Genomic DNA, 471,834 nt, shown 5'->3' on the forward strand with positions numbered 1-471,834 from the left:
AGGTCACTTCTGAGTACCCTAAGCAGCCTAGCCGCGTCCGGGGTATTCATTACTCCGTCGCAGTAGCCTCTCCAGGCCCTCCTCTGTGATGCCCGTAGTTCTTTTTTGTACTGTCTGCGGGCCTCCCTATAGAGATTCCAGTCCGCACCTTAGCTGCTGCTCCTCGCTGTATTGAACAGCCTCCGCACTTTCCTCCTGAGACGCTCCAGGGAAGAGCTCCACCAAGGAGTCCTCCCCGCCCTATGCTCCTCTGTCTCAGGGCAGCTATTCTCGAACGCCCGTATCATAGCGGAGCTCGGCGCCAAGCGAGCTCCTCTCTATAAAGTTCCCAGTTTGTTGCCCGGGGGTTCCTAAACCTAACGGGTTCCCGAACACCCATCTCCAACCCAAAGGTGTATCTATGGTCCGACATAGAGTCCTCCCCACAGACACACCACCCAGTTATCTCCGGGAGCAGAGCCCTGGTACAAAGTGTTAAGTCTATGACCGAGCTCCGACCCGTCGTGAAAAACGTGGGTTCTACCCCTCTGTTGGCCACCTGCAGCCCTGCCGAGGCCATGAACTCCACGAGGTCTCCCCCCCTTCTATTCGTTGCCGCGCTGCCCCACAAAACGTGGTGAGCATTGCTGTCGCAGGCAATGAAAAGAGAAAGATTCGCCTCCGCCCAATAGGAGACCAAGTCACTGATCTCCTGCGGAGGACAGCTGCGGTCGCCTGGAAAGTACGCAGAGGCGACTACTACCTCCCTTACGCCGTCCCGAGTGGGGGATCTGACCAGAATTGGAATCAGGTCAATGGACGCCTTGTCCTTTAGGAAAAAGGCCTCCAGCCCCATGGTTAGTATACAGGCCCTGGGACCGCCCTCTAAGGAGCCGACACTATGCAGCATCGATCCTCCCAGAGATAAGCCCCTAACCCTTGATTTTACAATCCAGGGCTCTTGGATCAGTACAATGGATGTACCGCCCTCCGAAATTTTCCTGCGTAAGTGGGCCGTTACAGCCCTGCTGTGTTGCAGGTTAATCTGTAAAATCCCCGTGAAGATGTTATTACAGGAATACCACCTGCGGGTCACGATGCTAGCCTCAGCCCGAATCCGAGCCCGAGGTAGCACCTCCCTCCTCTTCCGCTTCCTGACTGGTGGACCCTGATGGGATTCCCCAGTCAACTTCCATCCGAGATACCTCATCGGTTCTCGCTTCCTCGGAGGGCCCTCCGGAGGTCTCCACAGAAACCGTGGGCGCCGCCTCTCCGACAGGCCCTCCAACCTCCATGGACGAGCCCTCTTCGTGTGAGCCCCCCGCGGTCACCTCATCACCCTGCGGCCTCGGCGCCGCCAGGTTCACTTTAACCTGAGTCGCCAGGAAGAAGAGAAGTGAGCCCTTAGCCGTGATGGCGCTTGCCGATTTCTCGTCCACCCCCACCACCAACCTTGTGCCCCTTGCATCCTCCATCCTCTGCCAGACCCTCCAGGCACGGTAATCTAGGCCATTCTGAGCTCCAAGGGGTATAACCATTTTGAAGTGGCGCGACATGCCATTTGGGAACGGAAACTGTGGTTACCAGAAATAGGCAACATATTGAAAAAATAAAACCCAAATGTATCGTCGATTATGACGGCGGCAAGTCCCCAGTCGCTGTTAGTGACCAGTTGGCGTCCTATAATACACCGTACTGGTAAACGCACATTTTTTATACAATCTCTATTCAGTTAACATAACAACCTTTAGGCAAAGTGTGGTTTCATCGCTACTAGAAGTACCAACTTTCCCTGATGACAAAACTGCCCCAACTACTAAGGTAAATGTCACGCATCACTTCATTACTCATGAACAGAAAAAAAAAGCTAGCTGCTACCAGTTGTATGGCAAAAAAGGAAAATAGTCGATGGGATAAAAAAATGGCTTCTCAGGTTATCACTTTTTGTGATCATTGCGAAGGGTGCCCTCATTTTTGTAAGATTTGTTTTAACAAATTTCACTAAGAATGTTAATCAGTTGTTTTATTTTATTTATAATTACTATCTTTTGAGCTTAGGGTATATAATATTTTTTAAGGATTTTTAGATTTTTGAATAATAATAACAATGTTTTTCTGTTTTTATGGTTATGTGTATTTGTGTAATAAGCGACACAAAACTACTTTGCATCTTAGTTTTTTTCATTTTCGCCCAAAATGTGACCCTCAGGCCAAAACTCAATATGACAATGACAATTTGAGGCCAAGACTCTGAAACTACAATAAGATATTGCCAATATTCCATATATCGCAGGTTCTCTCTGGAAAACTTTTCCTGGTTGGATGACAGGTCAATGTATTAAGGATGTGCCGTTTGATGTTAGATATTTGAAAGAGAAAATGCCAGCATTTGTTTAATCTCTATATTGAATATTCAAAACTAAAATGAAATAAAATGATTATGTACAAAAATTAATTTAAATGGGAACAAGGCGACAATAAATATGTGACCATACCTCTGTATACAACAAAAGGTCGTGATTGAATTCACGAAGAAACGTCAATATCTCTACTACATATGATGAAAATTTTGATGTCCCAAAAAAGAAAAACACTTCCCCCGTCAACTCCCAATAACGGCGTTCTTTATTCACAATTTAATTATATTTACAATTATTTACAAGTTAACATTAAACTTCCATCATATGTAGAGAAATGGTGCTAACAAATAAGGCGGATCGTTTTAATTTACAGCTTAAAGTGGGTTCATTCCCACAGGGACCATAGTTCGCCCCTCATTTTCGGCGCATCCCATCGAGCGGCTGACGTCACGCCTTGGAGCACGTCAAGCGCTCGCGTTGACCAAGTTTGGTCCCAACCGATGCATCGTATTGAATTCCATCTGAATAAAAGGAATAATTAACAATCGTTATTAAAATCAAAAATACCTATTGGCCGTCCGTGCTGTGGCACGAGGATAATGGGCTACTTGAGCCTATTTCTTTATATACCAAATATTTTGGTCCATTTTTTCGTATTGCCAATTTATAGAGGGTGTTTCCAAACAAATGCGAAAAACTACGGGGAGTGATTCCTCGTTAGAAAATAAAATATATACAATACATATCAAATAGCAATAAAAAATCAAATAAAAAAATCTACTATGTACTATACTTCTCAAGGCCTTTCTTATTCTTGCTTTATTTGACATTATCATTAATTTTAAATGTAATTGTTTGCAACAATTGGTAAATGTTAGTAAATGATGAAATAAATACAACTGTTTGACAGCACCCAACCAAATTATTTTTTCTAGTTTTTTTTCAACATGCAATGTTTTATATTTTATTTCTTTATTTTAAAAAATGCACGACAAAAAGTTTTCAATGAACCCGCCTGTGGAAATTTATTTAAGTTTAGTTAAGAATGACAGGGGTAGTATAATTCAATCCACTACACTCGTTAAAAAAAAAAAAAAATGTGCGGTAATATTTTATTGTTCAATTATTTTGGGGAAGGAATCGCCCCTTAAGTTATAGGTTAAGTTATGGGATAGCTGAAAATATCAGTGACATTTTTTTTTCTTAATCGCAAACGAATCGGCCTACAAAATTTGACGTTAAAAAATAATAAATAAAAGTGAAGTTCGCGATATTCACCTCTTCGTCGTCTTCGCTGCCGCTGTCTTCCTCATCGGAAGACATGTAGGGGGACGCGAGACCTTTACCGCTCAACAAACGACCTATTTTGCCCGGGATCAATATTTTCATCTGGAGCGCGTTCCTATTGCCGTACGAGACGGTTTCCGGTCTCAAGGTGTTGCATTCGGTCAACAGAAACTGCACCATTTTCTCGTCGCGCCTCTCCACTGCGTAATGGAGGGCGGTGTAACCAGAGAGACCTTCGCGCGCATTTATGTCGGCCCCGTACCACACCAGGTGCCGGAGGACGTCGATGTGGCCGTGTATAGCTGCCACGTGGACACAAGTCTGACCTGAAAAATTGTTTGGGTTCATTCGCAATTCACAAAAAACATTTCACGGTGACGTTTCATTTGCCCCCAGACAATACAATTTCAATGATTTATTGCAAATTACCCGCGCTGTTGATCAAGAAATACAAAATAACAGTAAAGAAAGTTGTAGAAGTTTATTTTTCGATTGGCGGTCATAGATATAAAGCGAGATAGCATTGTTTTCATTATGGCGTGATGCAAATATCTAGGAGAATGTTGTAAAGAAAGTGACTTATTGGAGGCGAAAAGGTGTATTTGAAATTTGCTTTAAGGCCGAGGCTGATAGTAAAAATACCGCAACACCGTGAAGTTTTCGGAAAATTCCGGATTAAATTCCGAAATGTCATTTCATGCGTATGTAAACAATTCGAAGATGTGTTTCGTAGGTGGGTGTGTTATGAATTTCTTGCTATTCTAGATTTTCAAAGAATGCTCAAAGGCATCGGTTGTGGTTTGCAATATCTCTAAAAGCGTCTCAAATATGTTATTATTGTTATCATTTATTGCCCCGCTCGGGAATTATTTTCTTACGTGGTCATCATAGCAACCATTCATCTTTAGGCAACACTCCTCACCCTAATCTTCCCTTGCCCAAATGCATATATTGGCATCACAACTGCACTTTTATGAATGACATGCGGTCTCTTTTATATCTACGTCCATGTTAGTTAGCGCCGGCTTGTGAATCACCGTGTCATTAAAAACGGACTTTGCCAATAAAATAACCTACATATCGTCGTCAAATTAAAAACACTCGAAGGATCCTCCGCGGCACAATGTTGAGAAGAGATTTTTAAGAGGTTAATTTGGACTCGCAACGCCATTCGACCAAAAAAGGACGGGCGTCGCAAAACGGTGACCGAATCGGTTGCGATATCGCGGAAGAATTTCGGAAATCCCTGCATCACCGATATCTAATAATACCGAAACGGAAAAACGCGTGATCCGTGGGCGTTCGCATTCTCCCCAGCCCGAAATATTCACGGAGTCACGAGTTATGTTGCTAGAATGACGTTTTATTCAGGCGAGTTTCCAATTTTTCATTTCGTTCGAAGGAACGCGTTCGAAGTTTGCCAGTGCCGTCGGCGAACAAACCGCGTATTCGCAGACTTTCGATGAGTCGATCATTGCTAGCATCGAAGTGCGCATCATATGCGAACATTTTTTATTAATGAGTATTGGCAATTTTTGATCTTGGCGATAACTTGTTAAATTATTTTACGAAACGTTAAACTTTGCTTTTATGCATCAAAATTTATATTTTCTATAAAAACTATTAGTTAAACTTTGCTTTTATGCATCAAAATTTATATTTTCTATAAAAACTATTTAAAAAATTAGGTTACTTTTGGAAATATCGAAAAATATTATTGAAAAAGTTGTTTCCGTTGAAAAACCGCGCATGATTTTTTTTCACGTTTTTCCAACCTAAATTTTTTTTTTAGTACACCCTAACTTCAAGAAATAGGTACGAACATAGTTATATAATTAAGGGAGATCGTTGATCCTTGGGATTTTTTGACCGATACACTATACACAATATTTTTAATTCAAATGCAATCTCAAATCGTCTTAATTTAATATATGTGTGTAAACAAAATGCTTTACGAATATTTCGTTAAACATTACCCATAAAATAACAAATAGTTCTTTTTTCGACAACAGCAATATGGTTTGTAAGAAATGTATTTATTTAGTATGACAACATTACAACAAATAAAGTCTTACGCCTGTACTTTTGCTTATTTTTGCGAGAAAAGTGAGAAGCCGTTTTTGGATATCGCTGTTACAAAGACTCACAGCAAAAATGCCGCAATACTGCCAAGTTTGTTCAATGACGTGTTTCTTGTTTTATGTATTTTTGCTTGGTGTTATCTGATGTAGAATTATAATTATGAAAAGTTTATTATTATATTCTAATTATAATCTCACACGGCAACGATTCATTATTGCCCCTTCCGAGAATTATTTTCTACCAATTTACGTGGTCGCCATGCCTAAATGCCTATATTGGCATCACAACAACACTAATTTTATGAATGACTTACTCTTTCAATTGGAGGCCTGTGGATTTAAAACTCCAGAATACTTTTTTTTTAATTTCACACATTAAAAATGATTTTAACATTTTAAAACCAAATAAAGTGTAGATGATTTAATTGATTGTTATAAAATCAATTAAACTTTACAAAGACTTTAACATCCTGACTCTTTAACACCAGAGATATACTTAAAATTGCTCCAGTGTTAAGCCCTTAAAAATAAGTAACAATTGGTATATAACATTGTATACTAAATTATTAATATTAGCTTTAAATGCGTGTGGCGGAAATATCTAAATCAATTCAAAAATCGCGATTTCCTCGATACCCACAATTTGGTGGTTTATCAAAACAAAATTAATTGGGTTACTGGCTGCGCCACAACGAACCCGACGCGGAACTGTGAAGATGACTTGCAAGGCACCGAAAGCATTATTATCGACATCTGCTGAGGCATAAGAAAACATCCACAACTTCCTATGTTTTTCGTAAACAGTTCCGGAGCCGGCCATATGGCGTTACAGTGGAAAAAACGAAATAGATTTATGTGTAGGAATTGATTACGTACATCATATCGATACCTCTCTCTCGCAAACTTAAAATATTTATCGTTAACGTGGACCATGCTCGGGATTCCCTGATTGTCGATAACTGCAACGAGCTGACGGTCGGTTAAAACGCGATTACAAATATTCCTCTGTCACTTTGTTTAAATAACATGTAATTTTGGATTGTTTCTGTATGTCAAACTTTTATCTTTGCCTCGATGGTTCTGTTGTTCCGAAAATGGAAAGAAATAAACCTTAAATTTTCGGTGCACAAACTACATCGGTCTATAAACTTTACATCTTGCAGCTTTTTATTTATTTGGATAACACTTAGGACCGACTCCTAGATCAAAGAGTTGATGCAAAGGCTAACCGAAAAATTGCCCTTTTTCCGACAGGTAGATTCACCGACGGAATTTTGAAACCACAAAATTAATTAAGCTCGAACTGATATGACCATAATGCTCTTGTAATGGGATTATGATGGTATGGACGACTTAGAAATATTCTAGATTCCTTTAAATAGCAAATACGTAAAGCGACTTTTAATTATACTTTTTTTTAATGCCTAAATATTATAATTAATATTATATATTACCTAGTATTTACGTGTATCTTTAAAATGACAAAACTTTTCAGACTATTTTTAAAAAGCGTACCATAAGCAAAAGCTGATAATTTCACTCAACGTGTTTAAAACCTTAATTGATTCGCATTTGAACAAAAAAATTGCCGTCAAACGTTGATATAAGCGTATAAAAACTTTTGGACAATATTTGAACAAACTTCGTCATGAAAGTTGAATAATTATTTTAATGTTAACTTCCTTAGCAATAGTCCTTTTAAAACCGTTCCGAGAGAAAATTTGAATCCGAGCGACGACAGTTAAATACGCTTTTCTGACGATAATTATTAATTCTATATAAAAATAAAAAGTTTGGGCCATAGGAAACGACACAAAGTAAGTTTGCTATGCCGTAATGTCCGAGAAAATTAATTTGTTCGTGACAGTTAAAAAATATATTGTACTAGTTGTGAATAATAGAGCAAGACAAATGGTGAGGTGAAGATAAGCGAATGGCTTTGACACTGATCCAGATTTTTCATTGAATTTTTCGATATTCCCTTTCCAATTACGGCACGGTGTCCTCTAAAACAGCCACAGGCTTTTTATGCATTTCATAGTGCAAAAATGCATATCAACAAATTTTCAAATACCCATAACTGAAAAAAAAAGCTGTCGCCGGTCTCTCCTACATCTTGGAAGACTCTTAACATTAAATTTGTTATGTATACAAGGTTAAATATAGTAGATATTCGGACATCTGGCAACGCCAGTCTGAAACTATTTCGATGACGGGAAAACCAGACGAGCCTGGCAAGAAATTCCGCATATTTTACGCTCACTATCCCGATGGGACGCAACGTATTAAAATCAACTAAAGTCCGGTTTACGGTCACCTAAAACGCCAATAAATACAGCCGTTACGTTTCTATACAAATATTTTTTGAAGAAATGAACAATGAAATTTTACAGCTGAAACCGTTTGCGTTATTAAATTCTCAGCATTTGCCGTAGGCAAAGAAAATTTCAAACAGTCGTTATCGTGTCTATACGGGATAACAGCTGAGAATTTCCCAATTTGTTTTGTTCACTCTTAAACCGCAAAAACCCTGACGTACAATAACAATTCCCGAAGCATTTTAAAAACATTTAACGTAATACGCGCAAATGCGTCGCCCGTTTCGAATAAGGATGTCAGTCTGCATCATCGGAAATTCCAACATTGATATAAATAAGTTATCTTTGACTACGATACCACCAAACTGTCCTTTCGCGTGCAATTTATGAGGACGAAAGTGTAGCAACTTAACGGTGTCCCCCCATAATTTCCTTGCAGCTGTCATCTTGTTATCCCCATGCCGTGCTACATAGTAAAATGAATTTTTATTATCCACGTTAAACCATTTTTTTTGTTTTTTATTCATATAAATTCTAAAAAGCTAGTAAAAAGGTCAATTATTCACACTTCAAGGTTAGGTCAATTTGGAAAAAAAGCCGATTTATTGCATTATGGAGAAAAATACGGTTGCGGTCTCTTAAAGAACAAGCTGAGAATCGAAAATCGCCCTTCTAAATCAACTGAATTCGCACGATTTACTTTAAGTATATTTTTTATGGTACTCAAGTAAATATTGATATTATGGGCTTGAGAATTTTATCACGACGGTCTAACTAGAATAGTAAGTTGAAAATATACAATCCTCACCTTGTAGATACCAGTTTTAATTACGAGACTGAACTGAATTCCCACCTTGATTTTTTTTTGCGACCTGATTGAGTGTGAATTGGAAGGTCCGTTCAGGCAAACGGGGTTTCCGGAAATTGCAAATGTCTTACGCTGAACTACAACGTATGTTATGCTCTTTTGATTTAAATAATTGTTGCAAGTCAAACCTTGACTATTTACTTGATCGTTTCAAGAACCTCCACAATTGGATGGAAGATTCAAAATTGATACAAAATAAGGGACTAAAACAAACTTTCAAAAAGTAATTTGTAAAATAATTCTCGACAATTTCTGAAAAGGCTCATGTTTCACTTGCAACTACAGATAAAATTAATTCTCGCATACAGGCTGTTTATTGATGCTGATTAATAAACATGTGTCCGAAAACGTCTTCTTTAGAAGGCTCTGCAACAGGGGCCCCAAAAAATTGTTTTTTTAATTTTTGACACCGTATAACATATCCAAATTAAATTTTGGGCGCACATACCTTTGATTGGGTCATAAAGTTACTGCTGACAAAATTTAAGTTAAAAATTTAAATTATTTTTACTTTATACTCGTTTCTCCCAAAGTTACCTCGTTCTCGCATATAAAAATTACTTAAAATAATTTATTACGTCTACCGGTTTTACATGCTAATTATTCAACTAACTTCATATTTTAAGAAATCAAACGCTAAAATAGAGACATTAAATGGAATGGAAAATTAGCAATTCACATTTTATTTAAGAATTTCAATAGGAGGTTGCATATTTCCTTTGAAATATTCTCATAGGGAGGAAAGTATTTGATATGTGGTTCCCCTAGTTTTTAATATTTTATTTACCCACCTGGCAATGCATTTATCCAATCAGACTATAGGTACGAAAAAACAGACGCACTCACCAGAATAATTCCACTGGTTCAAGCTGCACTTCTCGTAACGGTGTGGGGGGTAGCCTAACGCGAGGGCTTCCCTCTCTTGCGGCTGCACGGGGTTAGTGATGGCCTTGACGCAGTCAAGGTCGCCGAGTCGGGCCGCTATGTGGAGGGGAGAGTCGCCGTTGATGTCGCGGGGCCCGGGCCGCGCCCCCGCCACTATGAGCCACCTCACCACCGGCCATTGGGACGTCACCACCGCGAGGTGTAACGGGGTCTGGGCGTCGTCGTTGGGGGTGTCGAGAAGACGGGAATGGGGCGCTATCCGGATCAGCGCCTGTGCGACCTCCACGAAACCCTGCACGACGGCGGTGTGCAGATGCCTGCAACGGGACATACGGATTTTACCTAATGGCCCGAAACGAAATAAAAGAAGCGATTTTTGAGTGACGCGTAAAAAAATTTTGCAAATTGGGAATGTACAGAGGGGCCAATCCACTGTTTAAAACTCTATTTTTGATAAAAGTGTAGCTTAAATTCCAATTTAAAGATATCACAGTAGGTGTTCGAAATAGTTACCATTAGCATCCACACGCAAACGATGCCGCCGAACCATACCAAAAGTTGATTATAGGTCTTACCGTTTGCCTTTAGTATTTGTGTATTCAGAAGGGTCGAAAATTTTATAAAGAAATTAATTACAATTAAACTCGATATAACCATCACAAGTTTCTGATACAAAAGTTCTTGGGATATACATTGTTAATGAGCTTTGTTGGGTGACACATATTGACATATATTGTGTCGTATACTACCAACTGTATGTTTTGCGTTTAATAGACTGTAGAAAGTTACGAATCATAAAGTTCTTATGTCTTATTATTACTCATATGTTTTCTCTCGATTTAAATATGGCGTCATATTTTGGAGTATTTAAATTGCAAAAACAAACTGTTAGAAATATTGTCGGCGCCTCGAGGTACTCCTGCTGTAATGATTTTCTAAAACTCTATCCCTTTTAACTGTACCCTGCATTTATATCTTTGGAATACTATTGTACATAAAATTTAACTTACAGCGACTTGCAAAAATTGGACGCCAAATATGGCAATAAACTTGTCCTTAACATACACTAGAGAAGTCACCGACTCACACAGTTCAATTAAAGAATGTTTCAAGCCGTAAAACTTTCAAAATTTTGCTACAGAAATATAGATGAATATCTATCTGATTTATGATTTTAAGTTAAATTTATCGATAATCAGATCTGCCCATCAAGTTATATATATTTTGCAAGCTTCTTATTCGGTTTTTGTATAAGAATCTTTCTTCGTATCCAGTAAACAATTTTTTGTTTTTGTAAAGGGTCGAGTTCTATACCCATTATAATTTGGCCTCTAGAATAAAGATATTTGAAATGATTTGCGTCACTCATTTCCGACACCGTCCTTCGCACGGGGTGTTAAATGTCACCTTTCACCAACGCAAAACCATGGGTCTAATAAGGAACAAAGCAATTTAAAAAAGAAAAGAGAGTTTTTCTGTTTCAGAAACTAAATAAATCTCTGGCTTGGCCTCGTGATTGGCCATTAATTTCGTTACCGGTCTGTAAATGGACCATTTCACTAAAAAACGCCAACCAAAGCCTGTTAGAATTTTAATTTAAGTTTGTAAACTAGGATCCCCGCTATCGCTACTACTGTATTCAACACCAGCCTATAGGAGAAAAATTTATTTTCCCAACCATTCTAATTATTTCCGTGTATTTTTTACATTTTGCTGCGGTGACTGGGATATGGGATCCACCCTAACGCGCAGTTGCTCATATACTATTCTCAAACCGAATAAGCTAGCAATGCAAGCATATGCAATTTTACTTAAACTGCCAAATTTGACCGTTTAGCTTAGCAGATATTTAAAGCAGCTAAGTGCCAAATGCCAAAACATTTCAGCACTAAAAATAAACTTAGTCTTCAATTGGTGCGACGACCTCCTAATAACATATTCGTTAAAAGCAAGCTTGCATGGTGTTCTCAATGGGGTTGCTGAAAGAGTTGTTCTTATAATTATGGAAAAATTGATTTGCAAAGATCACCTTTCCCCAATTCTAAACAATAGAAAAATTGGTAAATAAATAAAATCATGTCTATTGTACGTACATACGTAGATTACTAGATTTCAAAACGATAAATATTTATTTACTTGAAAACAAAAAAAAAGTATCCCCAAAACGCAGCAAAAAAAATTCACGAAAGTTTTCAAAAACAATGATAATCCGAAATCGTCAAAAATAAGTAACAACCTCGAGAATTTCGTATATAACAGGCGATTGATTGCTTGACGTTTTTTTCCCCAATTTTTGAAATTAAATACACGAACCGAGAGAGCTTGACAATCAATATCAAGGTTAAATTATACGCAATAACCAGTCTACGCCATAAAAATTCGATAAAATTAATATTTTATCGAATTGGCCAAACTCAATAGTACCTAATGACAATATAATGAAATTGTTAAGGCATAATTTTGCTGCGGAATGAAATCAAGGCTTTTAAAAGCGAATAATAAAGTTGTATGGATTTAAATCCAAAATTTCTGACCAGATTCATACGTTAAGGTTAACTACCAGACCTTATCTGTATAATTACAATTTAAGTATTCGCCGATTCTCTGCTGTCGAACACTTTTCACAAACCGCGAGTTCGGAAATTCCTATAAGTAATCGAACATTTCACTGGAAAAAATTTACGGGGTCGAGCGAAGGCTGAATCGAAATTAAACAACCTTTTTATTCTACAGATCCTCGTCTTTCTACTAGGGACATACCGTATCAAAATGACACGACACAGAAAGGATACTCATCACCGATCAAATTTAACCTAATTTAATGTAATTTGAAATATGTATATTGTAATACCTGCCACATCACATTTAAACTCAATTTTAAAATTTAAAACAATTATTTTGAGTTCAAGTACAACATTCTGCTATTTGTTATGATATACAAGGTACAAGACAAGAATATAATGTCGCTAGCGTCACCTTTACTTAAATAGGAATTAATTTGCACTGAAAGTTTCACTAAAGTTTAGTTTAATCTATAATAATCATCTAATGAATAACAATACTTTTTTGGTACGAACCGAGTGCAGCGAACCCAGTGGTTAATAAACGAGAGACAAGTTTATCAATCAGACTAAACTTTTTCTACTACCATTAAATTTTTATCACCGATAGTGTCTACCAAAAACAACTGATCACTCTCAAACCCTTGACCAAAGTTAAAGAAATGTCCGAAGTATACCAAAAAGTAATGGTAGTAGAAAAGGCACAGTAAGGCAACCTGTTGATAAAATTCTTCAGTTACTCGATTAATGTTATTATTATTAATTATTAAAATGTTTGCCAAATCTGAAAACAAATCTTGATATATAGTTTGCATTTTTTAAAATTTAAAATTCAGTCTTTGTTTGCACACCATTCTTCTATTAATTTGATCCGCTTTTTGGGCCCTATTGCTTTTGGATTTGGAAAAAAGTAAAACACTACGAAATTATTTTTTTTCTTTTTAACTGAGTTACAGAAATGGAGGATATTATTATATAAAATATATAAAAAAAACTCCCCGGATGTTCCGCTACTGTTCGTAAAATTACAATTATACAATTATATTAAATTGACCTCACGAAGTCTTACAAAGTCGCCATGATGATAAAAAAAAGCAGACCACCGGTCTAAATATATAAGTACTTTAAATATTTTGCCCAGCTTAAAATAAACGGACGCCATCAAAATAACCCAAACATTCCGCTCAATGTGCCAGCGAAAATTATGTTTTCTGAAAGTTTATATGCAACAGGTATCCCCCCACGACCGTTAGAATCTTGGAATCAAATGCATATTCAAAACAAGAGACGGATGAAAAAGTGACCGCAAATTGTCGATCGATATTGAGTAAACCCTGGTATTCCGCCTTTCAATGGTATTCTGGAATAACCTGAGGGTCGTATGGTATAAAGATTTTTAAAATCAAGGCCTCGGAAATTATATGGGAAATTAAAATCCCTACTTTTATGGCAATATTCGACCGCAGTTTGGAGTTTAATTGGATTTATTTTTATGTAATTATATTTTGCGGTCTCAATATGGTGGAAATTTAATTTTAATAGCTGGCATCATTAGAAGCCATATAATTGCGGATTTTGATACACGATTTCCTTAGAATAACAGCCAAACTAAAGTGTATCAGTTAATACCGCAAAAAAGCAATTTACAAGATAAATTTTCTCATCTGATTTTGTTTTGAATCGTTGCGAAACGAATCGCACATGCGCGTTAGAAATTTGGTGTTGCCGTTTATTAACAAACTCGAAACTGAAAATCATTTACGACGGTTAATTTTGAAACAAGTTAAAGAATAAAGAGTGATAGTGGCTCGCCACGCGCAGTGTATTTTAATTCAAACTTAAATTATCAAATTTATTTCGAAATAACTTTGAATAATTAACTTGAAAATAACTTGATTTCAGATGTAATTAGTTATTTCGGTACTAATTACGTCATCGTTATTCTTTTTTTCAATTTAATTTATCAAGTTCTCTCCACTCTAAAATTTCCTAATGACGTCAAAAAAGCAACTTTTAGTATATTGTAGAATGGTTTCCTTTTTTTTTCTTAACTAACCAAAACTAACTCGTAACTTCTGCACTTCGAATGAACTTTTGAACCAAAACAAACCAAGAGCGATACAAGGTCAGAAAAAGTACTCACGTATCGCCGTCCTCGTCTTGCTCGTAGTAAATTTTCCAGGGGATATCGTGCAGATATTCCTTACTGACAGCGGTTGTTTCTTTGGGATTGTTGAGGTCGTTCAAGCCGTGGGATTTCAAGCTTAAATTCGAAATATTTTCGCTGAGGGTGAGATACACGCCGCTGTCCACACGCATGTGGGCTGCGTCTTTCGTGTCGTTATCGTCAATTACTCCGGAATCTGCGTACGTCGACGTCGTTTTGCCGTGGCTCGTCTCGGGCTGCAGTTCTCCCGATATTTCTCCAGACACTATAATACTTCCGCTCGATATAAATCCACTGTCACTCTTGGATTCCTCTTCGATCAGTTTTCCTGACGCATCTGGAAAATTTTGCGCGGTTGTCATCGCTTTCCCGGACATTTTCGCAATGGGCGCGCTACGGAACAAAAATGGCAGCTAAAAACTTTCGCTCGGCAGGACGCACACCGATCACTCGCGGAGAGGTTCGGGATCGTTTAAATGGGCTTCGCTTGGAGGCTATCGCATAAATTAAGAACATTCGTTTTTCGAAAATCACTAAATGGTTTCGGCACTGCTCGCCCACGACAACAGCTAACTAAAGAATGAAATTGGAAACTCGCGCCCGAGCATGTGGCCCGACGGCAACTCGGGATTCCCGAGACATGCGCACTCGTCCCCTCATTACTCGAAAATATACCAGACGTTGCGGGGTTGCCAATGTGACGAGCTTTGTGAACGGAATTTTGCTTTCGCAACACATTTTAATACAATACATATATTGACTGCAATGGAAAGTCAATGTCTTTTTCGAATATATTTTTCAATTTGGAATATAATTATTGTTCCTCGCAATCTGTTCTCTCCTTCTTATTCTCTATGTTATGGGATACATCACAGTATTTTTGACAGAGGAATTAGAATAATGATTCAGATTATTTCTTAAATTTTACCTAAGAATTGATACACAAGTGATTAGCACATGCAGACAGTATTTGGTTTAGTATGCTCGGGTTTATACCGAATTATACTGTGTGTGTTTGTGTGACTTAAAAAGTATTAGCGAAATGCGAATCATAATTCTGCAAGTATAATTGAAATTCCAGATTAAGTAAAATAACTCTCATGGATAATTTATTAATTGTGATGCTCTTCAGAGTACCTTAAGTTAATTGTAACGTGTTTTTCATTTCTTCTAAAACAAATTCGCTTGTCTAATTTGTTTCAAACTTGTTGTACATACTTCATGATTTTTCTAAACAACACACACACGGGTGTTAACAGAGAAATCCAGCCTTGTTTGGGTTCGTTATTTAAATTAGGACGCGATAATCCGTACACTGATCGAGGTGGACAGAAAACGATATCTGCTTTGGAACTGCGTTCGCGTGCAAATCGACCGAGCCGGCAATCGGGAAAATCCAAATATCGCGCGGTATTTTTAAATTTAAATTCGTGGGTACACACAATAGGCTATCCGGTTCTGCTCCACTTTCGCTTTCTTTTGTTTTAATCGTACCGTTTGTTTGCTGTCACTTCCAGGAAAATCCGAGTTTAAATCGTTGCGGCGTCGCACAATGGCACAAATCCACGTTGAATATTGGACATGGGGCTAAATTTTTTTTGGGAAAATGGAAAACTGAATATGGTAGGTTCGAAAACAAATATACAGCCTTTATATGAAACCAAACAAAAACGTATTTTGTCGTTTTTACAGAGGTTTAAGATGTTATAGTATCTTATGTAACATGTGTGGCAAACGGCATTTGACCTACGAGTTTATTTGACAAGAGCGAAGCGAGTATTTAATAAACGAGTGACTTAAAAAGTTTAACGAACGTGTTGCATGCTATACTTTTTCTACGACCGAGAGTTTTTGGGTACATTTTCGCAAAACAACACGAATACATTCACTGACATGACCGTCAGAATTAACAAACGTCAAAATTCAAGGCGTGGGAAATATCTCCGAAAACATCCGATGGCTCCTAAACCCGTGCGGTAAAATCCCGGAAATATCCGAAGTGGCTCGGGTCCGTGAGAAACGAAACTGAGGTGGTAAAGTAACGCTTCCCGCACGCTAGATCGGTGTGTAATTAGGTATTTCACAGACGGGAGTAGAAAATTAGTATATTATGCAACAAGTGCGGTAAACGGCATTTGACTCACGAGTTTATTTGACACGAGCGAAGCGCAGCGGAGCGAGTGTTTAATAAACGAGTGACTTAAAAAGTTTACCGAACGTGTTGCATACTATACTTTTCCTACGACCGTTAGTTTTTGGGTACATTTTCGCAAAACAACACGAATACATTCAGTGACATGACCGTCAGAATTGACAAACATCAAAATTCAAGGCGTGAGAAATATCTCCGAAAACACCTGATTGCTCCCGAACCCGTGCGGTAAAATCCCAGAAATGAAAAAGAAACGAAACTGAGATGGTAAAATGACACTTCCCGCATGCTAGATCGGTGTGGAATTAGGTATTTTACAGACGGGAGTAGAAAAAAAATATTACCGAAATTTGAGTTTTTTTATTGCCCAAGCTGGCGTTAGCTTATTAAAGTTATTTTTTTTAATCGAACTCGTTCTTTTCTTACATCTTATCAATTATATATTTTTTATCTAATGATTAAGGAAAATAAAATAAATAACTAAAATAAAATAAATAAAATAAATAAATAATGTAGATAGTAGACAGACCAATTTTTCGTTTTTTTTTTAAACAATTTTGAACTATACGATGGACACAGTATTTCTTGAGGGCTTTTGAGTAATTTACATAGACAATTACATAGACAATTATTATTCGCATATAAATAAATATTATATATATTATGCTCTTTAAGCTCCAAATTATTATAGGCAGACCTAGTATTAAGTGCGCTTTCACATAAGTACTCGACCAAATATTGGTAAATAAAAAAAATTGAACCAGTAATAGCGATGTCGCACCCTCTACGATAGACGAAAACTGTTAACATATTCATTGCAAATAATCTCTGTTTCCATAGACGCTAATGACAGGAGTTATGTTAGAATTATTAATTATTTGCCTTTTAACTGTTTTTTTACTAATTCAATTTTACACTTAAATTTTTGTACGTTCTAATTTAAAAAAAATGATTTTTTTATGTTCCGATGTCCAACTTTTCTATAGTTATGGGAAATAAACTCAAATTTTGTAAATGTGTATGTCCTAAATCATTGAAATTTTCCCAAATGTTATTTTTTGACACGTTGTAATCAATATTCAATAATACTACGAGTCAGTCAGTAATTAACTGGAGCTTATAGTTAAAGGGCAATTTTCCGTACACTGTTCTACTAAATATTTTCTTAATTTAAAATTTGACTATTTATTTGACCGATTTCGCAAAATAATTAATATCAATTGAATAAAAATGAATAATCTGCTTAGTACACAGTATAATTTCTTTATATCTTTAAACATCATGCCTTAATTTTAAATATTCACAAACGCAATAAGTAGGTACGGAATTTTAGATTTTCTCATGATGCCTAGTATATCAATAATAATTGATGGCATGTTTTCACGAAACGGTCGCGCAGCGTCGTTCATCAAGAAAAGTACGTTTTTAATATTTTGCAGAATGTCGGAACGATATGCCATTTCTGCTTACGATCCCCAAAATTCCGTTCCTCCATCATAAACCAATGTTTTTTATTGATCCGTGATGGAAATCGACTTTTATCGGTCGACGTATAGTGATCACGTTTTATTATTTAAACGCTGGATCGAATAATCCCTGACGTCGCAAGATAGCGGCGCCCAATTGGTTATCTGTCAATTTGCGTTATTCATTCCGTTTTCCCGATGCGGATGCTTTTTACGCGGAATTACCTAACCGAAATACCAGACTAGTGATTTTCAGGTTTTTCTGTTGTGCGATGGAGAAATTTTCTGGTAACTAGCTGTAAAAATTTTTTGGTGAATCACCGTGCAATAGCCGAAATAAAATCGGTTTTCTCTGGACGGTATTTATAAAATATTTAATTGCACCGCTTTACATTTTCAACCATAAAATCAGACCAACATCTACAATGTTGTAAATGGGAAAATTAAACAGTGGCTAGTATTTTTTTTGTTTGGTGCTATTAGGGGTGTTGTTAGATTTTCAATGTTCTAAAGTAATGTATTTCTGATAAAAAAAAATTATAATTGCTGTTTTACTTATGAAGAGATTTATTAAAAATTTGATGTATTTTGTTATTTAAAAATTGTATAAAGGCTGTCAAATAAAACTCACTAACCGACACTACCTAGCTGAGAAAATTAAAATTAGAGAAATCTTGTTAACTCTTTTCAAAGTAGTCTCCCCACGATAAATATTTTTATAAAGTAAAAAAAGCACAAATGATAAAAAAAAATTGTTTGCTCAAAATGACGTGGAGCCCCACTATCAAAATTTAATAGCAGGCTCATCCTTAATAGAAAAAGTTCGGAAAAATTTAAATAGAATAGTTGTTTCGATTAATTCAATTAATGTGCTTATACACTTTTCGGTATTTCGCAGTTATTGCTCATTATTTTTCTTATCTCATCCAATCCAGCTCTTTTCTGAGGACTTGTAGCATGATTACCATAAACTTTATTTTTTATTGTTCCCGACAGGATTATTTCATCCGAAACACTATCACTTAACCGATGTCGAATATTATGGATAGGTGCTCTATGATAATACTGAGGGAACTGATCGAATGCGTCAGCAATTTCATTTTGTAAAAATAAAAAAATAAAACACAATAATTACCTGTTTTAAAAATCCACAGAGTAGTATTTTCTTTTGCTCTTTATTAATTAACGTGGATTATCCTAGGTCTACAGTCTAATATTTCATAACGATCCAATGCCGTTCGTCGGAAATGCAGCTTCATCTATAAAATGCTTTTCCTATCTATCTTCGATATCTAAATCTCGAAACGTATGCACTAATATCGGTGTATGTGATTTCTTACCACCTTAGTGTCAATAAAATATTGGAGAATCATTTGGATTTGAAATCTTGTCAACTGTTGGCAAGAAAATCTGTTAATGGAGGTAATGGATGTTGTATATTATTTCTACGTTTTCTTGCATGAACTTAAACATTATTTTGCGATGTTTACTTCCTTTAAACTAAGACTAACAATCAAATTAAATACCTATTCTAAGTTGTAGAAAAAATTAAAAAATCGTGCGACTGTTGTTTTAAATTCTTCAACCTAGATGTATAAAACAGTAATTTTAATAAAGGATGAAAAAAAAATTAATCCTTCATAAATAAAAAATAATACAATTTTCATTTTACAGTTTTTTCATGTACTTTAGAATAATGAAAATCAAATGTTTTCTTTAGGCCCAATAAAAATGGCCATTAAGAAATATTTCCCTTCAAATATGCAATTTGAATACCTAACCATTTACCAAGCCCTTAACCTGGATAAATTATTTTCTCAAATTTTAGAACCAAATTATCGTCTTCATTCCAGTACACGACATTTAGAATCAAAATGACCAAATGTATCGGTAATTTTCAGTTCCAAACATCTTTTGACACATCAAAGGCTTGTAAAAAATGAGATATAAATTAATCGACCGGAAATTAGCGTTCTAAAAAGGTGGTCGTGGCGTTTTGGAAGAAAGTTCATATCTCCCATATTTATAAATATTTTGAAAAGTGACTTTGTGTTGCAAAAAATCGAAAGATTTTAAGAATATTTTTTAACTATATAGGGTTTAATAAACGCGTGGCAATAAGGAAGACACAATAAAAAAAAGAAACTAATGCATGCTTTGGCTGCGGCTTTTAAAATATCTAAATTGCAATGTCAAAACTTACAGTAACCTTTTGGAGTCGATTTCAAATAAATGTTTCGTACTTTCGAGAAAGTACACTGTATAATTGGTTTTACAGATATATTTACGAGAGATGCAGTATCCAGTTGTTGAGAGCTAAAAAACTTCATTATTACCACAAAAAATATATTTTTAAATTTTTTAAGACAATTTTAATGGCCTGTTATTATCAGCTGTAGTCACCTTTTCATGTCACATTTCCAAATGCATAGCTCGTGTTGGCGTTTTTAATGTATATCACATTGACATTTCCCGAAATCTGCTGGCAAGAAAGACCCAATGTATGGAAAAACTCGTAAATTATCACCGTTGTGCGCTGAGACCTTCAGGGAAATGGAATACTCGGGCCAAACATCGTATTTACCCGACGCGACGCATGTTTAGAAAAAGAAGTACAAGGTGAAATGCTTCGAAAATTTTGCGGTGCCGACAGTCGATAGGAATGCGCGTTTTCCTTTTTTCCGTTGTCGCAACGTGCGGATTTTCCTTCCACGTCGACGGCAACGAGAATAACTGAAACTAAACGCGCGTCGAACGCTAAAAGAAAGCGCAAGTCAAGGGTTATCTTGAAACACCGTGCGTGGCGTTCTTTTCGGATCCATTTCAGATATCTGTTTCACCTGAACATAGCTACAAAGTTAAGTTAAACTCGAACTCATCTTCGCGAACAAAACAATCTTATGGGCAGAATAGATTTTGAAAATTGTTTTAATATACTAACCTATACTATACCGACCAGCCTGTGCTCGAAAGACAGAAGATTTAGGTAGTTGTTACTAAAAAGCTTAACAATTAGAAATATAATTAGCTATTTAGAGGTTTTAACTATTATATTGTCTAAAAATTATTCACACCGCTTAAACTTACAGCCAGGATATTTTCTAATAGCATATAGCTGCAAGTATAGATATTGCTATATTACCTATGAATTAGATTGACAAATTTGAATCAACAATTTTACCTTTTTACAAAAAAATAGCATAACTTTGCAATTAAATTAAGTCGTAAGCGATAATTTAGGTTTCTTTTGTTGGCAACGGTCGATAAAAACGAATAGATAGAAATGTTGAACAGTGATGAGGTTAAGTAGGATTATTTAACAATTATTTACTTAGTCGAATCTAAAAATTAAAAATTTTAACACTAGATATTTACAATTTCAATGTCTTTTTTTTTTGCGATTTTGTTAAAGTGGAAAATCAATAACTGATATTTCGGCCATTAAACCGTATACAGATAGGATCAATTTTTAAAGACTAAACAAAATTGTATTTTTAAAATAATGTTACCATTATTTTTTGCTATTACTTAGCCTAATTTTTTCTCGATCGCGATGATGAATTCAAAAGAAAAATCGCGGAGAAAAAGCAGTATATTAATAATACAGGGTGTTTCATAAAGCATATTCCAAATCACAGCTTTTTTGATAAATATGTAAAATATTGCTTGCCCAATTTTGTTGAAATTTGGCAAGGACGTTTTTAATGACAAAGGGTTAATTTTACTTCAATTATATTAGAATCGCAAAGTCCAGTGCAGTCCCGTGAAGCATTTTAATGAACAGTATTGTCAAAGAGATGTAAGACACTAAAAGTACAATTTTTTTTACTCTCGAGTAGTTTTTCTATCCTGCTTCGTTTTCGAAAAAATCATGAAAACAACAAAGAGTATTTTTATAAACATTTATTTTTGAACCTTTGATACACGTTTGTTCGTTCGTTGTTCTTGTTTTTAAAAATTAAGACTAAAGAAAATGATGACATTGACCACGATCAGTTTCATTGGAGACATATTAATCTAGGCCGTAACGGGAGCGTTTTTCAAACACCCTGTATCAATACATATAAAAAGGTATTTTTTTATAAAATGTAAAATAATACCAATTGACTTCCGGCGCGCCCAATCCGCAAAAGAATCAACCGCGTGCCATTTTTAGTTTCGTAAAAAAAAACTAACCTTTGGTACAATGTCCCAGTGCGATGCCGAACAATCCGAGCCGTGACGACATTGGTACTCGAAAAATATTTTTTTAAATGCCAGCGTGACGACACCTTACAGACGAAATTCCGAAAACTCGTCGCGTTTTCCCGTTAAAGATTTAAAAATCGCGGACGCTCGCGGATCACGCACCGTAGATCACTGATTTGCGTATTCGTCTGACAATCAGGACCGTATCGAAAACGAAATTTTATCTCGGGATTTCCAGCGACGATTGCCTGGCGTACGACACGCTCGAAACTATCGCAGCGAAATAACGCTCAAATATTCCTACACGTTCGTATTTATACCGATCGTTGGCATGCGTTTAACGGGGTGAAAATAGTCCTCGGGGGTTTATCGTTTTGGCATGGGGAATTTTGGCGACGGTCATTAAAATCAGATGAGGCTCCGATTACCTGGCTAATTTTCCGGTTTACGAATCCCATCAGGAGAATAATGGACAATGGAGCTCTATTTAGGTCACCCGAAAGGAAAGCTGGCATTTTTATTATGCAGTACATCGTTTTGAGCAAAAAAAGAATCGTTTTTAGCTAAAAATAACATTAATTATATTCGCAAGGAAGTATTCAAATGTATATCCCCAAACCCACAAATTCCAACACAAGCAATAACGAAAATGTCATTAAAAACATATTAATTATACAAAACTAAAATGTGATCTGATTCATGAGATATGACTGGATATGGTCAATGTTTCTTTTACGTCGAAAAAATAACTAGTTTTGCAATTTGCACCTATACAATTTTAATTAAATAATTTAATAATAAAAGAATAATAATAATAATAATAAATAATAAATAATTTAATAATACATTTTAATTAAATAATATTTTTGATTACATGTAAACATCAAGAGGTTGAAGATAAAATGTATCTGTTTGGTAACAACCAGTAACTTTACCAGCGGATCCTTAATTTGCAAGAAGGTAAACTTGCAAATAACCAACACAATAGTTACAGATGACAAAAGAAAATATATTTTTCTATTCTCGTCTGTAAAATACCTACTTACACACCGATCTAGCCTGCGGGAAGCGTCACTTTTCCACGTCAGTTTTGTTTTCCACGGATCCGAGTCACTTCGGACATTTCCGGGATTTTACCGCACGGGTTTAGGAGCCATCGGATGTTTTCGGAGATATTTCCCACGCTTTGAATTTTGACGTTTGTCAATTCTGACAGTCATGTCAGTGAATATATTCGTGTTGTTTTGCGAAAATGAACCCATAAACTAACGATCGTAGAAAAAGTATAGTATGCAACACGTTCGGCAAAATTTTTAATTCACTCGTTTATTAAACACTCATTCTGCTGCGCTCCGCTCCGCAAATAATCTCGTGAGTCAAATGCCGTTTACCGCACTTGTTACATAATATACTATTTTTAAATTGAATATCAGCAAATAGGCTATTTTCTCAAAAAAAGTATATCTATTTGTCCATGCACTATAAAAACGCACTTATTTCCAGGCTCTTATGATTTACCTGGCTAATTTTATAGTTTACCAACCCCAGCAGGACAATAATAAACGATGCAGTGTCAGTTTTGACCAAAAACGACAGATTTTTTTTACTTAAAAATCGATATCGATTTATTTGTATCTATATTTTTTTATTACAGCTCAAAAAACCATAAGATAATTTGTTTTTTGTAACGTCGGATCACGTTCATATCGCAATTTCTTTAGCGCAATAATGACATTTTCAATTAAAGGTATATTAATTAAATTAAAAACGGATTTAAATCGCGAGATATCGCTGGATACGTACAATATAAAAAACCTAAATAAAGCTGCTGAATTATTTATACAAAAGATTATTAACTTTGTAAAAGTTGGTACGAAAATTCCACACATATAGAAAAGAAAAATATTTTTATACAAAAATGGACGACAAAACATTGTTTATCAATAATCAATTAGATCAGAACCCTGCATACTACATACTTAAATAACAATATGATAATTATAAAACTAGGCTAATAATTCTAATTAAATTGCCACAGACCATTACATTTTTAATAAAACTGCTGCTGCTCGACTAAAGCAGTGCGACATTTTTTTTGCCAAGGTTTTGATTTTAGAAGTATGTTAAACGTCAAGTATCTGCTTGGTACCAATCAGTAACTTTGCCAGCCGAAAAATAATTTGGTCTCAACGGAAAAGAACAAAAACGAAAAGTTGCAGCTAGCCAAACCGGTATTGGCAAATCGCAAATGAAACTATATATCAGCAAATAGGCGGTTTTCCTCAAGAATAATAGAGAACCTCCAAGCGTATGTTTTACTCCGTCGACGATAAAGACGCCATTATTTACAGTCTCCTATGAAAATGCCAAGCAATACGGTCGCTGCTATAACAACGCAATAAAGCAAACCAGCAACTTAAAAATATAAGAATTAAGGATCACTTCCAAAAATGACGCAGTCGTTCACATTATAATTTATGTAGACAGAAATTCGCGTATATAAATTGTCTCTGGGACTAATGACCTGATCGGTGGGAAATTCCGAAAATATTTTGTGTGCCGAAGAATAAGAAAGTGTTAAGATTCATCTCTCTATTGCCGTTCCTCGTTGTTTGACCGTAAAAAATATGATATAAAACTAAAGAATATCTCAACCACTACGTGATAACGGCGAGGTAAATATAGTATTACATAGTAGATTAGTATATTCAGATCTATTGGCATATCTATCGTTATAAATTAGAAAAGTTAATAAAAAAAAATAAAAGTTTCGCACTATATTTTCTAAACGAAGCGTTTTTGAACCGATTTTCATAAAAAATTGTTGTCTTCAAGCCCTATTGATTTTTGACATAACTTTTTTAAGCACCGGGTGCAATTAAAGTTGCGTAGCTGTAAGATTCCTGGTTCTCCTCGTCTGTAGTTGTTGTCCTTGTCTTGATTAGTTCCTATTTGCGTAACCTTTATCCCCGAACAAGTATTAATCAATGATATATACTTATAGTATTTAAGTTTAAGCAGCCATAATAGATGCAATCTGAAAAATGATATATTTCATAGAGATATAGATTTTTATTTGACTGAATTACAATACATATTATGTTTACAGCACATCTAAGTACAAAAGAGAAAAAAAAACTACAATTATATATACGATTGGATAAAATCTACAATAATAATAGGTATAACAACGTAATACATAACACATAAAAACAAACAGGAATAAAAATGAAAAAAAAATTAAGATATCGAACATAACCAAACAGTGGCCACCATCAAGAATCGGGTAATCAGGTAATATCTTTTATCTTCTATTTGTTTTCCTCTAGACACTAAAAACAATGCTCCAAAAAAAGATTTAATTTTGGTTTTAAAATTTTTAAATAACAAGTTTGCGACTTGATTTGGAATTAAGTTTTATAAACTTAGAGTCAAGAGAAATTTTCATGCTTTTAGTGTATTTAAACTTCCTAGTTCAAAGCAAATTTGAGGAGGAAGTGAGATTATCTGTGTGATATATGTATACCGATGGCAGTGGCATAACCCCAAGATTCTGAAACAGCGGTTGACAATGGTCTCTATATCCTGCGTTGGATATAATTCTTATCGCTTCTTTTTGCATTGGAAAAGTTTTTGTGGAATCTATTGAGTTACCCCACGTATATATGACAAAATTGAATGAATAAGAGCATAGTAGCTCTAGACTAGATAATCATTTCCGATTAAAGGCGCTTTACTAAATAAACAATAATGGACCTATAATAGAACACTGTGGAACTCCGTGCATTATACGTAAATTTGACATTTTATTAATGCAAAACACTGCTTGCTTTCTATTAGGGAGACAAGAGGATAATTCCTCTATCGCAATGGGATCCAAACCGTAAAATTACAGTTTTTCCATTAAAATTGAACGACTGCCACAGTCAAAGGCCTTGGAGACGTCACACAGCCTTAAAGTTCATAAAGCTCATCCCCCTCAAAGCCTTCAACTATGCCATCGACTATACGTAGTAGTTTAGTTTGAGACTTAAACTACTTACACACAGATGTGGTCATATAGAAATTGTTTTTGTTATGTTGTTCTATTTATAGTCAGAAATTTTGAGTTTTGCAGCACTCTGCAGGAATTAATCTGCAAAATACATTGAAACTAGATAAAATTTGTCATCAATTTATAGCTTACCGACTTCGGGAGCTCTGTCCCGTTTGGTACCGATGATTCAAATTTGACTTTTATCATTGTAATCTCGGAACAATAAGAGATACGTACTGGATAGGTGTTGTTTTTTCGGTATATAAAAAATCCTAAAAAATAATTTACTGCTAATCGGGCGCAAATTGAAGTTTGTTATCGCTTTTTAATCAGGCTCCTTACACCAGCGATATCGGTTATTACGATAAATCATCACGAGAGAGTGGTACTTTTTGTTTGCAAGGGAAAACCGGCGCTTAAATCCCGCACTTACCGTGAATCCGCCAGTGTACTTAACGTCCATATTGCCGAGCGGTGGATAATTTTATGTTTTCTTCATAGTAAAAGCTGCGGTGTCATTTTCTGGTTAAGGAATTACGAAATAAAATAATTTAATGGTATTTTATTTAAGGAAGATTTCCATGCCCCTTTTCGCAAAAGTTGCAAAACGTAATTATATTTTTTCCATATGAATGTTTCTAAGTCTTGAACAACTGAGCAAATGATATAATTAATCCTTTATATAGGTATTCTTGCAATCACCAGTTGTGATTAATGATGAACTAAAGTTCATTATTAGGTTGATTTTGGAAACTCATATCCTGTATCTCAGTTGTATCTTTAGATTTTAAAAATCGAAAATATAAATAAATAAAATTATTAACTAATTAATTAAATAATTATAATTAAATTAAATATCAAATTACAACTTGTTCCGTGGTTCAAATGACTTAAAAACAACGATAATTAATATTAATTTGGAAAAAATCTTAAGTTCTATACAGGATGTTAAAAATTAAATGCTATAAAGTAGGGTTGATTTTAACTGGCATTTCATACATGCAGTACCATGTTTTTAAATAATAACTAGATATAAATTATCGACGCTAACGGCGCATATTAGAAAAAAATAATTTAATACGAGCAAAAATTATCTTAAATATTAACATCTTCTATATCAGTAAAGAGCATTTTGGAACGTTTGTTTATACATGAAATTGGGTTGTTTTTAAACATACAGGTTTGTTCCCGTATATCTCGTATTTTATTTTATCAAAAAATGGCAGGTGCTTTCTAGAAAGTCGTGACCACGTTTCAATAATCTGCAAAAATTTTAAAATAAATTGATACTCGCACCTACTAGGGGGTTAAAACGACTTTAATTTAAAGATCTTACGGATAATCAACAGCAATATTAATAAAGTTTAATCGCCGTCATACGTGCCAACCGGAGCAGTCTGCTCACGTGTTTCTTTTGGCCTCTCTCATTAAATTCTCGAAAGACCGCAAAACTGCGTCGGTAAATATTTTATCCGATTCCGATGTACGTAAAAACCACCGCAAACGACATGTTAAGTAACAAAGAAATTGCGGCATTTTCTCGCTTATTTTTTCCTGCTCGAAATTCTCGGGATGCGACCCGACTCATCGGAAAGTTATTGACACTGTTTGTTTTGAGTCTGGGGGTCTTTATTTGTCCATACGCAAGTCGCAGTACTATCGGATGATAGTTATCGACAGGGCGGCCAAAATGGTCCAACTGGATTGGAAGCACGGATGATTTTAAATATAAGAACCCTGAATCTAATGAAATTTTAGTTTGTTATAGTACTCGCAATCATAGTGCGTCAACGAAAAGTACAATTTTTTACTTAAAAGACGAAATAGGTACCTTGGACAAAATAATTTCTGAAATAAAAAAGAATAATTTCGTTTCAACCTATGGGTAAGAAGATATCGTGGAAAACTTTGAAGGAAATGAATTTTCGTTACGAAAAAACTTAAAACGGAAAATCACTTTTAATAGAAAACAAACAACAAACAAAATTTTCAGTTTTAGTTAAGCTCTGAAGAAGCCCACTGGCGAAACGTCAGTAAGTTGGATTTAACAACAACCGATAGAGACGTCTAGAAGATTTTTAAATAGTACAAAACAATTTTTTTACCGACAATGTAACCAACGAATATTCATAAATAGTATATTATGCAACAAGTTCGGTGAACGGCATTTGACTGACGAGTTTGTCTGGTATGAGCGGAGCGAGTGCTTAATAAACGAGTGAGGTAAAGAGTTCAGCAAACGTGTTGCATACTATACTTTTTCTACGACCGTCACGAAAAAATCACAATTTAATACATTAATACTAAACACTAATACTAATACTAAATAAAAACTAATATAAATTTACCAGATGACATTAAACCTACTCGTTTATCGTTCCGATCGGTTCTGCTATTGTTGTCTCTTAGACCTTAGACAGAGAGCGATGTATTATCGGATATGTCATATAAACAACGGAATAAACACAATTTATGGCAAGTAGTATTTAAATTGTCTGATATATTGCATAACATTTTTCTGTGTATTAGTTTTTGAGTACAATTTGGCAAAACAACACCAATACATTCACTGACATGACTTCAGAATTGAGAAACTTCAGAATTCAAACCGTCCGGTAAAATCTCCGAAAAAATTCGATTGATCCTATGTGCAGCAAAATCCCGAAAATGTCCGAAGTGGCTCGGATCCGTGGGAAACGAAACTGACGTGGTAAAGTGCGCTCCCGCACGCTAGATCGGTGTGTAATTGGGTATTTTACAGACGGGAGTAGAAAATTAGTATATTATGCAACAAGTGCGGTAAACAGCATTTGACTCACGAGATTATTTGACACGAGCGGAGCGCAGCGGAGCGAATCTTTAATAAACGAGTGACTTAACATGTTGCATACTATATTTTTTCTACGGTACATTTTCGCAAAACAATACAAATATATTCAAATTCGGGAAATGTCTGAAGTGGCTCGGATGTGTAGGAAACGAAATTGATGTGGTAAAGTGACGCTTCCCGTACGCTAGATCAAATGTGTAATTAGGTATTTTACAGGCGGGAATAGAAAAGATATTAAAAGACTCTCTATAGAAAAAGTAGACCATTAAATAGTTACTATACTTTTTTTTAACACATATCATCTGTAATTTATGTCATTTTGCTTAACAAATGGTTTTGTTTTCTAACACTGAGGTGTGGTCTGTTCATAGATATAAGAAAGTGACCAATTGCTTTTGAATGGGATTATCCAGTGGTGGGCATTAACATACAATGCAACAAGATTATTACCTAAAGTTTCGGAATTTAAATTCAGGTAAAATTGTGGTCCGTAATAGAAAATAATTTTATACCTACCTGTGTTTAATATTCTTTGGTTTGGTATACTACTTAGTTTAAGTTTATTAGTAATCATTCTTATTTCGTGTGTAATGCAGCGTATGTTGAATCGTGTGCGAATTGTGCAAAATATGTGCGAGTCTAGTGTATCTCAGGAGGTGCTCCCGCCCAAATGTAGAAAACACTATTCTATTGAGACTAAACAATGTTTATTTGACTCTCATTGAACGTGATGCCAGCAAGCAAGCATCTTTAGAAAATACGGTCACATTGAAGAAAATTCCAATATCAACTGTATGGAAAATTGTGAATAATCCCATTTCAGCGAGGAAAAAAAGAAGCGATGCTGACATTTTCTCGAGTGTAGATGAAAGTGATCAAAATGTAATACGGCGTAAAATTTACCAGGAAATTTACGAGGAACAAAGCGTTCCTACATTAGATATCTTAATTAGGAGGCTTGAAAAAGAAAGAACCGGTGTTAAATGTGGCAGAACTACCTTATGGAAGTGTATTCAACACATGGGTTTCAGATTAAAAAAAAATGACAAAAGGCAAGTTTTAATGGAATCTTTTAGAATTCGGACATGGCGACTGGAATGTCTAGAAAAAATTAGGATTTACAGAGAACAAGAAATGCCAATTATTTAATTGAGTGAAACCTGGTTCGACACTTATGATACCCTGGAAAAGGATTGGGTTGACTCAACTGATAATTGTAAAACAAACGCGCCATCAAAAAGAGGTATAAGAATAACTATTTTGCATGCTGGCTCTAAAGATGGTAGGATTCCAAATGGACTTTCTCTGTCTGCGAAAAATGTTAAAGATTCTTCTCTGGATTACCATGAAGCCACCACCGCTGATTTATTTGAAAGTTGGTTTAAAAGCAAGCTAGTTCCAAACGTTCCTCCTAATAGCGTCATTGTACTGGACAATGCAAGTTATCACAGTAGACAGTTGACTAAAACCCCTTCCTCATGTGACACAAAAGCAATAATCCAAAACTACATGTATAATAACGACATCTATTTTCACGAAGATTATACCAAAAAAAAAATTACTTGAGGTTCTACAAAACTTGAATCTACAAAAGGAATACGTGTGTGATAATTATGCAAAAAATCTAGGGCATACAGTTTTAAGGCTTCCACCTTACCACTGTATATTTAATCCCATTGAACATCTTTGGCACCAACTGAAATCTGCCATTCGTCGTAACAATGTTTTTCCCCGTGTTAACGCCAATGTCCTCAAACTTATAGAAACCGAAGTTTTTAACATCCCTCCACAAAGTTGGGCAAATTCTGTTAAACATATAGAAAAAGCAGAACAATCGTACATCCATATTGCAAATAATATAGAACAAATAATAATTAGAACAGGCGATAATAGCGATGGTGATACTGATATATTATGTGAATAATTTTAACTAATTTAAATAGGTAATAAAAATAATTTGCAATTTTATTTTAGATTTAAACCTAAAAACATACATAAATAAATAAATATTGTTTAGTATCTTTCCTAACAAAACCCCAAATAATTAAATTCTAAGCAAAGTACGGACCTGTTCGGCCATATTTCATTCTTACAGCTTGCCTGGGTCTTTCCTTAATTCGTATCAGTTAGTCACTTTCTTATATCTATGAACAAACTTTACCTATGTAGTTGCGTTTTGAACGTTTAACCTCATATTATATTCCATACACCATCACAATGAAAAACAGATTAGTTTCCATGCGGTTCGATTATTAGAGGGAATTCCGCGGTAACGGTAACCATCGACTGACCCAGCATCCGCCATTTGTTGTCCCGATACTCCGCTTCTTTTTAATAGGCGAACCGAGGTCGCTCGTTTAACTTACGTTTCTCAAAACTATACGAAAACATTAAATTTAGGAAATATATTTTAACACATTTTTATGAACCACAGTTTAGCCACGAGCGGAGCAAGTGTTTATTAATAATTAATTCAAGAAGTTTATCAACTTGTTGCATTGCTATATTATTAGGTCCAGTCATTTTTTATAAGTAGGCATTAAATTATAGATGTGAAATTGTTTAAATTAAACTTGAAAAAATAAAAAAAAATCTAGTCGAAAAGAGATTTTTCTCCTACATGGTTCGCCGGCATCTGCCACGGTCTTACAATAACACTGGGAAGTCCAGGTCGAATATTAATGTTCAAACTGCGGAACTTTATTTAACTTTGGGAAGGAGTTTCCCCGATGTTATTGCGGGGTTTCCGACAGATGTCTATTTATTGGCTGTAGCTCTTTATTTGCAGAAACTTTATACTATGGTTATTCTTTTACACGTAGTATACAGGGTGTTAAAAAAGTGCGCTGCCAAACTTTAACGTGCGTGATTTTAAGACAAAAAAGCATATTTTTCAAGATACAGGGTGTAAAAATTTTCTAAAAAATTAGTTTTTCCTTTTATAACTTTTATATCACTTTCGATATTTTTATCAAATTTGGTGTACATCGTTTAATTATTGAGAGGCGGGTTTTGACAAAAAAGCTTTATTTTTATTTTTACCAGTGGCATCCGTACGGGGTTTGGAATGAATATTTTTAATGAAAATGAAATTTGGTGCATGAACTTGCTTTCGTACGATGCACGTTGTTAACTTAAAAAAAATAATAAATACAAAAAGTTAACTGCTAACAGGAAGACGTTTACTATTAAATAATATTAAATAACTGTAAACAAAAGATACAAACAATAATCTCGCAGAAAAAAATAAATTATAGCAACTGCTGGAAATGACCTACCTCGATTTCGATATATGCGTTTGTACGCCTTATTAGGGACTGGCGAACCCTTTCTATAATACCAGGGGTGTTCTTAATAACTGTACAAGAGTCTTCTATCCGATTTCTTAGATCTTCCTCACTTTGGACTGGTGTTATGTACACTACCACATAGAACGTCTTTGCTCTCGCGGGGCATCCTCCTCAAGTTCTGTCTGTACTGCTCACCAGCAAGTCTGCCAGGCAGAAAGTGAGGCCCGATAAGGAAATCCAAACCGAAAATTGCTCTTGAAAATGGTTTTCATTTACTACATGAGAATTACTATCGGCCCACACATGATTGTCATGGAAGTTTATCATTCAGTTACGGGAAAAACATGCCTCGCCGGTAAACAATATTTCTGATAAAAACCTTGGATTTTGCACTAACTTATTTTGTGTAAATCTACACAAAGCCACTGTTAGCGGAAAATCCCTTGGCAAAAGGGCTTGGAGGCATTGCATATGATAAGGGTAAAGTTGTTGATCTTTTAAAATTTGCCATACTAATACATGAGTAACGTTTAATTCGGTTGCAATTTTTCTCGTGTTAGTTTCTGGGTTTTCTTCAATAGCATTTATGACAGCTTCCTCTATCTGAACCGTTCTTACTGTTCTTGGTCTCCCTATAAGAGCAGTAGACCTCTTGTTAAGAACCTATTAGTTTTCGTTGCTATATGTGAAACCCCGCTATGTGTGAACACGCCAGAGTCACGTGACTATCTGGCATCAATCACGGTCCAAGTGCGTGCCAGACCATTTGTGCAGCCGAAGGGATGCCGCCCAGCGCGCCAGTACCGAACTGACCACCACAAGGAAAAGTGCGTTTGACGGTACGAGAGCAAGATACAGTCCACACACGAAGGTGTATAGAGGTTCTATACATTTTTTGGTCCTTCGAGCCGGATTTTTGGACAGAAACAAGAATTTCTTGGCTATTCATTCGGATTCACGGTTCATTGAACGGATTCGGTTAGTCAATTGGTTTTTTCAAGAGTCTTCACATCCAGCAGCGTATCCTGGACAATCATTTGAAGTTGTATTCAGTCGGGTGAGAGATTGTTGTCGCAATGATAAAAACAAACTCGCCGTCGGACAGCAAAATCAAGGTAACCTCGTTGCATGCAGAAAACTGTCGCCGTCGGAACTGTTTCATCGCGTTGTGCGTTCGCGTTACGGACAATCGGAAAAAGTTCCAAAGTTTTCCGTTTTCTAAGACAAACTTACGATCGACTGCGTATAGTTATTTGCGTCCATTCATTCATTGTTCATCAACGTTTTCCAAACAAAATTGTACATTTCATCCAAAGATCGTTGAATTTTTTTGTAAAAAGGAGTTCCAATCGTAAAGAAATTTGCCAATTTACATTTGGAAAAACTGCAATTGCAATTTTGGTGTAAATTTAATTCAAAGAGTCATTTACGTTGCATTAGGATCGAGATTTCAGTGCATCTCAGTGATATCGAGTTCGCAAAATTCTGAAAATAATTCATTGTTGATTTGATTTTAAAAATTTCAAAAAATGCCAGCAAAAAGAAAATCAAAAAACCCAAATATGCAAAGCGACTTCCCAGATACCGAAGATGGTGAAGTAAATGCTCGAATTCAAATTTTGGTAAGAAAACGGGCTAGCATAAAAAGCAGGTTAACGCGTTTTTCAAATTATTTTCATGCCGCGAAAACTGAAAATCCTAATCGAGTGACACTACTCGAAATTGAATTACGCTTGAAAGAAATTGAATCGAATTTACTTTCGGAATTTTCTGAAATTCAGTTTGAACTTGAGGGCTTAAATTGGAATGATTTCACGGAATCTGAGTTGGAAAAATTTGAGTTTTCGTATTTTGCTTTAATTTCGGAAGCAAAACAATTCATTTCATTCGAGCACATCCATCATTGCCAATGTTCCTCAAAATTCAAATTTTCACCGGAAACCACATGCGAAATTTCCTACCATTGAACTGCCAAAGTTTTCGGGTCAATATGAGCGATGGCAAGAATTTCGAGATACTTTCGTCTCACTTGTACACAAAAGTGAATATCTTGATTCTATCGAAAAATTCCATTACCTGAAAGCTTCACTAGAAGGGCCAGCAGTTCAATGTATCCAATCCAATTCCTCCGAAAATTATGATGTAGCATGGGACATTTTATGTCAGCGTTTCGAGAACAAGCCTTTGTTGGTTCACAATCACATTAAGGCGTTCACTTGAAAATTTAGGAATAAAAACTCAGTTTTGGGATCCTTTGATCATATTTTTGATAACAAGCAAATTAGATGTCGATACAATAAGAGAATGGGAACAGCTAGAGTTCAATGAGGAACTGCCCACCTTATGAGAATTAAAATCATTTCTTTCAAATCGCGCTGATTTTCTTGACAAAGTTTCAATGCACAAAGGAAAACCAAAGAAAGCATTTTATTCCTCTCATGAAAAGAAGACATTTGCATGTTATCATTGCAAAGAACAGCATTCCATTTTTCAATGTCCGAAGTTTCTAGCACTGTCCATTGACCAACGGTATAAAACAGTTCAATCTTTAAAATTGTGCCCCAATTGCTTATACAGTGGGCATCCTGTTGAAAAGTGTCGTTCAGGTCACTGCAGGCAGTGTAATCAAAAACACAACTCGCTATTGCATCAAGCTGAATCGGAAAAGGAATCGATTACTTCTTCTGATTCAAAACCCGAATCATCGAAAACTCCTATTCAAGGTAAGGTAACATTACACAATTCCTACCCCGAAAGCCAAGTTTTGCTTGCCACCGCGGTAGTTGAAGTATTTGATTCTGATGGTGAAAAACATTTATGCAGAGCACTTCTTGACAGTGCTTCAATGTCCAACTTTATTACTTCAGAATTTGTTAACAAATTAGGTGTCGAAAAACACAAATTCAATTCCTCAATTTTAGGCATTGGTCAAAGCAATTCCAGCATAAAACACTCATGCATTGTCAAATTCAAATCCTGTTATTCCAAGTTTTCAAGACAACTAACTTGTTTAGTTATCCCACAAATTACAGGTGAATTACTGAATTGCTATTTCGATCCCATCCAGTTAGAAATACCATCCCACTGTCAGTTAGCCGATCCTAAATTTCATGAACCAGGTCAAGTGGATCTTCTAATTGGCGCAGATATATTTTGGGATTTATTTGATAATGAAAAGATATCTCTCGGGTCACACAAGCCTATTCTACATAACAGTAGATTAGGATGGTCCATTTCTGGTCCGTTAGGCATTTCTACCCCAAATCATTCTTTCTGTCATCTCTCCACTTTAGATGTTCAAAAACAGTTAGCCAAGTTTTGGGAAATCGAAGAGTTGTCAAGTGAGCCGATCCTGTCGGATGAGGAATTTCAAGCCGAAAAACACTTCTCTGATAATTTTAAGCGCGGTTCAAATGGTAGATTCACTGTAGCCATTCCACTTAAGAAATCATCAGAAGTTTTAGGGGATTCCAAGTTACAGGCAACAAACCAATTCTTGCAGCTGGAACGCAAACTTTCGAAAAATCCCAAATTAAAGGCCATGTACACAGATTTTATGACCGAATACCACGATCTAGGCCACATGCCAATTTTTGCTTCATCCAATTCCAAACCTAGATACTATTCACCACACCATGGCGTTCTAAAGGAGGATAGCTCTACTACGAAACTTAGAGTAGTCTTTAACAGCTCAGCTCCCTCTTCATCAGGTGTATCCTACAATTCTATCCAGATGGTTGGGCCTGTGGTACAAGATAATCTGGTTTCCATCATGCTAAGATTTCGGCAACACCAGTATGTCATTTCTGCAGACATCTGTAAAATGTACCGACAAATATTAGTCCAAGAGGAGTATCATCCTTTGCAGCTTGTTCTATGGAGAGCAGATCCCATGGATGAACTTCAAACTTTCTCTCTTAATACTGTGACTTATGGCACGGCAAGTGCTCCTTTTCTAGCCACACGCTGCTTAAAACAGTTAGCTATCGAATACGAATCATTGAATCCTCATGCATCTCGAGTCATCAGTAAGGATTTCTACGTCGATGATCTGATATCTGGAGCTGACAGTTTCGAAGAAGCAGTACGTTTGTGTCAGGACATTTCATCAATCTTAAAATCATGCAAAATAAAGTCTCCCAAGGGACATCACAAACTTTTAACAATCTTCGAACTCCGTCATGCAAAGGAAGTTTTAACCAAGTTGTCTCAACGCGAAAGCCTTTCAAGGGAAATACATGAACTTTCAAAGTCAAATCAGGTTTCCTCAAAAAGCAGACTTCTTAGCTTGACCCCTTTTCTTGACGATGGTCTAATTCGTGTAGGAGGTAGACTTAAACATTCATTATACTCATTTCATAAAAGGCACCCAGCACTTTTATGTTCAAAACATCATTTTACCTACTTGTTATTTAGGTACGAACACAAAGTCCTTCTGCATTGCGGCCCACAATTACTTCTCTCCCATATCAGGGAAACTTTCTGGCCAGTCGCAGGTAGAAATCTTGCCAAGCGCATTGTAAGAGAATGCATAGTGTGCTTTCGATTTAATCCCACTATTCCGACTCCAATAATGGGTAATCTTCCAGAGGCGCGAATTTCACCAAGGCCACCTTTTTCAGACACAGGCATTGATTACGCCGGCCATTTCCAAATAAAAGATCGCAAGGGACGCGGATGTAAAATACAAAAATGCTATCTCGCACTTTTTATTTGTTTGACTAGCAAGGCAGTTCATCTCGAACTTGTCACTGAATTGTCAACACAAGCCTTTCTAGAGACATTTCAACGGTTCATAGCTCGCAGGCGTAGACCAACCAACGTATATACTGACAATGGTACCAACTTTAAGGGGGCTAGTAATCAGTTGAAAGAATTGGGCGATTTTTTAAGAAACAACTCAGATTCTGTAAAAAATCAGGGCGGATTGGACTTAAATATACAGTGGCATTTTATAGCAGCCTACTCGCCTCACCACGGCGGTCTCTGGGAGGCAGGAGTGAAATCAGCGAAGCATCACATCAAAAGAATACTATCTAATGTCCTTTTAACATTTGAAAGTTTTTACACAGTTCTTACGCAGATAGAGGCCGTAATGAATTCTCGACCTCTAACGCCACTCTCTTCTGACCCAAACGACCTAGGGGTGTTAACTCCAGCTCATCTATTAATTGGTCGCTCACTTCAATCGATTTTCTATCCAAATGTACAGGATATTCCTTTGAATCGTCTTTCTCACTTTGAACAATTGGAAGTCCTTAAACAACACTTTTGGAAAAGATGGACGAAGGAATATATTGGTCAATTACAAGAAAGAGTTAAATGGAAAAAGAATCAGCATAATCTTGTAGTTGGTACAATGGTTTTAGTTCGCGATGACAATTTACCCCCGTTCAAATGGCGGCTAGGGCGTATAGTTGAACTTCATCCAGGTAGTGACAATGTTGTGCGCGTCGTTTCAGTCAAGACCACATCGGGAGTGATAAAACGCGCTGTCCTAAAGTTGTGTCCGCTTCCATTTACTGACCTTTAAATTACATTTTTCATTTTTCTACCTGTCACTTTGTCATCATGTTTAAGTTTCATTTGGCCATTGTAATAAGTGTTTAGTTTGAACTTTCTCATTTTGAAACAACTTACATTCTTTCAAGGCGGGGGGCATGTTAAGAACCTATTAGTTTTCGTTGCTATATGTGAAACCCCGCTATGTGTGAACACGCCAGAGTCACGTGACTATCATGCATCAATCACGGTCCAAGTGCGTGCCATACCGTTTGTGCGGCCGAAGGGATGCCGCCCAGCGCGCCAGTACCGAACTGACCACCGCAAGGGAAAGTGCGTTTGACGGTACGAGAGCAAGATACAGTCCACACACGAAGGTGTATAGAGGTTCTATACACCTCTTAAAACCACCCGTTTCACCAAGTCTGAAGTGAATATTACCAAAAATTTGTCTGTTAGGTAGCGGACGGTTAGGATATCTTTCTTGATACATCCGTCTTGCCGCACGAGCATTAGCATGAGTCATTCCATACACGAAGTGTATATCTGCCATTTCACGGTTTGTGAATCGAACAATTTTTACCAAAACAAATATTTTTTTAAATAAACTTTCAAAAACCAGTAATAATTTGTTAAATAAACTTTTAAAAACCTCCAGCAAACAAACCAAGTGCAATTTTATGAATGACAAATGAATTACTGTCACTTAGCAAAGCTCACTTTGTCACTTTATTAAATTTTCCTATTAAATTGTTAGTTTAATTAGAAAAAATTATATTTAAAAATAATGATCTAGTAGCAAGTTTTACCAAAAAAAAAAATCTAAAAAGGACCGCGTGAATGCTAATTGTCGTCGGAAAACAAGTACGGGAGATAAAAAAGATATGGCCGTGAAAAAAGAATTACTAGATTATTACAAATTATACTTGTTTCTTTTTATGGGCACTAGTCATAGCATATACGTGCCAACTTCAAATAGGGCAGACTTGACATAAAAATTAATATTGCAAAATTGCATTTGGGTTATAGTAGGTGCATTTAAATGGTTTTTATTTTTTTAAGCGAAAACCGTGCGTCGAACGAAAGCAAGTTCATGCACTGCGTTCAGAAAAAGCAGTGACGTGCCATTTAAAAAATATATTCAGTTCAAACCCCACACGGACGCCACTGGTAAAAACAAAAATAAAGCTTTTGTGTCAAAAACCGCCTCTCAATAATTTAAAGATGTTCACCAAATTTGATAAAAATATCGAAAGTGATGTAAAAGTTATAAAAGGAAAAACAATTTTTTAAGAAAATTTTAACACCCTGTATCTTGAAAAATATGCATTTTTGGACCTATGTTTATATGAATTTTTTTTTCTTAAAATCAAGCAAGGAATCGTTTCTTAAAGTTTGGCAGCGTACTTTTTTAACACTCTGTATATGAGATATTTTCGGTTACAGCTTCCTAACTTTTAAAAAGTAACATCTAAGACAATAATTTTAAATTTTTTTCACAACAATATTCTCAAGGGAGGTAGTATTGTTTTCATTTTAACCCGATGCAAATGTCTTGACGGGCTGAGACAATCTTGCCAGTGCTGGACATCGCTTGGGTTTTGTTGCCGACCCACTCCAAAGAGTAAAATTTTATGCATTCAAAAGTATAGGTACATTAGAAACTTAACGTTAAGAAAATGCTTATGTTTCGTTAAACATTCCAATAAAATAAAAAATATTTCTTTCTTAAAAATAGCGTTATGCTTTGTAAGAATTGTTTCTTTTTGATGAGATAAGGTTACAACAAATAAACTGCTTTTCATTATTTTTTGTGAGAAAAGTGAAAAGGTGTGTTTAAATATTGCTGTTACAAAGACTGATAGCAAAAATTCCACATTACTGTGAAGTTTGCCATGAACAAATCGAAGACTTGTTTCATAGGCAGGTGTACACCTTTTTTCTTATTTTGTGTATTTAGTATACCTATTGTAAATTTGCAAAAAAAACTCAAATGCAGCGACTATGGTTTGCATTACTTCTAGTTTTTAATTTTTTGATGATATAAATTTTATGATAACAAATTTTCATCCATATTTTAGGCTAAAAATAAGATATACAGCTACAATTTTCATTAACTGATTGACCTATCATTTCACTACATTCTTATGAGAAAAAAGTCATATTGTTGAATGAAATTTTTTAGAGAATTTTGATTTTTTTTTGTTATTGTATCACGGCACCAGTAAGAAGTAGACATCGCATATATAACGTGCTTTTTAAAATTTGTTAAAATCCACTCAGTGTTTTAGAAGTTAGAGATGAAAAACACACTTCCGAACAAAGCTTAGCTTTAAAAGCACATACATTTTTTTAAGATTTCGAATTGGAATGCGAGTCGATCACTCTTTTTGGGCCACCCCGTATAATTTGAGTGTAAATATGATGGCCTTACTATCAGCGGAACTGAAATAAAAAAAATTCGTTCCCGACTTTTTTTTCCCCGCACGAGAAACAGTATCAAGCGAATTCTGAATTCTACAAGCATGAGGGCGCATTTTTTTTATAAAGTTGAAGATTTTAAAGATTACCACAGAGATGTAAATGATGCCACCCGACGTCATTTTAAAATAGCTTTTAAATTTGAGTTTAATCTGAAAGGAGTGAGATTTAACAACGAAGTGGAAGAGAGCTAAGATAAATAAAATGAGCGAGCTTTGGCAACGCTTGGCAACCGCAGCTATTTAACAATCGAGCCTTTCCAAAAGGTAAAATTTTGGAACCAACCAATTTGTTTTCTTCGCCGTTCCAAGATTGTTCCGTTGACGTACCAAAATTTGAACTACCTCGGGAGCATTTCTCAGGGTCGTTGACCGGTTTACCAATTTCGGTAAAACAAGAAAAATAGAAATTTACAATGTTATTTGCTTGACAATGATCGCGTTTCTCTCGTGTGGCTGCAGTGTTACTAATTGGGCTTGATCGTTGTTAGTATTATGTTGTATTTGCCTGTATCGAGCTACCTTTACTTCCGTTACAGCGAGACGCTAAAATGATCCTCAGCCATGGACCGGTTATCGAAAAGTTCGAAATACCCGACGAGTGGAGATATCGGGGCGAAGGAAACTGTAACGTGGTGCTCTGTTTGCCGAAAACTCGAAAGATATTGCGGATCCGTAAATCTGACAAGCCCAAATCGATCATTGGCTGGATTTTTGTGTTGATTAGCGATTTTCTGTTTTGGTACTGCGGGATAGGTTTTAAGGACGAGTTAAGGGATGTTAATTTCTATTCTAACATTATGAGACCACTTTTTGGTCAGTTTTATACGTCGCCGGCAAATCAAGTAGTTTTGACACCCAAACAAATAAAAATATTAAATTACGAACTAAGAAAAGTGAGACCAGGTGAGTTTCTCGACCTAAGTTATTTGCGATATGCAATTTCTGCATTCTTATAGAATATCGCCATCACAAAACCCTTCAATATGGCCGGGCGGCAATTTTTGATGATTTTGCAGTTTTGCCTATGGAAAAATTTCACAACTTACATGCAGAATTTGAATCGGAAACCTTTTCTGTCGAAATAAAACCCAAGCAGGGGTGGAGGCCGCGAGAAGAACGGGAGCATCCCAAGTGCCTTTTTTGCATGCAGCAGTACTTAAAGGTGTATTCATACCTTAATTGTTTTTTGTTTGTCTAAATTAATCAGTGTTGTAGCTTGAGAAAAGGCAAATTCAACAGGTAACTGGTTATTGTCCTGAAGATCTATTTTCTGGGTGAGTTTTTTAATTTAAATTATTTTTTAAATTTAAAAAAAAAATTGGTTATGACTGAAGATTTGGAAGGGAAACTGAAATATTGCACATTAGTTTTAACAAAGTACAGCAAGACCCCACTTAAAACCTTTTTACAGGGTAATATGAAGCAGCATTAAAGGTTATCCCATCATGTAAATAATGGGTAGAAAATTGGTCAGATATTTCACCATTTAATTCATTAATTGTGTTTTTTATTAAGAACAAATATACTTATAAAAATAAATATAATTGTAATTGTTGACATTCCAGATCATTCACTCTCTTCTATATTTCCAATTTTCTACCTTTTTATCAAGATGTTCTTCTCAGTTTGTAATTTCTTGAGCTCATCAATGGAAAGATTTGCAGCTATTTCTTACAATATTTGTTCAATATCTTTGCACATTTATCTAATCTAAACCCGTTTGTTTTGTTAACTCTACACCTTTCTTGCTTAGATCCATTCAAATGTTCTTCCATACCTCTGTTACCGCATTTCAAGAAATGTAAGTCTTAAAAATGGGTATACAATGTCTTGACACATTGGTACGATTAAGGCAGTTGTGTTAGGGTCTACGAAAACTACTTCGACTGTAATGCATGTTATTAAGTTAGACAAATTCATTGGATGGCTTGAAGAATAACTATTTAGCACTTGGCCAGTCAAAACAAAAATTAACTTTTCTAAATTTAACTAGATTGCCTAACTAGTTTCATGATCATCTTATAAATACATACTTAGTGTTTAAACAAGGTTATTTTGTTAACATTATAACCATTTCTGAAGGATAGTTTCCACATTCAATTATTGTTTGATTGGTTTGATTATTTCGATATTTATAAATCTGGTAAATCATTCTCGACTTGCAATGAACATTCTATGTGTCTTGCTCCCACCTGCATTTAATTAGAAATTCTTGCTTTTTTCATTATAGTCAAATCCAGCCCTATCATGCCAACGGTCAATAATTATATGAATCAAATTTCACTTTCATTGGAAAATATTAAAAATTTTTAGAAATTGAACACGCTGGTTCACTATCCGTGCGAGAACACCTACGATTTTCCACTTTCTTTTTCATTTTCGAAATAGTTTTTCAAATGTAAAACCATTGTTTTTGCTTGGGGACGCAAAAAAAAACAGAAAATCGATTATCAATCATATTGTCTCTTTAAATTGTCAAAGTCTCACAACTATAAATCAAAAATTTTTAAATTGCCGTAAAATTAAAGGTTAATTGTTTTTTTCCATGTAAACACATTTTACGTCTCCCTCATTTATCTTACGAATTTTCTTTGGAAGGTTCAATTAAATGAGATAGAAGAAAAACAGACCTATAACAGGCTATACGGAATTTCGTAGTCAGTCCATTGACCCTTGTATTGTATTATTTCTAGAACGAGTAATTCTAGTTGCAGTTGCCGATGACAATATTTTTTTTATATCCTTAAGAATAGTCCTTATTGTTGAAGTTGTCATATTCAAAGCATTATTATCACCCATGATATTAACCAATAATAAAAAAAAATTGCCACTATATGAATCAATATTATATAAATTTATACTTACAATAAGGTTAACAAATGTTTAAAACATTTAAAACATGTTCGGATGATTAATAAACATTCCGTATTATAGGAGGAGATGAAGTTTTTAATGCAGGAGATATTAGTTTGCAATATTTTGCGTTTGCCTTCAAATAAATGCTTTACAAGCAGCCGCTCTGAAGTATTTAGTGAGCTTTGAATCTAGAATACAGAGGATCTTATAAAAATATTTCTTCCTTTTTAATAAATCATATATTCTTCTGTTGCAAAAGTATGAATTGGATTTATTATTAAATATTGGGTATGAATGGACAACAATTTCGATGAATTTCCTATTTCATTTCCATATAAACCTTTTTCCGACTTTCTAGGGGAGACAAATGAAAGCTCACTCTTTATATTCACCTATTTAGGTACAAAGTAGTGAGTTGAACTTTCAGCTCTGCATATCAAGCAAACTTTTTTGGACGCAAAAATTATATTGAAATAAAGTAATTTTCTAAATTAACACACTGGAACATTTAATTTAATTTTAGTATAGTAGAAAATGGGTTAAGCTTAAAAAGGTGAAAAAAAATATGTATAAGACGGAATTAATTGTCATTAAATATGGAAATGAATTATTACATATTTTATTACTAAGTAGTATGCAGTTCACTTTAAGTATTCTATAATCCTACTTTTTTAAGCCCGAGCAAAGGTAAGAACAGCGTTGCAAACTTTAGCAGTAAATTTTGAAGCACACTCTCTCAAAATTAAAAACCAGACTGTAGTAGGCAATTTAACTAATGATCCTAGTCGAACTTAATAATCAAATTCTATAAATGTTTATTACAGAGTTTGCTGGTCCAAGCTGGCTTCCAATTCTCTTTGGCCTAATCCGCAGTTCAGGAATTTCTGGTCGTTTAAAAGGAAATGTAAGAACGTGAAAATGAGATGATGAATAACTCTTATTTAAGCATAAACCTTGAAACACTTATGTATGAAACTGCATATTTGGGTTCTTACAAAATATGTTATTGAACCCAATCGCCACGCAGTTTACTACCATTTTTACTGTCTTTGCAGTGTATTAATTTTAAAAATTTATGTTACACAGTATATAATTCGTATAAAATCACAAAACCAAGATACACGCGTTAGGGACACACTTAGAATCACTTCATCTATTCAAACATTACACAGAAATAAATAAAACTACTTTAATAATAAGCACAAAAAATTATAATTTTGTATTTTGAATAAAAATAATAAATAGCCTCTGTAAAGTTTAAAAATTATTTTCACACATTTTTATCATAAACACAATGATACAGACAAACATATTTTTAAATTTATAACTGACTCTTTGTTGAATAAAATGATAAATAAATATGAAGCTCAATTCATCTGCAACATTAATGGAGGAAACAGCATTGAATTTAATTTCTCTGCTATCTCTTTTGTCTGTATCAATGCAATCTTTAGAAAAATGTGCTTGGCAAACTATAAATTTATGGTAGATTTCATCCTTAGACATATTCTGCCAATTTGGTAGATTTGCAAATATAGTCTGTACACCCTGTTTCACAGCAAGGTCTCACCTCTTTCGAGGACTATCTTCGTCTCTATTCGTAACACTACGATTCGCCACAAATTCGAAATTCAAGACAATTCGAAAAACGCGAAAAAAGAGTCAAAGAAACTCGAAAAGAACGTACAAAATCGCTAGCCTAGACATCGAACTAAAAAGTTGTCGGCATGATTTTCACCGAAGGACAAATGGAAATTGACATTGATCATTAGTCGGTCAAAGCACAGGCAAAACGTATGCCCTTATTACTACAATAGCGCCATCTCTTGCTTGTTAGGTCGAACTAATAAAACTGGGCGGGAATAACGACTGGAACCAATTATCTACCATCGGTAGACTGTGGACGCAAAGCCTACTCGCCTGTTGTCTCTCTTGCTCTTGCCCCTGACACATATGCTTGCGTGGTTCTGAATAAGCAGTATCGGGTCCAGCGTGTTTAGTTAAATCCATAACGCTGCGTGCAATTTCTGGCAATCTCACAATTCAAGTAAAACAGCTTTAAAGCATGACATTCAGGGGTCCAGTTTTGATGACCTTTAGTCGACATGTATCCACAGTATTCAGCTGAGAGAAATAATTACGTGTAAGGATTCGCTACCCTTAGAAAACATTCTGAAAAATTTATAAAACTAAAGATAGCATATTGCATTCACAGAAATACAGTGTAGAACTTATAAAATTCTTCCAAAGCATCAGCTAGTTAGCTAAACGATATATCGTCAAGGAGTTAACAAATATCGGTCATTATCGGTTCCTTTACATCTGGTTTCAAAATAATTTCTCATTGCGATCTTAATTTGAAATTCCAATATCAATAGTCACATTATATAAATTTCTGCTTAGAATAACTTCGACAAATGTTTGAAATAATAAAAAACTGAGTCGGATACCGGCAAATCTAATACCGCTTCCAATTTATGGGAATCCCGTAATTCAAATGAAATAGCGTTAAATTAAAATGGCGTTAAGCAGGGTCTGTACTCAAGCAACGATGCTTTTAAATCAGAAATTTCATGTCCTGTCTTCCATTGTAGAGATCAGAGTCGAATGGTAAAGGCCCTAAAACATCTCTTCGAAGCTCCCCAAAACAATTTTCGCATATTCAAAAACGGGTTCTTGGTTTACGGAAATAATATGGATAGTCGCAACGTTCTTCGGGAGATATTTGAAAACAACTTAACAAGTTTCGACACGTAATTCCCTCGATATCCTCTCACTGGTGACTTTTGTAAAAACGGTTGCGTTGCAGGTTGCTCGACGAGTTTTGCGTCTTTTTGTACGCCTGCTTGACGGCCGATTTTTCCGAGAATGTCGAAAACGGTTGCCCCATTTGTGTCGGACGTGTTAACCGCGATGTAACGTCGCCACTACCCAAAGGCTGTGTCTTAGATAAAATTTTATCCGTACAATTGCTAGATGTGGAAGGTAACCGGAGTACGTACGAAACATACTCGAAATTGAGCAATCTGGACGAGTGGAGTTTCGTTGAGAAATTGTCGGAGGAACGGAAACGGAAAGGGGGCTGCGTGAAATGCCTTATCGAACATAACAAACACGGCGACTTTGTTTTCGTTCCCTATTTGCTATCGGCGATTGCGAAAGATTGCTCTTTGATGATCACGTTTAAGAAACTTGCGAGATATTCCAGGTACAAAGAGAGCAAAAGCGCAAGCGTTTATCTGTAATGCGGTTCATTTTTAGTCATGGGAGCGTGAAACACGTGTTTAGGACGAAATACGGCGAGTTTTTGGTCAATATCGGCGTGTTTGATTTGTACCCCAAGCCGTTGTCGACAATTGCGAAGCACTACAGGAGGAATATCGAGATCGTGCAGGCGTTTGGCAGAGCGCAGAAAGTGAACTGATCCGAATTCCTCTCGAAATGGCAACGACGCAGATTACGGTAATCTGTGATAATGTCTTTGTAAATTTCTTTACAAAACATCTCCATTTGTTACTATTTACAAATCTTCTGGATTGCTCCTGCGTCGGATAACTCGAACTTGCTGACGTTTCGCCTGTCATCCTGTTGGCTTCCTCGAAGCTTAACTGAAATTGGCTCACATTCTAGTGTGTACCTGTTTAAGGCGGGTAGAGCTAAAGGAGGGGTATGAAAATTGGCTCAGATGCCTGGTTCTTTACAGATTTTTATGGATCTATGATTTTTCTTTCACAGAGCAATTGAATTCAGAAATTTTAGTGTCAATAAGATTTTATGTGCGGTTTCATGATTGCATTCGGCAACTGCTGATTAGTTTATTTATCGTAGTCTTGAATCTTTTTCAAGTTCTTTTAATCTAGTTGATTTTTTCATCCTGTTTCTCCAAGGTATTCTTTTCTCACACGGAATTTTGTCTTTGATGGATTGAAGATGTTGAGAGATTTTTGGACAAGTGGTAAATCTGGTCTTAACATTATATTATCTTTGGGATGTGGTCAGTGATGTTTTCAATGTAAGGAAGGACCACAGTGGCATCTGTGAGATTACCTTCGGACTCATTTTCTTTGGGAGGTTATGGTGAATGCTTTATTTGTGAATTATTTGAGAGAAGAACAGATGTTGGTTGTTTTCATTCTAGCTTCAGTGATTCGGGTTGAGATAGTTTTACGACACTGTAAACAAACATTGCTCCCTCTAGTAATTGGTATACTAGAGATACTAATACACTTCACCCCAACCTCCCAAAGAAAATTACTCTGAAGACAACTCCACACTTGCCACTGTGGTCTTTCCTTTCATTCAGAACATAACCGACCACATATCAAATATAACGTTAATACCGGATTTGACACTTATGCATCAATTTCGCATGAAACACCAGAAGTGTACAGAATTCCATCTTTATATTGGAGAAACAGGACGAAAAATATCAACTAGGCTAAAGAACATGAAACAGCCGAAAGACTACGACAAATAAACTCTTCAACAGTTGCCGAACATAATCGTGGGGTACATCATATCTATTAGTCCAAACTAAAATTCTTCCATGTAATTAATTCTTAAGTCAAATAAAAAATTCGAGATTTCATAGAAATATTTAATCAACCAACCAATCTTAACCGCGACTGTCGGATATTTACCTTTCACCTATATGGGAATCAGTAATCCGAAACAATGTTCATGTCATATAAGCAGGTACAGAGTAGAATGCAAACTTGATGATTGGCGAAACGTCGGCAAGTTTTATTAATTTACAACCAACTCAGGAAGAATCTAGATGTAGAGTATTAGAATAGCCTGTGCCAGTTTCTTTGAAAAATTCTCTATTTATTCTGCAATTTCCAGTATTCGGATTTTATTACACCAAATTCCGCAATTGAAAACTCATTCAATTTACAGAGCACCCGCCTTAAATTATTTATTGTAGATTAAGCCCTGTATACACTATCCAATTTCCACATGTATTCCTGCATGTATTTTTACCGGATAAAAATTACCGTTAAAAATGCATACACACATTGCAATTTTTGCAATGAAATGGGATTGATTATTCTGGCGGAATTTTGTTTTTTAAATTTTGATACAGTAGGCGATACTTTTTAGTGTTTGTTTGTGTTACATGTTCCAACGAATATAATGACTCGGATAATCCATAATGCCAGTATTACAAAAGAGAGAATTGAGGATGTTTATTTGAAGCCCGGATTAAAATCCAATATTTACGAATTACATATATTAATTTATGTATTCTATAAAACTAAATTTTTGGCAATTCTCTTATATTTTGGCCTAGTTTATTGGCTTGTTTTCTGATATTTTTTAATTTTCTTGATCAAATTTTGCAGAACCCACAGTTTTTTATAATCAGATTATTCGCGACCAAGGAATGAGCCTTCTATTTATAGGAGGGTCTACAGTTACTTCTTGAACATTTTTTCCAGCTAGAATTTTCCTGTGTGATATTTAGTCTCCCATGTAGTTTTATTTACGCTTTTAAGAGTAATATTGCGTGATTTCGACTTTGTTTATATTTTGTGGAGATTAAACCTATAAGTTTATAAAAATAAACGGTTTGCGCCAACATGCAGAAATTGCGTCGTGTCTACTGGGCTCTAATGGTATAAGCAAATAATATGTAAGAACATATTGGTACAAAAAGCATGTTGGTATGTATTTAAAATAATACCAAAAATCAAGTAATAGGAAACCTGGATTTTATTGGCTCAAATTGTGCAATCAATTCAATTCAATCTGCAAATTATTTGACAATTTCAACACCTTTATCGCATTCTATATGCCTATATGTATTATTGCCCATGTTTTTTAATCCTCAAATGCAGTTTAATTTTTTTTTGTTGATTAGGTAATTCTTATGGCGGTTTTACATCAAACTGAAAAAACAACGCCAGTTGAAAAAAAAAAACACAAAACCGCAACTTTTTGAAGGTTTTTATTTATTTTTTCAATAAAATTCACTAAAACACAGTACATGATAAAACAAAATACAAAATTTCCTTCACTCATGTTACTTATCTTGCCTTAGCAATCATTCAGCCATTCTCCCAGTTAATCTGAAAAAACTCTTAAGGAGTATATTGCTTTATTGAATAACATTTTATTAAGTTACATTGGATTTCATTGGTGGTAAGTCTAATAGAGTCGGTCAAATAATTATAAATTTTAGGTATTTAGGTATTATGTAGCGGCTTCTCACGGTATAACTCAACTCATGCTATGGAACTTGCAAGTTATTTGGTGATCTACCAATATAACTGTGAGCTTTAGCAGATGTAAAAAAGTTTTGTCAATTTTTTCTTACATAAGGAGCACAATGCAAAACATATTATGACATTACAGCTCCCTAAAAAGACCTCAATAGGAAAATGTACTCTTTAAATGTTATTGATAATGTAATTATAATAAAAGGATAACATAACTTCACTGCAGAATTTCTTAGTTTCCACAATATGAAAGAGTACCTAATCATTTTGTTAGTAACTGATTTGATATGACTTTTCTAAGATGGTTTAAAGTCTAAGATTATGTCCAAAATTTTACTACCTTATTTTAGTCATATTCAAAACTAGGTCATTCTCATCGCTGAAGGACTGCTTCTTCCTTGCACAATAAGATGTGGAACCACTTAACTGATGAATATCAGAAGTTATCACAACAAGAGTCATATCATCTGCAAATAGCTTGCCAATTGTGAACATTCTTATTCTTGAGTCTTTCAGGGTTTTTTTCCTGTAGCTCTGAGGAAGGTACTGTAAGGCCAATATGTAAAAAGAACGACACAGAAAGGCACACAAGCATTTAAAAAGGTTAATTATGAAATATTAAAGCGGAAAATTATTAAATGTGGAGTAAAGTGTCTGCCTTATAGTTGGCTATCCTCAAATTTTGAGAGATGAATGGAGAAAGGGGGGCGCCTTGAATTCCACTCAGATTGGCATGTAGTTGAAAGGTGGCATATCACATAGCAGCTCCCCGGGTTTTAGCCTTACCCTCAAAATTTTTAGACTTATCCCAGTCTCCACTAGACTCTTGGATATGTGACTCCATTTCATAATTACTTTGTAAGTTATCTAATCTCTAGCGTTGGGATCATTCATTTGAAGGTCAAAATTAAAATTAAAATCCCCACATATTATAGTTTTTTATCTGAAAAAAATTATCTAAAAATAAGTTAAGACCTTGAAAATATTAGTGTTTGCTGAGGGAGTACGATAGAAATAAGAAATCAGTAAGAGTCTACCTTTATTTGTGAAGCACAATTCACAAGAAGCATATTCCAATACTGAATCAATTCTTTCAACAGAACTGCGAATATTTCTTTCCTTCAAGTCGTCTCTTTTCGGTTTGGTGTAAACTCGCCTTTAAAAACTACCAAATCTGCTTTCATAAAAAAATTCAAACCTAAAAGTCATTGATAAAATTGAAACCAGAGATACGGGAGGTGATTGCAATAAACAATTTTATATAAACATATGTCCGATTTTTTACTGCTTTCGCGTTATTTTGAATTTTGTTGAAATTTTTTGAGTTTTTATATTTTTGCCGGGAATCAGTTTTTTTGCGACGGGTTTGTTTATTATTGTTGCGCCTAATATTGTAATAGTTGTTACAAGGAGATCGTGGCTGAAGTGTAATGGTTATAATTTGTTAAGCGAAACATATATGACTGCAGTTTTTTACCATATTTATTTTTTTAACTATGACTTACATGCTTGAGTAAACGTAACTGCAAAATAACTTGACTATTGTAGTTAACAATTATTAAGAGAATTTATACGGTATGAAAGATATTTTTATGGGTTGTAGGATCTTGCAGTCAACAAAAACCCACTTTTCAATTTGCAGAGGTTTCGAAATATATTATTTCGTCTTCAAGGTTCTATAACAATACAATATTTGAATTTGGACTTGATAAAAAAAAGAGAAGAAAATTGAAATTTCGGCATAAATGTTCACACAAGAGGATAATATCACCCTACTTTTTTTCTTTTGAACAAATAACGCCGGCCACAATTAAAAACAACCAGCACCAAAAATAAAAATAAATACAAAGATTCAGAAAACCCGAAAACTATGGAACATGTGTTTGTACTTTTTTGAGAGGTTTTAAGGGAAAAGTTTGTTTGCTTATAATCCATATCGCTAAACAAAAAATATTAAAAAAAAATATCGTAAATATTAATTTAACGATTATTTAATTAAAATGTAAACGGGATTTTTTTGAAATAACTTCAGCCTTGGTTAATAATGTTGAATTAGAAAAAGAAATACAAAATTTCTACCAACCCACTCTAACACACATTCTGCAACGTCGTATAAAATTACGTTCACGTCGTCTAGAACACCTTTTTTCAATTACATATTTCGATTACGCATATCAATTTTTAAACTTTGAAAGTTGATTTCGCTCCGACATTTGATTCTGTATAATTTAGGCCTCCTAAATTTAAATCATTAAGAGAATTAATAAGTGAAAATCTCGCTTGATTTAAATATTATTTTCATTAGTACAAGAACAAAAACCGAATTAAAAAATCTAAATTAAATATCAAAATCCTAAATAATAGTTAAAACCATTTATTTTTGAAAGATCTCTGCCTATTGGCCGAAAAACTTCGTTTAGTATGTATTTAATGACCAGCATTGCAACGTTCCATCGACTTTGATATCTACGTTCCATTTCTTTTATATCTTGGTGGAATATCTCACCTTGCTCGTCACTGACGGCACCAAGATTTTAGTCCAGAAAATAGTCCAAATGTAAGTGTAAAAAGTGTAATTTTATTCTCATATTGCATCTCAAATACCTACAACAATTCCTTCCTTTAATTTTGTATTTGGGTAATTATGCACGTATTTAAATCATGCTCCATCTTTATTTAAAGCTTACATACCTTACAAACAGTATGTGGTTCCTCAGGTTTGTCTTGATCGTCAATTTTTACTTTAAAATTGCGTTTTTTAAAAAGTGGTGTAATTTTACGTATAAAATTCTTGAACACAAAAAAACCACACACATAGCAAAATGTATCTGGAACATTTGTTGCGTGATAGTAGCAAAAAAACATTTTCAATTAGTCCCTATTTATAATTTATGTTTCGTTTAATAAGTGATAAACAACACCATCGCAAAAAATCGTATTACCTGCAAAAATAAAAAGATTGGAAGAATTCAACAAAATTGGCGATAATTCGAAGACATAATAATTTGACAGATATTATTTTTTGTTGCAAATCCCCTCCCCTATCTCGTGTTTCAATTTTCTGTCAAACAGAAACAAGTAAAGCACAACCTATAAAATTAGACTAATATTGTTTTTCGACTTTAATAGGTTTGGGGTTCCCGAAGCACAAATTTTAAGGTGTAATTCTTATCCATTGCATTAGGAAATATCCATGGCATGTGAAAAAACTTACCAAGTTTTGTGTAAGCAGAACAGTGAATTCAAGAAAATAAGTTAAAGGTTGAATTTTGCTCTAAATGAAATGATAAAATTATCTTTATAAAAATATCTCTTATTAAAAGTTTCCATGAATCTCTGGGGACTCACTCCTTAAAATTTGTACTCTCACCGTATACCGTGATGCTAGATCATTAACATTGCACTTTTTATGTGAATATGTTGCACTTGTGTGTTACTGTTTAGCTGATTTTAAAGATATAAGATTAACAAAGATTAAATAATAATCTGTTGTTAGGGAAGTGGCCAAATGGTGCACAGTAGATATGTAGTCACAAAGGCAAAATGTAGAACAGCCAATGGTTTAGGTCATTGGTATTGTAACCACAAGCGCCCAACAATATGTTTTTCTTTAAAAAGCGGCTATAGCTACTGCAATACCCACTTTTCGATCAGCTCGCCACAACAACGTAACAAAAATAAAAAAAAACCATAGAACTTATAACTTTAAAAGTTGAGTTGAAAAATTAAATTTCCAAGACCCCTGATCCATTTGGGAGAAGCTCTTTGCGCTAAATCCACTCAACACAGTTTTTTAAGTCTTTTAATCCGTTTGGATTTATGTAATGTTTCATGTAGCGAATTAACTAGTCAAATTAAATAGATTGTTTAATTAATATTTATTGTTTTCATTTCCTTCTATTTTAATCAAGGTCTGAAAACAAAGGATGATATTTACTTTTCGAAAGCGCCGAGTTCACCAGATTTGGCCAGAACTCAAATGGGGATTTGTGACGTAATGCGTTACTCAATCACAATTCGTTAGTAGTTCCGGTGTAACGTAATAAAAATTTGTCAGCGTTAGAGGAGGACGGGAAAACCAAAAGAGGCAGAGAGCACAAGAGTGAGAGAGAAAAGACTAATATCTTTTCGTTGAGCAAGACTGCTGTGGTCATTCGCTCATTTACCGGCATCCGCCGAGGAGTTTTGTTTTAGTCAGAGAACAACTGTTAAAAAATGCATTAACCAACAATTGTTCTCAGCTTGCCAAGAAGGATTTTGACAAATAACAAAAAATGGCCACCTCCGTTTCCTTCCCGGACCATCAGGCCTTTAACCGGCATGGATGACAAAAGCAGCGGGACTGACAACAATTACACACTTTAAAACTTTCACGAAACACTCAGGAAACGAAAACCACACTATTGAAACCGATATCAAATGCCTACAGAGTACAAATGATATAGCTAAAGATTTTATGACATATCAGAAAGCACTTTCATCTGTGTTCTGCATCATGGGTTGTCTCCTTCCAGTCTCACGCTCTGTTTGTTAGAATCAAACTGCCTCGCAGTGCATATCGCCTTTATGCTCTCTCAATTATTCCGTTTGATGTCGGAACAAGAGAATAATTCTCTGTAAAACCAGTCATAAAATATGTGTTGGTCTGTGACCGATATTTGATTTTCTCAAGGGATGTTGGTAATAAGCTGATTTTCTCAAAGGATGTTGGTAATAAGCGTGTGTTCCTGTCAAGTTGCCCAGCGTTATTGAAAAGCAGAGAAGGTTCTTTACCATTACCCAAGTGTCTGTTACCATAACTTAGGTATTTAATACATATTTTAACCATCGAAATTAATATTGAGTAATTATTGTCTCTGATGAGCGTTTAAAAAAGACGAACAACAATTATGAACCATATTTGCAGTAAAATTTTAAAGACGCTGAGCTCTGGTAAAGTGCGAACATTGAATCCTGCTATTTGTTATTTTGTGTACCATTTATTTTAGTCCCTACAACGGTGCGGTTGAGTAGTTCTGCTGCCTCCATAAAAAATGACGAACCTGACTTTGATATGGAAAATCCTTTTGAGAAAGAGAAGCAAAAATGCATCCTATGCAAGCATAACCTCCAAGTGGACTATAAAAATGTGCGGTTGCTCTCCCAGTTTCAGTCACCTTATACTGGAAGGATTTATGGCAGGCACATAACAGGTCTTTGTAAACAGCAACAAGAACGAGTAGAACAGGAAATAATAAAAGCACAAAGTTCTGGTCTAATGGCGACATATCTCAAGGAACCTTGCTTCTTGAGAGATCCAAAATTGTATGATGTAGAGAGGCCGATACGTCCCCATAGGTTTTAAGAAAATGTACATTTTATTGTAGGTTTATAAATAAAAACATTCATATGTCATGCTTATACTGTTGTTAGGCAATCTTTATCCACACTTGACACAGACACTGTTAAAACTTGATCAGACAAAATATTTTTCACTGTTTTCAAGAAACCCCTTTCTGAGTCACTGTGATTACATAGAATGACACTAATGCCATTCTGAGTGGCATCTAGTACATCATGATGCAGCATTTCACCTGTCAAATACAAATCCGCTTTGACACCATTTAAAACAGATGCTCCTGACCCAGCACAAACAGCTACAGTTTGAATAGTGTCATCTAAAAAAGTGTTAACGTAAAAATTGGTATTCTTATATTTTTTGTGAGATTTTACCAAAGTTTTTGCCTTTGCCCAAACCAATTCTCAAAAATGAGACACCAATCTTGGTTTTAATATCTTTGATCAGTTTTTTTAGTGATGAGCCAGGGTTTAATGTAACATACCGTCCCATTCCAACATTTGAGTTTTCCGTGTTTGGTAAAATAGGTTTGGTTGTTGCTGGTTCAAATACGGAAGCTAACCAGTCATTCACACCATTTTCCATAGCATCCCAAGTTGTGTGGGGACTGAATATGGCTATTCCATTTTTTATGCATTGAATAATGATACGTTCCTTCCAAGCGCTTTGAGTAACACTTTTCAGAGGTTTAAATATATTTGGGTGATAAGAAATTATCAATTGGGCACCTACGTTAATAGCTTCATTCACAACATCTTCCGTTAAATCTATCGTTAACAGAACGGAATCAATGGTCTTATCACTATGTGGTTCCACTAACAAGCCGACGTTGTCCCAAGATTCCGCAAGGTTTAGTGGGGCCAGGCACTGTAGCCTTTTAACTAAATCTTGCAGGCTTATTCCCATTTTTTGCGGTATTTGATAAAGACAGTGATTTGTATGGACGCTCTTCTTTTTAGCAATACTTACATATATATCAACAGGAGAACGTAAAAAGTGTAAAGGATTTCTGCCAATGTTAAGAAAAATATTCATTACTTGTCTCATAACATAACCTCATATAATTCAAATTCAATTCAATTATGCGTCTAACAAAAAAAATGTTGGGCTAGACAGCTAGGATCATTCGCCCATTGCCGACTTCCGTCGAGGATTTTCGCTTCTGGTCAATGACCACCACGTACAAAGAAGAAAAATAACCAATGATTTGCTCAGCTAACAAAAAATGATTCTGACCGATACCAAAAAAAATCGGCTTCCCCCTGCTTCCACCGCCCACCATCCGGGCCCATCCGGCCTCCATACCGGCGTGAACAGGGAAAAACGACGGGGCCGACGACGATTATCACTTTAAAACATGCACTGAACACTAAAAACACTAAGTCCACACAGTGGAAACCGATATCAAACTTTTGAGGACGAATACAAGGGATTCTGTCGGGAGCGAACGGAGGTTAAATCGCCGCGTGCAATGCTCCACCACAGAATCCCCTCATATAATATTCCTAGTATGATAATATTTCTTCATAATTTTTATGGCTGATTGGTTTAATAGAAAAGTGGCAAAATATGGCCAATATATCTAAAGTAACTCTGGGTCTTGTAACCTACAATAGCTTTGGGTAGAGGGAAGCTTAATGCCACAATAATAACAACTAATAGAGTTGGGAGACGCATCATCATCCATTCTTGGGGAAGAAATTGTCCTATGGTTAATTATCCATGGGCAATCAGCTTTATTGGATAGGTCGAAATGCTGTCGTTATATACATATGTTGAAAATTTAAAAGAGGAAGAGTTGCCATTTCTTTTTAATCGGCGGAAACGTCAAAAGCGACCCTGTGACTTGTGGTGGTACAATTTTAAGAAAAATTTGCTGCAATTACGTAACTGGATGCCTCAAATACATACGATACCATTAAATGCACGCCAAATAATATTCTTATTTTATTTTCTCTACTATGACAATTAGTGGAAAACAAAGGAACATCGTCAGATTGAACCCCGTCAAGTGACTAAACATACATTTTTACGGCGTAAATAAACATTTGGGCTGCTTGCTTGCGCCGGGCTAATTCTGAAATGTAAGTGGAAATAATTTTCAATATTATATTCAATTACTGTTAAATCTGCGGCGTGCTAACGAAACGTTTTTGTATTCCAAAGGTTTGAGGTTATGATTGTTGGCTTTTCCATGCCATAACTTACCATGGATTCCAACCAGGTTTATAACTATATTTAATGGCTATTTGCACGTTTTTGTTGATCATTGGCGTTTCTTATTTAATTGTTGTAAACTTATGTACAGTACTACTATATACTACAATAAAAATGCAGTAATGCTGCTTTTATTATTTTTTAGATAATGTGTAGTATATCACTCTAATTTTTAGGCTTATGTACTATAGACTATGAAGTTAAGGGAAGAAGTACTTCAGGATTAGGGTCTTGGAAACATTTTATTAAATAGCAATGTGATTCTGTAAACTGTGAAAATTAAAACTTATTTTAAAATTTCTAAAACCCATTGTTGTGTATCACAACATGCATGGTCTATTTACATTTGATTTTGTGTTATTTTTCAGTTGCCTACTGTTTACGACGCATGTGGTTGGTGCACTAAAGTAGAGAACCTTTTACTGGATTGCACACTTCGCATGAAATGGCTGCTTATCTTAATCGCACTATTTCCATGATGTCTGGCGACGGGCCCCACAATAGACCGCCTGTAACTGCTGTGTTGAGAACAAATGGTATTGATAATTCCCCGTTGCAGATTTTCGTTAAAGCCAAGAAAAAAATTAATGATATATTTGGAGAAATTGAAGACTATGTTAATGATACTGTGGAATATATGAGAGGTGAGTCTTTGATCATTGTTTTCCGTATGTTGGTTTATGGCATGTGCTTCAGAGATTGGAAAGGAGGACCACATAGTATCTCCGATGAAAGTAAAGCAAATTGAAGAGTTTGTTGATAAAGTTCGCAGTATCAGGGAGGTGCTTGCCAGGGATCACATGAAAGTAGCATTTTTTGGACGCACTTCTAATGGGAAGAGCTCTGTAATCAACGCTATGCTACGTGACAAAATATTACCTAGTGGAATTGGTCATACCACCAACTGTTTTTTACAAGTTAGTAACAAGAATAATTTTTTAAAGTTACAGCTTTTTATTGTTGTTAATGTTGCTTATTTTTTTAGGTTGAAGGTTCTTCTTCAGAAGATCCATATTTAACTCTAGAAGGTTCTACTGATCATTGTGCTGTGGAGTCTGTGGGTCAATTAGCGCATGCCTTGTGTAAGGAGAAGTTAAGTGAATCACAATTGGTGCGGGTGTTTTGGCCTAAGAACCGATGCCTCTTATTGAGGGACGATGTAGTCTTTGTTGACTCGCCGGGGGTGGATGTCACGCCTAATTTGGACGAATGGATTGATAAGCATTGTTTGGATGCCGATGTGTTTGTGCTTGTTGCCAATGCAGAATCAACTTTAATGGTTACTGTAAGGTACCAAATCACCTAGCAAGTTCAAGTGTTATGACTTTTAATTTTAGGAAAAAAATTTTTTCCATAAAGTGTCGAAAAAACTGTCCAAGCCAAACATATTTATTTTAAATAACAGGTGGGACGCGTCAGCCACTGAACCTGAATTTTTAGATCAGGTGAGTTCATCATTTTTATTTAAAACGATTTTGAATTGCGAACAATGTTTCAACCAAAAAAAAAAAAACAGTCATCCTTTATTCACTAATTTTAGATTAAATAATCCCAAAATGTATGCAAAATGTCCCCTGGCGAAACCTCATAATGGGGTTTTCTTTACAGTAAAAAAATAAGAAGGAAATACAAACTCTGCAACTGAAATTATGTGATTTGATATGATAAATAAAAAATAGTGCAAAAAAAATTCAAATTTTGTGTGTGGTATAGTTGAACTACAAAAAAAAATGCTATTAATCGTTGCTAAAAATCTGAAAGTGGTGGTACAGGAAGTGCTGTTTTTTAGGTTGAAAGACAATGTTTTACTGTTAAGAATATTTCAATAAAAAATGGTTTTCAAATATAAAAATTATTGCAAAAGCAAATTGCATTGCATGGTTTTTTGAGGTTCTAAAACAGAGCATTCTCTCATACAAAAGTGCTGGAAGGGCAGCCAAAATAAAATGTAGGTTATAAATTCAGAATAAAATTAAAATATTGGCTGAGCTCCTCCACAATTAGCGACTTTTGTATAAGTCATGTTAAGCTCAATTTTGATATCTTTTGTTTATGATTTGCCCTGTATATCTGAAGCTTCAATTTTGCAATATCCATTACCAGATATTAATATCACATATTTTTGTTTTTTAGAAACTCTGGCTTATTTTTCAGAAATTCTGACCTTTCTCAGAAGTTTAGACAAACATTTGCCTAAGTAAACTATAAAACCTATATTTTATCTTTGTCGGCCTTTTAGTGCTTCCATAGTTTCATGAGCTGTTTTTGAAATAAAATTAGAATGTAGGAATTTTTGAGTACATTTAACAATTTGTTGATTAGTAAGTTTATTTTGATGAATTAAAATAAAACTGAAATAGATCAATGGTAGAGATAAAAATGATGTATGCTTTTGGCTTTTTTCTTCAGCCAGCACTCAACCACCTCATGTTTCATTTGCATTGCTTCAGAAAAATACGTTGATGATCTAGGAAGGGAAATAATTTATTTATGAAATATGCACAGTGGGATTTTTCTGAATATAATTAACATTAAAATGCCTAATTTATTTTTTATTATTTGTACAGGGTGTTTTTCTAAGCACATTACTAAAGTTTAGGGCGCGATTCGTTAAGTGAATTTAAGGCTAGAATTGTATAAACAGAGCCTCAGACGCTTTTTTTTTTCATGATGAGTGTCAAATAGACAAAATAATATTTTTAAGTAAAAAAAGGCGTTCTTGAAAGTTGCTGTTTATTCATCAAATTTAGAGAAAATTTTGTATTATATGTACAAAGTATTCAAAACATAGTTGAACTGAGGTGGCTTTTACTTGATGAAAATCCATTTATCAAAATAAATAAGAACTAAAAGTTCAAATTTTCACGAAATTATATATTAGGACATGACAATTGTTTCAAATGTAATAAAGACACGACACGTGTTTCGTGAAAATTTGAACTTTTAGTTCTTATTTATTTTTCAATATTCAGGGTGTTAAATTAAAAAAAAACATTTTTTAAAATTAATATCTAAAGAAATATTCACTCGATTCTGTTATAATTTGACAATGTTATTTGGTGTGTTAAAAAGCAGTGGTGACAGTTCGTGGAGTTCTCGATATGAAAGAAATAATTATTAACTTTAATTTTTTGCCTTTTAAACATTTTGTATTAACATAATTTTATACAAGTTATGAAAAAGTTATATTTTTAGTGGCTTAAATTGTAAAAATAAGAATGCAGAATTTTTGTTATGTTTTTATGTGTCTAAGTCCGTTTTCGACAAACCTTGTATTTTATATTAAAAATAACGTTTGCAGGGCCTAAAATAATTAACAATTTTTTCTTCATGGGAGCCTTAATTATTTAATTTTGGGATGGATTCCTTGTGGAGGGGGAGATATTGTCATGTGTTGAGTTGATCACAAATTAAACTAATTTTTTATGATTGTATTTGGAATTAAAAATTAAGGTGACTTTGTGTAAGAGTTCTCTAATCCGAAAATAATACTAAATAATAATATAAAAGTAGACAATTGGGCAGCACAGAAACGCCACTTTATGTTTTTTTTTTACTAAAAACCAGAATGTATTTAGAAAAAGTATCTACAAATTTTGGAGGAAATGAACATGTGAAGGCGCATGGTGTTTTAAAGTAAAAGTATAAGATTTGAAAGATCCTCGACACAAGCAACACTGTAAATTATTACATAACATGTGGATCTGTTACGTTTACAATTTACAAAATTTGAAAACTTAAAGACCCCAATCTTTAGCAATACAAGTTGTATATATTAGCTCTAATTCTCTAACTGCGCTTTCCACAACAGCACCTTAATTTAGAAATTGAATTTCGTTGCTAAGTCTATTTTTTAGAGCTTTCTTTTCCATTTGGGAATAATATCTTTTTACATTTTTTACAGTTAAATTTTTGAACTTTATTTTTGACAATGAAAATGTTTTCTGTTTTTTGCGAACAAAATTTGGAAATGTTGAGTTGCTTACACATGCTTTGGCATATTTTTTGTATTTCTTCCCGTATTTGCTGCGTTTTTTAATTTTAAATTTCAATTTTGTCTATAATGCATGTTAATATGCAGATTTTTGTTTTCATTGTTTAAATTTGACAAGTAAATAAACTGGACCTTCCCTTCATAGATCACCTGCAATTTGTCAGGTTAATGCTTCTTAAAGCTTTTTTTTTACGAGTTTGGTTGGTCGGTTCGTTTAAACAGTTAATTTTTTTGTGTAAGCATTGCAATGAACAGGAAGAGGTGAGTGTTTATTCCGCTTGAGAAATACTTGTTTTTGACTCGAAAACTTTTGGTAAAGGTGCGCAGGCAACATCAGGAACGGGCTGTCGACTTTCTGGTGAAGGAGCTAGGCGTATGTACGGCGAAGGAAGCCGAGGAGAGAATTTTCTTTATATCGGCAAAAGAGGTGTTGCAGGCGCGCATGGCCGAAAGGGGTCAGACCTCATCGACTCCGCTCACCGATGGATTTCAGACCCGTTACTTTGAATTTCAAAATTTCGAGCGGAAGTTCGAGGAGTGCATTTCCAAGTCAGCGGTCAAAACGAAGTTCGAACAGCATTCGCAAAGGGGAAAGTACATTGCCAAGTGAGTAATTTTACGCGTAAACGTTTCTTTTTTTATTTCATATCGAAGCCTCAATTTGTTTCGCAAAAATATTGCTAATTGTTTTTTTCACCAAGATTTAAAACAAATTGTAAAATGTAAAAAAAAATAAATTTCGCATCAAAATTAAGGACCATTAAAATTTAGGTGAACTCCAAAAGCGATGCTACGAAAAGCAATTCTACTTCTATAATTGTTTCACGCATGTACAGTGTTTAAAAAACTGAATATTTGTCACATTCTGTAGGAATTCCTCTCGTTTTTTTTATTGGCAAACGAATAAGTTGCCAGATTACAAAAGAAGTTTTATAATGGCATGCCACATTCTGCAATTACTTATTATTTAATTATTTAAATGAGGTGAAGATTGAGATTGACCTATATGCAGTGCGAACCTTAACCCGTCTTCTTAGATGATAAAAGATATATTAATATTGATCTAGCATAAATTAAATATCTGATTCAAAGTCCCAGTTCTCGAATGTCCAAGTTAATCGGTTATAAGGAGTAGGAGAGGAAACACTTGATATTGACTTTTTATTTAATTTTTCAAAGAAACTTCCACAATCTACTGTAATGCTTTTTACAAAACTTCTGGATGCATCTTGCGTCGGTTTTTGCTTAGTCGAAATTACTGACGTTTCACCAATCATCCTGTTGGCTTCTTCAGAGCTTGACTGAAACTGGCAACTGGCAGTCAACAGGATGATTGGCAAAACGTCAGTAATTTCGACTAAGCAAAAACCGACCCATGAAGTTTTGTAAAAAGCTTGACTTTTTATTTGTTTAATAATTATGATTCTGGTTAATTTTTTTATAATATATAAAATTAACTTTGAAATTGACCCAAATTTTTGTGGTGTGGTTAATACATGTATGGTGTATCAAAAGTTTTACATTTGTGCATTGTCTCCAAGCAAGATTTTTAATAAAAATTTATATTTATGTTGAGATTCGTGGAATCAAAAAGAGCGACGAGAAAGTATATTGCAAAAGATTTTCGAGTTGCCACACACTAATCAAAATATGATAAACTAACAGATGTACCACAAGCTTCTCAAAAATATCGAATCGAAATGCATTCTATCAATAAACCATTGAAAATAGTCTTAACTTAAAAGTCTTGTCTATGTCCCTCAGTAGTAACTGACTCCCTGTTTGTTTGTTCTCCGTTTGCCTTCTGTCATGCTTGTACAGTTTGCACGTAAGAGTGCCATTTTGTAAGTTCGTGAATGCAATAAAGTTTAAGTGTTTAAGCTTGGAAAGCGCGTATGATTTACATTTCTGTCAGCTGGCGGTTTCTGACATCATCGCAATAATCGCAACAAAAAAAATCCTGGAAAAAGAATAATGGAACGATATTAAACAAAAATCATTTAAATTTGTTTCAGCTTTAAAACTTTAATCATGGTTAATATTAGATTTTTTTGTGGAAACCGAATTTTATAAGTCAAAATAACAATTGCGTCCCCAGGTAGTTATTTCAGATACTCCAAAATATCTACCAGCATTTCGTCTTCTGTTCTCCAATTTTGAAATTTCTATAACCATTTATTTCCCTAATACTGTATCTCATTGACCCTCCTACTGGACACCGGGTATCGTTTTCCTTTGTTAGTGAGCTCCGCGATATACTCGAGGGCATCTACAATGAGGCACTAAAATTAAAAGAGCAGAAGATCAAACAGGAGGGCGAGCTGACAGATAAAATTAACTTCACCGAGCAGCAGTTGATGATGATAACGCACGAGATGAAAAAGAAGATTCGAACGATGGTGGAAGACGTCGAACAGCGCGTGTCGAAAGCTTTGACGGAAGAGATCCGACGCCTCAGTAGCCTGGTGGACGAGTTCAGTTTGCCCTTTCATCCGGAGCCTTTAGTACTTAACGTTTACAAGAAGGAGCTGCATTTGCACGTCGAAACTGGTCTGGGCTCGAATTTAAGGGCGAGGTAAATCGATCTGTGACGGTTAAAAGTTTAACTTATAGTCGAAAATCTCTTTGGTGTAGGTTATCGACGGCCCTGGCCATGAACATGGAACAAAGCCAGGCGGAAATGACCAACAAAATGGAGACCCTGATACCAGAAAGCTATCGAAACGCCAGCACGTTCGTTCTGCCGAGGAGACAGCCTTTCGAAATCTTGTACCGATTGAACTGCGATAACTTGTGTGCTGATTTCCACGAAGATTTAGAGTTCAGGTGAGCGGTTGGCTTAAGTAATATTGTCATTTGTTTATTTTTTACCTTAATTTGATCATTAGGCAGTAATTTAAACAAAATGCTAAAAAACAATCGTTTATTTGTTTCAAATTATAATAAAAAAACAAAAAAAATGGCCGAATGGCATGAGAGGTAGTCTTAAATAGTAAAGCAACAAGAAAAATAAGCCCTAAAAAGACATTCATATATAAAGTTACATCTCTTAGATAAAAGGTTTGATTTATGTTATGTACCAACAGGTCTCTGTGTTTAAACACCAACATAAAAGAATCCAGAACATACACACCAATATTTGTCAGATTTCTATTTTCCACAAAATAGGTCTATAGCAATCGCCCTAGCTCAGTTCAAAGATAATGAACTGAGGCATGGTAAGCCAATGCGCTGCTGCTCACATTTCTAGCCGTTACCCTCAGTGCATATTTAGCAACGTGTACTACCACATTTTGGATATTATCTATTTTAAGTCCAAGAGAAGAAATGTACTCCATTGCCATTATATATAAATTTTAGTTACTGGTCTATAAGATTTTTGTACACAGGGCATTGTGTTTCAGGTATATTTAGAAGAATCCCATGATGGAGAAGTACAGATTGAGAGCAGCTAAATCCTTTAATTTTTATTTTATCAGTATCCTCTCTACTAAAAATCAAAGTTGTATCATCTGCATACAATAGATTATATTCACCAGTTATACTACAGAGCTCATTTGTACATGCAACAGAATGCTCAGAATAGAGCTCCGGGAAACAAGCTTTACCACATTAATACTATATGTCTTCTTTTCTGACCTTAATCAAAGTGTCTTGTGGCTTACACTTTCCAAAGTTTGCGACAAATCCAAACACATGGCAAGAATTAAATCTGCGCCTTGCTCGTAACTAGCTGTCATTGTCGTAATTCTAAATTAAGTAATAATTAATAGACAATTATTATTAAGAAATTAATGTCATTTGGAAGATATTTGTCCTTTAAATTTTCAGTAAAAACGTTTTGAAACACTTAGGGAACGATAATCATTTTAAAAATGTAATTACACAACAATGAAAAGGGAACTCGGTAGATTTATTGAGAGCGAAAAATAATCCTTCAGAGAGCCGCAGATTGACCCTCTTGCTCTAGACTGTTTTTTGTTGGTCATTTTCAGGTTTTCCTACGGTATAACAGCTCTAATTCAACGATTTGCCGGCAAGGGTGGCAGCTTCCTAGCGTTAAAAAATAACCGCGAACGACCTCACAACAGCATAATGCCTTCGACGCCGACAGACGTAGTAGACGGCAGGCTAATGTACCCGAACGCCACCTTCGACGACTGGTCACTACTCTCCAGAGTGGCCCTCATGGGACTTACTTCACAGGGCACCATGGGCTGCCTCTTGGTCTCCGGATTCATGTTCAAGACCATCGGTTGGCGGGTGGTCGTGATCACAGGCGCCCTTTACAGCTGCCTTTATCTGTACGAGCGGTTGACGTGGACCAACAAAGCGAAAGAGAGAGCGTTCAAAAGGCAGTATGTGGACCACGCCACCCGAAAACTGAAAATGATCGTCGACCTGACGTCGGCGAACTGCAGCCATCAGGTACAGCAGGAGCTGAGCGGTACATTTGCGAGACTGTGCAGCTTGGTGGACAGAGCAACGAGAGACATGGACGATCAGCTCAGGGTGTTGGAGAAGGAGGTCGCCACGCTGGACAGTGCGGGCGGCAAAGCTAAGGTCGGTAGTTTACTTTTCGTTCTATTGAATGCGGGAAATGCGACTAATGTGGCAAGCTTGGTGCAATTATGACACATTCAAATAATCAGTCACTGGCCATCCACGTCAATTGGGGAAACGTTGCATTTGAAGTACTAATTCTGTTGTACTTTTTGGTACGTCTCTTTTTTGTAGGGAAAAATGTAATTGAAAAACCTCATTTATTTTTTTATACGTGCAATGCGCAAGATATGGGTTTGCAATGATGGCGATTTTTGTAAAATACGCCCTTTCATATAACAATCTCATTTAGACATTAACATAATGATTAAATAAAAACAATACAAGTGAAAGACTCGTATCAAACAGAATATACAATAAAAATAAACAAACAATTAAGTGACAATATGGAAATATTCAATTCAACTCGGACGTTATATGGGGGCTATACACATGCATGCAAGTCCGCGCGCAAGTGTGTACAGGTAAGTCCGCGAGCAAGTGCGAAACGAATTGCGGCCACACACTATTCAGGTCAACCTGGAGGTTCACCAGTTGGTGGGGCCTGCTGCTGTGTGAAAAATGAAGTTGGCCTTCGCACTTGCTCTAAAAATCAAACACAATCTGATTCGTTTCGAGCCGCGCTTGGAACTGAACGAGCCTCGAGTTTTGACCCATACACATTCGCACTTACTCGCGTGTCTCGACCTGTACAGGCACGTCTTAACACTTGCCTGCATGTGTATAGGCCGCTATACACATACGCAGTTGTTTTAAAATTAAAAGCTTGTTTAACTACTAGGGATTTTGTTAAACAATTTGTATTTTGTGGCATTGTAGCTAAAAGATCTCTTAAAAAGGTAGGTTCAATATTTAGATACTTTATTCAGATTACGGTGTCTGTAGAGCGTGGACGGAGCCAGCCAGTTTATCCCATATAATTTAAAGAAAAGTAATCAATTTTAATGACGGCCCGGATGTTCTAGGTACTTCTTCAAAACCCTCAGATTTTGACACTCAAAATAAAAAAATAAATAAATAAAACATGTATTAAAATGGTGGGTAGAGTGCAACAATAGAATATTTATATAATATTTTCTTTTGCCAAACGAAACAAGATAGACAAAAATTCCAGTGACAAAAAGCTTGCATTTTTAGTTGCTTAATTTGAAAAAAAAGGTAAAGGCATTTTTTGTTGTCAAAAATGTTGGATAATTCGCAGTAATTTGTGTGTGACCTCACTTAAATTCATTTTAAAATTTCGTTTTGTGATGAAGTAAACCTCGTGTTTCCCTTCTATGTTTACATTTATTGTGTTGAAATTTGGTGGTGTTGTTTGTTGAGACAAGGATTAATTAAATTATTTAATCTTAATTTTATTAATCTTTGTCTCAACACCACCAAATATCAACTATATTGGTTAAGGGTTGGTTGGTATTTTATTAATCGTGATGCAAAGCTATAACACCCTGTCCGGAATTTGGGTATTATATCAATCAACGAGAGAACTTGATATTTTACCACAATTTCAAGTGTTTTTAAGGCAGCAGGAAGAATACTTATTGGTCTCAGTTCATTTAAGCTTGAAGACATTTCAACCTTGGGCATGGGGGTAATGAGAGCCATTTTGCAAATTGTTGGAACTGAACCATATTGCAAAGATACATCTATAATATTAACTAGTGGCTTTAAACAATAAGACAAAGTTTTAACATTTTTCTGGAAATCTAGTTCTCTCCAACAGCATTATTTATTTGTGATACTATTTCTACATGCCAAAATGTCTTCTTAAGTTAAAGTGAGCCAAGTAAACAGTCTAACCTCGGGGTCAACTTTCATGTGATTGTTTCTTAAGGTGTTTTTGATTGTTTGGGAATAATGTTTCATTTAGAGATGCGATTATTTCTACCGTTGCGTATTTTTCTCTAATGAGAGATACCAGTATTAAAACTGATGTTTGTGTAACCTAATATTTTAGTATTTAATTTTTTGATAATAATTAGGCATTGAAAAGAAAATTCCCATTTCAGGTCTTGCGTAACAAAGCCAATTACCTCGCCCACGAATTGGATTTGTTCGTGGACGCTTATTTGAAATTGCATAATTAGTCCTGGAGGTTCGTCTCACGTCGATAGTTTGGAGGTAGTTTTTAGTATTATAATTTGCTCGGGAAAAACTTCAAGCCTGTCTCCGACTTGCAGAGGTTAATTAGTTTAATACTTTCGCTTCAAATGGTATGTGTATCCGGGAATGTTTTCATTTTGCTGTTGCCGGTTTGACGCGAATTTTAGTTGTGATAACGAACGAAAAGCTAATGAAAAGCTGACGGTGACTATTGTTTACTTGTAATTTTATTTAATAATGAACGATTGTGTCATGTAGATCAGCGAGCAAACGATATATTATATATATTCTATTAATTTATCAATATACAAATTTACTTACCCGTGATGTTCACGTTTTTCTCTATGATTCGATTTCGTAGCTGTTTCAGGCCCCTTCGACTATCGAACGGTGCAAAAGATTATGTGCAAGTGATACTCGAAGTTACATGTTATAACGTTGTAAATAATAAATTGTTGTTTTTAAATTGTTTTTTTTTCTCTTTACTGGCGGTGTTGTTTTCTAATATCAAATAAGTGAGTAAAATGTTCAAAATACTATCAGTGTTATTTTTATCTAGTGAAAACATCTCATCAATCTGAACCCGTCACTAAAGTATCGGAAATGTTCAAATTGTTCAGGTCGATCATTTATTGTCCAAACAAATTTTGTTCCATCACATAAGAGTGAGGAGTAAAGAGGGTGGAAAATAATAAAGGGGGTTGAAATTTGTCAAGCGAGTAGAACACGTCGAGGTGATCATTCTTGTCCAATAAATACGAAAGGATGATCTATGAAAAAAAAAAAGTGGTACTGGTAAGTGGATAAAAAAGTCTTGTCTCTTGTAAAGTTGCCATATGTGAAATGGCTTTACAAAAGCGACATAGAGTCAAAATCGGCAAGAAATACACAAAAGGTCAGTTTGGGACTTTTTCAGGAAACGAATCGGTGATACATTATCAGTGCATAAATTGAAAATATATTTACAATTTCCACAAATTACAACAACACATACATTTTTGTACTTAAAAACTATAAAAACAATAACAGGCAAGATACAAACAGCCTAGCAGCGTTGCAAGGGCGATCGGTTTCCATATCCGCACGTCCTGCGCCGTTTTTAATTCAATACATACGGTTATAAATTACATAGTTAGTACAGTGCAAATAATTGAATTAGGCAAATTCCGATATTTATTTATGTACAACAGAATACGTCCTACTTTTTTTATCACAAAATAAAATTGCTCGACAACTGGAATTATTTTGCGGGATCACATTCAAACAAGCGAAAAAACTAAAAATTACCTAACAAATAAATGCGAAACTGTCAAGATCGTAATAATAATAATAAAAAATCTACTTAACAAGAGAAATTGCATTTCCGTCCGTTTTGATCTACGCTACAAGTTTATGTATATACACGAGTTAAGTCTAGTTGACGACTACCAATAGTGAATGAATCAAATGAATGGGCGAACTTCTGCCAGCATTGCAATTTTTTCGGTTAATTCGACTGTTTATTGAAAAGCAACCCATGTTTGAAACTAACTGATTGTAGAACGTTCATTGTTTTTATTTTATTTTACATAATAGAAGTTCCACAATCTCTGTTCGCAGGATATAGGCAAAGAGTTGTATATGCCTTCATTCTTAGTTACATCTTAATGCTGCGGTTGGTAGTCAAGAGAATAACGACAAAGTTCTAAAAAGTCGGAGTTTAAATATACTGTGCGCACCAGGTATGACTGCTGGTTGCTGGTGTGTGACAGCCCTCTTTGGTTGTCCTTGTTACCTGTGATTAATAGTATCCACAGCTTGCTTACCTCTAGTGACGGCTTGCCAAAGGCGTCTTTGTTGCCCTGGATAAAGCAGCACTGAATTTTCGGGACGGGAGCAACAATAGTTCGTGGAGGGCAAAACCCCGGTACAAGAGAAAATTAAAAAAAGCAGGGAATCAAAGACGCTTTCAGTAGTCCATCAAGTGCGGTAAACCGACCGTGGATACCAGTAGTTGGCTGGCACCCACATTACACACTACATTTCAGGTCGTAAGTTTATGAATTTTATTTTTATTGGCTTTAGATATAATTTAAAGCAAAGGCAATGGAAGTCCAGACAAATAGTTTTCTAGTATTAAGATGCAGAACTAAAATTGTAACAGCCATGCTTCAGAATATATTTCTAATTCCAGACGTACATATTTTTGAAGTATCATTTTATAGTCGGTAAAAACGAGCAAAATTGGCGAAAGCGTTACTGCCGCGGTAGTCGACAAACTAGACGCTAAATACCGTAAAAACCAGGCGGGGTTGGGGGACGGCGGCCACCCAACTTAAACCTAATATCACATCGTTTTAGAATACCATCCGAGCGTTACCAGCGAAATACCATATTGCACATGCGTCGCGACGTGACTCACACGTGAGACTCGAGCGGTACCTTGAACACCGTCGACTCTGGGAAACTCTGAGGTCGCGAGCCGATCAGATGCTGCCTGAGCGCCACCACCATGTTCTCCGGCCCGATCAGGTTAATCTCGAAGAAGAACCGTTCGCGTCTGGTCGAGCTGAGGTCCGGCGAGCTCGTCCTCAATCCCCTCTCCTTATCTGCGCGCGGATCCTCCCGCTTCTGCGCCGTGTCCATCACCCATGTCACCTTGTCTGGGTCTTTCGTGCCGCCCACTGTGTGACGCCGCTTGATCGAACGATCGGGCGCGCCGTTCTTCCGCTTGTTCTTCGTTGACTCTTTGAGTTTGCGTCCCAACTCGCGTCGCTTGTTGATGTTGCTCTCTGTTTTCTCTGTCTTCGTCAAGCTATCGGACCTCTTCAGTTTGTCTCCTGTTTTGTTCAAGCTCTCCGACCGTTTCACCTTGTTGTTGGTGGTCGGCGGCGGTTTGTTCAGCGACTCGGACCGTTTCAGTTTGCTCGCGATCAACGTTAACGATATGTGACGCTCGTTGTCAGGCACCGTGTCCTCCTGCGTGTCCACCTCCTTCTCCTTATCCCGTTTCGCTTGCTCCTTCGGCGCGTCGCGGTAGCTTCGCGCGTTGCTCTTGTGCAGGCTAGGGTTTTTGTAGAGGTCCTTGACGGGCGACGCGGTTCCCTTGTCTGGGGCAGTGACATCGTCGCTACCCGTTCGCTTGTCCGGAGACTCGTCCGCATACGGGATGTCGTCGTCGGACAGGATGTTCAGCCGCGACGATTTCTCCTTCAGTTTTTGGTCAATCAGTTTAGTCATCGTGCTCAACAGGGACTCTGCAACGAGAGGGTGGTGGATGAGAATAGCTGTCGATCCCCCAGAAATGAAAGGTAGACGATTTTAGTCGGCAAAAAACAGTTGGGTTAATTTAAACGCGTTGCGAGCGGCATTGGGAAAAAGGGGCGTAGAAACGACCTTTTCTTTACTCCGTTTACAGTTTTTTTTGCTGTGTTATACGTTTCCTACATTAAATAACAGCGGCCTGACAAGCCGCGACTTCGTGCGTTGTCGCGGCTTGGCGGGCGCGCGCATGCACAAGTTTAGCTTGTCATACAAGAAGTTAAGTACACAATGAGCTTTATAAACTTTGCTATATGCTCCACCCGTGTCTACAAAAATGGAGATGAAATAGTGTCTGCTTATAACACTTGTTGCATAATCTGCTATGGTTACCACCGTTTTCTATATTTCGGACACTTTTTGTAAATTGGGTTTGTTCGAAACTGGTTCGGCGATGTTTATGAGTATGCGCACTTGCTCTTTATAGTCTAAGCCAGTGGTAGGCAGACGACAAAGTATTTCAACCGTACCAGGTATATCAACCGTTCATGAGATGAAGAGTCACTAAATCCTGCGAAGGGTCAGTGATGATGTCACTTAGGAAGTGTCGCAGACATTTTTGAAAATAAATTTGAAAAAAAAAATTTAGCAAACCTGATTTTTATAAGAGTATTGAAAGCTTATTTTTACAGCAATAGACATTTTCTTCGGTTTTAACTATTCTTCCTTTATTACCTTTGATGTATTGCAACTACTCAAGATCGTCCGATTGCCATTGTAAGCACTAGATTTTCTACCTAAACGTTGCGGTCTGTTGTCAGAAAGTTATTATTATTAATGCTGCAACAGCCAGCACGTTATTGAGTGAGAGTGATGAAATACAAAATATTGTAAAGTTGTGTACCGTGCTGCACAAAAAGAGGATACAGATAGTGTGCGAAGAAACAATTAAAAAATGTAGGTGTTCCAGGAACTGTATAAACTAAGATATTACCATATTGTACATAGTGTTACAAATTACTAATAGCGTTAAAAACAATCCTTCCGATCCTAATATAAAAACATCTTCCACATCTTAATCTTCCACTATTGAACAGTCATTGCCTAACAGCTCAATGATGAAGCGGGAGGGATTCGCCTATGGTAAACATTTCTAATTTTGATAAAAGGTGGAAGAAGAAGAAATTTGATAACCAATTTCCCAACTTTTGAAAATATTGATTTTATAAACTTTGGCGATGTATATTTTTTTGCAACAAAAAAATCCAATCAAACCTCCTGTCCTAACACACACAAAAACTAAACTTTTAAAACGTACTTAAAAGACCTCAAGAAAGATACCAAATATAAAATACAAATAATTGAAAAATTGAAGATTACTGCTGAAAAATAATCTTTTTAATATTTTCAAAAATGTCTATAAGGTAACAAACGGAAAAATTGTTTGCCATTGTATTTTTTCTAATAGCAATACTTATATCTTTTAAAATATTTAAACGACAGCTCTGGTAAAATACTTTCGAACGTTTTATTTTGTCAATATTTGCCACTTGCATAATAGAACTTGTCTGTGGTTTTGGGGTTATATTATAAATAAATGAATTTAGAAGAAAATAAGACCAAAAACTAGTAATTTTTGGAAAAAATGAAAATTCAGAGAAATCTACGAGAACATTATATAGATACTAAATTTAATACATACTAATAAATGTAATCTTCGATGTAACTCAACGCATGTAATCTAAAAAGAGTTGATCGGCTTTTTTTTTCTCTACTTTTTTGGATTTTACTGTCTTTGCACCAATCAATTTTTTTTCTTTGAAAAACACTATCTCATAAATCAAATTTTTACAATACAAAATGTTATGAATGGTATGTTAAATGAAGTGCGCAAATTAATTACACATGAAAAAGAAAAACTGATCTTCAAAATTATTCAAAAAGCAAAATATACATGGGAGTAGAAAGTTTGATAGAATTGAAATTTGAGAATATTCAGTTCACACAAATCTTTTTACCAATAAATGTTTTCGAAATATCGAAGTTTGATTTTATTTTAATTTATCCAGAACATCCAAAAATTTAAAAATTTAATACTATTCTAACTTTCAAAATTTATCGAATAGCTGTGCATAGAATTTTGCAAATTACGCTCAATGTCTTTTGGATCTTAATCAAAAAAGCTCGTGTAAACATTCACCGAAAACGAAATGCGTGAAGCCGTTTCGCATGGCAACGTGTTACTTAAACGACATTTTGTGCTCATCAAGCGGTTGGCAAAAACACAGATTGCGAAAGCTCGATTTTTTTTTTTAATTGCCCAGCGTTCTACCTCGGGTCGATTGTATGAGTGGCGCGTTCTCGGAGGTCTTTGGGGGGTGGCGGCGGAAGGAGGTCGCACCGACCTCCATCCCCTGACCGGCGCCGAAGGATCGTTAATGCCTAAACGTTACGGAAACGTGAGCTCGGGACACGGACTTCGATCGAGATTAATTTACTTACCGTCCTCCGTCTGAAGTTTGTTCAGCGAGTCGAACGAGCCTCTCCTTTGGCCGTCGCTCTGCAAAAAATAATAATAATACTTCTTTATTTCAAATCAGAACCACTCGAAACAGTAAGCAAAACATAAAATGAAATGACACAAAAGTAATTGTTTTATGAATACAAAAACTCTGTCACTGCGTTTGGTTCGATTCCAATAAGCAGTCTCTTGATGGTCCTCCAAACACATTACGTTTGTTGTTTCAGGCAATTTATTCTACAGGGTGTTTCAAAATAATGACAAAAAAATGAAATGTTTAAATATAGGGTAGTTTATTTTATAAATCTTGAGATAATATCCAACAGTTACACTACAACGTGGCGGCAAAATAGAGTTTTTATTTTTTATCTTGAAAACGACAATGGATAGAACAATCCAACATTTCTTTATGCATATTTTTGATGGTGCTCAACTAAATTTAAAAGACTTAGGCAACGACATGGAAAAACATCAATTTCGATAAAAGGGTTTATTGGAAACATTTTTGTCTATTACAATTTACACATCAAGAAATACGTCGAAAAATTTTTTTTTGAAATTATTTAAATTAAATTATTTAATTATTAACCGGGTGCTGTCAAACAGTTGTATTTTTTACCAACATATTTATCAATTATCTTCAAAGGAATTACATTTTAAAAATAATTTATTTATAAAGATTTCTGATTCTATAAAAGACGACAAGCTTCTAAGGAATTCTCGATTGCACACCGATATCGGCTGTCCATTTCTTGATTTACAACATTTGTTAGGATGCGGCATGTTTTTGGAAACTTTGCCATTTTGGGGAACCCTTCGTATAGCGGGCATTGTAAAGCTTATTAGAAAAGTAAAAAACGGCGACATACTAAGATTTTTTCTGTCTTCAATTATTTTTGAGCAATAAACAAAACTTGTTTTTTTAAATGGATCATCCTGTATATATTTGAAGAATACGATTGAATTTGTCGAGAGCCTCAGGAAAATAAAAGCCTACAATTGTTTTTAGTATTAAGCCTAATATTTACGTTTAAAAAATATATAATCCTCTATTTAATTTAAAAGAGAACAATTTTGGAAATTTTTATTTATTCTAAAAGAAATTAAAATTAATTAAAAAATATAAAAAAGAAACTTACGTGTTGCATTTAAAAATAACAAATGCCCTTGCTTGTAGCTCTCTAGGGATTGTGTTAGTGGCATTTTTCAAATCTGCCACTGTTTGGTACTGGGAATTTTATTTTGTACGTACCTCCACAAAAAGATATCCAAAATCGGTAAATCGAGTGACCCAGGTTGGCCGTCTTATAGGTCTATTTGTTCTAAGCCAGTGGCAGGAAACTCTTAACGTTGTTGCAAATATAAATTATTACGATGTGCCAACGCTCCATTGAATACTATTTTGGAGGTGCCCATAATTTGTTAATATTTGCAATAAGACTGCGGTTTAAAAATATTTTTTACAATTTTTCTTCCCAATATAAATTCCCAAAATATTTAATTAAAATTTGTAACACAAATTGCAAGAAATACAAAGGGCAGAATTCTGATTATTATTTTGTTTTTCAAGGGACCTGTCATGACCAACTAATAAAAGCGATTTTTTTTTAAACTTAAATATTAGAATCAATATTAAGAACAAGCATAGAGAGATGCTTTTGAGAAACTCAATCGTATTATCCAATAATATAAGTTTGGTTTATTTAAATGTCGGAAGAAAAAAAATCTGAGTGAGTATGTCACTGAATTCTGCGTAAAATCAGCAACCAAGTACTTTTCTAATAACCTTTAGAGTAACTGAGATAGAAGGTATAAAGCTTCCAAAAATTATTTCTCTAAAAAGGAACACAATGTCGTATCTCTCTATCTTTATAAATAAACGAGATACCCCGTAAAACTATGGAAAAATAGACACCCGGTAATAACTGCGACCCTTTAAGTACCATTCTAGTACTACTACTAAACAATGCGTCGTCAATAAGACAGGAAAGCAAAGAATCGAACTCACCTCGTTCTCGTATTTCACCTTCTTCAGTCCATTGTTCAAGTTCGAATCCGAAATGCCGGAATTGACGTTTTCGACAGAGCTGCCCCGCCTCAAGCAGTACCTGGTTGCCGCGTCCACGCTGTCGACCTCTCGGTAGGTTTTCACGTCGTCCTTCCGGCCCGACGGTCTGCCGACGAGTCCACTAGCGTTGTACGAGTATCGGTTGTTCATCTCGGCCGCGTTGCCGGCGTACTGCACCGGATTGAAACTGTTCCGGTTGTTGTTTGGGTTTCGCGCGAAAACGTTCTGGGCGCTGTGGGTTTTCGTCAGCGGTTGCAGTTCGGACGGTTTCATCGAGAGCCTCGACGTTTGGTTCACGTTACTCGCTGACGAACTCAAGTGACTGGATTTGGATTCTGGAACGCGGAACGAAACAAGTCGATAATAAAAGAGCTACCCAACCTTCGTACTAAATGTAAACCACCCGATATTTAGATCTCCTCATTAAAGGTCAATTTGAAGGTGTAATGTTACCAGTATTAGATAATATAGTGGCCTAACGCGGGTAAAAATTGATGTCCCTCATGATATTTCCTCTAAATTCCACAAGCTAATCTGCACCATTTTCTTTATAAAAGTGATCTCGGTTACATTTACCATCTGAACTAACTAAAAGAATCCATAAGGACCCGTACGAGGATGATCGGCGAAACGTCAGCAAGTTCGATTAATCAACAACCGATGTAGGAGAAATCCAAAAGATTTGTAATGAGTAAAATTTAGCTACCACATAAGGCCTCGCAATAAATACGCTCTTTCGCATTATGTTCGAGGGTGATCGATCATTTATCTTGAAACAAATTCAGGATTTATGTTTGAATAATGTTTTTTAGACGTTTTAATGACGAGAATCCCTCTTTAAATTTTATATGAACTCAATTGATCTTATTTGCGAATTATGTAACTAATTTTCTTAAAGTAGCTGGGATACATTATTGTGAACTGGGATGTTGACAGTGACAGTCTTTAATTTAATATTTTTGATACAAACCTAATTAGCTAAACTAGTACCACTGCATATGTGGTACAGTGATGCATATATCTTTTTTAACACACGGCTTTAATGTATAAACCAAATGTATTGTATATAGATTCTCTTAATTGTTTGTGTGTAGCCATTCACAGATCTTATCATGTGTACGCTCGTTGTAGGTATTTTTTGTAACGTTTTAGGAAAACAATGCATACAATTCGGAACAAAAACTGTATTTTTTAACACTTAAAATGCCAAAAACACATCTGGAAAACATTATAAAAACCAAATTAGCAGCTCAAATGCGAATTTCAACTATATTTTGTTTTTAAATTTAATTGGACATAAACTTTTCAAAATATGCGTCAGATTTTCAAGTGCATCCAAACTGGTTACTGAACATATTTGCATTTTTCAGTGACTACCATAAACTGCCAGTATTTCAGAATACGGTTTAACATTATTTTAGTCATTTTTTGGATGCTGGTAAAAGCACTTTTTTCTCTAGGCGTCTAAATGAAGTAGATACTGTAATATTGTAATATAATAGGAAGATAATTAAAAAATATATAACTTTTTAAATAAGGATATTTTTCATCATGTCCTTTTCAATCAGCATTCTCAGTATTTTCTATTTTTCTCTCAAAAATTACAACAGGTAGTGACTCAAAAGCATTAAAATACACGTAGCAATTCAAATGTTCGTTTGAGTGTTTCCTAGAGTAATTCAAAATACATAAAATGTTAAAAAATCGTTACCGAACCATGCTGACATTTGCTGACAAATAATAAAAACCCAAGGCTTTTAGTTTAGTCAAGAAAAAAAAAACGTAGTATTTCAAATGTACAATATATACAATTGCTGGTTTGAGTAATTCAGAGAGTAATTTAAAATGTATGGTAGATGTATCCAGCGTACCTATTTTCGTGACGCTGATCTCCGTCTTCCTCGGTCGTTGGAGCATCGCTTCCGTTTCCTGCTTGAAACTTTCGATCCGCCTATGAAACTCGTCTTTGTCCGTCGAGTAATTGAACCACGGCATCTTCTCCGCCGACGGTTTGTTTCTGTCGCGCTTCTCCAACTCCACGACCGTCACCGGGATCGAACAGCCGTTTCCTTTCGAGTCCTGATTTTGATCACCATTGTTCTTGGAATCGACTGGCGGAAACTGCGCGAATGGCTTCGGACTGGTGGGCGTGGTCGGCTCTTCTCGGCTCGTATCTTGAGCGGTCGTTCTTGAGGGTTTCCTCATGACCTTACGCTGGGCCGCCGATATTAGGGACGACAGCAACGCTCCGTTCTTCTCTTTTTGGTCCTTCAAAGCTGCGGAGCAAAATATTGTTGTTGCAACAGCGGCGGAAATTACACCTAACCAGTCGTATTCATCATCCACGTAGAACGGAAATAAATGAAGAAATTCAAGGAAATTAAGGTCTAATAAAGTTATAATAAACTCAATTAAATGGTATTGCTCCTTGCTACCACTCCTTAAAAACTTACACCGCTGTTGTGCAGGAATGAACCTCCAGACTGAACTGGCACCAAAATCATTAGCTAACAATTGACTCGAAGAAAACGTCCCATTTACAAACTGTACTCAAACCGCCGATAGTATATGGAGAAAGAGTAGGTTTTTTCAAGGAAGCAAAGTATTTAGAAGTCACATTCTACCAAAAGCAACAATTGTCACAAGACAGTGCAGAAGAATGTGTAGAAAGAAACTGGGATTTTAACCCAAAAATACCTCCATACAAAATTGTAGGGACACTGATATTTCGATAGTCACCTTTCTTTGTCACACAGCTATTATGAAAACGTTTGAAATAGTTTCTATATTTGCCGATGCAGAGATATACTTGACATTTTTCACACTTCATGCGGCTACGACTTCCACGTTATTCATGTCCATCCATATGAACTGGCCAATGCCAATAGCATAGAACTTCATATCAATCACAGGAAGCGATTGCAGATTTAGATTTCCCTTGTATACCCTCTCTGAACTTTATCTGGGTCATAGCCGTCATCGTCTGAGTATCATTTGGGGGGTCCTCAGCGTCCTCTTCAACCCGGATAGAACTAATTGCGGCACGTAACGTAATTGTTTATATTTTTATGGAACACCTGGTGGTGACAATTGAGCACAATATTTTGAAAGTCATGGCAGAGAACATAAGAATATAGAGTAGCATACGAACATCAGATATTACGTGCGCCAGATTATACTTTGCATTTTATTGTGAATTTGTTGAATATCTTTGATATCTTGGAAGTAATTGATAGTAACCTAGCATGTTGCTGAACACATGCGCTCGAAACAACACATATAGGGGACCCACTAACGGATAATATGTGAAAACGGCAGACAACAGAGTGGCTAAATCCACCTCAAGTGGAAAATAGTTCGAATAAAGTCTGATGTTAGTAAAGTACATCAGACAGTAATTGCCATCGCGTCGACCGAAAAAATCGACAGTAGCGAGTAACATGACAGATGCGGCGGCGGCTGGGGCAAGAATCATGCAGGTGGAGGCGACAAGGTCGTACTAATACAGATCTATATTTATATAGATTACTCCAGTGCCATATTTGGTGGACATGGCAACAAATATGACAAGTCCTCCAGGGAGATAAAGGCAGACAGGTCTTAGGGCTGCCTATAGATAGTACTAACAGAGAAGATCGAAAAAATCACGCACCACTAAGAATAGACATAATCTGTCAAACTGAAAAAGGTTGGAATATATGAATGAACGCATGACGAAAACAAAAATTCTATTCCAACGGGCACCGGTGTTACACGCAGAGATTACCCCACTGTAAAGAGAATTAAAAACGACACAGATTGCTACAGCCACATAGGTGCATGATTGAACCAGAACCTTGTTGTGGGATGGCCATTACAGAATGCATAGAATGGTGAAGAGAGATGTCAGGACAAAGAGAGACTAATGAAGTTCTCCTACAAATTTATAGCAGACTTGCTAAACTACAAAAGAAAGGATGTAAGGATAAGAGATTTAAACCCTATGGGAGTGAAAGAAAATATCGAATGTAGATTATGTCAAGAAGACCACCAAACTGTTTTCTAGATGAAAAGTTTCTTCACGGAATTATATAAATATATAAATAACCTATTTAGGGTACAACTACGTTAAAAACATCTTAAAATGAAGTTTTGTTTCTAGAAACCTGTCCTTTTGCAAAAAAAATGCTGTGTGATACTCCTAGAAGACACATACCCTTATGCACATTCCACTAATATATCTATAATGTATTAATACATACATTCTGCATCTATACCAAGTAGATAAATAAAATATGAAGTCGGAAGTCAGTAAAATCGAATTAGCAAATTCTAAAAAACTGTACCATAGGAACGTGTCCTCTTTTTCTTCGGGACGCAGTGACAGATGAGGAAAATTGCCAACTCGCCTAATCCAAATTTTTAATCTTAACTGGTGATTAGTTTACCTTCGTATTTGCTAATGTTGTTGAGCAGCACTTGGTTGTTCGGTTCGAACTCGTCGCAATTGTCCGGTAATGCTAGCGGTACCATGTGGGACATGTTTTCGTCGTCGTGGTCAGGGAAAAACCAATCGGCCTGTAATAAAAAATTAAACTGCTTGCCTCAAAAGTTCCGGGAAACCTTTATCTAATATTAAACGTAAACGCAATATTCTGTAGCAATTTCCGGGTAACTTACGTTGGTGATCAAGCTTTCCACGATCTTACACTGGCTCGTCATGTTGTTCACCATGTTCTCCATGGTCTCGCACTCCGGCCGCACAATGGTTGGACCGAACACGATCGCCAGGTTTTTCGCCTCCATCTTGTTGACATTCGAATTGTCCGCCACCCGTTTTAGGTGGTGTACCACGTGTTTTAGCGTGTGGTAGTTATGTTTGGGTAAGGCGCGGACCAGCCTGCGCAGCTCCTCCATCCTCGTTTTGGGTTCTTCGATCTTGTCGGACTGCGAGAACATTTCGATTACATATAACCCGATTTTTGTCCTGCTTCGTTTCATACCTTGATAAACAGCGGATAGAGTGACGACGTCACCAAACTGTCGGGCATCTTCCTGAAATAGGACTTGAGCAGGCTGCTGACGACGTGCAGGTCGTTCCATCGTTGATCGTCCAACGGCACGTCCTCGTAGTTGCGGTTGATTTCTTCTGTGAGAGCGGTGATCGAAGCGTTGTTTCCGGGCACCCTGTATATGCCTACGGTCTGCAGCCCCTTTTCGTCGATGATTTCTGTACAGACCTCGACAAATCGAGGCACGCACGCGTTCCCGTTAGACGGTATGCAGTCCTCGATGGGTATGCCAAACGTAGACCTACAATTTTTAATAAGCCGAGTGATGGGAGTGATTTGAAGTAAAAACAGTTCTCGATAACGATCAAATTATCACGCATCGCTGCTTACCACTGCTCAATTTTTAAATAATGGGATATAATAAAATTATTCATTCTATTGCCGGTGCAGTTCTGAAAAGCTAACAAAAGGAACTCTTTCGAACATGTATACAATCATACTAATCATAATGAGTCTGTAATCTAGAAATATTTATATCTCTATCTCTCCCGCAAATGGCGAACACGTTTTGGACGATTTTTTCATCGGATCGGTACGAAGATTTTATGGGATACTAGTATCGGACTAACTAGAAAAAAACTGACAGATTTCCTCCTAAAAATTAAGGGTTCCAAAGTTGATGGGAGGTACGGCAAAACGGTAGGACCTACGGGAAACTGATTTCGGCATCGTATTAGGGATGTAGGATGTAGGATTCGATCTCAAAAAATCTTCGTTTTGAGTTTTCGGATTGGGAGCGTCCCGGGCTACGTCTGGGGGTGAAAAGTTTCCTTCTCAGAATTGAAGATGTTTTGAGGTACGAAAGGATCTCGTCTCCTATGGGCGGTAGGAAAAAAAAACGGACCTACATCGAAGCACCTATACTCAGGTATGTCTTGATGTCCTATACCCGTCTGTGGAGTTTCTTTTGAGGGCGCCTCGTCAAAGTTGCAAAAGTTTGCTATCTCGGAGGATTTTGGGCCGAATCGGTTCAAATTCGGTTTGCAGGAGTTTTTCGGGCGCAAAAGTTCCCGGCGCGATCGAAATCGCGATACCTCAAAAACTCAAAAATTGGTAATTTTGAGCGTGGACGCGCGCTCGCATGCTCGCCGACGAGGCGTCGTTGGGTCTAGGAGGTTCAGATCGATATCGAAGGTAGTAGACCCCGTGATCTTTCGGCCCATGCCAAAAAATTCCTCCTCCTCCAAAAACGGAAGGGAACGTTGTGGGATGCGAAAAAAAGAGATGCTTTTTTCACTTTCCCAAAATCGAAAATCACAAATTTCCATTACGTTATCGGAATGGAAAATGAATGGAATGGAAATGGAAAAATGCTTCATTATTGAGCTACTATCGGGTTTTAGAGTTTTTGATGTGCAAGCTGACGTCGGATTTCTCCCATCTACTATCCAAGCTTCCCTAAGGAGGCTTGACTTTGAGATATAAAGATTGCAGAAGAACCGATTCCATGCAAGAATTCTAGTTTGGTCGAATAAGATTTGATGTCCGGTTTCATCATTATGTTTGGCAATTGCTGATGAATTTATTTTCAGTAGGCTTCTCTTTTATGTTTTTTTAGTTTAGCTGATATCGTTCGACCTGTGTCTCCAATGTATATGCATGGAATGCTGTAAACTCCTGCTGTCTCTTAAACTGAATTTTGTCTTTGACGGATAGAACATGTTGAGAGATTTTTGGACAAGTGGTAAATCTGGTGCCTTCAGACTTATTTTAGACTTGAAACGCATATAACAAAAAGAGAAAAATAACAGGGCTTTAGGTGAAATGGCTCAAGCAAATACGGTGGTAAAAACAAGACCACCGACATCAGGCAACAATGTGGAGTGCAGAACGTAAGATGGGGAAGAAGAAAGGAAAGGAAAAAGGAAATGCCACTCAAGTAAACAGAATGCAAGAGAACTGACCACAAGCACATAGGGGTAAGAGTTGACTACCTAAGAGATCTAAGAAGAGCTGCCAGTCCACCGTATTGCTATCGTTTAAGAGGTTTGTTCCAAAACATAAGCCTTAACCGCTTTTGAAATAATTTAGGAAGTAAAATCTGAAAAATTAATTTAATTTAAACTTTAGAAAACGACGTAAACATTTTTTGCAACAAATACTTCAAAGCTTCCAATATTTCAAGCATCCATCAAATTATAAGACATTTAAATTGGTCAAAATTCTGAAACAACCTTAGAATTCTTTTCACACTCCTTAAACTGGTTGAAAACAACATTGGAATATTGTTGGCATGACAAACTTCAAGTTCTGAATTCGACTCGAAATAAATTTCGTTGGAACATTATTTGCTAATGGGCCTTCTCAGTACAATTCAAAATGAGTTTAGACTCTGTTGGAACCAACCTCAGATTTTAACGACGTTGTTAATCAACCACGGTCGTAAGAAAGGGTTTGAAATATAACCTCTTATGGTCGTCTACCAAATACACTATGTACGTCTCATTAAGATTTACTTGAACGCCTACCCTTCGGGGGCTGTGGGCGAGCTCGGCGAATGCGCGCCCTGATTAAACTTCTTAAACTGTTTGACGACGCGACCTCTCCACGTTTTGCTCTTGGGGCTGGTGGTGGCTGCCGCAACGTGCTCGGTGGTGGTTAAAGTAGATGGCTTCCTCGTCTTGCTCACGGGCGACTGCCCCGTAGGCGAACGATTTCTGATGGCGGTCGCTTTACCTCCGCTCTTGGCGTTTAATTGAGGAGACAAGTGGCTGCCCTGCACCTGAATGGAAGTGGAAGCCGGTACCAATTGGGGTACGGCCTGCTGCCTGCTCAGCGATGCGTCCTGGAAGCAAATATCGTAAACACATATGCAGTGCGATTTGCTGAAATATGCCGTTTTCTAGAATAATATAGAGAATGTATAGAAAGATAAAGTATTGGTATATCGCCAGTGAAAGTTGTAATAACGTACAAGAGATAAGGTACCTTTATGAAGCATTGCAGTGTTGAAAATATTTCGATCGTTATGCAAGTGAACAAATTTTCAGAACACCATTACCATTACCACCAGTACCATTTTCAACTACTACGTGTGCTGTTGTCCTAGATGCAAGTAGTACTGTTACTAATTTTATTTAAAACGCTTTTAATTTTTTGTGTAATTTTCCTAATCAACATTTTAAATGCTATGGCTGTGCTGCATGCAACGAAAATAGTTGATATTATACAGAGGTATCTCATAAGTATCTCATAACATCTAACTTTCCTATTTTAAACGAAACACCCCGTATATTATTTCATTTTTGGAGTTCTGAGAACATTTTATGGCGGGTTCATACGGGTTTTCCTATACCCAATTCTAATCGTTCTTTCGAAATTGATTTATCACTTACGAGGTCTTCAAAATTTACAAGATGCAAAAGTGTTTTTTTTTTTTCAAATACTACTACATTACTACATTTTTTTACTATATTAAATCCACACTGAAGGTTCATTACTCGAATAATAGTAGAGTTTGGTGTTTTTATTAGTAGGGTTTTTGTATTTCTTGTTTCTTGGCTTCCCAGTTCCAAGATTACAAGACGCTTTGAATTCATTGCTACTTAATTAAACTGCACTTTTGCCGGTTGTAATATTCATTGAAAATAAGAATAGGGAAAAACGTGGCCAATGAATACAATATAATTCTGGAACGGATTATAAATAGTATAAAAGGTTTTTCTCAATAAAAAAAAGATAAACAAAATAACGTAAAGTCTCACCAAGTTCTAGACATTCTGTTTTGGACAAATCAATTGCCAAATTGTTACTTGTCATTCTTGTGCTGTGCTACGGTGTAAGACATAAGTGTTTAGATTAGAAATAATAAAAGAAAAATTTACGTTCCAAAGCTGAACATCCAAAGAACTCAGTCTAAGTTATGGTCTACTAAATTGACGTAAACAACCTCCAAAAACGGCAAACTTTGCAAAATCTATACATAACTTTGCATTTTGATGAACGGAATAAGGAACTTACAATGAAATTTTTCCAAAAATTCAAAAATGTTATAATTTATCGGATGTTCCATTTAAGGTAAGGAAGTTAGATGCTATGATCTTCTTATGAGATACCCTGGAAAACTGTTTTCATCGAATGCAGCACATTCAAATTTGTTATTTAACAATTTTCGAGAAAATGAAATATTGCATAAATATATCCATATATACAGGGTGTCTCAATAAGAACAACAAGGTACGATATTAGGGAAACGAACAAAGAAGTAAATCGGTCAAAACAAAATGCTGCAATGTTCATATCTTCAGTTGAACACATTTTATAATAAACATGGATCCGTTAGAAAGGGCTTTTCCTGAGCTATAAATCGTGCCATGAGTGACGCGATTATGATTGGCATCCTTCCCAACAAGTAGTGTTTTGGGACATATTCACAAAAAAAATAATGAAAAAAAAAATATGCATTTTTTTAAGGCACTAGATAAGGGCCCAATAACTGAGCGAAAATCGCTTCTCAATATGTTTATTCCAACCTAAAATATGAATAAAAGAAATTAATGTTCAAAAAAAAAGTTTAGATTTTGAGAACATTTTCCGCTTCATGAGTTGTTTTTAATGTCTAATTTGGTGCGAGCGGAGAGAGTGTTTAATAAACGAGTGACTTAAAAAGTTTACCGAACGTGTTGCATACTATACTTTGTCTACGACCGTTGGTTTTTGGGCACATTTTCGCAAACCAACATCAATACATTCACTGACATTATATTTTACAGAAGGCAGTAGAAAAACTTTTTAAGTCACTCGTTTATTAAGCACGCGGCTCGTGGCAAATAAACTTTCCTAAAAAGTCGTTTACCTCCCGTTTTGCATAATTTTGTTTATTTAATTTATTCTGATCTTAGAAATCACGGCATCATAAATGTGAGATAGTAACACATTAATAACAACTTGTAAAGTGATTTTTTCCCAAAATCCCACTTTTTTTTTTGAGGGATAAATTCATTTAATCATATTTTAATCAACTTAATTTTCTGAAAAAAGAATATGAGGTTTTATGTCACTATCTAATCATTAGAAAGAAAAATTCACTAGGTGACAAAATGAGTAACCACAATAGCGTTACCGAGTTTTAAAATTCAGAAATTCGAAAATAGATACCAGCATTTTTTTTTGACCGTTTTACTTAACTTCTTTTCAGAATTTTCAAGACCATCTGTTTTCCTAATATCTCGTCGCCCTTACTGGGACACCCGGTATGTAGCGCAAAGTTTTCAAGTTAAAAATGGTACGCTGCTGCGTTTAATACACGTTAAAACCGATACCGCCCATATATTCTATATACGTTTTTCAAATTTTCTTTGATGTCACCGGTATCTGATTAGATAAGAGAAAATCGAGCACGCGGTTAACATTGCAAACAGATTAAAGAAGAACAAATCAGGCGAGGACGCTTACCAGAATGAAGGCGAAAGCATCTTGCACGAACGTGTCCATCAGTATTTAAGATAAGCAGCATTTCAATTGTCAAAAATTTATTTTTTTTCGTACATGTGCGTCCTTTACAAGTTACCGATATCTGAGAGATAACGCTGTTTGCAACGCGCGAATTGATAATGATTATAAATTAACAATTAAATAATTAGAGTACCTTGCGCTATGTTAGATGTATTTCGTATTCCGATGTTTTTTTCTACTAGAATAAATAATCCACAGCATAATATGACCAAGTGTCCAGATTTTGCTAAATGCTTTCGGTAAAAATAATACTAATTATTTTACAAAGTGACCAAGTTTTCAATTGAAATCACAATCACATTTACTTAGAATTAAAAAAAAAATTATACAATTCAAAACGAATTGATTGAATTTTGAACTACTACCACAAATTGAAATTATCATATTTAGTACTTCATTTCTGTTTTCGAGCAAAAAAAAATTGAAAATCGAAATTTTCTAAATTTTAAGTTAAAATCGCTTGAGATGCACTTTTGTAATCTTACCTTTTTATGTACTATTGCATAAAGAACTACTTCCTGTTTGAGGTACTTTCCTCTAAAATATATGGTGTTATTTAATTTTGTGTGTTTGCTATGTATAGTTTTGGTTAGTCAGTTAGCCATGTTTGCTAAAAATCGCAATGTCGTCAGTGGCGTGCGTTTCTTAGAACTGATGCCGCTTTAATATAAGATTCGGCGATCTTCGAAATAATTCGTTTCGGCACCCAAAGGTATATCTACAAACCTAACCAGAAGGTCTTTCAAGGGAGGACAAAAATTGTTTTCGCTGTTTAACATACAATACATAATTATTACGTAAACTGTTTTTTTTTTGGCGAGTGAAATCTACCCTGAATCCAAACTGAATACATTGAAGAGACTCTGTCTCATTAAGGTACGTTTAGGTAAGCGACAGGTTAAATTTTCGACAAAATTGATTACACTTCCCACCCCTTTGTCCTAGCATAAAACGCAAATGAACACAAATTATCGATATATTTCTTTCTAATAAATTGAGTCCATCCAATTTCTGTCCAAATTTTAGTAATATACTAGTTACAACTAGTATTCTCTTGTATTAACCTATCCTCACAGTTGTTGAAGTTGTGTTTCGATATTTTGGTTGAACTACTTCTTTCTATACCCCCATATAGCTTCCCTATATCTCCATATACCTCTATACCTCCAGAGATGTTAAGTATATGGATATATATAGAACTATATGTCATACGGAGTTAGTTCAAATGTACCGACCAGTCTGGTCCGAGCGATGATGTACCTTCTCAAACATGTGAAGCAAAATTAACTTATGTGCATTTTGTGCGTTGCTAACTTATAAATCAAAAATCAAAAAGCGCATACCAGCTCCGCTTCGGTACTGACGGCCACCTGTTCCTGCAACGTTTTGACCCAGTCGGCGAAATTTTCGGTACTCTCCGCCTGCAGCAGGAATTCCGAGCGGCACGGCTTGACGGCTGATACCCTCAAGACGTTTTTCCTCTTGGTGTAGTCCTCGGCGACTCGCACTACGCTCGTCCGCATGTCCACGCCGCCGGCCAGCGATTGGTCTAACGAAATGTCGGACGTACTGATTGGGCTCTGCAACGACAATGAAAAATTTTCAAAAAAACTCTTGAAACTTCAAATCTGGAAAAAGATAGATAGAAAAAAAATTGCAAAATCTTCTTTTTAAATATTTTTTTGGAAAAGAACACATGAAATTTGAAAAAGACATCGCAAAAATAAAAAAATGCAAGTGAAGCTTAAAAAAACACTTGAAATATGAAGACATTCATACTGCCAAAAAAATTTGGAAAAGAACGCTTGAAACCTGAAAAAAGTATATTATAATTTTTAAGCGATATTATTCTATTTTCGAATAAGAAAAATAAATATTTGAAAACAATTTCTGTTGAAGGACAGTAACTACTTGAAATAAAATTATGGCATCTTTCAAGAGAGAATAAAAATACTTTAGATTACATCTGTTCTAATCATGAAACAAACATTACGTTTTTGTTAAAATCAAGTAAATTGAAGTGGAATTTTGTATCAAAATTTGAGAATAAACTTATACTAGAAAGAAATATAAGTCTCATTTGCGCCATGGCGAGTGTAATATATTCGTAGGGTAATATCTGTGCGCGGACATATGCTGGCACCAAGCATCTTGGCTATTAATTTTCATGCCCAGAAATTTAGCTTTACTAGCTTAGGTTTTAACACTATAACCTCCAAAATCGAAAGACCAATTTAACGGAGTATCCCAATCGTCGAAATTTCGACATCTTACCACAGTTAATAATATTTTTACGATTTCTAAATACAATTCCCCCTTCTGCTTTTTCGATTCTTCTTAATATTATAATAATTTTTCGCCAAACTTAATTAAATTAACCGTTTCTGCACTTCATGCTGCGGCAGCCCGTATCATTTTACCTTTATGAAAACGGTAAATGTTTCGATTTTCGACCTAAATAAGATATTACACAGTTGTTTATTAATGTGTTGCGGCACGGTAAATACCAAACAAGGTATAAATTAACAACCAACTGATTCGACAAGTTAACCAAGTTTGGGAATATTTGTGATTGATCCGATAGTTTTTTTTACCTAAGACTACACCGTCAATATATTACATTACTTTACATTTTTTGACGCCCAAATTATGATTCTTCGTATTCAGAGAATCGAACGGGCTAAGCCAAGCCTACTTTTTTTCGATACCTTTGCGGTTTTTAAAATGGCGAATATTCTCTAGCTGACAAGAGGCACCGCGATCGTGTGGAGATTTTCGCGATTATAAATAAATTAACTGTTAATTATTTAGTTTTGAATTTGATTTTATTACATATAAATAGTTCTCGTTTCCTTCAAATTAAAAATAAATGTACGAGCAAACACATTCGTTTACTGTTGTCTGCCACCGACTATATACTATAATATATAATATACTTTTTTTTTAAGTTAAGCAAGAAAATATTATGTTTTTTTATTTAACCATTAAAGAGATAGATTTTTTTTTAAATTTAAAGACGCGTCAATTCGAAAAAGCCACGAATGAACGCTTTTTGACACAAATAACCTGTCTTTTTAAATCTAATTAATTAGTAGGTAGATACTGAAACACGATATCAACAATATTACATACGTAAAAATAAAGAAGAAACTGAAAATCACCGTTCGGATGTAACGATGTATGTAATTCGTATACCGGAAGTGACGGTTTTTTCTTTCGCGTTGGGTAACTTCCAGGAAAGTCTCGCATACGCGAGGGATTGCGACTGTCGATTAAACCCCGGCAAATTGCGATATTAAGTCGGGCAAGTAATAATTAAAACACATGAGTGGCGGAAACAAATTACTATACGCAATGAACGTCAGAGGATGATTGGTCAAGGGGTCCTTGAGTTTCCGCGCCATATTTTGGCCGAAGCTTAGAGCTAAACTGGTTCCAAGATGACAGAAAACGAAACGGCAAACTTAATTGCCCAAACTCGTTAGTTATGCTCTATTCTAATAGCCAATGAGCATAAACGTTACAAAAATATCGAAATATCTGCATTTATAATTGTTGTTACAACAAAAATTAAGGACCCGATTACACAAATACAGGTATAAATTATTTATTTTATTTTTATTAATTTATTTATTTTATTTATTTATTAAATCTGTCAAGTACTCTTTGGTTATGGAAAATCTAGAACGACTATTTAAACGTTCTAGAACTGGTTCATTAAAGGTGAAAACGCATCACCTAAATTTGAGCTAGACAGTTTCTTGGAAACATGACCACCAGGTAAAGTAAAAACTTTCCACATTGAATAAAATGGTTAACTTAATTTCAGAAAGCTCTGTTTTTCCACCAATAGAAATACTTTATGCAAGCTATTAAAGGTTTTAAATGTTAAAAAAGAACAAATCTATTTTAATAAACAGAGACGACATAATTTGTCGGACTACTTTCAGAGTACAAAAGAAGCAAACAAGCATCCAAACACGTATATTATTTACATGAGACACGGATTAATGAAAAGCATACAGTAATCAAGTTTTCGTAAGGTGACAATGTTACTCTTCTTCTTATATTAGGTCTTCGACCTGATTTTTTACAATCTTTTTATCCTTTTGTGTCTTCGCGATTTGCGCTGAATTTTGGAGGTTCATTCTGCACCCCCTTCCGCACAAAATCCTAAACGTTAGAAAGCTGTCCTATTTGACCATTCGGCAATCCTTCAAGCAACTTTTCCCTTGCTATTTATTGCTTTTCATTCCTCTGGTCCTTACAATCTTCTTTGTGAAAACGTTAACAGTCAAAAACAAGCTTTATGAATCATGAACGTATATTATAGTAATTTTACCAATTTTCTATTCTCATCCGCTGCCTACTAACACGTCTGTGATACTCGGTTTATACGGTGTGGAGCAGTGAGAAACAAAACATGTCATTTAAGTTGTTTAAGGAACACCTATAAGAGTGCTTCCTAAATATTGTTATGAGTTTTCCATAAATAATGAGCTGTTAGTATTCTCTGGTATTCGTATCTTTTGAAGCAATTTCATTTTGGCATTGGACTAAATAAATCATTTCATAACTAACTTAATACAGTGAATGATCTTTTTATCTCAAAATAACCTCAACAATCTCCCTTGTTAAACATTCACATGTATTTTTTAAACACTCTGTATATAAAATTAAATGACGATTTTTTTAAAAACGAATTTCGTCAAATTTCAAAAATCGATCGTTATTGAAAATTGTATAATAACAAGTTTATCGACGTTTTATTTCAATAAAAATATTATTTGACAGTAATCTTCGCTTTGAAGATCACGCTCCCGCTTTACTTCGGATTCTCTACCCTTTGAAAGATGTGTTAAATACAGCAATTAAGTTAAAACTCGACGATTTTTCAATACTGTCCAATATTCCATATTGCAATGCAGTCTACTAAGGTGCTTCAGAGAGACGAAAGCAGCCTTTGAAGACCCTACAAAATGCCTGTATCCTATATTTTTGACAATAGAGACGTAAAGTGCTGTGATTTTATTGTTATTATTCTTTTTACATATTTTTTCTTTATACTGTTTGCAAGCTGTTTTGTCCTGTAAACTAGCGTTTCGCTGTTATTATTCTGCTCCAGTAGTGCTCTTGCCCCATTTTCTTGCCTCGTTTTACATGTTTTTTTTGGTGATACCCACTATATATTTATTGTACCAATAAATATTACTAATAAAATTAATACTATTATTATTATTATTATTTTCATTATTATTATTATTACTATCATTATAATTATTCTTTTTATGATTCTGATTAGTTTGGGACGCTGGTAAATCACTGTGTGTTTACACATGCGCGGAATGTGAAACAAGACGAGAATATAGGCCGATTCGAGGCTTGAACTAAAAATCACTTTTTCTATTATGCACCATTGAAATGCTGATCGACGCCAATTACACTTGACCGTATATACGCCGCAAATGGCGTTGATGGTTTGCTTCGACACATGTTACTTTCCCGCACATTTTATCGTTTATACAAGGTGTTATTGAAATGACATCATACAATTTAATGAGCGCGTCTGAACCCCACCCCGATGCTCGAATTAGATTAAAAAAAAAACATTTTTTTTGTAACCTCGAGCCTCTACATTTTTATGCATTCAAATTTCATCAAAATTTGTTTGACAATGTGGACCATCCCAAAATTTCAATAAAATATATTTATTAATTTGCAATACATAATTTACATACATTTACAGGGTGTTATTTAATTTCGATATTTCCCAATGGGTATTCATATCATTGTCTGTTTCACCAAATCTAGTTAAATGTTCACATTAAATGTACAGTTGACTCAAAAATGGATACATCGAAACTTAAAGTTTTCCCAATTTGAGAAAATACAAAAAATGAGCAACGAGAAGCTTAGCGCCAAAAACTTGTGTTTTCCACGAAACTAGTTGAAAATTATGTATCAATTTATCTTAGCCAGACAGGCATAGATAGACAAGTTAATAAATGCTTGAACAAAATGTGTGTTAGCATTGTTAAGAGTGACATAAAAATAATATCATCTATTTCTGCTGCGATATCAGGGAACTCCACAACTGATTTGTTATTAGACTTGGACCACTTACTAACAAAAACACCCACTCAGCTATAGTGTTAGCTGGAGTCATACCACAAAAATTAATGAAGGGTGGCTTGTGCTTGTTTGCCAATTTTCACGGATGTTGGGGATCCTTCTTCTTTTCTATTTATTTAGGTAAAGCTTGAGTTTTTGTCAAGAAGAACATTCAAACACTTATTGAACTTGGTGTGTGGGATCATGATAATCGCTTCAGGCCTCATTGAGTCTTTCGGGTGCTTCAACACCATCGGTTTGTTTGAAAAAATTAAAGACCTATTTCTAATCCACCATTCCCTTATTCCCAAGATGATTGAATGAGACTGTAACGTTCCTGGATAGTAATTTTTGTGATTATTGTTTTTTCCTTATACCGACACCCCATGACGTAACCCATAAAATTGCTGAAATCGAATTAACAACGGCATGGATTTTAAAACGGAAAATACACGAGTGGCCCAAAAAACATAATTCGCAACAACGCATCAGGTTTTGTAACTCAAACAAAAATGAAAACTGTTCATTTGAGTAAGTCTTCTAAAGCAAGGTCAACGTAACATTGGGTTGGTCAAAATGTTATTCATTTTAGTCTATATGTAATTTTCTTTCTTTAAAACTATTTTTATGATAACATAGTAATTCGTGGCATCAGTAACGGCTGCTATTGTGAATAGCTGAATAAATAAAATCAATAAATAAAAAGCATATTCGGGGTAAATTTAAAGAAAACAAAATTTTAGCCCTGAAATCTTCAGGTAAGAGTGTATTACTGTTATTTTTTTAAAAAGATCTTTAAAATATAGTGAGTGTAGCAGAGGAAAAGTATAGCGCAAGAACCATACATAACCCAGAAAACAGAAACAGACTGACTATGACTTAGAAGTGTGCTTATTATCAGAGTTTTTGATGTTATAAAGTTAACGGGAAAATTCAAAAAGTTGAAAAAAACAATTTTTAAGTTAGTATCCGTCTCAATAGAGAAGCGCCCAGTGACGTTAGATAAGCAGAAAACGAATTTAAAACGGCAATCAGCTGTCGTTCGAAAATGCGGCCGCCATAGGCTTGGATCAAATCATTCCGGTTGTTTACATTTCGTGGCAGTGTTTTGTGGGTACTTATATTACGTTCATTTTTATAGACTATTATTTTCGTTTTGGTTGCAGTATCTTTATTAAGGTAAGGCATTTTAATGAAACAATATTATTTGCGCCAAACCGGTACAACTTCAATATAATAAATTTAATAAGCCAGATAATTTACAATATTTGCAAAATTTTCTATCAACAAGATTTAATTATTGGCAGTAGTATATACGTTTTGCTTAAAATTAGGAAGTAAATATAACATGTTTTTTCTTATAAATCAATTTAAAACATAAGCCGGAACTAGTGCTTGAGTAAATTGTAATTTTTTCAAAGTTTTTTTTATTAAATTTAAGTACCTGTTCTATCTACTGATGTTCAAAAGCAGTGTGTTTTAGATATGAAGTGAGAAAATATATGTTTTCTTTTTAGATTATTTCTTTAAATGTCGGATCATTAACAAATGGAAAAGAACAATATATAAATTATTAGCTAATACACCTTTACCCAAAAATTTCAGTTTAAACGAATTAAAACTTAACACAATATACTAGAATAATAAACATTATGGGTATTAAAAATCCGGTGAAAGCGCCAGGCATTGAACAATAAAATACACGTAATCGAAATAAGTGCCGCCACTGTTTCACCTACACGATAAAGAACGCAATAACGCGAGAGGGAGATAGGACGCTTATTTCGCGCATCGAACAATGACGTCACTGGGCTCTTCTCTATTGAGACAGATTCTACTAGCGAAAATAGAACCATAAGGTGTAGAAGAATACTACTCACAACAATTAAGATTAGCAATGTAAATAAATTTCAATGTAATTATTGCACTTTGAAATAAACATAATTGACTATTATTATTATTAATCCTTACCACCAACATCTATTAAACAATATTCCTCATACTTATAATAGCGTATAGCGTAGTGTATAGTATATAACGTATACAACGTATCACATCTACAATGTTGCCTTTCGACGTTTCCGACAACGAACTCAAAGCGTTCTAACGTTTTTTACTTTCGTTACACTCTGTACACCATCGTGCTGTCAAAAACTCTACTCTAATTGAGCAGGTCGATTAATTAGGCCACCGGAATGGAAAAAATCGAAACAATCCGATAAATTAGGCAAACGCCGCAAGCCAAACGGAAAATTGAAATCTCCACAACGAAAGTAATTGTGGCGCGTTTTATTTGCGAACGATCGAAGAGCGAAAAGTTTTGATAAACTTTTTTGCAAATTGTGACAAGTTTTTTAAAGCATTTTTGGAGGGACTGTTAAAGTTGGTAATTTTATTTTCAAAGTCATTCATGCATGTGACATCTGGGCTGACTCAGGAGTCACATCATGACCGACCCCTTATTAATGTCTTTATGAATGACATTCAAGAATGTTTTACGAAATGGAAACCATTAATTTTTCGCGTTCTAGAGGTCCTATTAAATTTAATTCTAAAGTTGGTCCACACTTGCTTAACCAAGTTTCTTTTATTAAGTGTTGTTGGAAGGAGGTCAGATGCTTGGGTTCGTTAAAAGGAGTACCCAGGTTTCTTCATAATTACAATGATGCGGAACTACTCTATAAGATGATTTAGGTTTTCATTACAGTGCGTCATACGAGAAGAAATTTTATAATCCTCTATAATAACTTCAAAAATCCTTCATAAAACCTGCATTCATGTTCCACTTAGGACTACCAGAGCAACTGTCAGCTTTCACCTCACATTTCATGGTACCAACTATGAATTTAACACTTTTATTTCCATTTCTATCACCAAAACTTGCTAATGACCACTACCAACTTGACTTTTTTGCTCCTTTCAGCATTTTCCTGCGTCAGACTTGTTATTAATCCAAAATGTATTTTGTTTTGTTATTTAATTTGATTTAGTTCATATATGTCCTTGTATCATTATTACCCTACTGTGAATTAAAGCCTAAATTTTGTGATTAAAATAAATAAATATATTCTCAATATATTGCTGAAAATTTCAAGGACATAATGCGACATTGGAAGGGTTACAGAGTGCACAGCTATCAAAGGGGTAATACACATCAGTTTATACCAGCTTATTGCCAATTAAATAGTTGTCAAAAAGAGCCCAGCGTATTAGAGAATACATTTTTTAAACGTTCTTAAAGGAAATATTAAAACCCTAGAAATTAAACAATTTAAATTCTTAAAAATACTCTCAGCTGATAAAATATTTTACAGTACTTATAAATTAATGATGTGTGATTTTTCATATTTTCATATTAGGTAATGTAATAATAATACAGGTAGTGTAATTTATAGTTTTGACGTATAGTTTTTGACGTATGTAAGTACTTCCCTATGAATCATTACACTAACTTCTTTTTTATTACATTTTTGTTAAATATTTATAACTATATTATTTTTAATAATATATTTATTCAATTTTAAATAAAATTTGGCATTTTTTCAAGAACCTTCGTGGAAATTAAATTATGAATGAAATGATGAACAGTGCTGCGTTTTTTCGTGACTCGACGAATCGGGAGCGATTGACGAAAACGAGAAAGGAGGTGGGGGGGCTATTTGGTCAAGGGCGTTCCGTGGCATAACGATACTGGCGATTCCTTATAGGGCCAGACGTGGCAACCTCTAAACGATTCGATCGCTTCAATCTCTCTCGAGAAACGAGTAATTTTATCGACGTTGACTTCTAAGATTATAGTTGTCGCCAGACGGTTTCTTTTTCGCTATTGTAACTACAAACGAAGCAACGCGTTTAGATATATTTTGAGATTTTTTTCTATATCTGATACGTCTGGAAATACAGGGATATATGAAAAGATCGATTCTCGCAACTTCTGAAACATTACACATTGGGTAAATCACACTTCTGCTATGTGTGTTACTAAATTTAGGGTTTCCAGTTTTGGTTAAGATCCACTATTGCATTATATATTGTGATATCCCACGTCGATATACAAAATTTGATATTCATAAAATGTTCACCATTAAAATAAAATACCTATACACTCCACTAAAAGGTAGCATCAATGTTCATATTTTTAAAGGGACACCCTCTACAATATTAGATTTTCCGTTCCGTCAGTAATTTTTGCATATTTTATTAATATAAAATTAATTAAATCTTTATTACAGTTATATTTGAAGTCTTAGGGCGCTCAAATTTTGGCTACAGTTTACAAAGTTTACTCTGTAACACATAGGGGCGCTCAAATTGTACCATTACCTATGTGGAAACAAAAGGAATGAAAAATTTCAATTTATCAAACGACTTATACACGTTATCAGCTATTTTGGAATTCAGTTAAAAATTCTTTCAAATGATATATGTTCCTATAACTAAATATTAAGGACACTGAAATAAAATAAAGCTTCTGTAAAAATAAAAAAAAATATTGATATAGGAAACTATTTAAATATCGTTTTGATGGACGAAATGTCTGGATAATCACAACATAGTTCCTTTAATTACGGATCAAAACTAAGTTTAATAATAACTCTAAATAACAAATACGTATGTCAAAAAAATTAATAAAACAAATTATTTATTTATTTATTTATTGTAACAAGGTACCCTAACACGACGAACTATCGTCACAATTTACATTACAAAGGTACACTAAAACTAAGTACATTCAAGAGTAAGCAAAACTATTTCTAAACTCCCCCCCCCCCCAAAAAAAAAAAAGAAAAACAAGAAAGAATGTAGAAATAAATTTAATTTAAGAGAAACACTCTTATTGCTTGATTCCTAAATAAATATAATAAAATAAAATATTCATAACAAATTTGGTGACCTTTCAACTGCAAATTTTCTAAATGTTCAATGGAGATTGATTTACAATTTAATTGGCAAATATGCTAAACAACTCAATTTTTATGGAAACTTGCTATGATATAGAAATCTTCCAGACTAGTTGATAACACTTGAGTGCAGCGCCTTCCCTTCGAAACAGTGAAATTTTCATTCTTCGTGTTTCCACAGGTGTTGTCTAGATAAAACTATTGGATAAACTATACCTAAATTTCAGCCGAAATATGGCTGTAGTAATAATAATTTAATGAAATTTCTCCAAAACTACTAAAGATTGGTATAGTAATCAGAAATCGATAGAGGAGGGGAACGGAATAATATGTAGAGTGCTCCATTTAAAATAACAAAGTTCACGCTACCTTTTTGTCTCTTTCCGTCGTCTCTGTGAATCACAATGTATTGTATATAGTCTTCCGGTTTAAACAATTAACTTTGCGGAAGATTTTTCGCCACTTCATTTAACAGCCATAATTTTATTAGTATCATATTTTCCGAAGCGCTCCGGTTAATTTTCAACCAGATATTTCAGAAACTTTTTCCCTTGAATCGACACATTTTTACCTCAATCTAAACCTTTTATTTTATGAATCGCGTGTTAATACTGCAAGCGAAAGAAAGATCCTCTTTTTATGTCGTAAAGAGGGTTTAGCGGGTAAATTTGATGATGGAAATTACGAATAACACTTGCAGCGGCAGCGGCGGGTAGCTGAGAATGAGTCATGTGTCGATTTTGGAACGATTTTCCGATCGCGATCGGTCTAATATTAGTTTAACACCCGGCCGGCCGATTTCGACATAAACATAACGCTATGCAATGATAATTACGTACATATATGTTGGCGCGCATACGACAGTAATTTTATTAGAAATCTGGCACGCGGTCTGCCTCGAAATTTGCCACGAGTTTTATCCGATATATAATTTCTTTTGGCTTTTATCTAAGTTACAGCTTTAATGAAGCGGAATCATCGAATCCAGATCATATTGAAAAGATGTCTATTTAGATGGCTGTTAGTTTTTTAAGAAAACGTGACAAATTTTACAACACAGCAACATACAAATCTGCATTTCTTTAGTCTTACCGCTGACCTATTGAACTTGTGCGACGAAATCTTGAGAGCGGGTGACAAGTCTGCGGCTAGAGCCCTGAATTTACTAGAATTCACAAAGCCCGTCGATACTTTAGATTTTCTGCAATCGTCTCTAGATATTTTATCACGAGTGCCGCAGACCCTTATTATTTTTTATTTATATTGCTGATTTGGGTGACGTCGCTGCATAATTGGTAAGTGTGCTAATGATACATAATTATAGCATAGTTTCGAGTTCAGCAGTTGTGAACATGCAGCGAACATCATGAATAGTGATTTAGAAAATATGGTCAGCTATGCGAAAGGGCATAATTTACGCTTCAACCAATCAAAGGGTTATTGATATTATCCTTACATCTAAGAGAAAGAAAGACATCTGGGACTCTATATTCATTGTATTCAAATAAAGATGTATTATCGTATGAGGTGAAAATCCAGTTATGTAAGATTCTTGTTCCTTCTTGCATATCTTTCTGAAATATATTACCCCGACTACAGAAAATTTGGACTTCTTGTTGTTGTTTTATTTCTAACACACAATTTTGACCATATATCCGGTGCATTCATAAAATGAAATTGGTCAAAAATAATATAATTCATTGTTCTAAGTTCATGCTTGTTTTTACTTGTAATTTGCAATGTGTAGATTGTATTTAGATATCGGTTAAGTGTGAGTTTTAAGTCAGACTTCGTCCATGAAATCTTAATAAAGACTAATTATTATTATTATATTATATAATATTGTATTATTATAAAATTATAAGACTTGATTTATGTTCAAAGGCAAGGTAAAAGAGATTGTTTCTCAAAAGATTCTTTAACGATTAATATGACAATCTGATACAAGCACAGAAGTGTATGTTGACATTGGATCCAGAATTGGATGGAAAACTTGATTTTCTGCGATAGTTTTTGCGACTTCACAGTTAACGCAAACAGACTCGTTCCGAATTTACTCGAGAAATGTTGGTTTTAAAATTGCCACGTGCCAAAGGAAAATAATTATATCCGATCGATTAATAACAATTAATCATTAACGGTTTTTTTTAAACGTTTATTTGTTCAAATGCGTTATTTGAGCCGTCGGAATAAATTGATTACTCGATATGAAACACATGATTATTACATTTTGCATGAAGCGAATTTGATGTGCAGACGTTTTTGTTAAAGTCGAGCCTTGGAATAATACGACCTTTGGCCTTCTCGCAATTTAAATTAAACAATTTTTTTAACAATTTTTTACACATAAATAATAACAAGCAAATGATGAGATTGTGTTGCATGAGCGTAGACTATTTTGTAGCCTATTTTGCCTGAAATTTACGAAAATAATAACTATTATTTAAAAAAGGAAATTTCAAAAGAATACTGTTATGTTTTTGCTGAATCTTTTGTAGAAACACCAAATCGTTGCTACAATTTTGAGCTTTCCTTTCGTTTCGAGATAAATAATAAAAAGAATAACAACGAGTATCAAGAAAACCGCTGTGGACAGTAATAACATGCGCATATTTAGAGAATATAGGCGGATTAATGCAGCTTTCATTACCATCACTTACACTGACATTAACACTTTCTTAACAAATAAAAGGTTTTACGCGGGTGTGTCATGAATTAAGCACGCACGTTAACGGACATGGTTTTTATTGCAGACGAAGTCGCATCATGTAACAAAATAAATCAAATGAAGAAAAAAAGGGTTTTTTAATTACTTGTGAATTGTAAATGTTACGAATGTGCATTTACAGGCGGAGATTAAAATACACCTGCGCTGCGTTTGCAAATTCGTTCAAAATTGAGAATAGTTCGCCTCCAATTATACCATTTACATTTTGGTTTCTGTAAGACTCTCTAATTATCCTAATATTAATATTAATATTAATAGAATTAATAAAAAATATTAATTTAAATATTGATTGAGTACAGTATAACTGTATACAAGGTGGTTAAGAAAAGCCGATTTTAACTGGAATCTGATCGAAATGGACAAGGAAACGCAATTATTTGAAACAGAAAGTGTGAAGTGTGAAAGGCAAAATAAGTGTCGGAAAGTCTGATATTGGATGGAAACCGAACGAAATCACGAAGAAAGAGCTACTATTTGACCGAGAAAAAGAGGTTTTAAGTTGACATCTGCAAGTTTGATGTAGATTTTGTTGCAATAAGTGGCGGAAAAGTCAATTTGGACTGGAGTCTGATCAAGATAACTTTAACGAGGAATCATTTGAAGCAATGTGAATAATCAATCTTTGCTGAAAAGAGATTTTAAGGGAAAAAACGTTTGCTTTAACAAGTACTCCATCATCTTCGATAAAGAATGTAAAATATATGTAGTATATATTGGTGTAATATGTTTTATATTCGTCTTCGCGAAAGATCAATTTTTAAGGAAAAGCTTACTGGTTTCAAATTGAAACAACTCAAATTGCTCTGTTGAAGTATGTTACACAAGAAACATCGAATTATAATCATCCTAATAAGAGCCTTAGATATAAAGATATTTTTTTTAAAACTAGCTCAGGGTCACACATTAGTAGAACTGTCGGCAACATATTTTTTAATTTATCGACAAATAAGTTTTACAACTGAAATTTCATAAGAAGTGCTTTAGTTTGTCAGATTGAAAGCATAATTTAAAAGTGTCCTTTGAGTTACCGAGCTCTGCAGTAGAGTCACTTAAAATTACATTTACATTTAAATACCATAAAATATATTGTTTTTGTGCTATTTTCCACAAGCTAAAGACGACAAAAAGTGTTAACGGAGCCACGAATAATGCTTTATTGTCGCTTATTACGGAGGTAAAATGAGCCGACCAAAGGTTCAAAGGTAACAGGTAAACATTAGGAAATACATACTTTTAAACAGCCAAGTTTGTTTATTGTCAGCGGCGCCACCATCGGAGAATCGTTTAATTGCCTGATTTTAAATCGTAAATCGTAATCGTGAATCGTAGATCTCTCGATCGGTAGGTAAAGTCTGTTCATAGATTTAAGAAAGTGACTCACTGATACGAATTAAGGAAAGATCCAGGCAAGCTGTAAGAATGAAGTATGGCCGTACTTTGCTTAGAATTTAATTATTTGGGGTTTTGTTAGGAAAGATACTAAACAATAATTATTTATTTATGTATGAATTTATTTTTAAATCTAAAATAAAATTAAAAGAAATATTTTTATTACCTACTTAAATTACTTAAAATTATTCACATAATATATTATTTGCAATATGGATATACGATTGTTCTGATTTTTCTCTATGTTTAACAGAATTTGCTCAACTTTGTGGAGGGATGTTAAAAACTTTGGTTTCTATAAGTTTGAGGACATTGGGGTTAACACGGAGAAAAACATTGTTACGATGAATGGCAGATTTCAGTTGGTGCCAAACATGTTCAATGGGATTAAATATACAGTGGTAAGGTGGAAACCTTAAAACCGTATGCCCTAGATTTTTTGCATAATTATCACAGACGTATTCCTTTTGTAGGTTCAACCTTTGTAGAACCTCAATTAATTGCTTTTTGGTATACTCTTCCTGAAAATAAATGTCGTTATTATAGGTACATGTAGTTTTGGATTGTTGCTTTTGTGTCACATGACGAAAGGGTTTTAGTCAACTGTCTACTGTGATAACTTGTGTTCTCTGTAAATCCTATTTTTTTCTCGATATTCCAGTCGCCATTTCCGGATTCTAAAAGATTCCATTAAAACTTGCCTTTTGTCAATTTTTTTAAATCTAAAACCCATGTGTTGAATACACTTCCACATTTAACACCGGTTTCAACCTTTCCAAGCCTCCTAATTAAGAAATCTAATGTAGGCACGCTTTGTTCCTCGTATAACTGGTAAATTTTTACGCCGTATTATATCTTGATCATTTTCATCTACACTCGAGAGAATGTCATCATCACTTCTTTTTTTCCTCGTTGAAATGGGATTATTCACAATTTTCCATACAGTTGATGTTGGAATTTTCGTCAATGTGGCCGTTTCTTCTAAAGATGCTTGCTTGCTGGCACCACGTTCAATGAGAGCCCAATAAACATTGTTTATAACTTCCTTGGCCTCAATAGAATAGTGTTTTCTACATTTGGGCGGGAGCATCTCCTGAGATACACTAGACTCGCACATGTTTTGCATAATTCGCACACGATTCAACACACGCTGTATTACACACGACATAAGAATGATTACTAATAAACTTAAACTAAGTAGTATACCAAACCAAAGAATATTAAATACAGGTAGGTATAAAATTATTTTCTATTACGGACCTGAATTTAAATTCCGAAACTTTAGGGAATAATCTTGTTGCATTGTATGTTAATGACCACCCTTGGATAATCCCATTTAAAAGCAATTGGTCACTTTCTTATATCTATGAACAGACCATAGTTATTTAGACTCAAACTTAAACCCAGATTGTTTTGTCGCAACGTATAATCTCTGTAAAAAGTTCCTTTTTTTGTTCTTCTGTTCTTTTAAATTTAAATTGAAAAATCAATACATTTTAGGATACTTAGGCAAAATGTGGTAATATTTTTGAATATACAATTTTTCTGCAATCATATATTTTTGAAATTAGCGATTGTGATCCAAAATTTTGACATCAGATTTCACAAAACCATAATTTCACGGATTTTATAGATTTTTAAATAATTTCAAAGTTGTAATCGATTTTGAAAAATGATATTTAGGTTATGTAGAACATTTTTCTGTTCCGTTGCACACAAAAAAAGTATTAAAGTGAAAAAAATACATTTAAAATTTCAAGTGGTCAGTGCTAAATTAAACTAATAATGATATACATTTTATTCATAAAAATAATGATTAATATAGGTTGATAAAAAAATTACAATTAAAAATGTAATAGGATAAAATGTAATAGGATATGCAACAGTTGTGTAGTGCTTATGAAAAATGTTAACAAGTTCCATTTTTTATTATGATTTAATTCATGTAACACGCAATATGTAATACATTTTAGAAATAATATAACAAGGAATTGATGGGCTGGGTTCATGCAAAATCCATTTCTTTACTGGTTTGTGGACTTATAGGCGATCACATATACTTAAAGCGTGTTTTTAAATGAACGAAGAACCATCAATCCTTTATTATTGTTAATTTTCTTCCTGTAGAAAAACTTTAGGAAGTCATGAAGATCTCGAATTTAACGATTTCACTGATTTTACTAATTTCACAGAGCTGGTACGCCAGATTTCATTTACTGTTTGTTTGTTTCTTAGATATCCTATTCTTTATTTTGTAGTTACTTTTTACAATTTCAATATACAATAGATGTTTCCGGAGAGTATAATTCTAAAACCGACACCCACGCTGCTCAACTCAGGTTTCCGTTTTTTTTTTTTGAATGAATGAAAATGTTTTTTGAATTAATGAAAATGTTATTTGCGAGTGGCAAATTAAAATCAAAATATATAAGAACTAAAAGTTCAGATTTTAGGAAATTATGTATATGAACTTTTTGTTCCTATTTGTTTTGATAAATGCATTTTCATCAAGTAAAAGCCACTTCAGTTCAAGCAAATCAAAATTGCAATACCATAAGATTCCAGGAGTTTCACCAAGATTTCTGTATAAAAATATACTTACAACCTCTTTTCATAAAGTGGGAAAGAGTATTCTCAGTGCCCGTTAAATTATTAAATACAAATTCTATTAAATTCATGGATTTTTATTTATAGGAATTTAGATCAGTTGAAGAAAAAAAAACAATTAAAGTCAAATGGAAAATACTAGTTACTTTTTGTGACCTAATATAACCTTAAAAACGGAAACTAAGATTAGTGAATTTAAGTCAGTCAGTTACTCAGTTGAGTGAATTTCACCAATAAAGTTCGTTTAATTTTATAAGATTTGTGCTTATGTAGAAGTCTTGTAGTTACCATCTGTTATTTGCTAAAATTGGTTAATTAACTAACTAAGCAAACACATATGACGGAATCTACAGTTTACTAGAAAATAGCTACTTAATCGCATAGTGGCACTTTTTTAATTTCATTTATTTATTATTCAAATCTGCTCTACTTAATTGAAGGTGGGAAAAAATCTATTAGATTTTAGAAAAAGCTTTATGATTTGATAAAGATATGACAGATTTTACGGACTTTTCAGAGCTGGTTCACCAAATTTCAAACATGATTTAGCTCTCGATCATTGGTGTCTTACATTAACTTTTTTTTATTTTGTAGGTACATGTTCTAATTTTAATTTAGTTTTTTTTTTTATTTTAATATTACGCGCCCACAAAAAAATGAATATCGCAAATGATGTACCCAGGATCCGGTCGAGCCCCACCGTCTCAGTCGCCTCGGGAAGATGCCCAACGCGGACAGGTGCAAGTTGACGTGAATCGGGATACAGGACACCGTTCCCGACTTACCCCTGTGTCCCTCGTTCAATATCGCGTGTCGGGGGTCGAGCATTTTCGTTTTTTAAATTCCCATTTTTTTTTTAAGTTATTTTAACACGAAATGAAACGTCACACGCACACACACACACACGCAAACGCGCGCGTTGAGGCAGGTCGCGCGCAAAAATGGTCGAGCCCCGCGGGCTCGTCGACAACAGGTTCTCCCGTAACGAGATTTTCGAGTTATTTAAACCGACGCGGTCGGAGGAGGCGACGGACGAACGCGCGTCGCGTTTGTTTTCCGTTTGCGCTCTCGCGCGGCCACGAAAGTGGTGGACACCGACCACGGACACCTCGACGGACGGAGGTAGGGCACCCCCACGATAGTGGCCGCCGGGTGCGCGGAGTCGAACGATTTACGGAACCGGAACCGTTTACTAAATGTCGGAACCAGCCGAAACGCAAGCCCCCCACCTTCCACCGATGGTATAGTGCTTTTGCAGATACATTATCTTTGACTTATTGGATGCGGTAACGCCACCCCTATTTGGCATCAATCTGCACTTATTTATTGTGTTGTGCTAATAAATACATAATTTTATTCGCGAAACGCACTAAGGACCTATACAATGGATGTTTCGTCAGGAAAAATAAAGTTCAATTTATCTTGATGACATTTTAATTGGCTGTAACTTGTGTGTTTTTAGAGATAAGGTACACAAAAAAAAAACAAAATGTAGGGTTCGTAGCCAAGTTTTTTCCAAGTGACGTATAAAACAAAACAATTTTCTGACGAATAAGCCTACATCATTTTTTTTCAATAGAACAATGGTATGTTATATATGTGTTTAATAGAATATCTTAGAATTACAATTATGCTTACGGTTACAATTATGTAATCGTAACTTTTTTTAGTCCACTCACTTGCTTAGATTTTTTAAATAGACATCATGAAAATAACAATTTTTTGAAAAACCTTTTATGGACTGATGAAAGTTTGTTCACTACAAGAAAGGGTTGTAATAGACAAAATACGTGATATTGGTTGCTTTAAAGAACGGTGTGGGGTGGTGTCATAGATGTGCATATTTTGCGTCCGATATTTATAGCTCAAAAGTTAACTCGAGATATAACAATATATAGAAGATTTACACAGTTGCAGTGCCCCTTCTCACAATGTTGGCCAAGTTAAAAATTTTCTTAACATATTCTTAATATGTCAGAGTTTGGATAGGGACCGCCAGAACTATGGATTGGCCAGCCAACAGTCCCGACTTAATGTTAATGGATTTTTTCTTTTGGTTACACATAAAAAATCATGTGCACAGAAGTCCTTGTAATAATGTGGTAGAACTTGGGCAAAGGATTTCAGAGGCAATCAATCACTTAAGAGATAATCCGGAAACGTTACTAAATGCAAGACATCATACAATTAGAGTGTATGAGAAATGTGTTCATTAAAATGGTGTTCACTTACAGCAGTATTTAGAATAGTTAAAGAATTTTTTACTTTAGTGTGTCTTGTCAGTTTTTGAAATTATATAAACATTTTTCTATTTTTGCCGAATTGTCAAAAACGAATGGACTATAATATAAAGTGTATTACATAATTGTAATCGAAATAAGATATTCTATTAAACCCATATATAATATACAGGGAGTTCCATATAAAAAAATATTATGTGGGCTCATATGTCAGAAAATTAATAGTGCTTTGTTTTATACGTCACTTGGAAAAACTTGGCTACTAACCCTACATTTGTTTTGATGTTTACCTTGATATCTCTAAAAATAAAAAAGTTAGGATATAATGAAGATACATAAAATCATGTGTGTAAACAATAAGATTGACACACATATATCATATATAGGATAATTACTAAAAGAATATATTTCTGAGCGACAGTATTGTACGACCAAAAATATAGTGCAGTTATTGGTTTGACGTTAAGTATTTTGCAGTACCTTAACCCATGCTAACAGATGTTTATTCTACATTAACTTGAAATTTTTATTTCAAATATAAATGGACCGTTTTAAATTTGATTAAGCATTGATGTTGCGGGCTATTTTCGAATAAGTAGAAGCGTTTATTTTAACATCAGGTGATATGTAACGTTCTTAAGAGTTTAATCTAAATTGCAATATGTTCGTATATATTACGGAGGTATTTGAATGTGATTCTTCCACTAAATACGTATTTATGTACCTGATTCTCGAACTTTGAACCTACGAGGTTGTTTCCACTGGAAAGTCCAAAGGATAAGTACATAGTTCTTCGGTTTGTAATCAACAACAGTCTTTTTTAAGACTATAGTGGAGAAGAAGAAGTGGAGATGGAAGGCGAACCTAATGACGATTTAGAAGACGAACTACAAAGAAAAAAACGGATCCATTTGTTTTCGGATGCTAAACAAGTTGTTTTCAGTTTTTACAATTTTATAAGAAATTGAGAAGGGGAAGTAGGAGCAGCAGTAAAAACAAGTGACACATAACGTAATAAGTTTTTACTTTGTACTATTTTTTTTGTATATGTTTTAAGAATTGCTCAGCGAAAAAGATTGAAAACATACTTATATCCCGCTTGTTAGTGAAGGTACATAAATTCCCCTAGGATGGTACTGGAATGATCACTAGTAAGGGTCTCTTCGTTAGGGTGTTCTATAAGGTCAGTTGTAAAAACACTATAATTCTGGTCGAAGTATATATTTTCTTTACTTCTTTATTGTTTTCACTGGATAGATAGATAGATTTATCTTACAGGTAAGCTTGATAATAATCATTTTTGTTTTGTGTGCCTGTCGATTAACAACATTCTTCTTCTTGTATCTTTGTGTCTTCTACATAGTTCATCGATTTGTAAACAACAACAGTCTTTTTTAAGACCATAGATTCTATTCACGGTAGAAAAAGGTACGTCATAAGAATACATCAATTATACAATTTAACATTTGTTGAAGGTTTTTGGGATAACAGTAACAAGTGTGTTCTAGACGTGCCGGAAAATGGAAAATGCATAATAATTCATCATGCCTTATTTTTGTCTGTCAAAAACGTCAAAGATACAAGTGTGGATTAGCATGAAAAGAAGAAAAGAAGAACAAGGCGAACTGGTTCAGCAATGAAAAAAACGGATCCATTTATCTTCGGATGCTAAACAAATTGTTTTCATTTTTTACAATTTTATAAGAAATTGTTAAGGAGAAGTAGGAGTAGCAATAAAAACAAGTAACATAGAACGAAATAAATTGTTACTTTGTACTATCTTTTTTTTTGTTTCAAGAATTGTTCGGCGAAAAAGATTTTAAACATACTTAGAACATCCCGCTTCTTAGTGTATGTAGATAAATTCCTAGGGCGGTCCTGAAATGTTTACTGGTAAGGGTCTGTGCGGCAGGGTATTCTATAACGGGCTGTGGCTTTGGAGAAATAAACAGTAGGCAAACTTAATCACGGGGTCGGTTGTAAAAGCACTATATTTTTGGTCGAAGTATACCAATTATATAATTAATTCAAATTATAAAGGAATTCGTAAAGGAAATATTTATCATCCATTTCAAACGTCATATCTGACAAAAAATGTTAAATGGGCAAGGTTTGCCTATATGATATACAAGAAATACATTTAGAATTTTCACTCACAACTCACCTCAAGATAAAACGGGTAGTAAAATCCGTCGTTGTGGGCCCCCATAAACCATTTCACCAATTTCGAATTGTATCGACACAGAGTCATGGTCGCTCTTTGACGGTCGAAACATTATTATCAAATTTGAATACGAGTTTGTTAACGCTTTTATTATCGGTTTCGGATAATGGAGTTCGATCGTCAATAATTATTGGGTGTTTTGCGTACTGGTCGCGCCGCACGTTCTTCGGTAGGTATTCGAATTGGTATTCATTTCTCGTTGCATATGGTGCCGTGGCGATCAAAAATCTCATATGCCTCGCGGCACAAAAAGAATTAACAATAATAAATTTAAATAAAAGCGGTCGAATTGTCTCCGTCCGTCTCCAGTATTCTTGTTAATGACCCAGTGATGGAAGCATATACGTTTGATTTTAGCCCAGGATTAGGCATAAGTACCGCGTTAATTTAAATGAAATATTAACCCACAACGCAGATATACATTTTAAAGGTATGGATATTGTCAATCACCCCTGATTAATCTACACCCTGTCGGAAACGTTTACTAAATACATACGGAAAGTATAATGTAGATGTATATAATTGTTTAGTGGCTCTATGTTATAATATATAGATAATGAACGACTTAATTTAATTTTCTATTCGTTTGAGTAAGTTATTCAAATTTTAAAAAATATAATTTTGAAAATACCGCTCTTTTATGAAACATTCTGTATTATTGCGAATATTTATAAAATGTTTGTCTATTAATTTTTCGAACGTTTTGAAAACACGTTTCCAAAATTGTAATAGATAATGGAGATATAGTGCTTTGCCACAGTATTACAAATTTTATATTTATTTAGCTTAGCCTGTTTATATTCTAGTATACTTTATTTACAACAAAATATCCGTTTTATATTATAGAACTCTAGATTCATAAAGCAGTTTAAAAAAACCGCCTAAATAAATTTTAAATATAGTAAAATGGTATGGCAATCTTCTAACGCTTTGTAAATCTGGATAAGGGGGAAGTTGTTATATTGAAAAATGGCAAAATCCTTTGAAACACAAAAAATTAATTGATTTGTGTATAAACTTTTTTGTATGAAAGATTTGCTAAGCGTGAAATTGTTCTACTGGCATTGAAATTAATTAGTTCAGAAATATTACATTTAAAAATTGAAGCTTCCACTTCTGGAGCTTTTTTTTCATTTAACTACATATTACGAAACAAGAAAGTATAAAACTCGATACAAATAAGTTTGCGGATGGATACTTTTAGCGAAGCTCAATTATTTAGGTTTTTCCCTAAATTCTGTAAATTGATTTTTCAAATAAACTTCCACAGGCTACTGTAATGCTTTTTACAAAACTTCTGGATTCCTCCTGCGTCGGTTTTCGCTTAGTCGAAATTGCTGACGTTTCGCCAATCATCCTGTTGGCTTCTTCAGAGCTTCAGAGATTCTCGGATTTTTCGTTGGTAGAAGAACTGATTACATGCAAGAATTTTAGTTTTATCTAATAAACTTTATTTGATAAAACTAAAATTCTTGCATGTAATCAGTTCTTCTACCAACGAAAAATCCGAGAGTCTATAGAAATCTATAAACAACCTAACAATCTTAACCGCGACTCAGGTCTCCACCTGTCACCAATTTGGGAATCAGTCATCCCAGACGGTGTTTATACCCCTCATTAGCGCCCCACCCCACCGCAAACAATATTTAAGCAGGTACAGAGTAAAATACGAGCCAGTTTCAGTCCAGCTCTGAAGAAGCCAACAGGATGATTGACGAAACGTCAGCAATTTCGACTAAACAAAAACCGACGCAGGAGGAATCCAGAAGTTTTGTAAAAAGCATTACAGTAGCATTCCGTAAATTGAATTAAAAACATCCTTTGTAACAGACATAGCTGCAATATCGTGAGTAAACAAAGGAGGACAGAAAAATCTAACCATAAATTAATTCAAACTTTAAAAGAACAGTTTTAAACTTAACGACGGTTCCTATTTTTCAAAATCTTTGACCAATAGCTGAAGAGGCCGATTTTCTGTGACACGTGTGTAAATAATTGTAAAATTCTTAGTGGCTAATCACGGTTTTGGCTATTTATGCTATTGTTTTTATGAGGTCTAATCAATACGACTAGATATTTTTTACTGCGCGAACATTTCCTAATTACTAAGAATTCCAATGCATTTCAGGGCAAGTCCAAACACTAAAACATATCTAGTCGTACTAATTATGAATATCCTCACAAATCAAATAAACATAATTGAAGAAATAATGAAAATAGTGATAGCTACAAGCAGTTTAAGAGTCTCTAAAGGCCAATGGCATAATGGGCTTTTCCTGTTGGCGTAAAAAAACGCAAATTGCAACAATTACAATTAGGTAAAAATTTGCCACTAAAACCACATGGCAGACCGTTTACTACTACATCTCGAAAGCATATGAAACCGTCAATTTTTTGAAATAGCAAAGAAAATTTTTTAAATTATTTTATTTATAGCTCGTTCGAAAAACCATATCAAACTAACCAAAATAACCAAAAAGTATAATTTTAGTTTTTGTTTTTGTTTTGGTTTTTTTTGTTGGTTTTTATTTAGGTCAGCTTAAAATGACACTATATAGAAATATATGAATTTTACTACTTACGTACTGTTTTAATTAAAAAAAAAAACTTTAAACTAACAATCATTTTGTTAATTTCCGTATTTTCTGTTCCTTGTGCCTAATAATAATTGGTAACATTTAATCCTGAACGTAACGATCTTTCAAAAAACAAAGAACTTTAAATTCCAGTGGAATTTAGAGGAATTCCAAATAATCCCAGTGGAATTTTTACAAATTACAAAGAATTCCAGTGAAATTCTTCTAAGTTTCGAATAATTCCCATGAATTACAATACTCATAAAAGGAATTACGGTGTGTACACTCTTACCTGTGCGGTTTACCCCTCGAGTTCATGTCTCCTTATTCCATATTTATTGTAACCCGCAAGCAAAACTCGGCAAGCAAAGCTAGCGAATCGAATTGCGTCAATGGCGCGGCCATACCGGGTGTCCGAGCGATAAGGTATTCGCGACGCGCAACCCGCGTGGGTCCCCGATACGGCAACTTCCGGCCCATCGTCCGCACGCGGCCAAAACGGTCGGCCAGTAATTTGTTATGAATAATTCGTTCGATTATTTATTATTAAGCGATTGTCGTACGCGCAGCGCGAACAAATTGCGAAAAACCCAGATGTCCGGACGAGACGGAGGCGGTGCCCTTCGTCACGTGATACATCGCGGAAATTTTTACAATTTTCAAATTATCGACGCCAGAAACAGTATTAAAAGAAGATGGACAACTATCTACAAATAAAAATAAGTTTTGGTCTTATAGTTTCGGGACTAACAGCTACTTTACTTACCTGAGAAAATACAGTTTTTGGTACCTAGTTGTCCTTTGGTGATCGAGAACTGAATCTTGCTGATTTACGGCAAATTTGTTTTTTTGTACAAACAAAAATGGTATATTTTCTAACCTCTGTAAAATACCTAATTACCCACCGATCTAGCGTGCGGAAAGCGTCACTTTACCGCGTCAGTTTCGTTTCCCATGAATCCGAGCCACTTCGGACATTTCCGGGATTTGGGAGCAATCGGATGTTTTCGGAGATATTTCCCACGCTTTTGAACTTTGTCAAATCTGACGGTGATGTCAGTGAATGTATTCGTGTTGTTTTGCGAAAATGTACCCAAAAACTAACGGTCGTAGAAAAACTATAGTATGCAACAGGTTCGGTAAACTTTTTAACTCACTCGTTTATTGAAAACTGAGTCAAATGCCGCTTAACACACTTGTTGCATAATATACTATGAATAATATAATATTATGCAACAAGTGTGGCAAACAGCATTTGAGTCACGAGTTTTGTTTTTGGGTTAATTTTACATTAACATTTACTGACATAAAACGTGAAAATTCAAACCTTACGATAAAATCTGCGAAAACATCGGATTACTCCCAAATCCGTGCAGTAAGACCCCTGAAATGTCCGAAGTCGCTCGGATCAGTGAGACAAGGAACTCACGTGGTAAAGTGACGCTTCCCGCATTCTAGATTGGTGTATAATTAGGTATTTGACAGAAGGGAGTAGAAAAATATATTTATACAAATGAGTAATACGTTCAGTTTAAAATAGAAAATAGTGTACATATTCAATATTAAGGTCAAAATTTCAAAATTAAAAACTTAGATTTAAAAAAAAATCGAGTTTAATAGTTTAATATGTTCGTATATATTATGGAGGTATTTGACTGTGATCCTTCCAGTAAGTATGTATTCATGTACCTGATTCTCGAGCTTTGACCCTGCGAGGTTGTTTCCACTGGAAAGCCCAAAGGATAAGTACATAGTTCTTCGGTTTGTAATCAACAACAGTCTTTTTTAAGACTATAGTGGAGAAGAAGAAGTGGAGATGGAAGGCGAACCTAATGACGATTTAGAAGACGAACTACACTAGCAAAGAAAAAAACGGATCCATTTGTTTTCGGATGCTAAACAAGTTGTTTTCAGTTTTTACAATTTTATAAGAAATTGAGAAGGGGAAGTAGGAGCAGCAATAAAAACAAGTGACACATAACGTAATAAGTTGTTACTTTGTACTATTTTTTTTGTATATGTTTTAAGAATTGCTCAGCGAAAAAGATTGAAAACATACTTATATCCCGCTTGTTAGTGTAGGTACATAAATTCCCCAGGATGGTACTGGAATGATCACTAGTAAGGGTCTCTTCGTTAGGGTGTTCTATAAGCGTCCAGGTCAGCTGTAAAAACACTATAATTCTGGTCGAAGTATATATTTTCTTTACGTGTCTTTGGAATTACTAACTATTGTCGTTAAAATGACGTTAATACGGAACTCGATGAAGTGGTGACCGATATTATAAAAGATGAAGATTCCATTTTGATTGCATAAGTACGCGCTGCAAAAACGAATATATAACGAATTTCAAATTGACATTTGACATCAATAATAATCTACAAATCTATGTGTCAATAATAAAATTTAAACAAAATTTCAGACCGTGAAGTTTCAGGATCAATGACAATTGTCTCCATGTCAAAAAATCTTACAATTCCCAAAATAGCAACATCTAGGTGAATATGAATTATCTGGTTTAAACATTGTAAAAAATTGTTAAAAACGTGTTAACTGTTGTTGAAAGGTTAGTTAAAATAAGTATGCCGTAAATTTCAACTAAACTAATTACAATTTTCATTTTCAATTTGTTCCGGCTTACCGGGAAATTAATTGTAAAACTAAGAAAAAACGAAAACGATTTTCAAACATTTTAAATTTATTTATTGCATGCTAGTTACATGGTAAATATTAACTTAAAAGATTGATTGCCCCCACATGTTCCTCAACTTTTAATGTTACGCAAACACAGATTAGCTAATTGTTTTATTCTACTCGTTTTCTAGAATCATTTCCACGAATTCTTTAAAATTGTCGCGTATTAATTTAATCATCGTGAATCGTTCGTTAACATAATATTTAGGTAGATAGAAGAATATTCGATTGAAATCATCAGTAATATAATATAATAATAATAATAATAATTATATATATAATAATATTAATTAAACACCTAAACCTAAACAGTTTTCAATAAAATTGTATTTAGCCAGATAAGAAAATCCTTGCCTGTATTTTTAGGTACAACATGTTAACAAAAAAGATACTTACGAATAACGTTAATATAGTGATGTATAAGGAAATATATGTTATAAGTTATGTGTATTTTAACCTGCAGAATTCAAAAATGTTTTTAAAAAATTGTTAATGCATTCGGATAAGGTACGTGACAACCCCGGGAGTTACAAGAAAGTTTCGCGAAAGTATCTACGCTCCACGCAAAAGTCGAGATATTGTTGACGGTAGGTCCTATGGGGCTGTCGTTGGTACAGTCTTATGAAGGCGGATAATTTTCCAAGGGTTGGAAATGCGGGCTTCAAATTTTCTAATACCAGATGATCGCATCGCAAAGTGTCGGCAATTTCGAGCTATTCACGATAACCGTTAGTCCGAGCAAAAAATTCTTGAACCAGAAGAAGCGTGAGATTGGAAACAATATCCCAAAAAGTCTAGTCGAAAATGTACAAGGTGTACAGGGAGTAAATTATTGGCCGTAATGCACTAAAAACACGAGAGCTACATTTTGTGCATTTACCGTTTTCGTCTACCATTCAGGGTGCGCGATATACGGGGCTTGAATGCGACTGATTCGAAATAAATATTATCATAGCTGAGCTCTCAATATAAGTTGTATTTCACATGGAACACCCTGTATTTACTTCAAATTCGGATCCTATTGAAAACCTTCAAGAACGCTTATTAATATTTACCTTTAACTATGCATGTCAGAATGGAAATATATCATACAGGGTGTGTCGAGGATGTGCATTATGCATAAACTGAAACAAATTTAATGAATTAAAACTATTCGTGGGCGATAGTGAGGCAGAAGAAAAATAGAATGCTGAAAAACATTAGCCAAGGAAAATTTGAAGATATAAGTAACTAATACGTTAACACTCTTAGTTAGATTTGTTTAAATGATATAGAGTAAATCAAAAATTGCCGTTTGGATCCGCTGAATCTTAACAGAAAAATATAAGACAAAATATATATAAGTAGGATAATACGATAGCAAGAACAATAAAACCAGGAAAACTATTCTCTAAGCAGTTAATATTTTCGTCGAATTAACTTGTATAAAAACCGCGTGAACCGGGACTGTAAAAATAAATGCCGAGGAATTCGTTTCCAGTTTTAAATGGACAAATTATTTAGAAATCTTAATTAATATTTTATATCTAGTATATACATCGACAAATATTATCGCTAACATATTCGTTGGGACAGCACGTAGGCGAATTGCATAGGAATGCAATGACAACACACTCACACGTACGAATTGGAGTTGCTGGCGGAAATGTTAATTATTTCATTACTTGAACTGAGGCGGCTTTTACTTGATGAAAATCCATTTAACAAAATAAATAAGAACTAAAAGTTTACATTTTCAAAAAATTATATATTTTCACACAATTGTTTCGACAACCTTATCAAATGTAATATTTACCAACTACATGTTACTATATATACCGAAAAATGACAATAAAACCTTAATTAATGTTGTTGTGACAATTTAAGTTCAATAAAGGAGGGGTATTTAAATCGAATTGATCGTTAAGCAATACCTTTGAATCATTTTGTTAATCTCCATGGCTTCCAATAAATATAATTTCCTACTTTTTGTGGCTGTATGTAAAATATCAAAATTGTCGTCAAAAATGTGTTTTTCTGTGTTTAAGTTTGTAGCATAATTAAAATCTAGACTATTGTTTTTAAACGCTCTTTTATGTTCGTTAATGCGTTGAAGAATCTACCTGTTTGTCCAATATAAATTTTAGGACAAGATCCGCATTTCAACCTGTACACCTGATTTTTGAGATTTTGGACATTTCGTTTTATTGTTTTTTAAAAATTTTCCTATTATATTGTTAGTTCTGATAGCGATTTTTAAACCACATTTTGACAAATGCTTTGAAACTTTTTCACTGGGTTGTCCTAAGCATGTAATTGTTTTAAATTGTTCTTGTTCTGTATTAGGTTTCGGATAAATAGAGTTTACTGCTGTCTGGATTTGTTTTTTATTTATAATTTTATCTTTAATGGCCGGATTGTAGCAGTTGCTCAGTGCATTATTTACAATTATTTCCCTTTATATTAATTGACGTATTGGTGAAGGGTGACATTCAAAAGTTTTAGTTTTTCGCAAACACCATTCTCTTGAAAAACGAATTTTTTGTCCCTAATCCGCCTCAAAATTCGGTAGGCGACCGAATTTTTTTCAGATTTCAAAACTCGACGACACGCGACCGAAACCCGCAAATAAGCAACAATAAAAGCGCGTAATATTGTACGCACAAATATGGATGTTATTATTGCGCGTCGTGCGTAATTAAAAATATTTAAGATAGACGAGTTAAATATTTAATTAAACCATGATTACCCTCGTATGGTGTAGATGTAGAAAACATAGTTTGGACAGAAAACGTTGGGGAATTAACAAAACGAAAATCTTAAGATTAAGATAATCGAATAAATCTCATTTAAAACAGGTATAAGACATATACACATACAAAATAATAATAAATAATGGGTGGTACGTAAATCTAGGCAGCTAAATTAAAACCTATAAGTTTTAATTACTCATTAAAAAATTCCGAATGGTATTGTGTGGGAGTTTTTTAACAATTTGTAAAGAGTATTCTGGACCTAAAAAGCTAATAATATACACATTAATATATTTTACAGAAAGGTCAACTGTAAAATGTCCAAGAAAGACCGCCGATAACTCTCAAATCTGGTATCCGCATTGAAGTCTAGTTTAAACATTTGTGTTAAAAAAGAAGAACGCCTATTTGGCTCATTCGATTTTTATTGTCTTGAATGCAAATTCAGAAAATCTGATATCAATATATTTATAATTCCGATATGATAATACTTTTGCGATAAGCTCTTCAGAGGCTTGGTAATCAAACTACAAAGAACTGAAAAAAAATCTAACGTTTTTCTACAGAAAAATATTAAATGGCCATCAGCATGAATTTAGATGTAATCATAAGGTAGCGGATATTTATAGTGTTTAGCATTTATATCAATTTTTTTTACTTTATAAGTAACCATTTGTGTTATATTTTAAGACGTTAAATAAATACCAAAATACTTTAAGTTCTATAATATCGCATTCAAAATGTTTTCGTTCCTTTATCTTTCTCTTTGGTCTTGGGAACTTCAGATTTTTAAAAAGGTTTTCTGCGTTTTTATTTTGCTAAACACTTTTACTCTTGAAGTTTTATGGCTTACTCGGTGAAACCCTTTCCATGGAAACTTTTCCATGTAGAAGCTCTATTGACCACATGATGATAGTTCATAGCCCTGGATCAACTTTTTTAAACCCTTTTAGGTTACTCTCATGTGCTTGGAACGACCGTTAAATACACTCCTTTCGAGGTTATTCAAATAAACAACAACTAAAAGTGAGGTTATGAACGCATAGTTATTGACATGTGATATTTGCACAGTAATAGTTTTTAATGGTTTTCCAGTTACTTTTAGTTTTCTACCTCTCACGAAGATTTTTATAAATGCACTTTAATCAACTTATACAACTATAAGTTTTCTAAATTAACCTTAATTCCAGAGTTTTTGAGTTGTTATAATATTTAAATTTACAAGACATTCTCATAATAATCTCAAAGTAAAAAGCTATTGCTGTTAACTTCAGAATAATGTTTAATGACATTTATAATATATTTAGGTAGGTTTTATAGCGGAAACGAAAATGTAACTCCTTTTTAATTTATAGTTCATACAGGTGGTGACAAATTTTTGGTTACAAATAAATGCGAATCAACATACTATTAAAGGTGAGGAATCAAAGAAGAAAATGAGCATCAATCCTTACAAAAATGTAAAAAATAAAGATACTAATGAAGGACCCCATCTGCGGCTGCGCTTAGCTATGATTTCGCGATTGACTCCACTAAAGTGCACTGCGATATTAATTCGAAAATTGTAACCTGCCTGACTAGTAAACTGGGTCAACTTTTTTAATGAAAAATAATAAGGAAAAAAATCTTGAAAGTTCAAGCCCTTAATATTTGCGGGAAAAGCATTTGTATTTTAGATTTTTTAGTGTTGATCGCATTATAGGAAATTGAATTTTCTATAAAAAAGCTTCGTTTGAATTTTTTTATTATAAGAGCCGTTTTTAAGAAATCAACATAAATAATTTTTTTTATTTAGTTTTTTCATTTTTCATTTCATTTCATTTTTCAACAGCAACTCAATATACGAAAATAAATAATTTGGATTTTGATTTAATTGAGTGTCTTAATATTTTTTTATATAATTAAATCCTTGTCAACAGAATCATTAAAAATAATTTTAAAAATAACAATTACGTTTTTTAACTATTGAAAATTATTTATTTGCAATAATTTACACATTACAAATCATAGGCAACCATTTCTCTGTACATTCAATAGATCAAGTTCGTATTCTATATCGACGAAAATTATTTTATCATTAATACAATCAATAAAAATAATTTTGAAAATGACAACTGTGTCGTTTTACCACTGAAAATTATTTACTTATAATATTTTACACATTACTACTATAATCAAAGAAAATCAGCCATTTTTCTCTCAATCCTTCTCAAAACTTACTAAAAAAGTATTTCGAGACCCTTTTTGTAGAGTAATAAATTTCTTTTAAAAATCAATACTGTTCTTTTTTGTATATTGAGTTGTACGTTATTTACCAAATTGTAAAATGAAAAAGATACGTAAAAAAAACTTATTAATGTTTAAGGCTTGATTTTTTGGAAACTGTTCGTCTGACGAAAATTTTCAATCCGATGAATTTTAAAGAGAATTCAATTTTTTACGCAAACATATTTAGATAAATACTTTAACCTCAATCGTTCGGCTGTTTTGAAGCAATAATAAGAACAGGAATAAAAAATCTGAAATACAAATCATTGGACCTCTTCTTCCCATTCATATTAAGGGTTCAAAATTGACGACATTTTTTTCATTAATTCTGAATGATTTTATCGATACATTTTTCCTAAAAAAAAGTCAATTTCAATGAACCAATTTACTGCCTAGTGTTAGACAAGACTCGGAAAATAGACACGCAGAAGTGCCAGGAAGCGTCGAAGATGAAAGCACATCTGAAGGAGCCACTGTTGTATGGTAGATCTTCCATGGTCCACTTCGTCCATCATGTTTTCATCAAATCGAAATGTCGACGACGGTTGCGAGAAATTTATGAAGTTGACGACGTGGAATGTTAAGCACGGCCGTCGAAACCTCGAACGCGCAATCCTTCTTCCTTGTTGGCGCGCGACTTTAAGAACCATTGTTTTTAAGAGGACGAAAATTATGGGATCTTTTTAAGCGGCCAATTAGCGGTTCATGGGAGAGTTTTTTGTCGTTTTGCGTTGTTTATCATTTTATTCGATTCGGAGATTTGTGTCAAGGCGGACCCCCGCGATAATGATGCACGTAAATGAATGTGTTTCGATTTCTTTCAAAAATTTCTCTACCTGGACTAATATCGTCCACCGAAATATATAGGAGCCCGAACAATTAAATGTTGAAAAGTCAATTGTCAAAAAACTAATGGTGCATTAAAAAACTTCGATATCTCAGTTGAAATGTCTTGCCGATTTCTTAAAAAAAAATGATAATATTCTGTGGTTTTAAACAATAGCCAAAATACATTTTTCTGTAAATTTACAGGTAAAAATGATTTAAGCCCGCATCTTATGGGAATATTTTTTATTATTAATTTTGGGGAAATTTTGATCTTAGGTATAGTTTGTGCATCAAAAATAAAGATTTAACAATCAAAATTGACATTTTTCATGAAAAATATTTAAAAATTTGGCTATTTTTGAAAATATCGAAACATTTTATTGGGAAAAATTGTTCCTTTTTCAGTTTTCTACAAAGGTGACCATTACTTAAAAAAACCGGACAAATAAATAATAACACATAATTTGACAAAAAAAGTGTAATACCCGGAAACTGCAGTCACTAATGAGAATTTAATTTTGTGGTCTGTTCCCGATCAAAAACATGGTAGACGATTAATATCTCTACAACCGAGATAGGTATAGGGAAGTATTTTACAAAAAATATACAAGTTGTCAAAGTAAAATAATTAAAGTTGTTGCCACGTTGTGATATAAGCGGCTACACTGTACTTTTCACAAGGTCAACAGAAGTCGCAACTCGAAATCAAAATTAAAATTAGTCTCCGATAGGATATGTCAATGTACACAAGTCATCCAAAACAAAATATAAATATACATACTAGACTGTGTTCTATAAAATAAACTTTGCTAGGTAACATAAACGGAAATAATATTGACATTTCAAACAAGTTGGTATATAATTCAAAAATTTCTTGGGCCTAAACCCTCTAAAATTTAATTCAGACTATTGACCACAAAAATAAATGAATATATTATTTAGTAGAATAAATGTCAATCATAACACCAGAAAGTTTCTAGCCATCTTATCAATGGTTGCTGGTTCTCGTTTATATATAATGGCATTGGTTGCCGACCGTTTAGTAGCATAGATATCAAATCTGGGTTGTTGATATTTTGAAGCACCCATTAAATCGGTAAAGCAATCAAAAAGGGATCTTTAAATTATGTTTATTCCTTTGGTTGGTGTTAAAAAATCTAAATAGAGGTCCAATTTTGACAAATACCAATAAATTCTCTTTTTTTCTCCATTTTTGTAGATGACTCTTGTCTAGCGGCGCCCGCAGAACAGCTACGTTTGTTTTTAAGTTTTTCCAATAATTTCCACCAGTCTACGGAGGTGGAGAATGAGAGAGAGTTATGTTTCCTAAATATGGAGAGAACCTGATGACACAATTACAAAAAATTGGTTCTCAAAACCTACAAATTCCGTAAGAATTTAAAAATTTCAGTAGGGTCCTCCCTTAACAAATAAAGTAGGTTCAATTAATGTATCGACCAACAAAATTTAGTAATTCCTAATAATAAAAAATAAAGTCAAAAAATCTCGATGGATACCAGAGCAGTGTCAAAACGGTACAATTTAATAAACTTCATGCCACCGGAGTGAGAGATTGTTGACAAAACAATGTTTAGAAAAAAGAATGTAACACACAAAGGTAGAAATACCAAACGATAAGAAATTGATAGGACCGACATTTCTAAGCATCATTTTCACAACCAACATGTTATGATGTCAGGAATCTTGGACAGTGAACCTAATTACGAAAAATAATTACTCATTTAGATAATCCAAATCCAACATAGAACTACGCTGTACCTTTTTTTTTTCAATGAAACTTCCACTGGCTACTGTAATACTATTTACAAAAAAATATGAATTCCTGAGATCGTGAGTTCGATTCAACAACAACCGCCTCAGGAGGAATCCTTTAGTTTTGTAAATAGTATTACGCTGTACTCCTTGCGTTTGTGAGATGATCATATATCGTTTTGGTGGGAGGAGGCACCTGATTACCAAAGAAACAAATATATACAGAGATTCCTTGACCTACGTCGGGGAATCTCGGAACGAGTAGCAAAAAATAAATATTTGGAAACATAGCTGCATGAAGGATGGTGTTCAGATAATGAAATTAAATGAATTGAACAAGCTCGAAATATTTTGCTGAAACTTATTTCACTTGCGGCGACTTCCATCTTGGTCTCCGCTTGAGATTGAAAGAGTGTAACATTTGGTTGGACTCTGAAGGTAAATGCGATGACCAACTGGAGACTTTTGGGACGTGGAAATACCGGAGAATTTTTAAGATCGCATGAGCAGTTAGGCTGACAGGGTGAAGAGGTTCGGGACCGCCTTAATAAGAACCGGGAGCTCCTCAATATTATAAAGAATAGGCAGACTGAAGAGGATTGGGATGGAAAAAGTTGTCAAGCGACATATAATCATTAATATATGCCGCCAGAGCCAGAGAAACAAGAGAAAATGTGGTCGCATATTCCCATCAATGGATTTGTATAGAAAGATGAAGATTACCAACGAGATAAAAAAGAATAATGCCTGTCTCAACCTAAAGTAAACCAACCAAAACCTGAGCACTACCCCTAATGCCGAACAAAAGAAAGTTTTTGGTAAATAATCTTTTAAAAAATAGTTAGTTTCCCATGCTCACCGCCAACAGGCCCCGCGACAAATACTTCGACCACCTCTATAATTTCTTTAAAATAACGCTTAACTAACTTGTGTTCTGAAATGTGCGGTTGCGATTTTTTTTTTTAAGTTAATTGCGCAAATGCGAATTTAAACTTGTCTGTTGTCTTGGTAGAATGTACATTTTTTTACGTGACCTATACTACACTAAATCGAAATGCGTCATTAAGTTACACTTTATTCCCCAAATTAACGGTTTTGATCGTTTTCAATATAATATTTAGCCCACCCTGTACACTATTCGAAGATTGTGGCTGTCGAATAAGTTGATGTCACTAACCAAATTAACCCATGTAATCTTGTGCGTTTTGCGATTCAAAAATTTGAAAGAAAATACTTCCTTTTCTTAGACGTTGTTTATAATTCACTTCACTTAAAAGAGGAGTTAACGCTAGTGCTGCTGGAAATGGATTATGTGATTTGGTTAACATAGTCTTGACTTCTGTGGAAACAATGCCACATTCCATTAAAACAAGAAGGAACCGTATACATATTTCGATTTAGCGTTTTGAAGTTTTATAATTTTGAATTTAGGAATGGTAAAGGAGAATATAAATATTTGGCTATTTGTATTTTCGTCGCAGTTGTCCCTATAGATGAATAATATTCTTTATGCAATGTAGCCCAAAATGATATATTCATATTATTTATTTGGTTCATAATATTGACATGACTTGCTACTGCTGGTCTGTCTATCTATCTATCTGTCTAAATACTAAGTTCAAGTTATATTAGAATTGTGAAGTCCAGTGCCGTGAATATTTTAAGGAGTATTAAAGGGACGCCACCGACATTTTTCTTTGTTGTTTCCCGACCAACGTTTATACGGGATGTTTCAAAAACAAATGCAAAAAACTTAAGGGAGTGATTCCTTTCTTATAACAAAAGAGTAGTTTGTTATAAAGACGTTCGGTCAAAAGTCACCTATTAACTAAATTAAGTCAGTATGCTGTTTTCTAAAGGAAAAAGTTATGTTATGACATAAAGAACATATTTTTTTATTTTGTTTTTCATAAAAACTTTTTTTGTCATTTTCAATTTTTTCATAATCTCAAGGAATGCATTATGGAATAAAAAAAGTAGTTAAAACAATCTAGTGGGCTGCCATCACTTCTTACGGCGTTTTTAATTTAATAAAAAAATTTAGGTTTTAATTTAATAATGGTGAATTACACTAATGTAGAAATGGCAGATATGCATTTTATGCGAGCATAAATCTTATAATCTTATATGAAGATTGTATTGTTGTTGTGCCTTAGATGTTTTGCTTATTTATTATGTTTCTATTTCAGTCATATTACTTAAATAAAACGATTTTAAACATGGTATTTATTCATAGGCTACAGAAACGATTATTAACAAATTATTTCCAAATGTAATTGTATAGAAGAAAATTGATTAATGTTGGTAATGAATACAACTATTTATAAGATTAAATATAAAATATAGCATAAAAATTACATCCATAAAAAAACGTTTTTAATAATTTTAAGAGTACTAGAGTGAATCAAAAAAGAAAGACATAAGAAAAAATTAATTAACACAACACATATATATTATTTGATAGTTACTAGTTTTATAATGAGTCTCTATTATGATAAATGTATTGTTTAACTTTTTGTTGGAATGAAGTTAGTGAGGTGATTGATCTCAGTTGGAGAGGGAGTCTTGATAGCATTATCAGTGAAACTGCGCTGGAACTGTGCCAAAGAATGTTTGGGAAGGATAAACAGCCCTCTATGACGAGTATTAACCAAATGAATATCTGATCCAGGATTAAGTTTGTCTAAAAGATATGTCGGACGTTGGAGAGATATCATTTTTTTAATTAAGACTAAAAGCTGCGATTTAAAATGTTCGTCTAATGTTAGCCAGCGAGAATCCTCTAGGCTAGTTGATATGTGATCACATTTACGAAGGTTGTGTGAGAATCTGAGACAGGCATTCTGAGGACGCTGAAGACTAACTTTGTCCTTCTAAAGTAGGGCAGGCTAGTATGAAATTGAGGAAATAATTAAGGAATAGGTAAGTTTTTATTTAATTGCTGTGTCCAGAATATCTTTATTATAGTAGAGAAACCAAAGCTTGTAAAACGATTTCCGGATCAAAGTGACCTACAAAAATCAAATTATTATCTAAATGCAGACTCAGATTTTTTGCATTTGGCGTCCGGCCGTAAGTAAATAGATTAATTATTTTTTCTTTATCTTGAGGAATGACCTTATCGTATTTCCAGAGTAAGGTTCATAATATACGGGATATGCGACAAAGATTGGGGAAAACATATAACATTATCTTCCTATCAATCCCATCAGACCCCACGGCATGAGTTCTAATGTGATGTATTATTTTTCCGATTTTATTAGGGTAAATACTGGAAATAGAAAAATTTTCTGAATTTAAAGAGTTTTTGTTGTAGAATTGCTTAATGAAATCATTATTTAAGTGTGCTTCATTAGAATTCGCAATATTTGAGACACCTGAATGTAGTGTAGGTCCGGAGTAGACATTAGGATATTTAAGTACACGCCAGAAGTTTGTTGGATCCGTAAGCAACTTGGGTTGGCAAAAAGCTTTCTTCTCCGGCTTAATAAATAGCCGTATTTACAAGATTTCTCAACTCCTTGTATTCAAATCGTGGATTGTTCGGTTTTCTGTTTTACTTAGATAGTTTTGATTATATCATTACCTTTAAGTTTTCCGTGAGCCAAGGAGCTGGCGGTTTTGTTATCTTCGCAGTTTTCAGAGGAGCAGTAAGTTAGTATTAAAAAACTCAACCATTTTATCAATGTCAGTTTGTTCGAATATTTAATCCCAATTAATATTGTTTAAATCAAATTGAAAATGTTCATAACAAATATTAGAAAAATCCTTGTAGGTTTTAAAAAGCGATTTCGGTTTAGATTTACGTATCTTCAATTTACAGTGTACCATATGTGTACCAGATTATAGATTACTCTAAATTTTTTTTGGACATGACCTTTTTTATAATTTATTTTTTTATCTGGAAAATGGAAGTTTTATGAAAAAATTGAAGGAGATAAAAATATTTTGAAATTAAAACAAAATAAAAAATATATTTTTCATGTTATTGAGTAAGATTTATGCCTACATTTAGTTAAGAAGAATAATATGGGTAGCCTAATTCAATCCCTTCCAGTAATTTTAATCTATTCCATTCTATTTATTTTTATTTTTAAGATAAAAAATAAAAACATTACTTTTCCGCCAAATTCGTAGCGCGATATCTCCTTCTGACCCAAAGTTTATATAACAAATGACCCTTTATTTTAAACAACCCCCCTAAGTTTTTCCAATTTGTTTTGAAACACTCCGGATAAACTTTTTTTATCAATTTAAAAAACCTGTACGTAGGGTCAATTTTCAAACAATTATTTGTTTTCCGAGTGTTTTTCGCCAAAAACCGATTTTCGTTCGACGCGGATCGCCGATTTTTGTTCGCAAATTCGGTAAACAAACGACGGCGTCACTATAACCATAAACTGGTCCGAAAACAATAATAACGGTACTCGTTGCAAAATTTCACCGAGCCGGATCGTAAATTCAGCGGCGTGAATCACACTTTAGAAAACCGCGCGATTTTATTGCAACTGGCTATTCTACTAAATATGGCCGAAATTTAAATATAATGCGATTCGCGAAAAAAAAAACATGACGCTTCCCGGATCTCTCGCGCTTTCACTGAGGCGCCGCACATTTTTTTGTATAGTGGTGTCGTCCAAAAACATCGGGTTTAATCTAAATTGTTTGATAAGCTCATCAATAATATTGTTAGATTTAAATAAATCGAGATTGTTTTAAAGACGACTTTTCCGATCTTGGCGTCAATGTCGAGCGGTGCATGCCAGAGCAGGGCATCAACTGATGCCCGTCGCCACCCTCTGCGGCGTCCCGACTCACGCGCGCGAATAGACCCGAAGATTTCCCGACGCATCCGAAATCGATAGATCGCGCCAATATTTAAATATTCGAACGTAATCTAACACGGCCAAACTGACAACATTCCGCTCTCGGAATGCATGACTCATTTGAAGTGTCACAGACATGAACACACAGAAAAAAAACAAAGTTTTATTTCTTTACAGCAACGTTAAAATATATAGATGTGTACATCGGTAAAAATTCGTAAACCTTTCATTCTGCAGATTTATCATCAGCCGTCCCAGAGTTCCCTGTAATGAACAAAAAACGAGAATTCATCAATCAAATGAATTTCACAAACAATTGGGACTAGATTTACGTAATAACTCACAAGCTGACAGACACGATGGAAATTCTGTAGTAAGCACGCATTTACAAATACAGAGTTGACTTGAGTAGCACGATGGAAATACTGCAATAAGCACGTATTTGCGATGGGCTCTCAAACAACAAAATCAAAACACAGAGTTGACTTGAGCAGCGCGATGGAAATACTGCAATAAGCACGTATTTGCGATGGGCTCTCAAACAACAAAATCAAAACACAGAGTTGACTTGAGCAGCGCGATGGAAATACTGCAATAAGCACGTATTTGCGATGGGCTCTCAAACAACAAAATCAAAACACAGAGTTGACTTGAGCAGCGCGATGGAAATACTGCAATAAGCACGTATTTGCGATGGGCTCTCAAACAACAAAATCAAAACACAGAGTTGACTTGAGCAGCGCGATGGAAATACTGCAATAAGCACGTATTTGCGATGGGCTCTCAAACAACAAAATCAAAACACAGAGTTGACTTGAGCAGCGCGATGGAAATACTGCAATAAGCACGTATTTGCGATGGGCTCTCAAACAACAAAATCAAAACACAGAGTTGACTTGAGCAGCGCGATGGAAATACTGCAATAAGCACGTATTTGCGATGGGCTCTCAAACAACAAAATCAAAACACAAAATACTCCAAAGACTATTTAAATTAGTTTTATATACACAACTCAAATCAATCTAACACGGCACAACAAGTCAAATTATGTACTTACAATTGTCTAGTTGTAATAATCTTTGGAAATCGTCAGGCGTCCAATCAGTAGGCCAATGCCGCAACTGATCCTTAGAACATTTAAAAGTTTTCGGAGTACCTAATTTCTTAATCAAATACCGATTATTGGTAAGTGATCTCTTGATTATGTAAGGACCAACAAATTCACAAGAAAACTTTTCAGGTCTTTGACCTCGGCTTAACAAAACAGTATCACCTACTTTATACAGCTGATTGTCTCTTCGCTTCTTATTTAGATAATTCAACTGCCTTTCTGAATTTTGCCGTAGTTTCTTTATAACTGCGGAATAATCCACTGGAGATTTAGTTTCATCAGGGATTGGCAAATCGGTTAAGACTGTACGAATTTGAGGCGTTTGACCCTCTCGACCAAATACTAACTTAAAAGGTGAGCAACCAGTCGTCTTTTGTTTCGTAGTATTGATTACTAACTGGATCTTCCATACTTTGTTCGGCCAATCTGTTACTTTATTGGATTCAACTCTTAACAAATTGGTAATAGTTCGCATATAGCGTTCTATTTGTCCGTTGGAGCGATGAACACCGGGGGTTGTCACGTGTAATTCGATGCCAAAATATTCGGTAAATGATTTAAATATTTTTGCTATGAAATTAGTTCCAGCGTCGTGAATTAGTTTGGAGGGCGTGCCAAATATGCTGAGGAATTTAGCAAAATTTTGTGTTGTTTCTTCTGTAGTAACGGTGGATTGAGGATATAGGAGACAGAATTTGGAGAAGGCGTCAATTATAACAAGGATATATTTATAGTTTTTTGGATTACCTGGTAAGGGGCCCAGACAGTCGACATGAACTGTATGGAATGGTTCATCGGGCTTTGGGATAGAAGTAAGGAAGCCTTGTTTAGGACCCGTCTGATTTTTTCGTACTGCACATATCAAACAGTGTTCAACATACTTTTTAACATACCTGGTCATATGGGGAAACCAAAAGTAAAGTCTGATTGAGGCAAGAGTTTTTTCCCAACCTATGTGACTTTGATCATCGTGAAATATTTTCAAAAGACTATAACGGTTATTAGATGGTACAAAAAGTAAAGACTGAGACGATTTGTTATTTTTATTGGTTGTAATACGAAATAAGGTCTCTTTTTCTAATTTATATTTTCGTTTGACATCATCTTTAGCATCGTTCAAAGATTGAATGATTTGTTTACATTCCTCATCTTGACTTTGTGATACGGTAAGCCAATTTTTATGAAAATTGGGTTGTGAATCGATATGAGCTACAGTTTCAATTGGGTTCCTGCTAAGGAAGTCAACATGAGATATTTCAGAGCCCTTACGATAAACAATTTCGAAGTCGAAATCCTGCATATAAGCCCACCAGCGGGCGGTCCGCGGCTTAAGTTCTTTTTTGCTTGCAGATAATTTTAAGGAATTGCAATCAGTTACTAAAGTGAATCTTAATCCAAGCAAATATACACGAAAATTTTTTAAAGCTTTCACAACGGCCAGAGTCTCTAGTTCAAACGAATGATACATAGCTTCATCTGGATTGGTTTTTTGACTGAAATATTCAACTGGACGAAAGGTATCACTGTGTTTCTGCAATAAAATAGCACCGAAACCAATACTGCTCGCATCAGTATGCAATTGAGTCTCTAAATTTGAATCGAAAATTGACAATAGGGGTTTTTGAGTAAGGACATCAATAACATACTGCCTTGCTTTTTCACATTCAGTCGTCCAAACAAAGGGAACATCATTACGAGTCAAGTGAGTTATACAAGCTACTTTGGAAGAAAAAGCGGGAATAAATTTACGGAAGTAGCTCGCCAAACCGATGAATTGGCGCACTTGTTTCACGTTAGTGGGTGACAGACTTTCCTTGACTGCTTTAACTTTATTCGGATCAGGTCGGATACCATCAGCCGATATTTGACGACCTAAATAGGTGATGTTTTGCATAAAAAATCGACATTTACGAAGGTTAATTGAAAATCCGGCTTTAGACAAAGCATCAAGAACTAATTTTAGTTTACAAAATCCATCCTCAAGTGTGATGGAGGGTATTACTATGTCATCCATGTAAACAACCGCGGTGTCATATTTTAGGTTACCTAAAGCCATATTAATTGCTCTCTGAAAGACCGCAGGACCATTGGCCAGTCCAAAAGGCATTTTTAAATACTCATACTGACCATCCGGTGTCACGAAAGCGGTTTTTGGAATCGACTCGGGATTAATCGGGATTTGGTGAAAGCCCGAAGCCATATCAAGTGACGTGAAAAATTTATTTTTGCCTAAACGATCGAGCTGATCGTCAATACGTGGCAATGGATACCGATCTCTTAAAGTTATTTTATTCAAATGACGATAATCGACACACAATCGAAATGTCCCATCTTTTTTCTTAACGAGTATAATCGGGCTCCCAAATGGAGAATTGCTCTCCCGGACGATTTCGTTTTTAATTAGATCAGCAACGATGCCACGTACTTTCTGACGCTCAAACTCCGACATACGGTAGGGATGGTGATAAACAGTTTTGTTTTCTGTCAATGTGATGGTTAATTCCCCGGTATTGACAGGTTTAATGGTAAAATCAGTAGCAGTTGACAAATTCTGATAATTCCCCAGCAGTTTGATTAGTTCAGCCATTTCTGCATGCTCCAGATCACTTGTTATTTCCGAGTTATGAATGGTTCGAGTAGAATTTGTAAGCGCAAGCATGGGCATAATTTTTTGAACGTTTTTATTTTTTATTAAAACTACATTATTTTCGTAAACATTTTCACCAACGATAACGTCATATTTGGAATGACTATGCGGCACAATAACAAGATCAAGCGTTATTTTTATTTCGGGAAACTCTACCAATGCTTTGGTAAAAGAAAAAGAATTATGTATGGTACCGTCGAACCATCGTAAAGGAGTAACACGCGGAATTTTCTTTAGATTTAATTTGTCTACCAACGTTTCTTTTATTAGCGAACACGTGGAGCCGGTATCAATTAAACAATTTGTAGTGTAACCCGAAATAACGATAGGCACAGTTTTTAACTTGTTTTCATTAAAATTATGTGAATTGAGCAAAACGTGATGAGATTTAAATTTCTTTACGGTTGGGTCCTGTCCGGACTCTGAAACTTCACTTCCTCGACTTTGTTTATTTTGCCGACGAAAACAATTTTCAATGCCGTGACCAGGTCTTTTACAATATCGGCAAACATCAAACCCTTTATTATCCGAGTTATTGGTATTCTTAGTTTTAGATTTACAATCGCGAGAAAAGTGTCCCGATTGACCGCAAGAATAACAATTTGCCTGCGTCGTTTTTTTGTGTGAAAATACATTATTTTTCTTATTCAATTCGGATGCCGATTTTTCGACTAGAGGAATTTTTATGTAATTAGAGAGAAATGCAATTAAATCACTAACAGAGGCGGCACTACAATTATAGGCCGCAGTTCTGACCGCAAGATCGTCTATTGAATGAGCAATTATTTCGATCAAATCCGAATCAGACCAACTTGCCCGCGTGCGCTTTAATTTTTCTAATTTAATTCTCGCGTATTCAACATAACTGCGCGCATCGGAACTACGATAATTTACAGCATCGCTTAACAGTTTACCCAAATTCTTTTGTTTGGGAAAAGATACAGAAAAGTCAAATTTAAAATTTTCCCACGTTTCTTCCGTGGGTTGCCATGCCGAAAACCATCTTAGTGCAGATTTTTGCAAAAATGGACCAATTCTACTCACGGTTTCCCGATCTGACCAAGCAAATTCGTTCTTATACCCTTCAATTTTTTGTAACCAAATACCACTATCCATATTGTCGGGGTCAAAACTCGGCAAGGCCAACGAAATGGGAGTGGTTTGGGTGGCTGGCGATGTGGTTGATGTCGGCGACGGCTCCTTTGTACCGACACGCTGTTGCAAATTCTCAAGGATCGACGCTATGGCGCCCAAAGATCGATTCAGTTCTTCTTCGGCCATTATAGCACACTCCAAATTACGTTAAACGATTACACGTGTACCCCACACCTGATGTTAGATTTAAATAAATCGAGATTGTTTTAAAGACGACTTTTCCGATCTTGGCGTCAATGTCGAGCGGTGCATGCCAGAGCAGGGCATCAACTGATGCCCGTCGCCACCCTCTGCGGCGTCCCGACTCACGCGCGCGAATAGACCCGAAGATTTCCCGACGCATCCGAAATCGATAGATCGCGCCAATATTTAAATATTCGAACGTAATCTAACAATATAAAACTTTGAATTGGTAGTTGCTGGTTAATATGAAATCAACATGTTGGAATCGTTGGAGAGAAAAAAACAAATTTGGATAGTTTTACTAGAAGGACGCTAGAATTAATGTCAGTTTTTTTAGAGACCCGTCATATAAGAGTAAAACTGTTTTATTTTCATTCAAAATTGTTTGAGGTTTCATCGGGGGTACTACTACAAGGTGGTCGCCCTTCACCCAAGTTATATAGATGTATAAGTGGTCTCTCCAAGATATGAATATACTGTGGAAAGATGTCAATGCACTTTAGAACTGCAGCCGAATGAATAATCCAGCGCTAAGTATTAGCTGCTGTACAGGACATACGAAATTTAATATCAACTATTTTGTTATTAATGACAAAACTTAACCGATAAAACTAAAATTCGAGAACTTTCATCAATCACTTTTAATAAAAGTGTTAACTCTAAAAGGGCCTAAATTCCCTGGCTTCACACCCAGAAAATACTCATAAACTACACGTCAAAACCTGCGTTATTAAGAATTTGTTTATCTGAAATATTTGGTCTTTATATTACGTGTGAATCTGAAATCTATTCTGAATTTTTATGTGTAAATACATAATTTACATTAGATAGATAAGGTATCGCTTTTCAATAGCAACTTCCGAAGTCTCGATTTAAGATGCAGGTATGTATTTTAAAGTATTAGGTTATTTTTAAAAAAGACGATCTATACAAGCAATAGTTTTGTTAAATTTAATATTTGAGGGATTAAAAATAATGTAGAAAACATGACTTTAACAGGGAAGTTTAATCGAATTGAATTCCGCTAATTGTTTTGTTACCTATTACTCATTAAACATTCAATTTTTTAATGGTTTAAAAATGATTGCTACTTTTTAGCAAAAATTCAAAAAAATTGGTGCAAAATGTTACAAATTAGTGACTTTGGAAGATAATAAATATCCTAGAATAAAAACAAGAAAACAGTGACAAACAAGCCCATAGGGTTAAAGAAGTCTCTCACCTGATGGTGTCGGTCCTTATAGAGAAACAGTTTCGGTCCTTTGAGAACGATCATCGCCTGTTTCCAAGATCGGTCCGCAGCGCGCTGCAACAAACCCAAAAACCGTGTCACGCAACCGCTCAAAGTACGAACAATATATATTTCGTTGGGTTTGTAAACGATTTTACAAGCTTTATCTGGTCGTTTATTGGCCCGCGTCTGAGCAGCAATGGCAAAGGTAAACTACCGGGTTAGAAACGTAGCACCAAGAGAGCAAAAATATCTAGTGGGGTGCAGAGAAAAAAGTAAACTCAAAATTCGTTACTAGTCTATGACTGATGTTTTTATTAGTAGTGCGAAACTTGGCAGGGGTCCACAGTTCACAAACCTATCCCGCCAAAAACCTGAAGTACAATTTTGAAATTTGTTCGAAAATTATTGAAATGATAAATAGACATCTTAAATAAAAAAAAACTGATAAAACATAAAAAAAAAAGGTGCCGGAAGTCTACATTGATCTCAAGTGAAAGCCAAAATTATCGATTTTTGGATTTTTTTTCGATATAAATTGTAGATCACAAAAAATAGTCATTTCGTGTATACGGACTGTTCGGAATTTCTTTGTTTTTCTTTTTTTTAATATAGGACTTTTCCACTTAAAGTATAGTAGTTCAAACTCATACATACACTGCTGACAAAATATAAGTTCAGATTTTACATTTTTTTACTTCTTAGTTGTTTATGAAATAACACAATTCATTCCTGCTTATAAAAATGACAATTTTTATTTTACTTTAAAGAAGACAATGTTCTTTCTGGAAATATTACGTTGGCATCAGATATTAACATAAATTAGAACTCTGTATTAAATAACTTATACCACTATGGCTCATAAAACTGCGTCATAACAGATCATGCAGTAGGGGAAACAACATTAAAAAGTATAAGAATTATTGTAAATAATTGTATGATCAACAATTTACGTCTGAAATATTTCTTTGATAAAAATCACCGTTTCACAGATAAATCCAATAAAACTCTTGTCTACTGGTGTACTAAAGATGGCCAATACAATCCGACTAGAAATTATTATTTCATTACTATCTTTGAATCAAATTTGATATAATTAAAACTGGGATCTTCATTACACTTAAAGAATCGTATAAAAAGTTGATTTAAACGAATCAAAAACTGACAAAAATTTGAAATGCGGGCTCATTTATACCGATGGACCTTTTCTGGTATGAATTTATTTCATTATAATTTTCATTATTTCCAAGCGTTCTTATACCAGAAACTTCGGAATACCTCAGGAAATTACTCGAATATAATAACTACAGTAACGATATAATTGAAGAGCTAATCACTCTGACAAAGCTTTGCATGAGTAAAAATATTTCTCTATATAATAACAACTATTATGAACAACAAAATGGCACGGCCATGGGAAATTGTTTATCTCCTTTCCTGGCTGAACTTTTCATGCATCATTTTGAACATAGTGCTAAAGAAAATTTCGAGGACTTTCCTAGGATATGGTATAGATACGTCGACGATGTTTTCGCGGTTTTTGATACAACTTGCATGGATTTAAATGACTTTATTTCAAACTTGAATAATTACTTCCCATCTATTAAATTCATATATGAAATAGAAAGTAACATGCAGTTGCCTTTTTTGGGCGTTCTCGTTATCAAAAACAGTGAAAATCATATAGTTTTTGACATTTGTAGGAAAGACACTAGTACTTTAAGATACATAACCAATGATTCTAACCATGCTTTTCAACATAAAATGGCAAGTTTTAATTTTCTAGTCCATAGACTTGTCACATTTCCTTTAAATCAAGAAAGGTTTGAGGTGGAAAGAAGCCTTATAAAAAAGGTGGCTAGAATCAATGGCTATGAAGATAGTTTTATCGATAAGCTAATTAGGAAATTTAGATTTAAAAACAAACTTCAAAAATCAACGACTTTTCAAGCTGATAAGGAAAATTTAAAAGTAGTCTCGATTCCTTTCTCTCCCCATTATACAAGTGGCCGCAGGTCTTCGAAGTGTCTATCAGTCCGGATCAAAATTAAAAAAATATCTTGGATAATCCCAAGGATAAACTAGATACCCTTGCGAATTTATGAAATATGTTGTAACGATTGTGACAAGACATATGTAGAGCAAACCAAAAGAGCAATTAATGTTAGATTTAAAGAACATTTAGCTCATTTAAAATTTGGTAGATTAGAAAAATCAAGTGTAGCCGAACATATGTTCAACAATAATCATAAGGTAGATATAAGAAATTTAAAATTAGTTAAACATGTAAATAATAGTAGAAAATTAGATGCCTACGAAAGCTTAGAAATTGTTAAGAGAGGGAATAAGGCACTGATCAAGGACAGAGGTCCAATCCCGTTTAGCCCATTATACGCGCTGATTGGTTGCGTGAACAGTGCGTAATTCCCTCTCCCACTTCCCGATGTGTATATATATAGAGAGCATCTGTTCTATTAAGTTTAGTTATAATCTTCTCCTGAAGATGCCAACTTGGTTGGCGAAACGCGCGTCAAGTACGTAAAATTGAGTTTCGGTTTGTGGTAAAACGCGTTATTGTGTGTTAATGCACAATATGGGCTTTACATTATTTGTAAAATTAATAATAATTGGTAAAATTCAAAATGTTACGTAGGAGATTTTTGACTTCAATAAAAGACCATGTTCCAATGTTAATTTAATACAAAGGACAAAAGTTAACTATTTAAAAGGAATATTATTGGAGATAATAACAACCACAACTGAAGCCGCCCCATATCTCTTACGTATCTGAAATACCGGAGGCAACGTAGACTAAAATTGACGAACTGATACGACCCTGCAGTTTAAAACTGGATACTATGCAGCAGTAAACCCATCTCGAATAATAAAGCAATTCAAATTTTGCAACAATTTAACATCTAGGGTCGTAAAGGTCTTTATAATATTTCCATGTGCTGTAGATTATTACAAAAGAAGGGAAGAATACCTCTCGGCCGGCGCCGGACACCTTTCGGTGGAATTTTAAGTGACAGTGAGATAGGCACCGCTTCTTTCTGTGGGTGTCCCCTGAAAGTTATCTCCTAATTTCAAATTATTTTTTATTAAATTATATATTTATAGTAAGTCGTTAATGATCGCTTTTTTTGTCAGTTGTGTGCAAAATGTCGGTAAATCTGATTGGACCAAGGTATATTTTGCGTAGATAGTAAACAGCCCGAATTAGTAGGAAAAGATAAAACTACCGTAAACACTATAAAGAATTTTTGGGTTTTCAAAGTGGATTATAAAACCGCATCCTGTTTGGCGAGAGATTAAAATTTGAAATGTTGCCTTAACCCTTAAATGCGAATTGTTGGCCTTAAGTAACTTGCTTCATTCAAAGATCCACAAGGTCAAACAAAATCATGTAATTTATAATATATCCATGTGTATATATACCTTGAAAGTATTAATTTTGTGGTAGCCGGTAGGTGACATTTTGTTATGTATTTGTTACCGGGCAAACCCGATTTCAAGTAAATTAGTTTGTTTTAGGCTACATCAGTTTTTAGGAAACTAACTAACATTGCTCTCTAATAAATATGCCAGTATGGCCTGAAATCGGGTTTTGCCGAATTATTTTAATTTGTTACCTGTTGGAAACTGCAAGGCATTTTGATTCAGTAACACATTATATTTCGGCCTTTGCAAAATGGAGCGCAACTCCCAAAAAGCTATTCTTGCCAAACTAGAGGGTTGAAGGTTGAAGAACTATGTGTTGAAAATTTTATTTTTTCATGACTGTTAAACTCATAAATATGACTCAACATGCCACGGTCGTATCATTTGCGAAAAGAATTAATTTATTGCTCGGAAATGGGCCCAAAATCGATGCTTGTGGAACCCCATACGTGATACTCCGCTCGGAAGAAAGTAACTTGTCTGCGATCTGAGAGATAACCTTATAACAAGTTAATGCTGTTGTCGCAGAGGTGCTAAGTACTTTATAAATGGATAAGTCACAATGAATAGACCCGACAAAAATTTAGACAAAAATAGAGCTTCTACTTAAAGAAACTTCTCTTCATTGGTACGGAAAGTTACTTTAACAATATCTTTAGCTTGGTATTTACCGGATGACGATAAAAATTGCGAAATGGGGCAAGAAAAAATGAGAAAAAAAACGACCAAAACAAAAAAGAAGGGCGTGGCAACAGAAGAAAATGATGAACTACAAACAAGGAGAGAAACAGAAAGCAAAGAAATATCGCCAGGAACGAAAAACCCTTAGTTCTAAATCCAAAATAAAAAATAAATAATCCAACTTCATTCTAATAGCACATAATTTATTTGCTAGGATTTTAAACTTTGAAACGCCTTGTCAATTTTTATTGAACATACAAAACGAAGAACAAAAGGGCCGACTCAAAGGAAGTCAGGACGGACGAAAGAGGATATTGGCCTGTCATTGAAAAAAGAAAAAATAAATGGACATCCAAGTTGCAAGGAATTGGAATAAAATCTCAATAAAAACAAAACAAAATGCAGAAAAATGAAGAAAAGGGAAGGCTAAACCAAAACTAACCGAAGAACCGAGATTTACATACACATGCGAAAAGTACTGCAACAGCCTTTGCAAATACAAAAAAAAAACGCTTTAAGCATAATAATTTTCTGCATTATCTCTTTGAATGAGATATCGATATTTTTATTTCTATTAACGAAAAAACAAGGAAAAAACATTTTTTTCTTTTTCCTAGTTTATAGCTGTCACTCATTTAAGGGTTAAATATAAATAAGGTAGGGAAAAATGTTAACTCACCTTGCCGTCGATTTCCAAAACCTTGCAATGGACGATCCCTTCCCGTATCGCGCCGAACTTATCGTGAGGTCCCGGACTCACCGACTCCTTTTCCCGATCTAATGAGGCGTTACTGCTACTGCCGCTCGCGCTGTCGCTAAATTTAACAACAAAAAACACACGCATAATATAAATAATTATATATCAACATTCAGGGGTATAGCCAAACGTACAAGCTGGTTAGTAAAGTTACCACAGAAAACAGTTTCTAGCCGTAGCGGATCAGCGTTAATTCGCATCAACCAAAATTTCAATTCATATCCAATTTGAGAGTTATTATCCATCTAATAGCGACTTAGTTGAATATTCTCCCAAAAATGAAGCTAGAAAGCTCTGTATTATTTAAGCACACATTCGGTTCACCACCGTTGGGAAAAACAAAACTTTTAAATATTGACGGTTTACGTCTTTAGTAGTAGCAGAGAGGGTCATAGATACCAAAATTGTTAGTTGGCGTAACCATAGTTCTTTATAAAATTTTTTGTTGCTTGTTGCTTAGATCGCGTTCCTTTTTTCCATTCATTCTGCTCACAACTTGTGCATATTTTTAGTCTTTAATTTAAAAAAAATGGTTCTTGGACCGGTACCTACAATTAATATTGTCATATCAGACCATTAATATCATGTGGGCCGAAAATTGGACCCTTCAAAACCTAAGTTAGTGTTAAATAATATTTAAAATATGACTTTGAACTTTTCAGCTTTTATGAGGTTTTTCATTTTTACTTATATTCTTATGACACACGAGTAATGAAACCCTTCCAACAATTCAATAGCTGAAGAGGAGGCATCTTTCATCAAGAAGCCGGTCCAAAAGGACTGTGAATGAGGGCGTAGAGTATCAGGAAGGATTCTTTCTTCGCCATTCTTTTTTAAGACAGATCCTCGCAATTATATACTGCGGGACTATGAATTATAGCACTCGTACTATTTTAAATTGGGCCTCCTTTTGCCGTGACATTTGCGAAGCTAATATTGAACAAAGGGCAACGAAACTTGATTTTCGTTTATCTACCACAGTAGAATTTATGCTCATAGTCTACTATACTTTTTATACTACTATCATAGTGATACTGTTCAACGGATATACCTAAAGTAAACACATTGTTGTGGCATATGATATTGCTATTGCAAAAGTAGCTGGCCAAAAATATCTTTGCAAATATGATTTCATTTTTGACCATTCTGTTTGATTAATGCGTTAAGTTTAAAAGTGAAATTGAAAAACTAAGATGAGAATTTTAGTATTGCTTATTTTGAAATCATCGCGAAATGTTTTTTTTGGAGATGTTGGGGTTTTGCTATTTGGTAATTTTTTATTTGGCGACCACAGTTAAAATTTCGGCGTGTACTAAAGACGTAACTTGCAGGTATATTAATCAGCATCCGCGATTTTCTCACTAGATAGCGCAACGTATTTTTTCATAAATATAATTGAAGACATAGAAGGCAAAATTAATAAAATCTAAATGGAAAGAATTATGAACAAAATTCTTCAATTCGTAGTCCCTAAATTGCATATCCCCCCACCCCCCCAAAAAAAAAATTACACGTTTTTAGGAATAGATTAAAAAACTTGATACATTTTTACATTATCTTCTCTTCTCTAGTTTCCAATTGGAGAAAAATATGTTTAAACAAATATATATTGTACGTGTTCAACACTAAATCAACATATTCAAAAATCATCGGAGATATTTCAATAAATCCTAAAACACGGTACTCTTGTTAAGAGAGAAACAAAACCATCCGGAGGAAAAGGAAGGCATTAAAATATGAAGATATTCAATGCCGCAATTTCCGGACATTTGCGATAAACGAGCCCATTACTGGTGGAATTCGCCTGCACAAACAACCCGAAACCCTTTTTGTTGATGATCTGGGAGGCCAGACGGTTTGGACTTCATGCGGTCGCACTGTCTCCGAGTTCTAGGGATTAAACCTAGTTTTACAAGGGGTGATTTTTCTGCATGCCGTTACGTCTTTCGTCTCTTATTAAACGCAATATCCGCAATACAGTTTCTATTTGCTTTTGCGCTGGCACTCTCAATGTGGTTCTTGTTGCTATGCATGTTTCATGTTTCCAAGTTAAGGTGAACAGAAGTTAAACGCAAAGTGGTGGCGAAAAACATTCGCAGAAATAACCACAATAGCTTTGTTCTGGTTCAACTGACATCGAACCATATTTATATACTATACCTTATTCAATCTTTGGAAATAATTTTGGAACTAACTGGCAACAAAACTTAAATAAACTAATTTTAGTTGAGTTTGTTTAAAGCGAAAGTCGTCGATGACTGCAATAAGGACAGAGAAAGAACAGAAACTAAAAAACACAATTGTGTTATAAAAAGATATTTACTGTTACTGAGTAATTTGTTAAAGTGTTATTTTGATTAATAAACATCTATTATTAATTTCCTATGTTCATTACAATATTTCCCTAAAATATATATCTAAATCTTTTCCTTTCCTAGTAAGGGGCAGCGACTAATATACAGATATACAGGGTGTTTCCTAATTGAATGTCAATAATTATGGGGGTGATTTTTGGGTCCTACTTAAAAAGAAAACTTCATATGAACATATGCTCTAAATGTCTTAACTTTTAAGACACAGGGTGGAAGTTTTCAAAAACTAATGATATTTTTAGATATTTTAATGAAATTTGGCACACATCATACATGTACTATGTATTAAGAGGCATTATATAATGTACCACTTTTTTTTTTAAATACACTGATGGTTTTATCCTTACACTCTCCAATCATTTCTAAAGAAATTCAATTTCTTGACTTTTTTCAATCCGATGTAAGGTTTTCACTTAAAAAAATAAAAACCTCTTTTTTGCATGGTCATAACAATAACGCCAATATGACAGCATGCAGAGAATTATTATCATTATGAATATAGTTCATGCATGACGGCGCGCCTGTTCACTTTAGTGTTGCAGTAAGAGAATATTTAAATCACACATTTAATAACCGATGGGTAGGTCGCGGCGGACCTCAACCATGGCCCATAGGTCCCCAGATTTAAATAGTTCGGATAGTTTCTTATGGGGGCATCTTAAAAGTCTGGTTTGTCGCACCCCCGTTAACACTGTAGATGAGCTGAAGGATCGTATACTTCAAAGAATGCGCGGTAATATGAGGAAAAGAGCTGAAACGTGTATCACTCAAAGTGAAGGACACTTTCAACAACTTATCTAGTTTCTATGTTCTACTTTTTTATCAACAGCCAATTTTGTCAAAAATTATTGATTGTAGGTAGTGCCTTTTTTAAAATAAGAATCTTTTATCATTTATCTTGTTGTTAGGATGTTATGTTATGTCATTAAAACTGAAAAAGTAAAAAGACCAGTCTTCTATTTTTTTTCTGAAATACACTGGTTGGTAATTAAAAACTAGATATTTTGTTTTAGATAGATATTTTATTTTTCATAAAAAAAGTTAGCCAGTGCAGTGGCGACCAAATTAACCAAAATATTATTTGTTGATAGACAGTCAGTGGTACGCCACTGATTCACTTAAAACAATAATTACATTTGCATTCATTTATGAGCAGATTTGATCTTTTATAATATATATAATAAAAATAAAAACTAATTTCTCTGTATGCTGTCATATTAATGATATTGTTATGACGATGCAGTAAAGAGGTTTTTATTTTTTTAAACGAAAATCGTACATCGGTTTGAAAAAAATCAAGAAATTAAATATCTTTAGAAATGATTGGAGAATAATTTTCATTTTAAGATAAATCAGTAACGCACCATCAATGTCTGTCAAAATAGACAGGTGAAATTCCATACGCCGGCCACTGTTGTATATAAAAAAAAAATTTGGTACATTGGACTCTTGAGACGTAGCACATGTGTGCCAAATTTTATTATAATATCTAAATCAAAAAAATATATTTTATTTTTGAAAACTTTACCACCCTCTTAAGACGTTTACGACATATGTTGATATGAAATTTTCTTTTCAAAATGGTCCCAAAAATCGCCCCCTTAACTATTGACATTCAATTAGAAAACACCCTGTTTTTTCCCAAAGACCAAGCTTTTGGGAGTAACAACACATGAGTAAAACATTCGAATAAAACGACCTTTAAAGGTACTTTTAAACGGGCAACATTTTGATTGCAATATTTGGCTACAACACTGACAACTATAGCTCAGCTACAATGTCAACATATAATGCAGCATAAGGCTCGACAGTATATAGACAGAGGGTTTACACAATCTGACAAGAATGGCCAACGAAATCATAAGCTGTGCAGCAGCTTGCGAATAGCTTATAAGAAAATAAAAAAAAAACGATTGTGTATTCGATCTTAATTCAATAGGCGTGAAACATCAGATAACATAATTCTAGAAATAGGCCTTGATAAAAATGTATTTCATAAACTTATTATAGCGTTAGTATTAGTCATTGTATTATTAATAAAATTATTGTATTTAAATAACATGATTCTAGAAAAAAGTCTTGATAAAAAATAAGTTCTTAAACTTATAACTTATTAGAGTATTAATATTAGTCATTGCAGTATTAACAAAATTATTGTATTAGATAACATCATTCTCGAATTAGTTTTCAAAATTATAGCATTAGAGATTGTATAATTAATAAAATTATTTTATTAGCAAACATAAATCGAGAAATAAATTTTGATAAAATTTTATTTCTCAAACTTATCATAGTATTAACAAAAATTATTTCATTAGATAACGCAATTTTAGAAATCTACACCCATTAGAATTAATAATGCAAATATCAATACTAATACAATAACAAATAAGTTTCTATCAAGACTTATTTTTAGAATTACGTTATCTAAAGTTTCACGCCTATTGAATTAAGGCCAGATCCAGGATATATTCTTGTTCTTTTAGTTTAATTTAAGGAACTGAATGTATGGTGAACGTATTTATATGTTGCATATGTTGCATAGATTTCCTTTTCAAATATTTTAAACGTAAATACTAAAAAAACATTGGAGTATGACCATTTCAACATTATTTCTCCTTGTCTTACTGGATTCTGTCGCTTCCCGGCAGTTAACCGACCGCTTATTATCAATTTTTATTATACGAATCTTGCGATTTCCGACTAAGGCAAACGTAGAAAACACGAAAACATTACCTAACGGCCGCGATAGTGACACAATCGCGCGTTTGGCAAGAAGCGTTTACGCTCGACGGGACACCTAAACTTTTCCCGCCAAATTGGGAAAATATGCCGGCACGCGCGTTGCCGAATAACAATTATTAATTTACGCATCGCTTGGCGTTCGCCCCGAGCGAGTGAGCCAAGCCGTTGAATTCAAGATGGTGGATTCGGACCGGTGATCCCGTTATATCTGACCATATGCACATCACTGAGGGGATGATTCGTTTGAGGGACTGTCATCGATAAGAAATTCTTAATATCGACTTCGTCCAATAAAGACAAAAATATAAGCAGTACTCGCTAAGCTTTCATGGAAGTTCTATCATTTTACCCTGAGGAAAACGGAAGAGACTAATAATCGTTCAAATCGAAAGCGATGAGGGATTTTGAAAAAGTTTGCTAATCTTCCAGTTGTGCCATACAGCAGGTAATGTGAACGTGACATAAATTCGAATGTTCTTAAACACAATTTTGCTGAAATGATAAAAAAAAACAGCTTCTGGCTGATTTATTGGTAGTCACGGTTAATTTCATCTTGGAGAAAACAGTATATTATTGCGAACCAAATCCTATAGAATGTATATGGGCGCAGAAATGAAGCAAAACAGAACAGGACGTTTAAAATGAAAGAGTTTAAGCTACAGTTTCATCAAGCCGCGATGACTTTGGCATACCATTTTTGATGAATAAACCCGGGAGTATTACCAGTACTCTACACAACGCAATCATTTTGCAATGAATACAAGTGGCTTAAGAAGTTTTTAGAAGCAACATTTTAAGAAAGACCACTTTGAGTCGAATGATAAATTTAGCCCAGAAATATTATTTATACCTAGCTATTTTCGCGTTATGAGGTACTGATGCTAGTGGTAAACGGACTTCAGTGAAAAAGTATTTTTATATTTGGATCAACGATCAGCATGTACTGTTGACGTGCGCGCGTGGGTCGATAAGTCCCGCAAGGTTGAGCTTCCATATAAATTTTTCTATATTCATTCTTTAGTACTATAATATCGACCATTGACTACTGACATTTCTAGAAAAATGGAAGATTTTTGAAAACGTTCAATTATAAGATTTAAAGGTTTCAAAGCGCAAACAACACACTTAAAGGCTCTTCGCCATCAAATAGGAGACTGCAGAAGTATCAAACAAGCAAATATTGTGCATAAGGTAATGCTGATGAACTTTTCCGTCGATTTATAACTATGGATGAGACATGGATTCACCACTACACTCTTGAAAAAAAAAAACAGTCTAAACCATGAACAGCAACCGATGAACTAACTGCAAACAATGCAAAGGTAATTTTTTCAGCTTAACAAAGTTTTAGCTTTTTGGGACGGACGGATTAACTTTATTAGTGATGTGCACTATGCACATTTATCGGAACGACTGTTCCCTAACCTTAAAAATTGGCGTGGTGGATAAATATTAGAGAACGAAGAAGTTTTTACTGCTGCAAATCATTTTAATAATCATTATAAAGCAAAATCGTTCGCATTATCAGAAACAAATCTTTTTAACATTTTTTTTTATAATGAAGAAGTTTAAAAAATTTACTAGTAATTTGTTGATCAATTTAAAAGCTTTACATGAAAAAAACCTTTCAGATAATGCAGTTTTTATGTCGAGTTAAAAGTAGGAACTTTTTTTTTCAGGTTGGGCACTTATTTTCTTAAGTTACTAAATAGATTTAACGCCAAGTGGTTAGGCCATCCGTTCCGCAGCCACTCCTTCCGCATGAATTTCACTGTGTTTCACTGAGTGCTGCCGATTGATCTCACTTGTGCGGGGCATAAGAGACGAGAGACATGCGTCGAAGAACATATTATTTTTGAGCTCTGTTTCTTTTGTAATTGAAAAGTAAAATAAACAACAATATACAGTCCCTTTAGTCAGTTAGGAGGCCTTAAGCTCTACAGAACCGCAAAATAAACCCAACAGCTCCCTTAGTTTTTAATGTTTTGTAAGTAAGATTCTTTTTGTTTGCGTATAACGTGACTGATTATGTCATATTTTTTAATATTTTAAGAAAATCTGAAATAAGCATTCTGAATTTTCTGCAGTCGGTCACTATCGTTCGCCACACACTGAATCATCATTGAGATAATTTAGCAATCTATAGAACTAATGATAGAACCAATTGTGAATCGTAGGTTAGAATCCTACCATAGCTCTAGATTTTTTGTTTCAGTCTTAAAGTTTTTTTAGATCTTAGATGATTCTTGACATAGTCTACCTGATTTTGTATATATAATATGGCCTACAATATTGGCATCAAGCTTAAAGTTATGAGCTAAAAATACATCAAATATGTCATTTTCACGAAAAGAGTAAGAGTAAAGAGAATCGACAGCATAATTATATAAGTTCCAAAATACAAGGAAAGTCAGAGATGTATGGTAAGAGGAGAGGTCCCAAGAGTAGGATACGCCCTGCGTCACAGAAAGGGTGCTATCCTTGTTGTCAAAGTAAGACTGAATTAATTTGGTGAACATTTCGAAAAAAAAAACATTATTTTAGTATCAACAATATCAAAAGTTTTGCTGTAATCGTGCACAATAAGACAAAACAGTTTATGTCGATCAGTCTGACAAACCAAGTCATCAGTTATTTTAGTTAATGCTGTGACAGTTCCAGACAACCAAACTGTGTATCCGGATAATTCTGTTCTTGAATACGAAGTCACTCATTTATGCAGGCATAGTTTTTTCTTGAACCCTAAGTAGATAGGCTAATGTGCATCGTGTGGAATTTAAAACCAAAAAGAAAAAAAAATTCTTTCCAAACAATAGTTTTTCTCATCAATTCATATGACCATCATAAATTTAAATATCACCACAAAAAATCAGTCACTTTTATCAGTGACGCGAGTTGCTCTAATAATACAGCATCCATTATTCTATTTCTATTTTAACTCGACGTTAGTATCTACTCAAATCGACCGTCCCGTTAGTTTTGGTTAGAAGACTAAGACAGTCGGCATGAATGAGCCGACAATAAATAAGCAAACGGTGTTAGTCGCGCATTCTAACTCTTTCGTATTCTCTGCTCACCCGTAAGAGGAAGCGGCCTCCTCGAACATTTTGCGCAGCTGCTGAATGTCCCCGGGAAACAAGGGAGGGCGCCACTTCCTATGCGCGCTACAGACAGACAGACAGAAAATAGGAGGACGGAAAAAACGACAACCCGCTACTCCAAAAACTTCGACGATCTCTTCCTCTATACGCAGCTGCCTCGAATCGCGATTACCAATCTCTCAAAAATTAGTGAAGGGGAATAGACCTTTTAATCGCGGATAATCTATTATTTGCACAGTTCGACAGTTTTACTATTTACAAATCTCCTAGTCAATTGTTGATGAATCGAACTTGCCGAAGTCTCGCCAATCATCCTCCGTTCTTCTCAAGTATATAAGCAGCTGCACTGTTTAATGCAAGCTAGTTTCAATTAAGCTCTGAAGAAGTTCGATTCCTGAACAACCGGAGCGTGTAGATTTGTAAATAAGAGTAATCAAATAAATTTGATATGTGTAAAACACTATTCAAAGAAATTCGCGAAGTTCTTCATAAATTTATCCACCAAATAGAAATTGTTCCAACATTTTTCGAATTTGTAATGATGAAAACTGTTTGAATAAACCAAAAAGTAAAGTTATCATTACAAAGCACCGTCATAGTTTGGGGCTTTTAAACTTTTCTTTTGACATCCTTAAAAATTGTTTACCCTCTTGTTTAACCAATTTTTTTCCGCTTTATTTTTCTTCTCTAGAAAAACCACCAAAACACCAAAACATGATCAGCAGCAACGATATTTGCCTAATTCTTGTATAATCTTTATTTGGCTGTACAAAAAATTGGGACTTACTAAATAAGGAACTATTACGAATAAACTAACCAGATAAATTGACTAAGCGTGTTGCCATGGCAAAGCCAGTATGTTTCGTCGCGAACTTCATGAAGAAATTCATAAATTCATTAACAGTCAGCGTGAAACTAGTATCAGTGCTGCGAACTTTTGGATGTGTTGTGCTATATTATGCAATTATATGTTAAGTTATTATTATGGAATAAACAAATAAGTAATGATAATAGGAAAATTAAAATAAATTCTTTAATAATAATAGAAATCGAAAATAGAAAAAGGAAAAAAAAAAGAAAAGGCAATATTCATTTATATAATAAATGAATAATAAGAATAAAAAATAAATATAAAAAAATGAAGAGAAATTTAGATTTCCTTATTTATTTATTTAACTTCTTTTCAACGGCAACCAAATTAGGAAACAATTTGATACGATTCATTAACTCAGGGATCTGATCGAAAACAAAATAACTGCAGACGCGACATTAATGTCCGTCGAAATTTGGCAGCCGCGATTCGCAACACCCGGTATAGCGGCAACTATATCCTCTCCCTTCCCTCGCGCGAACAAACCCTATCGTGTAAGTAGCAGGCGACAGAGGAGTCCAGAAGAACAAGGGGGAGCGAGATAGGCGTTTTTATCAGCGTATGGAGAGTCAAGCTGAGAGGTGGGAATTGCAACACAGAACTCTTACCTTCGGAGTGCTTGGGGTGAGATTTCGCTCTCTTCGCTGAAATCACTGTCTATGTGCATACGACCGCCCTCGGTCGCTTTCAGGTACGACTCCCGCCGCACGACCCTGTCGTCGTCGGCTGAAAATGGCCGAAAAACAAATGACGCATAAACTTCGGAACGTCGCTTGCAAAATTTTTACTCACCTAGGTTAGTATTTTTAATTCTTCGTTTAACCACGACAGGTCTGTCGTCTTGGTTAGCTGCAAGAAATTAGCCGAGTGTTAGTCGGGCACCGTTAGTGTTAAAGCAGAAATCAGACGCAATGGCCATGTGAAAATGTGGACGGGAACAAATCGAAAGGAAAAAGTCGTTGAGTCGATATACGGCGACAAATTCACCGCCTGTATATTCTTATATATGTTAATGCGTTGCGATTAAGCATCATATTTTCAGCTTCTTCTTGAAAACGTTAAGATATTTTCCTTGTATTTTTATTGACTTATTTGTCAAGTTGTCAAAGATGTCTGGAGAAAACTAACCAAAACTTATAAGGCGAATCAAGGAGTAACACTCAACGACGAAGAGCTAATGTCAAAAATCAAAAAAATAAAAAACAGCAAAGCACACGCAACAGACCATGTTCCAAACAAACTTTTGAAATATACCAGACCTGAGCGAAAAGGCTACATACATAAAACAAAATTTTAGAAACATCGGAAATACCTACAGAATGGCACAAAAGCACAACATTCAAGATAGTATTGAAAACAAACCCAGACAATTATCGGGACATTACGCCCTTGAATGCAAATATGAAATTCTAAACACACATGACTTTAGGTGAAATAGATCAACGAATTACGCCATATTCATCATCAAAGAAACGAAAAATTCAATACATCAAAGTATTCCGACATTATAGGCATAACGATAGAGAAAGAATCGCCAGATACAGTTGCAAGAGTTGTCGGCAGTCTCAATGAGAATAAAGCAACTAAAGTAAAGAACAGAGATAATTATACAAAAAATATACCAGGGGGCATCAAACAGGGGGGCAGCCTTGGCAAATTTCTGTTTAATCTTTTAATGGGCAGAAATTATCGAGTGCTATGCCGATGCCATTATTGAGTAAAAGGAAGATCTCTAAAGACAGCTAAACCAGCCAAACGATGAACATAGAAAAAGCATAACCTCATAACAAGCAAGGAGCCTGTTGTAACTTAGGCAAACGACAAAACCCATAAACTGCCCCAAATACAGGTGATGCCCTCGATAAAAAATCAATACAAAACAATGAAAGTGAACCTGCTTATATTACTTTTTAAGGGGGGCAGAGGAAGGAAGGACTGAATTCCACATTGATGAAAGATAAAGATGTGAGTCGTGCTTAAGTGTTTTGTTTAGAAATTTCAATAGATTTCTTGGGCAGAAAAATGGATAACATGCAAGAATTTTAGTTTAGTGGAACAAGATTTGATGGCCGGTTCCATGATGATGTTCGGCAACTGCTGCTGAGTTGTTTTGTCGTAGTTTTAAAGTACTTTGATGTTCTTTTAGCCTTATTGATATTTTTTTCTTCGCTCTCTGCAATGTATTCCGCATATGCATGATATGCTATAAATTTCTGCTGCAAACGGACACGTGGTAAGTGTGCTTCTAACATTGTTTTTAAGAAATTTTGATTTGTGGTAAAGAACGACCAGACTCGTAAGTGTGTGGTTACTATAGGACCTATTTTTTTACAGAAACAAGATCTAAGGTGCACAGAATTGCCTAATACTCTCCCAGTAAGTTTAAAAAATATTAGTTCGCAGAAACGATTTATATTCAGCACTAAAATAACAGGTTAATAGTAGAATAGTGGAATTATATAGCTTAAGCGACCTTTGTAAAAATTTATAAATTGTGTTTGACGTTATTTTATTTCGTGTTTCGTTGTATCACCGTTAGCAATAAAACATATTTGTTATTGCTCTACACCGTTCAGAAACAGAAATTGTAATTTTCTTGCAGGTGGTGGAATGTGTCACCCATTGCTTAGTTTGAAGGAACTATAGCTTCGAATTGAGACCCATAGTTGCACTGACTAACACTAGCAGGAAAAAGTGCTATTTAATGCCATATTCATCAATTGGCCATTGGTTGTTGAACCAAAATTCACCAATAGCATTTTATATATTGTCAAAAACCTCAGATCAACCAATAAATCTGGGCCAAAAATGTTTATCATAGCGGTTAAAATTCCAAATTTAAAATGAATCAACGATTTTCTTCTCAAACAAACGAGACAAATTAGCCGGCGAGGGAAAAATAAAAACATCCAAAACTGAGTCGTTAGCGGAAGCAAAAAAAAAAAATTCAAAAAAAAATTAAAAAGTAAAAGTTGGCACACTGAAAACTCAAGACTCACTGGGAATCACCACCGATAACCGATTGGGATCGCGAACGGATTTGGGATGATGGGTCCTGACGGGCCTCCGAGGTCTGTCCAGGTCCAGGTCGAGCTGCGTGGGCCTGACGGGAGGGGCTGGAGTAATCGACACTGTCGGCACGGCCAACTGAATTTCCACGACGGGTTCCGGGATCAGGGGAGAGGAAGGCGGCAGGGGTGGGGGCTGGGGGATAGTTTCGCTTGGTCGGCTATCTGGAATTCCGTTTAGGAACGAAGCCGTATAGTTTGTGTAAGTATAAAGTGGGAAACTAATGGCGCGTTACCTTTGGAGGTGTTGGTGTCTTTGAGAGTCCCTATCCACGATTCGGCGGAATTGGACCGAGGCCTGAACGGGACGGGTTCGCTGTTCAATAAATCTGTAAGAATGGTAAACGAATTTTAGTTGCCTTTTAAATGAAACCGTTCGTGCGGGCAAATATCAATAAAACTTTGTGTAAATATTAGTACCAGAAAAACAATAAATAAAACAACCGATGCGTTTATCAAAAAATCTACATATTTTTTATTCAAAAAAATGGAACTTAAAAACACGCACGGGATTTCTTTACTACAAATCTCAAAAAGTGGTAATATATTTGAGAGTTTTTACTATCAATAACTGAATTCGTGAACCCTAAACTAATTAAGAATATGGATTACGTTTTACAAAAAAAAACATAGAGTTAAACGTTTCGAAAACCTTCCCAGCCTATGACTTATTTTTGATAAATCGTATGCATCTGGTCCTAAAACACTTAATGTTTCCTATAAGGGAGCATCAGTTATTTTATTTTGATATAAAATAAAGCACAACATTAAAAGTAATTTTCGTATAATGTTATCCGATTTAGCATTAAAAATTGAGGTGAGTTTCTACAAGGATCTCTATTTTTTAAATTTATAGTTTCGGAAATCATTCATAGTGCGATATTTTCCTATTGTAATAACGCTATAACATGACTGTTAAGTTTTATTACTAGTTGGCCATGCGAGCGAAAAGTAGTCACTTTCTAAAGACCACATGTTTTTATATCAGTTTGACAAGAGTTCTCAGTCATTAATTTATTATTTGATTTTCAACTTGATTTGAGGGAGTATGGTGTTTTAGAATATAAGAAGTTTAACTGATACAAATAGGATTATAAATTACATAACATATGTAACTATTATATTTACATTACACATTTAAGAATAAATAAATAAAATTCTAAAAACTTAAAGTAAATGTTAGATATCACCGCTATCTTCAGGGATAGAAGTTGTGTATATTGTGTATAATTCTCTAACTGCGTCCCCTACACCACCAGTTCACTTTAGAAATTGAATTTCGTTCCTAATTCAATTTTTTAGAGCTCCAGTATCACGGCCAACTAATAACAAAACTTAACACCCGTATTATAGCATTTTGGAAACTATAAATTTTCGGAATAGGTAAGCTTATACAAAGTCATCTTAATTTTTAGATTTAAATTAAATTAAATTTAAGATGATAAAAAATAGAGGGTCTTCCGTTTAAAAAAAATTAGTTTTTATGCTTTTTACCATTTAATTTTTGTACTTAATTTTTGCTGACCTTGAATTAATCCAAAATATCCACTCAGAATATGATACTGGACCTCTTTCCAGAAGGAATCAATAAAAAATTTAAGGTAAATGTAAAAAAAAATTAAATATGTTCTATTTCCAATAAAAAAGCTGGTACCCTAGATAAACGGAACACCCTGTAAATATAAATACTATATACACAATTAGGAATGAATATTAAGACGTCGAAGAGTTCTGAAAGTATGAACAAATGTGAGAAATTCTGCCTTCTCAATATTCAATGACTGCAACTTCAACCATTTTTTATTACAATTTCATGTTTCACTCCGAACAACAATTACTAGCGTCTGCACAGCGAAATTCACGCAAAATATACGCGTCATTTAATAGAGGGGCAAGTATTGTCCCCTGTAGCAATAATATTTTTTCCGCTTTTGACAAATTGATCTCCAATATTTGAAGCTAAAAATCATATAACAGTTATTTTTGAAAATCCGCAAATTCAATAATTTAGAATAACCCTCGGAGAAGAAAAAGACATAATCTCTTTATTGTTAACTGACTTTGCTTAACTAAAAGTTTTTTAAATTAAAAATGGACAGTGCGAAGTGCGAACCAATAACTTAATTTTTCTGCAATTAAATTGTTGTACTTCGCGTCGAAACCTAGACAAGAGAACGTTCGAAAAGTCAACCAGCGAGATTTTACTACGACTAATAAAACAAAACGCTCACGGTTACACCGATCGTGGGTAGGGTTAGTTCTAGCGAGACACGCAACAACGATCGCAAAGCAGTCATAAACCACACGTTTTAATAGCATCCACACTAGCTGTAGTTACAGCGATGAGATTGTCCCTAACCTGTTGGTCTAACGGACGATTCCTGGACCGGAGGAGGACAATGGATAAACTTACTTCCGGTAGAAATGATGACGTTGCCGGAGAGTCCGCGATTTCCCAAACCAGAGAAGAGCAGTTCGTTGATGCTGCTAGCGCTAGTGTTGCTACCTTTTGGGCATGGTGTGGTTTACACAGATAAATTAAACTTCTTTAGGATCTTAAGACTTGTATGAATAAAGTGTCCCAATTGAGAATTCTTATCAAAACTCTTATGGATTTTTTTAAAATTTAAATTATCAGTAGTTATATTTTTGGGTTATGTGGAAATAATAATCCACAGCACGTATGTTTCAGAATAAGATGGATGGGGTCCTGAGAAGCACGAAAGTTTACAGATTTTTTTTTGTTACAACTTTACTTCTTTTTTACTTAACATGTAACTTTTATATACCTTTTCATATCAGGTCCACGTTCCGTACGCGGCTGGTAAAAAATTGTTGTGATAAAAAAAGTTCTTTTTAAACCAAGTAATGATTCTCACTGTTAGGAATCAGCATCTCGTTCTGAAACAACTTGTTAAAATTGATAAGAAACCAATCCTTATGAAAAAAGTCCATACAAGTCTTCTAAATTTTTATTATCAAAGATATTGACTGTTGAGGTTTGGAAAAAAGGGTGAGAGAAACACATAAATTTGACACATAAAGTACAGATGTATTAGAAAAGTATAGTAAATATTAAATATTCACGAAAATATATAAAAAGTTATTAGTTTTCATTCATTGTTTATGATGGATGTAAAAAAGTATTCGTTTTTTGTTTTAATCTTTTACGGTACGAATTCTTAATTTTCGAATTCTTAACTTACACGGTTATCTTCTTTAAAGATTTCTTATTATGTTTTCTGAAAATGGACAATATCTAGAAATGGTTCGGGTTAAAATAAGATTTTGAAAAAATAAATGATTTTCCTTTTTCTTTGTAACTTCTCAAAGTTTTGTTATACTAGCCAAATGGAATTACTGTCAATACTTACTCCGTAGACATGGAAAATTATTTAAACATATACAGGGTGTTTCAAAACAAATGCGAAAATCTTAAATCCGTGTCTCTTTGTTTAAAATTAAGGGGAGTATGTTATATAAAAAAACTATTAGAGAGATATCGCTTAACAAATATGACGAAAAAACAAGGTTTTTATTTTTCATATTAAAAAAGGGAAATAGTACAAACTATTATCAAAACACCCTTTTTGTGTTTTGTTTTATTGTGTTATTCATTTAGAAACTTTTTTCCCCAGTATTTTTTTTTATAACTTTACCGTTAATTGTGAATACAAAACACGACTAATGTAATCAAAAATTAATAAGCTAATCATTTAGTTGTTCAACATTTAATTAAATTATGATGAATTACACACATGCTGAAATGGTAGATATATGTTTTATATATGAATTGATGATGATGATTAGTTTCAGAAATGTTAATCAATCAATTAATTTTAAAAATGTAATTGTTTAGAAGAGAATTGATAAATGTTGGTACAGCACCAAACTATTTTTTTTAAATAATTTTTTATTACTTATACATTATTTTTCCGATATATTTATATCGCGATATCTCCTTAACAGTTGACTTTTGACCCAAGGTTTATACAACACACTACCTTTTATTTGAAACAAGAAATCAAACTTAAATTTTTCGCATTTGTTTTGAAACACCTTGTATAAATAACCGTTTGTTAGATTGTGTCGGCCCACTGCATATAATAAGAAGTAATTTATTTCTTTTCGAGAAATTGAAAAAAAAAAAATTAATAACTTTTAACGTTAAAGCTCAACAGTAATTTTTTTTAATACAGACAATTAACAGATCTTGTTGACGCTTATATTAAGATTTTTCATTAAAAAAATTGTTTAAAGAATATATCGGTGTCGAGATATCGTGTGTTAAAATAAAAGTAAGGAAAAACGAATTCAACCAAAGCTAATTTTTCTATTATGTTTTTGTGTTCGCAGCTTTGATAAAACAATAAAATTTAAAGTCCGTCCTATTTGCAGGTCTTTATTGCAATTTTTCGCACATTTGCAATTTTCCATGCGCAAATTATTTTAAAAAATAACTTCGCTTCGGGTATAATCCGGTAGGCACCTGTCGGAAAAACTGTCGATTTGCGCATGCGCAAATAAAAAAAATTAGATGATTTCGAACGAGACGCCGTACCTGAGCTGTCCAGCGATCTGCTGTCCTTCTGGATTTTCCTTATCGGCACCGTCGACGCCGGAGTAGCGGCGTCCCTCTTGGTGACGTCGGTGATGGCTTTGGTCTCATATTCGTGCGCGCGCTCGCACACGTTCGGCACGAGTTTCTTCGAACTCAGCCGAGCGAGTTCGCTGCGCGAAAAATCGGTCCGGTTATCATCGGAACCGGTTTCGAACTCTTTCGCGCGTTTGTGCACCACTTGGAGATTGGGGTACATCCTGCAAAGGAGTAAAATTTAACGAACCGAACTGCGACTGTAAATTTTGAGGTAACAGTGACCAACATGTGTACCCCGAACGATTTGCTGAGAGGTTGAAGACATAATAATGGAACACGTAGGGCAAAACACCCAATAGTTAGCGCTTACCCAGTTATTGGCATCCAATATCTAAAAACCATTTTTTGTGCAGATTTCAAGACACAGTTTTAAATAAACCTTACATATTATAGCCAAAGTTATCAAGTGCAAGTTGGAACGTTTACAAATGTTTGCAGTCATCATAAGTAACTTTCGTAACTTAATTTGTTTATTAGAATTGAATTTTCAATATAACTTATTAAATTTTATTACAAACCCATTATTAGTACCTTTGCCAGTAACTGGTTAACATTAAATACAATCCATACCAGTGATATAAAATTTTTTTTTAATCGTTATTCCATTTAAAGTTTTATTCTTTTTGCAGAAAATCTGAGCAAATAATTCGAAAAGTTAAACACAATTATAAATACATAAAGTCATACGACGAATAGACGCTTCACAATGCTATTGAAAAAAAAAGTACCTACGAAGTACTACATGCGCTTAATATGAAAAATATTTTATGTTGTCTTACTTGCTTATTTTTATATTGTAAGTTGTCAGTATAATTTTGTACCTGAGTCATTTAATTAAACACACTCATCTATTAAATTAAAACATTAAAATTTTGCAGTTATTATGGCAACTCCAGCATTTTTTCTACTATTAATCACCAGAACTCAATGCCAATAACAAGGATATTTAAAATTCAAATAACTATAGAATTATACCAACAACTGAAAAAAGCAATACAAATTACGTACCACTAATGGGGTGTTTTACCTTAGTAGATAAGAGTCGTTTTGATAGTTTAATATATAGTGTCACCATTAAAGTTCCAATCATATGCGAGAATTTATCATGAATTAACAGATTTATTATTTTTCTATACATCTCTGAATTGTAATAAAATCAACTAAACTTTATTTAGCGTTAAAAAGCAAAAACCATACTAGCCTTGATTCAACTTCGACGATTTCTATAGGTGCACTTGAAATCGATTGTTTAAGATTAATTTAAACACTTTATTAAAGTATCTAGTCTAGTCTCTCTAAGAAATATGATTCCTATTTCTTAAATTATGGGGTATTAAGAAAAAGTAAGTTGCAGAAACGTGAAAAATAAACTAGTTGTTCGTTTTTTTAGAAAATCGGCACATTTGTTTGCGAAAACAAAAAAAAATGATTTTTTTTTAATTTTGACATTAAAATTTGCAAAAACTGCTTTTTTTATGCGTGATTTTATTTTGCTGTTTAAAATTAATTGAAACGTCTAGTGTCCGGTTGACTTTTAATAAATAAATACAATTGAAAGAATCTGAAAAATGTATCATCTTTTTAAGGTCCATAGAATAAACCGCAAAAGAAAGAATTTAAAATGGCAAGACGCTGCTTTTTTTCGGTCGACAGTTTTTCTTGTCGTTTATTATGATAAAACCGAGAAGAAAAAAAAAGCGACAGAAAAAAAGACAATATGTAAGTGAATTGAAAGATAAGTAAAAAATGTAACAAAATTTTGAAGGTCCTTAGAATCAACCGCCAGAAATCTTAGAAAAGATTAAATTGGGAAAGAATTTAAAATGAAACGGAACTGCTTTTTTTTGGGTCCTTGCTCGTCAGTTTTCCGCATCGTTTACTCTGATAAAACCGATAAGCAAAAAATCAAAAGGAAAAAAATCAATATAGCAGTGAAGCGAGAGATAAGTCCAAAGGAAACAAAAGAAATAAATAACGGTTTAAAAAATAAAGCAAAAATCCGACCAGCAATAATTAGACATGAACAATTGCAAAAATAAAAGAATGAAACTAAAACAAAAAAATCGTTAACCAAGGCAAAACAAGCAATGAGTTAAGAACAAGAGCATGAGAACGAAGAAATAAGAAAACCCAAAATACACAAGACACGCAGAACAGCAAGACGTGGTATAAAATTTGGTTCAGAGGCATTTGAACTACTAATTGCCTACAACCGTATCTTTTTTTTCCAATGTTGCTGCTTTATTAAATCGATCACGTTCAATGCCTAAAATGTTTTCCACTCGATAGACTTTTGAAAGGAAACAAATTAATTTGATTTAAACTTTTGTATAGGGTGGACCGTTTATTGTGGAATGACATTTTACCTCAGAACCTGTCAAAAATATTAAAAACCAAGTTGTTTAGATTTACTTATACTAGCAAAGTAGTATACTGTTATGTACACAGTGCGTTTGTATTTTCGTGAACAATTAACTAACTATAGTAAAAATTAAAAAAAAAAGTTATAAATGATAAACACTGTAAAAATACTATGAGGGCAACAATTGTCCAAGATAACGGCGAACCGTGGAGGAAAAACAAAGTTGAGACAAAAAAACAGTGTTAAAGGAATAATTAAAAAAAAAGACTTAACATTTTCATAGATTCATTTTTAAAATTTCAAAACAAGCCACTAATATTTAGCTCTATTAAAAAAACAACTTCAACCGAAAAAATAGATATATTTAAACTAGTCAAGAAAGATAAGATTCAGATTGTACACGAAATATTTCTAAAAGTTCCGAAAAATTCAAAATTGCCTAAATATATATAGAGTGTTCACGAAAATACAAACATCCTGTACAATACAATATTTTAGTTTCCCTTTATTTTTCAAATTTGAAATATCTACTTAGTGCTCATATCAAAATTCTTTAAAGTTCTGTGTTTTATTCAACGTTTCGATCACAATGTGGATCTTTATCAAGAATTTTAGTGCTATTTTCAACGAACATTATGAACATTTTTACTTTGATGCTTATGTTTATTATATTACTATACTTTTTATAAAAATAAACATCAAAGTAAAAAAATATATCAATTATTTTATTGTTTGTGCTTATTCCTATATTACAATATTGATAAAAATAAAACAAAATAAAATATAAATAATAATAAAATAGTAAGATAAGATTCTTGATAAAGATCAACATTGCGATCAAAACGTTGAATAAAATACAAAAATTTAAGGAATTCTGATATTATTGAACAACCGCAACTCAAAAACGACTCAAGCATTACATATTTCTAAAGTACAATATAAAATATCCATTTAATCTCTAGCCGAACATTCTCTGATAAAATGAAGCGAAAAAAAAAAAAAAAAACGCGAAAAAAACACTGAACATTTCACGTCGTTACTAGCAAACTCACGTTGGAAATAAGTACGCCAGAATGTAATTGACTACGGTCCTGCGAAAGGAAAGAAAGATAGTGAGAAAAGTAAGGGTCGACTTCAAAATAATAATAATAATAATAATAATAACGCATGCCTTTTATCATCGACGGCTTCGAAATCCGGAGGCAACGACGCTTCTCTCGCCATTTCAGTCGCCGTGGTGGCAGTCATCCACTCCTTGGGAGAGTGGGCAGACGTGTTGGGGGCGGCTACCGCAGCCACGCCCCCCGCCTGACCGTTTAGTTGCGCTCCGACGCACTCCCTCTCCCCGTCGATGTCGTTCTTGACGCGCGCAAAGTTCTGATTGGTCGGTTTGGGAGAGCGTTGCTGCGCGGCCGCCTCGTTGGGGGGCGGCCAGACCGCCCGTTCGAGCTTTTTCGGACGTCCGTAGAACTCACGACGGATGAGCGCGTGCTGCGCGGGACGACCGGGCGTGCGCAGAAACTCCTCCTTTTGTTTCACGCTCTGCCGGAAACGGGACATTATCACGGAGTCGTCCATCTCGTGGCCGGTCAGGGTGGAGTTGGAGCCGAACGAAGCGAGGCTCTCCTTGCTGCCTAAAACGCGACGAGTGGCTTAAAGCGCGGACAGTTTTTTTAAGAGAAATAAAACAACCCCATATGCAGGCGAAATAACGAAGTTTAGAAAAAAATGTTCAAAGGATTCAATTTTGTAAATTATATACTTTGCCACATTGACGTAGCAGTACGTAGAAAGTTTTTTTTTAATATAAACTTATTTGATTGATCCAGGATAGGTGAGAATCAGAATAAATACCTAGGCTCACTAAAAGCCTTATTTATATCCCTACAAGAAAACATTAGTAACTCTGTTCTATTGGACTTCATTAGGTTAATGGTAGTAAGCTTCTACCCTAACAATGTTACCGTTTCAACTACTACTTAATACTTCAAAATTGTTGCTATAAGAAACAGCAACAGCAGTATCAGCGAAAAGTGGGATAACATTTGAAACAGCTCTACATTCTGAGGTATGATTAATAGTCCAACCGCTGATTGTTACTATCTGAGTTCTATTATTTAGGATTAGCATATTTTTAAGCAAATTTGGGGGCATAAATGGAATTCTCATCAACAATATCCGAAACGCGGAATAACTTAATAGCAAAAACACTAGAAGGTCTAGTAGCAATGAATATCATCCATCGAACAATCAATAAGGGTCCAGTCACCGATAGCAGTCAAGGCAATGACGTTAATTATCGCACTGAACAAATCTTTAAGAAATGAAATAATTTCTAGGGAATTGCAGCTTTAACAACAAACTCAGAAAGAGGATACGCCAAGTGCTACGTATTTTCAGTGATTTTATATAGTAAGGAAGCGTGAACGCTAACAGAAACACCATCCAAAAAATGAGTGTCTTTGAGACGTGGGCGATTGCCAGCTACTACCAGTATCGGACACGATACGAGAAGATATCGGGATCAGAATTACCAAAGTGGTATATAAAAAAAAGCAGCACGCCATACTGAGCAGAAACCGTAAACTAATTTGAAGGGAATAAAAAACGTTTCTTCTTTTTTCCATATTTCTGGTTCGACCTTCACGTTCTTTTTGGCCGTTCACGTTCATTATCTTACGGGCGGATTTTTTCTTTCTGACGATACAACTTCTGTCTCCTATTCTTTCTTGCACTGTGGTCTGTGGCAAACAATATGTGTCGTTGCTCAGGTGTCCCATACGTAGATTATTAATTAAGGTCTCCCAAATATTCCAATTCCCTGTTAGAAGTGCTAGCCAAAATACAAATTTAGAGTAATGGGAAGGGTTGTGGAGATAAAACGCAACCTTTTCGGACTCCTCTTTGTATTGTTATTGCGTCCGCTACTACATCCTCAACACGTATTTCTGACAATTGGTTAGGGTAAATATTTTTGGTTTAATGATTTTTAACTTTATAAGGGGTAGTACACCATCAGAACGATGCGTTTTCATAAATTAATCTCTTTTTTTTTTAAACCACAATGATGCCATGAGATAACTTCTCAACCACAGCATAACTTTCGATATGAGAATGTTAATACATTGAATTGAAATTTACAAAATCCCAACCCGGGTAAAGGAAATAAGAGTTGAAAGATGTAAAAAAGGCATTAAAATTGTTTTTATAGTTTTGAGGAATTCAACATAAACATTGATATATAAATGCTCACAGTTTGTTTTAATGTCTACCGGTGAAGTGTTTTTTTGTATACGGAGTTTATACCCTTTCCCTGTTCATCCATTTAATTTTTTGTTGTATTTTTTTATAATTTATATTTATTGTTAAAAAAGCTAGCCAATAAACTAGATTATACTTCTACTGCTTGGACTTCTGAAGCTATTCGTGGCACTTATTATATATAGTATATCCTTTCATTAACCACAGTCTCGATTGAGATTTAGATAAATGGCTAAACATGTAATTTTTGTTATTTTATCACTATAGCACTCTCTAGCACAATCTGCTCCAAATATTTAACATTTCAAGTGTTAACCTAGATAAGTGTACATACCATTATCTAATTATTTGGTTTCTAGTTGAAGACGATGCAACCTCTTTTGCATTTTTTTTTTTTTTGATTTTATATTAGTTTACAATTTCCGCACAGAACTCTGGCTTACCGCTTCGATCCTAAATATGTCATTTTAGGTGTTAACAGAAGATGATCAATTGAGTGCACGAAACATATACGTATTGACGTGCTTTTTATATAAAAAAAGGATTTTTATAGTAAACTGGCGTGAAAGAGGACAAGGTGGTACTTGTCTCTTGAGTTTACAACTCCAATTCGAGAGATGGGCCATTTATGGAATTTTTGATTTAAAAAAAATTAGTCCAACTGGACGACTATGACCACTCCACATAACACCCATAAATGTGAATTTTTCCATATTTGAGCTTAATAAACAATTGGCAAGATTTGGCAACTTGGCACCACCTCTGTCATTATTCTTCCCAGCTAAAAAATCTACCAAATATGCATTTCATACCAAACCTTTGAGTCCATTTTTCCTCAAATAAACAAATGTAAAAAAAAAATATTAAATGTGCGAAAACAAAATAGTGGTAGTATTAATTTTTCAAAGAAACTTCCACAGGCTAATGTAATGCTTTTTACAAAACTTCTGGATTCCTCCTGAAACAGTTTCGGGGGCTACTTACTATCCGCAATCGAAGAGGACAAACTGCTCGTGCTCTCCCTACGCTCAACGTCCATGCTCAATCTGCAGTTCGCGTTCAACATGGTGCCACTACCGTCCTGACCCGGGGTAGAATCGTTACCGGACGGTAAATAATTTGGTTTGTACATCGCCTTCATGTCGTTAATATAGTAACGATCCGAAAAGCCGCCGTCCGACGAGGCTAGAGACTGGGCGCCATGGTATTCCGTGCTGGACAACAACGTGCTTCCTTCGCTGGCCCTGCGACCCATCTGCCCCATTTTTTTAAACAGGGGCACCTGGGGACCAGCCCGCGATTTTTGACGCAGTTGTACCTAAATAAAATAAATATGGGTCTTTAGGCTAGACAATACTTTCTTTTATAAAGTTTTTTTTTTGGAAAACAAACTGTTTACTAGTAGAGTGAAATGTTTCATTAACACTACAATTTTTTCTAAGTTGCACAATTTCTCTATATATACACAAAATCAATAACCATTAGGTCTAGGTAATTTATAAATTCTTGCTAAATAATTAACAGAATTAAAAAAAACAATATAAGTTCCAATTTTCACAACGCTAAAAAATTCTGCTCAAAATAAGTTCAATGGGGTGTTATTAAGATCGAACTGATGATTGTTAATTTTCAAAGCTTAAGCTTAATTTGTACTCCTTACTTTGAAAATTTAACATTTGAAAATCTTGATTGAAGCTATGATCATGTTTTCTTAAATGAATTGCAGAGTTGGAATCAAATCAAAATAACACATCTACTTGTTTAGTATCTTAGATGTTTATAAGGAGAATATATAAATCAAACCATGGGTCTTGTGGGATATCTGTTTTTTTGAAGTTTACTTATAGGAGTACAGAAGTATATTATAGTATATATAGAAGTTTAACAGTTTTTTGGAAAAATTACATAAATCAGATTCTTCAAAAGGAAGGTTTGTAAAAAAATATTTTGGACACGGGGACACACCCTTGCAATTAATCAATCAATGTACAAGAATGCTTATGGGATAATAATAAGAAGCAAACTATTAATTTTTTTTGTTTAATTCTGAAAGATCATCAATGAATCTTAGTGGTAACTTAATGAACTTGTTAGTATTGCGTTTGCTATGAAGGTTATTTCTATGTTATTTATCAAAAACTCGTTATTTTTTAAGTAATAATAAAAATGACATTTCTTGGATCGATATTCCCAAATATATTTTGTTTTGCGCGACTAACCTCATTTGGCTGACGGATCTCCGCGTAAATCTCCTGTGCGTCTCGTCTGCTCGGCTGCAGCACACTCTCCGCGCTCTTCTGGTGACCGATTTTGCCTTGGTCGGGGTGCGCGACCCTGGCACCCTGCGGGACCGTTCCCGGGAAATCGTAACCGCAGAAGTAAGGCTGGTGCAGGTAGCGCCACGATGCGGCGTCCACGCGAAACTTCTCCGGGCCCTGCGCGGCCGCGCGTTTTTGTTGCTGCGCAATGCGCTGCGTCAGAATTTGCTGCGCGCTAGTTCGGTCCACGGGACCTTCAGGATACGCTTGAGGTTGATTGGAAATCGGATTGTAGGCGGTGTCAGGGAAAAACTGCAATGCGAGTTGGATAATTTTTAGCGTTTTTTTAGTTATTTTAGTAAGTGTTCAGCCTAAGCCCTTTGCGCATAACTAAAATACTAACACTAGTGAATGCTAAATCTTCTAATAAAACTTCTGCGTAAGACATTTATTTCTAACAGAACTTTTTATCTCTAATTTCGAAAATCATCCTGTTAGTTTCTTCATGGCGTAATTGAAATTGTTTTGAATTCTACTTTGCACCTGCTTATTTACCGTTTGAGGGGACGGAGATAAAGAAGGGACATGAACATTGACTGATGACTGATTCCCATTTTGGCGAAAGATGAAACGACCAGAGTCGCGGTTAAAATTGTTTGGTTGTTTAGAGATTTCTATGTATTCTCGGATTTTTCTTTGGTAGAAAAAATGATTGCATGCAAGAATTTTTGTTTGGCCGAATAATATTTTTATGTCCGGTTCATGATTGTAATAGGCAACTGCTGATATCTGATATTTTTCGTCTAATCTCGACAATGTATTCTATGGACTCACTAATAAGATTCACAAACCAGATTTACTCCTTCGACCTATTGACAACTCAATTGGAGGAGCAGCCCCTCTATATTAAAATCGTTATTCCTGAAACTCTTGACACTATTTAAGATATATTAAAATCCGAGAATCTGGAATTAAATTCCCAATTAGAGAAATAAAACCAAAACTATGAAAACGTTACGTTGATCATATTTTTGTTATTTAAACTCTGTGCACTATAACATGTCTAACCATTGAATTAGAAAATAATAACAATCTCCTATTTTTGGATATTCTTATAAATACAAAATCAGACCGAATATTGGGTCATTCATTTTACACGTACACAGACCGACACCACAGTGCATTGTCACATCATCATCCGGCCCAGAAGTAATCGGTTTTCAACTTGCTTGCTCTACCTCCCTCAATTAGTATATCAGCAGGTACTGAGTAGAATGCAAATGCAAAATGATTATTGGAGAAATAATTTACGCAGAAGGAATCCATAGCACTTGTAAATAGTACTACAATAGACTGTAGAAGTTTCTATGAAAATATTCCAGATTAATGGCTTTGTATCCACACTCAAGACACGAAATGCAATGATAAATCATATTAACAAGATAATCCAAATTAAATGTGAGGAAAATATACCAGAACCTCAGTTTAATTACTGTAGCGGACTGGGTACAAGAGAAGCCATTTTCAGCCTACAAGTTCTGATTAAAAGATTCAGAGATTCACGTGCTTCTTAGACTCTTCTATGGCACTTGACAACGTCAAATATGATAAGCTCATAGAGCTGCTTCTTAAAATAAATATAAAATATGTGCTAATAAAACAGTTATCATCGTAAATGACTGCATCGAACTACAAAGACTTAAGCAAAGTCGCTGTAAGGCCGAAATCTCAACACATCCAAGACTGAAAGCATGGACATCAGCAAGGCACGAAGACCTCTGATGCAAATCGTAAATAAACAACTGAACAATAGAACAGATAGCCACGTATACATACCTGGTAAGCCTAGAAACTCAAAACTCCCGAACCATATTTAGCATTAACATTTAGCTAAGAATATGTGGTCGTATTCTTTCGATATGCTACATCGATCACATTACAAATACAGAAGTGATGCGGAGAATTGGAAAACGTAAAGAAGTGGTTTTTACAATAAAGAAGAGAATAATATCTTTACCACATCGCAATTAGTTGTCTAGAGAAAAGTCGACACCATGAGAAGACCGCATATTCGTGGATGCATAACTTACAATGAGAAATGTACAATAGTTTACAATGAGAAATGAAATGTTATAGGATTATCTAATATATAAATAGAATAGATAAACAACGGAGCAGTTATTGATAGATGACTTGAAAAAACTTTGAGAAAGAGCTAAAAACGAAGTTTTTGCTAATTTTTTTTTGCGGAAGATGGATGGAATTTTGATTTGGAGTATATCGGAGAACCTCTTAAACAAGCGTACCCTCTGAAGTACGTCCTCTTCTTTTGGCACGACGAGCAGATGGAGGTAGTCGGGACTGCTGGCGATCCGATGGACCACCTGTTGGTACGTGCTACTAGCAGTTGGCACCCCGTTGACGGCAACGATGCGATCGCCCCGTTGCAAACCCGCTTGTCTGGCGGGACTGCGTTCGCGCACTTGCTTCACAAAGATGGTGTCCATAGGGGCGAGCAGCGCCCCACAAGCTGCGTGCCTGCCATCGTCTTCCTGCGTGTACACGTGTCATGGTCGAACATATATCAATCTTATCAGACACTTTTTATAAAACTTCTGGATGGCTTCTTCAGTTCTGTTCAGTCAAGCTTTGAAGAAGTAAACAGGATGATGAGCGACACGTTAGCAAGATCGAGTTCAGAAGACCAGAAGTGTTATAAAAAGTATTATTACAGTGTGGAAGATTCTTAAAAAAACATCATATCATACACTTACAGCGATAGACTCTGGAGGATAGACGATGAAATGGCGTAATGTGAAACCGAAGCTGTCCGCATGGCGTCGGAGGTAGAGACTCCTTGGACCCCTGCTTCCGCGCGGCACCGAAACTATCCCGGGTGGATTGGCCTGGAATGAAATCAAAAGCGACGGGATAGATATAGCTTATACCAAATAAATAATAAAAATAATAACTCTTTAATGTCTAACGGACAAATTGTGGGCAATTAAAAGACAATGTTTTAACACACAGGTTTTAGAGAGAATTAAACATACTTAGATAAATATAATGACAATCACAAGTAAATTATTTAACAATAAAGACTATATAATATGGACCTGTGACTGCGCCAGGCTATGAAGAAACAAATATCACTGACCCTTTTGGTATACGTTAACAGTCTTTTTACATAACTTTATACTGATGACGAATAAATCCATCCTAATTAATTCCATGACATCTGCGAAAGTGCTTTCCTTGTCGCAGTATTGAAAAAGGTAGTTACTTAAGGTATTGAAGTAGTTCGGACCAATCTATAAGGCCATTACACATGTTTAATCATCTAACCAGAGACGGTCATATTCAAAATGCTTGTTTAAAAAGGAGCTCGAAACTATAAGGAGTAATTGACGAGTGGTATAACAGGGAACAAGCAAGTAGATTCCTCCACTTATTATTAATGTCGACGAAGACTCTAGTTATTTTAGTTATTTCAGTGACTAACTAAAGTAAACGAAAATTCATATTATCTAATTAACAATATTAGGAGGTGCTGAACGTTATGTTTTTTTATTATGACTGATAAATTAATAAATAAAATAGCGTTATAAATAAATATTTATAAAATCAAACTTCAAAACATGACTTATAATACAAACAGCAAATCTTTATATGTTTACAATGTGCTTGCTGTGCTTTATGACGCGACTAACTTTATACTACATACACACATAATTGTTCAAATATACACTTGAAAAAGAAAGTTAAAGTTAATAATTGCTCCCTGATTTAAGACAAACTTGAGCTCTAATTCGAGTCAGCAGTCTCATACATAAATCGTTACAATAAACAATACAAACAATATAAAAAGTAATTTGTAGAGAGAGAAATGAGAGAAATTGTGTGGTTCGACATGGAGAAAGGACGATATCATCATGGTATAGCAATATTTAATAAAATAATCAGTAAAGATACCCTGAATATCTATTTGATAAATTAAATTAAGATGATGAAGATATGATGCTCTACATTTCGACTTGATATGTTCTTGTAATATATAATGTTGATTTCCCTTAACTAAAAACGAATCTACGCATTTGTATAACTTTGTAAAACAAACCTATGAAACTTTTCTATTTTAAATTGCACTCTAGTGTCCTGGAGATATCCTATACACTGTATTCAATGTTTCTTAACTAACCAAAACTGTAAACTTGACTGAAGTACTGGAAGAAAAGAAACAGTAATAAATGAGGGCGAAAAGAGAAATTGTGAAAAACTTTGACGGAAATCAATTTAAAACAGAACATCACATTTTTCCACTCCCGACTGTAATAGTACATTATGCAACAAGTGCGGTAAACACCATTTGATTCACGAGTTTATTTGAAACGAGCGGAGCGAGTGTTTAATAAACGAGTGACTTAAAAAGTATACCGAACGTATTGCATACTATACTTTTTCTACGAACGTTAGTTTTTGGGTATATTTTCGCAAAACAACGCGAATACATTCACTGACATGAACGTCAGAACTGACAAACGTCAACATTCAAAGAGTGGGAAATATCTCCGAAAACATCCGATTGCTCCCAAACCCGTGTGGTAAAATCCCGGAAAAGTCCGAACTGGCTCGGATCCGTGGGAAACGCAGCTGACGTGGTAAAGCTTCCCGCACGTTAGATCCGTGCGTTATTGGGTATTTTACAGACGGAAGTAGAAAAAATTATATGCCATATCCGATAATACATCACTCTCTGTCTAACGTACATCGTTAAAAAGAGACAACTAGCAAATATTATACAAAATAAATAAGAACTAAAAGTTGAGATTTTCCCGAAATTATATATATTCACAAAAACTAAAGGTAGACCAATTAATTTCCAATACAAAAATATCTAACAGCAAGCCAGTTATTACAAAGTATGAATACCGACCACCAATTTTACAAAAGGTTCATAAACTTAACAGGAACAACATTTTTAAAAAATAAAGTTGAGTTTCTGGAAATTTATACGATTATGTAATGAGTTAATGTAATCTAAAAAAAATTCAATTATCTGTCCGTTCCAACAAAGCAAGCAAAGACATCATCCACGTATCTATACCACCATAGAAAACTTTTACTTAAAGGATGTTCTAGTATGATATTTTCCAAATTATCCATAAAAATCTGGGCTACCAAAGGACTCAGTGGGTTTCCCATAATTAAACTTTCCTTAGAGATGTAAATCTGTCCATTAAATTCAAAATCTGAACTTTTAGTTCTTATTTATTTTGTTAAATGAATTTTCGTCAAGTAAAAGCCACCTCAGTTCAACTTTAGCAAATATTTTGTTTGAATGGTACAAAAGTAGTAATATGTAATATGTTATGTATTATAAAAGTATAGTATGCAACACGTTTGGTAAACTCTTTATCTCACTAATTTACCTCATAAATAACATAATCAAAACATGGCAGTAAAAAATGGTTCGTTTCATTTATAAGATATATTGTTATGATTTTTAGAGTCTCGGGATTTTTAATGTAACCAAAACATAACATAAACATAACCCGTTACCCAAAATATTTTGCAAATTTTATTACAGCAGCATATGGCGATAAGATACCAAATCAGTGCTCACTAATCGGATGATTTGCAACGCCAAAACGGACCACGGAAAATCGAAAAATGCAATATTTCACCAAAAATTGGAAAATAAAATGTAAAAAAATCCAGGGTCCACTTTACTGCCAACAACTGCTGAAAATATAATTACTTATTGGTTACATATATGTTAATAGTTACTTTTTATTGCTCAACGTTGAAATATTTAATAATATAATATTTAATGTTGAACATTTGGACTTTGAAGTTTGCGTTTATTATTAGTTGCTAAGAGTTTATTAAAGTGTTGGTTAGTTTAGTTAGTTGGTATTTTTCAGCATTATTATTAAAAGAAAGCGAATTTGATTTTTTAATTTAGATTGTTATTAAATTGTAATATAATTAACTTAAATTACTAATATCATTTCGATCATTTATATCTTTTTTAATATGAAGCATTCCATATATAGCCAATTTTTGATAATTATTACCCTTTAGCTTCTTTAAAAGTAAATTAAAGCACATAAACTTCAAGGTCAAAATATTCATGTCGTGTCATACTGGAACTTTCCTAATTCATTAAAAGTATAAATGTTTTTATATAAAATGTTGATGATTTTTATTAAAGAACCATCAACCTCCACTCAATGTTTATAAGTATAAATATCACAGCGAACGAAAAAGAGAATAGGTTCCTGGTGTAACCACCAAATTGGCGACAAAGGTAAAAAATAAATAAAAGTACAGATAACACGGCGTGTGCTATTCCTCCACTTATTAAAACGCGGTATCTATATCGATACCGCGTTTTAATACAAATTTTCAAATGACTTAAAACCAACAAGCATAATAAGAAATTTAATTAAAAATAGTCATTTAAACTATCGTGAAAAAGTCTGAAGTCAAAACGATTATTAGCAAATAGCAATATTATTTATATATAGATATTATCAAACGCCTACACAGTCTGGTGATATGATTTAACCTAGTGCTAAAGTTTGATGTTTAATTATTCACACAAGTGAGGAAAGCTAATTAAGAAATATGCAATAACTGAATAACCAATTATGGGGTAGCACATACTAACAGAGGAAAATTAAATCTATTTTTTTGGCTAACCCCATGTTAAAATTCGCCACGAAACATTTAATTGTAACACTTTAATTATCAATATATTTATGTACGCGATTTGACGATGACAATGACAAACACCTACTTTAGAAGGTTGCCCGTAAATCCGTTTGCTTATTTGTGAGAATCGTGAATGATTCATTTCGACACTTCCTAGTTTTTGTCACCGGAACACCTCCGCGCACTGCATCGTCTGTCAAACACAATCGCGCAAAATGATTCGCCCTGTTGCCATATCGGGTCGTTGGTTCACGTAACATAAAATCCTCCAAGAGTTGAGAGCTTCGTTAGTGCGCGTTGCTGAAAATTCTAATAAAAAATCCCAATGTTCTACAGTTGAGCGACGTTCCCCCGTGAAAATGTCGAGATTTTAAGTGGGGCGGTCATTTTCCACGCAGGTAAATTTTGACGGAACCGACAACGTGAGAAAGTCGTTATTATAGATAACACCGAAAACTAATCGTCGTGGATAAAACGGATAGTCGGGTGAGTAAATTCCGTAATCAGAAAAGGCAAACAACGTGAACGGTAGATAAAAGTTTGATGCCGTTGCATAAATCCGACCGTATTTTTGAGGTATTGATCTTTATCACATCTTTAAAACATGAATTAATTAGCAGTAACCACATACCCAAGGACTCTAGAAGTTGCTTATTTAAAAGAATTGTACAGCAAATAACAGACTGAAACCGACCCTAATACATTGCTAGTTAACGACAATGTTAAGATGGAACAAAAAAAGATATATCACTAGCACTTAAGAACCTAAAACACAGAAAACGGCCTGGACCTGATGGTAAGATCAGTGAGTTGATGAAATACAGAACAACTTAAAATTTTCCTTAACAAAATTCTGTATCATCATAGAATCCCGGTTGCATGGAAGACTAATCCAACGACACCGTTAGTTAAAAAAGGCGCCAAAGAAGTGCCAGCTAACTATAGAACGGTCAACCTAGTCTCCGCCTCCTTAAAAGTAACCATAAAAATCCTTACCGACAAAATTAATGCATATACATCCTTAACGGATGAATAGTAGTGATACTGATCTGCAAAGTCGGGTATACATGCAATGTTAAAGATAACAGACCAGTGCTTAATCGACCTAGAGAAGGTCTTCGATAGCGTACAGCTGCAAGAGGTAAGTAATACTTATAAAACAGATACGTAAGCAAAAAGGATACAAAATGAAAGACACGGAAATTAAAATCTGCTACGCCGATGATCTGAAAAGACATCTGCATCAATTTAACCTAACAGAGAAAAAAACTAAATGAAGAGATCAATGACGAAAACCAAATGCATGACTAAATCTAGAACACCAATCAGATGTAAGCAAGAAATTGACAATAAAATTATACAGTAGAAGAATATATGCAAAACAGTTGACATTAACGACAAGGTACTACAAAACAAAACGGAATGGAATGAACGCAATCTCATGATCGACTACAGAAAAGTAAAGAACACAACAAATCACGATGAGCATTGGAGTGGAGTAAGCTGGAGTGACAATCTCCCAATGGATTAAAACCGAAGGAGAAAGAAGCATTTTTATCTGGTCACTTTGCACATAAGTATATCAGACGTGAACATAAATAATAAAAAAAGAAAACAAAAGAAATTTTCAATATCTGCTATTTTTTCAAATAATTTCTACATTAGATATTAAGTTTTCCATATCAAAATATACGTCACTACAATATCCTAAAGAAACTGAGTCCGAAAGCAAAGCCACATTTGTCACTGTAGTCCCCCCTTGCATTCAAAACATCACTGACTAGATATCAAAAGTCGCTAAGAAATATAATGTTGACACGGGATCTACCCTTTGTCCAAAAATTTTTCAACATCTTCGATCTATGAAAAAACAAAATCCGTTCGAGACACCAGGAGCTTCCGTGCATGCGCGGAAAGATAGGACAAAAAATATCAACTAGGCTAAAAGAACAAGACAGTGATGTTTTGAATGTAAGGACTCCTTTAGCTCCGCCCCCTCAAACAATACAGAAGCAGGTTGCTATTGCTCCTCTAAGATATTCAATGAACGTGAGGAAAGATGGATTGTAAGAGAGGTATCGAATTATCCAGAAAAAGTGTTCCAAAGATGTGTGTTGATGTGGAAAGACAGTTTGGAAAAAAACTAAAATACAAAATAATTAATAACTAAGTAAATAGAAGTGTGAGATTGGCATTCGCTAGAGAGAGAATTGAAAAATTTAAAAGCTATGGTAAAGCACAGTGGAGGTGGAGTGATGTTATGCGGCTGTATGTCATCTGCAGGAGTAAGTAATATGCATTTTTTGAACGAAATATGAATCAATATGTGTATTTGGATATATTAAGACATCATCTAGTTGCTAGTGCCCAAAAAATACATATGGGTAACAATTATCGGTCCTATCACGACAATGATCCAAAGCACACGTCATTTCGGGTCCGCAGTTGGTTGCTTTATAACTGCCCAAATGTTATTAAGACAGCAGCCTAGTCACTAGACTTCAGTGTAATTGAAGATTTGCGGTTGACATTAAAAAACAAAGTAAATAGTGCCCCAATATCTAAAAAGAATGAATTAAAAGTAAAAATTGCTGAAGTATAAAGTATACTTGAAAATTAGTTGAATCAATACCCAGAAGACTACAAGCCGTTATGGATAATAAGGGAGGCCCGACTAAATATTAGCAGGAGTATTTCAAATTATGCAGTTTATCTCTTGATTTGGTTATATTTTCTTTTGCATCATTTAAGCTGTGACGTCAATATTGCATATAATTTAATTAATTTTTTATTGTTAACTGAGTAAGGTATATATAAGACAAAAAGTAATTCACACTTTTTTAAAAGTCTCTTTACTAACTTAATTTAAATAAGTTGTTTTTTTCTTTTTTCAAATAAATAAAGAGACGTTCAGACTTTTGTATGTTAAAAGATATAGGCATGTCGCTCGTAGCCAATGCGCAACGAGGAATGTCAAATTTGTTTAAACCAAGGAATCCTTTTTTATCGGTGCACAAAACGATAAGCTCCGGTTTTAAACAAGGATATACGAAAAACAACAACGATAGAGTCCAAGCGGTGACGTCTGTCACCGCTTGCGTGTGGTCTGTGGTTCGCGCGAACGCACACGCGTTGACAGTGCGCGCCGTTTAATGCCAAAAATAATTGGTCGCTCCGAAAAGGATCGCAAAAAACGGGTAAATTATCGGGTAGGTACACGTTCAATGATTAATGGTAGCGTCGACGGTTCAAGTGCATCGGATAAAAGTCGATATTTTTAAATGCCAGCGCGAGAATAATTGGCCCATAGTGTATTCAATTCCTGGAAGTCCGCGAGAAATTCGATTCGAGCGATTTTGCAGACTTTTTTTCGAAGAGCGCGTGAATTTTTCGCTTTAACGTTTTTTATAGGCTACGACCCCAGGAACCATATTCTGTAATGAAAAACGAGAGTTATAACTTTCATCACTCTTCATTATTAATGGCAGTATTTCAAAATGCAATATTACAATATTACTCACGGTGTAAGGACAAATACTCATTATAGAAAGAACTTTTGGAGTGTAAACGAACCTAGCGGCATGGAATTTTGTGAACTGCAGTTTTTGACAGATGATGATGGATACCATATTAGTAGACTACTGCCTGTTCATTGCCCACACGTCTTCCAAGAAGACAAGGTCCAGCATTCTCGCCACCGTTGTGGCGGTCTTCCTTGATATCTTTTCCCTACTGGTTTGTTCATTTTTGCGTTCTTGACGAGTCAGCCATGTGCCATTCTTTTTATGTGTTTGTTCCAAAATCTTCGTCTTTGCCTCACTCACCTTCCTACGTATTGCATTCCGCACTGCTGTCTGATGTTCTTATTCCGTATTTTGTCATACAAAGATTTACTCCATATAGTTCTTAATATTTTCATTTCAACTGTTCTAATCACTTGTAGAGTTTTGTTTGCATCTACTCTTGTTTCTGCTGCGTATGTTATAATGGGTCTTATAGCCGTTTTATATATCTAGATTTTGCTCTCCGTATTAAAGTATTTGTTCTTCCATACAATTGCTTTCAGACATCCCGCTATTCGAGCCGCTTTCATCGTTTGCTCGCTTATTTTGTTGAGAAGGCTTACGTTACTCGTTATTTCTGCACCTAGACATTTGCAGTGATTTAGCTGTTCTATTATTTTTGAATCGATTTCCAGCTTACATCATAGGATCTTCTCGATGTTGATAAAACAAAACCAAACAAGTAAACGCATATTCTTTAACCGAATTAAGTGTATATTAAACTGAAAGTTTATTAAGGTAAATTCCGTATTTGTCGTTGTCAGTCTACTTGTTCTTTGATGTTAAAGTAATTTAAAAAGCGCTCCCTAAGCTGCTTAGCACTTTTTCTTGCCTTTCGACATGATCCACAATAACCAACAAGCTCTTCGGGTAAATCAATTATTGCAGTCACCTATAGCTTCCAGACACCTTCGTGCGATCATTTCTCTTTGTATGTACTGAAAATGAAAGTTAACAAATAACATATAAGTTCAGTGCATTTTCTTTAATGAATTCTGGACACTTTAATATCCTTGTAGGAGAAATAAGACTGGGAAACTTCAGATCTTCAACCATTGACCCAAAAACACAGCGTTGCTGCTAGCCTTTGGTTTGTTGATATGGCGTGCCTCGTGTTTGTATTTTGTTTAGTTTTGGCTTTAACATATTCAGAAGCTCTGATTGCATGGTTCTCATAATCGCCCTCTATATTGTTTATGCAGTAGAAGAAATCGTATGGAACATGAGTGACATAATAGCCGAAATACTATAAAAAATTGTGGCCAACCATCGTGTGCAAACCAACTATCGGTGCCACTGGACTAATATAGTATTCCTCCGGATTAATTTATCGACCTCATTGAACGAGACGGGTTTTGATTGATTGTCCCGATATTTTGCGTTCCAGAACTGCCATTCGCGTATAAACAAATCGTCCCAGATGAGGGTGATTGTTTTGATTAATAGAAACGCGTTTCGTAATCCGCTTCGATTTGTTAAAGTCGGGTGGGCGTTGCCTGAGATGGACAACGAAGTGACAACTGAACGGAAATAAAAAGTTAACATATGAAATAATGAAGAAAATTAACCCATCTTGTGAATTTAATATCACCAAGAAAAAAAGCGAAACAAGAACTAATGAGGGTTTTCACTAAAAATGTTTAACTTTGCTGCTTTAAAACCGTGAAAAACTGACAAGAGGCATTCTCCCCATTAGTATGACGTAATAAGGTAACAGTACTCGGGCATAGTGGAAGGTAAAGAAAAAGCCAAACTTCTAGCGAGGAGATGCCGCCAAAAGGTCCACAGTGGATGTGGGAAGAAACTGAAATGAGTAGATGAGCTTTGTAGAATAACGGACTTGTTACGAGGGCTTATTCTGATAGAGAAGTGTAGACAAAAGTTTGCAGGTCAATAACAAGTTTAAGAGCTAGTCGATCCCCAAGCTCTCGGTTCTCTCTTAAGTCGCATCCATACAATACTACGATACAGAACGGAAAACTCATCAATTTTCTAGTTTCGTAACACAAGACAGAAATACGCTTTTATTTAAAATTCCCTCAACGTTCCCGATTAAATATTTCCAGCAGTTAAGCTGATTTACTCAACATTTTTATATTTTGCAGTTACAGTGCAACCTCTCAATACGGACACTTATATTAGGCGGACACTCCTCTTGAAACGGCATGTTTTTTGGAACGAAATATTTGCCTACCCTTTTACCTGTAAAACATACTCCTTTAACCGGACACCCCATTAAACGGACGCGGACAACACTGTCCTGACAAAAAAAAATACCTTCTTGGTTTTTCATATCATATCGTATTATTCATTACTTGCAGTTTTATTTTGCAAACAAATGCCGTAAGTGGAATCCACAATTTTTAAAAGGGCACCTACTAAAAAACTTCTCACTTTGCAAAAAAAAAAGGAAATTGTTACCGTTTCGGAAAAGGAAAATTTCACCTACTAAAAAACTTCTCACTTTGCAAAAAAAGGAAATTGTTAACGTTTCGGAAAAGGAAAATTTATCAGCGCGGAAGGTCGCAGAAATATTTAAAATCGGGGAAACTCAAGCGGCGGAAATAGCTGATCAAAAAAGCAATTTTGTAAAAACTGAAGGACTTCAAATTATAAAGTGTGTGATCCAATATCGGGGCACTTAGTAAACGCCAAGACTCAAGAAATAGCGAAATTTTAAAGCTTAACATGGCTGGAAAAGTGGCGCACACATGCGATACGTTTTAAGATATGAGTAAAGAAAACGTAAATCAGTTTAAAGATATGTTGCCCACAGTACTCCTGGAATATCAGCCACACGATGTTTACAATGCCGATGAGACTGGCCTTTTCTTTCTTACCTAACAAAACACTTGCTTTGAAATCCGAAAAATGTAGCGGTGTAAAACTTTCCAAGGAGAGGCTTACACTTTTATTTTGTGGTAATATGGTAGGACAAAAAGATTTGCTCGTGAGTAAAAAAACTATTAGCATTTAAAATTGTATCAATTAAAAAATTACGGGCAATATGGAAATATAACAAGAAAGCGTGGATGACACGAGACATTATGAATTAAGGTTGTTACAATTTGATAGAAGAATGGCCCTACAACAGAGAAACATTTCATTATTCTTAGATAACGCACCATCGCACCACCGTGAGGTAATAGTATATTATACAACAAGTTTATTTGATACGAGCGGGAGTGTTTAATAAACGAGCGACTTAAAAAGTATACCGAACGTATTGCATACTATACTTTTTCAACGACCGTTAATTTTTGGGTACATTTTCGCAAAAAAACACGAATACATCCACTGACATGACCGTAAGAATTGACAAACGTCAAAATTCAAGTGGGAAATATCTCCGAAAACATCGGATTGCTCCCAATCCCGTGAGGTAAAATCTCAGAATAGTCCGAAGTGGCTCGGATCTGTTGGAAACGAAACTGTCGTGGTAAAGTGACGTTTCCCGCACGTTAGATCGGTGAGCAATTCGTCATTTTACAGATGGGAGTAGAAACATATTTTAGAAGCATGTTATTTTATTAACTCACCCTGGAATAAAGTTTCATCAGAAACCATTGAAAATTGTTTCAACAAAGCTGGTTTTCAAAAAAATAATGACGTTTCCACATCAATGGAATCGTATCCAAAAGATAATATCCCAATATCTACGATACTTGAAATGAACATAAAGCAAGAAACTTGGAAACTATGTTGGAATCGACGGTATTACAGCGACTGAGAAGACTAGTGTGAACATTGAAGATGCAATTGAAAATATGAAAGAACCTGAACCGGAAGAAGACACCGATCAAAAATATGATAGTGGGAAACCTAGCACAATTAACAGCTATAATGAAGCCTTAAAAATAATTACCGATATACAAGTTTTTTATAAAGAGGACTACATTTCAACAGCTTAAAAATTTAGAAGATCATTTTAAGTCAAGTTTGTTAAAGCAAAAAATCATAAATATGCGTCAGGCTAGTATCTTAGAGTTTGTAAATAAATAATTAAAGTTCATTCACCTACATTTTTTTATAGTTGTTTGTATGTTTTTAAAGAAATAAATGTAATACATATTTACGATTTATATTGTTTTTTATTTCATGCACCTCTAATGAGCGGACCCCTCTAATAAGCGAACAAAACTAGAGGAACCTTGAGTGTCCGGTTATAGAAGTTTTCACTATATTATTAAACCAATTTTAATTTTAAAAAATAACGCAATGAAAGGAAACGAACTTTTTCAGGAACGGAAAAAACTTGTATCTGAAGTTCTTGAATATCGTTTACACCAATGAATCTTTTATTTAAGATTACTAACACCATCTCAACTGAGGAATTTTGCAGGTATTTTCGTTAGATCCGCTGTGAAATTACGGTGGTATAAAGGGCCCAACTACAACTTTTCGAGGTACGCCATTCATTATTATGGATCGCGATCATTCGAGACAAAAGCGGCAACAAAAACGACTGAAAAAAATAAAACGTTGAGACCAATAGCAGAGAGAGTCAAATAAGACAGCTTTGCATTCAGGATATTGTGCGCTGGGGAAGACAGAGAACACCAGAGTGGAACCAGCAAACAGGAAAGGAAGTCAGGACAAGTGGTAGACTACATCACAGTCTACAGAACTAAGAAAAAGAGTAAGAAAATCGTAAGCAAAACTAACCAAACGGAGTGTTTTTAAATCGAACGGACTAACTTTGAACTAAAACAAGTCAAATAAAAAACTCCTTAAGTTATGTGCATACCTACCATGTATATGATTAAATGTCTGGCATTCATTAATTTGGTTTCGACAAAAAATGAATATACATTTAATAACAAAGAGTAAATACGGAATATTTGCCGCGGCATTGTCGGCAGCGTCCCGCTATTTGCAGCGACTTTATTCTGTCATACCCGGTGAGAAATAAAATATGAGCTACGCGGCCGCTACGTTCCATTCACGCGGACCGCTTATTAAATTATGACCAGAACGGGTCACCTTTTATTAAAAGCTGCGAATCGCGAGGCCCACCCGCCGCGCCATACCGGGCCGTATGAAAAATTTATTTCCGTGCCCTACATACGCCGCTCACTTTTTAACGTCCGTCGAAAACCAATTTTTTTTCTTGACCCCGCAGATCGAAGGAAAGGCTAGGAAAGTCGAGCGTCGTCCGCTTAATGTCACCGATATGCACACCACACTTTGTAACATGTATCCTCTATTCCCTTAATTTTAAATTTCCAATTTAAATTAAATTGACAATTTCATGAGTGATATGATGAGGATGCCATACCAAAAGATACACGAAAATTATGAAACCTATTAGTCTTTTTGCTGTAAAAAAGGACGTCTAGGCAACTGATAAAATTCTAATAATCTAATCTAATCTAATAGCAAGAAATAAATAGTTGTCCAAAGGAAAGCACGATTCTCTTTAGAAATTTTATCTTTCAGCTTGATCCTTTGTCTGCATTTTATTTTCCTCTTTTCAGCACCCATTTTTGTTTCAACAGGTCCATCTCAGAATTGAAAACAGAAAATTTCAATCAACTACTAAGCTTATTAAACTGCAAAAACCCGGCGGCACCATGAACTGGAAATGCGGTCTATTTATATGTTATTTTAAAATATTTTCAGCACTGCCTTCTTTAAAAAAAAGTCATGTTTCCAAAAGTTAACTGGAACGTTGGTTGAGTTCTGTCAAACCATGTCTCATTACTTATTACTTATTATTTTATTATACTTATTTCATAAGTAATGGTTCCAAAGACTAGTAATTTCTCACCTTATTTGGGTTTCCTCATTAGAAAGCCGTTCCTTTAGGTTTCGTAGTTTAGGTAGAATTTGACACTATTCTCTTCAAAAAAGTCATGGGTAATTTTAACAAATCACATTATTAAGTGAGGAATTATAAACAGTTTATACAATTTGTTTGACTTCGAGAGATAAATGTTTCTTTCTCTTTAATGAAATGCTGTGTCTATGCTGTGTTTCTTAATGTGTAAAACTTAGCCTTAGTGTTTAAAATTAGAATTATAGTTACTTTCAGGTAGTTGTTGCCAAGAGAAACGGATTCGTAAAACTGAACTTTCTAAAAATGAGCAAATTATTATTCACAATGTGTTCAAAACTGTAATAAATGAAATGACTTACAATCAGCAGAGAAAATAGTGAAATGAAAAAGGATGATTTAAAATAATAAAAGCTCCTTCCGGAAAAGGTAAACGATTAATAATTACTCACAGGATTTGCTGAAAAAGGACCTACTACAGATTGTAAATTTTCAATAAACCTCTTTATATGAAATTTCTCGTTGATGAAATCTTTGAATAATTATTATCAAATCAAATTTTTGAACAAACGTCGGGAACAGCTATGGGTTCTCCACCAGTCATCGCGAATATATTTATTGTGAAGAAAGCTCTCGACACCTTCCATCTAAAACCAAAATTATGGAAACGCTACTTCGATTATACTTTTGTTATTTGGCCTCATGGTCAGGAATCCCTAATAAATAGGTTTCATCATTGGAATAGAAACTAATAACAACCTCCCATACTTAGATGTTCTTATCAATAGAAAATCAGATCTAACATTGGGTCATTGAGTTTACAAAAAAAAACCTACGCACACAGACCGATACCTTAATGCATTTTCACATCACCATCCGGCCCAAAAATCATCGGTTATCAACTCTCTCGTTTACAGAGCCGTAAAATTATCTCAGCCCGAGTCATTGAACGCAGAATTAAAACTGCTCTTCTCTCTAATAATTTCCACATTAAAGATATTAAGCGTTCCATCACAAAATACACTTTACCACAACCTCCCAGTAGCAATAAAACCGAAAGCAATCCCACACTTGTCGCTGTTTTCCTTCCTTATATTCAAAACATCACTGACCACATATCAAAAGTTCTAAAGAAATATAACGTCAAAAAAAGATTTACCACTTGTCCAAAAATCTATCAACATCTTCGATCCGTCCAAGACAAAATTCTATTTGAGATGCCAGGAGTTTACAACATTCCATGCATATGCGGCAAAGAAAACATTGGAGAGACCGGACGAAAAATATCAACTAGGCTCAAAGAATATGAAAGAGCCTTAAGACTAAGAAAAATAATCCCATCAGCAGTTGCCGAACACAATTATAAAACCGGACATAAAATTTTATTCGACTCAGGTGTCTGTGCGCCTCATGTAGCTCACTTTCGTGAGATATCAAAACTAAATGTTAAAAAATAAAAAACTACGCATTTCTACCTACTTAACGCTGGTAAATTTACGACTGCAGGTAGCAGACATCAGTGTGAAAGCACTATAAGCCTCCGGGGTTCAGATTGATCACTATTCATTGTATTTTTGACTTATGCTCGCAAACAATTGTACCCTTATCGAAACTAACCAACGATAACCCGCAATTATTTATTTCGAAAATGAACGTATATATTATTGTTGTATGTATTATTATTATACGCCATCCGCTCGAATTTTAAACGTTATTTATTATTCATCCGATATAGATATTATGCACTTTATGGTCCAATTTACCACGTCGACGGTCAATATAAATCACCCGTAACAGATAAGAATGCGAAGCGAAATAAGTAATCGATTTCTAAAATCGATAAACTGTTTAGTTCGCCGCGTTTTAAAGTATTTAGATCGCTTTTTATCTCGCTCGATACGGAACATGTGTCGGATCTCTTTTCGCCCGACGGAGCTAGCGACGATGTCGCCGGGCTGTCTGGTCGAGGTAAACGCGCCTACCAGACTGCGACCGACGGTTTACCGTTTCTTTTCCGACCAGATAACAACGTATATAAGGAAATGCGTTCTTGTCCGGTAGTTATGGGATGGAGCACGCCATTTTTGGGGGCAAAATGATAGACATCGGAACAGTTATCTTTCTACGACTCCGAATGAACGGAGTAAATGCACGCCTCTGGTCAGTTCATCGTCAGTCAGGCTCTCTAGATACCACCATGGCTTTGTTAGCTGAAATTTCCATATTATAAGTTTCTGCTGTGATATTAAGAGTGTAAAACTTTGCAGGTTATCTTCACTGTTTGCGAGAATTACCGCGTCACCTGCATAGCGTACAATATTGCATCATTATTTCCTATTTGGTTACTTTCCTTTTCTTCTCCATCAAATTATTTTCAAATTCAATTAAATTCTTTATTTCTTATGGCTGAAAAGTTTGCCAATCTTCTTTTAAAAATCACTCTTCCCTTCCAAAATGTTCTATAATAATCGCAATTACATTATATACATTAGCTTCCGTCTTCAACTTCAACACTACAATGTTCACAACGTAATATTATATTTTAACTTAGCCATTAAAGTATCTGCCATCTAACCTATAAATATTTAGGACATGCGACTATACACAAAGTCGCCATAACTTTTGTTTATAAAAAAAAGATTTTCATTGTTTGTTTCCTCACCCTGCAACTATCCCAATTATTAACAGAAGTGGTTAAAGACCTGTTTGTTATTTGATTGAAATTGTGAGAAATTTGCAGATATTGTAAGGCCTCAAGCCTATATCATTTACAGACAACAAATATGCAAATATGTCAACAAGAGTTAAACCCAACAAAAATTGGAACATCCCATAATATACAAGGCTCACTTGAAGAGTTTCCGACCTCATTCAGAAGATGGGGGCACTAGGTACTAAAAGCTAATGATCGTAGTTCTGATAGTTACTTACCCAAGTTTCAACCATTTTGGACGAGTGGTTTTTGTTGAGAGTCGTTTGAGTGAGTCGATGTGAATGGTTTCGTGAGAATGGAAAAAAACTGAGTATAGAGCTATCATGAAGTATTTGTTTTTAAAAGGCAATACTAATATGCAAACTGTACCGTCATTTACCACTAAACTTTTGGGCAGCTGAATTTAAACGTGGCTGTAAGAGTTTAGGAGATGATGAACGTTCGGGGTGTGTGGATGTGTAAACATCGTCTGGGATGACTGATTGTCACAGATACCTGAGTCGCGGTTAAGATTGTTTGGTTGCTTATAATAGATTTCTATAGATTCTCGGATTTTTCGTTGATAGAAGAATTGTTTAATCAATTAATCACCTTCGTGAACAATTATTTCGAGGAGAAAAACGCTGGGGTACTATTTGGACGGGTCAGGGAGAACTACTGAAAAAAGTATAGCAAGTGTAGTCAAAATATTTTACTCCAATACCAATACAGTTTCACATATTAATGCTTCTATAATGTAAATAGTTTGTTTAAATTTATAAAAATTTTGTGTGTCCATTGGCCGTAATAAACGTAAGCATTGGGTGTGATGTCTCTGCCATGAATAAATGAATCTTCGATCTTGTCTTGATTAAACTTCCTTTCAGTACGATTTTCGTACTGCCACTCCTAATTATTTTGTTTTTGCGTTGATCCTTAGGCAAAAGATAGTTTCAGTGTTTGATTTCTTTACGTATAATTTAGATATGAGTAGTTGGCTCTGGGACCGTTGAACAATTACGGTTTCTGTCACTGAGACCTAGTTAGGTATGAACTATGGCGAAACTAGCCACAGGCATCTCTTCTAGCTGTTTTTATGTTCCCGTATTTTCCACTCCGCATACTCCTAAAGGAATCGCAGTTTCGTCCACTTCGACAATTGTTTTTGGCACTTGCAAATTACTGAAGTCAGTTTTGCTTTTTCTTTTTTGATTTTCGTGTCTAAAAATATCGCGACATTTAGTGCCGAGGTGAAATAAGGTTAGTTTCGGACACCGATACGTTTCTATTTTCACGAATTTTACGAGCGATCGTAAAAATCTTAGTGCGTCAGCAAAGAAAATTACTTTTCTAATGGGATCGGTTTCGCTTTCCGCGGTGTAATTTCGAAATTAACACTCTTTCGTCCGAGTATTGATTAATCCTAATATTGAATAAATATTATTACGTTTTGCCAATAATGCAATTTTATGATTGGTTTTGTCTTTTGAACCGTTAGTTTTGGTTAGTTATATATTAGTGATGGAAATAAATAGTCAACAGTTAACGACAAACAAAAAAACGAAAAACACAACACTGGCTGGTTTACATCTTAAAACATATCTACTGAATTAAGGACCATTAATTTCACTCAGAATGTAAAGGCAAACATACTTCATTGGTAAAGTTAGGGTTCCAAAACACCGGAAGATGTTGTTGGCATTTATGGGGAGTACCAAAAGAAAGAGGAACAATTGGTCTGCGCAAAGATGTTGGAAAGAAAGCAACTTGTGTGGGAAATAATTAGCATATTTTCGGACAGTGCCACTGTAAAAAACAGCCAACAAGCCCTATCAATGTTAGGGTGTCGTAAAAAGTCATGGATATCAGGCCATAGTGGACTGGAAGATAACGAAAAAGCCAACCTCCTGGCGAAAAACTGGGCAGAGACGTCTTGGCTATATCACGCTAAACGGTAAGAAATGCAATTAAAACTTTTATAGCAGAGAAAACTTTTGGCATACTGCACTCAATTAAATCTAAATTAAATTGGAAGTGCGGGTCGTAGCGAACAGCTAGAATATCGATCACACACAATAAGTTGTAAATGCTAAAGGCAAACTTGCAATTTCATTTTAAATTTGGTTACTACATATTAGGAAGCTAAGGAATAGTAAGCATTAAATTATAAAAATAAATTATACAGCATCCGATCGAGATGCATTGACTACAGAGAGCGGTACAAATAAATTTGGACAAGACTTGTCCCATATCTTTTCCCCACATTCCAGAAGCCGTGTAACACGGACAATGGCTTTTGAATTTATATAAGCTGCTCGAATTATGCTATTAACGTAGAAATGAAAGTACAAATTACTATCAAAAATACAGCTAAGTTGGGCGCAGAAGAAAGTCGTTTTATGGCTGTCACCGTCGACGTTAATGGCGAATTTCGTGTTTTACGATTTTGGATAGGTTTTTACCAACAGTTAAATGATTTGTTTTCTCGTTAATCCATGTTGCTATTTTATTTACCCGACGTGCTAAATTGAAAAGTGCATTTTTGCAGTATCGGTCGTTGTCAGCGTAGAGACGACGTTTATAAAATTTGAGGATTTCTTCCGTAACGTATTTGTTATTACGAGCTCATCGCTTAGGATCATGGCTGGGAGCGGCATTCCCCAGGGAAGCAATTTAGCCCCATTGATATTCTTGCTTTTAACTAATGACATAGTAGCTAACGTTTTGCTCTTTGCTGATGAAGTGAAATTGTTTAGAATAATTGATAGTGTGGTCGATTGTGTGTCTCGGCAGAGTGATTTGTGTTTTTGTGTTCTTGGTGTGCTTCTAATAACCTACCCTTGAATACAGATAAATGTTTCGCAAATACATTTTAAGACAAAATTGATATTATAATTCATAATTACTATCTGGATATATTACCATTAAGAAAATTTTAAAAACCTGGGTGTAACGTTTGGGACAAAACTCTCCTTCAGAAATCACGTCGATGAAGCCTGTAGAAGTGCACTCAAAATTCTGGGATTCATAGTGAGAAAGAAATTCTAGAGATTTTGCAAGGGAACATACTTTAAAACTGTTATACTATAGTCATGTCGGGTCGAAACGAGACTACGGTTCAACGGTGTGGCAATCAATATTTGGAAAATACCGGCTATGATACTGCCACAGACGGATCTATTACCAATGTTTAAGGTTTCCTGACTGTTGAATCGTAGAAGCTACCATTCATTTCAGGATTTCTAAAAACCTTGCAATTCATTAGTGGATTGCCCTGAGTTGCGGAGTCAGCTGAACTTTCATGTTAATTCAAGCATTGTAAGGGCAATCACCTTGTAACTCCAAGAAACAATTTTTTGATCAAAGGTCTTCTCTATCAGTTGATGAAATTATTGAATGGCTTCTATAATGATATCGACGTGTTTTGTCTTAGTCGCTCACAGCTTACTACACATTAATTAAAAGTAAATTTGAAATACTATAATGGTTTCTATGTTTTATTATTACTTTGCCGGACTAAATATAGTTGAATAGTTATTATAGTTATTGCCTATAGTTCTTAAGATGAAATTGTCCTCTGAATGATTATTACTATTATTATAAAATTTCAAACTTCTGAACAGACCCTGCCCTTAGAGGCTGAGGATAAAAAAATTGGAAAAGAGCGATCGCTGCTAGGAGAATAAAAAGTTTACCTACAAGGAAATTGTCCGTTGACCCGATACCAATATGAAACGAGGAAGCCAAGAAAGTCAATAATCTCATTACCGACCGCAAAAACAATAGCATTTACGTTTTGTAGGAATTTACGATGAATCAGGCGCGAATGTCGATATCAGTGAACAACACGACAATACTCTTCGCATTTGTACGATTTCTAAATTGGGGAACTTCGAATATCAGAATAAAATTGATAAAGGCCCAAGTTTAAATGTTAATAAATTCTGAACGTCTTAATGCTCCGTATGAGCATTTTGAAAGCGATACTTTTTATCTTAAATCAACGATGGTATCAAAAATCAGTTCGATTCCATTCTACTCGAAAAGTCAAAATAATCCAAGGATGTATAAAATCTTTGACGGTGCCCACAATTCAAATCGTGACGCACGTAATATAAAGAAGTGAAGAGAGGCAAAAGGCCGCGTACATAAGCGAAATGGTGGGCGGTACGGACTAAGACCTTCATATATACTTCGATTTTCATGAAGTCTTCTTATTTCTTTTATAATTTAATAAATTCGACGTGCTATTCCTGGCAGACGGATATTTATAACACAATCTTACGTTTTTTTTTATAAAAATTATAATTAAACGTTAATTTAAGCGTGACAGTATCTCATGAGTTAGTGCAGGTAAATGCTCGGAATACTATATAATAAATTAAGTAAAATAATAACATAAAGAATTACTAATTTGTTCAACGGATTATTTAATGGCGACGGAACCCAAAAGAAAATCGTATTCCAGGCATCGTCAAGTAAAACGATCGATACTGGATGATTCAACTGAATTCACTAATTGCTGAAATAACCAATAGTTTTAAAATTGAAATTAAAAAAGCGTTTTTGTTGGTGAATCACTATAATGTTTGAACGAAGTCAAAGAAAAAAAAATGTAAAAGATGAAATTCTTTGCACAGATGTACACAAAGAATAAATTAATTTGAAATAAAAATTATGTGATTTAGACCATTACATATGGCGTTTCAAGACAAGAAAATTGATATAAATTTTTAGAAGTTTTTTACCATAAAATACCATACTACTCTTTGCAGTAATATTGGGGTTATTTCCAGGAATATGAACCTGAAGTCACACTTATCGAAACGTTTTTTAGATATGCCATCATATTTTGTAAAATATTAGTACACAGAAATAATTTAAATTATCATTTAAAAAGTTGTTAACAGAATTAAAACCCAACAACACATGAAGCAATTTTTAGACCAGTTTTTAAACTGCCTTCGAAATTATTTCATTTTGTGTTTTGCGGTATCACATTTATTTATTATTAAATTAAACAAGTTTTCAAAATTGCGTAGGTAAGTAATAAGTAAGAAAATAAGTAAGTAAGTTAGTAAGTAAGTAGCTGAGTAATTAAATAAGTGAGTAACCAAGTAAGTAAAGTAGTAAGTAAGGAAAATATAGCAAGTAGTTTGACATGAGCCGTCGTTAATAGGGTTTAGAAAAGGAGAGTTTCCTGCCTTTAAAAGTGCCCAGTTTGGCCCAGCCCGTACTGCTCATTAATTTTTCAAAAATGGAAAATTTGATTGTTATAAATTTACGTTGTTTTTGGAGGTACGCAAAATAATACATTGGACAATTTGCTATCGTACCTCTACGAAATTATGTCTCACTTAAGTATTCGCCGATTTCTTTCGAGCTCGATTTCGCACCTCAAACGTGACAAGTTGAAATCGAAAGTAGCGAAAGCGCCGGACAGTTATTTAATCGCCATTTAAACGATCTTCAAACATCCGCCGACACTTTCGTAAACACGGTCGTCGAAGAAAAAAGAAAATGTATCGAAGCGAGTTTTCGACAATCGCGCGCATCCCTTTCGCACAATCAAGAACGCGGAATTATCGAATTTATGCGGCTCGTAAAACGGAACCGCTAACGCTCGTAATCGCGGCCATTACGCTAAAATATATTCGCAAACGTGCGGCGAAATGATGCGTTTGCTAATGTTAAGAAGTTACGAGCCGAAAGTCCAACCGCCATGGGGTGCAAATTCGCTAGGGCGTGTGTCGGTCATTTACGGTTACAATTTATGACGGAGCAAATGGAAATACATGACGCTTTAATGGCAGAGTAATTAAAACATTAATGTGAGAGCCTTTATAGGTATACGAGTATTTGCTTAGTTTAATCGATCAGTAAGTGGAAAAAATTATTATAAACGTATATCTTATTGCATAATATGCTATTACTGGCAAATGATGAAACTGTTTGTCTGCGACGAAAATACTTATGACGGATAACGCGGTACCGAAGAAAGCAGGAGAAAATATATTATCTTGATGAGACATGGATTAAACGGGTATTAAGGTGCCTACAAGAAATAATCTAGTCTAATAATCGTCCATATTGGAAGCGATGAGGAATTTTTAAAAGAATTCAATAGTAATTAGATTGAAGAATTAGTTAACCACTAAAATATTGAATTTGAAGATAATTTGATAAAGGAGCTATTATATGCGTAAATTTACACATATAGTTTAATAAAATGGAAGATAAGCAAAAAAATGTAATTGTGATGCGCACATTGCGAACTAGACCTATAGAAAAAGGCCACATTCTACATACTTGTAAAGGAAGTAATGCCTGAGAACTGGTGAAAAATCACTTTAGCGGAGAAAAAGAAAAAATGTGTCATTTCAACTATACCTGCTCAAGAAGAGATTGCAGTTCTTTATATGCCGACGAAAATCCTATTAATTTTTTGAAACTCATAAATGTATTCAAACCCGGGTGGAACTACCTACATTCGATGAACAGAAAGAAAGTTGTAATGAAATGAATACCAAGTTGCTTGAGTATTTGTTGTAGTTTTTTTTTCTAAAATATACTTTAAGCTAGGACGTGTATGTTTCCCTATTATACTATAACTATGCGGTGCATTAAGACCTTCAGACCCATTGTGCCTGTACAGAGTGATTTGTTAAACAGCCATAACTTGAAATATATTTGTCGTCCAGATTAGGGGAAAGAAATCATAATACAAGTCATCAAGAGAAATCGATAAAAATTACTTTAAAGTTTTGGAAATCGAAATTTCGTCTTGAATTTGCTTGAGTAAGGTATATCAAAAACATTCCCATTGTTAACCTTAGACAAATTTCTGATCAATTTTGCTCACTTATTTTTTAGCCTAGCTCTTCGATTAATTTGTTGGGGAGGATCAAAATTATTATTCAATAAATAGCGGCAACTCCGGTTTTAGTCGAATAAAATTTAGCAAATTAGGGATTTCTGAAAATGTTCTTTTGTGCTCTATAATATAATCTCATATCTCATTTCCCTCATATCTTTGTCGTTCTCGCTATCGGGGTTTTTGCTCCAGATTTTTTTTCTACTCCCGTCTGTAAAATACCTAATTACCCACCGATCTAGCGTGCGGGAAGCGTCACTTTACCACGTCAGTTTCGTTTCGCATGAATCGAGATATTTCCCGCGCTTTGAATTCTGACGTTTGTCAATTCTGACAGTCATGTCAGTAAATGTATTCGTGTTGTTTCGGTCGCAGAAAAAGTATAGTATACAACACGTTCGGTAAACTTTTTAACTCACTCGTTTATTAATCACTCGCTCCTCTGCGCTCTGCTCGTGTCAAATAAACTCGTGAGTCAGATGCCATTTACCGCACTTGTTTCATAATATATTATAAATGCATGGTAATAGTATATTATGCAACAAGTGTGGTAAACGACATTTGACTCACGAGTTTATTTGACACGACCGGAGCGCAGCGGAGCTGGTATTTAATAAACGAGAGACTTAAAAAGTTTACCGAACGTGTTGCATACCATACCTTATCTTCGACCGTTAGTTTTTGGGTACATTTTCGCCAAACAACACGAATACATTCGAACGAACACATTCACGTCAAAAACTAACCAAAACGTCAAATTCAAGGTGTGGGAAGAAATATCTCCGAAATCATCCGATTGCTCCCATACCCGTGCGGTAAAATCGCGGAGATGTTGGAAGTGCCTCGGATCCGTGGGAAATAAAACTGACGTGGTAAAATGATCGGTAGGTAATTGGGTATTTTAAAGACGGGAACAGAAAAATATATTTTTCTACTCCCGTCTGTAAAATAGTCAATTACACACTCATCTAGCATGCGGGAAGCGTCACTTTACCACGTCAGTTCCGTTTCCCACGGATCCGAGTCACTTCGGACATTTCCGGGATTTTACCGCACGGGTTTGGGAGCAATCGGATGTTTTCGGAGATATTTCCCAGGTTTAGAATTTTGACGACTGTTTATTCTGACGGTCATGTCAGTGAATTCGGTCGTAGAAAAAGCATGGTATGCAACACGTTCGGTGAACTTTTTAAGTCTCTCGTTTATTATACAGTCGCTCCGCTCGTGTCAAATAAACACGTGAGTCAAATGCCGTTTAGTGCACTTGTTGCATAATATACTATCTTATATGAGTAAAAACAGGAAAACTACTGAAAAAGTCAACGAAAATCGCAAGTCCCTATCTTAAGTAAGCAAGTGCATTTATTCCCTCTTTCTTATAAAAACCATGCAATAAACCATCCCACAATTATTATCGGTATCAGAAGTAAAACACTATGGAAACAAAACACCAAATTATCAATCAATCGAATGCGACCGTTTCTGCTAATAATAATCAAGACCTCTTCAATGACGTTTAAAATACTATATATACTTTCTTTTTTGTAATTAACGGTTTTGCTATTTTACTCACCGCGCAAAAACTCGATTTTTAAATGTGTAATGGTTATACGAATAAGAAGGCACTTTGTGTAACTTTAATGCGCAATAAAAACAGTTTTATCGCACGGACCAGACTAAAAATAAGACACCTTCAATCGCCCGTCCTATTTTTCAGCTTTCATATGAAAGACGAGCGATAAAATTTATCCATTAGGACGACGGCAATACATCAGAATTAAGTGGATTAATGTTATGGGCCGCCTGAGCCGAGTGGTGTTTTGATGTCTGTTTATCGCGTCCGAGCCTAACGTCCACAACTAACCTACATCAAGCCTTTTGTGTTCGATGGGGTGTTTGAAATGATAAAAACGATTGTAGATGGTGTCGGCATAAGATTGATCATGCCATGAACGAATGGACATGTTTCAATAATAATAATAATAATAATAATAATAATAATAATAATAATAATAATAATAATAATAATAATAATAATAATATTTATTTCAAACTTCTTACATAACAAATTGAAACGAAGTCAAATAAGGTAACAAAAGTGTCAGGCAGAAGATGTATAAAGCGTGCACGGTCAAGATCCCCATTTCTCTGAACACATTTCGACATGATTCAATCCGGCCTATTTTATTTACAACTCGAATTGTTCTTTTTGTGATACAAAAGTATCTTGTATCCCACAATGCCGGCCCCAAAATATTCCATACTTAAGTACCGATCTGAAATTTGCAAAATAAAGTATTGCTAATGTTAAATTATCGAAATATTTAACAGGAACAGATCGAATTTAATCTATTTTGTAACTGATTTATATGGCATGCCCAGTCCAAATCTTTATCAATGAACACACCCAAAAACTTGGCATTATCTGAAATATCAAATATATGCTCCTCGATTTCAAACTCCGTAATATTTTCCAATTTGGGGCCTCTTATTGTAAAAAGTATTGCCTGCATTTTATTTGTGTAAAGGATTAGTTATTTTGATTAAATCAGTTTTTTGTTCAAATGAAAAAAATACTGCCATAGTTTATCAAATTTGTATCATCTGCATAGTTAAGTACTGTTTAGCCTAGTTGTTCTGAGACAAGTTATAGGTCATTTATGAAAATTACAAATAAGATTGGCCCCAAAATACTACCCTGTGCAACTTTATACTTGTTCGGTAGGATTCCAGACTTACTGATTCATCATTTTTGTTAACCTCTACAACTTGCATTCGCCAATTAAGATAATCTTCAACCATTTAAGTGCATTGCCTTAACTCCGTAACTTTCCAGTTTCCATAGGTCTTGGTTAAGTCTAAAAACATCCCAGTTGCTGCTTCCTCTTTTTAAAAAAATTGCAACAATATTTTAACAAATTGGAAAATTGCTGTCTGAGTTGACCTTCCTTTGATTATTGTGCAGCAGTTTGTAATTTGATAAAACGATAGTCAAACGTTTACAAACACCAAACTGGTTTATAACCGTTCAAGATTTGAGGGAATAGATCAGTAAAACTCGTGAATAGTGCCATTTCTAATAATAATAACTTGCACAGTTCAATTTCGAATAAATTTGCAAATGCAGATTCAACAATGCTACCACTCATTGTCAGCAAAAAGTTTGAGTTCCGCCACAGACATTAGTAGCACATTACAGATTGTCTCGTATTATATTGCCAGGAAGGTCTGTAATTTACGATAATCGGAGTCATCTTGCAGTATCCCAATGAACACTGTACCCACACAAAGTGAGAAATAAAAAAGAAAATTAATGTCGGGTAACTATAATGACATAACGGAAAATATGAATTGGATCCGATCTCAAAGTAGTGTGTGCTAACTATTAAAAATAGTGTATTATATTATCAAGCAGTTTGGTTTTGCTTCTTGTTGTAAAAAAGGCATAAGTTTATTGCAGTATTTAAAATTTTATTCACGATCGTTATTAACAGAATCATCTAGGTGTCCATCAAAACAGTACTGGCTGTTCATTGGTGGCGTGTCAACATTGAAGTGCATAATTTACAACCTCATTTTAGTGTTCGCTTAGTGAGTCAATGTTGCCCCTGTTAGTTCAAATTATCAAACAAACGCATTAATGAACCAAAGTACCTGTAGGTACATTTCTTCTGGATTTCTCCTGCTTCAAGCCCCATTGCCATTCGGCAAGTATTTGAGACATCAGTTTTATACAGCATCCTTTGTTGATATTTTTCTACCTATTTCTCCGATTTATGCACGGAATACTGTAAACACTTGCTGTCTCGGGAGACTTTTATCTTCATCATTTAGAAGCCTTTATAAACATAGATATACAAAAATTTGTTGATTGATTGATTAATTAATTATTATTATTATTATCATTATTATCATTGTCATTATTACTATTATTATTATTATTATTATTGTTATTGTTGTTATATAACACATGGATGATGAAAATCTAGTATACGGAAGTAAAGAGCGGACCCAAAAAAAAATGTTTTTTTAATATAATTCCATATACTATCTGCGTTTTCGCGCCTTCGATCAATTTTGAAATTATTGTGATCCTACTAATATAAAATGTTTGTAAATATGGCCAAACATTTCGTTAATTATTGTCACTAAATTTATATATTTCGAAACGAAAATAAAAATACTAATTACAGCGTTAGTGCTAAATAGCCAAAACACACATTTGTAAAAAATGAAGCCAAAAAAGTTCCATTGAGAATGTGTGAAACATGAAACTTCAGAATAGTTTATATTTGCTCTGAGCTCTTGGTGAATTTCAGTTTTAATATAGCTGATTTCGGTTATTCTGAATTCCAAAAAGTCCGCATCTCCGGAGGAAAATGTTTATTTTTATGTTTGTTTGTAGTTCTAAAAGGCGAACATATTTTTTTCATAATCGAATTGCATAAAAAATGTATCATTTCCAATTTTCGAATTTCAGAATAATCAAAATCAGTTATTTAGCTCTTAATTCTTGGTTACTTTCAGTCATAATGTAATTAATTTCGTCTATTCTACAGTTTCAAAAATCAAAATGATGCATTTCCGGAGGAAAATTTTTATACGTTTGAAACGGCTTCTCTTCTTCTCGTAGTGTGCCATGCCCAAATTTCGGGCGTTAGCAACTTCTTGCATCTATCTGTGTTGTTCGACCAAAGTGGATGCACATATAAAAGGGACCTACAGTGTAACGCCTAAATAAAAATTTTCATCTGTTTATATAGAATCTAGAAATTTCTGGCCTCTTCCATAGTTTTTGTTTTCAATGAAACTTATCCATGACTATTTTTTCAGCAATTAAATCCCCTTACTCACTGCCCTCGCCCCCTTGCAGGTATTCGAGTTGCTCCTCAAGCAATCAGCCTCCAGTTTCAGACAGCGCTCTGAAGAAGCCAGTAAGACAGAGTCAGACGCAGAAGAAGGGTAACTGCCCGCGGATTTTTCTTTTTGCCTTTTCAAAATTCTTAATAGTTATTAATTTAAAGAATACCTTTTGATTTGCGCAGTTTATAGAGCCTCTCAGCTGAATGTTTTTTTAAGAATTTTATTGTTTGACTCGTTCGGAGTTCGTGGATAAAGGATAACTGGATGGGATGGGGGCTTCAAATGCAATCTACATTCGCAAGTCTAAAGGACAATGGTTAAGAAAACCATCGAGATAATTTGCCGAAAACCACTCGCGAGCCGATCGATATGTCAATGGAACGACGTCATTTCTCACGACCGAACAATACTCCACCGTCGATGTAGAGAAACGCTACGAAAACGAGATAATGAGCGGCACGCAATTACCGCGCCCGCCACGATAGGTCATTGTATTTCACCGGTTTTGTTTTCCGACTTTTTTAAAATCAATTTGGCGCGATCGCGCGTGGGCTAATATTAATAAATAATAGCGTCGTCCATGCAAAAAGCAATTTTCCCATGTACGAGCGTAGGATAGCGCCTCTCTTTGTTTTCCGATATACGCGAGAGAGTTTATACGTGATTGAAAGGCCGAATAAATGAATCACTCTGAGTTTTTCTCCCCCCCTTTAACCATAATCGAAAATAAATTGAAGTCTCGCTATTGATTGATTTAGGTAATGGAAGGACCTTAGAAATTATTTAGAATTTAAAAGTCTTAGGAAATACGGATTCGATAATGCAGAGGTATTAATTATATTATTATATTAATATTTTATCAAGGCACAGAGATATTATTTCCAAGTTCAATTTCTCCACACCATCGCAAGAGATTTAATTTCTAAAATATGCCTCTTAAACTCGTTCTCTGTACCTGTGGAAAAACCAAGCAATCTATTAAACTTTTTCTTTGTATTTTGATTGTAAAAATTAGTAAATTCTTATTAGGTGGACATATAGTACCGCAGTTCTTAATGAAATTGTTATTAATTTCGGGATTATTTAAAGGCCAGGAACATCAATTTTGTTGTTTGTTTATAATTGTTTAATTGCTTTGAGTCCGATTTATTTGCATTAATGAAGTGTTCGGCTGCTGCTTGTTACCGTCTGTGAAAGAGAAGTATTTTCGCTGCTAACATATTAAAAATATTTAATACATTAATAGAATCCTCAATATTCTTCAAATATACCCTCAATATAGGGCTTCAACCAGAGACAAGTTTGAGACAAGCATGATCCGAGATATCTGATCCAAAATCAAATATACAGCACACAAAATTTTCTAGATTATTTGGAATTAGAATATGGTCAATAAGAGAATAAACATCGAACAAAAATTTTTATTTGAATGGAAAAGCTACCAGCAGTGTTACAAGCAAAGAGCGCGGCACTAGAACACTGTGCAAGAGACATGGAGACGAACAAGATTCGTTATAAAACAATTGCGATCACCACCGATAAAGCTATGCAATCCACCAAAATGGCACCCAAGTGACTCGCTTAATTTCCGAAACACAAGGTGTTGAATGATTAAAATAATTGTCGATTTTAGATAATTTTTTCCAGAACGCTAATTTAAACTAAGCAAAAATAATTATGACCGTAAGAGTTGGAATCTACAAAATGGCGACTTAGGAGTTTCGCATTGCGTGCGCCCTGTGTACAGCGATCGAAACCCGCGGGTGGCGACTGGTGGCTGTAAATTGCCGAACTTACCGGAAATCTATGCTCTGCTTGTGTTTCCTGCGCTCTCTGGAATATTTCCTGCAATAAGGAGAAAACGACTTAGTACCAACCTAATTGTTGTCTACAATATAAATAATTGCCAAAGCGAAATTTTTTTCGTTGAATCATTCGAATAGTAACTGATCTCCATTCGGATATTCCGTGTTATTGGATATAGTATGATAAACGGTAACACCTCATCATTTTTTATTTCAACAGGTATTGTCTTTTGGTAATCTCTAGACTTTCTTAAAACCTAGATCACATTCTAAGGCTTCTTTAAAAAGCAAAGAGCGAGATTATACAATAAAGAAAATAAGGAAGTGTACCGAATTAATTTGAGACGTTGAACAACATAAATATAAACTCTACAAAATGGATGTTTTTACACAGAATACGCAATATTGGTCGTGTGATAGACACTCGAGAGCAAGAAGAGAGATTCGTGTTTAATGTCGTTTGTTGCTAGGAACGTCAATGAAATTCTATACTACTAAATCTACATATTTCCAACACCTCAAAATTCAATTTTTTTTTACTCATATAATACCTTTAAAGATAACACCAGTCATCAATTATTAGCGCAACTGCATCCAGAAATATAATAATTTCAACACAGGATTAGAAAAGAGTGCGAAAAATATATAGGTATGATTATATTTCGAAAAATTTTCTGATAACAGTAATTTCTCTTAACCAAAAATTTTTAAATGTTACTTACACTTCCTTGTTTCGGTAGTGAGCGCTCCTTTTCGAAGTTGATCAAAACTTTATCAATTTATCAAATACGTGACAACATTGACGTAAGACAAATTCGTAAGGAATTTGTGTAAATAAATAATTATCAGGAATAATCATTTAGCGCAATAATTCTGAAATCTAATCAAATAAGTAATGTCTTAATAAATATTTATTTCATTTTCTGTCTGTAATACTAATCATCATATTGTTCACAGTTTTCAAATAAAAAAAAATATATCAAATTATAACATACCGTTAAAAAATATAACATTCCCAGAACTTTACATTTTTACCTTACTTTTTAAAATATAAATACACAACTGAAAAGCTGAAAACGTTGAAAGTTGAATAAGAATGCGTAAAAATATACCAGGTGTCCCATTTAAAAAATTAAGACATGATCTGGGACGCTTATTCCGAAACCGACAAAGAAGCAATAGGAAATAGTTTTCTCCTTTTCGGATAAATGAAAGATAACATGGATATGAGGGGAGCCCGGTATCTCAAAAATTAAACGAGGTTGGAATATTTCCTTTGCGGCAGGGAAAGCTGCACGAAAAATTTTGTATGTAAAATTAACAAATTGTCATCAATATTTCTAACATTAATATTATGATTCACATTGCACTCCACGTTTCTCTGTGGAGGGATATATATCACTTTTCGTTGCTAGACTCCGTTAATGCAAATGATATATATTGCGGTTTATACAACACTACTGTCGTTTCTCGCATCACAGTCTCCAAATGGCCCAATATCACCCCTGTTGGCGCAGTTTTGCTCATTGCTCCTTGAACATATTTTAGCCATGATTTTCTGGGACTGCGCTTTTGTGGTGTCAGGCAATGAAATAATTTCAATGGTCATCTTTCCTTCTCCGTGCGACACACTTGTGCAGACCATCCTGAATTTTTTGGCTCAATTGTGTTCACGATGCTAGTTGCGATTCCCATTCAGTTTTTAATATCGTCATTTCTCACCCTTGTCTTATCTTCTAGTGTAAGTCCACAGCAGCTTCTCCAAAATGTTGTCATTGTGTGTTGAATCTTATCTGTTTACTAAATAGTATAAAATGTAATTATTTCGTTATAATTCTCACTTGTGCAATACGTTTTTTAGTTTTACATTCAGTTGAACTTGAAATACTGAAGTACCGCATCGGCTGCTTTTATCACTCCACGACCTAGTGTTATGTCTCCTTTTCCTCCATTCCAGATGTTTATTGCTCAACCCCATTTCTTATACTAGTAATCTAATTTCAGACAGTCTGCGAAATTTGGGAGGGGCACAGTTTGTTAAGTGGTGCACTATCGTATGCTTTCTGCAAAGCAATGAATACCAAATGTGTCTTTAGGTTGCTTTCTGTTCGTTTCTCTATAAATTCTTTTTAAACAGAAAACGTTGTCATGGCATGATCATCCGGTTCTAAATCCAGTTTGGGCTAATCTAACCCTCTATACTTTGCACAAATTTAACGGTCGCTTTTCTTACCGAGGATAGAAATATAGGCCGTTTTCCATTGAGATGGAAAGTCACCTTCACATACATAGCTGAGAATGTTATACAGTTCATTTATATCATTTGTAACGAGTTAAAACATGATTTAACAAGCAGCCTCCTTGTAAATTTTGTATCAAAGATAAAATAGCTCCTTTTAAGAAAATAGTCCTGATATTTTAGAAAAAGAAACAGTTCATTCTGTTTGTAACATTGGTAAGCGCTGAAACGCTGAGCCATCACGGGCAGTCATGGATATATCTCACTGTTCATTGTTTTAATCTACAGCTATCACAGATTAATGTTTGTTGTACTTTTACGATCGAAAATCAAGCAAATTAATTTAATATCGTTTATTGTCTAAATGACACCGATCGTTGCCTCAAAATTAATGTTGAATTTCATTGATTTGATGTACTTTTTTATTAATAACACTGACTTTTTTCATTCAGTCTATAATGAAAATCGGACATACTGTACAATAAAAGTTCCCATTTCCGAGCTTGTCTACTGCAAAAGTCCAGCTCGTTAAACGCGAGAAGGACTTTTGCGAAATCCACCTGCATTCGCTATAATATCTGTCGACAGAGTCGATTTTCATTGTTTGTCCAAGCCACGCCCCGTCGTGTCGCACCGACCGTAAAAGCCAACAATTACAATAATTGACTCGTAAAAGGACCTTCGCGGCCTGACGGAACATCGGATATCGCCCGCCGAGATTTATGTTTATCAATTAAAAATTCAATTATACGAGAGAGAGAGCGAGAAAAAAAGGGGCAACGGCCAAACGCGAAATTATTCAAAAACAAGTTGAAATATAAAACGAAAGAGCTCTGACTCGGCCGGGACATATAAGGACTTTTGATTTATCGGGAAATTACCGAACACGACTTTATATATATTTTTCACCAGCAACTATCTCTCGCGGACGTGAATTTATTTACGGCCGGAAAGCAAAATTTATACCTACATCCACCTCGGTGCGGTGTTAATAGGAAGGAAGAATGCGCTTTGTATAGGTCGAAGTTGTCCGTCAGAGGGGATTTGCTATTCTCGAAGAAAATGATGCTTGTCGCGGGATTTTCAAATCACACATGAATTTCCAATGACACCGTAAAGAAATTTGTCACCACTCATGGCTCTAAAATTTCTCGCTTTTACGCACTGCAAAAAGTTCACAAACCGCTGTTACCCTTTCGACCTGTTGGATATTTTACAAGTAAGACTGACAGTTTGGCACCTAATTCCTTTGACTTCATTGAACAACTAAAAAACACTTCATTAGATTTAAACTATGTACCGAGGATCTGGAATCAAATTTTCCCATCTTAATTGAAAAAACTTCTCTGGATCATATTTTGCTTTTAACCGACAAATTTAGGAACAAATATCAGAAACAGCTATTTGTTCTCCATTATCACCAGTCATTGCAAATACATTTATGGAAGCATTTGAGAAGTAAGCCATCAACACTTTCCATCTAAAACCATAACTATAGAGACACTACGTTGATGATACTTTTGTTATTTGGCCTGATAGTCAAGAATCGTTCCGAGATTTTCTTCCATTTAAACTCTAGTATTCTTTAAATACTCTTATAAATAAAAAATCAAGCCTAACATTGTGTCATTAGGGTCACAGAAAACCTACGCACATATCACATCCATCATCGGTTATTACCTTTCTTGTTTACATAGTGGTAAAACTATCTCAACCCAAATCACTGGACCCAGAATTGAAACACCCGAAATTTACTCTCCTTTCAAATACTTTCCACATTAGAACCAAACCAAAAATTCCGAAAGAAAATGAGTTTGAAAGCAACCCCACACTTCGTTCTTACTTATATTGAAAATATTACCGACCAGTCCAAAAATTTCTCAACATGTTCGATCCATCAAAAACAAAATTTCATTCGAGACCCCAGGACTGCTGAGAAGGACGAAAAATATCAACTAGGCTAAAAGAAAATGAAAGAGCCTTACGACTAAGACAAATAAATTTATCAGCGGTTGCCGAAAATAATTATCAAACCGGACATCCAATCTTAACCGACCTAACTAAAATTCTTGTAAGAAAATCCGAGAATAAATAGAAACCTCTAAACAACGAACCAATCTTAACCTTTCACCAATATCATGCGAGAAAATTAAAGTAAACAAATTTTGTTGCATGATTTGCTATTGGTGGAAAACCCCTGCGTCTATGTCGAAAAAAATATTATAGGATTATCAGATAAAGAGTCACCTTCGCAAAACTTTCCTTGTATAAGAAAATCTACAAAAGAAGAGAGGCACTCTTCGCGATTCAGGTGTTATTTCAGCGTTGCACGGCCATCAACTTTGATTTATATGTTTGTTTCATGGGCTATCCGGCTATCAGAAAGCATTCGACAGAGTAAAAAACGACAACGGGATGTGGATCCTGGAGTGAGATTAATAAAAAATATATATTACAATTGGAAAAACTGATCGAGGAAATAAAAACATATAGGACTGTGTACAATCCCCTATACTTATGAGATTACACGAATTCAGTACAGTTTGGGTTTTTTGCTTTAGGGTAAAAAAAAACAAAATATCTGAATGTCAGCAAGAACACCATCCCAGTTGGATGAATTATCAGTTAATCAACATCCAAGTAGATCATCAGGTCCGTCCACTCCGATGCTAAATGTTCATGGGTCTCTTTTACGGATATTGAATGATTGCAGAATGCCAAAAGAATTCGAAGTGGGAACTGACCCAAAGAAATAAAAACTGAAATACTCTCATGGTTCCACAATCTAAGAAAACGGTTCTCTCTCACTGAACTCGAACGAATAGGCATATCAAGAAGAATGTCATTAACGAAGATAGTATTTCAATGTTGTACACGATTTTTTCATTTCATTTCGTTAATATCTTTATATAATAATTTTTGTATGTTTAAAAACCAATTTGTCAACTATCTGGTGCTAATTAAGTAAACACAGACCTATCAATTAATTATTTTTCAACAGGACATAAAAGTTCGCCCTCTAAATACAAAAATAGAAAAATTTAATAATTTTAGTGATGCAGTACAACGTTTATTTCCATCGATTTTTACTGTTCAGCTGGACCTGTCCTATGGAAATAGAATATTCGCAATGGTTTCGCGTCGATAACAAATGGTAATCCCTTGCGTGGCGGTAAATTATGCGATATTTGTATTGATAATAAATATTATAGCATTCGTTACAGTCAGAATAACAACGGGCACGGAATTCTCCGCACCTTATTTGAAAGTATTTGCGTTAAGATAAAGAGAGAAGTGCCCTCGATGATGGTTGGTTAATGGGCGCTCTTTAACCGAAGCTCAAAAAATATCGACCTTAATGGTAGACCGCGTTTAGAATTGTTCGCGGCGAAGATATTTTTCGCAAGCCGAAGGTCGAACGAAGACAACGCGGTACCGCGTTCTCGAAAAAACGAAACGTACAGGGTTGGCCAAGCTAGCCATATTATTACTTTATTCATATTTTATCAATGTTAGTCAGTACAGTACGGTAATCTTTTTTCCTGGGGTGTGACAAAAAATAAAGCGCCATGGTCCTGAATTGACACTTCTCATCAAAGTCAATTTTTCCCTGATGTACGAAAAAATTCAGCTGGACTCTCTCAAAATACATTTGTCCACTGAACCTAATCAAGCATGTGCTGAGTTTTATGAGGTCTTAAATAATATTTATGCTCGGACTGTACCTAGATATGGGCAACATAAAAGATCTTATCCTCAATGCTCATAAAAATTATCGTTTAAGTCTCATCATTCGTTAAAACATTTTTAAAATATCAGGTCATTGGTGAAGTGGCAGATTGATCTGAGGCTGGCGTAATCAGTGATCCATCAAAGCTTTGGAATTACGTCAATCTAAAGAAATGTGTAACTAGGATGCCAGGCTCAACACGTTCAGAAGAAAGAAAGTTTAATTCTAGAGTTTTATTGTGCACAAAACGTCAGTATCATTGTAAAAGGTTGCATAAGTGGTTTTGTCAAGTCGCTTCTGGCTATATTCAATCATGTTTTGAAGAGTTAAGTTTCGATTCTAAAGGCAGACAATGCGTCTTGTACTAAAGACTACAGACCAGTTTTGTGCAACTTCAGGACATATCTAGAAATTATTTTTAATAACTCAATAAATTGCCACGTCAGCAATATGATATCTGAAGATCAACACGGTTTAATAGAGAAGAAATCCACCGCTACTAACCTTATCTATATTACTCAGAAATTTTGTACAAAAACCGATATCACAAAATTTACTGCGTAAGATTTATTGATTTTAAAAGAATCGTATCACGATAGCAGACAACTCTTTGTTGATTATAGAGGCTACAAGTCTAAAATTAAGGTCCCTTGCTCTTTTTGATATTATCTCACTTGTTGTTTGCGGATGATCTAAAGATCTTTTTGGACATCATTAAACAGAAAAATGGTAACGAATTACAAAACGCTATGCTCATGGTAAATCAGCGGAGTTCTGTGGTCTCTCCGAAACATAATGTTGCCAAATGCCAAAGTCTTGTATTTTTATAGAAATTATAGTCCATGTTGATCGACTATACTCTCAACGGCGTGACCTTGGAGGGGTGTGATACGTACAGAGGAGATCTGGGAGTTGTGTTCGATAATAACCTTAGTTTTATTGAGCACATATAACTGTATACTGTATGATAAACTGGTGAAATCTAACCAACATCTGTAAAAACTTGCTTACACGACTTTTCTAAGGAGTAAACTGAAATATCCATCTATCTATTAAAATCAAACTTTTAATTTAGAGTGGGTCCAACGTAAGTGCTTAAAATATTTTCCCTTTAAGTGGACCAACCCTTGTTATCCCAACTTCTTGGTTTAGTTCAGTGTAACTTTTCATCGAAGGTATGATATTTTGGTAATTCTGTAAGAAGAACTGAGGTGGGATTTATTAATTCCTAGTTAAGAAGATTTAGGTTGAGACAGTCTAGAAAGTGAAGAGTGTTATTATTTTCAAATTTGATACTGAATTTGATATCTGTCACTATGTTAATTGGAATTTAATAGTTTAAATATATTTTTTTAAACATTTTGCTCAAATGTTTTTGGAAACAATAGGATTTTTGAATTTTGAAGATGTAGGTTTTGTACAGTGCTACCGCGATAAAGAAAACAAATACCTATAGCTAGTTTTCAAATTGTGATCTTGCCAACGAAGCACACTGGTTCGTTATGGGTCCAAGTTTAGTCAGTAATATTTGTGACGCGTCTTTAATAACACTCTGTACAAAGCACAGGCGTTCGGATATGATTTGTTCGAGCCCTTCTATTTGCAATATTGACGGCGTGAAAAAGGGCTGGAAACGTCCGCAAACGACCTTGAAACGAACAAGTTTCTAAAAAGCCTTTGCATGTTGCGGTCAGCGTCTTCTGGCCGGAAACAAAGACCCGCATTGTCCTCGGCCGACGATAGACGTGCGAGCCCGCGTCTTGCGACATCATAATTAAACCGTTTCAACGTTAGTATCTTCAATCCCGATCTCGAAACGTGAAAAACAACGGACACCGTTAATTTCGTTTCGCTTTTTGGCGCAACAATTGTGGCTTTGATTGGCATCGTCTTTTGGTCAATCTCGAGGCGACGTTGTCAGCTTTCTTTTCTATTTATATCTACAGCTACTTGAAAAATCAACGATAACCGTTTGGGCAATAATGCACAAGCAAAGCAGCGATGTGTTAATCACTTAAATGAGCAGTTGTCCTGAAGCCCAAAGATGGTTTCTAAAAATACATCTGATCACATCGCGGAAGAAAAGCACTTCGAACCTCTATGAAATAATAGCCAGAATACTTTAAAGCATTAGTGTCCATTATTAAAATAAAATTGAATCCCGTAAGTTTCAGTTTCTTCCACAAAAACATAAACTCTTAATACTTTGTAAAACAATCTAAGCATTGTAACACGGTTTCGCCAAACCGATTTTTAACAACAGCCTTTCGAAAATTTGAACCTATCCAGTGCTTATTTTTCAGAACTGGTCGGCTATAAAATGACCAGTTCCCAAGGCTTTTGATATTCCTCTGAAAAAAAAAAAGTCACAGCCTGATCGACGAATGAATTAAGGATATAATTATTAGAATCTTGTTTTACATTAAACTATAACGCTTGAAAATCAGGCGTAAAGAATGTACTCGGATGGCTTTCCATCGCCTTCAGTGATTCGGGACGATGATTTTTGGTTAGGAAATTCATTAATTTCATGATTGCTTCTACGGTACTGTAACGTTTTTGAATGTCTAATTAATTATCAAAAAGCGTATAGATGGAAAAGAACTAATGGAAAAGAACTAAAAGAACATTTAATGGAATTAATCTGCAGTCCTTTGAATAGATGGATATATAGATGAGGTAGACATCCTGAGTGGTATGAGTAAATTGACCCCGACATTCAATCTGTACTGGGAGCACATTTTTGGGGAGGGACTAAGAGATATAGACGAAGTTGTTTCAATAAACAGAGTCAGGCTTAATAATCTACGTTATGCAGATCACATAATAGAAGGCCTGCAAAACTTGATTTATGAAAATTACTAATAAACATCTACAATACATTTACCTGGTAACTATGAAAAATGAATGCTGAGATATTTCTCAAGAGATTCGGTGTCGAATTGGAATGGCCAAAAGTGCCTTCTTGAAGATGGACTCTGTGTTCAAGAGTCATGAACTCACGTTACATACAAAAATAAGACTCCTGACATGATCTGTGCACTCAGTACTTCTGTATGGCGTAGACATTGACCCTAAAAGTAGAAAGGACTGTGATTGTAGAGAAGAATTTTAAAGACATCGTAGGGTTACCAACCAACAAGTGTTAAGAACATAAATACAACCACGGAATTAATCAACAGCGTTAAAAGTCATAAGCTGGGTCACATAATGAGGAACAAAGGCAAGTATGAGTCACTATAGCGTTTTTTGCAAGGAAAGATAGAAGGAAAATAAGCCTCTGGTCGAAGACGGATTTTCTAGTTTGCTCACCTTAGAGCCTGGTTCAGGAAAACCGCCACCCAATTGTAAAAAGAGAAGAATAGTTTGAAGCACAGCAAGAGAATTGTCAACGTATTTTTTTTCTTCACGTACACACTTTGCTTGATCCCGATCTCGCCATAATACGGGCTACAGTTTCCGCCGCGGTGACCAATTAAAAAATAAGCCCAGTCCCATTAACACCTGTCTAACTGTAAAAGGCTTCGTGGATCGATATATCTCCTCGACTCGTTAATAAGATCTTTCGATTAAAACGAAAACGAGAAGTAACAATGTTACGGCTGCCGACGTAAGTGATAGTTTTGAGTCACGATATGATACTCGAACATTGCGGCCCAAGACCGACTGAAACACCGGTGAAGGGGGGTAATTGGCAGTGGGTATAGAGTCGGGTGCGGGTTAATTCAGATTTCGGTGCCGATACGGCGATAATTCAGACACACAGCGTTAAAGGTTAACGGAAATGTTTGTGCAGATATCGAAAAAATTGAAATTATTTAGTTGAACTACTGTTGAACTGCGCAATAATTGCAAGATTGTAAAGGAACTATTGACTTAACTATCATTTTATAGATTATAAAAGAGCCTTTGACTGTATACAATGGAACAGTCTTTGGTATGTATGCGCTGGCAGTTCTAACGCACGGATATTCTTCATAAGCGGTCTGTACGGGGGTAATGAAGCCGTTGTATTTCTCGACAGAAAAACATCAAAAGTAAATAATGAGACGGGCACTGGAAAATTTCAAGGGAGGTGTTTCTAGTGGACAATGAAAGCCTAAACTGTAGAATTAATCTAAATCTAAATCTGTAGAATTAGGTCGAAGTATTGGGAGAGTCCATTTAATTAGGCCCTTTAATTACTAACAAGAGAGGATGAGAAGCAGAAATCAGAAGTATATTGATTAAGAGAACGCCCTTGTCCTACTTGATTAAAATCTGGAAATATAGTCAAATAACTAAGAATTGCATTCGGAGTTCAAGAGTAACTGCGTAGATAGTACTGTCAAAAATAATACTGGGTGCTATTAAACTAACTAACGAATCTGTGTATATAGAACCACAAAACCATTGAAGCAAAAGAAGCGTCTAAGCTAAGCTAAGCAAATTTTTTGCTAAAACAAACTTATAAAATAATTAACAAAGGAGGTAATTGGAAGTCAACAATTTGCTGAGGAATTTAAATTCAACTGAATCTGTTGATTGTTAACGACTGTGGATCTAAATATCATTTTCAATCCAAATAAAAAGATCGCATAAGATCTCGGTTATTATATTAAATAAAAACCAAGAAAACAAAAACCAAACTATATAGTCTCTACACTGTCTCAAGCTGAGGGTCGATTGTTCTGCATGCATCTTAAATACATTCATAGATAGAAACCTGTGTCGCAGTTATGGGGACGTTTGATGATTTCGATCCAATTTTTCATGGAGAAAAGAAAGTGCTAGATGCAAGTATTTTGGTCTTATGAAATAAAGTCCATTGTCCTGTAGTCTGGTTGATATTTTTCGACCTGTCGACCCATTTTTATAGTGAAATTGATGTTTAGGTGTATGAAGTCTAGGTAGTTCAGAAAGGATTGAAGAGATTACAAGAGATGCAATTTTCAAAATGTTCCATAAAAATATTGGGGCTTAAGGCAGTCCCTGATATTTCTTCATACCGTTTTCCCGTGAATTATGTTGCAGATAGACATTTTTCGATTAAAATAACACGGTTCGCAGTTAAGTTTTAAGATTTTAAGATATCTGAGAAGACGCTTAGTGTCTAAGAAACAGCACGCTTTTTGTCACCGACAGATATATAAGATGAATGTGGATCAACCGGTCCTCAGTTTCAGAAAAAACTAGCAGTAGGTTTGGTGTAACGTCGACGAGTCAGAATAAGTGAATCTTCATGATCTACAACCTGCTCAAGTTTAAAAAATATATACAGCATTTCTTATAATAGTAGACTAAAAATTTTGATCGTTTTCCTCTTTTTTATTATTGAATTACGCAGCAGTATCTTCCAGTATACTTGAGTTTTTTAAGGTTATTTTTTTTTATTCAAACTCTCGGAGGGTTTGTAAGACATTCGTTAATCGCGTCGGATTCGCCAATTGCGATCTTAAATCGATTATTTCGCCCAGCCAACACGAGAAAAAGCAGCGAGATAAGGACGGGGCGAGAGTCTCGCTTACCTTTTAAACGGAAAAAATAAATTTAAAAAAAAACGACAACGAGTCGCTCGCGCGCCGTATGCAAATATTCGCAACGGGTTTGTGTGTTATACGAGATCGAATTAGTCGATAAAATGCGCATTTTAATTTAAAATCGATACTCTAATAACATACTTACACAGATTCCGCTCGTATCGGGTCGCGCTCTCATAAAGTATGTCTCGAAGTAAATCGTCTGCCGTTTTGCTACTTACGATCCAATTTTAATAAACGTTAAAGTCTACACGGCGATCTAAGGCTCCTGACTTTAATCACGTGTTATGGATATCCATGTCGTTGGAGTCACATCGACCGGAACAAAAGCGCAAAAAAGATCAAGTTGCGTATTTCGGTTTTGAAAAGTATATCAAGCATATAAATAAAATAACCATTCCTTTGAAAATAATACTAATTGATAGAAAAAAATAACTAATTTTTCGAATATCAACCCCTAAAGCCTGCGCTCCAATTATTTCTACATTGTCAATTAATAATTATTGGTCTTAACATGTTTTCTAACAAAGACCCATTAAGCTATCGAGATTTTTACATTTTCTCGACTAGCTATCGGTATCTTATCACTTTCTATTATATTCTTTTTGATGTCAAAATCTCTTCATTATGAAGAGTCAAAGCCGGTCTTATAATAATAATAGTATTACGTTTATTGCATAAACCACATTACCGCGACAAAATAAAATATTTTCAAGACAAACTGTAGCAAAAGGTATTAGAAAAATACTGCTTCTGTAGTATGCAATCAGATAATTAAACTGACTTAAAATATTATTCAAAATAACGACGTGGAATGGAAAATGTATAGAGGAATAACAGGTAGCAAAAGTATTAAATTGAGTGTTAACTAAAATTACTTTATTTCATTTCACCTGTGATGAAAGCATATCCAGAATTAGTGAGACTGTAGAAACCCCCGTTTTAGTATTCGCTTGAATACGTAGCAGGTGTGAGTTAATCAAATTAGCAATTTTATAAGAGTAGGTAAGATCTTTTCTGTGCTGCGGTAAATGTAACTTTGATAAATAGATAGATAGATAAATCTGTCATGCTTATTAAGTCATCCTGTAAGTAATTTGAAATATGGTGATCACGTCGTACCCCGTAAATTAACCTAAGGCATGAGTTTTCCAGTTTTGTACACGTTTTCTATAAATTGAGCCAAGACAAGGGCCACAGACTGCACAGCAGTGATTTAACTGAGGTAAAATAAAGGAGTTACGTAGTTCTCGTAGTAAATTAGTTTTAATGCACCATAGGCTCTAATAAGTAATATGATCCTTAAATGTAAGTTTTCAGTCTAGATTTTTATGTGAACAGCCACAGGTAATTAGTCAGAGTGTTCATTTACATATTAAAATTTCGGAAATTGGTATTAAAAAAAACGTGAATATTTTCCAATATAAGTGGTGCAAAATCTTGGCAAACTAAGTCTGTAATAAGTGTCAGGAGAAAAAGGGTAGTCTCTGTGTTTCAGATTTGAATCATATCATTTGAATATATCTTCAATTAGCTACAATCAGAACAAACACAGGTTCAGAAAACGCAGAATAAATCTACAATTTTGGCAAAATCAAAAAATATTGTTCTCCAATATATGTGTGTATGAAGAACGTTCGTCCTTTTTGGAATCACGATGACAAACTGGAGTCTTAATGAGAAAAAAAAATTGTACAACACAATTTATTGTTGATTGATATTATTATTATTATTTTCATCATTACTATTACTATTATTATTGATATTGGTGTGTGTTTATGTTTATGTGCCAAAAAGAGTAGACTATTCCAAATTTTCAGTATCGCCTGAGTGCGCTCTCTGACAAACCTAACCTTTGTAGATGGAAACTATACCTAGTTTTCTAATGCAAGAGAGTTACAGAAATAAAATTTTGCAATGACAGAGATAATTAAACAGTGTGGTGGACAACTTAAAGAAGGCCATATCGTAAAGTTGTGCTAAACTGCAATTTTAGTTTTCCATATTTCAGTGTGTAAGACCTACACACCACTAATACTTAATAAATTAGGATCAGACTAATTTGCATAAAATATAATAATTATACATTTATGTTAATTATTCAAGCAAATAAAAACTAAGGTAGAAATAATTTAAAATAATTTAAACAATAAATATAAAATGAGAATAATACACAAATATCATTTACGATATAACTTTAGTCATCAGATATGTTCCGAATAAGATATTCGTGGGACTCCATAGAATTTAATAAGCGGTTCTGTGGTGTTTTCTATGATGTTATCAGCTTCCCATATTCTTCCTTCCATTTGACTGTCTTGTACATACATACATTTTTTTCATATTTTTCCGTCGTGCTTTTAACTTAAGCACGTCTCGTAGACTTGGCCAAACATCTGCGACTTCAAGACAAAACAATTTCTTTTAAAAAATAATTTGGATAACGTTCAACGTGTTCAACGATACGTGATGTCGAGTTTCAATGAGAAAAAAAATACAATACGCACAGAAAACGCTGATGTTGGCGGAAAAGCGTTGCCCTTTTGCGAGGGCCCGGAGTCTCCTTAAACGGTACCAAGCTGCAATTTATCTCGCCGCGTGCCTTTTCGCCGAAATACCCGCGGAATGTAATCGTCTTTGTTTTTCGAGCTTCTTAAATTCTCCCGGCCTGTTTACTGGCCGACCAAAACGACCTTGTTGCCCATACCGGGCAGCCACGTTTACAAAATTTTATTTTAACGGATAACGCGATACCGGGAAAATTATTTAAATATTAAAAATCGGAAAGCGTACGAAAACTAGTTGATGGTGTCGAAGAGGATGTTTGTTTTTACCAAAATCTGAAGTAAATCGAAAGAAAACCCGTCAAGAACAAATAAATATCTTTTTTTGAGCCAAAAATCAATTATCTCTTTCGCGCACTCTGCCTTCGCTTTTTTGGCAGCGATTTTTGGAATAGGTCCGACTTCTCAATTATCTTCTTCAATTCAGCATTACGATTACCATTACCATTAGTTCCCCTATTTCCTAAGTTGTTATTCGTATTTCTCAGATAAGTTTCATCTACGGTCATATTCACTGATGATAGCATTAAAAACCGGACGGTGGTAACGCACTTTTTTCAGAATTGGACATAATTTACGAAATTACATTTCGGGAGGGAGGGTGTGGGCCTGGGAGAGGGGAGGGGAAAGGGGGATGGGAGAAGGAGAGAGTGAGAGAGAAGAAGAGAGTGAGAGAGAAGGAGGGAGTGAGAGAGAAGAAGGGAGTGAGAGAGAATGAGAGAGTGAGAGAGAAGGAGAGAGTGAGAGAGAAAGAGAAAATGGGAGAGGAGAGTGAGAGAGAAGGAGAGAGTGAGAGAGAAGGAGAGAGTGAGAGAGTGAGTGAGTGAGTGAGTGAGTGAGTGAGAGAGAGAGAGAGAGAGAGAGAGAGAGAGAGAGAGAGAGAGAGAGAAAGTGTTAGGGATCGTTAAACAGGGTGGACAACTTAAAGGTTTTATCGTAAAGTTTGCCATGATAAATTCAGGATTTGGATAGCTTTGGTTAGCTTCTCTTTTCTTCCTGATCCTACAATTCAGGGTTAGTCTGAAACACATCCACTACGGCTCTCCACCTCTTACAATAGTGTACTGCGGTTTCTTACTGTTGGATCAATCAATCAATCAATCAATCAATGCACCAATCAACTAATTCTGGATAAATCGACTGCGATGGCATCCTTCCATGTTTTTCTGGAGCGGTTTACTAATCTTCCCGTCTCTCAAAAAGTACTGTGGCTTTACGATTTACCACGAGGACTGACCATCTTCGATTAGCTTTAAGGTGGCTGATTATATTTTCTGCCATACAGTATCGCCGATTCTGCATTGTGCGCTTCCTCAATGCTTCTGTTGTTTCACCTTTTTGGGGTCCAAATATCATTCTAAGCACCTTTCTTCTAAATACGTAAATAAGTTTATTTATTTCCAGTTGATTCAAGGTCAAGTTCTCGGTGTCATAACTACTGAGTGAATAATTGACTTATACAATATCAGTTTGGATCATCATCATCATAATGCAGGTAGTGTTGTGAGCAAAAATTCTTCGTAAACCAATCAGGTTTTAATCACCTGAGATGTTCTTTAGATTGATATACAGAAAGTTAAATGAGTTTTGGTTGCTCTGTTTCGTGTTTCGACAGTGAATTGAACATACGACTGAAAAGAGTTAAAAGTTTTGCGGATGTAATTTAAATTATGGGCAGGAATACTCAAAATGCGGTCATCAACGTATCTTTTATAGAAGTGGGGAACTCGATCAAAACCAGCAACAACTTCATTTTATAATTCATGCATTACCAAACGGGCAATATTAGAAAAAATTGATGATCCTGTTGCTGTGCCAAAAACTGTGCCAACTTTACACCTTCAGTGAAGACTGTTCAAAAAAATCGAAAGAGTTATGGAATTATTGATTTCTTAAAAAAATAAAGATTGTGAACAAAAAACATATATTTACGAATTATGTTTTATTAACCTATAAATCGAAAGAAATTCTATACCTTAATAATCATTATGGGTACAATAGTTCGCCTATGGAATGCGGTTACGACTATTAAATTGCACAGTTAAATAATGATTTTAACTTTGTCGCATTAAGAATCAGAGCATATATTTTTTCGGTGGTGATTTTGGCAACCTTCGCCGTAGTTTCCGCCATATTCAATTTCACTTCGTTTCGATGATAAATTTTTCAAGTCCATGTTTTGGTTTCGCCGCAGGACCAAATGCGGGTTACGTCGTAACCTTCTTTTCGAAAACCCAACGGAGACTAATTGGCCTGGATCGTAAACGGTTCGCACATAAGGCGAAGAATAGAAAGTGCGGGCGACGTCGTCGCTCAAACCATCATTAATTTCGTTTGTCAATAGGTAAACGCCTCTACGCCTTTCCTGTAAGTTTATATATAGAACTACTTTCCACTGGATCGCAAATTTTAGATTTTTTCGCGGCATTTATGCACGCCCGATTAATCTAAACGCGGCTTACGGTCGTTGATGAATCATTCGCTAGACGTGACTCGAAAGGTTTCAACGGAAAAATGCGGAAAATGATATATCGTTCGGGTAACGGTGGAAAGTTTCTTCGGACAAATCGATGGAAGAAGTTTAACCCATGAAAGAGTGAAAAATTATACTGATTTTTTTGAAAATTACTATCATTATCTATCCAATTAATCACACTACATCAATCGAAATATTTATTCTGTCAGGCCTAAGATGATTTGCAAAGATTTTCTTTAACATAATTAAAATCAACAAGATATAGTAAAATGTTACCGACAACGTACAAAATCCGTGAATGTGACCTGCCAAAACTAATCAAATACTTTTCTGTAGAAATAAGAAGTAAGCTGAGATTTTTTAATTTCCATACATTAAGAGACGAAACTGTTATACCTTTTTGTCACGTTTAACAAATGTAAAGGAATGTTTGTTATGTTTTTTATGGTATATGTATGGAAACATTTGTATTTTTCCAATGAAACTATCGTGTAAAAATAGTTACTTATCACATCTACTCGACGTTACATTTCATCTGATTTTAGACAAATCATTGTAATTTTTTTTACGTTTACATTTATTTTTATCACCTTTTTTGAAAGTATAGAACTGATATAACCTGAAATACATTCATCAGCAACTTTTACTTGAATGCATTTATTGAATAATTCGCCTGTTAGTTCAATTTGAAACTCCGGTTCATTTCTTGGGATGTCTGCGGATCTAGTATCGCTGCTATTCTTTGACTCCTTCAGCATTTTCTTACCCTCCGATATTGTAACTTTTTCTACCCGGCCATCTAAGGCTTATGTTCCAATTATTTTAAAATTGCTTTTATCTCTATTTTCTTTATCATTTTCCAAGCCTCTGATACCGTCGTACCTACCATAAATATGTCGCACTTCACTTTATTTGACTTCATACATGTAGTTCTAGTGCTCTCCTCTCTGCTTTCTGTATTGGTCGTATCCTTATTGACTCTTCTATATTTGATAAAGTTCTGCTATCACTAAAAGGTCTGGAAAGCTATCGTATAACATCATCACTTATTGAAGCAATTTGTCTGGTAAATTTGTGTATGTTGTGCGAAAAGAAACCGTTCATTATCCTTAAAGACATATCGTTCAATTAGACTTTCTTTGTTTTTTTTTAGGTAAAAAATTGGGCCGCTTCTTCGCAGATTTAACTACGAGAATGTTATTGTTGAACGAATGAACGTACGTCGTTTATCGTCAGCATCGTTACTAAATGTCACAATAATTTGCAAATGTTAAATTCCCATTACTCGGCGGGTTTACGTAATGAATCCGTCAAACAATGGCGGTCGTTTGACTGCCAAATCGTTTTCTTATTTTTTCCTCCCGTTCGAATGGGAGACACGTCCGTCCAAAGCTTTGCCGTCTCTTTCGTCACGTTTGAATCGAATTTCCTTATTCGTAGGTGCGTTATATTTCCGCCATCGCTGTTTGCGACCAAACTTTCGCTTTTCGTCTGCTGCTATCCGGTTAAATGGCGGACGTTGTTTTATTTAAAAAAAAATCTCAGATAATTGACCGATTCGGTGGCGCAACACGTATGGAGAAAAATTGAGAAAGAAGACTTTTTGGTGAATGGACAGTGGCAGAAATCACGCAATACGCGCAAGACCCATTTCACACCACAGGCTATTACAAAAAAAAATTAGGGTAACTGGACCGACCGCCGTTTACTTCCGTTCAATTTCGGTGTCGGACGATTACAGGCAATTGTTTTTAAACCCTATTGTAAAAGTCATACTAATAAATAGGCTTGTGGTCTTTTTTGACCACTTACCATCTTATCGATATTAATGACAATAAAAAGGTGTTCAAATAATTTCTTCCCTATCGGTGGGCGAAAAAATTATTGTATTAAATGTATACGAGATTTCTTAAAATATTGTGACTGCACGAGAAATGGATGTTCCTGAATGACAGAATGACAAAAAAACATAAACACATAAATGGTGATTATGACAAGTTATTTCACGGCTTGATAAACAGTCCGGAACTTTTATCATGAATAAGTTTTTGTATCCCACAAAGACATTTGAGCCATCCTCAAATTTTTGTCACCGGATTCAGATCAACAAACTCACGTAAAAATTTTGCTTTAGTCAGAATGGTAATACTTTAACCTTAGTTTAAATAGTTTTCAAATGATAGTGGAACTAATTTTCCTATTATTTTTTTGTTGTATTTATTACTTCAGAATACTTTTTTCCTATTTGGGTTAGGTTTAATTTAAGAATATAGTTTTACTTGTAAAAGTATTGAACTAATGTAGCTTTTGTATAATATTTACCATGCCTTTGGCACAGAATTTTCATTGATGTTGAATTGATAACGATAGTCAAAACCCATAAATTGATCCAAACTCTAAAAACAATGAAATCAATACCAAACAATGAAAACGGCTTAAATATTTGATGGGTCACTCTGCAGTCCCTTTACGCCTTTCTTAAATAGATTTTAAGTCCCTGTTAAGTCGCGTTCCCTGAGTCTTTTTTATTTTGAAATTGAAATTTTGTAATATTTATTTAGGTTGTAAAAAATTATCGTGCATGTACAGTACAATACACTATCTAAAAGAAACGAATTACGCCTCAAATGCCGCCATATACCATTTAGAAATAGCATATACTACTTGTATTGTTCAAAACGGGATACATATTGAAAAACTATTTAGATGGAAAAAGGTTGTAATAGATAATAAGCAACCCAACAATGATGATTTAAACATAACCCGAATTCTGAAGATGATAGCTAATAAGCTCGAAATGGTGCATCACAGACCCATACTCATATATATCGCTGAATTTGTCTTTGAAAGGACTATCCAAAAATGCAATAAAAATGTAGGTTGTTCTATTAAAAAAAAGTAACCCTGTATATAAAAAAGTGACGATTAGGAAAATAAAAAAAATAAAGGACATTTTAATTAAAACATAAAAAACAAAACAAAGCCGCAAATTAAAAATGATCTAAACAATTAGAAATAGAGAAAGCTAATTTTCATACTGTCTCCATTTTTAATTTTTCACCTTTCTGTAGTTATACTGCAATTCCTCAATGCTATTATAGATTTTAATAACGGTTTTTTGCCAAACACCATAGACAAAATTGTAAGGAAAAACGAAAGCCATGATTACTATTTACAAATCTTCTGGATTCCTAGTGCGTCGGTTGTTGATGAATCGAACTTGCTGACGTTTCGCCAATCATTTTGTAGGCTTCCTTCCCCGTTTCAGTTAAGCTTTGAAGAAGTCAACAGTATGATCGGCAAAACGTCAGCAGGTCCGATTCATCAACAACTGACGCAAGAGGAATCCAGAACAGTTGTAAATAGTATTATAGGATCCTGTGGAAGTTTCTTAGAAAAGTTAGTGCCATAATTGTTTAACAATAACTCTAAGTATAATATTTTCACATATTTCCAAAACTCCAGTGAAAAAGTAGCCAACTTCTTTACTAAATATAAAATAAAAATATTAATTAAAAAAAGATATTTTAAAATTCTAATAAATGAAATAAAAAAATCGGGGGTACATAAATTATGTTGTAATTATTATCCCAAAATGTATATAGGTCAAACACGAAAATGTTTTAGTAAACAAACAAGCGAACGTCGTTATTTATTCATCCATGAAAACCTCGATTCCTACATTGCAATTCATTTAAGAGAATGTAATCATAGTTTCAATCACGATTAATTCACTTAAATTTATTCGAAGCTTTGGAAAATAACAAATCAAAAAAATCAAATATGAATAATTAATAAGATTTAAAAAAATTCATCCCTATTAAACTTATTTTGAGCCTATTAGCAAAAATGGAAACTAGCAATGGTTTTTAAATATGTTACCTGTCTAGCCTCTTTCATAAAGTTTTTGTTTTAAGAGACATCAGTGCCGTACCATCAATGTCTGACAAAACATACAGGTGAAATTACGTACGCCAGCCACTGGTGTATTTAAAAAAAAGTAGTATACTAAAGCATACCTCTTTATACATAGTACATGTGTGTCAAATTTTATTAAAATATCTAAAGTTTAAGACTCGACAAGACAAGAAAGTCCTAGCAAACATTCTACTAAAAAAAACATTATAGAGAAAGTTGTCCCAAAGTAAAAGCTAGCACGGATGCTAAATCTAAAAATGGACAACACATCAATAACACTTTTCTACTCTCTTAAAAAATATGCCATCCATGGAGACACGTGACACTCCAGTCCGGGTGTTAAGTATTCACTTATTGAATATCGAAATAACAATATTTTTTCATGAAACCTGAGTGCATTGTATCTATGCATTTTTAAGCGATTAATGAGAGGTAAGCGTGGGCCGCATAGGGGACGACCGAACGTTAACTATTTTTTGTCCATTACCATAAAAGGGGTGGGGAAATTTCTGACGGCTCTCGGGGGGAGTTCCTAGATTAGTTTATGGTCTTCGTATTAATGTCTTCCCACATGTTAATAATAATCGACTTTGTGTAACAGTAACAGCGCTAATGTCAATGGAATCGGCATCGTGGGCTAAATTTACACGGTTGGGATTAAAAATACCTACGACACAATCCACAGTTAAAAATTGTAATTAAGCAGCGAGTCTTTGAAATAGTCTTCAACGAGCAACACCGAGAGCCTCACACAAAAACTATTGGCAGAGTGGTTTGGTACTGAGCCCTACAGGGGACTCCATGAGACCTCAGCACGCAATACCGTAGCCGAAAGCTGAGTGGATATCTAGCAAACCAATGCCTAGGTTAAGACAGAGGTATTTGAGGAGATCTTTGCAATGTGAGTTCCAGGATGGCTTCCTTAATTCATATTTAAGATTTCACCTTTGCGAAAATAATCAATGCTTTTTATCATAAATGTTTCATTCTTTTCACTATTTACCATGAATATAATTGTTTGGGCTGAAAATACTTTCCATGTAAAAATTTGATAACTATCCGTTTTCTGGTTGAGAGGAAAATCCTCGTATCCACAAATGATCTCACCAGTCTATAGGTTAAAATTTAAATAAAACTAAAAGGCGAACATGCGCAGAATGCGAAAGGAAATAATAACGGAGTTACGTGATTTGAAATGCGATTAAATCCGCGGTACTCTTTTAATTAGGCGAAACGCACAAAGCTCTGTCGTTCGAATCGAAAGGATAGTAAAAGGTACACTATCCGACGTAATTACTAATCACGGCCCTGTTCTAATGCGTAAGTCTGTCTTAATGGTGGTTTATGGAACCGAATGCAAATGCAAGCGTCAGTGCGGGCGTTAAACACCGCGAAACTAAGCAGCATTTACAAAGTTTTTTTTTCTTCGTTAGCAACTCACCAACAAAATTATATGCTGAGAACCATTCGAAGACTGTTTAGCCAGAACGGTAAATAGCTCATTGGTTCGGTTACAACCATGAATATATAAAAAAACCAAGTCCACCGTTGAACAATATATTTTAATTTTATACAAATGGAATAATCAATTTTTACTAATTTTAAGTTTCCCTTTTTAAAGCAAAAAGCCTCTAAAATTAACCTAAAACAACTTTCACCAATCTCAAGTATTTTTCGACCACATTTCATTATATTTAACCGACAATATACAAAATCGATAATAAAAATACACTCTACTTGACGTTTGTCTGAATGTTATTATTTGGTTATGTCTTGAAGGTACATTGTCGGTTCGTAATTTGGATTTTGTCCTGTCCGATTGTATTTAACTTGATTTAATTTATTTACTAAGGAATATTAGAAATTTTCGAAATTAAAATTTATTATAGCAAAACTGTTTTGAAAAAACTAACTTAAAGTAATCTGAACCTTACATTATTACAATGTGACAGCACAACTGAACGAAATTTCTTATTTTATTAATCTTGACTTTATACAGTGGACCCAGAGTTAAAACACCTAACACCTTCTCTTCTGTCAAACAATTTCTACATTAGAGGTATTAAGTTTTCCATTACAAATTATACTTCAGCACAATCTCTCAAAGAAAACGAGTCCGAAAGCAACCACACATTGCCACTGTGGTCCTTCCTTACATTCAAAAGATTACTGACCACATCAAAAGTTCTTAAGCTTACGCCAAAGGACTACGATAAATCAGCAATTGCCGAACATAATCACGAAACCGAACCTAAAATCTTATTAAATCATACTAAAATTATTGTCTAGCAACAACAAAAAAATCCGAGAATCCCTAGAAATGTTGACAACGTTGATGTCCCTCCCTCATTTAGCACCGCCTCCCTCAAACAGTATTTAAGAGTAAAATGCAAACCAGTTTTAGTCAAGCTTTGAACAAGACAAACAAGATGATTGGGGGAAGAAGAAGATATCAGGATAATTGGCGAAATTTCAGCAAGTAGAAGATTTATAAATCCATTAAGCTGATCTGTTAAATTCGAAATGTATTGCTCAACATCCTAAAGTTCTACTGAATACCAAGAGTATTGCACTGGAGCACATTCTAAAAAATGAAATACCCCGCCCTACGTGAACGAAACACGACTTCCATTGAAGACAGTTTGGATCATCTAACAACTTCGATTGACGCCCACCTCCCGGCCGTGGTCCAGTACAGTTAAAGAAAAGGCGGGATCTCGGGCGACAACCGCATAATAATATAAATTGCAATCACGGGGTTCGATTTGAAATTCAAGGCGGTTGAGTTAACAAACGTACATGTATTTTGTAATCGACCGCCACGTAAATACGAGAGCTAAAACGAATATCTCCACGTTCGTTCGTCGGAGCCTTTATATGGTTATTCGGTTTGTCCCAATGACAAAATTAAAATAGATTCGCATAAATAGAATGTCGTTTACGGTAAATCGATAAAATGCCGATAAAATACGGCGAAAATTTGCAAATCCACCGTGCCATTTGCTTCCTCGTTAGATTTTTTTTTGTTAAATATATTCCCGTCATCCTCTTAGTTACCGCGACTTACACGAACGAATGGGCCTAACCTTAAAAAGAGACTTTCGAAGGAAGCATTGTACATGGCGGACGTTGCTCATGCCCGGTTCCATAAAATGTAGAAATCTTTTAAAATTGGTATAAAATATTGATTTGTATATTTGTTAACTGAATCGATTGAGGAAGGAGGTTTTAAGTGAATGTATATGGATTTGTGATGCGTAATTCTATTATGTATATGTTATTACACCTAGAGGACGATGGAGCCTCCCCTTTATTTATGAAGGCATTCTTTAGGAATTTCGGACTATAGTTACCTTTTTTTGTAAGCTGGCCGAATGACCTTATGTAGTCATAACCATTAGAAGTAATTAACAAACAAACAACCTTAAACAGAAGCAGTATGTATTACGAGTAATGAACAAACCAGAGAAGTGATCACTGCGTGTCTTATTAGATTTTTAAGATTTATAGTGGGGGGTCGATAATCGCTACCGTCATCATTGACGAGACCGATCTTGTATATAAATGGTATTTGAGCCCTTTGATGCACATGCCAAAACGAATTTTCAGATTTAGTCTGTTTACTATTGCAAATGCCCTTTCGTTCGTTTCTACTTAGGACATTCCATAACTCTCTAAAAGCTTTGATAGAATTCCTTGCCGATTGACAACATTTCTGATTGATTGATACTTCGATATTTTGGTGCTCCCATAAAGGGGACCCTTAACGCCTTTATGCATAACGCCACTACATGCATTTATAACTGTTAAAATATACACATAAAAATGAACAATCTAGTTTAAGACAAATTTGAGCTCTAATTAAAATCGAATGGTGATCAATATAATAGAAACAAAATATAAAAAATAATGCGTCGAGAATATTCAATAAATTATTACCACAATGAACAGCAAAAGTTATTTGAAGTTACATAAATAATTAAATCAAATATATACTGTGCAGAAAATGTAAGGATGTCAAGTTTAGAAAAAGCTTCCTTGCGATCATCCGTAAAACCTGTAAAATTCTGATGGCCCTCAGCTGAAGACCGAAGGCTTTGCTGGCCGACGCCGAAGCTATCATGAACATAGAAGGACACAACAGAGTGAAACAGCAAAGGAAGCCAAAATGTAGCCTGGGACATATAGTCTGCTAAGTCCTTCAACAGAAAAAACATTGTTTCCGAGCCTGTATGGAACATTGTTATATATCTGGTCGACTGTGCCTCATCGATCTCCTCTCCACCTCATTTAATAGCATACCCAGAATGTTGCGTGTTTGGTCATTGGCATTTTGCCACATTTTCATTGAATAGTAGATTATTTTATGTAAATTAAAAATAGAAGTGGTCCTAGGATCGATCTTTGTGGAATTCCCACATCTGCGACGGTTCTCCATTTTAATGCTATGATTAGTAAAGTAATAAACAGTAAGTTCCTGGTACCCTGCTCGAATTCTGCTTGAAACTCAACATGAGACACAGTGAGAAAAAAATGTTCCTCACCCTGATACCGTATTGGCCATTCCTCGATCATTTTTGAGAAAATAGTTACGAGAGGATATTGGGCGATAGCAATACATATTTGGATTTGACCGACTGTTACTCTCATCTACAACTGAAATCCTAAAAATTGCAAATCGAAGCAGCTATTTTCATTCTACTTTGATTTTCTCACGGTACTCCTGTAAATCACCTAAACTGAAGACGAAAAAAATTGGAATTTATAAGATATCGAGTCCGAAGGAATGTTTAAGGCAAAAACTGGCTTCTCTCGCGACCACTTTCCCATCGAGGTTTCAATATGAGTGGAAAAAATTGACTTTTAATAATAAAGCTGATTGATATCGGCCCGTAGGTATACCTGGCGGCACAAAAAAAGGGAACACTAGATAACTTTCAAATAGTTTGAGATGGCGATTTGAATTTAATGAAGACTAACTAAACGTGTAATTTTTTAATTTTGTGTTGTTCACCGTTTCACTTCCGAATCGAATGGCAACTCGATATGTTTTAAAATTGATGGTCGGACTTTTCTTTTAATCTTTTAATAATAAAAATAAATCCCACTGCATAATTGCTATAAATATATATCCTGTTACGGTTATTTGGAATATATATTCTGTTGTTAATTTTTTAATTATGATTTTTTAGTATTGCAATATTAAAATTACACAGAGCAGATAGCTTAAAACGTGACGTCACAGATCCGTTATCCGCATAAACCATTACGCGTCGAAAGGAGTTGTTGACAGTTTCAGATATTAATCAATCGCGATCGAGTCGAAATTAGTAATCATTATCGATCGGAAGATCGGCGCGAGCGGTTGATTTACGCACTGAAAATATTATTGCGAAAACGTACGCCTTTTAATTTGCAAAATCTCCGGTATTTCGGAATGATGAATGCGTTCGAATAATTCGAAACGAATTCCGCGGATTCTTGTTTTAATGTCAAAACGCACACGACTGATACGCGGTGGGGAGAGATTTTCGAATTAACGTTTATTTATTTATTTATAAGACAGGCTACCTAACAGGTATTCATTATCGAATACCCAATAACATAGCACAAGATATAAGAACGATATAAGAGAGTACAACTGAATATAGAAAAATTTGAAAAAATGACAAATGAAAAAATTATTGACATTAACTATTTTTTTCTAGAAACTATTTGTCTGTCCCAAAAAATAAACATGCTATTTGGAAGACTATTTAATATGCGTTAGCATGAGTTTAAATTTGTCAAGAGTGCTGATCTTTTATATGCGTAGCTACGGTTAGTAACAAACTTGTTATAGACTTAAATTAATAACCTTTGCAACTAGAATTTTGACAATATTTTTTTTAACCATTCGGATAGCGTTTAATTGTGTTAGCTTGATGCATACTATACCGCACAAAGCCGCTCAATTTATCGCTATAATCGAAAGTGGACTTCGCCAGCGAACTGTTGCGCGACAACTGGATATGACACGCGCAGCAGTTCGAAGAGTATGCCAACAATATGAGGAGATTGGATGCTTTGCAAGGCGCCCTCGAACTCGCAGAAGGTGACTTACAACGGCTTGTGATGACCGGTTTATTGTGTCAACAATACTAAGAAATCCTCACATGGCCCCAAAAACAACGGCAATTGGTCCAAAATTTACTCCACCTTATCGACAAGCACGCCTACACTTTACACGGGATCATCTGAATTAGACAATGAACCAATGGCAGAGCGATTTGCAGAATGCTGCAATGAAGAACGGAGCACTTATGGAGGTGGTTCCTGCATGATATGGAGTGCAATTTGTATGAACGCACGAACCGACCCAGTTTTCATCCGTAGGGGTGGCAGGAGGCTTAACAAGTGCTAGGTACATAGAGGATATTTTATCAGATCACGTGGAAAAATGCGTCGACTATATTGGAGAAGAATTCATTTTTATGCATGACAATGCTAGGCCGCATACCGCAAGGAATCGCGCAAAAATACATCACAGAAGTCGGTTTTCGAGTTATGAAGTGGCCAGCATGCAGTCTCGACCTCAATACGATCGAACATTTATGGGGAGAGCTAAAACGGGGAATTTTAATCAATTTAAACTCGTATTAAATCATAATAAATTGTCTTTCTAACAGCATATTTTTTTATGTTGTTGGTAGTTTCTAAAAAAAAAAAAGAAATTGAAGTCAAAAGTTCACAATGGATCGATTTCTATGCACGCAAGTTCAGTATAAGAAATTCTAAAATATACGAGGTGTGTTTAAAAAGTAAGGTGACTTTTGTAATTGGGCAGGCTAGGTGGATTCGATCTTCGATATATTTTTTTGGTATGTTGCTAAACATGTCCCTAACACATATTCACACTTTCAGCCATTTTGCACTTTCACTTTTCTTTTGTAAGACAGAAACGTTAGACGTGTTTTGTGTGCTTGCCAATTTTCTGCTGTAAAAGAAATGAAAGAATTTGCATAAAATTTTGTGTAAAAAATGGAATACACTGCTGCAAAACACTTGAAATGTTGACAACAGCATATGGTGAATCTACTTTCAGCAAAAAAAAAAGGTTATAAGTGGTACAAGCTGTTCCAAGATGGCCGCGAAGACGCCGATGACGAACCTCGCTCTGGACGCCCCAGCACGTCTATTCAAATGTCGGCATCTCTATTTGCTAGTGCCATGAATTGTTTAGGAAGTTTTGGGCATGAAACGTGCAGCACACAAAATTTGTTCCGAAACGGCTTTTGAACTTTTGAACAAAAAGACCGTCGAAGGAGCATCGCTCAAGAGCTGTTAAACGACTTCAATGATGATCCTGATATGCTCGGAAAGGTCATAACTGGTGTCGAATCATGGATATATGGTTATGACGTCGAAACCAAAGCCCAATCGTCCCAATGGCAGATTTGCCAAACCCGAAAAAAACACATAGATCAAAGTCAAGGTTTTGCTTACCGTTTTCTTTGGTTATCGTGGCGTAGTACATCAAGAGTTCTTACCTCAAGGTCGTACGATCAACAAAGAGTATTTATTACCTTGAAGTTATGCGCCGTTTGCGAGAAGCAATACGAAGAAAACGTCCGGAATTCATGGATTTTGCATCACGATAATGCATGAACAATGAACACTCATCATTGCTTGTGTCTAACTTTTTGGCTAAAAACAACGGAACGATGGAGGAGATAAAGAAAAAAAGTTGGCACAAGTGTATTATATCTGGCGGGGATTACATTCATTTTGAGGAATAAATAAATACTTTTTGATAATAACTTAAGTCACCTTACTTTTTGAACACACCTAAAAAATATGCGAAAAGATAGAACCTTTCAAGTCATCATATAATTAGACCTCAGTTCACACAGAAAACTCGTGAATCATCTACCACAAGGAATGGTGCTTAACCATTGGAAATCGGGATATTTCCTAATTAGCCAGTTTTTTTTTTTGTGGTCCGTTCTTTATAACCATTTAATTTAATATCGTTTTTTACCAAATATTAATAATTTTGACCTCCCAAACATTTTCCAGTTGTTACATATGCCTCGGAAATATGCTATTTATTTACCAATTCTTTATTTTTTACAATTTACTTTTAAAATTTAGCTTTTCAATCTAACAACGCAATAAATAGGTGGATCAAATAATTATTATATTGGTATTATGTAGTTATGCTAATACTTGGGAGTCGAAAGTCACATATCCTCTCCAATTAAATGAACGTTCCTTAGAATTGCACCCTGCAATTTCATTAACCGTTGTATTCTTTGTAGACCATTTCCACCTCATTTCTAACACGGGTATTGTTGAACTACTTTTATATAAATTTAACAGTGCAACTCGTATTTGGATATTGCTGCAATTTTGCAAGTTACAATATGCGATAATAAAATTTTTAGTATACCGTTTTTGACTTATAACTCAACGTACCTTTCTTTAATGGATCACCCAATAGTTCCGTAAGATTAAGTTAAAAATGTGTATCTGTAATGGCTCTAAAAATTGTGGGATGTGCTCTACAGTATTAGACTGCTCCGGTAGATTTTTTGGGGAAGGATTTTCTTTTGCATTTTTTAACATTTCAAAATTGAATATCTATTCTACGTTTTTAACCACGATAATTATTTTTGACGTTTTTCTGTAGCTTTCCTTTATTGTAGAACTTTTTTTATTAAATAGATAAGTTCAAACGGAGTTCATCCAAAAACTGTACTAATTTTAAGAGTAATTTCATTAAATAAATATTTAAAATAATAAAATATAAATAAACGCACCAATTACCCCAATAATTACCGCCTATATAAAAAAACGAAAAAGTATATAACAAAAAAGACCAGTGCATACGTCATTCGGAAAACTATGACAATAGTTAATCGCCTATGTCGACACAGATGGGAAGACAGAAAGAAGCTGTTAATTTGTGGAGAAGATTCCTAATTTGTAACCTAATACGGCAAAACGTTAATCTTCACTTCGAAAACTTGCGCAAGAATATAATTCCACATGCGGACAGTCATATGTTATGCTTAGCGTGTCCATTTAGATAGCGTTGTGTATAAGTATTTCGACAAGAAAGTCAACAAGTAAAATGTATTTTTTGAATAGTTAGAATAATGCTGGGGCTGGTCAATTGACCACTTCTTAATTGACTAGTCAATAAATGTTTTAAATAAACATCTAGCAAATGTAGAGTGCTATCTGTCGTATTGAAGGTATTTTATAATAAAAGGGAACTCCACTACAAGTCCTTTATTTAAACCCCATAAGCCCGAGATACCTGGCTACATTCTAGCCTCTCAAGACCATAGAATAGAAACACCACAGACTACCGAACAAAACCCTGATGCAACATTATCTATCATTATTTAATAATAATAATAACTATTTTATAATAAATTTTAATACGTTTGTGATGTCCAATTTACCGAATATTCGAATACGATACTTCGCGATTCGGGGAATCCCAATAATAATATCGAATCCATTTACTACCCAGAACGACGCAACGGCGACGTAACGCACAATATAAATAAATATAAATTTATAAATTTCATGGTGTTTTTAAAATTATTTTGGTCAATTGACCAGTCAATTTCACAACCCTAAAAAAGATGTAAAACAAAGACGTTTGAGTTGAACTGAAACTCAGTTTCTGTTAAGCCCCGATGAAGCCAACAGAATGATTGGAGACACGTCAGCAAGTTTGTTTCATAAACAAGCGACGCAGAGGTATTTCAAAAAATTTGTAAATAGTATTACAGCAGTAAGTTTTCTTGAACAAAAATTCTATGGGACTTAATTCATAGAGATATGGCGAAGCAGCCTTATATTTCGTTTTGAAGCGATTTTATATATATTATAATATATTTATAATCTTTACAAATTTATGAAAAACTGCCAGTTTTTTTTTCTTCTAAGACAGAGACTTGAGCAATGTAGGTGACATACCAATTTTTTTTTGTAAATATTTCTTTCAATCTTACGAAATATTTATATATATGAACCTCTGACTTATAAACAAATCGAGGGTTTGACTTCATTCCCGTGCAAGTGAATCGATAATTCACCACCAATGACAAGACGTACGATGTAACTGGCTCGTTTAGTAAACAAACATAATAATTAAAGTACGCGCGACATGGGAACAACATCTATGATATTTTAACGGTCTTGTTCGCAATACAACCTAACCGATTAATTAATTATTGTAAGGACGCGATTAATTTTCTTTAATTGCCTCATAGTACGTCCCGCTGCCTGTGTGGCTACTGGTTTATACATCGTCTAAGTTTTTAAATGGCATTTTAGAAGAGACAACAGAGAGATATATATACATACTGCATGTCCTCGTGTACGCGGGCACAAAGCAAGTTAAAAGATGAGAATTTATTTTAGACTATAGATGTTCACTAACAAGTTACTATAGGCCCGGTAAATACATTTTTGCATAAAGTTTGCTCATTCAATTAAAATGTCCGAACCTTAATGTCCTTAATGTCCATATTAAGCTCTAAAGTTAAAAAATAATCTTTGAAAACAAAATTCCCCAAAATAATCAATCATATTTTGCTCGAAAATATTGCATCGTGCCTACCATCAAAAAACTACTCACAAAATTACCAGTTAAAAATACATGCATTTAAGTAACAACAATAAAAAAATACATGTAGAAATTGTATTTCCACCTCTACTGAGCTTAAATACCGAATGTCAAAATGTAATTACAAAAACAGAATAAAAAATTCACCCAATCAAATTAATGTCGATCCACAATATATTGCGCACGTCAACAATTCGTAGACTTAAAATGGGAAGGGTTAGAGCAAAAAAAAGTTCAAATCATGAATGACATTTCGTATAAGTTTGTTAAATTGGTAAACTTGTAATGAACACATAACATAATTTAAAAATATATTATTAATATTATGGTTAGCCTTTGGTTAGCCATAAATATAAAACAAAAAGGTAAAAAAATGCCTTTTTAAAATATATGTACAAAAATATCTATTTTCTGATATACCTCGGGCACCTTAACACTTTTAGTTTATAGGTGGTATCTCAAAAAATAACGCTCAGCTGGAGGTTCGTCGCCAAAAAATATAAATCGATAATATACAGATGTTAAAAAAAAATGTTTTTTTCTTACAACAAAACGATAACAATAACAACGATAAACATTTTCCGTTGGATTCTGTTGAAGTTTGGCAACGTAACCTATATTAATAAAGGGCTAATTTTTATTCAACTTTTGTGCCGTAGTGTTAAAAAGGTGTAGTACGCAACTGATTTTGTTGCAATTTTTATTATTTACTTTGAATAAACTACAAAAGTACAAATTTTTAACTCTCGAGCTGTTGTTTTCACACCTTGCATCGTTTTTGAGCAATAATTTTTTTTTAAATTTTTTGGACGCTTTGTTCATAATAGACTTAGCTCTACCATATCAACATCAAATTAGCTTAATTGCAGCCATATGGCCTATGACGTAAGAATCTTCGCAACCGTTTTTAAATATTGAACATCCTGTATCTTGGAAATTAAATCTTTTCAGGCCTATGAATTTTTTTTCTGTTTTTTAGATGTCGAAGACACTTTATGTACAAAAAAAATCCAATCTAACATGACATTTTTTTTATATCGCTTTTTATATGAGACATACTCACCGTTCCGAGTTGCTGCATGACGTACCCTGTATAGCGGTTTTTTATGGGCTTCAGGAAACGTTACTCTATTAGCGCACGTTCGCTGTTTGAAATTAATGGCGACAATGTTTTAAGCATTAATAATTTATAACCGTTTCTCCCGGTCGATAGATACCGCATCCAACAAACGACACTATCGATCGATTTTTTTCGTGTTCGTCATGTTCGCGAATTACATATAGGGTAAACATTAAATATTAATGCTTGCCAATCAGAAACAAGCGAGTAGCCCTTGCGTCAATTGGAGAGCCCTCGGTGGAAGCGGGTTAATTTCCGAAATAATTAATTAGAGAGTCGTTTGTATGTACCAGACTAATATGAGACTGGCTATTATTATCGCGGCGCATTACGCAACCAGAAGGAGCGACTCACCTACCTTGGGATTTTTTCCCTCGAAAATGTGCGCCCTCACGTACACTGTTAGGCTAGGTTATTGATATTAGAGGTCTACACTACATACAATGGTTAGATAATAGCTAGGCTAGACTAGTTTATGTGATACACATTTGATATTGGAAGAAAATACCTGACCGCAAAAGTTAATCTGAGAGAATAGCAGGAACAAAAAAAAAATGGAAAATTTCTTATAGCAAATTAATAATAGTGAATTAGATCTAAGTTTAAGAAAATGATAATATAACATTCGCGTCCACCCAAACCAAAGGATAATCTGTTTTACGGTGCAACCAAATACATGAAGCAGAGTTAATGACAAAAATAAATATCAAGTGACTTACGAGGCTGAGCTTTGGAAATCAATCGAAACAGGGATTGTTTGCGATAGAAATAGTGGAAAAGATGCTGTAACCTAGCTGAGCTTAGAATAAATGTACCAACAGGTAGATATGTATACCTGCCATACAATCGCCGTAAAGATCATCAGAAGGTTTGGAGATATATCCGCAAGATTTCCAATATTACGTTATACGTTACTTTTTGGAAAACAACATGAAAACATTCACTGACATAACGCTCAGAATTGACAAAGGTCAAAATTTAAGCTGTGCGGTAATACCTGCGATAACATCCGATTGCTCGGATCCGTGGGAAACGAAACTGACGTGGTAAAATGAAAAAATGAAAATAAAAATAAATGAGTTATTTTACAGAAGTGTTTAGACATTTTTTTTATATAACTATTTTCTAAAAAAAAAATCCCCCAGTTTTGTTTGAATTCAATAATAAAAAACCATTTATCTGCGAAGGACTATAACCAATATATACCGAGATTTTTGGAGTTTTCAAAATCTCGGAGTAGCTTTCTACACGTGAGATATTTCTTCAGGGAATCATCATATTTACGTGCCCTTAAAATGTAATGAATTTTAGCTTCGTGAATATTAAGAGTTTGTTGGATCTGTCCATTATTTCCAATAAGTTACAAATCACAAAATTTACAAAATATGCATAATGTGCACCTTGCACGATAGATTGTTTCCATTCCCGCACCCAACATCTACCGCTCATAGGGCCCTCGGCAAAAAGGAAAGAACGCTAACTGACTGGTCGGCCGTTGTAATTAGAAACTGTCCCTAATCGTTCTCGGTCTACGACGTTACGGATTGACGCGCTTATCCGCAAAAAAAAAATCATCACCGTCCGCAAACATCAAATTCCCTCTTCGGAACTTTCACTCCGAGCGGATAACGACGAGAGTACCGCGTTGTGACTTGGCGAAAAACGCTATCACCGCTGTATGTCTGTGCCTGCGTGTCACATCCGAACAGGTGACTATCCGAGAGAGTAAAACGTGTGTGTAACGGAAAAAATATCGCTAGTCGTCACGCTCCAGGAAAAACCTACTCGGCAAGACGAGCGTGTGGCGTATATCCGCTCTACAGGGTGTTCGAAATAGTTCCCGACCTCGATAACTCAAAAACTACGAAATATAGGAAAAAAAGGTTGATATAAAAGTTTTTTATAATTAAAGCACCCTTATAGGAAACATTGTTAATTATTTTAAAGACTGCAAAACGAAATAAAATCCAAGATTTGTCGAAAACAGTTAGACTTTGTAGGACGTTACAGACGAAATATCATGAAACTATGCAACTTTTCCACTTGGGTTTTTTTACCGATCATACTTTGTGAGTTAAGGGGCTAGGAAATTTTACTTCGGACACCCTGTACTCTGCTTGAATTACCAAGGGTTCCGTTAAAAAAAAAGAGTTATTCAACTTTTTCATTTTCGTCTTGCAGTCTATGATGGGCGTTCAGGTCTATCTCGATCTCTTCGCTAAATCCCTTCACAAACTTCGCGGACAAGTATTCTTAAGCTTGAAGTCAGGCCCGGTTCGAAAGGTATCGGATACCAAATATTCCTAAGAACCAATGAAATAAGATCAGCGGAATGAGCTCAGCGACCGTTTTTATTTACAAGATTGACACAAAAAGTGTAACCCAATAGGAGAATTATACACACCAAAGTTAACTTGTTATTATGACCCATCATTTCAACGCAACCTTCCCAACGCCCAAAACTTCCAAACCAACTAACAAATTTCCCAGTGCTTTTATCACAGTTTTCTTGAAGTTTCACGGCCGGTATCTTGAATTCTATTTCATTAAAAATATTTAATGTCACGAACAGCAAATCGATCCCAAAGGCAAAATACAGTAAATTCTTTAGATAAATTATTGTTTTCTCCCTTAGTATTGAGATTTGCTTAAATTATCTGTGCTCAACCGGCACTATTATGCTAAGTGAATGACCGTCACCAGGAACTGTAACGAACTCATTATCCCTGTATACAACTCAACTGCTGAAAAGGCATATCAATCTTTGCTATCGACCTAGTTAGGGTTCAAAACAAAGAGAAATTTAAACGAGGGATGATCCTATACTTAGAACACAAATGCATTTAGTCTTTAAAATTTGAATCCTAATGGTATGCATATTGTCAATTGTCTGACTTTTAATTATTTAAAAAAAATTGCTATTCTTTTTTTTAATTGTTTGTAGTGTATACTAGGCAGTGATGCCTCGGTGACGTTTATTTGTCGTTTATTATGATTTTGTTTAAAAATAAAGGACATTATTATCATTAACTAACACCACTCGGTTTTATAAATATTCTACCCCTCTTTTTCTGTCACCTAGTCTGTTACTCGATTGTCCTCTTCCTCTAAAAATGAATTCCGCCGTTAAAGAATGCGTTTAGCATTTTAATTTGCGACCGCACGAAGACAGTCCCCGCATGACCGTCAGATTAATCAAGCCCACTGCCGACGACTATGTTGCTCTCGCAGAGACCGGTTAGTTATTTGACGTGGCGTTTGTTACTACGTCCCATTACGCGGTTCGCCTGGCTGCCAACGCTGCCATCTCCGTTTTGAAGATTTCGCATCACAGATATACCAAGCGGCATGGTATAACAAAATGGTGCAATTGGGGCTCATATATTATAAGAGGGAGCCTTGAGAGAGCTGCTGGACCTACGAAACTGTCAAATAAAAATTATTAATTCTGAAAAAGATATTTGGACAGCGATATGAAGATTCATTTTAACGAGTGTTGATGAAGATGTATGTGCACTTCGCAACTCTTTGTAAGGCGTTTTTTTTTTAATTTATACCTTGCAACAACAAAAAATCCCATCAAAAAGGCATAGCGATAAAGAAACTAGATCTTTAAAAAGAATTGCGAAACCATGTACACAAAAACAGTTTCTTTGTATTCTTTAATCTTGAAATACACGCTCGAGTTGTTCTTGAGTTGAGGGTGTTCAATAAAAGCATTTTATTTATTATTTTATATAAATTATTTACATACTTGAGTGATATTTTCAAGGAATTACAAATATGAAATAAATGATATGGATATTTTAATTATGATGTTTATTCAAATTCTTAATGCCTTTTATAATTTTTAATAAAAAGACAAAAAAATAATTTTTCTTGACATAACTTTCATAAGAAAATTTAATGATAATAACATAAGAACAAAATTGCGTACAAAAGATATCTAATTCATAATTCTAATCACCCCAGAAATAAAAAAAAGTTATTATTGGCTTTACAAATCGTGCTATAAAACTAACTTCGCCAGAATATAGGGAAGAAGTGTTATTGAAAATGAAAGAAATTTTAATTGACAATCATTCCTCTGAAAACAATAAATAATAGTAATATTTAAATGGAGAACCTACATGTTTTATAATCAAAGTATAATACTATATGATAATATAAATAATTTATTTGAAAAAATTAATAAAATAAATTGATACTCCAGTAAAAGTGAAATTCCAGTTAAGTCACAAATCTTACAAATTAATGACATCAATGTTTACTGCATTAAAAAGTTAAATTCCGTCTAAAAAGATATCAAATGTATATTCAATACCTCGTTTAAATTGCCCAAGAAAATATATTGGAATAACAAGCCAATTTTTAGAAAATCATATGGACATCCAAAAATACACTAAAAACGCATCTTCTGCTTTACATAAACACGAAACTTTAACAAACCATGAATTTAATTTAAAAAAACTAAAATTTTAAAACAAGATTATTATGAGAAATTCACATAAAAAATAAATAAATAAATACTGTAAAATCTTATTTAATATTAGTAATTTAAGTCAGTTAAACCATAAGTTAATAAACATAATCTCAATTAATCAAATCTACTTTTTTATAATAAATAAACCAACAATTATCGTCGGCTCAAAATTTTGGTTTTCGTGCCTCGTAATTTCTCCAGAAGATCAAGTATTTTTCTCTTTGGGCACTCATGCAAAATCTTGATATTGTTATTCGCAGAACTTATTGCCTTGCGGACAAAAAATGAGAAGCAGATTTGGTATCTGCCACATCAGTGTCCTAGTACTTTTCACAAAACTAAGATATTCATGAATACTGATGGAGGTCTTCCTGGTAGAATGTCCGATATAAACTGCATTACAATCCTTACAGTTCAAAGAATATACATACCCGCTGATTTAGAAAAAGACTCTATTGGATTCATAACTTTTAATATAAGTTGCATTGTTAACTTGCAATGAAATATAGTCGAAGTAGGTCAAGCATTGAAATCTGCGTTCTGGAGGTTTTGGTTCTATTATATAATATGTCAATTAGTATTTCTTGGCGAATTTGTTAATTCAGTCCCGTTTCAATTTGTGTCTGTGTGGGTTTGAGTTGAGGTCTTTGTATATGCGTATTGCTAAATTTATATAAAATATTTTATTATTTCAAAAATTGCTTTTATAGTAGAAGAAACTAGAATTCTAAATTTACACACTAAAACGCAGGTAGATCAACTAATTGCACGTCTACCACCTGCCACTCTTCTTGACACTCATCAAGTTTTACAGCCCAATTAAAACTTGTATTAAGAAACAAAGCATAAAATAAAAGAATTTAGATTTACTATAATTATACTTCATCTTGGATAAATTAATGCGGACACCCTGTATATGATTTTAGAAATTCTCTGTTAATAACTAGGGCCGTGCTAGCCAGAGTTCTTCTTAAATCGCGTGTTTAAATTGGAAGATGTGCCCTTTCTTAGTTCTCCAGATCGTATAGGAGAGTAGCCCTACTTTTTACTCGGCATCTCTGTATAGTTGACGATTCGACCGAGGGCCTACGGTAGCGACCCGGATCGTTTTTGATTCGTCCACCTCGTACACGACGGCAGTCGCTCCGAGTAACAAATTACCGTCTGGTCGCAATTAACGGGCAATCGTTACCTTCTAAGGACGAAACGTCGAGAGCTCGTCGTGGGTTGTTGCGTGTCGTTTAATTTTCGATTTCTTCGTTTTGTTTTTGAACGTTCGTCGCTGTTGCGCGGCGATCGTTCTCGCTCGTCTGTTTCAATCGAAATCAACCGATTACTATTCGGGATACGTTTTGGCGATTATTTCGTTATACAAAAGTACCGAAATTCGATGCATTAATTCATGATATCGTCGCTACGGAGCGGCGTTCGGCTTCTATAAAGTTGTTTGAGCGTGAACGCGGCTTTTCGACGATTTAACCGGGTTTATGTTTTATTGCCGCGTTCCAAAATTTACGGTAAAATCGATTCTACATTTCAGAAAAAAAAAAATAAACACGCGTATCAAACCGATTTTCGATCAAATACCATAAAACTTTATTATAATTAGATTCATAAAACATTAAGAAAACACATTTACAAATCTCCTGGATTCTTCCTGCGTCGATCGAACTTGCCGGCGTTTCGTCAATCAGCATGTTAGCTTAACTTAAACTGGAACCTCCTTATATACTGTTTGAGGGGGTCGGATCCATATTTTTGTTATTTATACAACCTACGTTTTGCCATTGAATTAGAAACTGATACTTGGGTCACTCAGTTTACAGAAACCTACGCATACAGATCGATATAAAAATCATCGTTTATCAACTCATTTGTTTGCAGAACCATAAAAATATCTCAACTTGAATTACTGACCCCAGAATTAATACACCTATCTGCCCATCTGCTCTTCTCTCAAATAATTTCCACATTACAAAACACACTTCACCACAACCTCCCAAAGAAAATGAGTCCGACAGCAACCACACATTTGCCCTGTTGGTCTTCCTTACATTCAAAACGTTATCATCAGCATCAGACAGTTGGGAGAATAATCATGCCTAACATAAAATCTTATTCCACTGAACTAAAATTTTGACATTGAGTCAAACATCTTTTATCAAATAAAAATCCGAGAATCTATAGAAATTTCAAATGACCGATCTAAACCGCGACTCAGGTCTTGACTTTTCACCAATGTGGCAATCAGCCATCCATCCCACAGAATGTTCATGTCACTCATATAGCTCCGCCTTTCTCAAACAGTACATAAACAGGTACAGAGAAAAATGCAAACTAGTTTAAGTTAAGCTCCAATAACCGACACAGGAGGGTTGTGGAATTGACCGGTCAAATTTTTTTGTGTCAATTGACCGACTGAAATAATGGAAAAAAGCAATGAAATTTATATTTATTTAAATTGTGAGTTACGTTACCAACGTCTCGTTCTGAGGACTAAACGGAGTGGATAATTTTATTGGGATTCTCCGAATTGCCCGAAAGTATTGTATTCGGGTATTCCCTGAAAAGGGTAATAGATGAAATGGACATCACAAATGCATAATAATTTATTATAAATACATATTATTAATATATTATGATAGATAACACTCTACAATCGTATTTCAAACATTTTGATCAAATTTGATTTGTCAATCAAGAATGGACAATTGACCAATCCCAACACTAGGAGGAATGTGGAAGTTTCTTTCTACAAAAAAAAAAACAGATTTTTTAACAACTGTAGAAATTCTCCCATAGATGTGTGTTTTTTTTTTAATTATTATTAGGAATCGAGTTTCAGCAGCGACTTATTTAGTGGTTAAAGCATTTTGTTATTTATTTCAGGCCTTTTTACCCTTCGCATGCGATTGGTTACGATGCGCATTCTTTATTTTATTATTATTTCTTTAGCAAAATAGTAACTTGATAATTTTCGAATTTCAAATTTTTTAAGTATCCTCACTAAGAACCGACATATAAAAACAAACTTTTATATTTCCATAGACGTAATGAAAAATTCAAATACTCATCATGATTAACTAAAAAGAAATCAACTTTGTATTTTAGGATTCTTGAAGCTTGAAACGCCCAAGAGAATAGTGAAGCAAAGATATGCTTGCGTTACAGGAAGAAAATACTCACACGATGAAAAAAACAAAGTATTTAAGTACAGCAGAAGTGATTAGATGTTGAGCCTGCAGTAATGTGTAAATTGTATTATTATATTAAGATATTATTCATATTTACGGGACATCTTCGAGAATCATAGTTAATACTTCAGCCGAGAGTAATAGTATATTATGCAACAAGTGCGGTAACCGGCATTTGTGTCGCTAGTTTATTTGGCGCGAGTGGAATGAGTGCACAAAAAGCGAGTGACTCAAAAAGTTTACGAAACGTGTTGCATACTATATTTTTTCTACGACCGTAAGTGTTTGGACATATTTTTGCAAAACAACACGAATACATCGGCATTCCGTCAGCATTGACAAGCGCCAAAATTCCAGCCGTGCGCTAATAATTCCGAAAACATCCGATTGCTCAAAAACCCGTGCGGTATTATCCCGGAAATGTCCGAGAAGTGGGTCGGATCCGTGGGAAACGAAACTGACGTGTTAAAATGACAAGTTTTCGCACGCTAGATCGGTGTATAATTAGGTATTTTACGGTAAGTAGAAAAATATTTTTTTAACAAGTAAAGTTATTAATACAGAATATCTATTTAATTTTTTTTAGCATATATTACTGTAAAGTTTGTTGAAATTCATATAGGGCACACTGATAAACTAAAGACCAAGAGGTTATAAAAATCTGAACAAAAAGACAATTGTTTACAAATTAACCGTAGGATTTCCGAACAAAAGGATAATTGAAGTTTCACGAAAAATTCAAAATGATCAATTGGATTGAACAAAGCTTACTAACTACAAACCAAAAATAACCGAAGGAGAGTTAGCACGCCCGAACAGGAAAATTAAAAATGATGTGATGCTGCAAGTCTTACAAGTATTTTTCTCTAAATTAGGATTAGTCGTGGTTGATTCTTAGCTTATAATCTCGGAAATAAATAAAGGTTTCTCTTGATTTATTGTAGCCACGGTGAGGCTGTAATAAATGGGCTCCATATAAGACCGTGAAAATCAATTCAGTAGATCCTGCTAGTCGACAATATTATTAAACAATTTATGCAGAAGCGGCCTTTGTAATTTATAAACTCGCTCGACTGGGGTCCGTGGATATTGAGCGCTTCATACACAAGGCGAAATTGAGTATTTCGTAACGATAATGTTAGCAAATCGTCTTGAATGGTGCCTAATAGAGCGTAAACATTTTTCCATAATATCGGACACAGAGGTGAAGACCGAACCCAATACCGTGAATCTCAAAATTTCTGATACTTCTGCATCAGATTAGAGATAACCTAAGTTACCCATCTATACTTCTGGAATGTGAGCTTTATAAAAATAAACAACAAACAAACATAAGCTAACTACTCAAAACATATTGCGCTATTTAAAACACATCTATATAGGGAGAACACAAATAGTTCATTTAATATCACTGTGCAGTCGGAACGTACATTACTTAATATTTTAAATCAAGTCATTAGATAATAACAATCACAAGGATTGAGAAGAGGTACGGAACCAAATATATTTCATTTAATGAAATTTGCCAAACCATATAAATATCTAATAACATCATTGTAACATCCGGGGAATTCAAAGTCCAAATTGTTTTCGCAAGCACTTTAATGACGTGACCTAATTATCGCCAACATGGTATGCCTTGAGTTTAAAATATAATCATATTTTGGACAACACACGCTTAACGAAAATCAGGAACGAGATTTCACTCTACGAATAGAAAAATTAATAAATCCTTTCACAACATCGAAGGAAAAATCAACGATAACGATTAATTGCCAGCAAGCGGGGAGACGCTTCTTCTATTTCTTGCTCATAACCTCAACCGTGTAACACGGGTTGCCAGCGCGCCTGGCGTCTAACATTTGAATTTATTTATTTGCTCGGTCTTCCCGAACAATCATTATTGTCAAGATAAGCAGTTAGCCAAATGAGCATCAAAGGTGACCCGCAAATTTTCCGCGAAATTCGAATTCAAATTAAACGAACAAATATAATGTCCTGAAATAATCAATTTTTGATATTTTTACGTGAAATCCGTATCTACTAAGTTTGGTGGAAATGCGTGGATCTTCCATCAGATGTTCGGATTATCAGATAAAGTCTTTAGTCCAAGGCACGATAAATCCTGGTATTTTGTATCAAACTTGGAATTTTTAAAAATAAGTTTGAGATTATTACTAACACCAACTTCTAATCGGTAAACAGGATTCAAACAAACTGCGTTATTTTTACTGCTGAACTTGGCACGTCAACGGCGTGTCTCCTCGTAAAATAACGCCACGTTTAACAAATTACCCGCTCGGTATTATATTGCTCAAACTCGATTGTTTGTAATAATGCAATTTTCCTACGGTCGGTAGTTTCGGCATTTGCCGACCTGCCTACGCGTTGGCATTCGCAAATACTTAATCGCCGGCCCGGAAATTATACAGGGAGGCGCATATTTCTTTGTCTTCTTAACGCTCGCGCAAAATATTGCTTGCTTTTAGAAAATACTATTTCGCAATATTACATCAAATAATATTGACCAGAGAACAGTCTGTATAAAATATATCAAACGACGAACACATATCAGACAAGTATAATTAGAAAATTCCTTTTAGGCTTCCAATACAATACAATACAAAGTTTATATTATGCTGCGAAAGTTATATAATTTAACAAGTATTTGACCATTTCTCAAATACGATTCTAGGCAAATTTCACACTTATACTGATTAAAGCATCCTGTCCTATAAGGCCAGAGATTCGCAAACTATTTTGGGCAAGAGACCCTTTTTCCACGATGAACTCCTATCTCATTCGCCCAGAGTCAAATTATTTTTTGAATCCCAACCAATGGCCAAGAAATATCTGTATAAAATTACAATTACTTAAATTAAATTAATGAATATAATGAAAATATTGTGCTGAAATTAGTTAACAAGGAGAAATTTTAGAATAAAATGGGAACTTTTGTCCAGTTTTGTGGACCACTATAAAAAATATGGATTTGGCCTGGGAAAACCTATAACCATAAATTAGTTTACTGGAAAGGGCAAAAATTGTTTGCGGGCGACGACAATATTTGACAAGTATAAAGCAGTAGCGAAGAGAGCAAAAGAAAATCCTTTATCTCAACGAGGCATGGATTAATGACGGATTCAAAGTACTAAAGATGTAGCAAGACAACAATATAACTAGTGCTAGCCCAGTGTTTAAGAAAGCCTGTCAACGGATATTAAGACACCCTAAGGAAAAGGGAAAAGACTAAATCAAACAAGGTTGACTAACTTTTCAATACCACAAAGAAAATTACCGCGAGGACATGAAACAGGGATGTTTCGGCGAAATGACAAAATATCCACTGGCCAAATCACTTGTGGCAAAAGAGACGCATAGAGAACACTCCAACTTCTTTTTGGTGAAAACAATAAATTATCGACTGGTTAAGCGCTAAGATTATCAAATTTGCGATTACGCAATTACAATTACATCGAGCAAATTTACACAGAGTACACAAATTTACACACATTACGGACTAAATGAACGCTATTGTGCAGTTGTAAGGAATGAAAGAACACCCAATATGGACTACTGCTCACCGAGTACCCATGGTCGGTTCATAACTAGATTAATTTGCTGAGATTATTATTAACTAATAATGGTGCGATGGGGAAAGTCTTCTTTTAGTTATGGATTTACATTTATTATTTAAGGGATGACTGTTAACAACACTGATATCAACGTCTTGCCAATGTGGTCCGTATTAGCTTTACGATAGAACATTATTTTCGCGACAAAGTCGTAAGCGAAACTGCTATATCAAATACCCAACGAACGATGTTTGAAAATATTTAATCGCTGTTTATTTTATTTGAATGCGAAGGCAAATTAAGCAGATATAATAAATTATTAACGATCGCAACTGCGGTAAATTGTGTATCGAAGTATATCGTTCTGTTCTAGTTAGGAGGCAAGACATGGTGGTAACAGTGAATTATGAAATGAAACAAACTAACATAGTGATATTGAAACTCACTAGCGAACATAAGATAATAAAAAGAAAAATATATCCATTTTATCAGGACCAGATAGTTCCTACCGAGGGTCCTACTTTGCATAAACTGAAAAGATGATGGATTAATTAAAAACTGTGTTCTGGTTTTCAACAACAAAATAATTTAGATATAAAGGTGCCTTCAACCCAGAATAAATTTTTTGACGTTTGTTGGTAGCATTCGGCGTTTTTAATTTTGTATTTATATAAGTTATCCTTTGTGTCCAAACGTTTCGTTTTTCTCACACGTATTGCTGCAATGTGTAGTTTTGCATTGTGAGGATTTGTTCAACAACCTGTGGATGAATTTAGTCATACTGGAGGGATTGAGAATCAACCGTGTAAACTTGCACAAGCTGCTTGATATTGAATATGAATTCAATAATGTCGATTCATCAACAAACGACGCAAGAGGAATCCAGAAATTTGCATACAAAATAAAAATACAGCCCATTGCGAATAACCGTAGTGACGATTCCCAGAATGAAACAAAATTAAATGTGGAATAAAAACGTCTTTATTTAGATAATTATTGATAATTTATATCATACTTACTGCCTTTACTTTTTGTTGGTACTAATGTTGTTTTATAATGCCTAAATAAATATAATATAATTTTTAAAACACCTTGAAAATCCGTCCCCGATGCTCTGTACTGCAATACCGACTAGTCAGGTGTCTTATTCAGAAGGAGGTAAATCTCTTTTTACTCTTAGCACAAACACTACTATATACCCTCTTTTCTCTCTCCCCAATCAACTAAACAAAATAATAATAGAAACCAACCAAAACTAACCAAATACTTGCTTATTTCTGCACAATTAAGATGCAGAAACCGCTTTCTTTTTATTGCCGTCGGCAGATTATTTCCGTCAAAAGCCTAGACGATATACTTTGAGACAAAGTATACGGCAGCGACGCGGATGCATCGTTCGATGTTTTCCTTTTTCGAGAGAACAAAAATTCCGGTGATGTCACTTCGGTCGGCCGTCTAGTTGTTCGATAAACAATCGAGAGTTTGTTTATACGAATCGCGATTAAATGGCGGCCGAACGGCGCTAACCGATCGCCGCCGCAGCGTTTATTTTAACGAGATTATCGAAATTGTGGAATGTATATTTTGGTTGTGAAAATTTTTTTAACGGTTCGTTTATATTTCCTTATAATTTAATTAATCGCGAATTGACGAGCGTGTTTAGACCGTGGAACGTTTCCAATCGACGAGTCCGTGAGGAGTAATTAAACCGGATTAAATCGGGAACTGAACATAAAATAAATACGTTGTACAGTTTGTCTTGTTTTTGATAGTTTTATACGGCATAACGCCCTTATTGATAAAGAGCGTGTTGCGGTTTTCGTAATTCACGACTACTTACCGCTGTGAAGTTAGCAGCTAAAAGTTGACAGTCAAACAGTGGCGGCGGAGATTTCGAAACTAGTTTACGAAGCAAATGATTCAAATTCCATAGACCTTTCGGTTGCAGCCCGGTACGGGTGAAACTACAAAATTGTAAATAATTTTTTTTTCTACTTTACACACTTAAATATTCTCCCGTACGGGAATAAAAGAGAATATTTTAGTGGAAACGAAAACTAACCTGAAGAAGAAATGAAAATGTGTAAATTTCGATTAAAGTAGAAAAAAAAATTACAAATTTTTAATTTCACCCTCAACCCTCGTAAGGGGCTGCAACCGAATATTTTCTCTGGAAACGAAAACGAAAGATCTATTTAATTTGAATCCGTTGTTTCCCAAATAAGTTTAGAAATCTCATGGTTGTTCGGCTCTTTCCGTAATTTTGGCTGCCACCTTTTAGCCGCTAACTTCACATCGGTAGACTACTTTTGAATTTTGAATTTCTAGAAACTCTTTGCAGCTCGGTTATACGAAAACTTATCTAAAGGTTGGAAATCGCTATGAATAGGGCTTCTTTAGACAGGATCCTGTGACGTAGTTAGTTTTCTTCCGAAACTCGCAACTTTGATATACAAACTAAACTTGTGTTGTTTTATGATTGGTTTTATTAGATTTTTTGTGAGCTTCTCAAAAATATGTAACACGTAAGGTATTTCAAGCTGTCTCTTTTCCTAGTAAATACTTTAGCTATCAAACAGTAATAATGTTTTTAAATTATTATTTGAATTTCGGCCTTTGTCGCATTCTGCCATATACATGTTATGGATATAACAAAGGTGCATTATCAATTCGCATTTAATATTTATATTAATTAATTTACAGGGTGTTCACTAAAAAGAGAAATACCAGTTTCTGGATTCTACGTAAAGGTCTTATTCAGACCAGTTCTTGCGTTAAGTTTTCGCATGACCGAGTGACAAAGTAGAAATAATAATAATGTTGATAATAATGATTCACTTTACTTGTAAAAAAAATATAACTTCATAAATAAATAATAGAAGAGTGTTTGCGTGACTTCATAATCCCATCTAGTTTTACAAGAGCCTGAAAGTGCAGTACAACTACATTGCAAAACTATTGAGAAAAAAATAAACAATATATGGCAAACTGCAATTTCATATATATATATATATATATATATATATATATATATATATATATATATATATATATATATATATATATATATATATATATATATATATATATATATATATATATAGATTTTATCGAAACGTCTGCAGGATTCCAGTCGGATGCAGGAGTTCAACGAGCGAACGGATTATATCCCGGAATATAGTGTATATATGAATAAAAAAACGATAATTAAACATTTACCGTTTACCATTTCTGATTGTTCTGCATTCGTCGCTGCACTGAGTTAATGTATTCTTGTGGTTGCCACCCTTAGAAACAGAAAGAGAACACACTTGCTCCACCGCGCTCCCATCATACCTAAACAAACTAGTGAGCAAAGTGTTGTTCATAAAACTAAATTAAAAATTAATGACATATATAGATATTTATAGATGTAGATAATTTTATTTAATGTATTTAATTTTGAAACTGTTGGAAGTATAAGATATTTTTAAAGATTGTGAAACATTTCTGAAACCCTGAGTACGCTGCTATGAGATGATGTCTTATAATTTAGTAAATGAGTCTCAATACTCGTTATTACTACAAGCGATAAATTTAAATACCATTACTTAGTTTAATCAATCCAAATGACAAAAGAAACGCTACTCGCCTGTGCAACGACGTGTTTCGAAGTGTTTTCGGAGCGCGAGCATTGAAGATGCCAAGTGAGATTTTGGCGAAACGTCTGCAGGATTCCAGTCGGAGTTCAACGAGCGAACGGATGATATCCCGGAATATAGTGTCATATATATATATATATATATATATATATATATATATATATATATATATATATATATATATATATATATATATATATATATATATATATATATATATATATATATATATATATATATATATATATATATATATATATATATATATATATATATATAATTACTACGAAATATTTAAAGGTATGTGACTTGTTATTGAAAAATGGAGCAAATGGAGAAAAGCCAACAAGAAAGATATTTGGCTAATTAGTAATATTTGACAGACATGAAACAGTATTGATAAATTTTCGTGATTTTCAAGTCTCGCTGTCTTTTTACTATATGAGTTTCGAAATCTGTAAATACCAAGATGTCATTTTTTAAAAATGACAAACATTGTATGTTATACCTTTAGTAGAACGCGCATAAAACAGTTTCTACACCTACACAACTTTTTCTAATTTTTTTGGGCATGAGCTTCTTCGTGGGGAAAATGGGGTATATAAAAATAGAAATAATCATGCAGAGGCAGAGCTAAAAGAAAAAATGGAAGAGGAAATTAATTATCTCATTCAAAACTGGTACAGCATGAGACGTAATCTGATGCTTGGAGGCAATGGGCGACCTATACAAAACAAATTGCAAAAGGCTACTATTTAAAATATTATACAGGGTATTTTAAGTTGAAAAATGTATACACTTACTGTATGTTCATCCTATACATTTTTGAAGAAGTCTAATAATATGAAATTTCAGGAAAAGTCAAATAATTGCACAATCACTATACATCTCGCTAATTCACAAACATTTTTCTTTTAGAAAGGTGAACATTTATGTAGAATCCACAAATGAATAATCTAAAAATTTCCTTAAATACAAAGAATATTAAATTCATCATAGGATATGTCCGTGTATTCTTTAGTATAACAATTTAACACAATTAAAGAACAATTTCAACCAATCCGTGACTAAAGTATGTACATACATTTTTTACGTTTTGGTTAGTAGTTAGCTTTAGAAAAAGTTTTAAAGCAATAACATCGAACAATAACATAAGTCTACAACATTAAACTTTTTGACAGATGTTTTTATTTTGAACACTGATTTTATATAATTTTGGTAGGCTGATTACAAAAATTATGGATTTACTTGTATCTCGTACGGTTTTTTTGCAAATATTAAAGTGTGTTTTTAAGGGTAAAAATATTCCATTTTTGTCTAGGGCCTTTAACGAACTATTTTATCAAGCCAAGTTTGATATGAAGAGGAGGCAGTTGAAGTTTATTGTGTTCGTTGTGCAAAAAAGGCCTTTTTAACTACGCTTATTTGAGTCAATAAACAAGCGCCATTTTTCCTTTACATACGGCGCATTTCCTAATTTTGAAAGTCAGGAATATTGTTGGAACACACTAGCGGTCCTTGCTAAGTAAAATATTGACATAACTCTTTTTCGCGATCCCGGTAAAAGCCTGATGTGACGCCAGATATCAGTAAATGCTTGTCACGAAGTATGGACCCTAAAAATTCGGCTGCATTCTTTGGAAAGTGCATATCGCTAATTAAATCATTTAATAAGCTCTAGTTAAACATTTCAGAAATTTGAAATTTGGTGTGAAATCTGAGTCATCTGGATCGGAATTAGATCCGTCCGATTCTGACCATATGAAGTTTTCTAGTTCCTTTAGGGCCGTTGTTATCGATGGATCTGGTCTATGAGGAACTGACCGAACAGCAGAATCAAGATTGGGGTACATATTTTGTTTCTTATTTTCTTCTGTTGAATCCTTAAACATTACACAAACAAAAATAACAATCATCACTGTGATTAATAGGCATCTCGCCATACCGTAGCAACACAAAAGCTTAAACATTTCTTTCTACCTTTTTGAACAGTTTGTTAATGCTTCAACGCAAACGGAATTAATAGTATGGGACTCGTCTTGGTCGCCAGTTTTTACACCAAAATGACGTGATAGAGCAAAAATATAGCGTTTTTTTTTTGCAAAAGGGGCTCCCAAAAATATACAATTAAGCAAACAGCTATCAAACATCAAAATAACTGTAGACCTATGTAATCATCGGTGACAAAGAGAAACGATCATTTTGACCATTTCTAATTTTCATGAAATTAAAATCCCACCAGTAACAGGATCTACGTTTTGCAGATAAAAAAAGAACATCCTGTATAGCGAAAAATCGGTAGCGTGCGGCGTCTTCTAGCAAACGTTTTAATAAAATTCCAATTTAATGGAACTATTTTGTTGCGAAATTATTTTCTCAGATCGACGTTATACAACCGGGCGAGCGAATTCATTTCCAATTAGTCAAATCGTATTTATTTGAACAGTTCCGGCGTAGCAACGCCGAACTGCCTATCGAAACCCGTTAAGAAAACAGCGGGGGAATGCGATAAAAGCTGAAAATAATTTTTCGAAATCGGGGAAAACGGACATTTTTCAAAACGAACGCGAGATTTATGAACAACTAAATTTTCTCATCGTGCCCGGCAATCACAGCAGCTGATTTATTCCCGACCGTATTGTTGGATTCGGTCCAAACTGATAAATTAATATGTCTTTATTGCGGTTTCGTTCCGGTGCAAGTTTTAAAGTGGTGTTCGAAATTTTGATGGATTTCAGGTATTTCCACACCGATATATTAAAATTTTAAAAGTTGTCAAGTTTTCATGAGAACTTTCAACTTGGCCATTTCTGTCCCTCCTAACTTTAACGCTATAAAAGTACATTTTAAAAAACATTTTGCTCTTTTTGCCTGCAACACGAACGAAAATTAAAAGCTGCCACCATAATAAGAAGGTTTTACTAATAGCAACGACTGAAAAACTAAAAAAAGAAGTAGATTTACCTTAACCGGTGTTGTCAATTCCTAAAAACAGCCGTGCTTACCTGAAAAAAAAGATAAATTATTAAATCTAAAGCTAAGGACTTGATGTGGGAACAAAAATTCCTCATCCAAATTGCTAACATAAGTCAAGGATTGCTTTAAAATTAATTAGATATGAGCAAAATTCAGTACTTTTTTAATTATACATATATTGTTACTTTATGGGTTGAGAAAAGAAACTAATTTTACAAAGAAACTTCGACAGCCTACTGTAATACTTTTTACAAAACTTCTGGATTCCTCCTGCATCGGTTTTTGCTCAGTCGAAATTGCTGACGTTTCGTCAATCATCCAGTTGACTTCTTCAGAGCTTGACTGAAACTGGTTTCAGTTTCAACAGTTTTAATCAAGCTCTGAAGAACCCAACAGGATGATTGGCGAAACGTCAGCAATTTCGACTCAGCAACAACCGACGCAGGAAGAATCCAGAAGTTTTTTAAAAAGTAAAAGAAACTAATACTTGAAAGTGTTCAGCAAATGGCTCTCACCTTCATTATGTTCGATATGATCTCGATTCGATTCGAGATCTAATTAACTAATATGCTAAAGAATACGCAAATCGAAAGTTATGTTTTGTTTAAATGAACCAATATAATGAAAACAATACTAGGGATACCGATCAAAAGTTCCACATACCGAAACAGCGCAAATGTCTAAAACAAGATACACATGATTTTATTATTTCTTACAATTTAGTGTCATACAAATGTTTTTTTAGAAGTTTAAGATCCTAAAAATAATTAATATTTCTCGCGTTGCTCCAAAATAATGTTTTTTGTTGACGAAGTTTCGTTATCTTCATATTTCTCATAAATCGCCAAAAACGGAAATCAAGAGGACTAAAGTCGGTGAAACGAACTAGCTATTAAATTGTATTTTGTTCCCCGCTTATTTGTAAATAGCGGGTACGTCGTCCACCTGTTGAATTTCGGCAATACCCGAAAAACCTTTATATTCATCAAAAGTGTCCACCTGACTCGTCTGATGTTTCCTAGAATGGCTGCAGCAATTTTTATATTCAGAAAATGCCGTCAGTGTTTGGTAAGTCGACCGTTTCGCTGTTTTCAATTTGAAAGTCTTTTCTTTTTTTCTGCATTCGTTTCTTTGTGCCCCTTGTGTTTCTTCTATGTGAAATAACATTAACTAAGTAAAATATATTATATATTTTACTTAGTTACTTAGTTAATATATATAAATCAGCGGTGGTGTCTTCATGGTAATCCAGAGAAGAATCTTTAATATTTTTCGCAGACAGAGAGAGTCCATTTGGAATCCTACCATCTTTAGAGCCAGCATGCAAAATAGTTATTCTTATACCTTTTTTTGATGGCGCGTTTGTTTTACACTTATCAGTTGAGTCAACCCAATCCTTTTCCAGGGTATCATAAGTGTCGAACCAGGTTTCACTCAACTAAGTAATTGGCATTTCTTGTTCTCTGTAAATCCTAATTTTTTCTAGATATTCCAGTCACCACTTCCGAATTGTAAAAGATTCCATTCCATTCCTTTTGTCAATTTTTTAAAATCTAAAACCCATGTGTTGAATACACTTTCTATAAGGTAGTTCCGCCAAATTTAACACCGGTTTCATCTTGTTCAAGCCTCCTAATTAAGGTATCCTAATGTAGGCACGCGTATTATATCTTGATCACTTTCATCTACACTCGAGAAAATGTCGGCATCGCTTCCTTTTTTCCTCGCTGAAATTTGATTATTCACAATTTTCCAAACAGTTGATGTTGCAATTTTCGTTAATGTGGCTGTTTCTTCTAAAGATGATTGCTTGCTGCCACCACGTTCAATGAGAGTCAAATAAACATTGTTTACAACTTCCTTAGTCTCAATAGAATAGTGTTTTCTACATTTGGGCGGAGGCATTTCCTGAGATACGCTAGACTCGCACATATTTTGCATAATTCGCACACGGTTCAACACACGCTGTATTACACACGAAACAAGAATGATTACTGATAAACTTAAACTAAGTAGTATACCAAACCAAAAAATATTAAACACAGGTAGGTATAAAATTATTTTCTATTACGGACCACAATTTTACCTGAATTTAAATTCCGAAACTTTAATGACCACCCTTGGTAATCCAAATCAAAAGCAATTGGTCGTTTTCTTATATCTATGAACAGACCATACCATTATTGAGTCTAGATGTACCCCCTTGTTATGTTTAATTTACTATTGTTGGACAACCCATTGCGATCTTCTGTCAAAGTAAGAATTTATTAATTTAGCGGACCTATCTTGAAAATCAAAGAAAAAAGAACTAGTGACAGAGAATTTCAGAATCAACGGCATCAGAAGCTTTTCTGTAATCCAGCAGACTAGACTTTATTTCGATCATTATCATATTCGTCACTATGTACAGAACTGACTGTAAATTACGCTGACTGTTAATTAAGTTGGTCCAATCAAATACAACGAGTCTCAAAAAAAAAAATCTAATTTTGCTGTAACATTGAAATCTTTCTTAAGTACCCGTTCTCTCTTAAGCGTATACAATTTATTCATCAGTATACAATCTCTTACAATATCATAATTTGGTTAAGAGCAGTGGCCACGGACCGAATTTTGGGCTAACAAAAAAGAATACCACTAGTCCTGCAGAGATGTCTTTAGAACAGAAAAAAAAATGGTTCGTCTATTCATGTAATACTTTTTTTGGTATTAGTGAATAAATCTCTACTTTATTTTACGAATTGCGTGCCCTTAAAAAGAAAAAGAATTTGAAGGCGTAACCGAAGTGTACATTTCATCTTCTTCTATTATTAATCGATCTTGACAACGTTGGACGGAAACCGGCTGGTCACCACGCTAATTGGCGCAAATTAAAATTTTTCGCCGTGTGCGCGCTCTGCAGTCTTCCCATCGCAATTTCTCTAATTAATTAAAGATTAGAATGGCGGCGACCGCGCCCAATGAATGTTAATCGCCGTCGATATCCAACAAATTGCCCGATCGATGCCAGGAGACAGACGTTTTTGAAATTCAAATATTTGAGTTAATAAATCTGTCAGTTTATGACGGCTTTTTTTAAACAGCTCGATACGTTAAAGGCAAAGACGACTTTGTGTGACAGCCCGGGACCTTATTCGCGCACTCTTTTCAGGAGTTGGATATGACGTTGGTGTTTTCGATGTGCGCGCGAAACGCATTATTTCCATTTCGAAGAAAAAAATCCTTCACAGAAATTTTGAATTCTGTTGTACAAAATGCTTGATCGCCCAACTTTCAAATTTGTTTAAAAAAAAAAGAGCGCTGTTCTGAAAATTAATCCTGGGATGTGATAGTGCAGGGTAGGAAATGGAGCATGAGATGAATTCGAAATCGAAGATCAAAATCTTTATCAGAAGTCGTCGATAATTTAAAATTACACATAACATTACTTGAATCAATATACATCAACGCAATTTAGGTAGTGATTAATAACAGAACTGAATAATTGTACACAGTATATTTGGAGTTTGGTATCTGCATTCGACACGCTGTTCGACAACAAAATCAAATAAAAAATAGAATAGGGCCAGTCAAATATACAACCTAATGTTGTGAACATACTAATACTAAATGGTTAGCGCACTTTAAGATCAAGTAAATAAAAACTAGTAGTAAGAATAATATGAAAATAGATCATTAGTTGTAATAAACATTATTATTTTTTAAAAATCTACTTTGTACAATACAACTTTCAACTTTATTTCTCAAGATTAATCATCATGTTTTTAGCAGTCAGATGAACTATAGTCGTTTGGACTCCTTTCTAGAAGGCCATTAGCTTCCCATATTTTTCTATTTTAATCACGTTTTCTACACACTTCTGTCATTTTTTACAATCTGCCGTTATTAATTTCCATCAAAGTTTTGGATGGAAATTTTTCATTTCAGACATTACTTTTTCCCAGGTATCTATTCCTTTTTTTCAAGTAAAATGAGCTTAGTATTCTTCTAATGACTGTACTTGGTGACCTGTTGGGGAATTGTTAATCCTCGTACAAAACTTTTCGTAGCAGACAGCTTTGAACACATAATAAGAGAATAATAATTTTCTCATTTTTAAAAAGCGCAGTGTTAGGAATCCGTTTCCCAGCAACCAATTCAGCCATTTTCAAGAACGAACTTCGTTAACAAGTTCCTGAAAATGACTATAATTCTAGTTTTAAGCAGTAAGGCACTGGTAGATCAAATTCCTATCCGTCTGCCTACCATTCTCGAGACCATCGACAATTATCATACTACTCCTATGGAATACAACCAAGTTTTACATTTTAATGATAAATACTTAAGAAAATATCCATGAATCACCGATTATAACAAACAAACACACGTGTCTATCTTAATGTTCTTCCAATACGAACCAAACTTATGAAATACAAAACTATATTTTGAAAAGCTTCTTATTTTATTACCCTTACGATATTGATGATGATGTATTGTTTTTAGCGAATTTAGCTGCGTCAGTCATTGTGTCAGTATTGTCTTATCTGTATTGATGGCAAACTTTTATGTACTTTCAAATGCATGTAATATGTCACTGATATGAATCCTGATGCTAGGGTACCGAAGATTTTGCCTTTTTTGCAAAAAAGAAAACGAAGAAAAAGAGAATGTAACTCCCAAATATGTATGATGATTATTTTAATCGAGGTACATAGTGTGAGTTAGTGTAGTTTGCATTTGCATAAACAGACAGAAAATTGGGTAGAACAAAAATAGCGACCAGATTTCTATAGGTCATTGGGGATCTTCTTCAGATGGTGAGGGGAAACAAGCACCACCCAACAATGAATGTGAAATTTGATAAGAAATTTCGTTAATAACAGAAGACTGCAGCGAGATTCTTGTTCGAAGCACTACTTGCGAGATTTATGAAGTCTCCACTTGATTGTGCAAAAATAACGGCCGGTATCGTCGCAGATCGCTAGCGTCTAATAATAATATAGTCGGATACGACAATGGTATTTGTGACTTACTTTCGCTATTAAGCCGTTAAAGAAAAGTCCGTTCGAAAGTAAACGGCGTCGTAAGTCTAAAGCAGTTGACAAATTCGCGTACGTCTTACGGCCATTCCCGCGAATTTATATCTATATATGTATAATGTATGCGGGAATTATTATGTTTGCAAATAACAGCGAAATTGTTATGACAACTTTCGCGTATTATTCAAATTTCTTGCGCGTTTAAGTGACGCGTACAGCTGCTTTGCCGCTGGTTTTATGGTCTATGTCCCGCGGTTTGGCTAGAGGTGGAGAGATGGTAAAACGACTGTTGTTTGTAGTTGCTGCGACCGCCATATCAGCAAAACGGTATGTTTCCAAATAAAGCTAAAATCAAATGTAAAAAAAAAAATGAATGAAAACAAAACTACTCTTTCAAATGTAATAATAATAATAATAACCAAAAAAGCAAAGACAATTAGAAAATAACGATAACAAATACCATTTACTCAATTTTGGATATAACGCCCAAGTTTACCAACTAATTACCTGCTCGAATTTTGCGAGATAGTCTACTTTTAGAATTAGAATCCGAAAATATTTTTTTTTATATTTAATTTAAAAAACATTTTCAGTGGGGGCCATGGGAAAACCGGGATCCAAAATTTCCAATTTATTTCCTCTAATATACTCTCTCCAGTTCCCTCATCAACACCCACTAATTTCGGTGAAAATACCTCTATTATTTAATTTTATAGTGGTAACGGTGCGATTTTTGTAAGGGTAAATTGCAGCGGAATTATGGTGTACAATATAAAGGAATTCCGGATTAATTCAGAACAATTATAATTAATTATAGGAATTACGGTGTACACTCTTCCCTCTGTGGTTTACCCCTCGAGTTATGGTCTTATACGAGAGTGGACTGAATAAGGTGGATGACGAAGCAATTAAATGAAGCGATTGACGAATGTGCTCGCTAAAACCTAAATTCTAATTCCGTTACCAATTCTAGTAATACCTCAACTAATCGGTATTCGCTTCTCTACTACTGAGACTAATTTACAAGTGTTGTACAGATCTCTAATTTCAGTTAAATATCTTCTTTATAAGCAAAGAAGTACAATCAGAAATAAAACTGTGCGATCAAGATTACTAAAGTACCTACCTACGCATTTACTTGAAGGAGAATGCAATGCATGTCAATTGGTACAGTGACAGATAAAGTGATATGAAAAAGATAACGAGATAATACAAAAAAACAGCATACCCAATAAAAGTAAAACAATCTTTCCTTTCAGAAAATATAACAGCATACAATTTTAAAAATAATAAAAAAATAAATTTACTAAAAACATAAATATAGTTAAAGCGCAGGTCGCTCATAATATGCTTTTATGAAGAAAAATATACACGGAGTCTTATGTAAAAAATACATATTTTTAAATAAATTAATTGTCTTTACGTTATTATTACTTTGGTCAGCGGAAAAAATCTTCACCAATTAGATCAACCTTGTATGGTTTCAATAATACAGAAGTCAGCAATAGTACCGAATTGAATTTGTTGACGCTAAATAGTTTTAAACGTCAATGACGATATGACGCGTACCAGATCGTTATCCCATGGGTCGTATTTACGAGGAATCTACGATTTCATTGAATCAAACGCCGCTGAATGGAATTATTTAGCAATTAGCCTTATCTCGTGCCATGGCAATTATTCAGAGGCCATCGGTCAAGGGTTAAACTCGAAAAATAATGTTATGCACTCTGCTGTAAACGTTTAATCAAATAAACACGGAACACGCAACCGGGACTACAGGACATGATTTGAAGAGCAAAAAACAAAGTTGGACAAAAAAAATGTATACCTAAATCTAACGGGGGATCTATTATAAATTTTACCCCATCCAATAACTATTTTATTTTACATTTTAGAAAAAAAAGTAATACAAAAGCTCTAGGGTCCAATGCCTAATTTAATATTACATACTTATTTATATACACACTATGATAATAAAGCATAATACTATAGTATTTTTCAAATTGGAAACAATGTATATTATTTCATAAAAAGGAAAACTCATTTTACGCTGATTTTAAAAAAGGCTAGTATTAGTTAAAAATGAAATAGTCACTTAGACTTCCATAAACCGTTATGACAACATGCCAACAGCACGTGTTTTGTTCGATTAAGACAGTTGTGGCATATCTGGAATATTTTGGAAATCAGCGCAAAAGGACCCTCCTTTTTATGAAATAATATAATATAATGCAAATACCCATGCCGCAATTACTGTATTGCTAAACTAACTAAAACTGTCAAAATATATCGCAATGATATTAACCCCTCAATCAAATGATACAAAAGAATGCCGAGACGATCAAAAGTTTTGATTCATTAACAATTTTAAATTTAAATTTATTAATTTAAAGTATTACTCAAAGGCATTTCTTTCCAAAGCCTACCTGTCCTGGCATCTTATTATTACATTATGACATTGTGGTATTCTGGTATATTATCATTATCAAAGTGTAATTTAATTATATTTTATTCGCATAATCATAATCAATCAATCAAGAAAAATGTTTTCCAGATTTTTTTCCAATTTGTGCCAATCTATTCTTTTTGGTGCACCGTTATTTAAAGAAATATGAATAGAACTACTTAGATGAACTAGACTGAACATTTTAATAAAATGTTTTTCTTTAATTACGATAATTAACCTAATTGGATTAAGTTACCATTCAAAAAGGTGTTTTTTGTATGTCAGTTATATCTGTTTGAATTGTTATTATAAAATCAACTAAGTTTTATTTGGTTTTTAAATATTAAAACCGTATTAGCTTTGCATGCCCTTGGACTATTTCTATGGGTGCATTTCAAGACTTTCGAGTATTTAAAACCAAAACCAATTTAAAGTGTATTACCCGGTTTTAAAAGTGTTCAATCAAACCCACCTAATCAGTTTTCTATTTCATTTAATTATTTCAAAAAAAATCAAGTTTGTGGAAAACTAAAACCGAAAACAACTTTTTATAATGAAATTTTTCCATTTTTTCAAATATAGACTAGTTTTCAATATCTTGTATTGTAAAAAAATATGGCGCGAGTCGCTGAATTTCGTATCGCCCGGTAAGTAATCCCCCGACGGTGCTTTACATGAAACGGCAATTAATCAAAAACACGTTGTCACAATTAGCGCAAATGGCGCAAAATATTTCTCGTTGAATATTACAAGCTAACGAACGTTATACAATGTAACTTTACGTGAATTTATTAGACAAACGCGGCAATAATTGTTGTAATTCCAATTTAATAAAGCGATAAATCGTTAACGCTAATTATATAGTTGTTCTAAAAAGTGCGGGACTCTTTTCGGGCAAGATAAAATTCATTTAACTACCGTTTTAAATGGTGTATGAATTGCCACGTAGCCAATACAGAGCCTTGCAGCTATTAATCATACTTCATTCATTCAACAAAGAGACCCAGACAATGTCGACTCGTAACCTATATGTACCACTATTTAGTATGTTCATGATTATTTTTTCAACAAGATTATCCCGAACGGTCACCGCGCTTACTAAAATAACTAACAAGTTGCTTGGTCAGAATGATCAAAATAAAAGTAACTCGGCTTATTCTGTTAGATTACAGTAGAGCTTTTGATATTGCTAATGCTAAAATTATTTGTTTTCAACAATAGTAAAACCAGCAACCGTTCTGTGCGACAGGGCGTACCCCAAGACTCGATCTAGGGACCTGTGCTGTTCTATGGCATACATCTATGACCTTTTTGTTTAGAACCTTACATCTTTTCATAATTACAATGACGATTCCCTACTGCTTTTATTCTTTGAAGCAGCTGCAAAGATTCGATATCTCTTTACCTCATCACCGAAAACTTATTTGGCCATATTATTTGGATTATGTAAAAAATCAAATAAAATTAACGACGATTGTGGTTGATATAAGAGTTTAAAACTGATGCAAAAAATCTGCGGATACTAACCTACGTTTCAAAAAACATGCCAATTGGCTCTGTCAACACTCCTATGGATCACTCAGAAAACTCGTAAAAATAACGGACTGCAACCTTAAATTATCTCTGAGCTCTCGATCATATGCTGACGAGGGATAGTGTCAGACTCCAGAAAGTTCAAATATGACTGTATCGCTCACGTTATACGCAAATAGAAACGTGTGAAGACTAGTACTATTACAAGAAAAAACTAGCTGCTACTTTTACCTCTACATAATACGGCATTATTTCACACCTCCATTTCATATAAAGCACCTAAATTGATCAACAAATTACCCGTAGGTCAGTCAGGTCAAAATGATAGGTCGATTTCAAAGATCGACAAGTCTAAAATCGAACTTGTGTGTCTCTTGTAAGTTGGTAGGATAGTTCAGTGGCAAGTTTGTTTGAATGGTTGACGAAGGTTTGAAGTTGAAAGATTTCAATTAATGCACAGGGAGAATTCTCGTACTCTTTTGTTATATAGCGTATCTACATATTTTTAGGCGGCCGCTATAAGCTTGAGTCTGTTTCGTTTCTAACTTCCAATGACGGACACGCACACGCGTTAAATTCAATTCCAAGGGGGACCTTGGCGCAATTAGACGCGTTATTTACATTTCAATAAACAAGCTGAGTGAATCATCATCTACTATACAAGTAAACAGCCCAGGCCAGATATATTATTAATTTCTTTTGTAAGCGAATAGTAAATATCGCTCAATGAATGACGTCGTTCATATCAGGAGAATATTCTTCACAATGGTATAGTATATGTGGGGCTGATTTTTCATCTCCTTGGCAGAATCTATATTCAGTATTTTCTTCAACTTCTATTTGACTTTGGTGTCTTCCAAACTGGTAGTGGGTCGTTAGTAGACCTATCATTATTCTTATGTCCTTTCTTTGGTAGCTTATTAGGTAAGTTTGTCAGATCGAACTCTGAGGAATTGTTTCGGAATGGGTTTGGCATACCACAAAAAGGTTCTCCGTTGTGGTGTTCATCTCTTGGTATCCATCAAAAAAAGGTATTATTATTTATTTTTGTTTAAAATTTTTAACTCTAAGAATAATAATGTGTTATGTATTATTTTTACGTTGTCAATAAGTTGTTTGTTTTAAATCAGGTATATGTGACAAAGTCATAAATATTTTTAGAATGGACGAATCGGTGGGAAATAATGGTTCGTTTTATAAAATCCAGAAAAAATGCAGAGAGTTCCAAAAAATGTGTACCAAGAAAACAACCTCTTCAAGACATTGTTGAAAGAATGAGCTACAGCTAATAGTGGTCGGTTTAAAAAGATATAATAAAAACAATATAAATCAATTAACTCCCCATTTACAACATATGGTAGCCACAAGACTAACCAGATGTAAGGTGAAAATAAAGCGCTAGTCTTTATAAATAAAAATAGGCAGTTATAAGAACTGTTGGTTTTAGGAACTGGTCAAAATAATCCTACTTCAACACGAAAGTTAAAGACGCCAAACTTAGAAAAAAATACAACCAAGTACCAGAATGGTAGATGCATGATCGCAAACGTGGGATCGAATTTATTAGTCGTGCAGATAAGAATTGAGTATTTGTCCAAAGCCTCATGTTCTAAGTTTTCGAAAAAATCTTGAACAAATAAAACAAATTGTGCATATTTTCGCAACATTTTAACTGTAAATCTGAAATGGTATTAGGTACTAGCACTAGCTATCAAATCATTTTTGTCTAGAAAGAAGAGTTTCCCTTTGCAAGTGTCCAATTTGGCCTACAATTGAAAAAACGATGAAAACTGGACATACTGAACTGCCAAATCCAGATGAAAACCCAATTTTTCAATTACGATCGCGGCAACAGTCGAACATTTAAACCAGATTGTTCCCATGGGTTTATTTTTACGGTTGTAACGACGTCACGGCGACTTCGGCGTTATAACAACACCGCTCGAAACCGCCGTGGAAGAATAATAAACAAAAAGTCGCTAAATTCTCATGGCGACGCAGCAATAAATATATTCCGCAAAAAAAAAAAACACTCCGTCAGCAACCGCAAGGTCCCAAGCGATGCCTTTTTACACGTGTAAAAATGTAAACCGACAATGGCGGGTCTTTAAGGTAAAGAGTTACGGTTTCGGCCGCTTCCATATTATATTCGGGGACGGGAGAGTCATTTTTAATATGTTGTATATTGTTTTGTAACTAGTCCACGGGTTTTGAATAGGAAATAAAGTTCCGCGAATGGCTTGGAAACATCCAGTTTCGATAGGTCATTTACCTCTTCCCAGTTGTGCCACTGCCCTCAGTCATCGTCTGCGTTTAGTAATATATCTAATCTAATCTAATCTAATATATATATATATATATATATATATATATATATATATATATATATATATATATATATATATATATATATATATATATATATATATATATATATATATATATATATATATATATATATATATATATATATATATATATATATTCTCACGTATTGATTCACGGATGGAAAAATGTGATGACACTATATTCCGGGATATCATCCGTTCGCTCGTTGAACTCCGACTGGAATCCTGCATCCGACTGGAATCCTGCAAATCTTGCATCCGACTGGAATCCTGCAGACGTTTCGCCAAAATCTCACTTGGCATCTTCAATGCTCGCGCTCCGAAGTGTTCGAAGTGTTTTCGGAGCGCGAGCATTGAAGATGCCAAGTGAGATTTTGGCGAAACGTCTGCAGGATTCCAGTCGGATGCAAGATTTGCAGGATTCCAGTCGGATGCAGGATTCCAGTCGGAGTTCAACGAGCGAACGGATGATATCCCGGAATATAGTGTCATCATATATATATATATATATATATATATATATATATATATATATATATATATATATATATATATATATATATATATATATATATATATATATATATATATATATATATATATATATATATATATATATATATATATATATATATATATATATATATACAGGGTTTTTCACTTAAAACTCCGCACGCCAATAAGTCCAAAACGAAAAGAAATATTTAATTTAGTCAAAGTGTGGGGTCAAGTAGATATTTCCTAAAGTTTAAAAAATTCGACGCCTGCAAAGAGCTGGGCGTCGCGACGCGTCGAAAAATTATTCGATTGCAGAGACTTTGGAAATACGCGCATACAAAAGTACATATTATTTAAAAACTTTTTTGTTATTTACTCAAACTTATTTACTTTACCCGTTTCTAAGTTATACCGATTTAAAGTAAACATTTCTTGATTAATAAAAAATGTGATTAACGCTTATTTTTACAAGTATGCCATGAATGTTAGTTATTATGGCAACCATTGTTATCGCAGTTGTTTTAAGTGCAATGTTCCTGGAACGTTAAAGGTCCTCCATAAATAAATTGTTACCTAATAAACTAAAAAAAAAAAAGAAAAAAAATTCAACATAAAGTAAATTGACTTTTCCTATGCAATATAGCAAATAAAACCACACAAGTGTGTACAGTCCACTTCCAATAACTTTAGAAATATTGATGATCTTTGTGGCACCCTTATAATTTACCATAGGACTTCCTTGTTTGATAAATAAATAAGATCGGCACACTAAACAGTGCATTTTTGAAATACATATTCCGCAAAACGGTCCATCCTAGAGATATCAACAACAAAATTATTGTATTAAAGATGCGGCAACATCTGACAAAGTCCGCAATAATATTCCATTTCACAGAACAATTAAAAAACTGACCCATACTCGCGCAAAAGTATTCAAAACATCAAAAACTCAATATGACATCCTTAATAAAAAGTAGAGTTGATGATGGGTTAAAAAATATTACTCCAAGGATCATCAACCGTTTTCGTTTATAGAGATTTTTTTTCAATTTTTTAACAAGGGGCGTTTGTATATGATGCGGACTAGATATTTTTCGTTACTGCACTTTTATAGAATATCTAAAAATTATCCATTTATTATTTAGATTACGGACATCATATTGAGTTTTGCACTTTTGAATACTTATTATCTTTTATTATCTTACGCTGCAAGGCTGTATGATTCAAAACTCAAAATTAAAAAAATATCTAGTATACTGCTTCCATAAATAAATGGTTTTGGTATTGTTCAACGCAATAAAACTACCTGTTCCAACCAAAACTAACCAAAACTACCTGATTCAGTAGTTTTATTCTGTACGTACGAAAATAAGATAAGAAAAAATAGATAAAAGTTTTTTCTCATTCACTCCTTGCCAAAAGAAAAAAGATTCCGATAAAAACGATTCAAGCAAGAGTTGCTATCAAACACAACGAATGTAGAATTCCAGCGGAGAAGATTAAGGTTAATGCCTCCTTAGCAATAAACAAAAACGTATCACAAATGTTTGCGTTGTTGCTTCGTCGTATTATTCAACTTTTTCGACGGACATATTACGCTGATGTCTTTTGTGTGTCAATTAACGACCCAAATTCGATAACCGTATGTACGGTTGTAAGCGCTCCGAATTTGTTCAACTGGACCACCTGAATTATTTAACGGAGAAAATGAACAACGCCTTTCGCGATATACTTTTTTGCAAATTGAAGTTTAAATCTTCAAAAAAAAAACTTTTTATTTTAAATTTAGTTTTTTGGGCACGTGGAAAGTATTTAAAAACGAGACTTATACATAACGTTTTGTCAGATTATGTAGGAATTCCCGTCAACACTATTAGGTGTCTGTATAAAATCAATTCACAGCCCTATGTTTTTTTAGATATTTTGTTTCTTATTCACGTCTTTATCTCATTTACTATATTAAATACGTAATTTAATGTCACACGAATAAATTTGACAGACTTCAAAGAGTTTTTGTTGGGAGATGTTTTGAAAAAGTTGGTTATGGGTTTTGAACCAGAGAACTATTTCGAGTGTGTTCTGTGTCTCAACACATCTAGCCAGTTGCACTATTATGTCATGGGCGGGTTGAAAGCCTCTGATTTGTCTACAAAGTAGATTTTATAGCTCATGTTTAACAGTGAAGAAGATATGATAAGAAAGAAAATACGTTCTGCTAATATCGCAAACTTAAAGTCGGATACTGCCCCAAAAATACATATTTGCACATAGAGAATATTTGAAGAGCAACACTTAAAAAGTCTCTGTGCGAATCTCTAGTTCTGTTACCTTTTAATTTCTTCGCGAATGCTTAAGGTCTTTGCTTGGATGCTTTTTACAAACAACGCATTCAAAAACTTCAAAAAACATATATCACATAAACTAAATATGCATATCCTGCTTGCAACAGAGGAGCCTACAGTACATATGTTCATAATACGTTAAAATATTTAAACAATTCCATCACGCCATAAAGAACTTTTTAAGCGTTTCTTCTAAATGATTTCTCGTCATCTCTTGCAACTTTTAAATAAGGGGTGTTTTTTTTTCGATGTATAGAACTTTAAGTTGCAATAAAACAACGATGGATTATTCGATTGACATGAATTTTATTTATCCGAAAGATAATCTTTTGGTATTACATTCTAATCTGAACGTCCAATTTTCGGTGACTTTTTCCAACATTTGTGGCCGTATATCGGCAATAACACGGCGAATGTTGTCTTCCAAATGGTCAAGCGTTTGTGGCTTATCCGCATAGAACAATGGCTTTACATAGCCCCACAGAAAATAGTCTAGCGGTGTTAAATCACAAGATCTTGGAGGCCAATTCACAGGTCCAAAACGTGAAATTAGGCGGTCACCAAACGTGTTTTTCATTAAATCAATTGTGGCACGAACTGTGTGACATGTTGCGTCGTCTTGTTGAAACCACATCTCCTGGACATCATGGTTATTCAATTCAGGAATGAAAGAGTTAGTAATCATAGCTCTATACCGATCACGATTTACTGTAACGTTCTGCCCATCAACATTTTTGAAGAAGTACGGACCAATGATTCCACCAGCCCATGAAGCGCACCAAACAGTCAGTTTTTCTGGATGTAACGGTTTTTCGACATACACTTGAGGATTAGCTTCGCTCCAAATGCGACAGTTTTGTTTGTTGACGTAGCCATTCAACCAGAAGTGCGCTTCATCGCTAAACAAAATTCGCTTATGAAAATCAGAAACAACGGCAATCTCGTTTTGGGCCCATTTGAGCACTATTTGCAAGTGTTGTTTAGGAGTGAGTCGATTCATGATGAATTGCCAAACCAAACTGAGAATAAATCACTTGACAGCTGTTAAATCGGGTCGCCATCTTGAACAGTAAAGTTCTATACATCGATCGATACACCCATTACAAATTAAATCTGTCAGCAGTCAGCAGTAAGGTGTTTTATAATAAAGGATTTGGGCTTTTTTATGCCACAAGTGTACTAAAATTCCATATTTGCATTTTTCATCTACGAACTTGTAAAATGGCTTCATTGTAATATCATTTACATGGCGATACTAATAAGTAGTTAATGAATGTTTAATTATTATTAATATAGTTATTATTAAATCTAATTTCAAAGAATAACGGGATGTACGGGGCGGGTTTACCAAGTAACCTATTTACATATAATAACCATAACAAAACTAACAGCGACGAGCCATATTGGACAATATACAATATACGTAATCAAGAGCAGAACGAACATTAGAAAACAACAATAGCGAAAATAACTCGGACGCGTTTAAATGATTCCGTGAAAACCGCAAAATTGCATTTTAAACTGCGCCGCGATTACTTTAATTGAGATGAAAGCGCCTCGCACTTGTAAAATTACATTTCTATTTTGACAAAGCAAAAATAATTCGTTCTTAATCGACGTTCAAGAAAAAAGAAATTTAAACGAATAAGGTGCTCGCTTTGTGTTAGAAGGGATTTCGAATACTTTATATACACGGTTTTATTCACGCAAACCGTTCGTTAACCGTAAACCGTAACGTTTGTTTCATTACGGCATATGAATGGCAAACAACGTCATCTCTAAAATTGTATTTGGAGCACCCGGAAACCTTCTATCGTTTTTGATTCCTTTGAAATCATAAATATAAAATCATTGAAGACACCATGGTTTCTATTTCAACGTGATGCAAATATCTTGACGGGCTGAGACACTGGTGACATTACGACGAATTAATAGTTTGAAATGTGGCCACTTAAGAGGGACCCTGTGTCCATTTTTGAAAAGAAATTGAAGATTTAAAGTAAAAATAATATTACTACAGTTAACTCAAATAGACGCCCTTGTCAAGTTGGGATAAATTCGATTCGGTTTCGAAGAAAGAACGAAAAGGAAAGTGGAGGATGTCAGACCATTTTCAGAAATAAATGCCAATAACTTGGGAATAGCTAAACTCATTTTGTCAAACTCCGAGTGGTTGAAAAGGGTTCTTGTTGGGCTATCAATACTGCCCTGAGCGGATTGATTTCGTTTGTTTGTATTTTCACTAGATGGTGATTTGCGACAACAAAACAAATATAATCCATTTTCTCAACAACAAAATATAGTCAAATAAGGATCTCACATGCTAGTGAAACCACATTTCGATATCTCTTTCCTAACCTATAATATCTTTAGGAATATTTTCGAGATAACTACCATTATTAGATAATAATATTCGTTCTTCATTCATTCTCACATAATTGAAATATTATATTACAATAACAAAAACTATAATACAGATAAAACGCTAAGATCTTTGAGTTTTACTGCGGGATATTCCGTCGCATAGAACAGTTGTGTTTTCAATGGTTTAAAATAAACCCACAAGGGGCATGTTATTACAAATGAGGCCACGGAAAGACAGTATCTGAATATAACTTAAAAGCCACAATTACAATTTTTTCTATTTTGTTTTTCAAAGCACACTTAGATTAAAAAAATTTCGAATTTTGCGTGGGCAGATAAGCAATATTCAATCCTACTGAATGAATACTTATTATTATTACACTTTAAATATAATTTTTGTATTTTAACAGTAAATGTATGTATTTTGTATTGTGTTGTAGTTCTATATTTTTTATGTAGTGGTGTATACTGAAAATATTCCCAAAGATGCGACATTATTTTGATTTTTTATTTCTTTTACAATAGGTTACGAAAAAATATCAAAATGCGGTTTTCACTACCGTGTTAGACTCTTATTTGTTGCAGTAAACGTTACTTTGCATAGCACTTAATTTTTATAAAATCGAACTGCTCAGGGTAGCCTTGATGGCCTAACAAAAGCCCTTTACAACGACTCCAAGTTTGCGTTCAGCTATTCTAAAGTTATTAACTTTTTTTTTTAAATATGTTCGAGCACCTCCACCACTTTCCCTTAAGATCTAGATCAAGAACCACCTAATAAAAAAATCGAATTTATCTCAGTTGTACAACGGAGCTCATTTTAGCTATCGGAAATATAGGATTATTTCTCAAAATGCGAGATTAAAAATACAAGAATGCGATTACTCCCCCTGGCGACCTTTTTCCTTCTCTCTAAAGCGCATTGCAGATTCCCGCAATCGATCCTTCTCTGCACTAGGAGATCTTTCGTTTTTTTACGTGTTCGCAAAATTCTCGATCCTTCAATCTGGCCATCCCAGCCATTTCTTGTGGTCTCGTGTGCAATATTCTTAGAAGCAGCTTAAAAAAATGTTATGAAACTAATAGTCTTTACATCATAATAATACATACATCCTAATAATCAATAATAAATGTGGAACGAAACCTGTTTCTGGGTATGTTGCATTGGACTGATCTATAAACAGACTAGTTGTATATGTTCGCCACGTTTCCACGGTCCTCAATGTCTACGGCCATTTGGATCGTTCTGAACTTATATTGTCTGCGTTTTTGTATTAATCTCGCCACTCATTCATTACATTCTTAGTATAGCGCTTTCTTTCAAAACATGGGCGTTTTGCGTTTTGACCTTGTGTTGTGATCTCCAAGTTGCCTGGGGTTCATTTTCTGCTGTTTCTCTTTCGTTTGGCTTTGGATAATCTTAGTTTGATGTCAACATAACACGGATTAAGGTCTATCGGCTCCCAAAAAGTCGCAAAAGAATAACCCTCGCGAATATGAGTACAAAAGCCATAATCGATTTTTGTAGGCTTTTCTCTATTAGGATTCCCACTACTACTAATACTGAACCAAGTCCAGGTTGCAAATTTTGATCTTTTTATCTAGTCATTCTTCTTGTGAACTTGACCGATTTAGTCATAAGTTTTTACACCCCAAGTCTTTACAATTAAATTTCGAGATTTCGAGAGAGTCGAGTGTATTATTTCTTGCCAGCCGGTACAATCTGATCGAAAAAAAAAAACTGACAAACGAAATTCTCCAAAACAAGGGATCGGTCTCGGACCGAAATCAAAGAATCATTGTCGAAAATTAGCGGCGCCTTTCGTCGCCTTTCACGATTATGTCGACACGCGGAAAAAAGTACCTCAGCTCTGTGGACCGGCGTTCACCTCCTCATTATAATATTTTAATTAACGGTGAAAACGTCAAAATTGAAACGTCAATAAAATCGAGACGTGTCGAATTTATTACGAGTGCCATTTATTTATTGCGAATTTTATTAAGTGCGTCACATCGCGGGAAAGAAATATGTGGTCCTTGCAGGAAGCGAGCCGACCGACTCTTAATGAAGTTCGAAAATGTAATGTCGGCACGCATTGACGGCGCACTTTAAAAATTAAAAACTCAATTAAAAATTCATATTATAAATTAATTTCACTAGAATATCGCAATTCGTGTGTTGAGAAATCGGTTAAAGTTAAATAATGCGGGATTTACTGCAGTACCATATCAATTTTTTTAGTAATAATGGATATTTATAACGTTTATAACAGTTAATTATTTAACTAATATTTAACTTTTATAATATTGCATTAAAAAAATTTGGACAATTTTAAAACGTATTTTTGGTTTAATTCTAAACTTTAACTAAATATTTATAGAAAATTAAGCACATTCTTTCAAGACCAAATAAATAAATAATAACTGAAGAATTAGGTTGTGATTGCATCATTGACGTTTGACATTTGGGTTTCAATTGGTTTTCTGGTTGCTTTTAGTTTTATACAGCTTAAAAAAGTTGTATAAATAACAATTTGACCAATTGTAAAACTATAACTATTTCAAAATCAACCTTACGGGTGTTAAACATTTATTACTTGAAGGCCCCCCCCCCCCATAAAAGTTTAGGTTTGTTAAAAAGCGAAAATGATGAACGTGACGTCATTTATACTGACATAAATACTCACGTAATAAAACACACTTTTCTTCAACAATATGCCACTAAAAAATGTTCTGTATTTTAATTGCAAAAGAAAATCACGAGATATATTTTTAATTTTTAACGTTTTTAACAAAATTGCTTTTTAAAGTGCCCATTTCTTTGTAAATTCTTCTCATATGTTCTGTTCAAGAAATCTCTAGAATTCTTCTGTACATCCATAGCTTGAATGAGCTCAGTTTCATCAAAGTTGACACATTTTACGGTCCATGCATCCATTGCGTAGGTTTAACTTTAGATTTCTCGAACAAAGTACCTTTTTCAATCTGTTAAAATTTGCTAGTGTTATTTCTATTCTTGCACTGATCTCTTAGATAGTCGTTTAGTGTTAATCAGTGCACCCATAAACTTCTCAACCTGTTCGATCTCAGTGGCGTTAATCCTCTCGGGGTTTTTGCTATCCTCATGAATTTTGTTCAAAAAATGTTAAGTGCCAGTGCATATTCCTGGCCGCATTCAACCATTCTGTTCATTAGACGCTGAAGATCATCGATGTTTTCCGATATAATGGTGCCGCATATCTAATATTCTTAATAGACCCTGCGCTTATCTTTCTTTGTTACAGCTATGTCTCCTTCCAGTGCGTTTTTCAGGATCTCTTCGGAGCATGGGTTTAAAAGGAGTGGTGATAATACGCACTCTTGTTTAACACCTAGCTTAATATCGTTTTTTTCTGACAGGTGTGTTCGTTAATGCCTAGCTTTGTTCGTTGTTCGTTATATAAATTTGATATAATTTTTTGTTTTAAGGACTTTCTACGTAATCCAGAGAGATAGCATCCAAGAAAGTTTTAGAATGCCATGAGCAACAAATTAAACGAGTCGGACACAGAGAAACCATGGAATTTCTCAGAGGCCCATAGGGAACTGTTTAAGGATAGTCTAACTTCACAAATTGGAATAGTCTTAAAGGTTAAATTGCGAAACAAGGAACTGATTTATTTATAACACAATCTACATTACCTTATGGATTAGGCAAAGGTTTCGAAACATCCCTATCAGAAATCAAATGGTTTTTTCTACCAAGACAACTGGTTCAATCTATTCGACACATATCCAAATTTGAAATAGTTCTCTGATCCATCGCTTCTCACATACTTTTTCAAAACATTTCCCAACAAAATGTTTGTTATTTTCTTTTAATATTGAAATTAAATTGCATTTACAATTAATTTACTACAATTAGGATTAATTTTAGATAAAAATTGTTTGTTAATGATTTTCTGAAGCGATTCCGCCACAATCAAAACGGCCAGTGATTTATCGAATTAAAAGTAGAAAGGCTACGGATATTTTCGGTCGACGACGGGAGAAAATAATTACAATTCCTTCAAGGTCTTTCCCTCCTCCCCGCTCATTCGACTGGCACCTATTTTTATTTATAGTGTGTATCTGGTCAGTTTTGACGTTCTTGCTCGTAATTAGTTTCGCCACCTTACAATGCTGACGTTTTTTACTCTAGCTTTTGTTGCAATAAACCGTTTACGGTTTTTTCTGCCCCGCCGATTCGCAGGTCGGATTTATTTCGCCATTCAATAAACGTTTTTGTTTGTTTCAATTAAACGCCGCCAGTGGGCGTAGCTTATTACGTCGTGCGTAATTGTTACCTTGCGGGTATTGTGTTATTAAAATTCTTTAATAATTGGTTATTTTTAGATGGTTTTTTTATCGTTTCTTTTAAATTGTACTTGTTGCTATTCGATTGCTTATTTCTGTGCCTTGAGTCAACCTCAAAAGCTGGCCTTAAAAATTTTATAATTTCATCTTATATTTAAATCAATCAAATTCTAGGCAACTAAAGTTCGCATCAAAAGTTAAACTGCTAAAATATGGATCCATTACAAAACTGGTCTCTCTGCTGACTCCGTTTGGACATTGTTTTTATTGCAGCTTAAGTTTTCAGAAAATTTAAGTTTTCGGCATGTACGGAGTATTTAAAGAGAAACCAGTTATATACTCAATGTTTTCCACATTCTGTGGGAATTCCCGTCAAGTGTCGATCAAACTCAATGCATAGTCTAAATCTCTCCACAGCAATTTGTTTATTCACATTCTCATATCGGTTTTGCTTTTGAAACAACTTTGTAACAAAAATAACAACATGTTATATTTATTTAGTGACTTAAATCATTGCTTAATAGCCCTCGCGAATAAAATTACTAAACTAACAGTGTTGTTAATTTTTCTGGTAGTATCTTCATTTCAAGAAATATTTAAACCGTTTTTGCATTCTATAACAAAAAGTGAATAAGAATTCTTATGTCTATTGTCATCACTTAAACTATTGAAATACTTGGTGGCTAAATGAACAGGATTGTTTAAACAAAAATTAGTTCTGTTCTCAGTTAGATATAAATTTCTATGAGCTTTTCTGATGTCACCACGGATTTCTATAACCAATTGAAAGATAATCGATGAGATAAAACAGACATAAAATTATTAAAAATTTAATATGCATAACTTAAACGTCACTGAGTGTTTCCACGGATTAACCATATTGCGATTAAATATCTCAGGTATGACCAGTTTCTTTGTTCTATAAGATATAATTTCTAAACTTTAAAATAATTAGTCATAGGACTAGCTTTATTTCGTATTTTATTTGTGTGCAATTGTCAGTTTGATTAGTCAACCACAATTAAACGTAAATATTTTAGGAATATTACTTTCTACATGATAATGTTACTATTTTATTTTTCGTCCAAGGATTATAAACCTTGTTTTTTCCATATTTATACTTAATTTGTTGTGAGATGTCAATTAATATCCCCATTTATTAGTTTTTCTTCTTTTTCATTTCCCCGTTGTATACTAATAACATGTAATACAAAGCTTCAGCTCTGGCAATTTCCAAACCAACGGGCTAAATTGAATAAAGTAGTGGTCCAAGAACAGAACATTATGGTACTCCATAATTGTTTTGTATCGTCTCACTACAAAACACATTTTACAAATTGACTGTGACTTTTTAAGTAAGATTCTAGTATACTATACAACTTCACCTTAAAGCCCATAATATGTAATTTCCGCAAAAGAATACTAGAATTTTGTAAAATTTATTTGAGTCAATTATTTACCCTAAGATGTGTTATTCTTTGTTTAATTACTTCGAGGAAACTCTTACCACAGAAAATAACTTTTTAACTGTTTCCCAGAAGATCCCAATAAATTTCAGTTCTTAAATAAAACGCAAAATTTAATGTCAAACATTACATAAAAAAAAGCCAATGTCGAGTATTTCCTTCCTACTAATTATAACTGATTGAAAAGGATATTGTGAAAGTTTTGTCAGGGCATTTGATACCTATGACTGATTATATTGAAGAAAACTTTATATTGATAATGACAATAATACCAGAACAAATACTGCAATTTTTGAAATGATGTAATTGGCCTCCACGCAATCCAGAACTTAACCGAATAGGTGGACTAACATCAATCCAGCACTAATTATGAGTATGAGTCGCCAGTGTCAGGCGCTTAGAAGGAGGAAGGAGGAAACAACCGATGTTGACTTTTCTTTTGTTTATTGATTTGGTTTCAATTTTTTTTTGTAATAAACTGTAATTGTTGGGTTTGGCATTTAATTTAGTATTTCATTTAATCGGTAGGATAAAGAGGTGAATAAAAAAAACAAAATACTGAGAAAAGAGGGTTACACCCTAGGCTACATATTGACTTAAACAATTATTTAATAATGTTGATGAGAATTCCCACAGAATAACACTGAGATTAAAATTGTGTTTCCCTCAAACACTCTGTACATGCCAAAAATTTCAATATAAGTAAAAACGGTTTACGTAACAACATTTATGAAGATTAAAGCTACATTTAAAATATACATATATGTATCCAAATCGAATCAGCGGTAAGCGAGAAAATTAACTTCGAAATTGACCAAAATTTTTGTGAGATTAATTGCGACGTAAATAGCTCTCTATTATTATTGGTTACAAAGTTGCATTATTAAAAAATTCTTTTGACACACGACTTCTTAAATTATTACCGTTAAGAGTAAATTGGAAAGCGTTCTCTAGAACAATGGGAAAACTATCCATAATAACTCTATTGACGCTTTAATAGATACCTACATAGATAGAATCATGTTAAGATTTGAAAACATAGACATTTTTATGATGGTTTACAATGACTTCCATAATAAGTTTCCAGAAAAAATTAAATTCATTTTCTATTAAATTTAATTTTAACAACTACAAAGTAGTAAAAAAATTGAAACTTTGCTTCATAATTTACTCTCCCTTTCAATTTAAAAATTATATGCCCATTTTTATTTCTCTGATGTTAAAAATTCAGTGTAGTTATTGAACTAAAAAAAATTGTTATTTTGATACAGGAAGAATAAAAAACAAACCATTTTTCGATCGAAGGTTGTTAGAATAGTATGGAAACTATGCGAAAATTATTTTTCAAATTAGATTTGTACCATTAACGGCTACCATCTTTACGGACCCCGAAAATATATCAGGACGATGATTAATCGCGTTTACTGCAGCGTGAAAAACAATCGGACGAATCTGCCAAAACTTCGTACGCGTCGTCTTCCAAACGCTGTAAAATGTTTACTTCAAACGGACGATTTAATTTATTTAAGAGTTCAACGACTGCCGTAATGTCATTTTTTTCGACTGGAAATTTAGGCCGCGCACGTTTGAAATACCTCACGAGCGATTATCCACTTTGGTCCCAAGCTTGGACGTGGGTTTGGAAAGTTCCTCTCTAAACAGCAGCTTCGCCCGAGCTTTCCTATTTGCGATGTACTCGCGTAGAAGTGATGGGAAAAAGTTTTAATGAAATGTTTCTTTGCTACTTACAAGTTATTCATCAAAAGCGTCATAAAGTTTTGGCAAAGGTCCAATTTTGACAACTTGGACAAAAAGTTCTTATGAAAATGGCAGTTCTTTCCATATCACATTCATCAACACGATAGAGGCGCTTTAGTAGAGATTCTGTGAACCTACTAAAACTGACCTTACTAATGTGCGAACCTTCTTTTGCATCATCTGTACCTGCTCAAGTTTTCAGCCGAAATGTTGTAGCAATCCTTGATAGAATGAATACCAAATCAGCCACAAATGCTACTAGGGGCCGAAAGAACTACTTTTTATGGATAAAATATGTAGTGCTCTTAATAGTAAACCAGTTCAGTTCTGGATTGAGGCTAGTAAAGTTTTTCAATCAAAGTTTTAGGTTGACAACAAAGGTAAAAAAATATTACAAATTTGTTATAATCAAAATCTATTCGAAGTGTTACAATTCTCTTACAAAATTATTGCAAAGAAAACATATGCACTATGATAAACATAACAAAAGGGAATTTATCTATCTATAGATAGTGTAATGGTTTGTTCACATCAATTTTTTTTAATTCACCAATCAATTTAAATTTCTGAAGAAGGATTAATTATGGGAACCCCAGTTTAGAAAATATTATAAATTACCATCCTCTGTTTTTAAGAACGAAATGGACCTTCTAAAACTTTTTCTCATATTTGCTGCATATGTTCCTGTACTATCAGCATAGGCAGGGCCACTATATCTCTACTAACTCTATGGGACACAGTAATACATAAAAGTGGCTGACGAGAGTTCTTTTATAAACAGTGTGGGCTCAAGATCGATTTTAAAACTGAAAACGCCATAGGAAAATGACCAAAAGAATTTTACTAAATTATATTTTATTATAAGTTGATAAAAGAATACGACCACCATTTTTAATTGTAGGACATCAACTAAGAGCGGTAGGGAGAGAAGCTATATGACCGATTGAAATGCCAATAAAACTGGTTTAACTCAACACAAAAAAAAGTATACCTGTGAGAAACCTGTTTCACTGCCCCCAAAAGAGGGCTCCAATTCAAAAATTTATGTTTCTCGGAAATTTCAAACTGAATAATGCAATTATTTGAACAGAAATCGAAAGTAGATCTAATTTGCATGAAAAAACTTCCAAAACGCATATCGATAACTTAACATTTGAAATAAAAAACTATATTTCCAATTTTATGTTTAAGCATGCTATGCTAAAAGTAATAAATGTTTTATTAAGACAAATACAGATTAAACAATTTAAAAGACCTAATTTGACCTAAAAACCTAAAAAATCATAATACAATCAGCGCATTTTGAAATGAATGTTATATATAACATGCGACATCAAAAAGTAGAAAAAATATGGGTGAAAGGCGAGTCCAAAGTTTGTCAGAAAAAGTGCAAAATGTTAATGATATCCTGATAATATTTCTAAATTTTAAAATATAACCATAACTATTAGACCAGAAATAGTTACATCAATCCTAAGCCAACATTTACACTTATTTCTCATTATGTGTGTGTGTGTGTGTCATTACAATTATTTTGATTGCTTTCTTGGTTATTTGTAATAATAAAAGTATCGGACAAAATTAAAGCAACTATTATAATAATACACGGAATTATTTACCTATATCAAAAAATTTTTTGATATAGGTAAATAATTCCGTTTATTAATATCTTTGTAACTCAACAGATACAATGGCGTCAAAATTTAGAAACAACTGGATGGACGCATAAAGAGAATTGTTAACAATGACCCCAAACTCTCTGGAACACAGGTTTTGGCATTTTTAAGTTAAGTAGAGGGGATAGAGATGTTAACAAGGCCTTTGTTTAAAGCAGATTTCAAAGCAAGAAGTACTGCGAAAAAAAGCTCTTCTTTCAGTCAAAAACACAGATGCAAGGTTATTGTTCGCACACGGATGGATTCCAAGAGATTGGGAAAAGGTTTTGATTTCTGACGAATCAAAGTTTGGTACATCTGAAGTGATGGTGAAACACGGATACGCCGTCCAGATGGTAAAAGGCTTAATCCCTACATACGTTTTTACAACGGTCAAGCATGGATTTATCAGTTTTTTTGCGAAGCTGTCTGCGATTGCAAATAAAGGATATTGGCCTAAAAATTAACGGAAAGTACTAATGATTCATTTTTTGAAGAAAAAGAGAATGTTACTTTAATTTTGTTTTGTTAATAAAAGGAAGTAATTTAATTATTTTTATATTTCTTTGAAACCCGTTAATAAAACTCATTTACGTTGAAGTTTTATTTTACTCTAATTGGTTGTCTTTTAAATATAATTTTCAAAAAGTTGCTTTAATTTTGTCCGATATGAATGTATTGGTGGGATTTTTCAAAAATATACCCAAAAATTAATGGCCGTAGAAAGAATATAGTATGTAAAAATTTATAAACTTCTTTGGACTAAAGCGTAGTTTGTGAAACTTGTTGCATATTGTATTGCGTGTAGCAACTAAAATAAGGCATTTGGTAAGCTCTTCTAGTTGTTTCGCGAACCTGCTAGAAAGCTTAATACCTGAAAAAGAGCAATCGCTCTACCTATGTGAAATAACTCACCTTCTATAGGGAGACCAAAACGAAAAATTCCAAAAACCAACCAACCGGAAAAAAACAAATCAAATCACCGAGCGAGAAACAAAAGTAAAAAAAAAAGAAACCAAAAGTCCCGTTCACAGCACGCCGCACTCCCGCGCGCAGACCGGCGATCCAAAAAAAAAAATGCGAAAAAGTCGCGAATTTGCGAACCGGAAAGGAAACCGAAGAAAAAAGAGGCACCGAAAGGCCCGGCGAGAATGCGTTGTCTCGTATCGCGCGACCCGACCGACAATAAAGTTTAAATAACGATGCCACCGCGCTGCCGCCGAGCGTGCGGCAGCAGGATTCGGCCGAACTAGCAACTAGGAGGAAGGAGGAGACCGCCCTGGCGGGCTAGAGTCGAATAACGGCGCATCCGCCCCTTTGTCGTGGCCTTGCCGAGGGCCGGTAGACGTCGGATTGTTCGCTTCTTTGGAAGAATTGATAATTAATTCGTAAACGTGGTTTTGAGATGTGCGGTTTATAACTGTAAAGAAACTAAAAGCAAAGAACATAACGTGATTCTGACTTATAATTAATTGCTACAAAAGCGCTAAAATAAAATAAAATAAAGGTTTTAGTTTAGTAGGGCAAAATTTTTGAGGAAAAAATGTCAGAATTTCTGATAACCAAGTCAAAATTTCTGACAAATGGGTCATTGGGAATAGAATCAGATATATCGGGTACGCAATGGACAAACTGGAGGTACTAGATACTGAAATATTATGAAATTCCAACATTTGACTTTACTTTTTTTTAAATTATTATTACTAAAATTGTTATTCCTAAATACTGTTCTTTGTTGCTCCCATACCTTTTCTACTTTTAAGTATTTATAAAAACACTCAGAAAAAATAATTTGAAAACCGGTTAAATGTCTTCCTATAAAATATATTTCCATCATGTTTCAACCAGTACTCGATTCTGACTTATTTTCAAACATTCCGATTTAAACAAGAATTGACTTTTATATATACTACATTTATTTTTGGTGGCCTATCAGCGTTTTCGCAAGTTGTTGCATTTTATAACAAGTGCTCAAAACTGCAATTCAGTTCAGTACCTACACTTATTACTAAAAACAATTACATTGTTGGCGCGCATTCTTACAAAAAAGCAGAAAAACGCATAAAGTTTAGATTTCTAATAAAAGCACAGAGAAACAACTATGTAAATGTCTTTGATAATAGCTGTCGGCAGATTGCGAAACTGATTATTCAAAAACTAGATTATCCGGCTTTAGCTCACTAGATGATATAAGGTGTTGGAATAAATAAATAGCCATTCCATTCCCAGGTCAAACCCAATCACAGGAAACTAGAACTGTAATACTAAATTTACTTCACTTACTAAATAGTTAGTTTGATTACGCAGAAAAACGATAGAGCCATGGTCAATCTTCGCAGTTCAGACAGCAGCATGTCCAAATAATCTAAATAATAAATTTAGTTATAAGTTTTAGAATGTTTAAATCACGCTAACCCGAACTAACATTGACTACATCGTATAACTATTCGTCTCCTAACACTGTTAAAAAACAAAGATAGGTCTAGATTCTCTCTTCATCAAAGAGTATAATATAAAACACAGCGCAAAATTAACGGGGAGTAAGAAAGCTGACAATCATAACCTCAAGAAGTAAAAGAATTAATTTTGGTGTCACCCATAATGACTCTAAAATTCCTCGTTTCAACAGAACCCCTATGATTTACAAAATAGGATTAAGCTTTCGAAGTAATGGAAGTATATCAAGAACAGCTATGGGTTCTCCATTATCACCAGTCATTGTAAATACGATTAACGAAACTTTTGAGAAGAACGCTATCAGTACTTTCAATCTAAAACTATGGAGACACTGACACTGATGACCCTTTTGTTATTTGACCTATTTTATTAACCCCTTAAACTCTATACCCCTAACATAGGTTTTACCATTTAATTAGAAACTAAAAATAATTTTCCATTCAGTTTACAGAAAACCTACGCACGCAGACCGATACTTTCAAACATAAGCTCTTCTCAAATAATTTAAACAATATATATATTAAGAATTCCATTCCAAACCAGACGTCACTACAATATCCCAATGAGTCCGACAGCAACCCCACACCTGCCACTGTGGTCCGTCCTTCCTTACATTTAAAACATTACTGACAAGATATCAAACGTTCTAAAAAACATATAACGTTAAAACCCGATTTGCCACTTCTCCAAAAATATCTCGACATCTTCGAGCCATCAAAGACAAAATTCCGTTTGAAACACCAGGAGTTTATAGGATTCCATGCATATACATAAGTAGAATAAATTTTCCGCAATACATTAGTTTTTTCTTTTTCTTTAGAGTAAAGTTTCTCCCTGTTTTAACATAATAGGTAAAGACATCACTTCTATTCTGGGAATGCCAATGAAAGGGTGTAGTAGAAAGTCCAGAGGTCAAAACAATGAGAAAGTCCTTAAATATTTGACTTTTACCACCTTAATTTTAGTTGTAATTCAATGTTTTTCGAGAGAGGTAGTGTTCTGAAGAGATTTTAAGATTGTGACTTTTTCATAAAATATAATGCTGACTCAAGTTATTTCATAGAATTGTGGCATTATGGAACCAACTCCATCAGGTATGTAAATTTTATTTTTAGTTATTTAAAAAGGGTAACGAAAAAATACGTATTTGTTAAATTATTCACTGGTTCATTAGGTCCAAAAGTAGTATATAGCAGTAAATGCCGCACATATTAGGATTTGAACTAACAGAATGACTTATTATCTTTTAAATTTGGTGCAGTTCTACCAGTCCACTAGTTGCCACTCCGGTCACAGCCGACGGAAAACGGGTTGAAAGTATAACGGAAATAATGCATAGACATATAATTCTTAGTATCGACTGACATTTTTATTTTGAGGAAATTAGTAATTAAATCGTACACTGGTTTAATTCTAAAATTAAAAACCATTAAAATAATGTTAAACACCCTGTATATAAAAGAATAAAGCAAGAATCAGATTATATTTTAATGATTTTCTCTTTCTAAAATCAAATACAGGTTTTACACAATATGATATACTACATGCAATAGCTGTACAGAAAATTGAGACAGATATGTTTCTTTGATTCAGACTCCTCCTGCCACGAGCTAGTCTATATGGAAGTTGCAAGCTGGCAACACGATCGAGCAAAAATTTCTGCACAAAATACATTGAAACCAAATAGTAGAAAATGAGCTAATAACTATTGGACAATTATCCGAGAGGCTCACGAGGCCATAAAGAAGTATCGTGAAGATTTCTCTCTAAAGTTTTCTTGTGTAAAAACAATGGCAAATGTTTTCAATAGATTTCTTGTATCCTTATATCTCTAGCCTTAGGAAGCTTGCAAAGAAGGAACTGAAACAATTTTCAGCCGAAGCCCTAGAAATGCTAATATCGAGAGGTTCGCAAGATTCTGTACCTGACTCAGATGAAGATAATGACATTCAAATTGGTTCCGAGTTGAGTGAGAATGATTCAGAATAATAACTTTTTAGTAGTCCTTAAATTTACCTTAATTACTAATACTTAAATTCAGAGTAATAATTAATAAGTAGTACTTAAATTTACCTAAATTAGAAATACTTAAATGGCTTTTAGTTTTTCTGCTATTTAACATATTGAATCGCCTTATCTTTATTACTATTATAAGAGAGGCAGCGAGAAGGGTCAAGGGTTAAACTAGCCTCCAAATATCTAAGAAATATTGAATAATCTGTGACAATTAAGGCACAATTTGTAAATATTTTCTAAATTTTGATTCTCAACATAACCCTTATAATTAATCCTCCTCACTCCTCTTATTAATTTTATTACTTATTACAACATGACATAAGCCAGTTTCAAAAATTTCACTACGGTTTTTTCAGAAAGCATTTTTTTTGTCAAATTAGCCAAATGTCAGCCGCCATCTTGTAAATGACATTTCTTTGAGCATATTAGTCTTATTAGGCTTGGTCAAACCACAATGGTGCTGACATTTTTGACCGACAATTTAATTTTTGAGACCACTGTGCGCCGCCGGCTCACCTACCGAAGCGGATCGCCTTTCACAAAACAAACACACCCCGTTCGGAAGGTGGTTTGGTTAAAGAACCGAAATCCGCAGGTATTGGTAACAGGCTGACGACTATTTGAATAAGAAACGTTAATTTAAGGGGAACGACGGAGCACATCCGCAAACCGTTAGACGCGGAATAGCGGGCGAATCAATATAATTTCGCGCGCAATCGAAAGTCGAGAACTAAATGTATGCTAATTCGGGAAACATTAGCATAAGCGCTCTATCGATCGTTCATCGAACGCTATTAAGGAGAAACCACCGTCCGTCTTGGTAGGTACCACCTATCGATAATACGCTGGGAGTGTCGGCACGAAAATCACCAGTCCGGTTGAAATTGAATCTATTACCGAACTCCTATAGTTTGGTTTAAATTGTAGGCCGATATTTTGACTGCCATAAAGCACCGATTTCTTTCTACTACGCAAGCGCTTATTAATTTAATTACGGACGAAACTGTCTATTATTATACACACTAAAGTAAACACAAATAGGTAACTACTTATACTTATGATAAAATAAATATCTACAAGAATAAACTCAAACTTAAGGGTAACAAAATTGCTTTCGAAAAATCGTTGCTGGGCGGGGCAAGTTCGTAGCGCGTAGCGCGAAGCAGCTTTGTATTTTAAAAAAGAAGTCGCTTCGCGTTTCCTTGTCCTAGAGATACGCCTTGTTTTTCTATCATGTTCCTGCAGACCACTATGGAACTGTGGCAAAATCGATGTAATTACATTGTGTACACACCTTACATAAAGCGTCTTTTACTTATGGCCGAATTTCAAAGTAACGACAAACTTTGATAAATATAAAAAATTGTCAAGTAATAACGAATCTCTCTCTCTCTCTCTCTCTCTCTTTCTCAATATGTATCAATAGCGACTGTGTAAACCAAATTATCCCATGTTTTATACTTTTCCATTACGGCAATTTTCAGGGTCTTTTAGGTTTTTTTACCCATAATTGACACATCCTGTACATAATTGAACTAAAACCGCAATTGCAGGTTATAGCCCTGCATCTTCCACGTTTCCTGGTCCAACAATTTTTCCAAAATAGTAAATGGTTTTCGAGAAAATAAGTTTTTTTCTGAAACCATGCAGTGCGCCGTAATAATCAATGACGTCATCGTGTCTTGACTGAGTTCCCGAAATAGCGATTTTAATATGGATTTTTTCAAATATCCCGAGCAACGTATGTGATACACGAAAACCCCAAATACGAAAGTGACACTGTTTCAACCGATTAGCCATATTATTTTCGATTTACGGTTAATAATTTACTCTGTAAAAGAACAATTTTCTAGGTTATTTAGATTTTTGTCTATAATTTTAAAACTCTGTATATAATCGAAAAAATGCCTGAAATAAATGTTATTGCACAGAATCATTCGCATCTGCTAGTTAAAGAATTTTGCCGATCGGATGAACGATTATTTGGGAAAACATATTTTTCTGGAAGCCCAAAAAAAAACAAAAATTTAAAAAAAATACTAGGTAAAATTTAATTGCGCCCAATTTCTACTATTTAAATGTGGACACGAACTTTTATTTCTCTACCAAATTTAAAATTGATATCTGTAAATTTAGGATACATAACACATTTCTTATTTAGCACGAAATATCGGGAACACCCTGTACAATAGGTGCAAACCTTAAATACAAAAGTTTTAACTATCTATACGGGCTGCATCGCAATGTAAAAGAAAGTGACATCTAAACCATAGTCTTTCAGTTATAACCAATTTTCAATAATAGGGTGACCCATTTTTCATTTTTTTTTTGAATTTGCAGCGCACTCTGTATATTTTTCAAAAATTGTCATTGGTCTCGAAAAGGGTTTTTCAAAAATGATGTTCTTTGTAGACCCTTGCACACGCGATTTTTTTTTAGAATACTTACCGACCTCCCAGCTCCATTTTCAATAGGTTCCGTCACAGGGCAAAGCTGCATATTTGTGCTAAATATGAGGTCGATTCGGATACTTATCGTGTTTAATAGCGATGTCCCAAAAATCGTCGAAAATCACGAAAAAAAGACGGATGCCGGCGTCGGATCCAGGCCATTTCTTATTGGCTTATGCAATATCGTGGAGGGTTAAAAAGGAGGTAAATCTCGGATTCCTAGCCCAAAGGGTTACAAAGTTATTCTGCAAAAACCAAAAGACAAGAACGGAGAACGTCCAACAGACAAAAAAAATATTTTTTTCGACGCTGATTATATCTGTACCAACGCGACATCCTACGATATCGGTGACGGTAGGTCCTAGGATGACCTACCGTCACCGAGATATAAAATTTTTATAAGAGCGTAGATACTGCATCGATTTTCAAAAGTAACAAGGGAATTCATGTGAATCTAACAGAAGCATGTAAACCAATTTGTGTGGTTAAAGACGATTCTAAAATACAGAAAAATGTCACGACGGGCACGCTATGCCGCAGTGCATTTCGCCTGTACTCGAGTTTCACTTCTTCAATGGCTTGATCAACACCTTGGTTAATTCATTTTGAATGTACTGTTGTGTTTCACATTACATAAACCGTTTTGGTGGTTAACCAGTAGACAATTTCTTGTTTTCCCCAAGATGAAGTTGAAGCCTTCTCTATGCATCGTGAATTATAGCTTGAATCATCCGAAAGATTTATCATTTCACTAAAATAGCCTTCCAAGACATTCGAATTCATGTCTTCGTGGTAATCTTGCACATGTCACGATTGAAAGGTGAACAAGCCTTTTTATAGAAATCTTTCTGGGCTTAAAATTTTGAAGATTATTAGTATCTTCCATGAAGATAACTCCGACATACCTTCTATGAATGTTTGGCGAGCACGTTATAACCTTCATTAATCCACGTCTCATCAAACTCTCCGAGTTACTGATTCAAACTTTTCAAGTATTTTCGTGGCCAGCAAATAATTTCATCGCTCTCTCACCTACGCGTATAACCGAATTTTCCATTTAATTACTCGTCTTTTTAATCTCAAGCCTTTATGACAATGACTTCTCGAGATAGAAACGACACATTTGATATTACGCTTCCTTAAAATATTCTAAATATTACGTCGTTTGTTAAAAACCTACATTTCTGTAATGTGTTTTTGTATATTACCGTAATTACCTCAATCATATTGCCCAACGTCAGCAGTCATCGTGATAGTGTGCAAGCGAAAGCCTAGATAGTTGCACTTTTCGTTCTATTTACCTGGAAAAACAGAAAAACCATATTAATGAAACCTTAGTTCAAATTACAAAGTTGATGTTGATTCAAACTATCTGATGAAATATTGAATATTATAAAGCCATTTTGTTTAGCGATCTGTCTTGTTGATTGCTTCCACAGACTACGGAGAGAAAGCTTTGGGGCAAAAAACTCAACACAAAATTTATATCTGCAACTTAACCACTAATAAAACTTTTAATAGCAATAAAAATTAATAAATTCCAGTAAATATACACCCAACCCAATTGATTTTTCAAAGAAACTTGAATAAGTTAGGGTAATATTATTTACAAATATTCAGGATTCCTCCTGCACCAGTTGCTGATAGTGTTGAGACTGCTCAATTGACCACTTCTTAATCGACCAAGCAAAAAACGTTTTAATTAACATCTTGCAATTGTAAACTGTTACCTATCATTATTTAATAATAATATGAATGTGTGATCGCAATTCAATTTATCTCGTCAAGGAATACCCGAATCCGATACTAAGCGATTCTGGGATTCCCAATAATAATCTAGACTCCATTTGGTTTCCAGAATGACGTGACGGCGACGTAACGCACAATATAAATAAATAAATATAAATTTCATGGTACTTTTAAAATTATTTGGGTCCATTGACACAAAAAATTTGACCGGTCAACTCCACAACCCTAGTTGTTGAGGAATGGAACTTTGAGCTTAGAGTAAAATATATTTTAAATTGCTTAAAAACAGTCTAAAATTTTTGAAACATTATTGTATACTTGTATTATTGTATTGTATAAGTTTGGAGAAATGGATTATTAAGCCCTAAATTTGTTTTTACATACATTTTATAAATATCATTTAGAGATCTAGTATTGCATTAGCCATCATGACAGGTAATGTCTGTTCATAGATATAAGAAATTGACCGATTGCTTTTGAATGGGATTATCCAAGGGTGGTCATTAACATACAATGCAACAAGATTATTACCTAAAGTTTCGGAATTTAAATTCAGGTAAAATTGTGGTCTGTAATAGAAAATAATTTCACACCTACCTGTGTTTAATATTCCTTGGTTTGGTGTACTACTTAGTTTAAGTATATTAGTAATCATTCTTATTCCGTGTGTAGTACTACATGTGTTGAATCGTGTGCTAATTATGCAAAATAAGTGCGAGTCTAGTGTATCTCAGGAAAAGCTCCCGCCCAAATGTAGAAAACACTATTCTATTGAGAGCAAGGAAGTTATAAACAATGTTTATTGGACTCTCATTGAATGTGGTGCCAGCAAGCAAGCATCTTTAGACGAAATTGACGAAAATTCCAACATCAACTGTATTGAAAATTGTGAATAATCCCAATTCAGCGAGGAAAAAAAGAAGCGGGTGTAGATGAAAGTGATCAAGATATAATTCCACGTAAAATTTACAAGTTATACGAGGAACAAAGCGTACCTACATTAGATATCTTAATTAGGAGGCTTGAAAAAGATGAAACCGGTGTTAAATGTGGCAGAACTACCTTATGGAAGTGTATTCAACAAATGGGTTTTAGATTTAAAAAAAATGACAAAAGGCAAGTTTTAATGGAATCTTTTAGAATTTGGAAATGGCGACTAGAATACCTAAAAAAAAGGATTTACAAAGAACAACAAAGGTCAATTATTTACGTGGATGACACTTATGACATCCCGGAAAATGGTTAGGTTGACTCAACTGATAAGTGTAAAACAAACGCGCCATCAAAGAGTTAAAAGAATAACTATTTTGCATGCTGGTTCTAAAGATGGTTGGATTCCAAATGGACTTTCTCTGTCTGCGCAAAATATTAAAGATTCTTCTCTGGATTACCGCTGATTTATTTGAAAGTTGGTTTAAAAACAAACTAGTTCCAAACATTCCTCCTAATAGCGCAATTGTAATGGACAATGCAAGTTATCACAGTAGACAGCTGATTAAAACACCTTCCTGGAAGTGGAAGTGTATTCAACACATGGGTTTTAGATTTAAAAAAATTGACAAAAGGCAAGTTTTAATGGAATCTTTTAGAATCCGGAAATGGCGACTGGAATATCGAGAAAAAAATAGGATTTACAGAGAACACAAGTTATCACAGTAGACAGTTGACTAAAACCCTTTCGTCATGTGACACAAAAGCAACAATCCAAAACTACATGTACCTATAATAACGACATTTATTTTCATGAAGATTATACCAAAAAGAAATTAATTGAGGTTCTACAAAGCTACAATAGGAATAGGTTTGTGATAATTATGCAAAAAATCTAGAGCATACAGTTTTAAGGCTTCCACCTTACCACTGTATATTTAATCCCATTGAACATGTTTGGCACCAACTGTAATCTGCCATTCGTCGTAACAATGTTTTTACCCGTGTTGACTCCAATGTCCTCAAACTTACAGAAACCGAAGTTTTTAACATCCCTCCACAAAGTTGGGCAAATTCTGTTAAACATATAGAAAAAGCATTGTATATCCATATTGCAAATAATATAGAACAAATAATAATTAAAACAGGCGATGATAGCTAGTGATACTGATATATCATGTGAATAATTTTAAGTAATTTAAGTAGGTAATAAAAACAATTTGTAATTTGATTTTAGATTTAAACATAAATACATACATAAATAAATAAATATTGTTTAGTACCTTTCCTAACAAAATCACAAATAATTAAATTCTAAGCAAAGTACGGACCTGTTTGGCCGTATTTCATTCTTACAACTTGTCCTTGTTTTTCCTTAATTCGAATCAGTTAGTCACTTTCTTATATCTATGAACAGACTATACAATATATTTTTGCGTTTTAGTTAACATTTTATTAATTAAATATTCAATTCAGCAAACAATCTGCCAGTTCTTCGATCTAAAAACTATTTAAATAACAGTTTTCAAAACTCAATTCTGAACCACTGGTACTCGTGCCTTATTTATAAGAGCAAAAGTTCCGTTTTCTACAAAGTAGACGCGTGCGTAACAAATGAAACACGACAATGATAGCATGCGGAGCGTTTAGCCAAAACACCGATTTATAATCATTAAATTCGGCGGGAAAGCAGAAGCGTCCCGCGGCGGGAAATACATTTCCCAGACCGACAAATCTAAATCGATCGTCGGTTCAATTGACGAATCGCAACAAAGCGCCCCGAAACACGCGTTTTCGATAATTTATCACTGGGATAAATCAAAATTAATAAAAATTCTCGCGAACGCGCGTTAATTGATATATTAACGTGTAAAAATAAACCGTAAATCACTCGGATAGCATTTACGCCGATATTTCTGTTTTACGTACAGATTTTATTTTATTGAAATTGCAACTTTTTTTGTTTGAAACGTGCTTTTGCTAAATTATTGAAGAAACTTCCGCAGGGTACTACAATACTACTTAGAAATCGTCTGTATTCCAACTGCGTCGGTTGTTGATGACGTTTCGCCAATCGATTCTGGAAAGGAAAGGAAAGACCCAGGCAAGCTGTAATAATGAAATATGGCCGAACAGGTCCATACTTTGCTTAGAATTTAATTATTTGGGGTTTTGTTAGGAAAGGTACTAAACAATATTTATTTATTTATGTATACATTTGTGTTTAATTCTAAAATAAAATTACAAATTATTTTTATTACCTACTTAAATTACTTAAAATTATTCACATGATATATCAGTATCACTATCGCTATCACCGCCTGTTCTAATTATTATTTGTTCTATATTATTTGCAATATGGATATACGATTGTTTTGCTTTTTCTATATGTTTAACAGAATTTGCCCAACTTTGTGGAGGGATGTTAATAACTTCGGTTTCTATAAGTTTGAGGACATTGGAGTTAACACGGGCAAAAACATTGTTATGACGATTGGCAGATTTCAGTTGGTGCCAAACATGTTCAATGGGATTAAATATGCAGTGGTAAGGTAAAATTGTATGCCTATATCATATTTTGCATGATTATCACATACGTATTCCTTTTATAGGTTCAAGTTTTGTAGAACCTCAATTAATTGCTTTTTGGTATAATCTTCGTGAAAATAAATGTCGTTATTATACATGTAGTTTTGAATTGTTGCTTTTGTGTCACATGAGGAAGGTGTTGAAGGAAACTGTCTACTGTGATAACTTGCATTGTCCATTACAATTACGCTATTAGGAGGAATGTTTGGAACTACTTTGTTTTTAAACCAACTTTCAAATAAATCAGCGGTGGGGTCTTCATGGTAATCCAGAGAAGAATCTTTAATATTTTTCGCAGACAGAGAAAGTCCATTTGGAATCCAACCATCTTTAGAGCCAGCATGCAAAATAGTTATTCTTTTACCTCTTTATGATGGCGCGTTTGTTTTACACTTATCAGTTGAGTCAACCCAACCCTTGTCCCTGGTATCATAAGTGTCGAACCAGGTTTCATCCAAGTAAATAATTGGCCTTCTCTGTAAATTCTAATTTTTTCTAGATATTCCAGTCGCCATTTCCGAATTCTAAAAGATTCCATTAAAACTTGCTATTGTCAATTTTTTTTAATCTAAAACCATGTGTTGAGTACAGTTCCATAAGGTAGTTCTGCGACATTTAACACCGGTTTCATCTTTTTCAAGCCTCCTAATTAAGATATCTAATGTAGGCACGCTTTGTTCCTCGTATAACTGGTAAATTTTACGCCGTATTATATCTTGATCACTTTCATCTACACTCGAGAAAATGTCAGCATCGCTTCTTTTTTTCCTCGCTGAAATGGGATTATTCACAATTTTCCATACAGTTGATGTTGGAATTTTCGTCAATGTGGCCGTTTCTTCTAAAGATGCTTGCTGGCACCACGTTCAATGATAGTCAAATAAACATTGTTTATAACTTCCTTAGTCTCAATAGAATAGTGTGTTCTACATTTGGGCGGGAGCATCTCCTGAGATACACTAGACTCGCATATATTTTGCATAATTCGCACACGATTCAACACACGCTGTATTACACACGAAATAAGAATGATTACTAATAAACTTAAACTAAGTAGTTTACAAAACCAAAGAATATTAAACAGACGTAGGGATAAAATTATTTTCTATTACGGACCACAATTGTATGTTAATGACCACCCTTGGATAATCCCATTCAAAAGCAATTGGTCGCTTTCTTATCTCTATGAACAGCCTTTACCCTTTACTAGCTTATATACTGTTTGAGTGGGCGGGGCTAAAAGACATTATACATTAAAATTACTCATTTTTTTGCTGCTGCCCTTGAGGACTTTCCTGTTTATTCCTGTGAAAAATTATTATTGAACTATAAAACTTAGTGTTCCGTATTCCCTATAGGCGTATAATGATTGGCAATCGTCCTGAGAGTGGCAGGTAGAAATGTAGGTGACCTGCATATTGAATGTGTAGAAATACTGTAACCAATTTAAATCAATAACAACTCGCTGATGATAGAGTTACGAAAAGGGCCAAACAAATCAATCTTAGAATAAATAAAACGGGACAAGAAACGATAGTTGGCTCCAAAAATGTTTTTTTGAAGAAGATGTCATTGAGCTTCAAGAATGCAGCACGTAAGAATCTGTATAATGGGCTCCCTTGCTCAATGCTCACATGGAAGGAAGGAAGACCCCCAAGAAGCTGGAAGGATGATCTACAGAAAACTATGTTAGCAAGAAACTTCTTTAACAAAAAATTGTTGGTACAAGTCGGTATTAGAAATATGCGAATTGCCGATCATCCTATACAAACCCCGTAATGAGAATACCAGGCAATATTTGCTGATGGCTCGAGGGAAAAAAACGGTAACGACTCGGCTAAAAGAATTGGCGAATAAAATCCGATACATTGTTTACAGGAGAAAACTCGGAATAGTTACTTTACAGTCCGTCCGTGTTTTGTCAAAAAATAAACACTCCTATTTTCGTTTGCGCATAGATTTAACAGTCGGCAAAAATGATTTCCAGTTTGCGGTTATGCGATAATTACCGAGCGTTCTAAAAAAATAACCCCGCCGTCCGAAAATAAAATCTACATTAATATTACGTACTCTGCCCGGCGCTGATAAAATGCATATAGCGCACAAAAGCGATAGGTAACCATTTTGTTTCCAGACCCAGAACACCGCTGAGAAAAGACCATTCCGCTTCGACTTTGAACAAAAGTTTAATATGAAAAGTTTTTTGAACAAAAGTTTAATATGAAAAATATTGCTCATAAAAGTAAGTTTATCCTATTAAAAGAACCACAGTCCAAAAAAAAAATTCGCACTTCTATGTAACAAATATAAGCAATTAAAAATTGTAAAATTTAAATCCTCTATGAAACGCGCTGTTATTGGCTGTGATCGGTTGTGATGTCAATTTGCAGCTGGACGGTAGTATAGAGAAGCCGTTAGAGAACGACAACGCGTTCTTGTCTTGATCCTATCGCTTGTTTTTGTTATCTTGTGTTTAGCATCGAAAAGAAAGTTTTGAAAATAACCGAAGCCGATTTTTTAAAAGATCAATCCGATAATATACCTTTAGTGGATATGTTTATGGTGACATCTTACATACAAAACACCGAAAGTTTTTCTTTTGCTGAGGTTCGCGGTGTTAAAGCTAAAAGGTATGTTCGTAGAAAATTTAGCCACTAGTTTTAAACCAATATAATATTGTAATCAGCGTAAGGTTTTTTCAGTTTTTAAAATCCAAATGGTATATCAAATAAAATTTAAATTATTCAACAAACAAAAACAAAAAGGATTTTTTTTTAATTAGTGGATACCCAAATACTGATTTTAAAGTATATTGGTGTTCCTTATTTTATATAGATCAGGAAGCCATTCCCGTGGAGACTGGAATGGGATGGATGCAAATTCGAAGAGTTAAACATATTTGCATGGTTAAGGCTAAAGTGGCACGTGAACATAATGTTAACAAAAAACGACGGCTTTTATTTTCTTGCGTTTTACGGGTTATACTTAAACACGATGGCACTATTTGTAATATTGTTTTTGTGTTGCTTGCATTATTATCATATAAAGCACAGCAAGTAGATTAAATACAAACACTATTTGCACAAGCCAAGAAGAAAAGTAGATAACCTCAGAATATCACTATAACATTTCGCCGTATCGATCGAAAAGCAGTGGTATGACGTCACGATCATTCCCGCGCGTTTGGTGTCGAAGGAATACCCGGGTGTCACAACTTACAAATGTATTAAAGAAATAAAAAAATGATCAAGTTCCCTATTGCGCGCTGACGAGAACCAAACCTAGTTGCAGTAATATTTACGTGATTGAAGATAAGTCATAAACTATTTCGACAATGTTTCAGAGTGTCAACCTATAGCAGCATATTCTCCAAAATAAACCATAGTTTTTAAAATTTTAAATGTCAAATTTTGGTCAGAAGCGTAACTTTTGAATGGTGCAGGTAACAAAAACTACAACAAACTTTTTTGCAGGTGGAGTTTCATATTTTCTTCAGATCAGAATAAAAATCTCAATCTTTAGTATGCAACTCCATATCAGATTTACAGAATTTTCGTCGCCAATTCTAATTCCAAATATTTAAGGTAATTACTTTGATGTTGTAGGTCGTAATTTTTTTATTACTTTTTGATGTTGTCACTTGAATAATAAGTTAATTCATTCAAGAATGATCAGCAACACGATCCTGACTCACTATGTTGCATTGTTGTTTATTTTTATAGGATAATTTTTAGAAAGAGGCAAAGTGACATTTTTACTATTCCGATTCAGTTCGTAACCAAGTAGTTTGGGTCGACGAAACGATCTAACGATCAAAGACTTGTGCAGTAATCTCACCCGCAGATCACCCCAAAGCCATAATAACATTTAGTTCTCTTTTTTCCTCCGATACGTACACAAAGCCATTAAGATCGGACGAGGAGATTGCAAATTGATTATCTCGTTATGTTTTCTATATTGTATATATAGGTATTGCGCTTTTATCGCACGAACTTTACAAAGTAGGTGTTTGGAAAGCTACAAACGTATATGTGTCTGTATGTGTTTGCGCGCATTGTATAAAAAGTATAAAAATACTCACGAGAGATCGATTATTATTATCATCCCGGTCAATAAGAAAAGCGTAATTTATTTGAACAACGAAGCTTAAACGAAGCTTTTCCAAGAGTTTGAAAATTCTTGTGTAAAAAACAGGTATACTTTTAAAAGTTTGCAGGAATAAAAGACATTAACAACTAGGAATTGTTTCTTGATAAATGAGAATAATCTACATCTAACACAAAACGTATCGTAAGTTCCGATAAAAAATTAAGGAACTAGGACGAATCGAAAAGACGGATCGACGCGAAAATGACGGATGGAGATTCCATGACCATAAGACTGTTTGTCCATTTAATAAAAATAGGCTAGAATTTTCATAAAAATATTTTACAAACAACTGCGTTACAATTCTCAATAAACTTTTCTCAGGGAAAACAATTTTTATGTAATGTACTACCCAATTTTTGAAAAATTGAACTGGGGTGGCTTTTACTTGATGAAAATCCATTTATGAAAACAAATAAGAACTAAAAGTTCACATTTTCCCGAAATTATATATTTTTAAATGACAATTGTTTCGACAGCGCCGTGTCTTTATGAATCACATTGGAAAACGGAAACATTTGATAAAGACACGGTGTTACCGAAACAATTGTCATGTAAAAATATATAATCTCGCGAAAATATGAACTTTTAGTTCTTCTTTAATTTGTTACCTAATTTTTGATTGATTTGACGAAATGTATAATACACAGTGATTGTATTATAAACATAGGTCATATCAGATACACTTCGTAATTGTAATTACAAAAACATTATGGAAAGAGGTGTATTAAACAAAATAAATTTTAATAGGCGTTCATCGAAAAAATTTCAAGGGTGCAATCCAACAAGTCGATTATACATACCTAGATTTAACAAAATATGCGATTTTCATGAATGTTATAAATAAATATATCATTTAAAAAAAATTATTAAACCCTATGTAAATATTACAAAATCCGTGCGGGAAAATAAAAATTGGCATGGTAGTAGGAGTTAAAATGTTTTCAAAAAAATTACTCAAAAAATTGACGGGTTAACCAATTATAGTAATTCTAATAGATACTAATCAAAAGAGTGATTTCTAAATTTAAACTACCTAACCCGTATACCGGGAGCAAGCGGTCTCATTAAAAACTAATAAAATCGATCATCCCGTATATAATCGTTAATAACTCAATCGCATTAAAAAAATGCTTAAATAATTAGGACGGCCGTAATCATAATTAATAATTCATACGGGCGGTTGGAATATCAATTTATTGCCCGTCGGATATTTTATTTATCGAAGCGCCAAAAGGAGCACTACAATATTTACGGTTCAAATTTTTTATGATTAATGCGGCGCTAAACGACTATTTAACACGCTGTAAAATAATATCGGGCTATACCGAACGGAAAAATGTTTGCAGTGAAACGATAACAGAGTTGTAATATTCGTCGGGTAAATCGGTGATCTTCAACGATCTCAAGTGTCCCTCCCGAGAAGAAAGTAATTGCATATTTTTCTAGATAGAATAGATTTAATTCACAAATTCAGATATTGTTGAGCAAATAAGGAGGGGTAAACTGCAGAGCGAAGTGTGTACGCCGTAATACCTCTGAATCCTATACTTCGGAATTCCTTGGAATTGTGTAAATTTTTCGAAATTCATTCAATTTTGAGAAAATCCTTGTAGTTTTTATAGTTGCTTGCATTTTTTAAGATTTCCTTGTGATGATAAATTCAGTAAAATTCTGCGGATTTCCTCAAAACCCCTCGAAATTGCCTTGTAATTCTTCGAAAGTCCTTGTAATTATTCGGATTTCCTCGAAATTCCTTCGATTTCATCCTGCGTCAGTTGTTGATTGGAACTTTCCTGACGTTGCGCCAATCAGCCCGTTGGCTTTTTCCGAGCTCAACTGAAACTGGTTTTCATTCTCCTGTGTACCAGCTTACATACTTTGAGGGGGGGGGGGGGGGGGACAGTGTCTCGGATGACTGGTTCCCATTGGTGACCTGAGTCGCGTTTAAAATTGTTTAGTATTTAGAGATTTCTATGGATTCAGGGATTTTTCTTTGTCAGAAGAATTGATTAGTTTTAATCGAATAAGATTTGATGCCCGATTTTTATATTCGGCAATTGCTGATCAGTTTATTTGCCTCTGTTTTGCCTCTTTCTTGCTGTTGTTGCCGAATTAATATTTTTCGTCCTGTCTCTCCAATGTGTTCTTCACCGCACATGCAACTTTTCATGTGTGGGATTCGTTTTCTTTGGGAGGATGAGAGTATATTTTGTAATGAAACACTTCATGCGGAAATTATTTCAAAGAAGGTACTTCTCTGTAAACAAAGGACCTCATTACCGATGACTTCCGGGCTGGTTTTCTATCAAATGTTATGTCTGATTTTCTATAAATAATAATAATAGAAAATATCGGAGAGATTCTTGATAGAAGAAAAATAAGTTAAAGACGTGCATTTTGCAAGATAAATTAAATTAACTTATGTTGAGAGTTTCAGGAATAGGGTCTTACGCTTGCTGTTAAGTAAAATTTTGAATATGTCTTTCAACTTACTATATTACCTACAATTTTCAAAGGAAATGAAAAAGTTATGGATTCTTTGTAATCGATAGGCGATTAACAACAGAATTGACATCCGAGAGACGGAAAAGGATGAAATTAAATCGTTAATTACGCACGCCAATTATTTAGTTAAAAAATATCATTGGGCGCCGCGTCATAATGTCGGAAGTAATAATTGTTATTAATGTCATATTAATTCCGGTGCGCGACCAAAGAGGATACGGGATTAATTATCTCGAAAAACTAATCTGTTCCTTTTTTAGTCAACCACCGATCGGTATCTTTATTTACATATAAATTACGTACAGACTGGATTGTTTTTAACTGGTTGTGGCATTGTTTACCGTCTCATTTTATCGCAAGAAATTTATTAACCGCCTTGCAAAAGGCGACTTTCGATTACGACGACAATGAGCTTTTTCCATAATCAACCTAATAGGTACTTATTTGCACTTTAAAATAAACTGAACGAAAACGTTGATGATGATGTTTATCGAGGTCTCATGCGAATTCGATGAAATATAGCCCTTTGTTGTTTGTGGCAATGTTATAACAATTATTTTAAAGTTTTTTTTCTTCTCTCTACATGTAGTGCGTTGGCGACTACCTCGAAGATAAACTTCTACTGATAGCAGCATGACAAAGCTCACCAGTGTTATTTATACCCGTCTAGTGTTTTATATTACACAACCAGGAAACCTGGTTACGACCGACACCTTTCCTGCCCTCTCTTTCCTTGTAGGATTAACTGCGGCATTTTGTACTTTACCCCTCTGAATATTTGAATTACTTGTGAATTACTTTAAAAAGCGCTTTCGTTACGCCAGCTTACCTGAGAATCTCCCCATAATATTCGGAGCATTTTCCTTAGTGACCACATTTGGAATGCCTCTAACCAATTGATTGACGACGTTTTTAGGGTCCAAGTTTCCATGCCTTAAAGTAATATCGAATAGGTTCGCAATTCCACAATGACGTTCCAAATCCGAATTTCGGTACTTCGTGCATACAAAAACCTGTCTCTTATTGATGGTTTTGTAATAAAAAAACAATTCCTCGTACGAACGCACGCAAAGTCTCTTGGCAACAGTCAATGCTTAATACAGAACGCAACTCTTCAGGTAAAATTTTAATTGTTAGAACAATATTCTTTTGATGCGTATCATATATCAAAATATATATAGTACCTCAATAAAAATGGCACACAGAGTCTTGAAAAACAATTGAAAAACACTAAGATGGATTACTAATTCCAAACACAAGACGGAACAGAAACTTCCAAGCAAAAAGAAAATAGCGTTTCATAAAACTAACAGCATACTCCGATCAAAATCAATCAATAACAGACTAGGAAAACATTCATTATAAATCAATTATCTACATAAGATTTTGTATTGCTTTCCTAAGGAAATATCTTAGAGTCATTATTTTAAATTGGAAATCAGTTAAAGCTTTCTAATATGTTTTGAATATAGATCAACCTATCTAAAGTGCAAATTCAACTTGAAATCGAGCTACCTCAATTAGGAACTGTTTTAGGAAAGTTTATAATAAGCACACTAATATGAATTAATATAATAATTTAATCAAAGAAAATTTCCCTACTCTTAAAATACACCAGTCCACACGACACAGTTCTTGTCGGCTAAGATCTTAAATATGGCCCTGGCTTTGTGATACACGTGCTGAAAAGAATGGTCCCTTCCGCTTTACAACAGGGGGGTCTTAACCGCATTCCGACGTCAAAACCATAAAAGGTTGTAAAATCGGTAAATCCTTTGGAGATCTCTGTACCATTCTATAACGGATCTTAAACGCAGGAGACGATTACAGAGGAAGGGTTTCAACTTAATAAATGCTTGTCTTACCTGTTGGATTCCGAATTTCAATTCTTGTTGTGGATCCCATGCCTCGATTATAGCAATTTCAAGATATTTAAATGTTTTAACCTGCTCCATGGATTCGCTATTAATATATATTTAATTTCTTTGCTGGCTGTCTAGTAATCATAGGTTTAGTTTTCGAGATATTTATATTCAAGCCTCTACTTTTTCCAACACTGTTTATTTTATTCAGCATTATTTATAGATTAATTGGAATGCCATTTACTTTAATCCAAAATCATCCAAAGCGTCGGTGAATATGCTTTCCACATAAAAGATGAACAATATGGGTGAGAGGACGCATCCTTGGCAAATGCCAATGCGTGTTTATCGCACTGGTCACTGCAGAAGTCGTATATTGAGATTTTGTCTTTTGTAATATGACCTAAGCCAGTCTATCGGACGCCACTCATGGCCATCACACTCAGTTTTAAAAGCCTGAATTCTTTAATAAGGTTGTGGATTTTTCCTGGTTCATATAAACGGTTTACGATCCACGTCGAAATTCTTCGGATAACATTCAATCGGCAACGGGGGATTCTTCGCACCCCCTGACCATCTAAGGCCTGCCCGAGACTGAGGGCCAATTCTATAATTCTTTCTGCCATAATGAGATAGTTATCCTGGGGAAAAGGTAAAGTGTTGTGGTATCCTGTTACCTTCAACACGAGATGGGGAAGACATTCTCTTTATTCCTGTTTAAACAGTGATACCGCTGTGACTGGGTCGCCTAAGCCTCGTCAGTTATCTAGCAGCGTATATCGGGTAATTGAATTACCGCTCGAGCAGGTAAGGTTCATATTTGGGCTGATATTGTCACCATTCTTATCATCCCCCTTTTTTAGAAAAACAAAATTAACAAACTGCATTTTAGATGTTTATTTCATTTTAAGTTTAAATAATTCCAAGATAATAATTCCCTATTAACGTATTATATATTAATTGAAAATTATTTTTGAGTTTTTGGGGGAAGTTCAACTGTTAATTAGATCTAGATGTGCTTTTGACTGTAACGATCCCGCAGCCTTTTAAACATGTTTTATTTGAGACTAGGCTGGATTGTTAATCATTTTAAAAAGATAGAGTAACTCAGTTAAGACTCTTCTGTTGTGCAGTGTTAGCATTTTATAACGTTCTGTGTTGCTGACATAAGTATCAGAGTATAAGGGTATAGTTGGCAAATTTAAAGAATTTCTATTGAATTTTTTCAATCATAATTCATACCATGCCATAATCTTTAAGTACTTTAATCAAGCTTCGCCTGCATTAGACTATATTAAATGATTTTCAGTGTTCTTTCCGATTTGATTTCTTTGGATTTCTAATTAAAAATCTAAAATTTTTATATGCCTGTATTATTTTAGGTGTGTTTCGTTTTGGTAGTTTTCTTTCAAAATAGTAAAACAAAAATGCCAATTTACATTAACAGAAATTTGGGTCCCGAAATTATTGTCATTGTTTGAACCCAAAACATAACTATAAGGGCAACGGGAGAAACATTCGATGAAGCGCTTTATTGTATTGTTTTTCCACATCTTTTAAGATGAACAGAAAAACACAGTGTAACTGTGCTGGTCATACCGCCATACCATTGCGAACTAAAGCGTGTAGAATTTACATGGACGGTAGCGAAAGGGTTGCTAGCAAGACACAAAAAGACATTCAAACTGAAAGACCCTAAGCTATTGTTTGATCCAGCCATTGAGGAAGTAGCGACAGAGAACTGGCGAAAAGTCATTGAAGAAGAGGAGAGAATGTGAGACCTTGATTATTGGATCGAGTGAACCGTCGACAATTTTTTAATTATAACGTCAAGAAGAGTATAAATAAAATACAGAATTCGTTCTGATGTACATTTCCACACCCAATGAGGTTTTATTAAAAAAAATTGTTTCAAAGGACAGGGATAACTTAAAAGCGTCAGGAAATTTTCGCTTGGAGATTTCGGGGTAAATAATGAATCCAAGATGAAAGGTTTACGTATTTCGGGGGCTATATTGAATTTTCTTTCGGCCAATTCCGATACTGCAATCACACTCTCTATGCAGCGGTAGCCATCACGGTGACAATTAAGCAAACAAACAGGGCGGGATAATCGCAATCTAGATGTTTCACCGGTTTCGTCGGTACCGGTATTACACCTAGATTGAGGTTAAAGGTCGCATCTATCGGCAAATTAACCGCAGCGCATAAGAATAACGGTTTGGGAGAAAAGTAGACTACGTAATTTCGCGGCTGCATCCTGGTTTTAAGAGGAGCAATGAAACAGTCCTTTAGATCAAACGATTGCGGCTCCAACGTAACCTAACTGTTATCTCGCTTGATATCGACAATTAACTTTGTCTACGCCTACGTAGATATATCGTTATTAAGGTTAGTGAGTACTATTACAACATTTCGTATGTCTATTTACACGATTTTATGATACTACTGCATTTTGGGGTTAGTACCAATAAATTTTATTATTTACAAATCTTGCTGCTGAAACGGAAACTTACAGAACGAGAGAAAGGTTACACGATGGGCGATTATTATTCTCTTCCCTTTTCTGCAAGACACTTTAATACCCTTCCATGCAGCTTGGCGAGCACGGCCACATTTTTGTTACTATGTACTATACAGTCTTGTTAATCCACGCCTAATAAAGCTCTCATATCAGCAAAGATGGAATGGTGGATATAATTATACTTTTGGTGTGTTCATTAAGGGCTTTTATTGATCTTCTTCATGGGAGATTGTATTGCTCTCCTTCTCTTTCTTATAAGATGAAAAAAATTAAAAGCTATCCGAAAATAATAATAAATAAAGCTCTTCATTGAATGTTTCTCACTTTGCCTTTATATATATTTTTTTTGGGTTCTTCTTGTAGTATGTATTCGGTTCGAATACTGACGATTAGCATGGCTATTCTAGCTGCACGGAATAATTCAGTAGTGGACAGCTGGCATCACGACATCGTTGAAACATGCCTCTCTTGTACTTGTGTGATGGGTGGACTACTTTTAGAAATGTTTTCAATAATTCGTTATTTACATTTTCTCGGATTAGATTTTTTAGGTTATCGTTATGAAGTTCACCTTCAATCAGTCTAGAGGATTTTTCCACTGTTGGAATGATTTTGGTTTCAAACGACTACAAAAAGAAGGTATCGACAGTCATGTTCCACCGTTTTCGCAAACTTCTGGGAATGATGATCCTTTAAATTGGTATTTCTTGTTTTGTTTTACTATTCTGAAGGAAAACTACAACAAAAAACTAAACAAAATAAATATTCACAAAAAATACTGAAGAGGGTAAAGCCAACAAGCAGAAAAAAAACGATGATAAGAAAATTAAATGAATAAAAATGGTTGGCTAATTAAATTCCCGGACTTACTGCTAATTTAATTAATTAATTTCCACTAGTACTTGAATCAATTTTACTTTTTATGTTTATTTTTATGTACGGTTCTATCCTAAAAACGAATGGTGCAGCGCGATTAAAACTGGCCAGTGATGGCCACGCGGAAAAGGTTTCAACCCTACCTTCGCATGGATGGGTTTACGACTTATGGGAATTTTATCTTAGCACGCAGGAAATGCTCGTATCTCCACACCGAGTTACAATTTTCATCCATTAGGTTATTAAGGAAGTGTCGGACTCGTAACAAATCAAACACGCACCCTCACGCCTACGTACAGGAACAGCCTTGAACTTTAGAGGTCGAAAATGAAAGAAGAAAGAGTGTCACGGAACATCCAATCTCGTTAGCTCGAAAGAAAAGCCGAATCTTCACGTCAATATGAGATTAATTTTCTCCCTTACGGTCGGTTCATCAATAGAGAATTAGTCGCAATTAACACAGGGTTAGGTTGATTCCGGGATAACTGTTCACCCACTACGCAGGATTAAATTGTGAATTATGTTCGGTTTCTTAATGCGAGAGAGTTATAATCATTATTGAAATGTATAACCTAGTGGTCTTATTCTATAGGCGTAACATTGTATACCCTGATGATTGTGGAGGGTCCTCACAGTGGTAGATAGAGGGACATGTAGTTAACCTATCTGTGCCTTAGTGTTTAAAATGAAAATTATAGCCTTATTGCTGAGAAAGGGATTAGTAAAATTGGCTTATCAAAAATGAAATTGAAAGAAGTACACGGAGAACAAAAAACTGTAAAAATAATGAGAATGAAAAGACTGAGACTATAATCATTTTATTTAAAAGGACAAATAATGTCTGAAATTAAATTATTTGATTGTTTGATTATTAGTTTGACTGAAACTGTTTCAGTTTCTGCCAAGCTCTGAAGAAGTCAACGGGATGATTGGCAAAACGTTAGCAAGTTCGGGTCAACAAAAACAGACGCAGTTATCTTTGGAAGTTTCTTTGAAAAAAATTCTTATTACTTTCACGATCTTCTAGTATTCTAAAACATATGCAAAGTCTCACCCATCAACACTATAATCGCTATCTCCACTAGTTTCAAGTAATCAATTATTGCAATTACCAGCATAAGATTGAGTAAATATAATCTATATATTATTTAAAAAAATTACTACAATACAACAATACAACTTCATTTGTATATTTTAGTCATCATGTTCTGAGTAGTCAAATGAATCATAGTCGTTCCATAGAAATAATAGGGACTTCTACAGTATTTTCTAGAATGTTATCAGCTTCCCACACATTTTCTTTTATTTCAATCACATGTTTGAAGCATTTGCTCCAGGGTTTGAACGTCCCTCATTTAAAAAGTAGTGTTATTCCTTGCTACAGTCTCTATTATTCCTCTATTGGTAGTGATTTTCTAATTTGAAAATTCGTATCCTTCAAAGTTTTTTACAAGTTCTTTTTCGAATTTTATAGAAGGTACGCATTGTTTTTTTTTTAAAGTAAAACGAGTGTATTATTTTTCTAGTGGCAGTCTTTTCCACCCCCAAGTCACGAAACTCAAAAACTGGCCATTAAACGTGGCGTACGACAAATCTCTTCTCTATTCAGAAGAAACATTCAGGGACGCCTTGGATACTAGACGAAAAGGTGTAAAAAACAATCAACATTCTTGCAGAGAACACATCCAAGCATCAATAAAAAAATCAACACTACAAACTAGTGGATGGCAATCAGAAAAATAAATGTACATTACAGGCAAATTAGGATTGATGCAGAGAAGATAGTGTACATAAACTACTAGTACCCGGCAGTTGGTTAAATGCGATGAAAATATAACAACACGAATTGAAAACAGTTCCATGAAATAGAAGTCTCTCAATGCTCCTCCGTAAAACAGTCTTGAGATGCTATGTATGGTTTATCCTGCTTTATGAAAATATATGATATATGAAAATATTGTGGGTCTCGCATACTTTAAGTGAGAACGGCGCTTGCTGTAAAGAGGAGAAAGGTGGAATACTTTAATAATACAGGGAACAAACGGAAGGCGGAAAATGGATCGTTAATAAAAAGGCGTCCTATTTTGTGTGGCAGCTTATAAAGAAACTTTCCAAGAGATCATAAAAATGAAGTGGACGTCAGAAAGGAACCGAAAGAAGAAGTCTCAATTTTAATAATCCGTATGGAACCAATGCAGGTACTACAAGCCATTTACAAGAAAGAACTTTGCCAACAACTATCGGAAAGTAACTATAATTCTAAACTAAAACGCATGTTCTATGCGTCCGTTAACATGAAACTCTTAAGACCTTTGTTTTAGAGTTCAATAAATATTTATAGTATCTCCTAACGACATCAAATAAAAAATTATATGATGAATAATGTTTACTCGATGTTCCTTGAATTTTAAAACTCATATTGAACACTTTGATAAACTTAAGGCAGAACAGTATAGATGAAAAACCTTCTCCCTGCTATCGTCTGCTGAAGAGGTTGGGCATCACAGAGCGACGGAAAAAGACAGTTTCCCTTCATAGAAACTTTTAAATACCAACTGGGTAACGGATTTTGAAAATAAAAAAAACACCGAATAGGGGGGAAGAAATAACATTAAAAAAGAGGTTTTACGACGGTAACACCTTTTCCATTTGTAATCGATACTGGAAAAAGTAGTATAGTCTGATAATATCTTGTAAACGACAAAGTGGTTACAAATTCGTTTTGCTACTCGACCGATTGACGCGCTGGCTCGTCTCCAGCTGAGCCAGCATGGAAAATTTACACCACGGAAAAGCATTTTTCCGATGCGAGCGGACACCTTTGCAAACACGAACCCGAACTGACAAATTAACGCGTTCCCGGAAAAACGAAACGAAAACAATCGGCGCTGAGAGACGGTTACAATGTGAAACTAAGTTACAAAGTTAGAAAAGTCGAGGGAACTTTACCGTTTCTCGATCTTGCATTGGTTAGGAACGGTAGAACAAATCATTTAGAGATTTGCCTTCAATTCTCCTCGTTTAATTCTTTGTTTTTTTTCCTCCGTTTTTTAGCGTCCAACGTTCAAATCAAGCATTTAATAAGGAAATGACTAGGCAAATTGCATATATCCTTATACGGTTATACGCTTCTTCCTATGAAATAGTTATTTTACAAATTTGAAAACAAATTAAAATTGTCATATCATATCAAAAACACGATTTGTTTAACCTCCAGAAAAAAGTTAAAGAACTCGCAAAAACAGCGTATCTCGGCGATCTTATGAGACATAACATACAATTTAATTCAACTCATAATGGAAGCTAACAGCGAGGGAACACGCGGTCCCAGACGTCGACAATGGTCTTGGCTGAAGAACATTAGAGACTGGAATGGTTTCGACTCATACACATTACTAAGAAAAGCTCAAAATAGAGGAGAATTTTCCTTAATTGTTGCCGATCTTCATTAAATGGATCACATTACAAGAAGAAGGTATAATAAAATCAAAACGCTCAGATTCTGATGTTTAACCTACTTCAGTAATATTTCATTGTCCCTGGTTAATAATGTTTTGTGATAATATATTATTTTTTAAATCGGTTTATATTGGACAGTCTGGCAGGAAGAGCTCCATCAGGGTTCACGAACATCTTAGTTTGGAAAAAAAGTACAAGGACACCTATGTGACCAAATCTGATTTGGCTACTCATATTTTGTGAAAGAAGCCTAACTTTCTTGGAATAAAGATGTCATTAATGCCACTTTTGGTTAATATTTACTCCCAAGTACTTGTAGGAAGCTACACATAGTTCCCGGATTTAGGACCAAATCCAATAAACATTTTTTCCTGAACTTTTATCTCTTTCTTTTCCTCGCTCTAAAGCTAAATTCTCTCTCAGGAAGGATTAGGGGGACGTCATATTTATCTTCCTATGCAACTAAAAACCGTAGAAAATTTTAACATTTTTTAAGCCTCGCCAAAACGACGTTTGCCCCTTTTAATCCATCTTGTCCATTTTTATGTGCGACAGTGCCACGTTCGGAGAATTTTCATTTCCATTGGCATTCCACGCAGAACATTTCGATTTATCATTATGGGGGAGTCGCAAAAGTTAACGCCATATTCCGCGTAAATAAAATTTCCAAATGTCTATTTTAAATCGCGCTAACAATGTACGATATGATAAATTTTAAGCGTGGCTAATAAATTACAAATTCGATTAAAACAGGCTGCGGCGTGTCAATCAAATCACCTATCGCATCAACAAATTAAAAATTATTTTTGGATCTTCAATTTTTCGATTAGTGTAATTTTTGATACAATAATATACTTTTAAATGCCCAGAAATAAAAGCGCATCTTAGAATTTTTAATTATGAACTTTGAATGTTTTTGTGATAATCAACGTTCTGTAGCAAAGGAGATTTCGAAAATCCCTTTGGGTGATCTTTCTCATACCTGAATTACTGTCTTTGTCTATGGGTTTGCGTTGAATTCCATGGAAGATATCTTTTATAGAAAGTACAAAATAATTACTGCAGACTGGCCCACGCATTACTTAAATATGACGCAGTATTGCACAAGATTCGAGTGCCGAAGTCCCTTAAAAGAGAAAAAAAAGGAGCTTTGTAAGAAGTTATTTTCGTTATGGTCTACAAAATTATACAATGTCTGTCTCAAATCTTTAAGTTATAAAGTCATTAATAATTTGATAATAATGTTAAAAATTATTTTCTCTCTCGCTAGCATAAGTTACTAATTTAAAGTCTTTTCGCTGGTTACAATTACAATGAAAAATTTTCAATATTCACTTGCTTCGTTTAATAATAAGATAGATTTTTTTCTTCTTTCCTTTTAAGCGAGCTGTAATTGTCGCGTGTCCTCTTTTTTTTCTGTAAATAGGTGTAAATTCATATAAAGTAACATTTTATTTAGTAACAATTGATAACCAACAAAGGCTGACTAATAAAACGAGCTAGGAGAAATAGCTTAAATAACTGCTAGAAGGCAAATCACTAACACGTTTGTTCAAAGTAATTGCTCAAATAACATTTCTTTAATCCAACCATTTGCAAAATCAGACTATACAGTATGTCCACGGAAGGAGCAGACAAGAGAACAATAGAATAAAAAATGAAAGGTACGGAAAAATGTCATACTTCATAAAAGTTCTTGCTTCTTTTAAAAATAAAGTTCGTACTGCTTGACATTTGGTTTTTGTACAGGGTACGGAAAAACATACAAAAAATATATTACAGATTTTTATGTAAAATTTGAAATTTCATTTTTTATTGCACTTTTCATAATTGTGACCTATTTGTTAAAACAATATGAATGTTGACTTTAGAACAGAACGTATTTGTAATCCAAAATGACAGACTCACCCCTATAAGTCGGCAGAAAACCATTTTGCGTACTATATATATATATATATATATATATATATATATATATATATATATATATATATATATATATATATATATATATATATATATATATATATATATATATATATATATATATATATATATATATATATATATATATATATATATATATATATATATATATATATATATATATATATATATATATTCTCACGTATTGATTCACGGATGGAAAAATGTGATGACACTATATTCCGGGATATCATCCGTTCGCTCGTTGAACTCCGACTGGAATCCTGCATCCGACTGGAATCCTGCAAATCTTGCATCCGACTGGAATCCTGCAGACGTTTCGCCAAAATCTCACTTGGCATCTTCAATGCTCGCGCTCCGAAAACACTTCGAACACTGAGTGTTCGAAACGTCTGCAGGATTCCAGTCGGATGCAAGATTTGCAGGATTCCAGTCGGATGCAGGATTCCAGTCGGAGTTCAACGAGCGAACGGATGATATCCCGGAATATAGTGTCATCATATATATATATATATATATATATATATATATATATATATATATATATATATATATATATATATATATATATATATATATATATATATATATAATAATCTCTAATAATATATATAAATATAATATAAATAATCGATACATTGCCAATTACCAAATTGTATTCCATAAAATGCGTAATAGATGTATATAATACAATTCATTGCAAACAATGCCAGATAGTTTTAAACATTTTTTATACTACTTGGCATTTCGATACAATTCCCGATTTCAAACTTTGCCGGTAACATATTTATCTTTGACGAACTATTAAAACAACCGACAGATGTCGCCGCATTTGCTCCGCGCTGCCGCGGCACATGACGGCGGGGATAAGTAGGTTTCGAACGAACGTTTCGTTACTCTGGTCTCCCGTCAGAGCGAATAAATCTTTCGCCTTTTACTAAAGATTTCCGTGGCGGGGGACAATATAAATGAGTCTATAACCAATTTGTGGAGCTCGACTTTTTAAAGTCGGGCATATTTTAATTTAAATCTTAAGTAGCCATTGGCTAGGAATGTTCCGATGCCATTGGAGGGGTTCATGGCAACCATTCGTTTCGATACTGCTCAAATACGGTGCCATTCGAGTGGTTCACCACCTATTTGTTTCGATACTGCTCAAATATCGATACTTCCGTCGAAACAATTGCTTGATAACATTGGAATAATAAAGCCGATGATTATAATAAAATTATTCGTAAGCAATCTCTTTATGTTTGACAATTTATGTTGGTCGACAATTCTCGCGAGTTCGGCTTGGCTGGCGCGAGATAACGCGTCACCATAAATCAGATAGAGATTATGTTTGTCTAATGCGTTCGGTGTTTTTTTTTTTTAATGGTGATTCTGATTCGATTTGATGCCAAGTACTTTTGTTTCGATACAGAGTAAGTATCGCAAGATTGATTCGATGCCAGAAATACTTGCTATCGAATCAAAAGTATCGAGTACCTACTCGTATTTACTAATATCGGAATATCCCTACCACTAGCAAAATATTCGGTGAACAATAGAGACGAATCGCATCCACCACTGACAAGATGTTCCCGATGTCTACGAGCAGCGCAATTTTACTTAGTATAAAAACGTGACGGGTATAAGGTAAATAAACTGAAAATTATCACTTCGTATTACTAATTGTGATGTTCCTCTACACCACGCTTATAGCGTAGGGTAGAATAAAGAAGTTTATCTACTCAACGTTACAAATGCATCCCCTTACGAAGTGTGTCTGCCGAGTGGGGAAATTGATGTTTTATTGTGGCGCTTTCACGATGAGCGTGCGTACATAATTCCGAAGTAAATACTTCATTATAGTATGCTCACGGTTACGTCATATGTTAAAAAGCTATACTTCTGATGTGTTTTTGTATGTTACGCTCCCAGTAGTTACCTCAATCATATTATCCAACGTCAGCTGTCATCATGATAGCATGCGAGTAAATGCATCGATAGTGGCGGCTTCTGTTTTATTTACCTGGAAAAACAGAAAATGATTTTAAGGCAACATTAATCCAAATTATAAAGTTGATATTAATTCGAACGCCCTGACAAAATGTAGAATATTATAGAGCTGTTTTGATGAGCGATCTTCCTTTTTTGCAACCACAAACTATGGGTCTGGAGTTTTGAGGCAAAAAAAGCAAAACAAAATTTATATCTGAAACTTAACCACTAATAAAACTTTTAATAGCAATAAAATTCATTTTACATATTTACTACATGTTACTTAAAGGGACATTTTTATTCATGCTAGTCGCAACAAACATTCAATAACGTTCATTGTGTATTATAATTTGTTTTGCTAAAATTACGCTTACATCATTTGGCAACATGAAAACCGCCACTGAACTGATAGCCTATTTGTTATTCCCTTTTTATATTTTAGTATGAAATGATGGTGCTTTTCCTCTCAACTGCATTGTCGAATATATTTCAGAATAGGGCAAAATTTTATCTTTGGACATCTTGAAATCTAAAACTCCAAAATTTAATAACTAGATTCTATTGATTGATTTTTCAAAGAAACTTCCACAGGCTACTAAATACTATGTACAAATCGTTGGCTTCTGTTGAGCTCAGAGTCAAATTTGAACCAAACCTAAGATCGATGCGAGTTATAGAAACACGGGTTTGCAGGCTTTCGTATGATACGGCTGAAAGGTTAACAATAGCAAAACTTCCTTTAAAAATCACTCTTCGCTTCCAATATGGACCCTTGGACATGCCTTCCATGAAATGTCTAGCACTGGTTATAGTTACATATTTTAAATTTAATTAACTTAATTCGCGTCTCATCAAGATAAAGAATATCTTCCTTCTTAGTTACTGTTTCATACTTTAACTATTTTTGTCGTTTTTTAGAAGTGCTTTAAAATCGTTATTTTTTTAAACTATGATGGATGGAATTTCACATTTTATTTTCCTGCGTGATAAATAGTCTACGAATTCAATGAATTATTTGAGCAATTTTGACCGACTGGTTCAGTTGCGATTTCTTGACAAAGCCGTGTCAGGCAGGGGCGTCACGACTGTATTGTAGATTACCCCGGGGAGGCAGCCGTATATAAGGAGAATCGTCGAGGGACGTCGCTCCCCGCGCTTCCCAAACCCGTGGGATTATTTCAGGCATTGTTACACGTATATAGCGAGTGTAGCTTGCCGGCATGAACCCCGTAGCGAATGCGAGGGTTGCGTTTTTATGACAATTGTCAATGTATACGATTATTATAGTCAATACATTCGTTCGCTTGCATCGACGTGTTAATCGAAATTTAATGGAGAATTTATATTTTAGTTAAATCTCGCAATCGGATAAGATATTGACCTTAAGACATACATTTATTCAGAATTTAGAAGCCATGGTGTACGGATTTATAGGCTATTTTACTTTGACTTTTAAAGAACTGGTTGTTCAAGTCATCGATGGACTGACGCCAGAGAACTGCCAAGAACGTCAAGAGGAGAAGATATATATTTTTTTATCATTTAATATCTAGATAATGTTAAATAAAAGATACAATTCATAAGGCTTTTAACCTAGTCTGTGTGAAATATTTTTTAAGATATGAGGCAAAGTTGTTTTCTTTTTATCCAATGTACTGTACATTTTTGAAAATGTGATAGCGTTTCATATACGCTTCCCAAAGACGTGTGACTGTCTGAATACATTTTAAAAATTTTATTTCATTGACAATATCTATTATTTATTATTATTACTATCATCAATATTATCATCATCATCATGATTATTATCTTTAGCACGCTTATCATTATTATTATTATTATTATTATTATTATTATTATTGTTATTATTATCGCAAAAAATACAAACTACAGAATAGTAAAAATGGTAAACATTTTTCCAATGTTGGGTATGTCTTCAATCAGAAAGTAATTAGGGCATGAAATGAGACAATAATGTAACGTGGATTTTTTTATACACATTTTAGAACTATAGGGAAACAAGTGTAAATATTTATGTTCATTTTTGAAAACATAAAAAGCGAATAAAAAGGTCAATCAAATTTTTGGCTTGCATCTCGAAACTTATCTTTATTAAAAAAAATCTAAGAACGCCACTGAATTCTGGTTTGTAAGTTATCAAGTTATCAACTCGTAATGCTCGTAAATGCAATAAGAATGGAAATCAGTTTGGGCAGTTTTTTTTGTTCCTATTTTTTGGTATTGGTGTTCGTATTTTCTTAAATACAATAATATAGTAACTAAAATAAAGCTAAGATAGAGAACAAGTACATTTTCTTAATTCGTCAAATAATAAGTTTATTTAAAAAATATAATTAGCCAATTATACATTTTATAAAAGCGTTATAAAATGCGCAATCAAATAATATATATATATATATATATATATATATATATATATATATATATATATATATATATATATATATATATATATATATATATATATATATATATATATATATATATATATATATATATATATATATATATATATATATATATATACAGGAAGTTAAATTTTAAAAAAATATTGCATTAGCTTAACAATTATATCATTTACAAAATATTTGAGCTAGCCTATAAATTGTAGGTAAAAATCTTTTGGATTTTGTTTACGTCATTTCATTACGATACCGATGTTTAAAATACAAACGGCAACTAAAAGCGTCAAAAATTTCTGTTTCTCCAGCACCTCCTCCCACTATCCCAATGCCACATTCTCTTTTACATATTTCGAATACTTTTTCTAATTTCAACTTACTACACTCTCGCACAATTGAAAGTCGATTTCTTTTCTGAAAAGTGTTGATATTTTATAGTTCCTGAAAAGGAAAAATGTTGAATGAGTTTAATTTCGAAGGCAATATATATTTTTAGATTTTTTTCGTCCAAGAAGAGACATTGTACCCGAAATTTTTCCATACAATGGCAACGGGGGCCATAAATTTCGCTATACTTCCAACGCAGCGTGACATGAACAAGGCACAATTTAAAAGTTTTCGATTCGCCGTGTCTTGTGGTTGTTGCCCCCGCCGAAAATATGGTAATAGTATTGGTATGTAGTACGATTCGAAAAGCAGTTCCTACCATTTCGCGTTCCGGCTTTGTTAATAACAATCGATTTGTCGACCCGGATTTAGATATGGAACTTCTGTTTTGGGGTGTAACTCTTTCGATTTTGTATTCGCAAATCGCGATAGCTATAGACCTATTTTTTTATTAAATTTTATTCTGACACTTGTTGACATATATGTAGTAGATTCTACATTTGTGTTTAAAAACAGAGATCTGTTTATTGACTTGGTACATAAACATGATTATATAACTAGGTATTAATCATTTTAGATCACCCATCACCTATCACCTATACTCAAATTAATGTCAATTATTCCCTAATTACAAAATATAATAGTTTTCCAGAAATGATTCGCAGCATGGTAAAGGGGCGAAAAAATTATAACTATGTATTGCAAAGAGCCTTTTCATCATTGATTATATGTATTCTTTAGCGACAATGCTAAATCAAATTTACCACAATCGCACCCGTTCTTGTATGATAAATGAAATGGGGATAAACTTTTAGAGTATTATGTGTTCCCATGAACGGCATATTTTAAAATTATTTTGAAATATACAGAGTGGCCCCAAAAAAAAGGTACATCGCAAAGTCATATTTTTCACCCTTTATTTTTTTATAATTTTAGTTACTAGAGATCAAATAAAGGTAAGTTACTGTTACATTTTCTATACCTGAGATATTTTTCTATCGATGCCGAGCTTTCCTTACGTTATTGGCTTCAGGAATTGATATTTAATATTATGAAAAAAGTAATTTTAATTAACTCGCTTAGCGTGAGTTGTATGTAAAGTCTATGACATTTTTAATAATCGTCTGAAAACTCACTTTTCGAATGCTTATAGTTTGTTAATCATGCATAATACATACGAAATAAACGTAGCGTTTTACCAAGCAGTACAACAGTTAAATTGGCGCCCTGATTACTCAGTAGTTTTCTCGTGAAAATTAACAAACTTAAATGGTAAAATAATTATTATTTAAACTAAAAAAGTGGTGTCCGATGTGGCATCTTTGGCAGTATATTGTAAACAATACCTTTATAAGTGCTAATATCTCATATATAGTTTGATTCACACTGTCCAATAATTTTTTATTTCAAAATAACAATTAACGTCATAAAAACGCCTTTTGCGTAATATGCCCTCCATGTAAATATATTGTGTTAAAAGTTTATTCCGAACTCTTCATTTCTCGTACAAAAACCGATGCGAATGTGGTGGGCCCCCTGTATTGCTGATATATATGTATCTTTTATGTCGACTACTAATTTGTATTTACAGATAACCGTTTGAAGATGCACCATATTGTCTCTTTTTTTAATACTTATTTTTATTTTTATTAGCTATATTATTATTATTATTATTAATCTGCGTTTGTCGAAAACAAAACACAATGGTTGCGCCACACGTCCGTAAATCGCTATAACATCGGACATGATCCCGTTATCTAACGTCCGAATCGATCGCCTAGAAATGCCCGTAACCGAAACAAAAAAAAAACAAATAACAACAAAATAGGGACAAGACGAACAATGCAAAGTCTTCTTCGCCGAACGAGACCGAAATGTGGGCACCACACGCGCCGGCCTTTCTCTTTTTCGTCACTACGCAACATCACGATTAACGGTAAAATTCGTACGCGCGGTAAAATGGCAGCGACCGCACACTGGTGCAAAATCTGCCAATAACTGGAAAAACCCTTACTTTAAGAAATGATTAACGTATCAAGCAGGGACTACTCTAATTTAATTTAAAATAGAAAAATATACATGAGATGAATTAGGCTTTCGCAAAGGCTCACTTCACACGTTTACGCAGACTAGTACAACTAAAGTTTAGGCCACATCGTGGTACAACTACGACTTATTTGAACTGCTTGGAAATACAGGGTGTTCTGAAATTAATGGGGCAAAATATAACAGCATATTCTACGTCCAAAATAAGCCGTAATTTTCTATCACATCGATTTGTTCATCGAAAATTGAAAAATGCCCTTGAAACAGATATTTATTTTTATATTTTTTTGTTCACATTATCTATAATTTCCTTTGGTTTTTTTTATAAGTATGGAGATTTTTTCGAACGGAGAATCGGAAGATATTATATAAAATTCAGAATATTAATGTCATGTACTAAATCACCTAGAAATTTATATACAGAAATGGAAATATATTAAGATTTAAACTCGACATAAAAAAGTGTACCTAAAAAGCATATACAAATTTAAAGATGTTGTTTCCTAGTCGTAACTTACTATCTGTTCCTCTAAAATAATAAATTGCGTATATAAATTGATGCATATCACTTGATGTTAAAATAAACCCTCCTACTTATTCGCAAATACCCCGCAGCATCAATGCTTAATCAAATTTAAAACGCGTTTCAAATACAAAAATTCGTTACGGTCCATCTCAGGGAAGACCTACTTAATGCAGAATATACATCTGTTGGGATCGGTTTTACCACGGTCCTGCGAAGGTCTGCGGTTAAGGTACTGTAAAATACTTAAAACGTCAAAGTAATAAATGCACAATATTTTTGATCATACAATACCAGAAGCAGACGACTCAGGTAGCTTCGCCTTTAAGTGCAAACCAAATATCTCGTATAAATAAAATTTTTACACCAGCGATCGATACTAAGGCGCACCGTCTGCATTAATTGATACTTATCGTGGAATATCATCTAAAATCTCGACCGTACAACAAAAAGACGTAGACGACGGCAACCGTCCGATACAGGCCGCGATAGCAGCGCCTTTAACGTCACTTCGGCTCGAGAACGAACCATGCACGATACTTCCGACTTGTGTGCCAGGGCTGAACGTAAAACGGCTTAACGAATGCGCATCGCCGGTCTGCGAAATTGACATCGTCCGTTAAAATAACTAATTGGCTAATTGACTGGTTTCTGAGTGTCTGAGAGTTTATGTTGTATTGATGTTAGTTGGTAAAGAAAAGCGTTTTACATTTTAAAAAAATCATCCTTTCAATGCATTTTAAACGCTCCCGTAAACTACGGAACAAACTGAAAAGTACTTGCAGGACTTATTAAGCTTAGAAATGTACTGAGCTGCAGAGACAAGTTCGACTGTAAGTACGTTTGCGTTATGCAAGATACTATGCGTGGTCTGTCTGTCTTGGTCTAGGGCTCGCAAGACTGGATCATGAAACTCAGCAGCATAACCAGCCTTTAAAACATATAGACGTCTTGAGAGACCAAACAGGCAATCAAATTTACCTTGGCTTGTGTTTTCTGGAACCTAAAAGAACAAAAAGAAAACTAAACCAAACCCAAAACAACTATTTACAAATACTTCGGATTCCACCTGCGTCGGTTCTACATGAATCGAACTTACTGACGTTTCGCCTGCAATGCGTTATCACATCACCATCCGGCTCAAAAATCATTGGTTATCAATAATCTTGTCTGCAGAGCTTTAAAACTCGAATCACTCAACTCAGAATAATAATAATAATTTCCATATTAGAAATATTACACGTTCCACTCCAAATGGACTTCATCACAACCTCCTCCCAAATGCATAAGAGTAGCATCACACTTACCACTTCGAATTTTCCTTACATTCAAAACATTACTGAACACAAATCAAAGGTTCTTAGGAAATATAACGTTAATACCAGATTTACCACTTGCCCATTAAACATAAAATTCCACTTGGGCACCAACAGTGTACAGCATTCTATGCGGCAAAGAATAGATTCGAGAAACATGACGAAAAATATCAACGAGGTACATGAAGAAGAATACGACAAATAAACTCATCAGCGTTTATAAGCAGATACAGAGCAGAATACAAACCAGTTTCAGTTAAACGAACAGGAAGATTGGAGTCACGTCAGCAAGTTCGATTTATCAACAATCGACGCAAGGGGAATTTGTAAATAGTACGACAGTAACCTGTGGAAGTTTCTTTGAAAACCGAAAAACTCTTATTCCCATCCAGCGGACTACGTTTTGTTCGAACACCTTTTCCTTGAATAAGCAACTGATGTTTGGAAAAAAATAGTTTCTTATTCTTTCTTATTAAATGTTTCCACCATTTGAGGAAAAGTTCTCTATCGTTAAAAATAAATAAAACTTTAAGCAAACTCCTGCCTAACTCCAATTTTTATTTTTTGAGTGGCTACATTTTCTGCTATATATTCATTGGATGGTAGATTTGATGACTACTCGAACTCTAACTAACCAAAACTAACCCAAATATAGGTCGAAAATAAGAAACAAGAATCATTTCCATTAAATGGACTATAGTTTCAAAACATGCTAAAAACCGCTTTAAAGTGGTAACCGAAAAGAACACTGCCAGTGTACAGCACGTTGACGAAAAGTTGCAGAAGTATTCAGCAGGATGCAGAAGGACAGATAATTAATCAGTACCGCTAAGAAAAAGGAAAACCGTCGACATACAACACATAATTCGAAATGAAAAATATAATTGTAGGGTATGTTCGAAGGAAAAATAGGAAGGAAAATGGAAATAGGTAGACGAGTTTGGACGCTATTGGAGAATCCATAAGCACACAAGAGTCAAAGATAGATTCCAACTTGTAGTCACTAACAACTAGTGAATGGATAAGCGTCGGAAAACACCACCTATTTCAACCATCAAATGTTCAGGATGATCCTCGGTCGTCTCCTATAAACGTCTAAGCCCAAGATCCACTGTCGATCACCCACCATCAAAGTTGACTTAGCATTAGGAATTTACGCCTACAGATTAAGGTTTCACTCAGTTTTTAGTGTTCGCATCTTGTACGAAGGTTTCACATAATTAGTTTAAATTGATTTTGATCTATAGACGTTTTCTTTACACCATGCATGGAACTATACACATAAATAGAGTCCCACACTTAATTAATGCAAGATACACTATTGTGTTGGAGTAAAACAGAACAAAAATAAGGAGCCTTGATATACGACATTAATCGTCAATCTTTTTATATGCACTGGCCTAAAAATTTTAATCGTGCTACTTTGAATATGCTACGATTATAAAAATGACAAGCATGGAACGACAAACTTTTGTATAATTGTGAAATAGGTAAATATATAAAAAAATATATATTCCTTAGGATAACCGGCATTATTCCGGACTTTCTATGTCCTCAGCGTTTTCTTTTAAATGGCGCGATCTCACATGCGAACAATGCGACCCGAACAATTAACAATTCCCACCAAACCGCACACAATTAGTATCTTCTAGTTAAGATTCGCCCAACAAAAAGGAGGATTTTACGATGTAAATCACAAAAGGGTTAAAAATAATTTAATTCTGTAAATTAATCAACTGGTGGGTTTATAAGAAGAACAAGAACCTTTTCTAGTGTTGGGAGAAAAACGAGTATCAGTTTCTAAATTTGGTAGCCTAATAGTGAAAAATCCGGGAGTCTGAATTTGTGAAAACAATTTGCGTTGATGTCTTCAGCACTATTACGCATATACACAAGAATGAAAAAATAAAGAAATAATAAAATGCTAACACCATGTATATTAAAAATTGGGAGTCTCTCTAAACATAACCATTGTCATTAATCAGATTATTATGTTGTACTTCAAATTTGATAAATCTCAAACTCATTTTTGAAAGGTATGATAACAGTATTAATTTAAATTAGCACCTATATTTTCTAAAAAGGTAGGTGGTCGATTAGCGGTCATTGTCTAAAAATACTAGATGAAATAATACACAGTGGGAGACGAAAATAAACACAACATATTTATGATTGATGACTGACTATGTAGATCCTACGGTGCTTGGATCTTTCCGCAAAACTTCAAGCTTTTCCATCGTCAATATTTCTCCTGCTTCTATTAATGGCGACCCTGACTTCGTCGAAATTTAATAAAGACACTCAGCTGTAATATCTTAAAAGTTCGCATATCTGCAGCCTCTTTATCTTTCCGCCGCCATTTTTGTTCCCGGAACCGTCTATTAAATGTAAACGTGTATACGTGCTGGCCTCGGGCCTGAAAAAATTCACGACGCAAACCGCCATTATATCGCAAGTTAATAAGAAACTCATTAATTATAGTGCTAATCTTTACATTAATAAATTAGTTTTTTACTTTCTGCGAAAAGTTAGATATAAAAATATCCACGGCAAAGCTGGTAATAATAATTATACGGCAATTGCCCAAATTAATAGACAGTGATCAAAATCGCAGAGGAGAGGAATTCTGGGGTACAGTAAGTAGGAACTCCAGAAGAATTCCAATGAATTATAACTAATTAAGGGAACTACTACGGCGTACACTCTTAGCTATGCAGATTACCTTTTCCTTAAGGGAACCTTTCGAGACTTCTTTTTATAAGAATTTTTTCTATTATTTTTATGTTCTCGAAAGAATTAGGTTATATTTATAAAAAAATTAGTCGTTCATTGGTCAAAATAAAAATCTGTTTCCATGGTTATATCCTAATAATTCTATAATTTATCCTGAATTATCGGCTCATCTCTATAACTATAATCATGTCTACTTATCATTATATTTATTTTCTCAATAAATACCTGTAGTAAAGTCGCTGTCACATTACTTTTATTTACTAAACTATTCTTTCTATTGTATATAAATTAGTATAATAATTTACGAACACTGTGTTATAGGTCCTAAAAACTGAAAAATGGAGTATCTGTTTAATGATGCCCGTCATTTACAAATTTGAATTTGATTACGCTTTCACATTAAAAAACTAGGTCTAAAAAAATTGTAGCTTGTAACGAAAATAACCAAAATAAGCTTGGTTACTATTACTTATTTTAACACATTTTAGAATTATACTGCTACATGGTAAACAAAGTAAAGTCAGCACTATTGCTGAATATCGCATAAAGCTATGAGGTCACTTAAATATTTTTGCGCTAATGTAGGTAGTTCTAACGGAGACACAATTAAATGTTACATTTCCAATTTGCTTTGAAAATTTACCTTTTCAACATTAAAATCATACGATTTGTCATCGTTTAAGAGGCAATTTCAATTATCGACAATAAAGAATGCCTTATTTGGTGTATACCTAAAATTTTATTTAAAACTAGACAATGAATTCTTTGCCAACTTAACTGACCTGGTAACTTCCGTGGCAATGAAATTATCTGCGACAGTAACGACTTGAATTTGCCCACATTGTATAAAATGTTATCCCATCTTGTAAAATTTTCCTACTATTTATTCTTACCCTTTATTAAATGAAAATTCGAAATTGCCTTTCATGTTTCATCTCTCGTCTTCAAAACGGACATAAGGGAAATAAATACTTCGCCAACTTAACTGACCTGGTAACTTCGGTGGTAATGAAATTATCTGCGGCAGTGACGACTTGAATTTGCTCACATTGTATAAAATGTTACCCTGTCATGTAAAATTTGCCTACTATTTATTCATACAGTTTATTAAATGAAAATTGAAATCAATAAATTTGATTTAATTTAAAAATTTTAAGTAGCGCACAACTTTTGGAAAATTAATCAATGTCTACTATTACCTCAACAAGTCTTATTTTTGAGATTATAGTAATTTTAAATAGAGTTATATAAAGCTGATCCGTTTTTTTTTAATCGTGTAAGATCGTGTGTGTTTATTTTATACGGTCAGTTGATAGACAATAGAAGTGAAAGTAGTACATACTCTTCTGTAGTCATGGAACAATGGAAAAACGTTTTACTGCTAATGTTCATTCGTCAGTTATTTTCGAAAATACAAACACCATGCAGATATACAATATAATAGCAAATTTTAAAAGTATAAATGAATCCAAACCGCTTTTGTTTCAAAGTTTATTTGATTTATATGATATTTGAAATTATGTTATCTATTAACTTGATTGAGGAAAAACACCTTAAGATTTCTTGGTATGGTATGACCAGATGAGACAGACCCGTCTGGTATATCAATTATAGTTAATGAATGACGTTGGAGGGCGAGTCATATCGTTTGTTGGGTCTTGTTTTACGTCAGATTAATAATAACTACTCGTCTTTTTTTCTATACGCGTTTTAAGGCGCAGTATATGTAAGACGAAGGTGAAACGTACGGACCTTGACAGAGCACACGAATATTTCGTTAGATATGCCGACGTAAACGACAGGTATTCAGTGGGCGTTGCCAAAACAAAACAACGTATAAAATTATTTATTGTAATTTAAATGTCATTATATTGCGGCATTACGTAATACTTTGCTCGGATAGGCCGAAATAGATCCCGCAAAGTGATAGAGAGAACACAGAAAATAAATTATAGGGTTTAATTATAATCATTACATAAAAAATTATAATTGCGCGAAACATCACGTGGGTATACAATGTTTGGGAAAATAAAAAAATACGGGAAATCGCTATACGTTTTTGCACAAATTTTTGTAATTGAAAATTTCTACCAAATGGAGGCATATCGTCATCAGCTATTGAGGCGTGTTTTTTTTTCTTAAAGCTTACATTTTTTTTAAGAGTGCAAAGCAAATTTCAATCTGCTTATATCTTGTTTTACTGGCAAAAAAATTTGCCAAAATGGGAAAAAAGTTTCTAAAATTGCAAGGGCTTCAATTTGCTTAAACTGTATTAATATATATATATATATATATATATATATATATATATATATATATATATATATATATATATATATATATATATATATATATATATATATATATATATATATATATATATATATATATATATATATATATACATATATATATATTATATATATATATATATATATATATATATATATATATATATATATATATATATATATATACATATATATATATATATATATATATATATATATATATATATATATATATATATATATATATATATATATATATATATATATATATATGATATTCTGGGTAAATTATTGGAGGTTTAGCGACATAAGCAATCAAGATATCAAGGGTCTATTCAGTAATGAGTTAGTGATCTAACCATATAGCTATGAGATAATATAGTAACCCTACTACGGTATAAAACGATGCATCGCAAGTGGCTATGATATGTTCGTAGAGAAGGTGTGGATCTTATGCGTATGCGTCACCGTCAACTAACTGAGTTGTCACATTGCCGTAATTTTTCTGAAAAAATTGACTAATTTTCATAAAAGCGCAAAATCAGTCTCTGAAATGCGAATACAATTGGCAACGCCGAACTCGGAATTGCTATTGCCAGAAAATACTAACAGTCTGTGACATGTTTACATTTTTGGTGGTTATGATTCTCTCAGTCCCTTTTTCGTGTTTTTGTGAAAAACTTATTGTGTTTGTAGTGAAATCTCTAAGGAAAAGAATGTGTCTATATACGGGTGTTGCATTATGTACTTCTTCTTCTCAAGGTACCATCTCCACTAGTGAAGGTTGGATACAATCTCAGCAAATCCCGCTCGGTCCTTAGCAACCTGGAACAGGGTGTGGGCATTCAGGCCAGTCCAATCACGAATGTTCTTTAGCCAGGAATGTTTTCTTCTCCCTATCCCCCGTCGTCCTTCAATCTCGCCTTCCATTATTAGTTTAAGTAGGGTATATTTACTGCTTCGCATTATGTGGCCAAGGTATGCCGTTTTTCTTCTCTTGACAATTGTTAGCAGTTCCCTCTCCTGTTGTGTTCTTCTCAATATTTCCTCGTTGGTTACACGTGCTGTCCATTGGCATTATGTACAAGTTAATTTAAAAGATTTAAAAGTGGTTTCTATAGGATTCCCACTCACAAACTTATATAATTGGTGCTTTCAATACTTGCTCCTTCACGAAATTACGACAAGTGTAGCAAATATGAGGACCTAATAGGATCTCAGACAAACCCGAGTGATTTAACAAACTGCAAGGTACACTTAAATAGCTACATAGGAAAGATGTTTGGGTAATATATTTTAGGGTACAAGAATTACAGAAAATGTAAGAAAACAATTCAGCTGCAACTTTTACTAGAACAATCACAAGAAACACTCCTTGATAATTACAAATACTTGTAAACCTCAATGTGGTAAAGTTTTCGTTTGTCATCATCACGTTTAGTGAAAACGAAGTTCCCTTTCGGTTGGTCACAAATGACAAAAATTATTACCGCAGAAAGTGGGGGATTACATGAATCAGTTCGGCCGCAATAGGAAGAACTTAAACGATAAATCTGCAGGATATTTTTGGAAAGTCTGAAGACATTACAGGAAATCTTTGCGAAGTACAAGTTTTTGGAAAGTTATGGATCAGATGTTCTCTATCCCATTTTTTTTGTAGACTTGCGCATATGTCTATTTCTTAGTTTTGATATAATAATCACTTATCCAGGTAGTGTCACTCAATTTACATTTTATTTTTTAGTTTACAAAAAGATGCAATTGTAAGGAAACAATGGATAACATTGCTTGTCAAAAATGGAGCTGCCAGGGAAGCTGATAGCTTTCGAAGAGCATCCATATATGGAGGCCACATCACTCATTAAAGCTATACAAGAGGTGGTAAACTCTTGACAAAGTAGGCAGACATTGTGATCAGTTGTAAATCGGGTTACTTGTTTTCTGGTCATTCTATTTGCCGATGGTACTTAACAGCCCATATTTAAAGTGCCAAATGGTACCTTTTTTTCTAACCAGACTCATAAAATTTATCAAATAATTTCACATTCCTCAAAAATATTTTATTTTATATAAGAGAATCTTTTGTTGATGGGGGGGGGGGGGGGGGGGGCGTTTTCAAGCTTTATTTCCAACAAGTCAAATTAATAATTTATTTCCTAGGTAGAGGTCATCAGTTTTTAAAAAGAACTTCAGGCACAGAACATATTGTCAACAGGTGCTTCTGATTTAAATTTTCTTTCGAATTTACAGTTAATGAAATTTTTGCTGTAGTTTTTCTACTAATAATTAACAATATTTTATTGTATTATAAATGAACTTTTTTTTATTGGTTTCATCTTCTTTTTTGCAATTTTTAAAGGTGGTCCTCTCAAATCAAGTAATATAAAAGTTGAAAAATAAAAAATTAATATTATTATGCTATTAAAAAATGCAGGATATATTTTAATGTAATTTCTTATTGTGTTTATAAACCATAATATATTTTTGTTCTTTTCAATAAAGGGCTTGTTAAATAATTCATGTATTTATTTATACTAACCAAAACGAGTTAATAAAACATAATATAAAATGCTCTTATAATTTAAGGTAAGTCGTAGTTGTGGCATAAGCCACAGTCTTGTCTACAAAACTAGTATCGAATGTGCATCTGGAAAAAAATATTTATTAATAGGACATCTTCCTTTTAGAATACATCATGTCAACTTACCCTTTCAAAAAATCACGAGCATTTCTATAATAATAATTTTTGGTTATTTACCTTTGAATCCTATTTGCATATAAATATAGCTAAATTATTGTGTGAATTGATAATAGTATCTAAAGCCCGGTAGACATAATGCAATTTCTACATTTATTTTTAGCATTTAACAATTGCTGTTAAACATTTTTAACGGGGAATACTTGGTAGCCGCAATGCAATTTTTCTAGCAAAATGTTTTTAGGACTTGGTAATATTAATTGTGTTACATTTAGGAATAATTGCTTATTGACTTGTTTTATACTAGTTTTTAATTTTCTTGGTTACATTTTCCAATACCTATAGTTTTTTAACGAAATTGTCCATTGGTACTTTTAATAATTATATTTTGGGAGCCGAAACTTTCTGGAATGAGCGTTCTGTCTATATGAAGTTTCTCTTGAACATTTTTTCCAGTTAGATGTTTCCAGTGCAATATCTAGTACCTCAAAGTTACATTTACACTTTCAGAGTCACATTTCGTTAATTCGACTCTATTTACATTTTCTGTGGAGGTTAGAACGATAAGTTTATAAAAACAAATTATTTGCGCCGATTTGCGGGCACAAATGCGGGAAAATTAGATGGTATTGTGTCTATGGCGCTTAAAGAACCGAAACACTAAAATATTGGCAGAAGGACGCCGATCCGTGTGTTGTAATTCTGCATAATATTAACTCTGCACTTGTCGCTAATTTTGTTAACAACACTTTCTACACCTTAATTCCTTTTGTGTCTGAAAATTTTATGGGATTTCGACATATTTTGAGAAAATACTGCCGTAAGAATGCAGCATCCACACACATCTGTCAACATTATTGTTTTCGAAAACATGAAACCAAACCATATAAGTTCATTTTCCTGACAAACCACACCTGTGTAGTCCAAATGCGTGGGGACCCAGAGGCAATTGATAAAAAATTTTGAGAAACATTCTCGGGATTGGTTTCTGATTCATTTCTCGATAATTGGCCCATCCCGAAGTCTTTCGCCTCGGAACAGTTCTATTACCAAGGGAACATATTTGGGCCTGCAGAGATCTGCGGGTTCTCAATTTTTCTTGTGAGGTTTCCTACATTCGTGTTGTTCCTGCAACTCTTTCGACTTATCAACATTGTGAAGTTTGTCACTGTTCCTCTGCACTCTTGATTTTTAGACCAGACGATTTATTCTCTGCCGCTTGTGTTCTTTAATCTTCCATCATTTTTAATAATTTCCTAAAGACAACTAATCCTTTGTAGTTGCTATTGCTCATAAAGATATAAAACTTTCTCAAAGATCCTTTCTCGTTTATCTACAGCGATTGCGACTCTCACACGAAAAATTATAACAGATAACTACTGGAAATTAATAAATCAACTTATTGATAAACACTACCAACAATAACAGAAGACCGGAGACTAAATGACGATAGCAGGAATGAACATGTCCGCTTAAGACACGTGCAGTTTCTGACACCGATTATTTATAAAGTAATGTGAAAGTTTAAAAAGTGCAAGTTAGTATAACCTCCAGTTTGCCGGTGTGAATTGCTGAATTTTCCGGGAGTTTTTAAGCAATTTTCGGGCGATCGGCATATTAACATTAGAGAAACTTCTCGGATCTCGGACGAAAAAGTAATTTGCGACAAAAAAAACTTGTTATTTGATTTATACTAGCTATTAGCTTGTAATTATCTTCATTCCCCATTCGCTGCCGGCTACTATACCATCCATCACTAGGCGAACGACTCGTGATAAATGGTTTCGCCTGTGTTTTGTTAGCTCGGTTTCTCCGCGAAAAAGAATACTGATTCGTCGAAGAGAATAACATTATTTGCTGGTTAATATGTTTGTTTGAAATCGAAAAAAAGAGAGAATTTTTAAAATAGATAAATTAGATAGTTGCAGGCAAAGTGGTAAAACCAAAACGAATTTTTTTAAACAAAACTGATTGATGATGGGCAGCACGGTCAGACAGTTCGGCCCTTAGAAATTTTATTTAATCTTTCACTAAGAATTTTTCAAAAAATTCAAATGTAAACTAACGATCGAAAACAATGATTAACAACCAGTAACCAGTAAAATTAATAAATAATGAAATTGCACTAAAACAGTTACTGAGTGAGAGATAGAGCGCATAGAAATTTGTTGTGAACAATTAACGGGAATGACTGGAATGACTTAAAGACTTAAAGAGGAATAGAACTATTTCAATCAAACGCACTGAGGAGACACTGTATTAAGACAGGACCATAGATAGATGTAAAGAAGATGGGAAAAAGTGGAGAACACTAAAAGATCTGTCAGTTTAAGCGAAATTTTACTAAAAGATCTGTCAGTTTAAGCGAAATTTTGGAGAGTACTGACAAAATGCACTGGATGTTAAATAAGGATGTGTTATCAATTCAGGAAATATTGTGAAACGAATCAGTTATTATTCATTGGATACTCTGGATTTAGAAGAAATTATTAACGTGAATCGGCTCACCAGCATGTATGTCCAACATGGAGAAAAGACATAAATGCAGAAAAGGTGGTGGTTAGTGTATTTGTGGAGCTACAGCGTGCGTTCGAAGCAATTGATAGAAGTTAAAAGTTATTTTCATATGGCATAAAAGGCAGTGTATGGGGTTCAAAATTATTCATCCGACACGTAACATAGAACTAAAGTAGACTAGAGTTACCAAGTAGTATTTGGGAGTTCCACATGGGAGTGTTTTTGGCCTTCTCTATGTTTTCTTGTTTACACTAACGGTGTTCATGTAGCGTTAAGGATGCCATTTATCGCCTTATTTGCAGGCACTTTAAAGAAGTTACTGATATCACGAATAGTAAACTTGAAATCTTGTATCGATGGCTGTGTCAAAAAAGTTTAGAATTAAATTCAGTGACAACTAAATGTATTGTTGTTGCTCATTATTAATTTCTTCTACTTAGGAAAATGTATTTAGCCTACACGTGTAACAACATAAAGCAATGTGCATAGTAATTGTAACAACAGATACACTGGGTGAGGCACTGGTTGGCCAATGGTTGAGCAAAACATTAAAAAATAAAAGGTCCTAATTTGCATGATCACAACATACGTGCTGGGCAAAGCTACAAGCATAGTTAGGTTTGAAAACTTATACTTACAGCACAAAAGAGCATTTGAATTGCAATTTTGAATTTTAATGTCAATTGTCCTGTGTTTTTAGTAGTTATAAATTTTTGCTATTTTATTGTGTAATCTTATCCTATTAGGTTAGTTCCGTTAATTGTTATTAATCATGCACAAGTTTAATTACGCAAGGCCAAGTGATGCCTCGGTGACTTTTCCTTATCATTAAATATTATCTTAAATAAATATATAAAATATGAATATTTTTACGCCAATAGAGCATTTAATTTTGTAATAGACGCTTTTATTAAATATTATGTCAGTTATAAATTTAACTTCCCCCATCGTCACTCCTATATCGTCATTGCAGCTTCGCGACAATAGATTAACGACAGCTAACCCTACCGCAAAATTAAATGTTTAACTAATCACTAAAAAAACACTATAAGCACAAGTTTAAAAAGTTCATACAAGGGACTTTTTTTTTTCCAGTTGAGTTTTTGATTCACCCGAGAAAAGTCCCCCTCCGATCTCTGTGTACGATTTGTACTTGTGTAAATGATAACCAAACACACCACTGCAAAAACACGGTTACAAAAATGTAAAATTCAAAAGAAAAAAAGGTCGCAGCTGGTACAGGAACTCGTAATTACATATAATGGCCCGCTAATGCCAATAATGAAGACTGACACAATTTACCAAGAAAACGGGTTGACGACATCCTCTATGACCAAGCAAACAGGCTTTTATTAACTGGCAATAAACCCGACGAAAAAAGCAAACAGACAAATCGTATCTTTAACGGTGTTAAAAATCTTCGAGCTTGGATGTTATCCAAACGCGCGGTTAATACTTCTGCGAAAATGTTTTGATAAGTTTGTTCTCTCACTTGATCGCGAAAACGTTTTTTTTATAAAATCGACGAAAATTAAATGCACAGGTTTTTCGTTTTCGTCATTGGCCATTGGTTACTTCTTACCTTCCACTTAAAAAGTTTTATTACGATATGATCCGATAAAAATAATGTTTTTTTTTACTGGAAGCTTAGAGTATCTATACAGCATAAGTGCTTATTATTATCTAGACTTGCGTTAAACCTTACTTGGTAAAAATAAAAAATGGAATGCATAAAATTTTAACATAAATATTTTTCTGTGAAGTTCTATTATGTTATATTATATAGTTGAGATTTCTTGATTAGCACTAATTAAGATTAACAGTAGTGATTTTGCATAATGATTTCGCACGCTGAACATTTTCTTTACTGCAGGTAACATATCCACACTGGATTCCAGAAATTATTTCCCATAGTTATTATTTATTAATATTTATTATTATTTATTATTTAAACCAAACTCAACAAATAAGAATTGTACCAAATTTATTTTCTTCAAAAATTATTCCCGGACATTTTTCGCGATCCATCATCCCGTATAAAGTTTTTGTAACGGCAACTCAATTCGTCACTCGCACACTCACGCCAACCGTCCGATATCTCGGGTGAACGATCCGCAAAAAAAATGGCCAAACCTCAACATTGTTACTCCGGCCGTAAATTGGGCCTAGTTCACGTGGGGGCCACGCGATCCCTGCGATTCTCGTGGGCTTTTTGTGTATTCTCCTCCTCGGCCCATTAGGAGATATATTGTAAGTGGATAATGATGGAATATAATCGCCTCCTACCGGTTTTGAAGTTACGGCGCAAGTCGGTAGTTTCCAGCAATAAATAAATACCGAACACGGTCGTATAACTATGGGTTCGGCCTATACACAAACGCTATCGGCCGTTGTACCGGGTGGCACCTTTATAATGGGATACCTTATCTTAAAACCTGTAAAAATATCAAAAAAGTTTAGAGACAAAAGTTGTTTGGATTCACACATAGTTTGAAAATATTATCTCATATACCCAGGGTGATTATATTTTCGTGAAAAATTAACAACTTTCCAATTTTAGATACAAAAGTAAGGCATTTCTGAATTTCTTGTGACTTGTTTCGTATACAGTAGACAAGAGGGCATATAGATTTTATAAAAAAAATTGCTTGCCTTTTTATAGAGGGTACGAAAAAAATACAAAAAAAATTACAGATTTTCAATCAAAAATTCGAGTCCCGTCATCATTATTATTATTTTTTTTTTTTGATAGCTGTGACGTATTTTTCCAAATAAAAAAATGTTGTCATTAAAAATGAAAAACTCATAGGGGTTGCAGACAATAGCCAACACAATATTAGATAATTATGATTGTATGCACGCATTTTTCTAATTGACGAAATTCGTTAGTTCTTAAAGCGAAATAGATTCTTTTGCTTCTAGTATTCTCTGCTTCAAAACTTCTTGGTGATTTCAATGGGTCTTTGATATGTCAGTGACTTAAGATACGTCCGGCAAATTCTGGCAAATTGTCAAATTGGGGCCTATGCAATCGATTTCTCGTTTTTGTTTAAAATCGATATTTTGAAGTTTACAATTCTTACCTTTAAATCTGGTATCTGAAATTTTGAAATTGTATTTGCATTGTGTTTCAGCAATACTCTATAGCAAATTTTTTTATATTTTTTTTACTTTTAGCACCCTGTACAAAACAAAACGGCAGTGCGAACCTCATATATAAAGCAAAAACTTTTATAAAGAATGATTTTTTCCACACCTTTTACTATTCAGCCTCTTTGTCCTTTTGTCTACTCCATCCGTGGTCATATTGTATAATATTCTAAGCATAAGTCTTTTGACAGTTTAAATATCACGTAACTTGGTCATTTTTCAAAAATGTGACATGTCTAAACAACGTTGTTTAAAAAAAACTAAAAAAAGAAAAGTAAATAAAACAAATTAAGAAAATAATTAATTATTTGCAAGATGCAGAAAAATATATAAAAATGAGACGACATTTTTTATATCTTTTTGTGCCCCCGCATATAGGGTGGACCAAGGTTTTGTTGGAACACTAACAGTTGAGACGAAATCGTGTATGCCGCAATAGACCGTAATGAGAAAATCACGATATCATTTTCTTTACCAAGACATGAACATTTGTCTCTTTTTGTCTTCTTTGTCTCCAAAAGAGTATATTTATTTAATTTAACAATTTGTATTGCTCGACTATATTATGATTGATGTATTAAACAATGCTTTCTTACCTCAAATGAATTATTTTTAAGTTATTTAACTAACTGTCATATTGTAACGCAAGCATAATCAACTTTCGTTTAACCGAAAACATTTACATAAATAAGAATTGCACTTTTGACTTTTAGAATCGTTTACGAAAAAATATTTTTTTCCGGAAAGGTATTATATCCATTTTCTGGGCTTTATAATAGACAAAACTAAACTAAAAACTAAAACTGACGTTTACTATGAATTCAAAACGTTTTTTTGAAAGTTTATCATAAAAAAAAACAGCTGCGACCTATTTTTCAGCTAACTTCCGAGAAGTTTTGAAGGCACTCGCCTTGTGCCATGGTGTTTTAAGCGGATCAAACTAACACCACTTTATTTTCGATTACGGAAAAACTGAAACCTTGCCTTCAAGCTTTCCGTTTCATAGATTAACGATCGTAAACAAAGCATTTGTAGGCGAGATGCATTTAATCATAGAATTCTCGGCCTATCCGCGAATTCGACTCGATCATATTTCATCTCGCTGTATATCTATAGATAATATTAATTAAAGGCTATATAGGTGTACGCGTGTTCGCCATTTTCGCATTCGTTAAAAATCCTTAGCTTAATCATTGCCGTATACACGCACCGCCAAAAGCATCTTTTTGCGAGTGTGTGTGTTTACGAATCGACTTTACGCGTTGGTACGCGCAGGTGTCGAAGCTCTGCTAGTGCTCTTTGTCAGAAACAAATGGAGCATAACTCCTCTTGTATGTACACACGCACGGATGTAATTTACACACGTCGAAGGGGGAATGTCTCTCCTTAATTATAAGTTTTTCACCTCTCCTGTCGCGATATGGCACTTTGTCTAGTGAAAAGTGATTTTATTGTATTGATATACTATTCAAATTAATGTATGGGGAAATCGTTGTGTGACAAATCCCACAAAACAAACACGAAAAGCTTTTTTTTTTTCATTTTTCAGACTGACATACAGTTAAGTAGAATATCGGAAAAAATATATACAAAAGTATTAAAAAAAAAAAACAAACAAAAATCTAACTCAAATTTTATCTTTGCAAAGAACATTCATACCTATTAAACCAGAGCACAGTGCCAATGTTAGCACTGTAATCCACTTTTCCTTGGATTCTTCGTTTCACCAATTACCCGAAAATATAACAAATGCATCTTTTTGCAGAAAATTTCTTGAGATGTTGAAATAATCATTATTTAACTAATTTTAATTTTTGTTACATATAAACATTTAAATAGATATGTATATGATTTAGAAAAGCTGATACGGCTAATTATACACTGTTCAGTGGCCTATATAAGACTGTAAATAATGTCGTATACAAAATAAAGAATGAATACCTTCTACTATTTTACCTATTTTTACTAAAAGGTACTTCAAAGTTACATGTTAAGCTACCATGCATGGATCCAAAAAAATTTTTTTTGAATGTACAGGGTGTTTTCTAATTCAATGTCAATAATTAAGCGGACGATTTTTGTGTCCATTTTGAAAAGAAAACTTCATATGAATGTAGGCCCTAAACGTCTTAACTTTTGAGATACAGCGTGGTAAAATTTTCAAAAATAAAATATATATTTTTTATATCTGTAATACCACTGTAGATATTTTAATTAAATTTGGCGCACATGTACGGATCATGAAGTATTATTTAGTGACCACATTTTTTTTAAATATACCCGTGGCGAGCGTACAGAATTTCACATTCATTTTTTTCATTTATGAATAGATTAGATTTCTTAATATTTTTTGTCCGTCGCACGGTTATCACTTAAAAATAAAAAATAACTTATCTGCATGCTGTCATATTAACGATATTTTCATGCAGAGAAGTTTTTTTTAACCGTGCATCGGAAGGAAAAAAACCAAGAAATTAAATTTCTTTAGAAACGATTTTAGAATGCAAGAATAATTTTTATTTTAAGCGAAATGAGCGGTGCGCCATCAATGTCTGCCCAAAATCTACAGGTCAAATTCCATACACCCATCACTGGTTTATTTTTAAAAAGTTGTGGTTTACTACCCTCTATCTCAAAAGTTAAGACGTTTAGGACATATGTTCATACGAAGAAAATCTCATAATTATTGACATTCGATTAGAAAACACTCTGTATAGGTAGCGAAATACATCGTTTTGTGAAGTACGCTTGGGAAGATATAGCAGAAAAATATAGTGTAACTGTGCTGCGCACACCGCCATATCATTGCAAGGTAAATCCTATACTGTGCGCAATTCGCACAAATTGTAGCAAAACACGATATTCAAAATGAAAGACCTTAAGCTGCAGTTTGATCAAGAATTTGACGCAGAGAACTAGCGAAAAGCAATCCCACATGTGATGAGAAACGAGAAAGTGTGAAACCTTGACTATCGTCCATCTGCCCAAATCCAAGTGGTACTTACTACTTGCACTCTATAAAAAGAAAGAATTTTGCAATGTATTTAGAAGTATTCTTTGAGTCCATCTGTCCGTTTGCATACCTAATACTCGACACCTTTCTGAAATATAATTCAAATGTAGGAATTGTATTATGATTTCTAATAGCGTACCTTGGAGAAGTAGAAGTTTTATTACTTGGTACATTTAAAGAAAAAAAAGCATCAAAAGCTATAATTAGGATATTACTATTTAATGTTTGTTGGCTGAAAACAACTAAACCAATTTTTTTTCTACTTAATCTAAAATCCCCGTAATAGATAAAAAAATATGCCGAATGAACTTCCTTCTTAGTTAGTTTACCTGATGTTCTTTCCTCGACTTGTCTGGCAGCAAGTTATTGTTCACTTGTTCAGTTCCAATGTTCATTTTTGCTAGTTTCATTTTTTAGTTTAAATTTGAAAACATTCGTACTATCTTAAAACATCATTTTAATTTGTTCAAAACCACCTAATCCAATATTTCATTCACTCATTGATAAAATAAATAGTACACAAAATAAAATATCGTACAAATAATTTCATACGTCATATAAATTTCATTTCGGTTGTTAGGGCTCCAAAGATATTAATAATCTGTTTCACATTTAACATCTCGTTTACGCCTTACTCAATTTAATTAATTTTAATTACTTCATCAATCGAAACTATAATTATCGTTATTTAACGCCCCACATATTTAATTAATCGCATTTATTATTGCATTTAATCGTGGCTCGTTACAATATACGCCTATGACCTTTCCGGTTCATCGCCGTCTCTCACATTCTCACATGAGAATAAGTGTTAAGATGTATACATTTTCATTTACGACACGTAAATTATTATTCGACGTAACCCCAAGTTTGTGGTATTAATTTAATTGTCGACGAAAATAAAAAATTGCAGTTGCCCGAGAAAGAATTCTCCTTCGCTTGGCCTCTTCTATGCTATGCTATGCCCACACGTCTTCGCGAACTCCCTTAGAAGAGCCCAGGCCGTCTGTCTTTTCTTGAATGTCAGGAAAGGGAGCGCTCCCGGGAAGGTACCCAGGGAAGCTGATTCACTTTTACTCCCATTGAATTTTTGAGGAGTGAACACAGTGCTGAAGATTATGGCAGTCAATCGTGGAGCCGCTAGGATCCTGGAAACCTTGAATGTATAAGTGTTTAGTGCCTCAAAATCTTCAATAGCTGAAAGATATCAAATGGTTATAAGAATTTCCGGTTTGTTCATAGCAACTATTACCAATAATTTCCTGGTAGCTTCATGATGCATAAAAACCTAATGTTGCTAGTACCTGTCAAATAAATGTTATGTTATGTTATGTGATAATGTAGAATCCATAACTGTTCCTGATATTTGTTCATAAATTTTACTTAAATATGTTCCAAACAAACATTTTTCAATTAAGATGAGATTTGATTCCAGATTCTCGGATTTTAATTTTCGAGGTTATAATCTTATGGGGAGTTCATTTTCCCACAGTTTCAATTTACCGTTTTAAGGTGAACCACACCTATTCCCAGGCAAGTTCTTCACCCAAAATTCAAGGGTCCTGTACTCCCGAAAGTACTCTAGAAAGCAAAGCACACTCTTTCATGACGAATTTGGATAGTTCCTCCGGCTCCTAATACTCTCAATCGGCTGTCCCCCCCGTGGTGCGCAGCCAATTAGAAAATTCTTCTTCATTGGATGACTGTCGTCGCCCACAAACATGACATGGAGGTGCCTTTGGCCGTGTGTATTAAAATATTCGTTCGATCTCTGTTAATTAAGCCAAATACTAGTTGGGTAATCGAGAAGTGGAAAAACAGTCGAAATTGCACGAAATGTCTTAGGTTATCTTAAGCTGTCATAGAAACTTATTCCAGACAGATAGCGGTGTTACGGAAATTTGCAATTTCCGCCAAGAACAGGATCAGAATATACTAGTCCCACATATTTCATATTCAGGGTAACTTTTTCTTTTCCTACGGATATTAAAAAACTTGGAAAGGAGAAATCAACGCGTTTCAAGGGCCATAAAACATGGTTATCATTATTTTTTTCGTGTTTTGTCGCATGGACTTATTATTTTTGAAAAGCATATGTTTGTCTGGATACAAGCGAGGACATTTCCAAACATTTCTAATTATCCCTAATTAATTGTTAGTGTTTGTTCGATAAGAGCGGGCGATTTGTTCGTACTTCGTACGTGATATCGCGGTACTTGTTTTTGAGAGGCAAAAACAACGCGTTCTCAAGAGACATGTGCAGACCATAAATTAATGTTATCACCCGGCCAGTACATATTTAATATAAAATCGTTATTTGTCTGGATTGTGCTGAGTGCGCTGAGAAACAGAAATAAATGTATTGACTATTTTTGTACAAGATACATTCTAGCAAGTTACATCAATCAATCAATGAAAAACAATTAAATGCACAGACATAAGCACAATACAAAACAAAATAGGTACCCAATTCATAAAATTCGGTTTAATATTACCCTACCCTGTTCAATTTTTCCATTGCCTATCTCTTACAATATATTAAATAAAAATCAAAATCAATAAATTTAATTTAATTTCTAAAGTAACGCTGATCCGAAAGTCAATAATCAAATTCAAGGCTTCTTTTAAAAAGAGGTTTAAGAAGAATTAATCTGTTTTTTCTTTCTGTTTAAGATTGTCAGGTTCTTCAGTCTCGTTTTCAGAACCGGAGGTGCGTGGACTCACTGGTCGCACCTCTGTAAGACAGTCACTCGCTACACACACACACACGTAAAAATTATGGTTTCAAATTAAAAAATATATATTTAAGGTAGGAAACAGTGGACAAGAGGGATATTAATTTCTTCATATCGATATCTACGTTGCACTCAAATCTAGCTTTGAAAAAGCACTTTTTTTGTTTATTGTTATCAAAGTGTTGGTTAGAGCCATATTGTATCTACCATCAGCAGAGGATCTTAATAGTCTGAATAATACCTGATCTGGTAATGTGAGGTGGTGTTTGCCTTAAGAAGAAAGAAAAGCAAGTTTGACATGGTCTAGTGCAATTTTACAGTGCGACATTGCATTATCAAAAAACAATACCACTTTCCGATTCTCTCTCTCTCTATCTTAGAATCAAACCCGTTCCACCAGCCCGTGATGGTATATCTCCTGTCATTCACGCTTTCTTATGCAATGTCCTGCAATTCCGTCTAACCACAGGTATTCCGAGGAACTCAAAAATTCCAATTTAAAATAAGAATGTTGTCAGTTGTTCAAGAAAATTCAAACATCCTGTATATATAGCACTTATACTTTGCAATATAAAAATTGCAAAGTATAAGTGAACCTCAACAATTTTGTCTTTTCTTTGTTATTTTTTACAGGTTCTGAGATAAAGGCATAAATAGCTAAATAAATTTTAAAAAACTAAGCTTTGTAATCAAATCGCATCCGGAATCGTTTCGCATCAACAAGGGAAGTGATAATTTACGATAATTTAAAAGTCGTTTTTAGGCGAATACGCCCGGATTCGCGAATTTCTCATTTCGCGTTGTAATATATTAAAGCGTTCTCACTTTCTCGATTATTATCTCGAACGATGATTTTTATTTACGGCACCGAATTAATCGGCGGAAATTATCGCGGTCAGATCAGGACGCCGAGAATTTTCGCTCCCGGTAAAATGGCGGCCTTCAAGTAAACTTTCCGCACGATGTGCACCGACAGTAGCAAGTTTAATATCATACAGGGTGTTTTTTGCTACGCGATCAAACTTGAGGAAAGGATTCTTGTGTACAAAAACGCAATTCCACGCAGACTGTGTTACAACTTGAAGGACAAAATAGTTTTTCTACTCCCGTCTGTAAAATGCCTAATTACACACCGATCTAGTGTGCGGGAAGCGTCATTTTACCACGTCAGTTTCTTTTCCGCTGAATCCGAGCCACTTCGGACATTTCCCGAAAATACGAAAAATGCGAAAATGTAGCTAAAAAGTAAAAGTTGGAGAAAAAGTATAGTATGCAACACGTTCGGTCACTCGTTTATCAAACACTCTGTCCGCTAGTGTCAAATAAACTCCTGAGTCAAATGCCGTGTGTTTACCGCATTTGCTGCATAATATACTATTATGAATATCTTAATAATTTTCCAGCTGTTGAACATTAAAGGTAGTATTTACAAATGTTCTGGATTCCTAATGCTGCTAGTCAATTGGCTTCTTGAGAGATTAACTGTTTGCCTTCGACTCCTGTACTGTTTGAGGGGATGGACTTAAAAGAGGGACACGAACACTTGGACACTCCGTTTTACTTAAAAATACCTTGGTCAAAATAATTCCTGAAATGAAGAAGGCTAATTTCATTCCACCCATGGATAAGAAGAAAATGTGGAAAAAAATAATAATTTCATTGTTAGAAAGTCGGGCTGCCTAGTGGTGAAATAAAAATAGCATATCATTTTCTTGGTTTTTCAATTACGACCGTACGTAAATCGATTGGAACGATTTAACAACAGAACGACCTCTTAATGGTAATGACTGCCTACGACGGTTACAAGGAAAACCGTGTTACGCAATCGTATCGGAAATACGGCTAATCACATAAGAAAAAAAAACGCCGTGTTTAAAAACAATAATCGCCCTGGCCAATTACAAGCGTAGGTCAAACCTAACCGTTCGCCTCAGGTGTGCTATTAAAATTCTTCAGCTTACCTGTCGGGTCTCTCGTACTTACCCGCCTCTGGTTCTATGAATTTTATTCGAAACCGAAATATGCCCCCGGTCTTGCGGCTGCGCCGAGTTTCTCCTTCCATATATATTCGATGTCACCATAAACAATATCAAAATAATATAGTTTAAGCAATTTTGCCCCAACAAAATTTCAAATGTTCCATCGACCTCAACCAAACTGAAACTTTCCCGAATCATTAGAATGGCTGAATTTTTGCACATCCGATATTAAATTTTATTCAGTTTCCTATTGAAAAACAAGACGTTTAAAAAAATTCAAAATTACCGCCATGTTTCCAACCAAATTTAAACGTTTTTGTGATATAAAAATCTCTTAACTATGGCTAATTTTGCGCAATTAATTTAAAAGGTTGCGCAGGTTCCTAGGGAAAAGTGCCTTAACTTAACGATCTTTTGTGAAGAATATGGAATTTCTTAATAACCTACAATACTTCTTAATTTTAATGCACATTCTTGTTTACATCCAAATTGATAGGTTCCACATAAAAAATTAACTGATTGTCCACATAATAATATATCCGTAGGCATTTCTCCCTCAGAGGGCATATTTCCTCGCATGGAATATCCTAGCTTTCTCGAGGAAGGTGCGTAAAATGTAAACAAGTTTATATTTTGACGAGGTTGGGGTCGGGGATTTTGATGAAGAAGAAAGGTGCGCAAAATTTTAAATTTGGAATATAATGTGGGAGAGCTGAAGATTCTCTTTTGTTGATGGGGGGAAACATCAAACACATCAAAAGGTAGCTGCATATTTTAAAAAACGTGTCAAAATTTCTGCGAAATGTGCATATTATTTTGCTGTTGCTTATGGTGACTGTTGATAAAACAACCCAATGCCCTCGCGAACCCTGAAACGCGGATATTGCGTTAGACGTGACAACGTCTATCGCCTCCCTTGATCACGCTGCATAGACGTGACTGACCGCCCCGACGGCGCCTGTTTTCCAGACATGCGTTGCGCGCAGTTAGTCAGTCGACCGCGACCGCCCTTGACGATAGAAAAGTGAAAATCGCCCTATCGCTAAACCCCCCCTTTAAGCCCCTTTCACTCTTAATATTCCCTTATAAGTCGGTGTCCTCTTTGGACTAGCCCCTCAAATGGTTTCTTTCGAGGAAGTTTAATCTCTATTTTAACGCAAATTGTGTTTGTGATTAACTCAAATAAACCGATTGTTAAATGCCTTATCTTGTACCGTCGTCGCGTTGTGACAGAATATAGTTTGTGTTGTGTTAAACGGCTATCATTTAAAATAAACCAGCCCCGCAAGAATACAGTCCACACCCCCAACAAATCAACCCGTTAGATGGTGGTGAAGCAAGGATACGTTTCTCCCCCAGTGACATCAAATATACATACATATGTAGTGACGAGTTACGTTGTTAATGGAGTTTCTAGCAGTTCGGGACAACTACAATTCCTCACTTTGAATAAATTTAAGCGGAAATGGCATGACCACTGTAATACAGGCTTGGCGAATTTTAAGTACAAGTCTTTTTTATTAATTTTTTCGGCAGCTGTTCTGGACGATCGCTAACCCCGAATAAAATGGAGTCGAAGCCAAATCTCGATCCATTCGCTTGCCAAAAAAATGACAAAGACCGAAAATATTTTCTTTAAAAATATTTTATCCGTTTAGTTAAATTAATTAATCGACAATGGTTTGAAACGATAGCTTAAGGATTAGGTGTTTTCTACATTACATTAGAGAAAGTAAAATTATATGTTACAGTAGAGCGTGTTAAAAATACAATAATTAAATATAATAAATATTTCTATCCAACCAAAACTAACCAAATTTAATGGAAAGCCAGAGATGAATACATAAGTCTGTTTGGTTGCCTAATTTTTGGGGTTGCCCTGGCATAATTTATATTAAATACTTATACAAACAAAATATCGAACAGAAAACTGTTGAAAACAAAACGTTTTTTCAACTGCGCAAGTTATAGACTATTTCAGAAGGGTCGAGTAAAAAAAAAGAGAACTCCGTTCAGTTCCGCACAATTTCGCTGTGGGCCATTTGCGTAGGAATTTTGTGCAATAAAAGTTAAGAGATTATTATTTTAGTTGAAGTTGAAGAAAAGTGCACTTTTAATTTTAAGAAAGGAATACCCGCTCTAGATAAGATTTGAACATTGCCAGGATAACCGTTTTATTACGTTGATAACTACAAAACTTTTTAGTCTTTCTCTGAAAAAAGGATAACGATAGAGCACCTTTAATTTTTTAAATAAACTATCGCAGGTTACTTTAATACCATTTACACATTTTCTGGACTCTTACGTCGGTTGCTGATAAATACAACTTGCTGTTAGCTTCTTCAGAGCTTAACTGAAGCAGATTTGTAAATAAGCACTTTCACTGGACAGCGATGAACTGGTTTGTAGGTGTCGAAAATACCCTTTTTCTACTCCCGTCTGTAAAATGCCTAATTACACACCGATCTAGCGTGCGGGAAGCGTCACTTTACCACGTCAGTTTCGTTTCTCCCATGAATCCAAGCCACTTCGGACATTTCCGGGATTTTACCGCACGGATTTGGGAGCAATCGGATGTTTTCGGAGATATTTCCCACGCATTGAATTTTGACGTTTGTCAATTCTGACGATCATGTCAGTGAATGTATTCGTGTTGTTTTGCGAAAATGGACCCAAAAAAAAGAAAAAGTATAGTATGCAACACGTTCGGTAAACTTTTTAAGTCACTCGTTTATTAAACACTCGCTCCGCTCGTGTCAAATAAATTCGTGAGTCAAATGCCATTTACCGTACTTGTTGCATAATATATTATTACGATATTTGTAGAATGCGTCTAGGGTGATTACATTAAGCAATTTTGACAAATAGCAGTTGCTAATTGCAAAAATATTATAAAAATAAACAAACTTTATGTTTTATTGTGCTTTATCAGATAAGGTAATCAAAAATATTTTGTATGCTTTTTTTCTATTTAAATTTAATTTTTTGATTTTTTTATAGAGAGAGAATTATTAATTATCTAAATGTGTTAAACATGCCCCAATTCACTCGATATTGGAAATGTCCACCATCCATTTCCGTACTGTCAATGAGAGTAGTGTACTGTCGTCTTCGGGTGTCCCCATAAACAGAAAAAATGAAAATAAAATAAAAGTTTTTTAGAGAAATTTCCCGAAGAAAAAAAAAGAAAATGTCTAACCTCTGTGCAGAAATTATATTTTGTTTTCCAAAACACGCGATATCTTTAGCAAAAATTGAAAAATCTCTAAAACGAAATGAGATACGAAAAAATACAAGAGGCAAAGAAGAAAACATGCTTCAATCAAACAAAAAATATTAAAGTTACAGAAAGGGCATTGGCGTACGTTTTTTTGTCAATAATATTCGCCAAGGTGCCCCCGGGACGCTATCCGACTTAATCATTTTAATCTATTAGGGCTACATTAGTATCCAATGAATGCCAGGTGGTACCTCTACCTGCAAATCATAAAAAAAACTTTTCTATGCCATACAAGCAAGGTGATATTACTGGGGCCACTGTGTAGTCCCGTTGCATAATAAGAAAAAAATAATCGGTAGTCACTTTCAATTACGAACTCGGAACAGATATTTGCACCACATTTCCTTCCTAAAATTGGAAAAACTCAGGAAACATTAAGAAACACCGTCAGCAAATGTTCAAAGCTTTCCTCGTTCCGGTGCACCCGAAGTATTGATAATAGGAACTGTAATAATCAGGCTAATTTAATTCCTCGGCAACTCGGCGATAGACAAGCGAGGAGGTAAACGATTTGTTTTTCATTTTCGAACGGGTTATTGAACCTCGTCACAATTTAACGTAAACATTATGTGATCGGATGCGGGTTGGATAATTTTGTCCTTTTTTTATTTCGAGCCGATTAGCCGTAAAAATCGTTCCCGTCTCTCGATATACATATATTTCCGCGCTGGTGTTAACTAATCGACTGGTCTGCCGCAGCTCGCGCGGCCGTGTATGGCCGTAATGGCGAATGAAAGTTTGATTTCTATGATTATGGTGTGTCGAGATTGCAGCGATTGCTAGGTAGCTGAAAAGCGCCCGGTTGCTAGGTAATTTATCGCATTCCTTCGGACGACGACAGGCAGATTAGATTCCTCCGTTGTTTGAAAGATTCTCTAATTTTCTTCGTTACGTAAACCGGCGATAATAATCGGACCCAGACTGAATTCGTTAGAGTTCCAAAACGATATACGGTTTTTTTCGACATATTCCGGTATTTGGCTATGGTAAATTTTTATGAAGGTCTAACCGCATTTGCAACCCTCAATACATAAATTCGCAATTCGACAACGAAGTTACAGAACAGTACTTCGGTACTTCGTGCTTATATAAATGCTGAAAGCTAAAAGATTTGTGTAGAGTTTCATGAATGAGATTCCTCGATTATTATTAGTCCATGCAGTGAAAAATCCATCCTTATTATAAAAAATCTTTATAAATGAAGGAGTAAATTTAGCTATAAAACAATAAAAAAAGGGTAAACATCTATTATAAATCAATTATCTACATAAGATTTTGTATTGCTTTTCTAGGAACATATTTTAGAGTCATTATATTATATATAATCATTTTAAGCTTTCTACTGTTTTTTAATATAGGAGATCAACCATCTAATGGGCAAATTCAACTTGAAATCGAACTACCTCAAGCAGGGACTGTTTTAGGAAGATTTATAAAAAGCACACTAATATGAATTAATATAACAGTTTAATCAAAGAAAATTTCCCTACTCTTAAAATACAACAGTCCGCACGGCACAGTTCTTGTCGGCTCACATCTTAAATACGGCCCTGGCTTGTGGTACACGTTCTAAAAATAATGCCCCCTTCCGATTTAAAAGAGGCGGCTCTTAAACTCATTCTGAAGTCAAAACTATAAAAGTTTGTAAAAACGTTACATGGTTTGCAGAACTCTACTCTTCTTCGCCACTCTATTATTATTATAATTATTATGTTTGTAAGAGGCAGACTTTTTTCAAGCTAACGTCTATAGAATTTTTGAATGTACAACATAATAAGCAACCACAATCTCGATTAGTAGAAGGGCGTCATTTATAACAAACAAAGTTTTGGGGTACATTCGACTGTTGCAGGCTATTATTTGCATTACGAGAAATTGCGAAGATTTAAAGATGAGTGTTCTCACGAGGGCAGTAGTAGTCGAATATACCAAATAATTCACTGATCGGTTTCATTTTTAATTTATAAAAATATACCCAAGGAATTTAGTTAAATATTAGTGTGTTCTTTCTTTGAACTATTTTAAACGTTGTTACTTTGTTGGTTGGAAGTCCCGTGTCCCTGCCCTTCAGTAAATTATGGTCTGACTTCTTTATTGCACTGTCGCGTGTTGCCCTTCAGTGCTGGTCTGATTATTCGCGACATGACACTTCGTGTGTCTCCGCCCATTGCACGATCGCAACAATCAGCATTACTAACTAAATTAGGTACTATGTGTGTCTCTGCTCTTTAGTATATTTTCAAACAAACCGTGTCACCTCGCTGACGGATCGATCGTCTTTCGTTTTGACTAAATACTTAATAATTATGAATTAAAAAAATTAATAAATATTAAAATTTTATTGTCATGTTTACCCTCTCTTACATATTTCATGTGGAAGTTATGCAATATAATAAAATGGTATTTTAACCAGGAGCCAAAGACTGCAGGGTTTCCACTTTGGTTACTCTCTCTGTGCTCCTTAAGGGTATAATGTGGAAATGATGAATGAAATTTCAGCACCAATCCGCGTTTGACTTATCAGGCAAATCCAGTATATTATCATAATAGTGTTTCAACATCAAATTTTCAATGGAATGCAAAATACAGATTGAAGAATATGTTAAGAGGAACTAGTGGAATATAATAAAATAAATATAAAAATATAGAAATAAATAAAGAAATTCAGTTTATGATTGTTTTAAATTTTTAAGAAAATAAGCTACTTATGGGACATAGTTATTCATAAAGAAAACCTTGGTTGTGTGACTTGACAAATAAAAAAAATAATTAAAAATTTCAAAATAATATTTTTGAAGATTAAGATTTCAAAATTATTGGTTTTGGAACTGCTCAAAGTATAATGGGTTTGTGGTACAATATCTTGAGATGAACTCCCATCATCATGTCGTTTTAATTGTATAATGTCAGCACGCTGATTAGCTAGCAATGTAATTTTAAAACGAACAAATTTTTAAAGGAGCTTTACCTAATGTGTGTTCTTACGGCTTGTTACTTTCGAAAATCGATGAAATCGAATTTTTATGTCTCGGTAACGGTAAGTCCCACGGGATCGCCGTTGGTACACAAATGATCACCGTCGAAAAAAAAATTTTTTTTGTCTGTTTGTCCGTTCTCCGTTCTCGCCTTTTGGTTTTTCCTGAATAACTTTCGAACCGTTGGAAATACTAAAAGGATGTCGAACTTCCATTTTCTTTATTTTTAGCTTACACAACGTTTCGGACACTTGTATCGCTACCTATTATCAAGTGTACACTAAATTGTTTAGTATAATTTAGCTACGAACTTGATGAAATCGAATTTTCGAAAGTATCTGTGTTGGTATAAAAATTTTATATCTCGGTAACGGTAAGTCCTACGGGAACGCCGTTGGTACAGAAATGATCACCGTCGAAAAAAAAACTATTTTTTTGTCTGTTTGTCCGTTCTCCGTTCTCGTCCTTTGGTTTTTCCTGAATAACTTTCGAACCGTTGGAGCTACAAAATTGAAATTTGCCTCCTTTTTAACCCCCCACGAGGAACATAAGAAATGGCCCTGATCCGACGCCCGTATCTATCTTTTTTTCGCGATTTTCGACTATTTTTTGGACCTTGCTATGAAACACGATAAGTGTCCGAAATTTGAAGCAATCGACTTCATATTTGGCACACATATGCAGCTTTGCCCCGTGACGGAACCTATTGAAATTGGGGGGGGGGGGGGTTGGCGGTCATTAAGTATTAAAAAAAAAATCGCGTGTTCAAAGGTCTACAAAAAACACCATTTTTCAAAAACCGTTTACAAGACTGGAAAAATTCTTGAACCAGAAGACGCAGAGGAAATGATTCCATAAAATTTTATTCTTGCCAATTTTTCAAACATATACACGGTGCACCGCAAATTCAATAAAACTGAAAAATGTGTCCCCCTATTATTGAAAATTGGCAATAATTTCAAATCTGTGTTTTAGATGTCGGTTTCTTTTGCATGACGATATAGCCCATATAGACAGCTTAAACTTTTGTGTTTACGGTTTTTAAGTGTTGTACAAGGTGTTCGCGATATTCCGTGCAATGTTAAGAAACATAATAAGTACTCCAAATTTGCAGCTACCGACTTCAGACTTGGGAGAGAAGTTGAAGTCTGGACCCGCATTTAGACTCTTTAAATTGGGAACAATAAAATAACGCGAAGTACTATTTTTTTATTTTTTTATGTTATTTTGGCATCCAGAAAAACAGCTTGGGGACGTGGGAGACGCGGCGGTATAACTTTTGTTTCACGCATTTTTTTGATTATATACAAGGTGTTTTAGTTATGGACAAAAATCTAAAAGGCCCTGAAAATTGTTCTTTTGGAGAGTAAATTATTAACATTAGAAATTTTTGTTTTTGTGGGTGAATTATTGGCCATACATGAAAAACTTTTAAAGATGTGATAATTTGATATGAGCAGTATCGTAAACTTTGTCGAGAGAGAGTTTACGGTTTCGTCTATAATACAGGGGTCGCAAGATATTTGAAAAAATATAATTTTAAATTGCAATTACCAGCAAAAATTTTAATATTTACCGAAGTGTGCTAACTTTGAAGTTCGACGAGATGTGAAGGACACTTTATACAGGGTGTATTTACAATCAAATTATATCGATTTTGCGAAAGTTCCATAGTGGTTCGCAGGAGCACGATAGGAAAACAATGCGTCTCGCTAGTACAAGAATCCGCGACGCGCCTTCTTTTTAAAATAAAAAGGTGATTCGCGCTATTTGCTACGATCTTGCCCCACTCACCGACGATTTTTCGAAAGCAATCTTGTTACGCTCCCGAAAGCCATAAAATCGACTTTTCAATTACATTTTCGTTTATAATAACAAATAAAGAGAGTTGAGGAAGAACTTTAATTGGGCGTAAGCATATATAAATATGTAAATTTAGTTTTTTCGTCTCCAATAATTATGCTTTATACCTTGAATCATTTGTTTTGTTGTTTGGAATGCTAATAGACCCAGAGGCCGTGTATAAAATACACAACTATTGAGAACAAAATTTTTATCTCTTCGAGATTAAAAGTAATTATACTAAAAACATAAAATAAAATGATAGTAAAGTAATAAAATAAATAAAAAAACATAAATATGCACTCAAAGTTATTTAAATTAATTAAGATTTTTGTCAGACGGTCGTATAACGACAGCAGACGTTAAATTTGATTTACATCCCAATTTAGCAATTAGGGTACTACCTATGTGTCAAAGTAGGACAGCACATACCGTATAATAAGATTTATAATTGATTGATAGATAGATACAAATAAAATTAATCAATTTTGATATCGGCTTCTTCATGTGCACAAAACAAATTATTATCAATTTCTATATACACAAATCCATCTACATTCATCGATATCATTGCTCAAAGAAATGTTACTATTGAAAAATGATTTTTCCAAAAGTAAAAGAACCTCCTTCCAAATATAATATTTTAACATATTTCGGCACCCCTAGTTAAAAAGTGTTCAACTTCTTAAGTAAACATAGTCAAAAAATGGATTTTAAAACTAACAATTCTTTAAGAAAGTTAATTAAAAATAAATAAAATCAAAAGACATAAACTTTAAATATAAACGTAGATGGACCAAATAGGAAGATGTAGTAAACGTACATAATTTGTTACTAAATCAAATGCTTGATGTCAACCATTCAATTCACTTAAAAGAATGTAATCTTAGTTACAACCAAGAATTTCAAATTATATATTTTCAAAGTAAAGCTCATAAATTTACTTGAAGCTTTGGAATTTAACAAATTTAAAAATTCAAATATCCTTTTAAACCCCTATTAAACTGATTCTAAGCCTAACTGTAAAAGTGGTAGCTGGAATTTACCCTCATTGACAAATTACCAAGACTTACTGAGTATAGATTTTGTGTATATATAGATGAATCTTGTTGAGTTAGTTTAAATAGGTTACAGTGTTAACTAAACATGTCACTCTACTTGTAAATTTATGAGAGAGTCCCAGTAAACATTTTAGATTCTAATCAATTTAGAATTTTTTTAGAATTAAATCTTTTTGCGTTTCTTCTGAAAAAGTTGTAAGAAAGTTTTAAGTGGATAAGACGGAACAACTTTTCTATATTGTTGAAGTTTAAAATAGGCCCCAATGTGAAAATCCTCGTAACGATGAAAAGGGCGTTACCCTTAAGGCATGCGTATGGCGTAAACAAACCATGATACCTTTTACGAAATACCTGTCTACATATTTATTTTTATAGTTCGGAAACGTGAAGAAAATGGGTACCATTTGCCGTCCCGGTGATTTGTTTTTTTCGAACAGACTTACTTAAAAAGGAAAGACTTTCGTTCTATGGTAGACTTCTTTAAATAAATAAATTGTTAATTAATTTGAAAACTTAATTTTGTTGTAATAGGGTGAGCAATCTGCGTTGAAAAAAAAAAGTTAGAATTTTTGTAGACGTTGAATACGAATAGCAACATGCTCAACTTCGTCTCTGTGTACAGCAACAGCTCAAATTAATTGAAGAGTGGAAAGGTGTGTATGTGCGTTTTTTAATTTATTTACATTTTGCGTTTTAATTGTCGTATATGCGCCACCGCAATATAACCATTGTTGTAAATGTCAACAGTTTTTCATGATTATCTCAAAAATGTAATTTTGGCCCATACTCAGGAATTTCGAGACTTCAATTATACCTGGAATGAATATGTTTTAAACATGACCAGGCATTTTTTTTCGTAAATAAAAGTTGCTATTTGCTAAAATGTTTCATAAAATCAGTGTCTCTGTTAGAATGAATTATAGCTTTTTGTACGTATTAATATTTAGATGTCCTTGTTGTAGGCATAATTTGTATTTTCTTATAAACAATAACTGATAATAATACAACGACTTCACAAATCGGCAAATCCCAAATCAATAAATCGCTTCGAAATGTCAAAAACAATCCACGCCGCCGATTTTGTTGTCGATCGATCGATCGCCAGGGCAGTTGGTCGAAATCCTACATAACAGAGCACAACAACTCGGAAAAGTTGTAGATGGTCAGGCACACACACACGTGCGATCGGGGGCGAGACGCTCGTGGGCGACGCGAGAAAGTCGTCGCGTCAAAAGTCGTTAATCGACCGATATATTTAGGTCGATAATTTATCGCTTGCAGGTTCGATGAGTCTGCGACCTTTCGGTCGCACTCGCGTCGTCTCCCGTAGGAAACCGAATATCTCAAACACTGCTCATATACAGGGTATAGTCGGTACGATTTGTGATAGCATAGTCGGCAATAAAATGCCAGACAGAATAAAATAAAATGTTCAGCTTGCTTCCACATATAATTCAACAGATGTTGTTCCGTCCTAAACGTCTATCTGACCAATGCAAGACTAACGATCACGATTATATTACTGGGAGTAAGAGACAGAATCAGTTGCACTTGGCTTTTATTAATTTAACTAGTACGCCCATACTCAAAATCATGTATTTTCTATGTAATAATAAATAGTAGGTGAATCTCCATGATAATTTGTTACATAAACTATTGCCCGAAAACTCTGTCAAAGCAATAAAAATTAAAACCATTCCACACAAATCGGGAAATATATATATATATATATATATATATATATATATATATATATATATATATATATATATATATATATATATATATATATATATATATATACAGTGTGTCCAAGATAAGGATGCACAGCATGGGGATCTCGGAAACTATAAGAGATACAGTGTCGGTTAAATTAGACAAAAGTTGCGCATTTTGATACCGAACAAGATCCCGTTTTACAAATTTGAAAATTTCAAGCCGTTCCGGAAATATCCGAGAAAAACCGAAATATTGCGATTTCGTTTTTATTATTTTTTAAAGCTATTTGAAAAGATATGAAAAAACGGAAAACACTTTTCCATTGGCACTTTTTAATCTCTCCAAATTGACGTTAACAAATTTTCATTACAGCGTTTCGATTCCATGGAACCACCATCAACTTTGATTTTTCTTATGGGACGGAAAAAAAGTACACACAGTATTAGGTTGTGCTTTTCATTGCGAATTCAACGATGTACGATACAATATGGTTACTTATGTTTTTATCCAGAAAAATGGATTTTTAATACATTTCAGCATTTAAATGGAGTAGGCCATGACAAAATGACATCCAGTCAATTTCAATGACACATTAATGTTATTTGTCTTTGTTATCAGTCGATCATAAGTTTATTCCTTTAGTTATTGTTTTTGTATTTTTATTGTTGTTGTCTTTTTCTAATTTATTTTGTTCTACAATGGAGGGAGGTAATTTTACAAACGAAGAAAAATGTGATATGCTGTCTTGCTACATCTGATGCCAAAGAAATTGTGTGGAAGCCGAGCGTATGTATTCTAACAAATACCCAGAGCGGAGACAACCTGACAAGAGTATTTTTCGGCGTTTGTTATTTAATCTGAAAGAATATGGATCATTTAAGAAGCCTGCATTATCCCGATAAAAACCTTCCAATGAAGAAAACCAATACATTGTTCTACAATCTGTTATCGAAAATCCACAAACTTCTACCAGAGAAATTGAAGACCAGAATGGGGTAGCTAAATCTACAGCTCAGTTTATTTTAAGGAAAAATGAATTTAAGCCTTACAAATTCAGAATATGTCAAGGATTAAAACCGGGTGACGACGAACGACGTAGACATTTTTGTGAGTGGTATACCAGGATGTGTGATGAGAGTTTTAATTTTCCATATAAAGTGATTTGGTCTGATGAAAGTATGGTGACCAATAACGGTATTTATAACAGGCGCAATACACACTATTGGTCGCAACAAAATCCACAATCAGTACGAGCAGCGTTTAATAAAATTACTCCTGAAATGTTAAGTCGTGTTTTGGAGTCTACCGTGAGACGGGCGTACTTATGCCTAGAAAATGGAGGTCATTTATTCGAACATTTGTTATAGAATTTGTTTTTCATTAACTTGTTGGATTTAGTTGTTATGTTAAATGAACAGTTAGAGTTAGTAAATAAATAAACACATTAACTCGAACTTGTCAACCATTTTCTTTTGCCTTTCATCGTTCGGATCTCATGGCCTACTACAATAAAATACTAGAAATGTATTAAAAAGCCATTTTTCTGGATAAAAACATAAGTAACCGTATTGTATTGTACATCGTTGAATTCGCAATGAAAAGCACAACCTAATACTGTGTGTACTTTTTTTCCGTCCCATAAGAAAAATCAAAGTTGATGGTGGTTCCATGGAATCGAAACGCTGTAATGAAAATTTGTTAACGTCAATTTGGAGAGATTAAAAAGTGCCAATGGAAAAGTGTTTTCCGTTTTTTCATATCTTTTCAAATAGCTTTAAAAAATAATAAAAACGAAATCGCAATATTTCGGTTTTTCTCGGATATTTCCGGAACGGCTTGGAATTTTCAAATTTGTAAAACGGGATCTTGTTCGGTATCAAAATGCGCAACTTTTGTCTAATTTAACCGACACTGTATCTCTTATAGTTTCCGAGATCCCCATGCTGTGCATCCTTATCTTGGACACACTGTATATATATATATATATATATATATATATATATATATATATATATATATATATATATATATATATATATATATATATATTTTTTTTTTATTAATTTGCTAAGAGTAAGTATAAAAGTAAAGCACATTTAATTTGTATTTACGATGAAACATCTTCATCATCAGAATCATAATTTTGAACTACCAGAAAATGATCCTTCGTCTCCTTTAATAACAAGTGGTGGTAAAGTCTGTTCATAGATATAAAAAAGTGACTAACTGATACGAATTAAGGAAAGACCAAGGCAAGCTGAAAGAATGAAATATGGCCGAACAGGTCCGTACTTTGCTTAGAATTTAATTATCTGGGGTTTTGTTAGGAAAGATACCAAACCATATTTATTTATTTATGTATGTATTTATGTTTAAATCTAAAATAAAATTACAAATTACTTTTATTACCTATTTAAAACTATCGCTATCATCACCTGTTCTAATTATTATTTGTTCTATATTATTTGCAATATGGATATACGATTTTTATGCTTTTTCTATATGTTTAACAGAATTTGGCCAACTTTCTGAAAGGATGTTAAAAACTTCGGTTTCTATAAGTTTGAGGACATTGGAGTTAACACGCGGAAAAACATTGTTACGATGAATGGCAGACTTCAGTTGGTGCCAAACATGGTTAATGAGATTAAATATACAGTGGTAAGGTGGAAGCCTTAAAACAGTATGCCTATATGATATTTTGCATAATTATCACAGACGTATTCCTTTTGTAGGTTCAAGTTTTGTAGAACCTCAATTAATTGCTTTTTGGTATGATCTTCGTGAAAATAAATGTCGTTATTATACATGCCGTTTTGGATTGTTGCTTTTGTGTCACTTGAGGAAGGGGTTTTAGTCAACTGTCTACTGTGATATGTGCATTGTCCAGTACAATGACGCTATTAGGAGCAATGTTTGGAACTAGCTTGTTTTTAAACCAACTTTCAAATAAATCAGCGGTGGTGCCTTCACGGTAATCCAGAGAAGAATCTTTAATATTTTTCGCAGACAGAGAAAGTCCATTTGGAATCTAATAATAATAATCTTTAGAGCCAACATGCAAAATAGTTATTATAGTTTCACCTCTTCTTGATGGCGCGATTTTTTTTACACTTATCAGTTGAGTCAACCCAACCCTTTTCCGGGGTATCATAAGTGCCGAACCAGGTTTCATCCATGTAAATAATTGACGTTTGTTGTTCTCTGTAAATCCTAATTTTTTCTAGATATTCCAGTCGCCATTTCCGAATTCTAAAAGATTCCATTTTTTTTAAATGTTGGACGTAGACTGCAGTCAACATCGGAGATGGAAGGACCTCAGAAGAAGCTCGCCACTCGTGCTAGCGAAACGTTAGGAAGTAATTCCAATCGACGGCGGCCTTTAAACCCGAATCAAGATAATAGCTTATCAACGGGCCGCGAAAGCCTTAACCAATTTATCAGCATACGGCAAGTTTGTTTTGTAATTTTTGATAATTTTTAACAACTCACATTTTAGACCATTTTCTGGGTAATTAATCCGCTTACTGCGCAGCGATTTGATATTTTTTTTCTTTTTTTGTCGATTTATTTCGTACACTTTCACTAAGTCTAGAATGATATCGGGCATTATCCATAATAATTAAAGGCGGCGTTTTGAATGTCGGCAGCAGTTTGTCAAAAACTACTACTACATGATTAATTATTAATAATTAGTAATTATCCGGTAATTGGGGCTATCTCTGTCGAGTGTACGTTACGGGGAGTAATAAACGAAGGTAGAACATTGGCAGGTAAATGAGTGGGTTTTGTCATTCCTAGTATACGAATGGAAATGGGTAAAATACTGAGGCACCTTCTCTCAAATCGTGCCGACTATACATATATGTGAACGTAAATGTAAATTTAAAAACGAAAATGGCTAGGACAATAAAATATTACGGAGGTATTTTTATTACAAAATTCACAGTTTCTCCAAACATTCTTCTTAACTAAATTTATAGAAAAACTTAACCAACGTTATGGAAAAAATAAATTTCGGTTTACGGGTTTGTTAGAAACTTTTCTGTCTCCTGTCATTTTTTAATAAAATTTTTCTGCTACCTTCTATAAAATGTCCAATTACACACCGATCTGGCATGTGGAAAATGTCATTTTTTCACGTCAGTTTCGTTCGCCACGGTCCCAGCCACCTTGGACATTTCCGGGATTTTACCAAGGTTTAGGAATAATCGGACGTTTTCTAACGATCTAACGATCATATCAGTGAATGTAATCGTGCTGGTTTGCAAAAATGTACCCAAAAAGCTAACGGTCGTACAAAAAGTATGGTATGCAACACGTTTGCTAAACTTTTTAATGTCACTCGTTTATTAAAAACTCGCTTCGCTGCGCTTCGCGCCTGTCAAATAAACTCGTGACTCAAATGACGTTTACCACACTTGTTGCATGATACACTATTACAATTTCCAAATTAAAAAATAAAATTTAAGACATTACAAGTCGAATTTTTTTTTTAAACAACAACTTCCTTAAATTTAGTTGAGAAGAATTCATTAAAAAAAAAAACAGAAAATGTGTCACTTAACTCGAATTCGCATTTTTAAAATATCGTCTTACCTGAGTTCTGTTGGAGTTCGTCGTGTCCTTTGAAGTTTCGTCATTTTCGTCCATTGGTGGTTCCTGAAAATATCAAAAAAACACTTTTTAATAGCAGATCAATCAATTGCAATTGAAAACGTAAACAGTTCAAAAAGCACGAAGTTTGTGTGGACTGTATAAACATTTTATTATTCTGAAGTTTTTAAAATTCTAATAAGAATTCATTTTAATAAGAGGGCAATTCTAAATAACAATAGTTTCAATTTTGCACTGCTTATTTGGCTTTGGCTCCTGCAAGTATCAGTTTATCGGTTTTATACACTGTGTCCCATTTTGGTCGGGACTGAGGGGCATGTACGTTGTTAGTGAAGATAGACGCTTGCGTGTTCGCAAACTTTTGGTATTTTTTTGTGAAACGAAAGGATGACGTTAACAAAACTTTCATGACTTCTTAAAATAAAGAGTGATTTTGGAAATTTTAAAGTTTTGGGGCACCTCTCATATCTCGGGTACCCTATGAAATATCCGAAAGGTGAAAAGCGCATCCGATATAGATTTTTACATAGAATTCAGTTTTTTTTTCTAAATGGTTTTGTCTTTTTCAAAAAAAAAAATGGTTTGTTTTCTTTTAATGGAACACATCTTATAGGCCAATTTGCTTCCGCTTAATATGAGCTTCTCAAAAATGCATAAATTTTCATGAAGGTATTTGCGGTAGACGTAGGAAAAAGGATGTATTAGATATAAAAAAAAATCACGTTATTTATTGTTGACAATAACATAACTTTTATAATTTGCATAGAGCCAACTCAGTTTAATATTAACATTTTATTTGTAACATTTCATATAGCTTTTTGACCTATATATAAGGTTGTCCGGAAAGTCATGTCGTTTTTTCCCGTCAGAGGACTTAATTACGTTTTTTCGAAACCAACTTCACACTTAACCCGCATAACCATTATATGTCTTGAGAGCTGATATTGCAAGGCTTGTGTGTGAAAAAGTTCTATTAATTCTACGCAGTAGTTTTTGGTTGGTGCCCTTTTAAATGTGGAGAGCAATAAGCAGCATTTTCGTCATATTTTACTTTTTTACTTCAGAAAAGGTAAAAATGCTGTCCAAGCGAAAAAAAAATTGACGGATGTGTATGGAGAAGGCGTGTTATAACAGTACGCCAGTGCCAGAACTGGTTTGCAAAATTTCGATCCGGCAATTTTGATGTCGAAGTTGCACCACGGTCTGGAAGGCTGGTCGAAGCTGACAAAGATGTGATAAAGGCATTAGTTGATGCAAATCGGCGAATAACCACACGAGAGATCGGTGAGAGATTAAATTTGTCGAATTCGACTGTTTATGGCCATTTGAAAGGCATGGGCTTAACCTCGAAGCTCGATGTGTGGGTGCCCCATGTCCTTACGGAGCGAAATTTGTGTCGTCGCGTTGACGTGTGTGATTCGCTCCTCAAACGTCAAGAAAATGATCCATTTTTGAAGCGGATTATTACTGGGGACGAAAAATGGGTTGTATACAAAAATGTTAAACGCAAGAGGTCATGGAGCAGAAAAGATGAACCGGCTCAAAGCGTGTCAAAAGCCAACATTCACCAAAAAAAGGTGATGCTCTCCGTTTGGTGCGATGTCAAAGGAATCTTTTTTTTTGAGCTTTTGCCGGACAATACAACGATTAATTCAGAAGTCTATTGTCATCAACGAGACAAATTGAATGATTCACTTAAAGAGAAGAGGCCCGAATTAATCAACAGGAAGGGTGTAGTGTTCCACCAGGATAATGCGAGACCTCACACAACTTTGGTCACTCGCCAAAAACTTTTACAGCTTGAATGGGACGTACTGCAACATCCACCATATTCTCCAGATCTGGCGCCTTCCGACTACTATTTGTTCCGGTCTCTGCAAAATTTTTTGGATGGCAAAACCTTTACCTCAAATGAAGATGTCAAAAACCACCTGAACCAGTTTTTTGCCAGCAAGGACCAAAACTTTTATGAGAGGGGAATTATGTTACTGCCAGAAAGATGGCAAAAGGTGTTGGACCAGAATGGCCAATATATAATTTAATAAAATATTTATTCATTATACGAAAACTGTCTTTCATGTTCCCCAAAAAAAACGAAATGACTTTCCGAACAACCCAATATTTATTGTTAAAAAAAAATAAACCACAACGTGAACGAAGATTTAGCATTTTTAAAAGTCTAAACATAATTATTTTAATTTATTGCTCCATATAAAAGCTAAAATAATAGGTCCGTTGGTACCTATCCATCTTTGAGGAAAGTTTTTATTAAGCAATGCGCTAGCCTCGAGTTATGACTTGGGGCACAAACTTGCTAAAACAATATTATATTGGACTAATGGAATATTTTTCATAGTGTCCTTGTTCCTTTTAAATATTGAATGCTGATATATAAAGGATCCCAATTTCCATATCCCAAAACATTTTTCTTTTTTCTTTCCCTGTTCTCTTTGTTGCATGTTTTGGTTAATGACGGAGAAAAAATGGTACAAACGGTATATTTAATCATATTTCCGGTCATTGATTTATTCGAAATTTCATAGTGTGGAACCGAGTTAAGCATCAAACAGAAAGTAACTGAAATATTAAAAAAACGGTGCGTTAAAATGCATTATAATAGAAAGTGTCCCAATTAAATAAACTGATAACAACGCGATGGCAATGTCCGAATCATTATTATTAATATCAAACATTGTTTATTTACAACACAAGCCGACGGCATAGCTGCGGGACCGTAAAATTACGTAAAATTACATCAACTGAGTGCAATTACTTCTTAAAATTGAATACCCAAAAGATATTATGTAATGTAACGGTTGATCAATTATAAATGTTACCTCCTATAACTTTCTTAGAAAAATAGTTTAATACACAGTTGAACTATTACATACATACATCATTTTATATTGCTTACATTGGTTTGTTAAACAACTTGTTTAGCCAAATAGATTAATATCACATAAAATAGGGATAAATTTGGAGTATGGTTTAAAAAATAACCACATTATCGGACTGACGAATCGATAAATCTACATCACAATTTAAAGGAAAGATAGAGAAACTCTTTTTAAAAATGAGGAATCAATAAATCAACAGGATGGCATCTCTTCTTATAAACTTGCTCCAGTGACAGAATATTTGCATAATACATATCTAGCATGGATTCTCCCCCAATCGGCAGAATATGTTGGTGAGCTATAGCTTACTCTTCCACATACTTTTTTGTGGGGGTATTAAAAAACAAAAATTATTTGAGGTGGCATGAAAATATAGAGAACATTTTGAACATTTGGCGTTATTTTGCTAATCAGTAAATTATAAAATATATATATATTTTTTCCTAATATATTCACTGGCATATCTGCATATTTATCATTTTTTATATACCGCGATCATATGACGAATGTTTGATCAATTGAAAACACTAATTTTTAATCCATTAATCCGTAACTCTAACAACGCTAAACTTCAGGGTGTGTATGTACATATATAGTAGACTTAACTGACACGTCAACAAACTTTTGAGATGGATCTAACGTTTTATGTCAATAACTTTATATCATATAGCATATTATTATGAGGAGCATTAGTATAATGCGAATAAAGACAATTAAACCATAATGCAACCAAAAAAGATTTAATTTTTCGAAGAATTACACAAAATTTGGCAATTTACAAACAATAAGTAAGATGCTTCCATTCGTAGAGGTAACCTTGTTTTGGATGGTTACTTAAGGGTTATTTAGAACATCCAAAGGTCCTCCATTGGACATAAGTCCGAAGCGGTCAATGTAGGGCCCATAAAAGATACAAACGTCATTACGTATTTAATGATGTTTTCGATATAGAATGCTGCTTTCGCAGACCTCGGAGGAATAGGAACCTGCTCTGTACCTCAAAACATACTTATCCTAGAACATCTTTGAACCACCGCCAAATGACCAGCCGGAGGTTTTAGGCTCGTCTGTCATCCACAGTTCAGTGTGCATGACGTCTAGCGTCTAGCAAATAGCGGGTCGATAGCGTGAACAGAAATCCTGACATTTAGCAGTTTCGAGTCTCAACTCGAGAGTAATCGTACTCTCTACTAGTACATTTTCTGTTGTCGGACAAACCGTTCATCAATTTGACTTGTAGCTCTATTCCTAGACTGATAACGTTTTCTAGGGTGTGTTCCAGTTTCCCTAAATCTTCTAAGCATTCGCCTAATTGTTGAATGATTAACAGGATTAAAAGAAATTAAATTTTCGACAAATACCTAGAAATTCATTTCATTTCATTCGTTCATTTTTGGAGTGCCAAAAACTATCTATTAAACAGGACATGATGTTATCGACTACATCACGCTTTCTTTTGTGCGGAACACCTATAGCGGTCATGTTATTTATTAGCGATTACTTACTGGGACCTTGATCGGTAGATTAAACAACGAGTCGTTTGTTTTTGTTTTGTACAGTATACCACAACAATCGATGTACTGGGTGTCCGGTTACAATTCGATATAACAGTTATATCAAAATACTTTCTCTGCTATTCTGTTGTGTTATGTAGGTCCAATCTTTCATTTCCTGAATACATTCGTGTTTTAATGGAAAAAATCAGATTAGCAAAACTAAATAATAAATCAATGCCAGAAAACTTGTAAATTAGATGGTGTTTTTTTATTGCAATAGATTGTCAATTACATATTTCGAAATTTCCGGCATAGGTGACCTTAAACAAAGTCGCCATAATTTTTTTATAAATAAATTTATGAACTTAACTTTTGCTCACCCTGTATTAATTTAATATATGATAAGAAAAATTTTGAATTAAATTTATTAATTATTTTGGAGCCAGCAAAGCAAAAAAGAATCCAAAATTGCAATAATATATTTACTCCAGATGAACGGCACACTGTATATATGGTTGAAACAATCAAATTTTTTACTTCGGAACGGAACCTACAAACAACCGATTTGTTACCATTCGAACTCTGACTAATGCATGGTCGTATGGCCTATTTTTGAGTTATATCCCCGGTTATATCTTGTATTCGACAATAACTTATTAATAAATCATGCTAAATATTGTTTTGTCCAACTGTAAAAGTAGTGGAAGATGAAGCGGCCTGGACACTACTCCAAGGCGTTTGAGATTGTTTTGCCGAACGCGAGAAACTTGCGAGCGCGCATACTTCGAAAATACTGGTGGGAGCTTTTTTCCTCAGAAAGTATATTATTAGCCACTAGCTCTAAAGTTGTGCCATTTTTTAGAAGCAAATTCACAAAATAATTAGAAGGAACTAATAGCGGAAATTCAATAACAATAATAATATGTGCCTCGGAATAACGTAACATTATTTACAAGATACCTTCATGATGTAGAAATTTACATAGATGATTTCTTTCTTACAAGTTGCATATAACTAACCAAAATTGGTGCACTAACTGGCCTTTTGCATATAAACAGTAGACGGCGTAGGCCCTTCCAATAAATAAAAATTCTGAAAAGTTTTTTTTCTACTTCCCTCTATAAAATGCCTAATTACACACCGACCTAGCGTGCGCAAAGCGTCACTTTACCACTTCAGTTTCGTTTCCCACGGATCTGAGCCACTTCGCACATTTCTTGGATTTTTATGTTTTCGGAGATATTGCCTACGCCGTGAATTATGACGTGTCTCAATTCTGACTGTCAAGTCAGTGAATGTTTTCATATTGTTTTGCGAAAATGTACCCAAAAACTAACGGTCGTACAAAAAGTATAGTATGCAACACGTTCGGTAAACTTGTTGAATAATATACTAAAGGTATCTTGGAGGTAAACTAAAGTCGGTTTATTCCAAGGCATCATGGTTTATTAAAATAAATAGATTATATTGTAGTATAGAGTCAAAAGTAACAAAAACTTGTAATTTTAAACTTCAAATTTTAACACGCTGTACATTTTTAATATAGAACGTTGGGTTAAGTTACACATAATGCCAAACACATAATATATGCCAAATACGCACTAACGAAAATAATTTTATTTAAAAAAAAATTACGTTAGAAATTCTAATGTCGCCGTTGCTTTTGGGTAGATCTGCCAACTCTGCATTTATCAACGATTTTCAATTTGGAGTCAAAATATATGGCGAAACAAAGTTTTTGTTCATGGTGTCTCAATACTGAGCTGAGGTCATTTTAAGACCCAAAACTTCATTCATATGAATGTGTGTTCTGAACGTTTTAACTACATATTTTATAAAAAGAAACACAGTTGAAATGGATTAAACAAGTAGAGGCTAAACTTGAGCAAAACTGTCCCGCTCGAAATTACGAACGTAGGAGAGTCTTCATGTGCTTGTGGATCTGGTACCCAAAATGGCGATAAAAAAACTGAGACATACAAAAGTGTTCAAAATACCTGATTTTCCTTGAGCGACCTGTAACTGAAGGGACAGTGTTTGTCTTCGCTGTGGAGCATGTATAAATGGTCCTATTTTAGCAATCAAACGTCTACTGGCCTCTCAAGTCGAAATAACATAACAATCTTACCTATTTTACAAAGATTATATTTCTCTAGAGATTCTTATATAATGTATACATGTATTACATGTTGACAAGAAGAATCCCGGTTTGTACTATTATATCAATGGAGACCGGACTAGTGCAAGTCATCAGGTGAACCTAGGTGTAACAGTTCATTTACATATTGCCAAGAAAGCGGTTTATTTTTGTTAAAAAGTACTTTTAAAAATCGCCTCGTTTGCATTCGCTCTATCCTGGAATTTGCTTTTCCTGACTGGAACTCATGTTGTGAGATTGTGATATTATGGTGGTCATTTCTAACACAAGAAACAAACAATTCAAGACATCACATCGCCTGCATTTTAGACGTTCGATGATGGACCTGTAAAACATTGTCATACAAAGTTAACAAACAACAAGATTAGCAATACCTTTTTAACTTGACAATATGATTAAAACTGGAGAACCAGAATATCGTTTATTAACAATCATTGTAATTTGGCAGGCAAAAATGGTTGACTTGGCCACAATTATTATTGTTAACTCGAACGAGAAGGCTGTAAATAACATTTTCTACAAAATTTACAACAAAATTGTATTCCAAAGTTACGACGCTTAGAACACAAGTTTTTATACCCCTGTATTACTGTACTGTACTATTTTTTGGGTCCGTAAATATAAGGAAAGCCCATTAAATCCGAAACAATATACTTAGCAACGTGTGCAAGCGCGCACTCGCATACACACAAAACAAACGACCGCTATGAATCATCGTCGGGTGGTAGGCAGACGAAGTCAGGTGTGTCACGACCCATAATATAATTACCGATTTATTTTTAAAATTAGACCGGAGCTTTCCCGTAAAGCAAGATCCAAGCCTACGCGGTCGGCGAGGTGAAAACTAAGTTTTTTTCTATCGGGAATCGGTGTCACCCACTTTCGATTGAGAAACACGGGGAAAATACTCGTCTCGCGTGTGTCTATTCGTGCCATTTTTTTATTTTCGTGATTTGCACGCCAAACGTGCAAAAAAACATAAACGTATAAGTTTTATAAAGCGCACCTTTCGACTTTTTCTTGAATGTACCAACGTTCAAATAAGCCTTAATTCTGTGGGGAACAGAGCTGAAATATTTTACTGCATTGTAAATAATCGGTCTCTGAAACATGGCCGTTCTGTATCTAAGAACGGTTAGAAATTCCTGATACCTCGTGGCCTTATGATGAACGTCAGAGTCTCTGACTAGCATATCAAATAAATACGAGTGCTATTGTGAAAGAGCCATTTTAAATATAAGTGTACATAAATGCAGCTGAAATCCAGTTGAAGGCAATTAGAATTTGAATATGTATTCCCGACGAAGAGTGAGCCAGTATAACTCACTACAGATGACTAACAAACGTAAAATAATGGCGTCACACTGGGCGGGTAATTTTTTTTTAAAACAAATATAAGGCCTAAAATTTACAATACGTTGTTGGATGGATACGTGACATCTAAATCTGATTTTGTTATAAAAAAATACGCCCAAATTTTTGTAGGAAGAACAGGGATTCAATTTTACTTTATTAATATATAAACTTATATTATTTAAAGCAGCATCGTTCCAAACAAAACGAGCTCAGATTTAGCGTTGTAAAGGTGCACTTACAATCTGTAAATCATGATTTGCTTGATATTTTAATGATTAATTTATTATTAACGTTTTTTAATTATAACTATGAACAATACTTGTTTTTGGTAAGGTATTAGATTTAATTTGTGCGTTACCTATTATTCTTTTGTTTTATTTTAAATATTTTTTATAATTGGGTGTTGAAAATAAAGCAGTTTTTTCTCAGTTTCTCGTGTCGCCATTAAGAGTTAGGGCTTTAGAACAGCTGAGCATTGGAAATTTCCGATCTCTTTGGAGATTCACATTGTCGAATAACGTCATTACTCCTATATTCAACAGATGGGCCAAACACCGTCTTCATTAACACCACCCACGCATAGAAGCGAGCGTAGGTGTCGACAATGCGATTTCTAAAAACATTCCGAGACGATTCTTGAGCAGCTCGGATTAGGCCGATTGTCGGGTCGTCGGTGTGCTTTCATTATTGGAGGAAATTAATTAACAAATCGCTTCGTACCAGCGCGTGACGTAATTTTTTCTGGTTACGGACATCGAGGAAGAATTTCTACGAGATCAAGTCGCACGTTATATCGATTGTAATACCGTCCCGTGTCCTTGACTTTTGTTACGACAAAAGCAACGATTTACACGATCTCATAACTTATCATTTGACGCGTAAAATGACTGATTTAACATTTATATTGAATCGCGGAAGCTGCACAAATTCAGATTATCAAAACTGCTGCTTGAATGTTTTTTTTTTCGTATATGATGTCGGTACATACAATAATAAAACTTTCGGAAAAATGTTGTTTAATAAAAGCTCAGGTATGCAAAGGGGTTACAGAGAGACCCAACGAATACTTAAGTCACTCTCATTGTTTGACATTGATTTCATTGAAAAATTCTTCCTTTTTATTCCAGCCGGAGTCTGGGTCCATTTATAGCTTTTGCCTGCCTATTGTTATCCATTCCGCAACACTGAAAATGGTGTGCCAAAGGCGTCCCGGTAGGACACTCTTAAAAAGGAATCACGTAGTAATAACAACAATAATTAACAGCCTTTATTTTAAATATGAAATTACAACTTTTCTTGAAGAGTTTCGTAAGTCATTTGAAGTATGTCGGGGAATGATCTAAATAGGCCAATCAGTCAGCAGACCTGACAAAAAAAAACAAAATCATGCTGTGACAAAAATACCGGTCTAACTACGAAACCGACCGTGTTATTTCGGGAACATTCCGGGAACGTCTCGGAGAGCTACCGTAGACATTTTTTTAATGTTGTAATTGTAATGTTTTTTTTTTGAAAATTGCGATCAAAAATCTGTACATTAATTTCTTATGCTTTATATTTTATAACCTTATGCCAAGTGTGTTTATTGAATCATGTTGAGTGAATATTCCAAAAAATCCAAATGAAAGATATCACCAATAAATTCGATTAATTTTATAACAGTTACTCACAGATAGTTACTAACTACGGTTTGTCAAAATTGGTAAAATGCAATCAAACTTGCATCAAACGTAACGTAAAAACAATTATTTAATCACACACTAGAATTTTGATTAGATTAATTTGTTTATTATGTAAAGACGATTTAACTAACGAAAAGTGCACAAAATTCAAAATTTTAGACATATGGTATGGTATGGATTTCACAAACATTTCACGGATTGCACAGATAACAAAGATTTCACTGACTCCGTGGATTTCACAGAGCTGGTACAGAAACGGAAAAATCATCCATGTTCGGTTGTTACTAATATGTTTTTTATTAAAAGCGATCGATCGTCTATCTTCTTTAGAAAGAGGACTTTCCAATTTGGGTCACCCTGTACAAAGTAAGAAATGAGGAAATCCGCGAAAGAGTCAAAAAGCTAGTTAAGCGATCGGTAAACTAAAAAGGAAGCTAGAGGAAGATGAAACCAATATTATTATAGAGTTATTTGTAAAATACATCGCAAAGATTGCACTTGAATATTTAATTACCTCAGAAATTAAAAGGTATAGATACAAAAAAGGTGTACTTTCAGTAATAGTTGGAAAATGTAATTAATAATATATCGATTGACGGTTGGAAAAATGCATTACATTTGCATAGAAAATAATATAGAGCCCATTTTAATTATTCTTAATAATAAAAACGCAGTTATTTATTATTAAGTTTTCCAAGAGGGCAATCGAATCTTCTTGTAGATGTAGATCAGGCAGATGTTATGAACATACGTTTTTTATTCGTTACTATAACTGCAATCGATTTAATGAGTTTGGAAGCGATAACGATAAATCAAATTTATTCTAATTTGAATATACGTATGTATATACGTATCCACGATTTGGTTTTTAGGCTATGTTCCATGTCATTGGGCTATGTTTCTTTTTTGTTTTTGGTTATGGTCATTATTCGGAACAAATAAACTATCTATCTCTTCTAGTAGATAAATATAAAAGATAAAAGTTCGTGTATACCGAGGTATACCGATGTTTTTTCGGAGAACTATTTTATTGTTTGGCCCAGACCGAAGACGATAGACCCGAATTCTGGCAACCAGCGCACGCGCAAACAAATTCAGGCCTGGCGAACGAGAGAGAAAAAAAACGGTCCTTGCCACGCGGTTAACAAGATTAAGTACGGCGATAAGTGGGTTCCACGATTGATACAGAGTCAATATAAACACTCGCGCCGCTTGAAAAATTTAAATAAATATATTATGGCTGCCTGCGTGTAAAAACCAGTAACCCAAAAAGAAACATCGAATTAATCGACTTAAAGACACGTTTTGGGCGCTGAAGAGGAACGGGAGGTATCGAGGAAAAGAACACCACCAAGACACATAGAGACACGGGGGGTGAAACGTAAGTCAAATCTGTGAAATTCGTGAAAGATTTTTAAAATTGTAACGCAATGCAAAATTTTGTTGAGAGTGTGGACATTCCACTCGATTTTTCATTAATTAATAAACAAACCAAAAAAATGCCAATAGGTGATTACATAACTATTTTCTAGTTACTAATGGAAATGTTAAATTAAACGAACTTTATTGGTGGGATTTTTGAATCAGATTTTTAATTGAATAATTGATTGATTAATTATTTGATTTAATTAAAGTGATTTTTCCCATTAAAATACCTAATGTATTCAGAAAATAAAAGATTGAATCTATGTAATTGTTAAAATGAAAACAACAAAAGTATCGATACAAGAGAAAGCAGAGAAAATATCCACAAAGAATTCCCAATAAACCAATTTTTGTGTTTTAAAGTATAAGAAGAGGGATAAGATTGGAAAGATCGTCCGACACAAGCAGGATTAAAAATTATTACATAATTACATAGTACCATTAGGCGAGACTTCGCCTGTATATATTTATATTTTTTGTACATTTATACTTTGCTTATTATGAATAAAGTCGATTATTATTACTATTTACATTACCAATCTACAAATAAACAAATAAAATTCCAAGCGACCATCTTTAACAATACAAGTAATTTATACATCAGTTATGTTGTGTTTCAACCAGGTATTCCTAGGGTGGACACAGAAAATCCTAATTGATTTGTTGGAAAAATATGTGTGTGTATTTCACGCGATAATTTTATGAACAAACACAAGAAAATTATGCTTACGATGCATGTTCGTCTAATTCTGTCCACCCATTTTTGGAGACATATTGCCATATAATTCCAGGTTGGAATAATTAAATCAGGGAATTAAGGCTCATCTCTAAAACAGAAAGAAACCAGCTTTTCAGATTATACTTTTATTGCTATTATTCGTCTCATGGACGCGGTATTGGATTTTTACAATTTTTAAACCAAGCATTAAAAAAATGCTTCCCATTGCTGTATCACCAAGAAGTAGTTCCAATCGCGACACGTCACCAAACCGAACCACACTGTATATTTAAAGCCAAACTAAAAATAATTTTATCACTTAGTTAGATTCTCGAGCAAACAACCGTTGCAATTTATTATTCATAACAAATCGGCAGTAAAAACGAGTGTTGTTGCCGTACGTTTTACGTGTGGGATACCGAAATCTGTGCCAAAGTAATTTGTTACGACTTCACCCGATAATTCCGGTCGCATGAATATAGAATACTACGAAGAAAAAAGATTCCAATAACCGGGTGAATCCGTTACGTTCGATATTATTACAACCAATTAAGAACAGGAACAACAGATCAGGAATGAAACCAAAAAATGTCGCACTACTAAAATGTTAACCTATTTCTTCTTCTTTACGTGACTCGTCCGTTACATTCCCAAATAATATAGACGAAGACCAACAGAGCGAGAATGCCGTAGGATCCAGATTCCTTAGCAACTTTAAATTTTTTGAGACGATGGATACTCTCAAACGACCGCGGCTGCGAAAAGTTATGCTATGTTACTAAAGAGATATTAGAAGAAGTAAAACCTTAAACTGAAAAACCATCTGTAAGGTCAGGAACGAATGGACCGAATTCTATCTAGCAATATACTCAGCAGTCTGAGCCTTCAATAGCAAATAGACAAATAATATTCAGTTGCCGGCCTAATAAATGTATATTTACTGGACGAAAGGTCTTCTAGAGTAAGAACAAAAATAAGGTTGAAGTCCAAGAAACTTCTTAACTTACAGAGCAACTAATAGTGTATAGGGGTCAGCTACGACAAAAAAGCTAAAGCGAAAGGAGCAAGGCTTTCAAGACTCATGAAGTTATATAGACTCTTTACCAAAGAAACAAATTTCGAAGAATACTGGAGGTCATGTAATTACCGCCAGATTACATGCGTGTATATAGGCTACTTACAGATATCATAATATTACGTTTGCTTGAAGGTAGTAGACAATGATTCAGTAGAAATACTGAGAGATTGTCGAATGCCCATTGCCTTTATTTTTGTTTAAAACGTTGAAACGTTGTATAAATAAAAATGAAGACAATGCAAATTCGACAATCTCTTAGTATTTCTGCGAGTTTCCACAGGAGGTCAGGAACTATTAGTAATAAATGTCATAATTATCGGCAACGCAATCTCCATGCCTGCTATATCGATTTTTCCAAAGCATTTGACATTGTCCCCAGAACTGGCTTTTCAATAACCACTCTATAAAATTCACCCCAGGACAATCAATGGTTTCCAAAACGTAATACCTTCCTGATAAACTGAACACAGACACTAAATAACAAGTTTTTAGAAAAAATTGCGATCAGAAAGGGTAAATTCCAGAGAGACTCACTGAGCCCCGCATGAAATTGGAATCTTGGCTATCCGGATCAATATAAACAGTAATTGTAAAACCTTCTCTATATGGATGACCTTCAGCTAATTGCATAATCGGAACAAAATAAAACTTCCCCAATAAACACACACAAACTTAGTAAAAACATGAAAATGAGAAAACTAACAAATAAAAAGGGGGTATTGTCGGCATCTCAGAACTACCACTAGGTAAAAATTAAAAATCTGATAGAATGATATAGAAAACGGTTGGTATAACTCTTAAACACTAAACTTAATTAAAAAACCTATTAACACCTGAGCGGTTCTTGCTTTAAGTTGCTCGTTTGGAATGGGCAAATGGAATAACACTGATTTGGAACGGCTCGGCATATTAACCAAAGGCATAACGGTAAAATTCAGATACTTGCACCTAAATTCCGCCATGCCATAAGATGGTTGTCGAGGACTACTGAACATCAGTTACTCGTGCGAAGCGCAAGTAAAAAAGATGCGGCAGTATTTTCCGGAGAATAATAATCCTCTTATAAATGAAATGAATACTAATACCACTGAAGGATTCATTGCTGTCTGCTATTCAGGACAAAGTACGCGGAACTACGAAAGACATATTTTGAAGAAACTTGTGGAGGATGTGTGACTGGCGGCTGTCCTATACTGTCAAATAATGACTACCTTAAACATCATGACAGCTCTCGATTATATTAGCGTTAGCGTGATTAGCGTCAACCAAAGGAAACAAATAATATAATTGGACAATAAATTCGCCAGTACCATCAAAGATTTAGATGGCATAAATAAAACACACGAGTCTTAGAAAATGCTCAGCAAAAAGATGCTATTATTTGTATTTCATAACCCATGACCCATTTTAGAAAATTCACAAAATTTGAGACATATACGGGAAAAGAAGTTTTGGAAAATCTGACTGGAAAAAGTAACACAAGAAAGTAAGAGCAGTCAACTTCATTCTATATAGACTTAGTGTGCCCGGTATATTTTGGGATTCGATGGCGTTTCAACCATTTTATATCAGTTTAAAAAATGTATATAAGATATTCACTAATTTTTATATCACCATACGAGCCGAAATGCTTACGGCTAGATACAGGTTGCAAAATCAATTAATAAAAATAAAAGGTAGGAGAAAATAGTCCTATCTTCCTAAAATGTAGGGTGTGCCACTCAAATCAGATAAATGCATAAATTGATTTTCTTGTTTCACCTGGTATATTAAGAAATGCAATTTTTTGTAATTTAACTTACGCCGTTGCTCTTGTGTTCCGCTTATATTAGACACAGTGTACATTTAATTAAACTTCAGACGAAGTCGATTCATAAAGTGAACGTTTTGATAATAAGAGAAACAATGATCGAGGAGAGAAAGACGACGTAGAACGATCTAGAACAAGGTCAAAAGTTTTAAAAGTATCTCTCTGATACGGCGTTTGAAGCGACTGTGTACAATAACAAAAACAATGCAAACAGAATGCGGGTTTCTAATGCAAATCAAATCCAAAAAAATTTTTTAATTCATCTTTAAAAAATTAATTGCCTGATCCGCGATCGAAGTTCGTAAACACAGTATTCATAATCGTTCGTTCCTCAGGCATTGTCAAAATATTAATGACGTCACATTCTAATATCTTCCTTAGCCGAAAAAGCCTCAAGTATCGACTATAAATTCAACTCCTAGATACGCCACAGAGAAAATCACCTTTTATTATTATAAACGTACATATAAACGTACCATATCCGCTCTGAATCGCCTTGTATAACAGAAATTTGAAGTTATAAGCAAATTAGTTTAGTAGAGACACAAGAAAAAATTAGAAAATTTTGTTACTAAACTAACAATAACCCAAATAAAAATTTGACCACCCGTAAAGTGACCTCACGAAGCTCTTCAGCATTTTGCTCGTAAACAGTATCGAGCAAAATGTAATATAACTTCCGAGGGACGAAATTCTAAACAACTTTGAAACCTTCATCCAGAAGAAACTCTGGTAATATTTACCTATTAAGCAGAGGATTATCGTAATTTCATTAATTTTCTGTAATTTTGTAATGGTAATTTACTTTGTTAATAAATTATATATATATATATATATATATATATATATATATATATATATATATATATATATATATATATATATATATATATATATATATATATATTCTCACGTATTGATTCACGGATGGAAAAATGTGACGACACTATATTCCGGGATATCATCCGTTCGCTCGTTGAACTCCGACTGGAATCCTGCAAATTCTGCATCCGACTGGAATCCTGCAAATTCTACATCCGACTGGAATCCTGCAGACGTTTCGCCAAAATCTCACTTGGCATCTTCAATGCTCGCGCTCCGAAAAGTGTTCGAAGTGTTTTCGGAGCGCGAGCATTGAAGATGCCAAGTGAGATTTTGGCGAAACATCTGCAGGATTCCAGTCGGATGCAGAATTTGCAGGATTCCAGTCGGATGCAGGATTCCAGTCGGAGTTCAACGAGCGAACGGATGATATATATATATATATATATATATATATATATATATATATATATATATATATATATATATATATATATATATATATATATATATATATATATATATATATATATATATATATATATATATATATATATATATATATATATATATATATATATATAATGGAATACTTAGTTAATGTTTGAATTAATTTTTTGTGAGTCATTTAGATATTATTGAGAGAAACAATAAGTAGGCAAAAAAAAACATTTTGTCATAGGTCAGTTTCTTCATAGTAAAAAGCGAGACTAAAAATATAGCATAAAATATAATAGAAGAAAATACGGGAAATATTTGGTTAATACGAGCAAATATGGAGAAATATATGGATATACGAGGAAACATTCGGGTCAGACATGCAAATATAAGGAAATATCTTAGAAATATTACTCTATGGGGAAATATTCATTCAAATTTTAAAAGGTGGTTTTCCTCTCCACATTTCAACCATTTTTGCAACTTCGAATGTTGAAGCTCAGTGGCGAACAGATTTGAACACATTGAGAATGACAACTTTCTCATTTTTAGAAAGCGCAGTTTTACAAATCCGTTTCTCAGCAACAAATTCAGAAACACATGCCGTTTTCAAGAATGAACTTTGTCAACAACTGCCGGAAAACAACTATGATTCTAATTTTAAATAACAATACTCCCATGGAATACGAATTGGACCACCAAACTTTCCAGTTCATGATTTATAATTCTCTCGCAAATATTGTAAAATAAAATTCTAAATATATTATTTAACTTGGATTGGCTTCCCAGTTCAAGCTAATCCTAAATTGTCCGAAAGAAATCTTAGAAACAATCAATAATCTACGAAAGTGTAACATTAATATCAGACTTCAATAAGGAATAAGTAATATGCGTTAAGAAATTCTATTACAAATGCAATTAAAAAATTAATAATTTACCATATTATATAAAAAATGCACATAACTATAAGAGTTTTATAAATAAATTAAAAGATTTTTAAAATGTGAATTAATTATCGGCAGTGTGTATTAGTTCTTCTTTTGTTATTCTCGAGGCCAGTGTCTGTAAGCACTGATTAGAGAATTATTGTTAATATCAGTGAATGTACCGATGTTGTATTGAATAAATGATTTTTTTAAAATGCCCAATCCGTTCTAATTAATGTTCAAAGTGAAAAATTATCGATATTCCCAACACAAATAACTTGTTGATTGGACATGGAGCGGCAATAATTACATACTTAGTACAGCCTGTAAATCATTCGGACATTATCAAAACCACGAAAAACTTTTAACGCCAATTTATCGGTAAAATATTTACGTTTGAAGTTGCTCGAAGATGATGTTATTTAAGCTGCGGTTTGAAGATTTAGTATAGATTAGTCCGACTATAAAACGCGAGCTGTTTTATCAACATACGTCAAAATTAACGCTCTCTAACCAAAATCGTTTGCTTTGAACGCCACGACCGGCTTGTCAAAAAACAACCTGTTAAGGGCGGTCATCTTCGATTGCGTTTTCGTAACTTGAAATACCGAACGGTACGCCGAAAAATGCCCAAAGTAGACGCTCGACGTAAGGTACAACATAACCAAGCAAGGAAACAACTTTCTAACCGATTGCATTTTACTCACCAAAACAATGTCAGGCTGCAGCTGGTCCGGTCAAAAAAACAAATCCATCCCGCAAAAAGTCTCACTCAATCCTCATATCGGGCACTTTTAGCACGACAGCACTTAAAAGACACACGCCGCTAACTATCTAAATATACACTGCGTAATATACCTGTCTCGCTTGCCACACGTCTCTATGCGAGTAGACGATTCTGTGAAGCGAAGATGGCGAACTGAAACGTTCATTGAAAGCATAAGGTCGGATTATGCAGAAGGATGCCATCTGCCGTCAAGGACCTTAACTAGAATCTTGGTTCCAATAGAACTCCACAAAATATAAATTCCAATATCGAGATTTCAACATTTTACTTTTTTAAACGTTACGTAAAAATAAACATTGATATAGACGAAATGCGGGAAAAACGGTTATTTAGCATTTCCAATCTATAATAATAATTATTATTATTATAGGCAACCAACAATCCCAATGCATTTACTTAATTGTAATAAAATTTTCAATATTTTATGAAATTGTAGTTCCCTATAAAAGTACACGGAATTCTCTGCAAAGTGAATTCTAGGGAGATAACTACTTGCGTAATGTTGGTTGCTCGATTATGAATAAGGGGATGGGCATTTTCTATTGCCGAAACGTTTGGTTATGTTTTTAAAATTCCTATATCTTTTAGCACTCTTTAACTTTTGTCGGTGCTCCATTGGTGACAAATCGCCTTACTACGAAAGATGTTTGCTAACGTGCGAAAAAGATTTCTGCGGCGCAGGTTATTTTGTTTAAATAGCATTTTGTTTAAATAGCGTTTGTAGACTTTATGGAAGTGGATATGAAGTTGTGACTTTGGTTTTAGGTGGCGATGATTTTATCGATGGTTACTCGCAACCCCTACATTTGCGATTAAGTTTATGGTCTTGTAGAGATGAATGCAAGTATGGGTGTATGTGGAAAACCGTAGACCAATTTACAGCACGGAATTGGAGGATCCCCCAGTTTTATGGAAAAGTGAGTGCACTTCTTGCAATTTTTAAAAATTTTGTTAGCTATAAAGTCGGAGCATATTCATATGGTCAGCATATATATTTAACACTTTTTTATTATTTTAGTGGCCATTTGTGAGGATTTTTGGCATCCAAGAACCCGCGTCGGTGGTTTTTTCTCTGCTAAACCTTTACGTCCACATAAAAATGATCCAGAAATTCCGGAAAGTTGTAAGACCTGACAGCCCCCTCTTTTGGCTGTGGCATGTTTTTTGTCTGGTAATATGAAGTTTTGCTATTTTTCAGATTTTAAAAAATTCAATTAGACTTTGTGACCTAGTAAGTGCTAGCAAGTAATTTTTCAATCGGTTAACAATACCGCAGAACACAGTTTTAAATTATAGCTTATGTTAATGTGAGGTTTAAGACAAAAATGTAGCTCTCAAAACTTGCCTGTTGATTTCCTATGCTGTTTCTTTATAATACATTTTTTCTATTTTTTTTCTTGAGGCATCACGAAAACTGTCCAATTCCTACCACCCAAAATGAGGGTTCTAGACTCTTATTTGGTTATCGTTTTTTTAGGAAAATAAATTTTATTTATAGAAATGGCACAAAACGTCTTCAACGGTGATACAAGCAATCTAAATCAATCTGCTCACTGCAGCGTTGGAAACCACAATTCGAAAGTTTAACAAAATAATCCCAGCTTTACAATTGTATCCATTTTAGCTATCTGTAATACAATATTATTTCACAATAAAAAATGATTTAAAATTGAAGAATGCAATTACGCCCTCTGGTGGCCATTCTAGAAACTTAAAAATAGTTTCCAACATTTTCTCTTGTGCACTTAAGTCATAAGTTTTTTTACGCCAAGTGTTGGTCACGGAGTACCGGAAAAAATATAGTTGCTGACTTACTCGACTAGCTCGAGCGACAATGCCGCATTGACCCGAATATTTTAAAAATAGAGGTTGTAGCCCCTAGACCTATCTTTTTCCATATCCGTTTAGAACCGTGCAGAACTCTGTATAAAAAACATTTTACCATTAGATATGCTGTCACGCTTGGCTCTGGTCGTCCGCGTTTCACGCCCGTGACACGCCTTTTACCGAATTGATGGACTACGCTTGCGCGTTCTCCATCATTCTCGTCAATTGTTACGTCATGCTGATCAGGTAAATTGGAAGAAAATTACTGAACGGTCCCCACCCATACTCGACGCCTTTTAGGACGCTGCGGGGTATTCTTCCCCGCTTCGTAGCGACAGGGCTGTCCGTATTTTTTTTGGCATTCTTCGCCAATCATTCGGTATATTTGGGCACAGGCGACTTCGATTACGGTTACAACATGGAACTTAACGTGCTGATAGGTAACTTTAGTTTTACACTGACAATCTCTTAGTGAATTAATTCCTGAAGTCGATTCACTAGCAAATTTGGCGGGTTTGATATTAAATACTCGCCAAATTAATTCACGACGTTCTTCAAAAATTTATTCACGAAATGGAACTAACTAATTGTCACTAGATAGATAAATATTTGTTTAGCAGAAAAAAAAATGAGCAAGTTGTAAAAAAAGAGACAAGGATTCAATACGGCACTTGAACAAAATTTTAATTTGAAAAATATTGCCTATAAAAGTAAATTTATACTTTTAAAACAACTACAGTTTTAAAAAATTTAAATTCTGTTTGAAACGCACTGTTATTGGCTGTGACCGGTTCTGACGTTAATTCGCTCGACAGAACGACGTGTTCGCTTGGTGGTTTTAATTTTAATTTTAGTCTTGATCCTGTCGCTTCTTTTTGTTATTTTGTGCTTAGTATCAAAAAGAAAGTTTTGAAAATGACAGCAGCCGATTTTTTAAAAGGTCAATCCGATGATATACCTTTAGTGGATGTGTTTATGGTGACATCTTACATACAAAACACCGAAAGTTTTTTTTTGTTGAGGTTCGTGGTGTTAAAACTAAAAGGTATGTTCGTAGAAAATTTAGCCACTAGCTTTAAACGAATATAATATTGTAATGAGCTTAAGGTTTTCTAGTTTTCAAAAATGCAAATAAAATGTAAACTAAAACAAAAAGGATTTTTTTTAAACTAGTGGAAACCTAAATACTGATTTCAAAGTACATTAGCATTGATAACTTAAAGTGTTCTTTATTTTATATAGATCAGGAATCCAGGTCCTGTGGCGATTGTAATAGCATGGGTGCAAGTTCGAAGAGTTAAAAACGTTTGCATGGTTAATGCCAAAGTGGCACCTGAAAATAATGTTCACAAAAAACGATGTAAAGTAAAATAATAGTGCTCCATACGACACTAACCCAAATACATTTCTATTTTTATATCTCTCATTGTTTATTTAATTTGTGCACTAAAGAAATGAATTTTATCATTCATCTAGAAGTCCTAACGCAGAGTAGAATATCTTGTTAGTTAACGCTCTTACCTCTTACTACGTCTCCAGATTACAATGCTACAACAGATTGCAATTTCAAATATTCTGGATTCTGGAAACTTCATTATCCAAATTTGAGCTCATTTAATTTTTAATTGCTAGCCAGACCTGCCCCACCACTTTTTTTGGATGTTAGCATTTATTTCTTTTTCTATTCCTTGTATAATTTTATTTTTTCTGTAGGGCAGGCTGGGACTTAAGCATTTTAAGTAAATAAGGACCAAAACTATTTGTTTGAAATTCAATTCATCTGTCTCTGTTATCAAGAACATTGGTTGTTGCTGTTTGATAGAGTGTGACCTCTGATTTTTGTGTGTGATGTCTTTATTGGTGGTCCTCATTACCTGGTGTCAACTGATGGAATACTGAAGGCCTCATTGGTTCCCAGTATCAAGACTGCCTGCCTTGATGAGAGTGAGGAATTATCGCAAGTTCTAAACACTGTTTTTCTCTCTTCTTGCTCAGTTGATTGTTTTTTTTTCCTCTCCATAGCTGTCTAGACCTTTTGAATGAGATGTTTCGAGTACCCGTTTTTTAATCAGATCTTATTCATTAAGCAGCAGTCAATTTTATTATATTCTCTCTTGATAACGTTTGAAGATACATGCCAACTCAAACTTTGAGGTATAGTTTAAAATTAAGTCAGTGGATGTTCAAAACGAATATTTTCAATAAGTTTTCGCCTACATCCTCGAAAGAAATATTAAATAAGATCTATTATGAATAAACGCTGTTCCAAAACAACAGAAATTGTTACCTTCTGGTTGCTCTGTTAAATCAATTGACGCACTTTCTTCTCAGTGTAAAGCCATTAGGCTTCAAGAACATCATGACACATTTATTAATTATTAACTTATTAATTCACTGTCAGTATAAAGCTAGTATAAGGCAAAGAACCGTTCGCTGTTTTATTTTATCGAACAAATTGTCTTAGGTACGTTCACAGCTATTAGTTGGTTTTCGTGGTCGGTGTACAACAAAGACAGACAACCATACGTGTGGAAGTGCGCCATCTACGTGTCCCTTACAGGACTCGTGCTTCTGCTCGAAGTTTTGGACCGCCCTCCGTTCTTTTACCTGTTCGACACACACTCGTTGTGGCATTTGGCCACTGCCCCCCTAGTCGTGCTGATTTACAGGTAGCGTTCTCTATCATTTCGACTTCCCTCCAGCTGAAAAGGTAACCAATGTCAAGGAAATTTTTTTATTTATTTTTTTTTCAGTTTCGCAATTGACGACTGCCATTATCTAAGGAAAATTGAACTGGAACAAGTGAAAGACGATTTGAAATCTAAGATAGAATAATTTTTATTATTTTACTGAATAAGGCTGTAATAAAATAAGATCTAAATGTAAATGTAAATATTGTTTAAATAAAATAATAACTAAACTTAGTTTTGCTGCGGGGCGAGGGGGATCATATCAGGTGACTTCTGAAAGGCTGCACTGTAAAAAATAAAAACATTCCCAGCAATCAAAGTAGTAGAAGAGAGCAAGTAAAAAGTAAGGCTGGTTAATAACAGAAAATTAACAAAAACAAAACGGGGGTTTATAAAAAAATCTACTTTCCAAGAAACAAGGCTGCGGAGTAAAAAAAGGACAAAGTTCCAAAAAGCAAAAAATACAATGATCCAAAAAAACCAGACTCCAGACAGCATTGAAAAGAGTAACGCTGTGGTTGGATGAAAAAGGAGGACGTTTCAAAATAGAAAAGCTAGGGTGTAAAAAGCATTGTGGCTGTATAAAAAATAGGAGGAGGACGCTACAAAATGCAAAGCTGAGATGTAAAAAACATACTCAATATCCTAAAAAGCAAAGCTGTGAAGTAAAAAAACAAGGCTGGAGTGTAACAAGGACATCTATTTAGCAAAAAGTAGAACAGCAAAGTTCAGGTCTAAAAGCAAAGTACGTCCGAAAAGCGAAGCTACGGTGTAACAGAACTGTGTGACCGTTAACCCGAAATGATAAAAGTTCTCGGTAAATTTATCCCTATCATAACAATTTTAAAAATATCTGTCTTCGCATTCTAAAAAGTTGGAAAATAATATAATTCACGTATTTATCAACCAAGTTGGAATTTGCTGATCTTATATGCGACTGCCTCAATGAGAGACCTACGAATGAGGATCTTGGGAAATAATTGTCAGCAAACATCAACAAAGCGAGCAGCAGCCATTTTGAAGGACGTTTTTATATAATCCATGATGGATAGTTTTTACTTCTTCATTTTAGTAAAACCAGGAATTTAAATAAACAAAACTGAAATAAGCCTAAACTAGAATTAAGAAAATATAAGTATACCATAAACAAAGCAATGCATCTGTCTTCCCCACGTGCATAAGTTCTATATTTTGCAAGCTTCTAGTATTTTTTTATAATAAAAACCATTTTTCTTCTTGGTTTTCTGTAGCACTCTATACAATAAACTTACTGCGAACGAAGGCAGTGACCCAACGCTTCAACTTGACTAACCCAGCATCGGTTTCGGTTGCTTCTTGGCTCCGCCTCTTGCATTGTTCGAGGTTACGTCTCGTTTTATCCCAAGACGTCTTGAGCCATCCCAAAATCCGGGCGCCATAAGTCGAGTGAGTCTGATGGCCCATGTTATGATTGCCCATGTGCACCTCAGGACTATCTTTGGCAATTATTTCAGTAAGAATGGAAGTGTTGGCCTCGGATCCGCAACCGTTAACATGTTCAGAAACTCTACTTAGAGGTTCTTTGCTTTTTGTCGAGTGGTTGAATATGTCCTTAAATCTCCTAAAAAAAATTTCGAGTGTATCTACATATCGATTACGAAAAATTTTATGTCGCTAGATGCCCTTTAGTTTTCCGCATGCATATATATAATTAATTAATCGAGTGAATGTCATGGTTCGATTTTCGTTGTAATGATTTCCGAATATTATTCAAGAAAAATCGATTTAGCGTCAAATTTTTGTTGACCTACGAAAGAGTTATGACAAAACGGTACCAAGACCTATTGCTGTATTTAGTCATCGTCATTTACAATTACAAAAATATGGAGATTGCTTTGGAATCCATAGCTAACCAAAACTAACCCCAAACTTCTTTGTAGTTGGCTTTGTTTTTGACAAAGTTTGACATGACAAATTAGTTAATGGACTCTACAACTGCTAGAGCGAGGGATCGTGTGATCTTAACTTTTTGAAGTAACCAAAAATATGTTAAACTGTGGCAAAATCGAGACTACCTAGAAAAAAACTTTGGGGTTTGAATGATTTGATAGCAAATTTGAAAAAAAAAGAAAACAGTTGAAGGTATAGGCGCCAATGTAAAATTAATTTATACAACCATGTCATAATAGAGAGATGGAGAGATGGATGTGTTATGTAAATAAATAAATTTGATTAAATTGTGTTTGTTGATTAGCTGAAGCCTGAAATTACAGTGTGCTTAAGTTTATTTGACTTTTATAATTGTTATCAATTAGTGTTTAATTAGTTTTTATTGGTTGTTAAGTATTTTTCCAAGCATCTGAGTGTTTAAATCTCTAAAGTAGCGATTTAAACTTTTTTTAAGAATCATGGTGTGTGACGATGTCGAATTTGAAAAAATTTGGTAAATTTCATACGCCCTGAGTGATATATGCGATTAGTGTTCAAAATAATATTACATATGTCAAAATTTCAAGCTTAGAAAAAGCTGAACGTGTTTCCCACCATGAACTTGTCTCCAAGAAACGACAAAAAAAGATCATATGTTATAGTAACTGTTTTCATTGCATGTAAACAATTTTTGTATTTAAATTTTTTTGAGAAAGCAAGCTCTTAATCAGGTGTAAAAGAATCCTGCAGCAATGAGTCACCCTATATATGTAGTAAATGTTACGGAACGATTCAAAAACAGAAAGTTTGACAAAGCTACACAATTTAAAAAATTATCACAGAAATCTATTAAAACAAAAAATAAGACCAGTCAAAAACAAGATCGTTCATCATAGGGATCTGTTTCCTCAAGTCTTAAGACGACATAAGTCAGCGAAATGCAGTAAGTGAAAATATGTGTTTTAAGTGTGCGTATCGAATGCAAAATTTAATGCAAAAAAACTATTGGTAATCCTTCGAGTAGACGAATAAAATTTGTCTTAGATTAAAGCCCAACCTAGAAATAGTTAAGCGATTATACATACAAAGTTTAAGGTTAACATGGGTGTGAGACTGGAAGATATACGAAAAATGGAAACATGAATATCGTTGTCCAGGTGGCATTGTTTTGAAAATTACCATAGAACTAATAAAAATTGTTTGTCTACTTAGAATAATATTTGAATACACCATCTAATTCTGTATTTCTGTATTTTTGGATTGTAATCCTTTGTATTATATTGTGCAGTGGTTTTTAGTAATAAAAATTTTGAAACGAATGTCCAGATTATTTCAAAATCTCGAAATTTTCATATATAATAGAAACATTAAAAGTTTAATTGGTTTATAGCACTTACTTTTCTCCACTGCCACAACTGTCCCTCGAAAGAGAGCGAGCCAACAGAGTTCCGCCCACATCGACGTTGCAAGTATCGCACATGTGGATGGCGACAGCAGGGGACGGGGGTCCATATTTACCCCTTCGATTTTCGTCACAATCTAACCTACCATCCTTCGCGCAACTGCATAACCTAGCAGCGTAATGCTTCTCGATCATACCTCGGTACATTTCATTCAAGCGCCGAATTTCGTTGCCCTGGTGGTTCAGCTGGTTCATAATGTTGTCGAAACGTCGTTCGTTATTTTTCGATTGCATCTGTAACGTGCGTGTTTTTAATTATTGGACGCTATTTAACAGAGCTTATGATCTGTTTTTTTAAGAAACTTCCACAGGCTACTGTAACAGTATTTACAAAAATTTTTGATGAATCGAACTTGTTGACGTTGCGATAATCATCTTGTTGATTCTTTAGAGCTTAACTGAAACTGAATCGCATTCTACTTCTAGTATATGTACCTGCTTAACATATTATTGGAGGGGGGGCTAGGTAAAGGAGAGGCATGAACATTGTCTTGGATGACGATTGATTCCTATATTTGTGAAAGGTAAAGACCTGAGGCTCAGTGAAGATTGTTTTGTTCCTTATAGATTTCTATAGATTCTCGGACGATACATATAATACATTGGTGAGACCGAACGAAGAATATCAACTTGCCGAACAGAATCACGAATCCGGACATCAAAATTTATTCGATAAAACTAAAATTCTTGCATGTAATCCATTTTTCTACCAAAGAAAAATCCGATAATCTATACAAATCTATAAGCAACGAATCAGTCATCTGACACAATATTCATGTCCCTCCTTCAACTCCACTCCCTCAAGCAATATATAAGCAGGTACAGAGTAGACTGCAAACCAGTTTCAGCTAAGCTTTGAAGCAGCCAACATGATGATTGGTAAAACGTTAGAAAGTTCGATTTATCAAGTTCAAATATACAACGCCGGGAGGCCTCATGGCTATGGTCGCTTAGAAAAATTCATTTCACTAAATCATGTTTTATTATAACTTGATAAACTGTAATCTTTTTGCATCTTTTTGATTCATGGCTTTTAATTGTAGAGTATAAAATAAGCCCAGAGGGGTATAGAGATGTCTCACTGATTAAAAAATTATACTATACAAGTATAACATTACTTCAATTCAACGGATTGAAGCAATTTAGGTCTCGGTCAAAAGAGGAAAAAAACATACCTGTGACAAACTGGTTTTCACTGCTCACATTTACATTGTCCTAAATGTTTTTCCAAAAATTGCAATCGAATGGTAAGAATTATTTCAGCAGTAATAGAGAATAAATCAAATTTGATATCGATAACTTTACGCATTCATGAGTTCCTGCCAGAAGAGCTTTCTTTCTAATATTTGAAATATTACGAGTACATTTACAATTTTTATAGTCCGTGCCAGAACGGCACCTGTTCGCGGACTTTGTTAAAGAGTAAAATATACTTAAATACGCTAAAACTTAATCTGAATAAACTAAACGACGAACTTTACTAACTCTCGAAAAATGGCAGTTCTACGTCCCACTAATATAATATTTCGACTTGCTTTGATAATGAACATCAACGATTCAGAGTCTCTGGCCGGCATCACTATGGTATTACGACAGCCTGTGCAGTCCCTTTTTTCTTTCCCGCACTTGCGACACACCCAGCCTGAAGTTGGCCGTTTCTCGCCTACGTAGGGAACGTCGGAATCCGTAGAGGTTTGTCGATCCTTCTGGCCGTCAAATTGTTCGCTTCTATTTTCCGTTTCTACCGGTATCGTTTGCATCGAACGTTGGACAGAATTTCCCTATTTATCAATAAACGGAAAAAAGGTATGTAGAGCGCGTTCCACATGGAAACACTCACTATGCTATCTGGATAAAAATTATGATCAAAACAGTTTTAAGTGTACAGGCTGTCCCGAACTTACTATGGCGACATTAACTCTAGATTTTTACATGAGAACCCTCTATTTTTGTGCAATTAACAAATTCTTTGTTAAAAATGAACCTAACTTACCCAGGATCCAATTTTGCATAGTTTTTGAAATGTTGGAGATTAAGTATATGAGCTTTTGTGAGAAAAATCAAGCCATATAAATTGGTCAAGAACTTGAGTTAGGAGTTTGAGTTCTACTTCCTACTCGCAAAACATGCAATGCATACAATGCAAATATAAGATATATTATTATATTCTTTGTAGTCCCGCAGTTTACGTGGAAATTTTAATGGTGACCGCTATCTGACGCATAGTCGCACAGGTTGCCAAACTGTTTCATTTCTTTGATTTAAAAAAAAGAACGTTAAAAAATTGGATTTATTTAATGTTATCTATTTAATTTAGCAAGTTGCGACTCAATAAATAAAATAACTGAATTACTCTGCAAGATTTCCGGATACTATAGTAGGTAGTTTTATATGGACCATTGTGTGCAAGAATAAACGATCTTAACCTTGCGCAGATATTTGGGTTGCTTCTTCCTTCGCGAAAAGCACTTCGAGGTACGTTCGTCGTCATCGTCGTCGAACCTAGAACGATTGGAGTAGTTTCTGAAAGATCCGTTGATGTGTTTGTAACAAAATTGACCCGATAACCTTGACAGTAAAATCCTACGGATGTTGATCATAGCAGCAAGAGTATTCAGCTTAAGTGAATAACAGGGCCTCTCAAGTATGGGAGAGAAATTAATAAATTTCAAATCATGACATATCGATTTTTTTAAATGGAAGGAGTATATTCGTCTTATTTTACACCATTAATGTTTCTAAATCGACAACTTTTTTAAATAGGCAACCATAAAGTCACCCTGTAGTTAATGAGATTATAAAATTGGGGTGTATTTCTATTGGAAGAAAGACACGGGGTAACTTGGTAAATTCGAGATAATAAGACATTGAAAGTGGATTTTTATTTCGAACATACAACTTTTTTTTTGAGAATTAAATTATTTTATTCATATTTGAGGTTTGGATAAAGATATTGAGATGCGGGTTTCTTTTTTAGAAAATTATTTTTCAATTGTCAGAAAAATACACCTGGTGGTAAAACAAGCAATCACAATTGAGTCACTTGTAGCCCTATGGAAAGCCTCTATTAATAACTCCAAGTTTGTTAAAATACGTTAAGCCTTTTAGGAGATATGGATATTTATTTAAGAAAATAGTCCAACATCTCCCACCACTATCCTTGCAGAAATAGAGCAAAACAACATTAAGCAAAAAAGATTTGAATTTAACTATGGGATATTTTGTAGAAACCCACTTTGAAAATTCAAGATAACAATTACGCCACCCGGTGGGCAGAAACTCGAAAATAAATTCCAGAACTTTCTCTTGGCCGATTTACTTTTTATTCAAATTTCTAGGACCGTCGAGGTATAGGTTATTATATATCATGAACGGATTGACACACCTTCGTTGTGATATTATATAGGGTGATTCGGGTTTTATTCACAAATGTGGGACAGATCTCATTATTTTAAATAAAAGAGTTTATATGAACGTGAGTCTTATCTCGGTCAATTGTGGGACTATAGAGAGAAAAAATATATATATATATATATATATATATATATATATATATATATATATATATATATATATATATATATATATATATATATATATATATATATATATATATATATATATATATATATATATATATATATATATATATATATATATATATATATATATATATTTTAATTAATAATGATATAGAAAATGATCCTTCAAAGTACTTTAAAGGATTGGGTTGGTTAAAGGCTCCTTGATACTACAATAGATTTTTTTGAAAACGAACCGTTTTTGAAATAAAAAAAAGTATATCCGAACAAATTAGTGGCAACAGGTCCCTAGAAATACTTGTACTTTGTGTTATAGTGCTTTCACAGAGAAACTGTTTTGACCTAATTATAATAAGGACGTAATAAGTAATAAGTAAACCACACTAAAAAGTGTGGTTTACTTTTGTCTATATTATGCACTTTTTCATTTCATTTGACTTACGGTTTGTGATAGTAACAAATTTATTTCTTGGAAGTTATACTATACAAAAGTGAGTTCTAATAGTAATTCGACAAGTAAAAGTTGCAAGAGTTTTGTCGACGGGTAGGTATACAAACATTTTTTACATTGATATTCAGCATTTTAAATAAGATAAGTGTAATTAAAAATTAAAACTTCTTTTAAATTAAAAATTAAAATGTTTGTATATACAACCGGACTAGTCTATAAAAGTCATGACCGTGATTCTAAATGCCTAAAATGTATTACAGCGCAAATTGCGTAAAAGAAAATTAAAAGTAAATTATGCCTTTCTGTCATTATAAGGCTTATGTAATTCACAAGTCCGTAACCACTTCAAAAGTAAGCTGTTTAATTATTATGCCAGGATTATTCTTTTCTTTCACTGGACTACATCTTTTAATCCATTTAGATTGCCAAGCTCATCTCTACACATATCGACCGGCACAGACCGGCACATTGAATTCAAAAGCAACATTTATCTATCTGTGAAAGCACTATACACCCAACCTTTGGACAGATGTCGATCGGCAGAGGTCTTTTAGATAAATACTTATCCGAGGAAGAGTCGGTACCCTTCTTTCTTGTGCGGTTTCTCTTATTGCGGGAACTGTCGGAAGAGGTCGCTTCTTTATCGTCGGTCTTTCCCTCTTCTTTAATGTTCTTCAGTGTCATCTGGTCACCTTCCAGGTCATTGATCGAAGTACTGGCATTGACTGACGCTTTTACCTTTTGCTGGAGGGCTGCGCAGTTGTTGGGCAGACACATCTTGCAAGAAGTGCTAGGTTGGGTTTTTTTTTAACGACTAAGGAGACCTACGTTGACTCTATAAATTCGTATGTCCAAGTAAAACGCCACTCAATGCTTTCCCAACATGCGTATAGGAAATTCTACTATTTTTCATATTTTGTAAAAATCGATAGGGTTTTGACAATAGAATTTTTTTTTCGAAGACTTGAACTCCGAAATAACAAAAGTGGGACGGACTAGAGAAATTATTATACTAGGAGATATGGAGTGGGCAATAGTAGAAACAGCGAAATAACTATAACCAAGGAAACATAAATAACCATAAGCTCTGGAATGGAGAAAAATAACTGAAAAAAAATCTGGGACAGAAACTGTTAAAAAATAAATACATATCTGGGTGATATAAAAAGCACAAAAATCTGGAGAGTAATACAACGACTAAGGCAAAACCAAAAGCAAAGGAAAACATATTTCAAACACTACCTTTAGAAAAAACAACCAGTAATAATAATAGCTTGATAACGATAAAAGATTATTTAAAAATCTAAAAAACCGAAAGTCAGTTGAGCCAGGAGAAATACCAGGAGCATTAGTAAAACATGGAAAGGAGAATTTATATCGTCATGTAAGAACACTATTTAGGAAACTAAAACACTAAAAGACTGAAAAACTTCTAATATCATGACCATCTTTAAGAACGGAAATATGGAGGTACTCCTTTACATAGATCTTCAAAAAGTCTATGACAAAATACCTCTGAAAAATTGTAGGAGATCTAACTAAAGCAAATATTAATGTGAACCTCGGAAGGGAAATATAAAAGAGGGAGACCCAGGAAGGAGTAATACAAGTAATACAGGGAAGGAAGAACTACCTGACGAAGTAGTGTTAAATAGAGATGTAATAGTTAGGTAAAATAAAAATAACCAATATTATTGTGTGTTAAATTAAATGGAGGCTTTTTTTAGAACCTGTCATAAATAAATTTAAAATGAAAATTAAATATTAGGGTTAATATTAAACATAGATGCTGGTTAATTTTTCAAAATATTTTTCCTGCGTCGATTGTTGTTGAATCGAACTTGCTGACAATTTGCCAATCATCCTGGTGGCTTCTTCACAGCTTAACTGAAACAGTTTCAGTTCAGTTCTGATTGACGAAACGTCAGCGAGATCGATTCAATAGCAGCCATAAAGTTTTTATATTTTTGAGATGCACTTAACAAACTCAATTGCATCATTTAGAAATATACAGGTTGATTTTTTGATCGATTCATTTTGTTTTCAATTAAAGCGAAACGAATTATTTCAAAAATACCTTCGCGGAGGTTTTCTCTCCACCGGCAATGGAAGTCCGGGATGGTCGTTGAAGTTTGTAGCTAGTGGACGCGTCCGCGAAGCCTTTATTGGACAAGCCGGTTGTGACGCTTCTCGAATCTCTCACCGTCGAGGTTTGCTCGTCGGTTTTCAGAAGTCTGTCGCTAGTGGCGACATCTTTACACTCTCTGGTCGAATTCAGTTGCGCTCTTAAACCTTGTTTCGAACAGTAGACGCAAGTGTGGCGTAAGACGTAATCATCCGTCTGAGTAAACGAATTTTGTACGGTAACGCTGAAAGGATTAAACCCGTCTTCCTCAAACTGATCTTCTTGCCGAGCAGTCGAGATTTCCTTGAAAACTGATTTGCACGCCTTGTTGCAGTTTGGTCTGATTATTATGTGGGTCAAATAAGCGAGCAGATCTGATTCCGTTAAATGCTTGCTACGTCCTGTTACGAGTTCCGAACTGCGACTCTCCGAGCGTTTGGATAGGTCTTTGCTCGACGCTGCCCCGTCGAAGTTGTCGTTTTTAAAGCTCAGAAGCAAGCTTCTCTTTCCCGTCAGGCATTCGAGTTCCCTGAGGAAGGCCTCGAATTCTTCGTTAAGCTGCTTGTCGGTGACTTTGCCTGAACTGACGTTGCGTTTGGAGCATTTCGTGTTGAGAAAATCGCTCAATTTTCTCGCGAACGTGAATTTGTGCATTTAGTTTTATTTATCCTTGCGTTTGTACTTCATTGTGGCTGACAGTGACGTAAATGTTTTTTCAGTGACTACATAGCGTTTAGCAGTCACGCTTAAATAAAAGTATAAAGGAAATTGTAAATCTAAACGGCAACAAGGAATGTGCAGAAGAATGTGTGGAAAGAATTGGGGTTTAGGCACAAAATTGACACAGTCGTAAGACCAATGATAGCGTAGGGAGCGATTGTCTAATCTAAGAAACATTTCGGCGGACTGGATAAAGCAGCTGAGTGCCGTGCGATCTATATACCGGGTGTCCCATAAAGGCGACGAGGTAAGGTATTACGGAAACAGATGGTCTTAAAAATTTGAAAAAGGAATTATTAACCAAAAGAAAATCCTGGAAATTATTTTAGAGTTTGTGAAAAGGCCACCAGGAGGCGTAATTGGTATCTTGAATATTAAATCTAGGGTTCTACAAAAGTTTCTAATGCTAAGTATAGTTAGACTGCGCACTAAAACAAATTCAAATCTTTTTGGTTTAATGCTGTTTGCTCTATCTTTGCAAGGAAAGTGGTGGGTTACTCGGCTATCAATGAGTGACGCGATTGTGGTTACTTATTTTGCCATCAGGTGGATTTTTCACATCAATGACAAAATAAATTAATTTTCTGAAAAAAGAATAAATGCAACGACACGAGTCTTTTCTATGCTATTAGATAGTCAAATAACAACCCAACAACCCAGTGAAATCTGCATCGCAATATCTTTACCTAAAATATAGATAAATGCTTAATGTTCAAAACAAGTTGTATTTTAGGAAATTTTTCCACTTTATGGGTTGTTGTCCCAAATTTGCCAAATAAAACGATCATTTATAAGAAGTCAAATGATATTTAAAATTAAAAAAATGTTATTATTTTTGATTTTAAATATCATTTATATACAATATTAATAACAACTGGGATCGTTTCTTAAATCCCAACTTTTTTTTGAGCGTAAATATTTTTTATTCGCATTTTTTTATTAGAAAAAAGATATTGAGATGCTGTTTTCACTGCATTATAGAACTCTTATTTGACTAGCTAATGGTATAGAAAACTCATTTATTACTTTTTCAGAAAATTATTTCTTTTGCGATTATGTCAGAAATGTCAGAAAAAATCCACCTGCTGATATGGGAAGCAACTACAATTTTTTTAATGGCTCAAACTTTATCAAAGTGCATTAAGCCTCTTTGGAGATCAGAAAGTTTATTTAAGAAATTTTACCACCGAAGTAGCTTAACGTTTGTCCTGCCAGACGTGTCACTGAATTATAAAATCGCCGATAGTAGAGCAGGTTAAGAAAAATTGAACGCTGGGGCGGGGGGAGGTCCTTTGAATAAAAATCATACGTTAAAACATTTATTTTTTCTAACATTATTGTCAGTCACTTAATATATTCAAACAATAGCGTGTAACTTCAAATTTCTTCAAGAAATAATCAAATCGAGCAGTAACAGTATTGTCTATTACTCGTAAATTAAAAAAGATTTGGCAATTAAGAGTCTCTATTACAAAAGTTTATATCCAAGTTTCCGACGATTTTGTTGTTTTCACAACAGATTTCGACTAGTAATTATCTACAAATCAAAATACGTTAGTTTTAAGAAAATTATATAATCGAAATTGTATATTATATTTCCTAGATTATTTACAACGTTTTATTAAAGTTCTCTTTAAATGGACGGGAAAAAACAGGTGTGTAGGAAAACATTCGTTTGTACAATAAATTAAAAGAAAACGTGCTAATTAAAAAATAAAATAAAAATGTCCCTATTCTACAACTTAATTTAAATTGACAAAAATGTAAGTTATATAAAAACCGAAAAAAAAACCGCTAAGTACAAAGTTAAAGCTGGTTGTTATTTAGGAAGATGGAAGAAAGGAACATATCAAATCACACCCACGCTTTGTGATAACGACTAAGACGCTATGGCAAGGTACCTTCGTTTAGGCATACTAGTAAGCTCTTATAATGATTAAAATTGCATCGACCGCTTACTCGACTGCTCGCAGTTCGAGCTGAGAAATATCTTACGATTATTAGCTACGACACTTGAAGTCTCGTATTTAGCTAGCTCTAATAAACAATATTTATATATACAGGGTGACTCGCTACCGCAGGATTCTTTTATACAATCTTCACTTTATTTTATCTATAAATTTTGAACGGATGTGCTGCATGTAATTAAAATAGTTGCTATTATATATTATTTCATTTTTGGACAGAAAGAGAGAGAATCTCGATTAATTTAAAAATGTTTCCTGTTAAATCCCGATTTTTGAGAAATAATCCTATTATTACAGATAACTAGAAGAAATTTAATTCTCTTTCGTAGATTAGTTTTTGCTCCACCTCTTAAGGGTCAGTGGTTGGAGGTGTCCGAACATTTTTAGTCGAACTTGAAGTTGTTGAAAAGGCGTCTTTTTAGGATATTATACACCGGTGCAAAAGGAAAGAAAAATATTATCCAGTTTTCCTGCCCTATTCTTTGCAATTTGCAGTTGCATTTTTCCTTAATGCCCTTAATTTTGTCAGGTTACTTAAGTTTAGTATATGTCGTATATAAATATAAAGATTAATAAGTCGACAAGTTTTTAAAAGTACTTCAACAACGCTATATCACATTTATTACTTCATTACTTTTTTATTCAACGTTAAAATGGACAACACCTTCATTACAAATATCAGCATACAAACATTATATATTATATATTATTATAGATGGTATTTGTTGGTTAGTTTATTAAAACAAGGACGCCTTTCGGATCAAACACACAAAATGTAAGATTTATAAATATTGAAAAAAGTTACATAAGCGAAAACATTCACTTAAATATTGCAAAACTAACTATCTACGCGACGAAGTATCCTGCATTAAAACGCAAAAATCTTAGTGTTTTATCTGTGTTATTGTTTCTGTTTAATGTAACATATAGTATCGCAATATTCAATCATATCGGAACGCATATTACTTGTCTTAACAGTAAATTTATATACATATTGCTAACAGAACGAATTATTTAATGATGGTAAGTATAATGAAAACATTCCTAAAGATGACGCCATTATTTTGTCTGTATTTCTTTTAATTATATTAGATATGAGTTCTCAAAATGCGGTTTTAACTAGCGTGTTAGACCTTTATTTGGCTATCTTTTATTGCAATAAAAATGATATCGCTGAGTTAAATAAGGAAGTCGGATTCTGTGAGTTGAGATACCCTGTATAATGGCAACTATTTTCACCGATGCGGCACATTGGAAAAAAAATTTGAAGTATAAACTTCTCGATTAAATAAATTATTATGATAATACACAAGAATTCCGAAATAGTTAGCTATCCTGTATATGTATAATATACCCTTGAATCGAATTTTGTGAGATTTTTATAGTTTCTATTAAACATGGTGCACCGTTCTCTTTCTATAACATCGTAATACTAACATATTCACACTATCTTTATTAAAATATGTACATATGTATAATATTCGGTGAAAATTCTAGTAAAATATATTTATTTCTAAGAATACTATGACCGATCCGTCAAGTATCGAGGACACGGTGCTCATCCATCACCTTTCCAAATTATACCAAATAATAAAAATAAAACACTTTTACTGAAAAATTATTCCATTGAATACTGCGGCGTCCTATTTAGAAAATATAGATATATGTATAATCAAAACAATTCAAAATTCCAGTAGTAGTTCGTCTCTCAAAGTGGAGTTGTAAAATATAATGGAAAGAAACAGCTTGCAGTGACCAACTTACATTTTTTGTAAAAGATATTTTTTCAGATACGAACCAAGGCTATGCTTTAAAAAACGGATCACCCTGTATACGATTTTGTACGATCTATAACTGCATAAATATATTATTTTAAATAAACATATAATTTTAACATTTTACGCTATACCCTAATTTTATTTCATTTAACATATTATTCTGATTATTATTATTATCCTTATCAGCAAAAAACACAAACTATAGAATACAAAAAATACTAAACTTTTATCGATGTTTACTATATAAATTGTTTCAAAAAAATAAATTAGAGTATGCTCTGAAAATGTGGGTATCTTTAACCAGAGCGTCTAAAAAGCTGAATCAAAAATATTTACATGGTGTTTCACCTTTGGATTGTATTTCAAAACACAAAAATCTGAGTACGCCGCTGAATTCTTGAAAATATTCAAAGAAAAATTCGTATTTTCTTAGGTTTACTATTTTTCGTAATAAAATGATAAGAATAACAATAATAACACTAATAATAATAACATATTAACAAGAGTAAAAATTAATAGAGAAAACAAATACATTTCCTAAAATATCAAAATATGTTTATTTAAAAAAATATATTAAGATTTTTTAATTGAATAAAAAACGTAATCCAACACTAAAAAATATACGGGGTGTTTTAAAAAGATTCAAATTTAGCTAGTATCTTAAAAATTATATCTTATACAAAAAAAAAAAACTGAGTACGCCATAAGATTCGGCTTTCATCATCTCATTAAGATGTAGTGTGTTTTAAATTTCTTATATGTTATGTATGTTTTACGAAATTACGAAATTAGTGCCGGAAATCCAACAACTGATTTTTTAGGTCTATTCCTTTTAGGGCATGTGGCTCCGTTATTTTTGGTTAGTCCCATTAGCCTATCTAAAAAAGACAATTAAAAAATCACAGGCACTAAAATGTCTGTTGGCCTGTGCAATAACAACGAAAAATGGAAATACTGTACAAGAATCTCACTATACATTTATTATGAAGGTCATTTTACTTAAAAATGTGCATTTTTTTATTGAAAGTATTCGTTATTTTTTTAAATAATAATTCTTGACTGTTACGCCATTTTACATTAAAGAACTGAGAAGGCGACATTACAAAAATAGCTGCACTAGAAAAGACCGCCTTAAGAGGCTGACCCTGACTGACGGCTTCTACCCACACCAAACCAAAAAAAAAACATTTGGGAGGAAAAAATCAATTTCGTGCGTCCTGTCAACTTGGCGAACCTTATAAAAACCGACCGCACTGCCCCCTACAGAAAAGCATCGGAAAATTTTCAATTAATTTATCGTATTCCGTATTAAATGGCCGTTAATGTCAGTATGGTCGGTTTTGTCGCTATTAAATTAAATCTACCTAAAAATGTAATATTGACTTTCAATAGTTTCTATATTAAAAAGACTAAAGTGACTTTGTCGAGCGTTTTCGTTTATCCGTCGGTCGAAATTCGAGCGATTAGGTTGGCAATATTTTTGAAACTAATCGTATCAGAAGACAAAGTACTTGGTCCGTGCGTTAAGTTATTTTCAGACGAATTAAAACGAAAGTGTCGGGTCGTTTTTCAGTCTTTTACCGATCCGAAATAAGCTACATCGAAGACCCCAACGACCAAAATCTATAAAAAAAACAACCCCACCGATTCAACGAAACGATAATTTAACAACAAAAAATACTACTTTACCTCTTAACAAAAATTTAAACTTAACGATATGGAATGTTAATTATGACCCGCTGTTAAATGGGTTTTGTTAATATCACTTTTCATTTATTTAAATATTAATTTGAACGAAACCGTTACGGATTTCTTCAAATATAACTGCACTATAACCTACAAGGTGGCCCACAAGATTTGCCACGGTTTTTGTACGAGCACTGAATAGAATTGCGCAAAAGTTTTAGCACAGTATTATGTGGACCTATAAAAGGCATATTTCAAAATTATTTTGAAAGTTATTAAGGAAAATTCACAAAAAAAGTTTTTTTCCCTTATATTTGACTTATATTAAAAAATACATATATGAATTCGTGGAGTAGAGTCGGCAATTAATTTTTTGTTCATCATTTCCGATCACCCGTTGAAAAAATCCTATATGCATGGATTTTTAAAAAATTTCAGTAATTAAAAAAAGTAAAATAATTCGACATTGCAACACTAAATAGGAAACAATTTCTGAAAATTTTGATAACAGTTTGAAAAGCGAATTCAAAAATTCTAAACTTAAAAGAGTATATTTGAAGCGGTTACAGCTTCCTCTACTTGTGTCACCATACGTACGGAGTGCTAAAAGAAGGAGATAAAGTTGCATCAAAATTTCTTATCTTACTTTTATTGTAGTTCAAGTTGTCAAGTCATAAATGATTATATGTTGCAAGACTTGCTCAGAACACGCGCACTTCTAATGCCAGCTTTAAGAAGCTCAATTAGAAAGCGCCCTTCATGTTATGCCATCTTCTTATAGCCTTCCGTAACTGGCCCAAACACTCCTCAATACCAACAATTAGTGTCACAATAATTTATATAAAACTACAAATTTTTTTATGTGAAAAGTACATGACTTTCTTTGACCTTTTTGAAATACCCTGAATTTTCAAGTTATCCAGGTTACCACTGAAATTATTGACTAATTAAGTGTGGAGACCGTTTTTTTAGTATTCACTAGATATAAAAGAGTTCAAAAAATCAGCTGAGCTAAGTGACAGAGTTTTTAAACTAACCAAACGTCAAAATTTTGCATAACCTCAAACGTATTCAACGAGAAGTATGATAGATCATCTCATCTATTTTCAGTAAATAATCTGTATTAATGTCTGTCTCTGGGCCATAATACAGGTATCTAACAAATATTTTGTTTTATACATTTTTGCTATTAGCTAGCCCCATTAAAAAAAACAAAAGAGTGCTGTCTGGTGAATGGGCTGGCCACTCGATTGGATCACATCTCCCACCTTTTAGATAAATACCACCTAGCCAACCTACAGGTTAATTTTTAATTATTGCCAAAAGGGCCAAGGCAAACAAATTTATTTTATTTTATGTTTAAATTAAAATAAACGGGCATATTAAGTTTTTTTTGGGTTTCGATATATTGGTATTGTTTGATAAAAACAATGCTATATAGCGAATTAAATTACTTCTCAAAAGAGTATTATATGCCCCCACCCCTTGCCATTTAAAAATTATGTTAAATATTTGACATTATGTCAGTTCATCATCATTATGTTCCAAAGTTAAAAATTAATTCTATTCAGGTCCACATTGTGACTTAAACAATATTTATACGCGAGGTTCTTCCAAATAAAATCAACCGATCAATCTATAAAGAAAGAAAAACCTTCCGTGCGCAAAACTGCGAAAAGAAAAGTAGAAAATAGCAGACCAGCGACAATCGAAACTTCCTCACTCCGACCCTTAACCTACAAATTTTCAGGTTAGCACTTTACAATGATAAAATCATTGCTGGTGAGAAAGTGACTCAATCAACATTTTTACCTTGCATTACCATACACTTCCCTTGATAGAGCGCTTGTTTTACTTCTGGAACAATCTGGCCTCAGTTGTGATCAGCCCTTTTCCCATTCATGTACCCCAACCATCTCTCCGCGGTTTGATTGAAAATCGGATCGGTTTCGATAGTGGCGAGCAGAAGCAATTGGTTTACGTGGGTGGCATGGTAGTCCCATCGGGCCAAGTTAGGAGCGATGCTCAACGTGAAGTGCCGCAAGTCGTATGACGTCACGCTGCCCATATCGAACAGGCTGATCATGTGCTTCAATGTCTCTATGCCTTCTGAATAAAGAAATTCCGCTTCCTGAAGCAAGAAAAAGGTACATGCTGCCATTTCATAAATTTTATACAATTTTAAAGAAACATGTACACCCCACTAAACTAATTTATTTATTTTATTCATTAAATCAAATTCACAGCAATATTGGCACCCAAAAAATGTACATATGTTTAGTCAAAAAAGACATATAAACAAAATATAAAATTTCTTTAACTCCCTCAGTAATCATTCACCCATTTTAACGGTTTATCTCAAAAAAATCCTTCAAGGAGTATATTGTTTTACTCAATAATAATTTCTTATTGAGTTTTTAAATTTGCTTTCATTGGTAATACAACTAATAGAGTCTGGCAAATGATTATAAATTTTAATAGGTATTACATAGCAGCTTCCCATGGTTCGACTCAACCTATGCTGTGGCACTCGCAAATTATTATACACACAGTATGTATATTTAGCTCGCTGAATAAGAACAGGAAAAGATACTTTTTTTAAATGTTATTGTTCTTATGATTGTTTTTTTGAGGCAATCATTATATCCCTAATACGCATACTGTCGCTCAATATGATAGTGTGGAGCTAACATGTGGTTAATAAAAGGATAACATAACCTCTTACCTCTAATCTATTTACAGAATTTCCTAGTTTCTGCAACAAGAATTTTACGGCTTTACTCTGCCAAATAGAACGCCAATCTGTTATAAAAAAAGGCCCCTCTTCCTTTGTCTATAAGAGAAAAAACCCGACTCTGTTGTAGTCAAATATAAATGTAGGTCATTCTCATCACTGAAAGACTGCATCATCGTTGAACAATCAGATGTGGAATCACCCAACTGAATATCATAATTTGTTACAAGAGTCGTCACATGCAATTGATGAGAGCTTGTCTGATATATTCAACAGACCTTCTTTAATGTCATCAATAAAGATTAGAAATAGAAGTGGCCTCAGACGTACACCCCCTTCAACAAAACACCACTTTAATTAAAGACATACAAATTAAAAATAAAAACGTTTTTAATTAAAAAATCTTTCACAAATCGTGACACTATCATCTTTTTTAAATCATTGCACATTGACCAATTTTAAATGTCGTTATTAACGAATATTAGGATAGGAAACTTTGTATTTTTAATTTACTCAATTAGTTTATTAAGAGAACTTTCTTGAAAAGAGAGCAAATATACATATGCGTAATTCTTGCAAGGATAAATTTCAACATAAGTTGTGTAAGAACATCCCTGCAGAAAACATTTGATTATGAAGAACTCCATTTGTAAGATTATCTTTCAGAGTTTCAGAAGTCTAAACGCGTTCAGAAAAAGGACTGTGGATATATTAATATCAATAGCCAACTTAGTACCTAATGCTAGTTAAACATGGATCTTGAGCACTAGCCAAAGGTCTTAGCTATTCTTTTCGTTTTTTTTATGCTAATAATTTTTAGATTATCATATTAACATTGAATTTGCCATGAATTTAACCTGAACATCCAACAATTATTGTTACAATTTTCGCGATATAGGATCTATAAAATAAGTTTAAATTGAGATCATCAATAGTAATTACAAATAGTTACAGAAATCTGTAACACCTCCTCCAAACCTACAAAATAAATTTCATAAAATAATATCTATACTGATAATAATATCTATACTAAATATTTAATAGGAATTCTTGGATTCATCTTGGCCACATTAAAGTGTGGAAAATAAAATAAATTATATTCTTTGTATTTAACATTGTTAAAATATAAGGCATCTAAAAAAAAACATGTAACTAACCAAAACCAAATCTTTTTTGCGTATTTCTATCTACTTTTTTAACTCAAGTGGTGAAAATACAATTATCTGGTAAGGACTTTTAATGGGAAAGCCTAATGGTAATTTTTTTTAACCCTAACAATTACTAATTTAAATACAACATTGCTGTCAACGTCTTATGGAATAGAAAAATTCGGAGCTTTATATTTTTTGAACTCAAAGAACCACTCCCAGATTACAAGAAATGACCTTTACCTGAGCTTCCAGAATGGGCGCAATCTTCAATAAGTCATAAAGCCCAAGCAGAGAATAAATAAACCCATTGAGCACAAAAGACGCCGGCTTGGTGGGGTATTCCTCATACCAATGGAACTTGTTGAGAAAGGTGGCCAACACGCCGCCCTCTGAACTAGGAACCCGGAATGGTTTCAAACCGTTTATAGCTGCATTTAGGTACCTTTGGTCCCCACCCGAATGGTAGTAGGCTCTCGAAAGAACAGACAACGCGTGACCTTGACCCATTGCTGAGTACCACCCTACAAAATGTGAGACCATAATTTTTGTCTCGCTTCCTTATCTTCGCACATGCCTGGTTGAAGCACTTCAAATCCGGAAGCCAGCTTTCTTTTTACCGGTATGGGCCACCCTCCTGTATCCAGGTCCTGATAGTTGACGAACCATTCTGCTGAGTCATAGAACTGTTGTATATGCTCGGAAGATGAAAAGGTTAAATTATTGAGCGCACCTGAACCCCTAAAAGCGATTTTTTAAGTATTTTGTAATATCAAATAGCATCAATAACCTCAAGATTATATTAACGACTTTGAATTTGGATCTCGGGAACTTTGGTTTAGATTTATCTTTGCTCACATAACCCAGCCCCTTCTGTAAATCCACTACGAGATCCCTAGTGAGCCGCTTCCATTTTGGTGTACTACCTATTCCATGATAAATGTTTAAACCCTAAAAATGTTGCTTAATTGAAGAAACTTATGCAGGACTAGATACGGTTATAATTAGGAACTATAGGTTGGTTTCTGCATTTTGCAGGTCGGTGAAGTCCCAAGGAGTAAAAACTTAATATCACTGCATAATACACTCAAGATAGGAATTTAGATATATTTTGCAACATTTGTCAAAAAAAAAATGGAAAAGATAGAGATTTAAAAATATATTACTTTGTCTGATTATTTTAATGTATCAGGTGGCGAATTAAGAGGGACACTCAGCCTATCTCAAAAACTTATTGCCGTAAAGTGGAAATAGTTATAAATAAAACGGCCAAGAGAAAATGCTGGGAAATATTTTTAAATTTATAAAAAGGCTGCAAGAGAGCGTAATAGCATTCTTGAATTTTAAATCCCATTTTCTGAGAAATAAACTGATACTGCAGATAGCTAAAATAGACACCCTTGTAAAGCTAGGATAAATTCGATTATTTTTCATAGAATAGTTTTTGCTCTACTTCTTAAAGGAAAGGGGTGGAGGTGTTCAAACATTTTCAGAAATAAATGTCAATAATTACTGAATCGCTAAACTCATTTTATAAAACTTGGGAGTTGTTGTTCCTTTTAGGTTATCATTGCTGCCTGCAGCTGATCGATTTAAATTACTTATATCACCGCTAGAGAGCGTTCTGCCCCACCACAAAAATAAAATAGTAAAATAAAAATAAGGATAAGTGTCTAACACGCTAGCAAAAGCCGGATTTCAACATTTTTTTCATAACCTATAATCTCAATAAAAGAAATAAAAACTCTGAGAATATTATAGGTATACCTACTATTATTAAATCCTAATTTTTGTTATTTTGGCATAATATACCTGATGTCCCCGTAAGGGCGACGGTATTAGGAAAAGGAGTGGTATTAGAAATTTCTGAGGTGGTCACCAGGGGCGCAATTATTATCTAGTGTTAACCAGAGTAAAAGTGCGTACTATTTTTACGCTGAGACAAAATCAAATCTTATTTGTTTAATGCTGCTTTCTGTATCTCGGCAAGGAATGTGTTTTGCGAATATGTCAAGAACAATCCGCCAGGTATCATGGCAAACAACCACAATCGCGTCACGCACAGCACGATTAATACCCTAGGAAAAGCTCTTTTTAAAGACTCCAAGCTTATTAAGATGCGTTAAGCCTCTTTGAAAATATGAACCCCTTCCACCACTTTCCTTGAAGAGAATAAAAAGCATTAAACAAAAAAGATAATTTTTTTAAACTTTACACCGTAACTATGCTTAACAAAAAAACTTTTTGTAGAAACCGAGTTTAAAGATTCAACTTAATAATTTATTCTCGAAATTTTAAAAATCCAAATGTGCTTTAGAAAACCAAATATAATGGAAATACTTAAATGTCAATCAAATTAATATTGGAGACGTATATAATGTATTTTGGTGAACCTAGTTGTTAAAAATGCCTTTTCCACCATTGCTTGATAAATTTACAGCATTCCACGCATACGCGACAAAGAACACATTGGAGAGACCAGACGAAAAATATCAACTAGACTCAAAGAACATGGAAGAGCCTAAGGACTAAGACAAATACACTCATCAGCAGTTGCCGAACATAATAACGAAACCGGACACAAAATTTTATTCGATAAGACTAAAATTCTCGCATGTAATCAATTCTTCTACCAATGAAAAATCCGAGAGTCTATAGAAATCTCTAAGCAACCTAACAATCTTAACTGCGACTTAGGTGTCTACCTGTCAGTATGGAAATCAGTCATCCGAGACGGTGTTTATGCGCTCATTTAGCTCCGCCCCCGTCAAACAATATAAAAGCAGATACAGAGTAAAATGCGAGCCAGTTTCAGTCAAGCTCTGAAGAAGTCAACAGGATGATTGGCGAAACGTTAGCTAATCCGAATCAGCAAAAACCGACGCAGGAGGAATCCAGAAGTTTTATAAAAAGTATTACAGTAGCCCGTAGAAGTTTCTTTGAAAAATTATCTCTATTCGTCTATAAAAAATTTGCACATTTCAATCATATGGGATTGACTATTAATAATTTTTGAAATTTTAAATATAATGTATAAAATATCATAAAAAAGATGGCGACATTATTTCTAGGCCAGGCTATGAACGAGATATAGAAATGCGCTTTTACCAGCATGTTAGACCCTTATTTGTCTATCTTTTATTATAATAAAAGTGATATAGTCCCATTTAAATCTTTTGAGAAAATAAATTTTATTTGCAGTGATGTCGCAAAACACTCTCTACTGGCCGTGTTAATGACCTTTTCAGCAACTCCAAGTTTGAGAAGATGCGTTCATCAATTCTGAAATTATTGACACTTATTTCCGAAAATGTTTGGAAACCTCCCCGCCACCTTCTTTCAAGAAGTAGAATAAAAACCATTTAAAGAATCAAACCTTATAAACAAATCCAACAATCCTCAGTATTGTGGAGACTAATTATCAAACAATATAATTTAAATTTTGATAGGAAATATAATGAAGAAACTTGCCAGTTCCCATCCATACAAAAGACACTAAATAATATTCCAACTCTTAACTTCAAACCTGAAAGCTTTAGTGCTGTTGACAAGGCTATATGAGAGCTAAAAAACAATAGTAACAAGGACTCCAATGGAATCAATACCAACTAACTCATGTCTCAAGATTTTTAAAACTGGGAAGGATATATTTGTCTTCAAGGGTACAGGCTTTGCTGGAATATGAAAGCATTTTAAATAATCAAATTACTAAATTAATAAAGGATAATTATGTTGATACACCTTACAAAGGCCTTTACTTGACTACCATCTCTCTAACTGTGATCAGTATGATTTATTTGCATTTAATGTTATCCTAGGATATCCAGAGAAGCTGTATGAACAAATTAAAAATATTGATTAAGTACATTATGCAATGTCTATTGCCTTTTAAACAAAATACAGACCTCTACAAAACTCATGAAGATTTTCACAACTACCAAATAAGGAATAACAATAACTTAGTGCTAGATTTCAGCCAAACTGAGAAATCCAGAAATTGAATCCAATTTTTTGGGTATTCATATGTAACAATGGAATTCCAGTTACGGTCTTAAGTTCAGTCTATATAAGAAAAATGTTAAAGACTATAACATATTGAATGCCTGTTTCCCATATCAGCAGTATTTCAAATCAAAATTTTACCTATGATGTGTTTTAATTTAATTTTGTGTATTATTGTCATGTATATATTAACAGTTTATTAAAAAACATCTTCAAAATTTAATTTTTGTATTTGCAATAGTTAATTAATTAATTAGTTGTAGTAATGCTTTCAAAAATATCTATTTTTCTCTTTTGAAGTGTAAAAGTGCTTATGATATTTTACAAATAAACTATAACATCCATATAAGAACCAACTTACTTGAGTGGCTATCAAAATATCTGACACAATATAGTGCAGACGGTACTCTTCTTTAGTTTCTCGATTTTGCAATACAACAGTGAAACTACTGTTTCCTTGTAATAAGACATTCAAGCTCAAAACCAGATCCAAAACATGGTCCATTCGCAACTCTATGCCTCCTCTGTAATCTTCACTGGTCCTAAATTGCAGTACATTTTTGTTTGCACTTTTATCCCATGTCCGTTTTAAATTTGCAAATGGGGGGACCATCCAATTTGCGAGATGAGAATTACCATCTTCTATAACTTTTCGCCTCGGATCTGGTTCGGTGAGATTTTTACTGTAGTGAGACAGTCCGAATTGAGCAATTTGCGTAGGGTAGTAATACCCTTGGCTCTCCCACTGAGTGGACACGGGCACAGCCTCAATGCCACTTATGCATTTTACCCTGTCTCTAACTTCCACATTATAATTCTCAAAGTACATAAAAATGCCTCTAGAATCATACTTGGATTTTGGATGGTATACTCTGCTATAACTGTGGGACCACTCGAATTTCTCTGTACCTTCGTATACGGCGAGTTTGCCATACACTTCGAAATATGAATGCAAAAAGGTAAACGGGACATATATTTCATCTGCTTCCTTCCTACAGTTTATCACGTACTCCCCGTTTATATCACAATCTATATCCTCACTGTTTAGCAGTCGAAAATCTTTTCCATTCAAGCTAGACACTGATTGGGAATTCAAACTTGTCTCATTGCAAACCGAATAAAGCACAATCATAGTAATAAGCGAAATAGAAACCATGAATACCAACGCTATTTTGATATTGAAACGCATCATTAAGAAAAATATCGGGGGGCCCTAAAAGTACATCAGTGGGAAGCATGTGACAAAGAACCGGGAAAAAAAAAATTATCCTACCTTGCGATAAATTATTCGATGGCCTGATTGAGAGCCAGCCGGTACTTTTAAATTACTCATTAGAATATTACATTTTTCGCGCACTATTTTGAAAAAAAAATTGATAGTCCCATGTTCATTTTGAAGCTTATTTTTGTTTATATTTTTAAAATAAACATTGCTACTCCTTTTTCTGTCTACTTTGAAGTTTGTCGCATGTTTTCTTCTTCTTCCCTTCTCGTGGGCATTTGGCAGGATCATTCGATGCCAAGACACTATATTTTCTAGCACGGCTGTCATCACCACTATTTATTGATCGATTCCCATAACCTTATTTAGCTCCTATTCATGTTCTATGATTTTTTTTTAGTCCTATGCTTCTAACGTATAACATGTATTTTAGGAACGTTATTTTATAAATTTAATCTTTGTCTTTACTTAGTGCATTCTGCATAAGGCATAGTTTGCTTTTAGTTTCACTACTGGATAAACTGATTTTTTTTATTCTCTAAGGCGAGCAATAACTTTTCCTTTCATTCCCAGCTCACGACAAGTTGCCGTTTTATTGTATGTGGGTATGCGTGTTTTGAGTAACCAAAACCGATCTCCGTCGTCCATGTTCTGTTTTCCTTCTGTATTCTGTGATGTTTGCTAGGTATGTTGAACATTTTTCGAGCGGTCTTTCTAACTGTAAAATAAATTGTTGATAAGAGCGTCTTGGGTTTATAGAAATGGGTTCTTATTTGTCGGAACCGGTCACCGAAAAAGTTTCTAGTGATGATTCAAATAATATTCTTGTGTGTGGAGCGAGCTCCATGCAAGGTTGGCGTATAACCCAAGAGGTATATAATTTCTTGCTTCTCCGTTTTGTCTTAACGAAAGAGTTTTTTGTAGGATGCTCACAATTGCATTTTAGACTTCGATGAAAATACCTCACTTTTCGCGGTCTATGATGGGCATGGAGGTCATGAAGTAGCTCAGTATTGTGCACAAAAATTGCCCAATTTTATTAAAGCTACGAACGCGTATAAAAGTGGCAATATTGAACAGTCTCTTATTGAAGGATTCCTTGGTTTTGATAAATCAATTACCAACGCTGAAGTTATTTCGGTATTAAAAGAAATTGCTGGAGATAGAGAGGTGGAAGAAGAGTGCAGTGATGAAGAAGAAAATTTTCAAAATTTGTATGAAGAAGCTTCGATGCCAATCGAAAAAGTGATGGAAAAATATGCAAACTCTGTTAAGCCTTCTTTAAAAACTATAAAAAAGGTGGACCTGTATTCAAAATCTAAAATGATAACTGACATGCCCGGAGTATCAAATGTAAATTTTCAAAAAGGGGAGAGTTCAGAGATTAATGAAACTGGAGATGATTTTAACGGTAGTGCTGGAAGTAGTAATGTTTGTCAACTAGTTAATACAGACAAGACAGATGAAATAGAAGGTCCGAATAAAATAGGTACAATTTACTCATTTATTTTTTATAATTTAGAAACATATTTTGTTGTAATCAAGTAATGTTACATTTCATTACAAACTTTTAAGAACTGGTTTGGGTACCAACCCGATAAAATAATTTTATTTTCATGGTTTTTAGAAGCTGAAATTAGTAGTATATCGGAATCAAATGGGAGCATTCCAGAAATAAAAATAACTAGGCCAGATAATTCTAATTCCCCTAAAGTTCCCTTAAAACAAAAAAATTTAGAGACTTCAGAAAAATCAGATGTAAATGGAGATATTAATGAAGTTGTGGATAAAAATGGTGTCATGAGTTCCAAGTCAACGAAGGCACCTCCAAATAAAATCAAAGGAAAGTCACCCAGGAAAGCGGAACCGAAAGATATGTTAAATACCCGGCCAAAAAGAAACGCTAATCAGTTGTACAAAAAACTATTGAATTTTGGAAGTGATAGTGAAGATGAGACTGAAGATGATGAAGATAAAACATTTGTCGGGCCCAATGGTGAGTGTAGATTTATCTAGTTTCTAATACAAATATTTAATTCTGGACAAATTTATGTATTTATTTAATACTTGAGTCATTCTTGGGTTGAGGCTGTTCAAAAATATTGTAATTCTTTAAATTTTTATGTTTTATTCAACATCTTTATCAAAAATTACCTACAGATGTTACTTAAATTAAATATTTTATATAATATATTTATATTTATAGAGTTTAGTGTTTTTTTTAATGTTTATTGTAATTTATAAGTAAGTAGAAACATGAAATAATTTATATGAATATTTTGGCTTAGAAGTGTATTTGTTATGTATATGTATTAATTTAGATTAGGTCATTAAATTGCCACATAATTGACTTAAATTACTAATTCTTTTTTGATCCTTTACAGATTCAGTTTTTAATATGAATAATAGCTTTTATTGGCAATTAAAAAAAAAAAAAATTAAACCACATTCGCAAGAGTTCAAGCACAAATCTGTTGCCATCAAAAAAATTGTTCAATGGGAGGATGCAGAAAATCTGAAGTAACAAAGCATTTACCATATTGGAAAAAATCATGGGACAGGAAATGTTCAGGGTGTGTCCGTAATGGGCGAAAATCTAAAAGACCCTGACGCACCCTGCGCAAGATATTTGAAGAAATCGAGATGGGGATCACTCTTGCTAGTGCAAATTTGTTTACCAAATTTTGATATGACTTTAAAGTGCTTATTTGAAAGACAGTAAATACATGGTGTATGCACAATATAATTCCAATCTTGTGTAATTAATAGTATCAATCTCATAATTCTGTGTTATTTATAGTACAACCAGTGAAAAGAGTTTTATTTAGAAGTTTTTGTACTAAATCTTGTCCTTTATTCTATTGAGCTGTAGAATATATTCATTGTAAACTTTAATTTTGTTACTTTTAGATGATTCCGATGATTCCGATGTTGAAGGGGTCAATACTTCAATAGAAGATGAACACTCAGATGAAGAAAGTTCAGATGATGTGGCTGAGGAAGAAATTGATGATGAAGAAGATGAGGAAGAAGCAGAAGACGAGGATGAACTCGAATTTGCCAAAAATATGAAAGAGGAGCCGGGATCAGATAGCGGATGTACAGCTGTCATTGCCCTACTAAGGGGCAGTGAATTATATGTGGCTAATGCTGGTGACTCTAGATGTGTTGTTTGCAGAAATGGTATGAAGTATAAATATTTATAGTTTTCCAAAGTGAAGAAAGAAAAAAAAATTACAATAGGTTAGGTTCACATAAAATTACTTACTATTATTATCACTAATTTTTTCAAATAATTAGGTGTGGTGAACTAATGAAAACTAATAAATTGTTGAAGACTAACCAATTTTATTAATTATTCAATTATTTTTCTTGGTAAAATGTGTGCTGATATAGTTGGTTTAGGTTAGGTTAGGTTAGAGATATATTGATAGAATTGAAAATTGAAAATATAAACAATCATTCATACACGATTAATAATATAGGAAAGCCAACTCCAAGTTTATTCAAATGTGTTAAGCCTTTTTTGAGAAAGAGTCATTTGTATAATGTTGAATACCCCACACTATTTTCTTCCAGAGGTAGAGCAACAGCATTAAAAATACCATTTGAATTTCTCTCAGATTTAAAATTGTAATCACTTTAACCATGGTTAATTAATTACGATATCGTGTTATTAAATAACTGTTTCATTCTATTCTATTCTACTATTGGATCTTAAGCAATAGCCTTTTCTTTTTGTTTCATTGACATATGATCATATGACAATCATTAATGTTACAATTTTCGGTTTAATATTTACCGAGTACAGGAGATTTTTAAAATAAGTTTAAAATGATATCAATAACAATTCTATTTTTTATTTGTTTATTTTACAAATACCGCCAGCAATGTAAAGTTACAGAAATCTGTAACACCTCACCAAAGTACAATAATTTTTAAATCATCATACATTTTATATTTTGATATTGATTGATAATTAATTGAAGGATATTAGTATAGGTTTACATTTTTAAAAATTTTTGGTATTTAGAAAAAGCTTTACTGTACTTTATGTCTTTTGAATACTAGGTTTAATATAATTTTTTTAGGTAAAGCAGTTGAGATGAGTTTCGATCACAAACCTGAAGATGAACCGGAACGGGATCGTATCGTTAAGGCCGGCGGAAAAGTCACTGCCGACGGTAGAGTTAATGGAGGCCTTAATTTGTCTAGAGCCATTGGAGATCACGCTTACAAGCAGAATCAGGAGCTTTCCAACAGGGAACAAATGATTACAGGTTGGAAAATCTTGGTAGCAAAACACCTTTATATTTGTCTGTTTTTATTTTAGATCAGAGCATTTTTCACATAAAATAAATATTGTTTTTTTATTAAGCAGTCGCTACCAGAAATTAATACCCAAAACAAATTTTCAAAATTTTTACTTTAATAACAATTTTTTTACTTTCAATTTTAAATAAAAAATCAACCATCAAAGATGAATTGATGAAATTTTCAGGTTTTATTGTTGAATGTCTATGTTTTGTTAATGAATATACTAGTAATACTTTGAAGTTTAGGATGCAGAAAGAAAATGTCACTACTCGCTATGAATTTAATAATAATGAAAAAATATTTATTATTCAACAAATTTTATATATAATACACTAAAGGAGGGACATTGCCTCAGATGACTGATTCCCATAGTGGTTAAAGATTGTTTGGTTGTTTAGAGATCTCTATATATTCTCGTATTTTTCATTGTTACAAGAATTGATTACATTCAAAAACACTTGTAAAGAAATAGACCAAATCAATAAGAGTCTTCTGTCTCTACATCTTGAAATTCTATCTATCTTATTTCGATCTGAGTTTGGTATGCTTTCACATGTGATGCATGGCAAAGCTGAAAATCTATGTTTATCTTCTACCCAGGATTTAAAACTTTGAAAAATTAACCCCAACACAAATGGCACCAACTCTTCACAACTTCTAAACACTATGATAAATTTATCATCTCAACAATTTTCTGTGGCTGAAACACGTCCAGAGTCTACGAAGCATCAGCAACTTTGATTCTTCAACAACCAACGCAGCAGGAATTACAGTACTTTCAAAACACCGTTTATGCAAGGCATGATCCTTTTAAGTAAAAACAGCAAAATTAAATTGTTTTAAAGAACTTTCAACCTACTCGTTATGTGTGATGTTGGGAGCTTGATTGATAAGCCTGTCCCGTTTTAATTTTATTGGTGATTCCCCTAGTTCCGATAAAAACGTATTCACACTGTCAATTTTTTTTATGCATTGCAACACATTTAAAGGTAGGATCTTTCCTTTCATCATCTTTAAACTCATTAACTTTGTGTTTAGTCTCTGCGATATTGGAAGATTTATTGACTTTTTAATTGAATCGAAAATTTTGAAAAGTTTTTTTTAATCAAAGGATTAAAACATTTATTTAAACTTTCTATTTTAGATTATTTGCCATATTATGAATATTAATAAGAATTGGATCAATAAATTGATTAAGTTTAAATGTACTCTCGCCTCTTCTCTTTAATATTGTTCAGCTTACCTGCGTATTGAACTCATTTACCAAATAAACTGAAATGACTAGTAATATTTCTTATTTACTTGTATACGCGAATAACAAATTAAGATCATTACCGAGTGTCTTGTGTAAGCTAAACATGTCGAACTTCTTACTAAATGAAAAAATCATAACTTATAAAATGATCAAAAACAAGTTTTGTAAATTTTTTATTTAATTCTTTGTTAATTTTCCCCGATTAACTTCCGATCGCCCGGAATTCTATGTTTAAATTATGCGCGAACAGTGAAATTTCCTTTTTGCGCTTTAAACTTGCTCAAAATATATTTAAATCTTTGCATATAAGTTACAATGAAAAATGTACACAGTGTAATACAGTCATGATTTGAGATTACAATATTATAAACTAAAACTAAATCTAGCAGTTGCTTGGTAGAACTAAAAAAAGTTATACAATATTTTACTGATGGATTTTTGAAAATTATAAATTGTGTTTCAGCACTACCAGATGTTAAACATTTAACAATTTCCCCATCAGAAGACGAATTCATGGTGCTCGCTTGTGATGGAATCTGGAACTTTATGTCTAGTCAGGAAGTAGTTGATTTTGTTAAAAAAAAACTCGAAGATAATCCAGCTAAAATATCCAGAATATGTGAAGAGGTAAGACACGACCATTAATCACTATCATTTAAATTAAAACAGTCTGCGAAAAATGGTTTTATAGTAAAACTGGAAAAAAATTGTTTAAATGTGTTGCCGTAAGAGCAACAAAATACTGGAAACTATATTTTAGAATCTCTGAAATGGCGATCAGGGGGCATAATTGCAATCATTAATATCTCTACAAGGAAAGTGGTGGGGGTGTTCAATCATTTTCCTAAATAAATCTCCAAAAAAGATTAACGCATTTTAATTAAACTTGGAGTCCATAAAAAGTGCCTTTCCTATGCTATCAATAGTGCTATGCACACAACAAAATAATTTTCCCAAAAAGAATAAACTGCACGATATGAGTTTTTTAATGCCATTAGGGCCTAACAAACCAGTGAAAACCGCATCTGAATATCTTTATTGTAACTTAAGGTATTATTAATAAAAGAACCGAACTCTAAAAAAAATTTTGATTTTGGCATTGTATTTTTCGATATTTCTTTGTATATTTCACCCTGTACAGAGATCAAGAAAAATATCCCCAGAACATTATGGTCCCTCCTCCAGGAATCCAGAAGATTTTTTACAGTAGTCTGTGGAAGTTTCTTTGAAAAATGACATTGCCTTTTACAATAGTCAAAGTATCAAAACTGACATATAAATAAAACTTTTTAAAACAGCTTATCCTGTTTTTTTTTTTTAAGTCAAGATAGTATACATCCCTCTTTAATCTACACTAAAACTTTATGGTAATAGATAATAATTAAATTTTTTTCTTTTTACATCTTCTCAAAAATTAAAGCAACTTTCTGTTTTTCCGTAAGAAATAGATACATACAGTTAATATTTGGGTCAAGATCCTTTATTTGCAATCAGCTTGGCAAAGTCTAGGCAATGGTTTCTTCACTACTGGAGTTCCAAACGTTTTTAATTTCTTTTAATAATTCAGCGTGATTTTAGAAAATTTTCTTCCAAAGGCTGAGAAGCAATCCCATACCGTATTATTACCTCCTCCATGCTTAACCGTTGGACAAACATATTTAGAATTAAGCCTTTTACCATCTGCAAATTTCCTTTTTCTAAACTTTTGGTGTCCGTCCATTATCGATGTTCTTATTCAAATAATAATTTCGAACGTCTGTTTTTTACTTCAAGAAGACGTTTTACCGGGGTCTTCGTGCTTTTAAACTAGCTTCAAGCCTTTAGATTGCCCTGGGTGACCCTTCTACCCCCTCTGGTTGACTTATTTATTGACCAAAACTTGTGTTGCAGAAAATTTGGGGTCATTTTTAACCATTCTTTTTATGTGTTTTTCGGAAGTTTTTCGGTGTCGACCCCCTCTTAGTTCACTACACTTCCACGAAGATGAAAAATGTTTATAGTTATAAAAACAATAACATCTTTTAAGTAAAATCCTTTGGTAACGTTATCTTGTGAAACACTGGATTTATAGGCATCAATAACCTATTGCTTGAAGTTAATTGAGTAGGCAATAGCACATGGCAACAGAGCATGTTTAACCTACATTATTTTTAAAGTACTGAATAAATATTAAATTGAAAAAAATGCTTTAGGGAAGTGACGTTGCCCCTACTTTTTTCCAAAATTTATTAAAAAATTTATTATACTAGACTTATTGAGTTTTTAAGTAACTTCAATAACTTATTTGAGGGTCAGTTCGACTTCCAAAAAGTTAAGTCTACACACGTCATTATTCAGAAACTGGATCAAAGCTTAAAGCTTTGTTGTTTTGACTATGCACTAAGCATTTCAAATGGTTAATCTTGAAAGTGTAAAGCAGAAAAAAAAAAGTGGAGTGACGGAGTCTGCCTTATAGTTGGCTGTCCTTATATTTGGAGAGACAAATGCAGAAAGTGAGCAACTGAGAATTCCACTTAGAGTGGAGTGTAAGTTGAAATGGGTGTACCACGGAGCCGCTAGTTTTCCTACTCTTTATTGATGAATAAAAAATTGTCCATTGGATATATTAGGCAAGCTATCATTATTTGCAGATGATAATGCTGTGTTGGGACAAGTTCTGACATTCATCAGTTAAGTGGTTCCGCATCTGAATGTGCAAAGAAGATGCAGTCCTTCATTGATGAGAATGACCTAGCTTGCACAAAGAAATTAATAAAAAAAATTGTTGTCACTGTATCAAAAGATTATAATAGTTGCTTTTATTTTTGTCTGATACTTAGTGCATTTGGACCATTTGAAGTAGCGAAATAAGTTCTATTCTGTACATTATTAAAAGTTTCCGTACTTTTTTGCACCATTGTATAATTTTTATCTTTCAGATGTTCGATCATTGCTTAGCTCCGAACACCATGGGCGATGGTACGGGCTGCGATAATATGACGGCTATAATCGTGAAATTTAATCCGGGACTTAGAAAACGAGCCTCCTCCTCCGAACCGGAGCGAACCGACTCAAAACGTACGAAAACCGACACGATAGGCGAAACCAGAACACCGGAAACAGAAGGTAATTCGCAGGAAACTAACATATCGAGCAGTGCGGCAACGTAGGTGTCGCATATGCATGAAAAAAAAACAACAAAATGAAAACATAAGATTACTTTCGATTTTAATTATGTAAAGACTTGTTCCAACTAGTTTCCTTTCTTTGTAGATGTAATTCCCTAGGGTACAAATAATTTTCTGTTTAATTGCGTCGTTTTAACGAGTTTATACAGTTTTATACTAATACTTAAAAATTAATTTTCGTTCTCAATAAAGGATACAGAGAATTTGCGTTAGTGTAAGTGCCTTCGAAGGTGTTCTGAGATAACTGTCGGAACGTATTATTGTGTTAAATTGAATTAAATCGACACGCATATTTTTTGAATTAATTAAACGGTGTAAAGTTTACTGCGCACAACTAATCTATAAACTACCGGGTACTATGCTCGTTCCCCAGACCCTCCCCAGTTGCAGTTGATCCCATCAGGTCAGTTTTTATGTTACAACATCAATAGAAAAAGCTTTATTTATTTTTTTAGTTATTCACAATAGAAGTCATTACTAACCATTCGGTCATCACTATATGATCATAAAAATCCCTAACGAAAAAAAAAAATCAAAGATGAAAGAAGGAAACACAATAATGATAGGAAACGTCAATAGGAGAATTGTAATTTATAATCGCACCGGTTTTAATACACCTAGATATAACATCTTCAATGTTAATGGCAATAAGGTGCGATATTGGAGAAACAAAGGGTTCTAGAAATTTGAAAAAAAAAATTAAGTAAATCGACCAAAAGAAAATGCTTCAAATGATTTTTGAATTTCAAAAATTGCAATCAGGGGGCGTAATTGCTATCTTGAATTTTGAAACACTAATTCTGCAAAAATTTCTAACCTTGACCATAGTTGAAATGCATATTATTTTTAAGCTGAAACAAATTCAAATCTTTTTTGTTTAATGTTGTTTGGTTTATCTCGGCAATTGTATGAACATTTCATGAAATGAATGTCCTATATCTTCAAAAAGACTGAACGCATTTTAATGAACTTGGAGTCTTTAAAAAGGGCTATGCTATAGGGTATAAGTGACGCGATTTTGATTGCCACATAAATATCATTTGACATTGCAAATAAGAAATTTGCCTTTAAGTTGCTAAATTGGAGAAACTAAGACATTAATAACAACCCGTAAAATTTTTCCCACAATCCATTTTTTTTGCATTAAATTCTGTTATTCATATTTTAGGTTAAGTTATGTTGAGATGGGCATTTTACAGGGTTGTTTAGCTCTTATTTGACTATCCAATGACGTAAAAAAACATATTGTTGCATTTGCTATTTTTTCATTTTTTCAGAAACTGGAAAATATTTTGAAGCATTTTCTCTTGGCCGATTTAACTAATATTTTTTTAATTTTTGCGTTTTCTTAATACCGTACTTAATTTTCCTTACTGAGACACCCAGTATATGGTATATAAAATAGAACTAAATAGGTTTTTATTATAGTGTATTATTGAATTATTCAAGTAGCAGCGGCGTTGCCAATTTAATTCGAAACAGACGACAAGATTGGAAATTTAAATGGAACGCCATATATATTAGTACTTTTTCTGGTTTTGCGCAAAATTCTGAGTAACTTGTGTTAAGATTTCCCCATACCTTAACTATGTCTTTCCCATACTTCAGCAAAAATTAATGTTATTTTTTAGCAGAAAAACATCCCTTTATTAAATTTTAATATCCTTTTGAATAAGTGAGCTAACTATTTCAAAATTTTACAGAGGTTAGCTAAGACATTTGTTTCATTGACCAATACGTGAGTTTGATGGTAAAACATGCAGGGTGTCACAAAACATTAAAATAGCAAACTAATTTACTTTAAACGCAATCCTACATTTGTGATATTAGAGTTAAGGAGTTCAACAATTTATCTACAAAATTTCCGTCCATATCCGTCCCTTAAACTGGCCCAAAAAAATAGTTTTATGAAAAATTTATCAATCATTCAGAGTGACAAAAAAAAATGAAAGGTTGGACACATTGGAGAGGTCATTGATATTTTTAGTTTTTTTGTCCTGGTCTCATTATTGTGTCCAAACAGTCAAACGATTGGGGTAGAAATATTTATCTGAATACATTTTTGATTGAAAATTTTCATCAGACAACCCAATTGGAAGAGGTCTATCATTTATATTTTTATTTTTTTGTCCGGGTCTCATTGCGTCTAAACGATTGGAGTAGAAATATTTCAGACGAGCCGTTTCCAAGAAATCAAGCGTTAAAAATTAATAAGTTGTTTTAACTATTTTGTAATCTTATAACTAACAAGCAACTCAGTATACACAAAAGTACAATACTAATTTGTAAAGAAACTTTAATGCTCTACAAAAAAGATCTTTTAACATTTTTTTTTAATAAAAAAATTATATCAATTATTTATATAATTCAGATATTAGAATTTAAAAATCACTGGAGTGGGGATGGAACATAAGGACTTTGTCATTAGCATAGGATAGAGCATAGAGTATTTTCACTTGTTGAAAAGTGAAACAAATAAAATCTATAGTAACAACATAATTCTTATTGCAAATGATTGTATTGATGATGTAATAAAACTATTGAGTGGAAAAAAATGGGTGAAAAACTAAAAAAAAACGAAAGCAAAATGAAGAAGTTAATTCAAAAATGTTTAAACTTTGATTTCTTGGAAACCACTCATCTGATGCAAATGTTCAATCAGAGCTTTTTTTTGTAGAGAATTCATTTTCCCAGAAAAGTATATACACAGAAATATTTTGACCTTAATGGCTTGACTGTTTTGACGCAATAATGAGATCAGAACTAAAAAATCGAAATACAAATGATAGACGTGATAAAATCAAAGGCTCAAACTTTCGTAATATTTTTTTTATCATTCTAAATGATTTTGTGTATAAGATTTAATGAAATGTCTTCCCATTTGTCACTCATGCATGGAAAAATTTTGAAATGTATTGTTTTCAAATGTACGAAGAAAATTTTGAAAATTAAGAAAACAAAATAAATGTTCCTGCATGTTGTAGTGTATATGCATCAATTTTTGGAAACCCCTTATGACTTACTATCAAAATCACGTTTCGATCAACAAATGATTTAGCTAACCCTTAGAAAATTTTGAAATAGCCAACTCCTTTTATCAAAGAGATATTGATTTAATAAAGCGGTGTTTTTCTGCAAAAATTTAAGTAGTAAGAGAAAGAGATATCTATGAGGAAATGTTAATAAAAATTACTCAGAACTTGGCGTAAAACCAGAAAAGCATTCCAACATATCTGTTATCTTTTTAAATAATTAAGTCAAAAAGGAAAATAGTAAAACACTCTTATTTAAATGAAATTTATTAATTAATCGCCTATTACTTTATAATAAAATCTTTTAACGTTATTAGTGTATTATTCTTTGATGATCTTAATGATGGAATGGAGATACACAATACCATTTACATGAGTAAGTCTTATTTTTGAAGAAATCATTATTTTTATTCACTGACATTCTGTACTAATATTTGCTAAAACAAATTCTAAAAGTCCAAGTCGGGCAAAAATTGTTGTTGAGCAACAGAGGACAATTCCATGTCGATTGGCTTCGTGTCGTCATACAGCGACGGCGCTTCGCACAGTATGGAGACTGTCCCTACCAGGGACGTAATAATAAAAATCCATAAAAATAATCGGTCCAGTACCATAGCGACAAATCCCCAATCTTGATCCTCCTATAAAAAGGTAAATAAAAGAAAACAGAAAATGTAAAAGAAATGATAAAGACACGGTGTTGTCGAAACAATTGTCATGTCATAATATATAATTTCGTGAAAATCTGAACTTTTAGTTCTTATTTATTTTGAAAAGAAACGAACTTTGAAGTCCTCGAAGTATTCTAGATAGATAGGTAGATTTCGTATACAGGGTCTTTCAAAAGAAATGCGAAAACTTAAGGGGGTGACTCCTTGTTTAAAATAAAGAGTAGTTTTGTTGTATGAACGTTTCCAAATAAAAATATAAAATCTACAGCAATGCATAACGAGATAACAAAGTTTATTAGATAAAACATTCTAGTAGGCTGTTTCCTAAGGTATTGCCTGTTATTTCTTTATTTGACACTGCTCAGTTTAAATACAAAATACGCCAAATTTAATCAAAAATTTATTATCTAATCATTTAATTGTTGAATAATAAGACTTTTAATTCACTAATGGTGAATTATTTTATATATGGGCGCGTAAACGTTAATTCCTTGGAAGCATAAATGTATATTATATCACAAAGCAGAAAGTTTCAACACTTATTATAAAGCTTTTGTATTTTTGTTTTGCCTTAGATGTGCACAGGTTTTGGTTTTATTCATTCGTAGTTTAGGAGGTAAATGTTGGTACTGTTTGACAGCACCCAACTAAATTATTTTTTTTTCAACAGGCAAGGCTTACATTTTACTTTCTTATTTGGAAACTAAGTTTTATGAACAAAATACAGGTAGAAATTTTTTTTTAATGGAATATATAATAATAATAATATAATAATGGAATAAATCATGAATATATATATATATATATATATATATATATATATATATATATATATATATATATATATATATATATATATATATATCACATTTTTCCATCCGTGAATCAATACGTGAGTATATATATATATATATATATATATATATATATATATATATATATATATATATATATATATATATTTCATATACCTATACTCAGTATAAGGAAGTATAAAAAATACAGTGTATTTTTTATACTTCCGTAATATAATAACAACCTATACCTAACATATTTTGAATTTTATGTCAAAAGTGACGTCTACAGACTTAAATGTCTTAATTTGTGAAAAAAAAGTTTTTCCCTTAGAATTGTAACACCCTGTATGTCAGAAAGAATGCGTTTCCGGACTGATGTTAATATAGGGCTTATTTTCGACGTAGAATATGATATTATGGCTTGATACATTAATATAGGAATACCCTGTATAACAATATATTTAAAAAAATACAAGTGAATCTAAACAATTTTTTTCTTTAAGTTTTTTAAAATATTTTTTATGTTTCAAAATATACCAATTTAATATTTCGAAACGTTGTCAGATGGCGAGTACCATCCTTTTATCTCTGTTACCTAACCTAACTTTTATTTTGTCTAGTTTATCTCTTGGGACAGTGTTTTCAGTAAAAAAAAATTCAAATTTGACGTACCGCATTAAATTGGTCCTGCCTCTGAATGTGATGTTGAATGAACATCACATTGTGAATGGCCTTTTCCAGTTCGAACGGGTACTTTCTTCTAGTTCCAGAATCACTTTCGTCCATTCCCGAAAATATGGACGGAAGTCCCCCTAATCGACCGCTAAGCGCGCCGGCAAATCCTCTTAGTCTGAAACATTGGTGATGTTTCCTTGGTAGCCTGTTTATAGGACTAGCCAGACTTTGTGAAATTTTCCGGTAGCTATGTACGAGTTTTAAAACACGTTTAGTTTGAGCGTTCAAGTAACGAATTTATTCGAAATAATTTTTTAAAATCAAAATTACTTAAACAAAAAAGCTGTAAGTTTTATGAAAAATTACAATAGACAAAAAAGATTCTAATAAAACCGTCTATCAAAATGTATTTTTTTGAATGTCATTACATAAGTTTTTTTTAATTTAGTTAATTTAGTTCACTTCGTAACATTTTATTGTTCTATTTATTTTCGTTTTTAAGTTAAAAAATAAAAATATTAATTTTCCGCCATATCTCCCTAATGGTTCTGTGAATGTCAATTTTTGGTAATTATTATCTTGTTTTAAAATTTTAGTTTCTTTAAAATTAAAGCAATTGATGAGTTTTTAGCATACTTGTCTCCAATTATATGATTTTCTAAAAGTTGGCTTGTTGATTTCTTTTTAATTGGAGTTCTACTTTATGTTTTATATAAATTAAAATATTAGATATATCTTAATATTTGTATAATATCTCCGTCTACTTTAGATTGCGCTGTCAAGCTTTGGAAATTGCGTCATGAAAAATGTTCGCTGGAGTTTGTTGCATTGACATTTAATTCAATAACTAAAGATCGGCTTATTAAAATTTATTCAAACTCTGTACATGAGTTAATCATACCGGCCCCTTCAAAAAGTTATATTACAGCTTTGGGTATGTTATTAGAGAAGCAGATGGTTCTAGAAATTTAAAAAAAAATAAATCGGCCAAACAAAATGTTGGCATTATTTTTCCTACTTCTGAATGACCACCAGGAGGCGTAATTCTTATCTTTAACTCGGGGGGAGGGGTTGTCCGAACATTTCCTTTCTTTCTAGGTTTGTAGCCGTTAAAAAGGGGTTTCCCTAGGGTATCAGTAGTGCTATAAGTGACGCGATTGTAGTTGCTTATCTCGTCGTCAGGTGAATTTCTTTGACATGTTAATTTATTTGGTAAATTCCAAGTTAATAAAGTGACTGTTTTAGGACTTTTTAATGACTTTTGTTTAAGCACGTACACAACAAATATAGCGGAAAACGTGGAACATTGTATTTCTTATTGTTTCTGTCATGGAACAAAATCTACTTCCTTTTATTTATATTGTTCATATAGCACATTTATTATATAAATATTTTTTTTTTTACTTTCAAAATCATTTGGGATCATAAATAATAAATTAAGAGTTTTATTTAGTAGTTTCCAGGTAATCAGAGATTAATAAAAACGCGTAAAGTGGATTTATTTTTTCGCAAAATCCAACTATTTTGGTGAGCGTTAAGTTCTTTTGTTCATATATTTTTGGTTAGGATCAAGATACGGTTTTCGCTAGGTTGTTGGTCTTTTATTTGACTAGGTAGTCAACCTAGGTAATTAACAAATGCAACGATATAAGTCATTAGGTAATGACATATCATTTTTTGCAATTATGTCAGAAAACTCCACCTGCTGGCGAGGTAAGCAACCACAATCCAACCGTTTATATGCAAAAGCACTATATCTGCGAATTCAACAGGTTCGTCTGCCAATGTCGATAAATGTTTTGTAAGTTTTGCGTGTACCAAGTTTCAAATATTACAACTTTCAATAGCCGCATTTTTAGTTGCTCGAAAAAGTAGCAGCTATCTTTACTAATAACCGAGATACCACGTAAAACTATCGAAAAATGGAAACCCGGTATAAGCGGACCTCAAACTGACCTGTTCGTAGCCGAAGTCGAGTGTAAACCGTTGCAGCCTCTCCCCCTGTTCCCGCTCGATCCCGACGAGCTAGAAGTGGACGACGCACTGGATGACACGTGCAATTCCCTGCCCATCTTTCCCTGTTGCAATCTATTAGGCGGAATTTTCCTGGCGGCCAGTTCCGTCAACAGATCTTTCGGGACCCGCATCAACAGTAACTTGGGCACGCTTTTTATAAAAAATCTCCGCACCCACGGGGCCATTTTGTGGGTGCTTGGTTTGCGATAGTGCACGTTCAGGATTATGATCGTGATCACCACCGAAAATCCCACCATCACCATCGTGAACAGTATGTATTTGCCCAGCAGGGGCAGAGCGAGCGAAGTCGAAGGGATAATTTCGGATATCAACAGGAAAAACATCGTCTGTGATAGCAGAATATTGATGCATAGAGCGATCTTTTCGCCGGAATCTGCTGGCAGGTAGAATACCAGTACCGAAAGGTACGATATGCCTACGCAGGGTACTATTAAATTGACCGTGTAGAATAGCGTTTTTCTTCGCAAGGTAATGTTGAAAAAGATATCTGAAAGATAAAGAAAAGGGAACATAAGTATTTTTTTACAATTTCCTCGGCGCGGTGGAGTATACAGGTTAAACGCTGGGGTCGTCGGCCTGTCAAGTTATCTCGTCACACATACGAATTTAAATTTTAGAATGGGATACAGGGTCGGTTTTACTTATTCCGAATCTGGTCCGAGTATATATATAACTAGCTAGAGCACCTTTTAAAAATAATTTTAAATATACAGCTTGTCATGTGGTCAATGTCACCATTTTTCGATTCTAAATTAAATTCTGAAAAACGTTTATGTCTAAGACGAACAGTTTCTGAGATATTTGGTATTTTCCGTAAAAAATGACAGACGCAGTATTTCCTAAATCTACGCCAACAAAGTGGTTACTTATTCACAAATTTGGTTGACGAATTTTTTTTTAATGGAACATCCTGTAAGTTTTCGTTTTCATAATTTTGAATATTCAATTCTGAATATAAAATATTAACATTATCCTATGCCAATTTTTCGCCATTTTTTAGATATAATATATAAAAAAAAATTATGCAATACATGGAAATATACAGTTAAACCCGTCACTGAAGAAGATACAGAAATCATTGTATTAGCTTTTTTATATATTTTTCGCGAAGTTCAATACGAAAAGCAGAGAAGGATTTAGGAATAAGCTATTCCATGCATGCAAAGAATTCTTTCATTACATCTTATGCAGAGACCGTATTTTATAATACAATCAGTACTATCAATTATAAATCCCAATGTTGTTATTGAAAAGTCATCAGCAAAAATTATCTTGAAAACATGGTATTTATGAAGCCAATTTGGATGAAGGCAACATAGAAATTGTGCAAACTATGGTGTCGAAGTGTTTTAGATAATTTACCGTTAAATATAGCTGTACGAATTTGGTATCCAGTTGGTTTGAAGATAGATGAATTGGCTACCTAGATCACCTGGCCCCGATCCTTTAGAATTTGTTTCCATGGGGTCACACTAAAAATTTAGTGTACAAATAACCCCTCTGCCCAGGCAGCTTTTAATGGTTTACAACCAGATCAAATTACAACATTTCTTATTGAATAAAATATTTTAAAATGCCTTAGGTTAAATGGCAGCGATATCGAAGAATTATTGTAATAATTGTACCAATTGTGTTCAATTTTTCATAAGTATATGATTTTTTCTAATGGTATTCTGTTAATGTTCTCTGAATTAAATGTCGAAATTATTAAAAAATTACAGGAGGTTCCATTTGAAAAAAAAAATCAAGCAAACTTGTCAAAATATAAACAAAACTGTATAGTTTCGGGAAATGTTCAAGGATGGCTATAGACTGCTCCCTCGTCAAAGTTATTCCTGTATAAATCTCGTTTTTAAGTTGTTAAAACAACGCGTCTGAAATTTTTTACAGAAAATATCAAATATCCCATGAGGTACATAGGGTGTGATATTTAAAATAAGAAAGCTGACAATGACGCTGTTATATTCGAAAATATTTTTAAAACGTGTATTAGCTAGTCTATATATATATATATATATATATATATATATATATATATATATATATATATATATATATATATATATATATATATATATATAAGTGTTTTCGGAGCGCGAGCATTGAAGATGCCAAGTGAGATTTTGGCGAAACGTCTGCAGGATTCCAGTCGGAGTTCAACGAGCGAACGGATGATATCCCGGAATATAGTCTCATCATATATATATATATATATATATATATATATATATATATATATATATATATATATATATATATATATATATATATATATATATATATATATATGACTAGCTAATACACGTTTTAAAAATATTTTCGCATATAACAGCGTCATTGTCAGCTTTCTTATTTTAAATATCACACCCTATGTACCTCATATACATACATACATACATGCATACATACATACATACATACATACATACATACATACGTACCGAATTCAGAATATTTAAAATAGTAACTCCTTCTTGACACAATATACCTGGTAGCTAATTAAGGACACTCGTCCCTATCTCGAAAAGTAATTGTTACAAAGACTTGTGGAACAAAAGCCGCCAAGAGAAAACGCTGGAAATTATTTTTAAGTTTCTAAAATGGTCTCCAGGCGGCGTAATTGTATCCTTGAATTTTAAATCCCGTTTTTTGATAAATAATCGTGTATTACACAGAGCCAAAATGTTGTAAAGTCGGGATAAATTCGATTATTTTTTGTTTCATACCTTAATAGAAAATGGGGCGAGTGGGCGTTCGAACATTTTTGGAAATAAAATTTAAATAATTTCAGAATTGCTGAATGTATTTTGTCAAACTTGGAAACAGCTATTCGAAAGGACATCCACATATAAGATTATTTTTCCAAAAGTGGGATTTAAAATACGAATGCGATTACGCCCCCTGGGGGCAATTATAAGAATTTCAAAACAATGGGGTCATAAGGTGCTCTTCTTAGTTTGTCATCCGGTACACGTTGTTTTGTTTAAAAAGTGGATACAAGCGCCAACACTGCGATACTGCCAATATTTTAGATAAATAGAGGAGAGTCAAAAACCTGTGACCAAATTTTGTATGTTTGTTATCTTATAATTAAAGTTCACCCCAACCAATAGATCGTCGAATAATTCCAGGAATTGGCTTTACCTGGATATGGCTCGGGACAACAAGGATAGTACTTTTCATGCCTTTCAGCCGGAACTGCCAAGATATCCCATTCAACGCTTGGATAGTATTCTCTGAGATCAATTCCGACTTCGACAATATCTTCCCCCGGTTTTTGGTTTATATGTTGCAAGTCAATCTGAAATTAATCCATGCAAGTTTCAAAGCAAGGAAGATAGTATTATTTTCAAGGCAAATATATTGGCGGGTTGAGAAAATCTTACCAGTGCCGGGCACCGTCGGGTTTTTTTACCGATAAGGTAAAAACCAGAAATTTAACCCAATTTACGTTAACAAAATTTTTTGCTTATATTTGGTCAAATCTTATTTCTTATTTAACAATAGCGATATACTTTGTAAGAAATGTCAGAGTTCGTTTTTCTTTGTTTGCATTTTGCCTCTTGAACGTTGGTATTGCTCTTAGTATAGTTACTTGACAACAGATGACACTAGTAGATGTATTGGTTAACGTTAAAAACCACTTTCAGACAAAACGAAAAATAAAATGGTTTATTGGTAAGACTGCTATGCTTGAAACAGTTAATACTAGTAAAGGTACCTGAGTGCCGTAAGTCCAAGAGCCGAACTTCATGAAGCAAGTTTGTTGATCGAACGGGAAATATCGCACATCTATCTCGCACGAGGACTTAAAAATCGCCGGAGGTGTCCACTGGATCTTGCCGGTAAATTTCAATACCGCCTTCGTCATTGTTGTAATAACGTATTCCCCGTCGGCACTACTCAAAGTGTCAACAAGAAAATATTTGAATCATTGGAGGTACGATATTAGGCAAAAGGAATAGTGCTAGAGTTTGAAAAAAAAGAAGTGCTGGGATTTTTTTTCAAATTTTTGAAATTGCATTTTGACCCCCTGATGGCGAAAATTAATCAAATTCATTTAGTTTAATTATTTCCTAGCGATCAAAGTACTCTTTTGGGGTTGCGTATATGAGAGAAGTCTTCTGCTGCCAGCAGTTTTTCCAAATCTCTAGCACCGTCCGTTTCCCTAATACCATATCTCGTCGCTTTTACTGGGGCACCCGGAAAAGGAGCGAGAGTCCAATAAAAAACTCTGAAGAAGTCAGAGAGGTTAGAAGAGACCCTGTATTCACTATAACGGTTTTTTTAGAAAACCACAATGTCTCAAATTGCTTACAATAACATGGTTTCTAACCAGCCAGGTTTGTATCGTAGATATTTAGAAAGACCGCAGCCGCAGATCGGTACAAATGGACCAAAATTTACTTAAGTCCAGCTATGGAACAGCTGCAAAATACTTTTAGATCTGTAGAAAATATATCTTAGGATTTTTTAAATTATTTATAATTTGCTTATTTTTCTTTACATTTTGAAATTGCTTCCATTTTGTCTTCGTGTTCCAATATTAATGATAAAGCTGAAGATCTACGTTTATCTCCCACCACGAATCGTATTAAAAAATTTGAACAAATAATATCAACAGAAGTAAATCTGTCAAATTCTTCATAACTACCGAACGCTCTGGTAAATGTAACGTCGCGCCAACTTTCTGAAAAATCAGTTCTTGCAAAAGAGCAATCTCTCCGATCTCAAAAAGCTAACGAAATTCGACTTGAAACCGAAAAAATCTAAACCTAAAATTTAATATTTCAAACCCTGGACGAATAGCTCTAAAATCTAACCCCACATAGTAATTCTAAAGGCAGATAAAGGAAATGCTACGGCAGTCATGAACACAACTGACCATCAGCAAAAACCTCATATTCGTACAGACGAATCCTATCGTCCACTTAAACAACCATTGAAAATTATTACATTAGCTTCTGGTTAGTTTTGACGTAGAGACCCTCTTCACTAAAGTAGCTCTTATTGAAACTGTCCACATTGTTTCAGATATATTAAAATACGAGAATCTGGAATCAAACTTTCTCGTCTAAAACTACTTGCCTGACACGTATATTTCCTGGAATCAAACTTTCTCGTGTAAAACTACTTGCCTGACACGTATATTTCCTGTAACGATCAATTTTATTTACAAATATCAGGAACAGCTATGGGTTGTGCGTTATCATCAGTAGTCGGAAATATATTTATAAAAACTTTTGAGAAAAAGCCTTCGACATCTTCCATGTAAAAAAAAATAAGTGAACACTACGTTAATATTTTTGTTATTTGGCCTCATGGTCAAGAATCCCTCCGAGGCTTTCTTAACCACGAAAACTCTATACCTTCTAACCTACATTTAACAATTGAATGAGAAACAAACTAATAATAATCCCCCATTCTTAGATATTCTTATCCGGTTGGAAAGTCATCGGTTATCAAGTCCCTTTTTTGCCTTGAAACGCCAGTGACTAAACCCAGAATTAAAACACTTAACATCAGCTCTTCTCTATAATAATTTGCACATTAGGGATTGTTCCATCAGAAAATACATTGACCACAACCTCTCCAAAACAATGAGTCCGAAAGTATTGTGCCACTGTGTGGTCGTTCCTTACATTCAAAACATCATTCGCTTAGCTAGGCTCGAGACTATGACAAATAGACTCATCAGGAGTTATCGAACGCAATCAATTCTTCTGCTAAAGAAAAATCCGAGAATCTATAGAAACAACTAATCAATCGGAACTGGAACTCCAATATGGAAATCAGTCATCCGAGACAATGTTCGATTTATCAACAACCGACGCATGAAGAATCCAGACGATTTTAAAATTTTATCATTTTTATCATTATGTTTATCTTGTTCAGAGCAAAGAACGGTTGCTATTTTTTATGTTGTTTATTTTATCTTGTGGATACTTTAATATATATAATTATTTCAAAAATTGACGATTTTTTATATGCCCCATATGCCTTGTATTTGAAACAACTCCTGTTACATATTTTTGAGAAGCTCATAAAAAGCATAGTGAAGTTGTTAACACGCTGTTGCATTAACAATTTTAGTTTGTATATCAAAACTTGTGAGTTGCAAAAGAAAATTGACTACGCCATGGGTTCTAATTTAAAAAAACCCTATTCAGATTAGTTTTCACTTTTTCGATAAGTTAACGAATAACCGCACTACATGCATCTAAAAATCCAAGTTAACTGCGCAATTTATGTTTGTTTCACCTCTCATTTTATCAAAAAAAAGCAGCTTGAAATGAAATGGTATACTATACCAGGTGCCCCAATATTATATAAAGAGTATTAATTTCGGATAGATGGAATGTAGTAATTTGTACCGCTCTTACTTATTATACAATAGAATATCGGGCAACCATATATGTTCTGACGGAACATATAGTTCAGTCACTCCTCCATAGTCTTGCGGATCCCACATGAATTTGTAGTCGTGCCATTCCTATAAAAAATAAAATGGTATGTTATATCGATAAAAACGAATATCGTTCAACACTTACGTGTTCCAACCATACGTTTGTCGTCAATATTTGATCCTTTAAATTCTGAAAGGAATAAAAACAATTTTTTAAGATTCAAACAAATTTCTACTTATACGGTTAAAAGCGAAAAGCATACCACCATCCAAAATTGTTACAGCAGATGATTACAACACAACCATATTAATTCATATATTTATTACACCGGTTTCAAATTTCACGGATTCTACAAAGCTTTCACAAATTTCTAAATGAATTTCCTGATTTTACCAATTTTGAAAAATATGTTTTAGGTTCTGCGTAAAATTTTAGTATTCCGTTGTAATTCAAAAAGTATTTAAAAAAATAATATAAAAAATACACTTAAAACCTTTATTCAAAAGTGGGAAAGAGTATTGCCGTTATAAGTGTTAAATTAAAAAATGTTTCTTTTTTTTCTTTTTCTTTAACATTAATTAAGTTTTTTTTCATCGACAATGGCATGTTTAGCACATTTAGATAATTAATAATTGTCTGTCGATAAAAAAATTACAATTAAATTCAAATAGAAAAAAAGCATGCAAAATATTTTTGATTACCTTATCGGATAACGCGCAATAAAACAAAGTTTGTTTACTTTTATAATACTTTATGATTCCCCCCCCCCCCTTATTATTTTTCTGGACACCACCGACTATAATTCATCTGACTATTGAGAAGATGATGACTAAAATTTACAAATAATATTTATTACAATTTATCTATTTTCATATTATTTTTACTTTTATATAAGCTTTTATTTACTCGATCTTAGAATAAATAATTAATATTTCAATTATTCTGTATTTTATAACTATAATCTGTATAATTATTACTACATTGATCTTTCTAACAAACTACCTGTAGTAACACCGCTGTCACATCGCTTTCATTAACCAAACTCGTCTTTCTATTGTATGCAAATTAGTGCGACCCTAATGTAGGCACGATTCGAGGTGTGTGGGTGTTTGAAATAGGGAAAACTATCATTACAATTTATCTGAACTTTACGATATAATCTTCAATATAACTTCCACATTTTCGGTATAAGATAGCTTGATTCAATTTTTTTTGTTTTAATTTAATTTTTTTTAAACAACGAGACTAGTGAGACATCTAAAGACACTAAGGTTAACGAGAAAAGGGATAGGATAATCAAACTAGAAAAGTACAAAGACAGCGAAAACTCATAGAAACACGATTCACTGGAATGATCTCTGTTCAACGATCAAAAAACTCTTCAATGAACCAAATGGTTTTTGGAGTAAAATTTTCTGATTTTTTTTACCTTAAATTTCACGTACTCACTTTAATATCAACAAACTTTTTTAAATTGTTTTTTTCTCTAAAATTAACTTTTTTTTGAGTTTTTCCGTAATGAAATTTCATTTTCTTAAAGTTTTCCACAGTTTCTCCTTAGTCATTTTTTGAGACATGATAAAACGAGTGGATTACTCTCTTGATGGCAGTCTCTTCATCTTCATTTATTAGCTTCTTTTCTTCCTCTACTTGGTGTCCATTTTTCGATGGTTTTACGCAGTATCTCACTTATGAGTAAAGATGCGGTTTTCGCAAAACTGTTATTCTAAAGCTTATTCGGTGGCATACTCATATTTTTTCTATTTACAATTATTTTCGAAAAATAAACCAAGCTTATATATTTTTTAAATACATTTTTGGATAATATGATTCAGCTTGACAAGGGGTTCTACAGTGTTTTCTCGCATGTTATCAGCGTTTCACATTCTTTCATCCATTTCAATCACATCATGCATTAATCATTACTACTCAATTTTTCACAATCTACTGTCTTTATTCCCTCTTGCAGGAGGGTTTCAATGTCCCCCTCATTTTAAAAGTGGTGTCATGTGTTATCTTTTCTCTCTTTTTTTATTATTTTGTCCAAGGTGGCTATTTTTAAATAAGACGACATTCGTTTCATCCTCATTTATTACAGTTTGCCATGATCTGGCCGCGTTTATCCTTGTGTGGTCGGTATATCGTCGATCGTCCAACTCCAGTCCTATTCAAACACATTTCAACTATTTTTCCAAGTCCGAATGTTCTTACTTGAATGTTTTTCAGTTCAATAATTATTATAATATCATTGAGAAGCAGAGCATAGATGCTATCTATGTAGTGCTCATGGAAAATCCTGTACTATATCAACTATTTTCATGGCATGCGGCACAATTGAAACAAACAACTTTTGTATTTAGGACATTCCTGCGTTATGAACACTGTGTTTACTTACCAATTCTATCAATTGAGATAGGCGTAATCCTAATTTAACTAAAATATTGGCCGAATGATTCCTGACTGGCCTGATGAGTCGGTTATAATTGCTCAGTAGGTCGTCGTAAAGCCTTTTCGCGTCCGGATTGCACGACGAATTCCCGATGAACGTTAATAGGAAAACACTCGTTAGCAGGAAAATCGTTGGGCGTGACATTTTAGAAACTTTCCTTTAAATATTCCTCACTGACTTCCATCAAAATCGCGAAAAGTCTACATAACGGTTATTAAGAAATCTGCGCGCAAAGCGGGCGAGACCTAAGATTAAAAATCGGGGTGAGCATCGATAAAGGGATGCTGGAGTTTTGCTCCTCGTTGCAGGAAAAATCGATCGGGTCCTTCGGGCGCAAGGCATCCGTGCCAGATCTTGCACATGGTCGTCCGTAGTAAACACGAGAGTAAAATTGGAACCAATCCATGCACGGCATGGTGGCGCTGTTTATAAATTATTTTTATAGAATTTTATATACCGCCTAATTCTGTTCCATTAACTGTGACTATTAACAATTTTTAGAATTTTTTCTCGCTTTCAGGCATAGATTTTGGGGCTACCTTGCGTTAGCAATATATTTTCCGCTGCACTTTTATAGAAAACCATGTATACATAAATATTTGTTTTTTTAGTGTTAAACGATGGCAGACGCATTAAAGATAAACCCATGGTGAAAGAGGGAATAGCCAATTGGACCGGTTAAAATAAAAAGTAAACTAAATAAGAATCAGAGTTTTGTTGGAGTCCCAGTGTCGAGATTTAATTGCTTGGGGTTGATCGAAAAGTTTGTTTCTTAAAATTTAAACATCTGTATTACACTTTTTAATAGTTGGCGGTGACTTCAAATATAATTAAATTCCTTACTTATTACTTACTATATTTTAATTAAATATTTATCGGTTTCTATTGTCGTTCTGTTTGTTTTCAATACAAACTTTGGTTTACTTTGTTGGGGTTTTAACAAAAAATAGCTATAGTTGTTGCTTATAGTAAAATCTTGGTGTCACATCCATTCTTAACTTTGTGTAGGTAGCAGATTGCATGGCAGTGTTGGATGCTAGTTTTGGTTAGTTGGTGTCTTTTAGACCTTGCACTACGCAACAGAAATGACTGATGTATTAAGTATTTGGCTCTGTTTAAACATTATTATCAGCACCTTTATTAAACTCTAGTTTATTATTTTTTGATGTCCGTCTCATGTTACTGGACAATGAAATCTTTTGAAAATTGTTTCAAAATTTATTTACCTTATTTATTAATTAACCATTATTTACTAATTTGGACACTTCCAAATAGAAATTATTTAGTTTAATATATAAGTATTTAAACGGAGCCGCGCATGCTTAACCGATATTACAAGAATTTCTTTTATTGAAGGATATCTTGACCTCCCATCTTGACCTCCCATCTAGAAAAAGTTGTCCAGGCTCCGGTATGGTGGCGCTGGCGCAAATTTACACTTTTTTTAACTTTAGTATTCTGTAGTGTATACAAACGGGATTATTTAATTTCCGAGTTCGTGTGTCTCTGAGTTAGTTAAGTTAGCTGACGGAACGGTGTGCATTCGAGGGTTAATAAAAAAAACACAAATGCATTCATGTGAAAAGTAAAATTTTATTAAGATATCTCTGACGTTACATCTCGGCGCGTCCGACGATCGATCCGATAAAATCGAAAACTTTATACAAAAATGGCGTTCATTTTTTCGTATTCAAGTTGCGCAGAAAACGCTCGAACCCGGCGTTAGGTCTTGCGCAGCCTCGCGTTCCCTTGACCATGCTGTAAGCTTCGTCGAACCCTAAACTTCTCTTCGCCATCAGGTACCCTATAACGATCGACGCTGAACGGCTTACACCCGCATTGCAATGCACCAGAACCCTTTTCCCTTCCTCGACGCTGTTCGTTAGAAAAGGTAAACAGTCCGCCAAACACCGTTCTAAATCGGTTTCGGGCAAGTCTAAACATTCTACGAACTTGTATGTGAAACCTGCGTACTTGACGGGCGCGTCTACACCTACGCTGAGAACTACATGGATGCCGTATTCGTTTAAAACGTCACGGTCGCAACAGTCCTGCGAACCGAGGTACAGACCGTCGAGCACTTTACACGGGACGAGATCCGGTTTCATATCGACCACATATCCCGGGAGGTTTTCGCATATTTTTTTACTGACAGCGCTACTTTCGAGGTACTTTCGACCGTCCGCGTACGTCACGGACGTAACCGTCGGCTTCAACTTATCTCTCGTCGCCAGTAGCGAATCGAGAAAACTCATCGAGGGTTTTGAAAGATTACCGGCTAACTATGTCCTACTAGAAATAAAAGTTAACAGTTAAACGACAATACTTGAACGCAAGACGCGTAACTGATGCGCTTTAACTATGCATTATGTAACTGTGGTTGCGGTTACGCTCGATACTACAGATAACTATCGCATACTCTCGTAAACGTGTGAGTCGGATTGTTTTTAAAACTAGTTTAACGGTTGTTCAGTTTCCAGATTGCGCAAAACTAGGTGCGCCTTGTCCAGGTTGGACGCTTATGACGTCACTATTACTTTGAATTTGGGACGTGAAAATGATATTAACATTATTCATATTCATATTTAGGTCGCCATGTCTATTCAGCTTAAAAGCTAAAAAAATGATAAATCAATATATTACAAGTTGAAAGAACTTCAATCCATTTAAAATTAATCCTTCTTAAATATGAAAAAAAAATCCAGAAAATATTTTTCTACATAGTTTTAAGATATATTAGGATTTATTGTGTCGCTTTAAATACACAACAATCAATACCACTATTATTTAACAATTATTTAACTTTCTGTGTTGGAGAAAAAAAAATTGTTGGCAACAAAACACAAAGGCTGCAGACCTTCACGAAAACGATTTTGTTTGCGATATTTGTTTTACGTGGCTTAAGTTGTCAAACAGTTCACTGTGTTTGTACACAATAATTGGTTCACACTACGTAAATCCGAAGTGTTTTGGCCCCCTCTTCAAAGACTAGAGGCTATTCTACAAAGCATTGCAGACCCTGAAAAGTGGACTCTGTATGGAATCCAAAAAATGTACTATAAAGCTGGTATGTGCAAACAAACTGATTTAGGTAATAAAGAGATAGTAAAGTACTTAAATAATTCAAAAAAAAAGGCATAACTAAATAAGGGTATTTAAGAAATTTCGATAGAAAGTTAAATCTCACATTTTTTGAATTATGTCAGCTTAAAATACCGAACCTCTTTCCAATAGCTACTAGAGATATAAAGGGATTATAGGCCTATGCCTATAATACAGGAAACTCATGAAGTAACTATGAGAAAAAAAATGAAAAATTAATTGCAACAATCTAGATCGACAACGTGTGCAGTATTTTGTCAAAATATGTCTAAATCTCATTAGATATTCTGGAAAAACAAGCTAAGTGTGTGGAAATCGCTGCTTAGAAAGAAAATGTGGGTGAAATGAAGTGGCATACGCGGAAAATCATTATCTTCTCTTAGAAAATATCAATGCCGCCTGCGCATCATTTTTACCGTAGTAGGGCCACTATGTTATCTAATAGCTATATGGATTATCCTGGTAAATAAAAATAAAAATGGTGTTTGACGTTATGCCGATTTCCTTCATGCAACGAAATTAACGTCTAACGTAGCTTTTTTAGATTCAACCTGGATTTTATCGATGGAAATCGAACTCGATGACGAAAAGTGGGTTTTCATAGGATTCAATAGCAATTCGAGCCACACGCATACCTTGTAAATGAAACAAAAACGTCTGCGCATACGCAATCGGTCCAATACCCATGCGATTTAATATTAAACGTGCACAATAACGCATAATAAAATCTTAAGAAGATTTAGTACAGAGTGAACTCACAAGTCTTAAATGTGAGATTTTTCTGTTTTAAATATCAGAGTTTGATGAGAACAAATTAATGATTGGGATATTTCTAATGCTTTGGGTATAAATATTTTTACCAACAATTATGGGGTATCGCATTAAAACTGTTAATTCACACAAACCTATTTAAACTTTTTTTGTATCCCGTAGTCCTGATAACACTTTCAACTAAATAGTAAAACCAAAATAGCAGTAGTATTAGTTATGTATATATAATTATTCAACACTCTCGGATATATAGCCACATTTAACCCTGAGCAATTTAACCGGCAACTACGCATCCGACGTAACCGCAGCCCTACGCATTTACTAACCTAACAAACGAAACCTAACTTTAAGAAATCATAATTTTAGAAAAAAAACACACCATACGCACGTGTACAAAAAGAAACCCGATAGCCTTTCAAATAAAAAAAAGGTTTATATTACATTTGGTATTTGGGGGCGTGTTTAATCGATCGACACAAATCGACGTTCCGACATTCAGAAATTATAACGGAGCCAAAAGGCGTCGTTCAAATCCACAGAGAAAACTAATAAAAAGAGAGTGACGAATTGATTATTATTAATTGTGCGGTGCCTGTAACGCAACTCACTACGTCCCAAACTTGAAAAAATTGAGTTACGATTTCTGTATTACGTGGAATAGTTGAAAGAAGACAGAACGTTGGGTATTTATCGATGAAAATTGGCACAGTCGGAAAGTTTCAACGAGCTACCTGTTCAGTTTGTGTCATATTGGACAAAATTGTATTGGACCAAAAATGGTGACCAAAGGTGAATTGAAAGTGAGATTAGGGGTTTTTATTCTTTTAAGATCTCTTCTATAATTAGACTTTCGTTTCAAAATAATTCAAATCCAATAATTTTTTTACTTCACAATGTGTGGAAAGTAAATATTATATATGTACAGTGTGTCCATTTCGTTATTGATTTGCACGATTTTCCTGAATAAAAATTGGACCATTGTATTTTACACACCCGATACCGTAATAGTAAATAAAATTATATAGACTTTTTTACGTAGAACCCAATAACGTAGTCATTTTATAAGATTTGATTTGTAAAGTTGAGTTTTTCAAATGGAAAGTCCGGTATAATATTTTTTACTATTTGAAATATGCATTAGTGTTTAAAAGTCTAAATAAACTCTCAGTCTATCCTAATTTTATTCTAACTGTATAAATTCTATTAAAATAAATCAGAAAGCAATGCGGCACGAACTAAGACAATAATGTAAGCCGGAATTCAGTTCTTGTTTAAATATATGTCAAAATTTTAATGAAGCAAATTAACAAATGTAAATATTTATACTTATATTTTTGAAAATATTCCACATATTACGCTACATAAAAAAACTGAGTAAGGCACTGATTTCTGGATTCTAAGTTTCAGATAAATCAGTTCGAGTAGTCTCTTTTATAATAGAATAATAATATTAAATTAGAATAAAATTAACACAGAAGACAAGTATATTTTCTAAAATAATAATATATATAGTATATACAATAACAGATATACATATAAAAAAAACATATATCTTTAAAAAAAAATCTGATTCTACTGGATTATATGTAAAAAGGTCTATAAGATATAGCATAATTTGTTTCCGTGCTTGCTTCCACCACTATATTATAGCTTTTTATTTGAAGTTTTTTTCTAACTCTTCGAGATTTAGTCTAGGTATGGTGCAAAATATAAACAAACACCCAGAATATGCGTAAAGTGTATATTCGAAGAGAAAAAACAGAAAACTTCGTTGTTCTACTTCAGCTCAACTGGGCCGTTATATTATTTTTAGTTATGGGTATTGAATATTTAATATAATATTGGAGCATTTCATATTTTTTATTTTGCGAAATAATCCGATATTAATTACAAAACCTTACGGTTTCACTAATTTTCTCCGAAATCCCAAGGCAACCGTCCTCGTTCATATTTCCCTCCAAAAAAAAAAATAGTTCGTCCCAGAGCCGACTCCCTTTTTTTTATCATTTTTCTCCACGTTTGAATACTTAACCGCTAATCCCCACTCCCCGATGCGTCGCCCCCCCTTTACATATACATAACTAACGGGGACGGGGCTTAGGCTACGAACGGCTACGCGACCTATGCTGCGACTGGGACCGGTCGCGGGGCGGCGGCGACTTCGACCGCGACTTCGTAGCGTCGCACGGGCGCGACCTGCTACGACGCTCCGACTGGCTACGCGGCCTCTCGTTCGACCCGGGCGAGCGACTACGCGACTTGCGGTTTTCGGGCGAGCGCGACTTTGATTTGGAATTACTGCGCGACTTTGATCGTTTCGGCGACTTACTCCTCGACTTCGACTTGCTTCTGGATTTGGACTTGCTACCAGATCGCGATTTCCTCGCGGAACGCGACCTGCTACGGCTACGGCTACGACTCCGACTCCTGCTACTACCCGACCCTGAACGCTTCCGTTTCGAGCTTTTATCCTCGACCAAGCGGATCCTGCGCCCGTTCAGTTCGGTGTCGTCCAGTTTATCGATAGCGTTCTTCATGTCAGAGTACGAAGCGAATTCGACTACGCCCTCGTTCCTGTGTTTCTTGTGGGCGTCAGCGTACGTCACCTCGCCCGCCTGTCTCATGTAATCTTTAAGATCTTGCCAACTGACCCGGGTCGATAGGTTCTCCACTACGACGCGATAATTGGTGCGGGTAGGTGGGCCGTATTTTTCGCGTCCTCCACGGTCGCGACTTGAACTCCACCGTTCGCGGTTCCTGGGGATGCCGCGCGCCTTCTCCACCGTGATCCGCTCGCCCAATAACCTTTTACCGTTCAGCTCGTAAACCGCGTCGTCCGCGTCGCGATAGTCATCGAATTCGATAAAACCGTAGCCGTTTTTGAGCAGGACGTCGCGCATTCGTCCGTAGCCGCGGAAAAAACGCTCGATGTCGCGCTCGGTCGTGCCGTACGGCAAGCCGCCCACGTAAATCCTCGATCCCACCATTTTAACTCGATATATGCGAGGCGCCCTTAAAATCCGTACCCCAACGTGTGCGTTCGGGTTCTCGTTCGCTCGTTAAGCTCGTCAAGTTGCGAAGGCACCTGTAGGTCTTGTCAAGAAGTGACCTTTCTTCGAGCCGCGTCACCTGGAAGAAGAGTAGCTATTTGTAGTACAGAACATTCGAAATAAGATTCCCTACCCTCCCAACTCAGAAAATACGAACGAAAAAAAAAAGTTAAATAGTTAAGGTTTCATTTTTCATATATAGAGTCCCATAAAAGGCAACAAGATACGATATTAGAAAAAGGGCAGTTCTAGAAATTTTAAAAAAATACAAGACAAAATGCTGTAAATACTTGACCGGCAGGGGGCGTACTTGTTATTTTGAATGTTAAAATTCGGTATCTTTGAAAATTTATATAGTTACGATTACGGTACTTCTTAGACCTGAGAATAGGCAGGGAGGGGCTTTTGTATCTCGTATAGATATATGGTTTAGTCAGTCAAAAAAACAAAATATATTTTCATTATGTTCGGGTTCTGGAGTAAGTGTGATCGGTTGAAGATATACCGAGTGCGCCAAAATAAACGCATAAATTAATTAAACACAAAAAATTAACGAAAATGTTATGAACTCATAGGAATCGTGGTAATTAGAAATGAGTTACTTCTGTCAAAAGATACATTTCATTCGTTGTTTAATGGTTTTCCATACTTTACTAAATAAGCCATAAGTTATTGAAATTAGTTAGTCTCCAACAATTAATTTTTAATAAAAAAAAATAAGTGATAATACTAAATTTGCGAAAACAGTCAAAACATAAAACGTCAGGCTACCAGGTGCCCTTGAAAAGAATTGTAAAAAAGTAATCATTTTCATTTAGAATTTAAATATCATTTTTAATTATTTAATTAATTAATTGATTTACTTAGAAATTTCGAGGTAATAAGAGATCAATCCAACTTTTTTAGGCGTTAACTTCTTTCATTCAAGAAAAAATTTGACACCCACCCCCACGTTTCGCCAGCAAGTTCGACTGAACCACAACCGACACAGGAGGAATACAGAACTTTTGAATAGTATTACAGATTATTCAGACACGCTGATAAGGAAAAATAAAATTGAAATGCCGCAAAAGAGACAAAAAACAAGTGGCAATATTATTCATTTAGCAAATTAAAAATTGTAAATTGAAAAACAGATCATCTCCATCATCTAAATAAAATTTGGTTCGATACACATAATACAGTATCCAAGGAATGGGTTGATTCCAGGAAAAACTCAGATAAAAACACTAACAAATTTTGATATATACACTAAACTAACTGGCGTTTTCTTCACTGGAACACGCTGTGTCTTTTAATAATTTTGTTAGGCTTGTAATTAACTTTTCAAAAATATGTAACACGTAAGAGGTATTGCAGATACAAAACATATATCACTATTTTTTTTATAAGTTGGTCAAAAGGGTGTCTGTTTTTCTAATACACTTTAGTTCCCGCACAGTCAAAACCGAGAGGAGAAACAACCTCCCGGAAATGTATGAAGTGGCTCGCAGTCGTCAGTAATGAATCTGATGTAAAATTACACTTTTCGCACACTCGATCGACATGTAATTGGGTATTTTACAGCAGGAAATAGAAAAATTGAGTTGTCTGAATCAAATATTTTAAAGAAGGTAGTAGAAAAAATGAGCTTTTCTCCAAAATGCCCAACTATACATAAGCATTACTTTACCTCGGATCCGAGCCACTTTGAACATATCCGAGATGTTACTGCTCGAGTTTGAGAACAATCGGATGTTTTCGGAGATGTTACCGCAGGGTTTGAATTTTGACATTTTTCGATTCTGAGGGTAATATCAGTGAATGTATTCCAGTTGTTTTGTAAAAATGTACAATGTAAATTACATAGGTATCATCTTTTTCAGTGTCCAGAAAATGTTGTAAAAGTATATACGTCATACGCCATATACAATCATTTAGCAAATATATAGATCTTTTCAGAAAATGTAAATCAAAGGAAGAACAACGAAATGCTGCAAAAAAAGAAATTGAGAAGTAAACCTATTGCCTACATAAGAAATAGAACAATATTATTATTTTTATTACCTTTAAAATAACTGTATACTTCCATCAGTGTTAATTAATTTTTAATATTTATAGGACGGACACCATAGCCATAAAAGTTAAATTGTAAAACATAAGATGATAATATTAAATTAAATTAATATCGCTATTCGCTATTCGCTTAAGTAGTATAATCAGATTGTCATAATGATTTTAAATGCTATTAATACAATCTATAGTAAGTACGTAAACGCTATCCCGATGCGAGCAAACACGTATCTATTGACCAATTCAGTTTAAACGGACCTCCTAGTACAAAGGGTTGTTCTTAGATCAGCAACACATTATTTTAGCTTACCCAAAACCCACTCCAGCTTTGCTCGAAGTCATAGAAAAAACACCACCCCGCTAATAGACAAATCCAATTAAACAGAAAGAAAGAAACCTAGCCAGTTCGCATAAAATAATTTCTTTTAAAATCAAATTAATGTTATGCCTTTCCTTTTTACTCCACTCTATATACTCCAGCAGTGTTTTTTTATATTCTATGTTGCATTGTATCATTGCTAAATTATTTAGAAAAATATCGACCCCACATCCAAACCCCTTCTGATTCTGTTCCTATCCATTCAACATAAACAATTAAGAGAGAGAGAGAGAAAAAAAGAGAAGGTATTCATCTGAGCAGCACATTGATTATTCATTTGTTTGTTTCATTTAAATTTTTCGCTGGAATCATTGAAGTATTTTTTCTTGCTCTTTTTAAAAATCTGGTTTTTAGATATCGTAAAATGGTGAGTTTTTCAACATCTCACTTTTTTTTAATATATTTTACACTCTTTAAAGTTATCACTTAATTTTTATTTCTACAGAAAGTCAATTTTTACTTTAATTTTTATCCTTACATTTATTAATGATACAAGTCAACCCACATTACAATGTTGTGTACCAAAATCTATTAAAAAATAAAATAATAGAATCTAGACACTCAAAAATTTATTAAACAAAAAATTAAGGTTAAGCGGGTTGGAACAAAGGTTATGTTGTTACCTTTACAAAGTTGAAAGTTTTCCATCCTCTAAGCTTATTTTATCACAAATCAACTGAAAGTTGAATAATTGTTGAGGTCACATGCTTCTAATAATAAATTTTTTAAATGTTTTTGGGTATATAAACCAGAAAGATAACCTGAAAAATAAAATGTGCTCCTATAAAATAACCAATACCTTTGCAAAATTAACATAATTGCAAGCACACTTTGGTAACATTGCAAACATTTTACTTTCATGGTGACGTGTTGATAAGACCTACTTCGTATCACACTATCTTTACACGCTGGTTTTATCGTAAAAAAAAAACAAACGCTAACACGCACAATCCCTGTATCACATAATTAATAAACAACAAAACTTAAACCACAACGTGGGCATTGGCGTATAAACAACTAGTTGGGATATTTATGAAACTTCTAAATCTAAGCGGTTAAGCTATTACAGACTAAATCGATCGTGTCTTTATCGCATCAAAATATGTCGTCATAAAGGTAGCTAGTCATTTCTAAACGTTTCCCATCGAAGCCAGACGCTTAGATTAGAGGTTAAAAAATCCACGCCTAGCTTTCATTAGAAACATATTCCGCGCCATCAAATCGTTAATTATCGAAATATTTATAAAATTTACTTGCGATGGACGATCTGCAAATCCTCTAGATTCCCATTACGACACTTAACATGAATATTTTTGCGGCCACGCGTTTCTTTTAATTAACTTCCAAATCAATTCTCCACTCATGCATGGAAAATGAAAACGGTCGGAAATAAACACAGTTCATAATGAACAATTACCGTTATAGGCAACGTTGCTTTACCCATTCGCCCATATCTGACATTTTACCTGAACCTGATTTGGTGTGCTCGGAAACTTTTGATAGAAAAAGTTGTTTGATAAACTGCAATGTTCGAAAAAGATTATTTTTTTAACAAGTCGAATACAACACATTGGTTCTACTTGTGGTTAATGTTGTAGCAATTGATCAGCTTTAATTAACCCCAAAGGCCAAACGAAGAATGAAAATAGAGGTTATGGGTACACTGTTAAAATCAAAATGGATTTTGAAACTCAAAAGCTTATGAAGCTGAAAAATCTGGAACAAAATCTAGTCAGACTTTTGGAAAACATCGACACAGAAATCATTCAGACGGATGTAGAGTGGATGCAACTTAAGAGTATCGTGCAAAAACAAAACGGTTGTAAAGAGCCTCAGCTGGCCAAAGAAACCAAACCCCTTCCCAATGTCCCACATTTGGATGACGAAACAATAAATTTAGCCAGAATGGATCTGGTTTTAGAGGCCTGCAAGTTGGACGATCAGGAATTTGAAAGTGATTAAATTTTGTTTTTTGAAATATCTTTATTTCAGAAAATATATATGTATATTCAATGTTTGTCTTTTAAAAAAATATATCTAAGCAGTGCTTAAACCTGTGGCCTTGAGAAAACACTTTGAACAGGTAATTTGTGGGTATAAATATATAAGTAAACTATCTGTTTACTAATAATATACTTTTTAAGTTTTTTAACAAAGAAACTCAATTTATTTGCAGACACATCTCTTGGTGAATATTGCTTATAATTCTCTTCTCTGATAAGATTGTTCATACATTAGATTTTTGTTCAATATTTAGTACTGTGTAAGTGCACTTAAATTAACTATATTTAGTTCTTTGTATAGCCTAGCTATGTTAGTAAGTCTATCATAGTTATATAATGTTTTTATTATTTTGTTTTGTAACACTTGCATCATTTGAAATTTCTTTTTGCCACAAGTTCCCCATATATAAAGCGAGATATAAAAAGGCATTGTAGATCATGTCCTTAGTTTTTTTTTTGCTATAAATAATCATCTTTGATAATGCTACTAATACGTTTCGTTCGTTAGTTGCTGAATGTCTTTGATTGCTGATTGTTAATGCCCAGTGCCCTTAAGACATGATTGACAAAATCCACAGTGCCACTGATATTTAGGAAACGATAATGGAATGTGTTCACTTGAACTGTGTTTGCATTGTTCCATAAGTTTTTCCATGATTTATAAAAAATGTATTGAGATTAGTCTGTAATTATCTTATTCTTTTTGCTGCTTTGAAAACTGCCTTTTAGTTAAATTATATTTGAAGTTATTAATAAAATCTCACTGTTTTTTGACAATATTGCCTGTACTTATCCACTGATTTTTGAAATGCCGATTTTTTAGTGTTTTTATTTTGAGTTTTTAAATTCATAATCCTGATTTATCCAACTATAATTTTCACCACCTTTTTGACAAATTAGAGTTCTTCTTTAACTTGGGTGTTTATGAGTTTTTGTTCAAATCTGCCAATACATTTTTTATGATCTATTTTTATCCTTTCTTTTTTAAATTAATTACTTTTATATTGGTTTCTATTTGTTTTTATGATTAACAATCAATCTTATAATCTGACAAACTATTATTTTCTATCTTAACCTTGAAATTTAAGTTACAGTATGTATCAAACAAAACATGGTTGCAATGCTCCTGGTATCTTCCTTACATTGAAAAATTGGATTAAGGAGTTGTTATGTCTTAAATGAAATCTGTAAATACTTTGATGTGGTGATTGTATAAAACTTCACTCAAATTTTTGGAGACTTTTATTTAAAGAAAACCATCAACAAAAATATAAAAAATATCTCGGATAATTTGTAGACAACTAAATTGTGAGCCGCAGACCGAACTAAGTGAAATATGAAATGGTAATAAGGTTACTTTATTGCACCCTGGCCGTTGTCCGATTTGACAAATGCACGGGAGTTATGTTGGTGATCTCTGATTTCGTCGAGGCATTCAAGCTTTTGCCCCTCCCCCCGCGGCGACTCCTGCCCTTCTTGGTGCCCGGTTTTTGTGTGTCAGTTTCCCTCTTGTCTGAACTTCCTTGGAAGGCGTTTTCCATATTCATGGCGTCAATCTCTGAAAACTATGACAGAAATTTTCTTATTTTTTTTTAACGTCAATATTTACTATGTACAGTGTATTGAATATAAAGATGCAGTGGGACACATGTATCATGCTTTCAATTAATTTTGTTTGTTTTTTGAGATATCAAGCTAAATAAAAAAATTAAATGTTGCCTCAGCCAAGATTTTTTCCTCAATGGCATGTAAAACCAAACTAACAATTATCAAAGATTTCCGACTATTTTACAAATTTTTGACAGGACCGCTCTGTATATTTTATCGGCAGATAACATTATTCTAATTAACAATATATCTGTTGAGAGCTGGAAATTAATCTTAATAATGTGCCCAGTTTTTGCGGGCTCCATACACCTAATCATTTCCGGGGACTCACCAAATAGGCCAGGACTTTTAACATTAAACACTATCCTTACCTCTTTCAAATAATTCTCTTTCTCCAAAACCGTAACTGTAACTTCGTCCCTCCTAGTTTTATCCTGCTGATTCTTTTGGTGACCCTGTCCATATCTCTGCTGCTTGTTCTGCTTCGCTTTGTTCCCTTGGTGGGTGGGCGACGCCTGCAGTATTATCCTGACTACGTTGCCCACCGCTTTGGTCCGTCCTTCGCGGAATACCATCCTTTGTCCAGGTGTCATGTACTCGGGATGTTTGATGAACCGGAAATGGATCAGCGCCTTGTCTCCGGTCCGTAGACATTCTTTCGACATGGATATTATGCTGGCCGTTTGCCGGATGCTGCCGCAATGAACTGAACAAATTGATTAATATTAAATAAATTACTTTGCTTGTAGAATTTGGTCGAATTCCTTGGACATTTAATCTTTATTTCAATTGGAATTTTAACAATATCGTGGAATCCGTATTCCCTCAAAGAACTGTACCATAATTGTTGTAAATTGTTATAAAGCCTTCGACTTTAATAGTGGTCTATATACCTTAATACTTTGAAAATCTGAAAACCTGGTAAAGACCTCGTAAATAATGGAAAAGTTAATATTTTTGTTTTATCAATATTAATTAACAAAATATTATTAGAGATAATCTGGCAATATAATAATTTAGCCTTGTGTAAAAAACATTTTTTTAAAAATTATTAAAAGCCCAACCTACCTTCATAAAAAAATCATTCTTATAACTAATCTCCCTCACTATTCACTATTTATACTCAAAATGGCCTTAATTTAAACATGTCAAAGACTGGCCTGATGTTTGCAGCCACGTTTATTCCAGTCTAATGCGTCTGTAGATGTAAAGTTTTTGGGCTTGCTTTAGGAATATTTTTAGAAATATGCCAGTTTATTGTGAATTATATAACTGTGAAATGTAAATAAATAAGTTTATCCGCTTATCAACAATTGAACAAACTTTATTTAAATGTTCGAATTCTGATTCATTCCCTTTGAGTGTTTTTGATGTCACTAGCAATGGTAGTGGTTCAGATCATACTTATAAAACTAACAAGCCCTCTTTCACTATTTATTTCGCACTAACTGATAACTAAAATATGTATCTAAATATTCTTATATAAAATATTTAATTTATGTATTATTTGTATGTATTTTCAATTATTGATAAAGATCCACATTCAACACGAAAAATAAAATAAAATTAAAAAAAAAAGCTATTTTTGAATAACCTCAACACAAAAACAATTCAAGCATTGTACATATTTAAAGGTAAAAGAATAAAAAGGAATCATTAAATAAATAAATAAATAAGATATCCGCAATAATTCTATTAAATCAGAAGGAACACTCACCCATAGCTTGGTAGCGTGAACTGATGGTGGTGGGGTGATGCAGAACAAGGATTTCTCCCTCGAATTCCCAACAAGCCTGGGGGTTTAACGTAGGCGACACCATTACCATCCCTTTTCGTATTTGCGACCTCTTGATCTAAACACATAGTTAAATAATTATTTTCGTTGTTTTCTCTAACAATCGGAGGGGCACCTTTTTGAGGGCAAAGCTCGCGGTCTGGCCAGCCCTGACCTCCTTCACCGCCATCCTTTTCCTGTGAATACTCTTGACCGCTATGGGGACGAAGTGGCCCAGAGCGTCTGGTCCCAACATCAGCGTGTCGTTTAGTCTGATGATGCCTTTCAAGGTGGTGCCAGACACTACGGTCCCCACGCCCTATAGTAAGGTAAACTTTATCTGAATTTAAGAAAGTTTTGGTTTGTTATAATACTAGTTATTTAAATAAAAAGGTCCAATTGATATTAACTTTCCGTGTTTAGTTTGTTAGATATTAGCTGTCAAAATTGGGAAAAAAGCGTTTTTATACTATACCGTTTCTTAATCCATTCTGTATTAATGCATATATATACTGTGTCTATTTTTCAAAACAGTTCTGAATTACTTTGTTTCTGAGATACAGGGAGAAACAGAAAACATGCCCGTCTGTATTTTAAATAAGGAATCTTATGGAACATTTACCATTCCCAAACATACTACAGCACAGTTCCAGCGAAGTTTCACGTATAATGCCATCAAGGCTTACAACAAACTCCTTCTCCAACTGAGATAAATCACTTCATAGAGGCCATCATAAAATTAGTTACACTCAAATAGTATATATGCATTTCTTTTATGAATTCACTCTAACAGTGTTAAAATTATTAAAAATGTTTTTTTTCACAATTTAATTAAAAAAATAGAAAACATTTTTTCTTGGTTACTGTATAAATCGTCTTAAAAAACTAGGAGAACGTAATCTGAAATACACCTTTTTTAAATATAATATTGACTGTTCGAGCAGCACATCATCAAGTGGAAATATTTATACCATTTATACCATTTTCTAAGAATATTTCGTAAGGATTATACATTTTTTTTAAATATATATCTTTGGCTTGGCACTCAAAACTTATGTGAGTAAGAGACTGAATTCCTGATTCTGCGCTATTATGACCGCAAATGTGCAAAAAATGTCTGGCAGCTGGTGGAAATCAGTTTTTTTTTCTATTCCATTGTGTTTTTGTATGAAAATAATAATAATAATAATAATAATAATAATAATATATTAATTAATGACATTAAATTGTAAATTATATATTTTATAAAAGATCTGAATAAGGCGAATACATTCTATGTAAGAATAATTATATAAGATTCCTTTTCCACCATCTTATTACGATACAAGAGGGTTTAAAATACAACGGGAAACTGAAATGACCACCACCATCGCAATTGGTTGCATATTAGTATGCACCCAATTAATGCAGAATGTAAAACAAATATTTAGAACCGCGATATCTTTTTTGCTATCTTGAATTTATATCTGGGATATGATCTGTATAAAACCTGAGTTTTCGAGATAAATCCGAAAAACCAAAAATTGCGATCTTTGAAATTCATTTTTGTGTGTCAAAAGCTTCAATTTCAAAGTTAGGATCGTGTTAGTGTAAATTTCATTCAACGAAGTTTAAAACAGATCATTCTACAGGGACGGGAAAATTTTATATGTCCACAGACATGGAAAAAAAAACTTTTCCAGAGAACGAATCGGAATGACTTACTGGCACCGAATAAGTATCGTCAATCTGAAACTCGGCCGGCTCGTTCTCGTGGTATTCCATCTTCGTGGTTAGTAAATTGAGAAACGTTTTTAGGAGGGTCAGATTTTCGCCGGTCACGTTGGACACCTGGAAAATCGGGCATAACCTACAAGCAAAAACCTCTCTCAGAAACCGCCAGCGCCATAAAAAGTTGATAAATTTAGAGCAAAGGATAATTATAGGATGTTTCAGAAAAGTGTAGAGTAATAAACTAAGCAATTCCGTCCAGTTCCGCCCAATTTCGAGATTAGCCATAGCCGCGTGTGGGTAAATTTTTTGCAATAGTTTTATTTTTGATTCGTATTGCAAATCCGATACTAATATAAACAGATTTTGCTGTCCTGTAAGAGGGAATGACAGACGCTGAGGTCGCGAAGATTATTACAATTTTTTATCATTCAAAAGTAAGGGTAGGTAATACTAAGTAGAGCTCCATCGACTTGCTGCAGTTATTAGGTGGATTGTTTTCAAAGGCAAAATATTTGTTTTATTCTGTATTTTAAGAATTGGAATTGGAATGGATCACATACATTGGCTCAAACGCGGGTGGTACTACCTATACTATTTATTTAGTAATGAAATCAATCCCCAACAATGAAAGCGGTACAAGTAATTGTTGGGTCACTCTGTAGTTCCCTTTTGCATACCTAATAAGGTTTTACCACTCTACACTTTTCCGAAATAGACTTCATAATTTCACGACAGAAGCACAGTATAACGACGTAATTATACCTCTCAGACACGAAATTGGTAGCGCTGAGTACGACGTCGTCGGGCGTCTTCACCATCACCGGCACCTTCCTGCAACCGGGCGATTTCAAAATCCGGATCAGCATTTTCAAATTATCCTGCAACACGTTCACTGGACACATGTCTATCTTCGTCACTACCACGAAAACGGGCACCGATAAGGCTAGCGCTAATCCCAGGTGTTCCTTGGTCATCCCGATAATTCCAGCATTAGCTCCCACCTGGTTTTTAAATTCAATGTTAAAATGTCATTTAAATAACACATAATGTTAAAATATGTATTAAAATGTAAATGTGGCCAAAAACCTGGTTTTTTTTTAATTTTAATTCTGGGGTGTGGTTATGGTTAGTTTTTAAAATTACTTTCGTAATATACAAGTTGTCCCAAAAGAGTTAAAAGTATAGAACATGCTTATTTAATGGGAACCCCCAGTACAGTATAGCGTTTTTCGTTATTCTAAGAGCAAAATAAGTGTATGTTTCCATAACGTTTAAGATAGCTAAACCCAAAGGTTAATTATAATAATATCCTTCATTTCCAACAAAATCATATTATATGACTTGGCCTAGCATAATTAAACATTTACAGGTTGTTAGCATCACCAGTCAACACTCGCGCTCCTGGCTGTTTGCATAATAGGTAGCGCGAGTCTGGGCCGTAGTTCGGCAAGTGACCAGCGACAATCGGTGAGAGTCCACGCACAACGCTCGCTGAAGCCTGTCAGCGGCCGGGTTTTCACTTGCCCCGCGTGTCTGGCACAAGCAGTTGTTTTGAATTTTGTTCTCGATTTACGTCAAAAAAACCCTTTTTACTCTTTAATTTGTGTGCAATCATTAAGTTTAACGCCCTAGAGATTAATTATCTATCACAGGTTACAATTAAAAACAAAAGTCAAATCAAAAAAACAAGAAACTTGACCATTGCAATTAAAAATTAATTCCTTTGTTACAAAAAACTCCAAATTATCTTTCTATTGTGTTGCTGAATAATTTTAAGTTCTTGAGGAGTTTTTCCAAAGATTGTATAGAAATATGAGAAGATAATTCTGCATAAGTAGTTTCAAGTTTACATTTTTAAGAGAACGGCATCTTCGAACGCTTTTGTTAACTTTTTTTCTTATATCCTCTTGTAGTCGACTCTTTTTCCAAGCCTCTTTAATTTTTTGCTTCATTTCATTTTTTAAAACCAGTGTCCAAAAATAACGTTACAGTTTCAACTACTCAAAAACATTTTGTATGAAGAGCACACAAGTATACGCACATTTTCACAGTTGCCAAAAAAAAAAGATTTATAAACTCCAAAATTATTCACATACTTCCTGTTAGAGCTTTTTATGTTATAACACTTGCCAAAGTGACAATTCTCATATTTATTGCGTAAAACTAATGAACGCCAGGGTCATTGCTTACACTAGTTTTTCAGTGATAATTTTTTCATGAATTGATTCATAAAGTTGGTTCACGAACAAATTTGAAGAGTGTTAAATATTACTTTAAGATCAAATACAAATTAAACAAATTTACGAAATTCATACATTTATTCACATTATAGAACTGTCATTTTTTTCTGTTCTCTGTTCTGGTAACGTCCTTTTGCAGGTTTTTGAGGTCGCGTAACATTCGAGCGATGGAAAGTATGGGTCTCAAAATTTCCTTCTATTGAACCTGGGCGGGGTCGGAAATCCCGAAGAATTATTTTAAGAAATTTGAAATTTTTTTTTGGAGACTATAAAGACTCGATTTTTATGTATGTCCTTTCGAAAAAATTCTCGAACCAAAATACGCGCGAGATTTGTGGCAATGACCCAAAACTTTAGTTAAGTCACAAATGTACTGCAGTCATAGCCAAAAAGCTGAAAGTTTCCATTTTTTAGAGTATTCGTGACACTGGTATATAGGAAATTAGTTAAATGTTTGTAAAAGCTTGGCATATTATAGTATAGTATGAAGATATATTATACAAGGTTCCATAAGAATGAGTATTAGTATCAACATTTTTACAGGATATTGGGAAACATTATTTCAAAGCGTGGCAGGATGATAAACAAATATAATATTAATTAAACACATTAGCTGGACTTGTTTAACTGATATAGGGTAAATAAAAAATCCGTCCACGAATCTCTTAAAAGTATGGATTGGAATAAACGACGAAAACAATCAGACATAACCTCCAAACAATTTGTTGATAGAACCGTTAAATGACATTTTATGCCTCAAATATATTTAACGAGATCCACTGCTCCAAAACTAAAATTGTAGTTACTATATAATTATGAATTACCATGAGCATTCCAAAGTCTGGCGCGTGACCGGTCATTCCAAACACGGTAGTTTTCAAGTACCGTTCATGACCTGCCAAATCGATGAATGTAATGACCTTGGAACTTCTCTCACATATTTTCACCCAATCCAAGGACCCATGATCGGGCTTGTTTACAACATTACCTAGAACATATACCCCTCTAATTTGCATTATGCAAAAATTGGCAATAAAGGTAATTGTTTATGACCAGAAATAATTTTGGATTATCAATCTTTTTAGCGTTAAACTGGTTAGTTATAGAAATAATAATGATACCAACGAAAAAAACGTACCTTCTTCATCAAACCCCAAAATATCATTTCCCACCGAACTAGTCCTTCCCGATTCCATTTCATGCTTGTGACGAAAAAGTTTCTGTCTGGCCGTCCCTCTGCCATTATCCAACTCTCCATGGGTCAAGACACCCAGTAAGGTAGACTTCCCGGCGTCCACGTTGCCAACTACCGCTACTCGAATCTCCAAAAAGTCTGGAAACTTGCCGAAATTAACTCAAATTCAAACCAAGGTTTTTCCTCACCGCTTTGATCCAAAACGCGTCTTATTAAATATTGCACAACCACTCCTCGCGTCTCCTTACGCTCCCTCAACTTCACACAACTGCACTCCAAAGTGTTAGCTAGAGATTGCAATGTTGCCACAGCAGCCTCAACTTCATCTTGCAACAGCCCGTTTTCACTGCCATCTTCTGAAGCTCCAATCTGAATTTATGCTCAGTGTTGATTTAGAGAAAACAGTTTTACTTACTTTCCTTACTTCTAGGATGACTTCACCGCGACCTTCACCAAGTTGCTGCTTTAATCTTTTCAACAAAAGTTCATACTGTTCCTCAGAGGGGGCCACGAGCACATTTCTTCCCAATATTTTGTCATATTCAGTACATTTCTTTGATTTATCGACGAACGAACTCAGAGATTCCCGCTGTTCCGTCATTTTTGAGTAGATTCTACCAATCAGGATTATCCCATCAGTTTAACTCCTAACATTCGAACTTTGATGACAGCACTGGAGGACTTGATTTTTTGCCTGCGCATTCCTGATGTGACTAAAAACATACCTAATTGGAATAATCTGGCAAAACTGACTGAGAATCTGGTAGCAAAAATAAATGTAAGCGTTAGTAATTCAAAAGGAAAAGTGGGGAACTAGGTTTGCATAATATGTCCACATATACCATTAGCAATATAGCGTAATAACGAAAATGTACTACAATTTGCACAACATAATTACTTGATTTCATCATCTGTACCAGAGGATGGCTGTCACATTTATTTATAAATAAATTTGAATATATAGTCCAAAAATACAGGCATATGGTAAAACAGACTACTCGCCTTCGATTTTAAAAATAATAAAAGAACCACAGGCAAGGTTATTTGTGTAAATGCACATTCATTATCCAAAACAAAACATGACATTTTTCATTTATCATTTTTAAAAAATATAAAAACACTATTGCAAAAAGTACCTTAGAAATTAATTATCAGCTGGCAACAATCCTTTAAATGTAAATTTGACCTACGTAGAGTTTAGGATACTGTGGTATTAAAAGCATAGTATACACAAAAAAAAATTAATATACAGTTTTTTTTAAGGCAACTGTGACGTCACCGCTAGCGTTGCATTTAAAATCTCTCATCGTCACCGTATATGTAAAAAAAAGAGAAAAAAAATTATTACAAATATACATTCAAATTACGATCTTTTTTAAGCTGGCCGAATTGTTCTAGTAAAATGCCCCAACGAAGTAAATAAAGCAGCACCATGATCAGTAAATAAAGTTGTAGGGTGGCATAGAGAGTGGAAATAATCAATAAAACTTTTTAACAAAAATTGTTATCTGGTTCTTTCACCTCCTGTAAATTTTATATATTACACTCGATATGGCTTATAGTGTGAAAATCAAAAACAAATTGGAAGAAATTATAATTTCCAAAGAAAACTTTACTCAGATTTGTAGATCTTGTTTGTTTGGAAATGCAGAGACACATTTGTTTGAGTTTGAATACGAAGGCAACATGTTGAGCACTATTTACACATCGCTTTATTCAGTAGAGGTATGTACATATTTTTTCTCTGCTAATTAAAAGACTTCATTTAAATTAGATTGAAGTTATATATTTTAGATATCGAAAAACGACGGTTTGCCAAGTAGTATATGCCAGAACTGTGTGGACAATATCAAATTGTTTAATTCTTTTAAGACGACTGTTTTAAATTCAGAGAATATATTAAAAAATATTTGTGATAAGGAGTTTGAAACTAGGCCAACCCAAAAAAAAGATTGCGACTTTTCTGAAAATGCAGATCCAAAACCGATCAACAGTCCAAATGAGCAAAAAGTTGAAAAAGAAGAATTGCCTGCTTGCTGTACCATTTGCAATAAAACTGTCAGTACAGATAGGATAGCAAGGCACATGAAGCTACATAGCAAGACTGGAGAATCCTATCAGTGCGAGATTTGCGGCAAAAAATACCAAACCCGGAGAAACCTGGCCCGGCATAAACTGTCCCACACTGGTTTGCCTCACGTTTGCGAACTCTGTGGCAGAGGTAATTTGCATGGACTTCAAATACAATCAAAATATTTGGAACCCAATAGGCAGTAGTTCATCTTTGTTATTTTTTATTTCAGAAAAAAAAGTTTAGTGCAAAAGATGTAGGGTTTAGTGTGAAGATTTAATATTTCATACTTGTTTTTATACAAGGTGTGACGAAAAGTTAAGTTATATTTTAAAATTTTAAGTCCTGTATTTTATTTCCTAAAATGAAAGGTCTTTCTATGCTGATTTCAAAAATATATAACTTGTATAGTTTTTTTACATTAAGGTCTGAGTTACCCAAAAATAAAATTGTTTAGTTGGCTATGTATCAGAAGGTCACAGCAACACTAACGTATTGATTAATATTGCGCTAAATGTTGAAAATTTGATTATACAGGCAGGACGCAAATCATTAATATTACTTATTTCACTCTTAATTAGTTTTTTAATGTCATATATATTGCCATAATACTCAAAATATATTTTTGAATACCCCCGCGAAAATGTATCTGGAAATGTAAGATCAAGGCTATTGGCTAGTCATAATTGGGCAGGCGCCATCCTCTTGCAATATAATTTCCGCTAATGCATTGGTTCTGACGTTTTGTAAAAGATGTTTTATTATCTCGATTGTCATTGTCATATTGGATGGTATAAGAGAGAGATAATACTATTCGCTCACAGCTGGGCACGACTGCGGTCGTTTACCCACTTTCCGGCATCCGCCGAGGATTTTCGGATCTTCTCCGGCGTGATAGTCAAATTAATCTGCGTGTTAAATAAACGAAACGAATAAAACATTTGATAAAACAAACATAACCAGAAGAAACAACTAGATCATTCAAGAACTAAGCGCTGGAAACTACCCATTAAGTTAACCTACAAGCAAGCGCGGCAAGCATGCAAAAATGACCCTACAAGACGTGCAATAGAATCGAGGTTAGATGAATGAAACAGAAGAGAATGAATATCAATGGGGCCAGGCACTCCGACTCTTAATAAGCTCTCATATATATGTTAACTCAAATTTCTATGATGGGTGCAATCGAACAGGATGTGGTGTAACTCTCCTACCTCTACACACTGACACAAATTGTTAGGTCTCACTTTTATTCGATATAGTCGATGGAGAAATTAATAGTCATCGAGGCTCAGTATGTCAACCTGCTGGCGAGATACGAAGATCAAATCAAAACTAATGCTGATCTTAGATCTGAGATTGCAGAGTTAAGGAAGCAAATTGCTAATAACAATCGCAGTGACAGCACTACAGCCGGCGAACAAAGTCATAACGGCATTCTGCAAGAAGTGCTGCAGAGACAGGCACGCATTAACAATTTGATGATTTTTAATCTTCGCCGAGACGAGAGCATTCCTGAATCACTTCAAATCTCTTCACTGCTTTCCAGCAGTGGGTCTACGCAGATTGAAGTCACCAACGTTGTTTCCGTCAGTAAACCAAACCGTAATGGCTACAAGCCAGTTAAAGTGACGCTGTCTAAACCCAGCGACGTGTCACTTGTGCTGAAGAGTAGGAGAACACTCGCTGAGAATCACCAAATTTACGTCGAGGCAGATCTTTCTCCGACGCAACGTAAGCATATTCGGGATATTAAAGAAGAACTGCAACATCGTCGCTCGAATGGTGAAAACAATCTGATTCTAAAATACATCCGTGGTGTTCCCACTATCGCTACAAAAATCCAGCTCCGCCGCCACCCCAGCCAAAGAATTGACCTGTATGTACCGGAACGTTCGGGGTCTCAGAACTAGGACCCATGTCTTTTACAGTGGCGTAACTTCCTCAGGGTATGATATCGTTGCTGTTACTGAATCCTGGCTTCAACCAGATTTTTGGGACACTGAACTCTTTCCTGATTCTTATCTGGTCTACCGCTCAGACAGAAGGCAAGATCTAACCGGAGTCTCCAGGGTGTTCATGTTCGTGACAGTATTGAGTCTGCACTTCTGGATACCTCCGGCATCAGCAACAGTGCCCAAACATAGACTTTTTAGGCTGTAAGATCTCTTTAGATTACTTTGTATTTTATGTATTTTTAGTATACATTCCTCCCACTGCTGCCAACTTCGAAGTTGAGAACTTTTTTGAATCTTTGTCGTCGCTGGACTTGTTGTTTGGTGGATCTGTCTTGTTATTGGGTGACTTCAATATTCCTTTTTTCACTGTTTCTACTGCAGCATGCAGACTGGAATAGTGTTATGCAGTGCTCGGAAGTCGACAGGGCTCTAACACTTTCTTACGACATGCTAAACAATATTTTTGCCCTTTGCACGCCCACTAAAACACTGAGACGAAGGCGATTTCCATCATGGTTCACTAAAGAAATGACTGCAACTATATTTGAGAAGGAGAAAGCTTTCCGCAATTTCAAGCAACACAAATCTTGTTATTATTTTGGCCGATATACCGCGCTACGCAAGTCAATCAAGTTCCAGTCACGCATTGCCTATACTGATTTTCTTCGTCGTGCTGAGTTAAGTATACATGATGGTCCTACCAATTTCTGGTCATTTATTCAGCGGAAGAAGGCAGATTCGCGAATCCCAGCCTCGATGTCCTATTCTAGTCAGCCATGCCAAGGGCCTAATATGGTTGTTGCAGCTTTTGCTAAGTACTTTGGTAGCGTTTACACCATATCCCAGCCAGATCCATGTTCATCTTCAAGCGTGTCCTCTAATCCGGAACTAGTGAACATATCTAAGCTTACTATCCAGGATGTCTTGTCAGCAAGCAAAGAACTCAAGAACAAAATTACCGCTGGTCCTGATGGCATACCAAGTTTTATCGTGAGAGACTGTTCCCACGCACTGTGTGCTCCTTTATGTCACGTTTTTAACCTGATACTTGAGACGGGTGTTTATCCAGAGCCTTGGAAATATGTCAAAGTTTATCCTATTCTCAAAAAAGGTGATCCCTCTGTTGTTGAAAACTACCGGCCTATTTCGATCTTGTGCAATTTTTCTAAAATATTCGAGATTATATTAAATACATTTATTTTTGCTCAAATTAGAAATAAACTATCTACGCAACTCCCTGTCTTCGTATGTCTGTGACTCTCTGAACAAGCAAGGTCAAGTTGACGTTATATACACTGACTTCCACAAAGCATTTGACCAGATAGATCATCACTTACTGATTGAAAAAGCATCTCATAAATTTAGTTTCTCTGATTCGCTGATTACAGTGTTGAGGTTCTATTTGGTGAATCGTCGACAGTTTGTTGAGATTGAGGGGTTTAGATCAGTTCCTTTTGTTCCAACTTCTGGCGTGCCTCAAGGTTCTAACCTTGGACCTCTGCTTTTCAATATATTTATAGATGATCTCGTATCTTCGATCATCTGCAACAAGCTTGCCTTTGCGGATGACCTAAAGCTATACGAGAGCATTGAAACTGGCATGGACTGCATGACTCTCCAGGACAACATCAATATTGTCAGTCAATGGTGTACTAAAAATAAATTGCATCTTAACATCAGCAAGTGTAATGTGGTTTCTTACCACCGCACAAAAACTCCTATAGTCTTTAATTACAATATGGATGGTACTGTCCTGACCAGACTTGCTACTGCGAAGGATCTGGGGATTTTATTTGACCAGTCGTTCTCTTTTGTACCTCACATTACAAAAATGGTTTCCAGTGCAATGCAAATTTTAGGATTCGTAATAAGAAATTGCAGGCATTTTTGTAGCTCAGCTACTGTTAAATTGTTATTTAACTGTTACGTTAGGTCCAAGCTTGACTATGGCTCGCTGATATGGTCACCAATTTATAACTGCCACACTCAGTCCATTGAGAGTGTGCAGAGAAGGTTACTAAAGTATCTAATGTTCAGGGAGGACGGTTCCTATCCTGAGAGGGGAGTTGATCACGATCTTCTACTAAGAAGGTTCGCTATACTGCCCCTGAGCTTGCGCAGAGACTTGCAATCTGTTTCATTTCTCTATAAGTTAGTTCATTACGGAGTCGATTGTCGATTTCTTCTGGAACAATTACGTTTTCATGTGCCGCGGCTGCCGCAGTTACCCAGGTCCAATATCCATTTTCAAAACCCTATTTACAATATCTGTGCTACCTTCAACAAACTATCATCGTACTGCGATTTATATTATGATGGTCTCCAGGCCATACTTTAGCAACTTCGAATGGCGTCGGGTTATGCGTACCGATAAGTCTTATCCTTTTCTTTCTCTTTCTCATTCTATCCTTCTTCGTTTTTTTAGTTTAGTTAGTTTAGTTTAGATTAGTAGATTGAAGATTAGTTTTTACGTCCCCTAGTATATATATTGGATGATTTATATTTAATATTTCCTGTAATTGGGTCATGTTACTTGTTGGAACTAAAGTGCTATTATTATTATTATTATTATTATTATTATTATCATATAATTGAACCAGATTGCAGCAATGACCGCTTCTTAATCTACACAAGGTAGATACTTCGACATTTTGAAAGTTTAAATTTTTTGAACCATGGCTGCGCTGGCGGAGACTCAAAAAAGTGTCTGTATATCCTTCCCTTACTCTGTCCGATTTTTTTCCATTTTAATGTCCAAAATTTCCAAGTAGTTTGCTTAACAAAGGGGAATTCTTTATAGCATTTCTTATATGATAATTTAATGTTCAGTGGTGATAAATTCACCGCGTCTTTAGCTATTTTGCATCCGCTGCCTCGTTTCCCACAATGCCCGTATGACTAGGAACCCAGCAGAGGTTGACTTGGTATCCCGGAATATCTCTAAGAAGAAGAAATTTTACTCTAGCATCCAGGACTAAACGATCCGACCGAGCAGAAAATTGAGTACTCGAAATGATGTAGAATGAAGAAATGACTCTTAAAGTCAGATACAATAACTACCCTTTCAATATTATGGTCAAATAAAATGTCAAGAGCATTGCTAATAGCCACAACTTCAGCTGTGCATATACTTAAATAGCTATTTAGATGGATACAGCGGAATGCACGTTCAAACTGGGCATGAAAACACCAGTGCTATCATGGGACCATTCCCTCCGACAGAAGTCAACAAAGAGAACCTCGTGGACACACCCATATAATCGTTGTACTCTGTCTTACACCGCCGAATCCCTTCAAAGCTGAAGATCTAGCTAGGAATCTGGTTGCCAAGTAGATTTCCCCAGCTTCTGTAAGTAGCGCTTTTGTAGGAGAGGATGTCATCATCCCTAGGGCTACTCTAATAGCTTGAAATTGAACTCTGTGCAGCTTTACTAATGTCCTTCTTGAATCATGGAACCATAATTGAGATGACAACATAACTTTGGGGTGATTGCCCCACCAAGTTCTAGTCAGAGCCTTCATCATATTAATACCTGTTGCTGCTCTTCCAGCCATTTTGCTAATTTGTGTTGACCAAGACGCTTTGGAGTCGAAGGTGAATCCAAGATAAGTTACTTCATTCTTCCAAGGAATGGGTTCATTAAGGATGTTAAGCGCCTGAGGCGAGGCCATTATTTTTCTCTTGGAGAATAGGATTGCAGAACATTTCCGTGGGTTCACAGTAAGATCAAAGTTCGAGAACCACTGAGATATTCTACTCAAAGAGGCATTAAGCATATCAATCACTTGCATAATGTTCGGTTGGCTGCAAACCCAGGCTATATCATCTGCGAATAGAAAAAGTTGCACATTAGTAGGAACCACTTCGCCGAGGGAATTGACGTAAATATTGAAGATAAGTGGCGCCAGAGGGGATCTCTGAGGAACACCCTTATTCGTCATTTCGTGCTATGATTGCAGTCGTCTCGAACCCAAATACTTCTAATAAACAAAATCTGATGTATAATAACAGCATTTCCTGGAACAGCTTCGTAATGTTGACGTTGTCAAAAGCTCCGACGATATCCAGTGTGACCAAAACTGAAACTCTACCAACGATAAAGTTTTGGAGAACCTCACAATCGAGTAGAGCTAAATTATCCTGCGTACCCCTCACTCGTCTGAATCCAGCCTGTGAACGAGCCAACTTTCTGTGGCGTTCCAGGACCTATTCAATTCTGTTTTTTATCATAGACTTGAAGGTCTTGGCCACACACGAAGATAAACTAATGGGCCGGTAAAACCAATATTCTCCGGGATCTCTATTGGGTTTCAGAATAGGAACAATCATGTAGGACCTCCAGGAATCCGGGATCAAAGCCCTGTTTCGAAGAATTTTATTAAAGAAGTTAACCAGGTATACGGCTCCTTCTATGGGCAGTTTTTGGAGGAATAAGAAATAGATGGAGTCCATCCCGGGGCAGGTATTTCTCCTGTCAGTGGTGACCACAATGAATTGATCCAATAGAAACGCTGGGGAAAAGTCCTGGGTAAATTCGACTGTTGCAACCTCCGATTCTAGCACTGTGGGGGAGGATAGAGCATCTAATAGCTGTTGTGGTATAGAATAATATAAGGGAAAATGCCGATTGACTCGATTGATAGCTCTAGAATATCTTCGTACACTAGACCAAACAACGCGTGTTATGAGACAAACTGTCACAGAACTTCTTGAAACTTGCTGCACTGAGCACGGACTTTTCGCGCGTTAATATAGTTGCTTCGTAAGGTGGAGGTGGGGTTTTTCTTATATATGTTGAAGGCCTCCCTCTTGCGCTTTATCCATAGGGTATAGTCCGGCTCCCACCAAGGAAGACCAATTTTGTGATGACCTCTTGAGCTCTTTATAGGCGATATCAGGATTGACAGACAGCATATCCGATATAACAGAAGATCCGCTCTGCCGTACAATAACTTACCCTCGTCTGAAATATCAGGATCCCTTACCTGAGTGCCGCCTCCAAACTTCAAGACAATCGGAAAAATGATCACTGAAAACCCTGATGGATAGCACACTAAAATCTGCATCAACGGCTATCGTTGAGGAACAGAAGGCAACATTCGGAACAGAATGTATGGTACTATTAGTAAACCGGGTGGCAGACCCATCGTTCAGTATAACCAGGTCATTATCCACTATGAAATTCCATAGAACCCCACCGCTATTAATGCCGACTGGATTTGTGACACTGGATTCCCCAGCAAGATTATGGGCGTTAACGTCCCCGATAACAATTAGTGGTTTCTCTCCTGCCAGATGTAAAACATGGTCAAGCAACGATCGGTTCAAGCTAAGGTCGGAGGGGTTATAAATAGCTGCAATAATATAAGATTCAGTCTCGATGGCCAGAATTTGACATCTAGGTTGTCTATTAATATGGGAAACATCGATCACATTATATGGAATGTGAGCTTTTATAAAAATTGCTATTCCGCCGTAACAATCCCTTCGATCTTCGCGGATAAAGGAGTATCTCGAGATAGTAAAGTTAACATTAGGTAGCAAAAAGGTTTCGTTTAAGGAGAGAATATCCAAATCGAAATCTCTGATAAGTCAAATTAAGTTATCCTTATCCCGTCTTATTCCACAGGCGTTCCAATGTAAAATCTTGAATTCTCTAAAGTAAACTTTATATTCTCTCCTCAGTAAAAACTGATAACTAAAAGGAACCGACAGACCCCGAGGGAGATGCCGATTCAAGAAGATTTTTGAGCAAAGGCCGATATTTAATAGGCATGTTTGTGGTGCACATAATTTTAGAAACATTATTTTTAAAAGCTTCAAACTGATAATTACTATTCGCTGAAGGAAGAAGGGCTGCTCTGTGACTATCCTTGTCATATATTTTATCTTGGGTTGAATTAGGTTTATGCTTTTTAGTTACCTGGGAGTAAGAGGTATTGACGATTCTAGAGGGCGGCTGTGACACAGTGTGCTTGGGAAATCTTCCTGACTGAAGAGATTCTTGCTTAATTTTCTCGGGAACAGCTTTTCAGCGAAGAAGGAAAGGTTGTAAAAAGCCATAGTCTGATTGACTTTCATCTGACGTTCCATTTCAGGACATAATTTATCGGAAGCTTGGTGACACCCTTTGCAATTGACGCAGGTGGGTTTGGGAGAAACTTCGCAATCGGATAATATACAGTTACGATCCTGATCCAGACGATCCAAGGGGCATCGTTCCTTTTTTTGATATTGCACTTTTTTCTCACACATCCAGATGGGATGATCTGAGGAACAGAAATTACACCTGCTCTTCCCTTTTCACTGATTTGTCCAGTGGCCAAAGCGGCAAAATGAATACACATAATAACTGGATTTATATATTTTTGAACTGGACATTGATTTTTCTAAATATTAACCGTCTCGGGGAGGACTTTACCTTCAAAGGTAATGATGTAATCGTTAGTTGGAACCGTTTTATATTGAAAGAAGCCATCTATGGCTTGGACTCGAATTCTTCTGGGTGTTCTTCTGACGTTCATTAATTTAATTTTTTGGGTAATACCTCCTCGGATCACACGAGCCTCCGCTGCCTCGTACAAATCGTCTTTGTTAATCTGGTCACCAATATCCTTCACTAAGCCGCGGCACGTGAATAATGTCTGCAGAATGTATTTGTTATAACCCGTAACTCTCGAGAAGGAAGTATTATGCAGAAATTCATTAGCATGTTCGGAAGTGTCAAATTCGATACCAATTTTGTTAGCCCCCTTTTTAGTTATTTTAACTATTCCCTGAATTCTATTAAACTGAACAATTTACCCATGTTCATAGGGTGTATTGAACCAACTTTCTCCCCATTACCTTCCATCACAATCATAAAAGGAGCCTGATCGGTTATCAAATAAGATGTCTTCCTATTAATAGTACGTCTGACATTTGCGAGAAGTTTGGCCACTTCCTGTGCCAGTTGCTGATCGCCCTTAAAATTAGTTTTAATAGCTGGCAATTCATTGGACAGAAGACTGAGATCATTGTTGGAGGGAACTTCGAAATATTGAGATCGTGAGATGATCTCCGCTGCGTTTTTAGACGAAATATATAATTTCGATAATAGAACAACGCGAGATTCTATAGAACTGATGGAAAGAGTACGACGACGGAGGGCTCCCGCCCCCGAATCGTCATCCATAATTTAGGTGTCAAGACTTAGGAGTTTGTGAAAAAACGAACTCATATCAAAAAATTAGCTTGGAAAAGACTCACCAAACTGAATTTGGATAAGTTAGCTCGGCAAACGCCCTGAAATTCTTTCCAGTATCGCAGCACAATCACCCTCTCACGCCGTAGTACCGAAAAAAAAATTGGGTGGTATAATAAATAATACTATTCAATATGACTGTCATATTTAAACAAACTGCGTGGGTTGACGTGACGACACGGCAACATTTTATATTTTTGAAATCAGCGAAAAAGGACCTCTTTTCTAATGGATTAACATACAGGGCTTCTATTTTATTGAATTGTGTAAATATTTGCAATTTTATTTAGTTAATTCTATTAATAATTAAGACTTGTCTGGACAATATTATGTTATGCAACAAGTATAATAACCAGCAGAGTCCAAACGAATTTACCAAACCTGTTGCATATTATATCTTTTCTATCCATGTATAATTAGTATTTTAGAAGTGGGTAAAAAATAATATATCATGCATGCATACATATTGTTAACATACGAATGACTTTCCCGCACGCTAGATCGGTGTATAATTAGGTATTTAACAGTAAGGAATAGAAAAATGTATTTCAATGAGCAAGATCTAGGCTACTTTTTATAAAACTTCTGGATTCCTCCTGTGTCCGTGAACTTGTATTTTAATTGCTTTTTGTTGCACCTTGTATATTTTCTTATCTGAGGCTAGTTAAAAAGAAAATATATGCCCTGTATATTAATAATCGTTTCTAGTGAAAGTACTAGTGAAACATAAAAATATATAGTTATAAACAGTGTTTAAACAGTGTGTCTGAGCTCTATGCTATAACACCTGATAACTCTGCTTTAGAACACAAATATCAAATAAGAGATGAAAAGTGTTGCCAATATTGTATAACCTCGCAAAACTTGCATAGTGCGGATTGTGGCCAAAGTCACATAATCAAAATACTATGTAGGTTTCCGCGAATCCCATCTATTAAAAGAGCACCACAACATCCATAGTGGCGTCCATCCCTACCTCTGCAGCCTGTGCGGCAAACGTTATCCTACCAGCAGCGCCCTGAGGCTCCATAAGCGGTACACGCATCAGGGCATAAAACCGAAGGTTTACAGGTGCCCCAAGAAAGCAAATACCCAGTCGAAAACGAATAGGGGAGGCGGCTCTTTCCCATGCGAGATATGTGGCAAAGTATATGCGTCCAGGACTATCGTGAATTACCACATTTTGACTCATAGCGACGAGAAAAAGTTCCAGTGCAACGCCTGCGGGAAAATGTTTGCAAACAAGAGCATATTAGGTAAATATTTTGTAATTATTATTATACAAATTCTCAATCATCATTTGACAGGTCGGACTAATCTATAGAGAAAAATTCATCTTATTACATAGAGAGGAACTTTTTTACTATGCTGCAGGAGTTTAGCATAATCGCTGTTTGCATGCCATTAGGTACACAAGCATCTTTAATATAGTTTTGGAAACTTTTTGTCGCAACTCCCTCCACATATCATTTTTATGCTGTTCAATTTCCACATTTTTTTAAATTCAACTCTGCTATTTTGAAAATTTTTCCTACTTCGTTTGTATTAGATAATATGTAAAGAGAACTTCAATATCCAGGACTAATCCTGTTTTGGATAAGCCTGTTTATTTATATATGATAATGATTATGAATGCTACAGATTCTGGGTATAAATAAACCTTATGGAGGAAGGCCACCGACTGCAGTTTGTCGTTTTGCTCAATGTCCAACTAAATTGGCTTCCTTGCCAGTCTAGCTTCAATAGTTGTAGGATTTAAGTTACCCTGATGTAAATTAAGTGGAGTGAGTTTCTTTGGGAGTCAGCATTGATTATTACATTTATCAGAGGATTGTTATTCTCCAGAAAATAATTGGTGAAATTTTGGTTTTTGTCAGGTCCAGGAGCTTTCCAGTTGTTGCACTTCCAATTACAATAGCCATACCATTTTTTTAGTGACGAAAGGTCTCTTCATATCCTTAATATGAATGCAAGCCTCTTTCATTTTTTGAAGCCATGGAGCTTTCATATCAGTCTCGAGCATAATGAGCTCCAGTATTCTGAAGCATTCGTCGGGATCTGGTTCTTCACCGCCTAATATTTGATTAGCAGATAGACTATTGTAAAATTATCTCTGATTCTGGGTAAAGAGTCTATTCTGTTTGCCTTTTGAAGTCTTTTCAACTCAGGCTTCCTTGGAACATTTAATGTAGCTCTCGTTATTTGTTCGAAGTATATTTCTAGATGAATTCGGTCAATTCCTTCTTGACCTTGCAGATGGTTTTTCAGTTTCAAGTTTACTTTTTCTAAGATCGCTTTGAGAGTAATGATCTTTTGAAGGGATGATCCATCATCTCAAAAAGTTTAAAATTGCTAAGGAATCTGAAGCCTACGTCACTCTTGATCACCCTCGCCCTAATCTTCATTAGGATTAATTTTTCAAAGAAACTTCCACAGGCTACTGTAATACTTTTTACAAAACTTCTGGATTCCTCTTGCGTCGATTTTTGCTGAGTAGAAATTGCTGACGTTTCGCCAATCATCCTGTTGGCTTTTTCAGAGTTTGACTGAAACCTTTAATTCCTTCTTGATTCCTCCTACGTAGGAGAATTCCTGCTATACAACGTTGTTTATTTTAGTTATCTGTAATATATGATTATTTATGAATAAACGAGAATGAAAATTCAAGAATACATTGATGCCCCCTGACGACCATTCTAGAAACTTAAAAATAATTCCCAGTATTTTATCTAGGCCGGTTAGGCATAAGTTTTTTCTCTCCAAGCTTTTACGACATTTTTTTATTTAATTGGACATCCAGTACTTTATAAATTCCATTTCAGGGGATCACCGGCGGATCCACCGAATGTCCTACAAGTGCAAGTTTTGCGAACGCACTTTTGCGTACGCGGCGTCGCTCGAAACGCATCTGAATTCCCATACCGGTGCCAAACCACATGCTTGTACGTTGTGTGACAAAAGGTGCGCGTCGATTGTAATGTAGTTCGTTTCACTAGCGCTGAGCGAATTTTCACTAATACCTAATACATGTCACTCGGATCGTTTTCAAAGTTGATTTTGGATTTAAATTCCGATGCGTTTTCATATACATATCTGTTATAACCGCATTTTGTATCCTGTTAATAATGTTATTAATTCTTTAATTTGTTTAATAGTGGGTGCAAATTGATCACATTTATGATGTACAAACACAATTACATAAAAAACGAATGCAAACAGCATTTACTCACTTGAATCTGTGTTCAGCCTATAGAATCGCAAAAATCAAAACAAATAGAGAAGATGAAAAAAAAATGATTTTGGGTAAAAAAACTGTAAAGTACCAATAAATTGGCTCGATAACCGTACTTAAATACAAACGAAAACTTGATACCTAGAAACAAGACAGGTTTAATGCATTTTTGTGATTTTCTCGTCTAGAATTATATCAGGTGCTTTATTTTACTGTATGAGATTTCGATATGTGTAAATACACATCTCATTTTAAAAAAAAATGACGTAACACATTGGGTATAGAATTCCTGAAGTAAGCTAAATTAAAAATTTATATCTAAGGCAAAGAAAATAACAATATTGCAAAGTTAAACAAATATTTTTATTATAAATAATTCAAGAAAACATTATTTTATATCTAGAAATATTTAAAGAATGAATATGCAAATCAAATGCAAATCAAAATACCGTGTACAATATTTTCAAGATTAGCATTTTATATATTTTTTTATATATCCCTCAGGTAGTATATACCTTGCCTTCATTTTTCGGATTGCGTCTCGTGCAGCACCAGTTGGAATTAATTTCTTCTCGAATAAAAAAAGACTCGATATAATTGTAGACTCAAAAATAATGAAAATTCATTAACATTTTGTTTTTTCCAATAAATTGGGGCAACCAGTATAATTCAAAAGTGACGGTACACACGGTACATAAATGCTTTCTTATCTGTTCCACAGATTTGTTTTTAAACATTTATTCGTAAACTTTTTTTGCAATAAAATACTGTTTAAATTTTTTAAAAAAGATCATTTTCCTTTAATTTTCTTGACTAGACATGTATAACAGAATAAAATTTAAAGAACAAATCAAATGTTCTTTGAGGTTGGCGGCGGCGATGGCCACGTCATAATCGCGATTCTATTTTTTTCTAAATCTGTGGGTTGAACTCTATACCGAAAAAAAGGGTTGTCATTGGATTCAATCGTGATTCAAATCAATTTGAGGCACATGTATACATAGTAATATTTTTCTCTATTGGTGGAATTTGCACCAAGCCACAAACTACTGATGACATTTTAGTGTTCTGTGTCGAAGATTCTAGTGTGACGCACTGACGCAGAGCCCAGAGAAAAACTGTCCCATAGAGAAGTGAGAACCATTGTCGGTACCTTTTATATTTTGGGGGGGGGGCAGTATCCACATTATTCAACTGAGAGAAATAATTTGATGTGACAAATCGAAACACTGAGAAAACATTTTGATAAGTTTATAAAATTAAAGTTAGCACATCATGTACACAAAAACACAGTAGGTGTGACGCATTACCGACACAAATAATTATGCTTAATAAGTTCTATATAAAAAAAGAAAATTAAGTTATATTATTTTTAGTAGATATGCAATTTTTTGTTTTTGTCACACAACCATATTAATAATAAAAATGAGTGTATAATGTCCTGGCAATATGACTCGCTATATACTTACCATATTTAGGAAACTGCAGAGTTGAAGAAAAATATTGTTAGATACAATAGTATATTATGCATCATGTTTGAATAATGTTACTTTAGTCACTAGTTTGTTTTGGCAAGAGCGGAGCGACTAAATTTTGTAATAAGTAGGAGTATATAGTGATATGAGTTATCTCAATCTTTCAGTTTCTATTTAAGTGAGTGATATGGGCAAGCAGCTGACCTCGCACATACGCATAAAAAAATCGGCGTCCTTTGTGGCTTCTCTATGGGATAATTTTTCTCTGGGGTAGACTTTATTGCGTGTAAAAATGGTTCTAGGTACTCGAACCGGAGCCATTTGAGGGAACACGTACGTCAGCATACGGGGGAACGACCCTACACGTGCGACGAATGCGGCAAAAAGTTCGCCGTGCGCGGGAACCTCAACAGTCATCGCAGGACGTGCAAATGACACGCGCTTACGTCACCTTAATTACAGGAGTTTCATTAGCAATCTCTTCTTTCCCTAGAAGCGTTCAATTCTCTTAGAGTCTAATACTCTTAATCTTTAAAATCTTTAACCTTTAAAATTTGGACAGTTGGTTAGGAGATGAATTGAGTTCCCTCCTCTTCTAATTGAAAATCCCTAAAATATAAGGGCCCTTCTCAAGTAGCGCACTGGTATTAAATTAAGGCTGAGAGGTAGTTTTTATCTTAGGGAATCGAGGGCCCACAATAAACACTCATGATTGCCCTAACAAAAGCTCTGCCCACATATTTATCCAGTTTGCTCTTGAGTACAAGAAACATTAACAAGAGCATATTCTTTAGTTCTCATGAGGACAAACCATCAACACCTGTATTGTGTAAGTCCTTGCTCAAAATACAATGGGAGACACGATTTAGGAGCCACCAAACATTGCTACCCTTATTTTTGTAGCTCGGTTTTGGACAGACAAGACCTAGAAATATTACTAACAGTCAAATGATAACTTGCATATTGGTGAGGGAAGGCGTACAAGTACAAATTGAGTAATTTTTAAGCAAAGCTAACCAAACAAAAAAATTATTTTGAGAAAACGTGAAAAAAACAATTTCCGTTTTTTCTTTGAAAATTGGCACATTTGTAGAAAACAGAAAAAGAAACAACCTTTTCCAATAAGGTTTTTAGATATTTTTCTAGATAACCAAACCTATATTTGATATTTATTATGTATTGACAAGTAAAAGCAAAATTTGGCAAAACTCATTAAAAAAAATGTTCCCGTATGATGCAGACTTCAGTGATGACAGTGTATATGTGCATCCGCCGGAGTTACAAAAAAAAAAGCAATGGAATCGAAGACATATATTGTAATGTATATAACAATTTTGTGTATAATTTTTTTAGATTATAATTTCCTCTTAGACACAACCTGTATAAATGACTTAAAGTAGTACAATCGTTATTCGGTTATAATAAAAAAAAAAAAACTCGAATAAGGAATATCACACATTTCCAATTTTTGTACACTGCCCGAAATAGTTCAGTCATAACGGCTCGGGTCGGAAAACGGACTATAGGATACATAACTATAAGTCGCTATGCTGAAATAGAAAATTCGACGTTTGTATCGCCCTGATGAGATTCTTGGCAACGAGATTTTGCTTAGAAGATAATTTAAATTGAACGATTTATTTGGTACATCATTGATACCTAATTGTAGCACAACAAAAGAACAAAAGACACTAACCAACATCTTGCATAGAAGTTACCATGGTGCAACTTATGTGTCACCAATTATGTGATAAGAAAAATTAATTTTAAACATCGCGCTGTATTTTAGTATACCTGACCCAACCAACAATTTTGGCAGCTTAAGGCAAGTTAAGGTAAGGTAAGAGGTTTATAAGAAACTTTAGCTTTTATAACAGTTTGGAATATTATATTGTGGAACACGTTTGGTAAACTGCATTTGAGTATCTCGAGTTATTTCAGAATCTTCTTTTTAAGAGAAGGTCAGAGTTGGTGATACTTGCTGTACATCTACACTATTAGAGAACGGCATCCCACAAGGATCAAGCTTTTTGCAATTGCAATATATGATATACAGGGTGCCCCAGCAAGTAAGTAAGTAAGTAATTTTCATGTTCAGGTTTTTTCAAAAATTGCGTTTCAAAGTGCTCAAAACGAGTGCGCTTCAATTTTACAATGGGTAAAATATAAAATTATTTCATATATTTTTGGTGGCAATTAAAATTTTCAGAGCTTCTGAGTTATAATATTTTGCTTACCTGCTTACCTGTACAACAATTTTGAGAACAAATGATAGATTCTCAAGTTTTATAAAATAGTATAAAACAAAAACTGTTAGTTGGGCGTCATTGTTATATGACGGTTGTCTTTGTTGTTAGTCAAAGCGACAAAAATTGGCAAGATGTCGGTTTGTTGGGCATAAAAAACGACACGGTGGCTTCCAAGCACCCATTAATATCAAAAACACAAAAAAAATTCCAAATCCTAAGAGTAGTTCAAGGGACCACAGAAAAATCGACTTTTTTCAATTTGAAGGACTACCGTTTCAAAAAATTAGTTGGCTGTCGTCCTTATACATACTATTGGTCAAGGCGACAGAAATTGGCGAGATGTTGGTTGGTAGGCCCAGCAGCTCATTAACTCCAGAAAGTTACAAAAAAAGGTGTAAGAGTGGCATGTACCACAAAAAATAAACTTTTTTCAATCTCCAGAACTCGATAAGTATTAGAAAATGACAACATTAACAACAACGGAACGCAGACTACAAACGACTAAGAAATATTTCACTCATTTTAACGTCATACCCCTTAAAAAAATTTGGCAGTCGCAACGTCCTTATTAAAATCGTTCAATATCACTAAAGGTAAAAAAATTCGTGCGATTTCAATTTTCAAGACTGTGAAACGGCAATTTACAGCTAAAACGAGACAAGGAACTCAAAAATTGCAAAGTTTACGACCATTTTCCGAAATTAGAAGAGAAACCACTGCAAATATACTTTATCGGTATTTTTTTCATAAAACAAAATAGTCAATTTTTTTGGCTCAGTCTAGAGTGTAGTTCCAATTATGCAATTTTTGCCCCCTTCCCGCTAAATTAAAAGACGTGTATTATTAAAAAATTCGCTTTTGTTAAAAAACGATATACGCACACATATTAAAAAGGGAGAGCGTCATATTTACATATATACCCTATATTTCAACTGCCCCACCTAGACTTTTGCAGATCTATCTGACCTTCCAGAGTTTTGGCCAGGTATATTACAAACAGTTGCGAGAGAGCCACCCCCAACGCTATCCCCGCTATAGTATACAAATTTCGTTCGGCCCAAGACCGAACTATTTCTATGCAACCCGATGTCCACACCTTTTTGCTGGCCTCTGCCACCTAGAAGAAATAAACATCCAACCATGTATACATTTCGTCTAAATTTAACTGTAGTTATGGCGGTTAAAACTTGACTAAATGAGATTTTTTAATAAAAAATTGAATTGTCCTTATATACAGCCACAACATTCCAAGTATCTCCAGTGATCTTCAGGTGGTAAATTTTATACTCACACGTTATATACTCAGTGCCCCAGCATGGTATGGTATAAGGAAATGCACGCTCCTAGATATTTGATAAAATTGGAGAAGAGAACATGTTAAATTGGTCATCATGGAGCGCAATTGTCATTTTGAATTTTAAAATTACGTTTCTACAAAAATGTCTAATATTAGCCATGGTTAAAGTGTGTACAATTGTATAGCTTAGACAAATCCAAATTTGTTTAATGCTGTTTAGTCTAACTTTACAAGGAAAGTGGTGGGGGGTATTTAAACATTTTCTTAAATAAATGTCCACATCTCCAAAATGGCTTAACCCATTTTAATTAATTTGGAGTGCTATGGGCGATTGCTTACTTTGCCACCAGCTGTCGTTTTCTGATATAATCCCATTTTTTTTATATTTGTTTTGGTTTGTTTTTTAGTTGACTAAATCTAATTATTAATCGACGAAAACGGTTAACCGTGGCAAAACGTAGAAATGTCAGCTGCGGGGTAATTTGCCCTCGAATATATTGTATTGTACACAAGCGTTTTATTTAGTAAAGTTGGGATAATTAAACGTATATAAAACCCCGTAAAGTAGAAATTTTCTTCCTCAAAATCAATTTTTTTTGAGCGTTGAATTCTTTCATTTTACTTTTCATTATCTTTTTTTTTTATTTAAATAAATACGTAAAAATATTGGAAAATATACGGAATATACCGAAAACCTCTAAGAATAGTATTGGATTTTCATAACAAATTTTGCTCTTACAAGCCGAAATTTAAAAGTCCAATGATAGTTATAATTTCTTTTTTAGTAAAAACGAAAACCGAAACGAAAAAAAAACGAGCAAACAACTCAAAGCAAGTAAATATATTCTTTCTAATTCATAAAATGTCGACAACTTTAATAATATAAGTTTTTGTTTGTTTTGTGCATAAAATTGGTGCCAGTATTATCTTAAGTGATATTTTCTTATACATTTTTCCATTGCAGGATTCTTTATAAAATTTTAATTTAAAATTATACACGGTGCCCATTGAAAGAGCGTCGCAGTATTGAAGGAACTTTTTGAAAAAATTCAAAAACAAATTTTGTTTGTTAGAGAGGCTACTTTCCACCTCCTTCTACCCTTTGCCCCCAGCAGCAAATTCTTATATAAAAAGAGCTTAATATGTTATCAAAATATTGGCATTTGAAAATCTATATTTTTTAAATTTTCCCGCTTAACCAAATCTGCTTCAGATCAAAGTGGCTTACATCTCCCTATTTTGCTTTTTAATAAGCCCGAGATACGATACTTTCATATAAAACTAAAGTTAAACTTAGGTGACAGCTTACTTCTGTAGAAATGTTAAATTGCTTGCAACTGTTATTTGGAAAGCGGATTCAATGAGCTAGATATTTAATATTTTTATCCCATCCAGTTTAACTCATTTGAACGGTCCTCCTGCGAGCAGGGGATAAAAGGGGGTAATCAGTTTTTTACTCAAAAAGTTGTCTCCCTGACAAACGGGTGTTTTTTAATTTTTCAAAATAACATCGGTGTTTCAAATCTATCGAAAACTCTTATATCTCATTTAAATTCGGAAATATAATATGCAAGATCTAAAAGCTTAAATGTGCAACTATTGTAATTTTATTTATTTTCTGTATTTTTATAAGAGTAATTTTAGTAATTAGTTTAGTCAAATTATATACTACTTTTAAATTGAATTAATTTTTAATTAATTGCTTTTTGGACTTACTGACAAAGTCTGGACTCCATATCCACACATAATATTAACCAATCTTGAGCTCAAATCTGTGGCATTTATGCAACAGGAGAAAGGCACTCCACAGTGTTCAACGCTAGGTGAACTACAATTGAAGTACTCGTTTTTTGACCAATCCATGTAACCTTCCGAACTCAGTCCACAGCAACGAAACTAAAAATAATAAGTTAAAAGTTTTATGCACATATTAAAAGGAGCTTTTCACCTCTTGTTGAGCGAAATCAATAAAATTTTGCAAATCAGGATCATCCCTGTAAGTGTGGATGATTTTATCAGTAAAATTCTCTTCCAGCATAGATTGCATGGAATGGGGAAATACAAATCCTACAATGGCTATTGCCATTTCTAACAAAAAGAATATCAATAGACAGAGTGAGTACTAAAAAGAAACTTAACTGATTAAGTATGAAACCACAAACCACAGTAACTTACAAACTTGAGCAAACATGTGTTTTCTCTGAGAGCTCCTACACATCCTGCAAAACTAACTATAAACACAACTCCTCCCATAATTACCATTACAAGCGACACATTGAGTATAACATCGTAAACATTTTCCAATTTTACCCAGCCGGTTAATTGCCATTTGTCGACAAATGCATAGAGGCCTATTCCTATCAGAAGACCCCCAAAAAGCTACAAATAGCAAAAAATCAGTACAATAATATTTCACCTACAGTTTAACTTACCCAAAATATAAAATTAAGAATAAAAATTAAATATTTTACACAAGGGCTAACGTAAGTGAAGTTACTTGAAGGCTGCCTTCTGTAATCCCTCCTGTGATGATGTGAAGACATTTTGTGTAAAAGTGTAAAAACAAAAGAACTTGTGCAGGCCAGTCACGTCAACCTCTCATTAACTTTTTTACATATATTTCGTTTGAAAACGTTATTCCAACACTATTGGGAGAGTGACAAGTTCCACTGGCAGGCAAATTTGTTATGTATAAAAAAATTATTGCCAAATATAAAAACACCCCAAAATCATACACAGATCAATCAAATGAATCACAACATAACAAACATCAGCACACGAGTGATTGGTATTTCCAGCGGTAATTATAATTCTTCTTTTTCTATACATTTTACGTAACTTTGGGCATGTTTACTAGGGACACTCGCGTGTTGCCAACATCTTTCGGAGATTACATTTTGTTGAAGTTTCTTTTTTTAGATATTTTATCTCAAATTTCTAACAGCATTCCATTTCAGTGACCCGTTTCTTTTTACAACAATGAACGCACACCTTCGAGTTTTCGTTTTTTTCATTGAGTGCATCAAAAAAAGCGATCTGAATTGATGAATGTATTCAATCGTTCAGCGACTTTAATTTTAAATTTTAAATAGAGATGTAACAGCAAGTGTCCTAGTTGTGCATTTATTATTCAATGATGTCTCAACCTTTCAACCTTGATTAGTAATTAGGTCACCCCTATTGGTATAAATAATGCCGTATCCAAGCTTATTGACGATCTGTCACTGCCCTTGTTGGTTGTTGAATGCGGCAAAGCCATTGGTTAAAAACGCGATTTTCAATCCCGTACATGCTTGTGTTGAATGGACCTTCTCAAAAAAATTTTCGTAGTTGCTTCATAAGTTCCTGTATTATCGGCATAGGCAGGGCCTCTATATATCTCTAGCAGCTATGTGGATAAAATCATATAGCTACTAGAGGTAGGTATAGAATTCGATTTATCACCAACCGACACATTAGGAATGCAGAAGACTTGTAAATCGTAAATTTTAGGGTTAGCGGCCAAGTTTTTTCCTAAATGACATGAAAACAAAACACCCTGAATATTTTATCGGTATTCATTACATCATTCTGATTACAATTATAGAGTACACTATAATTTTTATTCCACTTGTTTTCGAAATATAGGGCAAAATAGGTGATTTTTATTTTTATGCAACAATTTAGGGACAAATGAAAGATAATAAGAATTATTTTCATATTTGCAACAAACAAAAATAAATTAAATTCTTTGTTCAACATATTTTATTTGCCGAAGTTCCACGGCATTATCACAATGAGTAATGTGCATTTTTTTGTGGCCCCAAGAAATCCATCAATGTCAAGTCTGGGATGTTGGCTGTTCAAACAATAGTTTCTGCCCTCACATAGGATATGCAAATACTGATCTTCAGTTAATTTTTGATCTACCAATAGTGGACCCAAAATATATGTGTGTCAGTCTTCAAAACTGAGTGGATTGAACTGTGAGAAAGTTACTTTAAAAAAATACCTAAAAAAATCTGTTGTTATTAAAAAGTGATTTCAACGGAGTTGACTTTTTTTCCTGCAAATTTAATGAGAATTGGGGATATTTTGAAAAAAAAAACGCCGAACGCACTGATCAAACTGACACCCTCAACGTCATGAATGTCGCAAGGTGTTAGTCATGTTGAGGCTTGAAAGAACACGCACATGTGCATTTACAAATTTTTTCGAAATTCTTTTAAAAAATGTCTCTATTATCAGCATATTCTATACTTCCATACCTATGTTACCTATTTAATTTAAAAACAAACCATATCGCAAAATAAGAAATTGGTTCCATTAGTGGCTACTAAACAAGAAAACAACTTAGTTCTGTGCTTAGTCAGGGTTGTGGAATTGACTACTCAATTTTTTTTGTCGTAATTGACCAGTCAATTGACCGCAATAACTTTTAAAATATAATGAAATTTATAGATACATCTTTCTTAATAAATCAACTTCAAGTTCCTAAATCAACTTCAAGTGCTATGCTTCCCTTTAAAACAAGTTCCACACACTTAATTTACTAAACTCTAAGACGCCAAATGAATGACATCTTAGAATGTTTTAAAACAAAACTTTTTGAAACAGATCTTTGCATTGCACACTACACGAATTACTCAAACTTTGCACCCTCTGATCCACCACCCCGCTATTTAAATTGCTAATTATCAATAGCCATATTAGGAATTATCGGACAATTAAGATTGAATAGTAAGTTTTTTCTGAAATTTTCCTATAAAGGCTGCGCTTACTTTATTCATCAAATCTGCTCCGTATGTAATACCACCTTCCATTCACTTGTCCGATGTATAATGCTCGCCGTACCGTGGAGTTTTCCAATGGAAATACCTTTTTTACCGCTTTAAAAATTTCAGACTAAGGTGGGCCAAAACGTCTTATTTATCTTATCATAAATATGTAAAAGACCCGTGCCTTTCTAACAAATGAGTAAAAGTAAAACTATAATTTGTGTCTGTGTATTTGAAATTACATGTTGATAGATCCTTATTAGTTTACAATTTTGTTTTTTTCAGGCTTACTTAATGTCTGATAGAGATTTGTTGATGTAGAAACATAATAATGATAATAAATAATAATAATAATAATAATAATAATAATAATAATAATAATAGAATAGAATAGAATAGAATAGAATAGAATTTATTGGCCATTCAGATACGTCACAAAAACAACAAATGGTACGTCAAAGGTTAACAATACAAAAGAATTTATATATATAATATAAAAGGTTGTACAATTTTTGAGAACTAACACACTAACGCAGTGGTCTATTCAAGTGTAGTATGTTTGATCAACTCCAAGTATTCATTAATATCATAGAAAGGATTATCAGTAAAAAAACTTTTCATTCTCTTTTTAAATTGTCTGTATGGTAGATTTTTTATATTATTTGGGAGAACATTATACAGTTTAACATTAATCTTATTGTTTTGTAAGGACGTCAGTCTGGAGTGAGGTGGGGTGATCATGTCAACATACCTAGTATTATACTCATGTCTATTGCCAAGTGTCCCATAGACATCCGCGTTTTCGTGAATATACAGGATGGATCGGTATATATAAGTAGAAGGCAGCGTCATAACCTGGAAGTCAGAGAAAATGGGCTTGCAGTGGGCAATCGGGTTGGCACCGCAGAGGACCCGCACAGCCTTCTTTTGCAAACGAAAAGCTCTTTCCGTATATCCAACCCCACCCCAAAGCACAATGCCATAAGACAGCACACTATGAAAAAGCCCAAAATAGGCTATCCTAAGGGCCGCCGGGGTTAGACAATGGCTGAGATGTCTCAGTAGGAACAGTCGCCGAGACAACGTTGCACAGACCTCATGAATCTGGCCTGACCATGACAGAGTCCTGTCAATTACGAATCCCAAGAGGGTTATATTATTTTGATACAGATAGTCGACTTTACTGCAGGAGAAGGTAAGTTCTTGAGTTTTTTGTTAATAATAATAATAATAATAATAATAATAATAATAGTAATATTTATTTATTTATATTGTGCGTTACGTCGCCGTTCCGTCGTACTGAGAACTAAATGGACTCGATTATTTATTGGGATTCCCCGAATCGCTCAGGATCGTATTCGGATATCGGAAACGACATTTTGATCAAATTTGACTGGTCAAATAAGAAGTGGTCAGTTGACCAGCCACTAATAAATAGTATAACTCGGAATATAGCCTCCTTTTTTATTGTTACATTTATCATTCCATTTGTATCATATAGTCTTTAATTATTTAAATATTCAAAAAATAATATGGTTTAATACATAGTCCACGTATTTTATTGAAAATTATTAAGTTAGGCCGAAGTTGTAAACATATTTTCTGCGCGGTCAATTAAGGACATTATCTCGAAAAGAAATTGTAAAGACTTGAGGTGAAAAAAATATTTGGATTTACGCATGCGACGAAGTTAAAAGATTATTTTATTTTTCTTGATTTGTTCGATGCATGAGTGTAAAAAATGCGCATGATTGGCGGATATATAATACAGGGTGTCCCGAGAATGTGAGAAACTATCCTCTAGGCAGTCTATGGTTTTCGAAAGTTCCATAATGGTCCTCAGGAGCACGATAGAAAAACAATGCGTCCCTCCAGGGATTTTTTTGTATATATGGAAACACTCTCGAATGGATTCCGAGATCTTTTTTAGATTGTCGCTAGAGGGCGCTTCGCGACATCATTATAAAAAAATATTTTCTCGAAAATATTAATTACAACGATTTTATTGCTCCAAAAGATAGCTGATAACTCACCAAATTTCGATATATTTGTCGTAACCTTTACTATCAGTAAAAGAAATAAAATATAGAATATTTTTCCTAATTTTCGTTTTGATAGCAATATAGATTCAATATGATTGAATATTGCCTCTTCCAGTATGTTTTGGAAAACAAAGATTATAATGACGATGCTCAACTGTCAATCGTATTAAGATTGCAGCCATTTATAGTGTATTTTTGTGGCCTTATTTGTAAAAAAATGCTTTTTTCACCTTTAGAAGTGTGAATGTGTTTTGTGTTTATCTTCAGAACATTGAAAGCGCACCTTTTTCTGTTATGAGATGCAGTATCCTGCTTTTGTCTTTTATCCTTTTATATTAAAAATCGTGCCATCGTGTTTGAGTCCAATCCGTAAAAGGCTAGATACACTTTTTATTCGTCTATTAGAAAATAAAAGCCGTCGATTTTTGTCAACATTTGGTAGCGTTAACCGTGCAAACATTTTTCTCGAACTTGTACTCGTCCGATTGTTTGATATACCATTTGAATTTTAAAAACTAGAATGTTTTGCATTATTGTAATATATTGTATTGTAATATATTCGTTCATATGGGAATAAGTATTAATTATTATTGATAATTTAAATATAATGTTGACATGACATTTGAACAGTAAATCTATGTATATTTCGCTAAAGGAATAAAAATCAGTATTTAATAATGTTAGGAATTTTGAAAATACGTAATGTGATTTTCATTAGCGTGTTAGACTCTTATCTGGCCATTTTTACATTACAAGTCATATGAGCAAATAAATTTAATTTGTAGAAATTTAAAGATAATCGCATAAACGCATTTGCACGTGGCCATTAGTTTTTTGCCCTTCTTAGTTGGTCACCCGGTCCATAAACAGGTATTCTATAGCAAATGTTAAATTGGATTATATTCAATTTTGTTGGAAATAAAGAATGTAATTATAAATAATATACACGGTGTTTCAGTTTTTGTCACATAATTTTAGCAGTCGATAGAACTTCATACGAAATGTTTTTATAAACATAGGTTGTCAGGCGTTACTTTTAGTTTTCTAAATGTCAATAAAATTTAGGGTCTGAAAGTTCAGTATGAAGATTTTCGGCACATATTTTTCACGATGAAACACTTCGTGGCCGATCTACAGAGTGTTCTATAGTTATTTGAAGATTTATGCTTATTTCCCCATTTTAAGCAACAGCTCATCTATAATATAAAATTCATTTTTGACTGGATTTTATGTTTTTCCACAGATACTTTTAGTGACCGGACTAATACAATAATAATTATATCAATTTACGAAAGACTTTAAACATTTTCGTTTTTGACATTTTCAAGAAACAAATGATTAGGTTATTGAAGTCGGAACTATTGCGTGCAGAAACCGAATTTAAAAACTATTCTGAAAATATGATGTACCAAGAGACGAATATTGTGAATTTTGAAAAGAATAGCAGTTGGTGTGAAATGTTTAAGAGCAGCAGAGAAGCAGGAGAAAATATTGTTTAATATAAAAAATATTCTAAATGTTTAAAACGGGTAGTGTTAGTATTTTCAAAAACATCAATGTTCTTAAAAATACGTTTTTTCAATTAGACAACAACGCAAGAGTCAAAAAGGTTGTACTTTTGGTTATTTAAAGTATATAACAAAAATTGGGCTTCGCAAATTTAATCTAGATAAAGCAAAATTAGCCCTTTGTTATTATAAATGACGTTGCCAGATTTCAACATCGGGCAAAGTATTATCATAAGCTACCAAATGCCAAACTCGACTTCCTATGTTTGGCAGGAGAAAATGCAGCAAATTTTCTTCAGACATAAATGAAAGAAATAATAAAATTAACCAAAACTGTATGTTAAAAAAATGAACTACATATCGGTAAATGCAATTGTTTTAAAAAAAACTGGGTTCCAGAAGGCGCAAAATGCGTCCCATTCCTTGGTTTCGACCCAAACGCATTCAATTAAAATTTTTATTATATGCTAATGGCGGCATACAAAGTGTTGAAAATTAGAGCGTCATGTGTTAGGCATTTACCGCAAATTTCTGTCGAATTGAAAATTTAAATTTCGATTTTATGCCAGTTACACTTTGCACAATTGCAATAATGCCAGTCAACAGTCAGTAAAAAAATGGATGTCATGGTGATAATGTATTCAAATATTTACAGGTTGACGCAAAGTTGGAAGGTGTTATATAGGCTATTACGGATAATTGTAGAGTAATCAAATGCGAAATTGCGTCCAGTTCCGTTGATAGAAAGAACCGAGAAGTGCTAAGAAAGGAAGAGAAGAAAAATATGTTTTGTTACGAACATTAGTTAATGACAATTCAAATATATGCGCGTATATCATACTGTCAAGATTTTACGCTTCTTTTGTTTATTAAATGAAGTAGCAAGAAAAACAGCTTGTAACAAAACTCTTTTTTGTGCCTAGGTACAGTTTATAAATGTTATGACCGAATTGTAATTTAACAATTAATAATATATAAAATAGACCTACTGAATGCACAGCACGTCGCTGAACCATAGAAATATGGGAATCTCTTTACGACAACAATTCACAATAGAATCCAAAAATGACAATGAGAATATAATAATTTTAACATCTAAAATGCCTTCTTTATACATAAAGTAATGTATTTTTTAAATTTTCATCAATGATACTACCAAAAACACAAAAGACTTTAAGTGGAATTAGCAGTATTCTTACTCTAAGTTTTATTTTTTTTTTTATATTTTGGAGAAGATGGACGTCACAAATTTTGAAAGGGTTATCCAGTTCAGAATAAAACAGATATTAACTTGGAAGGGCTATAATCAGGTATAAATCTGGGTATCGTCAGCCTACAAATGAAGTTTATAGTGAAAAATGAAGATCTTAGAACAAAGTACAATCCTAAACGTGACAAAATAATAGGATAAACTATGAAGAACCGCATTGAAAGAAAAAGAAAAATAAAAAATTGTGGTACCTAATACTAATATGCGGGGGGTAGGTATGAGTGGTGGCTTAAGTAAGGTTTTATTGCTCTGTCTGAAATAGACCATAAGGATTGTCAGTAGTTAGAGAAACGAAAATTGCTAAGCTGTTCGCTCCAGTTTATATTTGTTAGATATTTCAGTGGACAAAATTTTGAAGTTCAAAGTGAAAAAAAAAACGTTGTAACAGCCTAACAGACTAAACACGCCCTTCATTATCGTTATAATTGCGTTGTGGTCTGATAATAGCCGGTAATAATAATTTCGCGCATTTTACAACAACATTTATTGGGAAATTAATTTTTTAAAAATCAAACATACTGATTTCGTACCATTAAATGTAATTATGACCAATTTTTTTGATTCCAATGTTTCGTAAACAATTTAATTTATTAGAAAAGTCTAAAAAAAGCCTAATTTGTTTAGTCGACGCGAGTCATAGATCGGAAGCAAACCAAATTGGTAATTTATTCTTAAAAATAATCAGTGATATGTTTGACTCTTAATTAAGCACTTTAGCAGCTCCATAGCTTGTGATTTTATTTTTTACGTTTTATGACACGCATAGAACCAAGAGGAATTTTAATTTAGTATATTATGCTAGAAGTTTAATAAATGCCGTTTTTGTGACAAAGTTCATTACGGTGTTGCATACATTTTCTCCAGCCATCAGTTTGTGGTAAGGTGTGCATACAAAAATTAAATTGTCAAAAATCGTATTATTTATCGCCAAATTCTAGATTCAGAGGTAAGCTTGCTAAACATAAAGTTGACACACGCAGATAGAGTGCAGATACAGCACACAAGCATAATTATAAATGAGAATATATGAGAAGTGGTAGGAAGATATCAAAACCAGAAGTATCAATTAAAATCCTACAATTAGGCAAAGAAACACCAAAAAGACCGTGGATGGCTGAAGAAGTTCTCAACTTGATACAAGAAACACGATAAGCGAAGATTAGAAATGGCATCAAAAATACTGACAGCATCAAATAGAAATACGACACAAAATGCAAAAACGTAAAAATGACACCTTTAAACAAAGAAATGTTAGTCAAGTTTACAATGCAAACAGTAAAATAATTACTGATTAGCAGGATTTTTGCCACTCATATAGAAAGCCAATTTAATGATAACGGATGTTCGATTCTGTAAGACATATAAGCGCAGACGTTGACAACATTGACATAGACGAAAGGGACATCAGCATTATACATTCTTTACCCGCACCAGACAACGCACCTTAGGATCAACAATGGCCTCACCACTGAAGAGGGTAAAAATACTTAAAGATGTACGTCAGGACTGTATCCTCTCTAAATTATTATTGAACATTTATGTCGAACATGTATTCCAAATAGTGTTGGAAAATATGAACTAAGGAATAAAAGTAAACGGTAACAAGTGCGGTAAACTAAGAAAACGTGTTGCATAGTTACTTTTTTTACGACCATTAGTTTTTGGGTCCATTTTTGCAAAACAATACGAACATATTGACTGACATGATCGTCAGAATTAACAAACGTCAAAATTCAAGGTGTGCGGTAAAATGTCCGAAAACATCCGATTGCTCCCAAACCCGTGCGGTAATATCCCGGAAATGTCCGAAATTGCTCGGATCCGTGTGACACGAAACTCACGTGGTAAAGTAACGGTTTTCGCATCCTAGCTCGGTGTTGAGGTATTTTAGAGAAGGGAGTAGAAAATACTGCCGTGATGGTCGAGAGCTTGGAAGTTCTTAACTCCAAATAGGAAAGCAGTATGGCCTAGTACATTAGTACAACATTAGAGAATGGTGTGGCATTAACAGTTTCGATACCATCATGCGAATGGCCGCGCAAAGAACAAGTCATCAAAAGTTAGAAATCATCTCCTCTTATAATTAATGGATCGATGCACAAATCATGTTAAAAATACGACCAAAAGTTGGGTTTTTTTGTTGCCCAAGTTGCGGTACTTTTGTTAAAAGTTATTGCCTTTTTAATATAATTTTTTCTTTGTTCCTGAATTTTTGGCAAAATTTTTAACTCGAAAATTTTGAATCTCTATATACAGATCTATGGCAGGTCTATAATATATTGAAACAGTGATAATGCTGACCTGTCTTTGGAAGTTTTAGATTTATTTAGGTTGTCCAATAACCTCGGAATATAATGTAATATAAAGTGATTGTTGTATTTTTTATAAAATGTTAACCGTTTATGGTTGGTTTACAACAAATAACACTATAATATTTTGGATTAGTTTATAGACAGATGATAATCTTTAGTATTTCGCTTTTTTTTCTTACCTTGTAATAAATTTTTAAAAATGAGATATTATCTCCACAATCTAAATTTTTTTATTGAACACAGGTTTGTTTTACATTAACCAGAGATGTATTTTTTTAAAGATGAGTCAAGACATTTATTTCATTTTGAATATTTGAATATGTTTTTTTTTATCAAATTATTCTCAAATTCAGTATTTTTGGTAGTTCATCAGTTAATAATTTCTTGTTTTCTGCACGATGAAATTGCCACTTTTTCTAGATAAAGCACAATAATAGCTTTAGTTATTCATCCAACTTATTTTTAAAGCTGTTTTTCTAATCCCTTTTCGCTTTTAATATCCCTTTCCTTTTCCGCATACGTTGACAGGCTTCCATGAAAGCTTGACGAGCCACATTTTTGGTACTTTGAAACCTTCATTAATACACGTCTTATCTCATCCTCGGTACTGTTTACACTTCTCAATTATTTTCGTTGCCAGCAAACAATTTCTTCGCTTTTCAGTAAAACTGTTTTATTGTTATGTTTTTCCCAGCCAAAAATTCATATTTTTTTAAGTAACTTTTATTGGGACGGTCTACTTGACTGCTATATCAAGCTTCAGTCATTCGCAAATTTCGGTCTACAGTCTTGTATTTGTTATTGCGAATTTTATTTCTAATTTTATTTTATAATACTGTGATGACTATACGCTAAATAAAAATAATTGTTCCGATGATTGTTTAGGTAACACAGTGTCATTATTAAACGAACCATTTAACTCCACTTGCTGCTATATAAGCGCTGTATATAGCAGCAACTATGATGTTACCATCAAAATTATACAGAATAGTTCACTATTGCGACATTTGTTTATATGTCTATTAGAAACTATTTGACACGCTGTCTTCGCAAATTCTTAGCAATTGAGAAAATTTTTAATTATTAACTTAACGAAAAAAAGTGGCTCCTCCTAAATAGTCCTGCTTGGTGAGAAAATAAATTTGTACAAGAATATTTATATATTGGACATATAGGGTGACTACAAAAAGAAGCGGGTTTAAAATTAATAAAAGAAGTTGCTGTGCCGAAAAAAAAATACAAATGTGATCAAAAGAAAAGAACTTTTTTAGTTTTCAAAATGTACGCCAGGGAGCGTCAAAACAATGTTGTGTTCTTAGTTATAGCGTTAAATGTAAACTGTATAAGCTATTTCAGAGCAATAAATACTGATACGTTAAGCGAAACAACTATACTTTTAATGAGAGGTTGTTAAAACTGACTACAAATCCTATTTATTGGTATTGAATTTACGGCAGCAGTCAAAAATAATTTCATTTCATCAAGTTTACCTACGCCTATGACCGACATCGAAATCGAGCCGAACTCGACGGAATTTCCCGTTCCCAAAACAATTTATCTACAAAAAAGGACACATGACACAATCAAAGTTCTCTTTGACATATTATTAAGGGTAATAAGCTATACGGGAACTGTCACAGGTAAATTACATCGTAGTCGCCTGAGAACAAGCGAGTAATAAAATATCGATAATGTAGCGTCGGATGCTTAATAGGCCAGCTGGAGTTTATCGAGAGAACTAGAACAGAGGCGGATCCGTCTCCACTTTATTCGTAGATTCCAGAAAAATGCCAAAGATAGTTGCCGCTTTCTCTTGCAGTTAATTGTTGTGCTGTCAGCCTTGAACCTTAACGAACGGAATAATTTTGTATTTGTATTAACTTTGCGTTACGTTGGACATGCAATTTAAGCAAATTCAATATTTTAATGTTTTCCTCTCTCTCTCTTCAAAGTAAATAGCATAACTTATGTAAAAAGTAATTTACTTATTGTAATTGTTGGAAATTTCACCTTTTGGAAAATTATACAGAGTAGCTCCCTATTGCAAGATATGTTTATATCTCTATAAGAAACTATTTGATCGAAAATTTGGAATATGAAAGTTGTTTGTTTGGGTTCCAAATAATTGCCATTGAATTGAGGGTATTTCATGAGTATTTTATATGTTTCATTTGTTTTATCCCGATTTTATCATTACTATTGCTAAACGAGTGAAGTAAAAATATGTGTCTTTATATTTTTTTGCATAAATTGAAATCTATATAAAAAAGCTCTGAATGAAAATGTTCATCGGACTAGTGGTTTTTTTCATAAACTTTTTCACTTTTGGAAATTTGTAACTAACAATTCAATATAAAAAAAAATTGGTTTGTCACTCAATTTTGTCGATTCTACATCAACGCAAATTATTATTTCAATAACACAATCACCAAAAACAACAATTATGTTGTTTTACTAATAAAAAGTATTTATTTACAATATTTTATAAGTTTGGAAAGTATATTTATTTTATAGACGAATTCCTCTCTATTAATATGTATATGAACATAAGGGCTGTGTTCTTACCTTAGGTAACCAATAATGGCTGAAATATAAAATATAAATTATTCCTAACATAATTACTGATTAACCGTTATGCCAGACACGGACACACAAGAATTAACAATTTTGCAATAGATTTACTTTAAATAGGGTGTTCAAAATTTGATGCGAGATTATGTTTTATTTTTAATTAAACAATTTGTATGTTATTTATGGTCCAATGCAGAATAGAATTCATTGGCTACACTTTTTGTCATTCTAAATTTTATGTTTGGATATGATTTTTCCAGAACATTAAATCCAAACAGGAAACTCTAATTTAGAACAGGATAATCAACAAAAATAGTAGGGACACAAAAAACAAGAAATGTTAAATGAAGGTAAACGAAATCATTACGATGCATTTTTATTCGCACACTTAACAAACTCTAGTATTATTCGCATTGAACATTAGATCTTCGACGTTTTTGTTTGGATTTAATTTTAGTAAAGGAACGTAATTCAATTAATATATCTCCATTTTCTACAAGCCTCGAAAGAATAAACAAGCCACGCAGCCTAAAGGTTGCGAATTAGGTGATCTGGATGGCCAGTTCCCGAGATTTTTGATTGGGTTTAAGTAGGTACATAAAACCAACATGTCAAACTCTATCAAAATCAATGTTAACTAGAAAGACGTTTGGGGTTTAATTAACTTTTGATAAGAAAACAAAACAGCAAGAAAACGGTTAAACATTGCACACCACACCATTTAATATAACGTACATTGTGTCCGTTTTTTCCTATTTTGTACTTTAGAAAATGATATAATTGATTGCTAAATTTTGTTTTTCTACTCCCTTCTCTAAAATTACTAATTATGAACCGATCTACCGTGCGGGAAGCGTCAGTTTACCACGCGAGTTTCTTGTCGCCCAGATCCGAACCATTTCGGACATTTCCGGGATATTACCGCACGGGTTTGGGAGCGATCGGAGCTTTTCGGAGATTTCACCGAAAGGCATTCTGACGGTCATGTCTCTTTACATATTTGAATTCTTCTCTAGAGGACCGCTCTTGTAGTGTTTTTAGTATTTCAGGTTGGCTTTGTAATTGGCAACAATTGCCATTTAGTAACTGACATCTAAGGGACCGAGGATGGCTCGGTTAGTAAGGCGTTTACCTGAAAACTCGAACTTGCCAGAAGTTGTGGGTTCAATTCCCACCGGGAGCCTTGAGTGTTATGTGCGTGGAAAAATAAGTATCGGTAAAAATTTTCCTCGGTGGATGCCGGAAAATGGGTGAATAATCCTAATTTGTGATGAACCCAATTAAGCGCATAAAAAAACTGACATCTGACAATTTGTTTGACGTTTCCGCTGGACAATATGGCGCGCCGTCTGTAACTAATTGTTTTTTATCTTTGAATATTTTTACTATCTGTACACCTTATTGTTTTCAATATTTCGTGCTAGTTTGATTACGTTGTCACCTTGCCGTCTAAGTTACCAATTGTGCTATTAGACGTACACTGGTAATGTGTTTATAAAAGG

At 34.3% G+C, this 471,834-nt stretch overlaps 16 protein-coding genes, 1 long non-coding RNA gene and 1 other non-coding gene across 36 annotated transcripts; 8 read left to right on the top strand and 10 right to left on the bottom strand.

Annotated features, from left to right (window-relative positions):
- Nucleotides 1-2,358: 2,358 nt before the first annotated feature.
- Nucleotides 2,359-22,564, bottom strand: LOC132703555 (NF-kappa-B inhibitor cactus). The gene is made up of 5 exons (XM_060672881.1): nucleotides 22,301-22,564; nucleotides 14,483-14,843; nucleotides 9,740-10,095; nucleotides 3,618-3,952; nucleotides 2,359-2,860 (listed from the first exon to the last, which is right to left on the bottom strand). Exons 1-5 carry the CDS (start codon nucleotides 22,350-22,352, stop codon nucleotides 2,804-2,806), a joined length of 1,161 nt encoding a protein of 386 aa, XP_060528864.1. The 5' UTR covers nucleotides 22,353-22,564; the 3' UTR covers nucleotides 2,359-2,803.
- Nucleotides 22,565-40,771: 18,207 nt separating this feature from the next.
- Nucleotides 40,772-53,405, top strand: LOC132703144 (inositol-pentakisphosphate 2-kinase). Its single transcript, XM_060672244.1, has 7 exons — nucleotides 40,772-40,936; nucleotides 40,990-41,356; nucleotides 41,410-41,615; nucleotides 41,669-41,727; nucleotides 45,904-46,062; nucleotides 46,119-46,517; nucleotides 46,571-53,405. The coding sequence occupies exons 2-7, from the start codon at nucleotides 41,002-41,004 to the stop codon at nucleotides 46,731-46,733; spliced, it is 1,341 nt and encodes a 446-aa protein (XP_060528227.1). The 5' UTR covers nucleotides 40,772-40,936; nucleotides 40,990-41,001; the 3' UTR covers nucleotides 46,734-53,405.
- Nucleotides 53,406-54,181: 776 nt separating this feature from the next.
- Nucleotides 54,182-54,874, top strand: LOC132703282 (small ribosomal subunit protein bS18m). Its single transcript, XM_060672438.1, has 2 exons — nucleotides 54,182-54,462; nucleotides 54,519-54,874. The coding sequence occupies exons 1-2, from the start codon at nucleotides 54,420-54,422 to the stop codon at nucleotides 54,872-54,874; spliced, it is 399 nt and encodes a 132-aa protein (XP_060528421.1). The 5' UTR covers nucleotides 54,182-54,419.
- Nucleotides 54,875-54,920: 46 nt separating this feature from the next.
- Nucleotides 54,921-56,331, bottom strand: LOC132703281 (NIF3-like protein 1). Its single transcript, XM_060672437.1, has 2 exons — nucleotides 55,243-56,331; nucleotides 54,921-55,187 (listed from the first exon to the last, which is right to left on the bottom strand). Exons 1-2 carry the CDS (start codon nucleotides 55,913-55,915, stop codon nucleotides 54,928-54,930), a joined length of 933 nt encoding a protein of 310 aa, XP_060528420.1. The 5' UTR covers nucleotides 55,916-56,331; the 3' UTR covers nucleotides 54,921-54,927.
- A 350-nt stretch (nucleotides 56,332-56,681) lies between these two features.
- Nucleotides 56,682-68,072, top strand: LOC132703525 (transmembrane GTPase Marf). Of its 3 annotated transcripts, XM_060672845.1 has the most exons (12): nucleotides 56,682-56,952; nucleotides 57,035-57,092; nucleotides 57,645-57,729; nucleotides 57,782-58,002; nucleotides 58,071-58,370; nucleotides 58,423-58,530; nucleotides 61,320-61,340; nucleotides 61,399-61,685; nucleotides 63,322-63,654; nucleotides 63,714-63,905; nucleotides 65,075-65,642; nucleotides 67,652-68,072. In XM_060672845.1, exons 2-12 carry the CDS (start codon nucleotides 57,078-57,080, stop codon nucleotides 67,727-67,729), a joined length of 2,208 nt encoding a protein of 735 aa, XP_060528828.1. In that variant the 5' UTR covers nucleotides 56,682-56,952; nucleotides 57,035-57,077; the 3' UTR covers nucleotides 67,730-68,072. The 3 variants fall into 3 exon arrangements, with proteins under 3 accessions (XP_060528828.1, XP_060528826.1, XP_060528827.1); XM_060672843.1 differs by lacking the exon at nucleotides 57,035-57,092 and having other exon boundaries at nucleotides 57,454-57,729; XM_060672844.1 differs by lacking the exons at nucleotides 57,035-57,092; nucleotides 61,320-61,340 and having other exon boundaries at nucleotides 57,454-57,729.
- A 618-nt stretch (nucleotides 68,073-68,690) lies between these two features.
- LOC132704149 (rho GTPase-activating protein 21-like) lies at nucleotides 68,691-362,508 on the bottom strand. Of its 8 annotated transcripts, XM_060673970.1 has the most exons (28): nucleotides 362,311-362,508; nucleotides 344,780-344,842; nucleotides 194,161-194,208; nucleotides 164,653-164,784; nucleotides 164,185-164,430; nucleotides 161,840-162,190; nucleotides 160,605-160,938; nucleotides 157,531-157,993; nucleotides 157,412-157,450; nucleotides 153,902-154,158; nucleotides 151,700-151,846; nucleotides 149,577-149,669; nucleotides 149,272-149,505; nucleotides 147,065-147,121; nucleotides 146,881-146,998; nucleotides 145,378-145,464; nucleotides 137,106-137,241; nucleotides 132,296-132,379; nucleotides 87,423-87,659; nucleotides 83,094-83,410; nucleotides 80,557-80,866; nucleotides 80,234-80,500; nucleotides 80,002-80,131; nucleotides 77,446-77,850; nucleotides 75,515-75,909; nucleotides 73,488-73,545; nucleotides 73,318-73,427; nucleotides 70,834-70,981 (listed from the first exon to the last, which is right to left on the bottom strand). In XM_060673970.1, the coding sequence occupies exons 2-28, from the start codon at nucleotides 344,831-344,833 to the stop codon at nucleotides 70,970-70,972; spliced, it is 5,121 nt and encodes a 1,706-aa protein (XP_060529953.1). In that variant the 5' UTR covers nucleotides 344,834-344,842; nucleotides 362,311-362,508; the 3' UTR covers nucleotides 70,834-70,969. The 8 variants fall into 8 exon arrangements, with proteins under 8 accessions (XP_060529945.1, XP_060529947.1, XP_060529949.1 ...); XM_060673962.1 differs by lacking the exon at nucleotides 73,318-73,427 and having other exon boundaries at nucleotides 68,691-70,981; XM_060673964.1 differs by lacking the exons at nucleotides 73,318-73,427; nucleotides 157,412-157,450 and having other exon boundaries at nucleotides 68,691-70,981.
- On the top strand, nucleotides 300,403-300,523 carry LOC132704232 (U5 spliceosomal RNA). The gene has a single exon (XR_009619251.1). It is a non-coding gene; the product is annotated as a U5 spliceosomal RNA (small nuclear RNA).
- Nucleotides 362,509-362,797: 289 nt separating the features above from the next.
- Nucleotides 362,798-367,123, top strand: LOC132703610 (post-GPI attachment to proteins factor 3). Its single transcript, XM_060672966.1, has 7 exons — nucleotides 362,798-363,071; nucleotides 363,156-363,307; nucleotides 363,409-363,561; nucleotides 364,339-364,463; nucleotides 364,518-364,657; nucleotides 366,682-366,886; nucleotides 366,971-367,123. Exons 1-7 carry the CDS (start codon nucleotides 362,951-362,953, stop codon nucleotides 367,050-367,052), a joined length of 978 nt encoding a protein of 325 aa, XP_060528949.1. The 5' UTR covers nucleotides 362,798-362,950; the 3' UTR covers nucleotides 367,053-367,123.
- On the bottom strand, nucleotides 366,782-377,342 carry LOC132703608 (uncharacterized). Of its 2 annotated transcripts, none has more exons than XM_060672964.1 (7): nucleotides 376,348-377,342; nucleotides 374,833-375,047; nucleotides 372,704-372,779; nucleotides 371,813-372,058; nucleotides 370,213-370,511; nucleotides 368,179-368,507; nucleotides 366,782-366,919 (listed from the first exon to the last, which is right to left on the bottom strand). In XM_060672964.1, the coding sequence occupies exons 1-7, from the start codon at nucleotides 377,047-377,049 to the stop codon at nucleotides 366,900-366,902; spliced, it is 1,887 nt and encodes a 628-aa protein (XP_060528947.1). In that variant the 5' UTR covers nucleotides 377,050-377,342; the 3' UTR covers nucleotides 366,782-366,899. The 2 variants fall into 2 exon arrangements, with proteins under 2 accessions (XP_060528947.1, XP_060528946.1); XM_060672963.1 differs by lacking the exon at nucleotides 366,782-366,919 and adding an exon at nucleotides 367,077-367,193.
- Nucleotides 377,343-378,429: 1,087 nt separating this feature from the next.
- Nucleotides 378,430-391,903, bottom strand: LOC132703429 (D-glucuronyl C5-epimerase). Of its 4 annotated transcripts, XR_009619076.1 has the most exons (8): nucleotides 391,704-391,903; nucleotides 390,792-391,643; nucleotides 387,219-387,379; nucleotides 387,006-387,169; nucleotides 386,672-386,952; nucleotides 385,272-385,301; nucleotides 384,359-384,677; nucleotides 378,430-384,282 (listed from the first exon to the last, which is right to left on the bottom strand). XR_009619076.1 is itself a non-coding variant. In XM_060672679.1 (7 exons), the coding sequence occupies exons 1-7, from the start codon at nucleotides 391,761-391,763 to the stop codon at nucleotides 384,420-384,422; spliced, it is 1,806 nt and encodes a 601-aa protein (XP_060528662.1). In that variant the 5' UTR covers nucleotides 391,764-391,903; the 3' UTR covers nucleotides 378,430-384,419. The 4 variants fall into 4 exon arrangements, 3 of the variants coding, with proteins under 3 accessions (XP_060528662.1, XP_060528663.1, XP_060528664.1); XM_060672679.1 differs by having other exon boundaries at nucleotides 378,430-384,677; XM_060672680.1 differs by lacking the exon at nucleotides 385,272-385,301 and having other exon boundaries at nucleotides 378,430-384,677.
- Nucleotides 391,904-392,329: 426 nt separating this feature from the next.
- Nucleotides 392,330-401,226, top strand: LOC132702928 (probable protein phosphatase CG10417). Its single transcript, XM_060671801.1, has 7 exons — nucleotides 392,330-392,524; nucleotides 392,577-393,141; nucleotides 393,280-393,648; nucleotides 394,563-394,835; nucleotides 395,744-395,932; nucleotides 397,688-397,851; nucleotides 400,143-401,226. Exons 1-7 carry the CDS (start codon nucleotides 392,414-392,416, stop codon nucleotides 400,371-400,373), a joined length of 1,902 nt encoding a protein of 633 aa, XP_060527784.1. The 5' UTR covers nucleotides 392,330-392,413; the 3' UTR covers nucleotides 400,374-401,226.
- Nucleotides 401,227-401,419: 193 nt separating this feature from the next.
- Nucleotides 401,420-416,733, bottom strand: LOC132702929 (acetylcholine receptor subunit alpha-L1). Its single transcript, XM_060671802.1, has 8 exons — nucleotides 416,406-416,733; nucleotides 414,155-414,199; nucleotides 413,987-414,096; nucleotides 411,325-411,502; nucleotides 410,748-410,904; nucleotides 407,523-408,090; nucleotides 405,564-405,741; nucleotides 401,420-404,064 (listed from the first exon to the last, which is right to left on the bottom strand). The coding sequence occupies exons 1-8, from the start codon at nucleotides 416,601-416,603 to the stop codon at nucleotides 403,873-403,875; spliced, it is 1,626 nt and encodes a 541-aa protein (XP_060527785.1). The 5' UTR covers nucleotides 416,604-416,733; the 3' UTR covers nucleotides 401,420-403,872.
- A 1,295-nt stretch (nucleotides 416,734-418,028) lies between these two features.
- On the bottom strand, nucleotides 418,029-420,295 carry LOC132702931 (dual specificity protein phosphatase 19-like). Its single transcript, XM_060671806.1, has one exon. It carries the CDS (start codon nucleotides 418,712-418,714, stop codon nucleotides 418,136-418,138), a length of 579 nt encoding a protein of 192 aa, XP_060527789.1. The 5' UTR covers nucleotides 418,715-420,295; the 3' UTR covers nucleotides 418,029-418,135.
- A 152-nt stretch (nucleotides 420,296-420,447) lies between these two features.
- LOC132702930 (serine-arginine protein 55-like) lies at nucleotides 420,448-427,171 on the bottom strand. 3 transcript variants are annotated; one of them, XM_060671805.1, is made up of 3 exons: nucleotides 426,698-426,864; nucleotides 426,437-426,574; nucleotides 420,448-423,461 (listed from the first exon to the last, which is right to left on the bottom strand). In XM_060671805.1, the coding sequence occupies exon 3, from the start codon at nucleotides 423,317-423,319 to the stop codon at nucleotides 422,435-422,437; it is 885 nt and encodes a 294-aa protein (XP_060527788.1). In that variant the 5' UTR covers nucleotides 423,320-423,461; nucleotides 426,437-426,574; nucleotides 426,698-426,864; the 3' UTR covers nucleotides 420,448-422,434. The 3 variants fall into 3 exon arrangements, with proteins under 3 accessions (XP_060527788.1, XP_060527786.1, XP_060527787.1); XM_060671803.1 differs by lacking the exons at nucleotides 426,437-426,574; nucleotides 426,698-426,864 and adding an exon at nucleotides 427,067-427,171; XM_060671804.1 differs by lacking the exon at nucleotides 426,437-426,574 and having other exon boundaries at nucleotides 426,613-426,864.
- LOC132702932 (uncharacterized) lies at nucleotides 424,479-427,826 on the top strand. The gene is made up of 2 exons (XR_009618997.1): nucleotides 424,479-426,180; nucleotides 427,412-427,826. It is a non-coding gene; the product is annotated as an uncharacterized LOC132702932 (long non-coding RNA).
- Nucleotides 427,827-429,045: 1,219 nt separating this feature from the next.
- LOC132702927 (GTP-binding protein 1) lies at nucleotides 429,046-437,559 on the bottom strand. Of its 4 annotated transcripts, none has more exons than XM_060671797.1 (11): nucleotides 437,483-437,559; nucleotides 436,771-437,059; nucleotides 436,535-436,715; nucleotides 436,290-436,484; nucleotides 435,976-436,139; nucleotides 433,674-433,912; nucleotides 432,903-433,047; nucleotides 431,335-431,517; nucleotides 431,142-431,277; nucleotides 429,796-430,130; nucleotides 429,046-429,381 (listed from the first exon to the last, which is right to left on the bottom strand). In XM_060671797.1, the coding sequence occupies exons 2-11, from the start codon at nucleotides 436,945-436,947 to the stop codon at nucleotides 429,175-429,177; spliced, it is 1,962 nt and encodes a 653-aa protein (XP_060527780.1). In that variant the 5' UTR covers nucleotides 436,948-437,059; nucleotides 437,483-437,559; the 3' UTR covers nucleotides 429,046-429,174. The 4 variants fall into 4 exon arrangements, with proteins under 4 accessions (XP_060527780.1, XP_060527782.1, XP_060527779.1 ...); XM_060671799.1 differs by having other exon boundaries at nucleotides 437,349-437,487; XM_060671796.1 differs by lacking the exon at nucleotides 437,483-437,559 and adding an exon at nucleotides 437,245-437,388.
- Nucleotides 437,560-437,626: 67 nt separating this feature from the next.
- On the top strand, nucleotides 437,627-452,769 carry LOC132702751 (zinc finger protein 62 homolog). The gene is made up of 5 exons (XM_060671486.1): nucleotides 437,627-438,071; nucleotides 438,141-438,567; nucleotides 448,534-448,875; nucleotides 450,442-450,580; nucleotides 452,629-452,769. Exons 1-5 carry the CDS (start codon nucleotides 437,898-437,900, stop codon nucleotides 452,759-452,761), a joined length of 1,215 nt encoding a protein of 404 aa, XP_060527469.1. The 5' UTR covers nucleotides 437,627-437,897; the 3' UTR covers nucleotides 452,762-452,769.
- Nucleotides 452,770-452,815: 46 nt separating this feature from the next.
- On the bottom strand, nucleotides 452,816-458,679 carry LOC132702752 (tetraspanin-33-like). Its single transcript, XM_060671487.1, has 6 exons — nucleotides 458,305-458,679; nucleotides 458,048-458,251; nucleotides 457,821-457,994; nucleotides 457,589-457,768; nucleotides 455,517-455,692; nucleotides 452,816-453,876 (listed from the first exon to the last, which is right to left on the bottom strand). Exons 1-6 carry the CDS (start codon nucleotides 458,413-458,415, stop codon nucleotides 453,816-453,818), a joined length of 906 nt encoding a protein of 301 aa, XP_060527470.1. The 5' UTR covers nucleotides 458,416-458,679; the 3' UTR covers nucleotides 452,816-453,815.
- Nucleotides 458,680-471,834: the final 13,155 nt, after the last annotated feature.

The sequence above is a fragment of the Cylas formicarius genome, unplaced genomic scaffold (genome assembly GCF_029955315.1).
Source record: "Cylas formicarius isolate icCylForm1 unplaced genomic scaffold, icCylForm1.1 PGA_scaffold_6__28_contigs__length_40554024, whole genome shotgun sequence".
Classification (NCBI taxonomy): Eukaryota; Metazoa; Arthropoda; class Insecta; order Coleoptera; family Brentidae; genus Cylas; species Cylas formicarius.

Excerpts from the sequence above, each read along its gene's own strand:
- LOC132703144 (XM_060672244.1), top strand. The coding sequence starts at position 41,002 with ATGATCCTCAGCCATGGACCGGTTATCGAAAAGTTCGAAATACCCGAC. Across the intron at positions 41,357-41,409 it reads ACTAAGAAAAGTGAGACCAG|AATATCGCCATCACAAAACC; the intron begins GTGAGTTTCTCG and ends GCATTCTTATAG. Across the intron at positions 46,063-46,118 it reads AACTTAACAAGTTTCGACAC|GTTGCTCGACGAGTTTTGCG; the intron begins GTAATTCCCTCG and ends GTTGCGTTGCAG.
- LOC132702927 (XM_060671797.1), bottom strand. The coding sequence starts at position 436,947 with ATGACGGAACAGCGGGAATCTCTGAGTTCGTTCGTCGATAAATCAAAG. Across the intron at positions 436,716-436,770 it reads GCGGTGAAGTCATCCTAGAA|ATTGGAGCTTCAGAAGATGG; the intron begins GTAAGGAAAGTA and ends GCATAAATTCAG. Across the intron at positions 433,913-435,975 it reads CAGACTTTGGAATGCTCATG|GTGGGAGCTAATGCTGGAAT; the intron begins GTAATTCATAAT and ends TTTAAAAACCAG.
- LOC132702928 (XM_060671801.1), top strand. The coding sequence starts at position 392,414 with ATGGGTTCTTATTTGTCGGAACCGGTCACCGAAAAAGTTTCTAGTGAT. Across the intron at positions 392,525-392,576 it reads GTTGGCGTATAACCCAAGAG|GATGCTCACAATTGCATTTT; the intron begins GTATATAATTTC and ends AGTTTTTTGTAG. Across the intron at positions 395,933-397,687 it reads CAGGGAACAAATGATTACAG|CACTACCAGATGTTAAACAT; the intron begins GTTGGAAAATCT and ends ATTGTGTTTCAG.
- LOC132703282 (XM_060672438.1), top strand. The coding sequence starts at position 54,420 with ATGAACCATATTTGCAGTAAAATTTTAAAGACGCTGAGCTCTG. Across the intron at positions 54,463-54,518 it reads TTTAAAGACGCTGAGCTCTG|TCCCTACAACGGTGCGGTTG; the intron begins GTAAAGTGCGAA and ends CATTTATTTTAG.
- LOC132703429 (XM_060672679.1), bottom strand. The coding sequence starts at position 391,763 with ATGAGTAATTTAAAAGTACCGGCTGGCTCTCAATCAGGCCATCGAATA. Across the intron at positions 391,644-391,703 it reads ATCGAATAATTTATCGCAAG|GGCCCCCCGATATTTTTCTT; the intron begins GTAGGATAATTT and ends ATGTACTTTTAG. Across the intron at positions 384,678-385,271 it reads ATTCTGTAAATAGATTAGAG|GAAGCGGAATTTCTTTATTC; the intron begins GTAAGAGGTTAT and ends TTCTTGCTTCAG.
- LOC132702929 (XM_060671802.1), bottom strand. The coding sequence starts at position 416,603 with ATGTCACGCCCAACGATTTTCCTGCTAACGAGTGTTTTCCTATTAACG. Across the intron at positions 414,097-414,154 it reads CAAACGTATGGTTGGAACAC|GAATGGCACGACTACAAATT; the intron begins GTAAGTGTTGAA and ends TATTTTTTATAG. Across the intron at positions 408,091-410,747 it reads TTGTCCCGAGCCATATCCAG|ATATCTTTTTCAACATTACC; the intron begins GTAAAGCCAATT and ends TTTATCTTTCAG.
- LOC132703610 (XM_060672966.1), top strand. The coding sequence starts at position 362,951 with ATGTTTTTAAAATTCCTATATCTTTTAGCACTCTTTAACTTTTGTCGG. Across the intron at positions 363,072-363,155 it reads AAAAGATTTCTGCGGCGCAG|GTGGCGATGATTTTATCGAT; the intron begins GTTATTTTGTTT and ends CTTTGGTTTTAG. Across the intron at positions 364,464-364,517 it reads TGTTACGTCATGCTGATCAG|GACGCTGCGGGGTATTCTTC; the intron begins GTAAATTGGAAG and ends GACGCCTTTTAG.
- LOC132702930 (XM_060671803.1), bottom strand. The coding sequence starts at position 423,319 with ATGGTGGGATCGAGGATTTACGTGGGCGGCTTGCCGTACGGCACGACC.
- LOC132703608 (XM_060672963.1), bottom strand. The coding sequence starts at position 377,049 with ATGCACAAATTCACGTTCGCGAGAAAATTGAGCGATTTTCTCAACACG. Across the intron at positions 372,059-372,703 it reads AACCCAAATATCTGCGCAAG|GGAAATTCTGTCCAACGTTC; the intron begins GTTAAGATCGTT and ends ATTGATAAATAG. Across the intron at positions 370,512-371,812 it reads CGTTGATGTTCATTATCAAA|ATGCAATCGAAAAATAACGA; the intron begins GCAAGTCGAAAT and ends CGCACGTTACAG.
- LOC132703281 (XM_060672437.1), bottom strand. The coding sequence starts at position 55,915 with ATGAGACAAGTAATGAATATTTTTCTTAACATTGGCAGAAATCCTTTA. Across the intron at positions 55,188-55,242 it reads GGGCAAAGGCAAAAACTTTG|ATGACACTATTCAAACTGTA; the intron begins GTAAAATCTCAC and ends ACACTTTTTTAG.
- LOC132702752 (XM_060671487.1), bottom strand. The coding sequence starts at position 458,415 with ATGTCTTCACATCATCACAGGAGGGATTACAGAAGGCAGCCTTCAAGT. Across the intron at positions 457,769-457,820 it reads TTGATTTCGCTCAACAAGAG|TTTCGTTGCTGTGGACTGAG; the intron begins GTGAAAAGCTCC and ends TATTATTTTTAG. Across the intron at positions 455,693-457,588 it reads ATGGAGTCCAGACTTTGTCA|GTGGCAGAGGCCAGCAAAAA; the intron begins GTAAGTCCAAAA and ends TATTTCTTCTAG.
- LOC132702751 (XM_060671486.1), top strand. The coding sequence starts at position 437,898 with ATGGCTTATAGTGTGAAAATCAAAAACAAATTGGAAGAAATTATAATT. Across the intron at positions 438,568-448,533 it reads TTGCGAACTCTGTGGCAGAG|GTTTCCGCGAATCCCATCTA; the intron begins GTAATTTGCATG and ends AATACTATGTAG. Across the intron at positions 448,876-450,441 it reads TGCAAACAAGAGCATATTAG|GGGATCACCGGCGGATCCAC; the intron begins GTAAATATTTTG and ends ATTCCATTTCAG.
- LOC132702931 (XM_060671806.1), bottom strand. The coding sequence starts at position 418,714 with ATGAGTTTTCTCGATTCGCTACTGGCGACGAGAGATAAGTTGAAGCCG.
- LOC132703555 (XM_060672881.1), bottom strand. The coding sequence starts at position 22,352 with ATGTCGTCACGGCTCGGATTGTTCGGCATCGCACTGGGACATTGTACC. Across the intron at positions 10,096-14,482 it reads CAAGACGAGGACGGCGATAC|GCATCTGCACACCGCCGTCG; the intron begins GTGAGTACTTTT and ends GTCCCGTTGCAG. Across the intron at positions 2,861-3,617 it reads GCAGCGAAGACGACGAAGAG|ATGGAATTCAATACGATGCA; the intron begins GTGAATATCGCG and ends CCTTTTATTCAG.
- LOC132704149 (XM_060673962.1), bottom strand. The coding sequence starts at position 344,833 with ATGGACGAAAATGACGAAACTTCAAAGGACACGACGAACTCCAACAGA. Across the intron at positions 145,465-146,880 it reads TCACCCCAAGCACTCCGAAG|CGCGCATAGGAAGTGGCGCC; the intron begins GTAAGAGTTCTG and ends GTCTGTCTGTAG. Across the intron at positions 77,851-80,001 it reads CAACATTAGCAAATACGAAG|CTTTGAAGGACCAAAAAGAG; the intron begins GTAAACTAATCA and ends TTTGCTCCGCAG.
- LOC132703525 (XM_060672843.1), top strand. The coding sequence starts at position 57,531 with ATGGCTGCTTATCTTAATCGCACTATTTCCATGATGTCTGGCGACGGG. Across the intron at positions 58,531-61,319 it reads AACCTGAATTTTTAGATCAG|CATTGCAATGAACAGGAAGA; the intron begins GTGAGTTCATCA and ends TTTTTGTGTAAG. Across the intron at positions 63,906-65,074 it reads CACGAAGATTTAGAGTTCAG|GTTTTCCTACGGTATAACAG; the intron begins GTGAGCGGTTGG and ends GGTCATTTTCAG.